Source organism: Candoia aspera, chromosome 1 (assembly GCF_035149785.1).
Source record: "Candoia aspera isolate rCanAsp1 chromosome 1, rCanAsp1.hap2, whole genome shotgun sequence".
NCBI classification, from domain to species: Eukaryota; Metazoa; Chordata; class Lepidosauria; order Squamata; family Boidae; genus Candoia; species Candoia aspera.
Genome location: NC_086153.1, coordinates 128,504,853 through 129,081,568, shown reverse-complemented (window position 1 = coordinate 129,081,568; position 576,716 = coordinate 128,504,853). Strand labels below are relative to the sequence as shown.

At 39.1% G+C, this 576,716-nt stretch overlaps 6 protein-coding genes across 8 annotated transcripts; 2 read left to right on the top strand and 4 right to left on the bottom strand.

Annotated features, from left to right (window-relative positions):
• Positions 1–6,504: 6,504 nt before the first annotated feature.
• On the bottom strand, positions 6,505–79,359 carry COL21A1 (collagen type XXI alpha 1 chain). The gene is made up of 29 exons (XM_063313480.1): positions 79,244–79,359; positions 75,183–75,734; positions 66,930–67,098; positions 66,577–66,793; positions 64,886–65,059; positions 62,902–62,979; positions 62,459–62,467; positions 60,601–60,684; positions 59,429–59,491; positions 52,004–52,048; positions 51,729–51,782; positions 46,842–46,895; positions 45,971–46,024; positions 44,020–44,073; positions 43,869–43,922; positions 40,737–40,790; positions 29,798–29,842; positions 29,609–29,662; positions 24,767–24,820; positions 24,000–24,053; positions 23,045–23,116; positions 20,109–20,144; positions 19,168–19,212; positions 18,069–18,101; positions 14,273–14,419; positions 14,124–14,178; positions 12,860–13,060; positions 9,919–9,996; positions 6,505–7,826 (listed from the first exon to the last, which is right to left on the bottom strand). The coding sequence occupies exons 1-29, from the start codon at positions 79,329–79,331 to the stop codon at positions 7,639–7,641; spliced, it is 2,865 nt and encodes a 954-aa protein (XP_063169550.1). The 5' UTR covers positions 79,332–79,359; the 3' UTR covers positions 6,505–7,638.
• A 62,061-nt stretch (positions 79,360–141,420) lies between these two features.
• Positions 141,421–494,679, bottom strand: DST (dystonin). The gene is made up of 97 exons (XM_063313467.1): positions 494,249–494,679; positions 493,681–493,715; positions 474,865–475,053; positions 464,610–464,817; positions 407,212–407,273; positions 384,000–384,089; positions 377,218–377,295; positions 372,740–372,832; positions 355,277–355,443; positions 335,439–335,551; positions 335,220–335,326; positions 334,444–334,563; positions 333,287–333,382; positions 333,060–333,187; positions 328,577–328,670; positions 327,036–327,190; positions 324,959–325,409; positions 324,736–324,864; positions 324,444–324,521; positions 324,195–324,356; positions 323,999–324,103; positions 322,706–322,801; positions 322,037–322,162; positions 320,273–320,425; positions 319,888–320,042; positions 319,584–319,710; positions 318,916–319,099; positions 317,214–317,371; positions 315,696–315,874; positions 315,361–315,499; positions 315,037–315,230; positions 309,455–309,617; positions 308,490–308,573; positions 307,928–308,035; positions 305,083–305,181; positions 294,259–294,393; positions 290,801–290,889; positions 289,229–289,364; positions 277,131–277,283; positions 275,767–276,000; positions 274,180–274,464; positions 272,892–273,437; positions 270,491–270,667; positions 266,722–266,845; positions 263,688–263,896; positions 262,730–263,047; positions 262,388–262,554; positions 259,742–259,898; positions 258,465–258,588; positions 255,709–255,777; positions 253,976–254,211; positions 253,449–253,578; positions 251,128–251,327; positions 249,169–249,664; positions 246,691–248,165; positions 235,298–235,459; positions 233,799–233,969; positions 222,626–222,792; positions 221,835–221,994; positions 221,207–221,533; positions 220,860–220,944; positions 216,930–217,171; positions 213,846–214,052; positions 209,507–209,626; positions 209,259–209,366; positions 207,458–207,676; positions 206,319–206,522; positions 204,078–204,309; positions 203,530–203,756; positions 201,975–202,097; positions 201,420–201,521; positions 197,149–197,250; positions 195,037–195,210; positions 193,179–193,334; positions 191,187–191,384; positions 189,507–189,635; positions 187,857–188,027; positions 185,863–186,018; positions 185,193–185,399; positions 183,825–183,944; positions 179,008–179,177; positions 177,137–177,296; positions 175,947–176,141; positions 174,434–174,562; positions 170,302–170,445; positions 168,301–168,489; positions 167,052–167,181; positions 166,324–166,487; positions 164,083–164,245; positions 163,143–163,297; positions 162,936–163,010; positions 161,895–161,912; positions 153,700–153,817; positions 147,518–147,717; positions 146,931–147,041; positions 142,754–142,877; positions 141,421–142,437 (listed from the first exon to the last, which is right to left on the bottom strand). The coding sequence occupies exons 1-97, from the start codon at positions 494,427–494,429 to the stop codon at positions 142,172–142,174; spliced, it is 17,046 nt and encodes a 5,681-aa protein (XP_063169537.1). The 5' UTR covers positions 494,430–494,679; the 3' UTR covers positions 141,421–142,171.
• On the bottom strand, positions 238,711–240,140 carry LOC134488582 (microtubule-actin cross-linking factor 1, isoforms 6/7-like). Its single transcript, XM_063291052.1, has one exon. The coding sequence runs from the start codon at positions 240,082–240,084 to the stop codon at positions 238,711–238,713; it is 1,374 nt and encodes a 457-aa protein (XP_063147122.1). The 5' UTR covers positions 240,085–240,140.
• Positions 494,680–512,105: 17,426 nt separating the features above from the next.
• Positions 512,106–534,430, top strand: ZNF451 (zinc finger protein 451). Its single transcript, XM_063313456.1, has 14 exons — positions 512,106–512,189; positions 513,826–513,897; positions 517,232–517,357; positions 519,238–519,349; positions 520,224–520,374; positions 521,380–521,506; positions 523,462–523,615; positions 524,307–524,454; positions 524,987–526,605; positions 527,513–527,650; positions 529,295–529,425; positions 530,881–531,067; positions 532,933–532,998; positions 533,716–534,430. The coding sequence occupies exons 1-14, from the start codon at positions 512,109–512,111 to the stop codon at positions 533,772–533,774; spliced, it is 3,171 nt and encodes a 1,056-aa protein (XP_063169526.1). The 5' UTR covers positions 512,106–512,108; the 3' UTR covers positions 533,775–534,430.
• A 7,461-nt stretch (positions 534,431–541,891) lies between these two features.
• Positions 541,892–547,808, top strand: BAG2 (BAG cochaperone 2). The gene is made up of 3 exons (XM_063313448.1): positions 541,892–542,203; positions 546,672–546,781; positions 547,228–547,808. The coding sequence occupies exons 1-3, from the start codon at positions 542,040–542,042 to the stop codon at positions 547,626–547,628; spliced, it is 675 nt and encodes a 224-aa protein (XP_063169518.1). The 5' UTR covers positions 541,892–542,039; the 3' UTR covers positions 547,629–547,808.
• A 3,633-nt stretch (positions 547,809–551,441) lies between these two features.
• RAB23 (RAB23, member RAS oncogene family) lies at positions 551,442–573,512 on the bottom strand. Of its 3 annotated transcripts, none has more exons than XM_063313427.1 (7): positions 573,433–573,512; positions 567,190–567,406; positions 566,048–566,133; positions 557,887–558,043; positions 555,857–555,939; positions 553,824–553,940; positions 551,442–553,381 (listed from the first exon to the last, which is right to left on the bottom strand). In XM_063313427.1, exons 2-7 carry the CDS (start codon positions 567,342–567,344, stop codon positions 553,242–553,244), a joined length of 738 nt encoding a protein of 245 aa, XP_063169497.1. In that variant the 5' UTR covers positions 567,345–567,406; positions 573,433–573,512; the 3' UTR covers positions 551,442–553,241. The 3 variants fall into 3 exon arrangements, with proteins under 3 accessions (XP_063169497.1, XP_063169489.1, XP_063169505.1); XM_063313419.1 differs by lacking the exon at positions 573,433–573,512 and adding an exon at positions 573,278–573,417; XM_063313435.1 differs by lacking the exon at positions 573,433–573,512 and adding an exon at positions 573,278–573,417 and having other exon boundaries at positions 553,824–553,916.
• Positions 573,513–576,716: the final 3,204 nt, after the last annotated feature.

The window sequence follows — 576,716 nt, the reverse complement described above, 5'->3', positions numbered from 1 at the left end:
GATCTGGGAGTAGACCTCATTGATTTCAAATGGTTTCCTTGGCTCCAGTAGTGTCTTTTCCTTGACCAGAATAACATGAAGACTAGGCAGCTGATGCCTATGCATTGATTTGGATGTTCACTGCATTTTATTTCAGTGAAAATTATTTCCAAGTAAATTTGTACAGAACTGGAGCCTTCAAACCATTACCAACTTTCTCAGGTGCAAGCTGGTTTAATGGGCCTTCCAAGCATGCTTGCCTATTACTGTTCCCTAGACACTGCAATTGTCCATAAAGGCAATCTGAACATAAAAACACCAGAATACAACTCAGGTAAGAATTACAGCATCTAATTACATTATAGATCTGCTTGATTTCTTCATCTTTCACCTTCCCTTTTTATGGTATGCCTTTTAAATGATAAACCAGTAAGTTTCGAATTTTAAGGTTATTCCTGACTCTGGACAGTCTTTTGGTGTAGAATTACCATGTCTGGGCTGAAAATTCCAGATGGCCACAAGAAGGCAGAAAAGGGTTAAGAATTTGAGTATTTCTTAGCTGCCTTCTAGGGGCCAGTGGGATTCCCACAATCCAGATAATGACAGCTCCACTAAAGAACAGGATTTATAAACATAGTTAATTGGCCTTTTGTGTGTGTGTGCGCGTGCCTTTGAGTCAGTTTTTGACTCCTGGCAACTGCCTGGCCAAGTCCTTGCAGCTTTCTTGGGAAGAGTTTCAGAAGTGGTCTGCCATTGCCTTCCTCCAAGGGCTGAGAGAGAGGGGCTGGCCCAAGGTCACCCAGCTGCCTTTGTGCCTCAGGCAGGACTAGAACTCATGGTCTCCCAGTTTCTAGCCTGGTGCCTTAACTACTAGAACAGAGTGGCCATATACTGAGAATAATATCTTAATCAATCCTAAGTACTACATTTACCTATCCAAGAACTAAATATTACAGTGGATTGCTCTTGTCTGTTAAGTGTGACATAATAACAATCAAATTTCCATTTTGTTTCATCATCTCTTAATAGGAGAAGTCGTAAGAGAAAACCAGTCAGAGGCTATGACAGGTCTTTGGGGGTAAATAATTCGTATTCCTCAATTACAACCAAGGGTACATTATTTAAAGTATAGGGATCACTCCATTCAGTGATCATAATTAGTGCCAAAGCATTTTGTTTTGCTGCCATCTGCTGGCTATTACATTTTAAGGAAAGGAAGGCATTCATAGCTAGTACTGTATATACAGTATTTTATTTCAGATAGGGGGAATAAACCCCAGAACTTAAACATTTTGAACAACTAACACCTTTCAAGCAACCATATTAGTGGGGGGGGGGGAAATTAAAGGAAAACATGTCATTTCCTGATGATAAAATAAAAGTTTCAGTTTATTAAACTAATCCTGGAGATAGGCAAATTAAAGCTGCTAACTACCATGCCTGTTATTAGATTTAAACCTTTGCTTCTCAAGTCTTAATTGAATGCCTTAACCACTAAACCACATTGGCTCTAAAGTTGTATTTTACCATCTTTTTACTGTAGTCCACATCTAATTACAGACTAAAAACCTAACCAAAAAACAACTTGAATCCATAGAGATTCTGCCTGCTGGTGTACACAGTAGTTGGGTTTGCAATTCCTTTGCTCTTGGTCTACCACAGCCTCCTTCCTTTATCTCTGCTCAGCCTTACATACTCAAATCTCTAGACCATGTTCCAAACCCCAAAATGCATATCTAACACAATTTTGAGATTAGAATCTGGTCAGATGAGGGTTGAGGTTAGAGCATGGTTATTAATCTTTAATTACTAACTTAAATGCCATTATTTTCCAGTTGGGCTGATTCCAGCCCTTTTCTCAGATGAATTTGAGTCCTTTCGGTCTTTTCTGGTCACTAACCAATCTATTTATCATCTATACTATATCTATATCATCTATATCATCTATATCATTTATATCTATCATCTATCTATCTATCATCTATCTATCTATCATCTATCTATCTCAAATCTCTAGACCAGCTTTCCCCAATCTGTTGAACTTCAGATGTTTTTGACTAGAATTCCAATCAGCCCTAGCCATCATGACCAATGATTGGTGGGGATGGGAGTTGTATTCCAAAGTAAATCTGCAAAGATTCAGGTGAGAGTAGGTTGAATGGGCCATTTGCAGTTCTTCTAAAATGTCCTGGTTTTCCCCTAAGATGTCCTTTCTTTGCCCTTCTTCTCAAAGGCCTCTGCCTCCTACTCCCACTCCCTCTCCCTTGTATTTCTCCAGAGATATACACTTCAATTGCCTAATGGTGTCGGAACAGATATATGTGCATGAAGGTCTTTATAAGAAATGTTTTGCAGACCCAAATGAAATGTCTACCTATATGCCTTAAATATTTACTGAACCATATCCAGAGATTCTCTCATGTGTAACTAATTCTCATGTGTAACTAATACTTGCTCTAGGGGACATAGAAGAATCTCAGTTTCTAGAAAGCAAGGTCACTAAACAAGCCAACCATAGATCAGCAGAGAAGATCAAGGTTGAAACTTTTCTTTTTCTTCTTTTTTCCTTCTTGTTCCAGCCCAGATTAATCTCCATCTTCTGGGAACTGACAACCAGAGAAGTTTTACATGGGAATATGGCTAATGAAGTTAGAAGGGGAGATTCCAAGCAACATGGGCAGTGAGGGAAGCATCATTGTGATGTGCTAGATGTGTGCAAGGTTTGTCTTCCCACCTACACCAGCTGCAAATGCAATTTTAATGGAAGAGAAAATGAATAGGTGTAAGGAAGTCTTATACCCTAACCTATCAGAGAATGTGAGAATTTTCCGGGCAGGACAGCTGAAGTTCTCCAGGAAGGGCAGAGAAAACACCACCAGAGAAGGAAAAAACCCCTTGGCAGAGGCAAAGACATGGAAGCAACTGACCAAAAAAAACCAAGAGGGTCACTGCTGGTGGAGTGCAGAACCAATACCAGGCTCTCCCTTAGAGGATGATCCATAGCCATTCTCTAGAGCAAATCTTGCAAAAAACATTGTGGAGATGCTTGGGCTCCCGTGGATTGAGAAAAGCAAGCATATTGTGGTGATGAGCAATTCCCTGAGGTGATCGTGTGCAGGCCCAATATGACATAATGGGAGGTGTTTTGTTTCCCAGGTGCCCAGATCCAGGATGTGATGGAGCACACTATTCAAACCCACCAACTACCCTTTCTTGATTTATATGGGGACAAATGATATGGCTAGAAGAAACCTTGAAAGAATCTCCAGAAACTGTTAGTTCTTGGACAGGAAGATGAAGAAACTGGGAACATGAGTAATTTTTCATCAATCCTTGAGAGTCATGGCACAAGAAAACAAGACCCTGGAAGTCATGGCTACATAGATGGTTTGCTCAGAAGCATTTATATTCTATGACAATGGGTTATGCTTTCTTTACTGAAGAGATGGCCTATATCTTATGAAGACTGGGAAGTACTTGGCAGATAGTGCACCAGCCCCATGAGGGGAGAATTAAACTAGTTTGAAAAGGGGAGGATGGTTAAAAAAAAAAAATCTAAGTATGTAGCCAAAAACTGGGACCATGAAAACAGAACACAAAGGGGAAAGCAGGAAGCCACTGTGGGAACTCAGAATTTCAAAGGAAACTACAACAAGAGGGGTTTGTAGGTGATGTCATTCAAAGCCCCAGATGTTTCTATAACATGGGAATTTACCAGGGAGAACTAGAGGTTCTAACTCAGGAAGGCAAATACGATTTGATTGGCATCACTGAAATGGTGGCATGATCCTTACGATTGATTGACACATATCCCTGGAAGGCTACAATTTATTCAAAAGGAACAGACTGAATAGAAAAGGTGAGAATATTGCACTGCATGAAAACAAAATTTGTATTTGTACTGAAAATCAGGAATCAGAGCACAGAAATCCTTCTGAAAATGTTTGGCTAGAAATAAAAAAAAAGAAATAAAAATGATACCACTGTGAGACTTCAGATGAGCTGGCAAAAGATACAGATGAGGTCTTTCTGGATCAGTGATCAATCTTTCAAAGAATCATGAAATAATGTTAATTGGAGATTTCAATTATCCTAACATCTCCTGTAAATCTCACCCTGCCAAGCAGTGAGAGGTCCATCAAACTATTGTTGAGTTCATTTCTCAGAAGATGGAAGAAAGAACAAAGGGGTCTGCTAATCTGGACCTAATCCTTGCAGAGAGTAATTGTTGAAAAAATGAAGGTGATTGATGCCTTGGGAGAAAGTGATTATGTTATCCTTGAATTTGTGATATGTAGAGGAGTAGGAACTGAGAAGAGTCCGGCCTGCATACAATACCATGATGGGGGGGGGGGGCTAAAGTGGGGTCATATTGATTAAAGCAGTGTTGCAGTGTCATGATGCACACACACACCTATTTTCTACATGTCTTGTTGACATTGCATACATGCTCCAAAGGGGTGAAACTTTGGGCATGCCATTACAATGCAGCATTCATTGTTGTAATGAAAGCATAAGATCCTGCAGATGTTGCTTCCCGCACAGTAGATTTCAGAAGACTGGATTTTGAAGAATTCCAGGGGAAGGGCCAATGACTTTAATCCTGCAGGAGAAAAGTGTCCAGGAATGATGGTAAATCCTACAAAATGAGATACTGAAAGTACATTCACAAGCAATTCCTACAAGAAAGAAAAATGGGAGAAATCTAAAGAGACCGGAGTAAATATACTCAAAGTTCTCTAAATTACTGAAGAGAAAAAGATATAGGAAACAGGAGGGGAACATAACCAAAGAAGAATAAGAGGTTGTCTCCAAAAACTGTAGGAACTGTGTCAGGAGGTAGAGAGAGTATGGCCTTGAAGAAAGAACGGTTACTGAGGCAACAATTGGATAAACCAGGCTTTACAAAAATGCTTCATACAGCATCCCCTCCCCCCAAATTCTCATGAGGATAAAAGAGGGAGGAGGGGAAGCACATCCAAACTTGCAAGGTTCTGTTACTATAGCTGTTCTAATAAAAGTAACTTTAGGCCCACACAGCAGCTTTCTTAGTCTGGTCTAACTTACAGGGCTGACACAGAAAGACTAGCTCAGAATCAGGTAAAATTCCATGAACAACAAAAAAGGGTTATTTGGGTACATCAGAATCAGAACTCAAAGATATCTGAGGTCCCAGAAGACTAAAAGAGAACACCTATTGCCTCATCTTCAAGAAGGGGAGACCTACCATCTAAATGTCTATACAGGGCAAGAACCTTGAAGAGAATATTACACAATAGGTTTGTGAGTACTTGGATAGCCTGCTACAATTAACACTGTAGCAAAATCATGCCAGACTAACCTTACCTTCTTTCGTGGTAGATACAGCAGCTCAGTAGATGAGGAAAATGCTACAAGTATAGCTTACCTACAAAGTATAGCTTACCTGGACCCACAAAGACATTGATGGAGTTTCTCATGATGTTCTCCTTAAGGAAATGGTGAATATGAGCTACATGATTCTACTGTGAGGTGGATGCATAAGTGAATGAATGACCACACCCAGAGAATGCCATTAATGACTCCAACATGGAGCGAAGTATTGAGTGGAGTGCCACGGGGCCCCATCCTGGGCCTTGTACTGTTCCTCATTTTTATCAGTGATTTGGATAAAGGAGTTGAGGGAACACTTTCCAAGTTTGTAGATGATACAAAACTGGAAGAAGTAACCAATATTTTAAACAAGAGAAAAGATTCAAAAAGCCCTAGACAGACTTGAGCAGTATGCTAAAATGAACAGGATGGAATTTAACAAGAAGAAATGTTATACTCTGTTATCTAGGTAAGAAAAAAGTAAGGCACAAATATAGTATTGGGCAGATCTGGCCTGGCATTAGTATATGTGAGAAGGATCTTGGTCCTCTTGTTGACTACAAGTTAAACATAAACCAGAAGTGTGATGCAGCTGCTAAAAAGGCAAAAGCTTTCTTCAAATGCATTAACAGGTGCACAGAGTCCAGAACACAGGAAATAATTGTTCTACTCTACTTTGCTCTGGTCAGACCTTATTTGGAATACTGTATCCAGTTCTCCACAGCACCATTCAAAAAGGACAGTGACAAATTGAAGCAAGCTGCCAAGATGGTGAGGGCTCAGGAAACCCTATGAAGAAAAATTAAAGGATATTGGTATGTTTAGCATACAGAAGAAATTACTGTGGGGAGATAAGATGGCAGGCTTCAAATAACTGATGTGTTGTTACATGGAAGAGGCAGTGGGCTTATTCTCTATTGCCCCAGAAGGCAAGATCAGAACCAATGAGTTAAAACCAAAAAGAGCAGGCTGACAGTACAAACTGTCAGTCAGTGGAACAGGCGGCCACATGAATTGATGCATTCTGCTTCCCTGGAGGTCTTCAAACAATGGCTGGATTGTCATCATGATCTAGCAGATCCAACAATGAGCAGGGGGTTGGACTACATGACCTTTAAAGCCCTCCCAATGCCACAGTTCTATGAAATGCAAATAAGGCACCAATAAAATTACTTTTATTACCAGAAACTCAACAAAAATTTATTTAACCTTGAATGTCAAGCATATTACAAATGACAGAAAAACCAGCAACCGTAGCTAGTTAATAGCATTTTATGTAAATGCAGTTAACAGAAAATCTTTACATTAATATTTAAAATCAATTCAAGTGCCGATGGAAATTGTACAACTGAGTTGATTACAATGCAAGTACGCTTCTTGAATTCAAATGAACAATGAAAAGAAGTACCATTGCAGAGACTGTAATTATGAGGATGCATCAAGGGTCCCTTGTAAACTTTTGGTCTGACATTTGCAATCCTATAGCAAAAATGGAAACACAAAGTTCTATAACCAGGCTGAAAAGATTAAATAAATTTATCCTTTACTCTGTGAAGATTTGCTTTTTAACAAAAAAATCTTTGCCAGACTATAGTTAGAAATCAAAATTTTAAATGCACTCTAGTTTATTTTAGAAGCTTCCAGAAATGTTTTTACTTGTGGATAGAAACGTATAATTGAATATTTTGCATAAATTCATTAAGGACAGCATGGCTAATAATAAATTGTATCAAATTGCCCAATGATAAATTAAACATTTACAAACAGATAGTTCATGTCTTTCTCAATATGAAAGACAAAAAAATTGGGGGAATTCACAAACACGTGAAATAACAACTAGCCATGTTCTATTAAAATTAAGATGCCGTATACGTCAGCTGAATATAAAATCCTTCACAGTGATTTTCACCTGATTACCAAGTACAGAGGGCCCAATCCAGATTTCAGCAGAGTCATTAAGTTGCCAGGGGACTTCAAAAAGAAGCAAGTGTTGCTGGGCAAACATGATAATTAAACTAAACTTGCTGAGATCAGCCTGAATACAGATAGTGAGCCATGTTTGAAAAATGGTGCTGATTTAAGGTAATGAGGATAAACTGCTGTTGCTATTTTCAGTGATAACTCAATTCAACTGGATTGGAGCCCCAAATCCCGTATGTTGAATATGGGAATTTTTACCATATTATTTTACATCACCAGAGGTACTTTAGTTCCTAGGAATGTGAATTATTGCCAGTTATCTTCCTGAGTCTTGAAAGATCATCAAAGGCAAGCACCAGGGCTAATCTGCCATTTATACATCTCAGATTAATAGTTTGGTCCCTTTCTAAATGGATTTCTTCCTACAATTGCACTAAAGCATAGAGATGGGTCACAAATTCCAGGCTGTCCAGTTTGTCCTGAAATTCCAGGACTTCCACGTTCTCCATCTTTCCCAGGCTCCCCACGTCCTCCAGGATGTCCTTCTTTACCTATCCCAGGTGGGCCTTCAGGACCTAAAAAAATGTGGAATATATAGATGAAGAACATTTAGCATCCATACAATATTATAGCTGGGTAAAGGTTTGTAGCCTGAATTATCCGAACTAGATAATTCAAACCTTTAAACATTTAAAAAGTTAAGATCTGAAGTTGAGGACTTGAACAGGACTTGAATTTTGCAGTAATACAAGCATTTATACCAGCTGCCAGGATTCTCCTGAAATGCTTCAGCCAGCCAACCTTGAAAGTGGCATTCCCTGGTTGTTCTGGAATAAATTCTTTGACTTGCCTGTCAGTCAGCGTTGCTATCAGTTGGGGTACAACCCTAGCAAGTTACCTATTTCCACTATGTAGAAAGATTGAAGAAGGTTTGAGTGGTAGGACAGGAGCAAAGCTGCCTCTCGTTGTGGTGTTAAATTGCGCTGGAGTTTATTTATCAATACACTGTTAGTAGATTGCTAGTTTAACACCACATACTGGTATTCTGGAAGATTCATCTTTAAAATAACACATTTCAAGTGAAAGCTGACAACTTCAGTTGTTAATAGCTCTTACCAAAAGGAAGTCTTACAGCAGTGATGAGCATCCTGGTGCCTTCTAGAAAATCTGGACTGCAATTAACACAGACTTTTGCCATTGCTCATGCTAAATGTAGCTGAGGGGATCTAAAGTCCAGAGGGTACCAGATTGCCTACTCATGTCTTACAGCTTCAGAGCAAAAGAGCCAAATTACAAGGAAAGTCATTGTTACAATTATACCATTACAACACCCGTCCTCAGCCTTTGACTTTCAGGGGATCATGTCCTAATTCAATTCTTTTTAGCCTTCCAATCTAAGAAATCAAATTGTCTTCCCTGAATAAAATAACAATTTCAAACCATGCCCCCAATAGCAACTGCTGCAGAAAAGTTCCATTAAACCCAATTAAACTACAGATAGTCCTCAAGCTGTTATGGTAATTGGGATTGGAATTTCTGTCATTAAGCAATGCGGTCATTAGGCAAAACATCACGTGACCATATTGCTTAATGATGGCAATCCCAGCACTCCCCATTGCCCCTGTTAACCAAATCCCACCGGTTGTTAGGCGAGGATCTGCTCCGATCCAAGCCATTCCCACCTTGGTCTCCCCTAGCCCCAAGACTCGGTAAGGAAAGGGATCATCTCCTTTGCCTCCAATTGCAGGGGCACTAGAACTCCCCCCACCTTTCTGGTTCCCCCCCCCCCCACCTCTGCCCTTTTGGCCACCCTGCACAGCAGCACACCTCAGCAGCAGCAACAGTGCTGGTGGCACTGGGGCTGAACTAGAGGTCCTGGGCCTTCAGCAGTCTCAGCCAGCTGGCACCATCCCCGGGCCTCAACTTTAGCACCTATGCGAGGCAGCTGCTGGCTGCACCAGGCCTTCTTCCCGAGGCCACTCACACTGCTTCCAAATAGCGCACCCTGTTCTCGCGATGCTTCAGAAAGCTTCTGAGGCCTTCCGAAGCACCACAAGAACGGCATATGCTATTTGGAGAATGGCACAAATGGTCTCAGGAAGAAAGCCCGGCGTGGCTCATCAGCAGCTGGAGGAAGATGGCTATGGTCAGCTGGGTGCAGCATGGCCAGCAGAGCACAGGGTTGTGGGGGCAGCTGGGGCTTTGCACTCTGGCTGGCCACGGTGTGAGGCTTGAGGCGGCAATCCTTGGCGGCAGTGCTGGGCCTGAAGTAGAAGCCTGGGGGCATTGGAGGCCAGCTGAGATTGCTGAAGCCTCTACATCAGCCCCAGGCCTCTACCTCAGCCCAAGCGCCACTGATGAGAAGTGTCACTGTGCAGGGCAGCCAAAAGGGCAGAGATGGGGGGGAGATAAGCAGGGGGAGTTAAAGTGCCCCGCGGTCGCAAGTGCAGGAAGACTGCCAAGTGCCCAAATTCTGATCATGTGACCGTGGGGGTGCTGCAATGGCTGTAACTTTGAGGACCCAGCATAAGTACCATTTGCTCAGTACTGCTGTAACTTCAAATGGTCACTGAACGAATAGTCGTAACTTGACGACTACCTGTATGCAGAAGTCAGTTAATGGTTGTATTTATCATTAAAACCAACAGAAAGCTTCCCAAACAATACCTGGAGGTCCAGGAGGGCCTTGAATCCCAGGGACTCCAATACCTTGGTTTCCTTTAGCTCCATTTTTTCCTGGTGGTCCTACAAGGTAAGAAACATAATAAATATAGGAGGTCAGTAAGTCTCAAACAGTGTATATTAAGAAGGATTTCTACACTAAATTACTATACAATGTCCTGGCTGCATCTTGCATAGGCAGCTCCTACTAGACGTTTGCAGATGGAGTGTTGCACAGCATAATTCTTCATTTCTACAGTATTTAATCACTTGCAATTCATGCATCTGCAGCCTCAGAAGAAACAGACCTAAATAACTCTGTGCATCATGGTTTAACTGACCATATGGCTCAATTAAAGATTTGCTTAAAATAATCTGATAGTTCATGACAATATCACAAAAATCCACGCACCACAAAGAAAACCCTGCACTAGAAATGCACAGAAGGAAGGCAAGAAGAATTATGACACAAGTCTTTGGTACGTGTAGCTGGAATTGAAAGATGGAGATCAAGTTTTCAAAATAGATTATTACAATGATAAACAGTTGTAAATAAAATGGCAACTATCTGATAGCTCAGCTTTAGTGACAAATTGCTGATGTGGTTTAGCTGTTGCCAGTGGATAGCAGTTTATATTAATCTCTAAGTACTGTTGGTTAAATAAGGGATAGTAAGATTAAGTGTCAATCCTTTAAGATGCTCAGTCCAGAAGACACATTTGGCATATTGTATGACATCTCCACTTGACTGAAAAACTGAGCCATTTACAGATACAGTTAAAGAAAGTAACTCTTCCAGTATCTGTCTCATCACAGTAAACTACTAAGTAATAATCAGCCCCGGATTTAATGGTGTATTCCACTAGATGCATGAACAATGCATTATGGGTGTAAAATATAGGGCCTAAAATTACTTTATGGCAAACACTGACTATAAAATTATCCCCAGTTGTACTGCTTTCTCTGGAAGAATTGTGGTATTCAGTATTTTGTTTTTGGAGAAGGGTTTTAAGTAGATAGGAGGTTTCACATAAATATCCAACGAAGTAAACTGATACAGCTGAGGTATTTTTTCCCCAATAAAAACCAATGCATAAAGCTAAATTCAGATTAGGCAGGAAACATGTCAGCATCAATTATAAAATGCACATAGAATAGCAGAACTAGCAACCAGAAGTATTTGTATGGGAGCGCATGATATAAATCAACACACACAACATGCCACTGTCTTATAAGCTGGCTCATCTAACCACCTCTATACCAACTGTTAAAGAATTATTAATAACAAAACAATCTTCTAGAATCTAATACCACCCTTTACTTTAATGGGGCTTTCTTTGAAGAAGCCAGTTAAGCTAATTTTAGATCTGAGAGTAATTTTTAAGAAATTTTAACTTCCATTCTTGCATCAAATGTTGCAGTTACATAAGGACAGCATCAGTACAATGGGCACTCCTCTGTGTGTTATCCTTTTGATTTGCTATGAACACTGCTGTTTGTTGCTACAGGTTTTTTGCTGCTAATTATTGCAGCTGCAGTTCAGAAGCTTTGTACAGTTTATAAGTATCTTTTCAGGTGCATTAGCCATCTATTCATCAGACATTTTCCACATAATTGCCCTTTCTTGGCTCATGACAACCCTCAAGGAAAAATGGCAGTTTTCCCAGACTCCCAGCTTAAAGCACATGAATGTCCACTCCATTTCTTAAGCAGGCAGAATAACAACTTTTTAAATGGGGAGTTTGTGAATCAACCTGCTCCCAAGGCCTACATTTTCTCTTAGAAGACTGCCAGTATAAACTTGTACCATTTAGTCAAACAATTCTGCATGTAAGATTGGACAATGGCTTTAGCAATGATAAGAAAATGACTTTAACAGCACAGGCTCATAGATATGGGTATTACAAAGAGAGAAAAGAGCACAGCCTTTTTGAACCCTTAGGGTCTGCAAACCAATTAGAAGGTGGATGGTTCTTAGGGGGATTTTGAGGGAAGAAAGATGTTCTGAGTAGACAGTCAAGAAAGCTCCCAAGAGCAGTTGCTTCAGAACTGCCATGACAAAGACTGTGGCCTATTGCTACTTCCAAGCCCAGAATTCAGATAGGCTTTATAAACAGATCATCTAATTCCTGGACTCCTTTGTCTCTACTTGCTTATTTAAGAGCTTTCCTTCCTCATTTTTTTCTTTTACACTCACTTCTTTCAGGCAATGGGAGGGCAGGGGACTGATGTGACATGTGGTCACCCTATTTTTTAGCCCAGCATTTCCCTACCACGGGTCACTGAAGCAATCAGGAAGTCAAGCCAGGAATCTGTCCTAGGGATTCAAATAATGGAGAAAACCTCCAAGTGAGATTCAGACTATGGTACAACTTGATCAGTGTACACGCTCTCTCATATTCTCTCTCTCTCTCTCAAGTCCCAATGAAATCTTCACTTTTGCACTCATTTGCATACAAATAAACTGCTTCAATTCTTTATTGTAATCCTTTGTAAATAGTAATAAATGTCACTTGGATTAACGTTTCAGCTCCATGTGAGTCTGGATCAGTTCCTATCATTACCTACCCCCTGACAACACATTACCTCCAAAAAGCAAGGAGAAGGGAATACTATAAGCAATTTTACCCATCCCTTGTATTTTTAAGATTCCCCTTGCATAAAATTACCAGCAGGCTCTGTCCCTCAGAAGAAGCAATTACTTTTGCTAAGAAATCATTAAAATATACATATTTTTCCTTTAAAAAAATATTCAGACATGAAGGTGCATAGCACAGAAAACTATTTTGGTGAGGAGGAATTTGGCAGACTTCATCCATGTATAAAAGATCAGGATGGAATAGTGGTAATACATCCAGAGAGTAATGAATTGGAGAAAGTTCCTTTAATTCTATTCCTGTTCAGAACAGATTAGAAATAGAAATGGGTTTGTAATTCATACAATTACCTTTTGCACCACGAGGTCCAAGATGCCCAGGAACTCCTGCCATACCTGGAATGCCATCATTTCCTGGCAAACCAGGAAAACCTCGAGGGCCTTGTGGACCAATCGGGCCTGGTGGACCAGGAGGTCCAGAAATGGTCTCATGAGATTGGCAATGATCACAGTGCTGCAACCTTCTATCCCGAAGTATAGTAGGCAACTGGGCTAAGAAGAATTCAGACAACAATATTTAGACCGAACCTGAACATCTCACTATCAAGGCATAAATTCTACTGAGGTCAAAGTCTTGGGGTTAAATGTAGATCTAGCTCAGCTAAGCAATTTAAAGTTCTTCAACTCTGGCAAGAAAGCTTTATGTTCAGCTCATTTTACCCCACAATATATTTTCCACAATCCTTTGCTCACTGTTGAAAAACTAGGGCCAGTAAGCCATGAACTGGGAGCAAGACACACTTTAGGCACCTCTGTGCCTGGAAATTTTCCCACCATTTTGCCCTCTAAACTCCCCATCTGTGCTCCCACAAGGATCCTCAACAATTCCCACTGAGTTGGCCAGCACTTCTTCCAATAGGCAGGCCAAAAGATGCTTCATCTATTTCTTTTGAACTTTATCTCTGCACATTTTTGTCCACAGCAAGATAGCGAACCAAAGAAATGTGGGGAAGCAGCAAAGCCACCACTCAAATCAGTCAGAAAATATCAGGGCACTGGGTGAATGAGCAGCCACTGTACACAGTACTATGCTTCGATAACAACCCCAACCATCCAGCATGATGGGAAAATAGCATTCTTTACACAACTTTATTTCCGATATTTGCTTTAAAGTGGTAAAATAGTAAAACAGGGTGATTGTGAACTGGTGGCTCTAATCAATTTATTCCAAAGATGGGGAAACAATTCATTTACAAATGGGAAATCAGTGATAAGCTTAGTTATTAATTTTAAAAACAGAAGTATGTCAATTGGGAGTGTAATTCATCAGTTCAGATATGAGTAGGATGGGTATCATTAGGCTGCATACTTGTAGACTGGAGAGGAAAATAAAGTGATGTATAAGTTGATTTATGACAATATTAAGCAGTTATTTTAACTGGTTGTAGCTTGTTTTTTTTAAGTGTAGAACAAACGATCCTATTGATTACGTAGTTATGTCTTTTTTATGAATGGCCATGCCCTATGGCAACCATTTCTTAGGGTGCCCTTGATCCCAAAACAGACCGTCTTGCCTGCCTCTAGCGTAAATCAATTCTGTTGACTGGGGACTCACTTCTCAGCACTTCTGCACAAACTTGCCGAATAAATTCTTCTGAAAAACCTCTTCCCTGCATTGAACAGAGGTATTTTAGAAAGTTGATACACATTGATTTTACAATGAAACGAACTGCAGTAAAAAAAAAAATCAGCTGATGTACGCACAGGTTTTCCATCTGATCCAGGTATTCCTGGAAACCCCCTCTCTCCTTGTATTCCCTGTGGGCCTGGGGAACCCATCAAGCCATTCACTCCCGGTTCCCCTTTGTAGCCATGGATGCCACGGAAGCCGGGATTTCCTTTCTCACCTGTCTAAAATCCACAAAAATAGCAATAGTAAGCAAGAGTGGAATTTGCTATGAGTGTCTTAACATTCTCAGCATGGTGAGTAAGGTGGCCATTTTACAAATAAAGAACGACACAACTCATTTTTATGAGTCAGTCTTATTGCTGCTACACTCTTAATGTTAATATTTATGCTTTACCAAAATCCTCCCATTGGAGTAGATGTACACCAAAGATGCAAAATTAAAGTCCAATGCAAACATAATCCTTTCTTCATTCCCTCTTTTCATGATAAACAGTTGGGATACTGCTTAGATTGTTATGAAAATGGGAAAATATTAAATTCCAGAGTCATAGGTGATATAAAAGAGAGAAGTAAGATGAACTGTATTTAGTTTCAAGATAGTTAACTCAGGAGAAATCGGAAACCATCTTTCGTTTCTTCACTTTTATAGTCGCTTCTTTGTTCTTTGGCTATCTTTTCTTGCTTTTCTATATTTTTTATATTGTACTGTAACTATATGTCTTGAAATTGAATACAGTTCTTAATATTAAAAAAAATGAATAAATCAGCCTTTCCCTGATAATTGCCACCTCGATGTTTGGGAGTTGGAGGTTTGGTTGGGAACTCTGGGGAAGAATGTACTGTTTGATATGCAAACATAGGGGTCAACATTTTGAAGCCAGATGACCTCAGTGCTTCTTCTTACAAGAGGTCAACATGGGTGCAATCTGATGCAGCTTTTGAGTGCACTTCAGTTCATGCACTTCAACAGCTCCAATATAAAGTTAAGCCTATGCTGGAAAGACAGTCAGGAACTACGTATTTTTTCTAAATAGAAAGCCAAATCCACCTCAACTGCAATGGAACAAACACTTGGGTAGACTGTTTTGTTTTACTGTTTGAATGTGATTAGTACCACATAATCCTGTTTTAACTTCCTTGCCAAACGGAATAATTCAAAGCCACAGACGAATCTGCAGATCTAAGATGGTCCTTAACAAACTGAAGTCACTTCTCTGATAAGGTGTTCCCTCCTCCTGACTTCTGCCACTCTTAGATAATATCATGTTACACTAAAATAACAATCTAAAAGGCAGTTACAAACATTATACATTGTGATATCATTCTGGCATGGACCGTTCTTTCCTCTTGGCTATGTATCTGCTAGGGTAGAACACTTAAAGCAGCTTTTTGAACTTCTGAGATTCTGACAAAGGGTTAACTGCGAAAAAAAGAAAAGCCTGAAAAACTTAGCAAGACTCAGAGCATGGCATCCTTCTGAAAGCCATTAACCTGCTATTCATGACCTTTACTGCCAACCCTCACTGTTTGACTCAGATGGTTAAAAAATGGATAAAAATGCTAATCTTGTGATTGGAAAAACTCTCCTCATATTCAAATAATATAATATAGACTACAAGAAAAAAACCACATAAACTAATTATACGGTATAAATTTCATAACATAAAATGGTAGCTTTAAAATGCACGTTAGGCATTCACCAAGAAAGTATGTATACAGTTTTGGTCTAGAACTGGAGAGACTGCTTCTCCACTGTGAAGGTCACTGGGTCATCTTGGCCAAATCTTTTTCTAATATCCAAATCTACCAACTGGGTTATAAGAATAAAATAAGGAAAGGGAAGGAAAAGATGATCCTGTGCTTCTTGGGAAGACTCAAATCCAATAACTAAAGTTGAATGCGAACTGAGATTTTTTTTAAAAAATGAAAAAGCCATAATGTCAAAACTATAACCATTAGAATACAGCAAATGTTTCCTGCTGAAAGACATACTTCTTTTTCTCCAAAATCAAAGGAAGGAAAAGGTTGATTTTGTATATTCAGTTATCATAAATAATAATCTCTTTGACTTGTATTTGTATCAGATGATGGTGAAGTAAGCCAGAACTATTAGCAAAATTAACAATTGCTTTGGGTGCATATGCCATGGCCTGCTTAACTATGGTTGGTTGAAAAGCCAACTGATGTAATTTCCCACCATTAAGTTAGGAAATATATGAACACTCTAGCTAAAACCATATATGAGATAGATCACAGTTTAAAATAAGATAGAGGAAGCATTCAGAGCATGGCTTTGCCAGCAGTAACCATAGGAGGTGTCTGTATTTTCTTCCATATAATATAGTCATGCATTGTATCTGTGCGCATGTACAATTTCTAACAGCTAATCATAATATGTACATGAATTTCCTTTGTGTGTGAGAGAGAGAATCTAATCAGGGTGGGCACATAGGTGTTTCGGCTCTCCTGTTGTGCCTGTGTGTTTGTGTGTCTGTCTGCTCTGACAAGCACAGGGGGGATTGTGAATGCTCTGCTCTGTGTCATGTGATATGATAGAGGAGGGCTTAGAGTGGATCAGGTAGCAACATTTGAGTCACTGCCCAAGTGTCTCTTTCATAAAGATGCAGTGCGGAATTTTTTCTCTGCAGCCTCTGTTTGGATTCAGCCCATTTTTGAACCTGATCTTTCTTTTGCCCCCTTCTCTCCCCACATCAGATTTGATCCCGCCCTGTTCAGTTTTCAGAGAGTTATCCTGCTGACAAACATCCAGAGACTCAACCCTCTTTATATGATTTCCTTTGTAAAACATAAAAAAAAAACCCACCCAGCCCTGACACATGTGCCACTTCTCCTCTTCATCAAAGGCAAAGTGGGAATAGACACAGCTGCTTTAAAGACTTGTCAACAACTGCTTCTTCTGTGCAAAAGCATCTTTTTGCACACAGGTAACACACATACAGAAACACATATGTACACACCCTGATTAGTCCTTGGGGAGAAATAGCATATACATAAAAGCATCTTTGTGCATGAGAATCCAAAGAGTTGCACAGTCCTGGATGGAACCAAATTCTAAACTTATTGTTCTCTGTTAACCAACACACAGCGAAGCTTGATTGGTGATTGGATGCTGTATTCAAAATCCAACAAAGTAGTCAACATCTCATAAGGAAAAATTTCAAAGTGAGATATTTCATTAACTTTTTGCTTTTTGGATTAACATTAAATTGAAAAAGAAACATGCTTAAATTTACAATGTAGTTGAAGCAAAGTAAAACCAGTTATTTAGCATTGTTCTCACTTTCTAAGAAGCATTAATGGGGTAGGTGGCAACATCTGACTGACCTTGTATAAGCTTGACAGTCAGGCAGAATAAGGCCTGGCTAGTTCTTGCATAGCTCCATCCAAGAAAATACTAAAGCTGTAGGCTAAACTGGGAAGTGAAAAAGCATCCCAGAAGGCAAAGGTAAATCTCTTCTTTGTAACCCAAGAAAATTACATAGATGGGTCCATGAGGTTAACCAGGAGTCAAGATCAAACTGAAAGAGACTAATTTAATGGAACCTTCTTGACAGGCTGGAGTTACAGTTCCCAGAATTCCCAGTTAGCATGTTGGCCATTGGCTATGCTAGTTGGGAATTCTAGGGAAGGTTGTACTAATATAACATACCACATGCCTGATACTTGAGTTTGACTGGTATTTGATTCTAAAACTAGTATTTGAGTTCTAAGTTTAAGTTTCTATCATATTAAGCGAAATCAAACTGACAAATGTACATAATGCAACATAAAATCCATGCTCAAACTAGCAGTTAAAATGCACAGACAAGCAGAAAAAAATTGAGTATAAAAATAAAAAAAAACACATACCTCTCCTTTATCTCCTTTTAATCCCATAGCTCCCTTTTGGAATCAAAATCGTAGAACACATTATGAGTTATTGTGAAAATGTATTATTATAACATGGTTAAATTCCCTTGCATTAAAATGTATGGTTTTAAAAAAAGCCACCAGGTTGCCAAGCAACTACAGTTACAAACTATTTTTTTCATACTGACATCTAACATCTTGAAATATTTTTTTTCCAGCAAGGAAAAATTCACTCTGCAAGATTAAAATGGGAAAAAAATACTAGTTTAGAAATAAACATATAGGGTTGGATCCAAAACTCCTCTTAGGAAAATTCGGCTAATAAAATATTCTCACTTACTGGATGCAAGGGGGCAAGAAATTGTAGCTGATTCCTCCTCCTCTCTGCAGTCACAGAAAAGATGCTCCAGAAATGGTGAGAACCTTAGAATAAAGTGGGACTAGGGTCTCCAATTTAGTTCCCATGGAGAATGTGCCCACTGGTCCAGTCAGGCACCCTGCCTTATCACCTTTTTTTTTTAAATCTTTTAATTAAAAATAAAAGAATGGGGAGCCATGAAAAAAGGGGCAGGCTCTACCATCATCTTTCTTTTCAAAAATAAAGGTCTCATATTGATAAAACATAGAAGTGGTAAACTTCTTTGTTTACTGTAGTCAGCAGCAAGCAAATGCGCCTAGGTGCCCCAAAGGTAAGCTGGGTCTCGCAGAGAATGTCCTGGGGAGGGAATGAGGTCTGTCTATAAGTGTTGCAGGAGAGGAGCACACCAGTTTATCCTGTGGTAAAAATAGGCATGTTGTGATTGGCCGCCTTCATCATGGCAACCATGTATGAGAATCCAAATACATGCTGTCAATGTTCTTAACATGCCCATCAACCCAAATTAGTTCTAGTCTCTGGTGTGGGAAATTAACCAGAGGCTTTAGAAGAATTGCCAAAATCAATCCATGACAAGCCATATTTGAGGATAAAAGAATGGAAATAACATTTATCAGTAGATATGTGCTCTAAGAAAGTGTGGAAAACAACAAGGACTTAATAATATCTGGAGAATAAATTTGATATATAAATATAAATAAAATCTCTCTCTCTCCTTCTCACCTTATGGCCTGGAGTACCTGCCCTGCCTCCTTCACCCTTATGACCCTTAAAAAAAGAAACCAAATCCGTTACTGATATGAAATGGGATACCACACACATGCACACAGGTTGGATCCTAACAGACTTATTCCATTTATCTCACTATACCTGCCTTAAGGATGACTACATGTGGACTTCATGGATTGCTTGCATCATTAAATTCCAGTATTTACATTCCAAATGTGTAATTGATATTGTCCAAACTGCAATATATTGTTTTATATCACATTTATATTGATTCAAACAATACACACACCATACCAGATATTTATAAACCTGAGGCAAAAAAAAAAATGTAAATGACAGGAGAATTAAACAGATATTGACTTTAAGGAATATTTAAACCAAATGTGTAAAAGCAAAGCTTCAAAAATGTCAGAAAAGACATCTGAAGAGATTTTCCAAAAGTGTAACATCAGATAGGACTTTCAATAGATTATATACAGTACATACGCATTCAAGAAACAAACCATGGTGGTTTGGATGACTGAAAAAGGGCCTTAATTATTTTGATATAATTTGTGGATGTGCCATGCTTCGATATATCCTGTTAATATTTCATTGTGTTGAAATCTTAATAAAATACAGTGCTAACATGTCATATTAAGCCTAGATGATGCCTAAATAGCAAAAATGCCGATTTGTGCCAATTGGATCCTCCAACAAGTACTCTTAGCTAACAAGCTGATCGTGGCTTGTCTATCCCTACAAGATCATACTTATGATCCTGGGACAGTGGCTTGTTCTGTCTAGCACAGGCTAGAGAACGAAACCTAAAACAAACCATGGCTTCTCTGAAAATAAAGCTCAGTTTCATGTGTTATACAAACTTTCACAGCTCACATTCTTTACATCAAGCAAGCAATATTCCTAAATATTTCACTACTAAAAAGACAGCGTACCTGGATGCCTTTTTCACCCTGATTTCCTTTCTCTCCCTGAAAAGTAAAAATCTATTTCTTGTTAAACTGTCATTTATAACAGTATTGGTGAATAAACTAGAACAAATATGAAACTATTAGTCATATTTGTAGACAAGTCTTGTACATATGGAAGGATTTTTCCCTGACAGTGTGAAATACATTTGTACAAGGCAACGTGCAATCTCTCAAACAATCATCTTAAGAACCATGCTAGTATATGGCATTATACAATTTCTTTTTTAATTTCTCATCTTGGAATTAATGACTAGAAAAAAATGTCAAAGTGGTAAATACAATATTTCACTTCTTCTTAATACATAATATATTCATGGCCTGTGGAGAAATGGAAATGAGAAAAATATGGTGGAGGGGTGCAAATATAATAGAAAGGTCTAATTTGCACCCTCTACCACCGTATTTTTTTCATATCCATCTCTCCACAGACCCTGTATCATATGGCCTTGTGAAGAGAAGTATATGACAAGCCTTGTCATATCTCTCTCTCAAACTTATTATAGGAAACAAGCTGTTACAGGAATCTTTTAAATGTAATTTTCTATGTTAGAGCTTTCAGTGGCCTTCAATACCATCAGCCATGGTATCCTTCTCAACCGCCTATGAGGACTGTGGATCAGAGACTCTGTTTGGTCCTGTCTCATCCTGAGATGGGGTCCACTTGATGGTCATGAGGCAAGAGAAATGTTGACCTTAGCCATTCAATATAAGGTGGTCCAGGGCATAGTTGTCCTCACACCTGGGTAGTCCTCATGTCACGATGGCAATTTGGACCAGAATTTCCATCACTAAGCGATGAGGTCGTAAAATGTAATGTTTTACATGACTGCATCGCTTAGCAACTGTAATCCCAGCACTCCCAGTTGCTGTTGTTAAGTAAGGATCTCTAAGCAAGGACCTGCAGCCAGGTGGGGGAGGTGTCCAAGTAGTCAGTGCAGCGCTCATGCTGTGGGGCTGGGCGTGGCTGCTGCCATGTGAGGGAGTGTGCACAAGGGTGCGCGGGTGGCTGTGAGGATGTAGCCTGAGTGCAGTGGGACCAGGGCTGGGTGTGGCTGCTGCCAGGTGTGTGGGTGGCTGTCGAGTTGCAGTGCAAGCATGGCAGGGCTGGGGGTGGCTGGTGTCAGGTGTGCAAGGGAGCATGGGTGGCAATCAAGGTATGGCATAAGCATGGTGGGGCCAGGGATGCTGCAGGTACTGTAGCAGGGCTTCTTGGGGAAAAAAGCTGCTGGAGGGCGAGGGACTTAACCGAGCAACTTGCAACCTTCTCTGCAGTATTTCCCATTAACTTTGTTTGTGGGAAGCCAGTATGGAAGGTCGCAAATGGTGATTACGTGATGTGGGACACTGCAACCATCATACGTGCAAGATGGTTGCCAAGCACCTGGATCGCAATCCCGTGACCGCGGGGGTGCTGGGACGACCGGAAGTTCAAGGACTCGTCGTAAATGCCACTCGTTCAGTGCCGCCATAATTTCAAATACAGGACTACCTGTGTTTTACAACTATACAAGGCCACTGAGAAAGGTCAGCTGCTGGTCCATGGTTTCGTATCATCAGTATGTTGATGATACTCAGTTATACATCTCTAGCTTGGGCCAAACAGGAAATGAATAAATGTCCTGACCTAGTGTTTGGAGAGTACCAGAGGTTGGATGGGCCAAAACAGGCTCAAAGTGAAATCCAGTAAGACTGTTCAAAAACCATCTCAGTCCTTAGAAATTCCAGCTTTGGCTATGAATGAGTTGCACTTCCCCTGACAGAGTAGGTGTATGATCTCAAGGTTCTCTTGAACTCATAGTTCCTGCTGCAACCACAGGTGGAAACCATGGCCAGAAGAACCTTTGCCCAGCTTTGCAGTCTTTCTTGAAGCTGGTTATTCTGGCTACAGTGACTCATGTCCTCATTACCTCATGCTTTGACTACCATTTGTGCAGCCACTCTACTTGTGGCTGCCTTTGAAAGCTATTTGGAAACTTCCATTGGTAAGAAATGCAACAGACCACGTGCTAACAGTAAAACCCAATTCAGCAGAATTCTATGGTCACTGCGCTGGTTACCTACAGGTTTCCAACTACAGTTCAAAGTGCTGGTTATTACCATAAAGCCCTAATTCCAGAACCTCCTGCTCCAGAGAGAAACTCTCTCTCCTGTGCCTTTGAATAGGCAAGGCATGCTGAGTATCTCCACCACCACTGGAGAGAAGAGGGTGAGGACCAGGAAACATATTTTCTCTGTGACTGCCCCAGTATTATGGAACACTGCCCCAAAACTGAACGCCGGCCCCCTCTGTTACTATTTACAAGAGAAGTGAAAGCAGCACTTCTTCACAATGTCTTTGGATCTTAACTCAGTTAAGTTACTTAACCCAGAATTACTGGTTGGGTTTTTTCTTATGGTTTTGTGGCATTTCACATATGGGAGCCACCAAAGTATTATGTTTATAGGAGCACAAAAATGTCTAAATTAAACAAGTAAATGTTAACTAAACTGATGTTTCTTCTCTTCCAAGTAAGATCAAATATGGAATTTAATCCACTGATCTCTATCGCTCTACTGATATTACATGGATACAACAATCGATTCTAGCTAGATATTCATCTGAAGAAGATAATTTGAAAGTTAAGAACAACACCATCAGAGGTTAAGGGAATTATCCGAACTAGATGTACTTTTCATTGATAAAAGTTAGCAGTGCAACCATATAACCTGAGCACAGTCCTAGAATTTCTGGTTCTGATGGAGGTGGGGAGGGGAAAATAAATAGAAGTTTTTGTCTAACGGTCTTCAGAATCACTTTTGTAATTCACAGTTAAAGGCTCACGGGTTCTTTGTGGATTGTTATAAAAGGAAACATAGATCCATAATAATAAATAAAGAAATAAGCAAACCAACAAGCATACCTTCAAGCCTGGAGGGCCAGGCATTCCAGGATAGCCAGGTTCACCTGAATTACCTGGTCTTCCTTGTTCTCCCTAAGTAACAAAACAGAACTCCATAAATATGAGACTTCACATGATTAAAAATGCAATGTTTTTGCGAAGCTTTGGTCACAATCCTGAAATATCTGATTTGAAAACACATGGGGGGAATGACTTTGGACTTCTTTTTTCCTGGGCCATCACACTGCTGCCGTGCAAAATCTTAAGAAGAGGTTAGGTTTTCTCAGGGTACTGAAAATATCCATCAACATTATTAAGAAAATTGAACTATTTACATAAAACCACACTTTTTTTTATCTCAATCCTGATAAAATGATTTCAGAACTTGAGTTATGTAAGCATTTAAAAGAACTGAACTTCCTTTTAAAAAAAAAAGTATTTCTTAAATAATAAAATAATCATCTTATTTCTAACTGTTACAAGTGTTTAGTTAAGAAATTCCCCACCAGTCCATGACAGACAGAAATCCAAATTGGCAGTGGAGCTCTACATACTTTCAACAACTGGTGTATTTCACAAATGATAGGTGAAAGGGGCTCTGGTTAAACTTTGTGCAGACGTAAACATGAGCCATGGTTAAAAGTGACAAAAATTAGCATGGGGAAGGAGGTAGAAGATATGAATAACAGTGCAGGGATACTGATCCTCTGGCCTAGGATCTTACACATCCCTGGAGCTTCTGTCAATGAAACCTCATCCATAAGCATAGCTTATTTATTTATTTATTTTATGTTAATAATGAGTAACTAATCTAGGCAGATTTATCCTTTAATTAGCAGCAGAAGCTTAGCTTTCAAGCAACCACAAAGTTCATTTCAGGGAGGGAGAAATGTACACTGAACACAAAGCAAGCATAGTTTTTATGTTAACCGAAGAATGAAATTCCTTGCTGCGTGACAAACTTAGCCAAATTTACCTTGATACCTGGAATTCCTGATTTCCCTTGTAGTCCTTGTTCACCCTTGCTGCCCTGTGAATATGACACTTTAACTAGCTAATGGAGCAACTGAAACAGATTGAATGATATGTTTAGGCAGACAAATTAAATGAATAAATCATGTTATATCACTATAGTGCAACTCCTCCTCTCTAGAGCCACTCTTTTTCTGAAATTCCCCAATCATAATGATTACAGAGTAATTTAGAGTAGTATCGTGAGTTGTGGCTGTATCTGAGTGAGTGTGCTTGTCTGTGCAAAAGAATATAGGAACATGTCAGAAAATGAAAGGGGAATGGTTACAATTCAGTTTACAACTTCAGCTGTTTTAATTTCTTAAGTAAATGAAGGAGATGCATTGAAAGACTACAGTATTGGGCTCATGGGAGTAATGAGATCCCACACACTGAACATGGACATAGAAGCTTCTATACACAGACTTTTATGTTCCAAGACTTCTGCAAGAATCACGTAGGCTTCACCCGCTCAGATGTGCAAGCTCTTGCTCTCCCTTCCAATCTGAAGAAAGGATTTTGTTTCGACATTTGGTTAGAACGAAACAATCTTAAAGGGCCTTGTATCTCCTCCACGTATTTTCGTGACCTTCCTGTGTTCCCAAATATTGAGTTCACGATGCTAGAGTTCAAAAGAGTTTTTATACAGTTGATTTTTCTCTTGTTTACTTATAATACGGCTAAACATTTCTCAAGGCTTTTTTTTTTAACAAGTCAAGGCAAAGAATGTACCTTAGGCCCAGGCCCTCCAGGTAAACCTGATGATCCCTCAGGTCCAGGCAGACCCTAAGAAATAGAAGTAAAAACAGACATACATAACCATCCCCCAAGATTCATTTTTAAAACTGAGAAGGATGGAACATAACCAATACAGATTATGTTACGATTTCTTCTAACATTAACCCTTTCGTCTCTTACATTTGAATAATACAAATTGAAAATGTGCATATATTACAGTGTGTTACTATATTCCACTTCCATTCGCCTTTTATTTTTATTTTCAGTTGAAGGCTACCATCATTTATCACTGATTCCTTCCAAATACAAATAAATATAAGGTTTATATGTATATTATTTAGAGACTGATAATCCATTTTCCTAACAGCCTTCCCAAAATGGGAAGTGCTCTTTCAGAGAAAATACTGTATACTTGCTTTAAAAATCAGGCATTTTGACTACTCCACTAGTCCATGTTCATCAGAATCAATTCTGCCTTATATGTATACAATTTCAATTTATTCAGTGCAGTGCTAACCACACAATGGAAAGGAGAAATAAGATATGGATGAAGGACCAGTTGAGTAAATAGCATTGCCATAAATACTAGATTTAAACCCTGACACTGAATCCAAATTAAACAACCACGAACATTATAGATCTGAGTGTTCCAAAGTCAAATCCCCCAAGGATCCTTAGAAACAGCAGTGTCTGTGCTAGATCCCACTAAGGGATATGTTCCTTCTCCCCAAGGACCAGATCTGCTCAGCAGTGTAGGCAACACATTCAGCAAGTGCTATTAGAAACATTTTAGAACAATATCTGACTGTAAAAATTTCCCAATCTCTCTCTAGACATAAAATGCGTAACTGTTTCTGAGTTGGAGACTGCAAGTGGTTGTTGAAAGCGTGCAAGAATATTGTTATAGTTTCTTATAATGCATCAGAATGATCCAGGATCAGGATCAGTTGGGAAATTAAAAGAGCACAGTGATCCAAAAATATGTTAAGTGCTAGACCAGGAAAAATGCTGAGACTTCTCCAGGATGAGAATCAGCAGTGGGACCCTGGCAATTGCAATAGAAATTTGGGGTTAACTCCACTAAGGCATTATTAATTCCACAAAAGAAATATGGGTCTTTGACTTTGCCTTAATCACCTGCTCAATTTTTATGAAAACAGTCTCCAAAGATGAAGATTTTTCACCAACTTAATACTTTTGAGTCATTTTTAAAGGGATGCCACTCCTCCTTAAACCAGCAGTAAACAGGAAAAGTGGCAGCAACGGTAGGATTCCTATTCGGTCCAAGAGGATGGAAGAGACTGGCAACTGGAATGCTGTGCAGCATACCCATGGCAGCCTCATCCATTAATTTTCTCTCTCTTCCTCTGCTAGCGCCCGTTAAAGCTACATAGTTGTTAGTGCCTCCCAGTACACTGATCATTAATTAAGGAAGGTTAGAACATAAGTATTTTAATATCATCAACAGATATAAAATATATAAATGATAAACTAGCACAGTGGATACACACTCCCTCCTTCCCTTGCTTTTTCCTTTTCTTTCACATAATCAGTGTTTACATTATATCTGTCCTAGCATTAAGTACAATGAATTCAAACTGGCTTCCTGTCAATCAAGGTTTGCAAGACTATTTCAAACCTCTGTTTGAAAAGCCTCTGTTTATAATTTATCCAGTGTGCATGTAATTGGTGCCTTATATATGACTCAGGTTCAAATTAGACATAATACTAAACAGATTATCAGGAACTATATTTTTAAATTTAACAGCAAGCACAGGGTGCTTGAATAATTTCAGGTTTTCACTAGAATCACAGGGTAATTTAACCTTTTTGTCCTAGCCACAATACCTATGGAATATGCACCTCTAGGATGAATATTTGTTCATATGAAAAGCCTGATATTATATGTATAAACACCCCATAATATAGTTTCTAATGAATCATGAAGCATTTAGTTTGACATAAACCACAGGCAAAGAGAAAAAGAGAGAAAAGGAATTTAAGCAGGAGATCGGACATGGATTTTTCCAAGGTTGGTTTCGTTTGTAGCCATAATTAATAAGCCTGCAAAACAAAACAAAACCCCTGTAGAATCCATGAAACTAAAACAAGGATATCCATGTGATCCCTACAAGATCAAAAGAACCAATCCTGTATTCTGTATCTTAAGTTAGGAAAGTCCTAAAGAAAGTCTTTTTTTCAGGATATAAATTCTTTGCAAATAACCTTTTCTTATACAGTATGGAGCACTGACATGAAGAGCCTGTATCCTTTCAAATGCTACTAAATCACAACTCCCATCAGCCCCAGCCAGCAGAGCAAAACACAGAGATGCTAGGAGATATAATTCAGCAACATCTGAAAGGCCCCTGGCTCCCCACTCATGATGTAGGAGCTTTACAGAAGTTGCCAAAAACGATGCAACAAGAATGAAACAAGTTTGTGTTTTAAAACACAGTATAATAAGCTATCACTGGTTCCTTCTCCAAAAATGGAGTTACTAATGGCAATGATATCAATAAATGACTGTAGCTGGCAACAATAATGGGAATAATTATTCCTTAACTTTCTGATGAAATTTCCCTAATGTATTACATATGAATTGCCAAGATTTTCATCCATTCTCTTCTGGAACACCTACTAAACAAGCAGCAGATAAATCCCACTCTATATTCTGGCTGATTTCTCTTCAGTCACTCTAAATATTTAAATATTCCATGCATTTGAAAGTAAACTTATCCTATCGGGGAAGAAGAGACTGAAAAATAATCGTAATAAATGACCGGGAGAATGTATTATTTGAACTGAAAGCGCTCTTCCCATACATGCAAAAACTATCCTGGAGAAACCATATCCAGAAACCATATCCATCCTGCTACAAAGCAACTCTCTTACACCAGCCATTTTGTGGATGTGCCCACTACATGCTTTCAAAATCTCAAACGTGTCCTAGCCGAAAAGGTTGCCTGCTCCATTTTAAGATTTCAGGAATATGTATATAATATATAAAAACAGTTCTGGACACCACAAAAACAGATTTCTCTCTATTAAAAATGTCATCCACATGCAAATTGCCGTACAGTGACAATACTGTAGGTGCTAATAGGAGGAGCACTTGGCAGACTACATAAACTAACTTATCTCTGCTTTACATTTTATGAATGAATTTACACCCCAAACCACAACCCAACTGACTAAAATCCATCTTGATTTATTTCAGTGGAACACACTTCACTATTCCACATTCTGATCCAAAAACATCAGGTTTGCTCAGAATCATACAGAGAAATCCTAGGCTACCAGTCTTGTTCAGTGCAACTTTGATTTAATAAAGTGACCTGCCCAAGAATAAGAATTTAGGTCTACATCACAAAGTCACATTCTCCCTCCTCTTCCTATGATATTTATGGAGGTATAACAATATATACGCACTGGCACTGTCCTTAATTAGAGTAGGAAAGGACCTTTCCACAGATAATGATAAACACAGAGTAAATATAAATAAATAAACATCAGGCATGGTCTTAATACACATGTTCCATTCACACATATATTCAAATGTGAGAACCTTTCCAGAAGTGTACTGTTCATACAGCTAATTTATGCACCGTGCTTCAATAAACTGGGGAACTGCTATTATTAAAGTGGTAAGTGACAATAATTATACTGAAAGCTGAAGCTTTGTTTTAAAATATGGATTGATTTAATGAAAATATTTAACAAAAGGCAAAAATGGCTTAGTTGGTAGACTTATCACATGGACCAGAATACTAATTCAAATAGGCAGAAAAAGATGGGGATTGCAGGAAGATGTCTCTCTTCAACTAGAGAATGAGTGGAAACTGCTATTGAAAAGGCAGAGAAAAATCTTAAATGGCAATCAAAATGACCAATCCATCTTTATGGTGGTCACCACAAAATAGAAAAGCTGGCTAGTGCATATATAATCTTATGCCACCATAAATATCAAGAAGAGGGGTAATGGACTATTTTGCAAGGGGAAAAGGGATCAAGTGAGCCCATAGGATGCTTTCTATTTCCACCTGTTTATCACGGCATGAAACTTGCCACTATCTCTAGTACTAGTAATACTTTTTCTCCTTCATTGACTAAACTACCAAACTATTATAGTACTTTTGCAAATTAAACCTACAGCTGAAAAATGAAGCCTCCTCTAAAATCATTCCCTCTTAAAAATGGATCTTTGTGTATATGAAGAATTCCCATCAATTTGGAATTACACTGGTGACATCCAGCATCTGTTCAAAATTAATGTACCATCCATTCTGGACAGAGAATCGTTTTGTGGAAGCTATTAACAGGTCAGAACAGAGGCGCCTCCTAGTTATAAAACATTTCAATGTGATGGAAAGAACAATCATTTTCAAGTTCCCTCATAAGTGCATGACATGCATCCTGTTAAGAGCTCACACACAACTTTTGAAAGGATCCCTAAGGCAGGAAATAGTTTCCCCCTTTTAACAAAGCATTTCAGTTCAGTTTCTAACCAGTATCCAGTATGCATAATTCAGGATAGCACATCTGCAGCACTGCTGTACAATTTCTGATTTTAATGAAGTTATACTTTAGTAAACCCACTGGTTTTCTTCTCTTTTGTAAAACTAGCATTTTTGTCTTTTCAAGTTCAGCAATTGTCAGAGGAGTGGAAATGTTTTCCAGTTCACTTCATTCAGTCATACTGACTTCTGGATTTTACAGTTCTTATCATAGTATAATACAGAACTAGGTAGCATGATTTTCTCCAGGCCCACAACACCTATAACCCCTGGCATTTTGCCATACCCCTTCAAAAAACATGGAATAACAAAGACATACAGGTAACCCTTGTGATCCTTTCATTCCTTCTTGTCCTGGCAGACCATTTTCACCCTAAGATAAATACATAATTTAAAAAAACAGTATTTAATTTATTACAGAATACATGGTGGCAGAAGTAGTATTTTAAAGAAAAAAAAATAAAGGAAATTCCATGTCCATATGTTAAGCTTACATCCTGATAAATACCTTTTCTCCTTTTATTCCTTGAAGTCCAGGGATCCCAGGAATTCCCTTGGGAAAAATAAATTAAAATATATTAAATAGAAGCACCACTGTGTTTGTCACTTAAGGCTGTTTATTCATTCTCCTTGAGTATGGAAATAATTATACATTCATATCCCAGTGTGATATGAGACTTGAAATAGAAGTTGTAAGTGCATGTTTATGTATGAGCATGTGTCCAGCTTGAGGAAACACAATCATGCACTTTGGTTAGAAATAGCTGCATGCTGGCAGTATCACCTATTACATTTGTATGTGTGTCCACCTCCCCCACCCCACCCCCTGCCCTTTGCATGGTATATAATCTTTGAGCTGTGAATCAACAGAGAAGATGAGTCAGCGTTAGAATTCTTGACTGGTTCTTGAGCATGATTCCACAATGCACAGAGGGAGGCATCTGAAATGTCTTTACCTGGATCTTTAGCTGCACACATAATTATTCTTATGAAGAATTAAACTTACATAACTGTTTCTATACTGGGCTTCTAGTTCATTGAAAAACTATGCAATCACTTTGCATAAAGTATCTTCAAAAATAATTTTGAACTGATTTTAGTTATTTTCTCTCAATATAAAAATGTTCCTTGTGTCTGCAAGAGCCTAGTCTTTGTTTCAAGATAATGACTTTGCAAGAAACTTTCTCTGCTTTTTTTTTTCTGTTTTCTTTTGGGGGTATTGTAAAATATTAAGAAAGATGTTTCATCTTAAAAACAGCTGGATTATCTTTTATTTTTGGACTGAGATATTTTCTGGGAAACAAACAAAAACCAATGAGGTCTTTTTTAAAAAAGAAAATCTAATTTCCATCCTCATTGTAGCAAGGTTTGGGTTGTGACCCTTCCTTCCTACACCACAAAAAGCATTGGCAAGAAAACACTCAGAAAAGTACTTGGTGTCTCTGTTGGAAAACCCTTACCATCTAAATGCAGTTGTGCTCTTTGGATTGACTTGGCTTGAGTCTACAGAACTGTCCCACATTCACATTGGTTATGACTCATTTAATGACCACCAAGGCTCATGGCACCCACAATCATTTAACTCTGGCAGAAGGGAGTTAATCACACTACTTGCCTACCACAAGCAGAAGCTGCCAGTTTTATTAGCTACTGGAAACCACACAAAAAAACTAACAGTTCTTGCCAGGGGTGAGACTTACTTGCTAGAAGCCAAGAATAGCCATACGCTGAATTTTACAAGGGGATCTACAAATTAGACCTCACCTATCACATTATGGTGATTTTAAGCAGCAGAGGAAATAAATTTGTGCACAGTACTGTTTACAAGCATAGATTGCATCCATAGGTCTAATACACAGTAATTAATTTCTTACCCATACTGAAGGCAATATTTCTTTAAAGACAAAACAGAATTTACTGTAATTAAAATTTGTAGTATACTTGGATATAATGAAAGTAGCACCACTAATTTCTACAGTAGTCTTTTGGTATTAATAATGAATGATTTTATTTCACGTTTAGTTGGAGATATGCCCAAAGTAGACAAAGCCCGTATTCTATATTTATTATTTTTGAATAAATATATATTTTTAAGTAGAGCTCTGCAATAGTATGTTTTGTCAGACTACAAGCTGGCAGAGAATTCTTATTATTGTTCTTTTTTAAGCCTGCCTCAGGATTGCTGCAGAATTATTAGCAACTGTATGTTCAGTTTCAGCTTAAAAATAATGTATTTCCACCAAAAATCTGTGCTCAAAAGTAGCCTCCGCTTTGACTCTTCTTGTGGTAACTCCACAGGATAGTTCACTGTTGCTGACACCTACATTTTTATGAGCAAAATTAGAGAGGGAAGAATCACTCAGCATCTGGATGGAAGTTATTAACAGGAAAACCAATTTATTTTCCCTTCAAAATTAAATTTGCTTGTTACATAACATTTCTTCCTTGATACACAGAAAGCTGGCAGGAGAACGACCAGAGTACAGAACATTTGGCAAAGGTTACAGCTGAAAATCCTAAACAGAGCAAAGCTCTGCAAGCCACACAGAATTGAAGCACAGAGTTCCAGGAAGAAAGGTCGTTCTAAAGTAGGTAGTACTTTCTTCCTCCATGTATCTAAAACCATGTGGAGTAAGTGATCCCTGGCAAAGGTTGGATATTTGATCAAACACTGGCAAACAAATATCACATTTTTAAAGCCTTTTGTTTTACAATAACAAATACAAAATACTTCAGCATAATTATGAAAACGTTGCTTAATTTCAAAAGTTAATTAACTCTTCATATGAATGAATTAACAATGTCTGCTATAACCCAGGCGGACTACTGCTTCTGGACAGAATTTTTTCACTTTTCTAAAGCAGATTTGTTTGTGGAGTGGTTGGGAAAGGAAAGGGAGACACTTATTCCACTGGTAAACCTCATTCAAACAACAGCAAATACTCTTGGATACAACCTGTAAGGTCTCAGCAGGACCTGCTGCAATGAAACACTGCATTAGAGAATCAGACCCCAGTCCTTGAGAATTCCATTTCTTCTCAACACTCAGCTGGCATTCTGCATTCACTAAATATGTGCAGTCTTCAGGGTGAACTTTCGGGAACTCCTCCCTTTAGGATTGGCTTATCATTAAAATTCTTTAAAAAGGAAGATATTAAAATAGAACAGAGTTTCTCAACCAGGGTTCTGTAGAACCCAAGGGTTCCACGAGAGGTCAGTAGGAGTTCTCTGGGAGATCACGATTTATTTTAAAAAAATATTTCAAATTTGGGCAACTTCACATTAAAGAGGTCAGTTTCTTTCTTTCTTTTTAGTTTAAGAACACTATTAATAAATATATACAGGCCTACCCATGAAACAAATATAATAATTGTGTAACTTCTGGCCTATATTTGAGCCTGAATGTGCAGGAGTTCCCCAAGGCCTAAAAAATATTTCAAGGGTTCCTCCAGGGTCAAAAGGTTGAGACAGGCTGAAACAGAGAGTCAACAGCATTTTCGCTGATAGAGTGGTTAATTTCTATTGGTTAGTTAGGTAGGTTAGGAGAAACAGAAAACTGTATGTCTGTGAAAACAAGATGTAGGATCTAGAAAGAATGGGAGATAAATTCAAACAATTGGACAGTAAATACACATAGGAAATTAAACGTGGAATATAATGTTTCAATATAATGTTTCAAAATAATGAAAACTGCTGGCTTTATTCAATTTAATCTGTATCATACAACATCTAGTTTTTGCAAGCATTACATTAACTGAAATGATAAAGAATGTCTGTCTCTGATCAAACCCTAACTCAAAGCAGATTATTCATACAATGGTTAAATCACTGGGGGAAATAGGATGTTTGGACACCATACAAATGGGAAAAGTGCCATTCTCTGGAAGTGTTATAACAGTTGTATGGAGTATTTCATGAATCATTGGCTTTGGGAAAGACAGTCTTTGGGGAAGTCCTTTTGAGAATTAACGGGGTATATCCTCCAATGGTATACGAGTGAAGTATTTTAATCTGCAATCCAATTCTCTCTCCTGCTCTAGAAAAATGGTTTTCTGCAAAGCATTCTTTCTAGAATATGCTAAAATGATAATCAAAGCAGCATAGGGTGGGACTACTGAAAAGCTATTCAAAAATTACACAGACTAAAGTAACTGATAAAATGTTGACAATCCTCCCAAGAAGGAACAATGGAGATGTGGAACAGAAAAATGGAAGAGTCCAGGAAAATATGGAACATGGGCTCAGCTGGCAGAGTTTAGAAGCAAGAATACTGGCAAGTTAGAATTTTGAAGAACTTGGGACTATAGTAAAAAATATGTACCTCAAAGGGTCAGAGGTGTCTGGGTCAAAAGTCTTTAGTTCCTGACAGAAATCACTTCATTCATTGTTTTTATTATTATTATTATTATTATTATTATTATTATTATTATTTGATCTTGCAATGAAAATAAGAAACACTGCACGGTAATACTAGTCAGGCTGAACCTTAGATGCCTGATTTGCACATACTATCCAGTTACTTAAATGTAAGCTTGTATCCATTATGTACATCTAAATCTTGTCCTTCTTCAAGATCTGTTTCAAGAAACTAGAAACATTTAAATCAGTTTTGAAAAAGTCAGATCAAATAAAATATTTGTCTGCTGTAAAAATTCAATCCAAAAGGAATGCATTGAACGCATTAAAAACATTTTGGAAGACAAAGCATACTTGAAAAGAATCCAAGGGAGTACATGTTTTACAAAAGGGAATAAAATTGTGTAATACAAGCTATTTATTTATTTATTTAATCTCATCTCTATCCACAGAGAACCACATATATGAGATAAACAGTGGTGACTATAAAAAAGAATGAATGCCTTTATACAATATTCCAAATAGTTCAAAGCCTTAACCATCTTTTAAAGCAACTTCCTTGACAAATGTTATAGTAGTACTACCAATTTGGGCTGCAAAAATTCTGGATGGCCACTAGATGAGAGAAAAGATAATTTTCTGCATCTCTTTGCTGGCTATCTGGATTTATGAGTCCAGATCTTGTAAGCCCTAAAGATGAGTTAGAGAGCACAGAATCGCAGAATATCAGGGTTGGAAAGGACCTTGGACTTATAAAACTGCTTATCTTAAAAAAAAAAAAAAGTGTCACCCTAGCCCAATTCAGTAACCAGTCACTTGTCTACAGAGGGTAATCTGAAGGACATTTAAAAAGTCTATGTTTCCTAATATTCAATACCCTCTCTAAATAAAATCAGTGAGAACTTCCAATTTCCATAATCCCATTTTACTGGGGTTCTGGCAAAATAATGAAACTATTCCTCTTCAGTTTCCTTAAAAAAAAAAAGCTTTGGGTATTGGGATTATGAGCTCATGGTTGCCACAATATTGAAAAAAAATGAGATTTCCTAACTATTGAATATTATTTCTATAATAAAAGCTAACTTTATGCCTTCAAAATAAATCCTCTGTGCCTTATAGAAACTCAGTAGAAACATCTTCCAACTTTACAATTAATCAAATATTTCAAGAACTAGCTGTTGAAGTCCCTTGTAGTCATATGGTTATTTTTGTTTTTTTCAGTAAACTGAGAATTTTCTTCTTCTTGACGGAATTCTTGAAGACAAAGTATGTCTTCAGGACTGTATTTAATCATATCTAAAAACAGCATCTTAATGTATTTGGTATACTTGTTAATCTGATGTTTTTGTTTCCCATTTTTCCTCTTCACTGTATATTGCTTTATACAGGCATATTCCTCAAAAGTAACCAGAAATACTTTAAATAATCCAGTAATATTTTGTAAGCCAGTTTTTCCCAATCTGGCCTCATCCAAATGGGTTTGACAACTCCTACATCTACAAAAGGTTGGGAAAGCTGCCTTACATACTAATGACACTTTCCACATGGAAATTCTTGACAGGTTAAGCCGTACAGCATCTACAGGCCTGACCTTATAGCTCTCATCAGTCACCTTTGGGGACAGATGGAGATGCAGATCTTACTGCTGGCTGCTGGTACTTGTCTGTGAGGTTTTTTGCAGATAAAGTCACCCAGATTCACTGCAAGCTGGATTCTACTCAAGACAGGATCTGGCAAGATAACCTTGAATGTCTTGCAAGACTATCTGGGATTCTTCTGAGCTTGTGGAGACCAAGGATGTGGACAAGGCCCTCAATGGCATGAGGTCTGTCACCTGTACACTTCATCGGTGCTCCACCTGGCTTATTCGTGTGGCCTGGAAGGGCATGTATGGATGGATTGGAGAGGTGATTAGTGCTTCTTTAAGGAAGGGAGGCAGTCCTGGCCAGTTTGAAGGAGGTGGCATTGTGCCCCCTCCCTAGAAAAAGCCATTTCTCAATCCAGCTGCTTTGGACAACTATTGGTTGATTTCCATCCTTGCCTTTTTACAATAGGTTTTGAAACAAGTGGTTCAACTCTGATTATAGAAGATCTTAGAGTGAATGGATTTTCTGAATCCTTTGCAGTTAGGATTTGGGGCTGGGCATTGATTTCTTAGTGGATGAGTTGTTGAGCATGGGTAGAGGAAATGCACCTCTCCTGGTCCTACTAGACCTCTCAATGGTCCTCAATATCATTGACCATGGTAACCTTCTGGACTGCTGCCAAGGCTGGGACTTGGAGGCCCTGTCTGCAATAGTTGTGCTTCTTCCTAAGCAAATGGTTCCAATCCATAGGAGGAAGCATCGTCATACCTATGATGGCTCCAGGGCTCATCTGACTTCCCCATGCTGTTTAATACCTATATGAAATCACTATGGGCAATCATCCTACTACATTCACAGACAGTGACTGTTTGGATATGCATATTTAGTGGATATGCGTATTTAGTGTTTTATAACTACACATGATAATCAAGTTAATTATTGATTTATGAATGAATCACTTTTAACATAGATCCATTTTAGACAGAATGGAAAATGATGGATTGTGAGCTTGTAACTAACCCTAGTTAAATTTTTGCTGTCACAACAAACAGCAAAAATTTCCAGTCGCTTCTTAAAGAAGGAAGGTGGATGTGGAAACGTATATTCAGTTACAGATTTTTTACTGTTTTTACATGGTTTTTACTTACATTAGAAATAACCTTTCCTGTTTCCTTTAAATGCAAAGAAGACAATACAGCAGTGTTTTTGGAAGGTGAAGTTATTACCAGGTTACCTTTCACAATTTATATATCATCTTCATTTCATGATCAAAAGTGACTAATATGTAATGAAACATGAACCATTTTAAGAAACTGAAAGATCAGTGTTGGTAAAGCCCCTGGCAAATGTAGAAAATAGTTTATTTATAGGAGATAGAAATTATTTTCCTGGAACCAAATATGGCTGAAGTCAGCCCAATGAACAAAAATGCAGACTGTAGTCCAGGCAAGTTCCTCAAGCGTATCTTACCAGCCGTGATTTTTGGCTACAGAAGGGTATTGATGTTTCGACTGATCCAGTTTTCTCCTTCCTTACTGTACTCTAGTTTCTGACCAAGCAGGCTACTACAAGATAACTTCTTCGAAATTCATTCACATAAATAATTGCCAATACTTAATCCTTCACAAAAGACTTCATTTTAAAGCTGACTCTATTCATCTTCTCTCTGCTGGCTTTCCTTGGATAGTTAGATTTTTTTTAAAGTTCTATATTAGATTTTTAATTTTTTAGCTGTGAACAGAAAAGTGTATCACTTCACTACCTATTTAGCAGAAACTGTTAATTAAAAAGTAAAACCAGTAGTCATTTCCATAGCTCTTATAAACTGTTCATGCATCCTAATATTTCTGAGGTCATTCACACTGGCATACCACTAATTTGAAACACAGATTCAGGGTTTTTTTTACAAATGCAAATATAAATAATCATGCACAGAAAATTATATATGTATACAAATACAATCCCCTCCCCCAAATCCTACTATTCTGCCTTATTGTGGTAAACACAGTGAAAGATGAAATGAATCAAGTACATTTTGACATCTTAGGCATCAGTGAATTGAAATGGACTGGAATTGGACACTTGCAATCAGAAGAACATACTGTTTACTACTCAGGACATAAAAAACCAAGAAGGAACAGCATTGCTTTCATAGTCAGGAAGGATACAGCAAACTCTGAACAGTCAATGCCAAATAATATCAATTAGACTCTATAAACAACCCTTTAACATGACAGTTATCCAAGTTTATGTCCAACCACTGATGCAGAAGAAGAGGAAATGGATGAGTTTTATGGTAAAGTTCAATCTGAAATCAACAGAACATACAAGCAAAATGCAGTGCTTATGGCTGGAGACTGAAATGCTCAGACTGAAACAAGACAAAGCCAACCAGCTTCCATGATATTATCTTGGGAATAAACCTTCCATTTTCAAGAATATCAAGAATTGCTTTGAAGTTCTGAACATCACTGATAGAGAACCAGAGGAACTGTGGGATGAAATCAAATAAGGTGTAAGCAGAAAGGATAAAGAGACTGCAAGAGACCAAGAAACTAAAGAACAGACAGTGGAATTGCCAAGAAAGACAAAAAGACAAAAATCTCAGGACCCATTTAACCAAAAATTTCAGAGAGCTGTTAAAAAGATAAGAAGCAATAATACAATAATGTCTGTAAAGATGTTAAAGATGAAAACAGGCATAGAAAAACAAGGAAAGTCTTTCAAAAGACCTCTGAACTCAGAGAGAGGTTCCAACATCAAATTGGTATACTAAATGGCACCAGTGGACAAATAGTAACCAATTCAAAGACCAAATAAAAGTGGAAGGAATATATTGAAATTCAATACAGAAGAGATGTCAACATCCAAGATACCTTAGAAGATATTCCCTATTTACAAGAACCTCTAGTACTAGAAGATGAAATTAGATTGGGACTCTGGTCATTACCAAGTGAGAAAGCTACAGGAATTGATGGAATATCTACAAAAATATGGCAAGCAAAAGACGAAGAATCAATAAAGGTTCTATCCAAACTATGCCAGCAAATCTTGAGAATGGCACAGTGGCCAACAGACTGGAAGAGGTCAATCTGCATACCAAAAGCAAAACAAAGGAAACTTAACAGAGTGTGCAAACTATTGAACAATAGTCCTAATATTGTTCAATAGTTTGAACAATATTAGGAATATTGATCAATAATGCATAGGATCATTCAATCCAGAGCCCAGAGCATTTCCTATGGAAAAGGAAATGCTAGATGTTCAAGCTGATTTTGGAAAAGACTGAAGAACAAGAGACATTATTGTTGATGCACACTAGATAATTGAAAAAGCCAAAGAATACCATAAAGAAGTCGATATATCCTTCATTGATTATATCCAGGTCTTTAATTGTATTGACCATGTCAAACTATGGAATATCCTTAGGAAAATGGGAATCCCAGTCCATCTCGTTGTCCTCATGCAAAACCTATACAAAGGGCAGGAAGTCACCGTCCAGATGGAACATGGCAAAACAGACTGACTTCAGGTCGCAAAGCAGTTAGACAAGGGTGTATATTCTCTCATTTGTTCAACCTATATGCTGAATAAATATTAAGAAGGCTGGACTGGGAGAAGATGACCAGGTTTTAAAAGTGGAGGAAGAATTATCAATAATGTGCACTATGCTGATGTCACTACTCTGATAGCTAAAGATGAAAATTATTTGCAAGTTCTAGTAATGAAAGTCAAGGAATATATAGTGAAAAAATTAGACCACAATTAAATATAAAGAGGACCAAATTAACGATAACAGGTACAGCAATCAGCCTTGGAACTGACAATGAAGATATTGAAGAAGTAGGTAGCTTCTGCCTTTTAGCATTGACTATACATAGTAAAGGAACCAAAAGTAAAAAAATAAGCCACAGTCTAGCACTTGGTAGGATAGCAATGAAGGCCTTGGAAAAGGTATTCAGATGCTGTGACATGTCTATATCTACAGAGATCAGAATCATGCAAGCAACGGTGTTTCCTGTAACACTTTATGGAAAGTTGGACTTTGAAGATGCAAGAGAGGATACCATGGATAGTTGGGTATGCAAAAAAATGGATCATAGAATAAATAAGAAATGACTAGGCTTAAATTATCATACTTTGGACACATTAGGCAAAGACCTAGCTCCCTTGAGATATCTATAATCCTGGCAAAGGTGAAAGGAAAGGAAAGAGGATGACCAACAGCAAGGTGGGTGGACTTATTTTACAGCAGTGATGGGTACAATGTTGAGAGAACTGAGGAGCCAGGTTGGGAACAGATCATCCTGGAGAAAGTTTATCTATATGGTCTCTAAGAGAGGACACCAATTTGATGGCACATAATCAGTCAATCATGCAGCTACATTTGATGTACCTACTGGAACATCCATCTACAGATGGATTCAGAAAATGCCATAGTACACAGTGACTTTCTTGCGTACACCTTGCCTGGAGCTTAATCCAAGATCCTGTATTCCCCACTCTATGAATAACTAAAATGCATTTAGCTACTGCATAAAGACACATGATGGCTAAGAGTATCAGAAAGATGAGATCCAATAGATATGGCAGTGAGGCTCATTTGTGAGTTCACACCCTTGAAATTCCATGTTGAAGTCTTACAGAAGAGGAAGACTGTTCAGTACAGCTTTTTTTTTTCTAAATTCTGGATTAGAAACAAAGATTATAAAATCTCTGGTGGAGTAGTCCTGGCATTTTTGGGTCAGCGGGGTGGTTAACTGCCAGTAAGGTGGATGAGAATTACAGGGTTGTCTTCAGCGTAATAACAGCAAACTTTAAACCACTGCCCCAAGCAAAAGCTCACTGCACTCAAGGACCCAGTTGCCAGTGGCACCCATGGGGGGAATGCAAGGGGGGGAAATGATGAAGGCAGCATTGTGCTGACAGAATACAAGCTCTGTTCCTTTTATATATATGCTAAGATGTCATATGCATGTATGAAAGGGGTAGAACTTGTATCATGATGGCAGGATGGCTCTTTTCCTCACTTTAACTAAAGCAGCAGATCCTGCAGAGACCTAGCCCGGCTTCTATTCCTTAGAATTTTGATTCAGAATGCCCCCAGATATTAACTGTAAACCACTTCGAGTTTTCTTTTAATGGGAAGCAGTATAAAGATATTTTAAATAAATAAACAAAATTAAACATTATGTCAACAAACTCCCTATGAAAAAGCTACCTTTCACACATTTGCTTTCATAAGATAGAAAGAAAACAAAACAGTCATGTTGATGAATGTCAGTAATTGCTTACCAAAAAGGAAAGTTCAGTAGCAACACAAAGAAGAAAATCCTCCCTAATCTCTTAAAAAAAATTAAAAGATAAGCTGCCAGCATTTTCGTGTGGTTGTGTTCTGTTTGGTGCCCAACTTTTAAAAATAAATGTCAACAAGAAAAAGTGAACGTCAGTAAAACAACCTCAAAAGATAAAGGATTTGACATAAAAAGTCATTGAAAAACTTACAGGATTTCCCTGTCTTCCTTCTGGTCCTGCAGAACCCTGTTGTCCAACTTCTCCCTTAATGTCGATGACACACAAATAATCATGAAAATATTAAGTTTTCAGTACCAGACTGGGAATTGCAACAGCATGAACTTAATTCAATCCATATATGGGAAATATCTAAAATCCGCCAGTAAAATACATGAAACTAAATCTTGCTGTTACACAGGATGCCCTCTTCATTGCTGCGAGGCACTTTTTAATCCTTCTACTTTTATTTAGGTTACTGACCTTGCCAACGATCCAAAGGCTACATTCAGACCAGGTCCCCTATGAAATATATTTCCAGAACACACCAAGAATTCATCCACATTTGATTTAGTAGCAGAACATGAAAAATGTGCTGGTGTGTGCTGCTCTATTGGTTTCTGCCTCCAGAGGGCACACCTAACAAAATATGGACAGCTTTCCAAAAAAGTCAGGGGTAGTTGATTTGGCTGCAATTAGCAGCAAACAATGACCCAGTGATGTGGAACTTGCCGATTTACAGCTCATATTATCTATATTAATAGTGATTGGAATAAGTATTGATTCACGCTGGAAAGCATAGGAATCCATAAACAGGATTTAGTCCAGGAAAACAGGGAAATTAGCCTGGTTATTTTGTCAGAGAATTCAGGGGACAGTACATTAATACAAAAACAGTCACTGTGCTTGAAACTTTGGAATGACAACTTTCACCAGAGGATCTAGCCATATTTTTTCACAATGCTGAATTGCTCAATACAATTTGTATTCCATACATGTGCATGTGAGTGCACACACATACACACACACTCAAAACAGAGGTTTCAAGCCATTATGATCTGTACCAGCCTACAACAACTAGCAGCAGCTAACCAACCATGATTGATCCTCCCAGAAGCTCATAGCTCAGTTCTAATTAGGACTTCAATGGGAGATGAACAAGAACTCCCAGAAATGTAGGCTAGGTAAGGTTTAGTGCAGAGATGGCATTGGTCATGCTTGTTGATGACCTAGGACATGGGTAGTGTGTCCATCCTTATGCTCCTTGTTCTGTCAGTGGCTTTTGAGTTGGGGGTGGGAGACTGTTTTGCAGTGATTCTCCTCCTTTCTTCATGGCCAGTTTCAACCAGTGTTGACAGATGGGGAGAGATCTCACCCGCAGTCCCTCACATGTGGGGTGCCACAGGGCTCAGCCCTCTCTCCCCTTCTGTTTAACACCTACATGAAACTGTTGGCTTAATGTCATCCAGAAATTATCGTAGACATGGTTGTTTTCCCTTGGGGGCAGTGTGATTGTGGAGCCCCCCTTTTGTTCTTTCTTTCTTTTCTTTTTTCTTTTTCTTTCTTTTCTTTCTTTCTTTCTCATTCATTCATTCATTCATTCATTCATTTTTTACTCTGATTACTTCGCTCTTCCAGTCTTTTTATCATGTGTGCGTGTGTTTGTGTTCCTAGTTGTAGATGTAACCTGCACACAATTGTGCAGGAGTTGGGCAACCTATAAATTAAATAATAATAATAGAAAAAGGGGGATCAGATAACCCCCTCCTGCATCCACTACTCATCTTCTTGACCATCCAATCACTGTGCACCCCACAAGGGTTCCAGACATGTGTAGGCGCTTGTAAGTTTTCTCCATGGAAGGGAGGACTTGACCTAATTAAGACCTTCCCGTACATCAATGCTGATCCAAGCTCATCAATCGGCACGCAGATATAGGATAAGAATGGAGTCTCTTGCAGTCACTTGCTTGGCTGCATGATTTTGCTCCCTTCCACGTGATCCTGCTTATGGAATCCTTAAGAGAGTCTTTATTCTTACGACCCATCCTGGCTGGGAATTTAAAAACCAGCATGACCTGTGCAGACCGATAACCATACAAGCTCCATCCCCAACATTTTGAAGGATGCCAGGTTGAAGAAGACTTAGCTACATCCTTAAGAAATACTAAACCCAAGTGAAATGATGTTTTATAGACAGCAGATGTTAAAAGGCAAAATGACAGCATTTTAATCCAGCAGAAATAAGAGACCATTGCTTTTATAATTTCAAACAATTCAAAAATAAATGCGGTACTTCCTCCTCCTGCTCTGTATTATAATAATCTAAGGATGATTGAAAGAATACAATGTTTTTAAACAAAAGCATACATTAAAAATTAGATTAAAAAAAAAAGATAGCAAGAAGGAAATTCAGACAATAATCTACTGCGCTGTCATTGTTCTTCACATTTCCTATACTCCCTATTGCTGCCAGAGCAGCACCATCTACCAGAAAGACCAGTTTAACTTGATTAGGGAACTCCCAAGATATGTAGCAAGGGGAGGGGACGGAAAAAGCCCCAGCAAAAACTTCTTAAGGATTCCATAACAGGATCACGTGGAAGGGAGCAAAATCATGCAGCCAAGCAAGTGACTGTAAGAGACTCCATTCTTATCCTATACCTGCATGCCAATCGATAAGCATGGATCAGCATTGATGTACAGGAAGGACTTAATTAGGTCAAGTCCTCTCTTCCATGGAGAAAACTTATGAGCGCCTACACATGTCTGGAACCCTTGTGGGGTGCACAGTGATTGGATGGTCAAGAAGATGAGTAGTGGATGCTGGAGAGGGTTATCTGATCCCCCTTTTTCTATTGTGAGCTGTTTTCTTGTTCCCTCTGCCAGATGAACTCCCAGTCTCTGCTAGTTACCAGCAAACTGCAGAAGCAAATATTTTTGATCCTGTGAATGCTGGTAGAGGCCAAAGGTCCTATGGAGCAACATCTAAGTTCTATCAGCAAGGAAGAAAATTGCCTGATCCTAAAAGGATATGAATGATTTCCTACAAAAATTACATTCTTGGGTGGTCAAACTGATCTTCTTCTTCCATGTTTTTCTACTGTTTTTCTTTCTTCGTGAGTTCATTGAGTTAACTGGGTCCCTGTCTCATTTTAATCTTCTTGACTATCCATAGCTGCTCCTGAATAGCACGTTTGTTTAAAAGAAGTATAAGCGCACAAGAATAAGATAAATAACATAAAAACCCAATAATAAAGTAGAAACAAGTACATGCACATACATGAAGTTAATTTCAATTCCAGTTATCTCTATAATATTTGAACAAAATCAATACATGGGGTACCTTAAAACCCGGACTTCCAGGTATGCCATCCTTCCCATTCCTCCCAGGTTCTCCCTGTTTTAATACAGTTAGAGTAGAGTTACTCACCATTATAATAATGTAGCAAAAAGGAAAAACAAACACAATTCCCCCAAATTTGTCAGAAACTTACAGGCCATGCAGGTATTCCAGGAAGTCCTATGGGACCTTTTTCTCCTTTTGCACCCTGGTAAAAGAATACCGAGGAAGACAAATAATAATTAGAGCAGCAGTAAATCAAAATGTCAGCACCCTCTAAGGCTGACATAACGTATGGTGAGTGGAAGCTGGCTCATTAGTCCTTCTCATAAACTGCTAAATACGCTTGACCAGTTGTTGAAAAACCCAGAATTAGCGCTGTGGAGAAAAAATGTCCTTTATTTTTTTTTTCCTTTCAGTACTTGTTCAATGTGATGAAATTCTTATGGATAAAGTCTAGTGTTCTTGCCCTTGTTCTAAGTTACAAGTTGGCCAAGAGATCTGAGGAAATGTCTTACCTTTCATTACACAATAATTTCTCCAGCAGTTTGCAGCCACCTAGGTTTCCCACACTTGAACTAAAATCCCAGATGAAGGTCCCCTAAGGGAACTCTTCCCATTGGATTCTTTTAGGCTGAGAAGGGTGGACAGCTAAGGCGGCTTCAGAAAAATGGGTCACAGAAAACACCGCCAGCAGTAGCATCCACTACCACTTCCAGCAATAAAGTAAGCACAATCATACCAACAAGAAAAAGTCTGGAGCAAAAGGAAGTCTGATGCACTCAAATAGAAAACTGTTTTGCAGGAGAAGAATGTCTAACATGACTTGGGACAGTTGAACTATTCGGCTGAATGTCATGCAGCAGAAGGAATGTTTGTATGGCTGCCTTACAGAACAGAATGCAAAGCTCCTGCCAAGAGCAAGGCAGGAATAATGTAGGAATGACATTAAAAAAGTAACTGTCCATCCTCCATTACCAGCATCCCATCAAATCCGGAGCAACGAGACTACGTTAAACCTTAATCGGTGAGAGAGAGCTTTTTTAAGAAAACCAAGTTTGCCATATGAACTCCTGGCTTAGGACAGTAAAGGGGGGTGGGCTGTTAAAAATGATGCAGAAGGGAGAATGGCATGATTCTCTGGAGCAAAACTCAGAACGGGCCATAATACCACAAGCAAGGCAATCGGGATTTTCACCTCAACAGGATATGTAAACATGCCACTCAACAATCAGTGTCACAACAGTATTTTTCCTAGGTTCCCCCTCAAAAATGAGATGCTTCTGTGAACAATGACTTGAAGGCTATCCATTTGCAACCTTCAGATAAACTAATCTTGAGAAGGCCTCTGCAGTCCACTAAAGTAAGAATTTTGATCTAAATTCCACCTCCACTGGAGGAGACTTTACTCACTTCTCCGCTGATGTTACTTTTATGAACACAATATTGCTTCTTTCTTTCCTTTGTGCATCTTTTTCCAGTAAGTTTGACCATGGTTGCATGTTCCTTCACTGGCTAGACCGGGAAAGAGGGGTAATGAAAGAGGTATGTCCAAATCGATATACGCTTGAAGAGATAAGCTCCAGGAAAACCGCACCGAGTTATTGTACTGGGTAGGTAGGGGAGGGAGAGGGAGAGAAGGAGGGGGAGGGGGGGAGAGGGAAAAGGGGAGAGGGACATGTTTCACTGAAGTTATGAAATGGCTGTTACTGACATTGCTGATGAAGGAGAGGGGGGGCCTCTCCAAGGGGAAAAGTGCACACTCAGGGCTGATTCTCCTTGCTTCCCAATCAAGAGATCTAGAAAGGAACTGCCCTAGCTTTCTGAGCTTTTCTAGTAGGATTTGCAAGGGCCTTCTCAGTTTAGCAGGATTTTGCATTGTAGAGTAGAACAATAAACACTAGAGCTAAATCTTCTGATCTCAGCGTGGTTCTTCACTCTATACCCTGACAATGGCAAACAAGCTTGGAAAGTTGTGTGAGGTAAGAATTCTCTCTGACGGGAAGATGAATTGGGCACCTAAAATTCATCTTTCTTCTAAACAAAAGTTTTTCATCTCTTTTGTCAAACTAAATCGTTTGATCCTATATTAAATTTAAACTTGCCTTTTTCCCATAAATTCCTGGTATTCCTTGATCTCCTTTAGGTCCTCTGTCACCCTTAATAAAATAAATAGATAACTTTATTTTGCTATGCAAAAGAGCAAATTAAATAGTGCAGAATAAGGCATGCAAACATACCCCACTATATCTACTGTATGGTGACAGCAGCCATAACTTTTAAGATAGTGTAGATGTTGCTTAAAATTAATACTTATTTGCACTCCGTAAAAAAATGCCTTCATCCAGAACGCCTGCCTATCATGACCTTTTACAGAGAGTACTATAAAACAGACATCAATTAACTTCATGTGAAAGAGTAACAACTCAATTTAACTTCTATTGTAGTTCCAATTTGCAGTATTTTTAGGGGGTCCATTAAAAAAATGAATTAAAAATTCAAAAACAAATCCATCTACTAGGAGCATCATCAATGAAAGGATGAGACAATCTGAGCAGTATTTCACATAAGACAAACTCTGCACTGATGTTGAGGCAGTAAAATAGACTAAATATTCCAGGCCTTCAGAGCAGGCTAGTTTCAATGATCAGGAAAGAGGAGGTGATAATATTGAAGAATAGTCCCCCTAGTATCACAGGTTCGTCAGATAAGGGATAACTATTTAAAATTAGATAAGCAGGTCAACCTATGTGATGTCACCATTTCCATAAATATGGCTGTCTACCTCTACTTACCAGACAGTTTCAAACTAAAAGTTCTGTTCTTGAAGACAGAAAAGAAAACATGGAATAATCACTCCTATATTTTTTATTCTGAATAAGATAATAAGCACAGATTTTTATTATTATTTTGACGATCCCTTGATTCTTTTTTTTAACATCCTACCCATTGTTACAAGAAGCATATGGTTTGAACCTTAGATGCTGGAATTCCATGTAATCCAGGGAAACCTGGAAGCCCACGGTCACCCTAGAAAAAGAAAAAGCAATCTCTGTGAAGCAAGTTAAGTAGACGAACAGATAATAGGAGGTATCAAAAGGTATCACTTCTTAAACGAGAGAAAGATATCTACTCCACATGGCTTGCTTTCTAAGTACGAATTACATCACCACTTCCTTCAACCATGAATTCTTCAGTCTGGTCATGATGCCAAGACACACTTGAGCTAAGATTTAGCCATTTAGTCTTAGGAAATGAAGAAATTGTGTACAAAAACAAATGCAAAGGGCACTGCTTTGGCTAGGAAAAAGGAAACTAGAAAATAATTAGCCATCAGCCAGAGGCTCCCAGCAACTGCATTTTGAAATAATTAAGAAATGAACTATCTGGAATGCACAAAAGCATAGAGGCCAACAGTCTATGTTGTTCTTTCTAGAACTAGCCCCATCAAAATTCTTGTTGGGAGGTATCTTGCACAACAGATACACCATACAGACATATTAAAAACATATTTATAGAGTCGCTATGTAGGATAGCTGTCATGAGTACTGATGGGGAACAGGAGGGGGCCCCTATCCAGGGGGAAAAACACATACATAGTTCAGAAGCTTTGAATCTTCCTTTGAAGAAACTCAGAGCAGGCCCACCTTAGATTTCTGGGTTTTATCTGTGAGGGTTTTCCCTCGGCCTTTCAGTTTGGCAGGATTTTCTGTCTAGTCGAGTAGAACAATAAACACTAGAGACTTACCAACCACCTCAGCGTGGTTCTTCGATCCAAGATAGGACAATAGTGGACAGTAAAAATATTTGATAATTTCAGTGAACCCAGTGAGTATGTATCTATATGGCTTTATTCACGAAGTCAGTTTAGCAGGTAACTCTACTTATGGCTTGACTTCTCTGCTGTTCTCCATCACTGCCAGATGTTAAGTTTCCCTCCCCATTTTATTTTTAACTACTGATGATTTATTTGCAAGCTCATCTTGACCTATTCCAATAAGACAGCTGAATTGTATCTTGCCAGTATGTGGAACAGTAAATCTGTATCAGGCCATATAAATCAGCATCTGTACAGTAAATTAAAGTCCTGATAATTCACAACTTCTCAAACATTTCAAAAGAATCTCTATGTGCAATCAACTGAACATAAGCAATAGTCATCAATTTTGTTTTGAAGAAGTAGGAAAATGTTCTTAAATGACTGAAACTGACATTTTGCAACACCATCATTTTGTGTAAAGACAAGCCCAAACAGCTTGAACTCAAGTTACTTTAACTCAAGTTTCAGTTCAGATATACATTTTGTTATTTATTTATATTTATTTATCTAATTTATCCCCGCCCATCTCCTCCCGTCGGAGGACTCTGGGCGGTTTACAACAATCGATTAAAACCATCACAATAATACAAAAAGTAAAATACAGTAAAAAATAATATAAATATAAATAAAAAATAAAAATAAAAAATCCAAGTGGTGAAGCATCTAAAACAGCCCAAGTGTGGGAGGAGTGGTCTATAACAACCATCCCCATGTAGCTCTATTCCCCTCTCCACCCCAAGCGACGCGGCAGAACCAGGTTTTCAGACTCCACTGAAAGGCCAGGAGCGATGGGGCCAATCTCACCTCCGGGGGCAGCATGTTCCACAGGGCAGGAGCTACTGCGGAGAAGGCCCACTTCCTGGACCCCGCCAGATGAAATTCTTTTACAGATGGGGTCCGTAGCATGCCCTCTCTGCACGATCAGGTGGGACGGGTTGATGTAATGGGGAAGAGGCGGTCCCTCAGGTAACCCGGTCCCATGCCATGTAGGGCTTTAAAGGTGATAACCAACACCTTGAATTGGACCCAGAAGCAAACTGGTACCCAATGCAGCTCGCGCAGCAGTGGTATTATATGTGCCTTTCTGGGGGCACCAAAAACAGCTCGCGCAGCTGCATTCTGGACCAGCTGAAGCTTCCGGATACTTTTCAAGGGTAGCCCCATGTACAGCGCATTGCAATAGTCTATCTGAGAGATAACAAGGGCATGGGTGACTGTTCGAAGGGCCTCCTGGTCCAGGAAGGGGTGTAACTGGTGCACAGCACGTAGCTGCACAAAGGCTCTCCTGGCCACAGCTGCCACCTGCTCTTCGAGCAGAAGCCGTGAGTCCAGGAGGACCCCCAAGTTACGCACCAGGTCTGTCTGGGGCAGTGCAACCCCATCCAGAACCAGAGATGTTAATGTCCCGTATACAGAAGAACCATCAACCCACAGCCACTCGGTCTTACCAGGGTTCAGTTGAAGCCTGTTGTTCCCCATCCAGGCCCCCACAGCCCCCAGACACTCGGAGAGGGTGGTCACAGCATCACTTACTTCACCTGGGATGGAGATATACAATTGAGTATCATCAGCATACTGATGATACCTCATCCCATGGTGACAGATGATCTCACCCAGAGGTTTCATGTAGATGTTGAGAGTACTGATCAGTGAGAGTACTGATCCCTGTGGTACCCCACAAAGAAGGGGCCGTGGGGCCAATCTCTCCTCCCCTATCAACACCGACTGGGATCGGCCCTGGAGGAAGGAGGTGAACCAGCGTAAGACTACACCACCCACCCCCAACTCCCTGAGCCGCCCCAAAAGGATACCATGGTTGATGGTATCGAAGGCCGCTGAGAGATCAAGGAGAGCAAGGATGGATGCACTGCCTCCATCCCACTCCCGCCAGAGATCATCCATAAGTGCGACCAATGCCGTTTCCGTCCCATAACCGGGCCTGAAACCTGACTGAAAGGGGTCTAGATCATCCGTTTCCTCCAGGACCCTCTGGAGCTGCAAAGCCACCACTTTCTCAACCACCTTCCCCAGAAAGGGGAGGTGGGAGACTGGACGAAAATTGTCCAGGACAGTAGGGTCCAGTGATGGCTTCTTGAGGAGGGGGTGTACCAACGCCTCTTTAAAGGCTGCCGGAAACACCCCCTCTCCCAAGGATGTATTAACCATCGCATGGACCCAACCACATGTGACCTCCCGGCCTGCTTTTACTAGCCAGGAGGGACATGGGTCTAGATGGCATGTGGTGGCATTTACTGTCCGTAGGATCCTGTCCACTTCCTCAGGTCCAACAGGATCAAACTGCTCCCAGGTAACTGGGTAAGCCTGTTCCCTTGGTATCTCTCCAGACCACGCCTCATGCCTGGAGTCCAACCTGGAGCGGATCCGAACGATTTTGTCCTGCAGATGCTCAGCAAATTCCTCTGCACGGCCCTGTAGGTGGGTCGCTGAACCCACCTTCCCCAAAAGGGATCGAGTGATCTTAAACAGGGCCATCGGGCAGCATTCTGCAGATGCAATAAGAGCGGAGAAATATTGACATTTCACTGCTTTTATCGCCACAAGGTAGGCCTTAATGGCGGCTTTTACCTGTGTTCGAATTCAGTCTTTGTCTTCCTCCAGCGGCGCTCTAGGCATCTCTTAATCCTCTTCAGAACCCTCAGCTTCTCCATAAACCATGGGGAGTGCCGGGTTCGATGAGACAAGAGAGGCCGCACAGGTGCAATCCTGTCCAAGGCCCCGGCTGCCTCCCTATTCCAGGCTGCAGCTAGGGCCTCTGCTGGACTGTGCAGCAGATCACCGGGTATAACCCCCAGCTCCCTCTGAAACCCTACCAGGTCCCTCAGTCGCCGGGGGCAGACCAATCGAATGGGTCCTACCTCCCTGTGGAGGGGGGTGGCATAAGAGAATCTCAGGGCCACCAGGGCCATGTCTGACCATGACAATGGGGACAGATCTAACTCTCCCCTCAGATCACATTGCCACTGCTCTGACAAGAAAACCAAGTCTGGGGTGTGACCACTGTCTCGAGTCGGGTCCCAAATTATCTGGGACAGGCCCATGGCTGCCATGGTAGCCATGAACTCCCAAGCTGCCTCTGAGGCACGCCCAGGGATGGCAGGTTGAAGTCCCCCAGAACCATAAGCCTGGGGAACTCCACCGCCAGCCCCAAGACGGCCTCAAGCAGCTCAGGCAGGGAGGTTGCCACGCAGCAGGGAGGTTGGTACAGCAGCAACACTCCCAATTGTTCTCGGGAACCCAACTTGAGGAACAGGGTCTCACAACCAGCCACTTGTGGAGCAGGGCCCCTGAAGGCCACAAGAGACTCTTGGATGACAACAGCCACCCCGCCTCCCCTGCCCTGGGATCTTGGCTGGTGCCATACCGTAAACCCAGCTGGGCACATTTCCGAAAGGAGCACCCCCCCTTCAGCGCCCAGCCAGGTCTCGGTAGTACATGCCAGGTCTGCCCCCTCCTCAGTGATCAAGTCACATATGAGGCGGCCGGGGCCTTGGACAGGATTGTGCCTGCATACAATTCTAAATGCTTGGATTTCCCAAATGTGCAGAATGATCTCCAGAAAAGAGACTTGAAATCTATTCAATAATCACATATATTACTTTACTGTGAAGTTGACAAGAATCCCTGTGCCTCATAGAGTAGGATCATAAATATATACACAGCCTAACTTACAAAGACATTGTTTAGTAATTAAACACTGTCAAAAGTGCACAGATGCACATAAAAGATCCACCCATCTTTTCTATATGTCATTGGTTGAAAATCAAGACTTACTGGGGAGATTTCAAATACATGAGAAAAACCAGCAAATAAAGAGCAGACCATGGCAGATGTCTCTGGACCAAGAAGTATTCAGAAGCATTTTAGAATTAATGTAAATAAACTAGACAGTTCCCTGTACAAAGATACATATGCACAATCAGGTATATTTTAAAGTGATAATGTATATATTTTGAACATTTTGAGTATTATGTGATGTAGCACTTATTGATTAAAATGAATTAAAAGTGTTAAACTAGCCTTACCTTTACCCCATCTGTCCCAGGTTCGCCTTTCACCCCTGGAAGGCCACGTGGACCCTTGTAAAAATAATTAATCTAGATTATGAACCTCACTGAATTGTATGGATTATTTTTATTTATAATTTCAATAAACGTTACGTAAAATGTTTTCTTTACAGAGGTTCTTAGAGCAGCTTTCCCTAATTTTGGCCATGCTGGTTAAGAATTTTGTAATTTCCCCCAAAACCTGAAGGCACTTGAGGAAGTATTTTCTAGTGTATAAAAGGCACTGAGCTTACCTGGATCCCTGGAGATCCTGGAGTTCCTGCTACTCCTCGATAGCCCTAAGAAGAAAAACCCAAACGTTATACTATTGTGTGTTTGAGCACTTTGATTTAAATTATTTAAAACAACACTTTCATGGCTCAGCCTGGAGGGCTGTGGAATTTCAATCATGTGCCCAGAATTGGGCACATCACTGGGCCAACAGAACTTTGAAAAAAAAGAATATATCACAGGCCAGCATCTCCAGCAGAACAGCAAAGTAGTCGTTTAGGATCATTCCATTACCTTCCAAATAGATTGAATTAGATGTATTCCATCCAGTAAGTTCAGATGACAAAGTGATGAATTTTACAGTTTGGCTACCTCAGGTGGCCATTTTAAATCTAAACCACATGGAAGGTAACCTCCTGTGAGGAACTCCCACACACATTCACATGAATGAACTTATTGGTATGTTTTTCCTGGATGACTGAAAGTAGAGGAGCAGAAATCTGGTTCCTAATAAACCGATGTACGTCTTTCGAGGTTCCTTCTGCAGCCTTAAATCCTCCTTTTTACACGGATATAGAATAACAGCATGACACAGCATAGAATATCCCGACTACCATATGCCCCTTTGAGCAATGTGGATCTAAAATGAGCTGCAATATGATTATGTGGCTCTTTAAATCAGTCTCTATTCCAGTGGAGGAAATTGGATGAATGTTGCTTTTGTCTACATTAACAAAACCTACTATTATGAATGATCTAAAGTACATTTTCAGCTTAAATCATAAAGTACTTTCCACAAAAATTAATTCAATTTTAAAAGTGGTTTACAATAAATAATAAATAGTAGTTAATTGCATTTTGCTCCCCCCCTGCCAAAAAAAAGGAAGTCAGGAAAATAGATGAGCTGCCAGGAAAAAAAATCCCTATACCTACATGACTTTCAGAGAATATAAAAACTTGATGGCTGAGTTATGAACTCATCATTCTACCTCTGATCTGCTGTCATTCCAGAATTGTTTTTTTTTAATGTATTGTTTTTACTTTTCTTTGAAAGCTAATAAATATTTTTAAAGAAAATATATCGTTAATAAGCTATTGCTGGGGGGGGAAATACACATCCACACATAAATTTGACATTTAACAGTGCCATTCAATAAGAGAAACAAAGAAATAAGCATCTGAGCAATATATTTAAAAAGATGAGTCAGTTTGTTCAGTCTCAGTCTGAAAACAGGACAATTCAGCCACCATCATGTCCTGTCCACACCCCATCCCACTGTATCACAAGCTAAGAGCAGGTACATTTACACTTTAAAGGATCCTATTTGTGATTTTTATAACAAAAATGTTAGGCAATTACTACAAATGCTGCTGCTGATTATTATTAGTAGTAGTAGTAGTATTACATTTTTATCCCACCTTTTATTTATACACACACACACACACACAGTGTGTGTGTGTGTGTGTGTGTATTTTTTTCAAGATGGTAATTACTGCCTAATACTCTTGCCTGTCTATTTTCCCCACAACAACCCTGTGAAGTGAGGTGGGTTGGGCTGAGAGAGGGTAACTGGCCCAAAGTCACCCAGCCAGCTTTCATGCCTAAGGCAGGCCTAGCACTCACAGTCTCCTGATTTCAAGCAGCTTAGGCACTACACCAACCTGGCTCTCTTTATTAGTATACATACTGTATATGTGTGTTGTCCTTTGAATGAATCACTTGATTCTAAGATTTGTATATGCAGTTTTGGCTTGATGATGGAACACACATCACAAGAAGATAAAACACTTAAATGCTATGGATTTATTACCATACCCAAATTCATACACATAGGCCACATCCACATAGCTTCTGTGCACCAGCATGAAGACATCTCACTAACTATAGGACATGCCCTAAATGCTCATGTTCTATAGGACATGCCCTAAATGCTAGCACCTACATCTTGTCAACCCACAGCTGAGCTACTCCAAAGATGGCTTTACACACTCCATTCTGGAAATCATGATCTCCTTCTTAACATAACTCAAGGTCTTCCATCTGGAAAATCCATTATGCATGGAGCAGAAGGCTTGAGATTATGCACTTGAATGTGACGATAAGCTTGAACTATATCAGCCAGCAGCTCTGCTGTGGAACCTCCCCTTTCTATCCAGTCTCTGGTCTCAAGACCTGTTCTTCAGTGCTGATTTGGCTCTGAGAAAGACCAAATTCTGACTTCTGAAGCCACATTTTTGTTCTTTTTTCAAAGGGATTGTTAACCAGCCAACTGATCAAACTTGAGAGTGTGAAATCCTACAACTGAGTATCCCATCCCTCGTCTAAAACAAAAGTAATTGAGAGTAAAACCAAAAGGCCAAGGCTCTTGTACTTGAATGGCGTGCATGGTGGGGACTTCCCTTCCCATCAGCCGCTGCTCCCATGGAAGCCCTGTGGCCTCTCCTCATGTGATGTTCTTGGGAGAGCTTAAGCTACCACACCAAACATCACAGCAAAACCTATTTCTTTTAACATAAAGTGTTAAAGTTTCACTCTTGGATGACCTGATAAACTAGGATAGATATTTATTGATTAGATAAAACGTTACATTTTTCCCCAAGGTGTATGGGCCAGGAGGTTAAATGAGCTCTGCTGGCTAGTGTGGTTTTGTTTGTTGACCTATTTATATTTATTGTTGGATGGTTTTAACTGATGTTTGTTTTTGTATGCTGCCTGGAGTCACGATCATGAGAAGGGTGGTCATATAAATTATATAAATACATACATACATCATATTGTGCTGATTACTGTCGTGCCTGCTTATTAATTTAACTTAACTGTGATATATAACTTTAAAATGATATAAGATATTCAAATATACAGAACTAAACTAATATCACTGCAAACATTTGAACTCAGTTTACTCATTTTTATGAAGCTTGTAAATCTCTTCTCTTTTACTTCATGTTTTTCTTTTTTTTGGCTCATATCTATCTTTTTTCTATTAAACTGTTCAATAAAAAAATAAAGCCACTCAAAAAAAAAACCCTCTTTCTCTAACTCCAGCTCAATACTTAACTGTCACTGTATCTCAGTCTCAGCTGCATGTATCCAGATGACTGCTAGATGGCAGCCAAGAGATTTTAAAAAAACCTTTAACTCTTTTTTGCAACCTAATGGTCAACTGGCCAACCCACAGTTAGAAGGAATGAAGAAAAAAAACAGAAAGTTCATTCAGTCAGTGGTATGATGGGAAAGAAAAAAGGAAAAAAATGCGGTGTGTGGAGTAACCAGAGTGTGGTGCATACCAAATGGAGGAGGTTTTTCACACGGTGGTCGATGTTAGGCAGGGCTGGAATTTCTGCCAAAGAAACTACCGATCACAGTCCTTGATAGGTTGCACATTAAAGCTACATGGACAGTAGCACAGCACAGACCTGTTTTGAATGCACAATAAGGATTTGCTGTGAGGACAGCAAGTTTTAGGGTGGCATGCTTTTCTACTAGCTCTTGGGTCAGGAGGGAACTCAGCAAAGCAGCTGTGTGGATATTGCTATAAAGGAAGCCACTATCTCTACTACCATTCATCTCTACAGTATACAGAAATCTACCTACTATCTTTACTGCATATATTTAGAGGCCAAATTGGGATCATTTTCTTCTTCTGGCAAGTATGTAATCTTTATTTTTTTTAAAAAATACAATTGACTGATACATATCGTTGTTCATTTTAGTTCATTGTTCTTGGTTTTACTGCTGTATATCCATTCTGAAGGCTTTTCCCAGTTGGGCAGCTTAAATATTTCTATAATTACTCCAGGAAAGTGTCCTTATATTTCAGCTATATTTATTATGAATAATGCAGTGTGGTTCAGGTTATTAGCTATCAATACATTTCAAGCAATCTTCAGTAGGCATTCTAAGATTTCATCCTAAATCATCATCCTAACTCATCATACTTCCTGATTCATATCATATTTGTTGATTTTCCCCTGGAGATCAAGGAGCACTTCAGTGGAAATTTGTATCAGGAATGTTCCCTCCCAGATGGCAACATTTACCTTTAAAAAGGTTTTTTAAAAAGTCAAGATATCCAATCACACACATTCTGAGTTCCCATCTACTACTCACATCATAATTCCATGTACATTAGAAAAGTGTATATATAACTGTGCCCAATTATGATTTATTTCAAAATCACACAAGCATTCCCAATCTTCTCTATATAAACAGTCTGAGAATTACTGCTGACTACATTCATAACCTGCCAGTTCACATGTCCCAGGGAACTTGAATGCCTGTGGAAAGTTGGGTTTGTGTGCATGAAAGGAATATGGCTCTAACTCAAAGAAATATTCCATGATATTTAAAGCTTTATTTAAAATGGCCTCTAGAACTGCCCATAGAGCACATTTTCATTAAAAGAAGCCTTTGACTTTAGGATGGCATGTTTTGTATTATTACTTTCCAGTCCATTTTACTGTATACGGATTCCTATTATGTCTAAGTAATACTCAAGGAGAGTTTCATTTACAGCCCAATTACTAACTAAAGAAAAAAAATACTTAGGCATAAGTTCCAATGAGTTTAAGAAGCATTACACAGGACTGCCACTTAGGCAGACCAAGACCAGCATCATGCTTTTAATACTCCTTCTAAATAGCTCTGTCAATTTCTAGTATAACTTTTTTAAAAACTTCCATACTCAGAAAAATGCTCAACTTGAAAAACTGACTCATCTGAGGAAAACTTGCAGAACTGCCAAATTATAAATCTAGAGGAATGGTTGATTTTTCCTGCATGGTTCATTCTAATGTTATTTATATCATTATTAAGAAGCTTTGTCCAGAGCTAGAATAAAAGCTACAGCAAAGATGTGGTTCTCAACTTCTGAAAATATCAGCAGCATAACTTCCCACTTACTATTGATAGCAAAGAGTCTTTTTATCACTAATCCAGAGGTTATATTATATTGTGGAGACTTTATGAGCAACAAGGTATCTCCTTTTCCTTAAATCATGATTAATTATATTAAGTCTCCATCATGCTTATAACCAAAGCTCATATGGCATCTACTTCCTCAGGGAAGAATTTTTCTAAATGTTATAGAAAGTCTGCTCTCAGAAAATGGAGGACAGCTCCACTAAATAAAATATATCCTTATTTGTGTTGCACCGGGAAAATACTTCCCCTTCCTGGCAAGGACGGTAACTGGAAGAGCAGCCCTACCACTCCTGCATCACTAAATTCACATCTCAGTCAACAAAGGTTGCCCATTCCAGCTATGGCTGATGAAATGGTCAAGGTATCCCTGACTGCTAGTCAGAGGAGACTCATAAGGAGATCTCTGTTGCAAAAACACAGGAAATACATTACTGCTATAGAATCCCTTTTGATCTCTTGGACCTGAAAACACAAACTGCCGCAGTTCAATTTTTCAAGATGCCCTTCGGGACACAGTCAGTTATGGTCTGCTAACCATGTACAGCTATACTCATGGAGAGATTTCATGCAAGTAGAAGTCCTGATTGCACAATTCCTCTGATAGTAAGGAAGACCCTGAACATGTGCAACATCACACGTTGTTGAACTTTATGCCCATATGGGACTCTTTCCCATGCTCATCAAAATATGCAGGGATGCCAAAGAGATATGGCTATCTTGCAAAGTGCCATTCCTATGTTCAGGGAAAGTACATGCAGATCTTCTGATAAGGTCTATAGTTCCCCTCACTTTTCTTCATTAATCTCTCTCTGCATTATTATCCAGAACTGTTCAAGATGTACAGCCTGTATGGTGAAGAAAATTGGTCTGGGACTGAGAAAATCTAGGCTCAAATTGCCAGTTAGAGCTTACTGGGAACTTTGATAAAGGGTTGCTCTGGGGAAGATGAATTATGGGATGACTCCATGTAATCTACTAGAGCAACTTAGATCAAGCTTCCCCACCTGTGCCCTCCTGATGCCCTCCACCCTCTTATACCTCTCAGAATTCCCAGATAGCATAGCCATTGCTAGAATTCTGGAAAATGCAACCCCAATTATCAGGTTGGGAAGAAACACCCTGGAAGAAAGGTGGGATAAAAAAAACAAGAGAGTTAAATAAGTAGGAATAAATATTTTTCAATCTATATGAAGCAGCTTTCCTTTTTCTGTTGAAGAGTTCAGCATTTGGGCAAAATCATAGTTTTATAATTAAATGAACTATTCAAGTAACTCCTCCCCATCAAACAAAATCTGCAACCTTTTTTTTTTTAAAGAACACTGATTCTGCTAGATGTTAGGCCTCTTTGAAAATTATACTAAGATTTACTTAAATTCTTGGACTGTCTCCCATTACTATCTTCAGTTCATGGAAATGTGTATTTTTGGTACTGCTATTCATTACCAGTACAGTGTCTGCATCCAAAGGGAACCACCGTAATAATTTCAACCATCTGTTATACCTACAGACATGGCCAAAATGTAACTAAGCAACCAAAATAATTTTTTTTGACATTTTATAACATGGAGCTCCTCAAGCAATTGGCAATATCCCTAAAATTTATACAGTTTCCAACAAGCATTTATCTCAGATTTTCCATTTAGAACTGATACAGAAACCAAATATACTTTGATCACCACAAGAGACAACAGTCTTATAGAAATATAGAAATATTATAAAATCAACGGCAAAACATACTGTGGATAAGAAGAGTGCACCCAAAGTAGTATTAACAATAATAAAGACCATGTTGTTTTGTTTGTTGTTAATTTTTTAAAAAGATTTCTGGAAACTTTTTAAAGTTCTACATAATTAAAACAGATTTCACTGAATATATTAAAAAGAACAGAATAGTCTGGAGAAAGATCTGAACCTTGAATACATTCTATTTCATCATTTCACAGTTTTACAGCAAAAGTAAAGATGACCATTTCCAAATATAAAATCATTTCATATTTTGAAAGGTTTCTATACCAGCCTTTGCTGCTATGGTGCTCTTGAGTTTATTCCTTTATTTCAAATTGAATCATACTTTTCTAGTGAGTCTCTATCACACATGATGTCTAACAGAGTTGTAAGAAAAAAATTAATATATACTGGGCTTCAGTTCCAATAATCCCCTGTCAGTATGGCAAATGGCCGAAACAGTTGGAGGGCACCAGGCTGAGCACGGTTCATTTTTTCGGGAGAGGAAGGCTATGCTATACATTCCTTTTATAACAGTAGGTTAAAGGGCTACGAAACATACTACTAAGTTTGGGAAATGATACAAAAAGCTTGAATAAACTTTAAATTTAAGAAAAACATTAACACTGGCAAATTCTTTGTGTAATAAACATTTCAATGCAAGGTAGGAATCCTAATTCTTTGTGTTAAGGGGTGTGTTTAGGCTGAATTGTTTGTCATCCACAATAGCATTCTGATGCAATTTATTGTCAGTTATGCATTAAAGACTACTAAAGATGACTAAGTTTTTAGTACTCACAGGCTTACCATCTGGACCAGGTTCTCCAGGGAAGCCATGATTCCCAGGTTGTCCTGGATCACCCTAGAAATAAGACAAAGAACAGAAGAAGTTGGGACTCACAAAGCATTTCTCCAGCCTCTAGAAGGGATCCTTCGTTTTGGCATGAAATTGCAACTGCCTTGCGGTGCTTACAGGATGAGGGGAAGGTTCAAGAGAATAGAAAGGAAAAGAAAGGATTTTTTTTTTGTCTTCCCCTCATCCTAAAACATTCCCTTATCACCCTATAAAATTATAAAAGGGCTGGGTTTGGAGATACTGATGCAGCTGCTTTATTACTCCATGATGTAGAATGGCTGGATTTAAAGAACAAGTGTGAGAAAAGTTGTTTTTCCTTTCCTGAAATCTTCCCAAATAGCATGAAAATAGTTTAATCACCTATTATTGCCTTATCTTGCTAAACGTTGAGCAGTGACTTCTGAAATTGAGATGGAGAAGGAATATCCTTTCTCTTTTCCTTAATCCTGTCTCTCTCTGATGTAAGACAAGGAAAATGGTTTTCTTCACCTCATGCCCTGCATCTCACTCACTCTTTCCTCTCTGCACCACTGAAATTATTTTGATATACTCTATATATCAAAAAAGCTTGGAGATACCCAGATGTTGTGTACAGAGTTGCCCTAATATATCATGACATTTAATTTAAGGATGCAACGCTCATAATACTAGTTAATACTTAATACTCTACCCACAGTCATTGAGAGTTGGGTTGCATATAAATTTAATAAATTATTATTATTAATAAACACATCTTATTCTCTCTCTTTGTCTTCCCTCAAGTCCATATTTAGGCAATATTTGTTGTGGAAATGCAACCAGCATGCACATTATAAGAAATTCAGATAGCAGCTACAGAGAAGCCCAAGTAGCCAAGGGACCATACAATATACAGTATACCATATATACTGATAGGGAGTTTAAGACTTCCATGAACACATGGATGGTAAAAATTGAGGAGAAGGGACAATATGAAGTGCAAAAAAGTTGGAATGTGGTTTCTTGAATAAAGTTCCTAATACTGAACTTTATCTTGCCAACTTGATTAGCTAGTGGCATATTATTCCATAAAAACTTACATTATCTCAAACCTTATAGTTAAAACACCACCTATATTACATCCAAAGTTCACTCACTTTTGGGCCTGGGGGTCCTTGTTTTCCTGGAGGACAAATACAAGGAGGTGGTGTAGATCCTACATCGCTAGGTCCATTCATGCACTATTAAAGACAAAAATTATTTTCAAATACCAACTCCAATATAGTTTTTACACTTTTTCCCCAAAATCCCCACAGAAAATCAACCAGCTTTGCTGATACAATAGCAATTTCATAATCCATAAGTGGACAGCTTCAGTTTCCAAGAAGATAACTTTATTATTCCCACAGATTTTCTATGAAAAAAAATAATAATTTAAAATCTCAGTCTCCTGGGTGCCTTTCACAGAATCTCTCTGTGATGTCTTGTTGTGACCCTACCTCCTCCCATCTGGGTGAGATGGATAATTCTGAAGAATCCATGAATCAGATATAGAAAGATTATGCAGAAATACAAAATGAGGCAATCAGTCAATGGTAAACCACTTCCTTTATATTCAAAAGTTCCCAGGCTTCATCTTTGGCATCACCTGATGAAATTTAAAAGTTCAACCACCAGTGAGAAGAAAGTTTTCTTCATGAGACCCTGGAGTTTAGCTGCCATTCAAAATAGGCTCTATTGGCTAGAACAAGGATGCACAAGCCACACCCCTGGGTGGGAGCCTCTTGGACCATGCTGAAAACTGAAGGCATGGTTTGCTCTTTTCTTGAGGAAGGGGATAGTTGATTCCTGTACTGTAGGTATTAAACAGGCACATCACAATTAAAAAATGAAGAACCTCCCGAAACATAACCCTTCCCACCTCCTGTACCTAGTAACCCACTCAGCCCACTCCTGGGTCAGATGGAGAAATAGTTGGACCCGAGATACAGGAACCTGCCACGTTCCCCTGACCAAGAGTCTTGCTATGATCTGAACAAAAAAAAAGTTCAGGACAGTAAGTCACACAGAGTGCCAAGGGATGGCCTTCTCTGAAGACAAGTAATTCTTGCTCTTACTGTCTGTAAACATAAATCTTTTTAGCCCTAACAGTAACAGCTGTATTAGGGAAAAAAAATGTGCTCCAGCTATCAGAATTTTTCACGTAGCAATGCTTAAGCATTACCGGTTTAATGCAAAGGACCAAGTAACAAGTCCACACATTTTAAAATGTAAGGGTTATCCATCAAGGATTTTCTCCTGGGCCTGTATTAGAGAAATTTCCAGTGAATCATCACTTATATTTTCCAAATTCTAGATATTTTCTCCTTTCATTTACAACTGAAATATTACTTCATAATACAAATGCAAAATTTTCAATACAATTGAAAAATTACCTCATAATGCAACTGCAAAAAGTGAATACTTTCTAGCATCTTGCATTAAAAACAGAGTATGTCCATTTTCTATATTGTATATTTATGTATACAGTATATATATGCATATGCATAAAATATAAATATGAATTAAGTGTATATGTGTGTATTTTACACACACAGACTTATTTCATCAATGTGAGCACTGAATGCTCCTAGTAATATAAAAATAGATTACTAATTTTTGATGGAAGAAAGTATGCACACCAAATTTAGTTCAAGATAACATAAAATTATGTTATCTTGAACTAAAGAGTCCCCCTTTTTGGGGAGAGATGGGTGGTGTTAGAAATTTGAGAAATAAATAAATAAATAAATTTAGATAAATGTCTATAGAATTATTCACAGAAGGAAGAATCCCTCGGCCTGGAGGTGAAAAACTGTTTTGCAAAAAATAAAACCCTACATTTTCTTCCACCTCATATTCCAAACAAACAGTACATACCTCCCTCACCTGGTTAATGGTAACTTTACTAGAAATACAAGAGAGGAAAGATAAATGTTACCTTATGTTTGTATGAATATGCATTGTTTGGCCTACCTCTCCATTCTGAAATGAAAAGAAAAAAATTGATAGAATTAAAACTTCTAACTTAGAAGTTCTCTTCTAACTTCTAAAATAGCACACACCAGCAAGCCCCCCTTTTGCATTCTTTAAACTGCCAAAATCACAAACTAATTTCTGACCATTGTTTCCCTGGAACTCTCTAACAGCTCTGCAAAGAGATCTGTAAATTCTTCTCTTAGTCAGGGACAATCACACACATTTGGGGGGGGAAACATCATCCCAGTGGAATTTTTAGGCAAGTTGTCTGGTGGACAGCAGCCTAAATTCCTATTATTGTTTATATTAACCTAGTTTTAGCACAAGCCTTTCTTTTTCTTTCTCTTCTTTCTTCCAGAGACAAACCCATTCTCAGAATCTCTTTTCCACAGCTTGATTTTTATTGAGCACAGTTCTTAGTAATCTTCTATAATACTCACAAAGCCAGGTATCTCGCAGGCTGTTTCACGGCTGTTTTGTTCTGGGCTGCAGTAAATCCTTAGCTTTTGGACATCAAACTGTAATGCAGAAATTATGCATTCTTGAGATAAATGATTCTTATGACATCTAATTAAGATGCCTTTATATAACCAAAATGTTCATCATTATCTGGTCCTCCCCCATGTTCAGTGCAAAATACATTGGTGGGGTTTCATTGGGTTTCATGGACATGGGGTCCTGCAACTTTGGATTCCATTCCTGATGACCAGTTCCAAAGTGCTACCCAACAAGGCAGTTTTAAGAACTGCTTTGGAAAATGCGGGAGTGGGGGGGAGAGGAAGCAAATAAAAAAGTCCTACATGGAATCCATACCTTTTTAGAAATGATGGGGTTGCACTATTTGCTTTGGCTAAATAGTGCTTAGTAGAAGACACCACCTGTGCAACAGCAAACTAAGAGGCCCATGCTGCAGATCTGTACATTCCACCACCACCCATCCTCCCCCATTTTTTTGCAGAAGCACTTTAGTTAACTTTCTTCTAATTGGATTATAGCTTACATTAAAATTACAGCTCATTCTGCTTTCTTGCTTTATGTTATGAGATTATGAACTGCTCCAAATGGCAGTCTGCCTAGAAATATGGCGTATCAATTTTGATATAAACAAACAAAACCTACAAAATAATTGCTGATGGATGTCAATCTAACAAACTGGATTGTAGTTTTGCAGCTGTGTGGGAGGGGGGCAAAGTCTGAAGAGTTGGTACTTCAGGAAGCTGTCTGGTGAGGTGGTGACATCACTAAAGAGCTGGACCAGAACCTTTTATTTTTTTCCCCTTTTTTTGCAGTGGGTGGGTGGGCATTGTGAATTTTAACAAAGAAAAACAAATTTAAGCCCCTGCCAACTACAGCTTTTGTAGCTGGCAGGGGCTTAAATGTGTAAAAGAGAGATAGAGACCACCAGGAAATGCACTGCTCCCATTTCTATCCTTAATGCCCTTAGTTCCCCTTCAAATAACACACAATCACCCAATCTCCCCAACAGACAGGTTGAAAGTTGCCTGTAGAGCAGTAATTTTGGATCTTTGGAAGAAGTTAAATGGTTGAGAAATGGATAGTTTTCATCCCACTCCCATTTCCACCAGTCATTTTGAAAACAAACGAAAAAAATTGTGCCACCAGCCTTCAGCTATTTTGCTGCTGAATTCTGACTGTCTGATCTCAGAGTACTAGAAGGCCATAAATGAGATTGAGGGTCATACAGTCCACAGGCCATGAGCTGTGTCCCCCTCCACTCAAAGAAGTCACTCCTAATTACTTTAGCCAAAGTACCTGATTACTGATAAGCCCCTTTAGCCACAGCAACTCCCCCTTCTGGATGAGAAGACCCATCAGCCCCAGGAACAGCTTTTGTAGTTAGCAGGGGCTTAAATGTGTAAATGTAGGGACGCGGTGGCGCTGCGGGTTAAACCGCTGAGCTGTCGATCGGAAGGTCGGCGGTTCGAAACCGCGCGGCGGGGTGAGCTCCCGTTGTTAATCCCAGCTCCTGCTCACCTAGCAGTTCGAAAACATGCAAATGTGAGTAGATCAATAGGTACCGCTTCGGCGGGAAGGTAACGGCGTTCCGAGTCGTCATGCTGGCCACATGACCCGGAAGTGTCTATGACAACGCCGGCTCCAAGGCTTAGAAACGGAGATGAGCACCGCCCCCTATAGTCGGATTCGACTGGACTTTACGTCAAGGGAAACCTTTACCTTTACTAAATGTGTAAAAGAGAACAGCAGCAGTTGGGTACTGCTATTAAGATGAATAAAAGTGCCTTTCATTAAATCAAAGCCACCAGTGGATGTAACTCATTCACTGCAAAGTCAAGTCCATTAAACTTAACTGGCCTTATTTAAGCTATGAGATCAGGTTATTAAACTAATGTGGGCAGATTTATCTCTCTTTCATAAAAAGTTGTATTCTGAACAGCTGTATACCTGCACAGTCTCCTCTTTCCCAGAATATTTTCCTATTTGAGTCACTCCACTAATATAGATCCCTGCAGCAGGATGCAATGGCTTCATTTCAGTTTCTTGATCATCTATGTACAATGTTACATCAGCTTCTGTTACTAACAGACGGATTTGATGCCAGCCTTGATCAAACAATGTCTAGGAAAACAATGGGAGAGAATAGTAAATGTATGTACTGTATGCTTGTCTGTCTGTAATAGAACAGTTATTTTCCTATTCCTTAATTGATTTACATGCTTTCAAAGCTTACACTATCATTCATCTAATCTTGAAGCATTTTTAATCGCAACAACTTAGTATTACAGCCCAATATTCACGTTAAAAACCACTCAGAGGGATTCAAAAATCTTCTTTCTAAAAATAAATTCTTAATATGGATGATCAGTGTATTGCAGTTGTGCCAAGTTGGGCCTATTTGGAAGACAGAATGTAGGCATAGCATAACATATCCAACTTCTTTATACAATGCTTGTATATCAGTTTTGAATGAGTAGCCTGCCATTCTTTGCTAAAGACCTTTAGGGGATCTTAGAATATGGGTGGGAACTTAATGCCCTCCAGATGTTGTGCTATTACCCCTTCCAGTATTCCAAGCCGGGACAGGCAATAGTGACGGATGCTAGGAAATGTGGTTCAATAGTAACTGGAAGATGCTGTCCGTGCCTGGTCAGAGGTTGTCTTCCAAAAACAAACAGGAAAAGTAGGCTGACCTTTTGGTTCTGCAAACAACAGCATGAAAGCTGTATATGACGTCAAGTTTTTATGGCCTACCCTACAGATACTTGAACCTAGGTCTCCCCTGTCCTAGCCTAATAAGTAAAATCAAAGTTAAACTATGCTACCAAAATGCCTGGGTGAAAAGTGCTGCATAAGCCTGGAATGAACAGACATCTATCTCACTCCAAACGTTCCGAATTACAATAGCACTGACCTGTCTTTACTGAGCCCATAAATAATGGCATTCTAAAGAGGGGCAATGTGCTCCCAACACGGAGGCAGCATTCTTGGATATACTTTAGTCCCAAGCTGTTAAGGCTTTTCGATCAGTACTAATAGTTATGATTTGGGTCTAGAAATGGAAATTTGTACAAAGTAAAAGTAAAATGTATATGAAGTAAAATTTCCAATTCCCTTCAAAAGAAGCTGCTGCATACAACTCATTGCATACAATCCAACTGAGAAATTACCAACATAGTCAATACAATAAATCTTACTAATTAGTCGTCTGACCACATCAAAAAGCTATAAAAATAAAATGGGACAAATGCATAATAAATTGTCACCCCTGCATTCAACCCCACTCTGTTCTAGGTAGTCTACCCTCTTCAGAATAGTCTTTGATATGAAACCAATCTATATTTAACTAGTGCTAGAATATCTCTGTTCAGATAGGATGAATAAGCTAACAGCAACTGTAAGCCAATAAAAAGCACTGGTAGCCACTGAGGTCACCTGTGCCTTAAATAAAAATGATGCCTCCAGGAGAATCCCCTTATGGTTTACCTGATCCCCAGAGTGCACAATACCTTCCAGAATGCAATTGCAAATGTGGGCCTGAGTCTAGGTTGAAATGGACCTGAAATATTGGATCTCCTTGCATTTAAACACATAATATGGTTGTAGATTTTTCAGTTGACACATGATGCATTCTTTACCTTTACACGGGGTGCAGTAAAAGTAACAACCTGACTGCCATTTACTAGGCTTGTTGTAGTAAATGATAATGTTTTGTTTTCTCCAATTACAGTAACAGCTATCTGTGGTGTTCCATCCAGGCTTAGAATCCTCCACAAATCCCATGTTTTTTTTACTTTAAATCGCTGTGTAGATACAAATACATATGATGGAGGAAGGCCTTCTGGAAATACATTTCTGGAAAACAATTTTTTTCAAATACAAAACATAAAATAATTTAACTTCAGAATTAAAAGAATTCTAAAATATATATTCAATAAATCATAAGGTAGCAAATTTTCATAAGAAATGTCAGCTCAGGAGAAAGAAGTACCTTGTCAATTCTGACAAATCAATCTGTGAAGTGATTTCATAAGCTTTTGCATTAGTGCTTGGAATCTGAATTCTTTTCTTCACCTTTTTTTTCACATCTAAGCCTAAAAGGATATCAAATCCTTTTTCATCCCGGGATGCCACAGGAATTCTTGTTGGGCAAACTGATTCTATAAAGAAACACAATACACAAATCAAGACACTTGCAAATGGGAACCTAAAATAATATGTAACATTAAACACAAAATAGGAAATCTTTTGCCATGCATCAGGGTAAATTGCATTTTTTGGACTGAATGGCCAAGGAAGCACCTGAAACACCATTTTAAACATGTAGTGAAAAGTTCACCATTGATATTTGTGTACTCATATTATTTTGTATTATTTTTCCTGTATGATAAATTCTCTTGAATTTTTGATATTACTGTGCTATGTGCTAAGATATTAATCAGTCAGCACTTTAGGATAGTGTACTGTCAAAATATGTTGTCCATATTTTCAGATAAGTGCCAGACACTTGTACCATAATTATTTAAGTGGAGTGGGCATGGAGAGTGAGTGTGTGTGTGTGTGTGTGCCAGCCACTGGATGTGGAATATTTTCAACCTAGTATAGCAGCTCCCCACCCTAAATTTTATATGCATTGGTGGTGTTAAGCCTAAAATTGACTTAAATTATGAGGAAGTTGCACATAGTATTATGTCAGGTGCAATTCCCCTTTTTTTTTGTACTGGAAGAGTGGAAGCACTAAACAGAGTCATCCATTCCTAAGTGACAATACTGTTGTAACATATAGATCAAAAACGGCAAGCTATCAGCCTCCTAATGTCCATGCGATGAAAGGCATACTCTGCAACTGCAGTGGGGCAGAGGCCTTGCTACAGTTCCAAAGAGTTGCTAAAACATCATAACAACTGCATGTCCAAGCTGTTCTCTTAGGCTTGTGCACATTCTCGCTCCCAACTTGTAAGTCACACAAAAAGGGAAATTATGAAGCTTCCCTTTGGGCTTTCAATTTGCTGCAGTTTCCTGGTTGGTCTGAACTTTAGAAATCAATGCTTGTTAGTGCGACTGGACAAAGAGAGCTGGCATCAAACTGCAGTTTGCTAAAAACTAAGGGCTGAAGTTTTCCATCCTCCCTTTGCACAGAAAGGAGGAGAGCAGAGCTGAAGATATGAGCCTGAAACTTACCACTGATGACTAAACATTGTTTATATTTAGATCTGAATACAACCATTGTTTGAGTGTTGCTTTTCTGGAGGTATTTCTAAGCCAAGAAAGGGGAAACTATCTGTCAGCCATATTACTGTTCTCTCTTCCTCCAAACCATTCTAACTCACAAGTATCCTTTCCTTTGTGGAACTTGGAACAAGGAAATCCTCTTCAGATCCCATAATGTAGACCCTCAATAAATTTAAAGGCAAGGAAATGGCAATACCAGCAACTAAGTCCACTTGCATTACATGAGTGGTGTTTTGACGTCTTTGCATCTCCTGAGTCTGCTTTGGGCCTGAAACTCCTGTCATTCTGAAAAAGCATGATGTGCTTGTGAAAAAATTCTAAGTTGGCAGAACACTGTTTAAAAAGCTGAAAGAACAAAAAAAGCACAGAGCACAATACTGGGCACTGAAGTAGAATATTAAAGAGTTTTTTAAAATAATGTGCCAATATTCCTTTTTACTGGTATAAATATATAATAGAAACTCATTATTTAGCTTAGAGAGAAGAAATGGAATTCGTTTCAAACAGGGGAAACAAAGGGTAGAGGTTACAAAGATCTCAGTCCGGGATGCCATGAGACCATTTCTCCCCTAAGATACAGCAACTTATTTTTCAAAGGTTTTCAAAAGCATATGGCATGGAATTCTTCTTCAAAAAAACAAAACAAAACAAAACAAAACTGAGAGAAGTTCCACAGGAAACGTTCATTTTTTTAGTTGTGCAGAACATGTAATAGGATACAGAATGGATGAGAACTTATGCAGCATTTACTAGAATAAGATTACACTCATTAGAAGGCAAAATCAGATCAACCAACTCTTATGATGCTTCCTAGTATGAATTGACCAAGGGCCAATTTCTGCAATCAGTTCCAACTTGAGAGTCATTATTCATTTAAACCTGCAACACGTGGAAGCACAATGAGTGGAAGCAATTACATGAGAGCCAGAAATGCACATACACTATTTTCCATGCAATGAATTTTAGTACAACAAAGGTCCACATAGTTAAAGCAATGGTGTTCCCTATAGTAACATATGGCTGCGAGAGCTGGACCATAAGGAAGGCTGAGAGAAGGAAGATCGATGCTTTTGAACTGTGGTGTTGGAGGAAAATTCTGAGAGTTCCTTGGACTGCAAGAAGATCAAACCAGTCCATCCTCCAGGAATAAAGCCAGACTGCTCACTTGAGGGAATGATATTAAGGCAAAACTGAAACACTTTGGCCACATAATGAGAAGACAGGACACCCTGGAGAAGATGCTGATGCTAGGGAGAGTGGAAGGCAAAAGGAAGAGGGGCTGACCAAGGGCAAGATGGATGGATGATATTCTAGAGGTGACGGACTTGTCCCTGGGGGAGCTGGGGGTGTTGATGACTGACAGGAAGCTCTGGCGTGGGCTGGTTCATGAAGTCACAAAGAGTCGGAAGCGACTAAACGAATAAACAACAACAAAAAACACCTCTCTTTCCCCAAGTTCTTAATTGTTAATTATTTTACTGCTTAACTTTAATTTATGCCTCATATAACTCTTAGCATTAGTTAAAAAGAAAGATAACTTTGTTGGATCCCCATCAAACTTGACAGAAAAGTCTCTCATTCCGCCTACGGTTGGAGTGGAACCAGCAGTCACTTGAGTGGTTGGGCCCCAGGTTACAGTAGCTTTTCCTTTTCGGGGTGGGGATACTGATGGCTGAGCTCTGCGGGGTGGAGATTCATCTGGGAGCCGTCTCCGGCCCCACTCCGCTGGCGGTCTGGATGGGAGGATGGGGGATGGTTGCGGGAAGCTGGGATCTCCTCTGCACCTCCCTTGCCCCTCCAGTGACAAAGATAGGTTTCTCAACATGTACTCCATCGATTCTATTTTGGCTTCCATCACTCTCAGTCTCTCAGGGGTTTGAGAGTCCCCTCTCCTCTGTGTGCCCGGTTTCCTCTCAGTTGACACCATAGTAGATTCTTTGTCTGGGGTTAGCGGGAACCGAAACTTCCAGGATGTCCCCGACGTCCCTGGTTGTGGTTCCCCCACTTCATCCAAGGTGATCAACTCTGCAAGCAATTCGCTGGGTGCCGGTTGCTTTGGCTCTTCCCCATTGTCAGATTCCTCTGCATCAGAATTGGAACTCGATTCCTCCCTTGACAGGTCTCAGGATTCTGAAGGTTCTGGGGTGAGATCCAGCTCTCCGCTCTTGACCATCGACTCGGGCATCAAGCTAGTCATCTCCTCGAGTCCCCCAATCGTGGATTTTGACTCAGCCATCGTTAACTATTTTCCCTCACAAGAGACTGATCTTGGTAGGAGTTAACGGTACAACTTTGGGATTCTCAGCTTTATGTAATGGTTGCCTATTCTAAAACACCATCAGACTCATGAGCAGGAATTCAAAGATATCTGATTTATTAAAGAATAGTATGCAGGGTCACAGAGAAAGCTGAGAATGATGAAAGCGTGCTAAATTCAAACTAAAAACCCTCGGTGCAAATGAAATCCCTCCCCCCGTAGAGTCTTCTCAAGTTCACAATTCCAGGTGCTCCTAACGGTTTCTGATGGTCTGCAGGAAAAGGCCTTGAACAGATAACATAACCCAAACACATTCCATTGTACTGATTTCACATACAAGGTCTCACAGCAGCTCCCTCCCAAACAGAAACATGTCAGCGCCATGGCATGTGAAATGTTATGATGTATAAACTACACTAAATCAGTGAACACGACAGTGGCAGTATTGCAACCGAAATTCTCCCCACAACCTGAGTTCGATCCCAGCGGAAGGTGGATTCTCGAGTAGCCAGCTCAGGTTGACTCGGCCTTCCATCCTTCTGGGGTCAGTAAAATGAGCACCCAGCTTGATGGAGAAGGTGGCGACTGGGGAAGGCAATGGCAAACCACCCTGCTCTAGTCTGCCAAGAAAACATTGCAAAAACGGCATCCCCACAAAGGGTCAGACATGACTTGGTGCTTGCATAGTGGACCTTTCGCTTTTCACCATCACCAATAAAGAAATAAGTGGAAACACTTGTTAGGAATACTAGAGCAGTTTGTGAATAAAGGGAAGACATTGCTTGGCAGTACCCAGCATTGCTTTATCTAGGATAAGTCATGTCAAACCAATCTGTTCTTTTTTGATAGCATGACCAATCTAGTTAACCATAAGAGTATGATGGGCAAGTACATTGTGACTTCAACAAGGCTTTCAAAAAATTTCTATATAAGGTCCTAGTAATAAAGAAGGGAAAATGTGGCCCACTCTGTGCTACCTACATTTATCAGATTTGCAGAAAACACAAAGATAGGTGAGGACAGTATCAAGACTCAGAAGGATCTTGACAAGCCAGAAACCATCAATGTGAGTTTCAGCATGAATAAATGCGAAGTCCTTCATTTGATTCAGAAAATCAAAGACATGAATATAGTATTGGAGTGATCATACCAGGCAACAGTACAGGTAAAAAGAATCTATATGTCTTGGTGGAACACAAGCTGAATATAAGCCAAGAGTGTCACGCAGCTGCAAAAAAAGCAAACGCAGGCCAAGGCTATATCAAGAGAATCAAGATCAAGAGAATCAAGTGTCAAGATAATGAGAAGTCATTATTCCTCTCTATTCTGTATTGGTCAGAAAACACCTGGAAATAAAACACCTAGAACTTTTAAACTGTTTGACCCAATTTGACCCCTTTTCCCAGATTCAGATAATGTAATTAACCCCCCACACACAAAGCAGACTGTTGTTTTACACAAGGGTCTCAGCAGTGGCCTCAACGCACATACAAGCAATTATAAATTGCTCCATTATCCCCAAGATATGCCCAAATTACCCCCAGTTTAAGAGCCATTGACCTAGAATACTGTGTCCAATTCTGGGCACTAAAAGTTTGGAAAGGCTAACAAAATGAAGTTGGTTCCAAGGAAAGCAACCAAGATAAGGAGCTTGAAAGAAAAAATTATGAGTAATAGACCCTGGATATATGTCACCTGGAGAATAGAAGACTGCCAGGCGACATAATAGATGTCTTCAGAAATCTGAAGTGCTGTAGAAGATGGAGTAGATTTGTTCAATGTTCTTCCAGAAGACAAGAAACAATGAGTTTACAATTTCAAGAAAGGAAATTTTTATTGGACATCAAGAAGAATTCCCTAATAATTAAGAACTGTTCAACAAAGAAGCAAGTTGCTTTGGCAGGTGGTGTCCTCTTCTTCACAGCAGCTATTTAAACAGAATCTGGATGGCCATCTCTAGTGGATGTTTGCCCTTCAAAGAGGGTTGGACCAAAGCCCCTTTCAACCCTTACAGTTTATCATACTATGTTTTATGAACTTTCTGGAACTGGCTTGGAAAATGAGTTCTCCATCTAATAATGATTACTAGTTATTTATGGTGAAAGGTCAGAACTAACAGAATACAATTGCATAAAGCAAAAAAAGTTAACCCAGAAACGCCCACGTAATTAACAAAATTAAAAATGAACTGTATCCAGATAGGAATTAACCAAGTAATAAACATTTTCATTAATAAACCTCAATCTTTGTTGTAACAATTAAAATTGCACACATTTGGCAACCCTCTCACATATTTCTGGAGACTGATCCAGAGCAAAAAGAAAAAAAATTCTCGATCTATAATGAACATAAACTTATGGGAGAGTAAATGGCCATTTATCATACTGTAACGTACACACCAATGCAAGTTGAACACTTAAATGTGACTGCAAACCCTTATGATAATGACAAAGTACAATAGTAAGACGTCTTACAAACTAAATGCCAGTATTAGTTACATGATACAAAGCATTTGAACCTCAGAAGCAAAACTTTGTTCTTACATCAAACATCTGTAAGGTGAAAGATGTTGCTCTGTTACTATATAAATATTTTTAATATTTGATTTTGCTCCTATTACACTAGTCCTTTAAAACAATAGAATAAACAAGAGGGTTTTGTTCCTTTTAGTCTTTTTTAAAAAGAAAACTGGAAACAGTTTCTACACTCAGAAAGATTGGGACTGGCAAATTATATGCATGCTATTCACGGACTGTCTCTCGAGAATAAATCATAACAATAATAATAAAACACCATCTAGATCAATATCACTTTTCAAAGGAATGTAAGCCTTAACAAAAGAGCTGGAGGAAAGATTCTCATCACAGTCCTCCAAGAAATACAAAGTGGAGGTTTATTATTAGATCCTCTGTGGTTTTTAAAAGTAAAAATAAATATATTGGCAAGGAGGAGAGATTTGTACCGGTACTATAGAATAAAGTATTTAACACTAATTTCTTCAATACCTATCCTACCTCACCAGGAGGCCATTCTCATAAGGAATAATGCAAGAGATAAAAGAACCGTCTCTTCTTGCTGTACTTTGACCCAGATCCAAGCTGGGGACCCATACGGTTCAGTTTATCTTTTAAAAAAATGTGCAAGTTGCAAACACTGACCGCCCACCATGCTGAATTTTATGTCTTAAATTTGTTTCTGTACATTTGAGATTATTTTGCAAACAGCTCTACTCCAGAATCATTTTAAGAGATGTAGCATATTCCAGAGAATCTATGAAGACTTTTTATATACCGTGTACAATTCAGAGACTGATATTCCTTCCATGAACAGAATGGAATCTCTGGATCCCACCCAGCATTTATTGTTCTTGAAAAATAGGAAAGGACACATTTTGAATGCTAGAGATTAAGTTTAATTTCACAAAGATCCAGAAAAATTGCTATATCACTTAATTTACTGATTAGTCTCTGCATCACCAGGAATAGATGCAGAGCACAAAGTGAGTAATATTTTCTATGTCTCTACCCCAGGCTTCAGCACGCTTTTATCACTAGGACTCTGCAGCATAAAGAAAGAACAAGAGGTATAGCATGAAAGATGATGGGAATTTGTTCAGCTGCAGAAGCCTCCTGAGATCACAACCACCTTCTCCTTCACAGCCCTCCCCACCAGGTTAGGATAGCCCATTTTTTGTCAGCATTCAGGACAGCAATTACAATCATGCTTTTCTGCAGATCCTTTGGGAAGGAGAATGCTATGCAAGGCTGACAGCACCTTTTTGAGATAACTATACCCAATATGATGCTGTATACTTACTGCTTATCAGTGGTCTTATGTATGTTTTTATTCTTGCATGGGTATAAGCTACCCAGAATCTATGGTACAGGCATAAACGGTTGTATAAATAGATTTTTAAAAACACTGACTCGAGGAAAAACGTAGGGATTTCTGTTCATTTTTGCAAAATTCACAAGCCAAGTATTTGGGTTAGCTCCCATCAGGCTTAACCCCTTGAAATCTCTTTCCAAACCTACTGCAGAAGCAAAACTATTGTCAAGTGCTTATTGAAGACAACCATCTCTGCTTAGATCACTGAGATGCCATAGCAGTGGTCCTCCAGGGAAGATATCAGAACATTCCCTTTGAAGAGTATCTTTGGAGGAATCAAAACAGTGAGTCATGTCCCTTTGCCCTGTTCCTTTGGTTGTAACATCCACTCTGCTCTCCCAGTCCTCCTCCTAGTGAACAGGCCAAGCAGGTCCAATGAATTTTACACATTTGGCAGATCAAAGACATCAATGACTCTCAACATGGCAACATGCTTGGCTGCTGCCCGAAGGGTTAGACAAATGTTTACCCAAAGGTTTGATTACTGTTAATTCATTGCTTTAAGGAACTGTGATATTTGACACAGGCCACACACAGGGTGCTATTGATACTTCCATGCCAGCTAACCCAATTTTATGTTACTGTATACAGTGCGGTATACCACTGTAGCTGAACATGACGGTTGTTTGCCTACTGATTTTTGATACATCTTTATATCTGTATTTGTTTGATCAAGAACTATAATCAACATGTATTTCACTGAAGTACCTGGTTGTTTTAGTATAAATTCAAGAGACCAGTCCCTATTAGATAACTCCTGTCACCCCACATAAGCATAATAATTAAAATGTTATATTAGCACACAACACAACTCTTACGCTTAAAAAAAAAAAAGTAAATGCTTTGCCAAGAAAGATTAATACTTACCTTCACAGAGTTTCTGCTTTATTACTTCTCTTATTCTGGATATTGCAATATAATCTTCAACATAGAACACATATGTGGAAGACGGTTTGTTGGCAATTGCTCTCAGCTCATCTTCTTCAGTTTCAGAACCAACGCCAATGGCAAACAGCGTGATCTTACTTCTCCTGGCTTCAGCAGCCACATCTTTGACTTCATCTTGGGACTTACCATCAGTTAGAACAATTGCAATTTTTGTAAGGAATCTTGCGGATTTAGCAAATAGATGGTCGATTGCAAATTGAATTGCTTTGCCTGTTCTTGTATTTCCACCCAAATACTGTACATATTCCATTTCTCTGATTAGATCCTCATTGGAAGCATGAGACCCAAGAGGAATTTCAAGTACAGGATAATCACTGTACTGAACTACTCCAACCTGAATAAACTTTGGTCCTATGTTAAAGTTACTTGTAATATTGACCAGCCATCTTTTGATTATTTCAAAGTTTTCTGGGCCAACACTGTAGGAGCTATCCAAGATGAAAACTAAATCTGTTGGGGCTGTTCGGCAACCTAAAACAAATAGAGAGAAAAATGTTTTATTTGTACCTTTGTAACCATAATCCAAGATAGTCAGTATCCCTGAGATGGCAAACTAGGATGTAAACTTCACCAACTGTAATTATACCTATTTCTAGATAAAAATATATTGGGTTGTTCTGAATCTCATGTCCAGATGAGATGAGCTAAAACCTAACAAGTTAGTTAATCACAACTAACTTGAAGACTTACTCATTTCAATGCCATTTAACCACAAATACCTTTCCATGAACTGCAACTTGTAACTCACATTGTTGATTTCATGTAGTTAGTCTTAAAATGTGATAAAAATTGCAGAAACCTGTACCCTATTCTCAAGTTTTCTTTGTGTGTGATTCCAGTATGGCCCCAGTACATGTGATCAACTTTTAAACAAACTAACAATAAATATATAATTGGAGGAGTAATTCCACATGAGTAAAAAAAAATAGAAAGGAACTCGTAATTCATTAGTTTTGTACTTCACATATAAGAGTACAGTTTAAAAGGATATTTGCGACTTCAGTTTCTTGGGAAAAGCTCAATACTGGTCAGTTTCTGTAACCATAGGCATACATGCCAGTCACAAGTTTGTTTTGTTTTCTCTTTGAAAAAATGGCCTTTGCTATGTTTAATAAATTAGTAGAATCATGCTTTTTCTTGAGAAATCAAATCTTTCAAACAGATTAACCAATCATCTGATTGATGGAAATGTAGCAATACACATCTCCACACCACACAGGATGTGGCTTAATACCATTTCAAACCCTGCTGAGTAGTTTGTGGTTTTAATAATTCACTAGAGACAAAACACCTACAAAAACACTCCTATCTAACCCTGTGGAAACATTTCCCTGAACAACACATCCAGAAATTCCCTTCCTAGCCTTATATCCATTATTGGTTCTCTAAATTTGATGCTCCAATGACTGCTTACAATGAATTAGTTAGCTAACATTTCCAGTGATTCAGGTTCTCCGTATAATATTTTTATACTTTTCTCCCAAATGACACTCAGTGTGCAGGTTTCCAAATTCTCTTGTATTCAGGGAAAATATCCCACAGATGCAAAAGTACTGCATTTCCCAAATGTACAACAAGAAAAGGCCAGCAATACCATTATGCAACACAGTGGACTGATTTAAAGTATTATTTAAATAATTACTTTAAATGATAAAGAGATAATAATTTACTTAGTTTTCCGTTTGAAATTTATCCCTTTTCTAAATGTTAATTGATTGCCCTAATGAAGAAAAGGTTACTATAACAATTAAATATGCTGGATTTTGTTGCCTATGTGAAGAGCATAAACCAAAATGCTAGCTCACTTTTCCCAAACCTAATGATGTCCTGATTCTCACATCCCACAATTCCTAGTCAAGGTGACCATTATCTGTTCAGTCTCATTATTTGGCCATAAAAGTTTTCTGGTTTGCTTCCACTCACGATCTGTAAATATACTTAGCCAGTTCATTTACTCAAAGGCAAAGGCTGCAACTTGATACTCAGATGGATGTGGAAACACCCCACTTCACAAGGATGCCTTTGGGCCTAATCACACCACAGGTGGAAGGGGGACCCCCAAACCTGAATTAAATAGAAACCTAAAAGCTTTTTAGGAATGGAGCTTGAGGCTGAATGAAGGAAGCAACATTGGAGAAAAGCTTTGTTCTCCTGACCTTATTTCCCAATTATAACAGTGAACTGGATTGGTCACCAAAAGAGTGAGTCATAAGCCCAAGGCACATTCACATGGCTGGAATCATACTTAGACTACAGTGACCATATTTTCTTGGAAAAAATAAATCCTGAAAAAGGGGCAAATCTGAAAGAGGTTCATAAGGATAAAAAATTTTAATTGTTTATGTTTATAACTTTGCTTTACAAAGGAAAATTCAAGAGCAAAACCAAGAAAAACTTTACAAAAATGCATATTCTAATACAAATATCTAAAATCAAACAGCATGTGTAAATTTGTTTTAGAAAATCAATTCAATTTCCATATTTTTCACATGAATGTGAAAGACTGTGCATTTTGCCACCCAGAGTCCCTTGGTTAAGATGGGTGGCTATAGAAATAATTAAATTAAATTAAATTAGGAGGGGAGGAGGGAGGGAGGGAGGGAGGAAAGCTTTCTGAAATAAAGGACTGTCCTTTATAATAAAGGACATATAGTCACTGTAACTTACACCCAAGTCAAAAGGATTTCCTTGAGACATGATAAGGCATTACAAAATTAGCATATTAAATGTTAAATGCCCAGGTTTTTATACATCTGTACTGGTTTATAATGGTTTTGCTGCCATTTAATTTGTTTTAGTTATTGTACTCAAAAACATTTTATAATTTTAACTTCTAAGCTGCTCTGGAAATATCCTGATACTTTCAGTGAACATTAAAAAAATCCCTACATCAGGCATATATAGAGTACCCTTCAAAGATAATTTATAGATGAACCTGAATTCCACAATTTTTACTGTTGACTTTAATCAATTGTGATGTATAAAATGAAGTACAGCTTAGCTTCAAGATATTGTAAGTTGTTGGCACTTTGCTTCTCCATGGCATCATTCTGTATAATTTTATCAGAAGAGGCTAAAGAATTGACTATTGGCGAATTTCCATAATGCACAGCAAAACACAAGAGGTATGGATTCACCGTCAACTCTGTGTTCAAAGAATCCTCAGCTAATCCCAGTACTCTTGCATTTAAGTGTGCTGTACATATGCATCATTCTAACTCTGAATGCCACTGATTATGCAACCAAAATGGTATCATCTAGGCATGAGAAGGAGCTGTCAGCAGCTGTGGAAAAATCCCACTCTGAAAAAAATAAAGCTTTCCTTAGAAAAATTACTGAGAAAAATAGATAATGCTTAAACTAGCCCACTGAGGACTGTGAATGCTTAATGGGCATAGATTGTTGAGAGAGAAAAAATATGAAGATGGAAATGGAATGAAGCCTGAACCCAGACTTCCCTCCATACTGCATATTTTATTGCAGCTTTAATTCACATATATCACTCATTTTCAGTTTAATGTTATGTGGCCAAATGGAATAACCTACATGAAAGAGTATTGGTTTGGAGGTAACTAATGTGGCATGTTCCTGAGGTCCACCCAATTATAGTTTCTTCAACAGGAGATCTGATATTCATAGTGAACCAAACAGAGAAAAGCAGAAAAAGCAGAAAAAGCAGACTCAGGGAAAGCTTTCTAATTTTGATCTAAACACCAATGAGAGCAGAGAAGATACAGAAATATAAAATTCTAGAGGCTTCTGTTCCACGCTGCAGGAGAAGCAGAAGCAGAAGTAGAAGTAGTAGTCCTAAGAAGACCTCCTTAGGACTAATCTCAAACATGTAATCAAACAACTGCAATGTGAAATTGCAAGTATTAACAATATCAAGTAGAGATAATATCAAATAGAACAGACAGAGAGACCTGTCTAAAGAAAGTTTCTATATTTTATTAAGTAGCTCTGGTTAGCAAACTTCTTACTTGATCTTGTATCACCGCCTTCAGCCAATATGCAACCATGTAGTAAGAACATCAAAACTGTCTGAAGAAATGTTATGTTCTTTGCCATGTATACAGTATTTTGCGTCCTTCAGATCCTAAAATAAACTGGGGAAAATACAAAATATTTTAAAACAGTATTACAACATTAAAACAATGATATAAGAAAAGATGAAAGCAATGTATATAAATTGTTATGGCTTCCTGTAAGATTAATCACAGTGTAACTTATTAGTTCAGCTAGTTGTATTACATAACTAAATTATCTTGAGTGAGTTAGGATTGAAGATACAGACCTAAAATGCTTTTTTCTCTTATTTGAAGGGCCTTAATCATAAGAAACGAATGTCAATATGGTCTTCTACCACTAAGTGCCGTAACAGTCCAAACGTCAACACAGTAAGACCTCCATCTACAGCACACTGGAATACTGTCTGGGTATCCTGCACTGAGCCCACAGCCCATCAAACTTCACAGGTGTACCAGACATTTAGTGACCACACAACCAGCTGCATGGAATATAAGCCTGGTTATATACAAGGAGCTGTAGAACTATTGCACATTCCTCCTGTGTCAAGTGCTTATGCAACTATAGACTACCTATTGTCAACACTATAAGAAATCTGTTGTACAACAGTGTCATAAAGCCCTACATGCCAAAGCTTAAAATAGACCAGAATACAAAAATTGCCTCTCGTATACAGAAATAGGTACACACTTTATCCTACTGTACAGTAAAATGTCTAGGTGAGATAAAACCATATGAAGAATCCAGTACAGGTTCGGCTCCAAGACATTCTTTCAGCAAATTGGTACCTAGAAATTTTGGACTTCAGTTCATCTGTTACATACAGTATGTGTAGGATAAGCAGGAAGACTTATCATCAGGAAGACCCACAAAATGTGAAAAATATGAAACATTCTTCTGCAATTCACAAGAACCAGGCTTACGCTACCTAGTTTAAAAGATTAAATAAATCTGATTACCTGCTTATAACTGAACAAAATCAAGCTATGACTATGGGTTTTTTATATTAATGAATTAGTTAAATAGAAATAATGGTAATATAAGGGTAAATAGAGACAAGAGATTACAAAAGGCAAATATATCTATAGCTATGATAGTCGGAAACTTTTCCCTTTTTCCCTTTCCCTTTTTTTTCTCTTAATAGAAAATATTTTGTTACACAGCTGTATTTGTTGTACCATGATTTTGTGTATATAGACTGTACTATAACTGTAAATATATTTTAATAAATAAAGGATTAAAACAAAATAAAAGATTAAATAAATCCAATCAAATAATTATAGTACATTTTAGGGCAAAGCAAACTGCTATATAAATCCAATTTACAGCTAGGAGTGTGCAAAGCATTTCAAATTAGGAATAGTTCTTTGAAGTCTGAAATAGTTTTTCTGACTATTCCAGAGCTACTTTCAGTTCAAAGCAGCTCTTTTCCAAGCTCAAAGCAGATGTGGTTTGAGCTTGAAATACTTTCAATCTGAACAATTTGAAACTACTGTTTTGAATTCAAAACATTTTGTATATCCTCATTTATAGGTAACTATAAGGTCCCCCGAGTGGGGGAGATGGGCGGTAATAAAAATATGATAGATAGATAGATAGATAGATAGATAGATAGATAGATAGATAGATAGATAGATAGACAGATAGACAGACAGACAGACAGACAGACAGACAGACAATCATGAAGCATTTCTTCCACTCTACTGTATGTGCAGAGCCAATTCAAAGCTTACAATTAGGGCCTAACCAGATCAAAAAGAATTAGTTATTTAGCTAATCAGGATTTTGCAGGAACTGGGGTAAGATACTATAGGTGAATTGCTCAGGCCTGCATACCAGGAAGGCATCCACAAACACTGATGCTACTTCATCTTGGCATGATTTATCACTCTTTAATCAGTTTATTGTCTCCTGGAAGCCAAAGGGCTCAATTTAAATGGCAGCAGTATGGGCTTTGGCAGGTGCCCAATCATGCCAACTTTGAGTCTACGCTTGGTCCCACTTCTAAACTGTAAGTTTGCTTATCGTGTTATTTAAATCTACTCAAAAATAGCTATATAGTGACAGATTGACCAGACATTAAATGTAGCTGTACAAGCTTATCTATTATCATTATTTTTTTTCCTTTCCTCATCATCAATATTAAGAAAGTTAGTTTCCTGAAGCCAGTATCTGTAAAGTGCCAGGTACAACAATAGATCACCAAAATATTCTTCAGTATTTGTGGCATTTGAGCTAAATACAGAAAATAAACATTTACCCAAATCTATAAAACAGAAATGTAACACAAGAAGTAGAAAATGTTTCTGGAAAAGAATAACTATTTACCCAGGAACTGGTACCAATAACTTTGCCAATGACCTGTTACGAAACTTCTCAAGCACTATAAAAATCTGCAGACCTGCTTGACAATATGCCAAAGTTTAATCTGGCATACATAAATTTCCTGAGGGATATTCCTATGTAACTAAATAGTCATTTCCTTTCTTTTACAAAGAACAGCCAAGAAGAAGAGCAATTGGCCATTAGATACTATACATTCCTCCAGCAGAATACATGTGCCATATTAACAAAGATTGTAACACAACAAAGAAGCCACTTTTGACAAGCTCTTGATTTCACAAAGAGTAATACAAGTATCAGAGTTTGATGACAAGTGGATAAGATTGTTTGAGGAAAGGGAGAGTGATGTAAGATGCAAATATACTTAACAACAGTTGTAGTGTGTTCCATTTGAATATTTCAGGTGAGTTCAGACATAATGAACTTGTAATGCTTAATACACAATGCTTTGTTGCTTAAATATGAATGTTACATTTGTCTGCTATCCCTCGTTTACCTGCCCTGCTGCTTCTATTGTGGTTACCTTCAAATTTTGTTATATCTAGACTGGCTTTAATCTTGGATTAGGATTCTATCTTAGTGTTGCAGCCTAGTTTGAACAACTAAGTAAAAGCAATTTACTGGTTCAAAGGAAACAGAATCGACAGGTTTAAAGTACAGATCGATCTTTAGATGGAGTCCATCTTTACGGCTGCAGCAGGGTGAAGAAAAGGGGAAGGAGAAGAGAGGAAGCTTGGAAGCAGCTTCTGTTGCTGCTCTGAAAGCCGGGGCATTGGCTTGAGGGCCAGTCAGCACCAGGGATGGGGCACGGGAAGCAGCCTTGAGAAGAAATCTTCCCATTCTGTTCTGCTCACAGGCCATAAATAGGGAGCATGGACTGGCTCCAGCTTTGTGGTTGCTCTGTTCCTTGTCCTTCCCAAATTAAGGTCTCTTTGCTACAGTAAGAATTTAGCCCCTGGTTACAGGGCTGAGAAGGAATTTTACCAACATACGTGACTGGCTTTGTCCATGAGAAGTTTGCGTTCCTCAAAGCAGTGCTGTCACAAATGGACAGCTACCATTGTGTAGGATGCCAAGTACTGGACCACTCCTTAAATATCTTAGGACGTTATAGGACTAGGGCCTGGATTAGCTCAAGGACTATTATGTTTACCACACATGACTACTGCAGGTCATACGTTAGATCCAAATGAATGGCTTATGGTCTAATTAACCCAAGACAGCCATAAACATTAGCACACCATGCAGGCTTTCAGAGCTCTACTCAATAAACCGTAGTAGCCAATTTTTCTTTCTATGATTATGGCTTCCCTGACTTTCTCCATAATATTGCTCATACCAACAAATGTTGAAAGAAGCACTGAGGTATGACAAGGCATTGGGGAGGGGTAAAGGGGAGGATAGAAGCATGGCACTCATCCTTAACTATATAAACCTGCATATCACGTGCCTACTCTGCTTAACTCAAATTGACTTAAATGAGATTTAAATAGCCCAGTTACATGCAAGCTTTTAACTGTAACACATTTCAAGCATCAGAGAGGCATTATTGATGTTTTCTTTCACTTGCATATTTACACTACAATGCTGCCCAGTGTTTATGACAGCAAGTCAGTGGACTGATGTATCTTAGATTTTCCCAAAAAAACCACTGTATTGTTTGTTTATTGTATTTATTGCAATTCAGTGGTCACCCACTGTTAACCTTTTTTAAAATTCTATGAATAAACGTGGTTGTTTTAAACCTGAATTAAGGTTGGCTACATATAAGGAAACACAGCACCAAGGTCAACATTAGCTAAAGTATAAATGGGACATCGGTTTCTGACACCAAACAAAAAATTGCCACTAATTTTTAGGAAGAAGTAAATTGAAATAAATTATAACCAAGAGCCATAACAGACATGATGAAGGACCACAGGCTCCTACAGGATCAGAGGTTTTTGCCATTTGCCCCTACTGCACTCCCTGTCCACTCCTAATGGCTCTACTGGAGATTCGTTTTCAGAATGACCATATTTTTCTTATTATTTAGAGTATATATAGGCACCTCTAACTTTTAGCTCCAGCAAATGGTAATAGGGACAATATTCAGACTTTACTTTCTTACTATTTTCCTGATTAATATTAACAATATAACAATGATGAAACGCTTCTTTTATCATGCATTTGTGTCAACAATATAGAGGAGGTATGGAACAATATAATATTCTCCTGGGGGGAAATGAGCCATAATAAATGTCATTTTATTATATTAGTACTCTTCTTCCCAATACAACTAATAACAATTTAGATGAAATGCTAGAATTTAGTTAAGCAATACATACAGAAAAAAGAGTTAATCATCAACTTTCCCATATGCCAGTGTTCCAATCATAACACATGCCAGTTCAGTTTTAGACTATCTAAAGATTGCAATCTATCAAACTTCTCTTGCAAAAAACTTGCTATGGCACTGTAAGTTTTAAAATAGTACCTGTTGAGGGCTACAGCAGCAGAATTTAGCAAATATCTGTCATCAAAAATGTCATTCAGCAAGTTTCTCAAATAGGTTGCTAGGCATCTGTGTGGATTTAAACCCTAATTCTAATACCAACTTGAGGGAAGTAAGAATTATTAAAGATATCTGCCTGGTGCTTTCCTATTATTTAAGCAACATGCCTTTCTATTTTACTCATAATAATGTTACCTTGAATATAATTAAAGGCCCAGCATGGAGGAATCAAGACCCCCATACTTTACTCATACAAAAATTATAATTACTGACAGTGGATAAATCCTTAAATGCAGGTGAAATTCTTAAGTTCAATCCATTCCAAGGCCCAGCCCACTTCCCAATAAGAATTCTAGATAAAGCACTTTAGTAGACTGATGCAAAACCCTTTGCCACAAAGGACAATTATTTGTCAACTGCAGTCAAATGAATTCTGAATCCTCCACAGCAAGACCAGCTTACTGTTTATGAATTTTGTCAAAATAGATCCCAGAACCCAATCCTGCATTGCTCCTATAACAGGCAGTGACAGTGATACATGTCACTAGGGAATCATAGAGCTGTGAAAGTCAATTCCCCCGTTCCAGCCAACAACAGAGGATCCTTTTCCAGGACCAAAAGAAAGTTTTGGATACGGTGAGGACAAACAAGCCCAGAAACAAGGTACTCACTGGACAGGGTTGTTCATTCAGGTGATCTGGTTGTACAGTTCACAGCATTCAGCACAATTTCTTCAATTAATCTTAAAGGATTTCTCCGTATGTAACGAGAAGCCAACTGGTTTCCTGAACACTACGTTCACATGTACGTCTCACTGAACACACAGTGAGGGAAGGAACTGCAAATTTCTCCTAATTCCACATTTCAGCAAGACTGTTACAGTAAGTCATTCTGGCAGGAGCTTAGTCTTAATGCGAAAAGACCTATGTAAAGGACCTGTAAGCAGCTCTCCTCCAAAAACCCAACACATTTATTTGCAGTTTATAAGAAATTTCTAGGGTCATTCCAGTTGATGCCCTAAACCACAAATATCCCTGAAGCAAAGAGCGAAACATTCTTCTTAGTTATGAATAGTGGAAAACAAAACAGCCCACATCCAATCCTAGAGGTAGCAAATAGCAGTTTCTTCTTAGCTTCCTCATGGCATCTGATTCTTGCCTTCCAGTCTGAACTTCTGAATTTAGTGGATCCGCAAGCCCTAAAAAGGTACCGTGTTTGAGTTCCTTACTGTCCTTTTGCTAGCCTGCCTTCTTAATTTTAAAATTAGAGCAGTATGATTTCAGCCTTTTTTTCAGTGTTCCAAAAAATAAGTTAAAGGTCATCCAGAGCAGCCTGAGTCCCAAGAGAACATTAACATTTCTTTCCTGTTGCACTGTGATGTGAAGAGCTTTCAAAACTGAGCCATTACATTACACTTGGCAGACATGTGGGAACCTATTTAAAAAAACACTGAGATAGTTGATGAAAAGGCATACAAGATCTAGAGGGCCAGACCTCTGTTATACTTGATTTCTTTCTTTGGACAGAATGAAGTGCCATATGCTAATAGCCTAAGGAAAGGCACTCTTTCTTCTGTTTTATTATTACTTCTATTTTGAATTCCTACCCAGACGGTACTGAAGGCACCTAAAAGTAAGAGAAACGAACAGTTAACATCTAACAAAAACTGTTAAAATCAACCATCATCATAGCCAACTTTGGGGGAGGACCTAGCAGAAGTAAAGTACTTGACTCCTTTCCTAAATGCAGGACCATGTAATTCCTGGAAGAAAGCATTTCATAGTTTCCAAGCAACACAAGATAATGTGTCTGTCCAATGGATCCCAGAAAGTGGGGGCATCTTTAAGAGAGTACTCCTTCCCTGAACTTAATTATCAGGAAGGTTCCTATTGAGATAGGCAGTCCTCAGATATTAGGTTCAAGCCTTTAAGGTTTTAAAGATCAAAGCCAACAACTTAAATTGTCGCCATGCAACAGCTGGCAACCAATGAATATTTTTCAACAGTGGAATTAACAGGCCCCCAGTATTCTGTACGACTTCGCAATCTGGCTGCTGCATTTTACATCAGTGGGAGCTTCTGAGTGTTCCTCAAGGATACAGCCCCACATGCAGCACATTGAAGTAGTCAAGACATAGCGTAACTAAGGCAGGAGTAACTGTGGCCAAGTCTGAACTGCTCTCAGACAGACCCAATTGGTGTGCTAAAAGTAGCTGTGCAAATACACTCTTTGCCACTACTGCCACTGGAAATCCAGAGGAAGGTCAAAGAGCACTCCCAAACTATAAACCTGCTATTTCAGAGGAAGTGCAGCTCCATCCAGAAGAGACTGAATCTCAAATTCTAGGGCAAGTTTTTTTTTTTACTACAGTCACTATATATAAAAGGATTACACAGAGCTTACCTAATTTTGGCTGCAAACAGGAAGGAAGGAAGGAAGGAAGGAAGGAAGGAAGGAAGGAAGGAAGGAAGGAAGGAAGGAAGGAAGGAAGGAAGGAAGGAAGGAAGGAAGGAAGGAAGGAAGGAAGGAGGGAGGGAGGGAGGGAGGGAGGGAGGGAGGGAAGGTTGGTTGGTTCATGAACAGATACGATGTCACACTGATGTGTTTAAGGCTTAAGATGATGAATATATAAATAAATCACACTGCATGTGAAAATCTGAAAGGAAACCAGTAATGTATGGCTCATATTAGGAAAAATGAACCCATCCAAACTGATACTTCTCTGTTGAATGGCTTTATGGGGTTATAAAGACTGCTTCCTTTTTATTTACTTTTATTAAGATTAGAAGCAATTATTTGAATGAAAACTTGCATGGAGGGACTCCAAAATTTAATTGATGCTTATTTCAGGAAAATAATTTTTCTAATGTTATTGTAGCTTTTTATGGGTTGTGTTTCATTAATTTACACGTTCACTGTTCTGAATTTGTGAATATTTTTCACTGCTTTTGACTTGATTATTTTACTTCGTTGTATTTTGCTGAAATCAAACTATTTGGAAATGGACTATCTGATATGAGAGTAAGAGCACCTTGTCAGTAAGTTTCATAGTGCGGTTTCAAGTTTATTGTTGGAACACAAAAATGTCAAATTTGTTACTTTGGATATGTGACAGCTAAATTCCATTATTTGAGGGGAAAAGGATGGATGACTAATAATAATTTAGACTGAAAGATACATACAGCAAAGTTATTAAAACACTGAAAACATTCTATCAAAGATTGGACTTAGGAATATACAGATCCATCTAAATTCAGTTCATTTCAATTTTACATGAACTCCATCATACATCTATTTCATCAAATATCTACATTATTCTGTGATTTTAAAAAAACAACCAAAAGCAAAACAGTTCATATTTCCTTATACTGTATAGGTAATCTTCCTTAATGTATGCATGTCTGTGTAACTTTCGTAATATATTCATTTTGGTCTGCAAAAGTTGTGCTAAAAGCTGCATCACAAAATTTGGCAATGTTCAAAATCCAGACAAAAGCTATGTTCCAATGTACACAGTACTCTGGAAACTGTAAATTAGGTTCGTTTACATAAAAATAGGAGCCGAATAAAGTTCTCCGACGTCCCTAGTGGAGCCAGAAAAACTGCAATAAACTTTAAAAAATGCTGGGAAAGACTCAACTTCGGTTTTTGATATGACTCAACAGAGGCCATTGAACCTACAGACTCCTTGTCTACAGCGGAGGAAGTTCCTGTTGTGCTCCAGTATTTGATGCAAGGCAGAAGGACCGTATCACTAAATGCAATTTGTTCTGGCAAGTTGTACTGACTGCTGAATTTGACCCACTTTGAGATTACACTATGCAGATAACATGAAGAATAAGCCATTAAGAAGCAAGTGGGTAGAAGCCTTGACCACAGCACAGAACACTTCTGACTTGATATACATGATCTGTTGGACATCATGTATGAGATAAGGTAAATGGATTGTGTGGCGTGCCAGAATGGCTCATTTAAAAGGTTGACTATAAGAACTAGCTAAGTCAGTGGCTTCTGAAGAACATGATTTCATACCACCTATGAAAAAAACTGGTTACAGTTTTCTTTTTTTTTTATCAAACGCCAAAAGATTCTACAGGACTTTCCTGAATCCAAGACAAATAAAGCAAGTTAATCAATAAGTGGGAAAAGGGGCACTCAGCAGCTGTTCCAAGAGACCTAACATTGCATGCTGGCTAGAAGAATTAACAGAAGTATTTAATCTGAACCAAGATACATGGCTTAACATTTCAATAGAACTGACAACTCTCATCACCGTCAGTGGACCTACACCAAAAGTTTAGGATTTCCCTGCTAGGGAAGAAATGCCCTATAATGAAGCTGAATGGTCAGAGAGCCCAAAGAAAATATTTTCTTATACAGGCTTTTACAAATGCTTGCGTTAGTGATGCTCTTTTTAAAAAATTCTAATTTAAAATATATACAGTACAGAAGAGACAGAGTGATTGGCTAACACCAAGGCAGACAGGATCATCATTGCCCTGAGTCACACACACATCAATTGGGCAGCTGTATAAGTTGATACAAGACCTAAAAAATACATAAGAATTTTTTAAAAATCACAAAGTTGTAGACTAACAAAGAGTATTAACAGATAGATGGACTGCACCGGCTGCCTGTATATACGAAACAGCTAAGCTGGACCCATACTCAAACATGATTGCAGATTTCTGTCCATCTACAAAGCTGAAACACTTTTCATGGAAAAAAAACCAACTTTGTGAACTGTTAGAAAGACAGTTTTATGATTGCTAATTGCTCCTGAAAACCAAGTATCAAAAGAAAACACTCTCTAAGCCGGAAATTGAGTATTTCAATAGGTGTATTTTCAAGTTGACTCAAATCCAGCAGTAGCAACAGCTTGGAAGTAGGTGATGACTATCAGTGGGCACACCCTGCATGCATAGCAAACACAACAAAACACGCTGTACCTTATGTTCTACCCATTTATCTACAAGAACCTTCTTCACCCAAATTCAACCTGATTCCCTCTGTTTTCAGTGTTGATTCTGCAGGTATAAACTCTTGAGTTAATTACCCTGACCAGACTGATCTACTACTCATTAGAATGTTTCCCACCTCTTCTCCAGAAACTCAAGCCAATACATGCAGCATGCCATCAATTTTTTTTCTCACAACAATCCTGTGAGGTAGATTACTGTCTTTCAGCCCCTAATCACATACTAAGCTTCCATGATACAGAGGGTACTGCAAAAACTTAAACACTATACCACTGCTCCATCTGCATAAAAAGTGATATTGTAAAATTATTCCACAGTTAGTTTAATTTATACTTCCAGAAAAGCTTGACTAAATTCACCAAACATGTTAGCACTTGGTGTACTTCCCCCCGCCCCTTCAAATCCCCATATCTTTTGTTAGGACTTCCAATTAAATAGGACACAGGCTAAAGAAAGGCTAGTCAAAATCATCTCCAACCCTGAAACTGACTTGCAAATCATAGCTTACAATAGAAGCATTCGAGGTTGCAAGCTGTAGTATTCTATGATCAAAGAACACCAGAACAGGAAGGACACCGGCACTTGAAAACTGTGGGAAGTTAGAACACAGTCCTGATACTTCACCGCACCGTCTGAAGTGAGCCCAGGATCCAATTCAGAAAAGCAGCCATTCAGGGGTTTCATATCCCAATTTATAATCTAAGATTAAACTACACTTTCCTAGTTTGTGTCTTTGAACACAAACTAGTTTAACAACTCACAAATATTTAAACTGCAATACGTGAGGAGGAAGAGAGGAGGCGGCATGCGTGGATGACTCATCTTCAGACTAAGGAATGATGGTCCAAACTGAATTATTTTCAATGCTGCATTGAGGCAACTTATTTTCAGTTCTAGAACTCGGTCCAAAATAAGGAAGGGCAATGAATTCATTCCTACATTGGGGAAGAGAAATAGAACATAGCAAGTTACTCCTTGGGACTATAAAGTATTTCAGCACTTAAAAAGAAAAAAGAAAAATTAAACAGCCCTTATCTCCAATAGCAACTTTCATCTACCAGCTACAAGAAGCGTCTCCTCGGTGGCAGGTCTGGCTAGTTACTCTGAGGATACTGAAAAATCCCAAGTTTCTATTTATGACCCAATTAACCGAGGAGTCCTTAGCGCTCTCTGAGCTTGGCTGTTTGCTTGCAGACGTTTCATTACCCAACCAAGTAACATCATCAGTGCGAGTGAGTGTGGGGTTTGCTGCCTGTTTATACATAGTAGCTTGCCCTGCCAGTGTTGGTGGGGGTGGGGGTTTCTCCTCGGTGGTTCCTTGATTAGTGTTTTCTGCCCGCTTGTTTGTCTGGTGCTGATTCCTGCTTATCTGAGTGCTGACTGTTGGAGGGGGTGGGTTCTAGTCTTCTTCCCGTTTCCCAATTAACCGACTCACAAGCTGCAAGACTGATCTTGCCTCCAATCAACATTGGTTCCGTCATTGGAAACCCTTCCGTCTCTTCCCATTGTTTTTTCTTTCATGGCTTTTTCCAGAGGGGGGGGCATACCTAGCATATTCGACACCCAGAGTGGATCATGTTTTAACATCCCCCTCCTCCATGCTGCCGTGCCACCCCACCCACCACCAAACATCCGATCAGCCTGCCGGCAGAGACCTGACTCCACACCCACAGCCAGCCCTCCAGAGAGCTGCCTCCTCGTTGTCCCCAAATCACCACCCCTACTGCCCCACCTGTGGCACACCACACTTCCCGCATAAAGTACATGAAAAGAAAAGAAAATGGTACAGCTGCACAGTGATTTTTGATAGGAGCCCTTCCTTTGGAAGCAACCCGAAACAGTTGTAAAAGACAAACAGGCAGATGGCGTATTGTCCGGTGTCCCCATGAATAAAATCGTCTCTACAGTTGTGGCCAGGCAAACCTCTCTGCCCACTATGATGGCCACAGAGAATCTTTCTATTCTAACCTTAAACGACCATGACCCCTTTTAGAACGAGGATTTAGAGCAGATGTGCAACTCACCTGTTCACCCACCCACCCACCTTTAAGATGTGGCACCACATTAACCTGGAACCAGATCCATTCCTCTTCGCAGCTCCACAGTTATAGGTGTTTGACCACCATTCTGAAAAACGAATTGCAATCTTCGAAGGACTTCATGTTGCGAGCACCCAGTCCACTTGAAAGTCTAATGTGACTAACACAGCTTATCCTGCATCAACTGGTGCTAATGGAGAATGGGTTCAGGCAAGGTTAGGTTTTATTTTGAAAATAATATAATAAACATATTCAGTAGGGCTACTAGATCTGCAAAAACTCAGACCACCACAAAATAGCAGCAAAAGGATATATAAGACATCTACCTCATCACTGTTATCTAATGGTTATCTGGAGTTTTTCAGCCCAGATCTGACAGCTCTACCTAAATTGAGAGCAACCAGAGGGTTCTCACTGTGACTGGGGAATGCCATACATCTACTGAACTCACTCAAGTCTAAAATTTGGTCATATACTATTTAGAAGTATTTGTGAGTCATTCATTATCCATTTGTAATAAATGTCTACGTGAGACCTGCTCTTAAGAATATTAAAGCTAAATTCAAATTTAATGTATTTAGACACCTTAGAATATGTGTCATAATTAATGCAATGTTTGACCTATGAGAGGTAGAAGTTTTTTTATAAAGAGGCTGTGGGGAACTTTTCTTGGCATGTTTTAAATGTTGTCAAAACATTACATATGTAAAAGCCCCAATCCAACTGCTAAAGGAAAGAAATTACATTTACCATCAATTGCCAAATACGCTGTCCCTGAAATAACATATGCCCAGTCAGAGGATAATCTATTCTTACGCATCATTTACTCTGTAAAAATAACAACTTGCTTTTATAATATTCATGAATCAATCTGGAATGTTTCTTCAACTTGCCCCCCAAAATAACTTATTTCATGAATTCTTTGATCTTACAGCACAAAAGTAACATAATTCGGTACTCTGCATGCAACTACACAGAGCCTCATCTGGCCAGTTTTGTCTTTCTCTCTGTTATTCTCTACATTTCACATCATTTGAATGCTATATTTAAACAACCTAAGCCTTGATAGAAACTGGGTGCAGGACTGTCACATTTGCAGTTATGCTGTGTCCATTCTCACCATCTACACTGACACCAGAGCTGATGTACAAAATCCAGACAACCTAGATGGCAGCAATGAGATACAGAAAACTGACTCTTTTTTCAAGCCAGATCTGGTAGTCCTACACAATACAAAATGACTCGATAATAGATTCTTTCTACTCACCTTCAGAACAGAACTGCACAATACATACAGTTCCATCTTTATGTTCAGTACTTTGATCTTTGTTTTTAAGTACACATAATCATCATGATACTATTTATATGAACACCAGGGAATCCCATCATACCTGTCATGAGTAAGGATGGCGAGCAGGGGGCTCCCATCCAGGCTGTAAAGCGCATGCGTAGCACTGAGGAATTAGGTAGCCATTCAAAGAGACACAGATCGGGCCCGCCTTAGCCTTTGGGGTTTATATGGCTGGGTTTTTCCCACGCTTCTTCAGTTTGTTAGGATTTTCTGTTATGTAGCAGTAATAAAACACTAGAGACCTGTTCCTTGTCTCAGCGTGGTTCCTGGCTGTTAGGACAATACCGCTTGCAATTCTCCAAAAGGATATGATGGACAGAATGTAGGGACATTTCAACATTTTCTCTACAGTCTAACCCAATTTGAATGCATGCAAACACCTGAAAAGAACTCCGGTGAAGCTGAGGTGGCATCAATTTGAAGCAGATGATCACTGTAGCAACAGGCAGGGTGACTTATAATTAATAGTTATTTATTTACTGAGGACTCTATGCTGCTAAGTTTCCATAGGCTTTGAGTAGCTTACAGAATGCCAAAACATAAGGTTAAAAACACCAGTCACGTAAAACACCTAACTAACATACCATGACAGCATCCCTATGGGATAGGCTAAATGTCCATATTACCAAAAGCTTTCCTAAACAGCCTTGTCATTATGGCCCCTCTGAAGGTCCAATGAGGAGGAGGACCAGATAGCTGTTCATTAAGTCCAATCTTCTAGACAGCACCTGCTGAAAGCACCCTCTCTTTGCGAGGCACACAAGGTCTCAACAAGATAGCTGGCCTTCTCCACAATAACCCCACTTTGCGGAATATCCTCCCCAAGAAATGGATGCAGCCCCTGCCCTTACTATAAACAAATCAAAACTATTTTATTCCAGCAGGCTAAAAACCGGGAGACCGTGAGTTCTAGTCCTGCCTTAGGCATGAAAGCCAGCTGGGTAACCTTGGGCCAGTCACTGTCTTTCAGCCCAACCCACCTCACAGGGTTGTTGTTGTTGTGGGGAAAATAGGAAGAGGAGGGAGTATTAGGTAGGTTCGCCGCCTTGAGTTATTTATAAAAATAATAAAGGCAGGATAAAAAATGTAAAAAAAAACCCCAGTATCTTGAACTTTGATTTTGTTTTAAATACTATACTGATTTTGATCTAAGTTTTTATTATTGTCTTTTTTTCCCTTGGTTTAAATGTTGTGTTCCGCCCAGCATCCTTTGGAAGTAGGGTGGTGGATAAGTACGGAAAAATAAATCAATAGATTTTTTTTTTAATGTCATCTACAAGAAAAAAGCCAAATCCAGAGGATAAGCACAATACTATAAAGAGATGAGGCTCCCTGAAAATCACTCCATCCTCTTAGCTTCTTAACTGTTTCTGGGGGGAAGTGTTAATAACAAATACATTTTAAAAGTCCAGATTCACAGAATTGGAAGAGTCACTGAAGCCACCCTCTGCCTGCCCTTGTCTCAAATACATGACCAGGAGTTCATTTAACTGTCACAGAGCAAAACATGTAATCCAGGCCCCAAATGATCATAAAGGGAGAACAAGGGAGAGCAGAGTTGCTAACAGAACATCATTGTCAAGGGCTTTCTGGAGAGGAGCCAAGCGTTCCCTCCTACGCTGTCTCAAAGCAAAACCAAACACTAAACTCGTTAAACATTTTATCTCAAGAAATATTTACTCTGACCCCAAAGATGGTCATTTGTCAGAAACAAGCAGTAAGCAAAATGCTGGAGGTGGCAGTGTTCTGCATGTGAGTGTTCCTGAGAGCGGGAATCTGACCTGAGCAATGACTAGGGGAAGCAGGTTTGATAACCCTAATGGAAGTAGATTTATTTACAGGAAATACAATATAGGTACAAACAAAACCCAGCACATCCTATCAGGAGGAGAGTAAAAGAGCATCTGCTTGGGAAGAAAAGCAGCATGTGAGCATCTGCTTGGGAAGAAAAGGAGAAAGAAGTGACCTCAGATTAGCAATCTGTTAGACCAGTGTTTTTCAAACTTGGCAACTTTAAGATGTGTCAACTTCAACTCCCAGAATTCCCCAACCACCCTTGCAAGGCTGGCTGGGGAATTCTGCAAGTCGAAGTCCACACATCTTAAAGTTACCAAGTTTGAAAAACACTGTCTTAGACAAAGAGCAGGCAGAGTATAAATAAAGAGGGGACGCAGAGTAAGTCCGTAACTCTACACCTTATTGTCCCCTTGTGGTCATGAAGAATCAGTATCACTGGAGGCACCTCCACAACAAAAGTCTCATGTTACAATACCTTCTATGCTGGACCAAGTACAGATATTTACAGCCTGCAAGTATATTAAGTCAGGCTGGGCTACCAAAAGTCATGGAGACTGAGCCTTGGTGCCACAGATAATAGTAATTTAACAGATATAATGCTGTTTTAAACTGGAAAAATTCCAATACATAGAAGTAGCTCTATTTTGCAGCACATTTACTTCCCCTTTCCATTTCACATCTCTTTTCCAACTTTCTTTGCTCTTTTTTTACCTTATCTCAAATCAGTAGGAACTCACCCATATTCAGGATAATCAATACAATTAAGCCAAGATTTTTCAAGGGATTAACTAACATTGACTTCCTACTAATCTTGGCTTTACAAGACAGGGTTCAGTTTCCATGTCACTTACTGCTTAAAAAACATTTTAGCACAGATTTTCCTGAAATGCTTTTCACGTTTCTTCCATACACAGATATATTCTTCTATTGAGCAACCAATTTCAAGGTGGGGACATTAAATTTCCCGCCAGTTGGCACCTTATCCACATTAGCCATAGAACAGAGCTATCCTATTTCAGGAGCATGATACTGGTCCCAGCACTAAAGAAGTCATTTATCACAAAAAACAGGGGGAGCAGACCTTAGTGTGACTAGCATATTCAAAATATATACATAATCTGTACTGAGAGAATTATAACCAAAACTTATTTTCATCAATAGAAATTACATTGGAAGAACTGGGATCAGCACAAAGTATGATGTTTCAACCAAGTCCAAATATCAGTAAACCTCCAGTCCATAGTTGCACAATGCCTACAAAGATTTGTATTATAGATGGAGTACCAAGACAACTTTGCTCCAGCTTTTCCTAAGCTTTTAAAAATAGGAAACAAACTTTATTACTCTGAATTTGTGCTATTAATTTCAATTCTATAGTTACAAAACAACATTTAGGGGTGTAGGAACTAGACTGGAAAGGGTACAGTAAATTACAGCAAAGTAAAATCTTTAATTATAGTAAATTTAAGGCAGGTAAGATTTTTAATATTATGTAAAGTGTTGAGGTTTTCATTAATCAGCATTACTGTAAGACTGCTTTCTTTCCACTTTTAAGCATTTGGCAATCCAAGATCTAGGAATAATTTCAAAAGAAACCGCTTACCTCTGACCATGTCAAAATAACTTTCCTCCCAATGTTATATCAATAAGTATCCTGCTCAATCCTGTTTCAATTGTTATGAGACTGTACATAGCTTTGTCAGGATTCCATATGGTTTCTTACACATGTTCTAGGTAGCCAGGGGCCCTGCTGAACCAGGGTTGCCCAAATACTGCACAACTATTTTATTAGGTCAACTCAACTGTTCAGTTTATTCCAGGACTTCTGTACAGTATTTAGAATATTTTTACAACCATGGTTAAAATCTTTAGGTATCAATTAAAACCTCTAAACCTACAAGCCACAAAGTCAATTCTAATGCCATAAGAGACAAAACATCGTATTTAATCACCATACTACCGCAATAATATTAGGAAGATCATCATCATCAAGAACCTACATTTCCTACTTCCAGCTCTGTGTTATGCTTTACAGGGGAAAAAAAACATTGGTAGAAAGAAAAATATAGCTATTCCTCAAATTCAGTTCCTCCTCTTTGCTGATTCACTGGCTCAAACATTTTGCTAACCCATACTAGCATTTCTTTGGTTTTGGCCAAGCATGTTGTGTGAACCCATTCATTATGGATTGTAAACCATGGATTAAGACCTAATGTGTCAGGAAGCCCAGTCCATCATGGCGTGTTAGATAAACATGACTGGATAAAAGATTGTTTCAGAACTATGTGTGAATCTAGCCTGAAAGTGACAATTGAAGTAGCCTCCAGAGCAGACATGTTTTTTGTAGCAAGTCATAAAAAAAAATTATTGGCAGAGTGAGCTGGGGGCACAGAGTTCCCAGAGGATGCCAGGAAAGTGGCACGAACTTTTTAGCATACTGTAGTGTATGAATCTACGCAACTGTGATTTAATAAGCCACAGTTCAACCATACCTTGGCACAATGAGTGAAGTAGTTCACAAATACAACTCAGAGACAAAGGCCAAAACTTCAGATCTACAAACTCAAGAACTCTACATATATTAGCACCTGGTATCGGGTTGAGGGTCAGCAGAGTATTTATGTGAACCAACATTTGTTCTTTCCAGCCATCTCAGGCTGCCAGTTTAGCTGGTCACAGGAGTGGACAAATATAAACTTTCAAACAAAAATGTCCTATGCTGTATTGGAAAAATGCTATATCAGACATTCCAGGACACTGTTGAAAGCTTTAATTAACAGCTCATAGCAGCTCAGTAGCCAATATCAGCACCAGTGTGCCCAGGCAAGAGCTAGGAACATTAGCAATTGCCCAAGAGTGAGCATGGGTAGTAAGAATGAATGAAGCAATGCATAGGAGACAAATAAAGTATGGATTCCCCACCACCACCACTTCTTACAAATTACAGAAGGGATCATTTTACATTTGCAAAGAATAAAAGATTCTGCTGAAACCAAGCACATGGCAGGGGTGGAAAATCCTGGAGATGCACTGCTGAAAAGTGCAGATGCCTTTGAAGATTAGCCATTGGCTGGCTGCCTGCCTGACGAATTTTAATCCTTTGTGTACTGTCCAAACAGGGCGTCTCTAATCTCTCCTTCCCTGTCCAGTTACCTCTTCTCCATCACCATCACTACTTTTGTTCCTCCCTTTCTTTCCCCCCTTCTTCTCAGAACAGGTCTCTCATCTCCTTACCCAAGCTCCATCCAGGTGACAAGAGAGAGGAGAAAGAATATGTGTGTATGTCCTTCTGTGTTCCTCTCCGTGTGACAAAGAATTGAATGGTATATGCAGATTGGGGAATCATTTAATTTTATAAATGGAAACCTTATTTTGCAGGCAATTAGTTTGGATTAGTAATTCATTCAACTAATATAACGTGGTTTTTTTTTACCTGATCCTTTGACATAGACATGCCCTATAGAACAGCATCTCCCCAGACATCAGCATGGCCCCAACCCTTCTGGCCTTTCATAAGGCATTGAAGACCTGGATGTTCCCCCAGGAACTGAAGCCAGGAGGTTAAACCAGCCATGTTGGCAGAGTGTTGTTGGTCCGTTTGTATTAATACTGGATTTTTAGGCTCATATGTTTTTTTTTAGGCTCATAATGCATATGTTATGTATTATTTATTAGGTTCTATTGTTGTACAATATAATGTTTTGTTGATTTTAACTCTTTGTGTGCTACCCAGAGCCACTACTATGAGATGGGCAGCTATATAAATGGTTAATAAAGAAATACAATAAATAAAAGTGTGTCACATGTACACATTTGTTAGGTTGGGGTAAATTACAGGAGTGATTTCAGTCAGAATTAGCAACCTTAGTCAGCAAAATGTAAAAGCTGAACACTACACAGTTTGTTTGTTTGTTTTTTAATCTGTGGGGGGGTTTTCCATCCTTTAGAATTGGATATCATCTTAAATCCAGGGCTGCCCTCCTTTGACTTAGATAGATGCACCTGTCCAGTACGCCAGTCTTTTCTTAGGCATGGGAGGCTCATGTGCCAATGATATTATACAGGTACTGTACATACTTAAGATTGGTGACTTATCTGAATTCCATAATAAGCATCACTCACGTAATTATCAGCAAACAAGATGGCCCCCTTAAGACCAACAGGATAGCCAGATATAGGTTTTGAATAACTCAGGACCTATAAAGAATGGAGAAACAAAGGACACAACTGGACACAAAACTAATCACCATTTAGTAAGAAGGATGCAAAAAAAGGACAATCAAAACGTTTAAGAGGCTTAAACAGGTTCATATGAACAGGTTGCAGCATTTGGAATTTTTTCACTTAGAAAAGGTAAGGCAAGGGACATGACCATTTATAATATTACGTAAGCTGTAGAAAAACATGCTATATATTGTGTGTGTGTGTGTTGGTGCACAAATGTGTGTAGAACCTAAAGTAATCCAATGAAGCTTAATGGTATGTATCAAGACAGATCAAATGAAATACTTCTCTACAGAGTAATGGCTGAGCTATGGAACTCTCCACAAGATTTAGTGATAGGTATAAATGTAAGATGATTTCAAACAAAATTCATAAATATAAATTCACAGTATATTTATGTCTTATATTATATTGTTATATTGTATTTGATATTTATGTTTGTTATGTTTATGTTATTTAATGCTTTTATCATTTGTAAACCACCCAGAGTCCCTTCTTTGGGGGGAGATGGATGGTGGCAAAAATTAATAAATAAATAATAAAACAAACAATATAAAAGCAATCATTCCTTGCAAAGTATACAAATGCTCCTTTTTGATTCATAAGCAGTTTCTGAGGAATAATTAAATTATTATTTAAAAATAATAATATTTAAAAAACTTGAAAAACAAGTTTCCAAAGTTGGTAAAAAAGAAGCAATCAAATATTATTTTAGTTTTAGCAAACTAAAACATTAAAGCACAGATTAAAAACTAGTTAAGAAATGAAGCAGAACTAGATTAATACCTACTTCACCAAGGCAATTTAAATCCCCAAAGTGAGCCTGAATGAACACAGTATTCCCTACTGACAAAAGGCCAACAGAGATGGAACTAACCTGGCTTGACTTAGAAGAGAGCTCCAGAAACTAGGAATAGTCACCTAGCTTGTTTAAAACCAAGTTTGTTTTAATGTGTCCCCCAGACACATTGCTAAAGACAGGGGATGGACTTCTCCCAAGGATCTGTCAGAATGATACCAGTATATACAGTCCACTCTCCCTTAAAGTCTCAGAGCACAGAAATATGGATGTTATACTATTTTATGCCCTCATGTACAGGGTTTTACATGACTTACACCACCACCACCCTCTGGAGGGGAGGAGAATTTCTCTATTTTTACGTAGTGTGTATCCTGTGTGGTATAGGACCTGGACATTCAGAAATGGGAGAGAACAGTTCTATGAGGTTGTACAGTCACAACCAACACCTTGACTTGAAAGCAGAAACAGATAGCTACCAAGGGAAGGTGTTGGAAAAAAGGATTTGCTTGTTCTCTGGAGTCAGTCCAGTTGACAGAGTTCTGGACCAGCTGAAACTTCTGAAGACTTTTCCAAGAATATTTCCATGTGGAGTGTGTTACAACAGCCCACATAAGATAGAGCAAAGGCATTTGGTGTTATGGCCAGATATGAAATCCCTAAGACCTGGCATTGCTCTTCTGGTCACTGCCAAAATCTGGTCATCCTGTTTCAGGGCTGAATCCAGAAGTACATTCGAGCTATGAATCTGAGTGTCTAATAAAGCTTGAATCCTTATTCCTCGGACTGCCTTTCCATTAAGCAGAAACACTTTGGTACTGCTTGAATGAAGTTGCAATAAAAGCCGTAGTCCACAAGTCCTGTCTGTGAGCTTCCCCATAAGCATCTGACAATCCTTTCACACTCCAGCCCCATTAGAATAAAAGTTGTGTTTAATGCAACATCCCCTGACTTTCAGTAGCATCCATTCTGGATGCACAGTGACTAAAAAGGCACTTAGCAGGAAATATTAAGGACCCAACATTCACCAAAGTTACAAGTCATCTCAGTCATCTCAGTCATCTCAGGGTGGCTGAGGACTTTGGAAACTTGTTTTTCAGGGAGAACCTGATAATAATTTAATTATTTTTCATTTTGTTACCGTTGTTTTTTGTTTTTAATCTTTCTAGCTAATCCTGTTATTACCATCCTGATTCATATTAGCCTTGAGAGCAACATGCTGAATTAAAAGGAAAATTCATTGTTAACATGTCAGACACAAAGCCTATGAAAAAACCAACATTCACAAATTCAACAAGGGTTGCATTCATATTTTTGGACCAAACCCTGCCAATCTCAAGGAGATTCACTGTTCAGGAGCCAGGAACAGGGTTAGAGTATGAGAGAAGGAGCATCCCAGCTCAGAGGACCTGCTTAACAGGGAGGGCCCGAGATCACGCACACGGGTGCTTCCTCCGAACACACCACAGGATTCCACGAAAGGAACACGTACTAAGCACGTCTAGCTAGACGGCCAGCTTTGCTCTTCTTCCTCCCCCACAACCACCTGCTCCCAACTGCAATGCCTAAGCCACATGGAAGACAAGACGGGGAGAGACAGAAACATTGCTTCAGTTCACATCTTGCAAGTGCGAGCCTCGGTGGGTCTCCTACCTGCTGCAGCTTGCCCAGAAAGAGAAACAGCTGATGCTGCTTCAGACTGAAGGCGTCTGCTCTTAGATCCAAGCTCTGATATAGGGGCTAGATCATGGGCAAAAAGACCGCGGAAAAAGAATTAGCCCCAAAAACCCAAACAGGCGTACTCTGAGCAATGTTAGCGTTTTCCTCCAAATTTCCAGATACTGGCATGTAAATCTTCCCGGGTAGTTCAAAAGCTACAGCTGGTTAAGGGGGAAAAAGCCAGGCTCCCTCCAGCTTCGCCCCGAAACTTGCTTTAACCAGGCGCTTCGCTGGGGGTGGAGCCTGGAGATCAGCCCTGGCGGGGAGGGGGCGGGCAGGAGGGCTTCCCCGTCCGCGCTGCGCCTCCACGTGGATAAACTTTTGCCGAGAGAGACGCCTGAGCAGAGGGGGACCGCGGGAGCGGGGAGGGACGGGGTTGTTTGTCCTATTCAGCAGGGAACAGCGCGACCTTGTTGCCTCTAACAGGACGGCGATCGCGTCCCTCAACAAAGGTGGCATCCTGTGGAACTGGAACAGAATATGCTTCGATCATGCCCGAGTGTAGACGAAGGTCTGAAAAATCTGTAGGACCCCTGCTAATGAACCTCTAAATATAAGCCTGGGTCCCCCTAGAGATCTATCTTGGTACCGTCCAGGTACCTTGTGTCAGCTGAATTTTACTTTGTCTTTTAATATTCTTTTTTTTTTCCTTTAAAAACTGGGCATTAATTAATTAAATGACAAACTGGCAGCGTCCAGCATCACCTTTATTTCTGATAATGCCTCTGGGCTACCAGTGAGCATCCCTGATTGGCTTAGAAAATAAAAAAGGATTAATGGTCTGCTGGTGATATCTGCACAAGTGGGGGGCTAGATGCTGGCAACATCACTACTAGGTTGCCTCCTGGCAAAATGATGCTCTGTGATAGTCTGTGTGCACCATGGTGAATATTTTATCCATGCTGTTTCTCCTATAGCAGCTATTTGGGGAGAAGCCCCTGGCCACCTTCTCAAACTTCCAGATGTGTCCACATCTCTCTTACACACCAGGTTTAGGAGGAAGATGCCAGGTGAGGTGCCTCGTGGATGATAGGCAGTGGCAGCAAGAATAACTAAGCAGATGTGCCATGGAGAAATGTGTTGAGCAAGGAGGTTCCTGGACAAGGAGATTGAAGACCTCCAGCCTTTACCCTTCGGGCCCAGTCAGCCACGACAAGTCCATACAAGCTTACTGCCAGAGGGTGGCTAGGACCACAGTCAGATTTACTGACTTGAGGAATAGATTTCATAAAGCTTGATGGGCTCAAATACAAGAGGATTTGGCTGCTCAGGAACTATTGCTGGAATACTTAAATGTAGTTTGTTCAGGATCAACATCAGGAGGTTCAGAATCCTCTGCTTGAGGTTGTACATTGAAAAAGGCGACAGATCAAGACTGGCCAACCATTTTCTATCTGCCCGCCCCACGCAAGAGAATATAACAGGTAGAAAGAGAGCCTGACTGGGAACTCATATAAATGCCATAGGAGACAAGTGAATAACCTACTTCTCCTAAGTATCTGCCATGGGTTTTTTCCCCTCTGGTGTTATGGACTGAGGAATTCAGCAGAGAAAGAGATAGGCAAAAGGCATGGCAGGAAGGGTTCTTTGGGATCAGTCTTCCAGTAAAAGGAACAATGAATTCGTAAGACTGTTTTCTCCCCCAGCTGGTAGGCCATCATAGTCTGTCTAGATGGCAGAGTTGCAGCCTACATAATTAGGGGACATACATAATTTGGGAGTGTGCCTATTTTGGTAAGAGCCAGCTTGGTCTAATAGTTAAGGTGCTGGACTAGGAGCAGGCACATTTAGGCTATCATTCCAACATGCAATCTCAGGATAGAAGTGTGAAGGCTGATTCGTATAATTCAAAGCAGCCCTTTTCTGTTTTCCCATTGATAAACAGTTTCAGGTCCTTCCAAATAACATGTTGTTGACATTTAAATGAATAATATAAGCCAATTACAATGCAGATTGTACTGGTTTACATTACTTGGTATAATTGGGAAGGGTAAGCCTCAGCAACCCCAGATGTCAGATCGTATTTTATTATTTCGCTTGAGTGTGGAAATACTGTATTTTTTTCCTCTAATATTTGTGGCTGAGATGAAAAGTATCTGGTTAATTAACAATTGCTTTGGCTTCATGGCTAATGTTCTTTGGATGGAAATCCCCTGGGAAAAATTTGTAATATTAAATCAATGTCAGCTAAAAATATTCTGGATGATTGATTCCAACATGCTGACAAAGTTGTTTGTGTGTGTATGTGTGTGTGTAAATATATATATATATGTGGGTAGGTGTGGGTGTGAGTGTATATATATGTAAAAGAAAAACCAAGTCATCCAAGAAAAGCTTATGTCTAAATTTTTCTAATGTAATCTAGATCTAATTAATTCAGTCTAATGCTGATACATCAGCATATCTGAAAGAATCAGATTTACACACACACACACACACGGACAAAATACATGTGCTATATAAAATCAATGCTTAGGTAATAACAGTGGTTAGAACACTGCAGTCCTGGATGGTACATGTTATACAGTTGTAACCCTACACTTAACATTCTCAGATTCAACACATATTTTATTACCTTTTTTAAATTTCTTCTAGAAATGCTTGGGGGCTGTTATGATTTCAAAAGCAGCAACGCAACCTGATTAGCCTGCCCTGAGAACAAAAGCTGACAAAAGACAGGATATTCATATATCTCCCAGGCCACCTTATAACTAAGTAAATGCAAGACCCCATATACCACTAACAGAATGTCATTGCAATTCTTTTCCCCTTTAAAAAATAAAATTGGAAGCTTTTCCTTCTCATCTAATTGGTGAGAAAGGTGCAGAAGAAACGTTCAACACAATACATCAGGGGAGGAGAAAGAAAAATCTTCTTCCACTGTTGGAGACAGGCTGCTGCAGCTTTGATTTATTTTTTGCCAGTTGCTCTGCCAAGCCAGGAAACATACATTTTAATCCTGCTGCGCCTACAAAACTTCACATTTCCTCAAATGTTGCCATTAACAATAATTAACATCTGGAGAAAATGACCAAGTTTGACAACAGATGTATGAGCTCTAAATTATATTAAAATGTTACAGTGGAAAGAAGAAGCAGAAAAGAGAAGCACCTCCCAGTAGAATTAGAACTCCAAGCCAGCAACAAAAACTGCTTTTAATTTATTCTCATAATATTTTCCCTGAGTGAAAATAAAGTAAACAAAAGGAAAGGTGTTGGAAATGTGAATTTCCATTGAATTCAATGTAAGCATGTTCTATTTAATATTTCCTTGAAGCCACTGGGGGAGATCATATGGCAGTTCGAGGTTCAGTATCATCAATTTGCTGATACCCAGGTTTACATTGCTACCCCAGGCCAGACTGGGTGATGCTACTGACATCCAGTCCCAGTGCCTGAAGACAGGCTTAAATTGAATTCAATGGAATTACAGTTTGTCTGTCGGGGTTCTCTGTGTGCCCCAGTGGTGTCTCTTGATATGGTGGCATTACCCCTGAAAGAGCAGGTCTATGACTTGACCTCCTGCCCTCGCAGCAGGTGGAGACTGTGGCCATGCGGGTCTTTGCCCATCTTAGACTGGTGAACCAGCCATAGCCCTACCTAGGGCAGAAGGACCATGCTACAGTGACTCACACCCTCATCATCACCCATTTAGACTACTGCATGCTCTCTACATGAGGCTGCCTGTAAACACCACTTGGAGGCCACCTTTGATTCAGAACACAGCAGCCCATGTGCAAGCAGTGTTCACCAGTGGAAGCACATTGTACCAGTGCTGCAGGCCCTGAACGGGTTACCAATAGGTGTCTGGGTGCCATTTAAGGTGCTGTTGCTAATCTATAAACCTTACACAGCTTAGTGCCAATTTTACTGCAGGACCCCATTCTCCCACTGGAATTGGCCAGGCCCGTTCAGTCTACCCACTTTAGGGAGACAAGGGGCTGGCCCTGCTTTTCAGTGGTGGTGCCAGTCTTCTGGAATGGCCTCCCAATAGATATCTGTTGACTCCCACTTTGTCTTGTGGGAGCAGCTCAAAATGCAGTTCTGGAGGACATTTGGGCCGTGACACCATCTTGGCTGGGCGATAGACTGGCTTTATTACCTAATTAGTATTCTATGTTTATTCATTGGCTTCTTGATCTTTTAACTGTGTGCTTTTATTATGTATTGTTTACTGCACATTGTATCTTGTGAACCACCAAAAGTCCTTCAGGATTGGGGTGGTCCATATATAAGAAAAATAAATGCTCATCCAATAACTATTTAAGAGTAAAGCAGGGATGTCAATACAAGCACATACATAAGCAGACATTGCCTGCTAGTATTTGTTAATTCTATCCTACTAAAAAGGAGCTGTTTCAACTTTCAGGGAAGAAATGGCTGACTGAAGACAGTTCCGCAAAAAGCAGAGCCAATAACAGTAGCAGAATGAAGAGCCAGTGAGTAGACCAGCTCTTTGATAATTTCTCTCCGGACAAGGAGAGGGCTTAAGATCACCCACAAGTGCTCCAGACAGCTGCTCCTCACGAGGAGACCGCAAGACAGCGGTCTCTGGCAGCTTTAATGCTCTGGGAGATGAGGGAATAGCCATCTTGCTCAAACTGTGGTCGGCACCTTTGAAAAGACACTAAGTTTGTATACTTCTTTTTCTAATCACTTTTGGAAATTGCTTGTTGACTGCTTTTCAGCTATTAGGAACCTTTGGAATGGCAAGTTTTACAGCACCGGGTGAGTTTTCTTCAATCCTTAGCGAAAGAAGTTTTAACTACAAGTGTAAGAACTTAAAAAAACTTTTTTAATAAACAGCAAAAGGGTAATTAAAACTTTGATTTTAGAAAGTGTCAAACAGAATAAGGGTCCAGATAAATTTGAAATAGGGTTTGGAATTAATTATAAGAATCCTTCCCATGGGAAAATGCTTTTGTTTGGAAACATAATAAGATTAGATTTTTAAAATTGGACACTAGAGGGAACTAGAGGGAACTAAAGATTACAATTAAAGGAGAAGAACACTTAAACTCAACTTACAATTACAGAATGAAGCAAAATATTTTAACATTGGACAAATTGAAGGATATTTTTGAACAATGGACCCAGAAGTTAATTTTAAAAGTGACTGCCTCTATAGATAGACTGTGTCTAAAAGATCTTATGGAAGAATAGCAACTTCTACCTGACAAGATCAAGACTGAGTTGAAATTGGATTTACAAATGATGGCTATAAGAATGACATGGAAAAAGATGTTACACTGGACATACAAAAGAAACTGGCTGATGTCTTAATAATTAAAAGGGATATACAAACAACAAACCAAGAGAGTGACCTGGATACTTTTTCTGTACTGCACTTACAAAAGAGGCTTGTTAAACTTTGAAGAATTTTGTGAGAAGGGACAAAGAAAAAATGAAAAGAAATCAAGTTCTAGGACATTATTTGAAGGGAGTAAATTTTAAGATTGTTACAAGTAAAAGGAAAGAATATAAAGTTGGTTTATTTGATCAAGGTGAAAACAGATATGTTGTTATCTCTGGTAACCCTGAATGGATTTTTGCTGACACCAGGACTGAAATGATGATGCTTTATTGATATGTTTATAGATAAGAGATGGGATATGGGAAGAAAAGATCATTTATTGTATTTCAAGAGAAGGCAATAAGTTACTAAAATTGTTTATCCTTGTTGTGGTGAAGGGGGAAGTCACTTCTTTATATATTTCTTTTCTTTTTCTTTACTATAGTCTTATTTTTTCTTATTTTTTTCTACTTCTATTTTTTCCCTTCTTTCTTTTCTGTGCCTTCTACTCTTTCTTTTTATTCTTCTATTTTTGTTTAGTTTGTATTAGTTTTTACTGTTGTAATTATAATCTTTAATAAAATTACTATAAAAAAAAATTAAAAGGAGCTATTTAGAACCAGACTATCCATTTGCACTAGACCAAAGCTTTCTGACTTGTAATCTTCAGAATAGTGCTTGTCATCAGAATAAATGGAGGTAGGGGGATTCTCAGGGGTCAAAAAAATCAAATTGGCAGTTGCAGTCACGTAATGAAACCCTGCCCCTTTTTAATCGGAGTGTGTGAGGCAACTAAAAAAAAAATGCGAGGGACTTTGGGTGGTGACAGCCACCGCCCTGACTTTTCTGACCCTGCCATGGGCGCACTGAAGGGAACTGCTAATGAAATGCACAAGCGCCAAACCTTGATTGTTCAGTTTTTAACCAAAGTGTGTTTCTCTCATCGCCTTTGACAAGTAGTCACTAAATGGCCATCCCCAAATCATAATGAATGGAGGAAGCGGATTATCTGGACCCCTTTCAGGCAGGTTTCAGGCTGGGTTATGGGACAGAAATGGCATTGGTCACACTTATGGACGATCTCTGGTGGGAGCGGGATGGAGGCAGTGCATCCATCCTCACTCTCCTTGATCTCTCAGTGGCCTTCGATACCATCAACCATGGTATCCTTTTGGGGTGGCTAAGGGAGTTGGGGGTGGGCAGCGTAGCCTTACGCTGGCTCACCTCCTTCCTCCAGGGCCGATCCCAGTCAGTGTTGATAGGGGAGGAGAATTCAGCCCCGCGGCCCCTTCTTTGTGGGGTGCCACAGGGATCAGTACTCTCCCCTCTCCTTTTTAACATCTACATGAAACCGCTGGGTGAGATCATCCGTCACCATGGGATGAGGTTGTATATCTCCATCCCGGGTGAAGTAAGTGATGCTGTGACCACCTCTCTGAGTGTCTCAGGCCTGTGGGGGCCTGGATGGGGAACAACAGGCTTCAACTGAACCCTGGTAAGACCGAGTGGCTGTGGGTTGATGGCTCCTTGGTTTCCGGGAAATTGTCATCTTTAGTTCTGGATGGGGTTGCACTGCCCCAGACAGACCCGGTGCATAATCTGGGGGTTCTTCTGGACTCACAACTCCTGCTCGTAGAGCAGACGGCAGTCGTGGCCAGGAAGGCCTTTGCTCACCTTTGGGTTGTGTGCCAGTTACACCCATTCCTGGAGCGAGAGGCCCTCCGAACAGTCACTCATGCCCTCGTCATCTCCCATATCGACTACTGCAATGCGCTCTACATGGGGCTACCCTTGAAGAGTATCCGGAAGCTTCAGCTGGTCCAGAATGTAGCCGCGCAGGTTATTTTTGGCGCCCCTAGATCAGCACATATAACACCTTTGCTGCGTGAGCTGCACTGGGTGCCAGTTTGCTTCCAGGTCCAATTCAAGGTGTTGGTTATCACCTTTAAAGCCCTACATGGCATGGGCCCAGGCTACCTGAGGGACCGTCTCATCCCCACAACATTGACCTGCCCCACCCAGTCAGGCAGAGAGGGCATGTTACGGACCCCGTCTGTAAGAGAACTTCATCTGGCGGGGTCCAGGAAGCGGGCCTTCTCTGCAGTTACCCCCGCCCTTTGGAACATCTTGCCTCCAGAGGTGAGGCAGGTGGCTTCACTTCCGACCTTCAGGAGGGCCCTGAAAACTTGGTTCTGCCGTCTCGCATGGGGCGGGAAGGTGGGCAACCATTCATGGGGTTGGCTGGTGCCTTAGAGCCCCTCCCACCTGATTAGAATTTTTTAACCTCTTGGATTTTATATTTATTTATATTGTATTTTATATTTGTAAATGGTTTTTTATAGGATCTTAATTGTTTATTATTATAGTTTTAATTTTATTGTAAACCACCCAGAGTCCCTCTTCTGGGGGAGATGGGCAGTAGCAAAATTTGAATAATAAATAAATAAAGTAAGTAAGTAAGTAAATAAGTGGATTAAATTCCTTCTCAACTTCCTGCTCCCACATAATTCAAGGACTGCTTCAGAAGTACCAGCAATCCAATCCAGTTCACAAATATATTTCATAGGAGAGCTTTGGGTAAAATTGAATTGGGACTGATTCACATGTTCAAGATTGAGCTTTGCCACATCAGAACCCATTTGATTGGCAACTAATACCCCAAGCTCTGTATCTTTAATCTCCTTTATGCTCCTGTCATCCTCACCTACTGCAGAAGCTTTTGTCCATATGGTTGGGAGACCACAGCCAACTCACTGGCAGCCCAGCCGTCATCCAGGTGGGAAAATTATGGGAACTGGCATCTAACCAATCAACACATTAGGCAACATCTTGCTAGAATTTATTCTGCCCTTCCAGTCTGATCCTTGAGAAAGGGCTGGCTGAAAATTCCCTCTCCTTGTGAGGTTTGTGGGGAATGGTTGAGATGAGTTTGCTGAGTGTGAATCCCCACCTTATGGAGTGGTCTCCACCCAGAAGTACCTATGGATCTCACCTTGCTGCAAGGCCATAAAGAGGTTAAAACTCTTTCTTTTGATGCCCTTTCAGTCTCAGCTACCTGTCTTAGATTTTTGGGAGGGGGGGATTTTTTTTACTTTCTGTAGATAATTTTTTGTTTTTGATACTGTGCCAGATTTAATTATTCATTTTTTTTAAAAAAATGTTTTAAGTTGCCCAGAATCCTTTGGCATTGGTGTAGGTAATAAGTGCTGCAAATAAATAAACAAACAAATAAATAAGTGGCTGGTTAGAGAAGGCTGCATTATTTCATTATAATGCAAAGAAAACATTAATAAGTACAGGTAGTCCTCATTTAGTGACTGCCTCATTTAGCGATTGTTTGCAATTATGACAGTGATGAAAAGTAACTTTACAACCAATTGTCACATTTACAATCTTTGCAGGTCTCTAAAGCAAAGAAAAGCTGAAGTAAGATCATAAGCACAGTTGCGGTTCCACTTAGCGGCCGCTTCACTTAATGATCAAATTGCCGGTCCCAATTGTGGTTGCTAAGTGAGGACTAACTGTACATTAATATATGGAAACAAGCCATTAAATTAACCTAGATGTTGGAGGACAGAGCCATCCAAGTGAGCTTGAGGAATAATTAGGTAAAGGTAAAGGTTTCCCTTGACGTAAAGTCCAGTCGAGTCCGACTCTAGGGGGCGGTGCTCATCTCCGTTTCTAAGCCTTGGAGCCGGCGTTGTCATAGACACTTCCGGGTCATGTGGCCAGCATGACGACTCGGAACGCCGTTACCTTCCCGCTGAAGCGGTACCAATTAATCTACTCACATTTGCATGTTTTCGAACTGCTAGGTGAGCAGGAGCTGGGACGAGCAACGGGAGCTCACCCCGCCACGCGGTTTCGAACCGCCGACCTTCCGATCGACAGCTCAGCGGTTTAACCCGCAGCGCCACCGCGTCCCATTGAGGAATAATTACACTATCACAAATGCAACAAGCACAGAAAATAAAGGGGCATTTTTTAGGTGTTTTTCAGCTCAGAATGGGCCCACTGCAAAGAACTCACATTTTGAATTTCTTGGAAACAAACCTGGCTCTCCACCTGCCCTTGGGGGTGTAGTGGAGAGAAACTGATACACCTTCATAGTGGAAAGAGTTTGTAAACAATAATTGTTCTGATGCCCCCAGAGCAGTGTTTTTCAAGTTTGGCAACTTTAAGATGTGTGGACTTCAACTCCCAGAATTCCCCAGCCAGCATGCTGGCTGGGGAATTCTGGGAGTTGAAGTCCACACATCTTAAAGTTGCCAAACTTGAAAAACACTGCCCTAGAGGTACCCAAATGGCCCATGTAGGAGATAAAGTAAGTCCTCAGGCTTGTTGGGTAGAACAGATCTTTTTCTCAAGGTTTGTAGTGCCACGTAATCACCACACGAGGGAGTGCTGATTCCATAAGAAACAATCCAGCTGAGCCACATTGTCTTAGTTCTCACTGAATATGATCGCAAAAGGAAAACATGGAATGACAGACCTTCTCCAGAAAGATTGCTGCCTAAATGCTTGAGGAGACTAATCATTTGTCACATGATACAGAGCATAATTAATATGGGGAATACATTTCCCAAGGCACCAAGAACTGCATCTATAAATCTCTTTTAAGAAAATGGATGGAAGGAAAATCAATAGAAGCCATTAAGGCAGACTGGCCTTTCCAGTAACTACCTGATGGGCTCTTTCTTGCATGTGTGAAATTCATCCAGTGATGGTGATGGTGATGGTGATGGTGATGATATCCTCCTCTGTAAATATCTTCCTTTCTGGAAGTACATTGACTTTGTGACAATAAGTGCACATCATTTATTCATTCGTTCGTTCAATTTATGTCACCGCCCACCTCCCCCAATGGAGGACTCATTATCTTCATGCTTAAAGCCAGTTTATGCCAAGAATCACTGAAAATCTGACCAATGTTGGCAGAAACCTTGTGGGAGGGAGAGAGATAAAGAACAGCTAGCAAGTTCTTACAGTATCCCTTAGAAAATGGAAAAATTGGCATTGCCTGCAGAATCGTAAAGTCGCCAGTAGGTTTTCTGGTGTGTCTTGAAAGTAACCATATGGATTATTCTATGAAAGGTAAATAATCTAGATACTTTAAAGAGAACTGTATAGAGACATACTGTACTTACCCATCACCCAATACTCTTTTAGGATAAACAACGTTGTTCAGAGTGTAGAAAAGAAGAATTGTTAAGACCAATGAAATGAAATGAAATTTAAGATAGTAAGATAAAAAAGAAAAAATACAACTAAATCTAATAACACCATTTACTATAACTTTCCGTACCTCTTTATCCTTAAAACCGTATTTGCTTCCACTACATCCATATACTGCCATATCCATCCATCCAATCATATATTGCCATCTGTTCTTGAAATTTGTCACTTTTCTTTTCTTGAGGATTGCATCCAACCATAAGTTTCTCAGTCTTCTTTTTCTTCTCAACCCCTTAGATCTTCCTCCATATATTTATTTTATAATTCATTCCCCATTCATTCTCTGTATATTAACAAACACCTCAACATACTTTTCGTTCCAGCCACTCATTTTAGCATTTGATCTGCATTCATTCAGCCTTAGTTGATTATTGTTCCTATTGCTGGTTTTACAACACATGCTTCTGAAGTACTCCATTCCCACTGCATTCAATTTATTTTTATGTTTCCACTGGCATTGATTATGTGCCATCAAGCCAGGCTTTACTTCACCCACTATCTCCTATCTGATTTTCTACAATACCTCCCCCTAGTCAGCAAACTAACATTTTGTAATGGTCTGTGAGAATGTCCTTGAGAGACAGGAAGAAGAGCAGCAGCAGCAGCAGCAGCAGCAGACTAGGTAATGGTCAGATAAGAGGCAGCTTAGCCCACAGAAGATAAGAGGCAGCTTAGCCCACAGAAGTAATGGAAGCGTGGCAAATGTCTCAGAAGGGACCCTCGCTAATTTCTTGGACCATAAAGGTGAGGGTGAAGAGATGTCCCTTCAGACTTATGAGATTCTGTTACTGTAACAATAAAAGTAGTGTTACTACTCATAGTTGGTGCTTCTTGTCTTTACTACCTCAAAGGGCTAATACATTTTGCCTGCTATTTGAGGGAAAACAACTTGAAGCTGAGGAAGAAATGAGAATTGGGTTGTGGGAAAGCAAAATCTTCCCTTACTTCTCCCCTACAACTCATTCCTTAACTTTTCTCCCAAGCCTTTTATTAACAGAAAAAATCCAAGCTGGGGCCTGAGATTTCCATCCTCATATGTAAACTAGCAGACATAACAAACCGTGCTCTGGAAGGGTTTTTCTATCCAGTATTTGACATCTTTAATGGTAAGCTAATGATCTCCAATGAAAGGGGAAACAAATCCTCACTTCCCCTGTGGCATTAATTCTATATTTAAGCAAAATTAAACACAAATGATCTACTGGAAAAAAAAGTATCCTTACTCCATGAGTATGACGTGTCAGGTTCAATGGTCCTCAGATGATGCAGATGGAAAATTTTAATTAACAGATGTGTAACCCTGTGACTCTGCTATAAGTTATCAGGACATTTATTGGGCTGCAATAAAGGGTACACACATGTGCACAACATGAGCACCATTTATCATTTTCCTTTAAATATTCCCAGTCTGTTTTTCTTTTGACTCAAAGAAAACCACACCAAGGGAGAGATTGTAGCTCAGGTATACAGTGCAGGCTTTGTAGAAGGTCCTAGGTTCAACCCCAGGATCTTCAGGTAGGGATGGAAATAGAACATCCATGGAGTTGGGGGGGGCGGGGAGGTCAGCTGCATCAAAATGGCAGGCAAGAGCAGGAAATTGAAGCCCCACCCCTTTCTAATGTGTGCATGAGGTGCATATTAGAAGGGAGTTGACCCAGTTATGCACCCCACCCCGATAGATGCCCTGGTTGGAAACTAGTACCTATCTGTGTAAACAATACTGAGCTAAATGGACTGGTGTGCTGACTTTTAGACTAAAACATCTTCCTATTTAGGCAATTCAAGTGATAGTTATGAGGACCAATCATTTCTGACAATAATGTGAGGCAGGAATGAGTGAGTGCTGAGATTGCCATTCACTTGAATGATAACCTGTACTGAAATCTAAGCTGAAAAAAACATAGTTGAGAGAGAAAGAGAGAGATGATAGAGATAAACAATAGGTAAATAGAATGTATTGGGAGTACAAACAAGCTCAATGGACACTCTGGGAGCAGGCATTTCAAGACCCTCAGATGGCACTTGGCTGGGGAAAACTGCATTGTAAGACCATGTTCATGGCACTAAAGATCCCACTGCTTTTTTATACATGGTGGTAGGTTTGAAGGGCTTCAAGAATAGAAACAACATTAATTCCAGGCTTACTTTTTTGAGTTGATCTAAGGTAGAATTACAGTCCTCCACCAATGCAAGTCTTTACATCTCAGATGCTCTATCCCCAAAAGAGGAAAATACAATATTCAGCAAGAAATAAATGGTGAAAGAAACCACTTAACCCTTCATCATCCAGCTTTGATCTTTCCAGAATATCCTCCCCAATCAAAGTTCCTGACCTAATTTCCTGCAATGGAAAATTAAGATGGAGTTAAAAAGGAAGGGGGAATAATCTCTCCAAGGGGCAGGGAGAAAATTAGTAGTATGGGGAAATTGAGACAGAGGGGAATACTAGGTATAGAAGAGGTCAACACACACCTTCCATCTGCTACATCTGGGTTGGAAATTGTGTCCTCTCAGTTCCACTTTATAAAGAAAAAGCAGTGATTGGGTCTTAATGGTCCACAGTAGAGAAACATTTATTATATTTTATATATATAGCGTATATACCAATTTCTATTGAAGCAGATATTCAAAGTGACTTGAATAAATGTAGTCTGCCCTGGAGGAGGTCCTTTCACACATTGCTTTAAGTCTGGGTAAGAATCATTGGGTTTGAAAGGACCCTCAGGTCATCCAGTCCAACTGTCTCCTCAGTGCAAGATCCCCTAGTGCATCTCTGACAGATGTCCGTCCAGACTTCTTTGGAAGACAAGGAACTCACCATATGCTGGGGCAGCCCCTTCCCCTGACTGACAGCTCAAGAAGTTCCTCCTCCTGCTATCTAGCCTAAGCCACCTTATTTATAATTGTAACCCACTGCTTCTGATTCTGACCTCTAAGGCCTGGCCTTGCCCTCCCTCACTTTTCCTTGTCTTGCCTGGCCTTTCCTTGTTTTTCCTTCCTTTTTCTTGGATGCCCTTGCCTTGCCTTGCCCTACCAATACCACTACCCCTTGCTCAATCCCATCCTTGGCCTTGCATTACCCTGCTTAGCATTGCCTTGCCCAGCCTTTCCTTTCTTTGCTCTACCCTAAATGTTGGCCTAACCAACAAACAGTCATTTCCTAATCCTAGCCCTGCAACTCATCAGGGGAAACTGGGTCTGCCCTTTCTGGTATGATTGCCCTTCTGGTCAAGGGTTCCCTAGAGCTGTGGGGCCTCAGGGAAAAGGGGAGATGAAGGGGCCCATGGGATCTGCTCCTTTGGGGGAGGAGGGCTTGAGTCATGAGGAAGCAGCTGTATTGTAGAGGTGGCAGGGCCTTCCTGTCAACATCTGCATGGTGCTGGAGGTCAGCTTTGTGTTGTCCCTCAAACAGCTTGAGGACGGTGGGTCTTTGGGCTGCCTGGAACTCATTTGGCTACAGAGATGCCCAGGGGAGTTGCTTTGGCATGACACTATGGTTGTGTGGTAGATTGGAGTTTGGGACACAGGTTTGGGAGGTACCCTTTCCCACTTGGCTGGAACTCTGGTGGATGGCAGTTTTTGTTCTATGTAATATAGCTTTATTTACATTTATGCTTCCATTTCAGTTTTTTATTGAATGGATCATTTTAAATTAAAATATGCACATCCTACAAAAGTTGTGTCATAACCTAACCCTAACCCCAACCTTGCCCTGCCCATGAGCTCAGCACCTCTTCCCCAGGCAGGTTTTGATGCTTAAGCCTAGGACTGCTGTCACAGTCTTGCTGGAGAGGGAAAAACAAAGAAGGTAAATGCAAGAAGGCAGTTGGGAAAAGGTGACCTTCTTCCCCCATGTGCTCTTGTTCGTGAAAAACATCTGTCCCCTGCCAGGAGGAAACCTATTTTACTAAGCTTGTTTATTTGATTCAGCTCACAGCAGTTGTGCTAATCAAGAGAGATGAGTGAGGGAAACCATTTTTCTTTAGATTAACTCATGTTTAAAATACCAGAAGCAAAAGTATTGGAATGCATGGATTCTTTTTTTCCTTCAGGCTGGGTGTTTCAGAAGGAGCTGGGATGGGCAGAAGTGGACTAACTCACCATGCAAGATCTTAATCTTGCTTCGTCAAGACTGCAAGATGAAGGAAGGGCCCTGCAGGATGACAAGTCCTTGACAAATGAGGTTATCAAGACATTAAGAGTCTTTGAGTTATGTGGGAGCATTCTCTGGAGATACTGTAGAACAATAAAAGAAGAAAGGTGTAAGATGAGATGCTCACTTTGGAAAAAGCTATCAAACTGCACTAATACTATTGTATTCAACCTATGAATACTCTTGAAACACGGGGGGCTGGTTTGGAGCATCCAGGACTGGTCTAAATGTCTGCTGCATGTGAGGAAAATCCCAAATCTGTCTAGTGATCTCATGTTATCACTAGCACTCCAGTAGCATATCAGAAGACGACAAAAAATCAGGCAGCTCAGCAAGCATTTGAAAAAGAGGGGAAGTCAGCTGTGATGACTCCACTTTGGAAGGAAGGTGCAATTCTCATATCCCCGCAACCCCTTGGTTTTTTATTATTGGAAATACCCCTTGAGTCCCAACCCATAGGCTTCAAAGTTTTGGTAAATATGAGTGCTGTAGAGGAAAAGCTGGCTGGGTTTCTTGAGAGGTCAGACTGAATCTAAGCTTGCTGATTTAGCTTTTTTTATATAGTTTTTAAAGAAAACCCAGTAGATTAGATAGCTGTAATGAGATACTCTGTGGTATTTTAGTCCATCTCTTCCTGTAGTGGTATCTTTGAAAATAATTAAGAAATAGATCAATAATCAACCTAACTATTTTCTAGGATTCACTGATCCATTATCTCAGGTCAATAGAACAATCCTCTAAACTGGAGACAAAGCATTATTTTCAGTTTGTGACTGTCTTAAAATCCCCATGGAAACACAGAATAAATAATATAATCTAAAGAATATAACAGCAGTAAAAATGGGTTAATATAAATTTAAGATGGGAGTTAATTTAGACTTTGAAATATTTGTAATTAATAATTGATCTCCACTGAAAGTTCATATTCCGAACCATATTACATATACAGCTTCACTGAAATTCAAAGCAGACTCATAATGCTGTCTATTTGCACTTCCTGATATGGTTAACCCCATTCAGGCCTGGCAAATTTTATTTCACTACCTTGCACATACATCTAGGCTGTGCTCGCACAACCCCCCTGCCCATGGTTAACTTGACTGAATTCACCTGATTTTCAGAGATTGCATTATGCATTAAACCATCAATTATCCATGTGAAGTAGATTCTCACAAAATGCTGGACTATAAAGTAATTGTAGAGTTTGTGGTACCCTTAGCATGTCAGACCCAGACCCAGAATTATAGCTTTGTGAGTTGCAAAAAATGACAGAATTTCTCTAGGCAGACCTTCCCCCACCACAGTCCTGTAGGGATATGAGAATCCTCATCCAACAGAAGCCCACCCCCAGTCCAGGCAGCTTGTGTAAGGATCTCTCCTTTGAAGGTTGATGTAGATGATGCTGACACTGTTGTTTCACTCCTCTTTAGATTAAGCATCTACCTTAATCACAAGCAGCTTTCAAGAAGAAAGCATCTGCTCTAAATACTTGGAAATATATTATCATTCCCCCTTAAGCTACTGTTAAAGTCTTTAAAAGGCACAGCCCTACTTTTCAAAGAAAAGAAAAAAGAGCTGGTTTATCAGTTGGCTGTGAGCAAAATGAGACACCAATTTTCAGCAACTACAGCTTCTCCAAGGGAGGTTTGTTCTGCTCTATTCAGCTCTTCCAAACATTACTGCTCCTTCAATCCCATGCATTTGTCTTTTGCCTCATCAATCATTACCAGCCATTTTGGCCAAATAATCATTTAAAGCTAGCTCGGTATTTCCCCCAATGCTTTGCCTTTTTTCTTTTTTATATCTTTGTCTAAAAACGTGGCTTCCATTCACTTTTATCCCATAATCCTAACCTAATAAGAGTCATTCTTATTATCTGCACCTGAATATGAAAATAATGAACCTGAGAATTGAGATAATAACACCTCACAGCCTGCAAATACATTAATCCTAGGCCTCCTGAGCTAACACACCTGGTTCTCAATGCCTGACCTACTTCTGTTGCAACACTGGTTTGCGTTTAATTCAGGAGAAGCTAAAGCTAAGCACTTGGCTCAAATCAGGATCCAGAAAATTAGAATAGTTGCCCAAATGACCCTTGCCCATAATCCTTTTTGCATCAAATGAAGGTATCTATAAAATAGCTCATAATAAGGTTACGTCAAGGCTTTGAAGTGGGATACTTAAATCTACAGTGTTCACATAGTGTTTGCCAGTCCAAGCCCAGTAATCTAACCATTATAGCACACTAACTTCTTTGTCACCCCCTATCTTAAGTATTGGTCATTGTTATATACACACAGAGATGGAAGCAATGGGAGTCAGGATTGACTTGATCTCCTGGGCTGTTCCTGTGCTTGCTATGCTTACCACACGGTTTGTGAAGAGGTTACATAACATTAAGGCAGTTGCCTGGACACTAGGCAGTTGAAAAGAAAAGTCTGCTTTTATTTGCTGAGGCTCTCTTCAGAGGAGCCCATTAGAGGGCAACCAAGTATTATGCAAGAAACAACTTGGGGATAGCAGTTTAATAATAAAAGTAGAGATTTCCATTTATTACACATGGCATTTCCTGTGCAAATGTTCTGAAGGAGATTTGTCAGATTCTTGAATGACATCAAAATCTCATTTGTGGCAGATGGATGCTGATCTTAAAAATGCTTTGGGGAGGAACTCTACAGATAACTGAGTAGAAACGAGGAGAGGGATCCTGGCAGGCTTGGTGCCTTGCATCTTACCTCAGCTACAAAAAGGCTTTACCAGCCTGCAAAATTCTCAATAAACATTAGGGGTCAGCAAAGGGAGACAAAATGCTACTGTACTCTGGGGCCATCTGTTAGGAGGAGTTGTCATTTCTGCAAATTTTATGGGAAAGGTTTGGTTTACAGATAACAAAAATTCCTGGAACCTCACACCTGAAAAAGTCTTAGAAAAAGAGGAGGTTAACATCTTGTGGGAATGTAAAATACAGTCCAGCAGACTCCTGAAACACAATACACCAGACATTGCTATTATTAAAAAGAAAAAAAGTTTAGTAATAGCAATGTCTGGTGTGTTGTGATTCAGGAGTCTGCTGGACTGTATTTTACATGGTTCATGGCTGTACCAATACCAGAAGACAGTTTTACTGACAAAAAGCAAATAGAAAAGTACAAAATATCAGGATTTGCAAATTGAAGTTGAAAGACATTGTTGGAAGAAAAAGTCCACTCAAGTACCAATAATAATGGGAGCTCTTAGAGCCATACCAAAGGGATTCTGTAAATGTTTAAATTTACGGGACCCGACACCACTGCCTTGGCAAAAGACGGACTTTCACGTACTACAATAAGACCTCCTTGATGCATGGGCTTTGGTTGGGAGAGTTTTTCCAGCCTGATTAACAGAAATCTGGCCAAGAGCAAAACACCTGCTTTCCACTCCTGCGGCTGAGCATATGACTGGACTGATGCCCTTCTATAGTTTCATTGGTTCTGATGCAACACAGTGTATGAGCCAGCTACTGCAGTTTGTAAATCATGCTTCACAATTTAATACAATGTGTGGATTCATCCAACTGGAGCTTCATGCAAATACATCTTAATGTAATCTATGAACCTGATCAACACCCCTGTGGACATGACAAGCAATAATAAGATGGTGTTCAACAGTCATTTTGACCTTCAGCTGCAAAGTGACTAGGTTTCAGTTGTTTTCAGATCAAATTGATTCCACCATAAGAGTAAAAACACACATTAAGCCATTTATGCCTCCATTCTTGTAGTTCTCACAAACAAGCTGACAAAATGCTAAATCTGTATCTCTTATTAGGCCTCATAATTCAACTATGATAGAATCTGATTCTCTGCTGGGGAAAGAAATAAGTCTTGCATGTACAAAGCTACTGGTCAGGTCTGGCCAGGAGTTTATCCACACACCCACCTTGATGTGCTTTCTTCTTGTCCTTGAGAGGGGGGAAAGTATTTTGACTGAAAAACTACTATCCCTCCCCCTTTTACTACACATCAGGAATGAGATTGGTAGCGCTGCTGGTCCCCCAGAAAATAAAGTGACTTATGTCCCGGGCAGTGATTCGTTTTTGGGGGCTAGGAAAAAAAAAGCACTTGCAGCAGGAGAGGATGCTGCCTGATGTTTTTCCAAGGCCAGCAGAAAACAACTTCCTCTCCTGCTGCAAGCAAAGTTGCACAGGGAGGCCCTTCCCTGTCTTTCATCCATCCTTCAGTCTGTTGCAGTGGGAGAGGAAGTTGCCTGCCAAGCGTGTTCTCTGCTAGTCATTGTCCTTGCCCTTCCTCCTCTCCTCCTCCTCCTCCTTGCTTTCAAGTCAGTGTTGACTGCTGGCAACTGCCTGGCCAAGTCCCTACAGTTTTCTTGGCAAGGTTTTTCAGAAGTGGTTTGCCATTGCCTGCTTCCCAGGGCTGAGCTAGAGGGCCTGAACCAGGGTCCCCCAGCTGGCTTCATGCCCAAGGTGGGACTAGAACTCACCATCTCCCGGTGTCTAGCCTGGTGCCTGAACTACTACACCAAACTGGCTCTCTGTTCCTTCATTACCTTCCCTCCATTTACCAATTCTCGTTACAACAGCCATGTGTGGTTTTTTGAGAACACTGCTTTCACTGATATGTCATGTTATGCCGTGTCTTTTTGAAATAAAGGGAAGGGGCAAGCAAGGACAAGGTGTTCAACCTCCTGGCTGCAATCCAGCCCCTCCCTTTTGCTCAGCATTGCCAGAGAGTCTCTCCTCCTGCCTGGGGTTTCCTTCCTTTCTCCCCCCATGAACAACTGCAGAGTTGTTCAGTTTGTGTGCTGATGGGAATATCAACCTTCCGTTCGATGTGTGGGTGGTCTTCCATGATATTGGTGTGGACATGAACAAACCCAGCCAGGAGCGGCTGTGCTGAGGTGTCCAGTCCATCTAGCAGTCACAGCAAAACTGTCTGTGGAGACACAGAGTCCTCCAGCCAGAGGGAGGATGGTGGCCCAGCAGCCAACTAATTGGAGCCCAGCAGGTTGCTGATCTCTGCATGCCCTAGAATGCTTGCATAGGAGGTTCTCTTCCATCTTCCCATGGAAAACACCCCTTTCCTGCCAAAACACTTTGACCTGGCTTCAGCCTACCTCATCAGTGAGCTGCTACCAAGACGGAGGCTCCTCTGTGAGACCTTATCCTCAGCAAATAGTAGATGGGCTTCCTATTTACTACTATTTTTGTCTTGAGCAATTCCTGCAATGCCATTCAGTGGAATCAGAGATGTGCTGGGGTGGGGCCTTGGGGGATTGCAGGATTTTTAAATTTGGGGGGATATCAGAATTTTTGTTGAAAAATTAGTCTGATAAAACTGAATGTTGCAATGATGGAGGGTGGTGAGACAATGTGGAGAGGAGTGCTGAGGAAAGATGCACTCCCAACAGCCTGGTGGCATCTGCTGGGGCAAAGGAATTACGGCAGCTGCACTGAAGGCTGCAATTTGATGCGGCGTATGGGATGCCAAGGAGAAGAAAGCTTGAGGAAGACCTGAAAGGGGGCGGGTGGCATTAATTACTTTCATCTCTCTCAGCTAGCTCGGTTCCAGACAAACAAAAGGAAAGAGAAACAAAAGAAACAGGATGTCTTTGTTTTTCCAGACCACCAAGCAAAGACTTTCTCACCCCCTTCCCTCTGGCTGGGAATGGAAAACCCCTGGTTAACAAATTGGCAGCACCCTCTCGTTTACATCTTCCAAAACCTGAAAAATGTGTGGTATGATATTCTGGGTATACTGTGATGCCAAAGCATTCCATGTTTTATGTGTTAACACATGTGGAAGTTTTCCAGGAATTTTTATTTACACCAGTGGTAAATAACAACAACATCAAATTAATAGCTGAACTACAGCAAGTAATAAATTCTTTCACCAGCAAAGAAAAGCAGGATTCTGGTTGGAAAATACAGATTTGTGAATGATAAAGCTGCACAAATTTCAAAAATAATTTGGAAGAAGTGCTGTGGCCCTCGTGGAAGGACAGCATCGCTTATGTATTCATTAAATCAGCCACATCTTCTTCCAGGCTTCAAAATGGTGCTTTAAGAAGCAGCAGAGAGGAGTGGGGCACATGCAAGGTCCAAAGTACTTCTTCAAGTCAGGTTTAAAGGGCACACAATCCCAGTGAACAGCAACAGTTTTGATTTTCAGGAGGAAAAAAGGTAGCAAAAAAAAAAAAAGCAATTCAGTTTCCCTATGTGCGTAATGATGTAGCAATTTTAGATGACAAATCCAAATCTGAGATTATTCCTCATCTTAATAAATTTACCCTGGTGTAGGTACCTTCAATCGGGTTTTGACTTCTGGTGACTGCCTGGCCAAGTCCCTGCAGTTTTCTTGGCAAGGTTTTTTCAGAAGTGGTTTGCCCTTGCCTGCTTCCCAGGGCTGAGAGAGAGTGACTGGCCCAAGGTCACCCAGCTGGCTTCGTGCCCAAGGCAGGACTAGAACTCACAGTCGCCCGGATTCTAGCCTGGTGCCTGAACCACTACACCAAACGGTGACCAGATGGGGTTCTCATATACTTCCAAGGGCTTTGGTATGAAGAAAAGCTATTTGAAAAGAACATAAGGCAAAAAATAATAAAGACCGGATAGAATATAAATAAATAAATGGTGGGCTCAGTAGTGAAAATGGTTGGCGAATCCTTCTCTTCCTAACACCCTCTCCCCTTTCTTGCTTTCTGTCTCTCACTCTCTCTTTCACACACACGCAAACCATTTTGTCTCTCTCTTTTCTCTGAAAGATGCTGCAGGCTTTCCTAGAAGGGACAAATTACTTGAAAATGGCTTTGGAAATTAAACTGCAAGCCACAGTATATTAGTTCTAGGGTACTGTGTGCCTATAAATCTACACATTGCCTACCCTGCTTTATACATGACCCCATGACTGAAAGGAGACCGAGTTGCTGATGATATAAAATCAAGCAAGAGCAAATTGGCTTTTTTCTTAAGTTGAAGTTGCTGGTTTAGATGTTTATATTTGAATGGCTGTGGGATGAGACATGGGTGGAGAAGCCAAGCCTGACGTGCAAATACGTCAGACCAATTGGACATAACTTCTTCACAGGCTTTGCATGGAAAACTCCAATGTGATCCCAGGATCCCCAGATAGGGCTGGCTAAAACTTCTGCTCCAAATACTGGAGAGCCATTGACAGTACTGACTAATATGGGCTATAGATCTGACTCAGAAGAAAGCAGCTTGTCATCTTGCTATATGGTAGTGCTTTAAGAATTTGGTGAGACTTCATATGAAAACTCACATGTTGTTTTATTTATTCATTTATTATGAGGGTTATCATGCCAGTACAGTCAGTTGACTCTAATCATTTTACAAGCATACAAATACATAATAATACAGGGATTAAAAAGTTTTCAGGTATCATGTAAAACACATCCAACAGTTTTATAATCCTAAAACCATAGTGCAGTATATTATCAAACAACAGAAGTTGATCAGAAAATGGCTACATCCTTAAACAAGTTCTTACAAGAATGCTGGTAATCTCATCAGATTAGGCATAAAGTGTCTGAAATCTCATGAGAAGTTTAAGACTTCTAATGCTTTGGCAAATTATTTTGATAGTGTGGGGATACCTTGACATCCATGAGTACCCCAGTGCAGCTTCCTGCCATAAATACGTTCTTTCTTTTCTTTTAAAAAAGACCTTTTTGAACCCTGTTGTGCTTAATAATTTCCCTCAAGTGTTTCATTTAATTTAATTTATATACCTTTCTTGGATTCTCTGGACTCTAGTTTTGAAGAAGAACAGTCCTTTTTCCTGTCAACAGAGGAGTCAACATGAGTTGCAGATGGCCCATCATATTGCTCAACCAAAGGTTTACCAGCACAATCTAAGCAACCTTTCAATTTGCTTTCCATAAGAAACCGACAATAGCCTAGCAGGCCCTCTTGAATAATATGTCATCTTATTTCTGTCTAACAGAGAAGATTTTGATGCTTAAATATTGGTAAATCAGCTGCTATTTTGGTCCAAGTTCTTGTAAACAGAACCTCTGAGTAGAATCCCAGGAATTGCAAACATAAAAAACATACTCTGAATCCTCTTCCCTGAAGCCACTCCAGCTGATGGGTTTCACATTTAAATCTTTTCAAATATCAGCTTAAGCAAGGCCAAGAAGTAGGGACTTCTTTCTCTGTCACAGCAGCCATTAAAAGTCTGCAAATTAATACTGCCTGAGAATAAACATCAGCTAGCAGAGGTACAGGGTATACACCCACATCATCTATTTGTATCAGGAACATTGTCATTTTATTTCTGTTGACCTGGGAGAAAATGCCATTGAACCCTGTGGTCATACTGACTGCTGACTGCATTTGTAAAAACACAGTCCCCAGTAGCATCTGTGAGAAGGGAGCGGGGGCAGGTGTCAGAATAGACAACAGTGGAAATGTTTACAAGAAATAGGCCTTGCATTGCAGTGCTCCTTCTGCCATCTTGTGCTGATCATTCTTCTAACACAACATTTGCAACCATCAGAAGTGCAACTTTCAGTTTTTAAGTAGAAATGCAGAAATATCCAGCCCTCGCTTCAATATTTTGCCCAGCCTCTGACTTCCTCTGACCAAAGGACCAGATTCTTCCCAGCTTCCCCTGGCTGGATGATTCAGGGGCTTGAAGCCTCAACTCAGTGCAGAGTTGAGGCAAATCCTCCATCTCCATTCCTGAAGAGGAGATCCTTCTGGCCTTCAGAACAATTTCCCTGTCTTCTGCCTGGAGAAGGGGGCTCCTTCCTTATGGCTAAGCCACAGTTCACCAACCTTTTCATGTTGTGCAATAGTATGGCTGTCGTTGTTTTTTTAATTTAAAAAATTGTCCAGTTTCACACAGTTCCTCATATCAAAAGATTTTAGTTGTCTCATGCCCAAAATACTGTATCAGACCTCCAAAATCTCATGTGGTTTAGTCATCCTCATTGATCTGGTAATCTTGCAAGGCTTGGTCATTTTTATTTTAAAAATGTTAGAGTATTTACTGCTAATAAACTGTAGCAGTAAAGAGTATTGTGTATAACACAGATGCTACATTGTCAACTCCTGATCGTGTTCATCTATCACACACAACAGTAAAACTTGGGTGCCCCATTATCATTCGCTAATTCAGACAAGAAGAGCTGGGTGTTGAAATCTCTAGTTCAGGAATAAAAAAACAAATTCCTCTCCTGCTTTCCCCTTCCGTGGTCCCTCCTATGAAACTGGAGAATCTATTGCAAGAATAACTAAACCAGAGTGTGAGGATTATGAAGGTATGTAATATTCCATAGCTGAAATTTACAACATAGTCTCAAAAACAGTTCTTTTTCCTTGCTCACCTGAGACTACATTAAGGGTTTGGGTTTGTTTGTTTTTTCTTACTTAAAAACAGAAATCTTTTCTGGTTTGCATAGCTGTTCATCAAGTAATTAATTCATTCCCAGCATATTATGTTCAAGTGCATCTAAAATAAGAATAGCATTGGCACTGTAATGGACCATTGTCTAGGGCTTTATATGGAAGCCCGGTTATTTTATGCGCTTCATGAATTTACTGGATTTGCAGGGCCCTAATCATCCAGTGACCTGCCGGCACCCATTTCCCATGACAGAGGAGGCAGGAAAGGAGACCTCTTGCCTGGGGCCTGGAAGAAAGTGTGAGAGAGGAAAAGCTTGCTTGCAGGTCCAGGCTTTTGACTGTTCTCCTGCACAGACTCCCAGGCCGGCATGGCAACAGCTTCCTGTGTTGGGGGTTTCAAAGAAACTCTCCCCTGGGGCCCCAGTAGGGTTACTGCTCTGGTTGAAGATGAATGAAATCCATTAAGTGGCAGTTCATCAGCAGTCAATGTTTCCTGAATCAAGATGATGTCATGGTGGGAGAGGAAGTCAGTAAAACAAGGATTTCTGGTGGATGCGAACCACCCGGCCACATTCCAGGTTAGAAGGATGACCTTATGCTGCTCACTTGGTGTCAAGTGGTTGCACTGTGAACCAGGGGCTGGGTGGGTAATTTTTGCAGGGGTGGTAGCTTCAGATTAGCTGGTGATTGGGATGGTTGTAATTGTGTCTCCCTCTGTGGGGAGGATGGTGGGGCACCATCAAGCTCCTGCCCTCCCTTCTCTGCCGTCTGTGTGGCCATCAAGCCTCTCCTCTCTTTGTGAGGGGGACAGGATTGCTTGTAGTTCTGGCAAGGAGACCAGAAGAATCAGTGCAGCATGGACAGCAAAATGGGGATCACGGGCAAGCAGAGATCTTAACTCTTTAGCATGGGAAACATCCTTTGGCTTGTCCTGTGAAAGAAGAAGAGGTGAGGGGAGCTGTTTCTCCTGTGAGTCATGTTCCCTCAAGGCCAGGAGAGGTTCCTGAGACGGGGAAGCAGATGTGTACCTCCAGATTGGGTTTCTGTAAGGATAGTGCTTGTCTGGGGTTTAATTTGCTTACAAGGCAGTTTCTTTTGGGCATCAGCTGCTTGGGATCGCATGGATTCCTGGAATATTGCTGGTGTAGAGCTCTCAGAGAAGTCCCTGTCAGTATCACTTTCACTGTTGTTGATGAGGAAGTCAGAGCAGTGCGCTGACAGCTTTCCATGTGCCTGAGTCAAAGGAGAGGCAGCCATGCAAGACGGGTTAGAAGGTGAGCAGCTCAATGGGGCAGATGTATTAAGTTGGATGCCAAAGGCTTTACTCCAAAGGAGGCCTGGCTATTTGAGAGCCTCGTAGGGAGGCCTTCAGAATTTGGGCCCCCAATTCTATTTTTCTCTCTTTGAGAGCTCCCATATCTGGGCTGCAAAATCCAGGCAACCAGTAGATTGCAGCAAAGAGTTGCTGTACTCCATTTTTCTTTGCTTGTCATCTACTGGCCTTCTGAATGTTGATAGCCCAGTTGTGGTAACTCTACTGAAAGTAGCTTTGAAGAGAGTACAGGGATAAGAGGGAGGTAGACTGCCCATTGATTGGGGTATCAAGAAACATCAAGAAAAAAGAGAATGAATTAGGAATGGAAAAAGATGTCGTGGAGAATATTGAAGTAGTAACTAGCATGGTGGGAGGGTACAGTTTAGCTGTTGCAGGGAAAGAAGGATGAACCAGTGGTTAGCCTACCATATTGTCAGGTTGCAGCCAAAGCATGGAAGTCCGTGTGACAATAATAGTGGCTTTCCAACCTAAAGTCTCGCTCATTAATGACATGCGTTTGATAGTAAAGCATCTGTTATCCAGCTTTAACCTTAAATAAAAATGCTGACATGGCTGTATCATACTTGGGCTATCAAAAACAGGGGAGTTAATATCTCACAGGCATGTTTGCCATTCTCCTCTGTCCTACAGCAGGCTCTGATTAGGTGCAGGGGGTGGGGTGGCCATGATGTACATTCCGGGATTCTTGCAGACTCACTGGAGTTGTCTCTTCCAGACATTTTTGTAGTGGAAGCCACAGAAAAACCTGCTCTTGATCAAATGCCTTTTATTTGATCAGTAGGAAACAGACTAGTGGAGGAACCTTGGGAATGGATCAGACCAAGAACAAAATCATGTCCATTTGCTGCAGCAAGGAGAGCACAGAGGGCTTCCTTCTCTGCCTCCATTGCTTCTGCACAGAATGGGCTACATTTTTCTACTGTAAGCCATCTCCTCCACCAAGATGTTAGAGTAGAGAGTGGGAGCTGGAATGGTTGTTGGCTCATGGTGAGAAGTTTGCATCATTCTTTACTAAACTGATTGGATCCATCTCAGTTTAGACTTCAGCATTGGGACTGGTCACAGTGACATAACTTCTGCAATCACCTGTCCTCTTACTTTGGATTGTGGATCAAAGTGGTAAGCAGAAATGAAGGCTGCCATTTGCTTACCTGAACTTTGCTTCTTCTGGCTCATTAAATTTGGCTTGTCTCCTGGCTATTGGTCTACAGAAGACAGAGTTCCATCTTGTCTTCCCTGCTGTTCAATATTTTACATGAAGCTGCTGGCTGTCATCATGCTGGCTGGGTTCACACAACGTGCTAAGCCAAATCAATCATGCTACATTATGGCTTAACAGATTGTGTGAACCCAGTCATGATGGCTTTGATCTTGGCCCCTGGCCATTACTTATACTTGTGCCTTTGTGCTCACTGGTCAGAACACCACAAAAAGGAGGGAGCAAATTTACTTTGAGAGCAATTCTGTGGACCACATTCCCACAATCTATTGCCCTCAAGGTGTTTCAGACTTCAACATCCATCCCTTCTACCTATTGTGGCCAATGTTTAGCAAGCATTTCCAGCATGCTTCATCAGGGGAGTTCGAGGGCTCTAGACTGGAGAACATTGGTGAATGTTTGAATGGATGTCAGGGATGGAACCACGTCTTCCACAGGCCTCACAAAGGCACAGCCCTATTCTAAAATGATATCCAAAGCAAATTGAACTGCAAATCAGACAAATTCTTCGAGAAGGCAAAAACATTATGAGAAAACCAGGCAAAACTCAAGGGTTTGGCATGTTCCAATGTTACCATCAGATTTTGCCTAAAATAACATAGAAGCAAATTTTACATTTCCTCCTCAGCACAGATGTTTGAGGAAGTTTGAGGGACCTAAAATATATAAAGAGGATGATTAACCTTTCTGGATTTCCTATTTCTCCTTGTTAAGGCCACACTGTACCTTTAAAGAAAGGTTTTTCAACAGAGGCTGCAAGTTCAACAGCACTACAAGAATTTGGTGTATGGCAGCCATTCCCATTTATACACCTCACTGCTTGTGCTTCAAACAGAGACAAATAGGATGTGTGTCAAGGTCTAGGAGAAAAGAATTGTCACCCCTAAAATTGGGCGTAGGAGCTGAAAGCTGGAGGTGCCAGCAGCAGAAAGTCCTGGATCTCTTGGGGATGTGCTTTTAACAAGGAAACCTGGCCTGTGGCTGATGAGATTTCTTCATTCTCTAAATGCCTGGACTAGAACCTTGTCAAAATAAAGGGTGGATATGTGCTTATATGGCAAGGCCAATCCACAGTGATACAACCCTTAAGCTGTAGAGCAGAAAATCTAGTTAGTGGCTCTTGCCAAAGCATGAATCAGTTACAGAATAAGGGCTGGAGGTATGCTCCTTTCTTTCCATTCTCTAATATTCCTCTGCAACTCAAACAATCGCTCATAATTAAGCTGATCGGATGAGCAGACACTTGGAAGGAAACATTCTGCTGGCAGTGATCCCAATGAACTTCATTGTACTGGATATAGGAGCATTACGTCAGTTCCTTCCATTGCACAAAGGAAGAATCATATTCGCAGAGCAACAGATACGATTCAAAGAGGGGGGAAAATGGTGACTGCCACTTCTTTACTGCTTTTTGCATCCTTTCTGATACTCAGAATGGAGATGGCAGTGTTCATGCATGATTACATAGAGGATCAAGGACTGGTTGTACTATTCAGCATTCTGTGATTCTTACTATTCTTCAGTTCATCAGTTTCTATTCCATATTGCCGAAAAATGGATTTGAAAGTACGTGGTCATGACTGATCAAAGTCAAAAATCATGTGGCTTGGCCAGCAGGTAGACACATAACTGCTTCACTGTTTTGCTTGGTTGTCCTTTCCAGGGATATCAGATCAGGCTGAATAAGATCATTTGCTTTTTTCTGGATGCAGATGTTGGTTTATTTTGATAAGCTGTTTTAAAAAACAAGCCTAAAGTCCTGTAAAATGTTGCAATTACTGCAACTTAAACAGAAATGCAATTCCTCATCCAAACTGTAGTATTCTGAAGGCACTGCTCTGAATGTCTGAAAACTGATATGCACCCGTAAATGAACTGACATGGGGAAATCAGCAGAGAGGATCGGTGATTCCTGTTACGGCAGGATCATCCCTTGGAGAGACAACGTGCAGGTGCTCCCTCATGGCCACTCACACCCTAGACCAGCGTTTCTCAACCTTGGGAACTTTAAGATGTTTGGACTTCAACTCCCAGAATTCCCCAGAGATGAAGTCCGTACATTTTAAAGTCGCCAGGGTTGAGAAACACTGCCCTAGACACCTCCTCTTTGGACTATGCCATGTGTTCTACATGAGGCTGCCTTGAAGAGTATTTGGAAACTTCAGCTTGTCCTTGTGGCAGCAGTGTGTGCAGTTTTGGGCACACCACAGTAGCCCACGGAACACCACTGCTTTGTGAACTGCCCTGGCTTCCAGTGGGCTTCTGGGTGCAATTCAAGGTGCTGATAATCATCCATAAAGTCACTCATGGCACAGGACCAGGTTATCTGTATCACTGCCCATATCCAATGGTCTCTTCCCGTCCCACCCAATCCAACAGAGAGGGCATGCTCCTGGTTGGGGTGTCATCTGATGGACCCAGGAAGTGTGCCTTCTTTCTCATGGCACCCGCCCTATGAACATAGTTCCACCAAGATTTGGATGCCCTGACCCTGTTGGCCTTTCATAAGGCCTTAAAGACCAGGCTATCCCATCAAACCTTGAGCTAGGATATTGTGAGCCTGGTTTTGAATGATTTCTGTGTTGAGAGGTTTTAAAGTTATGTTTCAGTGCCTTTGTATTGTATGGTTGTCATTCATCATGGAAAAAATCTATGTGGACACCAAGAGTCAACACCAACTTGATAGCACATAATCAATCAACCAATCATATGGCTGTCATAGTTATTTAGTTTTGTTATTGTTGCTGTTTTAAATTACTGTTAGCTGCCAAGAGTCATACTGAGATGTGCAGCTCTGTAAGGTCTTTAAACCAATCAATTGATCGATCCTAAGCAGTAGTCTAAAGCATGGTACAATTTTAGTCTAGCTCGCAGGATAGTAGGATGAGATAAAAGGATGCTACATGTGGAATGTCTGCACAGGCTGGATACATTTCAAGACTGTGTTGAAATCTTAGATTCTTTCATTATAAAGGAATTCCGAGGAGAACATCCCTTAAACAATAAGCAACAGCAAATACAAGTTTAGCTCTTGCTGAATTACAGCTTTGCCCACATCAAAAGAGCTATAGCTTTCATCACAAATATACTGGGGAGACCATCAGATGTACATAACCTACTGGATTCCTGCACAAGGCAGGGGAATGAACTAGCAGGGGGACCCGTAAGTCCTTGTTCAACTCATACATTCTGTGGCTCTACAATCAGGAGGAACAGCACTTACTCCTGGGATTCTATCATGTATTTCTGTGTCCACAGTAACCAAGTGGGCTTCCCTTCCCTTTTCTTTGCTCCGATCTATTCTCCTCTTCTGCAGAGTAGACCTCAGCAGGATTTCACATTCCTATAGACAAAGGGACTGGAAAATGAACAGACATAAATATTCTCCAGATTTTGACCTTGCTCAAGTTCCAGGAAACGGCAAGTGCCTGTTGTGTCTAATGGTTACTATGGCTTCTGCCTACAGTGTTTGGGAGGAAAAAGCCTCTCTTATAGTCAAGCGATGGGAACTGAATGGTGTGCTGAATTGCTCAGCAGGTTTGCCAATGAACAGCTTTATTAGCTTGATCCGTTTATACAAACACCACTGAAAGATGGATGTCTATGAAATTAGTGAAGGGGTCAGTCACACTTTCCTAGCAGTAGACAGCTGGGAACAAGAATCGGGATTCAGAATAAAATTTTGTAGCTTTTAATGTCCAGGTTCACTTCAAGCTCTTATATGAGACTTTTCCTATCTAGAGCAGTTCTGGGAAAGGCTGACCTGGCCTGGAGTTTGGTTCAGGGAACAGGTCTATCAGACTAATAAAGACTTAACTCTTGGGCTCAGAAAAGTATATTTACCACACAGGAAGAGCTGCAAAAATGTCTCGGACTGAAGCTGGGCTTAATTCTGCATAAAATTAGCATATTGCATCAATAGGATTTAAGGCAATCATGGCAAATTATGAGTTGTACCCACAGGTATATCGTGTCCCAGGATATTGGCATTGCAGGTGGGTCGACTTCCTCTATTCTCGCTATAACTTAATGTGTTTCTCAAATCTGCTCTGGAAAATTGGGGAACCATCAGGAGTGGATTTAGAAAGAAATCAGGATCTTCTTTAAATACAACTAAGTCTGGATAGGACCCAGTATCTTAATATAATATGAACCTAGCTACAAATTCTCTCTCTGCTATAAAACCTGATAATAGGTTTCCTGAACAATTATGAAAACTTTGTAGTAGAAAGTGTGGATAGACAGCAAAGCTTTCTTCCCTTCTTACAGAGTTCTCAGTCTATAAAAAAGCATCCAATTCTTCAGAGATAATCCAAAGGAAGCTGAACATAGTAGCCAAACAAATGTGGCTAGCAAAACACCATCTGGCACACTTCTGGGAATGATGTCTGTGCTAATGAGATTGTCAGCAGATGGTATCTCTAGTTTTATTGGGGTAGGGGGTTCTCCCAGAGGAATAATTGAAGAGAAACTTTCCCTTGGGCCCCCAGAGTCGTCCTTTTATTCAAGCTGTCTATAAGATTTGTGTGCTGCTTTCAACTGTGTTTGTCTCTATGTTTCAGTCAAGCTGGGGAGAAAACTGTCAACACATACATTCCTTCCTTGTCAATGTTTTCCTGAGTCACACTGAGCAGAACTTCTTCTAAACACAGTTCTTTTTTCAGCCCAGATTGGTGAAAACCACTAAGACAAAACCAGCAAGAAAAAAAAAAGAAAAAAAGATTGTATTCAACTAAATTTCTGATTCCCCACCCCCCACCCCCTTTGGTACCATCAGACGGAGGAATGCCATATAAAAGACTCATGCATCAACTATTAATGTCTCTGCTGGGATAATGCCATGTTCCGAAGTTTTAGACTTCAGACTACACACATGCTGAAGCTTCATGCTGAAAAATGGATGCATAATAATGGCATATCTTGTTTGCCTTCCATAATATCAGCATATATTTAGTTCATTCAAGGTTTAGAAGGTTATTAACAAATGTTTGCTCATGAAATAAAGGCTCAGCCATTGTTTGTAAACCATGACAATTGTCAGTATATTGTAAAAGCTAGGCTAATTATGTCTTGACTGCTGGCAACTGCCTGGATAAATTCCTGCAGTTTTCTTGCCAACATTTTCAGAAGTGGCTTGCCCTTGCTTCCTTCCTAGGGCTGAGTGAGAGTGACTGGCCCAAGGTCGCCCGGCTGCCTTTGTGCCTAAGGGGGGACTAGAACTCATGGTTTCTTACTGGGAGTGCCTTACTCACTACACCAAACTGGCTGTCGCTTATTGCGTTATTTGGTGACTCTTTTTCCATGCTCTTCCACTTATTATTGTTCTGTGGATGCTGAATAAGCTAATATTTTCTATAACAAAATGCCTTCTCAGTCATTCAGATCTATTTCCATTAAGAATTGTCCTATGCCATTCTGATGAGAGGAAGAACTTCCTGTAAATCTTGCTGTTTGGCAGGGGAACAGAAACAAGTTTGTCATATAGCTGGTTGATGCATTAGTTGTACAGAATTCCAGCAAAACAATATCTGCTTTAAATGGACTGATTCAAGAATTCAACTAAATATTGGGCTATTCTAACCTTGGAACAAGTTGGATTTCGTGATATATGGCTTGCAGACATATTGGTAGATTCTCCATCTTAAATAACTTCTTACATTAATTTTGGGCTACCTTCTTATATAGCATCTGATCCCCCAGAGCCCAAGGAAAACCAGACTATGAACTTTGCCACCTAAGGCCATTAGCCTTTCTGTGTTAGTAGTTCTTGAATAAATTCAAGTCTCAAATTAAGATGGATATATCATGTCTTCCAGAAGAAATGGTACTGTAGTAGGAATGCTCCATTAGATATAAACATAGATCCATAGCACTTCTCTGTCAAAAGGCCAACATCAACCAAAGAATCATCCCACCATTTAACAAGACATTTTAAAAAATTTAAGGCTTATTGAATGCCACAAAGGGTTTTTATTTTGTTAAACTTCTCACAAGTGAAGAGGTGAGAAAATTAAACCAGCAAAGCCCTGAAAAAGATGCTGTCATGACTTAGATTATGGAGCAAATGAATGCGAAGAACTTCTTCCGGTGCACCTACCAAAAGCACACAAAGTGAAAGACATGAAGAAGCAGTTCAAGGAGTCACTGTGCACAGCTATAAGAGTAGAATCACAATAAGACCATGCCATGTTACAGTCATTTGATCACTAGTCTGCTGGAGAGGACAGGTATAGTCCTGTTATGCAAAGATGGCAGAGATTCAATAGCAAAAGTAGCATCGCCACAGGGAGCCACAGCCATTCACCAGTGCCAGGCCCATCCCTGAGAACTTGGGGCTGGCCAACTATGTCCCCCACCCATTCAGGAAGGAGGCTGCATCTCCTAACACCCATGGCTAACCCCATCTCTCCCACTTCTATCCACTGTAGACTCTGATGTCTCTACTGAAGAGAATGTGGAAGAAGAGGTAAAGATTACTGCTGGAGTGGCTTCCAGAGAGGGGATGATTAAGAATTGCTGATGAGGCCACCAAAGGGGATAGAGAAAAGGGGCTCACTAATGCACAAAAAATGCACAGTTATAGTTCAAGGGAAAGATGGATAGGTTCCAGCTAGCCAGGGACAGTCACTGGAAAGTCTGGGAAGAAGCCAGTTGTGTGGAGTGGATCAACCATGTCATTGGCCAATATTTTCCAGCAAAGTTAGCATAAACTTGATAGATGCATGCAGGAGTACACAGAGGCAATACCAGGGGCTATTAGGTAAGGAGTGGCTTATATTTATCATAGCAGACATATGTCCCAGAGCCATAGTCCCCATTGGCCTTCTAACCCCAATGGCAGCTCCCAGACGCGTGAGCTATATTCATCATAGGTAAGCAGCAGCTAATTATTGAGGAAACTAAGTCAGAGATGAACAGCCTCATGTGGCACAGAGTGGTAGGTGGCAGTATTGCAATCGAAACTCTCCCCATGACCCAAGTTTGATCCCAGCAGCAGCTGGATTCTCGGGTAGCCGGCTCAGGTTGACTCAGCCTTCCATCCTTCTGAGGTTGGTAAAATGAGTTCCCAGCTTGCTGGGGAAGGTGACGACTGGGGAAGGCAATGGCAAACCACCCCGCTATAGTCTGCCAAGAAAATGTCGCGAAAGCAGTGTCCCCCCAAAGGGTCAGACATGACTCGGTGCTTGCACAGGGGACCTTTCACACAAGTCAGAGATGGGGGAGGAGTATGGAGGAGAGGTTTGGTCTCCAGCTAGATACAGTCACAAAAGTAGATGGTCAGGGAGGGATTATAGAAAACCTGGCACTGGAGAACCCATTGGATGGATGGAGTTAAAGGGGTGGAAAGACTTATGAAACATTGAACACTACAGTTGAGAAGGCATGGATTCCTCTCATCCCCATCCCAAAGAACATCTACAGATATCTCTGGCACCGCAGAAATGACGTGATTTCCATCATTCCAAGTGCAGATAGATAGGCCTCTGGTGGGTCTTCTAGCAGATATCCATTCTTTCTCCCCAGTACTTCACACTTCCTCAGAATGCATTAACATGGTGATGAAGCTTGCTCCTCACACTCATGTCCCTGGGATGAGGATGTCAGATGGGTACCTATCTTCCATTCTTCAGCCAAACTATGTAACCTAATCTGCCAATCATGCCATCCAATCTTGGTAGGTGCCCTTCAACTTCATATACTTTATTGGTATGGGATAGTGGGAGGAAAGTGCTAATGTGTACTGATCTAAAGTACTCTTTGTCTACCCCACGTGATTTAGCATTATGTATCTCTCTTGACCACGGAAGTGTCTTCGGACAAACGCCGGCTCTTCGGCTTTGAAACGGAGATGAGCACCGCCCCCTAGAGTCGGACACGACTGGACTTAATGTCAAGGGAAACCTTTACCTTTACCTTATCTCTCTTTGGCCTTATCTCTCTTTGGAGATTGCTTGCAATGTGTACACTTCCAAACAGTCCCAGGGTCAATATGTGTCAGCCTTTCTAGATTAGGAAACCAATGCCAGGTAGGTCAGTACTACTTTTCTTGTAAAGCTATAGGTAACAGAATCATGCAAGTCTGAATGTGCCCCTCCCTCCCTTTATCTTTGTGTGAACTAAGGAGGGGCTTGTCCGAAACGTTTAGTCATGTTACTTGCTTGGCCCGGGCTCAGGCCCCTTTTATCTGACTGCTGCCTTGGTAGTGGCTCTTCTCCCTGTCCTTCAAGGCCATTCTCTCTGCCATCTACATCAGGAGACAAGGAGGCACCCTCAGCCAGTGTCCATGCTTGCTGCCTGCTCCTGCCACCAGGTAATCTAGGGACTGCCAAGGTGAGCTAGAGGTCTTAAAACCTTCCCCGGGGGGTGAAGCAGTAGGGACACTAACTTCAATTTTTGCTACATCTGCGATGTGCCCCATCAAAATTCCCATCTTTATGTAGCTTCCTTAAGGGGAATCAGTACTTAGTTTCAGCTATAATTACTGGTTGTGGGTTGGTTTCTGTTTTTGTTCTGAACTGTCTGTATTGGAGAGAGCTGGATGAGGTCTCCTGTCAGGCATTTGAGAGTGTCCATTGCAGGTGCCAATCCAGAGGGTGGTAGAGCAGCATTCTCCACCTCAGGCTTGTGATGCCACTGGGATCAGCTCCTGCCTGCATAGTTCACTGGGCACACTGCCTGCATGCCTGGTGTGGATAATTATGGGTGGGGGCGAATTGGGGCTGCCCTCTTCCTGTGATTTGTCAGAAACTTTCTGGGTGGCCCGAATGTCAAGGATGTGTTTCAGGTTACTTTTGGGTGTTTCTTTTGCTCCCTTTCCCCCCTACATGTGAACGTCATTGTAGTTTGAGGGCACTTGCTGCCTTTCCTGTCACTTTTCTCCTTCTTTAAAGGCTTTGTTTTCCTTGCAAGGGATGTCATGGTGTGATTTTTGGGGTGCCAGTCTGATGGAGTGGTGGGAAGGAGTGTGGGCTGGGCAAGGGTGAGAGATGTGAACAAGATGGGGTTGGTAGACATCTATTTGAATAGAGCTTGTCCAAAAGGCCAAGGGAAGGGAGTGGGGCTTGTCTGTCTGGAATGAACTGGGGATTTAAGTGCTGCTATATCTGGGCCTCCCCCCCGCCCCACACCTTTGGTATTTTTTTTTCTCTCCCTTTTTCTTCCCTTCCATTGCTGCTTGCCTAGACAACGCAGAAGGGGCTGGGGATGTTCTGAAGGTATGCTGGCACTGTTTTGCTGAAAAAGTTCATGGGACACAAGAAACCCTCCCCATTTAGTGGGACTGCAGTCATCCCCAAACACTGGATTTGTGTTCCAGTTAACCTGATCACGTACTGTCACCCACTAGGAAAACTTGACTGGGTCAGTAGCTGAGTCAAGGCTATTATGGAAACAGACATTACATTAATTACAAGCAATGCAGTTAAGCCTCTGCATTTGTTTGTTTCTGTTAAATGTGTGGGGTTTTAAACAAGATTGGACAGCTTTCCTCAGAAGGATTCAAATTGCATCCCATTCCCTAGATCCCTAAAGATACATGTAGGAGTGGAGAGAAAAGGACACAGAAAGCTTATATTGGTGCCAAAAGAGTCAGCTCTATGCTAAGCAATTAATATAGTATGTGCTTTGATCTCCAGTCCCTTCTCCAGCCCCGTTGTAAAACCCTTTGAAGTAAATATCATGCCAGTGATTAATTTTGGTTTGGAACCTCACTGCTTTTTAGTTAAGTACATGTTCCTTTGAATCACAACCCTCTTTCAAATTTTCCACTTGGTCCTAAATACTGGCATGTGGGTCAGCCCAATACATGATGTTTCCCATGCTGCAAAGACATTGCCATCTTCCATACTTTAATGGATGGTATTGAAGTAAAATGAGTGAACAAAAGGAGTGCTTGAACAGCTTTTTATGAGCTGTGTATCTTGCTCATGGCAGTAAAAAACCTTTTCACTTTTTGTGGACCTTACCATCTCTTCCTATTTCTTAGTCTCCTGTTTCAGCTTTCTAGCTTTGAATTTTATCATTGTTCTTAAATTGTTGAATTTATAATGTACAGTATGTTTGTTATTCTGTCACTTGTAGTCTGTGAAAAATCTATACACAAGAAAGGAAGCAAATTTAAAACCAGGACCTCTCAGACAATTTCTGTTAGATTTAGTTTTTGTTTTTTATTTTGAAAAGCTATGTCCTTGATTTTGCTCACAATAGTAAGCAAAGGGTTCTTAAAATTGTATTCAGGAGCTATTTATGCCTCAGCCAGTTCCCAGGAATGTTAAAACAAGAATGACTGTAAAAATGCTGAACCTTTCAAACAACCTTTTTAAAAAATATATAACATCCACAACTCCGTTTTGTGAAAATGGCCAGATGTAACCCTGGGGAACTGCAAATTTTTAAAAAATGTCATGAAAAGGGATGAAAAGAGAGCCGAGTTTGTTGCATTCATGTCTGCTGAAAATGCAAAACATTAGCAAAGCATTTCTGAGGTGAACCAACTACCATGGCGGGAACACTGTGAGCCATGCCTTTTTCTGCTAATTTGCCAGGCAACATGTTGAAACTGTGAGGGATTCTGTCAATGCCCAGGCTTTGCGGAAAGGTCTTGGGCGTGTGCTAAGGCAACCTTAGAGACAGAAAGAACAGTGACTAGTATTACAAGTTTCAAAGATTATGCTATTTGGCTTTTTTTTTAATTGTAGGGCAATACATCTTGAACACTTTCCCAGCTAAAACCAATGTAAGGAAAGCTCTGGTTTCAGTGTATGACTACCAGGTTAGGTGAACATCGTTATAAAGAACTGCTGCTAATATTAGCATTTGCTTTCTTCATCATACTAAGCTGCTTTCCTTTATAGAGAGAACAGAAGGATCTTGTCTGCCAATAGAAAAAGTGCATGTTTTTATGGATTCTTGATGCCTTTCAACCATGAATTTCATTTCTGGGCCAGTCTCAGGGCTCGTCAAGAACTGGGAGAAGGGCAAAAAGATTAAATATATCCTTTATTATGAACAGCTTTTGGTTACTATTTTCTTTTCTTGGGAAGAATGTTCTAAATAACAAAATAGACCTTTTATGGTAATGTGTGAAGTGCATGTGAGCAAGCTTTTCATTCCACAGGTTCAGTTCAGATGACTACATAGTTGAATTATGTGTGAGAGAGATCATCCCCATGGCAAAAAAAAAGTGTGCAGTAGTCCAGATTTTGCACTATATGGTACAAGCAACCTTAGGCTTTTTTCCCCCTATTATTTTTGTCTGCAGTCCATCAGAGGAATATTGCTAATAAGCAATCATCACTAGTTCATGAATGAGCACCTCTTATATTTTGTCAGGGATGTAAGAACTGTACACAGCTGCAAAAACTAACCTTGACAAAGACAACAGAGCCATTCTCAGTTGATCCATAGCTCATAAATTACAAATAACCATCTGTTTCATGGACAACATTGCTTGCCATTTTGCTGCTAGGCAAAATGCAAACGGAAAATTAAATCTAATTAAACCCAAATGCTACAAGAATTTTTTAAAAGAAAGTCACCTCCCCCCCCCAAAAGAATGTATCAAACAACAGAAATACATGGTTGTGCAGAAAGGGAGATAGAGTCCTCTAAGAACCTGATATTAATCTAAACAGAAGCATGCCAATTTTTTTGCCCCTTAAATTCTAGTTTTACTCACTGGGAGTCCTAGACATGAGCATCCACAGAGGATCAAAATCTCCAAGGTGGTAGGTGCAATATTGTGGTTGAAGCCCTGCACCTTTTGTGTGTAACATCACTCCACTTACAAAAGAGGTGGGCCTTCTATTGTGATGCCACACCCACCATCTTGCAGATTTTGACCCTTTTGTGGATGCTGCTAGTTCTACAAGAATTGGGCATGCCTGACTTGAAGTCCACCTCAGTCATTCTGTTTCTCATATATAAAAAGAAAGTGACAGCTGTTCTGCATGACTTGCTATTCACAACTTAGAGATACCCCAACCATTTTAAGAGGCAAGGTCCTTGTGTTGTAGCCTGTCTCATGCCTAGCCCACTGTGGAGGCAGTCTACATTTGTCCTTAGCTGTTCCAGTTCGTGTCTTCTCTCTAGACAAGTGTATGAATAACTTACCCTTCATTTCACAATCTTGGTGAGGATGTGGTTAGTGTCTGGCATCTGTTGAGCTCCTACTGGTCAGCTGAGAGTGCTATTGGTGCACCCGCTCCTTCCTGGCTAATAGGCACCACCCGCCATGGTGGTTTGGATTGGGCTGCAGGAGAAACCAGGCACCTGGTTTCTGCAGTGGTCTGCCTATGCGTTGCCTGACTCGTGTTTCACAAATCAGTTCAGGCATTATGTGGGCTCCTTGTATTGGTTGGTCTTCTGGAAAAACATACCTATTATTAAATATATGTTCAGTGGTATTTCAAAAGGCTAATACTCCTATTTGTTAAAAAGAAATCAGAGGCCTGGCCTGACAGTCAAAACTGGGAAATTATTCTCTGAAGCACTTACTGATTTGGCTATTTGGGAGCTGGGGTGAAACTGTTAAAGAGTTCTTCCAGTTCCATTTTCTAGCTAAGTGACAAGACGACCAATAACCCATCTACCGGTCTTCTGGAAGACTAATCAAGCTGTCTCAAAATAGCCTAGCTGGCAGGTTGGAGTGAAAGATGGGCTGGCATGAAGTGGCAGTTTTCTCAATGTGTGATGCAATCTCCCTCCTACTTCACCCTGCATTCCTCCTCTACCTCACCCACTACTTCTGAACATTGGTCTACTTCCAGTCTAAATACTAGCGAAGTCTATTAATAAGGCAGCAATTTTTGCACCAAAGTGCATCATTTCATTCCTGCTTACACTAAACTGCATTCACTACCTTAACACTACTTCTCCAGTCAGCAGTTACATTTCGGAGGTTTTTGCTTTTTTTTTTTTTTTTTTGCGGTTGGTAATTTGGAGTCATCTGCAAACCTGGTCACCTCCCACCTTCCAGACAGTTGAAAATATATTGTCCCATTGTAGAACAGTGGCTTTCATTCTTCCATAATATAAACTGGCCATTTATCCCTATTTTCTACTTTGTTCTTTTACCAATCCACGAGACAAGCCCTGTTACCAAGTGACTCCAATAAGGAATTTCATTAAAAGGCATCACACAGTAAAAAATAAACATCAGTTATTACCCTTGGCCCTCCCAGAGGATCCTGAAGTAAGGGAACTTAACAAAACTATGTCTGGCTATATGCTTGATGCTTCAACTTAAGTATGGCTTTGCACAGTTCACTTGGTACAGACCTTAAGCTAATCAACCTGTCATTTTTTTTTTTTAGATTACACCTGCCTCCCTCCATAAGTCCTTTTTAAAAACCAGTGTTGTATTGGCTGCTTTCCAGCCTTCTGGTGCAAAGGCATATAGAATATCCTTTGGTTAACAGAGGTGTCTCCTGATCAAGCGCCTTTCCACAAATGGAAACGAATAATTGCAAAAGCACTATGTGAACAGTTAGACGCAACAGTATGTGAAAACCTATCACATCAGGAATATAAAAGAAATGGAGAAACGTTATTTACAGATAAAAGCAGAAAGAAATGGAGAGGGCCAGAATCGCAGATGAAAAGCAAATAAGGTGGGTTTTGTTGATTTTTTTGGGTGTGTGTGTGTGTGTGTGTCTTTTAATACAAAATAAAAGGCATTTTTGTGTGTGTTGGAAGTAATGGTTTGCATTTTTCAGAGCATATACAAAGCAAACGTGATGAACAAGATCTCTCCCCCTGGGATAAAAGGAAAACCGCAGCAATAAAGAGAAGGGACAAGATTTATTTTGTAGATTTTTTTTCTTTCTGCAAGCAAAACTGCTTTGATATAAAATGAGTCCAATGATACAATGCTATCATCCACTCAAGCAAAAAAAAACCTCACATTACCACGAATGCAGGTTATACTGACATTTGGATGCAAGTGTAAGACCCCCCCATACCAAGATTGTTTCTGCCATCTTTTAAAGCAACAGCACACAGAAAAACATGGGAATATATTGGAGTATTTATGAATTTTCTGGAAGATATTGTTTAATTACTGTAACTGCAAAAAGAACCATGTCTTCACTTCCTGTTGTTTAGATTCCGGTCACATGTCATTAAGGTCCACGCTGTTAGCTCAAAATGTATTATTTTGCTTTTTGTCATTTGTATGAAGACCAAGTTCTGAGGTATCCTTTACTGTAAATGATGAAGCAACAGGCCAGGCGGATGTATGATGCAAAGAGTCAGCGGTAACTGCTTTTAGTGATCTCTCTATATGTTACTGCAAACAATTGTTAGTTTACATTAAAAAAATGTTCTCCTATTCACATAGAATATGGCATAAACAAACAAAAGTTGACAAAAACTATACACATAAAATAACAAGACCAATACACAAATAAGGCCATCTGCAAAATTAAAAATCCAACTCTCATCATATTTCACAATAATTTCTACAGGATAATTTACATCTTACAAACTTAAATATTTAATGCACAAAGAAAAGACCTTGAGGAGCCAACTGCATTATCTCTTGAAGGACTTGTCTAATTTGCTGGCCGGCAATCGTCTTTGCGGAGTTGGAATTTTGGAAGGCTTTCCCGAGGCGGACCGAGAATTTGGTCGGGGCGTTGGTCTGACTGGGGTATGAACAGTTTCTGACAGGTCTGAGCACACAGACTGGATTTCCGAAATGTCAAAGTCAGAAGCATCACTGCCCCGGCGGCTGCTTGCTCTGCTGCCGGCCTTACTTCCAGCACGACTTCCAGGCCTGCTTGGTGCTTTTCTAGTTTCTGCAAGAGGTGAACGACATCCATGGTTAGCTGAACAGAGAGCAAAGAAGGCTGCTTCTGAAGAAGTTTTTCTCACATACAGGAGTTCTGACTCAAGGCAAATGCAATATTCACAATATTCCAGGCAAGCAGCGAAATACGTGGGGCTATGGCTGAAAAGACATGTCTTGATTACAGTAAGATTTATATAGCAGTAGAAACAAGAGAGACTGAGTTACTGACTTAAGGCTAAGGTGAGACTGAGATACTCTCAACTTCTGCAAGTGGGATGTCCCCCAGGATGCAGGTGTCACATCCTGGCAAATCCAACACTCACCTGCAAAATGTGCTCTGGCTCTTGAGGCTGCTGTTGAAATTAGGCCATTATTTTCTCCAGAATGAAAAACTTTCCCAGACAGATATCCTGGCAGTCTAAGTTTACTCCCTTGTATTGGAGTTCCCTGTAGGACATAAGAGTACTGCATGAAGCACGGACATTGAACAAGGCTGAATTTGGAACTCCATGCAGATCACTTCCTTTAGAACATGCACCACCAAAAAAATGCTCTGCCAAAAAGTGACCTGATAGCACTATTTAGTAATGTGTCAACAGGAAACCAAATAGAGAGACTATACTTATCACTGTCTCCTTGAGGTAGGGACTTGTCTGTTGTTGTCTGTGCAATTTATCAAGCTACCATATACGTTGATGGGACTGTATGAACAAACAATTCTTACATGTCAAGACGTATATAGCTACCAATTTAGGATCAGATTTCATAGAAATGGATTGAAGCCTATGAAAGCCCATCGCGTATTACATTTATTATTGTTTCGGGTACACGCTTTTTTTTTCTGTCACAAACCACTGAATAACAATGTAACTGAGCCCGTGAGGTGGAAGACTGGAGGTTCCAAAAGTCCTTTCCAGAAGCCCTCTGACTCCTTGGGCCCACCTCCTACCACAGTTGATAGTTTGTGCATCCTGCATACAGCCCACGGGCCTGAGAGTCTGCAGGACTGTGAATGCAGACCCAGACTAATACTGTTCCTTTCTAGAATCAGGGTCAGACTTGTGCATAAATGTATTCTTTCTTCTATTTTAATATTTTTACTGGATCAGTGCAGCATATGGATAAGCATACAGCACCTTCCAGATTTATTTCTAGTTAACATATTTAATTAACATTGACAGAAATGCAGATAAATTTGATTGGATCAAGACTTAGCACAGATGCACTGAAATTACTGGGACTTAATTGTAAATAACTTAAAGCTCTATTGGTATCAATGGGTTTGCTCTAAAAATGATTAAATGCAGATACTGTCCATGAACAATAATTAATACGCTCTGAAATATTATTTTTATGGATGCAATTTGCTTGGATAAAACATTTATTTCAGACACGGTGGATAATTAAATCACAAAATAGGCTAACTTGGCTGCTGATCAAAAACAGTGTGCAGATCTTATTTTTTAATCAATGCATATAAAGAGTTACATTATCCACCAGCAGGCAACACATTATATTCTGGTCAATATAACTGATAACACTGTGTAAAAAGTGAAATTCCCCACCCCCTCTAGTGTGTTGGTAGAAGTCATGTAAATACATGGGGGCACGACATAATGTAGCATCGGTATCTTTTTGCTTTGAGAGCTTAAAGGAATGTGGACTATATACAACACTCTGATAGCCTATGTATAAAAAATGTTGGAACATGATGTCATGAGCTCTCCTCTTAATGCAAGATGATGCCTAAATTAGTGGGATTCAAAGGAACTTTCTGATCTTTTAGGAAGGGAATAAATAGAACCCAAACTTCCCAATATAGACACCATGCTAAATAAATCACAGAAATTTCTACCATGGTTTATTTAACCACTCCAGTTGAAAGGAGGAGCTACTTTGTTCATTTATATTCCGAAGTATTATGGCTTATTGTGACATTTGAATGTAATTATAGTGAAGGTGATATAAATATGTTTGAATCTGTGATAACAGTTTAATGCTTAATTTCACCAGTCAATGTTTAGATTTCCTAATTTTTGCAGCATCCCTCTTCTATCCTTAATATGACACTCAACTTAGTTTACCAGTAATACTGGAATCTTTTTGCCAATAAAAGCTTTCCAAAAAGCTTCAATATGCTGACGTAAGATTTCTTGTTATATCTGGCTATTAGCTAAGAACAGGAGTACAAAAAACATAGTATTTAGAAATTGATAATAATCATATTCTATATTATTCATTCCATGAAATTTTAGAAAAAACAATGTATTTTTCGCAACGATATGCTTTTCTTTCCAGTAAGCAAAGCCATACAAATATCTTGAAGTTAGTATTATACAGTCTTAAGGAAAAAAGCATTAAAATAAAGTCACCTAATATATATTAATTATATATATATAGTTATAACGTTCTACAGTCATGAGAAAAAGAAAGTACACCCTCTTTGAGTACTATGGTTTTATGTATCAGGACATAATAAACATCATCTGGTCCTTAGCAGGTCTTGTTCATATGACTTTATCAGTCTCTCACATCGTTGTGGAGGAATTTTGGCCCACTCTTCTTTACAACATTGCTTCAGTTCATTGAGGTTTGTGGGCATTTGTTTATGCACAACCCTCTTAAGGTCCGGCCAGAGCATTTCAATCAGGTTGAGGTCTGGACTTTGGGCCATTGCAGCACCTTGATTCTTTTCTTTTTCAGCCATTCCATTGTAGATTTGCTGGTGTGCTTGGGATCATTGTCCTCTTGCATGACCCAATTTCAGCCAAGCTTTAGCTGTTGGACAGATTGCCTCACATTTGACTCTAGAATACTCTTGTATACAGAGGAGTTCATGGTCGACTCTGTGACTTATTATGTCCTGATACGTAAAACCATAGAACTCAAAGAGGGTGTATTTTCTTTTTCTCATGACTGTATATTAAAATTATATATGACAATGGTTATATATAAGCTGCAGAGGTAATCTGGTATTTTTTGTTCCAATTGCTGTAGTACTCTGTACAGGAATATGATTATTATGTGAGATTACATCCAATGGAAATTCTATGGTTTCACTTAATATACCCTAAATAATTTGAAGTACAAAATTATTTCAATCTATAATGCATTTAATTCATTTTTTGTTTAACAGTAGAATTAAGATCAGTCCTTTTCTGGTGGAAACTGAGATACTGTGATTTAGGATTGAAACTATTTTGACCTAGAGTACATTGGTGGCTGCTATATACCCACTGTTCCACTGCAATTTGTATGATCACCATAGATCACATTTTATGCCTAGGAAAATCCATGCATAATATTTGTAGCATGAGGGCATGAAGATTAATTTGTGATTCGATAGCCCCTGGAGAAGTGCCAAAATCTGATCCTTTCTCAAGATGCCTTTTGGCAAGGCAATATTGCTGGCAGATGAATGGCCACTTATTAAGTTCTTCTGGCTCACCCTAGTCTCACTCTGGTCAGGGCAAAAGAAGAACAACTGTGGATTTCCTCCGCCTTCCTGTTCCCCCTTCTGATTGATATCAATGGGGTGGAAAATCTCATGTTGCAGGAACAAGGAGACTTTGTATCCCATGGATCCATCCACAGCATATCATTCTAACACTCTAGTGTGATAGCAAGAGCTCCTGGGAATTAAAACATTATCCTGCAGGCGAACCTTTATTTCTGGAGTGGCACATTTACAACCTTTTATAATAATCTCTCCCAAACTGGTGCCACTAAGCTGTTAATGATTACAAATCCCATAATACCCATTTAGCAGGGAGATTATGGGAGTTGATATCCAACACATCAGGTTGAGGAAGGCTAGCTGGAGGCCAGTTGAGGGAATGCAAGATTGGAGCCTAAAACACTTCAAATTTAAATTTGTCACTTACATTTTAGTTTTCTGAAGTATATTGTTAACAGATGTCAGACTTTTTTATTTTAATAAATTTCCTGACTTAAGTCTAAGTGTTGGACAGGTTAAATTACATGAAGATAATAATTAAACATATGCACGTTTTAGCTTCCAGTGAACAAAATAACATGTCAGATTGCAAGCTAATCTACAAACAAGGCCCAATTCGTCTTGACATCAATTAGATACAATCACATAACATTATATTTAACTAACTTACTGTCAATATAGGAATGAAGAAATGTTATTTTTATGTAAGTCTTTGTTAACAGAGAGCAAAGACAACAAGTCTATCTAGTATATATATATATATATAATTATTCCACTTGTATAGAATTGATTATCATTTTGACAAGGGCTACATGCTCAACAAGGCCCAAATAGGAGTCAAACACGCTTCAAACAATTGATTAGTTTACAGGTTTAAAAACGAGAAAAAACAAAATTGGTGGACAGAAGAGTGAAAACAAAGAGAGTGCATTAATATGGAAGGTACAGCACAGTTGGATAAGGAATGGAAATCACTGTTAGCTAACAGGATAGTTTCAGTGAAGGAAATGTTGTTAGACTAAAAAATCTGTCCATTACTGTACCTCTGTGGATGATACTTGATATTCAGAGCACTCTGATGGCTTACAGGGAGATGACGTTTTGCTGTTTATCAACCATGGTTTACCATAGTTGCGTGTTAAAGGATGGGGTGTCTGTATGAAACAATGGCAAATCACAATGTGAAGAACAGTTGTTGGAAAACAATGTCATGAAATGGAATAGTCAGTTTATGAAGAATGAATCTCATAGTAAAAGTCCAAAACAAGACATCAAAACCAAGCAGGAGCAAGTGATGACAAGCATTCTATATGAAAAAGGATTGTGTGTGTTTTCTAGAATGCAGGGGTGGGGTCAATGTTTTTCTCCTTTAACAAGTTGGTTCTGTGTTCTAATTAGCTTACATGTTTTTTCCCAGTCTTGCATGACCGCTGCATATTGTAAGGCAGGGGAGAGGAGGAAACAATAAAAAAACTTTGTTAGATTCCTTTGAAAACTAGAATAACTAAAATCTCCCTATTGGTTCTAGGGCAGCTTTACTGCCACTAACTGTTGTTAGCTGGGCTCAATCTTATTAAGTAACATTAAAGATTACTGTACTCTACTGCACTAAAGATTACTCAAACTGTACCTTGGGTGTGCTAGCAGCAAGAGCTGAAGCTGGACTTCCTTGGGCAGGTTGATTGGACACAGACATGGATCTGTTGGGTGAAGCACCCCTTGAAGAAGGCCGTGATCTACGTCCTCTTGATCGGAAGGCAGCCATACTTTGGGAAGCACCATCTGCCAAAATGAACTTCTCACGGAGCTCCATGTTTGTCCTCCCTTTTGCTACAGTGAGTGAAAAAAATAAATTGGAAGTCTGATCATTTGCCTTCCTCTTCCACACCATTGCCTTGCCAAGTCTCAACACATCAGCCAAATAAATCAAACACATTAGTAATGTGTTTGAGAGAAGTGTTCATTGGTAAAATGTGCGCATCTAATGTTCTATGCCAGCAAAGATGAACCACAGTCAACATAAATCAGCATGATAATGGAATGGCTCAACATGCTGTTTGGTTATTGAGGCACAGACACAACCTGAGGACCCACTCAACTAATGCTATTGCTTCTTGGGTGATTCAGAAACAGATGTTGGCTATGATAAGCAGACACTGAGGGCAAAGGATAAACCATATTAATTCTAAACCAGAAAGTCATACAATTTGGTAACATGCAACGCAAACAGAAACTCCCAAACTATAAGGAAGGTTTGGATGTCAAGTACCAACAGAATGCTGTTATATGAGAGACCAGTGCACAAGGATCAGACGCATAAACACGTTTAGCGTTTGATTCCTCTCTGTGTTAACAGCAATGGCTTTTGAGACACTTTCTTCGAGTTGTTATTTAAATTTAAAGGCAAGCTCTCAAGCACCAGCCCAGTGCAGCAAGTGTTAAGCTAAAACTGTAATACGTGAAGCGTTTTGTTAAATAGACTTTGATATATATTGAAGCAGAGCGATAAGGAAATGGAAAAGAAAATAAGAACAGGAGAGACAAAGAGAGGGATTTGCCCACCTATAGTAGGCTGAGTGGTAATTGAAGAGTTTGATTCCGAACGTAACATTTTACTCCCATGATGATGAACTAGAAAAAATGACACAGGACATGGGTCATATTAAAAGAAAATTGTTAGCAGGAGAAGAATCAATCACAGCAGATGCATATGCAAGAGACTCAAAGCTGAAGAGCAAGAAAGAGAATCTGATTTGATACATGTTTTTGCTAGCTCTCCCTAACCAAGATCAAGGTCTCCCAGGAAATACCAAAGACTCCTAAATAGTCCCAATGCCATCTATGTTATAAAACAAAAAACAAAAACACATCTCTGTCAGAATGAAGAAGAGCTGTAACCAAAAATAAATAAATAAATAAATAAATAAATAAATAAATAAATGGGACAAACCATGCCACCCTGAAAAGGACAAAATACCACACAGTATTTAATCACTACTATTCACATTTTATCTTTCTGAACACACAGCATTCTTTTTTTCATTATAGATTTTCAGAAGATTGAAATCAGATTCCTATCCAGTGATACTGAAATTTATTTCAGCAAATCACAAAAAACAATTCAAAACTTTCCACATTTCTATATACTGCTATTTAAAAGAACTTCATTCTTGCAAGGTGAAGCTTGGTGACTGTTGGTTGACAATTCTTTGTTTACGGCAACACTAAATACAGCGTAACAGGAATCATTCTCTGTTTGTGTAGAAAATGAAGAAAATCTGGTTATGCCACAAAACATCAGTGTTCATTACAAAAATGGTAGGAGTACAGTGTCTCCTTTCCCAAGCAGGTTTATATCCAACTACCTATTTGTAGACATTGCCAGCTGCTGCAAAGCTTGAATGCCTTTGTTAGCCTGAATATTAGCTGCTGGTTGTTGTTGGTGGTGTATGCTTAATTAGTTTAACCCTTTTGAAACACCTTAATATAGTATCTCTCTTTTCTTTCAAGTTATTTCTTCCTGTCACCTCACCAAATTTCTATTTCTTCTTTTACCTTTTCTTCCCTTCTCCATGCAACAAACCTTTCCCCTTATCCCAATTCCATCCTCTGTTCCCCCCACACCCTTGTCTTCTCCTTTGCTCTGTCTGCTGGAAAAAGGGAGGATGTGTACATACAAATGTAAGTTTTGGCAGGAAAGAGTGGTTTGTAAATGGAACTGGAGGTTCATTTTGTAATCTGAGGTGGATCAATTAATTTTATAAAATATTTTATAAGTCCTGATTTTCTTAGAATGCTGCATATGGGCAATAGTATGCTGGTTGGCAAGTCAGGCTCTAGATTAGAGATCACAGCTTGCATAGAATAACATGACCAGACTTGGGATAACTCTACTTGTGTTGTGGTGCATTGGCCAAAATATGCCTAACTGACCAGTAATGTCTTTACTGACTAGGGAAAAATAAGCTAAGACTAATTCCAGCAAGATGGAATATTAGTTAAGGTAGATTGAATGAAGTGAAGGTAAACAAATTTTGTAGACTTTGGTAAAACGTTTATTAAAGATGGGAAGTGGATTCAGAAATTTTAACATATGCAAATGCTGATAGGACACAGTGAATAGTATACGGTCTGTTGTGAGGAATGTTTGTCAAAACAAGACAAAAGCTGTGCTGACTTTGTTATCTGGAAGTGAGAGTTGGGCATGTCAGGAGAAACAAAGAAGCTGGATGGGGGGGGAATGAAGTACTTAAAAAGCATGTGTATTAAAGCAAGAGGAGACAGGATCAAGAAAGAATGAGTGGAGAATGATTGTGGATTGAATGCAAAAAATGAATGAGCAGTATGAAGGAAGTACATTGAGGGACTTTAGCTGAGAGAATGAATGATGACTGACTTGCAAAATAAATATATGATGGAAGACTGAATGAGTTGAGAGGAAGGGGAAGATTGAGAAAGACATATTTAGATGGAGCTGAGCAGATCCTGAAAAGGAGAGATATGAGAGGTTTCAAGAAGAAAAGACAATGTATGAGGCAATGTATGGTTGTGGTGGCAGTAAGGTAGTTTTGGAAGGCTAGAAAGGTATGTAGAAGTCTACTGAATGGTACTGGTAATCTTACGCCTTTGTTTCTTTTGCTCGCTATTTCTTAAACCCTTTCTGCACATTGCACACCATTCCTTATCCTGAAAGGGAACAGTCTAATGGATATGTATGTAATTATTTTACAGATAATTAATATTAATTAGTTATTATTATATCATTAATATAACTTTTCATCCCAACTGCCCTTTTTTGGAATATGGCTGTTGGCAGATATCTATCTATCTATCTATCTATCTATCTATCTATCTATCTATCTATCTATCTATCTATCTATCTATCTATCTATCTATCTATCCATCTATCCATCCATCCATCCATCCATCCATCCATCCATCCATCCATCCATCCATCATCTCCAGATGAATACAAGCAAACATGTAAGTGTGTCACATGGACATATTTATGGGGGTGGGGAGAGCTCTAGGGCTGATTTTAACTGGAGTTGGCTACCCAGTTGTCAAGGTGGGGAAGCAGGACATCACACAAGATTTTTGTCTGTATTTATTTCTGTCTACTCCATTTTTTATGGAGCATTATCTTAAATTTTGGGGTCACTATGATAGTGTCTTCTCTATGATTATATCTAAACAGAGATCTTAATTAGGAAATTAGTAGAAAGGTTCATTAATTGGCTTTTTACCAAGAAAAAGAAGAAAGCCAAATTAGTTTGACTTATCATATTACTGCAGGAGTCAAGTAATCAGAATTGAGTATCTTTAGGATCTGTCAATTCTTGGAAGTGGAATATGAAGAATGATAATGGAATTAATTGGATTTCCAATGTAGAGTGTGCTGTATAATTGCTGTGCCTTCACTGTTTGCTGTAGAACCAGAATGTAAAATGCAAAGCATATATGATATAATTAAAACAGATCTAATTTTTCTTTTCATCAAAGACCCAATATACTTTTTTCCCCCACATCTTGGTAATATCCACCCTTACATGTATTTCACTGGAATACACTATGACTTATGTCTGATTTAAATAGTGGATAGTAACAGCTGGCCTTATCAAAGAAAGAAAACACATTCATAGTTCTAAAAGAATTTTGTCTGAGCTCTCAATACTTCTAACTCTGGGTGGTAGAGGTAGGAAGCCCTGATAAAGTAAACACTACTTTCCATATCCCATCTTAACATTCATTAGCATTTCTAATCTGAAATAATAAAAAATAATCCTACGTTATTCTCAGTAGAATTCGTAAACAGCTACAATCCACTTACCATTGTTTATGGATGTCCATAGTTTCCTGTCAGGCTAAGCAGGCTCTCTGTAATTATGCTTTTAAAACCTTCTACACTGGGAGAAAGAAGGGTTACCTGCAAAGGCCCAACTGAGAATACTAACAGCAGAAGGCCAAACAGGCCTTGAAAATTCTTGTATCTATCAGTTGGTGAGGACTCCTCTGACTCCCCATCTTAGTACAAACATCACCATTCCTGTCACCAGTCTTAGATGAGATCTTTTGTTCCTCTGCTTATTGTGAGAATCCAGAAAAGGAATCCTGCAAAATTCTCAAAGGGCCTGCTCACTACAGCCTAACAATCATGCTTGAACTACAGTATATAGTCCACTCATGTGCACCATGGTGTGAGACTACTAAGTTCTGTCTCAGTATAGTACATCAGCAGCTACTATAGATATTTGTTGAGTCAAGAAGAAGGCAGGGCAGTCAAAGGCCAGGAAAAAGAAAAAGAAAACAGGAATGCAAAGCACTGTAGCTGTGACTGCTATTTGCTTTTCTACTGTCTCCTATTTCCAAGTGCAGACTGAATTCATTATTCTTGCTAACACCAGCCACAAGAGCAAACCGAAAGTTTCTTATTTGCATCATCACAAGATTCAGCTAAATTAACCCTGTGCAGGCCCAAACATTTTTAAAAGCTGACATCTGCACTCCTAAAATTAGAATCTTTCAATACCAATTTTAAGCAGTTTTTTTGCACCTAATATGAACAATCAAAATGACACTGTTCTCCGGCTAATTTGCTGGAAGGAAAACAGTACTTATTATTGGAATCTGTCTTCTTCCAGAGTGATTTTTTTTTAAAAAAAACTGCAACTGTTTAGAAACCGGTCTTATTTCCATCCATGCCACTGCACTTCATCAGTTCAGGCATATTACAGCCTGAATTAAAATATAGGAAAAAAAATTCAACTGTAGTCTTTTTCTTCCAATGGAAGATATGATACAGCTGATCGGGAGTGCAATCTGGTACCCAATCTGAGCAATTTATCACTGGCAGGTCAAGACCAATATTCTGTGGGGCCCTCTCTCCTTTATCTTTGCACCAAGAACTTAACTCCACATCACAATCAATGCCACTACCTATTGGGTATACATGGGAAGGGTCATTCCCATTAAATACAGTGTGTAAATCACTTTTTGGAGCTTTCAGGAACTCACCGGGAAGTAGAAGGTGAACTGGGAATGTCAGCCTTCCCAATCTCACAAATCAATGGCAGAAGACACAGGCTCACCTTCACATTCCTCCCAGCACTGAGACACATAAGTATAAAAAAATCTTGCTTCCTATAGCAGCAGACCAACTGGTGTTTTTGGCTGCTTGACACATACCACCTCCAGGTGGGAGACTGCTATATGAGAGTGTCATTAGAATGGCTAGCTACTAACATGAGCCATTCCCTGCATCTCACAGAACCTCATGTGTGGTTCCAGCATATTCCTTGTTCCTCCCAACTCTTAGGTCATATTAGATTCTTAAAAAGGAGATAAAGGGAAATGAAGAATATATAGAGTAGGTTAACAGGTTTCTTCCTTCACTGTACACACATTTTCAGTATCCCTTCCAGTTTCTCGGCGTCTGAGTGAAGGACTGAAAGAATTCTGAACAGGCCAAGCTCTCATTTGGTAAATGAAAATCCTATCTTAGCCAACAGGAGTGCTCTTCAGTTGTTTTAGATTGCAATACCCACAATCCCTTGCCATTATCCATGCTAGCTGGGTTGCAGAAACATTTGAAGACCATTTGTCTGCTCACCTCTGGTCTAGATTTTTCAATATGCAGTGCTTTAGCATATTAAGAAGCACTAAAGTATAGCATTATAAGTGAATTAAAATTTAGTTAAACTATGGAATTGATACAGCTGACATTTTATGATTTGTCCCTCCTTCCTCCAATTAAGCAGTGATAGCAGTTATAAACACAATTAATGACTTTGATGTCCAAGCTGTCTTACATACCTCTGCATGGATCATTTTTCACTAAGAACTCATCTAGTGCCATCCAACCACCTCCAACACGAACCATAACAGTGCTCCGCAGGATACGGACAAGACGAAGCTGCTGGGAATCACCAAACTGTGCCGAAGAGAGGAAAATAAGCTAAAGCTTTCCTATATATTCTAAATAGCAATGTCTTCTCCCAGCTAAGTAGGTTAAAATTAGCCACAGACAGAATGCTTCTATGTCATTAGTAGAAAAATTACCAAAGACATTTTCATTATGCATACAATGATCAAGGCTGTTGTAAAACTGAATGTATTAATCCACAAGCTAGCAATGAGATTGGGGTGGGGTGAGGTAGAAGCAGAACACAAAGATCAAGTGCTGATTTCACTTTACACAAAATTTGCAAAAATCATGTAACTGTTTCATAGATTTGTTTCAAATGAGAAAAACTACTAAGAGAATATATAAAGTTCTTACATCAGATAACTTATTCCTTCATTACAAAAGCCCTCTCTGACCTTTCCTTGCAGAAATGATTATAATTATACTATGAATTTCATAAAATGGAGAAAACTCAAGTTTTATCCTGAGAAAGAAGAAAAGTAATTTTAATGATGACATGAAGCTCCTTTCATCCTCTTGCTTTCAGGAAAGTTCCCCTTTGTATAAATAATACATTGCATGGTGCGATTCAGTTACTTTTTCTTCTATTGTAGATTTTCTCATTTCTGGGAGGCAAACAGTTTAGGATTCCCCTCTTCTGCTACCTACCGTTCGCACTGCTACAGTTGTAATCAAAATTATTCAACCCCCCCTTGCAAATCAGGTTGTCAAAATGTACAGCTGTTTGCAATGAACAAATCAAACAAAAGCAATTGAAATAGCTCAACACAACAAATGCTTCAAGTGGTGTCCCCAAATTCAACTGAAAATGCAACTTATAATGACTTCTCCAGTTTCAAAATTAATCAACCCCTTCATGGCACACATCTTCCATACTTAGTAGAGCACCCTTTTGCTGTTATGATCTGCTGCAAACGAGATGCATAGCCAGACACCAGCTTCTGGCAGCGTTCCTGAGGAATCTTAGCCCATTCCTCATGAGCAATGGCCTTCAGTTCAGTAATATACTTGGGTTTGTGTGCTGCAACCGCCTTCTTCAAATCTCACCAGAGATATTCTATGGGGTTCAAGTCAGGTGACTGTGATGGCCACTGTAGAATCTTCCAGGACTACTTCTGCATCCAAGCCTTAGTGGAATTTGAGGTATGTTTGGGACCATTGTCCTGTTGGAAGGTCCAATGATGCCCAAGCTTCAGCTTCCTTAAAGACGGCATGAAGTTTTCTCCTAAGATTTCCTGATACCTCAATGAATCCATCTTGCCGTCCACACGCTGAAGGTTTCCAGTGCCAGAGGATGCAAAGCAGCCCCACAGCATCACTGAGCCACCACCATGCTTAACTATAGGCAGAGTGTCCTTTTCAGTGTATGCTTCATTCTTCTTCCTCCAGACATACCGCTGATCCATCAGGCCAAAAAGTTCCAGGTTGGTTTCATTGCTCCACAGAACAGAATCCCCAAACTTCTGTGGCTTATTTATATGATTTTGAACATATTGGAGCCAACTTTCCTTGTGCTTTTGGGTCAGTAGTGGTGTACGTCTTGGAGTTCTGGCATGGAAACCTTCTGTGTTTAGTACGTGCCTTACTGTGCTCACTGAAACCTCAGTGCCTGTTGCCACCAAGTCTTGCTGCAGGTCCTTTGCAGTCACTCAAGGGTTTCTCTCAACCTGCCTTCTCAGAAATCTGGTGGAAGCCACTGACAGCTTCTTTTTTCTGCCCTGTCCAGGTAGTTTAACCACTGTTCCTTCAACTTTGAACTTGCAAACTATGCTTCCAACAGTGTCTCTAGGATCATTCAGTGCCTTTGCTATCTTTTTGTATCCTGTTCCTTGTTTGTGAAGGGTGATGATCTCTTACCTTTTTGGACCATTCTTTTGACTTAGCCATACTGTATTTCTAACATGCAGTCAAACGTGACACTCAACAAACCCCTGGCCACTTCAGGTATTTCATGTGTTCCAGCTCAAGCACACCTGGTGCAACTAATGAAGCCCTTGATTAGTTGCATCAGGTGTGCTTGAGACAGCACCTGTTTTGCCTACTGTATGTGTGCTGTTGTGACAGATTCTATTCAGGAGGTTGAATAATTTTGAGACTGGAGAAGTCATTATAAGTTGCATTTTCAGTTGAATTTGGGGACACCACTTGAAGCATTCATTGTGTTGAGCTATTTCAATTGCTTTTGTTTGATTTGTTCATTGTAAACAGCTGAAAGTCTGCACATTTTGACAATCAACCTGATTTGCAAGAGAGGTTGAATAATTTCAGTTACAACTGTATATTCTGATCATATATCCTGCTACTATTTTAGGTAATTGTATTTAATCTATTTATCTTTTAATACTTAAAAAAATAATTAAAGGTTCAATAAAACCCATTATGCATCTACCATTCCTCAGCAATTATACCTCGAGAGCTTCATTTTTCAACACCAATGACAAAAGTATTAATAGTTTTGCTACTGGTCTTGCATGCCTGCTAGTATGAATGTAAATTAAACAGACAAGCAAAGCAAAGGAACAAAAAAAAGCATGATGAAGGCAGGAGTTGTCAAAAATCAAGATGGAAACCTCTCCAGCCTGGTGGACTGCCTAAGCATTAGGACTATAATTCCCAGAATTCAGTGGTGTGGAAAATACTGAGGATGGAAAAATTGTGTTTATAATGATCATCACTGTCTGCTGGTCAGAAGCATTCCTTCTAAGTATTGCAGAACATGTGTATGTACATCCATAAGTACAATTTTCATGGCCCTTTAATATTTGCATAGAAACAAGTGACTGCTAAAGTGTGAAAAAACCCAAAAGCACATAACTGATCTCCTGAAGTCTTTAAAAAAATTAGTGATAAGGATCAATTTTAATTTCATTCAATTTCTCATTTCTCAACCTTGTTTATATTGTTTCTGCAAGTACTTTTTAAAGTCCACATAAAAATTCAAACGCATTTTTATTATTTATTCATTTTATTTTTCAGTACATTTCTTCTAATATACATATTTTCTCTGTAATTTCCACTTTATATATTTACTTGCAAGAAATTTTCCTAGTATTATTTATTTATTTTATATCATTTTCACTACTATTCAGATTTTAGTACTCACTTTCCCGATAGATAGATAGATAGATAGATAGATAGATAGATAGGTGCATTTTTTAAATAATACTATGCCTAATTGCCCTTCCAGTCAAGATTCAGACCTGGGTATGGGACTGAGATGGCATTGATTGCACTTCTAGATGATCTCTGGCAGGAGCAGGATAGGGATGGTACTTCTGTCTTTGCTCTTTTTGACCTCTCAGCAGCCTTCAATACCATTGACCATTATATATTTCGGGACCAGTTTCAGGGGCTGGAGGTTGGTGGCACTGTTTTGTGCTGGTTTTCCTCCTTCCTCTGGAGTTGGTTCCAGTTGGTATTGGGTAGGGGAGTCCAGCCCATGGCCTCTACTTCGTGGGATGCCACAGGGCTTGGTGCTCTCTCATCTCCTGTTTAATGTCTACATGAAGCCACTGTATGAGGTCATCTGACAGTTCCGGGTGAGGTATCATCAGTATTCTGAAGACACTCAGCTTTACATCTCCACCATGGGCTGTCCAAGTGATGCCGTGGAGGCCCTGTCTTGGTGTGTAGAGGCTGTGGGGGTCTGGATGGGAGCAACAGGTTCAGCTTAACCCTAGCAAGTCTGAGTGGCTTTGACTTTTAGGCACCCCTGGTGAGGAATGTCCATTTCTTGTTCTGGATGGAGTTGCACTACCCCAGATGGAACCTGTGTGCAATTTGGGGGTCCTCCTGGACTTGTAGCTCCTGCTCAAAGAGCAGGTGGCAGCCATGGCAAGGAGGGTCTTTGCACAGCTATGTGTTGCCTGCCAACTGTGTCTGTTCCTCAACCAAGAGGAACAGTGCCTGTTCCTCTCTCCAGTTGCATGTACCCATCCTGTGAGATCCAGCAGGAGAGGCATACTTTGGGTCTCCTCTGTTAGGGATGTTATCTGGTGGGTCCCTGGAGGAGAGCCTTTTCTGTTGTGGCACCTGCCCTCTGGAACATCATTCCCCCAGAGATTAGACTTGCTCTCACCCTACTGGCTTCTGTAAGGCCTTAAAAACCTGGTTTTGGTGCCAAGCCTGGGGCATATGGTTGAGCACTTATCTTGGTTATGTCAATTGTGTTGTTGGTTTTATCTTGGCTCCTATATCTTGTTATTCATTGCTTTTCTATGATGTTTTTATCTTGTTTTTATTCTCTGTTAGCCGCCCAGAGTTATATGTCCGAGATGGGCAGCCATATAAATTAAATAAATAAATAAATGTATGTATGTATGTCCATTCTCTTTGGAATCTGTCCTGTTTGTGAGAGTGGTTCTGGTGGGACAAACTGAAAACAGAGAAAAGAGAAAAGGAAAGCATGAATTCCATTTGGAATGCATAAAGGGAGAGGAGGTCACCATAGCTTGATAGTACTTGATGTATCATTTCTTAAATCTTTTAAAGTTTTCCTTTACTTTAAAAAAGTAGTTGTAGAAGGTTTCTCCTCCATTTTTTTCCTGCTTGTTCATTCTTACCCTGATTGCCTGGCTAGAGACTAGTCAAGTGGGTCACACAACATTGCACAGTCAGGTAATTAATGTTAAAACATAGGAAGAGGAAGAAAACAGGCTGCTCTTGCAGTTTTGAGCATAAGTATTTTTTCTTGTTAGCAAGAGAGAGAACCCACTGACAACCAAGTAAAGGTCTGGTGACTTTCTCTTCACTCGCACCACATTCTCAGAAAATTGTTTATTCCTTTTAACTACTGATTTACAATTCAGCCTGGCATTACTTTATTTGTGAACTACATTATAAAATTGGAGAAGTTCAAATAATCATGTATAAGAGGAATCAATCAATTCTGATTAGATTTCAATAGTTGTGATAGCTGAATCTATTTGATGCTTTGATATGATTGTCCAAATCAATTCAGAAGAAACAACTTTTGTTATATATGAAAGCTTTCTGAGTCAAATATTCGATTTGGAGATTTAATTCAATCAGCTTTAATTCTCCACATCAAAGCTTTGAAACTTCTAAAACATAATTTCATATGGATTCAAACATTTGTTTAGAGAAGTAGGCTTAGGTATGCTGACATTAAAATGAAGCAAAATTAATTTTTCCTCATCCCTGATCTAAGTAATCATTAAACTCACTGCTTTATGTATAAGCATGTACTGAAAATCTTTAAACCACTGACGTTTAACCTACTGTTTGATTCTAATTTTTACACAGCTTTTTTTTTCTTGGCATGCTGTAATAAAGAATTATTTCTTACAATGTCCAAACAAGGAAACAATAGTTAGCAGATCTGGAACACGGCAGGGAGCCAACTTAACCATACTCGTCATTCTGAATCTTAATAGTCTCCCAGTTCAGACTTAACAGAGAACCTGAGGCTTCTGAACTTATTACAGCACATCAAGAAAGGAAAATATTAGAGAAAAGAGCTCCAGGGGCCCATTCACTATATGACATGAAGCCAATATAGGATTATTTGAACTGGGCCAATAGGAAAAAGGGCAGAGCTTGCACTGTTTTGTTATTTTGGAATCATCATGGCCAGCTGCAGACCCCTATGTAATGGGAACACGTAATTACCATTGTAAAGTTAAAGGCTATTGTAATCTGGAGATTTACATGGTACCTTTAAACTCCTGGCTAGAGGAAGAACTTACTTCCCCTTCTATTTCCCGTGATTGTTATTCTCTCCCTTCATTTTGCTCTGCAGGATATCTGCACTCCTGACCATTACAACAACTAGGTGAGAGGAGAGACAAGGCCAGGAAGAAAAGGCCTGAGAAGCCACAGCTAGTTAACTTTTCATTAAAACTATAATGAAGTTCACTAGGTTTAAACACTTCAATCCAAATCACTGCCTAAAAATTCTTTTGTATGATCCATCCCTATTTGTGTCTTGTGCCGCAAATCATTTCGCCCTTGGTTTCTGCCATGAGAAGAATTCAGAACTTCTCTAACATTTAATGCCTGATCTTTCATGAAGGCATGTATCCTCAAAGGTCCAACTGGAATAAGAAGCCAAATATTATCTTTCAAAATTCAAGTAAACCTTGTCTGGTAAATTTTTTGTTTGCTAAATCATACAATTGAGCTTAATTTGTAATATAACTTGAAGACTGCTTAAGCAAAGGGAGGAAAGCATATTACTTCTTAGGAACCAAATAATAGTTAAGCAGATAAAGCTCACTATGCCAGGAACAAAACATATTTTAGAAGTATGAAAAAATACTGGTTTGGAATGTGCATTGTATGAAATTATGGAAATTAGCATAGCTATGAAGACTTTTTCCTTTCTTCTGTAAGGTTTTATGCTGCAGCAACTGTTCTTCATATGAGTCCTTTGGAAAATATACTTTGCTTAAATAGTTCTGGGAAGAATTAGCCAGAGAACTTGGAGCAATGACAATCGACATTGACCCAGGCTCTCCTACAGCCACAACTTCATCTAAATGCTGATCTGTAATTACTTTCCTATACCAGAGTGGGAAGTTATGACCACATAGATGAGTCAGGGAAGAATATAGCTTCCTAGACTTTTTTGGAGGATCCTACCTTGACTCCAAGCTGCAATATTCAAGTTTTATTGTCCTCAAACTCTACAAGTAGATTATCAGGGGCCTGACATACTTTAATTTCCTTTCAAACCAATAAAATCTAGGAAGTTGGTTTGAGAAGTCTCCTGTTTTTGCAATATTCTCTGGGAAACTTACAATTTTCTCTAGTTGTGTTTTTCCAAAATCCTTACAACCTGTTATGATTATCGGGGGTAGCTAACGTGTCTACCACTATTACTGTCCTGCATCTAGATGCTTAATATTCCTCTGATCAAATGATGCCTTTCAAGAAGGTAAAAAACAAAATGGACAAATAAGTCTTATGCATTTCTCTCAGCTGATCTGGGAATGCAAACCAGAGAACCTTTCTCCTTTGATAAGGGTGTCCAGGACCTCACTGATGATGCTATTGTAGCTCTTGATCTTCCTCTCTCTCTGGATGCACCAGTTCCTTTAACAGTTCTGATTAGGGTTTTTTTTTTTAACTCTTTCTTAAATCCTATCATTTCTCTTAGACACTCAAGACAGCACATCTGACAATACCCTTCATTTAATCATCATCACAGCAACTCTATAGCATAGGCTCCACTGAGAGTGTGTGTGACTGGCCCAAAATACCTAGTGAGCTCCATGGTTAGGAGTAGGTGGGGAATCCTGTCCCAGAACTTTATTAATACTACTTCAAAATGTAATACCTAAGCAATATCCATTATAAATTACATAGTTTCCTAACAATCCATGAATGATACGCTCAATATAAAGAACAAGAAGATGGACTTTAAAAAGAATTGTAGATTCTCTGCCTCTGGCATCAGTACAAATTTCAGTCTAAGTGGCATCCATGTTCACTCATTATATAATTTTAACTTCTGGCTGAAATCTGGGGCCACTTTCCACCAAATGAAACCAGCTCTCCCCCAAATGCTAAATTCTCTTGTTTTGCATGGTATAATATTGCTGTGCTGAAAAAAAAGCTAAAAGTAAGCAGAGAACTGGAGGTTATATTGGGCAAAATAACAGTTCCTTTTTTGGATACAGTCTGAAAGGTGCTCAGTTGCATGCTATTTGTTTCCTCTGCTTCTGAGTGTCCCGGCCTTCTAATGGTTTAAAAAAGGGTGTGAGGTAAATTATCTAACAGTGAGATGCAGCATGGAAACCTGAAAGACATTCCACATAGCAACCCTAGCACAATCTTAACTACAGTTCTCATGTGCAAATTACAGAGAGAGTACCTGAAAGCATTTGCACCTGAAAACTTTTGCACTATTATCTGGTTCCCTTAAAAGTAATCTTAATCATGAGGCAGCGACAGGCAAAAAGACAGTTCTCAGTATAAGGACACCTGTTAAGGCACCATAGCTGACCAACAAGGAATTAGCTCAGGGTGAAAGGAAGTGGGAGGACAAATCACTGCAAGCTGAAATGATAATGTATTAAAAGAATACTAGAAACTCCATAACACATTCCACTGTTTATACCTGATTTCCCAGGAAGAACTGACAAGAGATGGAAAATGGGAAAAAAACACAATTAGTTTAACAGGAAATGTTCTACATGACTCTAGAACACACTATGAAAGTGCATACTGCGTATTCCAACTGGCTAAATATAATATGTACTTTATGTACAGGTAACATCAAATGTCTGTACTATAAATGATGGAGAATGGAGTTCTAAATTATCTATTACTTCCTTGCATCATCTTCAATCATATTTCCTCTGCCACTTGACAAATTCCTCCTTTATATCTGTTTAGGTTTTTTTTTTCTCCCAAAGATGCCCAACATATTTCCTAACTAGTAAAAACAGGACATATGCTTTTTATGCAAACAGAAAGACAGGATGGTAATGAGATATATTATTCAAATATCTTTGAAGTCTAACTCTGTTGAGAAGAATACTATTTAAATATGAATGAATATTCCAATAAGACATCCTGAACACTGGTGGCATATCTTAACACATGTATAACGATTATGTAACAGACCCTTAAAGCTAAACTGTATGATGATCATGTGCTTATACTTTCAATCATGCATTTATTCTGAATGTTCTTTACAATTCCACCAAAAAAAAAAAAAAAACCAAGGAGGGACCTGTTAGTTAAAAATAAAATCCTAGAGTCCCTGATATACAAAATGACAGCCATGGTGTTTTTTTCTTGAGGAAAACAGCCCCTGCCCTTTCCACTGTACCTTGGAAAAATCACTATCAATCCTGCGGCTGCATCTGAATGAACTCCCCCCGCTTAATTTCTCATGGAACTCCATCAATTTGAAAAACCCTGAGATAATCGCCACATATGATTTCAACTGAGTAACAGTAGGAATTATTATTATTATTACTATCATCATCATCATCATCTGTGACTTCTAATAAGGTGTGAAATAAGATAGGTTTTGAGAATTTCATAAAATTCACACAGTCTAAATGTAGTTCAATAACTCAGATCTTCTGGTTCATTTCAGAACAGCTGGGTATAAATCAATGGATGATATGAATATATTTTTTAGACTTACTCTGTACTTATTGTCACCAATCTGCTCCACCTGGAATCGCTTTGCACATTTACATTTTGCTACTTGCCTTGTCACCTGCCAATATGATAATCAGAACCACTGCATTAGATTTTTCAGCCACTTGTATAATTAGTAAATTATACAGTATGATGATCATTATGCCATTCTAATGGAAAATACTCATAATAGGGGTGAATGGAAGAATACCTCATCTTCAATTTTGTCTGCATCTGTCAGAGGTTTGTACGCATCCTTGTTCGGGTGAAGTGCTGCTACAAATTCATAATAGTCAATATAGCCATCACCATCTCTGTCAAAAATGTCTGCTACTGCACTCATTTCCAAGCGACTAGTAGGAAATTCTATGGAACAGAAATAATAGTGAACGTTAGAATTACAATTTTGCAGCAAGAACCTTTTTGACACAGATTACTTTTAGAATCACAGAGTTCAAGGGAATTTTGCAGGCTTTCTATTCTACTCCTTTGCTTGATGTGGGAAGGCCAGAGCTAGAGGATCTGGAGAAGATGGCTATCCACCCTTTGAATAAATCTATCAAGAGCTGAGCTATCTTCTAGCTCAGTAGTTCTTAAACGTTTTGCTCTCAGGACTTCTTCCCACTTTTAAAAATTAAAATTGATGCATTCACAGAATATTTATTGAACCGTGTAAAAATAATATTAAACCGTATTAAATTACATATTAACATTAATTTTTTCACGAAAAAAACCTTTATTTTTTTAACAACTATAACAAAATGAGATTGACATTATTTTAAATTTTTGCAAAGATCTTCAGTATCTGGCAAATAATTTTGATTTCCTGGACCACAGAGAGGGTCTTGGGAGACCCCCAGTGGCCCCCGGACCACGCTTTAAGAAACAGTGTTCTAGATTATCAGTTCCACTGTAGGACTACTCTTGCTATCAAACATTTATCCAGATGCTTCACTGGATTCTACCTGCGTACCCCCAGGTTACTTATCTCCATTAGATCTAGTTCTATCCGTCAATCGCTACAGAATGTATCTCTTTACGCAGTAACAATATTTATGGTATTTGAGAAGTGCTATTAAGCCCCCTTTCCCACATCCTCTTTTCTTCACATGCGATCTGAAATTTCAAGAATGGTTTGTTTTAAAACTTACTTGAAGAGAGAATCCCATCAATAAATTCCTGTCTTGTTATCTTTCCATCCTGATCTTTATCTATCCTCCTAAAGAAGTCCATTACTCGAGATTTCTTGTGATTCATCCACCGCATATACTTTTTCCGCCAAATATCAAAATCAAAATTGGCAAATTCCCTCAGCTAGGAAAAAAATGGCATGAAAATGATTTAAGAGATGAACTGGGTTTTGGTACCCAATATCCATGATGCTAAGAGTCAGGACAGATGTGAACACTGGTTCCCTTTGTACTGTGATAATCATGTGGCAAGCTAGTCCCAAGTTCAACAACATTCGTGGATCCCAAGCTACATATCAACTTAGCATTAAGGATGTGTAAAGTTAACTTCAGCCAGCGTTTGAAGATAAGGTTTAAATTTATTTCCAATTATTAAATGAAAAGCGGTTAGCATTAATTGTAAGTACTCCTAATATAAAACTAACTCTAAACTATGGCTAATGGAGAGGGAAACTGTCCTCTCTAGAGCCCATGCCTTCCATAGTTCTTTTTACCATTTGACAAACCAATGCATGACCTTACAGTACCTTTAGTTCATATTTTTGATTTAAAACCTTTTTTTTGCAGATGGTGTTTGTAATACAACCAGAGGATAGAACAGGTTGTGATAAGTCAGTAGGCTAACAGCTTAGGTGGATTTCAACTACTCAAATGCTCTCATTCTCACACACAAACACACACAGAGAAAAAGTTCTTCTTATATTATTAAAATGAACCATATAGGAAGCTGAGTTTATGAAACTGCTTAGTAGAACTGACTTTTCTCATGGACTTTGGAGATAGGGAGACTGTGGAGCCTTCTTTTTATTTTGTTTTATTTCAATCTGTTTTGGTTCGCTTTTGTATTTTGCTGTTCTGGTCTGTTGTATATTCTTTATATGTTGGTTTTTTAGTTACCAGGCGCCCAGAGTTGTTTAGGAGTCAGGCAGCCCAGAAATGAAATTTAACAGAGATATGTGTAGTCCTGAGTGATTGACTAATATACTGTAGTTTATTATTGATTAGCTATTAGGCCATATCAAAATATAGAATATAAAACATAGAACATTAATAAGATCTATAAAAATAGAATAAAAAACAAATTAGGTAAGGAATAAAAATGGAAATCATATTTCTGAAGCACCCCTACAGATTACCCCAATCAGGCTCACACATGTAGATCTTAACTGAACTGTTTTATTCAAATAAAGGGCTGTATTATATGTAATATTTGGATTCTGAGTGCCCATGAAGTATATTTTTTTTAATATAAGGATCCCAATTGCTCATTCATCTAATGTGCGGTCTTAGATACTGATCTCTTTCTTACACAATCAGCATTCAAATAATACGTGCATTGTCTCTTCTATCTCTGGAGCTCCACAAATACAAATACGTTCATTATAAGGGACTTGGTTAAATCTTCCGTATTTAATCACTGTGTCCAGCTGCTCGAAACTTGCTTCAGTAAATACAGCCCCTAAGATGTTTAGTCATTTCTGTATTTAAATACTTAGCAGTTTGGAAGGTACATTTGTAGCAGCTCATCCATTTCAATGTGCCGAGTGATCGACTATATAAAGCAATGTTTAGTTTGTTTCTTAATATGATTTGTTGTGATTCCATGAAAGGTTTATAGAAAAGAATTCCACTGGATGCCATTTTCCATGAGTAAGTCATGATGTTGCATCGTAATTGTATATGCTAGGAAAGTGGGAAGGAAAGAGAAGGGAACGACCAGCAGCAAGGTGGATGGACTCAGTTACAGTGGTGATGACTGCACTGTTGGAAGACCTGAAAGACCAGGCTGGGGATAGATTGTCATGGAGAGAATCTATCTATGTGGTCACCAGGAGTGGAAAATGACTTGACGGCACATAATCAATCAATAGTCATAAGGCTGGTAGTAACATCACATTTTCTCAGTCACATGTGTCACTTGTGATGCTCTTCCTGTTGGCATATGCGCGCCCTTTCCCTCCATGGAGTGTGCTGGGCACTCAGTGCTGATGTCTATGCATGCAATTTCTCTCCTTCAAAAATTCAGAAGAGAAACTGCATTGATGATCAAGAGTTGGACACACAACCTCTGCGAGTTGGAGGTGATGAGTGAATTCTATCCCTTTGCTCCCCACTGCCCAAGAGGAATGCCACTGCCACTCATCCATGAAACAGAACTTCATCAGAGGCCCTGGGGTGGTTGGTTGAGCTACTGTTACTAACCTCTTCTAATCGGTCTAAGGCATCATTCAGTTTCCTTCGTCTCTCCAGGGCCAGAAGCCAGACTTGTTGCCATTTGCTGAGCAAAAGGTTAATCTGTGGATTCTTTGTTTCAATTTGGGTCTGGGCACCTGAAGGATATATGCTTGGGATTGGAGAACGTTTTCCTGTTAATACAAAAGGAATTGCATATGCACCAAACTATACCTTTCAAAGCAATTCAGAATAAAAATAATATGACATATAGGCTGGTTTAGCTACAAAGAATACTTTGGTTCTCTGTATAGGGGACGGCTATACCTGGGCCGGTAGCCGGCTCAGGTCGATGCAGCCTTCCATCCTTCCGAGGTCAGTAAAATGAGCACCCAGCTTGCTGGGGAAGGTGACAACTGGGGAAGGCAATGGCAAAGCACCCCGCTCTATAGTCTGCCAAGAAAACGCTGCGAAAGTGGTGTTCCCCCGAAGGGTCAGACATGACTCGGTGCTTGCACAGGGGACCTTTCAACCTTTCACCATAAACCCCAATGGCATGAGTCAGGGAGATACAGCAGGCCATAGGAGTACAAGTTGCCAACTCCTAGTTTATTATTGTCACTTTTTAAATGGGGGGGAGGGGGAAGCTTACAACCACCCTAAGGGATAAAAAAGGTGAATTACTGCTGCTATCTATAAATAGCCAGGTAATGTTAAAATGTGATACCCTCAATGTCTTCAAATAGAGTCTTACTTACTTCCTCCTCTTCCCTTATCCAATACAGGAATATGAGATTGGATTGGGCCAGTTTCAGCGGCTTTTCTTTTATGTGTCTTAGTAACTTTATCCACATCCGGCTGTTTTCTGGTCATTTCTTCCATGAATGTCTGCAATTAAATGGTGGTTGCTTTGACTAACATTGCATTTGCAACACACTCAGTGAAACAACAGCTCTGAGACAGAGGTCTATGGGACCTCTCCTGTGTACATAATGCATCTGGGCAACCGCCCAGAGTCGCTCTCTGAGTGAGGTGGATAGATTTGATAGATAGATAAATAAATAAAAAAATCTGCACCACACATTTTTTTTCCAGTATCTACCTTAACATCTGTATCAATACCGTACACTTTCTAACACCAAAAGCATAACAGGACTAACTTGTCCGCTGTGAGTGGATCAGACTGACAATAAAGCCACCAACTTCCTGATCCATATGAAAATAAAGTACATGTTCCACCATCCAAATTGACAAAAAAGCAAGCTTTGTCAACAGAGACATTGAACTCACGCTACAAAAATATTTTTTAGAAATACATTTAGGACAAACCCAATGTTGGCATTCGTCAGTTCTATTCACCCATCATTTTGTTTCTTCTTCTACTACCTCCCAGGCCTCAAAATCTCTTCTGGAGGCCTGGCTGACTCTTTAGAAGAAACCTTCTGCAGAGCTTGGGGGCAGTCTAGAGAGGAGAGGGGGGAATGCTGCCTATCCTCTGTTAAAACTACTTCCCTTAGCAGAAGCAGTTTTCTTCGGAATTAAGGAAAGACATGCTCCCCATTTCAAGGCACACCACAGAACATCATATTTGAAACAAAGGCACCCTAGCTTAGTGCACACACATAGTTTGGATTATTTTTGTTTTGTTTACTGTCCAAGACGTTTAGTCCCTCAGGCTATAACCTACTGCACTGTTAATATGTTGGATAGTTTGTGGTCTGCAAGAATAAAATCAAACATTAAAAGACGCATGTGCTATTGACATGTTTTCTTGCCAATGTCATTTGGAAGAACTCTTGTTTTATTCTCTGTGGTATTTCTTTGCTTTGCTCACAAAAGTCACACAGTGCAACAAACAGATTAATAACATTTAAGGAATGTATAAGGTAAAACTTTATTTTTGTCAGATATGTGAGCAGTGTAGGATTTTCAGTTTTGTAAATGTCTTGAATGGCTACTTCCACACATGCTGAAAAAGAGCTTTATGAGAGAGCCATGTTCTCTTACCTGATGCTCAGCTATGAGTGCCTTGACATCATCAATCTCCTGAGGAATGACTTCCTTATCTTTTTCATTCAGCGTTGTCTCTGCCCACTGCAGCCAGGACAATAATGCTTCCAATAACTCCTGGTTAGCAATAAGGGCAGCCAGGGCTCCTGCCAATCTCTGCTGATGCTGCTTTGCCCATGCTAACACCTTAAAATGAGGAGCAGCAATCTGTTATGATTTCCACATTATTAGCTGTTCATTCACAGAGTTAACCCAGAGGTTTTACCCTCCACCCCATTCTTGCAAGCAGGTTTCCCTTCATCATCAGAGGATGGCTAAGGAACGAGCTCTGTGAACATTATGAATTCAATTCAATCTAAAATTGTCTGCCCTTCAGGAAAGAAAGGGCAAGGATCAACAGAGCAGACACCACTTCATCTTCATCACAATATCACCACCATCAATTTATACTTCTCCTACTCATAGGGCACTCAATGCAGTTAACAGTAAAACATTAAAAAAAAAATCAGTACTAATAGCTAAAAACGGTAAGACCGACGACAACCCAACAGTCCTGGTTGCCATTGTAACCCCAAGATAAGTGGGCTGTTAAGTGGGACGAGGCAGGGGGGTGGGGGGCCATGGGGAGCCCTAAGGAGGGCTGGCAAAGGCCATGTGTGAGTTGGGGGAGGCCAGGGGAGGGTCTGAGAGGCCCAGTGCAGGTCCAAGTGCAGGAAGGCTGGAGGGTGGACAGCACGGCAGGCCACAAGTGCAGGAAGCCTGGGAGGTGGCCAGTGTGGTGCGAGTGCAGGGAGACCAGGGTGGACAGCTCAGCATGAGCACTGGAAAGCTGAAAGGTGGATGGCGTGGCAGGGCACAAGAGCAGGAAGACCCGGGAGACTTACCAGAGCGACTTGTGACCTTCCCTGCCAACTTCTCCATTGACTTTGCTTGTGGGAAGCCAGCAGGGAAGGTTGCAAATGCCGATCACGTGACCGCAGGACGCTGCAACTGTCCTAAGTGCCTGAATCGCAATAATGTGACTGCGGGAGCACTGTGATAGCCGGAATGTCAAGGACCAGTTTTAAGTACCACTTGTTCAGCATCATCGCAACTTCAAACAGTCACTGAATGAATGGTTGGTAAGGGAGAACTACCTGTACACAATGGTTCTGAAATTTAGGTATTTGTCATGTTCCCTGTATTGCTGAATACATTTAAATAGGGGTGTGTGTAAGAGTGCGTGTGTATATGTGTGCATGTACATGTACAGACAAACACACCCACACACCTGAAGAAGAACTACTACCAGGACAGATGGTTAATGAAGGTGTGTGAATCTTTTGCCCGAGGGGTAGACTGGGAAGAGTGGCCACTCAGGTTACAGCACATGACCGTGTTCCTGATTCTGGCAGTCATCAAGGTGAGGCACAGGGACACAGAGGTGCTCTGGAGAACTGTGCTAACCCACTTTGAGGAATCCTCCGAGCAAAGCAAGGAGGCTAATGCAGCTGTGTAAAAAGCACACCGGGCACACATGCTTTGTTTTGAGGAATCCCCAGGGTAAGAAGGAACAGAGATGATGGCCAATCCTTATGCTTCAGGTAGCTGAGCCACCTCTACGTAACTTTTAACTACTGTTAGCCCTCTAAACGTTAGACTGCATTTCCTGTGCCAATTAGAGTTCCATAATATTTGGAAGACCACACGTTGTCCATCCCTGTTTGAAAGCTATAGTTTGTATTCCAATTCCACTTTTCTAGGAGGCGGGGTGAGAGACTGACACAAATGTAAACAGACATAAGTTACTGTTTCACTTCTCTTTTTCTTTCTCATGACATAACTATAAAGAAGACTAAAGCAAGGTCTAGTATACAAGAAAGCATGGGTATATTAAACATTTTGCTCTCAACAGTTGGAACATTTCCTCGTAACACAACAGCCTTGCTAATTGCTTGCCATGCTCCAAGCTGTCAAGGATCGACTGCAACATCATAGGACTGCTTGAATTGGACTGACCTCTTCAAATCTTGCCCGGATGATTGTTATCCAGTGCTTAATGGTAGTGATGGAATCCGGATGGCAAATAGCCAGGATGGCCTCTCCCATACCTGTGGCTTTATTTAGCTCACTCTTTTTTTCTTCCAGTTTCTTCATGAATTCCTAAGGCAGAACAGTGATTTCAATTAGATGCTGGCACCAGCTCAAAGCAAAAACTCAGGTAACTCAGACTTTGCCAGCAAAGTCGAAGAATCACTTAGAGCAGTGCTTCTCAACCTTGGCAACTTTAAGATGTGTGGACTTCAACTCCTAGAATTCCCCAGCCAGCCTTGCTGGCTGAGGAATTCTGGAAGCTGAAGTCCACACATCTTAAAGTTGCCGAGGTTGAGAAGCACTGACCTAGAGTTTCAGATGAACCAATGGCAGAATAGGAGCAGAAGGAAATAGCAGGAAAGTCCAAGCTTTAGAGTAAGAGTTGAACTATATTTAAAAACAGTTGCAGACTATGAACCAACCAAAGAAAAGAGTCATAATAGTGAGGAACCTATTTCAGCATGCAACTCATTATATTGGAATAAAGTGAAAAAACTGATAATAGTTATAACTTTAAGGGACATATATCCCTATGTACCTTATGGGAACATGCATGCTGCCACTCAACATATACACATCCTTCATAATACAGTACTACTCAGATCCTACTGCTTGTTTCAGGAAACCAAATTTCAGTTACTCCAGCTACTTTAATTTCATAGTTAATACCTACTTTATTAGAATACTCAGTAAGTATTTAAGAAAACAGGGCATACTGTATTCAGGAAATGTTCTCTTAGTCCTTGAAGCAGGGTTTCAATTTTATAGAAATAAATGATAGACCCTGGCAGAAACAGGTTTCACCCGTCCAGGATTTTGGACCTCTTTGGGAATATTTTCTTTCTACTGATGAGGAAGGAACACAGAAAAGAGATGCTTATAATGCACAACATAAGAGGTGATTGTTATGAGGTCTTGAATTCTTTCTCAGTCAGAATTATTTCTGAGACAAGACAAAATTTCTGGTTTATCCTCATGAGGGTTGTCAGTTTAAGACAGACTTTCCACTATCACCCAGCCCCTTTTATCTGCAGCTTGAAAGACATAGAAAATCATACCACTGACATTCAGTGGTATGAAATAGTTTTTTCAGCTTCTGTTTTAAAAAGCAGAACCATTTGTGCATTACACTTCCAGTTTGAGTAACACACTTATTTTACTGAACCTTCCTGTATCCTATGGCTAAACCCCCAGGAAAGAAAGGAAAGGAAAGGTCTTCCTTCTTCCATATTCACTGCAGCATGTGCTGCATTTAGGCAAACCCGCCCCCCCCCTTCACCCAATGCACAAGCCCCAGATGCCAAGCAATCCAGAGAATCCATAATGCCTTCAAAGACAAGACAGCATGGCTGGGAACACATGCGCAGGAAAGCCCAGACTTGTTTAGGGAAAAAGGAAATCTCTCAGGCCTGCCTTCCTGCACCGTTTTAGCCTTCCCTGTTTCTCTTCTAGACTTGTACTCTATCGGTCTTATATTCTGCATTATGTGTCTTAATTATTTCTTGAAAAATTAATTTTAAAAAGTTAAAAAAAAAACTTTCAGCCAAGACAAAAGAGGAGGAATTTCTACATGACTGTTGGGAAATGGGAAGGAGGCAGATCACCTGGGAGGGGACCAAGCAAAAGGAATACCTGGGAGAAAGACAGACTGTTGGAGGAGATTGGCAAGATGAGGCCTGGGAATAGCTGCATGCTTTTGGTGAGCTGGTTTCCAGAAGAAGAATTTAAAAAGCAGGGCTTGAACAGTGGGCAATAGCTCTAGGTTAACAGAACAGTGGATGGAATAAGAGAGGCTGTGACTCAAGAAATCTTCAGGAAGCAGATAAAAGATATATCTTTGAGATAGAGGGTCTAGGTGGACAGAGTAGACTGCCTGGGGCCTGTGGGAAGAGCAGAGCTAAGAGCCTCTGGACTGGAGGTGGGAGAAATGTTGAACTGCAACTCACAAACCTCAAGGGAATCAATGGAAGCTAAAAGGAAGTACTCCTCAATATTTGGCTGAAGGTTGCAATCTATAGGAGTCAGAGATTAGTCAGGACCAGCTAGCTAGAGAAGTGAGTTGGGGAAAATTCCTCTTTTCTGAAGTAAAATAAACATGCTAGGCCAAGATCTGTGATCAAATTACTTTCTTTTAAGGTAGCCTAGTTAATTTTATAGATTCTGATATTTTAAAGGTGTTTATTTGTAAATTTTGATTTTTATATAATAAATTCATTGTCTTTTTGTGTATACTTTGTATCATCTTTTGTCTATCTAGGCTCAATCTTCCCATAAGATTCTTTGGGTAAGTGACGTTTGAGATGCTTTGTTTTTTATCAATACTGTCTGATTCTACCCACTTGTAATTGTTTGAGCCTTTAACTGCCTCAAGTTACAAGGAAGGATTACTCTTTCCTTTTTCTTATTTTTAATAAACTACATTCTTAAACTGTAAAATTGAGGTTTCTGTTTCATCTTCTCAAATGGAGGCAGGACTGCTGTTCTTTGGCCACATGCTCCTACTAGGGCAAGATGATTATGTTACAAGTTCATTTTCCATTGTTATTGTTACTATTGTTCTCAATTTACAGGTAAACTGCTCAGGCTGTGAAAGCCTCATTTCTCTCACAAGCCTGCATTAAAGGAAGGAGCCAGGGCAAGAAAGCTTCCTTCTTCCAGGACGGTGGATGGTGGTAGCAGGAAGTACTATAACCCAAAGGTGCAGTAAGACAGGTGAGAGGTGTCAGCTGAAGAGGGTGGTCAGGAGGACCCAGCCCCTTCCACCAGCAGGTAAGCCTCACCAGTCATCCATTATACCTCCCAACTACCCAGAACAGAAGGCTGAATATTCTCATTGTATCACCTCCAGTGATCTCACTGCCTCACTGCCACACCTTCTATAGCCCTTAGTTGAGGAGAAAAAAGGTGCAGTCTCCAGCAATGTTACTCATTCCTGGTTTAGAAAAGTTGATTTTCTGAGGGTAAGGCATGTGCTTAATAATTAAGAAATGGTCCCAGCCCTTTAACCTACTTTTAAAAGTAGGTCCTTTTTCTTAATTATTCATCTTTTCAACAAAGTAGAAGACAACTGAGACCCAAGATCATGATAATACAGAGTATTAATGCTGTTTTTCATCACTCAAGGTCAAAATACTTCACAGCTTCATTGGTTGCCTAGAGAATGGGACAGAATAGTGCAGACAATGGCATTCCCTGCAACACTCTATGGAAGTGAAAGTTGGTCTTTGAAGAAGCAGGACAGAAAGAGTATTGATGCTTTTGATGTTGGAGATGAATCATCAAACACATCAGCCTAGAGTCTCGTTCAAGGCACAAATGACCAGGCTCAAATTATCATGCTTTGGGCACATTATGTGAAGACCTAGCTCTCTGGAGAAAGCTTTAATGCTGGGAAAGGTAGAAGGAAAGAGAAGAAGAGGACGATCTGAAGCAAGATTAGTTACAGTAGTAATGGACACAACATTGGAAGACCTAAAGGACCAGCTTAGGAACAGATCATCATGGAGAAAATCTATGTGGTTGCTAGAAGTTGATACCAACTTGATGGCACATAATCAATCAATCAATCAACAAATCAATCAATCAAGTGCTATTTAACAATGATGCAGACTGCCTCTGGAAATAGAGGACTGTCTGCTGGAAGTATTTAAACAAAGGCTGGATGGCCATTTATTGAGGATGCTGAGGTAGTAGAGTCCTGCAACAGGCAGGGAATTGGAATAGATGAACCAAAGGTCCCTTCCAACCTTTATGTTATCTGTAAGTACGGTAAGGTACACTGTTGTTTATTGAACAACACCTCTATTAAGCAATTAAGGATCTGTGATGGCCTACTGAGGATATGCCAGTTCAGTTTAAGATTACAGTATTATCAAAAGTATCAGTTACGTAAACAGAGGATTTGAGTCTGTAGAAACTGCTCTGCTTATAAGCCCTCATTTCTAGGACAGAAAACCAATTTCCTTTGCTAGATATAAATAAGCCAGGAATACTTTTATTTTACTCTCACGTTTCCATAAATCTAATTTTGAGAACCAGTCTCCATTATCCAACTCACCTGATGCTGATCTATTAGCATACGCAGAGCCTCTTCATCATCTGGAAGGATACCATGGAAACGCAGGGTCTGCTCAGCCTCAGCCAGCCATTCCAGAAGCACATGGACAACTGAGTGGAATTCCTCTGCCTGCACAAATAGAAGGGTGTGTATGTTAAGGAAGGAATTTGGACAGAAAAAGTATGTATGATGTTGAGAACAATGGGCCCAGATTGGCAGTTACTTATCATTCAGCAATGAAGCTACCTTAACTTTCCAGTAAAAAATCTGATTTAAAACACCTTGCTATCATGACTGTAAAAATGTCAAAGCCTTTTTTAAAAAAAACTGAAGAAAGTCCAAAGGACTCTTTGAGTGCTTTTAAATGTAAGATTTATGCCACACATGAAAGCTGTATGAGCAATTTCTTATCTTGCCTACAGATTACAAAAATAATGTTTAAACCTATGAACTGGAGCCATGCTAATGAACATCAGTTAGTCTGAGAGGGAAAGGGGACATTAACTAGAGCTGTGTATAGATCCAAGTTTCTATGTAACTCTTCTCTGAGAGGTGAAAACAACATTAATTCTGAGGTGGTCATTTCTGGTGACAGAGTTCACTTTTTCCTTTTACTTGGGTTGTGTACTGGTCTTGGTTTTTCCCAAGTCCTGAACAAAGGCTGATTCCAACATTAAACAAGATAACAGGTTCTCTGAAACATGCATGTATACTTTGGAGCAAGTAGTGGAGACATTTAACAGATAACATTATCCTTCACAAAATGCTCCTATCTGGACCAGGATGCCATGACCACTGTAATTCATGCCTTGATCACCACCCAACTAGACTACTGCAACACACTCTACATGGGGCTGCCTTTTTGTAAAATATCACAGAATCTCTGCCTTAGTAACACGTGCTGCTGTGTCCTTTGATTATTAGAAAATACTGCCTTTTCCAAAACAGATAGATCATACATTTATGACAAATATTCCTTAACATCTGGAACAAAATCTCTTAGTTCTTCTATTTTAAGGAGATGGAAGGACAAGAACATCCACACATGTAGTCCTGTACAACATATGTGTGCATATGGTGAGAAAAGCAGCTATAAGCCTTTCTTTCTTCCTGAGCAATGCCCAACTGTTCAAGACTAAACCCATTTAGTCATTTACACCATTTCATTGAGTCGGCTGGTGCATGGGAAAAGGGTTCTAATTGGGAATCAGGAATTTTGTTTAAAATTCAATTTGTTCTGTATGAGCAAGTCTGCTACTTTGTACAGGCTTTTTTCAGTTCAGAACATTTCCAGAACAGTTTGAACAAGATCAGAAAAACTTCTGGAAAATCAAAGCACCTGCATACCACTACATAGTACAGTGTGTGAATCTGCCTGCAATGGCTTGTTCAAGAAATCCTGGTTAATTAAAAAAAAAAACCCTCCTGCCTTGGTATTACATGTGGATCAGGTCATTATGAATCCCTAAATATTTCATCTGACGGAATTCAGTGTAATAAGTTTGCTTCTCACCTGATGAAGGGCCTGTTCCAGTCGTGTTTGCTTGGAGACAGAGAGTGTGCACACAGTCTCCCACCGAGTACCAAGTTCCTGCATTTGAACCTTAACCCAAGAGGAATCATCACGGCTACCTTCTATCAGCTCTCGAGCAGAGCGTTTCAGAGCCTGAACACTACTTGTCCTTTTCCCCAGTTCCTTCTGGAAGCCCTGAGCAAAGGAAATAAAGTATGATCTCCTGTTTAGCACTGTACCTACATGCAACATGGCTTCTTTTGTATATTAAAAAAACCCTCTTGATCACAGCTATTTTTTTCAAGAGCACAAATTGCATTTTCTTAATTTTTTAAGATAAATGGGCTAAATATTTTCATTTCCTAATTTTGTTAAAGCCTTTTATTTTATCTTCATTGCATTTTCTTATGCATGTTCATTTCTGCTTGCTTTGCTCTTAATCAGTAGTTTACATATATTCTACAATAAAACTCAGAATGAACATATTCAGACCTCATTTTGAACATGGATTCTTCTAATGAGAATATTCTTAGAAGCTCTCTGGCCTTTAGGATCCTGTGAGTCAGAAATGCTTGTTTTGTTCATTAACTGAACCCTATTATGCCATTGGTATAAACAATCCCATGGCTTACTAAGCTATTTTTCAACCAATTATAATGAATTAAAACATAATTTAGGATCCAAATACAATGCCAATCTAAATTGGAAGCTTTCAATTTAGTCTTCATGGACATATCAAGGAGGAAAGGGGAAAAGGGTATGTGTGAATCAGGGGGAAAGCTACGCCCATTCCCAATATAGTAAAACATGATTATTTATGATTCCAAAAATAAAATAGTATAATTCCTTATACTATTTCAGGTCAAGGGAATATAGCCTTACCCACAGGTAATTTATAAGAACACACTGGCTGCAAAAAGCTTGAAATAATCAATTACAATAACTTAGTTTTATAAAGTAGCACAGATTCCAAAACGAGGTTATGAGCCAACCAAATCCCTACATTTTTTAAACATCTTTTCCTCTCTAACATTTTTTTTAAAAAAACCATAGTGTAGGGTTTTTAATTTATTGAATAGTTTCATGAATCTTTCTTACAAGTTACAAATTGATCTCATAGTCACCCAATCAAAACAATTTGAAGAGCCGGACTTAAAATAATACAAATGCTACTGTAATATTGTCATTACTTTGTGATTATCTATCAAATTCATCACTAAATCAATGTCTCCATGCACAGGCTGATCTTCGGCCAGCTGCGGTTCTACTTTGTAAAGCCAATCTATGAGAGCCTGAAGAGCATCAGTAAATTGTCCAGAAAACAGGAGGGCTTCTTCCAGTTTGTTTTGTCTGAAGAAGGGAGATAAAACAAATATTTAAATAAACTGAAAAATACCTTTTCGTTTGCATACATTAGGGAAGGTGCTATACAAATAAAGGAAAGAACCCAAACTTGTTTGTTTTTAGTAAGATAGTAGAAAAGGTAAAAATGCTTCTCTTTGTTCTTATCAGTAGGTAAAGGTAAAGGTAAAGGTTTCCCTTGACGTAAAGTCCAGTCGTGTCCGACTCTAGGGGGCGGTGCTCATCTCCGTTTCTAAGCCTTGGAGCCGGCGTTGTCCATAGGACACTTCCGGGTCATGTGGCCAGCATGACGACACGAAACGCCGTTACCTTCCCGCCGAAGCGGTACCTATTGATCTACTCACATTTGCATGTTTTCGAACTGCTAGGTGAGCAGGAGCTGGGATTGACAGCGGGAGCTCACCCCGCCGCGCGGTTTCGAACCGCCGACCTTCCGATCGACAGCTCAGCGGTTTAACCCGCAGCGCCACCACGTCCCGTTCTTATCAGTAGTCATAACCAATTAAAACCGCACCTTTGTTGTAGCAGCAATACAGGGAGGACATCTATGTACAGCTTTCCTTCATGTCCCAGTGGACATACAATAGAAGCGCTGAACAAGTTCAGTTGTTCTTTGTCCTATCTTGGATTTACAATTACCCGCTGTATAGATTAAGCCAGCCTTTCTCAACCTTTTGACCCTGGAGGAACCCTTGAAATATTTTTCAGCCCTGCACATTCAGGCTCAAATATAGGCAAGAAGTTACAAAATTATTACATTCGTTTCATGTGTAGCCTCTATATATTCATTGACAGTGTTCTTAAACTAAAAATAAAAAATGAAACTTACCTCTTTAATGTGAAGTTGCCCAAATTTGAAATAATTTTTTTAAACAAATTGTGATCTCCCAGGGAAGCCGTAGTGACTTCCCATGGAACCCTGTCTGAGAAACCCTGGATTAAACAATATATATACAATCCTAACACCATAATCCAGGCTTTCAGATTGCACACCAGTCGCTGCAGCTTTCTTCAGATCTTTATCACAATAAAGATGCAACATTACTGTACCATGCCAGCTCCTACTTCCTACATTATCCCCATTTATCCATCATTCAGAGAGGCTACATGCCCTCATAGTAGCCCAACCCAACCTCAGCCTTCCCTCCATTTTGACAAAAAGGAGGAGTTACATTTGTTTTCAGAGATAATAATACAACAATGAAATGCTGGTGTTTATATATATCTGTCAATATTAGTTTCAGGAGAACAGTATAGATATTAGGGGAGAATTCATTCCTCTAGGAAAACAAGATCCTCATTCCCAGGACTAATTGAACGTGCAAAGAAAAAAAGGTGCACCATTACAGCCATCTACTTCCCATTGTTAGACATAGAGCCCTATGCCATTCCATAGAAATTAGTTGAGAAGAAACAGATCTCCACATTTCATCACACTGATAAAAACAAACCATATGCTTATCCCACAGCTGGCTGAGATTTAAACAGTTTTATTTAAACATTTCAAAGACTGTATGTGGTAGCCAAGAACTCCATCCTTCGCTCAAAGTGGCCTCTTGTAAGATTAGTCTAATCAGGGTCAGATATTGACAGTCAATTATGGAAAGGCCAATGGCATAAAAAGGGAAACAGTCCTTTCCACTTCGTACTGTGTTTTACAGGTCGTCTTTTAAAGGTGATACACGGCTTCTGGTTTTACCTTTCTACAGATTTTCCACAGACTGTATCCCATTTGTCTCTGAGCTCACTCAACATATCGTCCAGTTTCAGACTGTCGTCAGCAAGGGAGGTTTTTTCTTTTAAAGAACGTCCACTTCTGTTTGTGGTGTCATACACAGAATGTTTGGCTCCAAGAGCTTTTTGGAACTCCTGTGCAGTAAGAAGAGAAAAAACTGTAACAGGAAACAAACAGGGCATGTAAACTATAGGACAAAACGTATTTTGTGCTACTTGGAACAGATCACAATGGCTAGAATTTTACAGCAAGCTGTGTTTAGGGAAGAAAGCTCCTAAGCAGGAAACCAGAACCAGTTACATTGTACAGAACCTTGTAACAATGAAATTAAAAGATGAACCAATCAACTTTATTTAACTGGGCAATAAAAAGATGTAATCTAATAGAAATGGAAGAAGAATTAAGCTCTGCAGTCTGGTGTAACAGCCCATCAATTTGGGATTAACTTAAACAAAACTATTACTAGATCCTTTCTAATTTAACTGGATCAAAGTTGTATGACAGCCAAACACTTCTGGTTTAGTTGGCTTCTGAAGGTGCAAATTGCTTTCCATTTCTTGCTGTTAAAAAATAAAAATGACAACTCTTAGGGTAGTGGGCACCCTTCATACGGCTAAAAAAAGCCTTAACACTTTACCACCATGGAGAGAGCAATCAATATCTTTATGTAGACTTTCAGAAACAAATAATATTTAAATTAAATTGTTAGTTATAAGTTTAGGGCTTTTGTTAAGATCAGTTTCAATGGCAAAGTGAATAAAAATATACTCAGATTGTATGTGCTTGATTTTAACACTCACTTTTTCTTGATCATGCGACACTTTAAACCTCAAAGAGGCTTTTATGCAGCAAATATCAAACGACTATCTGATACAAGTCTTTGATCAAAACTACATCACAGCCTTTGTCATGGAGCCCTACATATGCACCAAGTGAACCGTATTTTCTCAGAACAAGCACAAAAAAAGAACTGTATTCCTGGACTGCTTAGCTTAGCTTAGCTAGCATAATTCTAAATGTGTATGTACTTTATACTCTAGAAGAAATAAAGTTTAGGATGTATTTTTTGTAAGTCTGAATTTGATTTCATCTCCCTCCCTATATATTATACATGTATAACTTTACTCATGTTTCAATTTTACGATTCTGAGTCCTTTTATCTATTTTTTCAGATAATTAAAATTAGCAACTTTTAAACAATCCCTTTTTGTGATAGTGTACACTTGTACAGAGGCATAGGCAAAACTCCATGACTCAAATAAGCCACAGACCTTTTAAGTGGCACTGGATGCAACAGAATGAAACTCCAGTGACCAACAGAACAAATTTGCTGAATTACCCTCATGGCATACAACAAAAATTCAAGCTGATGAATTTCCTGATTATGATTACTATAGACAGTCAAACATTTCAAATACTTCAGTATCTTCACAGAGTAGGGTCTTTATCAAATTATAAAACTGCCATGATTTTCCATAAAGGAAACCTCTGCTAGTGAAACCCTGGGCAGGAGAAGTTCCCTGCCAACTTCTCTATACCCAGGATGTTCACTATCAAACCAATCTTACTTCTGTCTGGGTAGGCATATCCATTTACTAATCAACATTAGGCTCTAGAATAAATCCCATAGGAAATCATAATCAATTGGTCAATAATAATTACTATATCCTATAAATTGTGCATGTAAAATAAACTGAGATAGGCCAATAAGGCAGCACTTAATGGCCCAACACTTTTAAAAGTTATTTCCTTTTTTAAAAAAATCCTTGGATATGGACTGCACAAACAATATTTTCTGTTAATTTGCATTTAAATATAATAATAGAGGGGGAAACTGATAAAGCAGTGAATATGCCTTACTTTGGCAGAAATATGAGACAGACACCCTTTTGAAATCTTCGTTTCTTTTTACTTTTGGCAAAAGCAACTCTCATGGAGTAAAGCCAAATAATTCTGGATATTACACATATCCTGCTTTTATGTTGTTGATGCAAGATACTAAAACCACTGAAATCTTCAACTGTGGTTTTGAGGTTTACTTCATAATGGGAAGGTTCAAGGAAACATGTATAAACAGACCATATGCAAACGATTTGATAAACAGATTTGCTAGGATTTGTGGACATTATTTTATTACCATTCCTATACTGGGAATAAGAAGTTGATACTTTTTAACGAAACTAATTATACTAGTAAACATGCAGATATTCTAAAATTCTCTTGAGTCCTCTTCTATGAGCAGATTTAAAATGATTTGAGCTGACAACTTCAGATCCTACCAAATATGTCATAAACTGATTTAATCCTACAGAATACTTTGGGCTATCTACATAACTTATTCAAAGCATACTGCTGGGACATTTGGGGCCTCTTGTGGAAATTCCTCCAAATCCTAATTTTAAGACAAGACCACAACATCAGTCCATTCATTATGATGGAGGAAAGGGCTCCCTGAATTTATTTATGTCTCATTCCTCATTCTATCCATTTCCACAATTGGTTTTTTTTAAATAATGTCTCAAAATTTATACATACTTTAGTTATTTATTAAACCTTCAATACCACTCCAATCAATCAGACTCTGAGTGCTTATTATTTCTACATACAGTAATATAGGTTAAAATAATACAGATGCAGAAACCATCACTAGCAATCTCCAGAGAATACAATCTAAAGCCCTAGTTCTTCTTCGCATTCCGAATTCAGGTGCTACCCAAAGCCCTGCAGAAGAGCCACGCCATCTCCAGCATAGTAACAGAGAAGGAGCTGTCTTTATCTCTAGGGACAAACTGTTTCAGAGGAAGAGGCCACCACTGAGAGGCTCACCCTCAGGGTCCCTGATATCAATACCCCTTTGGAAATGGAACCGTAGCATACTTTTCCTCCAAGATGGGCATATTCTACCTGGAGAGGCAGTCTCTACCCAGGTACTAAGTCACATAGGGCTTTAAAGGTAACAACCAGAACCTTTAATCGCATCCAGAAGTCAAATGGCAGCCAATGCAGCTCCCACAATAGATGTATCACACGAGCAAATCAAGTTATGCCCATTAGCACATTGCATTTTGAACCAGCTGTAGCTTCCAGGGGAAGGCCTATATAGAGCAGATTGTAAAAATCCAGTAGTACATTTTTCCCTTGTATATTTTTCCTAATACATGTATATATTCACATATTTCTCTAAAATGTGCATTTTCTATGGAAGCCAAACTTTTTGCAAGCTATTGTTACCTATTACAATGCTTTTTTTTTCTTTGCACAATCTCTCCTAAACGTGCATAATTTGTACATATTACAAATTTGCAAATGATATCACAGAATTCAGAAAAATATGGGTACTGGCAAATGGAACAGTACCAATAGAACAGTACCAAGTTTGCATGAAAATGAAAAATGAACAAATTTGTTCTGCATCCTGATTGATAGGAAACAGGCTATTCTGAAACTGATTATTCTGAGGACAGTCTGAAGCAGCCCAATGACATTTTACATAACTTCCAAATTAAATTCAAATCCTTAGACAACATCTGACAACCATTCATGGATCTAGTCCAAAGGGAGGAAAGTACAAACTTTCAGTGTTGAAGTCTGTGATAACCATTCCAAGGAAGTTAATCCATTTTCTTCTTCCGCAGCCTCCCCTGCTAATGATATAAACATTTTCCCCATCCTACGTTGGTCCAATCACCTTAGTATCATGTTGCATATTCTAAGGACATACATTAGATACACAAAGAGACAGGAATTGCATGGAGGTATCTTTCATGAAGGGTCAGGTAATTGATGCTGGATTTGTTTGTAGCCAGGTTTCACATATGCCTGACCTATAGAAGAACTGCCGTAGTGAGGCAATAGATTGTCATGGAGTCACATGGGCCCAGAAATAAGCCCCCCATCTTTCCATCCTAGAGTAACAACTGTGTTCTGAATCATTAAGCCTTTCCCAACTTGATGCCCCCAGAACGGCTATGACTATACCACTTAGAACTGCTAACCAGAATGCCCAGTAAACAAAATTAAGCTAGTTGGATCATTGTAATGGTACAATACTCCACTTCCTATGGATTAGAGACTGAAATCTCTAATTATTTGTATGACAAGAAAGCAAGCACAATAGATGCAAAGCAAATGAAGCATTCAGAGAGATTTTAAAAGGCATTAAGATGAAATGCCATCATTTGATTGACAGCCAGGATTGTGCAAGTATGGAACAGTGCTTGAAGTTAAACATATACTATTATTATTATTTTTATTATTATTATTATTATTAATCATTCACAGTATGTCCCTTTCCAAAGAGTTATAGAGGAAAAGCCCCCGTTTTTCAAATGGTGTGGAGATGGAGATAAATTTTAGTAAAGTAATTAAGATTTTATCAAAGTACAAAAGTTTTTACTTCTTCTGAACAAAGATGATCCACTCAATATCAAAGCAATTCAAACCAAAAATACTAGACTAAGTTAACTTCCTGTGAACCCTATGGTCAAACCAAGTTGGTTGCAGATAGAAATGGTAGTATTGAGTTTAGAATGGGTAACTTATTGGTTCAAATACTCTTTAATATGGTTCTTCATTATCACATACGGTTCCATTCCATAAGAAAAGAGGTTTCTGAGAGAAGCCTCCCAATTTCTATTTATTTTATGGGCTGGAAAGCAGCCAATGTTTGAATTTGATAGTAGCAAACATTCCAACCTTGTGACCGATAAATCCCTCTCCTCCTGCCAATTACTTCATGATGTCTTGCCAACAGGTTCTACATTCCATTACTAGTGACTCACCTTATGCTGGACAAGCTGCATCTTAATTTTGTCTGGATCATTTGCAATTTCCAATTCTGCATCTAAAGACTTTTCTGAATCATCCAACCATTCAGTAAGTTTGATCCAAGCTTCATGGAACTGCAGAAAAACAAGAGGTGTGCTTGTGTTCCTTCATTGGTAGATCAATCAATAACCATTTAGTCTCAAAAGATTAAATAGGAAAAATATAATATTCAAAACCAGGCAATTCAAAATGGGCCAGCACAATATATTGGCAACAATGGCTTGTTCTACTTTTAAACAGTCTTTTTTAATTTTGCAAATTATTTTACAATAGATATTTGCTCCTTCTTATTCTAATCCTTCCAGAAGGGTTGATATAATGCAAGTGTCATTGATGGAGAATTAATGCACTTAATGATGCAGTAATGCATATGAATGAACCTAGCTATATCTAATGTGAATTTGAACAGTATTTTCATTTACTATTTCATTGACCTGATTGCACAGATGATAACATAAGACCTCAGGTAAAGTCAACAGCATACTGAGGCCTAGAATCAGAGAGCTGGAAATGTTCATTTAAGCCAAGTAATTATGGCAGTGTCTCTTCAGCTACCATGTAAACACATCCATGGGGGCAGTCCATCATTTATCTGAGTGCTTAGTTTGGGCCTAAGGGGAAATGAAAAGAAAAAAGGTAGGAGGAGGGGGCTTCTAGTTATTTAATATCTTTCCCAGAAGTTGTAGATGTGCCTCCTGGCTAGACTGAGAAGAAAAAGGGAGGTGATGGCAAAAAGGTACTAATTATAAGGAAGTATGCTTGTCTCACAAAAAAAAGCAAAGGCATGTTTTCTTTAGAATTGCTCCATCATTTGCATGTAGTTACTAATATTTATCAACTGAATCTTTAGATGGATGAGAAGACTTAAAAAATAGCTGTCAGTACAAGTTTGGGGCAGCTAGATTTCAGGTGAATGAATCTCAATTTCACTGTACCGGTGAACAAGTAAGTAGCCAATCTTACTTATTTCTTTAAAAATAACCCACCTGACAATTAGTGCATATAAGTGCAAGTGAAACACTGAATTTTTTATATGACTGCCACTTTCATCCATGCTTATGCTACCCCGACATGTATTCATCAAAACCATGCTGCATCAGCATTATGTGTATGAACTGATCCTGAGTCACTCCTTTCTCCTCCTCCAGGCTCTTGTGGAGTTAGAACAAAGAATCTCAGCATAACAATCTGCATCTCATTTCAGACTACAAACAAGTTGAGAAAGCTAGTAGCATTATGAGAATAGGCTACAATCCTGGGGGCAAAGTATGTGTTGCTTGGGATACAATCTGTAAAATTGGGACGGCACATTGTCATGTTACCTGTTTGGCACGCTTCCTTGCATCATCCAAAGCTCTTCCTCTTTCTACTAAGCGCTGAACTACTTTTTCCCACCTGCTCTGGACACTAATGAGCAGATTCTTAATGAGGACAACATCCTGTTTCTGGCTGAAGTACTTCAAATGAGTTCCAGCTTTGTCTAGCTCGATAATCTGGTCACGATGAGCATTTACTTCGTTGGCAAAGACCTTCCAAAGGAAAAAAGTAATACTGAAATTTGGAAAATATCTAGATATGTAAAGCTGCCTGTTGTATTGGCAGAGGAAATGTATGATGTTATTTAGAAACTAATCTTTAGAGGTTAAAAGTTACTGGGCTGATTTATTTACAATCCAGCTCAATGCATCCAGGGAAGAGAGTTCTAATTCTGCTCCTGCAATGGTATGTGAGAAAGACCTTGAGAAATGTGGTAAAGACATGCTGCGTAGGGAATGGTCAGATAAGAGAGGACATAGACTGCAGCTGCATAATAGGCAGAGAAAGAGACTCAGAAGGGACCCTTTTCAGGTTGTAAAGGAGACGGTGGGAGTCTGTACTTTCAGACTTGCAAGATTCTGTTAATGTACCCTTTCAATAAAGTAAAATTAGCTCATCTATTCATGTTTCCTGTCTGGTCTACCTGGGAAGGCTGACAGCTCCTTTCTTTCATACCTTGTGTTCATCAATCTGGAACAGGACAGTGTCTAAAATAAGACTTGGCCGAGAAGCCACTGTCAAAGTTTGCTCAGCTTGAGTAAGCCAGTTGATAAAATCTTGAAGTGAATTGTGGAACTCCGTTGCCAAACTGAGGGCTTCTTCCAGTTTTATCTGTAAGAACACAACATAATTAACCACAGTGGAAGCTTTACAGAATAGTAAATCATATTATGGTTGAATATAATTTGGAAGAGGCCCATAGCTGTTGGCTTTTTCTCCTAACAATTTTTCTCAGCTAATGTTAATATGCTTTTGATTCTAAAACAGTATCTAGATAAAATATTGCTAAACAATAGTTGAGAAAAAAAAGAAGGAAAAAAATTTCAGGGACTGAGCAAGAAAAAAGCATCCAATGCTACATACTGACCTCTTAAAACAAAAACAACATCACCTTTCTATGTTTAATGGTAAGACCAAGAAGCTTTTAGACAGGAATTCAGAAACACGCATGCTTTTCAGTTTTGATTTTACATGCAAAAATAGGGACCATGTGCTCCAGTACTGCATGAAGGATGTCAAGAATGACTTAGAAAACCATTGGGTGAATTTAACATTATAATTTAAGCCTTATAATTTGCAGAGAAGACTATTACTTGCTGCAGAATAAGGGTCCTGCTGGGTCAGTTACCAGCCTGGCAAAGAAAAAAATTATAGGAAAAGAATAGCCACCTCCTCTGTCTTCCAGGAAACACATGTCACAAATGGCAGAAGAATGTATGAACCAGAGTTAGTTTAGCTTATCTATAAATCGGTTTCACTGACATCTTGCCCTCCAAATAAACTGGGACTATGGCTCCCAGTATTCCTAAACAATATGCCTATAATCACACTGACTCCAAATTTTGGGAGATGTGGTCCCAACACATCTGAAAAATAGGTTGTGAAGGAAGGCTTATCTACATCATAAGTGACAGTATATGCATAGCAATGGAAAAGGGACACCCAAGACATGACAATGCAGAATAAGTGCCTACAGCTAAATGATGCAAAATATCACTGATCCGATTGGTTAATTTCTATTATATCACAAGAAAGAGTCCAAAAGCATTACCCCTCAAGAATAGCTTTGTTTGTTTATTCATTCATTTCTGCTCTTTATATTTGTATTTGTCATGAGTAAGGATGGCGAGCAGCATTTCTTGGTTTTCTGAAGACATTTCTAAACGTATCTGCTTAATTGCTTGTTCCTCCCTCTTTCGATGGGAGTAGGAGTTTGTTAGGATTGATGTCCTAACTACCAAGAAACACACTGAGACAATGACTTGGTCTCTAATATTTATTACTAGTACTTAACAAGAATCCTAACAAACTGAGGAAGCGTGGGAAAAACCCAGCCATATAAACCCCAAAGGTTAAGGCGGTCCCGATCTGTGTCTCTTTGAATGGCTGAACAGTTCCTCAGTGCTACGCATGCGCTTGACAGTCTGGGTGGGAGCCCCCTGCTCGCCATCCTTACTCATGACAGTATTTCAGCTATTTCCAGATGAAATGTATAGTCCAACTCAGATTAAATTGTTTAACTGAGAAAATCATGTTTACTCCTATGAAAACTTTTATTTATGAGAAAGATGCTTCTGACTCCAGGCACAAACACAGTCTCATCACTAAATACTTTGAAGAACTGTTATATTCACAGTGTCAAGAATACTCTTAAAGCATACTGTATATTCCCAACTGACAAGATGATGGATTGGGAGACTGTTTATTCCCCAAGCCTGTGACCTATAGACTCTAAGAGACATTTTTGTTTACAGACACTGGACTACTCCTTAGATTTTAGTGATACAGTTTTCCTTAAGGGTATGGGTGTTTGGTATTATTTACCACACAGATTACATGGGTCCATCAACTCTTGCTAAAGAACATCACAACAATCTACACTGAAAATAATCTAACATTAAGATTCCTAAATATATAGAGAAATTTCTCATGTTCACCCTATAACATACTTTTCTTTCGCTGAGTTTTGTTTCTACTGATTCCCATTTTTCTTTAAGATTATTTATATCCTGCTCAACATTAGTTTCCTTAGACTCTGGGCATCTTGCAAGCATCTGTAGGCCTTTCTGCATTAGACATCTGTAAGTTTCTTCCTTAGCTTCAAAGGCAGCACAAAGTTCCTAAACAGAAAGAGAAAATATGCCAAATCGTTTACACATAAATGTTGATTCTTAACTATTAACCTCTAAAGCAGTTGTACAGCACCTTTCTATGACTGGGGCTCTATTTTTGTGTGGAAAGGTTGAGTTAAGAAATACACATTGAGGATAATCTGAAATATTCACCAGATGTCACCGGGAATGTGCCCATAACAGCACTGCAGAATTGTGTGCATTCTTTTGGTTAAAGTGGATCAACAATAATAAAAAAAATGTGTGAGTTTTCTAGGTCCTTATAAGCATTCTATTTGATATGTACTTTGAACAAACAATCAAGCAAATATTTTAATGTTATCTGTTGAGTAATCTTCAAAGTTATTTTGCACAACTGGTCTTACAGCATTCTAGGGTTACGTGAGACCAAAGACATTACTATAATTTCATCTGTGGCATCTTCAATCCATAACAAAGGTCAAAGGATATGCATGTTTCAAATTCAGGGAAATTTTATTATTTAGTGTATCTTTCAGAAGGTATTTTTCCCTCCAATAAAAAATGGCTTTTAATTTAGCAAGGCATTTCTGCAAGTGAAAAATAACCCAAGAAAATCTGATCTATTACTTAGATGCAAGAACAGCTTGTGTTCTTAACTTTCTGGTGGAAATCAAATGAGCCATTCCATTATCATATCAACACAAACCATAATATTAGCATTAGGTATATTTTCCAACTGCCTTTTTTGAGCCCTTAAAGTATTATTAAAATCTATGAAACCTATTGTAATACATATCTAGCCTTGATAGAAGGGTTCTACATATGTTTTCTTTGCCTTAGGCAAACTATTCTATTAAAAAAAAAAGTACTCAAGAGAGAGGCATTCTCTATCACTTCTTTGCATTTCAGACCTAGACTGGAATCTTGGCAATGCTTACCAAACCACTAACTGTTAGTTAGGAATATGCAAGTAAAATTTGGCCTGGGTATGTTATATTCCAAGCCCTGGACACAGGCATATTTTAATAAGCCTTCAACTCACTGAAAAGAAAATAATACAATTATGTTGTCTTGACACTGGAAAAAAAGTAGATTCTTTGTCTCCATGCACTAGCAATAGGAGTTGGATGGATCAAGAAATAATAAATGGACAATAAAGTTCAGAGAACACTGGCTCTCAATATATTTGACTGTTATGAAGACTAAGATGCAAAATAACAAGCTCCCTATTTGGAGTGGGGCAAACTAACAGTTTGGCATTAAGAAAGTGGATACAAAGAATATAAATTATATAGAAAACTTCATAGCAGAAAATCAGAGGCACCAAAATTTCCTTAAAATCTTTTTTCTCTCTAAACTAATGTGAGGACTGTTCAACTATGGTAATTTACAAAACTAATGCCTTTAAAGGCATTTCCCTGTGCAGAATTTGCAAATTTTTCATTACAAACAGCCACAAAGGGTTAGTTTCCAAATTTGGACCATCTGCACTATTAAAATCCTTACCACATGGGTATTAAGCTGCTCTCTTGCAGTCTCTGGTAAACCACCAACAGGCTTTGATGCCAAAAGGTGACGCTCAGTTTCTGTCAGCCATTGTTGTAGGTCTTCAACATCACCATGGAAACCCTGGGCCTAAACAAAATGTCATCATAACACTTCAGGGCATATTTCATGATACTGACTTGCTATATCAGCTAAGACATTGCAAAAGTTGAACATATTAAATCACAGGATTTTTAAAGGCCTACAGATCTAAAAGGAAATGCCATTGAACTAGGAATACCCCAGGGATTAAAACAAAAATTATTGTACATACAGTGAAACGCTATTGAGAGAAAAAAGAAAGGAAAAACTACAATATGTAATATTATACCAATTACATAAAATGTACTGATCACGGATTTACAGTTTAAATCTACATACTACTAAAACTCTCCTGTCTAATCTTCAATTGGGTGAAACAATGCATCATAGGGCAACAATTTTTGAACCAATGTAACTCAAATGGGCTAACTCAAAGAATGCAATCCAAATCCAGGACCTACTCCCCATGGGATTGAAATTTGGAAAAATTGTGGCAACTTCAGTGCTGCCATGCTGCTGTGGTCACGTGATCGTCATTTCCAACACTTCCCCCCAGCTTCCCACAAGTCAATGGGGAAGCCGGCACAAAGTGTGAATTTTTCTGAGGTGATGACGGCACTCTATACCTCAGGGATTGAAATTTGGCAAAGTCAGCAGGAAGTGTGAACTCGTCTGTGGTAAAAATAAATAAAATAAAATAAAACTTTTTTTAAATGTCAGCCTAATTATGCTGCATGGAAAAAGGGGGGGATGTCATGGTCAAGAGGTGACACCAAATATCGTCAGGAAGTAGCAAGGAGGAGGAGGAAGAGAGAACAAAAATTGGATGAGGCCAGGGCCGCAGGACTCCAGGATCAAAGAGTCAGGTCAAATAACACGAGAGAAGGAGAGACAGAGAGGGAGAGGCATTCTCCAGAATGGCAACAAGAGGGACAGAAGGAGAAGAGAGGAAGAGACAAAGGTGCAGAGAAATGCATGTCTCCAGGATCAGATATGAAGAACAAATAGCACAAGATAAGAACAAATGGAGGATGAAAGGGCTACACATCTCCAGAATGACAACGAAAGCCACTGTATGAGGACTTGAGAAGCATCCAATTTGGTCAGCAATCCGCCCGTGGTCATTCTGTTTCTCTGTTTAGGTAATGAAATATTTCTGAAACTATGACCCAGTAAGTCACGGGTTGTCTAGTCTCAATTTATGACTGGAGTGGTACATACAAAGTTCCAGTTGGAAATTCAAAACAAAGATCACTCGTATATAAAGTGTACTTATTTATCAAATTTGTATAAAACCTTCTTATACAAAAGATATCTGAAAAGAATTATAGTATAATTGATATAATTTATAACTTAGAAACGCAGGTTGCTATACAGAAAGGAAGCTAAGAGTACACACAGAACAATCTGTCCAATTTAAGATTTATAATTAGACATTTCAAATTATTAGTAATTTATGAAAGGCATGCTCCAAATTTTTTCTATCATAGAGAAAGCTTAACTACTCGGAATGTTTTAAAGTGCCTACCTTTGGCTTCAATGGGCCCAAATTTCATTCAATACACCTGGATGATCTTTTACACAATTTCTGATACACACCTGGATCAAGGCCCTATCCAGCTGTTGTTTCCTTTTCTCTGTTTTTTCCAAGACATTTTGCCACCGTTGATTCAGAAGCTCAAGTTTACTTTGTAGATTGCTAGCTTCTTCCACAGCACTTGATTGAATCAGGTCATTTCCTGCTTTTTTAACTGTTTCCACTGTAGACTGGTGAGCTAAGACATCATTTTGCAACACCTGCAGGAACAAAACATGTAATTCCTCTCTCTGTGTGATTTTTTTTAATCGCTCATTTCATTCAGTTACCTTCAGTAACATCATCATTTCAATAAAACTCAACTGGAAATATTTAGAAATAATACAAATTACAGGGTTTGCATAATTGAGTGAAATCTTTAAGATATTATAAAAGTTATCCACTTTGAATAACGATTCTTACGTATTTGGAGATATTTTAGAGAGTCAGATCAGCATACTTTTTATTGTTCCATTTAATTCACCACTAGGTCAGAGCATGTTTGGTTATATTGATGGTTGTTGATATAGGGAGCCAGACATATACTCTGCCAAAGAGCTAAAGTCCCCAAATCCCAAAGGGTAAATACCTTATCATTTATTTTATTTATACCTAATTTTTAACTGTATGAGTTTGGGCTGAGAGAGAGCGATTGATCCAAAGTCACCCAGACAGCTTCCTTGCCTGAGAGAGGACTAGAACTCATTGTCTCAGTGTCTAGCCTAGCACCTTACCTACTACCCCAAACTGGCTCTCCCATACAAAATGGGCTAGACATCTATAAATGGAGGACATAAGTATTCAAAATCTGCTTGGCAAAAATATCACTACTTCCTTGCTCATTTCTTTATAAAATGATACTGGAAAACGTCTTTAGAGAAACAGATGCCAATTCTATTTCTTTTGTGATAATGATGATCTTTTTTTTTAGGCCATCAGGTATTACCTGCCAAATTCCAAAGAGGAAATGTTCATCTGTCACCTCTATCATGGAAAATGAATAGGCAGAAAAAGCGTAACAACATTGGTTTGCTAAACTATTAGCGTACCTACAGTTTATTCTATTGCCAGCGATCATTTGCCAATAATACAGTAAGATAGTTTCAGCCCTGTATGACTTGGAACTTAAAAAAAAAGCAGTAATTTTGTACCAACAATTATAGATTGTTATGCATATATTTTATCATAACTGTCCCAACATAGAAATCAAAATGTCAAGGTGCTTAGAAAGTTAGTCTTATGGACCTGTCTGATGAGTCAGACTCAGAGTTGGAGAAGCAGGATATGACAGGTTCTGAACCTGCAACTTGGGAGGCAGCAGACTCTCAGATGCCTGGAGATGAGGCCCAGAAAAAGCAGGACCTGTCGGAGGATAAGCCAGCAGTTCTGGAGCCGTCAGTTAAACAGCCACCTGTTCCAAAAGCATAGCAGCAGGCTGAGCCACCTAACCTACAGCCTGAAGAGGAAATGATCTGTAAGCCCCGCAGGACAGTTGGGTTTTCAATGCCTTCTTGAAATCTGGGAAGATGTGAGTATTCCTTATCTCAGGAATGAAGGTGCTCCAAAGTATGGGAGCAGCCACTGAGATGGTGCAATGCAAGAGGTTCTTTGTGACCTCCAAAAACCAAGTGAGCAAAACGAAAGGGGCGTGACCCAATAAAATAGGCATGCCTGATTCAGTGCTATAAGAAAAGGGGTCTAGGAGTCAGACAAGCTTACCAGCCTTGGTCCTGACTTCCTGAATATGTGTTGCTTCTGATTCCCTGACTAACCTTTGGACTGGCGCAAGATTAACTCAGCTCTGGTTCTTGGAATTGTTTCCCCAGAAGTTTGGCTTCTGAAATAAGCTTCCTTGTTTTTTCCATGAGTTCTGCATTCTTGCACTGTGTTGAGATTTAGAGCTACCATAAAGACCTTCTTTCTAAACCTGACCTATTTCAATTGTTAATACAGGGCAGTTATTTCCATTAAGTAATTATACCTAACAATGCAGCCCAGAATTACTAGTTACATACATGATGTTTGGCCAGTTCAATTTCAATAGCCTTGGGGTCACCTCCCACTGGCTTCTGTTCATTCAGCAGGTCTTCAGTGTGTGTCAGCCATGTCAGCAACTCATCCAGAGCATGCTGGAACTGTCCCAAAGCTAATAAAGCACCTTCCAGTTTATGCTGTTCAAAAACAAGAAAATAAAAATTGAAATCATGACACAAATGCTAAATCTTCAAGCATTTCAATGTGTGTTGAAAACTCATATGAACACCTAGAAATGCAACCCAAAATTTATTTTACATATAATCTGAAACCAAGATTAGAAAGAGCATTTAAAGGTAGTAACATATTTTACTGTAATTATTTAAGAATTATTCAGTGGCTTACATTTGCCTCATTTTTTTTCTCACAAGAACTATGACAGGTTAATTTGAGAGTCAGTGACTTTACAACTTCATGACAGGTTTAGGGATTACATCTGCATCATCAAAGTCCAAGAATCTGCTCTCTGTGAACCTGTGAATCTTTGTTGCAATATCTTGTGTTTTAATTTTTAAAAATTTTATTAGTAGAATATAATAAACAAATAATAATATAGCAAGATTTAGAGTAAAACAAACCTCCATATATTACACTTTTTAAAATAAATTGATCATAAAGGGGGGAAAAGAAACTAGGAAAAAAGAAACTAATAAGATCCATATAATAGCAATATATGATTAATTCATTCCTTATTTTGCAATATTTGGGTGATACAAGCCACAATAAAATTGTGACCCCAACATATTACTTGGAATATGTCTCTAATTTGCTTTTCCTTTCACTTTTATTCATAAATAAATAAATGTCTAGTTTAAAACAGAAAGCAACTGTCGTTGTGTGAAGCGACTCTTAATCCTACTCTTTAGCCTTAACTGAAATAAAACATAAACTCACGTTGCTGTGCTTATCTTAACCTGCCTTTAATCAGCTCCTTATCATCTAAAGTTATATTAAGTTTAGATTATAAATCCCTAGGAGCACAGGTTTGCTTTAATTATTGCTATCCTTCAAAAGCATTGTTTATTTTAATAATGCTATATAAATAAATACAAATAACTATATTACATATTTCCTGAGTTTGTAAACATAGCAGCAACAGGAACACCACCTCCTGCTTTTAAGGAACCCTCTATCACACTGAAGCTTCTTTAAAGCCACTCCTGTTGCAACTGTCTTCACGTATCAAGTTTCATGTGCCCTAATTCTTATGCTCACTGTGTGGGTAGGAAGATTTTCTTCACAACACCTCAACCTTCTGTGGATTCACAGTTACTTTCAAACCAATCTCCTGGTTCACAGGATAAATCTCTAAACTGAAATTGCTATGTAGAAACTTTTGCCTCTGGAAGAAATTGCATTGCAAGCATCAGTATATAGATTCACAGCTTTTAAAAGGGCAATTAACTATGCAGTCCAATGTATGTCTGTTTAGAACAAAACCTTATTAAACTGAATAAGAGCTAAGTGTATATAAGACTTCAGCCTCTCAGTTGGAGAGGTAAGAGAAAGATTTAAAACTATTACTATTAATTTCCTGGTGGGAAACGCAGCAAGCTTCAGGAAAGTTCTGGGGACATTAATGTTCGTTATGCCATTTCCTTTTCAGTTTGTTATATGTTGTTGCTTTAGAAATGCTCAAAGAAATAGGATGACCAAACATGTATTTGATAAGTATGTAATAAAAGTGATTGCTTGGACACAATTATTTTATTAATTTCAACAAATGATATGATCGCTATTTAAAATTCAGGGTTCTTATGCCTTCAGTTCAAATATTCCATTAAAATTTCAGAAAATACACTGCTACTTGTAATAAGCTTTCAGCAAACCTCCATTTACCTGGCGGCTAATGATTTTTTCTTCTAGACATTCCCATAATAACTTGAGTTCAGACAAAGGATCTTGAACAGTATGCTTTTCACTTTCCTCTGTGACTTTTTTCAACAACAGCTCAGCTTGATGGTTCAATCGTTCCATTTCTATCTGTTGCTGGTAGGCTCCTTTTTTAAATTGCTGTAGAAATTCAAGAACACAAACGTCAAAGGGGAATACCACCTTGCCCTTATTAGTCTATTGTGAAATTTAGTGTCAGAGTTTCCTTGAGCAGATTTCTGCTTAAGGAAAACTATTCTTAGCAAAAAGGAGCCTCTAAATAATTACTATAAAGTGTTGAAGATCTTCTCTTCTTCCTAAGGGAAGCCTGTTTTGAATGAAAGACCCTTCAGGGAATAGGATACAATCCACAGAACTTTCTAACCCAGTGTTCTCCACAAGTTAGATAACCAAAGCACACTTTTTTTTTTTCCAAATATAAATGGACAGCACCTTGTCATTCTCATGCCTGAAATGTTTCACCCTCATTTTAATCTATAAAATAGGAACTTTCTCCAAGCTTCCTCAAAGAGAAGATAATGTTGATAGATCTCTGCGCTGGAGGTGACTGAATCCAATTACACCTGGTGCAGAGATCCATCCCCAGAAGAAATTAACTGAAGGGAGGGAAATCCATAGTAATATATCACACAAAAGAGGGGCACCCCCCTCCCCGTGACTGGACAGTTTGGACTCCTGAGCAACTTATAATGCAAAGCTTTGACAAGTTCAAAAATCTGCAACTCTTCATCTTCTTTCTTTGTGGAATAGAACCGAAGTAGATGGCTAACATGTGGATATATTCACTATTGCCTTTTGCAAAATATCCCTTCAGATTTTTCAAATTGAGACATAAGACAGGGGGAAGAAAAATAAACCAGAGTTTTTCAATAGATGCATAGTTAAGGGGGAGGGACCCACAGCCTACGTACTGTGATGCATTTCATCTTTTAGGAATTTATGAACTATTATGTTTCCGTTTTATTTAATAGCCATTGATTTAATTCAAAAGCCATTTATTTAAGAGCCATTCCTTCAAAGCTCTAAAGTCTTTCTTAATAAACCCCTATTAGAACAAACTAACAACAGATACATATCATATAACACCATTTGATCTAGGCGTAGAGGGGCAAGGCAGTTATTGTGAAGACCATATGATAAGGATCCCATTGGGTACTGCTTCCTGTTCCCACAAAGGTTATGATTCAGTAGACTTCTCCCTCCCTTTCTCCACTCCCTGGACAAGCATTAAAAAAATCTTGACTTGGTTACTCTGGGCCCCATTATCTATCTCATAAAGATATTGAGAGGTGCATCTGGGTGCAGATGTGCAGGGATTACCTAAGAGTGAAACAGAGACATGCAGAAATGTTTCTCTTTTCACTGTTTCACATTTTGATAAGCCAGAGTGATGTATCACTGTAATTGCCTGACCCAATCTCTAATGATTTCTTAATCCTTGCTTTCAATTCTTATAGTAATGTTGGAATCCTAAATTTTCAGCATCAAACCACTGTGAAAGCTTACTTTGGCTGATGATTTCCTGTTTATTTTTCCAACTTGTCCACCTCAGCTTTGCACATGCAAAAACAGAGTTAGACTGGATCATCTAGTCTAAAACAGTGCTGCAAAACAGGATATCCCATATAATCTCTACTTCCTGTATAAAATGCACAACAGTATCGAGATATTATGAAGAGAATGAGTCATCTTTTCATTCTAAACCATCATTTGGAATTCACTGGAGTTTTCCGTTTTGTACACCAGAAGGCTGGAAATGGAATTAATTCTCAAAGTTTAAGAATAATCCATGGTATCCAAAGACAAACTCTGCAGGAACATGCACACATTTTAAAGGGGAAACAGACTGTTTTTAAAAAATGATGCAGTCAGAAAAAAAATGAAACTTGTATTAAAAATACCCCAAACAATTATCTTTTGTGAAAAATTAATTTCATTCATGTCATACTCACAAGGCTGGTAGGAATTTAATTTACTTTATATTACAAAGTAATTACAACCTGATTCAAGATACTATCTCTCACAAGAAGATTTAAAAGAATTAAGTTACATTCATACCTTCAGCTCTTCTGTTTGCTGTTTTACGGTTTCTAGGTCTGTTCCAACTGGTGACATTGAAGCTAATTTACTACCAGCAATATCCACCCAGTCAAATATAGCCTGTTAAAATAATATAATTAAAATAATAGGACAAATAATACTGTAGCATATTAATGATGAGCTGTGAATATAGAGAATATTCTTTGTTACATCAGAGGAACTGCAAGAATTTAGAATTTTATATTCAGTTTTCTGCATATATTTCCCCATTTTTTAAAATCCTGATTTGCCCTTTATGCATAATGACATCACAACGCATTCCCTCCCACCCCCCAAGTTGCTCTGGAGTTTGGAGAACATTCTGAAGTAGATTTGGAATGGGGTAGGGGTTTGGGGGAGGTGAAGAAGAAAGTCCTGTCTCCTATAACACAGGATACAGCCCTTTGCTCTAGAACAGAAATGTAGCCCTTCCTTTTAAAGTTGTCAATTCATTTATTTGGATTCTGAATTTCTTCAATAACCGTTGAAGGAAGCTCAGAGTAAGACATCAAGTCAGTACCTTTCCAGTGCCGTATCAGTGACTCGGTGCCTGAACTTCAGTTCAAACAGGAAGCAGGTATTTCATTTAAGAGCACACAGAAACATGCGCATATGTACAGGAGTGTGTGTGTGGGGGGGGAGTGTCAAAATGGGCAAGATGCAAACCCTGCCTCTTTTGTGTGTGCAGGGTGGGACTTGCATCATGATGGTGCATCTGTCAACTCACCAGTTTTGAATCTGCTGCAGATGCTAATGTATCTCTATATGTCTTCAGTCAAGACATCCTCAGTCAAATCTAAGAGCTTGCCTACATGGAATCTTCCACACAGAGGTGCCACAGACCTGAGACTGGTACAGCTCCCCTTCATCCCCACAATGCAGTGGGGCTTCCTTTTGGATTGGGAAGCTGAGCCATTAACTTTCAGCTCAGGTCTAACTCCACAGGAAACACTATGAGGGCAGTTTAGCGGCGTTTCCTTTGGAGCTGCAAAGGTGGATGGCTTCCCACTGGTGGGAGCTTCCTCCTGCTTGAACTGAAGGTGCCATTAGACCTAGGCTACTTCCCTACAGTCTTCAGTAGTGCTTAGAAGGGTAGCTCTGCGGTCACCCTTTTTTGCCTTTTGCTCTGAAAGAAAGTGCTGTGAGGAAATGAAGGATGGGGTATGGACACGATGGGCATGGGGCATGGACACGAGCCACCAATTTCCCTTCTTTCTATTTTTATTTATTTATTTATTCAAATTTGTTATAGCCACTCAACTCCAATGGACTCTGGGCAGTGTTCAAAACCAACAAATCCATAAAACCATGTAAAACCACACAGACAGCCCAGATTAAAACGATCTTAAAAGCAAGACAAATAAAATAAAATAGGGCCCCCCAAAATACATCAACCCCAGGCCTTTCTGGAACCCTAGGAGAGAGGGTGCTGTCCTTATCTCTGGGAGAAGCTGTTCCAAAGGGTGGGGGCCATGACAGAGAAGGCATGCCTCCTTGGTCTCACAAGATGACAACATTTAATAGAGGGGACCTGGAGCGTGCCCACTCTGCCAGAATGTATTGGGCAGGCAGAAATATTAGCCAGCTTGATAGCTCTTCCTTCTTCCCTTTTTAAGCCTCAAAATCATCCTCGAAGACCCACACGCAGCAGCAGGTAAGAGCAGCAGAAGGCAAGAGGACAGTGGCTGAGTGAAAATGCCCTCGTTGGAAACTGAGTTCCAGATCTCTTTGGAATATACACCTACTTTGTAAGTGAGCTCTGGATAGTTGCCAAAACATATTGCAGCAATACAAGAAAGACTATGGGCTGGATTGTTTAGGACCTAGTGGTGCAGCTGAAAAAAGTCTAAGTACACTGCTGGGATCCTGAAGACCAATCAATCTTTAGAACTACACCCCACAAACGTCAGACAAATTGTGAAGATGTAAGCAACATGACAAAATTATACTCATCCATTCAATATATAAGCCTGGTCCAACGCTTGGATAAAGATATGAGGATTTTATTGCATCAACTGGCTACTATAATGCAGTTTTTCTGTTAACACCACTGGGATATACAATAATACAAAATCACCTCCATGTTATTTACACATCCAATGCAATCCAATGGTCTTCAAATCAGTACTGTCCACTAAGCTTAATGGGACCTGTTCAGATAATGAGTACAGGATTGCCATTTAAGTAAAATACTTCTAACTATTGAGAAATTTTGGTATTCTCAAAGAGAACTTATTCATCTTTACAGATAGTGTCTATGATCCAAAGCGGTGAAGCAGCAATTTCATTTGGAATTGTAAATGACCCAATTATGTTAAATCTTATACTGTGCTGAGCAGGTAATATTTAGCAAGGTCAATGAGGTAATACAATAGAATTTTAGAAAATGTGAGATGATCTTCACTGAGTGAAATCCAACCTTCTATCATGATAGACCTCACCAGTAACTATTAATTTGAAAGAAATTTGTTCAAATCAACAAATAAATGAAGAGTACGGTAAGAAAAACTGCAGAAAAAAAGCAATTTTGAACTAATGAATAGATTCTTTAGATTTAATTTGTTGATATATTATATTAAAAGGGGCATTTAATGTGGAAACTGTACAGTGAAGAGGCTGATAAATGAGATTTAATTTTTCATTTCTACAGTTTAACCTCTTATCCTTTCAAAGACCTTGCTTGAAAAATCTACAGATAAATTGAGTGCCCTAACCAAAGTTCAGTGTACGTGAACTCTGATTTTAGCTGAATGAATAGGTGGTCACAAAGGGAGTAGCCATGTAATGTGAAGATACTCAGTTACGGACGTGCTGAAGAAAAAAAATACATGTCAACTAATGAGATACACCCTCCAAGAAATCTACCAGATGGGGCTTCTGCCCCCAATATATGAACTCTATGGATTCAAAGTCAGTATTTCACATGTTGACTGAACTACATAGACTAAGGAGATACACACTTTCAGCAGAGCTTCTCCTGATCTACTATTGTATTCTTATTTCATTTTATAGTTTCCCTTACATAAGCAATCAACACTGTGGAATAAGCATAGAGCTCACATACTTCATCTCTCCTTTCCTCACCTTCAAACACAAATGGAGAAAATATGAAGATTTTGTTTTTGTTTTATTACAAATCAGCTTCCAGTTTAATCCAAATACGTGCAACTAGTTTATACAAATCAAAGGTGTGCAGAGAAAATTGCAACAAGAAAATTGCAACATTAAAAAACTCTTTGTATAGTAGTATTGATCCAGATTGCACTTTACAAACTCAGATGTAGAAAAACAGTTTTTAAGTGAAGCACTTAAAAATATTACTAATACCCACCATCATCTAATATTTTTATCCCACCTTTTAAATTATATTTAGAGAGAGTAACTCAAGGAAGTGAACATACCTAAAGCTCCTGCCTCATATTTTCCCCATAACAACCACCCCAAGAGATGGGTGACTGGCCCAAAGTAACCCATCTGGCTTTCATGCCTAAGTGAGGCCTAGAACTCACAGTCTCCGGGTTTCTAGGCCAGCACCTTAACCACTACACTAAACTGGATCTCTCAAAAATCAAACTGAAATTACCTAATTTCATCAAAAGGTAGATGGAACAAGAAATAATTTGAATTTTCACCCACTCATCAGTCAGCTATTACAATTTGGAGGAAAAAAATACACAACACACTGTCCCTAAATAATCTCAAAAATAAATAATATCTCAAGAAGTGGAAGAGGGTGTTAGTGATGGGAAGGAAATTTTAATATGCAATTATTTATATATAGTTGTATAGTACGGCTGGTGCTCATTTAAAAAATGACTGGAAAAAAAATGCTTCAGAGCTTGTGTGAGAACAGTACCTCTTTTCTATTCATTAAAGCAATCCATCTTTTTTCAAGGTTCTATGCGGGCTTTAAAAAAGATGTGACTGCTTTAAGGAGTTGACTCATTAAAGTCAGTATGACTCTTAAAGCAACTGTAGCTTTTTTTTCAGGCTCGTGCAGATGCCTGGGGGGAAAAAAAACCTGCTTTAAAAATAGCAGATCACTTCTCTGATCAGCAGTACTTTTGCCAAATCATTTTCAAAGTATGCATAACACTGTGTTTATAGATTTATGGGTCTTGAAGAATAATTCGAAGTCATTATTAAAACTTTTAATGATACCTGACTGGTAAAAAGTTTAGTTTTTTAAAAATACCTTTCCAAATATCCTACCAAACTAACATTAAAAACACGTTTAATTAAAAACTCACCTGCAGTCCATCTTGATACTGAACAGCAGCCTGCATAGCTTCTTCAAGCTTGTCAACACGCTCCTTCCATGCTTTATTTAAACCATCCCAAATGGAATTTAGCTGCATTTTAAATGATGACACAGTAGAGTTAAAACAAGTATTTAAATCTTTAAAAATACATTAAAAATCTTTGATTTCAATGCAAAGAATAATGTAAGACTCCCTAGAATTGCAAGGAGAGGAAGAGTTCTAATTAGTTACTAAACGTAGTTAACATGGTTGTTATGTGATTTCCAATTAAGGCTAGGGTACTACTAAAATTACTAAACATTTAGGCCCTTCGTTTTATTTTGTTCAGCAGTATAACAAATGCCATGCATGTTGAAAATATACAGTTCAATTGCTATTAATACCAACTTTAAAGAAATTGCCTGAGATCACAGACCATTGGTGCTGACAATTCGGGGTAGCTAAATCACTGCCTGACTCAGTATAAGCCATGTTCTCCCAAAATTAGAGGTTCCTAGTCCCTTCAGAGAAGCATAAAGCATCAAACATTTACATGATCAGTACCTCATCTATACTTTTGTTGACTAAAGGTTTGTCAGGTTCGCCACATGCAGCTATGAGTTCGGAGCCAAGATTCACAACTGCATCAAGTTCTTCTTGTAACCCATCTATCTCTTCTTTGATGGTCTAAATGAAGAAAAATATTGATTTTCATACTATTATATTTAATATTTAGGATAACCAAATTCAATTTATGTTTAGTGACAAATATAGTTTATTTACTATGGGTATTTAAAGAGCACAGCACATTATGAACAAATAATAATAATAATTTATTAAACTTGTATGCCACCCAACTGTCAATGACTCTGATCATTTCTCCCCACTGGATAGGAAGTTACTGCAGAAGCACTTTAATATCTCTCATATTTCAGTGAATTAACACTGTAAATACATCCCCCATAATTCTAAGAAAATAAGGTGAATACTAGCATCCCTTTAAAAGTATTAATATCATAGCTCACATTTCTTAAGGTTTAACAAATCACAAAAACATAATTTATAGAGAAAGTCTTGGTGGTACATCTTTTTCCCCATGAACACAAGCTATTGTGATGGAATGTCTATTTCTAAAATTAAGTCTGTGACTGAAAAAATACAACACTCCTTCTTGAAGTCAAAATAAAATCCAGTAACTTCATGAATATCTCCATATACTGAAGAAGGCTGCCATTGCCTTCTCCTGAGATTTTTTTTTTCCTTCCCAAACTAGCTTCCAGCCTTAGAATTCCATAGAGATCTCCTAACAAAGTACTATCTAGGTCCAAACCTACTTAGCTTTTTGAGATAAGCCAAAGTCGGCTCACCACTACTACCTTGCTGGGGACTTATGTATTCCCAGTGGAATTTTCATCTTCCTCTCTTTTACTCCCCTCTACATGTAGCATCTATACGGCATTCTGCTAGAGACTAAGCATGTGTTTTAGAATATTCTTGAAAGGGAATGTAATCTGTTAAGAATCTCCCTTTGCACCTAGAGATTTGTGCTGAAACATAAGATCTACTGTGGAATGTAAAAGCAGGACATTTGGAATGAACATGGGCCTCCCCAGGCCCAAACATACACGTTACAAATTGAATACTTGAATAGGGGCCAAACTGGTGATGGCACAAGGCCCAATTCAGATATAACAGGGAATTAAAGCATCTTGTTATATCAGTGTGCTGTTGGCAACAAAGGTTCTTGTCCTCTCAGCCCTCTTCCTTTTTCACATGCCAAAAGAGACTGTAATCTTTTTCTTCCAATTCTCAACAATCTACTAAGTAAAACCATGTTCTTTGAAATCCTCTTCTTTTCTAAGTAGATGAGAGGAGAGAGCAGTGGACAGGAGAGGAGGGGAGAAAGTGTGAACTTGATGCCATGGTCTCAGGATATCAAGTGCTAATCTACATCTCATGATTACTGTATGGTGAAGTCTTCAGAAATGTGCACACTGATAGAAACCTTAGAAACACTAATATCCAGTATTGATTTTGATTTGAAGTATGGTACTTAAAGTAGCTTTTCCAGGAAGTGGAAACAGAACTTCATCCTCGAGCCAATAAGTATATAATGTACCTCTGCGGCTTCCTGCTGTTGCTTTACCACTGAAGGGTCAATCCCTGCCCCTTCTAGTTCTCGGATAAAATCTTGAGTATCTTTGATGGTGGCTATGAGAGCCATGTGATCACACCAGAACTTCTCTGCTAATTCCATGACATCAAGCAGTTTAGCTTCTCTTTCCTCAGCCAATGCATGGATATCCTCCCAGATGAAGACCATTTGATCGAGCTTATCTTGAACCACTAGGCAGCAAAAATAACACTAGATAGTTACATGGGCAGAGAGATATACATGTACTTGAGAGGAGCTTGTAAATTATGTCATATATTTACCTTGCAATGTCAATGTTATGGGATGAAAATATACTATTAAGGGATCAGATAAATAATGAAATATAAAGCAGTAAAATATATGCAACTATATATAATATGTAATGTACATGCCTTTCATCAGAAAAAGCTAATGCAAACTGATACTTCTTCTGTTATAGATGTTTACATTTTTTGTTATAATGCTTCCAACAAAAAAATGGGAGGAATTTATAATCTGGTAACCTCCATTACCTTTAGCAGATATGTCCTTATCAGCTCCTTCTGAACGTGCAATCATTTCTTCTCCACGCTGTTTGAGTGTTTCATATACTGGCTGTAGTTTTTCCAAATCTACAGAGACATTCTTATTTTCACTGATCTGTTCTTTAATCTTTTCAACTTCAGCTGAGATTGAAGGTGGCTGCCGCAAGCGTTCAACAATACGTTCCAGGTTCTCAATAGTTGAATCTATCTTGTCATGGAACTGCACAGACAAATGGAGATGGGAAGGGAGTGGGGCAAATGGGTGAGTGACAAATAAATGGCCACCTCCCAAAAGAGCTAGATCAAATCAGGAGGGGGAAAAAAGGCGACATCATTGTTTTTGTGTATAAAATACTTCTTTGTCCTACATATATGGATACAAAATACACATTAGTATTTAATGCACAAAAATTCCCTATCAGTTCAGACAGCTGAAATGAATGCTTCTGATTTCAGATGTCTGAATCACTTGAACTTGTTAAAAGGTTTGTAACAATGATTTGTTGTCTTTACTTCATTATTATTATTACTATTATTGCTATTCTTACTGGTATCACAATCACTGGTAAATAGTTTCATAAACATTTTATAGTTGGAAAGAAATAGATTTCACCTTTCAGCATCTTTAACCACAATGTCAAATACAGTAACTTTTATCAGTCCCTTCCACAAACTGATGTCCGTCAAAATCCCTGGGCTACAACCCCTCCCCCTCTCTTATATGAATAATACCAGATGCGACCAAGAGATTTCATGTAGGTTCTCAGACGTGCATCCAATTTCCCCTTTCTTTACCTAGAGTAAGAATTATATGGCTCATAGATCTATGCTAACTAGCTATTATTTCTAACGTACTGCAGAAGATACAGCTTACTCACTTATGTATGATGTAAAGTCTCTGTATGAAGATGAAAAGAATATAAACTTACCAGAGAAAATTATTCTCTTTTCTTTTGATCTTTGGACATTGGTCCCCATTCAGTTAAGCATTGCAAATCAATCAAATGCAAATATTTTATAAAGGTATCAGTTTAATGTGGAGTTAATTAATCCCAAATCTTATTTTTAGATATATCACTAGGAAGGATTTTTTTTAATCACATCAATATTCTTTGTTAACATGCTTTAGTGAAAGTATCCTCAATTAATATGGTTTTATATCAAGTATTAGAGTCCAAATTATTAAATGGAAGATTTAATTTCAATGTTACTATGTTTCATCAAACATGGAGATTTTAAATAACCCTTGAACTGCCTAGTGCAACCTCTGTTTCTGGCCAGGATGAGGTCAGTCAGTCAGTCAGTCAGTCATTCCTTCTTGACATTTCTTAAAGGTAGATGCCAGTCCTTAGACAATTAAGCTAAATGCTACCATGCTGTTCATAGTACTTCCATGTGGATGGGCCTTAGTGCTACCAGTCCAAAGACACTGGGCAGCTATTACATTTTTCTCTTTCGCTGGTTTTTGTGTAATAAAAAAAGACAGAAGATGTTATGCAAAAAACCACAGAATTACAAATGGAAGATGTGACTTAGCCCCTCCAAAAATTCTGTGACTGGGATGGGACGACTGCACAATAAAAGCCTTGTCTAGAAATAGCCCCTAACTAACTTGCAGGCTATTTATAGTGAATGTAACAAATCATTGCTTTCTAGTACCAAGAAAGAGTGAGTACCTACTAAAATATTTAAAAATGTCCTTTGGGGAATTCATTTGATTTCAGCCTTGTGCAGAGTTAAGTTGAAGACATCTGCTCTTGGCAAGCACTCTAAGCCAAAATTCACTGAACAATAAAGCTACTCAGAATGTTTGAGTGTGCGTAGTGTAAAGGTGCACGGATAGACTGACGGCTGGGCTGACTAATCCAACATCTTGACCAACATTCTGTGCAAGCACACTGCACTGCTCTTTATTTTGGGGAAGATTTCTTTTTAAAGTTGAGAAAATTCACACACTATTTATCGCAAAAGTATTTTCAAACTACTTTTTCGAGATAATCAGATTATCTTCTGTTGCACCAATTAGATTCCTCGGTGGTTCTGATCTTTGGGCAGGTAAGAAAAGGAAATCTATGTAAGCGTGATGTGATTTTTCACCTAACATATGGTGACTGGTAAGCTGAATATATACTGTGAATACAGTGATATAAATTAACAATGACGTCCAAAGGGAATGTATCTGCTCTCTTTCTGGAGAAACAAACCAAACCCCACCCCCCACCGAAATACCTGAGTTGATTGAGAAATGGCTTCATCCAGAGCTTGAGCCCGCTTTTTGACATCTTCTTTAATTTGATTGTAAAGAGCATCAGCTGCTACATATTTCTCTTGGATTGAAAATCCCTCTCCTGGGCTCAGCTCCAGAAGTTGAGGTCCAGTTTTGTTCATCTTATCTATGTGAGGCTTATGTTCAGCAATCAACTCTCGGAGTTGCTATAGCAGAGCAAAATATTTTCAGTATCTTAGGCTTACAATGCCACATTCTAGTTGCCTACATCTCCAACACATTCAAATGGCAAGAAAATCTAAACTTCTCTTCTGCATAATAAGGCCAACTCATACTGGATATATGCATTTAGCCACAGCCTAAAGCTGATCTGTTTTCACCTGTAACTGAATTGTCACTACCATAAAGTGAGAGAAATTGTACCTCACTTGTATTTAAAAGGAAATATTGTACCCATACTTTCTGTATGTATAAAAAGTACTAAATAATCCTGTGCATTATGAATAAAAATTGAAACCTCCTCCAAAATTTGACTTGTCTGCTTGTTATAACACTCAAGCACTGGCAAGCTATTTATAGTCATATTTAAACAATTCGGGAACTTTTACAATGCTGGTACTTAATAAATCATTTCCAGTGCCGGGTAACTGGCTGAATGCTTTTCTTATTAGTTGTCTTATGTTATTCTGTCTTCTCCCTACACTTTCCAGTCTGTTTTTTTTTAAAACATATGCTAGTTGTTCAAAGTACTGATTTTCATAGTATACTTTTAAAATTAACTGCAAAGAAGTATGCCATGAAATCCAGACTTACTTATTTAGGGGAGTCCCAATTAACTTAAATTAATCACTAACTTATATCTCACCAGTTTCAGACTTATTGTAAGTAGGACTAAGGCTGAATTTTATCTTTTAAGTCCTTTGATTTCATCTTCCTGGTAAAAACATAGAACATATACATTGTCATTAATTATTGGTTATAAATATGTTAATGTCCTAAAGTATATCAGTTCTTGCTTCTCAGTAGACTGCTATATGTGAAGCTCAGCCCTCATCATTGCAATTTCTTATAATGAAAAGAACATTGCGTTACACCTGATTTTTGGAATCAATGACACTTCCAAAGATGCTTGCAACTTTACCCGATATTCTTCTTGTTGCTGCCTTAGAGTTTCGTATTCAAGAGCTGGTGCTGGAAGCTGTGAGATTATCATCTCGGTTTCAGTTAGCCACGGCCAAATCTCTTCGTAAGTCTCCCAGAACTGGCTAACTAGAGATTGAGCCCGTTCTAGCTGTAAGTTTCTCTTGGAGTTCATTTGACAGAGCATATCGTATTTATGTAAGAGACTTTCTAGTTTGTTCTGTAAATAAAATGATCAAGAAACCATACCCTTTATCTATCAGCTTTGCACAGTTTTAATTTGGCAAACAATTTATACAATATTATTTACTGATTTATCAAGTTCATAGCCTGTTGTTCTATCCATATAACGCTCCAGACAGTTTGCAGCAATTATAGAACATAAGACCAAAACCAATTAAAATCACAGGAAAATCCAATCAACAATTAAAAATTTAGTTGAAGAGATGGGTTTTCACTATTTTTCTAAATACTGGGAGAGTGAGGGCTAAATGCACTTCCTTAGGGAGTACATTCCATAGCCTGGGGGCCATCCAAGAAGGCCCTTTCCCGCATATTAAACAGTTGGGCCTTTGATAGCAGTGGAATCTTCAAAAGGACATTTCCTGCAGATCTAAGTAAAACAGGGAGATTGATAGCAGGAATGTCCCCACATTATGAATCATCATAATCACCAATGTTCCACCAACATGAGTAATGGTTTTTAAAGGTAATGTAATTTAGAGGTAGGCAAACTCTGAGTGGCTGAGCACTACATTTAATATGTGAAGGGCTAAGGGCCATAAATATAGGATGGCTCAGTTTGGAAGGGGACTTTGGAGGGTTTTTTCATTGTGACATGCTTATTTTAGGGCTTACATTATAGTTTTAATCTATTTTCTACCTCAAAATATTAGGAAAAAATACTTTCAGTTTTCAGGAATTATGATCAGAGGAGCTCTGAGGGCCACAAAAAAGAGAATTAAGGAACCACAGATTTATTCACCCCTGGTTTAATTGCTTCCCCTTGAAAGGATTTCGGATCCCATTTTTAACAAAAAAATCTGAACTATGATACAATCAGAGATTCAGGGATGGGTAAGAAGAAAGCACAACTGGGAGGTATGCTCAGTCAGAAATAACCTCAAGATTAAAGAAAGATTATGATGCATGCTGGATAGGAGATGAACAGGCAGCCTTTGTGGGAAAGGCTATTCTGTAAATGGATCTAGACAAACTTCCTGAAATCAGCCTTAATTTAGATTATATTTTCTGTGGACCAAAGGGCTTCTTCTGTGCCCAGAAGATTTGATACTCAGCACAGCATTTCCAAAGCAAATCAGAAAAGACTGCATTTTTTAATCAGTTCCTCTCTTCCTCTGTAATTCCCATGTCCCCCAAATACCTAATCCAGAGGGTCACGGGTTCCTCATGGGGGAGATGGCACTGCAGATAGGAATCAGTGAAAATCAACTGTATTTTCACACCAGCTGGAGTACCCCAAGAAGAATTCTGCTAGAAGAATGTACCGTAATTATGCATTCAAAGAATAAAGTGTGAGTGGGTTTTCTACAAGAAACCAGTACATTTATCATAACCGTTGTTAGAAACATTTATGTATATAAATTAATGAGAGGATTATTCAATTATATTTTCTCTTTTTCTCCCAATCAAGCTGACTATCTTTGTGGTGCTACTAAGCCATAGGAGTTGGGCACTAACCGCTGTATATGAGTAATAGTTACTTTACAAGCTTTAGAAATTAGATCTGTATTTAGATATACAGATTCATTATCAAGTAAGTGCAAGTAACACCTTATTACCTTCATACTTCGTTTCTCCTCCTCTGTGCATGTCTTCATGATCTGATCCCCAGATGAAACAAGTTCTTCTATTGTATCCTTGTGTTTCAAAATCTCCATGGTAAATGCCTAATCATATAACAAAATATAATGCTATTAAGAGTAATAGGAAGTTGACTATAACACAAGCAATATACAGAACATAAAATTAAATAATAGCAAATAAATAATGAGAATTGATGAACACATCACAAATGGAGTTTGTTTACCTTTTGAACTTGCAGTTGAGCAAAGGTCTGGTCCCGTTCAAGTCTTATGTCGCCCAGAGATATCAGTTTCTTTTCTGTTTTGTCAACCCAGGCTAATTCATTATTAGCTGCCTGATCAAACTAAAGAAAGGCCATCAAATTAAAGCAGTTATTAAAAAATAGAACTCTTCACTTATGGATAAAATAACCTAAAATCATAATTCACTTACAAACTACACCGTCTTATATTGCTACCCTTTTAATTCAATCTATATTTATGGAGAATTATGGAAAAAGGGTATCTAGAATATCTTGAGTATGCTTTTTTTTGTCTATTACAGCAAATATGAAATAGCGTCTTTGACATTTTCAAGATGAACAGGTTTACTGTTGTGTAAGCTTTTGTACAGCATAAGCCTATAATACCTGAGGCTTGAAGGATACTCGTCAACTGACCTATATATCACACACATGCACATAGAGAGGCATATAATGGTGGAAATCAGAAAACATTAAAGCCCAAAGTCCATGAAATGCAAGAAACTGTGAATTTCCATGAAAAGTTGCACAAATATAGAATAAGACAGTAATTTGCAATAAAACTCTTCTTACTTTCCAAAAGGAGAAAGGCCTGGGATTGTGCCTGCCAGCTCACCTCCCACTTATTTGTGCATATATTTTGCAGGAGGCAGAAAAAGACTGAAATAAGTCTCTGCTTGTGTTCAGCTGAATGTCAGTAGAAATCTGCTTATAATCATGGATCCAGTTCCATGTTAAAGTCTCTGTACTTTTTTTGGTGGGGGAAATAAAAGACTTTTCAGATAGCTACAAAACATCCAAGGATCAGTGCTAATCATAGAATAGTTTTGTCTTAAATATGTTAGCTTCCTGTAAGTTCTGGACAGTTTACTTTTATTTTAGTAAAGTTGAGAGGTCTCGAGGTAGCTGTATCATGTCCTTTATCGTTTTTGCATTAAGCTTATATTAAGTATGTTCCTTAGTGGTACTGAGATCTCTTGACTTTATTAAAACAAAAGACATTTAGCACAAGACTATTCTACTTACATCTTGCTGTTGTCCATTTTTAAGATTAATCTCCTGCCTTAATACAGGTCCTATTATTTAGCAGCAGCATTTAACTCCAGATAGCAAATTGCTCCTCATTTCCAACACAAGCAAAATGACAATCCAGTTGTGTCAAATACAACAAGCCATTGATAGCAACAGATAATGGATAAAGTGCCATTGCCAGGTTGTAAAACATTTCTAAAAAATCTTCACCTTTAAAAGAACATTGGTGGTTTTACTGATTCTCTGGACAGAATAATCCCTTCAAGCATTCTCTTCTCTGCATTCACTGTTGAATGAAAAGAGAGAAAAACCCCACACCCACTGGGCCTCCACCTCTACAGACACATCCCTGCCTTCCCAATGAGAGAAAGCTCTTGAGAACGTTAGTGCTTAGACTCAATTCAATTAACTTCCTTGATTAGTTAATTGAATCCATAAATATATGGAGCAAGCTTCAGCACTGTTTGTTTATATTTTGAGTTTTGTCACTGCCCATCTCACTCAAAGAGCGACTCATATCACCAAAATACAAGAAAGGAAATTGGTATTTGTCTATTTTACTCTTTGGATGCACACAAAGCCTTCAGAGCAGGGCTAAGGAACTGATTTCAGGCTGAGGGCCAAAGTAGCTCTGGGCACTTGTGCCAAAAGCTGCATATCAGCAGTGGCTATAGTCCCTAACCTTTAGTGATTACCCATACAGTCCAATCACACTTATACCTTTCATTTGTAGACCACACTTCTGAAAAGACTCTTCACAAGTAGAAGGTAAAACTGCTGCTTCTGATACTGAGGGCCGCTGTTTTAATGCCTATTTGCAGGGTCAGCAGGCAAATTCTCAAAGGGGGACACCACAGTGTTGGGGAGATGAAAGTTATCTTTTCCTTCTCCAGTGGTGTGCCACCCTACCCACCCACCCCCAAAGTTAATGTTTTTAACATGCAACTTTTCACGGGGGAAGGTGCAACATCAGAGAAGGAAAAGGTACTCTCTTCCTCCCCAGCTGAAACTTTTCCTCGGCAGTACAATGACAATTTGACATAAAAACAGCTTCTGCTGACATCAGCTGAAAGTACTTGAAAGCTGAATAGCTAGGAAAAGCTCTAATGTTTGATTAACTGTTGATCAGGAGGGAAGAACTCTTCCCATTCCTGGCCTGGAGAAGCCAACAAGTCACTCTGTGCCCTTTAGTCAGAGGTACTTGCTTTCCATGCCTGCTTCAGAGTTTCCAGGTTTGGCCACAACTCCTGAAAAATTATTGTATTAGCCTAAATTATCCAACAAAAGAATATACATGTTTTCGCTCCAAAACCACTCTTGCATCATTAATCTAGCACTTAGAATATTGTTTATTTAACACTTAAAGTAGCTGATGAATTTTTTAAAAAAAATATGCAGAATGTAAAACGCTAAAGATGCAGATAAAAGTGAGAACCGAACAATTACTGGTATCCTCTAACAATTAAAACTAGGTCAAAAGAGATCCATCTTTACAGATTATCTACACACTGAGGCTGTGGAAGGCAAACACAACTCCTTAGGGAATGTGTTGCACAGCCTGGCACCAATGTAGAAGGAGGGTGACAGAAAGATGAGCTGCTGGTCAGGGGGTATCTTGAAGTCAGACTCTCCTGTCAGACAGATTTGTACTGGGAAAGGCTGTCCCTTAGATAGTTAGGTCCAAAGCCATTTAGGTCTTTACAAGTCAATGGCAACACTTTAAATTATGCCCAGTAAGCAGCTGACAACCAGCGCAGGGAGATCTTACAGGCATCAGTACATTGATCAGTACACTGACTGATTAATAGCCTTACTGCCCCATTTTGCACAAAGTCAACTTCTGTACCTGATTCAAGGCTAGCTCCACACAGATACAATGACCATATGTCCTTTATTTCAGAAAGCTGTCCTTTAGATTTCTTTATTTTCCAAAAACTCACATTTGTCCTTTATTTTGGTCATTTAACTTTTACCATATAAATTGTACCACTTAATGCAGTCTTTCACATTCATGTGAAAAATATGGAAATTGAATTGTCTTTTTAAAATAAATTAACACATACTGTTTGATTTTAGATATTTTTATTAGAATATGTGTTTTTGTAAAGCTTTGCTCTTGAATTTTCCTTTGTAAAGCAAAGTTATAAGCATAAACAATTAAGTTTTTTTTATCCTTATAAACCTCTTTCAGATTTGCCCCTTTTTCAGGTTTGCCCTTTATTTTTTGAAAGAAAATATGGTCACTGTACACATAGAGCATCTTGCAATGGTCAAGATATAATGTAACCAAAGGGTGGATAGCTACTGCTAAATCTGACTGGCTCCGGAAGGAGGGAACTGGCATGCTAGACACAATTGTGCAAAGATGCTTCTTGCCACAGCTGCCACCTGAGAATCCAGTGACAGCTGAGGATCAAGAGCTCTGCCAGACCTAAACAAAATTAATGGATAAGCTATCATATCTTGTTCTTTAATTATGAATCATAGCTGAAAAGTAAGTCATGTGGTCTGAAGTTTCTCCCATGAGTAATTCTTTATCATACTGTTTAATCTATTTGAAACAGGCCACAAACATCCACTGTCATTTTACATCTATAATCAGAACAGATATACTTGGCTTGAATACTGTGCTTTAAATAGAGGCATTTGAACTGAGTCATACTAAATGAAAGGGCCAGTAGATCTTTAAAAAAAAATGCAACACACAAACACACACACACCAAAAATTATCCTACAAACATCCTGATGTGGATATTAAGCTCACATTAATGCTATTTGGCAATATGAATAACCTTCGTCGTTCATGAGAACCTACATCTACCAGTTTTACATCACTTATACAAACTCACATTTGACCCTATATAGCACCATACACTGCAGAAGTTAAAGGATTTAGATTTCTAATCTTTTTTCTGGTGAAATTCTTACTTAGTTCACTGCATGATGCTTCTCATAAAGCTTCCCAGTATGAGGCTCATCTGCAATTTTTGCATCAATCAGAAGACAGATGGCTGTAAGAATGACAGGATTTGCTTTGTTCCAAGATTCATGTCTGAAAATTATGGCCAGGATCCCCTCCTCCCCAAGATGGGCCCCAGTTCTTGAATAATGGGGCAAATCTGTGCAAGTACAGTGCAGTAACATGAACAGTACATTTTTATTTTGACATGAATTCCCAGTTGAATGCACTGGTGTGTGTGTGTGTCCGTGTGTGCATGCGTGCACATGCAAACTTGATACAAACACATACTACCCCAGTTACACAAAGTTAAATCAGTATTATTTGTACCTGCTGTGATCTTAAAATAGCAGCATCAATTTCTTCCACTTTTTGATTTAAAGTGTCACTCATTGATCTGTATCGCTCATTGTCTTCTGTAACCATTTTATCTATCCCTTCCCTTGCTCTCCATGGCACCAGTTCCAACAAAGCACTGCTGACCTCATTGAGATTGTCCAATACACTTTTCTTATCCTTTGCTTCTTTTTTCAGTTCCTAAAAAAAAAAAACCTTTGAAGTAAACACACAGGCAAGATTCTACTTGATTTTCTTCCCTTTATTTGTTAAAGTTACTATAAGAAAGATTATATGCCGAATATATATTGAGGGCAGCTAGATGGGAAGAAGATGAGCATGGTTTAAAAACTGGACGAAGAAACAACAATAACCAGCACTATGCTAATTATACTACTCTGATACTGAAAATGCAAATGATCTGGAAGCTCTGGTAACAAAATTCAATTATTATTATTATCATTATTATTATTATTCCACCTTTTAAAAGATATATATATTTGGTCAAGGTGGTGAACATATCTGCCTCCACTCTTCCCCATAACAACCACCCTGCAAGGTGGGTTGGGCCGAGAGTGTGTGTCTGGCCCAAAGTCACCCAACTAGCTTTCATGCCTACGAGAGACCTAGAACACAGTCTTACTGTTTCTGGGCCAGCACCTTAATCACTACAGCAAGACCTAAATAATGACAACAGGAATAGCCTTGGAACTGATAATAAAGATACTGAGGTGGAAGGTAGCTTCTGCCCTTTAGGACTGACTATTCCTGATAAAGAAACCAGCAGACAAGAAATACACTGTAAACAATAGTACTGAAGACCCAGGAAAATATATTCAGGTGACATGACACGTCTATATCTAAAGGATCAGAATGGTGCAGGCAATGGTTTTCCCTGTGACAGTCTATGGAACTGAAGATTGGAGTTTGAAAGCAGGATAGAAAGAGTATTAACACTTTTGAACATTGGTGTTAGAGAAAACTCCTGAGAATACTATGGATAGCCAAGAAAACAAATGGATCATTGAACAAATCATCCAAGAGTTCTCATCTGAGGCACAAATGACCAGGCTCAAATAGTTTGAACACAGTATGTGAAGACCTAGCTCTCTAGAGAAGTTTATAATACTGGGAAAAGTAGAAGGAAAGAGAAGAGAATGACCAGCAGCAAGGTGGATGGACTCAGTTACAGTGGTGGTGGGTGAACCAGTGGAAGATCTGAAGAAGCATCCTGGAGAAGGTCTATTTATGTCAGGGGCCCCCAAGCGCTTCAGCTATCAACCCGTTCATAAAGTTTCAGATTGCTCATCAACCCCATTCATTTATTATATGAAAATAATTTAATAAATACTATTTAACTAGTAGTACTATGAGTAATAATAATGATAATAATTCTACTATAATAAAATATCAAGATCTGAAAATCAGAGTCGAAAGATTATGACATAAACTGGCAATGGTGGTCCCAGTGGTTATCGGCACACTGGGTGCCATACCAAAAAGCCTTGGATGGCACTTAGAAAACCTACGTGTTGACAAAATTTCCATCTGTCAATTACAAAAGGCCACACTGCTTGGATCCGCACGTATACTATGCTGATACATTACGACAGCCTAGGTTCTGTCCTAACAGCCAGGAAACACACTGAGACAAGGAACTGGTCTCTAATATTTATTGCTAGTACTTAACAGGAATCCTAACAAACTGAAGAAGCGTGGGAAAAACCCAGACATATAAACCCCAAAGGTTAAGGCGGTCCCGATCTGTGTCTCTTTGAATGGTTGACCAATTCCTCAGTGCTACGCATGCGCTTGACAGTCTGGATGGGAGCCCCCTGATCGCCATCCTTACTCATGACAGGTTCTTGGGGAAAAACTCGATGTGAATGAAGGCCAACACCAGCTAAAGAACTGGCAGCTGTGATTTCACGTTGTTGTGTATAACAACAACAAGAACAGATAGTCCTATTAACCCCTGGGGGTAGATACTGACCATACTGGAGAACTCTAATTTATGTGGTCAGTAAGCGTTAACACCAACTTGATGACACATAATCAATCAAGAAATAACGAAAGTTATGGAATGATTTATTTCAAATATGAAGCTGTAAATGGGCTTAATTACCTTTACCTTTGTTAATTTCTGAAGGGAAGTTTGAACAAAATATCATTTAAATACATTCTGGCAATCCACTGGGCACATTACCATTATATTTTAATCCATTCAATTGTGTCCGAGTCTCAGAGACCGCCTGGACAAGTCCCTGCAGTTTTCTTGGCAAGGTTTTTCAGAAGTGGTTTGCCATTGCCTCTTTCCTAGGGCTGAGAGAAAGTGACTGGCACGAGGTCATCCAGCTGGCTTTGTGCCTAAGGCAAGACTAGAACTCACGGTCTCCCGGTTTCTACCCTGACGCCTTAACTACCACACCAGACTGGCTCTCTGCATTACCACAGACAGTCAGTAATCAAGCAATATGAAGAATTCTAGCGTATCGCTTACAGTTTACAACTCCTTTACCTCTCTTGCCAGTGAAATATAATGGCAGTGATGTAACATGGAAATCAAATTCTAGTATATCTTCAAGAATGTAGGCACTGGACTCGTGTTCAAGCAAATTTTTAGCAGTCCAGTAATTAAAAAAAAGTTTACATTTATTATGGAATAATTTCTTAAGTAAGTGTACTTACAGAATAGCATGGTCTGCAACTGGATAGTTTACATGTTAAATTATTGCACTTTTATTACCTCTATAAAATGACACATTTAAGTGAATTTACTGTGGTTGATCTCTGATATACCATAATGTTTATGAGAGTGATTATAATTTAGTAAACTATTGTATGTTAAAAAGTAGTAAACAGTTTAACATTATTTCTTATGGATATTGCTAGCCACATTATAGTGATGGACATATCAATGAAGTTCAACTGGCTGGTTTTTCATAACACATTATGCCACAACTATAGTTTACAAACCACAATGACTGTGTTCATGCAACAAACTAAGCCAAAACCAAACCACACAGCGACACAATACAAAGTGTGAAGCCAATCATTATTTTCTATGTTGATACTTACTTTTTGTCTTTCTTGCGCTTCACTTAGTTCTTTGCCTTTGGGATCTTGAGAGTTGTATGAAAGTAATTCCACTTCAACTTTGTCAAGCCAAGAACAGAGTTCTTTGTGAGCCGACTGGAGTTGCCTGGAAAGCTGAAGAGCCTCTTCTAAAGTCTTGGACACATCAGAACTCAAGTTAATGATATCCTTATACCTTGCTTTGATGCCTTCCAATTTATCTTGAATTATGACAATTTCATCACCTATAATTTGAAAAGATAATTATTGCAAAAAAATAAATAACAAGCCATCAAGTTACTGATTGCTAAAATGAACAAGGCTATTTATTTATTTATTTACTTACTTACTTACTGACTAACAGCTTGTAGTTTGGGATAGATTTACAAATTATAATATTCAGAATAATAAAGGAAAAACAAAATAAAAATACGTAAAAGCCATCATGTATTATGTTAACATAATAAAGTTGCCTTAAAGTTGAGCTCAGTTATGGTGACTTACGTGGACATATTATGAAGCATTTTTCCAGAATGCTTTTTTGACTTCTCAGTCTAGCTGATAGTTCTGGGCTGGTTCCCAATACTAACCAGAGCCAACGTTGTTTAGCTTTCTGCCAAAACTGACCAGGTAACATTACAATAACTTGTAATGAAAGTATTACAACCAGAAAATGTAACATTTATGAAATAGCTCTTTTAGTACATCACAGAATACACAGATCAAGGTACTTTTATTTCTATTCAGATTGAAATCTGATCAATATACCAAGAGATGGTTTGCCCAAGGCTCTGACATCCTTTCTTTGAAAATGTTATTTGACCTAAAAACCTCTTGACCTAAAAGAATAAATGTATAACCAAAACACACAGCTCATTCTTTAGAAAACTCTTTTTTTTCCTCAGAACTTTTAATATCAAGAGACATAGTTCACTGAAAATTAGTTCTATGAAAATTCTGTTTAAATATGTGGAAATATTCAGTACAGCAGAATTCAGAGAAATTCCTCATGAATTGTACAATGCAGAATTTATTGATTTAGAAAAGAAGGCTGCTTAAAAGAAGTTTCATAAGGAAATACATTAAGAGTTTTGCCTTAAGTTAGACTCTCCTTATTATTGCTACTGATTCCAAATATTAGGGCTCTTATTCTGGCAATTATATTCTTCAGGTGAACATCAAGTGTCCCAAACTATTACATGACAAACATGCTGGAATTTGAATATGTACCAGAATATATTCAAATTCAAGCATGTTTGCTTGTTAGGTAAACAGGTACATTGTTATATCACCAAATAATACAGTTTATAGACAGACCCTATACAATCCTCAGGACAATATTCCTAGGATTTGTTTTTTAAAATTACTTCTTTTGTATGACTATAAAATGAGGTTGTACCAAAATCCAGGATTACCTTGATAGGTATGTGGGAGTACTTTAGACTCCCAAGCTTTATCTATAGCTGGTATTGAATGTACTTTAATAAAAATACATTATTGATAATCCTGGAACAAACAAGATTCTCCATGGCCTGGCTAATTCCAATTATGACTGGCTAAGACTTGGAGGAACATTTTTCATCATGTACTGGTCCTCCTCAAAGCCCTGATTTGCATAATGACAGAAAAGTAAAGAGAGCTTAATTCTCACTGTTCAAAATACATCCAGGGATGATAGAGCTCATTATCTAGCATCACTAAGGCTGGACCTAGAGATCTAGGCCTTCAAACAGATGACTACATGGGGGAGTATTGTAAAACAGTCTGGGGAAGAGTTAACAGGCCCATTAGCCAGGTCAACCTTAATTCTGGCGCTATCAAGGTGCCCACAGTAATTAAGTGGTGACATCCAAATTTTAGAGTAGGTTGAACTCTTTTTCTTCTAATACCAAATGATAATTTTCTTAACTAACTATACAATTTATCTTAGTAATCCAAGTCTTCCAAAAGATGTCAGCATTGAGATTTCATAACCAATTAATTCAGTGGAATAAGACAGATGGAAGTGGTATTTGTTATATATATCATCTAATTAACATTATATATATTAAGTCAGAAATCTCTCTCTTCTACCTCCTTCTCAGACCCAAACTGTTTATGTCTTGGAAACTTAATAAAGCCTGGAAGATTTACAAAATGTTGGTCTCTAAACCAGACATGCTACGGGCATTTGGAATGCAACTTTTCCACAGTACTATCACTACTACAGAGGACAGAGTCTCATTCATCAATTAAAAAATAATCATTTTAACTTTACGACAACATTCACTACCACCATCTTCTACTTAGCCTTCCTCTAGAAAAAGGGGGAAAAAGAAAAAGATTGCTGAGATAAACACACAAGGTATAAAAATAATGCAAATGATCTACAGCTTAAATTATTGGTTGCAATCTCAATGGATATATAATTCCATTCATAACTATGATTCCATTGATAACAGCAATTATAATTTAAAAACACAAAACGTGATAGAGATAATCAGTATTTCCAGGATCACATATGCTGAAACTAAAAATGGATAATCACTAAGGCGCTGCAGGCTATTAAAATGTTTCCAAAATACTATAAAAAGAAGTGTTTGGACCTCACAAAAACAGAGCACCTCTCTACTCTTCATTAAAACAGCCTGCTGTTTTTCCAGGCTTCCACATGGGACTGAAAAAAGGCTGGTGCTGCTTTAAGAATGTAGTGAGTCCAAAACACTTCTTCCAAATAATTTCCAAAGACTATGCAGCAATAGCAGTCTCATTCCTGTTTGCTCAGAAAGAGGCTGAACACAAACCTCCTTTGTGACAAACTTTAAATTTGTGACAAAGGCCATGGTGGATATTTTCACTGACAGAACACTTTCTTCTATCAAGACTAGAACAAAGGCTCCCTAGAGAGCAACAAGTGCTAGTCTGAGTATTATATATGACTAGACAACCCGTGACCCAGTGGGTCATTGTTTCAGAGATATTTCCTTACCAGATTCCTCAATGCCTTCAATAATGGTAGAGCTTCTAATGTACTGGAAAAGTTCTAAAAAATTCAGGGAGACATTCAGAGATGTATCTGCCTTAAAAATAGCCAATGTTGAACTGTATAGCCCAGTCAAACATCAAGAGCTGATCACAGGAAATGTTTTATTATATTTTGTATTATGTCATAAAATGTTTTATGATGATTTTTGTGTCATAAAATGTTTTATAAAATTTGCCAAATTTCTATTCCACAGGAGTCATAGGTCCTGGATTTTGGACACATTAAGTTAGCCCATTTGAGGTACCCTGGTTCAAAAATCGTTGCCCTATGATACACTGTTTCACTCAGTTAAAGGTTACGAAGTATTGAATAGACACAAGAGTTCTAGGAGCATATAGATGGACAGGGTGGTATGTTGCTTTCCTGGCAGGAATTCTGGTATTTATAATCCTAGCCCAAGGAAAAGATGATCACTACGGACTGAGATGACTTATTATCATCATCCCTCTTCTTGAAGCTATGCCTTATCACTTTGGAGCATAAGAAAACCATGAGGGATGACTAGATTTTATTTCATTTACTTATTATCTGCCTTTTTGTTCCTGTAAACAGTAGAAATGCAACTGAGAATGAAAGTAGATACAGTTTATTTACCTTAACTAACAATTTCAATTCCACAAACATCCCTTTTAAAATTCTTCTGATACCACTATTCAAACATTTTTCTGTTTTAGGTACAGAAATTAATTTTCCAAATGAAAAAGACTTCCAACTCATAATTTATGCTCTCAACCATACTGTTATACCAGCTGTCAATGAATATGTACCCAAGCCATTTTTTTAAAAATCAGTATCATTAACTATGAAAATTAGAACATTTATTTTGAAAAAAAATTACTTTTAGAATAAAAAAACCTAAGCAAAAAGTTGTTATTTAACTTGCCATTATTGTTATAAATAATTCTCACCTGTAGTTTGTTTAAGAAGCAATAAACCATTTTGTATAGCTTGATCAACGTTATCTTTTCTAATTTTAATCTCTTCTTGAAGAACCTAGGAGATTTAGAGATCATTTAAGAATATGGGGAATGAGAGAGAAAAAGCAACAGTACATAAACACACCAAAGAAGCCATCACCAAAAGTGTTTCTATCTTCATAACAAATAAAAAGAAAAATGAGTTAATGAAATAACCAAAGAAATAAATATTACACAAGATTTAGTTATAAGAAAATCAATAAAATACAAAAGAAATCCTTGATAATATGATTAATAATGATGGTAAATTAAAATTAACAGAAAATAATGGCAAATACCAGCATTTCACTGTGCTGTTTCTCTAGTATGTCAGTATTGCAGTCTTGGACTGCCAATTTGCTCAGTTTCTCATGGACTTCATTCAACCAGTTCATCAGTTCAACTTCATCTTCTCCAAAAATCTGAGCATTGCAATAGGCTTGGTTCAGGAGCTCAGCCCTACTTCTGCTTTTCTCTTGAACCTCAGTGTATTGGGCTTCTGAAGAATCTAATTTCTCTTGGACCATCTCTTTATCTTCCCTGGAGCTCAACGTTTTTAAAAACTGACCAATATTAACTGCTTGTTGTAGATTTTTATTGTGAGTGGTGATGTCCTCCTCTAAGGTCTAAATGGAATTTTCAAAGCAGCAGCAGCACAAAAAAAGAAAGAAAGAAAGAAAGAAAGAAAGAAAGAAAGAAAGAAAGAAAGAAAGAAAGAAAGAAAAGGGAAAAGAAAATGAAAATGAAAGTTTAATAAAATCTTATGAACAAATATGGGCACAACTAAATAAAAAAGCAAAATAAATAGAACAATTTGAGTGATAAAGAAATGCATTAACGAACTAAGGGAAGAAGAAAAGGGAATTCTCAATTCTGAATGAGCAAGCTGTAAAAATAACTCCAAGGGGTTGCCCATTAAGGTCTTACTTTATGTTGAGAAATTTGTTGTTGTAATTTGGAAGCCTGGGTACCAATGGGTTCCGAATTGGAAAGCTTCTTTTCAGTAGTTGCTAACCATTCAACCAGTGGCTCTAAGGTTTCATGGAACTGCTGTGCTACGGTTGAAATCCCTTCCAATTGGCGATGCCTACAAAACGCCAAGAGAATGAAAAACAAACGTTTGGAGATCAAATATATGTGAAAGATTCCAGCCTTCAATAAAGCCACAGTTCAGAAATAAAATTTTGTGACTTTGTAACAAAAAGGAGCAGTAATTTAAATAAACACCAACCCACCATCAGAACAAAAGCTTGCAATATTTTGTACTTTTTGTTAGTCATGTTTAACTACTTCCACACTGATTAGTTGAAAGGACTGTATCCGCCGAACCACTTGTAGTAAGGGCTAGAATCATTTTAAAGTAAGTCTCACAGTTGCAAAAGGTACCAAACTTTTATTATAATAATAATAATAGTAATAATACATAATTTGCCAGCTCCTTCTATGCCCATTTGATAACCCACAGTGCCTGCCTTCTAGATATTCATCTATTTATTAACTGAGGGAATGGTTATGTCGTATTTATTTCACTAAATTCTCACACTGGCAATTCTAGTCCTGACAGTGCTAATGCATTCTCTCATTCAGCCTCAAAAGTTAATGCTAATCTTAGAACAAAAATGTTTATATTGCAGCTTCAAATTATGGAGTTTCCCATGCTGTAGCTAGAAGAGCTCCCTGCTCTACCACCAGTAAGTGAATGAAAATGTTTCAAGTACCTCATTTCTGCTTTATCAAGCAATGCAGCCCATCTGCTACCCAGGAGGCTCAGCTGTTTCAAGATCTTTTCTTTATCTGCCAGCTCTGCTGACTCTGCAATTTTTTCCCCTTCACGCTTGATCAATTCAACAGTAGGCTTGCGGTCATCTAACAATCTCTGAAGAAGCTGGAAACAAAATAATCAAAAATTGAATTGCCAGGAAATTATGGCTTTGCTACAAGGCAGTAAAAGGACGAAGAGGCAGATTATCTGAGGTCTGGCTTACTGGCAAACTGGATAGATTTAAGCAAGCTATCTTCTGAAAAGGCAGGCAGCTGATAGGATGGCATTTATGCTTCTCATTGCGTAACAGGTATCTCATTTTTTAGCAGCAACAAAATAAATAAATCCTTTTGTCAGCTGTAGAGTATTATTTTCATTTTTATTTTCATGCCTTCCTTGCTTTTATGACATAGAGTGCTTTCACAGTAGAACCTTCAATGAACTTTTGCAACAGCTCTTCGAGACAGACCCGATCAGGAAACCGACTCCACAGGAAGGCTAGAACTAAGCTTTATTGAGATAGGCTATAACAACAAAATATTCCAAGTCTGCTTGTGCTTTTCCTCCCTTCCCTCTTATACCCCAGTCGGTCAGGGAGGAGTCAGCCTCAGTCTCTTCTTAATACTAACTCCCTTCCCAGGACTAAACAAATGCTTCCGTCCTCTTTTACATAATGGTTTCTAAATATTTGCTTCAAGGCCATCTCACTGGCTCTCTATATCGTAGCAGTCCATATATTTTCAAAAGATGCTGATGAACCCTCTTACTAAGCACACAAGAATATAATACTTGATCTCACTTTGAAATTATTCTCTGAAAGGACCTCCTTTCATAATATTCACCATTTGTGCCTTTCATAATATTCACCATTTGTGCCTTTCATAATATTCACCATTTGTGCCTACTAGTCTTTGTCCCCCGATATACGGACTAGTAGAGGGTTTCTAGCCCTTATGCTGAATGCTGCCTATAGATAAGGCTTTTGTATCTGCCCTCACTTGCTATCAATTCATCTCCTGCTAATTCTGTAGCAATGACTTTTTATTTTTGATTTAGAAGGATTTTTGGGCCAGCAGTATTCCTTTTTTTTTTTTAATAATTTTTTATTATTAATTGTTCAAGATGTAATTAAGGCACATAATGCAGAATATAAGGCCGATAGAATGTAAGTCTAAGAAAGAAACAGGAAAAGCTTGAATGGTGCAGGAATAAGCAAAAAAGCGTATCAGACCAGTGGCTTCTGACCTTTTCCAGCACAGGTATAAAAGTACATAAGAGTTATTCTCTTACTATTAATTAAACATTTAGTGACATTGTATCTCTAAAATTGAACCATTCAATCATCAAAACCTAAAATCAAGACTTCATTCTTTTGCGTTACAAACGAATAGTCCAAGAGCAGCTTCCAGATGAAAACGAATCTGGTTACAGTGTTTTCTCATATCAATGCTGTCAGCCATTTGTGCCAATTCCATCAATTTAATCATCCAGTCCTCCGTTGAGGGAATTTGTGCATCCTTCCATCTCTGAGCATATAAGAGTCTTGCTGCTGTTGTTATGTGTAAGAACAGAGTTCCATGTTGCTTTTCAAGCGGGACAGCAGTACTCCTGTATGATCAATTACTAGCAACATACTTACCTACATCAGCCTTTAAAATATTTATAATATTATAGCTAAGGACCTACATCCATCCTTTTTAGAACAGAACAGCTCTATTAAATCTAACAAATAATTTTATGGTATCTTAAAGATACACTAATTTATTATGGACTAATCTGTTGTTAACTGTACTCATGAAGCCAGCAGCATGGTTTTGTTGTTTTACAGGGATTTACAGAAACTGATTAAAGAGGACTGGTTTTGAATTATAAACCATGGGGTTAAGGGAAACACAGAAAGGCTTCTTTACAATACTAAGTGTCACTGCCTGTACTTCCTGCATTTTGTTATCTCTTTGACCGCACTGTTTACCATTTCCATCATATGGCTTTGTAATTCAGTGGAACAATTTCACATGTCTGATGAACAGACAGTGGTTCATGAAAGTTTATGTCACACCAAGCTGGTAACACTTTCAGGTGTCACAAGCATTTTTTTTCTAGCTGCAGACTGGCCTGCAAGAATCATTATCTGTCGACAGTTGAGTAAATAAGACACACAAATTCACCAATTAAATCCATGCTCGCTCTGTTCTCGCAGATAAAAATATGGGCAATTAAAGAGCATGTTGTAGCCATGTACAGCATAATACAAAAGCATGTTCTGTAATTGTTTTAATCAAAAAACAGGAGAGAGGGAAGTACTTGGTTAAGGAATTGAAGGCAACCCTCTGAGAAGAGACATTGCATGGTGTTTAGTGAATCATCACCCCAGGCTGTCTCGGAAAGCAAGCAGTCAAGATGCAGCTGTGCAGAAGAAACTATATTTGAGATTCTCCTGAGTATATATTGAAAGTTAGTTTGGGAGACAATCCAGGTAAGCTAAACTTAATTGAAAATTAAGTGTGCAGCCAAGCCTTGAACTGTATTTATTTTCCCTCAGGATTACATAATTACTATTATCACAAGTAAGATCTTACTCTTGGAATGTCCTTAAAATTAAAGTGTTAGGGAGAAATTTTGTGAAAATGCAGTAAAACACAACAGGGTTTCATACACATTTATTCAGTTTGTTGGGTTTTTTAGGTTGTATTAGCCTACACTGAGGCTTTTTTGTTATCTCTGGCTTGTATATACTCTTATATGATGAATGCCCTGACACCGTAAATAAAGTGTTAACTGGTAACATGCTATCAAGTTGGTGCTGATTCTTAGCAACCACACCAATAGACATTTCCAGGATTATATGTCCCAAAAATGTAGCTGATTTACTTCATCTTGAGCTTTCCTGTATTCATGTTTCTTACATTCCAAGTCCCCCTTGTAATTCTGTCTTTGCAACTTCAGTTTTTCATTTTCTGCAAGGCAATATCACCATCTAGATGTTCCAAAGACTTCAATCTGGATTTAATCCAATCTAATCTTTGTAAACACCACTAGCATTCTCTTCAAAGAATTTTATTAAGCATTTTAATTACAACAGTAAAAATAATACAACTAAACTTAGAGAAAGAAGAGGGAATGGAAAAAAGAATTTAAAAATGCAGGAAAAAGAAGAAAAAGAAAAGAGAATGAAGAAGAAAAAATGTATTAAGAAGTGACTTCCAACCTTCATGAAAACAAGTATTAACAAATTTAGTAACTCTTCACCCCTCATAAGGTTAAACAGATATCTCTTCATCCCATATCCCATCCCTTATCTATAAGCAATTCCATAAAACATCAACTTTTCAATCCTGGTATCAGCAAAAAGTCCATAAAAAGTTGCCAGAACTTTGCAAAAAAAGAAAGATTTATTTCAACCTTGATCAAATAAACCAACTTTACATTCCTTCCTTTTACTTCTAACAGTATTAATCTTTAATTCAACTAAATGGACTGCAGAGCAGGTGGCAGTCATGGCCAGGAGGGCCTCTGCTCACCTTCAGGTTGTGCACCAGTTACACCTGTTCCTGGAGCAAGAGGCCCTCCGAACAGTCTCTCATGCCCTCGTCATCTCCCATATCGACTACTGAAATGCGCTCTACATGGGGCTACCCTTGAAGAGTATCCGGAAGCTTCAGCTGGTCCAGAATGCAGCCGCGCGGGTTATTTTTGGTGCCCCTAGATCGGCACATATAACACCTTTACTGCGTGAGCTGCACTGGATGTCAGTCTGCTTCTGGGTCCAATTCAAGGTGTTGGTTATCACCTTTAAAGCCCTACATGGCATGGGGCCAGGCTAACTGAGGGACCGTCTCATCCCCACAACATTGACCTGCCCCACCCAGTCAGGCAGAGAGGGCATGTTACGGACCCCGGCGGTAAGAGAATTCCATCTGGCGGGGTCCAGGAAGTGGGCCTTCTCTGCAGTTGCCCCCGCCCTTTGCAACATCTTGCCCCCCGAGGTGAGGCAGGCACCTTCACTTCCTTCAGGAAGGCCCTGAAAACTTGGTTCTGCCATCTCGCGTGGGGCAGGAAGGTGGACAACCATTCATGGGGTTGGCTCGCCCCATAGAGCCCTCCCACCTGATTAGAATTTTTAACCTCTTGGATTTTATACTTATTGATATTGTATTTTATATTTGTAAATTGTTTTTATAGGATCTTAATCGTTTATTATAGTTTTAATTTTATTGTAAACCGCCCAGAGTCCCTCTTTTGGGGGAGAAGGGCAATAGCAAAATTTGAATAATAATATTGTCATAGGATTTTGATTTTTTTCAATTCTTCTTTATCCCATCACACGTATTTCTTCAAGGCTTTAACAAATCCCAGGAAACTTTGAAGCTGATGCCGGGTTCTGGGGTGTTCCCAAGAAAGCACCGCTTGAATTTTGACAGGATCCATTTCAATGCCCTTAGCTGAAATCCTGTAACCAAGGTAATCCAAGCGAGACTTGTGAAACTCACATTTAGACAGCTTAGCATAAAGCTTAGCATTTCTAAGCTTGGTAAGAACCTGTTTCAGAAGTCGTTCGTGCTCCCTTAAGGATTTAGTGTAAATGAGAATATCATCCAAATACACCAACACACCTTTAAACAAGTGGTCATGTAGAACTTCATTGATCAGTTGCATAAACACACCCGGAGCCCCTGCCAAACCAAATGGGAGAACCTTATATTTGAAAGAACCCAATGGGCAATTAAAAGCAGTTTTCCATTCATCCCCCTCCCGAATGCGAACGCGGTAGTAGGCTTTGCGAAAATCCAACTTCGAGAAAACTCTGCCTGTAGACAGACGTGAGAGCACGTCTTTGACGAGAGGCAGAGGGTACTTGTTGGAAAGGGAGGCAGAATTTAGCCCGCGGTAGTCCGTGCAAAGTCTTAGGCTGCCATCCTTTTCTCGAAACAAAACAGGCGCTCCGACCGGCGAATTCGCCGGTTCAATGAAGCCTCGAGCGAGGTTCTTGTCAATGAACTCCCGCAACGCGGAGAGTTCCTTTTTAGTCATAGGGTAAATCTTTGGGTTCGGCAAGGGAACGCCAGGAAGAAGTTCAATGGAACAGTCAGTTTTGTGATGGGGGGGCAACTGGTCAGCCTCCTCTTCCCCAAAAACATCAGCAAAGTCCGAGTACGTGGCTGGAAGACCTTCCAAGGGGGACAGAGAAGGGAGGGAAGCCACAATCTCTGCTTGCCCTGCCGTTGGAGGCTTGGCACGTCCCAGAAGAGGAGCTTGATAGAAGCCATCCTCAAAGGTAATGGAGTGGGAGTGCCAATTGATGTAGGGGTTATGGGAAGCGAACCATGGGATCCCTACCACCACCAAAGGATTCCCCACAGGGGTCACTATGAACTGGATAAGTTCAAAGTGGGACCCCATGCGCAATGCAACTTCCCCCGTGAAGTGGGTTGCCGCTGCCCCCCCGCAGTAGAGCCATCAAGCTGCTGCCTTGACTAAATCAGGATGGATCAAGCACCTAGAACAGCCGGAGTCCAGTAAAGCCCAGACCTCAACAGATTTCTCCTGAAAGCCCAAGTCAATTTTGACAGCAAGAATAGGGCAATCAGCACTCACCATGTTAGAGTTGCACCCAGATTGTACCACCTGCCCCGCGGCGCCGGTTAAGACAGGTGGAAAGTGTTTCCCGCCAACTGCTCCAATGCGTCTAATTCTTCTCCTGGGGTGTAGACGTCTTCATCGTCCGCAGTAGCCAGCGCTCCTGTCACCCGATGAGTAGGGTTGACGGCTTTCTTGGTTGGCTTCTGAAGCACTTTCGCGGGATGTTCTGCCGCCTTAGCTTTGGGGCAGTCAACAGCCCGGTGACCTGGCTTCCCACAGGTGATGCATTGCCCCCGGACAAAGCGGCAATGCTTCTCGGTATCCCATCTTGAGGTAGACGGCAGAACCGGAGCACAGCCAGAGGTGACAGGCTTGTCCTCTCTTGTGGCCATCATGAAGGTGCGCTGGGCATGTTCTGCTTTACCAGCGAGGCAGATCCAATCATGCAATGAGTTGGGATCATCTCGCCCAAGAGTCCAACGCAAGACTTCGCGATTGAGGCCATCCTTAAAGCGATCAATCAAGGTGGCCTCGGACCATTCAGGAACTTTGCCTGCCAAAACTTTGAATTCCAGTGCATAGTCAGCAACAGGCTTTTGCCCCTGCACAAGTGCTTTAAGCGTGTCCTTAGCTCTTTCTTTAGCCAAGGGATCTTCAAAGTAGCACTTCAAGGCAGCCAAAAAGGCATTGAAAGAGGCCAGGGCTGGAGCCCCAATTTCCGACAGCTGGACATACCAGTCCGCAGCTCTGCCTTTCAATTTCATGGCCACCGCCGCTATCTTCTCTTCTTCCGAAGGGAAGAGGTGGCCATGCCATCTCATGAAGCTGGCAGCATTGGTGAGAAAGGACAGGTTAGCGGGGTCACCATCAAACTTCACCGGGAAGTCCCGGGGGGTTCCCCCAATCTGTTGAACCCCACTGGATGGCTCCCTATGGGAGTGGATCCCCGCGGACCCGCTGACAAGCCCCATGGTGGGGTGCTCCCTCCCTGAGCCTGTGAGGGGGAAGGCGGGAGGCTGGGCGGCCGCATCGCCCCGGGACCTTTGACGATTCTTACAAGATCCCCAAATGCAGCCGACATGGAGCGCAAGACGTGTTCCATGGATTCGATCTTGGATTCCAGGACCCTAATTCGGTCTGGCGTGGCAGAGTCCTCCAGCCCTGGTCCCTCCTGCGGAGGGCTCCTTGACACCTCAGGGCCCACCCCCAGCGGAGTGTCTGCCCAGCGGAGCTTCCATGTCGAGCAGGATGGCCCGGGCTGAGGGTCCACCAGCGCATCCCATAGAAATTGCTCCTGTCCCGCTCCGTTGTCCTGCGGGGGTTTCTTTGATCCTGCCGTAGAATAGGACTCCCCCGACTGAGAGGTTGCTCGGGCGGGGACAGGGCTTGGGTCCCTGCTCGTGAACGTCGACTCTGGAGCTTGTTAAGCCTGTTCCTCGAACTCTGTAAGATCCTCTCCCCCTTCAGCCATCGCTGAATCCTCTTTCACAAGAAAATTTTCCGGTAAAGAGCAGCGAGGTTGGTTTGAAAAATGATTCTCAGCTTTATGTGATGGTTGCCTTAATTCCAATAAAACGCTCAGACTCAAAATGACAATTCAGGTTCTGAGTTTATTTAGAAAAGGGTGCAAACAGGTAAAAAGCTGAGAATGAGAAAAGCGCGCCTAAACAAAAACTAAATAGCATCTTACAAACAGCAGCCCAGCCCCTCCCTCACATACAGTTCACCCCACATTCCCAGGTGCTCCTAACGAGCTCTGCTGCTCAACGGGCAAAGAGACCTTGACATTTCAGAGATAGTCTAAACACATTCCTCCTGGCACAGATCAGCACGTTTTTAGTACAAGGCTCGCAGCAGCACCCTCCCAGCCAGGACACGTATCAGCACCATGGCAAGCGAACCGTTACGATGCAGAAACACCGGAACGGTGAACATGACACAGCCATCCAGAGCATATGTGGGTGATCTTCTGTCTGCTCCTTATCTGGAGAGGTTCCAAGGAACTAGTCTACTCACCGGTTCCTTGGTCTTTGCCACAGTCTTTGGCTCTGCTTTTGCAGAGCTGTCTTCAGTTCACCATACCTCCCCTGGAAATCCTTGTAAACACATTAACATTCTGAAAGATCCTCAGCTTTCCCTCAGAAGCACGTTGAGTGCCATTCAACCTGAGAGGCCAATTATCCAGCACTGTATCATCAATCACTTTATCTTATCTATTTGTGTGGTTTTCTTGGTAAAATACTGGAACAGTTTACCAGTGCATTCTCTCATGCAGTATGAAATGATGCCTCTGAATTGTCACTAAAGTGATCTGCCATTCCCATCTTTATATATTGCTGCTGCCCAATATGGATGCCTGCTTGCTTTAGCTGGGCAGCTAGGATGATCTTCATGACATGGGTGACCCTGTTAGCAGTATATACTCTTGGCATATATTCCTAGCATTCTTTGCACATCCCTCCCAGGAATGCCATCCTGCCATGCCATGATAAGGCAGCACTGCAGGACTTGGGGGACTGGGGATAAAGTATATTTATATTTTGAAGATTATGGATATGTTGGCATTTTATATGCTACTTAAATCTTATGGTAAGCCTGTGGTGATCTGCAGTAGGCAGATCCAGTATAAATGCTCTTCTATACATTGATTTTCTCTGTAGAGTAGATGTATACCTAGTTCTACTATCCTATTATTGAACTATAAAAAGATGAAACAGAAAAGTAAAGGTACAGGTTCTATCTTAAAAAAGTAAGATTGCAAATTTTGTTGCTATAAACATGGATCCTCTAATACATTGTCATTTTCTTTGTATGTAGCTGATTGAGGAAGAGGAAGCTGACTTCCACCCAGCACCCAGATTTATTCAGGAACTGCCAGTTGCCAATCCTGATCCCAACATACTCTTTATTTTCTCCATGGAAGGCTGATTCTGAAAATAGAGTTGTGGGTTTTATTTTATTAGGAAGATCATGCCCTATCTATTTATATTCAAGTGCATAAATGATGCCAAAATCTAACTAGAGCACTCCAGAATAATGAAGCAGCATTACTGGAGCTAAGAAAGCCTGGGTCTTGTCAGTGCCTTGATAGGGACTATTTGTAAATTCCATGTATATTCCCTCATGTTCCATGGTATGTAAATGTATAAAAGCGAATTAGGTAATATGCACATTGGGTTTTTCATAAAAGAAGTGTGAAATCTTTTATTTGGTATGTGTGGGGCAAGGCTCAAATTACAGAATGATTGTGAGGCCAGAAAGAAACTGTCATGTTCACTGTTTCAATGTGCATTGTACATCGTAACGTTTCACATGCCATGGTGCTGACGCGTGTTTCTGTTGGGAGGGAGCTGCTGTGAAACCTTGTGCCAAGCTCTGTATCTATGTTCATTTCAATGGAATGTGTTTGGGTTATGTGCTCTGCTCGAGGTAAGATGCCTAAGTCACCCAGACTTTCATCCTCCTAAATTAGGGGACCAAAGTATTGCCCTGCTGTTGTATGCAGACAATGCGGTCATACTCTCCAGGACTCCTATAGGTCTCAAGAGAGCTTTGACATCCTTGGCCCAATATTGTATTAATAATCAGTTAGAAATAAATTATCAGAAAACAAAGATAATGACCTTCGCTAAAAGGCCGAAACTTCGCTCCTGGCATATAAATGGGCACAGAATAGAGCAAGTGACAAGCTTCAAATACCTAGGGGTAGTTGTGCATGCCACTGGATCTAGGAAACCTCACTTTTGAGTATGCAGCTGATTCTGGACAAAAATCAGCCAATGCCATTCTAAAGTTTTTCCGAAGCAAAGGCGGGCACTATATTCCAGCAGCTCTTAAGCTCTTCTAGGTGAAGTCATTAGCCCAGCTCCTTTACGGGTCCTGCGTTGGTGCTCCGACTTCAAGCATTACACCTCTGGAAAGAGTGCAGTCCAAATTTATTAGAGCAGTACTCCAAATGCTCAAATGTGTGACAAACACTCAACTTCGATTGGAAGTTGGCATGATAAAAGTCGAGGCAAGAGTGCGTCTAGCCTCCCTGAACCTTTGGCTAAAACTCAAGCATGATCCCCAAGGTTTAGCACCACTCATTTTTCAAGATTACTTCCAATCCTCTTGGTTAAAGGACATTGAATTTAGCCTCACAAAGCTAGGATTTTCTACAGATTCAATTCTTAGGATAGATTACGAACAGGCAAAATTGACCCTGAAGCAAAGGATAAAGGATATAGAGAGACAAATGGACTTACAGAAGGCCCCTCATTTCCTGTCTTCAGAGCATAATAAATATATTGTCAATACCGCTAACTACCTTTCTCAACTTGAAATTCCTAGCCATGGAAAGCTTTCTCCCTAGCTCGAAGCCATGCACTCCCTTCTGCAGTCTTGGAAGGAAGATATAAAAAAATCCCACTGCTGCAAGGCGGTGCCCTTGTAACAATGGAGAGATAGAAACTACAGACCATGTGCTTCTCCTTTGTCCTTTTTATAAAGAGCTCAGGAGTAAACTAATACCTTTGATTAGTAAATGCCCTAGATGGAAAGATATAGATTGTATGCAAATGTTACGTATAGATGAATATCCAACGGTCACGGTGCAAGTAGCCAGATTCTGCACAGCTGCTATGAAGATACGTCAGATTATGATTGGAAAAATGTAGTAATGTATCCCTTGTAATAACTTTGTGGTTTATATAACACATTTTATATATGATATTTTACTTTTTATCACTCCTTTTAATATTTTATATATATTTTTATAGACACTTATACCGGATAGAATATTAGTCATGATAATGCAAATTAATAAGATTGTTTTTAAACTTTATTAAGGGGCTCACTTACATTGTGATCCAAACATATTTTAACACCTAATTGGAACTTGTAAATTCAAATTTAAAATTATTTTAATTTAGATGGCTCATATTTTATGGCCAATGGCTAATGTGCATATATTTATAGAATTGTATCTTGTACTGGTCAGTGACCGTAATAAAATCAATTGAATTGAATTGAATAGGCAATCATTACAGAAACTCTAAATGGGAGTTAATAGAATAAGTTGCTTTTATCTCAAATATTTAACACTTTCCTCTGTTACTTTGAAATAATAATTTGGTATGCACTTCTGAAGGTAACCCTAGGGAGGCCTTATTCAACCCTGAAGCCTCTGGTTGGGCACCCCTGGTTCTATAAACAAGCATGGAACATTCTAAAATGCAGGTGGTGATGGATAAATTCCTGAAGACACTCTGGATTTTGTCCTCCCTGCCTATGCTTCAACCCCTTCCAGAGGTAAAGCAAATTCCCTTAAAAAAAAAAAAGCATGAAGAAAGACTGGCATAGGGGACAATACAGTAAAAAAAGACTATTATCCCTTCCACCCCACATTCTTCTCTGCCCCCCCATCTCAACAGTGGGCATGGTAGCCTATGAAAGTTAGCTGTATTTCCATTCCAAGTATGTCCATCTACATTGAAAGGGAACAGAAAAAAAATTCAGATAAAACAAAAAAACTAAAACGTAAAGATAGATAAATAACTTTCACTCACTTTTTGTTCCTGTATTTGGGCCTTCACAACTTTAAACTCAGCAGATGGGGGCTTCTGATTAGCCACAAGATCTTCTGTGTCAATTAACCAGCTAAGAATAGATTCAACAGCATCTTGAAATCTCCCACAGTGCAGTAATGCTTCTTGCAACTGTGCTGCTCTTTGAGCAACCTAAAAAATACAAAACAAGCCCCAACACCATATATTATCCTCTGCCCACAATACATTGTTCTGTTTCCCAACATCTTTGAGAAACTGAGGGAAATTAGAATAAAAACTAAACATTTGATCCAGTATTTGTTATTTGCAATGCTTCATGGATGTGGTGATATCTGAGTACTTAGATAATTATTTAAAATTATCTCCACAGTAGATGAACTAAAACATCTGTATTTACTCAGCTATCAAGGCAAAAGGCCTAATTCTATGTCCAGAATCACAGAGATAATCTTCACAGTTTCTTCAGTTACTCTCTTCAAGTTTACTCTCTTCAAGTTTGCACGAGTGCTTGGAGGGTAACAAAATGTCTCCTCAGTTGTCTTCAATCAGTATGGAACAGAAAATAGCATTGTACTTATCAGCTGTTATTCACATTAATAAAATAATGATCTGTTTTGGATAGACTTTTTGTTCCTTATATTTTCCAAGAATTTCAAAATAATGCTATGTCTCTTTATGTGTTATCAGCAGACTTGTCAGGGTCTAATACTATGCAATCCTTCATATTCAATTCCAAAAAGATGCTTTGGAGCAATGTGATGATTAAGTTTTAATAAACATTAAAGTTATAAGCATAATAAGTATACAGTGTTTATAATATGTTATGAGTGTATAGTAATGTATTATCACGAATATAAACTATTCATCATATAACATGATAAATTTATGTACAGAGTGTACCAAAAGTCATGCCCTATAGGCAATTTATTACATCAAATCTTCAAGTTAGTTGCCATTTTCATCTAAACACTTCCTTACTCATCTGACACATGACCTTTGAACATTCCTAAGTACAGTAACATTTTCTTTGAAAAAAAATAGTAATAATAAAACTTATTGTGATTAGCCTGTGAGGCCTGACTTTTGGTACCACTCTGTATATGCATCAACATAGCATCTGTCTGCAACTCTTTAAAGCAGAAGCTTATTTTCCCAGGATCACGTAACAGATATGGGAGCAGCCATCTGACCCTTTTGCTTGTAGACAGGTATAAAATTAGCAATCCAAATATATTTTCCAAATTATTTCCAAAGCCCTGTGTAACCCTACTGGTTCATAATTCTTTTTAAATAATACTTTGTGTTCATGTGAGAAATATTAGCCTCCTGGTACAGGAGCTCTACATGGGCACTGAAACATAGGTCACGCTTCAGACTGGGAAGGTTGCATGTTATTATACAACATGCCTACTATTTAACGACTTTGTGGTGAGGTATCAGAAACAACAATCCAGTAAAAGCAACAACAGACTATTAACAGTGAAAACACAGATTAGTACCTTTTTGTTGAGAGTTTTCCACCTTGTATTAACATCTTCAAGATCATGCTCAAGGTTATTAGTACTTGCATTTTTAGCAGCACTCTGAATAAGGCCTTGACCCAACCAATTTACCTCCTGCTGTTTAAGTTGCAGTGGTTCAACCACTTCTTTCTCAAATACCTATAAGTAGATTGAAAAGGAAGAGAAAGGCAAAACTATTTGGACAAAAGAGTCTGGAGCATGTTGATCAAAAGCTACAGCCAGAGCAGATATCTGAAGTCAAAACACAGTGTGCACCATGTTGAAAGAAAATATTTATGCACAGAATGTACATGTAAACTTGTTCTTAATGACCTAAAAACTTTAACGATTCAGTGCAAATTTTATATGGAAACTAAATAAAAGGCATACTAAAACTATGGAATACTATGAAAACTACATATATGGAATCTAAATAAGATTTAAAAACAGCTATTACAAAAATGGCAACAAACACCATGTTTAAAATGAAAACATGAATGTAATGGTCTATTTAACAGACCTGTGCATGCTTCAAAAATGACTTGGAAGAAGGGCTTCAGACCTTCAGTGTGAATGCAATGTCTCTCTCTACTAGTCAAACAGCCTGAATCTTCTCCAGCTTCTATGCAAGCCTGAAAAGTAAGTGCTAGTGCTTTAAGAGTCTCATTTGGATTTCTTAAACTGCTGTATCTTTTTTTCAGGCTCACAGGGAACCCTGAAAAAACTACAGCTGTTTTAATGCCTTGCATTCACACTTGAGGTCTAAAGCACCTTTTCCCTATCATTTTTAAAGCACGCAGGTCTAATTTTTATCTCTAACACAGTGACCTAAAAGAAATGTATCCTCACACCCATTCTTTCTGCAACCACACACTGGGCTTTTCTCTACCTATATCCAACAGTGATAGTAATTTGGAATCCATTCATTTGAATAGAATCAGCATCAGATGCAGTGCTCTGCACAGCTGCAATTTAAAAGTGGTCCAGTGCTCTTAGTTTTAACTGGAGGAGCTTGTTTTGATGTCTGCGGTTCCTACAGCTCAAGTGGCTAATGAGTTATTGGGTTCACAGATAAGAATGAACTTACTACAGTGGTATCTTAGAGGAGTCGAGGCAAAGAACTAAAGGCAACTGCAGCAATGAAACTGGATTTGGTCTTAGCTCCAGCACAAAAACAATGAACAGCAGCATTACCCATTTAAAAACAGCAGGAATGGTTAAAGAAAAAAGTGAAAATGACAGTAAACAACACTGCTGTATTTCTAGGAGATCCCATTTGGCATAGAACAGAACCATAATACCACCATAACAAAGGAGGTAAATATAACAAACTCAATCCATCAGTCTAAGGGGTCATCTGAGAATATGAAAAGGCAATCAACATAAAGTATTCTCCAGTTATCGAGATGGCAAAATTAATTAGGACAAATGATATACAACCTTTAGCCCCCTAACAGTCTTGGCAATAAGTATAACTAGTACATTTGACATTGGTGGAAATTAATACATATTGTTTTGATTGTCACCAAAAGCGTATCTTCCACTACTCAAAGTGTTGTTAGTGTTTGTGTGGGGGTAAGCTTGCACATACGCAGTAGACCCTATTTTCAGACTTATGCCCCCAAAAACAAAGAATTATATGAGAAGTTTATTCTTCTTAAAAAATGAGTCTGAAAACAACAGACGTTCACAAGTTTGCATCAAAGACCTGTGGCCATAGTTAAGGGATTTCAACACCACTTACAAATCAACGTAATGCCAATTATTATAGGAAGTCTGAAAAATGGGAAACGAATTGTACAGTATATCAGCTGGATAGTGCAGGCTCTGATTTATAAGAAAAGCATTATATCTAAAAACAAGAACTCAACCTATGAACTTTACCTCATAATAGAGGCTGCCACTCATGAGCAAAGGAAGTACACTGAGAAACAGAAAAGTGTCCTATCCCTCTTGAAATAATTACAGATTGGGCAAAGGAAGAAACTAAACTAAATATGGGACTAATCCCAAGCATGTAGATGCCTTCCTTTACATGCTTTAACAATCTTTTGATGGGAAAAGGGGAAGATTCCTAGTAGCCACCATGAATATTACACATACTTGTAGAATGCAAAGCACATTTACTAGCATAATGCTATTTTTGATGCATCCAAGCTTTCATTCATTTTCAGAATATGAAAAAATAAAGTTTTCAGAATAAGCAGGAAACATCACGGGCATGTACAGTTTGCAAAGAAAACATTGGGGTTTCTAATACTTCACAGGTAGTGTGCATTAAGCTGTTGGCTTTTTGAACAAAGTATAATATATTACTAAAAATATATTCCCTTTAGAGCGGTAATGATATTCTAACTAATGATAGCTGAGATTCAAAGGGTGACATTAAATACATTCAACTAATAATTTGGGTACATCTTTGTCCTATGACTTGTTCTTTCCACAACTTCATACATTAAATTATATTTGAAATTCCTGTTAATTTCCAAAGACATAGAAGAGAAGACTGCTGCAGGAAAATACAACTCCAGCTACCCTTTAGTTCTGTAGAACTAGTCCCACAGTTCTTTGGATACAAATCTTTATTTCTGTTTCAAAATCCACATTTCTTAAAGGTAATTCCACAACATTCCAAGCCAAGTGTTTCCTCAGATTTTTTTGTTTAGCAGTGTGTGTTAACTTCATTGGAAAAGCTTAGCAACAAACTTTGAAATAAAGTAAGATACAACCACACTGGATGAAACCGCAAAAAAGATTTTAAAATGTGAAATTTGCTAGTATCATCTTTTTATAAGAGTCTATTTTCCTTCCTTTCTACAACTCTGCTCAAAATCCATTACCCTTGTAAAATCCCTGCAATTTTAGTAGTACTTCTTGGCATAAAGATGCAAAGAAACCATTTTAATACATGTAACTCATCTTTAATCTGTATGCTTTGGAAACCACAACAATCTGAGCATTGTCATTTATAGTTCATGACTCACAGCAAAATCCTATGCTTGTCTACTCAGAAGTTACTCTCACTGAGTTCAATGAAGCTATTGCTAGGAAAACATGTACAGGATTGCTGCCAAACTCTTTATCAAAGCTGAAAAAAAAATATCAGGCCTATCTGCCTTGAATGGCACTGACTGCCTGAAAAGCAATTTGTGCTATCAGAAGTAAAAGGAAGGGTGGGGGAGAGGCTAAACATCAGCACACCGTGAAAACATTTCATCTGAAGGGAGGCAGCTCCATCTGGACAATAAATAGCCAAGCCCAAACAGCTGGAAGTAATTAACCCTGTCACAAATTGCCCTTAATCAATTTAGTGAAGTGACCATCTACCAATTTCTGTCTTCTAATCACATGTTGGCCAAATGATGTTAGGGGCCTCCTTGGAAAGATTAACCAAACACATGCATAAACATTCATAAGGCAATCACAGAGGCAAAGCCCAAATAATAGAAAAGTCCATAGCAATATTCAAAAATGTGTTCTATGTTTTGAGTTACCTTATTAGACCTCACCCCATTGTAAACTGTATCCAAGGTTTCTTCTATAGGTATGTCTGCAACCCTGAAGCTGAAGTCAGTTCTCACTGGATTTGCTTGGTGACATGAGGTATTCTCAACTTCCAAAGCCTGAGCAGAAAATTGAATTTCATTTGGATCTTTATGAATCATATTGTGTTCTGTTTTGTGAACATTTTTATGTTTTACTATCTCCTCTTCACCAACATGTATAGCTGCATCTTCATAATAAATATCCATATCCTGAGGTGAAATGTCCAAGAAATCCTTTTCAATCTTCCTGTCATGGTTTTCTAATGGTTCATTAATTTCAGAGCTGTCCTTCACTTCCTTTCTGTCTACAATGTCTACAGTGATGTCATACTCTCTCTCACTCTCCTGGAGCCTTTCTGCATGTGCTAAGATATCCTTTTGTGAAGAAGTCACTGGATTGCAAGGTCCATCTCCTCCTTCCTGATGACCTTCTAGATTCCAAAGCAAATCCCCTCCTCTATGCTTTTTGTGTAAAGTATCCTGTAATTTCCCTTGGTTGGGTCCATTGACAAGAGAACTTCTTGAGATGTTATGTTCACTGCTAGAGACAGGAGAGGAAAATGTTCCAAATCTGCCTATCAACTGAATGTCTTCTATGGAAGACAGGCTTCTAATCAGATTTTGTTGTCCTGGCAGCCCAATTTGCTTTTCTTCTCTTTCTGTTTGAGGACTGCAGAGACCTGAATCATCATCTTCTGAAGTAAGAGAATTTGCCCCGTATTTGTCTTGGTTTGTTGCTGCTAAGCCTGCCATTTCAAAAGTTCCAGCAACTGAAGATTCACTTTTATTTGCAGAGTCTGCAAAATGTGGCAGGACAAGCATCCTCCAGGACCTCCTATGTTCTTTCTTTTCTGTATGATACTTTGCTTTGGACATGCCAGCTGTTCGAATGACATCATTGTTCAACTTAAGGGCATCAAAAATCATTTTTTCATCTAGCTTATTAGTTTCCCGTCCTCTCAGTTCAAACACACTGGAGGAAGAGAGGGCACCATTGGAGCACAATGTACTAAGGTCCAGTGTTCTATGACTATATGGCAAGGTCCGATCTGAGAAATGCCTGGAGGAGAGGCTCCCTTTGGAACCTGAATCAATCTGTTCATTCAGCCGAACTGTGTCGTAGATGGACCTCTGAGGAACATAGCAGTCCTCAATATTTATATCCTCCTCTTCATCACCTTTTCCTACACAAGGAGGATTCTGGCGTAAACAATCTGGCCTGCTCAGTGGCTTTCCCATTTCTGCAATATTTACAGAACTTTGCACTAGAGCTCTTATATCTTATGAGAGATGTCTTGCAGCACACATAGATAAAGAGATCAGAATGCCACTACAGAAAACTACAGTAAACTTGCCTTCAGCAAAAAGTTGAAGTACATACTAAACTGAGGACATAACTTATGAGGTGGTTAAGGTTATAATCAGTGCATCTATAAAAGAAAAGTATACATTTACCTGGTTGTGATTTAAATGCTTCCTTCCTAAAATATAAAGTGCCTGAGCTTAAGAAAAGGGGGACAGAAAAAAACTATCTTTGAACATTTTAAAACACTGATTCAAACATATACATAAAAAAAAACAACCCCCAACAAACTAAGTGGCTCAAATCGTCAAAACTTCCCTCGGATCACTCCATTTCATTTTTCAGGTTAAAATGTGTGAATTAAATCCCCAGACTGAGTCTTCAAAGAGAATCATCTTTACAGCAGGCAGCATATTATCTTCAGGAGGTGGCAGACTAACTGTAATCCATTCAAAAGGCTTGGAGAAATCCATCTCCTTTATCCACAAGCCATGCTGAAGAAGCGGTTTAAGAAAAAACAATCCAGACAAGCTGCAGAATGTTAAGAACAAGGCACAGAAAAAGAGTTTTCAAGAAAAAATAATTAAAAAATAATAATTCAGGTACATTCAGAATAAGAAGAGGAAGAACAGCTTTTACTTTTTGGGGCAGTTGCTATAAATATCTCTCTCAAAAAGCAGTTTCTTTCTTGTATCCTGAAAGTTCCTGTGTGGAGCAGTCAGAAGTTCCATATGGAATATGCAGTTTTCTGAGCAGCCAAACGAATCAAAAAAAATCTTTGTAGAATCCAAACTACAGGAGAAAACTTCTCTCCGTTCGCTGGGGCAGCACTCTCCTTAAAAACTGGCTATCCTCTGCACGGCAGCAGCACAGCCAGAAGCTGCAGTATTTCTTCCTCCAGAAAGGCACAGCAGATTTACATTCTGTTTAAATCCAGCAAGACTTCTGTATTCACTGGAGCTGGAAAGAGTGTGGTCAACGTTTTGATCAGCGTAGCTACAGCAAAGAGGGCAGAAAAGGAACTCCCGGCCATAAATGTTCACCCGTATTGCCCAGTATGGCTGGTAAGCTTTCTCTCTCTCTCTGGTTTATGATCTGACAGGCATCGTCCTCCCAAGAGTGAGCTTAAAAAAACACCCTTTCTGTTCTTCAGGCAACATCTGCTCCTAACCCATTCACTCCCTGAGCATTATGCTAACCGAGCATTAGTAGGAGTCTGACCTCTTAGCTTTTCCCTCTTACGTTTCCTGCCTCACATGGCTTGGCTTAGCCATGTCTCACTTTTACTGCTTGTCTTGTCTCTTGCCCTTTCAGGGGGGATACACAGAGGAGCAAGTTCCTATCAGCACTCAGCACATCAGATCTATTCTCTGTAACCCTGATGGAAAAGGGAGTGGGTAATGGTTTAGAACAGAACAGGAAACCGTGATAATTAGTTCAAAATGTCAAACCGGGTAACCTTACACTCTACAAGATGGTCCTGGCTACTAGGAACTGTCTCAAACACTAAAAACCAATTTAAATTAACAGCCTGGTCTTATTCATAAACAATTCCTGCTGACATCAGCAGACATTCCGTAAGTAAAAGGATGCAAAGTAATGTTTCCTTCATTTGATACATGTAATCCACACACCTGATCAAAATTCTATTTAACAAGTTCCTGTGAAAAACTAAAGAATGTGCCCTTTGTTATGACTCAGTTCAGGACATTGGAAATAGAATTGATAGTTTTGCACTTATTTTCATTTCCTGGTTCTCAGACTACCCCATGAAAATCAAACAAGTACAAGAATGTTAACCATTACTCCTACTTAAATTAAAATAAAAAAACTAAACAGAATGACAGCACTGGATAGAGTAACATTTTAATCAAGGGGAATAATGCATTTCAGAATAAAAATATTCCCATGAAAAGAGGTACAATCATAAAATACCATTTTTCCCACCCTATCTACTGCTTCCCATCCCCCAATTCAGGCATTCATTTGCTGCACTGTTAAATAAGCTTCCAATCCTACATTGTAGGAAGTTCCACCTGATCATGACTGTGCCATTCATTTCAAGAAGAGCATTCACATGCGTTTCTCCATCTAACAAACTGAGAACATTCCTCAACATTTAAGTCAAGCAATGGGAACTCTGGCAATACAGAACTCCATATGCTAATCAGAATCCTAAAGAGACACGGATCAAATATCTATATATACTTATCTATATATTCTAGTAAGTACAGTATACTTCTACTTCTTTACCGTTCTTATATGCAGTTAATGGAAAACAAAGTGATACTTTGAACAGCCATAAAATGTGGCTACTTAAAATGATTGAGGAGGAATGGAATTCCTATCACTACAGAGCTTCAGTCCAGGATCATCATCGTCATAGCATCTGACCTTTCTTTTAAAGTCAATTACTTGTATTGCACTAGAAAGCTAGGAGAGAGTGATGGTGGCTCTTTTTTTAATGACATGAAAACTCTAACCCTAATGCAAATAATGAGAATCAGTGTGTCTTCATCAGGAAGAATTCATATTAGGATTAGCCCTACCAACATTCAGGGAAGGGAATTTGCTTCTGGCAGTACTGTATGTAGTAGGACAGATAATCATGTCTGAATAACGCAAAGGAATTTTCACAACATGTGGCTGAATGTGGGGACACTGGCTTTGCTTCAAGAACCCAAATAAGCCAACAATGGTTTGGCTCTGAATCTTAAAAGGTCTGGAATGCATTTGTGGATACCTGAACATAAATTTATTATATCTGCTCCATTCTTTTCTGACACCTCAAAAGTATATATTAAAGGGATATGGCATGGAACAATAACTTCCATTTATATGAACGGAGAATCCCATCTTCATGTGGAGATTAGAAAGTACAAAATTACTGTGGGTGAGGACAATATTTGTAAGCAAATTGCCCCTGATCCCCTCCCCACTTTTTTAAAATGTGGTAAAAAATTTTTCATTTTAACTGTGTTTCCACATGTAAAATGGTTAACAGTGTTAAAGGTGATATAATAATAATATATATGGTTTAATTTGGAAGAATATATCAAAAGAAACAGAAGGGGAGAATTAATACCACTTGGATTCAATCAATAGGCATCATCTACTCAATCAATTTAAATCAAATAGATATTCCAATAGATAAAATTTATATTTAATCTATTTAGGCCCAGATCTTGGATGAAGTGCTATTAGAAGGCATGTTTATATTTGAGGACTAGAAATATACTGAGATTACCTTTTAAAGCACCCACATCAAGTAACAGAAATGAAAAGGCACTTAATGAGCAGTTCAGGGATAGGACCTGACAACAATTCCATATGCTCTAATAAAAGAAGTGTGGAAGGTTTATTAATAAATAGTTTGCATACATTTCAAGTGTCATTATATGGCAGTGATTAAAACTTGCCTTCCCCAAGTCCTAGAAGATTAAATATTCAAGCTAAAAAATCCCTAGGAAAGTGTTATGTTTTTCAGAATTGTTTCAATTAGTTTAACAGAAAGATTAGCATGATATAGTTATGTTAGACTTGTCATCCATTGATCCTCTGTCCATATCCATTCAATATGTCAAACTTAAAGGAAAATGAAACATCATGAAACAATATTTATCAAATTAATGAGGATAAACAGTAATAGATATAAAGATACTACTACTAGATAAATTCATTTATATGAATATATAATATTCATATATATCTGAATATATATATCTGAATTATTCATTTAATTCAGTTATCTTTACATTTTTATCCTTTGCTTCCTGCAAGAAACTAAAGACTGTTGACAACTTGCACTGAAATGGCTACTTAGAGCTTTGCATTGTATCTTTATGCTCAATTTCAAAAGGCTTATAATTAAAGGAGAGTTTATCATTCATTTTAACATTAGACTATTAGAAAAATAACATCAACAACCACCAATAAAACCAGAATGAGAGAACTCATTTGAAAGGATCTTCCCAATTGTATTTTTAAATACAGTTAAGTTGCCCTCATATAAACAGTCAACAGCTAAACAACAACTAATTTTGTAAGCCCAGTAAAAAGAATTAGGAAGACATTTTCTGTACAAAGATTACTGAAACTGATAGAAGCTTTTGGAAAAGGGAATGTTGAGCAGTTACTGTTTTTAAATCACATTATTTGGCATACTGGTATAGCAAAAGGTGCATACGTGCACACACTTCCATATTATACAACCAGTCCTTAGCCAGCCTTCCCAAATTTTGGAACGCTACAGAACTTAACATTTTTCTGCATGTCTTATTCTGCTTTGAAAAAGGAGAGAGCTAGGGGATGGAATGGACAATATTGCTTCCTGTCATTTTATTTTTCTTACTTCACCCTATCAGTCAGAACTGCATTTTCTGGGAAATAGCAAAACAGGATTATCTCTGCTTTCCTCCATGTAAAGGAGTATGGAGACGACCCTGAAGGAGGACTGCAGCAGCCATTACGAAAACATGAGTATAGCCCAGAAAGCTAGAACTCTAGTGGTGAAGAAGAAACTCTAGACTGCCATGCCTTGACTTTCTTTGATGTAAGATAGAGGGACGGAGAATCTCTGTCAGACTTTCAGTTTGAAGCAGCTTAAGCTTCTAGTAACTTTTTAAGGATAGCCCCATGTCGAGCATGTTACGTCTGTCCCCTCTGAGTTAATATAGCAGGCAAAGAAAGTTAATGCTTGGTTTCCTTTCTTTATAGCCTAACAACCCTTCCAGCCTACAGCATTATGCTGGTTATTTCTAATGTCCTGCCTATGAAATTCAAGTGTATGCCCTGAAGTCCAATGCAAGGCAATTTCTTTTTCTTTCAGTCAGTGGGGAACCTTGGACTCATTAGAGACCAAAATAAATTCTACCAGTTTTTTTGGAAGTGAGCCTGGGTGAAAAGATAGAAACCAGAGCTGCGTTTCAGCAGAACTGCACAACTACTGGCCTATTGCCTTTGCCTCACCTCACCTCCACATTCTTTTGTTTTCCTGACTTTTTGGTGCTTTTCCTGATCCTGAGAACCTAACTTAGACAGGTCCTCCTGAGTACATAATCCCTGGCATGATCCCAGGTTGTGACTTTTGGACCACCCCCTGGAACAAATGCTTATCTCAGTTTGCTTGGCTTCACCTACGACTTTGCTTGACCGGACCATTACTGTGAAAGAAGACTCTTATTTCATTATGTGCAGTACACAAATGAAATACATATACTGTGTGTGTGTGTGTGTGTATTTCATTTTTATCCCGCTTTTGTTCTTTTTATAAATACCTCAAGGTGGCGAACATACCTAGTACTCCTTCCTCCTCCTCTTTTCCCCACAACAACAACCCTGTGAGGTGAGCTGGGCTGAGAGAGAGCCCAAGGTCACCCAGCAGGCTTTCATGCCTAAGGAAGGCCTAGAACTCACAGACTCCTGGTTTCTAGCCTAGCACCTTCACCACTAGACCAAACTGGCTCATATATCTCTATCTCTATCTCTGTATCTATATGAAAATACATTTATCTGCGCCAGCTGTTGACAAGAACACAATTTATAGCCTCCTCCATTTGCTTTCCTCATTGTCTACCATTTGGAATTGTTTGATATTAAAGCACTAATCAGGGCTGGATCTGCTTCTTCCTGCATGACAGTATAATGGCTTTTGGGTGTGGGGTGCCTGAGACTGTATTCCTTATGCACTGTCTCACTCTCAGGTGAATATTCTGGCTACATTTCACATGGATATGGAAAGAAGAATGGTTTGGGGTGTAAGCACTATCCATCATCCATCTATCTGTTCTTGAGATAAACTTTATAAGCAGGACAGAATAACAAAAACAAAAAAGCAAAAACAATATAAAGTTTCTTAAAGAATCCCAATTTCTACTGCAACTTTTAAAGCAGCTTTTTTTGGGGGGATGAGGGCCATATTTGGTCTTTGCATAGCATTCTGGGGGCTTATTCCCAAAAGAGGGCAAGACCATGGAAGAGATGTAGGTGTGCACAAACAAAAACGAAATCTGATTCCATTTTATTTACATCTATACAAAGCAACAATTTTGTTATGATTATACTGGCAGTGCTATCATCCAGCAACACAATCAAGAGGCACCTCCACCAAAGCTGTGAAAGAGCTCTGCAGAATGTAGAAACCAGTGAAACCTGCATGAATGAGTGAGAAACAACAATAGAGGTATATTGTGCAGAAACCCGAACACTTAAAGAAGTTTTAAAACATGTAAAAGTTTGCACTTGTGGGGGAGATGGGCGGCTATAAAAATATGATTGATTGATTGATTGATAGATAGATAGATAGATAGATAGATAGATAGATAGATAGATAGACAGACCGACAGACAGACAGACAGACAGACAAATAAATAGGCTAAAACTGTGGATACTCCAACATTTTTAGATGTACACTAAGGCCTGGTTTTTAAATATCCATCACAAATATGGTGGACCACAGATAATGAGTTAACTGTGGATAACAAGTTCACTGTGTACAGTATGTTGACAACTCTGTTCTAAAGCTATAGGGAGAACTTTCTTACCTTAAATACTTTCAGTTGTTGATTAATAATCTCTGTTTCCATTCCAACAGGACCTTGAGACTCTTCATGTTCTTCAGCTTGCTCAAGCAGTTTGGAAAATCCCTTTAGTTTGCTGTAAAATTCTTCAACACGATTAATAGTCCCCTCAATCTGTTCTTCCCTGGCTTTTGCTCTGTCCAATAATTTGTTGCACTGCTTATTCAGAGCCTCTAAATCCCTTTTTATACCTGCAAGATCAGGAGATGCCTCTGCTTCACTTGCTAACATAACTTTACATGACTTGTTTGCATTTTCATTGTTGCTGATCAGTTCCTCTAATTTTTTAAGGAAAGTTTTGATAACCTCTTGTTGGGACTGCAGAGTGACAAGATCTCTGCCCACGGGAGCCATACTATCCAACTCATCATCACACTCTGCAAACTGAGAAAACATCTCTCGTATAGTATTTTGGAAATGGCCAATTCCCTGGAGCTTAGTCTCCAGGAAGGAACATTCATCTTCAACCTGCTGGCTGACAGTGTTGAATTCTTCTTCTAATGATTCAGCCTGCAACAAGAAGTCAGAGACATTTGTTGCATCAGAAGCATCCACCACCAGATCCTGGGCAAGATTTTTTGTCAGATCCAATTGTAACTTTAATGTCTGAAGTGCTTTCTGCTGAGTCTGCATAATAGTTAAATGTTTATTACTATAAGTCTGGGGTTTAAGAGCATTGTGTATTTCTAACTGTTCCCTAGTGTTCTTCAACTGCTCCTTAATGTCCTGGGATGATTCTTGAAACGCTTTTAACCTCCGAGACATCTTTTCCAAATTATCTCTTTTAATATGTAACTGTCCTGTGACCATATCCATCTTCTGCATCAAGAGTGTCTTTTCCTCTTCAATAATATCTTTATCAGTTTGACAGGCACTAAGAAAATTCTCTGCTGCATTACTTAATAGTTCAGCAATCCCTTGGTGTTTGTCCAAGTCCTTCTGCCAAATCTTCACCTGAGCAATGGAATTCTCTATCTCAAAAGGATCGATGCCTATTTTAATTTTTGATAAGTTATTTTGACACTTGGCTATCCAGGGTTGCAGGAACTCTACATGTTCTTTGTATTTGAGAGCCTTTTCCAAACAATCATTCAACTTACCTTGCCTTTCATTCACTTGTTTATGCAACTGATCCCAGTTACCTTTCAACATGTTCAGCTGGGACTGCAATTCAGTTTTCTCTGTCCCTTGAGTCTTTTGAAGCAGATTTTCACCTTCCTCAATTATTTTTTCATAAGAACCAATCTGGTCAGACAATGCTGCCTTAAATTCTTTCTGATCCTCAATTAATGACCGCAGGCATTCTAGCTTAGTGGAAATGGGACGAGACTGATTTTGTGTTTGCTTCTTTGAGTCCAGCCACACTTGAAAGTCCTTAGACATTTGTTGGAATTGATGAGAACTTGCATATGTTAACTGAAGTTGTTCAATGAGACTGCCTACAAAGGATAAAAAATACTGTTTTAAAATTCTGTAAACAAATTCAAAGTTAAAATATTGTGGATTTTATTTCAGCCAAAGAGGATGTTATTTCTAGGAAAAGATATGCCATGGTTATGTAACAATTGGATTTAGCTGGTCAAAATGTATAGTATTGTATTTGAAGAACGATACCAATAAGATCATTTTAAAGTGTAAAACAAAGTCAGAAATAGCAAAGCACTCCTTGAATAGAGATATTCCTGAGAGTCTGAGAAAGAATAATGTCCCAGAATTAGTATTATCACTGGTTTTAGAGGTGCTTCCAACTACTTCTGTAATAGGAATAATTTTTATTACTTATGCAATTAACTGCCTCCTTTATTCTATAATAAACATGCAATATTTTTACTACAAAATGGTAATTACATAAGTTTCTTCAAAACCCTGCCAAAGAAAATGCAAATATCATTACCAATGCCTGTTAGCATTTTATGCTCTGTTAAAATGCCCTGGTTAAATCTGAAACTTAGAACTGCTTCCCATGGTATAATTCTTCAATATTCTAAAGCCCCCAGTAAATCTGTGTGAAACTCCATTATGCTTAAAATATATCCACATAGGAGAAATACATGTATTAAAATTTATTCGATGCTTCCTAAATGAAAAAGCAACTTAGGAGAGTGATAAGTCATTGGAGCTGAAATCAGATGTTTTAATAGTTTCAGATGTTTACTATTAAATAGTAAACTTTACTATTTACTGATAGTAAAGTTATACACATGAACAGATATGTGTATAACTTTACTATCAGTTTTCTCTCATTCAGCATCAAATATAGAGATCCAAGATACTGGCCAAATCTAGAAAAACAGAGCTATCAGCACCCATCCATACGGTTCAGGCCCCAGGGGAGATCTCTTTTCTTTCAAACATTGTTGTAACTATCTGAGGGATAACTGCAAGAAAATGTACATTTTCCCACTATTTATGATTTTATTTTTTGACTGCTCTAACACTTACTTGCTTTTTGTTCTATCTCCTTGAAAGGCTTTAAGACACCTTCTAAGTGCCTAACAAGTTCAGCTCTCAAGTAATCTTCTGCCACCAACACAGACAGTTCCTCGCACACAACCTGAGCAGCATTGATATGTAGCTTTTCCTGGTCTATTTCGCCTTTCATTTCCTGGGCCGTTTCCAACTGCTGCTTCACAGAATCAGGGTCTGCACTTATAGCCAGGTTCTGGCTGAGTTTATTCTCCAGGGTGCTAAGTTTCTCAGAGAGGCTCTTCAGACAGTTCTGGTACTCTGTGCTTTTGACAATGACTTGTTCAATCCGACCACAGCGGTCACTCAGTTGTCCTGTTAAACCATCCCATTTCTGTGCCACTGCCATCAACTGCTGCTTCACTCTTTCATGAGAAGGGGGGTGTTCTCCTGGCCTCTGGAGGATTCCTTGACCTGCTGCAGTCAGCTGTTCATACTGGGGTTTCCGGGTGTCAAATTCTTTGAGCAGAATCTGAGGACGCAGAATATGTCAGAAGTTAATTTTGGAAAAGTAAAAGGAAGGACTATTACCATCCTAGTTTGTTGCTTGAGTTATACCAACACCATTTCTCATAAAAATGGAAGTTGTTCTGCCAAAGCCATATTAAGGTAATGATAGTACATGCAGATTCATTGTTTAGGCTTGCCTCAGAAAGGCTGTTCTAGTATAGCAACTTATCTCTACAGTATATCTTCTCTAAATAAAATAGCAACAATCCAACTGGCAACATATGATTGTTTATATCTGACTAAATAGACTTAATGATCACAAATGCTCACTTCAATCCTAGTATAGTTAGCTGTGATTAAGCCACAATCAAATCTATTTAACAGGTCAACAGACTCTAATTTTAGTCCCATAGCTCTTAATGTAAGTCATGCTTTATTCTATCTTGGCTAATGCCATTATATATAATTTAATGAAAGTGTGCGTGTATGGCTGTATGTATACACGGAGAGAGACATATCAATTTCAGTATACCTATGGAGAGGTATTGGTACTGTCAACAGACTTGGTACTGTCAACAGAAGAGAATCTATGTAGCTCAGGGTTGAAGTGCGGAGTACTTGGTGCTCTCTGAGCTTGGTTGTTTGCTTGCAGACGTTTTATTACCCAATTAGGTAACATCATCAGTGCTGGTGAGTGTGGGGTTTGCTCCCCGTTTATATACAGTAGCTTGCCTTGCCAGGGTTGGTGCGGGTGTGGTTTTCTCCTTGGTAGTTCCTTGATTAGGCTGTTGTTTACTGCTTGATTGTTTGACTGAGTTGGTAGTTCCTTGATTAGGGTATTGTTTTCTGCTTGATTGTTGGTCTGGTGTTAATCCCTGCTTATCTGGGTGTTGGTTGCTGGAGGAGATCTGTTCTGGTCTTTCCGTTTCCTTCTTAGCTTTTTTATTGTCTCTTTTAAATGATGTGTAAAAGAGGTTTATCTCTGTGTGCTTACTAATGGCTGATTAGTCTGAATGCCAAGCTTCCAGGAATTCCCTAGTGTTTTTTCGATTTATCTTGGTCTAGGATGTTCATAGTTTCCCAGCTCATGCTGTTTCCTGGCTCATGCTGTGAGATTAAGGAGTTTTCATCATGTCTTTGACTACTGGTTGGTGTCTGTGGATGCATTCTGCTAGTCTGCCTGTCTGCCCTACCCAGTGGCTGTTACAGTCCTTACAATGTGTATTATAGATGACTCCAAGCTCAGAGAGCACCTAGGACTCCACTTAATACTCTCTCTGAAAGACAGGCACTGAACAATTTTTTAGCAAACTTATTTTTGTTAGTTTTTTAAATTCATTTAGAAACCTGTACCTTGCAGGAAAAAAGCAAACTACACTAGATTTATTCATAAATTGATCAGAACATTTACATTGGTTACATTTTGAACAGGGAAAGCACAAGCTCCATTACAAAAAGTAACACGCAACCGAGTAAAATATTTACCTGGACTTGCTGTTTCTGTGTGTTTAGCATATTTGGATCAATCGATAGTGGTCCAAGCACGCTGATCATTAATTCTTTTTCCACCAGCCATTGTTTTAACTGAGCCTCGGTTGCCTGAAATTGGGTCAGGTAATTTGATGATTCCTCCATTTTTTTCTGTCTATCAGCTGCTACCTGGCTGAGTTCATTCCATTTGGAATCTATGACAAAATAAAAACTGAATTTTAAAATTACATCTTACAAAATGCTTTTCTTCAAGAATGGACTGGAGAGCAAGCCTCTTAAGCCAGTAATAATACACTGGTGGAAAACAGAACCTGAAGAGGAACAAGTATATCTTGGAGGTGGGTAAATGGATGCTTACAAGCCGTCTGTAGTATGTAAGGTCATCCAAACTGGCCCAGTATTTTTCAGAAATTTACTTTTACTACATGGCAGGTTATTCACAAAGTCCCTAGAGTAATGCCAGTTTTATGAGACCATCCCACCTCATGTTTCATTTTTGTGAAGGTTTTTCCTTAATTTACCCATAATGTTGTAACTTAGAGGGACAGTTCATGGATATAACAATACAGACAAATAAAAAAATTCCCCTGCTGCACCAACCACTTTCTCTTATACTTTGTTTATGCAACCACTCCTTTTGGTGTTCTTTGTCCTAAGGACCCAAGTTATTACTACTAACTTTTCTACTCTTTGCTCACTAGCAAAGTTTTGATGTTAGAAAAAGATATTTGAAAGCACAAAGGATTTCGTTGGTAAAGTTGAGATGAAAAGGTTAACAAACAGAAAGTCTAGGACTGTTTTACCAAAGATCTCAATGGGGAAGAGCATAAATGATTCTTGCCCATTCTCAAGCTGGCCACTAGTCAGTCTTTGATGTCTTACAGTATGGTGGACTTTAGTAGATTGCCAAGGGATTCATAGAAGAGGTGGAGAAACTTCAAGAAAGAGAAACAAATAGCAGCTTGTTTTATCATCTATCAGTGGTGTACAGGCTTTTCACCAAAGAGTAGCTAAAATAAACCATGGTATAGCCAGTATCTGTAGCCTCTGCGTGTTCTGCCTTCAGATGGAAAAGGATTGGGGCTTGCGTTGTGATGCTAATGCATGCATCACCCTGACACGTCTTGAGGACACCACTGAGCTCAGCATGAAATCTGAATAAGTTGAGGAAAGTTTAATACTTTACACAGAAGAATATGCATTCTCCCTGTGAATTAGCTCCCCGTATCTGTCCTGATACAGCTTTTTTGCTTTTAATATTATTAACAAAAGATATTTTTAGAAAATGTTGAAAGAACATAACATATTTTCCTGAACTTAAAACAAAGCCTAATTGTATATGTAATCTCCTTCTATTTATATACTGCTGCAATGTAATTTTTTAGGCCCACCTACTTATTTGACTAAGCCCTTTCTTCAATTTCTTTCATGGTTTTCTTTTACTATTGTTACATATTTACAGCTTCCTGTACTGCAGCTTTGTATGCAAATGTCCACTACAATCAACAATGCACTAATTAACATGCATTTTTAAGTGTAACAATTCCAGGAGAGGTGGGGGTGGGAGGATTGTTACGCGTATCTTTTTTTGTCCAAACATGGTCATATTCTCAATGTCTGGCAAAAATGTCGAGGGATGTTTTAAAAAATAGCCAAATGACACAAAGCACACTTGTAAGAAAATGTATTACAGAACAGAAAAGAACAAGAAGAAATATGAAAAGGCTGTTTTCCATGCTAGCTCTACAGTGCCAATACCTTGTTCTTGATTAAGTTGAAACAGAAACAAAGTGGGCATTTCAGGACAATAAGAGAATTACAGTATTTTAAGTTCTTAAGCTTGAAGCTTATCAGTGCAAATGATGCAAAAGGCTACAATTCTCTTCACGGATTGCTTGCTTAACCTTTACATACTTTCATGGGACTTCTAAGCCATCTTGAATAAGTTGGAAGAAAGGCAAGTATACACTTAGAAATGCATTGAACTCTATTCAGGACTCTAACAGAAAACATCAACCACACAAGAGTAAGTAATGCAGTGTTTCTCAACCTTGGTAACTTCAAGCTGCGTGGACTTCAACTCCCAGAATTCCCCAGCCAGCATGACTGGCTGGGGAATTCTGGCAGTTGAAGTCCACGCAGCTTGAAGTTGCCAAGGTTGAGAAACACTGAAGTACTGTAACATCTACTTGTATAGATGACACTGTAGCGTTAGAAATAGTAATATAGAAGCAGGTAGAGAGTGCTGAGTTTAAATACATTAGCCTATTAACTTTCAGCCCTATCCAATGCCTATAGGAAGCAAAGGCTAATACCTATTTTCTCTAACATCTGTTTCCATTTTGGCACCTCAGAAGAATCAGGGTTTTTTCCCAACAGCTCTGTGACTCTGTCCTTCAGCTCTTGCACTTTATTCTCGTTCTGCTTCAATTCTGTTTCAAACAGCTACAAAAAAAAACACACACACACAAACACAAGCAAGTATGTAAAGTTTAAAAGCATATAAAATCAAGGTTTTGGTTCAATGAAGACCAAGATGGTCTCTTAATCTGTGTAGACAAATTTAACAGGCAGTCAAATTCAGGGCATTAAAGGTGATCTCTGTTTGTACTACAGGTATACAACTGATTTGTTTATTTTTTGGGATTTGTAAGGTTGCCTAATCACCAAGAGACTTATAATTCCAGTAACATTTTTAGCAGATGTCCACAATGGGTCTGTGCAAAAACACATGGCAGAATGGTCTTTGACATTATTAAGCTGATCTTCTCCATAAATCTCAAAAGAAATTCACTTTAAACATTCATTATTCTCCATAGATAGTTTTGAAGACTGAAATTACCTTATGTTGATCAACTTTTTCTTTAACTGTTTCACTGTCAAGAACAGTTGTTTCCCATTTGGCTGCAACTGTGTCCATTTTCTGTAACCATTCCATCATTGAACTTGTTTCTTCTTGAATGTTTTGCACATTTAAAAGCATTGATTCCAGTTCTGATCTTTTGTCCTTCAGTATTGCTCCCAAATCATCATAACTCTGATTTACAGTTGACATGTTATTTTGAATAGTGGTCAGTTCTGTAGAGAGTAGTCCCACATGTATTTATTTTAAAAACTTAAACTACATATTTTGTTGGCTGAAGGTACAAGCACGATTAAAATTTTAAATCCCCGCTTATATCAATATCTCTATCATATATATGTATATGCATGTACACACACACACACACACACATTTTTGCTTGTTCAGATGACGCCTAAGTATGGATAGATTAAGAACCATAAAGAGAAAATTATTTAGGAAAGAAATATTTCCCAAACTGCAAATTATATTCTGCATGAAGTCAAAATTGTGCAGGTACCTTGTTTTAGGATTCTGACACATTGCTAGTTATACTGTTATTACCTTCCTAACATATTTCAGCTTCTGATTTATTAAGAAGATCAAACAAATAATCATGGAATGTAGAAAGAGTATGACTACTGGTTCTCTCAAGTGGAGATTTATCTCAAGACACAAAATCCCATTTTTATAGAAAGGGGACTTCTGTTTAATAAGACAGCATGCACTGTGCATGAATGAGATTTTATGTTCCATCACTGGCAACTCCAGAGGGTGCTTAGCAAGGTTTTACAGAACTACACTGGAAGAGACAATGATGGGGTAGATTGTCCAATGGGCTGACTTGGGATCTGAGCAGAAATAAAATAAGGGATAAGCAAAGACATTCCTGGAATCCTTTGTTTTTCAGTTGACTACAGCTAGGGAAGATGTATGAGTGCCCAAACTGGATTGGATCAGACTTGTTTCTTCAAACCCAAGAACATCACAGAGCTTCCCCACAACCCCCACCAGGTAAAACAAATCCTGTGAGGGAAACTTTATGTCTTTTGTTTGACTCTCCGTATAGAAGTACCTTTGCATATGGATTATCTTGGTCCATTTTATAGTCAAGCGTTTTTCAAAAGAAAAAAAAAGTGAACTGAAAGAGATACCCATGTAGCTATTGTTTAATTATTTCTTGGATTTTTTTTTAAGGTAAGGGACAAGCACCATTATGATTCATTTTTATGTTGCTCAGAAACATAATTTCATTTATCCACCCAGAGTCATATCTGCCTCTTAGATAAAGAGGATTTCTTCAACCTGAAAAAAGTACAGTACCATGCAATTTGAGAGTTCCATTCCTGCAACCACTATGTAAGACTACATTATTTCTTTGACTTAATTTTTCATGTAGTGAAATATCCTATGTGTGGTAGACCATCTCATAATCAAACATCTGGCCCAATTTTGTAACAAAGGTGCACATACTTTTGAGTTATTTTGTTTAGTCCTAACAAAGGTATTACCTACCCATGTGGAATTGGAGTTTATTTTCATGGACCAACATAATTGCTTTTTAATATTCACAGATGAGACGAATGTGGAATTCTTGATCTTGCCTTGATTCTTAAATAATGATAACCACTAAGGAAATTACAGGATTTCAGAACATCCATTAAGGGCACAAATTAAGATTACTTTATCTTTCTAGTATAAATCTAGCTGAAGTACAATTAGCTGGTACTTACCTTTGTTTGTCATGAAACCCTGGTCACCAGTAGCTGTTTCATCTCCATTCAGTATTGTCCCAGTTACATCTAACAAAAATGAAGGCCAAGATTCAGAGTTCATAATTATTTAACTAGGTTCTGTCAGTACTGAAAATTATTTTTCAACAAATGTAGGGACTAGTATAGATTTAACATGGAAAGATACAGTACATGATCACATTATCCATTTTTAAGAAGAGAAAGTTAATTAAAGGTAATATATACTTGATTGGGAGTATGTTAACAGGAGAGCAGAGTCCCCCATTTTCCTCTATCCCATTTTTCCCATAAGGAACAATGTTGAGATATCAAGCGGAAAATCTTAATCTCCCTCTCTGCCTTTCCTTAGATACTCTTTATTCATTGAACAAAATATAAGATTCTATCATAACTGATTCTGATGCTGTGTGTGGTTGTATCTAGCAGCTGTAAAACTTAATTTTGGAGGTACGCATAATACTGCATACTTCCAAAACTAACAAACTGCACTCAACTGTTGGAGGTTGACCTCTGCTGCTTTTAGAATTTTCTTGTAAGCAAGGGACTGTCCTACCAAGAGATTCCTTGCATTGATTATGTTCTTCTGTTTCAGCTAAATGGATTGTTCCCAAGTCACGCTGTCTCGGAATTAATGTCTTCATGTGGCTTTCACTAAGAGATATTTACTACCAGACGCAGCAGAAGCAGGCCCAGGCAATCATAATCAGTAGGCTGGTTTCCAGTGGTAGGTAGGCAGGTTGTTCTGCTCTCTTACTGTTACTATATAATAAAGGGAACTTTTCCATCAACAAAAAACTTATTCAAGCCCTGTCCTTCACACTTAGAATCTAAAGATTTATAAACAGTTCAGTATGTGATTTATGCAACACATTTTCATGTCCCTAATGTTTATCTTTTTATTTTCATAACACTAAGCAGTAGATGATTATTATTCCCACTGTACAAATATAGAAGTGAGGCCTATATAATAACTTGCTTAAATGTAGTGCTTGAAAAGGGCTTTGAACCCACTTCTTGGATGTCTGATTGTTATCACCAGGACCGTACTAATCTAAACAGCATCTTGGTTAAAATGGGATCTTTATAACAAGATAATATGATTATTCATCATAAAATCAGACCTCAATTGGCACAAAAGATCTGTTAAAGTAAAAAGGTGAAAACTGGTGGAAAGGAGACTTAAAGCTACATGACAATACAGTGGTAGAATGACAGCCAAGACTATATTCTTACCTGAGAGTAAACAAAGGAATTTATTTCTGAATAGAATGCATAGGACACTGCACTTAAATACAAAGACTTGTGTCCGAAACCTTGTGTGAGAAACCATCCTGTGCATATAATGCAAAAATGCGAGACATGTTTGCATCCAGTATTTGCTGCTTGGAAGAGGATAGCAAACTCCTCTTTGCTCTTTTGGAATATTGTAATTCAACAAATAATTAAAAAGTCCACCCTGCAAACCTACTGCTTGTTCTGGCCCATCTGTTTTAATTTCTGAAACAGCGAATGAGAGGGGCACTACACAGCCAGGTTGAAATATCGCAATCAAGACTTATCAAATATTGTTCTATAAATGTGCAACAGGGTCCTAAATACCATTTGAGCTGATTTTAGGATAAATGATATGTGACATAAAAGGCAACCCAAACTTTAATTTTAGCACAATCATCACCTTGTTGTGTGATTATTAAATTTCTAAATCACAAGACTGGTTTCAGAAATACTCTCTTTTAGCTGGTCCAAAGCCAATTTAATGATGCATTAAAGTATCTATTATTTATGATAGGAATAAGAGTTCTTATTAGTATCTATTTATTTTCAGCATAAGCAAGACTGCAGAGATGATTATTTAATGGAGCAGAATTAATTGTAGCCTTGGAAAAGGCCAAGTAGTCACTTCTCACTAGCAGCTGGAAAGTGAGCAGTAGTCTAATGGCAGCTGGAAAATAGGGAGACAAAATAAGTCAGTCAAGTAAGTGAGATGTTCTCATAATATAATAAGACCTTCCTATATTTCACCCTGTGGGCAAAATTCTCAGCCAGCATCAGCCAGGATGCTTCCACTTTTCAAAGTAAATCTAACATAGCATTGAGCAACGTTCTCACAGATTCTTGCTATTAAAATAACATTTCTTTTACTTTATTGTTGATATGAATCAATAGGCCCATGTGGTCACTATTGTAAGCTTGTCTGAATGGGACCGTTAAACCTGGTTTTATCTGCCAGGCCTTGGACTAGGATGGGTAGAGTCATTCTGGGAATGTTTTATGCTAAAAGGATGTATTTATTTTGCTTTCACTACATGCTCACCCCTCTTTTCTGTTTTGTATTATTCCAACCTGTGTACAGTGCATTGCTCAGAGTTATTAAGGAGTCAGGTAGCCTTACAAATTTGATAGGCAGGAAGGCAGGCAGGCAGATAGATGGCTACTGACTCCAATGGCTGATTCACATTATATTAGGCTGCATGATGCAACAAGGAGTATGGACATGAAAATGAATCAATGGTATATTCAATCATTTGCCTTAGCATTGTTAGGTATTAAATAAGAATTAGACTGATCACTTTCAGGATTACCAAAATGACTGTTCAATGGTTTTTTCAAGTTAATATAGCAATGATTTGGGGAGTATTTCTTAAAACAATGTGTTTTATTAATCATTTCATTCTACTCATATATCATTTCAAGTGTGTAAAACATTCAAAATTATGCTTATCCATCCAACATACCTGATTTTACTCCCCATGGCTTTGCAGTGGAAGTCACAGCAATAATTAGGTTACACAAAGTATTTCCTCTGCTATTCATTTTCTTAATATCAGGTGCCTTTGTATTCCATTCATCTTCCAAATCCTATGGAATGAACAAACTATTATTTTCAGTACTAAATGATAACTACAATTATCGTTTGGAGAGAACATATTTACATTCTAAAGGATTTAACGTGGCCAGATATACTTTTCTCATGATATCTTGTTTTATCCATTATCATTCCTGTCCTATTATGTCTCATGTACAATCCATACCCAGAATTAACCTCAGAAGTATCAGAACTCAAACTTCCCTTGAAGTACTGCTGTGACAATTAACTGGTAGAGGAAATGAATTTTCTACCTGCCCATGTAATTACTGAATATTGAAGCAGGAGAAATTTGGGAGGCAATGACAGAATGGGACAGGTAATTTGGTTTTGAGTGGCTGATACCCAAACTGAAATATGAACATTCCAGATAGAGAATGAAAAGTGGCTGTGATGTTCCTTTATAGTGAGTAGAAAAATCCTTGCACACGCTACACAGGTCTTTGAATCACGCAATCTAGCCTGGTGTCAGGCTCTGCCTGAGACCCAATAAAAACACAGACGCTAGAGTAGGCTTTAGGTTCTGGTTTTATTTAGGACTAGAGTGCATGCCCTTAGAAAGCTGAGAGTGAGGGGAGCGCGCCAGAACGGGATTTAAATAGCCCGCGCCGGTCAGCGCTCCACCCCACTTTACCCCAGGTGCGTCCCACGAGTCCCATCAGTTCGTCCTTGCCAGGTGAGAGGTTGTCCAGCCCCCCTGCGCCCCGGGCATCGCCTCGATCGCCTTCCCGTGCGGTGATGATCCATTGCCAGGCAATCAGGCTTCTAATTCCTCGAAAGCCCGGGCGCGCCCTTCCGAACCTCACCTGTTCAGTTGTTATTCAATTTCTTGTCAGTTACCTTAATTTGTTGCTTCCTGGGTTGCCGGCCTCGGTTGTTACTTTGTTTCTTTAGACCCATTGCTGCTTTTTGTGTTTCTCTATTGCCCTTGTCTTATCAGCCAGGGACCCATATTCTTGTATTGTCATGAGAGCCGTTGCGATGTCACAAACATCGCAATGGTGATCATGACACCTGGATTAAACGAGCTGTAGTGAAACCACACAAATGGTAGTGTTATAGCCCCTTCAGTTCAGAGAGCATTGTTTAATTAATGGATAAATCCTTTTCACTGAAGTATTGACTGTAAAAACAAACACATCTCACCTTCGTGCTTTGCAAATGTTTCTTTAAGCTATCAGTATTTAAAGAGGGCTGTACTTGGGGAATTTTTTCTGTCATTTCATCTATCCATTTCTTCAGAGACTCAACAAAACACTTGAATGCATCCATTTGTTGTTGGCAAGAGAACACATCCTTCTCTCTATAGAATTAAAAAGAGAAAGAGTGAATTAGGTAAATTATGACCTCCCTGTCTCCAGAATTAAATATGTAGCACTTTTCCAAGTTAAACCAAAGGTACAAATTGTATTCAGAATGCCAATATATACAGAAGTAGTTTGATAAAACCATTCATTCATTCATTCATTCATTCATTCATTCATTCATTCATTCATTCATTCATTCAATCAATTTATATAGCTGCCCATCTCAAACCAGTGACTCTGGATGGCTTACAATAATAAAAACAATAAAAACGATGCAAAAAATTAAATATAAATATAGCCAAGAGATCTTAAAACTCATTGGTGTTAGCACAACTATGTAATGGGGCCCTTCACACACTCTGGCTAATTAACTAATAGCCAGGACAAAAGAACTCGAGCAGGCCTCATGGGTCTGTTCATACAGAGAGACTGCCAAAAGGTAGGAACCAGAGGGAGCCTTCTCCTCCAGATCCTAAACAACAAGCAAAGATCACTGGGAGAAGGCAGTTCTGCAGAAATCCAGATCCTGAGCCATTAAAGTTTTTAAAAATGACTAGCAGCACCTTGAATTGCACATGGAAGAAAACTGGCAACCAGTGCAACTGTCACACTAGAGGTGTTACACAGGCATGTCACACTGCATCAGTAACTGTTGAACTGCTGCATTCTGGACCATTTGCAGCTTCTACATAGTCTTCACAGGCAGCCCTCCATAGAGTGCATTGCGGTACAGGTAGTCCTCACTTAACTACCACAATAGGGACTGGAAAATTGGTTGTTAAGCAGTGAGGTTGTTAAGTGAGTCACTATGTGACCAGATCTGATTTTATGACCATTTTTATGATGGTCGTTAAGCAAATCACCATGGTCGTTAAGCAAATCCAGCTTCTCCAATGGACGTTTTCTGCCAGAAACCAGCAAAAAAGGTTGCAAATCACAATCATGTGACTGCAGGACACTGCAACTGGTCGTAAATGCAAGCCGGCTGCCAAGTGCTCGAATTGTGATTGCGTGACTGTGAAGGTGGTGTGACAGTTTGCAATGGTCATAAGTGTAAGTACAGGTCATAAAGCACCTTTTCCAAGGCCGTCATAACTTTGGACCATTGTTAAACAGATGGTCGTTAAGTGAAGACTACTTGTAATCCAAACAGGATGTGACCAAGGCATGATCCAGAGAAGACCGTAATTGGTACATAAGATGGATCTGAGCAAAGTTCCTCCTAGTCACAGCTGCCACCTGCTCTTAAAGCAGGAGCTGTGAGTCCAGGAAGACCTCCAGATTACAGACATGTTCTGCATGGAGAAACATGAACTCATCCAAAGTCTAAGATGGAACATCTCTGGAATTGGACACCTGAAGATATTCTACCTTGCTGGGATTGAGTCTATACCTGTTCAGTTCCGTCCAGAACCTTTGACCATTCAGGCATCAAGACAGAATCTCAACCATCTCTCCAGTTTGACCAGGAGTCAAATATGAAACTGAGTGTCATCTGCATACTGATGGTACCTGATTCTATGCTGGCAGATGGCCTTCCCCAGCAGCTTAATTTTCTTAGTTATGCATGATCTCTAATGGCCTTCAGTACCATATACGCAAGGATGGGGAATGTGGGGCACTGTTCTGCAGTGGCTCCCCTTTTTCCTAAGTGTTTATAATTTTATAATGTTTCAAGTTGTTTATAATTGGGGATATGAGGTTCAAGCCTGCTGTTGTAGGTTGCTGCAGGGGTTAACATTTCTCTGCCCCCCTTTAAATCAACATCATGCTTCCCCTATCCTGGTCACGCCATAGGTCATCCACAAGAACAATCAACATGGAATTGGTTCCTTAACTGAGTTTGAACCTGACCAGAAAAATACCAAATAATCTGTTTCCTCTAGAACTCTCTGAAATCAGAAACCCACCACTTTCTCAAATACCTTCCCCAGAAGGCTGGGGACCACCCAGTAATTATCCAAACTTGCTGGGTTGAGCAATGCCTTCTTGAGGAAAGGGCACACTACAGCTTCCCTCAAGGTGAACAGTACCATCCTCTTCCCAAGAGAAGCATTCACAATTGCCTGAACCCAGCCTCCTGTCACCTCCCTGAGGCTTTCACCAATCGGGAAGGGCAGGGAACCAAAGTACAGGGGACAGAGGTGCCGGTATAAAGAATTATGTCCATTTCCTCAAGACAAACAGGCTCAAACTCATGCTAGAGACTAGCCTCAGTTCCCTGTCCAGCTAGCATCCAACTCAGAGCAAATCCAGTATGTTATTGCAATACAATGGTATCAGTCAATATTAAATACAATTCCATCTCTCATTTATGGAACATGTCATTCTAAGTTATTGCCCAAAAAAGCTAATAAAGTCATGATAACTTGTTAATCTATTAATCATTAACCAATGAAAATTGTAAGCTTTTCACAGCCTTGGTGTTGTAAAGTAATCATTATCATCTTCCATCTCCATTCTAAAATTCAGTGATGATGCTCACTTTTCTCGTGTCGTTTCTTCCATTTCCCTGAATTTCTTTGACAAGGCATTTACTTTTTCTAACACTAATGACTTGTCTCCTGGAAGAGCATGAGGAGAAAGTTCTTCAATGAGGTGTTGCAAAACTTCAAGATCTTTTTTCTGCTCCATCAATTCTGTGTTGGTTTCCTACAAAATGAAGAAAGTAATTGCTTTATACCTGACTGCATAACCCTAACATTCAACATTTAGTCCTTGAACTTATCAGCTTCCCTTATCACGGCAGAGCGGATGGTTATGTTCACAATTGTGCTGCTCAGTAAAAGCCAGGACAGCACTTCACAGGATGAAAAATATACTGTACCTGCACAAAGAGGGACATTTCAGCAACATCCTTTCCTGGAATATCAGCCTCACTGAGGGCTTGAGCTTTCTTGTTGAAGAATGACTGAAGTTTATCAGACAGACTTTCAAACACCTCCACTTTGGTCTTCAATTTTTCCATATCTTCCAGTTTTTTCTTATGTTTATTATTAGCTTCACAAAACCGCTGGGAAAGATCATTCATTTTTGTTTCTAAAGAAGATGCAGTTGAGGGATCTGCAGTTTCCATGAATTTATTCATTTTTTCTTTCATGGCATTTAGGCTGCTCTGACGGCCTATGATGTCTTGTTCTAGCGCCTAAAATAAAATAGTTTGAGAAAATGTCCAGGACAAAGTGTGCATATCTATTATGCATGAAGTGTGATTGCCAGCTGAAGTGAGTAACTGATTTCTAAAGTCAGCTACTTTGGCAGTTAACTACATACTTAGGTGTGAAAAAGACAGTGGTTACTTAAGGAAGTTAATAAAGTATATGACTGCTTTTGTTCACCCACTGATATCCCCGATATGGTGACTGTGCTGATATATTCAGACTCAAGTGATTGGCATGGAGACCAAGAAAGTCAACATCTGACTTTGGGATATCTAGTGTGTCAGCTTATCAGAACATATATGTACTATGAGCCCTAAAGAAAGTAGTTGGGTGGGTTCACAGAACTACTATAGTTTTTCGGAATAATGGCTTGTTTAATAAACCACAGTCCTAGTTCACAGACAATGCTAAACCATAAACCATGACTAATCATCTGCAGTTACTGGGTTCACAAATCACACGAAGCCAAAATCAAACACTATGGCTCAGTACTGGCCACAGATTTGAAGCACAAAATGATGATACTTCTTTGATTATTTCTGTGCTCTTCAAATAATTCTCTTCTCTTAGAATTAGGTTCCTCCTGTTAGGAGGAAGAATTGGCTCTATTAAAATTCTACTTACCATACTTTTCCTAATGACATCTTCAATAGCAGCAGAATTCAAAGGCACTTGGCCTTGTACCTCAAGATTCTTCTCAACAACATTCATCCAATCAAGCATTTCATCTAATCCATCCTGAACGCTTAATGAACGAGTCAAAGTAATTTGGAGTTTTTCATTACGATCATTCACTGCTTTAGATAACTGGTTATACTTATCTACAATAGTGTCTGAAAACAAATAAGAAGTCTGTCGGATTGGAGCAGTAGATAAATCTCATAAACACATACATGCATACATAGTTCATGGCGATGAATCTTATGATACAAGGGACTATCTTATATAGAATTAATAGTTGTCTTCTGTAAAATTCTATTGGATGATCTAGTAGAATTTAATTCTAAAAGGAACTCCCCCAACTTGAATGTGATTTCTAAACATCCCTTATAATACTGAACAAGATCCGTCTATAGAAGTCTTTATATTTTATTTATAAGAAGACATTTATAGGTGAACTCTGTTTACTGCAGCAGAATACAAGCTTAAAATTGAAGTGGGTTATCACGTAGGTTTCTATTTCCATGCCACAGAAAGCCCTAGCCTGGATGTTGTGGTATTTTTGAGGTTTACAGTATAGGATCATATCTTTGCATTTATCTTTGCAATTAGGATTTTGATAGTGTCAGATTTTTCTAGATTTGTCTCTACAAATGGTTCAGAAGCATAAGATATTCAGCTAAGGTCATTTGTCAGTTAAAGAAAACGGGATTAAACTTTTCCTTTTCCAACTTTTAAAATTTTGCTAAAACCTATGGTTGTAAATAAATGTATTCATAGTATTACTTTGTTTTTTATCCTGGATTGTGGTATGAAATTGGTTTCTGATCTAGAGGCTGCAGAGAACATTATTTATTTATTTTGAAACATCTGAAGCAAAGAAGTAGGTCTTCTATAATAATTAATTGTTCCCACTCTTCTCAAAGGGAGATGGGGATATTTCCTATACTATATTTCAGTGCATCTCATCCATGTTGTTTGTGTTTTAAGTTTTTGCTTTGCATTTTTGCCTTTAGGTCTTTGAAAGCCTTTTCAAAATTTTATTTTTCTTTTTTATTTGTAATATTCCATATTTTCCTTTTTAGTTTTTAAAAGAGTAGTAAAGTTCTTTTTTTCTCTTATTTCTTCATCTATGACAATAACTGATTTTCCTATATTCATTTTTTTCATTTATGTTCATGTAGGTTTTAATCTGAAGTAGTAGCAATTGGAAATTGATAACATACAAAAGACAATCGTTCTTTCAAGATCACACAATGGATTCATGGTATGAAATCTGGGTGGAGTTTCATATTAGTCAACTTTGACAATAAAATTTTCAGGGATTTGAGAACACGTGATTCATTCTTTATCTGATGTATGTCTAGAGATGAAGAACCTGAGATTTGTGGACAAAGCTGGTGGGTCCACCCTGTTAAAAGGGCCATATAAATTAAAACACTACCTGAAAGTAGCAATTCTAAAGGAATGCTAAGGTGAAAAGACTAAATTTTTAAAAAAGAGGATTTCACCAAATGTTTTTGGAACTTTCATAAATATCATTTCTGTAAGTCTCTCTAAACTACCTTACATTCTAACAATAATGATTGGTAAATAAAAACTGGCTTTTATGAATTTCATCTCCCGATGTGCAATATTTGGTTTTCTATGAAACCCCAAATATCTTCTGGATACTTTTATGCAGCATAACTAAGTATGGTAATAAAATGACAGACATAAAATGATTAGATGGCTAAATACACTATCAGAAATTTATCAGGATTAAGTACTGCAAGGCACAAGTAAAAGAACAGCAGTATATGTTAACTGGAAACTGTTCGATCTTAAACAGATAGAGCTCACATACTCCAAGATTGAAATGAGGGAATTTAAGGCTTAAGTTAGCATGTCCAGTTTTCTCTTATATCTTTAGGTCTTCATATATGTTCCAATAATCCATATGGGTTTTTTTGCTAGGGCAGACCAGTTACAATTTTTTAAAAAATCCTCAAAAACTTCAGATATCATCTTCTCTAGACTCTAGGCTTTTAATTTATTGAAGCAACAGGATAAGTCCTAAATCCAAATTTAGTTTAACCAGGTATTACCCATGCATTTCTTGAGAAGTCTCTCTAAATCAATATACTTATTTTAAATTAAGATATGTCACTGAAATTCATAATTACCTGATTTAGATTCAGGAATGTCCAGCTTATAATGCTTGAATGGACTATGACTTAAATATCATTTCTCCAATTCTTTTCTGGCTTAAAATATGAGACAAAATTCTGCATATGCCTGGCTAGTTTTCAGGCTGACTAGGCACGTACAGAAGTTCCTTAACTTTAACCTGCTGTTTCACTGGAACTCTGAAAAGGGGGTTTTTTGGTTTGGTAAACAGCTTCTATCTTGCTAAATTCTCTAATTTTTTTTTCTCACAGATGTATTACATATGTTTAAAACATACAGTATGACTTATATTATACAGCCAGGGATACATTTTGATGTAGAGCAGAGGTTCTTTCATAATGTCATAAGTAGACGTGGAGGATCACTGTGACCTTCCTGTAAGTTAGTCTTGTACATTCTCAGTCCTCCATCCCAGCCCCAGCACTCCATTTGCACTTTACACTGGTTTACACATACACACACAAAGTCATGGAATTAGCTTAAATCAGCTTTTAAACAATGATCTGCTACAATCAGATGTGGTTCAAAAATATTAGTGCACAATTCAGCCAAATTTAAGCACTATTAATTTCCATGACTTTATATTAAACGTTGGCTTTCCCTCACTCTAAATGTTTAAGTAAAGGCTGGAGAACTTTTTACTAACTGTGGATGCTATACAAGAAATGTGAGGAGCTGGATCACAAATTTGGCTCAGGACTAAAGAACAAAGGTAGAAATAGATGAGTCAAGGAAGGGAAAAAGTGGGAGTCACAGATTCAACCACAGCAGATATCTCCAGATGTGAGCAATGGAAGAAGAAAACCAAGGAGACTGTGACTCATCTTACCCAATGTATGCTGGATTTCATCTTTGTCTGGCAATAATTTTCCCCTGGTGTCAAAAAGCACTTCAGCCGCTTTTTTCAGTTTCTCTACTGCAACCTGGTGACTAGACACTCGTCCCTGAAGCACCTATAAAATTGTACCATTTAAAAATATATATTAATTGCTTTTTAAAAGAATTTAAAATATCAGTGAGATTTACTGGGAGATGTAACAGTTAGTGACACTCTCTCTTAGTCACTCACGCCCTGGTCATCACCTGTATGGACTACTTGAAAAATATTCGGAAGATGCAGCTGATGCAGAATGTGGTGGCGCTGGCAGTTATGGGTCCCTCTAGGGCTGCACATATAATGCAGCTCTGCTTCGCAGGCTGCACTGGGTGCTGGTGTGCTTCCAGGTCCAAGTCAAGGTGTTGGTTATTACCTTTAAAGCCCTTCATGGCATGGGCCCAGGTTACCTGAGGAACCGTCTTGTCCCAATCACATCAACCTGTCCCACCCGGTCCGGCAGGAAGAGCACGTTACAGACTCCGTCGGCTGAAGAATTTTGACTGGCAGGGTCTGGGAGGAAAGCCTTTCTGTCACTGCTACCGCCTGTGGAACATCCTGCCCCCTGAAGTGAGGTTGGCCCCCAATCTTCTGGCCTTCCGGAAGAGTGTTAAGACCTGGTTCTGCCAACTAGCTTGGGGATCCAAGAGTGACAGGCAGCCATGGGGGTGGTTGGTGGTTTGAAGTCACTCTCTCAGCCTTTTAGTTTTCCTCTTTTACCTTCTCTTATCCTTCGTATTTTTTTCTATTTTTATAATAGTTTGTATGACTTTATATTTGTAAGCCGCCCAGAGTCACTTTTATAGTGAGATGGGCAATGTATACATTTAATTGATTAATAATAATGACGACAACCACCACCACCACACAGGTGACTATTTACAGCTTGTTCTGCTTCTTAACTTCCAGCAACACCTGGGTTAGTCATTCTGAGTGTCAAGTTCAACATAACATGAATCCTGGGTCTGATGCAGCACAGGAAATGAAGGTATTCCAATTTTGATTTAAGCAAGTACAGCATAGCAGGCCCTCTTGATGCTGACTGTATCCCTGCGGTATTCCATCAGAATAAAAGAAAAATCTCTTAGCACATTCTGCCCTCTGTGACGTATTTGTCTCTTTCCTCACTTTGTTGGCATCTCCACCTTGGCTTTTGGTAGGGCCACCACAAACTGTGGAACAGGAGCTGAATATCTGTGATGCAATTTTTCAGTTCAATAACAGACATGTTTTGTATGATAGATAGATAGATAGATAGATAGATAGATAGATAGATAGATAGATAGACAGACAGACAGACAGACAGACAGACAGATAGAACATGTCTATTATTGAACTGAAAAACTGCATATGTGTCTGTATGTCTATTATAATGGCAAGATAACAACTAGAGTGACAAGCGTTTCACCAACACAAACCTTCATGATCAACCAGCACAAATTTCATGCTTCATGTTAATACCATTTTAACACAGTGTTCTTCAATGGGAAAAATATATATTATTTTAAAAATACAACTTGCTATGAGAGATGCCACTTGGAACATGAAAGAGACAGGCTCTAACAGAAGACCTCTGTTGTTCATCTTTCCCTGAACTTTTCGCTTTATGCCACATGCATAGAACACTAGATCTTGGAGGATTTGGATAAAGGATTTAATGTAAGACGTGGGCAGATCTGGCTAGTATTTGAAATACTTGGCCAGAAGTTTCAAAACAGGATGGAATTAATTGAATGGATAATTTGCATAATCTTTTGCATTTTTTACTTGGAAGTAAATCTCACTTGCCTAGTATATCTTTGCTGAGAAATAAATAAAAAATGCCTCTTTTCTATACTAGCAATCTGGTCCTATGTAAATAAATAATTTATCTAATAAATACTCAGTAAATGTAATTTATTTAAAATTAAGAAATAAATTGCAGTGATCTCACTCCACCGCATATTCAGAATTATGGGACTGCAGCCTAGAGAAAGAAAATCAGAAGACTGATGTTGACACCTCACCACACCTAGTTTGGGATTATTATTATTATTTTGCAATTTGCAGTTCAGTAATATACTGCTTTTGTTGTATTAAGATTTATTTATTTTTCATTAGTGCAACAACAATCATTATTCTCATGAGGGTTAGAGGCAGGTGTTGCCTTGATTTTTAAGGAAAGCCTTAGAAGATACTAGAAACGAATCTAGGTCCTTGGGGACTGAAGAAGTATTTCGAACACTTAATTCCCGTAAAAGGATTATCCTACTCATGCAGCCAAGGTCACTGTCTTGTGGGATTATTAAGTATTTGCATCAGCTGGAAAAAGCAGCTTTGGCTTAAATGACAGACTTTTAAATGTATTTATTTATTTATATATTTATTAAATCAATTTGTATGGCTGGCCATATCACAAGTATGACTGTGGGAGGCTAAGGACACATTAAAAACATCACAAAAACAACAGCAGCAGGAGCATCAAAATTGTAGTGCTTGCTGAAATCAAACCCAATGAACATTCAGCAGCAACAGTAACATCTCCCAGTCTATCTAATCTCCTGACCCCTGTGCCCTGGAACACATGAAGTTCTTCAGCACTTTCTGAAAGTCCAGCAGAGTCAGGGCTAATCTAAATACAGGTGGTCCTCATTTAACAACCACTCGAACTTACAACAACATTGAACAAGTAGTACTCATAAGCATTCCTTGTACTTACATCAGTTTCAGCACCCCCATGGTCACGTGATGACCATTTGCAACCTTCTTTGCCAGCTGCCTTCAAGCAAGTCAATGGGGAAGCCAGCAGGAGGTCACAAATGGTGACCACATGACGTCCTTACTTAATGACTCGTGATTCACTTAATGACAGCAACCAAAAGTGCCAGGATTTCTGTCACTAAACAGCATGGTCATGTGACATCATGCTTTACAATCACATCGCTTAGCAATGGAAATTCTGGTCCCAATTACTGTCATTAAGTGAGGACTACCTGCAAAGAATGCTCTTTATGCTCATTGCCTCTTCTTTGAAACTTAACCCAAAGTTATTTTTATTACATTGAAAACTTTTGAACTAATGCTATTCTTTCTTGCATCTTGTGTTTTCTCATAAAAAAGAATACACCATATACATACGTATGGAGCTTAAAGAAAGTTTCAAATTTAGGGTTCATTGTTCTGTATAGTATTAATTTGCATGGATGGAACTATGTGTTTTTTACTCTCTTTAATCCAGATCTTACTGAGGTCCCCAAAGACCACATAGAATTGAACATTTGCTTTTAAATCAAGACAGACATTTCTGATTAAGCCCAAAGACCTGACAGGCAGCAGGGCTGCAGTTGCTTTAAAAAGATTCAGGAGACACTATTTGGACCTTGCACACAGACAGCACCTTTCTGATATTCAGTAAAGCATATTTTTCAAGCTTCTAGACAAGCATGAAGTAAAAGTGTTGCTGCTTTAAGAGTCATTTTGACTTGAAAGAGTGGATTTTTTTTCAAAGCCTACAGAACTTGATCAGCGACATTTTAACTCAAGCAAATATTTTGTGCACACTTTCCCTAATAACATTTTTTTACACATTTTCTCTGAAAAAGTTGAAATATTGAAAGGTTTTAGGTTATCATATAATTCCACGAAATCTGCATTGGGCAAATTACATTAAAATACAAACTCCTTTCTTCTCTTTACCCTATAATTTGCCCTTGCCTTAATGCCTTTAACCCAGCATAAGATTTACCTTGGTTTTTTCTAGCTGCCTTTGAAGATTTTTTGGATCCCCAGCAATTGACTCAGATAGTTGCTTATTCACAGCTTCTTCACAGTCCTGAAGTCCAGACAGAAGTCCAGATGAAGCATCTTTGTAATTCTGATACTTATCTACCAGATCTTTGAGGTTATTTCCAAAGATACTGCACTGGAAGGATGCAGAACAGAAAACAGTGTTTAAGAGCAGAAGGGCTTTTTTTACATTTGTAGTTAGTATTAATAGGAATTTCTTCTCCTACGTGGAGCCCCCTGTAATTTGCCATAGGCGGTCATTCCATACTCCAGAGCTGATTTTGACCGAAACTGTTCCATTAGTAGAAAAAACTTTATTGTATTTAATTTCTGTATATTGTCTTTTCATACTTTTGTTATAATAAATCAGCAGGGAAATTGTTCCCAAACACACAGACATAAACACACAGTGGTGAGATAGATGGGAACAAACTAGGAGATCAAGTCAAGAAAATACTTTTGGCTGTTTCACCAGAGAATGCAAAAACCTGATGGAAAAGCATTTGTTTATGTATGTAATCTTGTACTCCCTCTGGTTGCATTCACACAATATACTTTGACAGGTCAATAAATCTGATGTGTATATTTCCACAAAATGCTAGTTATTTTATACTATTAAAATCTTTCACAGTACCATTTTGGTCTTATACACTGCTTTATCAACTTAGTAGATAATTGGTTTTGAAATACTGGCATACACCATTTTCTTTAAATGAAGACATAGGTCATAGCTTAAGGGAGGTGTGACATTTTCTCATCATTCTTTCATTTTTTCTCTTCTGACTCCTGAGCAATTCTTTTATTAATACACTTAGCTCCACCTAGTGGATAAATGCCAAACTATATAAATGGTAAGAGATTGACTATAAAACTTATAGACTGTAACAAAGAAATTCACATTTGATCTTTGGATGCACAGGAAGAATCTAAATTTTAAAAGCATGTGCTTAATAAATGCATCCTCTTCGCACAGAAATGTTTATCTTCAAAGCTGCTTAGCAGTCTTTTTGCTCAGGCTAAAACAGTTCTGTATTAGGAAAGATGCACTTATTAAGCACATGCTTTTACAACTTAGATTCTTAGACAACTTATGTTTATTTAACTTCATGTTAAATGAATTTATTAGTTAATCAACTTCATATTAAATTTATTAGATCTGCTTTAATCTGTTACTGGCATATGCATAGCTTTTTATTTTCCCATCTGTTAATGATTCAGAAGAAAGAAAATGGAAGAAAATTTACATACAGCTCAAACTCCTGTTATATTATTAATTTTAGCTGGTCCAAAATAAAATATCACATTCTTGGAGTTGACAAAGATCCTCTGAGTTTACACAATGAATAAAATGTCTGCTATGTTATAAAACAGCCTTCCCAAACCCAGGCATCCTCCAGATGTGTGGACTTCATCTTCCAGAATTGGGACTGCACAAACACTGAGAATTCTGGAAATTGAACTTCGGGTATCCATAGGGGGCCAAACTTGGGGAAAGTTGGCATAAACATGGGGTTGTGTACATTTATTTATTTCATTCATTCCATATTTATTCTGCCTAATCAAAAAGACACAGAACACTCCAATAAAGTAGACAGCCAATTAAACCATCCATAATAAACATCATTAAAATCGAAAGTGTACACAATACAGAATAACAATAATGAAAACATAAATAACACAACCAAAATACAAGTCAAAAATGGAATCCAACAATTAAATTGAAATTAAAAACAGCAACAATTAACTAGTCACCCAATGCTCTTCCATCTTAAGCAGCTTCTGGGACATTAAGAGGGACGATATGAGCCTTAATTCCAAGATGGAGCTACTCCACAAGACCACGGCAGCAGCTGAGAACACAGCACTTCCTGGCCTTCATTCCCTTTACTTCACGAAAGTTGGATATTAGCAGAAGTTTCTTCAAGAAAGAACATACTGGATGGACTGATTCAGGTAGGTGAAGGCCATGCCGTAGAGGGCTTTATAGATTAAAATCTGCTCTTTGAATTGTACCCAGAAACCTACTGGTAAACCATCGAGGCCCAAAGTACAGGTATAATGTACTCATGATGGGGAACATGTGCATAAATCTGTATTAATATTATCCTGGTAAGATCTTCAGCCTCATTTTCAGAAATGCCACTGGGTCTTTGGTGGCTATACTCAGGAGTGGTCCAAAGTGAATCACCGTGCTCACTGCAATATATCACCAATCACTTTCCCTCAGCCCAATCTGATTTGTAGGGATAAAAAAGTGAGACACCCCAGATACACTACCTGGATGTTGTTCTGAGGAAAGGTGGGATATAACACAATAAATAATAAATATAAAATCCACATGCACATACAATTCATTTTACCTTGGAGTAGAGAGTTTTGAAGCGACCAGTTGCTCTATCCAGCTTATTCTGTACTTCTGTGTAAGTAGATGAAGTATCCATGCCTTCTTTCTCATATCTGACACCTTCTATTTTGTTGCAGGACTTAACAGCATCCAATACTCTGTGTCCAGCAATGGTGATGAACCGCAAATCCCCTTTGTGAGAAATGACATCTTCGGAAAAACTTTTCTGCCTTTGTAGTTTGATGATAATACCGCCAAAGTCAGTGGCTCCAATCTCCAGGTTCTCAAGTTCTTGCTCTGCCTGTTGCAGCCAAGTTTTAAACACACCATAATCTGCATCAAACTTCTCAAGCTCCTCCTGTAGTGAGCGAGTTAATTTCAGTTTCTGTTCTGACTCAGCTAATGCAGTCTTGTATTGCACCTTCAGCTCCTTCAAGTTCCTTTGGATTTTTTCTTTTTCCTCTGGTGAAAGATGATGTCCTTGCTTCTCAAGCAGAGCCTGAGCTGACTGTGTTGCTACAATGACAGCTTGTTGCCGCGAAATAATCTTTTCATGTTGCGCCTGGGAAGAAACCCAGATTGCATGGAATTAGACCTCTGCTCTACAGTAGGATACCCTTTTTAGCAGTTCTCTGTTCATAGAATACTGAAAGTTACTTAGAATCAACAACTTATTCTTTACTATATACTACCAAAGTAGCAATCTCATTTAATCTCCTATTCCCAAAGGCAAAATGACCACATTCAAACATTTCAAACTTTATTCAAAGGTTTCTGGTTGAGTTCATGTCAAAGTATGTATCGTATACATTCCATCATATATACAATCTTGTACATACATGGAAGTTCTCCTAATACCGAGGCTCATGAGGAAATTCTCCCGCTGAGTGTATGTAACCTGCTCTCAGATTATGTTGGCAGAAAGTGTCACAAAGGTTTTTTTTTTCTGCTTTCCTCTGAATATTTTTTCTCCAGATTTGAGCACCTTCAACTCCAAGGTAAAAATTAAAACAAACGTTTGGTTCCACTCTTTAACATTGTGATAGAATTGCAAACAAAAACTCCCTGAGGCTTACAGTGCACCAAGGAAAAAGGCAGCACCTCCCAGTAATAGTACCAGAGATCTAGGGACTTAGAATGGTCCCAGCAATATCTGATTTCACTAGACCTTGTTTTACATACTCTGCCATCTCAGTGTTTAGCACAGTCCACAGTGTGTGTTCACTGTGCTCCATCCCATACCTCCTCCCCACCCCCAGGACAAGAATGAAATGCTTGCAACTACTAATAGGTGTATAGATTACCTTAGCTTTCTGGTATTGCATGTTGAGATTATCTTCCAAAAGTGTATGTTGTCCATCTACATGAGTTTCATTCTGTTCTTGGATTTCCAGCAAGTTGCCATTTACTTCATCTTCCCCTCCAATCAAATCCTCTTCATCTCCTTCATGGAAATGTGTACCATTCAGTTTGATCGTTGGCTTGCATTTTGTATCTCTGTGTTCAGCATCTTTGTCTACATTTGACAACCAATCCAGAAGATTTTCTATTATATTTTTGCTCTCTTCTAGTTGTTGTCTAGCTGCAACCTGAACAATTAAAGTTCAAACCATAAATAGCTTTGTCATAAATATTCACAGGTAGAGATACATAATACCCCCAATATATTACGGTAATTCAAATTCAGGTTGAAAATGAAAGAACTTTCTGGCTATCAAAACAGTAATTCTAAAACAAATTGCAGAAACAAAGACATGCCTTAAAAAAAAAAATCCTCTGTGCATTGATTTTATGCTTACTTTCATGCTTTAAAATATCCTCAGGCTATTTGGATACCAACAGCAAGGTGGATGGACTCAGTTATGGCAGTGATAGGTACACTGTTAGAAGTCCTCAAGAACCAGGTTGGGAATAGATCCTCCTGGAGAAAATCTATCTATGTGGTCACTAAGAGTCAATAACAACTTGATGGCACATAATCAACGTATTTGGGCAAATGGGAAGTCATTCCCCAAATCTCTGTATGTGTGTTACTGTGCCAGCCAAACTGTTCACTCCCAAACTGTCCCTTCCCTTTATCTCTGTTCCTTCCCAATCTTTACCATTCTTACCAATTTTCACCATCATTTCTTGTTTTCCACACTCCCCCTGCACTTCCTGTGGTGCTTTGAAATAGACAGACACCTCCTACATAGTCTTTCTCCTATCCAACTATTAGCCAATTGTCCAAGAAGTGAAATGGATACACACAGAGAAAACTTAGCAATGATCACTAAACAGTTCAAGGAACAGTAGAGGCCAGAAAGACCACTTTCTCTTCCAAGATCGAGCCTTTCAACGTGAAGGAGAGAGAAAGCACACGATGGTCAATTTTACAGGCTTTGATGGTCACATGACCATGGGGACGCTGTGAATAGTTCGAATGGTGACTGAACAAGTGGTTGTTAAGAGAGGACTACCTGTATCGTTTTGGGGAGCACCTGCTTGCTTGAAAAGACCCATGGAATGATGCAGCTTAATTGGTCTGCCCCATGCTTAGAAAAATCAAGAAAATCGGTGGGAAATTACTATGTTGTTCAGAAGAGCCTCTACTCTAAAAACAGGTTATGGAACTACACCACTTCTAAGCCTCTTCCACTCTGGGACGGTTTGGGATTTCTTTTTAAACTGTAGTCTGATGAATATAAATATTTATAAATGAATATGGAAAAGACTAGATATATTTGATGTATAAATAAAAACATATGCATACATCAGTGAATAATGATCATCAACCCTTCGAGTTGTCAAGTGATTTTTTGAAATCACTCAATCATTTCAACAAGTACAGACAAGGGAAAATTATAGAAATAAATCATTTTAAAATGAAAAGTAAATAGTTGCCAAAGAACCTTTTCTGTTTCTTGTTTAATAGCTGTTGTCACAGCTTTATCCAGCTGTTTTCTGGATTCCTCTGCCTTCTGGCTAAGCAGCAAACACTTAGTTTTTGCTTCATGCAGTTTCTTCTCCAGAGCAGTCTTATCTTCCTGTGGCAGCTTTTCTCCATTTTCTTTCAAGAACATTTCTGTATTTTTCACAATTTCTGCCAATGCCTGTGTATTTGCTTGCATATCTTTCTGCAGCTCCTAGGAGGAGGAGGAGGACAGTAACAGAAGTCAGAAAGTTTTTTTGTGGGGTTATTGGGAAAAATAGATACTTTAAATCTTCTGAAGACTAAAGGCACCTGTTTTACCTCTTAAAACCCTGACTTCTTCAGTACAGGTCATTTGTTTCAATGATAATTTGCTGAATAATACATTATTTTGGGGCTTATGCCACAGGATTAGCCATAATCCATGGTTTGCACACACAGTGGCTTGGTCTGCACAACGGTAAGTCAAACCAACCAAGCCATGGTATGGTTAAGCACAATAAGTGACTCCACTCGATGTGTCTTCTCTATTGGAGGTGACATTAATATTCATAATGGCCTTGGATGTAGTCTTTGCTGTGTTTGTTTGTGTGTACTTTTGTGTCAGTCTTGATTCTTGGTGATGACTGATTCAAAAGCACACTTAAAAGGAGTGTGCAGCTCCCTTGGCAACCTTTTTAGAAGTGGTTTTCCTTTCCTTCCTTCCTTCCTTTCTATAGCTGAGAGAACCACTGACCTTAAGTCATGTAGCTGGCTTTACATCTAAGGCATCGCTAGAACTCTAGTTTCCTTGCTCTTAGTGTAGCACTGTAACCCCTACACCAAACTGGCTTTCTGCTGTGTAGGGAAGACCCTCTGCAAGGAACCCCCCAGCAGTTTGGTCTCTAAGAGCCAGCCAAACGTTTCCACTCATCCAATCGTTCAAAATCACTGCTGCTATTCTGCCTGACATTTTACTTGGGATTTTCATCGTAGTTTATTTTGCTGTCACTTGCGGTTTTCACTCAGGGCAAAGAGAACTGGAATGGATAATACATACTGCCACTTTTCAGCAAATAAAGAAAATAGTGAGTGAAGCATACGTGTATTTCTCTGATTTGTTCTACCGCACATTCCATTCCGCTAATTCTGAGATACTTACCATATGAGGGAGATTGCTGAAAGGTAAGGACTTACTGATGCCCTTCGTGATATGCTATCACGAGAAGCTGACAAGCTAGTGCAGAAGCCACAGAACTTTCAAAGCGCTCTCACTTACGTGGTTCCATCTTAAACAGGATTTGCTCCTTAGTGAATTCCGGATCGTAGTTTCAGTGTGCTGTTGCTACTCAGCCAATTATTTACCTCTTGCCTGGCTTGGTATTGCTGTAATTCAGTCTTGCTATCTTCAATCACGAGGGCTTCTTTGTGGCCGATGATCTGATTTTCCGTCTGTGTGAGGAGATCACATATATCCTGTAATTTTTCCCTGAATTCCTGGTGTTGTTCCATCAAATCCTGTTTTGGAGTAAGAACAAAGCTGAATAAAGGGACACAAAAGGTGCTGTGTAGTTAATTTTCAAAGCAACCACATTGCAAAGCTTTCATTAGATACTGTTTCTGAAAGTATGCTGTAAACATGATAGCAGTTACACACAGTTTAAAGAAACGGAATATAAAAGGTATGGATAAACCTCACAAAAGCTGTAAGTAAAGAGACCAGTTTGGGATGGAATCGCCCAGCAGAAGTCTGGCCATGCATTAGGCGTGTGAAAATCCAGATTTCTGTCTTGTTCAAAATCTGTAACAAACAAGCATTAATTCTAAAACAGGGACATCAAAACCAATGTTAGTTGAAAACTATGCATTAGATAGTTGATATATGTAATGTTACCAGCATACAGATTGCTTATGAATTTTAAGCAATACAGAAGCACACATGCAATTAGATTCAATACACTCACCTATCCTACCCTCCCATTCTATGTATTTTTTAACTTCGTTAATTTAATAAAGTCCTGGCCTTGCTAGGATGAAGACCTCCACTCTTGGCCCTTAAGAACTATCACTTTAATCTACTCGGATTTATTCTTTCCTACTAAACTCTATTTTTGAGTAAAGTCTCCTGACAAGGTCTCTATTTTCCATGTATTAGTTGATAGCATCTCCAGCTAGACATCTCTGGATATAAAATAAGGCACCAGCAACATACCACTTCACCTGTGAAAGACCATGAAAATGACTAAGCTGCACAGTGATTTTCCCAAAGTACAGAGGCATTAATGGTTTGGGTTGTACTTGACAGGGAGGAGGAGGATTGAATAACTGAACTCCCCTCTTTTCTACATACTCAGAACTTAATTACAGTCTTAGATTCCACTGTTTATTATTGTTCCTTGTTTATTTAAGTTTTATTTCTAAAGAAAAAGAAATAACAGATTTTGACTGCACTGTTACCCACTTTTGGAAGATGGAACATTCCTATGTTATAAAAATTATTATTATGAAGGATAAATTCAAATGATACATTAAGCTGTTGATAATGCCTTCCTAGAATTCTGAAAGATAAACAGTGTTCAACAGCTTCGGAGTTCAGACTGACTGTAATTCTGGCACCTTGCTGCTGTTATCTGTCCAGTAATACTAAGCACAAGGTCACAGAGAGAAGCAAACCTGCTGATCAATAAGAACTTGTGCTGTTTGTAAGAGAGTTTCAAAATTATCCACTTGAGATCTTATTTTTTCTTGCATTTCCTGGAAGTGTCTTTGTGTCGAATTTAATAGCCTCAGGAGTTGCTTGCTTTGGTTTGGGGAAAGATCTTGGGCATGTTCGGAAATGAAGAACTGAATATCAAGTGCTGTGGATTCCAGTTGCATTTTTCTACATCCAAGCTCTTTTTCTTGGTCCTGCAAATTAAGCAAAGAAAACCAGATAATATTTTAAACAATGTTATCAGGAATTAGAAAACTAGTATCGTTAAAAAATGTATCTGAACTTGTTTCAGATTTTATTTTGGTCATGAAGTTGTCAAGAACTATTTATCCAAACCAACTGCTGCCCAGATGTGATGAATTACAACTCCCATCATCCTTAGCAGTACAGTCAATGGCTATGCTTTGTGATGATGAGGCTGCAGTCCAATTCACCTAGAAGGTACCTGCTTGGAGAAGACTGGTTTAAATATTCCGGAATCAGAGTCACATAATAAAAGCAGTTGGTACAGGAGTTCAGCTCATTCAGACTGATCAAACTGGATTTACATAATCCAGAATCTGTTAATCAATACTTTTATACTTAAATTACTCAAAACTTTAAAAGGACTTAGTTAACAATAAATTCTGGCATCTGATTGCATTTGCTGAACATTATTCAAATACATTAATTCACCATACTTTACCCATAGCAGTGTTTTTCAAACTTGGAAACTTTAAGATGTGTGAACTTCCAATTCCCAGAATTCCCCAGCCATGCTACAGTATTAAATTCCACAAAGAGAATTGTAATATATTTCATCAGAAGCATTTAGTACCATAAAATATATATATTAGAGTTATAACATTACAGCCACAATTCTCATAGTAAACAAGACACTTCTTTGGAGTTCAAGACTACCTGGGAAACTCTGGTGAAAATTGACACTTCTAATCTATTACGTTTATCCTTTAACTTTAATATTCAAGCCACAAATTTTAGAATCGTTCTAATGAAGGAAGCTGTAACTATTTTGAAGCTACTATATTCTAAAGAGAAACGTATGGAAAATATATGAATAATAATTTGTTAAAGGATATCGCTATTATCAGTACTTGTACAGGTAGACATTTGGTCCTACAGTGAACTCAAAGGTAAATCGCTTTGTACTATGGAGTTATTGGTAACTGAGTGTGTTTCAAAGTTAGTATCATTTGCAATATCCCATGTCTGGAAGCAGGGGGGTCTGTAGGATCTTGCTGCTTTTGTGCCGTAAGTTCCACCCTTTTCGTATGTGTGTGATGTCACAACACAGGTAAAAAAGGAGTGGGGCTTGTATCACAGTGATGCAACATTGCTTTTATTATTCTATCCTCCCCCATCCTTCCCCCAAAACACCACTGTCTGGAAGTATCATAAACAAACATAAAAAATAAATAATTACTTATTTATCAAATTTGTCACCACCCATCTCCTCCCACCAGAGGGACTCTGGGCAGTTTACAACAACATTAACTCTCAACTGACAAGTGTTTAATTGATACTTGCCTTGGCTAACTGAAACTTTTGCTTCATATCTTCCACATCACAAACATTCACCACCTTCAAATTATTCAGAGTTTCACTCTTTTGGATGATCCAATCTGTGAACTCTTGAAGACTGACTAAAAGTTCCTGATGCAACACTGCAAGCTTGGCCTAGAAAGTAAGTTTTTAAAATGATATATTTTGTTAACAGTTTTATCAGACTTAAAGAAACCAGAGTGTTCTATTTAGATGAAAGCAAACCAAAGCAAAAGATCATGTTTACACTGTGTCTGAGTTTTAGATCGCCAAAAGTTATTTTATATTAGCAATGGATAAATTATGAGGCCTCCCTTTCTAATCCATGGCATTCTTCCCCTATATAGCAATTGCACTTTTAACCAGATCTTTTTTGCTATGAGAAGAATGGTGAGGGTAGAAGACAGCTGGAAAGGAATGGAAGAAATAAAAAAAGAGAGAAAGGGGAAAAAGTACCTGAGTTTAAAAGCTAGATAATATCAAATAATAAATAAGTCATCAAATATTTCATATATTTAAGTAAGTAATTTAAGTAATTTAAGTAAGATATATTTTAAATTTGGGATTATGTTAAGCTAATGTACCAGACCAGTGCTTTTGGATTGGTGGGAATTTTAAAAAAATCTATGTAAGCAAGCAAAATATGGAACATGAACCTACCATTTCAGTGTCTACAGCAAAGACTATTTGCTTTGCTCGGTCTGAAGACATTTCACAGACCACAGAGAATTCCCTATCCAAGCAATTATAGCTTTCTTTTAGATCCTCCAGCTGCTCAGCAAGAACATCCCTGGACTGTAATTTCAGAAAGTCTTCTGCCAACTTCATATCTTTCCGCAAAGTAACAGCAAACCCAGCAAGTCCTGATTCAAATGACTATTAAAAAAAATTAAAAATAAAGTATAATACAGTAACATGAAATGAGAATAAAAATAGATGAATTCTATTAGAGTCAGCTATAAAATTAATTTGTATCTGCATATCAGAAAAAGAAATAATAAAATTGGCTCCTGTGTAATATTACTCCTGTTGTTTATTCGTTTAGTCGCTTCCGACTCTTCGTGACTTCATGGACCAGCCCACGCCAGAGCTTCCTGTCGGTCGTCAACACCCCCAGCTCCCCCAGGGACGAGTCCGTCACCTCTAGAATATCATCCATCCATCTTGCCCTTGGTCGGCCCCTCTTCCTTTTGCCTTCCACTCTCCGCAGCATCAGCATCTTCTCCAGGGTGTCCTGTCTTCTCATTATGTGGCCAAAGTATTTCAGTTTTGCCTTTAATATCATTCCCTCAAGTGAGCATTCTGGCTTTATTTCCTGGAGGATGGACTGGTTGGATCTTCTTGCAGTCCAAGGCACTCTCAGAATTTTCCTCCAACACCACAGTTCAAAAGCATCGATCTTCCTTCGCTCAGCCTTCCTTATGGTCCAGCTCTCACAGCCATATGTTACTACAGGGAACACCATTGCTTTAACTATGCGGGCCTTTGTTGTCAGTGTGATGTCTCTGCTCTTAACTATTTTATCGAGATTTGTCATTGCTCTTCTCCCAAGGATTAAGCGTCTTCTGATTTCCTGACTGCAGTCAGCATCTGCAGTAATCTTTGCACCTAGGAATACAAAGTCTTTCACTGTTTCTACATTTTCTCCCTCTATTTGCCAGTTATCAATCAAGCTGGTTGCCATAATCTTGGTTTTTTTGAGGTTTAGCTGCAAGCCAGCTTTTGCACTTTCTTCTTTCACCTTCATCATAAGGCTCCTCAGTTCCTCTTCGCTTTCAGCCATCAAAGTGGTATCATCTGCATATCTGAGATTGTTAATGTTTCTTCCAGAGATTTGAACTCCAGCCTTGGATTCCTCAAGGCCAGCTTGTCGCATGATGTGTTCTGCATACAAGTTGAATAGGTAGGGTGAGAGTATACAGCCCTGCCGTACTCCTTTCCCAATCTTAAACCAGTCCGTTGTTCCGTGGTCTGTTCTTTCTGTTGCTACTTGGTCGTTATACAGATTCTTCAGGAGGCAGACAAGATGACTTGGTATCCCCATACCGCTAAGAACTTGCCACAATTTGTTATGGTCCACACAGTCAAAGGCTTTAGAATAGTCAATAAAACAGAAATAGATGTTTTTCTGAAACTCCCTGGCTTTTTCCATTATCCAGCGGATATTGGCAATTTGGTCTCTAGTTCCTCTGCCTTTTCTAAACCCAGCTTGTACATCTGGCAATTCTCGCTCCATGAATTGCTGAAGTCTACCTTGCAGGATCTTGAGCATTACCTTACTGGCATGTGAAATGAGTGCCACTGTTCGATAGTTTGAACATTCTTTAGTGTTTCCTTTTTTTGGTATGGGGATATAAGTTGATTTTTTCCAATCTGATGGCCATTCTTGTGTTTTCCAAATTTGCTGGCATATAGCATGCATTACCTTGACAGCATCATCTTGCAAGATGATGCTGATATTACTCCTACTCCTGCTAAAAATTATAACCATCATTAACCTTACATATTAACCTGTCTGTATGAGCAAGTAATGTAGTGGAAAAAAACAGAATTCAAATGGGGGAGACCTGGGTTGTAATCCTATCTCAGTCATATAAGTCTGGATATTTCTGTACTAATTCTGTTTTCTATGAAAAATAATAACTTTACCTCTAATTGCTCAAGTTGTACTTTTAGAGCTTCCAAGTCATTACTGATGGGCTGCAGATCATCTAAGAGAAATTTCATATCTTGAACCACTATCAAGTGTCTTCTCAGATTCTCTGTGTACCAAGAACAGGGCTGCAGAGCACTGTGTAACTAGAAACATTATTGAACAATAAGTCATCTTAGCAAAACTATTTATAAAAGCAGCTCATCTGCCTTTATTATTATTATTCACATTAAAACAAATTCATAATAGTGATAGTTTAAAATAAGCCTGGAGGATCAACTTATGTTTTTATCAGTGATCCTACAATACTAGTAACTAGAGAACAATTAATTGCTTTTTATAGGGAATGTAAAGCAATTTCCCTGCCATTTTGACATGGTTGATGAAGTGGTACAGCCATTCAAATAAACAAAACATAAACATAACGATGTAAAAGTTGCTGCTCACCATGCTCATTGCCATAGATCCTGGAAGAGATTCCTTCATTTCCAAGGCAGGATCACAAAAGTATTCTCCTGAATGGTATGATTCCTTAGCCTGATGGTTCGTTTCCAAAACAAGAGTGTTACTGCTTAGAGCTGTGCTCTCTGAGTAGGCAACCGATTTTAATTCTGATGCACCTTTAGCTCCATCTGGGTTCGGAGATAGTTGATTAAGCTGAGAAACTGTTTTCACCTGACTGCTTTCAGTCTGGCCCTTTTCATTCATGATTCCATGTTTGTCGTTATTTTTATGATTACAATTATCTTGCTTCAGTATATCAAGAAGATGATCAGGACTGGTATTATCAAGCCAAATATTTTGGGCAGGATTGTGTTCATTCACTCTGATGCAAAATGGATTGACCACTATGGCAGTTTCAGCATCATTTCCATATTTGATATCAGATTGATTAGACTCATCATGTCCCCGATGCGTGTGATCAACTGTTTTGAGTAAGTTTTGCATTAATGCTCTTGTGCCAGTATAACTTAAGGATTCATCTTCCTGCTTGTACTGAATGCGGAAATGTTTTATTTTGTTTTTAAGTGTATTTGTTAAGCTTTCATACAATGCAGCAGGGACATTAGACAAGTGTACTTTCTGATCTTCTGTTAGAGGAAAATCAGGCAGATGTGTTCCTTTTTGGGATAATTGCACATTTTCCTTGATGCCATTTTTAAAAGAAGTAGAATTATTATCTAGAATGTCATCTACCTCAACAATTCTTTCACAACTGTTATTCATGGTACCTAAAGTATCAAAAAAGGAGCCTACTGTTTGCAAATGTTCCTCACAACCCCTTTCAATCTTGTTAATTACTTCCTCAGTAGCTTCAACTTCCATAGTATCAAATCTCTCAGCTTGGAGTTTTTCATGACAGAATTTGGAATGAAGACTTCCTTCTCTTCTTTTAGCATCATTAGTTTGGGTAGGCTCTGGTGTATCTGATGTCAGAAGTTGGAAATTCAGTTCTTCAGGATGCTGTTTTCTTTTGTTTTTTACAGCCTCCATTCCATTCTCTTCACTGACTCTTTCAATTTCCATGAAGTCAGATGAAGTCCCCTCTCTCAGTGCTAGGATATCCTTGGCTTTGATATTTCGGGCACACTGCTTTAAATAGGTAGAAAGGTCAATTTCTTCATCATGGTCAATGCATGTAGCAAAGCCACTAGATTCTACCAGAGACGTAGTTTCATTTGAAAACTGATCAAGACTTGTTTTCTCCTGACATGAGGGAACAGTTTCATAACTGTTTTTAACACCCAATGAATAATTCTGTATAAAGCTTCCATCTGATTCCTGGACACTATCTTTCCACACTCCATTTTTATTTTGTTTTACAGCATCCATTAAAAATGGTGAGGGGGTATCTACTAATTCTCCATCATTTACTTCCTGACTTTTCTTACAACTCAGAAATGACACTGCTTTGTCATCATGCATGACAGCCTTGTTGTGCTCACAGGGCAAGGTATTTTGAAAAATAATGTCTGGCTCAGCCTGAACATCTTTTGTTCCAGTTACATCTTCTGAAGTCATAGTTTGATTGCAATGTGCTTCAAACTCCCTTTCTAGGAAAGATCCAGAAGCCTTTTCAGCCTCTTTCTGGCTTTCATCTTTACTTTTATCATTAGCTATATTTTTAGAGTCATCAGCAATGTTGTTTTTAAAACACTGTAAGCCATTTTTCAACTCCAATTGCAAGTTGTAGTCATGATGAATAATCTTGTCTTCTGTTTTTTGAAACTGCTCTCTCTTGCCTCCTAAATACTGGCTGCCAGTGCTTGTATCATGGTACTGTGAGTAATGCATTTCCATCACTTCCTTCTCATAATCAGTCTCATCAGATGTATTATAATCAAAATCTGCATAATCATAACTTTCAAAGTCATCTTCATCTTCATTATCCTTATTGCCTAAGTAATTATCTGCACAAATTCTTTCTTGTTCAGTTTCACCAAAATAATTTTCTTCTTCAGTTCTATTTTGCTCTTGTCTATCTCTCTTTATTTCAGCTTCATCCAGTTTTCCCAGGGAAGTGAAAACCTCATCTCTCTCTTTTTCCTTCCATTCCTTGTCTACATTTTCTGCCTTCTCTTCTTGAACAGTGCCTCCGCTGAAAGGTATCTTACTTACAATTTCAAATGTATCGTTATCTGATTGACCAAAGCACAGAAAACTCTCCTCTTTCTTATGCAGAAAATCTTTTGATGTTTCTTCTATTGGTTTATCCACAGCAATTTTAATACATAGTACATTGTCACTGGCTTCTGGAATATTTTCCTTATCCATAGAGGACCTACCCTTATCAACTTTGGCCACATTATCAACAGTATCATTGTTATGATCATTATGTATAGCATGGCAGGACATGCTGCCATCTTTATGTTGAGCTACGTCACAAAGGTCTTGGCTATCTCTATATTCAGTGCTATTTTTCAACTGTGGATTACTACATGTTCTTTCATGCCATGTTTCAGAAGGCTTACTATTACTGCCTTCCAGAACCAACCTACTATCATTCACAGATGGCTCATTAACTAAGCTAAGGTGGCTATCAGTACTGATAGATGATCCATTAAGAAATCCAGAACTGATTCCTGCCAATGTTGTATCAATATTGCCTTCCACTGGAAGGCTAGTATGAGTGATAATAGGATCTGTATGGAAGGACTCAATGGATGTAACTTCATATTCCAGTGATGGAACCGTGTAAGATTTGGTATAATAATCATGCAAAGTTCTATTATGTAAGTTACTCTGATTTACAGGTTTGTCACTGACATTAATATTGATTTCCAGAGATTCACTACTTTTAGTTTCAATCTGCTTTTGATTTATCAAGTTGAAGTTGTCTTTCAGCAGTGGATCATCCTTAGAAAAAGTATTTTCCACCACAGATGTTCTATGGCTATTGATACAGCTATCCAATAATAGGTTATCAGGAGTATGACCTCTAGGTTCCAAAGGAGATACTCTGTAACTATTAATATGATTATGGAATACAGTGGTGATGTTAGTGTCTGACTGCAATACCCCTCCTTCCTTACAAGCCCCTAATTCTTCCTGAACAGGGTCTTTTAAAAATTTATGTCCAGTTTTCACTGTGGTAAATAAACTGTCCTGGAAATTAACTTTTACTTCATCTTTTACTAATGTAATTTCTTCATTATCCTGCAGAATGTGAGGTGGACATTCATCAGTCTTCTTTTGTACTTCTCTTTCATTATTAAATACTGAAGGATTATTTACATCCAAAACATTATCTAGTATACCTAAAAGATTTTCACTGCCACTCTCATTTTCCCTGCCTATCGTGCAAATGCCAACTTCATTTCTGCTTAAAAGTAGATTCCCTTGCAAATGCTTATCAAGGGACTCTTTTGCCTCATAATTTTTCTCATTTGATTGGTCAAGTAAATTCTGGCGAGCTTCTTGAAATTCCTTCCTGTTATTGTTCCAAAACATATCTTGGACACTTGTCTCTTGACCTAAAGCACTACCAGGGACAGAGCTAAGTATTACATTTTCTGGAAATTGTTCAAGATTTGGACCTTCCCTATTTCCAAAAGACTCACAAAATTGTTCTTCAGTTCCAACTGTAATACATTCAGAATTATGGTCATCCATTAATAAACGGACAGCTTCACTTAAGTCACCACAAAGCAACAAAAGCCTCTGCCCCGTATTTGCATCCATATAACTGTTTATCATTAGGTAAGACATGAATAACTTTTGATTCTGTTGTGAGTGGTGACTTGTGGGCTCACCGATGTTAACACGTTCAATGTCCTTTCTTCGATCACACTGTGCAGATGGATGGAATTCACAAGATGAGAGACTTCTTGCGGTCCTTTTCAAAGGGAATGGCACATCATCCACATTAGGCAATTCATCAGGAAGTGTAGTATTATTCAAAATGGATAAAGTGTTACTATCTATAACTCCTTGCTGAGCTGCATTATTTAGGCTGATTACTTCAGAAGTTTCTGGAATATATAGTGCTGCTATTTTTTGCCTCCCATTTAGAATTTTGCAGGCCAGTTCATTAGAGATCATGCCTTGATGCAAAGATATAGATACAGGAAATATTTCACCACTATGTGGCCAGATGAGTCCTACAAAACCTTGCTGTGCCTCTAATACCAGCAAACCACAACTAGAAGATATCAGGTTGCACTGCACAGCTTCATCTACGGTCAAACGTTTTGAAGAGTTTGGTGATAGGATTCCACCTGTCTGAACCTGATGAGTCAAAATAGCACAGGCAGTATCTTGATCTATAATTCCTTCTCTCACTGCTTCTTCAATAGTCATCCTGTGATCTGAATTGGAATTAATTATACCCCCAGAAAGTAGCTGAGCATCTAACAGCCTGAACATAGTCTCCTTCTCTATGAGTCCTTCATGAGCTGCTCTCATAACAGTTATTTTCCTTCCACATGTTAGTGTTACTTTGCCTCTTTCTTGAAGGGACACTGGTAAAAACCTTAAGCCTGTTTCTTTGTGTACTACAGTTCTTTCAAGCAATTCCTCAAAGGTTAACTTTTCTGCAGTATTGGGGTCGATAAGGCCTCTAGAAGTGTCACGGCTTTCTAGGAGTTTGGTATACAATGCCCCAGAAATCAGGTTCCTTTGAAAAGCTTTGTGCAAAGTCAGCTGTTCTTCTGTGCCTGGTATCTTTAGATATCCTCCAAAAAGCTGAATCTCAAGAATTTTAACAGCCAGAGATTCTGAAAGGATTCCTTGCTCCAAAGCCATCACAACTGGGATTGTGGTTACGCTCAGTTGTGAAATAACTTTCTTAGCATTCTGCAAACCTTGTAGTTCCATTGCGACTTGTTCATCAACAAGTTTAAGAGCTTTTGCTTGTTCAAGATCAAAATTCTTTCCCAAGGTAGGTGAAATTAAACCAGATAAAATAAGCTGCCTCTGAAGTAACTGGATTCCAGTGTCATAGTCAATAAGGCCTTCACAAATTGACTGGAAGACTGAAAATGTATCACCAGTGGTCTGATCAATGATGCCAGCTATGACTTTATCCACCTAAGAATATAAAAATACAATTTTTCAGTATCTGATAAATACTAAAGCATGAAATCTCTGAATTTAAATATACTTAGCTGTAGATAGCAATAAAAGTCATTTACTTACCAGATTTGGAGCAAGACTGTGAATGTTAGCAATTCAATGCAGAAATGATCTATGTCAGTGATTCAACTGCACATGGTGTGATACAAGATTGAAACACGGCATGCATCGGCAAACCAAAAGTCTATGTTCTGCATACATCAACAGGGTTAGTGGAATACAAGAGTCAATGATCATATAGTGAGTGAAAAAGACATGTTCCTGGAAGACAAACTGTCATGCCATCTATGTGGTTGGTGAGAAGTTAAGAATATTCAAAAAATAGTGACTCCTGTAGTCATGCTATTCATGTTTACAGCATACAGCACTTTTATGTAGACATCACTGTAACCACCTAAATGCATTGCAACTGGTTTGCATGGAAAATCATCAATTAGAAACATTTAACACAAACGTGAAAACTAATTCATTTTTGCTTGTATTCATTGACATTTTGCAATACTTTTTATAGATCATGATAGGCGTTAAGGTATTATCTCACTGTTAATGAGAGTGTCATTTCAAAAGGATGTAATGAGCTGAAATTTAATCAATTTTTGAAATAAATATATTAAAATATTTTACAAGGCACCAAGCATAATCTACAAAATTTTTGTAGGGTGTCAGGATTCTGAAGCACAGAACTGGTAAAGAATGGGTTTTAAAAAGAAGGGTTAAGTGATGTATGGTTTTTTATTCTTAGTTCATGCAAGCATAGGTATAAAAGCTTATTCATATGTGAGTAATAATATTTTCCTTTCTATACATTCAGCTATAATTATTATTATACAAAAATACTGAAAATTCCCAGTCATTTAGTCCTTTTTGTTTGATACAGACAACTCAATGCAGGATTTTTTTAAAAAAAATAGTATTAATATACAGTGCTACATCCATGCAATAAGATTTAGAACATACAATATAATATAGCTTTTCAACTACCTTTGCATCCATGTTTTCATCATCTATATTTCTTTCTTCTTCCAACTGTATCAAACCTTCATTGGATAAGAGTTTGTAACATTCTTGCAAGGACTTCATATGATTTTCCATTTCATTTTTCTCCTCATTTGTCATTCTATGAAGCAAATCATATATATGGGTGCAAGTTTTAGGATTTTCAGAAATACACAGACTGCATTAGCATAGAATGAGAAGCCATGATTCTGATAAATCTTGGCTTCCCAACAACCTGAACACTAGGGTAGTTCATGACTTTCCTCTTTGCATAAGCAGTAGAACAAACCAGAAATAATTTACTTAGCATACAATCTGAACTTTGGATCCTGGATTCATAAAACAAAAACAAATCCTATTTAATTTGTAAAAGCAGCAGCAGATTAGAATATTTTAGAATACATGCTACCCAATGTCTGTTTAACTCATCTGTACTGCTACATATAGTTTCGATTACAGCAAGAACTAATTCCACTTTATGCCAGTAAATAAAACTTCACAGAAGAAATAATTAAAGATTTCAAAAATGAGTTTAGAAACAATACAGCTGCATATGATTGCTTGTGAAAACAATGGTTAGTAATCCGACCTGGATCATTCACTTAATTTGTGACCTTTCTTCTTGGATGAGACTTTGCATTAAGTGTACAAACTGTACACTTTCCAGTATACAATGCTTTCACTGGTGAGCTGCAAAATTCCATGTATAATCTAGGCCTGAAATGTTATTCAAAACAACAAAAAGGTTTCCAATGCTACACGGCTGTGCTGCAGCCAATGCAACACTTCTGAACATCATGCTAAACTGCAGACATGGTATTTGAGGTGGGGGGGGATTATTCATGGACTTCAAGAACAATTACTGCACCTAAAGACCATTTAACCTAGTTTGTCAAAGAACAGAGAAACTGGTGCTTTTTATTATTCTTCCCAAGCAGCTACAGATACATTTATTTATGACATAGGCACTTCTAATTATATATTTATAATCATTTGCCAAAGATGATGTACAACAGAATGCATAAAACTAATTCAAGAAATCATCATTAAAGCCAGCTCACAGCTTCCAAAATGATCAGCCTGAGGAGAAAATCTTCCCCTGCTTCTTCAAGAAAACTTGAGAATGGCTTCAGCTGGATTCAACAGAAGCTGTATTTGAGAGAATGAGCACTGCACCAAGTATTTAGTTAAAATTCCCATTATCCTAACATCATAATAGATTGAAGATTAAGTCTAAGGTCTGCTACTAAGTTCAGAATTTGTGAGAGTATTTTAATTAGGACTGGGGGAATATTATAAGCAGGAGGGTTGTCAAAAAATAGACAGCCACAGGCTACACAATTACATCATAATCATCAGTACCAACATCTGCTTCCCTTTTAATCATAAGCAGGTATCAACGAGAAGGCAGACATTCCCTCCAAAATGAATTCAGACCGCTTATTCTTAAATTTCAGGAATCGTACACTGATTCTACATATCAAAAGACTGAATGCTGTCACAAAGACTGAAACAGTATAATTAAATTTCAAAAAATGATGATCACGTGTAACGTACTTGTCACCATGTTTTGCTAAAAATATCTGGGTTGCTTGCAAAGCCTCTGATATCTGTTCTTTCTTGGCTGATAATTCATCAGAAGAGATCTGAAATGTAAGAAAGTACATTCAAATACCTACAGTGCTCTAACAGTAAGTTAAAAAATGTAATTTTGGCAAAATAAAGCATTTTAAGGTTAAGCATAGTGTCATTTTGATAATAATACATTATAGAATACCAGGTTTGTTCTACCTTTCAGTTAATTTCTTGCTTATGAACAAGCCAGCTCATGGTATGTATGTAAGTGTACAGATATACATACAAACATGTAAAAATAAGCCTCTCCTAAGTCAGTCCTAATTTACCCTTACATATGTGCTAAGGCTGCATTCTTGTACCTTTTTCTCTTGGGAACAGGTGTCAGGGAACTCAATCAAAACTTAGAATTGAAACATCCTAACATACGCTTAGTCAGGAGAGCAATGACACATTTAGTTTAACAGGAAACAGACTGTGAAGTCTGCATGGAAAGAAATATTCCCAATAAAAATGTGCTAATTACACCTTTGCATTTTTCTTCTAGGTTGTTCTGGTATTTTCTGTAGGTAGCTTTTAAGTAAGTCTATGTAGCAGAGTGAGAACAGGTTGATTATGATACTGACTTCAGATATAAATACTGATTTGGAGTGCATACTCTCAATATTCCATCTAGAGTTGAAGATAACATGCATTTCAAAAGCTTATTTCCAGATCTTTTTTTATGATTGGTATATATTCGCTGGTGATGTATTATAATATACTGTATATTAGCTGGTGGAATACAAGGTATCACCTGGCTGGGTTTTTGTATGCCTGTTTATTTGGTTTTTGGAATCATCATGGTGAATTAGGATTCTGATATATCATTTTTGTCTGATTCTAAGTCAGGTGTTTCAAATTATGCCAATCTCAAGTTGTTCTAAGTTAAGAACAAATATTGAACCAATTCTGACAAATCTTGCCCCAAGATGGACTGGGCCAATTCAAAGAAGATATAATACTCCATCACACATCTTCAGGCCTCTGACATGTTAGTAGAAATTATTTCTCAAGGACAATCTGTAACTTTCCCTTTGGGGTTTAGCCTTGAGTTACACATTCCCATCTATTGGAATTTTCCCTTTATTGCTACTACAAGGCTACCTTTGACATATACTGATAGCTTGAAAACTTTTCAGTGGAATGAAAGAGAGGAAGAACATTAATATAAGAAGGAAGAATGTGTAGTTCGGAATGACTGATAACTATTTGCTACTTTTCAGTCATAACTGCTTCCTATTATCCTTAATTCGCTTTGCCCAATATAACTGATAGAAGTGGAACATTAGAATAGATGAAGTGCAGTTCAAGTGCAGTTGAAAGCTTATGCAGTTCATAAGCTTTCAAGTGTTAAAATTAATTTAAAATAATACAGTAATTGACAAAACACTCTGAGCACTAAGTGAATGTTTTATTCATTGTGGATGGACACCAGCCAATAGGTGCCTATAGTGTCATAAAAATATATTGGACGAATACTTGTTATGCTTCCAAAGATTTAATTTTTCTTACGTAACCTCCAGCTCTACCAAAAGACCTAATAACCTTATATAAATACAGGCTAAAACAGTTCACAACCATCCACAATTCTTACTACTACTGAGAGTGTTTCTTAGTTGGTAGATATCATTCTGCCGGGATATCAGATTCGTACTATCCTTATCCCTGTACACCACAAAATTTACTCCAGAAAGCTGGGAGACACTCCAACTGAAAGAAGGAGCAGATGAGCAAAGGGATGTCCTGATGTGTTAGCATCGGAGGTAGCTACAACATTCTAAGCATCTAGAAAGTGACTGACCTGAATGATCCAAATGAACTAATAAAGACACTAAAACAGACTCATTGGACTGCCCATAGTGACAGTGAAGAACAGCTGTTCTCAAAAGCTGTAATTTTTTTGAAGCATCTTCCTTTTTCTTTTGTTTCCCAGTACTAAACCAAATTTTGACACTAAGGTATGTGTATGAATATAAAAATGTTCTCCTGGCGGCTGATTCTGTCAGGTCTGCACTGAAGAGTTAGATGTATGGAGCACAATGAATATCCCTTGCAATCATAATATAGGTTCAATATATTCTGAAGGAGAAAGTCAGCGGAAGTAGCCACACAAAATAACGTATCATCATCTCTTTAATTGCAATGAATATCCATGATGAAATGGGTATATTGTTACAGTAACTTGCATTTATCTGGATTGCTCAAGAGAAAGATATTGAACTTACTTTGTTCTGATTATAATTGATAAGCTTTAAGATAAAATTTGAATCCAAATCTGTAAAATATGCCTTTGTTACAGTAATATTCACTGAATGAATAGAATCTAGTAAAAAGCCTTCTGCACATGCAAGAATCTGCAGGTGTATCCAGTATAAAATATATATAATGCTTCATTCTTGGCTGAGAACTATTTTCTGGGGGAAACGTAGGATTAATTTGTTCAATTTATGGGGTTAGGTAAAAATTTTAAATTTTAACAAAAGAAGGACATTTTAATTTAGCACTGAAGTGATTCTATCCGAGTTCACACAACATATTATACTATGGTTTGTTTATCCAGAAGTTGCTGAATACACCAGAAGGTGGGTTCACAGACCACACTCCACCTAATATGTTGAATCCTCTGAGGGCTATGCAAGAGAAATCAAAAATACATCCTTCATATCATTCTGTTAGCACTATGAAAATACTGACCATAGACTGCAAGAGTGTAGTTTCAAATATACTTTTCTTTAACAAGAGTGGCAATCTGTGATTTGCATGACCAAAAGAGCCTGGTTAGGGTAGTTAAAAGACCAAATGGACATCCAAAAATTCCCCAGCCTTAAAAACACACACACAACATACACAAACCATCCAACCAACCAGGCTGAGAATGTTGGCCCTACTACTCTGGAGATACCAGATTCAAATAAGTTATTTTAGCAGCCATAACCCCTGTACTCCTCAGAGGCCAGGTTGTTTCTGTTTGGTTTTTTTAAGTGCAGCCTCCTGCCACACACCAGCTGGGACTGAGCGGATGCCTTTGTGCCCTGTCTCCAACATCAGACCTCCCATATTTCCACAAGTGGTAAGAACAAAGTAAGGAAAACATTATCTGAATGTTCATTACCTTAGGGAATCATTTCAAGTTTATTCTTTGAGAAGAGTGATTTATAAAACTACGTATTAATATTGTTGGATGTAAATTTTACAAAAACTTGAAACCAATTTTTACTGGGACTGATACAGGACATACAAAGAATCTTGCCTAAGACCCTTAAGTTTGTTGGTATGAAGAAATGAAATAATGTGCATTGGCCATCGTTGATTCCTTAGCAGAACTATGCACATGCAAAAATCAAACAATGCAGGTCCATGCAACTATTGTTATATACACTGAAGTAACATTTTAATACCTGCTTCTTAAGAAAATCTGCTTTTTCAGCCCTTTCTCCACCACCTTTGTTGATGCTCTTGGTGATTTCTGTAACCCATTTCAGTAAGTCCCCAGTTTTTTCAACATGTTCTTTCTTTTCCTCTTCCATTGATTTCTGATGAACAATGGGCATTGCAAATATAGAAATATTTAAAATTGTTGGACATTAAACTATAGGTACAGAACAAACATAATCACTCTATTAAGAAATTTATTACCAAAGATGCCAGAGTTAAATAAACTTTATTTTTATCCCAATTGTTGGTGTATCATTCTTATGTAGGGATTATGAAAAAAGATTAACAATTTTAAAAAATATTAACGTGAGTTATTTGAACATATATTTTTTAAAAAGATAGTCATTATGATATATATGAACATACACCATTGATTTAATGCATATGACAGAAACCTCCCTACCGTTATTGCCCTCCACAAAACCCATAGCAAAACTTTGTTAAACTGCAGCTTTTGCATTAGATGTAAATCCACACCTGATATCATGCAGTTAAAGAGGTCATCACATTTCATTAATATAAAATACCTAAAAACCTTTTCCATAAACAAAACGTCATACAACTTTTATTCATTAGGCAATAACTGTTCCATTAGAGAGGAACCACATTTTAATGATTGTGTAGCCAACTCCAGTGATAATTCAAGGCTCCAGTTAGAAGAAATGTAAAGATTCAAGTGCTAAAACAATGAGAAAAAATCATTTTAAATGATATAACAGAAGTCAAAAAATGATCTTAAATTTCTTGACTCTGATCAATCCTAAATGCTTTACCTAAGGATTAGGACCCAGTGAATATAGGTACCAAGTACCTAAGATTGCACTACATCACTCTGACAGACTCTGCTTAATACAAATTTGCACCTCCTACCCTTTTTAATATATTATTTTCATACCAATGATCTATGAGTCCCTGCAAGTTTATTATTCCATGTTTTATTATTGATGAAAATGGGCAGAACCAGGTATGAAAGAAGCATTTAAGTGTTACAAGGACAGAGTTGACACACTTAACTCTCTACTGTAACTAACTTTGGCTGAAATTCAGGATCCTTTAATAACATGCACTGATTTGATTACAATGGAATATATTTATTTTTTAAAGATTTTCCAAGTTCAGCTAGAATGGAAAAAACCAGGTTAAAATGAACTGAAACTTATCAGTATAATAAGATCCTCGGTTTATCTTCTTATAAGCAACAGCTTTTATTTATACAAATCAACACCAACTGAAGCACAATCCAACCATAACTGAAGTACAATTAAGATTATGAGAAAAATTAAGCATGAGTTTAAATCTTCCACCAAAATCAGTAAGACACAGAAATACCTAAATTTTATTGTGTACTAAGGTTACAAGCATGGAGCAACACTAGATTATGCAAACAACCATACATGAGTAAACCAAAATGTGTTACAAAATTTAGAGTACAGTTGTTTTTTCCCCCCTCAACCTTGCTGTACAATTGTATCTGTGGGAATTATTTCTACAATGTGGCAGTTTGTCCTTTACCACACAATGGAACCTAGTCCCAATAAGAGAGAATATTGTAGCTCAGAGTTGCACTGTGGAGTCTTGGTGCTCTCTGAGCTTGGCTGTTCGCTTGCAGACGTTTCATTACTGGACAAGGTAACATCATCAGTGCTGGTGAGTGTGGGGTTTGCTCCCTGTTTACTCTTAAGAAAATAGTCTGTTTAATCTTAAGAAAATAGTCTGCTTAGTTTTAAGAAAGCTTAGTCTCAGGAAAATAGAGGCAGGACTGCCGGTTAGGTTGTTCAGGTATTACTGGGTGGAAAAATAAAGCCTTGATATTCCTGAGGAAATGAGCTCTGAAGCTTCTAGCAAGCGTAGCCCTGTGTGGCAGTCAAAAACAGCTCCCTGAAGAGCTTCCTGATAAGTTAAGTGCTTTTTTGTCTTGGGGCATGTCAAACATTTTAGATAGTATTTGTCATCTTGAGTTTTTGTAGCAGTAACAGCATCAATTACGCCATTCTTAATGGCATCCTCCATCGATAATCTCGAATGAGATTTGGGATCTATCAACCCACCCGTCAAATGCTGATATTCTAAGCAGCGAGTGCCTACGTCTTTGTCTAGAAGGTTTTTATTTGTTGCTTCGGTGACTGAGAGAATACTGTTTGATAAGGGATGCTTAATGCCAGTGAAGACCAGTTCACACTGCTGGAGGTGTTTAGCACATGCCTCATCAATTAACTCCCTTTGTAAGGCTTCCGCCACCTGATACCTCTTTCCAGTCAAGGGATCAATTACCCCTCCTGTGCTGGCTTGAGCCTCCAGGCACCTCAGAGCAGTGTTCCTATCTACCAGGTTTTTGCGAGAAGCTTTTAGAATAGCCATTCTCTCATTTGTCTCAGGCAGCCAGACACCAGCAATGGGACTATGGAGATCGGTATGTGCCTTGGAATTGGTTAACAAAATGTCACCAAGCTCACTAACTGTAAGCTGCCCTTCCCTGTATTTACTGACTGACGCTCGGTCTATTTTGCCACCCGTTAATGCCTCATCAACATTGAACTGCATCCCCGTTTTCAGGTCTGTCAGAACAAAGTAAGAATTTCCACTGGCATCAAAGCATGTGGACTCTTTCCACTGAAATTCCTGTCCTGATAGCTCAAGGTATGTACTTTTGTCTATCAGGGACTTTTTATATGCTTCATACGAAGTCATTTCCGCACCAGTGTTAATGTCGACAACAGATATCTTACGAATCTTTTCTGCAGATGGCGTGCTTATTTTCCTCTCCCCAACTGGAAGCAGGAAGCATTTGCTAGCTATATCAAGCACACACAGTTTCAGCAGATCATTATAATACATGGCTTGCCTGTTACTGGGATTCTCAAAGCATTTTTTATTACTGGAAGGTTCGTGTAAATATTTCAACGTAGTGTTATTCAACAGGCCTACTTCAACTGCAATCTCAGGAGGAATACGGACACTTCTTACAGGGTCAATAACTCCCCCAGTTGCAATCTGAGCCTCAAGAATGTTTTTGCCCTTTTGTTTTTCCAGGATTCTACTTTCCACTGCTTGGTAAACAGATAGCTTTTTTCCAGAAAACAGGTATCCTAAAACTGCCTTTTCTGCCTCCAGAAGCCTATTTTTCCATTCATAATCTACCAGTCCATTGATAACTGATTCATCAACTGAGCATTTTTTACCAGTTATGGGATCAATGATGAAACCTGTAGCAGCCTGGGCTTCCAACAATGATAACACTGATGTTTTATCAATTACTCTTTGTTTCGCTGCAGAAGCAAGTGAGATCTTGTTTTTGCTAGCTTCTATATACAACCCTGCTATTGCAGTAGGCTTTGTTAAAAAAACCTCAAGGTCTTTTTGAACCTCAGCAATTGCCTTCTTCCCTGAATGGAGCTGTTCAACTGTGCTCCTGTCTAGAAGCTTAACTTCAATCAACTGCCTGGCATTTACTTCATGTCGGAGACCTTGAAATTTTATCTTATCATATTCAGTAGGAATCTCCTTGGCTTGCTTCTCCTCTAAGACAGTACTGATCTTTGAAATATCTTCACTCCTAAACCCTTCTGATGCTCTGTATCCCTCAAGAAGTCTTCCTTCATTACCAAATGTCTTGCCATTTTCTTGATTAAATGTAGAAGCTTCAGCATGTACACCATACTGCTTGTTGTTCACTATCTGTAAACAGGAATTTTTTAACATAGTGAAGGGTATTATATTTAGAAAGCAGCATCATGTTATTACTGAAAGTGGGAGGGAGGAATGCAAAATACAAACAGCAAACAAATATCAGCCAATTTATTAGCACTGACAACATAGAAGTTGTATGAGCAGGAAAGCTGAATGGAAACACAGAAAAGCATAGGGAGGGAGGGAATCTGCTCTGATGTATTCAATTTAAAAATTGCAACTGGTGGTCATTACTTCATCTAATAGATAGCTGACATGATCCATGCTAGTAGAACTGTAGCCAAAATTGGACAATGGTGCATCCAAAGGAAAGTCAAGTTCTGCAAATTTACAAAAAATATTAAAAACTCTAAATGGACAAAAACATGTTTTAATACAAGCTTAGTGAAGGGTGAATGTGACCACAGAATAGAAGTAACAACTGAAAGAAAGAAAGAATACATGCAGGGGGAGTGGGTGGGAAAGGGAGTGGGAGAGGGATTAGTAGGGATTCCTGAACAGAAGCAACTTTAGGATGGGGAATTTTTTGTTGCAAATCTCATAATGTAGATGTGGATGTGGATTTGAATTGTGCGTATTTATCTTCACTATAACAAACCACCTACACATTTAGCATAGTCAGCCAGACATGTGGGTCTAAAGTACAGCTAAATAAACATGTTTTTCTACAGATCTCATACCACCTTTTAAATAAATGGAGAACCTTCAGAGGGATTATTTTTTTTGTTCTCCAGCAAGCTACAAGCATTTTCTATATCTGCAAATAGTGGGGGGGGGTGTTATATAACTATGTATATGAAAATAAAGAACTTGAAAAGTGCTGAAGAATGTTTAAAAGCAGAAAGTACAATGAAGCCCATAAAAATCAAGTTGGGTGGTGTACCTCCAATGGATGCAGTTGTTTCCCTAATCCCATTTCATAACTATCTTCATGTCGTGAATTGAGGAATTTGCCATCTCTCAAATTATCTATTTCTGATAATCTTGTGGCAGGTTTGTTATCGTCAATGGTGATTTCAAGTTGTGTACTTGTTTGGGAAACATACTCTGAATAGGATTGCTGGTTTACTCCACCTCCCAAGGAGTGGGTGATTCCAGACAGCTGGAATGGCTTTTCTCGTGGCAATGAATCAGTAGAAGCCATTTGCAATTTCTGAGCTAGCAGTTGTTCAGATTTACAACCTGGGCTGCTTATCTCAGTTTGTCGTCTTCTTAATAAAGGAGAAGTATTTGTACATACTTTACGTTGTTCAAAATCCCTCAGAGAGGAATCTCCCAAGTAGCTATACTCATTTCCTTTCCATCCAAAGTCCAACTGGATGTTCTTTTTGTTGATCCCATTCTGAAACAAACGCAACTGATTGCAGTGTTCCCTTTTCTGCAGATCTATTTGGTGCTTCAAGTTTTCCACTGTACGCTTCTGCATTTGCAATTCTTCTTCTAATCTCCGGTATTTCTGCAAATGTTCCATTTCCGCATGCTTCCCTTGTTGTAGCTGATCACGACATTTTTGAAATCTGTTCTGCAAATCTTCAATCTGAATCTTATACGTTCTGATATTTTCTTGAGCCATATGCTTCTCTTGCTGTAAAGTGATGCATTCCATCCTTATGCCTGAAATGTCATTTTCAGCAATGTTGTGCGATTCCAAGAGTTTATCAAATTTCTTTTTAAACTCTTCTGCGGAATGCTTAAACTGAATTGACTCTTCCTGGAGCAATGCCATCTTTTTGCGTGCTGTTTGTTCATCTAAAGTCTTCTGGTGGAAGTCATCTTGCAGCTTCTTTATCTTATTGTTGAGTTCCTGAATATGAGCTTGTTGCTGCTGGATTTTTTGCTCATTCATTTTAATTTCTATAGTGAATGTACTCACCTGGGTATTTAGGTTTCTTAACTCCATCTCAGTATTCATGTTATAAGTAATATCCCTGTCACATTTCTGCTTAAACTCATTAATTACATCTTTTGCATTGACCAACTCATCCTCTAACCTCTTGATTTTATCCAAGTGCTCTTGCTCAATTATAATCTGTTTGTGTAGCTCTTCATTTGTGACACGGAGCTGCTCTTTGAAGCTATCAACCAAAGCTTTTAATTCATCATTTTTCCTGTCAATAATCTGTCTCTCAAGAACTATCCTCTCTGATTCAGTGTGCACTTCAGTCATCATAAGTTTGGTTTCACTATTCCATCTAGTAAGCTCCTCGGCCTTTTGCTTTAATTTTTCTACCAAGTGATTGCTGTCAGCTAAGTCGTCTTTCAGTCTTTGAATTGTCAGCTGGCTCTCTTTTTCTTCTCTTGTTTTTAGAAGCAATTGCTCCTGCAGTTTTCTAAATTGCTCCTGCAGATTGCTTGCTTCCCCTTTACATGTTATAGTTCTCTGTTCAGCTACCATTTTTTCTTGCTGAAGAGAAGCAATCTGTGAACGTAACTGCTGAGTAGTAATTTCAATTTCTGTGTGTGTTCTTATCAGTTCCTCCAGCTCCCTCTTTAATTGTGCCTTTTCCTTTTGAAGTGACCTTAAGTCTTCTTGGTAATTCATGTTAATTCTTTTAAGTTCCATGGCTTCTTGCATTACCTCTCCAGCTTTGCCTGTGGCTTTCTGCAACTGCTTGTCAAGTTCTTTTAGTTGCTCTAAGTAACCTTGCTCGACCAGTTCTTTCTGATCCAACTCTATTTTAAGATGTCTAACAGAATGATTGGCTTCATCTAGTTTTTCTTTTAATAAACGAGCCTTTTCTTCAGAGGATGCATTCTGTAGTTCAAGTTCATGAAGTTCATATTTTAAATCCTTAATTATTTTTTCAGACTTTTTGTTGGCAAATGTTAGTTCATCTACCGCTTGCTGGAATTCCTCTATATTCTTACTTTCTTGCTTTTCTCTGAATGTGTCTGAGCATGTGGGCAATTGAGTTTCTCTGCCTATTATAGTAATTTGCCTTCTGATATCAGTTATTTCCTTTTCTCTGAACTTGTTTTTCACTGAACTACCTTGAAACTCAAGATCACGTTCCATTTCCTTAATTAGTTTCATAAGCTTTTCTTCCTCAGCTGTTTTTTTCTTCAGCTCTTCAATTAAAGCCTTCTTTTGCTGCTCCAGATCCTGAAGACTTGTGTCTTTCCTTCTTAAATGTTCTTCAAACGTCTTTCGAATCATGTTGCTTTCTTCTAGTTGAATTCTGAAAGCCCGAAGGTTTTCTTCAACTGCATTTCTTTGAACCTCAGCTTTCAAAGTGAGCTGTTTCACACGTTCCAACTCCTCTTCTGCAGCTTCTTTCTCTTTAAGGACATCATCCAATTCCATGCGAATTCGTTTTGCTTCTTGCTCAGCCTTAGCTTTCTGAAGAGAAATCTCTTCAATTGTTTTCTGCTGTTTCTTTAATTCCTTTTCTGCATCTTCTTTGGCTTTTTGAAGTTCCTCCTCCAACTGGAGCTTCTGTTTCCTTATTTTCTCCAGAGCCTTCTCAAGTTCATTTATCCTTGCTATAAGTTTCCTGTTCTCATTCAGTACTGCTTTCTGCTGCTCTTCCAGGTTAGAAAATTCACCACGTACAAGTGCCTCCTTATTCTTCAAAGTCTTAAAAATAAAAAAGGAAAAAAATTATCACCTGTTTTAATATAATACTGAAACATGTTGAAATATTAATGCATGGTTGCAAATACTTACAGTATCAGCTACAGCATTTCAGCAACACAGACTGCTTCCCACCACCACTGTCCCATTCAGAAAGCCACCATTAGAGTAAAGAAAAAGCTGCAACAAGGAATCCACCAACTGATGTCCTCAAGAAGGATTCTCTGCTCATTCAGGACAAGAGCTGTCCAAGGGTTTGAAGGTGCTGCCCCAAAGCATACTTGCATGTGTCTGTGCTTGAAAGCTAAAGTAGAATAACTTCTCAGCAATACACATCATGCAAGAAAAAAAGCATTCAGCATGTTATGGTTAGTTGAATACGAAAAGGAGCGTTTTAGTGCATATGACAACTCTTGATTCAGTTAGGCATCTAAAAATGTTCTCATAAACGTGATGACCCAGAAAGCTAATCAGGGAATAAACATGCCCTTTTACTATAATAATATTTATTTATATCCCTGTAGTGATTTTTGTAGTAATTTTTTTCCTATCCAAATGGAAACAGAAGAACCTTATTCTAAAATGGTACAGCATTTTTTCATACATCTGAGTATGCACTGGCATAGAGGTGCCAGTGCAAAGACAGCTTTATCCACTTCTGCTTCCCTACTTAACAGTCATATTCTTTCTAAAAAGTATTTAAGAAGAACTCAATTTCCAGCAGATCTCAGATGACTGCAATAAAAGTTATTGCCATATACAATTTCTAAATTAACAGCAACGTATTACAGTACATCTATTGTTAATATTTTATAATTAAAATCCTCTAATCCGTAATCCTCTAATCCTGAAAGCACAAGATATAATCGGGGGGGGGGGGGTTCTGTTAAAATAGGTTGGATCTTGACTCTGCCATACATAGAGTAAATCCACTGAAATCATAATTTTATTTATGCCTAATATGGGATTCACATTGCTAAGTACTTTACATCTAAATCTAAACAAATTATAAATAAATGATTGGGCAAATCAACCAAGTACCTTTTAAAAATCTTACAGCTCTTTTGAATTAGTTTAAAACGAGTCTCCAGCCCCAGGAAGATAGTGTTGTTAATCAGGAATGATTTTTGTAACTATATTGTATTGGTTTATATAATGCTGTTCTGATTGACTTTAATTTTAAAGCCAGTTACACTTTATTTTTTACATTCTTCTATTTTCAGTTGCATCTTTGCTTTGGTGAGTAACTGTTCAGTTCTTTGTTTTATTTTGACATCTTTCCTAAGTAAATTGTTTTCCCCAACCAGCTCTGAACTCATGGATACCTTTACCATCACTGATACCCACAGCAGAAAAGATGTCTTTTGGTATAGATCTCTTTCATTCTATACATTTCCTTCATGAACATTAAGGAATGGTATGGCCAATCCATATACACGTGCTAGACTCAAATACAAATTACCCCCTCAGAGATTTATTTTGCTTTGAGAACTTGTATGTAATGATCTTGAATATAAATGTTGTTTGATCTTGCTTTATATCTTATTAGACTTTAATCTGTATAGCTCTGAACTATGCTTTATAAACTGCTTTTTAACAATGTTTACCCTAGAGACAGCATAAAAACCAACTGAATCTGCTCAGCCTGCAGAATTTATTTGTACTATATTTATACAGGGTATTTCTGGTACTGTTACCTTTCTAAATTTGTGTTGACAAGAGATGTATTGTATGATATGTTTGTTTCAACCTTTTCATTAGAAAGGTGCTACAACAAGATATGCTATAATTGTTGTTCCATTGATTCCTTAATTTCCCCATTGGGTTTTACTTACCTAGGGCATCTGGCTCATCTACAATTCACTTTTCAAGATATCCTCCTTCCTTCTTTCACCACATTTTGGGAGAATGATTTTCTAGGGCAGTGTTTCTTCTCTTGGGACTCCTTCCCACTTTTAAAAATTATGGAGGATCCCCAAAGATTTTTTGTTCGTATGAGTGATATTTATTGGTATTTACTCTATTAAAATTTAAATTTGACACATTTGCTGCCATTACTTCACAATTGTTTGATGGAATTTTAATATTGTATCATTTTTCAACATAAGCTGGCAATTTTGATCTGGAGGACACCTGAGAGGACCCCCAAGGCATCCTAGGACACACTTTAAGAAACACTGTTCTAGGGAATTATCTTTATTCTGGTTTCAAGTTTACGCTAATTCTGAAGGATAATCACAATTTTTTGGTGTGATCCCTATGGGTTAGTTGCCCATCTCTTAGCTATGACTTCTTCTTATCATCAAAGATTCAACATGAAGATCTCTCTACGTGTTTTCTTCTTCAGGAGGTCAATCTCCTATCCTTTGTATGCTACCTCTACCAATGTTTATTATTTTTATTTATTGCTTCATTATTTCTCTTTGTGCTTTTTTTCATTCATGCAGCAGATTCAGAGCCACCAATATTCTTTTTACAAAGCCTTTTCTAAAACTGTCTTGCTCAATATTACATATAGTGGGATGAATTAAGGAATCTTTACTTGCATGTGACTTCATCCAGACTTCCCTGTTAATACCATTTCCAAAGACTAAGTAATTCTACTTTATTTCTAGTTATATTGTCAATATGGTGTGTTTCATCGGGTATGTCCTCTTTTTGTGACTGCATTCCAGCCACGCATTTTAAAATGAAGAATGGCTGCTATTTATTTCCCCAATTTCCAACCCCATAAATGAAGTTATTTCCTGTGCCAAATTATCCAAAAAAAAGTAACAAAATATTTAAAATAGCACTTTACTGATTGTCTAGGGCCAATAAATAAGGAGTATACTGAAAAGTTTTAGTGGATGATTCTTGTATAACTTTCTCACGATGGCAATAAATAGACTGGTAGAATAGAAGGCAGAACTCAGATGAATTGGTCCAATCAATTATTTATAGAACAGTATTTGGTCTCCTGGAAGCTAACTGAACAGTGTCAAAACTACAAACATTCTGACTTGTTAATGAGAAATCAGGTTTCTCATTACCTGAACAGAACTGAAGCTATATAATGGAAAAAACAGATCATCAATTCCTTCTGCAGCCTTATCAATGTAATGCTGTTGTTTATTCGTTCAGTCGCTTCCGACTCTTCATGACTTCACGGACCAGCCCACGCCAGAGCTTCCTGTCGGTCATTTATTATCAATGTACTAAAAGCTATCATTAACGTAACTTTATATAAAGGACCTAATTTAATGGACTGCTCTGTACCTGGGAGATTTCTATGAAGACACCTTGGAAAAGGGTTTCAGGTGAAAAGCAGTAATATGGTCTTTAAAGCTGAATAAGAAGTTTTCAAATCAGACCAGAATTATTAAAGAGGTAGTAATCCAAAATGCATTTATTAGATCAGTTTCAATACTACTGCCTACAAATAACAAAGAGCACATAAAGAAATTCTGATACTTATATTTTTGCTTAAAGGTACAGCTACTAGTTTACTGTTTTACTGCTCCTTTCATGACATCTGTTGACTTACCTCTTCCTCCTCTAGCCTTTTCAAAGAGTCACCAGCAAACTTTATATACTGAGTCATCAAGGTTACCAAGGCTGTATAGCGTGTTCGTAAATCCATAAACTAAAATGAAACAGATGAATAGCTCAAAACATGATAAATAAAAAACGTTAGCTTCCATTATGATTTCTGAAAGAAAAGTAAGGTGTTTTGAGATAAGCCTGAGAAATATATTGTATCTCCATGAGTCGCAGGAAAGATGGCTTGAAGGGCCAACGTAACAAAGCTGTCGAATTGAATTGGCTTCCATCTCTCTTGGGTGGCAGGTATGGATGAAAGATGAGGAATCATTGCATTATGGAATTCATCTCTTAATTCCTCATATTTTAAACTACTAGTTTTAGTAATCATATACAATACAGCCCAGCAGTGTTTTCTAAATGATACACTGTTGTCATTCACTACAGTGGACAAGGAGATTTTAAGGTTCCCAAGAGATAATGGCCACGGTTTGCATTAATTCATTTCCATGTACAAGCAACACATGAGCTGGGACATTTCAATCAACTTTCCCGGTAGTCATTTTCTGGGTTCTTCTAGCCACTGCAAAAGAGGCTGTGCCGCAGGTATCCTTTATTTATATTGAGTCATCCACTAAAGCACAGGACAAACATCTTTTTAAAATCTGCACTGGCTAAACCCAGATCGTCACCACTGTGGACAAAGTTGGAAGAGGGGTTACCTATATCCACCTTCTGTAGGTAACAGTTCTACTATTCGATGTTTTACTATATCTGGCCTTATGGCTGTAATAAATTGATTTGTTCTGATTTGATTATTTGATTATCCACCTTCTCCCTATGTGGCTTTCATGCAGGCTCTCTAGAACTCTAACTGCATCACACTCATCAGAAGGGGCAGTCAACTTTTAGAAATTGGGACTGAGCTGAGCCCCAAACAAACCCAGACCTTCTGGAGCTAAATCTAGCTCCCTGGTTAACTGGGTACATCAACTGACCCAGTTCTGGAGTTCATGCAACACACTTCCCCTCAACATGAGCCAGTCAAGTATGTCATATGAACAGGGCCAACACAGTTACAACTACCAATAAAAAAATAAAGCTGTGACATACAGTATAAGCAAGAACTCAACAATTTAGACCCTTCCTCTTATTTCAGAGCCAGTTTGGTGTAGTGGCAAAGGAGCTAGACTAGAAACCAGGAGACTGTGGGTTCTAGGCCTGCCTTAGGCATGAAAGCCGGCAGGGTGACCTTGGGCCGGTCACTCTCTCTCAGCCCAACCCACCTCACAGGGTTGTTCTTGTGGGGAAAACAAGAGGTAAGAGGTGACTTGAGTTGTACAAAATAAAGGTGGGATATAACTCTGACTACTAAACAAACAAACATTGAATATATGGATGAATTATTTGGAAATGGTGTAGACCATTATCTGCAGGAACTGTAAAAATTTGTCATTTTAAAAATACTAATTTTAATACTAATTCAAATTAATTTAATTCTAATTTAACACTAATACTCCAGTTCAGTTCAATTTTATTACTGTCACTGACCAGTACAAGATACAATTCTATAAAGATATACACATTAGCCTTAGTCTTAAAATATGAGCCATCTGATTTAAAATAATTTTAAATTTGAATTTACAAGTTCCAACTAAATGTTAAAATACGTTTAGATCACAATGTAAATGAGCCCCTTAATTAAATTTAAAAACAATCTTATTAATTTGCATTATCATGACTAATATTCTATCAAATATAAGTGTCTATAAAAATATGATATGTAAAATATTAAAAAGAGTAATAAAAAGAGTAAAATATCATATATAAAATGTGATATATAGACCACAAAGTTATTACAAGGGGTACATTACTACATTTTTCCAATCATAATCTGACGAATCTCCATAGCAGCTGCGCAGAATCTGGCTACTTGCACCGTGACCATTGGATGTTCATTTATAAGTAACATTTGCATATAATCTATATCTTTCTGTCTAGGGTACTTATTAATCAAAGGTGGTATTAATTTACTCCTGAGCTCTTTATAAAAAGGACAACGGAGAAGCACATGGTCTGTGGTTTCTATCTCTCCATTGTTTCAAGGGCATCGGCTTGCAGCTATTGGGATTTTTTTGTATCTGCCTTCCAAGACTGCAGAAGGGAATACTAATACTCCATTCTTAATCATTTTGATGCCCTGACTCCAAGTCTCCTTAGAGCTTGAAGGTGATGCTAAAGAATAACAGATTAATGAGAAAGTAGTTGCTGTTTGCAATCTCATTGTGGAAAAGAACTGATCTACTGATCTACCCTGTGTGTCAGAGACCTCGCTGGACAGACAATGGTCATATGAACATCTCCAAAACATGCCCTGACTTCTTTGTTCTACTCCTAGAGTAACATACTTCATCTGGCTTGTGTTTCTGTATTAATTAACTGGGTACCACTTTTGTATAATTTTATTTAACAGCTTTACTTTTTTTTACCTCTGTCATTTAACATTTTGTGATGTGACTTGTCCTATGAAGTCTTGGTCTGAAAACATGTAACTGGCATATAAATAACTGCTTAAACAAGCAACCCAGCTGGCATCTTAGAGATGGCTGGCACCTTAGAGTGCTCCCCCTGTATTTACGATCATTTGTAGCCATCTGGTTTTTTCTTTTTTCTTTTCATTTTTATATTGTATTATGTTTTATTTTTATATTGTATGATATGATGTTTTATTATGATTATTGTTTTTAATTTTTAACAGACTAATTTATTGTAAACTGCTCAGAGTCCTTCTGTGGGGGGAGATGGGCGGTAGTATAAATTTGAGAAATAAATAAAATAAATAAACCTACCTCTTGGATAATGAAATCAGAGGAACTCTGCATCCTTCTGCGTTTTACAGGGGATTTTTGCTGGGAATCAACCATGGCTCTGTATGTCATTGTTTGCAACTCATAATCCTACCAAAAATGGGGTGGGGGTGGGACAGAAAAACTGTAAATCATATGTTCCATACAAAGAATCTTTCTGAGAGTATGAACACATTTCATTACAAAAGACCATAATACTAGTATAGTAAAACCTGAAGACAGCAAAGACTTGAGCCCCTCCTGTTGAACTCTAGAGCAACCAGAGCTGAGCAACAGCAGCTTCTGTCATGTCACTGCATATTGCTTTGTTAACATAAAAAGCATCTATCTCAGTGATGAGGATGGTCTACATGGTCATGCCTGCAGCACCTACAGAGAACCCTGCACATGAACTAACAATGGGGATGGGAGTAACAACAGGAGAAAGAAACCCCCAAATTTCCAGGCAACAACTACTGCAAAAAGAGCAACAAGACAACTGTGACAGTTCAATGCACTGTTATATCACTTCCACAAGACTAAGCACACATAATTGCAAGTTTACCTTTACTGCAGCTGAATACTGTTCTGAGTATTTTTGGCATTCATCTAGTTTGTTTTGTTTCATCTCTATTTCAGACACTAGCATCTGTAAAGTAAGTAGTAGCATTTAATATACAGCAATTTTTTTAAAAAAATATTTTAAGACATACATTTCTTGTCTTCCTCCTCCTAAATAATTTTAAACAAACCAGTAGAGAAAACCAGTAAACAACTGAATCTGTTTCTTCAGCTGTTTTAAGAATTACATATGCTATCCAACTATTTCAAAGCTATATGCCAACATTACAATATAATACGGTATTTAAAAGGAGATGGTTTTAAATAGCTGAAATGAACATTGCTATTTAGCTTAATTGGACTTTGAAGATGCAGGATAAGAAGAGTATTGATGCCTTTTAACTTTCGTGTTGGAAAAGACTCCTGAGAATACTGTGGGCAGCCAACAAAACAAACCAATGGATTATCAAACGAATCAACCCAGAGTTCTCACTCGAGGCACAAATGTCCAGGCTCAAATTATCCTTTGGCCCCTAATGCGAAGACCCAGCTCTCTGGAAAAGGCTCTAATGCTGGGAAAGGTGGAAGGAAAGAGAAGAAGAGGATGACCAGCAGCAAAGTGGATGGACTCAGTTACAGTGGCAATGAGTATACTGTTGGAAGACCTAAAAGACCAGGTTAGGCGTCAGTACTCTTCCTATCCTGCATCTTCAAAGTCCAATTAAGCCAAATAGTAATGTTCATTTCAACTATTTAAAACAATCGCCTTTTAAATACTATATTGTATTGTAATGTTGGCATATAGCTTTGAAATAGTTTGACAGCATATGTAATTCTTAAAACAGATTAACATGGAGAGAATCTATCTATGTGGTTGCTACAAAAAAAAATGACTCAACAGCACATAATCAATTTAATGTAATTATTAATTCAGTTTAAAACACAGAACAGAACTTTTCATGATTGTACCTTCTGCTCATTTAGCTGTTTTGCCAGAGCTTTACTGCTCTGGGGTGGGTTTTCCTGAAATTTTTGCTGAGTTTCTTCAACTTGCTTAATCCAGTTATCCAATGCACCGTAAGTATCCCTGTAGTACTTTAGTGATTTATTGATAGTCTCTAAGTCACGCAACCTGGTTGATAGAAGAGCCATTTCAGAGATGAACAACAAATATAATGGTTATTATAATGCAACATTGCAATAATTGCTTTTTATACAGACATAATAATACTTGGCACATATTGTCCAGATGTACCAAGGGCTTTGCAACAACATATTTGTTAGCTCCAATTCTTACAACACCGTAAGATAAATTATATTATTTTCTCCATGTAATAGACTTTGTTATTACGTGGGGCTGAAGCTGAGAGAGGGTGCTTGCTGGAGTTCACCTAGTGAGTTCATGGCAAAGGAGAGATGCTGGTCAGGCAGGTTATCTTTCATTAAGTACTTTTCTCAGGGTTAATACAGAAGAACTACAAAACCAGCAAAACAAAATTCTGACATTTCAGGGAAAGCTTAACCTCTATAACTGAGCTAAACATTATTTTTTATTTTTATTTATTTTCTATCCCACCTTTATTATTTTTATAAATAACTCAAGGCGCTGAATGTATCTAATACTCACTCCTCCTCCTATTTTCCCCACAATAGCAACCCTGTGAGGTGAGTTGGGCTGAGTGTGTGTGGCTGGCCCAAGGTCACCCAGCCAGCTTTCATGCCTCAGGCGGGACTAGAACTCAGAGTCTCCTGGTTTCTAGCCCATTGCCTTAACCACTAGACCAAATCATCCGTTCTTTGAGATACAGTCACGTGGAAAAGAAAGTACACCTAATTTACCTAATTTTAAGACCTACTAAGGACCAGATGATTTTTATTATGTCCTGATACGTAAAACCATAGCACTCAAAAAGGGTGTACTTCCTTTTTCACACGACTGTATGTCCCAAAGAACAGGTATTTGTAGATAATCTGACATCTTTCCATGAAGACTAACACCCTTATAGTGGTCCTTATTCCTTTTTTTTTTTTTGGCCCTCTGACTGTCCCTCGCTTGAAATGCCAGGCAATAAATAACTTCAAATACAAACAGGAACGTTTATGAATAAATAAATAAAAGTATTTTAAAATTATCTTGCAGTTCTGAACCACCAGCACTGGGGGGCTATTCTCTAAACTTATTTCTCATTAGGTAAATTTCAAAACTACAGTAAGGAAACCAGGAACAAACAGACAATATTTCTTCATGAGCTCATTAAATTCAAGTTCATTGTAGGAAAAACTGTTCTGTCAATTATAAAAACACAGTGTATTACAAAAGAGAACATGCCAAGTTTTATATTCCTCTATTTCTTAGGCCATTCTTGTGTTTTCCAAATTTGCTGGCATATAGCATGCATTACCTTGACAGCATCATCTTGCAAGATTTTGAACAGTTCAGCTGGGATGCCGTCGTCTCCTGCTGCCTTGTTATTAGCAATGCTTCTTAAGGCCCACTCAACCTCACTCTTCAGGATGTCTGGCTCTAGCTCACTGACCACACCGTCAAAGCTATCCCCGATATTGTTATCCTTCCTATACAGGTCTTCCGTATATTCTTGCCACCTTTTCTTGATCTCTTCTTCTTCTGTTAGGTCCTTGCCATCTTTGTTTTTGATCATACCCATTTTTGCCTGGAATTTACCTCCGATGTTTCTAATTTTCTGGAAGAGGTCTCTTGTCCTTCCTATTTTATTGTCTTCTTCCACTTCCACGCATTGCTTGTTTAAAAATAATTCCTTATCTCTTCTGGCTAACCTCTGGAATTTTGCACTTAATTTGGCATATCTCCCCCTATCGCTGTTGCCTTTTGCTTTCCTTCTTTCTTGGGCTACTTCTAGCGTCTCAGCAGACAGCATTTTGCCTTCTTGGTTTTCTCTTTCTTTGGGATGTATTTTGTTGCCGCCTCCTGGACAATGTTGTGAACTTCCGTCCATAGTTCTTCCGGGACTCTAACTACTAAGTCCAGTCCCTTAAATCTATTCTTCACCTCCACTGCATATTCCTTAGGAATATTAGTGAGCTCGTATCGAGCTGATCTGTGGGTCTTCCGTAATCTCTTTAGTCTGATCCTAAATTGTGCAAGAAGAGGTTCGTGATCTGAACTACAGTCAGCTCCAGGTCTTGTTTTTACCGACTGTATAGATGTCTGCCACCTATGGCTGCAAAGGATGTAGTCAATCTGATTTCGGTGTTGTCCATGTGGTGAAGTCCATGTATAAAGCCGTCTCTTAGGTTGCTGGAAGAGAGTGTTTGTTATGCAGAGTGAGTTGTCTTGGTAAAATTCTATCAGCCTACGTCCTGCTTCGTTTTGTTCTCCCAGGCCATGCTTACCTGTAATTCCAGGTGTCATCTGACTGCCCACCTTAGCATTCCAGTCTCCCGTGATGAAAATAACATCTCTTTTAGGCGTGTTGTCCAGTAGGTGCTGCAGATCCTCAAAGGACTGCTCTACTTCAGCTTCTTCAGCATCTGTGGTTGGGGCGTATATTTGGATCACTGTGATGTTAGATGGCTTGCCCTGACTTTGAACTGAGACCATTCTGTCATTTTTTGGATTGTATTCAAGCACTGCTTTAGCCACTTTACTATTAATTATGAAGGTTACTCCATTTGTTCTGTGGTCCTCTTGTCCACAGTAGTAGATCTGGTGGTCATTTGATGTGAAGTGGCCCATTCCAGTCCATTTCAGTTCACTGATGCCCAACATGTCTGTCTTTAATCTTGACATCTCACCAATAACCACATCCAATTTGCCCTGGCTCATAGATCTTACATTCCAGGTTCCAATGGTGTGTTGATCCTTAGAACATCGGATTCGCCGTTCACCACCAGCATCAGACTGGAAAAAATCAACTTATATCCCCATACCAAAAAAGGGAAACACGAAAGAATGTTCAAACTATCGAACAGTGGCACTCATTTCACATGCCAGTAAGGTAATGCTCAAGATCCTGCAAGGTAGACTTCAGCAGTTCATGAAGCAAGAATTGCCAGATGTACAAGCTGGGTTTAGAAAAGGCAGAGGAACTAGGGACCAAATTGCCAATATCCGCTGGATAATGGAAAAAGCCAGGGAGTCTCAGAAAAACATCTATTTCTGTTTTATTGACTATTCTAAAGCCTTTGACTGTGTGGACCATAACAAATTGTGGCAAGTTCTTAGTGGTATGGGGATACCAAGTCATCTTGTATGCCTCCTGAGGAATCTGTATAACAACCAAGTAGCAACAGTAAGAACAGACCATGGAACAACAGACTGGTTTAAGATTGGGAAAGGAGTACGACAGGGCTGTATACTCTCACCCTACCTATTCAACTTGTACGCAGAACACATCATGCGACATGCTGGGCTTGAGGAATCCAAGGCTGGAGTTAAAATTGCTGGAAGAAACGTTAACCATCTCAGATATGCAGATGATACCACTTTGATGGCTGAAAGCGAAGAGGAACTGAGGAGCCTTATGATGAAGGTGAAAGAAGAAAGTGCAAAAGCTGGCTTGCAGCTAAACCTCAATAAAACCAAGATTATGGCAACCGGCTTGATTGATAACTGGCAAATAGAGGGAGAAAATGTAGACGCAGTGAAAGACTTTGTATTTCTAGGTGCAAAGATTACTGCAGATGCTGACTGCAGTCAGGAAATCAGAAGACGCTTAATCCTTGGGAGAAGAGCAATGACAAATCTCGATAAAATAGTTAAGAGCAGAGACATCCCACTGACAACAAAGGTCCGCATAGTTAAAGCAATGGTGTTCCCCGTAGTAACATATGGCTGCGAGACCTGGACCATAAGGAAGGCTGAGAGAAGGAAGATAGATGCTTTTGAACTGTGGTGGTGGAGGAAAATTCTGAGAGTGCCTTGGACTGCAAGAAGAACAAACCAGTCCATACTCCAGGAAATAAAGCCAGACTGCTCACTGGAGGGTATGATATTAAAGGCAAAACTGAAATACTTTGGCCTCATAATGAGAAGACAGGACACCCTGGAGAAGATGCTGATGCTAGGGAGAGTGGAGGGCAAAAGGAAGAGGGGCCGACCAAGGGCAAGGTGGATGGATGATATTCTAGTGGTGATGGACTCGTCCCTGGGGGAGCTGGGGGTGTTGACGACCGACAGGAAGCTCTGGCGTGGGCTGGTCCATGAAGTCACGAAGAGTCAGAAGCAACTAAACGAATAAACAACAAATTTCCTAGGCAAACATACAAAAAAACTATGACTAACGAATAGCAGGCAATAATTAAATGTTATGCTAAATGCAACTGAACTAAACTGTTAGGTATACTTAGTATGGCTATGCAATACTTTGGACTCCAAGGCAAAATTGGTGCTACAGAGTGTACAGGGACACACACGTAGCATCAGTCTCCATTTATTAAAGCATCTTTTTCCAGAATCACATGGCTGACCAGGAAAACAGATGTTTAAGAAATTGCAGATACGTGCTACACCCATAGAAATGTTACTGGAAAAAGCCATAGAGAAGTACTACTGCCTGCAATGGTTTTCATTACTATTACAGGGCCTCCAGATTGACTAATTCAGTCTAATTGTATATTGAATTGTTGACAGACCACCAGCATGTAGAATACAATTATTTTTAAACCAGTATTTCAAATGTAAAAGCCTACCAATTACTTTTAATTAATGCCTACACACTTATATTTTGTATTTTTAAAAACAGTCATCCTGAAAATATAATCAATACTTTTCTCTACTTCTCTATTTCTCACCCAATTCATGAACTGAAGTTCAGGGTTATTCTAAATATAATAATGTCAGACCCAACCGCTTTAAGCCCAGATCTGACCCAAACACACATATAAAATGGAGCGGGGGTGTGACTGCAGAGAAAAAAATGGACGATGTTAAATCCTCTCTCTAGCGGCTTATTTCCCTGTAGCCCATAATTCCCTGACATTTTCTACTCGTGAGGTTCATTGAGAGAAATGCCCTGGGAGGAAGATGATATAAGAAAAAAGCAGATACAGGTTGAGTTCAGCTTTTGTTTATTTTGTCCCCACCCATCGGGGGACTCTGGGCAGTTTACAATAATCGATTAAAACAACAACCATACAATAAAATAAAATATATGAATATAAAATTATTCTAATAAATAAATATAAATAGGAATAAAAAGTAAAATTTTATTTAACCCCAGACTGACCTCATTCTGTTTATATCATGATTTACACAAATGGCCATCCTGTATACCATTTAGAGCTGACTGACTGAAGCAGTCTAGAAATTTATTAAATAAAATTTTGGTCTTCATAGTTAAGTTAGTTGGGCAGGAAACTGAATTTACCATGACACTGTCTTGGCTGGGTATTCTGTCACATTCTTTCCAATGTTATTTCTATTGCTGTCAAAGAAATTCAATGCCAACTGAATGAACGGCATCTAATCATTACATATCTGACAGTACAGTATCATGCAATGAGGTTATTTTATAGTCCCTTGCTGATTTTAGCCTTGTAAAGAAAGAGGGTTTTTTAAAGACAACACTAACCTGTTTTCAATCTGAGAATGAACATTTTGCCACCTCTCAGTTAATTGATCCGCTTTCTCTTTGTGCCAGTCAAAGTCCAGATCCCGTTCCTTGTGTGTTTTAAACATCTGATCACTAATTGCTTTTGCCTTCTGGAGTTCATCTTCTAGGGCATGGAATACTTCTCTTTTTTCATCAACTTCAGATCTCCATTGCTAATGAATAAAGTATGTGATAATAAACAGACTATTTTGTTTGTCTGTTTTACCCGCAAAAGATCAGTCACAATATTCCACGTAACATGTTTTATCTTAATATGGTTAAAAGGCATTCCCATACTCATACCTTCAGTGTACCCATCAGGTTCTCAATATTGCTCTTGTCCGCAGTTAATGGGTCTTCTTCACAAAGTTTAGTCTCATACTGTTTTACTAGTGCTTCAGCTCCTTGAGTGTTTTTGAGCACCAAATTTACAGTTTTTAACCTGAAATAAATAAAGCAAGGGCTACTAACAACCTCAAAAAAAAGTTTTCAAAATATTTTAATATGGTAACTGAATTAAATTTAATATTATCCATTTGAAAAAAGAAATTTGCCTTTCAACCTTAAAGAGCTACTTCACATACACATCCTAGCAATTACCATTAAGATGATAATGTGCAATAGAATGTCTTACTTACTTTTCTATGTAAATGGAAGACATAGAGTAAACCTGATTCATGTTCTGAATTACAAGATTAAGTTCAGACCGCAGAGTTGGGACCGAGGGTGAACCAGCAGCTTGGCTGAAGAAATCATTGCATTTATCGGTGATTGTTTCCAAATCATCTTTGAGTCGATCCAGCTCCTTTTTAAGCTTCTAAAGAAAAGGAAAAGGAAAAGGAAAAGGAAAAGGAAAGGCTTATTTTATCTGTAGTAAACGGTTTCCACAAATCATATTCTTAAACTAAGAAAAAAAGCATGAACGGAAATCTGTAAGATCCACAAGCAACTGCTATTTTATTCCTTCCTTGTTAGTACTAAGGCTATTGAGCTGGTTGATTAAGGAACCCACCCATCTATATTTTGCAAGCACTTGTAGATGAAAGAGCACAACACCATGTTAAATTTCTTATACTAATGTGGCTGAAAGCCTTCGTTCTTTTCCCCCTAATAAGGAACCTATCTCCAACTCAAAGTTAATTTCTGATCTAATGGTTTAGGTCTTTATTTTTTTCCAAAAGTGGTTATGTGAGCAACTTGGCATAAAACATTATGTGACAACTGTAACACTTCCCAATCAATACATGAAAGAAGATCCAACATTGCTTTTAGTTCTATCTCAGTCATATTTAAAGAAATGCAGCATGGAAAGTATGTCCTAATGTAATGACCTGTTTCATCTTGACCAAATCATCATTATCTAAGTTTGCACACAATGCAAAACAGCAAACCAGAATGCTAAACCAACTAAGTTCACATATCATACACCAAACCTCATAAAAGTTGTCTCAATTACTGTCCCATGTCCACTTTACCAGATCATTAATTTATTTGTGTCTAAACATTAAAATAGGTACTAAAACAAACATAACAACATCAGATCTAGCTATTTTTTTGTGCTTCAATTAAACAAGATTTTTACTTGTGGAGAAAGGAAGCTGCCTATGGATTAAATCCCAAGCCTTCAATCAATTGGTAACCCAACTGATTACTTTTCTTTAATTAGAGTAATGGATTTACATATATATTCTGTATATTGTACTTTGTAACTGCAGCCACGCAGATAATTAAAGTATCTCTGAGCGATCTTCATCTTTAATAAATACAATGACCAGGTCAAATGAAACCATCAGAGGATTCACACAGCAAGGAGCCTCATTTTCTTTTCTTTACTTAAAAATAACTATACGGATGAAAGGGAATAGTAACAATCTGCATTGGAATTGTGGCTGACTAGGAAGAGAAAGATGTAACAGAATCGCTAACTACTGTCCTGGGGACTTGGATTTCATAAGAATGTTGATTGTGGAGAGAAGGATTTTATCCATTCTTCCAGAGGAGTTTGATTCCAATCTACAACATATTCCACTTATTCTGAGTTTTTTAAAAATTCAACAAATAGAGTTATATACAATTAATTTAATGTAATAAGTTGTTTGAACTTGACTACAATGTTTCAAAAGGGTAGTTTTCATCAGCAAATTGAGAAGACTTGCCTCTTGCTCAGAGATACGAAACACACTTTCAGGTAAGTCATCCCTCTCCAGCGGAGTTCGAATTTGTCTAATCAAACGATCTTCACAATTCTCCAACCGAAGTCTGATGTTTCGAACTTCTGAGATATATAAATTATAAATGGATTCCTCATGCTCCTCTGTTGAAAACAATGTACACATATAAGTAAAGCCAACTGATTTTATTTTTCTTCTGCTACCACCTGATATTATACAATTAAAGTTTTAAAATTTAGAATTATAATTCTCCTTCAAATCTAAAATAATATGCAACCAACCTTTCTGGACAGTGATAATGAGAAATACTGGATGTGGTAATAATGTGGTGTGAAAAGAAAGGAACAGTGTTATATATTTCTTGTTTCCAAGCTTTTCTACCACTTTTAAAGTATCTTTCATATCTGACAGAAAGATAACATCTTGAATTTCAGGTATCACAGATAACTTCCCCAGAAATTTTAACATTGTAGAAACAGGTTGCATAAGAACTAATTTTTATGTGTAAGTAATTTAACTTATCTTGAAAATTTTTATTCTTAGCTTTTCTGTGATTCCAAGCAACTTCTCCAAAAATGGAATATCCTGTTAAACATAGGTGTTATAATTTCATTTACATATGCATATTGGTTAATTGGATTGCCTATGTATGGTTCTTCAATAGAATCATCTTACTCTATACAATCATCATCTACTTCATATTAAGGCTATAGCAGTGAATCCCTTATCCCTTATTTCAGGTATAAAGTCAACACAGCCTATCAGTGTTCTATAGAATGACTTAAGTTTATTTTAATTAGCTTTAATCTGCTACTTTGTTCCTTTCCGCATTATTAGCAATCTGAATGTATAATTACAATATACGCACCCATATTTTTAGAATAATGTATGTAATGAAGCTTAAGAGTACTGAATCTTCTAAGAATAGAGATGGAATATTTACACATGTAAGAATGAATGTTCAAGAATTTGATAAAAGGATATAGAGTTAATTTAGGTTATACAAACACAGATATTATTTTTAAAGAGAAGAGTAGATACACTCTTCCTAGTAATTTATATTGGCAGTCTAACAATATCTTTGATATACATCATCAGCATGAAGGAAAGTTCTATTTCAACATGAGCCTGCTAAATTAATCATTTGTTCCCCAAACAATGTCTATGTATTCCAGTACTCATTTTAGAGCCTCAAATGAAATCAGAATGCATGCCATTCAAATGAAAAACACACAACGTTTTCAGCGCCTATACAGAAGTGCCAATCCTTCTTTCTTCAGCCTCCACATGTGTGAACTGGACTACCAGCAACAATAATGAAAAGGATGTAAGCCTTTGTTGGGGGTCAGTTTCTTCTTTTTCAAGTATGATTTTATCCTGATTATTTACCTTAGGAGCAGCTCCCTGCTTCTACACTCATATATCAGATGTGCAACCTATTACAGCTAGCTGACTCATGTGAGTATCTGATCACATGACAATCAAACCTGGAAAGAAAGGATACAGAAGACTGTGGTCCCTCTTCTGTTATTGGAAAACAAGCATCTTCATGTTTGCACTAGTGTTGCTATGAGCTAATTAAAATAGTATAGTTGAAATGTATAAAGCTGAGAACACAGCACCTAAAGCAACACAACATATCAAGGAATCTCCTCTCCAAGATGATTAATATACTTAATACACTTACCTCTCTCAGCAGACTTCAGGAGCTCTTGGTAGTACTGTTTGCATACACTCACTTCCCTTTCCAACTGGGCAATGTCAGCAACAGAGAAGATTTTGGATTCCTGGCTGTCTTCCAAGAATTCATCAAAGCGGGATTGCAAGTTGCTTAAAACCTGCTGATGTTCACCCGGCAAGAGTGTTTTGATCTAGAAAACATTTAAAAATTGGTGCAAAATTTAAAATCTTTCCAGCAATCGGTAACATTCCTTCCCTTTTCATGTTAAAAATGTAGAGCACAGGCTGCTTTTAAAGCCCTTAGTAATAAAGCCCTTAACCCATCACTTACTGAAATTTTGATTCAGTAAGCCAGGAAGATGCCTCTCAGGAATCCAATGCATACAACATATACATTCGGTGTATAAAGACAAATCCATGGAAACACATGTAATAGATATTAACATAGGTCAGTATTTTTTTAGCATTTTCTATAGCAAATACCAGTGTGATATTGGTATGCCTTTAGCATCATGTCTGCTGTATAAAGTTCTTCTTAACTTGCCTATCATCATAAAGGTAAAATGAAAATTCGCTGAAATATAAATTGCTGAAATACTGGATGCTGGGGGGGGGGGGGGGGGCAGAAAACTAACTAGATATCCAGATGAGAGCTGGAATACACAAAGAACTTACCGAAGCCACATTACTTGCTCGAACAGTTTCAATTTCATTTGTTAAATAGTGCCAAGAAACTACACTCTTCAGATTTATGTGCGATTCATGCCACAGAGCCAGGACATTCTGATACTGCTGTTCAATTCTGAAATGCATAAAATGGGCCCAAGGGGAGCAAATCAGTGATATCACAAGAGATTCTTAAGATTCTACACTGCTAATAAATTTCCTAGACTGATACGTTCTTCAGAATGCTCTTAAAAAGCAGGTAACATTAATACAGGCTTCAGTTTGGTGTATGTACACTCTGCCAAATTCCTACCTATTTGCAGTGTCTATGGCTTCTTTGTTGGGAGGAGGAATGGTAAAACAAACTGAGGGAACCATGGCCTCGTTACCACTTGGACTAATCACTTTCCATTTTGCCCGATGAGAGTTGCTTGCTAGGACACATTCGTCATCCTTGTAAATGGTTATCTAGTTGTTAAAGAAAACCAGAAGAACTGAATGAGCCTTTCTCAAAGCACCTCTGTCAACAACTGATGCCCAAAAAAGCAACAGGAGAACAAAATAAAACCAATTCAGCCTCCAACTGTGGCAACAAGCTCTGTGGGCCATGGAAGAGACGTCCAGGAGCTTGTTATTAATCCCCAGCCCAGGGTCTTCTTCCTCCCCATAACTGATCCAAAGATGGTCAAGCTGCCAACCTCAATCTGTCGATAGTCACAGATGGCCTTAACTGGAATGGATGTTTTGAGGGAATTATCGGGATTCCTTGGCTTCAGCTGAACTATTGTCTTTGCTCTCCCCACAAGGCCTGCCACTGTGCTCTTGTACTGCAGGAGCTGTTCTTTTTCTTCCTAGATGCCAATTTAAAAAGAGGGAAAATATTAAAAGCAGCTAAACAGTAAGCACACTTTTCTTGGAAGTGTTTTAGTTTTTCTTGCTTTTTTCCAGTTTGGTTTCTTTTCCAAGACATTATTCACATGAGACACAGCTGGGTCCGTAACAGCCTTTTCCAAGCTGATGACTTGCAGATTTGTTGAGATTACTCCCATTCCCAGAATCCTCATATGGCTGGAATCCTTGGGACTATTGTTTGATCACATCTGGAGGGAACCAGCTTGAGGAATGATGCTTTGTACAGTAAATTACTATTCTCTAATACTTGTATTTGGTAAAAACAGCAACAGTTCTTGAACAAGGCAGGCTATGATCTACTTGAAATAATGTCACCAACTATTCAGGTCTATCTGTTCCAATTTCAAGAATAATGGCAATACTGGGCATAGCTTGATTGGTACACGCTGCTTAATAAGCTTCAGTGATGAAAATTAATGAATACAAACTACTTTTGTTTTTACAGGGAATCCCTTATTCTCAGTAAAAGGAAATGCTCTGCTAACAGACCTTCTGTAAGGGTCTGACACAACTGATTCAATAATGACCTGACTCATACATTCATCTGAACGGAACATGTCCCCAGATTCATCCATAAATCCACTCACGTGCCCCAGGAAGCAAGCCAACTCATTCGGGTCCCCTCTGAACTTCACCTTCAGGTCCCGAAATGACTTTGGGCTTCTTGCTCGTCACCTCAGTCTCGGCACTGGCTGGATCTGAACTCGTCTCCTCGCCTGCCGCTCTTGTGGTTGAGTTGGCTTGACAGTTCTCTCTCCACTTGACTGGGAATGCTCTGACGTTCCTGAATCATTCCCCAACACCGACCGGATACTCTCTGGGGTGGATGTTGTGCAAGTTAGATGACTCACCAGACCATCCACCAACTCTTTCAAACTGGCTACAGTGCTGACCACTGATTGCACTTCGTGCTCCAGCCTAGTTAGCTGCCGATCAGTCATCAAGTCTCTGCTTCTCACCTCCTGCTGAATCGACCTCCACATCACCAGCGTTCTTTCCATCCCATCTCCTACCCCAAACATCCAGCCAGGTTTGGGTTTCCGCAGGAGTTCCTTTTCCTCTCAATCGTCAGAGTCTGGGGAGGGAGGTCAGGTTGCTGGAGCTTTCTTTGCTTTCAGCTTAGCTCCCTTCTCCTTAACTTTTCTTCCCTGGAACTTTGCCCCATCGAGGTCCTGGCGACTGTCCCTTCTTCTTCTGCCATCACCCCTTCTGACTTGGGCTGTTCAGCTTCTTCCATTTCACAGCAACGGAACGGGAACAAAACACTGCCTTTCCTCAGAGAAAGTAATTTCTCCGGGTAAAGTTATATGTGGCACAGTTGTGGCTTTATGTAAGATTCTGTACACATCTACAGTAAATCTGAAACCTGCATTTTAGATGAATGCATGAGTCAGGTCATTATTGAATCAATTGTGTCAGAACATTACACCTTCTATTGCACACATGTCTGTGCATGCACATATGCATGCATCACCCTGGCAAAAGGCACAATGTCTTAGTACAGAAATATGCTTATGGAGTAATATCAGGTAACCTATTAACACTCCTACCATAGACTCTTGGATCAGATCTTCTAGTTTATGAATACTGCTGGATCTGTCACAACTGTATTTTCGATGTACAGCATCTCTTAAATTCTTCAAGTAATCTATAGCTTCTTTGGCATCACTGAAAAACTAGAACGAAACAAACTTTTCATTTAATAAGTCACTATGGAAAATGTGTTCATTTCATAAACATATATGAAATATATTAAGCCAGTAAAAAACTAGGTTAAGTCTTGTCACTCCCACTTTCACAGCTTGAAATAAAATTATAAAACCAGAGAAGCACCTGAATTGTTAAAACAAGAGAGAGAAAGAAACTGGGGAAGAGGTTGAATAGAATTAAACTTCAAATGCCTGTAGGAAGCAAACAAAGAGATCAAAATAGTAATGGTTGCTGACTTTTTTTTGCAAGATTTATATACAGCGTACTGGACCAGTGGAATCACTACTGGAATACCATAAAAACAATAGTCTCCTTACATATTGAAAAATCTGAATTAAACTGGTAATAAAAATGGTATCTTTATCATAAGAAGACATTTTTCACATCTGGGAAATTTAAACATTCCTCTACACCGCTTAGCTGAGAACCACATTAGCATTTCCTTCTTGGAAGTATTCCTACAGCTGAAATCTGCAATTATATCACAGTATCTTCAATTTAATCCGTACCTCAAAATATGCAGTGTTTTCTCTTAAATGCTGTTCAACACATTGGCAAAGCTGTAAAATCCAGCTCCACTGTGTTTGCATTGCAGCTCGGTAGGCCTGAAGGGGACAGAAATAGATAAAGAACCATGTTTGGTTGTGCAGCACCAGCACCAGTTCTAATGAGAGAAAGAATTTGAGGAATTGATTTCCCCTCCCCCATTCCAAATGTCTTTGTCTCAGTAGTAGAAAAGCAACCACTATCAAAAATGTAAATCGTATCACTCTACAAAAATGAATAAAACTTTCTGGAAAGCCAAGCAGACTGCCATTTAAAACCTAAATACCTTGGCTACAGCTTGTGCTATTTGACAGTGGCTGCCTGTCAAGTAGGCTAAAATTAGCGATGCTTAACAAAGGAGCAAAAAAGCTTGCTACAGCATCCAGTTCAGTAGAGTGTATTTTTTAATAACAAGGAAAGATCATGGAGCTCATCTACTTCCAGTTTTTAAGTATTGTTGCAGAATATCCACTCTGACAGAGATACAAAATAAACTATCCTGTGGTCAGTTCTGAAGCCTGGAGGTACCCAGGTTTGCTAGCTACAGTTTTAACTGCAAGAGATTACCTACATATCTCTTGATTCTGGTCCAAAATAAATATAATGTCCAAAATTTGAAATTAGTGATGTGTAACTGTGATGCATAACTATGATGGAACATTTACAAGGAGAAGTTCCTTAATACAAGTGAACAAGAAAAATACTGCCCTGCCATGGGAGTACCAGATTCACTCTTACTCAAACATTAGATGGTGCTATGGTACTGGAATTCTCCATGGAAAAAGAGTGTTCTGCATTCCTTTTTAAGTAACTCAAAACAATCATCAGTGAAGCTTGTAACTCAAATGTACTGATTCACAAGCTTCCATACTCAGCTGAAGGTATACACAGATGCTGCAAGAAAATTTTATCTGCAACAATGCAGCCATAAAACATAAAATTGAAAGTGGAACCCTGTCATAAATATCTTTCTGGACCATCAATGTATACCAGATGAAATCAATAATCCCTGTTATTGAGTATTGTTGGAAACAGAAGTAGAGGACTGAAGAGGAAAGATAGGTCACAAGACTGTGTGTATCAACCTTCTTCAAGTTTTTGATCACATTGCCTGGGGATTTTTGGTGTTACAGTAAACACAGCAAAAGTACAACCAATTGGGGAAGGCTGCAATTCTTGGGAAGGTTGTTTAAAACTGTTGTTTTAAGCTTGGGATCCTACAAAAAATGCGTCTAAAGCCAGGCTTAACAACCTACCTCAATAGTTAATCTTGCAGGGTGGTTTTCAAAGAGCAATTGTTCTGCTATTTCCTGAACTGATTTAATAACTTCTTCTTTCTGATCAAGTTCTCTCATCAGATCCTTCCAAATTAAAAAAAGAAAGCTTTTGAAACCTGGAGCAAGTAGGAAAGTATACATTCAGTTTTATTTTTAAGGTACTAATAAATCTTACGGCATGATATTCCTTTTTCCTTGCTATATTTGTGTTTCTTTCACTCCAGTCATGTGCAACTTCCTCCTCCTCTTTTTCATTCAACCATATAAGTTCCCGAGTGGCACGTGATACAAAATTGTGAAGGGTGTCAAGGTGTCTTTCCTGATTTCTTGATGTATTCTTGAAAAGGGAAAAAAAAAGTTTGGTTTTACTTATATTATCAAGGAACATCCCACTGAGAGCTGGACTTCTACCCAATGATCTTACCAAAAGTTTTGCATATTGGCTCTCCAGTTTGTGCAATTTTTCTGCATAGCTGAGTTTAAGGGGAGCAGTCATTTGGATCTGTGTAGAACAAACTAGATTAGAGGTTTTTTTTTTTTAAAAGCCTGCACACATAGAACAGATAACAGAAGGACTATGCCTTTCTTATTATTCATTTAACTAATATAACAAAGAGATCCTTCTTTAAGCCAAGTGCAGTTATGAAACAAGTTAAAAACCTATTGAGTATTTCTAAAATATATACATAGCCACAAGGTGTTTTTTTATGTTGTACCTCACTGATTTTTGCTTCTTTAAGGCTTGACTCAAATTCTTCAATAGCTTTGTGAACATTCTTATGATTTTCAACATGCCTTTCAACACCTGGCAAATCTGAACCCCATTCAGTCCGATCAAGTTGCACCTGGTAAGTAGAAGTTAAAAATTAAACTTGATCCATCATACAAGTAAGAAAAATGATTAAGTGCAGATGAAAACCATACATATAAAGATGCTACCTGCATTTCATCTACCCATCTTAAGAGGTCCTGGACAAATTTCATATTGACTTCTTCTTCTGTTAAATTCTGATCAATAAAAGCTGATTTCATCAGGGGTTTTCGGATCTGTGTCAATTTGAGTGTTTGCAGTGCACCTGTGTCAACTCCAGTTACGTAGCTTTGAATTAATCGTGGTGGGAACCCTGGAGTGTATGCTGGGGTGATGGCTGGAGTCAGTCTTGGGGAAAAACCTGACATCAGAGTGGATGAGGTCAAGGAGGGGGATAAGCCCTGATTTAGTCCAGAGTTTAAATTGGGGCTTAGGTTTGGTACAAATCCTGAGTTTAAACTTTGTGTTATTCCTGATATCATCATCTTGGTCTGTTCTGTTGTCAGTATTCTCCCCTTCTTGTAGATTGAGGAACACTCAGCTTTTAAGGCCATAAGGTCATCTCGGAGTTTTGCAACCCTATATTAAAACAGAGAAAAGCATTCACCATAGAAATTGAGTAGATATTGCCTCCAAATTTTCATGAAGATCAGTCAAAAATAACAGCCGAAATCAGAATTAAATTAACTATCATAATAAAAGAGTTAAATCCATTTGTTCCAGTAAACCCTTTCATAAACTGATTGATGCATTCATGGCGTGATGGTAATAAGGCCATAAAATGTCAAACTGTATGTATTTGGATATAAAAAGTCATCATAACAGAACAGAATTGATTTTGAAGACCACAGTAGTTCCTCAACAAAGCATGGAGAGTGAATTCACTTTACCTTTCTCTTTGGAACATCTTGCCCCCGGAGTTGAGACAGATTTCCTCACTCTCAGACTTCCGGAAGAAACTTAAGACCTGGTTCTGCTGCCTTGCTTGGGAGGGGGAGAGAGATAGCTCCACCTGGGGATGGCTGGCGCCATAGTACCCCTTAGTGATCCATCTCCACTTGGATTTCATGTTTGCTTTTATGTATATTTTAATGTAATTTTTATCTGGCTATGTTTTAATGCTATTTATTGTAAACTGCCCAGAGTCCCCCATTGGGGGAGATGGGAGGTGATATAAATTTAATAAATAAAATAAAATAAAAGGAATGGGAGAACCAAACAAAGTATTGCAGAAGATGTATTGTCTCAAACAATAAGCCCATATGATCAGTCTGGTCTCCCTTGCAATTCCTGAATATGCTTGGGAAGCATTCACAAAGCAAGTGTCTTCTCATATGAAAAAGGCAGCTTGCTTAAGACATTCCTGTTTGTGCATCTTTGAGAAGGAAGTGCAAAACAAAAGTGACTATAAGAACAGGAATCAAACCATATGGCTATTAATGGGAAAAATTCATAGAAAATGCATATAGCATTAAAAAGGCTGTTCTGCATATTGGTAGCAATATTAGTCCACACCTGACAGTAAGGTAGACAGCCTGTGGTACATGAGCCATATATGGCCCCTGGAAACCACCCAATGTAGACTATGCCCTCCCTAACATGAGGCCTCAGCTTGGTAGGTTGCAGGGAATGCCTTTTACCGAGAAGAAAGGGGGAATGGGAGATTTCTTTTTTAACCCCGCAAAAGGACTGACAGTGGCAGTGTTCCTGCTGGTACTGGCCTGACCTAGGATCTGGTGCAGATTTTACAACCAAAAAGTTGTCCAATCCTGATTCACAGAAGCAGACATTTGGCATTCGTTTATATATGTTGCTATAACTGGCAGTATCTCACAAAAGTAGCCAAAGACATCACTAGACACATATATAGCATGTCCTAAACAATATTACTGCTATATGATACAAAGAGTCCTCTTACCCTGAACCACAGGGCAGCTGAAGGGACTTCAGAGATCAGACTGTAAAGCAGAATTATCTATGCACTACTCTTGAAATCACCCTCTAGCTCAAGCACAGATTAATGGATATCCTAATTACAGTCAAGATTAGCAGTGCTTAAATAAATTGTTCAAACGATTTGAACACAGACCTAAGTAAGCCAAACTAATTTCTGATAAAGCTGCAGCCATTGCTGGGGCAGCATAGTCACTGGCATGATACAAGCTAGGAGCTCCTCTTCCTAAGTAGCAACCTTAATGTAGGTACCTCTGGACTAACTGATCCGCTTGATAATATTTTCCATCAGTAAGAATCTGGGCATCCATAACTTGTTGGCGGAGAAGATTCTCACACTCCAGTAGATAGCCTGCAATCTCAGCTTCATTTTGGAACTGGAGACCTGCTTCTAATCGTTTTCTATCCTAAGTTTAAAAAAAATCAAATTCAGACATATATTAAACTGGAAAACAAGCTCTTTATGAGATATTTATATTCTTCTACACTATTAGCTTTTTGGGGATATACAATAATGTTTACTTAAGTATTTTAGATGTTTATTTCTGAGAAATATGTTGGAAGATAAAATCAAATTATTATCGTGAGAAATATCTGTAAAAGCTAAACTTTAGATCATCACCTATCTATTATGTCAATCCAAATCTTGAATACATATAGATTGCTCTCTCCAACAGAAAGAGCAGTGTAAATAAATAGTAGGATGCCTGTTTAGATAAACAGATACACATACCTGTACACAGACAGCTGTTTTGAAAAGCTACCATCACTATAATTAATTAACAATATTCTCCTATATTAAAATACTTTGCAAAAGGTTGCTTAAGCAGCTGTGATGGCTGATTTTCTGAAATGGATACAAAGGGATGCTTTTTTTGTGTGTGTGTGCTACATAAAACATGAGACAACCAGACTTTCTATTTTTCCAGATGAAATTTACCATAAGGACATCAATTTCATAAGGCAGCTATCAACGCAAAAAATTAGTACAATCTCTTACAAGACATTTTCTTGTAGATGACTGCAAGTTCCTTGACTTTTGACATATTTTCAATTTAAAAAAAACTTTCACCTATTCTTGAACATTAAAAACAAATGTCAAGTTCAGGATGTATAGTCAGAACTCCATAGTCTTAATGTAAATATTATTGTCTATAAACATTTGATGAACATCTAGCTTTTAAAAAAAAAAAAAAAAAAACTTTCTGGCACCTCCTCCAAGTTTACTGACAGGCCTTCAAAACTGCATTGAAATTATAACAAGCACATATTGTATCCCTTGAAAAAATGTTTTCGTAGGCTCTGAATATATGTTCAATCCACCAGCTTTTATAAACTGGAATTTTGCCCATAGAGCTTGGTCCCAATGCCTTATTGACACAGACAGAGGTTGAAGCATTTAATACAGTAGCTTTATATCACTTCAAAATGTTTTTAACAAAGAAATGTGGCATAATATGTAAAAGATGAGATCATATTGCTGGCCTATTCATTGCATGCCTGATAAAATATGATGCATTTCTAGGGTACTCCAGGATGGCTTTGCAGCTATTAATAAGCACAGGTAATTCTTCTCATCTTCCAAGTAATTCTGAAAAATGTTATCATAATTCCTGTTTTAAAAATGCAAAGGCTGAGGCCATGGAGTGTGATTTGTTTGTGGCTACTTGGTAAGTACCTAGTTGTACAAGATCTAAACAAAGATGTTTGCCATTCTATTCTTTATCCAATAATCCACATGGGTTTTCAATATAGAAAAACAAGCCAGAAATTAGATATTCAAAACTACTTACTGACTGCGCAACATTTCGAGCAAGCATTAGTTTGTCTTCGCAACTCAGGCTGTCCCTCTGGACTCTGTTTGCAATTTGCTGCAGCATATCTAACCTAAAGACATCAAAGTTAAGGCAGGTCCCATAAGGCTGATTACACTTTTTTGTTCGTACAAGAAAGTAATATTAACTGTTACCAAATAAAACTGAGCCAAATTCTGCAACATCATAACAGAACTTACCTGGATCCTTCCACGGGACCATTGCCAAAGCTTATACACGAATTAACAAGGGTTGGACCACAGTTAACAGATACAAAGTTTTCATTGGAATCAATGCTGGTGCGGGTACTAGTGCTATTACTAAACAAAGAGTCACTACTCTGGTAGCCATAACTGTCTGCATTCATTTTTCATAGCCAAAAAGCTCCTCCCTTGGTTGTCAAATAGCTGAAAAAAGCAAAATGCCTGCAAACATACACAGCTCCCAGAAAGAAGTTAGCTTTAAAGGCAGTTCCACCATTGCATCCTTAAATAGGCTTCAGCAGGCATATTCAAAATCCTGCAAATACTATTCTGATCCCTCTTCAGATTTTGCCTTCAGCTATATATGCCAATGTGGGCTTGGCTTCTCTAGCTTGAAGTGCCTGTACAAGTATGGACTAATCAGAACGATTAGGGCGTTAACGCTGAAGGAGGAGTGCCAAATACTTTTATGTAAGTGTCATCCAATCTCAGAAATCTAACTGATACGAGATAGGATAAGAAGTATAAAATCTTGCTTTTAAAGATCTGCACTCCAGGTTGTAAAAAAGTTGATCCATAAATATTCATTTTATAGATTTGCAGTATTTTTTTTTTAATGAAATGATTCATGATACTCATATCTGCTTTTACATGGGACACTAGTGGTCTTTCATCTAGGTCTGTCTCCATTTTGGTCCAACTATGCCGCAACATCAGGTGCTTTCAACGATTCCTTATATTATACCCAAAACAATTGGCCAGCACTACAGCTTATTCTCTAGCAACTTCCCCTTAAACGCTGCACAGACTACCTTGGAGAGAATTAAAATTAAGAGGGGGATAATCAATCCTTGGGGTGGTTAGCGCCCTAAAGAGGCCCCTATGAATTCATGAATTTAAATTAAGAACTTTTAATACAAGGAGATGGGCAGTGATGAAAAAAAAAGAATGTGTTATATATGCTTTTATTCAAATTAAACAGATTCAGTGTGCATTTATTAAGATCAGAACTGTAGGGTCAGTGGTTGTTTTTGCAGTCAGCTAGTAGTGAATGGCTGGGTTTGCACGCTAATATCATTTTCCTGATTGCTATAATTTTTAGTATAAAATGTGGTAGTCAATCCTTTGTTTTGACTGTTTGTCATTACAAAGATTTTGCACGCATACAGGCAAAAATGCCAGCACATACAGATGTTCTGATTTCTTGCTGGCAAGGAGTAATCACTTTTGTGTCAAAATTATATCCAGTCCATTAGGATTCTCTTGAGATTATTATTACCCTTATAGTCTTCATTTCATTTATGAAAGTGAGGCTGCTTCACCCTCATCACCCCACTTCCTTTAATAGCAGATAATTTTATTATGAATTCTATTACGCAACAGATTCCTATTCTATAAATGGCCCCCAGATTACATTATTGCTATTCTAAACTGTGAAGATGGCTTATCATATTTGAAAACTATGATAATAGCAAAGAGAGAGCAAACTCAAACTCTTTGCTCCTGTCTCGTGATCAAATGGATTTTTGCATCCCACATACAGAATATTTACCAAAGACTGGGCTATCTCACTCTTTAACTCTTGCCTACTAAAGTTACTGAATGTTACTGCAAAGCATGCAGCTACTGAGACATTTTGGACTACTGAGTGACTATGATCCAAATCACTTAAAGGTACCCCCAAACTTGGAGTATCTCCATACTCCAAGAGAGCCCACAGTGACTTTAGTGACATATTCCATGATGCCAGTTCCTTATACATGCCTCTTCTCAAACACAGTTAGTGTTTCTCAATTTTCCCCCATAACAGAAGCTCCTTTAATAAGACAACCCACAAGATGAAAAAGTTGGGCTTAAGAGCACCATGATGGAGGGGAAAAAAACTGGATTGACTCATACCACCATTTCCATGAACAGTAGGGATGAGGAACTTCTAGCTGGTCCATCAAATCAATCCATTTTCCCCACAGACCTCAAGCAATGTCCCTCCCTCCCCAAGACTCTGCCCACCAAGTCACTTTCCTACCAATTATTACCATAAACTACCCCCACTTTTCCTTTTTCTTTTCCTAATAAACACAATGTATACTGAGGCAAACCATTACCATTCGAAGTGGAAGGAATCCCTCTGATTACCATGTACATTTGTATTCTTTACTACAGTCATAGACCAGTACAGATAACCATGTAAAGAAGAAACAAAGCCCTGAATGAATGGGGTAAAGCTTTTGCTCTCCTGCTTCATATTTTATCTATTTATTCATTACTCTCTCAGATTACCCAACCAATAAACCTTTAGTTTGCCTTCTGATCTGACCTTTTCCAGATATAAAATATTAACTTTATTGTTAAGGTCTACAATCAGCCAAAATGTAGAGAGAGAAAAGTATTTTTGGTACAGGAAGGACAGTATGATTAATAGATGCTTGAGGCAAATGCACCTGCTGTTGAGCATTCAGCCTTTAGCAAATTACTAATCTCTAAACCCTAACTGGTTTGCTTTCTACAAAATGGATATTGCAGTAGCAACAGACATGAGGCATAAGATGGTATCCAGTCTTTGCCTCTGTCGTCTTCTCAATTTTTTGCTACTTTAAGTAAATCATAGGTCACTCTCTAATTCAGCATTGTTTCCAAAGATAATCAGCTGAACATTTTGGGGAGGCTCAGAAGCATGTCATCAGTGCAAAAGAAGTCCAATTTTGACTATGTCCAACCAGAAGCATTTGTAACGTTTGCATGACATAAGGACACATAATGATGTCAAAATGACATGTGGTTCATATCAACATGCAAATGACATAATTACGTAATTGTGTCATGATTCTGATTCAAGAACTTAAGTCATATCCTCCCCATTTACTTTCCACATGGATGCCCATGTCCTCAGTATCTGCCCAGTAGAGGGATTCCACTGAAAAAATATTTGCGGAGACGTTAAATTTCATGCCTTTCCCACACATAATAGATTTAGTCCCTCCACACAACTGTAATGATTAAAAAATAAAAGTGTAGAATTCTAACATGATAGAATTTCATGATAGCAGATATTCAGCTCTAGAATTCAAAAGTATGCTGCCCACAAAATGGTGGTCTAACTCTCATGGTTAATGGGGAAGGCTTTAATGGGGAATTCTGTAAAAGAAGGGGAAAATAGACAGACAGACAAAGTTCAGTGAGAATTCAACTGCCGGATTGGGCAAAATTTGCAATGTTGCTATTTTTACATGGCACCAAATTAATAAGGGGTATAAAATTGTTATAGGATGCCACACAAAATAAGAAAAGACTTGCAATAAATCATAACTCTTGAGAGCCAAGGGTCATACTTAAGATTTCTGATGAGTGTGGTAACCAGTGAAATGGGCAAGGCTATTGTCTCATACACTGGCAGAGTCAAGATTTTCAATTTTTCTTGAATAGAGATAGGTGAAGGAAATTTCATTATTATTTTTAATTGTTAAATTGATTTGGGTGCTAAGGGTATGGCTTTTATGTCTTCTCTGCCTCAGAATAGCAGGGAACAATTATTAATTCTCAGTAATTAACCAAGAGGCTCCAAAAGTGCTGAAAAGGACCCCAAGACTGCACGTGGCCCTGGGGAGTCAGGCTGTCTGCTTTGGTTTCATGGTGCACAATGTCCTTGGCATCAATAAGAACATCCTTGAGCAGGCACAATGGCACAATGCTCTGATGCAATCTACCAAGATTGCCCTTCTAAGGGACTTTGTCTGCCATCTCAAATGAGGGTCACCATGGCTTGTGGTAACTGCCCCTTTCTTTTAGCCCTCTTGAGGCCAGTATTTCTGAGAAAAAGGAGATGGGAGCCAACTCAATCCTGTAATTGCCCTGGGAAATTTCAAAAAGTATTATCTACTCAAAAATTGGTCTGGATTGAAGCATAAACCCTTGAAAGAACTGTTTAATGATAAGCAGTGGTTGATAACTGGAGTAATTATCCCAATCCTGATGGGCAAACCTTCAGGCAAGATTATAGTTACCTACTTGCTATTTCACACAGAACTCTGCATAAGCTCCTTGATAATTATATGAATAAAATTAAGCATACATATAGATATTTACTCAATTTAAAAGCAATATCCAATTAATGAGCTCACCTGACAATTCATTTCTACAAAGGAAATTGTGACTACTTTTGTTTCAAGATTAAAGTGCCTCTGTCTATTATGCAATTTATCTTACTGAGCGTTTTCAAACCTGGCAGGGAAATGTGCCTGTAAAATAAATAATCAACATACCTTTCAACTTCTGGTCGGAGCATTTTCTCTCTTTCCAACATAGCAATAATTAGCTTCCCCCATTCCTTTTCAATGTCATTTGGGTGGTAGCCTTGAGGAAGCTTGATACGCCCAAATTCAATCCAAACCTTTGAAGGCAAGGAATAATTACGTAAAACTGAGAACACAAATCCAGCAAAAAGTGAGAAATAAATCCAGCACGCACAAATCCATACAATATAGCTTACCTCTAATAATTTATACAGATGTTTGATTTTTGATTTGTCTATCTCCTTCGGTGGAATTTCTGTTTCTTTAAACTGTAAATATTGGTTATAAAGTGCCTAAAGGAAAACAAACATTGCACTATTTACTTAGATATTCTGGTCTACTAAGGTATATAAAAATTTGTCACACCTATCACTCTGAAACCAAAGTGTCCTAATTTACTCAGTATCAAGAACAAAACACATGGATTTATAAGGAAGAGGAGAATTAAACCCTATGTCTCCCATTCAGCTTTCCCTTGGCATTCCTGTGCTTTAAGTCCAAGGTTAACTTAACTCTTCCACCCGCTGCTGTTCATGGATGCAATCCACAAAGTAAGTGCCAGGCAATGCTGCACAGAATTCAGTTCAATGTCTCTTTTATGAACAGGACTAGAATCCAAACCACTAAATTTGTATTAGCTGTGGCAGTGGCTTGCGCAGCCTCAGATTAAAATGCATCCTAGTGCCTCCAAGCCAGGGAGATGCCCTTTATTGCTTAATATTTACACGAATGCTCTGTTCAGGTTTGTGGCTCCTTCCCAAGATTCTAGTATCTAAAATCACACTATGGCTGTACGTAGCTGATCAGGAATCCAGTTTTTCCACTGCCATGTGAGTAAAAGTAGATTGACTGAGGATCATGTGATAAGGACAAGATAATCCATCAAGGAGAACTTCATGCATAAAAATTCTGTTTGTAGAAAAATAACATGAGAGGAATCTAACCTAACATTCTCTCTGACATAACAGCTTCCAGTATTTTTATATCAAGGGACATGCAACAGTGTAAACTGCGCCAGTGCTTAGGTTCCCAGAAGAGCTCTACTAGGCACATTTAATTCACTCTCTCCCATGCCCACTCTCTATGATGTAGTCTGATGCTAGCAATGAGACATAGGGCTGAGCATCAGAAGCAATACTGGAGCTGGGTTCAGGCAGATTCTGCCACTGGAAAAGGGCAAAGCCTTCTTGAATCAAGTATTTTATGCTCCAGCAGTGCAAATAATTTGTGTAATTTAAAGGATGTTGGAGTTTTCTGGATCACTATAAATGAATAGGTTATTAGTTTAAAGAAGTAGTATCTTAGATGCTTTAAAAACTGTACTTTGGCAATATAAACAAATGATAAAAATCACCTTGAGTTCCACAGGATTATTTGGAAATGCTCTGTCAACCATTATTGTGGCATGGTGCCTAATCCATTGGATGAGGTAGTTCACCATATTCTGGTATTCAATCCACTTGACTTCAACATCCTAAGAGAATCAATACAATAGCAACCAATTGTGAAGACACTGTCTATCAGTTGTATCTGTTGCATTACACACCTATAGCTAAGCAACCAATCAACTCAGTTCAACTCAGCTGAAACAGAGCCTGACAATTGCTATGACACCTCTGTCTTCATTACTCCTACCAATGGGTATGAGAAGAGTCCAATACATCTGAAGGTCATCAGGTTGGGAAAAGGTAAGCTTAAATTATTCTTATGTCCCAATCCTAAAGTGACAGCGAAAGTCACTATTTAAATCGGCAAAGTCCCTTTAAATTGCTCATACACACATTTGTGCATAGTTGCAAATTTCATGAAAAACTTTAGTCAGCATCATGTCTGTGAGGGCTCATTTCAAAATGCCCTGCTCAACAGTTAAATATCAGGTAAACACAATAGAGCATGGTAATATCTGAAAAAGGAAGTGAATTCATCTTCTATGCACGGAGGAAGAGAGCTCTCACTTCTTAGTATTCTAATTCTGGGGCCTCTTCTTATTCAAGTTGTTTCTCTACAAGTAACTAGCAGCTATATATGTTTTCAGCCCTAACCAAACTGCAACACTCCTTAACTTTACATAATATTTTAGTATTTCTGCCTAAAATTGTTCTGTGTATAAAACTTTAGTTTCTTACTTACATGTGCACTGATGCCTTCACCACCTTCAGGTATTTTGGGAAATGCATCATAAAGTGATGATACATAAGTGATTACTGACTTCTCATCTGGCGAGGAGACATCAACATCTAAAATGTACATGTGGACAAAGGCAACGTTCACAATACAGATATCACAGCATCAAGCTTCCCATGCTTTCTGAAGCCTACCGATCAGCAGTATTTCAATTCATTAACTCACCTTCAGGATCCAAAAGCCTGGCAACTCCAAGTTTTTCGGCTACAAAAAAAGCATGCTCTAAATTTGCAAGGTTGCTTTGAACAGCAACAGTATTCATGTCTACCAGGTCCGGCCTGTAAAACAAAAGAATTTAATCTGCCTTTGGAAGACAATATGTGAACAGTGATCTTCATTTATTTCAGAAGATTAGATGTGTTTACAAAGGAAATGACGAAGGTTGTTGCTTCAAGGGAAACTGGCCCTACATTTCAGCCTTTTAGCTCACGGACAGAATTCTCCCTCATAAAAAACATGACTGAAATTCTTGGAGGTAGGTTTTTATCAAAAGGGAAAGAGGGAGGAATGGAAACCTACAGTCTTTTACACAGGCAAGTCACTAGGTAGAGATCCGAACCCCTTGTCTCTCCAAAACGCTACCTCTGGATATCTTACAATTACCATGAACTAGCTTTATCTTCTCCTGCCTTTTCTAGAGGGGAAAAGCAAGTGGTGGCAATGTTTAGAGGAGAGGGTGGTTCAAGATAAAGCGAGAACCTTGAAACCACATCTCCTGATGAACTTGTCTCACTCTACTGAAACCCCCTGCTTCATAGCACTTGACAACTTTTATCCACATCTTTTATGTTTTACTGATTTTATTGTCATTTCTTTGTTGTGAGTCGCCCAGAGTTGTTGAGAGTCAGGCAGCATAAATGCTGCTGCTGCTCCTCCTCAAAAAGCAAGGAGGGAGCACACCGCCACCCAAGTCCTGCTTCAGCCCCTTAAACAAGCTGTTTTGTTTAGCAGGGCGTAGCTTCAGGAAAAGGGCCTTACCCGAGTTTCCACAGGCCAGATGAGAAGGCTTCAGCTTAGGCAACAAAGGTTACCCATATGCAATAGCAGATGCCTTGGTTTATTTTAAGCTATTTTTATTCTTTATTAAGCTCCATACCCTATTGCAACAAGGGTGAAACTCACTAAAATATTTTGCATTATGACCTAAATGTTAATTATTTGGCAGGATACTGTTAAAGGGCAAACAGGTAGCCTATTTTTTAACTTCACTGCATACATGTTGTCTTCTTATTACAGTAAACAAGACTGACAACAACAATTTCAAAAAAAAACCCAGCAGCAGCAAAGAACAAAACTGAAATAAGTAGAAACCCGTTGTTTTTTTCCTCACATCCTCCATTTACATGAGTAATGTTAAGGCCTCACTCCTACCAGAGGCACAGAAGCTAAATCATTATTTAAATCTACTATAGGATCTCATGATTTCACACAGTCTCTTACAAAATATGTAATAAATATATGTCTTCCAGTGTGCTATGTACTATACCACTGTGCATTCATTAGTATTCAATGAACAGGCACTGTTTACTCACACCTTAGTCACTGCCTGACTGGATTATTGCAACACACTTTTACATAGGGCTGCCCTTGAAGACCATCCAGCAGCTTATTTGGTCCAGAATGCAGCAAGTGGGTTTATGGGCACAGCTCATTACACCCATGTGACACCACTACTCTGCATGCTGTACTGACTCCCAATAGGCTTTTGTGTGCAATCCAAGGCGTTGCTTATCACCTTTAAAGCCCTACACAGCATAGGACTTCCCTATTTGTGAGACTGCCTGCTCCACATGTTCCCATAGGGAAGGCATGCTCCAGGTTAAACATTGCCATCTTATGGGACCTAGGAAGCGTTTCTTTTCAGTAGAAGCCCCTGTGTTCTGGATTAAAATTTTAACAGGCCCCAACTCTGCATGCCTTTAGAAAAGCTGTGAAGACCTGGCCTGGCTTTTTCCCCAGGCATTTGGGTCCAGCTGGTTGTTTTAATTGTCTTGTTTGGTTTGCCATTTTGTACTTTGGCTTATTTCTAATGGTGTATGGTTTGTTTGTTTGCTTTAGATTTTTTATCCCTTTATTATTTTTATAAATAACTCAAGATGGCAAATATACCTAGTACTCCTTCCTCCTCCTATTTTCCCTACAACAACAACCCTGTGAGGTGGACTGGGCTGAGAGTGAGTGACTGGCCCAAAGTCACCCAGCCAGCTTTTTTGCTGAATTTGTCATTTTTGTTGCAGGGTGCCCAGAGTTATACTATTTGAGTTGGGTGGTCTTATAAATTCTTGAAATCAATAAAGTCGATCAATAAATACATATACTTTTGTTATTCCTATTTTGTTACTTTTTTTGTTTTATTTTTTATTATTTTTGTTAGGCCCCTAAATAATACTATTCTGTTGTGTTACTCCATCAGCAGCAATAGCTAAATTTATTGCTGTATTAAATTGGGCTTATTCACATGTATGTGGGTCAAGTATGTGGCCTTAAAGATTCAAAAGATCCCTGTATTCACCGCTTCCTCCCTAGATTGATTCCATGAAGCTTACTACCTGATATAAGAAATACAGCAGGATACAGGCAATGGAAATACGAAAAAGTTACAAAGACAAAAGGAAAAAAGGGATCATTAATAAATTCTTTATCTAAAAAGGAGTGTGCTCATGAAGAATGAATAGGACCACTTTCTCCCTGTCATATCACTCCCATCTTCTCCTCAAATAAGCCATAGAAAATCCTGACCATTCATCTGGTCAGAATCTTGACCTTCATCTGGTATAAGGACACAGGGAGGGGAAACAACCATCAGAAAAAAGCTAAGATAGGAGTGGAAAACATGACGCTGTTGTTTTGCATATCTGTAATTCCCACAAGCCCTTGCCACTAGCCATGCTAGCTAGTGATAACAGAAATTGAGCCTTAAGAACACAGCGTTGTCTAAGAATTAAGGAAGTTCAGTTTCGAGTTCCAGAATGGTTGGGACGAAAAATTTTAGCCAGGATCTTCTTCCTAATAATAATCTTCATGCATTTCAGCTACAATATAGCTAACCTAACTATAAAGGCCCCTCCCCTGCCCCAATTATTAAAGGCATTACCCTAATACTTATTCTTCCTCAGTTTCTGACTGAAGTATGTTTTTGCCATGTTTCCTCAAATACTGGAAAACATCACCCGATTTTTTAAAAAGAGAGGACTTCAATCAAAGGTTTCAGCAACAAGCCCAAGCCCTTCAATTAATGAACTATTATCCTCAGCACCTCTAATTTACACGTTAAAAGTTATTAATTTCTTCAACTAATTTAGGAAAACAATATCTTCCAATGCAACATTCCCATAATGAATTATAAAAGAGCATTACAATAATGAACCTGAAAAGTAGGTCTTTTATGCCACTAACAGAGTAATAAAAATAAACAAGGATTTATTTTGCAGCAAAGAAACACTGTGTGAAGCTGCAAAAAGGGAGAAATCTATCTAAAAGCGTATGGGTATTCTTCTGATTCTGCTGGCTTCTGAGACATTTCACACATGTTGATTGTAATGAAGTAACTTGTGATATGCGAAAGACAAAATGATGTCTTCAGCTGCCAATTTTTCAAAACAAGAAACGAAAAGCTGTAATGTATGTGCTATCCTTTTAGTGGGAAAAATAAGCAGACTGCAATGCAGAATGTTTTTCTTTAATTCAAGAAGAGGCAAGGTGAAATTTCTTCTACAACAAAACAGAGTAACTGCAAAGACAGCCACATTTGTGCTACATATTTCAAACCTATTAGCTCCTAGTTGTTGTATGTAATCAAACTCAAATCTTCTCTGTAAATTATTCACCAGAATGAATTCATGGGAAAATGTCCCCCAAAAAGAAAATCAGACAGAAAAAAATTATTTACCTCCTTCATCTTATCACTATTAACCACCATTTAAAATGTTAATACTAGTTACAATTACCTTTAGCCAAGTTTTATAAATAATATAGTACTGTATATCTAAGATGACCCTGGTACCTATCCTAGATGCATATTTAAAAATCATACACTGGTATATTTATACACAAATGGTATTGTGTGTTAATTATTAAAGCTTTCCAGCTGTGATAAACTACACGTAGAATACACATGTATCATACAGGTAGTCCTCACTTAACAACCCTAATTGGGACCAGTAACTCTGTTGCTAAGCAAAGCAGTCAAGCGAAATGTCATGTGACTGCCCTGCATAGCAATGGCAGTCCTGGCTGTGGTCGTTAAGTGAGACATCACATGACTGCAACTTGCGACTTCCTGCTGGCTTTCCCACTGACTTTGCTTGTTGGAAGCTGGCTGGGAAGGTTGCAAATGGTGATTACATGACTGCAGAACGCTGCAAATGTTGTAAATGCGCAACAGTTGCCAAGCACCCAAATTGTGATCACATCACCATGGGGATGTTGTGACCATTGTAAGTGTGAGGACTGGTCATAGGTCACTTTGTTCAGTGCTATCGTAACTTCGAACACTCAGTGAACGAATGGTCGTTAAGCGAGGACCACCTGTATGATAAAAGATGCTTTATCCAATTATAAAAGTATGAGTCGTTCTACTGCAGATTTCTCAGTAAACCTACTTTTCTACCAAAGAAAATACACAAACTCAAAGAAAGGTAAAGAGAAGGGAGAAATATTAACAAATTGCCTGTGTTGTGATTGTCATACCCAAAATAAAGTGTCCTTCCAAACATTGTTTGATTTTGGCACTCTTAAAACTATAGATCATCTAACCACATGGATTAGGAAAATTCAGTACAAAATAGAATCTAAGAGACTCCATTCTTTCTGGACATCAGCCTCCTAATAAGAATTGTATGTAATATTCTTCGGTTCTTCTTGGAATCTTGGTTAGGAAATGCTTTTCAAATGAAACTTTCTATAAAATAAACAGTGGACTTACACATAAGCTACTGACTGAATCTCACTGGTACCACACAGAGAGGTAAGATCCAAGTCTGATATACACTGGAAACTGCCATTCAAGAGGACTGAATACACACATTAAAATGTGAGAGAGAATGTGAGAGAGAACGGGTAAGAGAGAATGCTTTCTCTGACTTACTACACTAAAGCTGGTAATACGTCTTTCTAGTTTGCGGTACAGTAGTATTTCTAGAATTCTCAATCTCGTTTCAGTGTCAACTATTACCCTATTTGTTTTGATGTCAATGTGCTGTTTTGATGCTAGGCATTTCCTCAGCTTTGGCATATAAAAATAGTTTGTATTCAACCCCAGCCCCTGTCTTCTGTTTGTCGAATGAAGCAGAACAGTAGTTCCAATATCATATTAAAAATAAGAGAAGATAAAGGCTATTATTGAGTTTCATAAGGCCTCTTAATAGATACATAGATAGTTCCATGTATAATAACCCTAGAGGAATGATTACAGTATCACTTATTAATCTAAATAATAAGAAGAAACAAATCTGTATTTAGACAAAACTTTATTAAAAATTTCCACTGCAGCCTCAACTGCTTTTTCCACATCTGAGCAGACCACCACTATTAATTTCAGCATTATGTTTAATGACCTCTTATAAAACCAGATTTTGCAAAATAGGAAATCAAAGGTTGCTCGGTCATCCATCCAAACTTATAGGTCATCTCAATCACAGATGTAACTCTAGACAGCTTACAAAATGGAAAAATTAAAATAACAATAACATACAATAAAAATTACCAAGCATCCTCATTGAGAAAAGCAACAAAACAAGTCACAGAGCTGTAAAAAAAACTTATCAGGGAAGAGGATCAGAATCCACCTTGCCCCAAAGGCTGCTTACACAGACAGATCTTCACAGCTTTGTGGAACTACAGCAGAGTTGGGGTTGTATGGACTTCAGGGGAAATACTGTTCTATAAGGCATGCAAAGCCACTGAGAAGGCCCATCTCCAACATCCTGCAAGATGATACTGCTTTACCAATGGCACCTACAGCCAACCCTGCCAGATCTTACTGGATAGGCAGGGATAAACGATAAATATTCAGGCCCTAAGCTACGGAGGATTTTATAGATGACAACCAACACCTGAAATTGCACCCAGAAGTCAACTGGTAACTAGTGCAGTTTGCAAAGTAGTGGTGTTAACTGGGCAAAACAAATATGCCCATAACATCTCACACTCTGGAACAGCTGTAGCTTCTCTTTGGTCTTCAGGAGTAGCTCCATGTAGAGTGTGTTGCAGTAATCCAAACAGGAGGTGACTAAGACATGAATGACCATAAAAAGGGCCTCCCCATGCAGGCAAAGGTACAGTTGGTGTACCAGATGGATTTGTTCAAAGACCCTCCTGGCCAAAGCTGCCACTTACTCATTGAAACTCCAGCAGGACCCCCAAATTACACACAAGCTCCACTGAGGGAAATGTAAACCTACTAAGAACTAAGGTTAGCAAATTCCTATAAAGGAATCCAAAGCCACTTGGTCTTGTCAGGGTTGAACTTAAGCTTGTTACTCCTCATTCAAACCCTATTAGCCTCTAGGCAATTTGTAATGGTATGTGGGAATGACCTTGGGAGACAGGAGGAAAAGCCGCAGACCAGACAACAGTCAGACAAGTGGCAGTTGAGTCCACAGAAGGAAAAAGGGCATGGCAAACATCTCAGAAGGGACCCTCCCTAGTTTCTTGGACTGTAAAGCCAAGGGAGGAGAGATGTACTTTCAGACTTGCAAGATTTTGTTAATATAACCTTACGATAAAGTTAGAGCTAGTACTTCTGAGTGTGCTTCTTGTCTGGATTATCTTGAAAGGCTGACACATTGGGCCAGGACAACCTTGCACTACACTGCCTGTTTAGCCCAGGACTGAGATGTAAAACTGGTTATCATCTGCATATTGATGATACCAGACTAGATACCTACAGACAAGCTCAACAGGAGCTACAAGTGTGTCATGCCCTGTGAAACACTGCAAAGCCTCAGGCTGAATCTCACCAGCACCACCACCGCTGACTGAAACTGACCCCAGAGGAAAGAGAACATGTGTAACACAATGCCCCTATGATATCATCTGTAATTTACGTGCCAAGGTCACTGTCCATATTTTTGTATGACTGTTTAACAAAAAAATCAGACAACAGCTTGCATAGACTACAGAATCTTTACCAGCCTTCAAAATCACTTATACAAGCTTCACTGGAAGAAGCAGGAAAAGCCTTATTTAAAAAAGCATCGTTATAGATCTCCAACAGTATTGGGGTAAAAAATATAATACAGCAGGTCTCTAGTTTAAGAATGAGTTCTGTTCCTAAGTCTGTCCTTAAGTCAAATTTGCATGTAAGTCAGAACAGTTATTTAGCACCAGTTAGTCAAATGTTTGTCTTAGTATATAGTATATATTTTACCTTTCTATGCTTATAAAACACTTAAGAAACACTTCCAAATACACTAAAACATCTTAAACATAGTAATACACAAAGTAGTATTGTGTATTTAACCTGAAACATTATTATTAAATATTTGTTCAGCACTCATAAATGTTTTATATAATTCTGGTATCAGTTGCCTTACAAATATGTTTAAAAGTTCCTTAACTTTTTCCCCCATGTTTAAAAAGCTTTATAATTTTTTTTACCAAGGAGCATAAGCAATCATACAATGACATATATCATTGGAATTTTTACTAGTAAGCATTCATAGGCAAATATCCAGAATATTCAAATACTTCCCTGCAGGCACATTTCTCTCAGATACAGTAACTGTGTTGGAGAGCAGGTAGGGACAGTAACCAATCCAGACACACCCAAAGCTAAGATGTTAATTAAAGTGAAGTCTGTTAGGATATACAATATGCTATGAGTACAAAGAACACAATTGGTGTTATTTGGTTCAGGTACAGTGTCTGGTTCCTATTCTAAGTGAGTGTACAAATGAATACTCAACTAGAAGTTAACAAAAATAGCCTACGTGTATTTATCATAGTGCCATAAAGTATAACTAAATTCTGGGGGAAAACAATAAACTCCAGATTTTGACAGGCTCAACCCCAGATTCCATCCAAGCCAACAAAAGTCTTACCTTCCACACTCCAGAGTCAGACATATTCTAACTTCACACCACCTTCACATCCTACAGTATTTTTTCAAACCAAATACTAATAATCTTAGTTGTCTTTATGGACTTCAGGCATCAGTGAAGAGTAATTATGATGACATAATACAATGGCACAATATTCCCATATTGTAAAGGTTATTTCATTAACTGTATGACCTGGTCATATATTTATATCTTAATAGTCAGATGCAACCAATTTGTTAAACTAAATTCAAGAGACATGCCATTTATTTATGAGAAACTAGTTTTAAGCGAGCTATATGCATAGCTCTTCAGCAAAGGATCGTTACCTTGTCGTGGTGCTGGAGCTTGAGCACCTCAATGATGCCATGAGCTAAACCGTGAAGGGCCACCCAAGACAGGAAGGTCATGACAGAGAGGTCAGACTAAATGCGATCCCTGGGGAAGGTAATGGCAACCCACCCCAGTATTCTTGCCGTGAAAACTAAATGGATCAGTACAACCAGAGGTATGTCGGTATACCATTGGAAGATGAGACTCCCAGATCAGAAGATGGTGAAAATGCTACTGGGGAGGAACAGAGGATGAGCTCAACTAGCCCCAGACGTGATGACGCAGTTAGCTCAAAGCCGAAAGGACGGCTAGCGGCCGACGGTGCTGGTGGTGAACGGCGAATCCGATGTTCTAAGGATCAACACACCATTGGAACCTGGAATGTAAGATCTATGAGCCAGGGCAAATTGGATGTGGTTATTGGTGAGATGTCAAGATTAAAGATAGACATTTTGGGCATCAGTGAACTGAAATGGACTGGAATGGGCCACTTCACATCAAATGACCACCAGATCTACTACTGTGGACAAGAGGACCACAGAAGAAATGCAGTAGCCTTCATAATTAATAGTAAAGTGGCTAAAGCAGTGCTTGGATGCAATCCAAAAAATGACAGAATGGTCTCAGTTCAAAGTCAGGGCAAGCCATCTAACATCACAGTGATCCAAATATACGCCCCAACCACAGATGCTGAAGAAGCTGAAGTAGAGCAGTTCTATGAGGATCTGCAGCACCTACTGGACAACACGCCTAAAAGAGATGTTATTTTCATCACGGGAGACTGGAATGCTAAGGTGGGCAGTCAGATGACACCTGGAATTACAGGTAAGCATGGCCTGGGAGAACAAAACGAAGCAGGACGTAGGCTGATAGAATTTTGCCAAGACAACTCACTCTGCATAACAAACACTTTCTTCCAGCAACCTAAGAGACAGCTTTATACATGGACTTCACCACATGGACAACACCGAAATCAGATTGACTACATTCTTTGCAGACAAAGGTGGCGGACATCTATACAGTCGGTAAAAACAAGACCTGGAGCTGACTGTAGTTCAGCTCACGAACTTCTTATTGCACAATTTAGGATCAGACTAAAGAGATTAGGGAAGACCCACAGATCAGCTCGATATGAGCTCACTAATATTCCTAAGGAATATGCAGTGGAGGTGAAGAATAGATTTAAGGGACTGGACTTAGTAGATAGAGTCCCGGAAGAACTATGGACAGAAGTCCGCAACATTGTTCAAGAGACGGCAACAAAATACATCCCAAGAAAGAGAAAACCAAGAAGGCAAAATGGCTGTCTGCTGAGACACTAGAAGTAGCCCAAGAAAGAAGGAAAGCAAAAGGCAACAGCGATAGGGGGAGATATGCCCAATTAAGTGCAAAATTCCAGAGGTTAGCCAGAAGAGATAAGGAATTATTTTTAAACAAGCAATGCATGGAAGTGGAAGAAGACAATAAAATAGGAAGGACAAGAGATCTCTTCCAGAAAATTAGAAACATCGGAGGTAAATTCCAGGCCAAAATGGGTATGATCAAAAACAAAGATGGCAAGGACCTAACAGAAGAAGAAGAGATCAAGAAAAGGTGGCAAGAATATACGGAAGACCTGTATAGGAAGGATAACAATATCGGGGATAGCTTTGACGGTGTGGTCAGTGAGCTAGAGCCAGACATCCTGAAGAGTGAGGTTGAGTGGGCCTTAAGAAGCATTGCTAATAACAAGGCAGCAGGAGACGACGGCATCCCAGCTGAACTGTTCAAAATCTTGCAAGATGATGCTGTCAAGGTAATGCATGCTATATGCCAGCAAATTTGGAAAACACAAGAATGCCCATCAGACTGGAAAAAATCAACTTATATCCCCATACCAAAAAAGCGAAACACTAAAGAATGTTCAAACTATCAAACAGTGGCACTCATTTCACATGCCAGGAAGGTAATGCTCAAGATCCTGCAAGGTAGACTTCAGCAATTCATGGAGTGAGAATTGCCAGATGTACAAGCTGGGTTTAGAGAAGGCAGAGCAACTAGGGACCAAATTGCCAATATCCAATGGATAATGGAAAAAGCCAGGGAGTTTCAGAAAAACATCTATTTCTGTTTTATTGACTATTCTAAAGCCTTTGACTGTGTGGACCATAACAAATTGTGGCAAGTTCTTAGTGGTATGGGGATACCAAGTCATCTTGTATGCCTCCTGAGGAATCTGTATAACGACCAAGTAGCAACAGTAAGAACAGACCATGGAACAACAGACTGGTTTAAGATTGGGAAAGGAGTACGGCAGGGCTGTATACTCTCACCCTACCTATTCAACTTGTACGCAGAACACATCATGCGACATGCTGGGCTTGAGGAATCCAAGGCTGGAGTTAAAATTGCTGGAAGAAACATTAACCATCTCAGATATGCAGATGATACCACTTTGATGGCTGAAAGCAAAGAGGAACTGAGGAGCCTTATGATGAAGGTGAAAGAAGAAAGTGCAAAAGCTGGCTTGCAGCTAAACCTCAAAAAAACCAAGATTATGGCAACCAGCTTGATTGATAACTGGCAAATAGAGGGAGAAAATGTAGACGCAGTGAAAGACTTTGTATTTCTAGGTGCAAAGATTACTGCAGATGCTGACTGCAGTCAGGAAATCAGAAGACGCTTAATCCTTGGGAGAAGAGCAATGACAAATCTCGATAAAATAGTTAAGAGCAGAGACATCACACTGACAACAAAGGTCCACATAGTTAAAGCAATGGTGTTCCCCGTAGTAACATATGGCTGCGAGAGCTGGACCGTAAGGAAGGCTGAGAGAAGGAAGATAGATGCTTTGGAACTGTGGTGTTGGAGGAAAATTCTTAGAGTGCCTTGGACTGCAAGAAGATCAAACCAGTCCATACTCCAGGACATAAAGCCAGACTGCTCACTTGAGGTAAAGGCAAAGCTGAAATACTTTGGCCACATAATGAGAAGACAGGACACCCTGGAGAAGATGCTGATGCTAGGGAGAGTGGAGGGCAAAAGGAAGAGGGGCCGACCAAGGGCAAGGTGGATGGATGATATTCCAAAGGTGACGGACCCGTCCCTGGGGGAGCTGGGGGTGTTGACCACCAACAGGAAGCTCTGGTGTGGGCTGGTCCATGAAGTCACAAAGAGTCGGAAGCGACTAAATGAATAAACAACAACAATATGCATAGCTACTTTCAATATATTCAAAATTGTTCTTTCACAGCTAAGCATAATGGTGTTCTTAGGATAATGTCTGGCTAGTGGTTTACTAAAAAATTAGGAAAGTGAAGTGGGTTTTTTTTTACTTTCATGAATTCATTCTCATGTCATAAAAGTTCCATTATTTCTTAAGGTTAGGCAATACTTCCAATTCCATTTTGAAAAGGTGCTTCAGAGGGCACAGGTGTGTGAACACAGAACCTGCTGGCAACACATTCAAGCAGAATTTCCAGAACTGGGGAGCCTAAATGCCAGTGGGTGCTGCATTCATGTTTCCATGTGCTCCAAAACATATTTTCAGAATCGAACCTAAAGCACTGTACAGCCCCATTACTTGTCAGCACAAAAGCCAGGGCTGGGAATGGAAAGCTAAGTAAACATCCAAGTGGTCTAGTTTTTGTTTCGATCGCTACAATTAGCTAGTACTTACACGGGTGAAATATACACCTGACTCCTGTATTCATAAAGGGTAATAATGGACTGGCGATAGAGACACCTGTGAATTTCTCTGGAAGAAAGGAACAACTCAACACACTCAAACACCATGTCCCAACATGCAAATTTTTGTTTCTTTTAATCCATATGACTGAAGGAGGAATTAAAGCAGTCTTGCCCACTTTTGAGTGAGAGGCTCAATATTGTCAGAAATTGTTATCATTCCATTATGTCATGCTGAGTTTGCAGATTAATTATGCAAAAATCAGGCAGGTGAAGCCTATAATACAGGTTTAACTCAATTTGGTGCAGAGCCAAACCTGCCCTGCATTGCATCTGCCTACTGACTTACTGTGTCATTTTCATACTCAGGTTTTTTACTGAGTATACCTCTCCATGAGAAAACAGTAATAGCATATTTCAATAATAATAATAATAATAATAATAATAATTTAGAGAGCCAGTTTGGTGTAGCGGTTAAAGTGTCAGTCCAAAAACCGGGAGACTCTGAGTTCTAGTCCTGCCTTAGGCACAAAGCCAGCTGAGTGACCTTGGGCCAGTCACCTTCTCTCAGCCCTTCGCCGTAAGTCATCTCCAAGTGCGACCAAAGCTGTCTCCATACTAAATCCCAGCCTAAAACCAACTAAAATGGACTTAGACAATCCACTTGCTCCAGGATCCTCTTTAACTACAGTCCACTTTCTTAACAACTTTCCCTAAAAAGGGAAAGCCAGAGGTACCACCCGTGCTAGTAAAGAGTATTAGGCTTATTCCCAGAAATCCACACTGTAGCAGCAAGTAGAAAGGATTTCTATATTGCAACAAATCGTAAGTCCTCTTAAAAGAACAAACAGAATTTAAAGAGTTCTGATGGAAACCAAAGTGCAGCACAAGAAAGTCACAGGCCATCCTAATGTGATTTTTTTTGGGGGGGGAGCTTCAGAAATACAAAAATAAAAATTGCTGCAAAATTGTTGTTAAAGAAGCAACTGCCTTAACATTGTGATCTGGCCACAGTTAACTACCTTTAAGTTTTACATATTCCATGCAATATATTGGGGTGAGGGATGAGGAATCTTCTTTATCAAAAGAATATCTCCTAAATTATCTTCCATTTTATTTTGTTGCTAACAGTCTCTGGATCAAGATCCATCATTCATATTCATACATCATGCAGAGTGCCAGTTGTACTGTATGGAATCCACTTGACTCAATCTGAAATTTTGCTTCTTTCCTCAGTCTAAAAACTTTAATGTTAAGTGATCCCCTGCAGCAGAGATGTAAAAACCTGCCTATATTCAGTCAAACAAAGCTTACTAAATTTTTCTTCCTGGGCAGAGCTTTTAGTTCCCTGCTCCAAGGAAAAGCAAGAATAAGCTGCACAGTAGAAAATAGCAAGCAGAAACTTGAAGATGCACATAATCGTTGCCTTTTTCTTTTCAAATATATCCCATAGCAATCCAAGGCTTGACACTCGGTAATATTTTTCTTCCCCATTTGTAGCTAGAGGCAACTGACATGCTGCAGCAAATGTTGGCATCATTGTTTCTCCTATCCTGGAGGAATGCATTCAAGTTAGATCCTGATAGCCTACAACATGTTTTAACAATTGCCATGGTACAGAGTGTACAGCCCTTGCCTTGTGGGCTGGCATGAAACCAATGTTCCAGATCAAACCTTTGCTGTGTATGACTTGTTTGCCTTAAAGCAAGACTTAAATACATTTTGAAAACTTTCCCCACCTAAAATTCTTTGCCTTGACTTCTGCCACATTTTAATGGATCTGGCGGCTCCCACAGCTTCACAAAATCTGGGAAGCGTGATCTGCACTTCTGAATAGCTTCTCTTCCTCTACTTGGGGGAGAGCTACTGGTTCTCATCGGAAGCTAGATTTAAAGAGCCAAAGAAAGCTTCTCAATGTGGCCAAAAGTCTTTGAACTGATCTCTCATCTTCTCAATATAATTGCAAATCTATCCTCAATCTCTGAATTGGGGTTTTTATTATTTGTTTACCACTGTAGATGACATTCCCACCTTCTTCAATAGCCTTCCTGTAATCTCCAGCTAAGTCTAGTACACAATAGACCAGGTGTGCTTGCTACTAGCCAGTTTATTATAAGACATATCTTCTTGCCTGTGCACTTCCAATTTTCTTTTCTCTTAATTGCTACCCAATACTTTCATGGCTGGTATTTATTGTTTTCATATGGTTTTCCTCACTGCTGGCTCAAACATTTCACAAGAACTGGTGAAATGCTCTCCTGGGTAAACAAGACATATGCCATTCCATATTCATGAGCATATGTGCATTTCTACAATGCACATAAAACCTCTTCAAATTTCCTGCATACAGATTTCATCCTCAAGTGAAAGGAATAGTGAGTAAGCTCAAGTATGAGTAATAGTATTTTTCTGCATTCAATCCTTCTTAGCTTAGCTTTTTCTTTTACTACCTTACCCTTATGCTTTTTTTTGGAGGGGGGGGATCCAACCTACTGCTATGCCCTCACCCTATTAACAATATTTATTATAAACATGGCTATGAGGATGGTATTCTAATTTATTTATTTATTTAATTTGTACACATACACACACCCGATTACTGATTGCATTTGGAAATGTTACACTGGCATGTATCTTTTCAAAATGAATACTTATTTATTTAACAAATTTTAAGCCATTATGGCTGTGAAGAAATATGGAAATTTTAAAAGGGTGAATGCTCTGTTTTGCTAAGCTGAAGGAGGAGCAGATCAGTAAAGGAGTACAGGGCCTGGGCCCAGAACATTATTCTATTTGAGCCCAACTTTTAATTGTATTTATTTACAAATTTTATATACCACTAAACTTCTCAAAGACTCCTAGGGTTTCCAGTATTAAAGTTAAAATATCAGTAAAAACAAAGAGATAAAATTAATCAACTGATAAAACTATCACCAATTCTAGTATTTATAAGCCAAGTAACAGTTCTCTAAAATTAAACACCCTGGAGAAAAGCTCTATCTTAACCTACTTTCTGAAAACCAACACAGATGGTGCTGGTCAAATCTCTGGTGTAATTTTTTTGCCCAATGACAGAGCTATCACCAAAAAAACCCCACCTGTCTCCTGCCCCCCCCCGAACTTCATATATAGGGGGAACCCTTAATATCCCTACATTAGACGTGCAGACAGAATTGGTTTGTTCTATTTAAAGAAGACTGTGCTGGAGACATCTAGGAGCCAAGCCAAAAAGTGCTTTGTAGATCAAAATCAACACTTTGAATTGTATTCAGAAACCTACTGGAAGATAATTCAGCATCCACAGAGTTAAATGGTTGTAGAGGACAATTCATTTTACACTAACTGTAACTTCAGAATAGCCTTCAGAGGCAGAACCCTGTAGAACCCATAATAGTAGTCTATCCTAGAGTTGATGAGGGCATGAGTTACTGTTGTATGGGCCTCTCACTTCAAGAGGGGCACCACTGGTGAACAAGCCAAATTTGGTTGGACCAATTCAGGGAAGTCATGGGGATTGATGGCTATTAGCCTTGATGGCAGTGTGAGTGCTTCTGAAGACCATCTGCTAGGAGACTAGTGGGCTTCCTTGTACAGTTGGCTGGCTTCTGTGAGAACAGACTGCTGGACTAGAAGGGCAGGGCACTTCTTATGCTTTAATGGCTTCTTAGACATCACCTTCACCTGCCTATCTGGCGGCAGCCTTAAGTCTACGATAACCCCCAAGTCATGGATTTGCTCCTTCAGGGAAGTGCAACCTCGTTCTGACACAACCTGGAACTGACAGAAAACTAGATATATGGGGACTCAAATTCAGCTTGCTTCTTCCCATTCAGTCTCTCACAAACACCAAGTCAAAACTTCTTCCACATATCTGGTTCAGTCTAAGGAGTAGATGCATAGTCGATGCAAACATCAGCTGGTAACACTTCACCTCAAACTGGTGGAACGATCTTTTCCAATTACTTCATGTAGAGGATAAAAAGCAAAGGAGAGAGAGATGAATCCTGCCTACCCTACAAGGGAGAGACCACTAATGCAAGCTGTCTTCCCTCTCCCTGCTGACAGGGCAGCCCACTTAGGAAGGAATGGAACCATTGTAATACTGTGTTCCCTACTCCCACTTTTCACAAGCAATCCAGAAGGCTACCACAATTGATGGTATTTATGAGTTCTAAGAGGATCAGAGGAACACCCCTCCCAATAATCAAGGTCCCAATGAAAGTCAATAACCAACATTCTGTGATTCATGCCTGTATTCGTGTAGGTGGAGCTTACCTAATTTTTCTCGGTTGTACTCAAATATCTTCTGCAAACATTTTCTGTATGCTGGCAGTTCTATACACATTTACCAAGAAATAATCTCACTTATTTCTGAGGAGACACCCATACAATTGAATTTGCTCTTCAATACCAGGATGATTTGAATTGAAACAACAAGATAAAGGAATTCAGAGCGAGGTACAATAACGTTTTGCTTGATTAAAATTGTATGCTGCCTGAAGCTATATGGTCTTTTTGTATTTTGTTACAATGTAGTAGCACAGCTCCTTACTTTAATTTCACTGAATACTATGTTGAAATGGGATCATTATCTTTAGAGTACACACATTCCTAAGAGGAATCCAAGTTGTGTCAACAAATTATATACAAACATTAAAATGACCTTCTAGTTATTGTCAATTCTAGAAGCTTTACCCTAGTTTAATTTATTTTGTAATCTTTTTAAAACATCAGGATGCAGTCCTACAATCTCACTGATTTCTGAGGAAACATACATAAGATTGTATTTGCTCTTCAAGAATGTAAATTAAAATGACAAAACAAAGGAAAAAGCTCACACAGAAATGCATTTTAACATTTTTGGAAGGAAGCTGCATTTTGTCTTTTCCTACTCCATCTCAATCAAGGATTTAGGATAGGACAGAATTGTAACACCGCACCCAAACAAAATTACATAAAATGATTGAATTGAATGCTACCAATAACCTGCTGCTCCAGTTCAACAGGCACAGATACAGCCATTACCTGATTCCAATACCAGAACACCCAAAGCGACAGCTTATAAATGTCTTACCATATCGAAACCACTTTAGTCACTGCCCAACTACATCTACTTGGGCTTGATGCACTTTTGATACTCCCCACTTCATTCTGACAATAAAAATTGGCATCTTTTAACTATTTTTGTCTTGTTGTGCAACCTTCTTATATTTTTGAATGTATATCATAGCCAGGTATACATATATCTAAAACTCTTGTATCTGAAACCTTTAACTGGGCGAAATGGTGTGTTGTAGGGCAACAATTTTTGAACCATGGTACCTCAACTGGGCTAACTTACAGAATACGTCCAAAATCTGGGTACCATGACTCCCATGGAATTGAACTCAGGCAAATTTTATAAAACATTTTATGTGGTGGATTTCGAGGCTGCCACTGGTTCTCAGAAAAGAGAGCGCGCATTCCAAGGAGATAAGAGGACTCAGAGTCTAGAGAGCCTTGGCAGAGAGTCAAAGAGAGTTAGAGTAGCCCTGCCCTAGAGTCTCCTAGGTTATATCCACTTAGGTTAGTTAGGATAGCTTTAGTATGGCAAGAGTCTGTCTGTATGGTGAAAGCAATAAAGAACTGAACTTTGGAATACACTGACTTGCCATTGTTCTTGGGCTAGGCCTGACATCTTATGACATAAAAATTATCATAAAACATTTTATGACATAATACAAAATGTCATAAAACATTTCCTGTGGTCAACTCCTGATGTTTGACTGGGCTATACAGTTCAACATTGGCTATTTTCAAGGCAGATACATCTCTGAATGTCTCCCTGATTTTTTAAGAACTTTTCCAGTGAAGGGAGTACATTAGAATGTTGAAGACACTGAGGAATCTGGTAAGGAAATATATCTGAAACAATGACCCAACAGGTCATGAGTTGTCTAGTTAATCATATAACTCTTACATGTTCTTTTGTCCTACCACCAGTCAGCCACAAGACTTTGTTGCTCCTTGTGCTTATGCAAAAATATTATGGAACTCTGCGACTTCCAGTTTCTGAGACAGGTTACAGGCTTTTTTCAAACTCCAACCTTTTATAAAAGATTTCCCTTACTTCAGGTGTGGAGGTGCTGCTGTTGCTTATACTATCAGGGCTAAGTGACACAGTGATGTCTGCTTACTGTCACTTAGGCTGAACTTCAGATAGTACCATAAAACCTTCTCCCTAGATAAAAAACATACATGATGTATGGTAGCAATTTGATAATTTACGGTTGCTGTTCTACCAGTGACTTAATTTTCCCTAAAACATTTGGTGTAAATTTCTATCCTGCCTTTATCAAATCAGTAACTTTACTACAATCAATCAGGGAGATAAAATAAATAACTAGTTCAGGAAGGAACTTCTGTTGGCTTAAGCAATAAAAATAGCCCCACTATCATATAACAGTTTTCTGGAAGGTCTTATATACTTTTTATATATGTAATCTAAATATATACAGAAAAATCAGAATGAAAAAAGACAGGCTAAATGAAGAACACATTTATTCAAAGATCCACTATCTAATGCATTAAACACATATGAGGCAAACTTAATTCATTCATAGTCTAAACTTAAATGCCAAGTCTTGCAGTTCTTCTGCAAAGCAACCATTACAAGGACAAAGAGAAAGTCATGTAGAGATCCATAAATGTTAACTTGTTTCAACTCTTCTGCTTCTTCCATTCATTATAAAAAAAAAGTGTTGGCTGCTTGTTCCCCCATACCAAAACACTTAGCAAGCTACCAGTATTTTAAAAGTTTCTCACATCTGGGAACATGATCTCTGTTATCCTGTCATCTGATGACGAGGAAAGAGCTACTGTGATCCCAGCTTCAAGGAATGTCTTCAGTTCCCATAAAGGACAATCTTTAACCGGGAGCTATGTTTATCCCTATTAAAAACCACAAAAAAGATTTTTAGAGGTCACTTGATCCTGACAACCCAATGTTCTCAACTACTGAACATTCTTTTAGCTGCCCCTCTGGCTTCTGAGATTTCATCAGACATTGCTCAAAAATTCTCAAACATACCTCTAAAGACACTGAATCTTGCTTTAAAAATGCATAAATAAAATTGAAATCTGAGTTTCTTAAGAAACAAACTACAGTGAAACCTTGATTCAATTCACCCATATTTAGCAGATGTTGAATGCAACAGACCGAACTTCTATCCAGACACACACACTCCGAAACAACAGACAATTTTCTCTGCATCTCAAATAGTATAAACAAAGCAGTTAACATAAATATCAGTAAAAACAGTAAATCACTGCTATGTCATACTTTCTTATTTAATGGACATTTAGGTGTAACAGATGTCTTCTGCCCCAGATGGTCATTAAAATGAGTCAAATATCTCCACATTATACAATTTTAGATATTTTTTGCTGAGTCTTCGACCCAAGTTTGGACAATAATATCAAGGTCCAGGAAGGCAAATTCTAAATAATGTAACCCATGAGATACAACATCACAGACCTGAAGAAGACTGATGTGATGGAATGTGTCCCTGAGGAGAGCTTGGAGAGAAGAGAGCACATTCCAGGCTGATAAACGTTCTTACAGCTTGGAGAGTGTTGGGGGGGCGAGGAAGAAAGTTAGACTAGCCCTGCCTTAGATTCCCAAGAGTATTTTTCCCTTTAGCTCAGTTAAGGAACCTTTAGTTTGGCAAGATACCGTATACGGTAGAAACAATAAATGGAACTAGAGTTGCAAACTCCAACTCAGCGTGGTTTTCTTCGCAAGTTACCCTGACAATTACCTCCTTGATTCAAAAAGAAAACCATTTTCTAACCAGCTATAATGTAAGCAGTCAGAGAACGCATACTTTACCAAACAGACCTCAGGTTGCAATGATAAATCTTTGCAAATTTCTAATTCCTCAGAATAATTAACTCCACATACATTCTTAACAAAAGTGCAAATACCTGTATTTATGAATGATGGCATTAAACAATTTCCCATCTCGCCAACAAGTAGTGAAATTTTCACAACGAATTCCAGAATAACCTTCTGTTATCTGTTGTGTCCAAAGAAGCAATCGCTCTTTAGCAGACATATCCTCTGACTCTCCAGTAACATGGATATCAGAAATCTGTGTGAAAATAGGATAAATCAATCAAATTAATAGAGAATAAAATTACTAATAGCAATACAATCAGCTGTACCTGTCCTGACAAGCAGGAACCACGCTGAGACGAGGAATAGGTCTCTAGTGTTTTATTACTGCTACAGTAGACAGAAAATCCTACCAAACTGAAGAAGCGTGAGAAAACCCATATAGATAAACTCCAAAAGTCAAGGTGGGTCTGTTCCATGTATCTTTGAATGACAGCTCAAATTCTCTCTACTACGCATGCGTTTCCCCCCTGGATAGGGGCCCCCTCCTGCTCACCATCAGTGCTCATGACAGTACCTCATGTTTTTCCCACTCTACTATTATTACTCTCCATCATTACTGCTGAAACTGTCAAGTGAAGTCCAAGTGCAATCTTGGTCTTTTTGGGCAAAATCTCCAAATAGCACAGATACCTCAGCAGGAAGTCCTGTAATGTTGCTAAATTTATTCAAATGCCTCTACTCAACCACAGACACACTCTCCTCGTTTAGCAACAAAATTCCATTCCAGCAACCAGGTCATTAAGCACAAGAGAGAGAGAGAGACAGAGACAGAGACAGAGACAGAGACAGAGACAGAGACACTGTGAAGGTTACTGGTTGCTGCCGACTCATTCAGATAAAGTTCTCTTGTACAGCTATGCCAGCGTTACTCTCAATCTGGCTTGTGTTGTTGTCAGGCGCACTAAATTTGTCATAAATGCACGCATTGGTCAAAAAATGATTTTTTTATTACCATTTATTACTGTTGTATTTGTAAATGGTCAGTAACTGAGGTAGTCACTAAACAAGGAATGGTATACTAGGGAAATGTACTAGTTCAGACCTATCCCTGGGTGGCCTGTGCCACCAGAAGTCACTGGGAATTGAGTGGCACATTAATTATTATTATCATTATTATTACCATATGGACCCTAAGCTGATGACTCATTAGATGGAAAGCACAATGAAATCCTCATACTGTTGGGACCCTTAATTTAAGAGAATAATTAAGGTAAAATACATTAGAGCATAAGAGCAAACAATAACAAGCAGCAGTAGGCCTAAAGAATTGACTGGAATGTTATCTTGTGAGAGCAAGGCAATAGGAACAATGCCAACATCATGTGTTAATAGAAAGTAGAAAAAAAAATTGGGTGGTAATTTTCTGTCCTGTTAGAAAAGCCAGGGTGAACCGCTACCCCTACCCCTCACCACTAATGTTGTTATAGAACCTTTAGATGATAGTGGGAGAATTTCATTAATTTCTATGGTTGAAATGAAGTTCTTTGAAGATGAAAGAAGAAGAGATTCTAAAATATGTAGCTAAGAAATGGTTCATTTGTCTGAAGAGATTTTACTACTTTAAAATATTCAAGAGGATTTCTTGTTGGACAATCAGACCACTTCAAAGCCTTCCTGCCTGCAGAGGCTCACAGAGCGGGAGGAAATTTAGATTAGAATATTTTTTAAGTTTTACCTTTTTATTTGCTAAGTGACAGTACTTAGATGACTAGTCGATCTCAGATCAGATTTGGTTATTACTTGGGTGGAAGATTACTTAGAAATTTAGGGTTGAAGGCTAGAACTGACAAATTGCAAAAGCAACCCAGAAAAAGACAAGGGCAAATCATTTCTGGACTGATGCCAAGATGGTTGTATGTGTAAGTCATCAGAAGTCAAACATCCCTTAAAGGAGGTTTACTTTTACTTTTATATGTACAGGGAGATATAAGTTCTGATAAACATCAAAAGTGAACAACAACAACAAAAATCCCTTCATCTCCCACACTCCACATCTTGTATTTGGAAATACGCAATCTTTGCCGTAGGAAGAATGATCAAAAAGAGGATGTCTGAATTAGTTTTGGAGAGCCAGTTTGAAGTTAAGGCACCAGGCCAGAAACTGGGAGACCATGAGTTCTAGTCCCACCTTAGGCACGAAGCCAGCTGGGGGACCCTGGGTCAGTCACTCTCTCTCAGCCCTAGGAAGCAGGCAAGGGCAAACAGCTACAGTAGTCCTAGGGTTACGACCATTCGTTCAGCAACCATTTGAGGTTACAACAGCACTGAACGAAGGGACTTATGACCCATGCCCAAAGTTACAGCCATTGCAGTGCCCCCACAGTCACGTGATCAAAATTCGGGTGCTTGGCAGCCTGCCCACACTTATGACTGCAGGGACGCTTCAATTCCCCCACCCGCCTATCTCCCCCCATCTATGCCATTTTGCCGCCCTGCACTCCACCACCCTTTGCAAAAAACTTCTGGGCAGGGCAGGGCTTCGCATTTCAAAAAAAAGAAAAAGCCAAAAGCAGGGAAGGGAAAGGGGCTTTTTGGCATGCTGCGGCTCAGGGGCTGTTTTGGGCTTTTCTTTTCTTTTTTTGCAGCACAAAGCCTGGCAACCAGGTCGGGCACATCTCATCAGCAGCGGGAGCAAGAAGACAGCAAAGGTCAGCTGGGGTGGTGGAGCGCAGGATGACAGGGGTCTCAAAGTGCAGGGTGGCAACTGCAGCTGGGACTGGGCTGGGGCGGCTGCGGCTTCCCAGGGCATGGCAAGCAGCCCCAGAGCCCCACGGTTCTCAGGCTGCTTGCCACCCTGCAAGGCAGGGTGCAAGACGGTCAAAAGGGCAGAGATGGGGGGAGACAGGTGGGTGGGGAGAGTTGCAGTCCATCCCTTACCTTAATGAGGCTCAGGGCTAGGACGGACCAAGCTTGGAATGGCTTGGATTGGGGTGGGTACTTGCATAACAACCTGTGATTCTCAGTTAACGATGGCAACTGGAAGTGCCAGGATTGTGGTCGCTAAGCAATGCGGTCAGGTGATGTCTCGCTTTACGACCACATCACTAAGCAATGGAAATTCCGGTCCCAACTGTCATAAATCAAGGACTACCTGTACTGAAATCTTGCCAAGAAAATTGCAGGGAGTTGTCTAGGCAATTGTGTGGAGTCAAAAATGACTTGAAAGCACCAAAACAAAAAGAAAACAGTTTTCATCTGAATGTCAGCATGTTACACTCCTATCTATACATTCACCAAAGAAAGCCAGCAATTAATATTGTAGTGTTCTTCCTAATCTCCTATCAGCCCCCTTAGCCATATAAATCAATGGAAATTAAAATCCCTTGAACATTAACACTTTCAAAATCAAAAGCACTGAAACGCCAAGATTAGAGATGCCTAAAGTTATACTTTAGGAGAGCTTATTAAAACAATGTACTCAACTAGACCACATGTGTATTCTACAAGAAGGTATACACACTTTCATTTATACTTTTCAATATAATTAACAGCAAAATTTTCCCATGTTCTGACAAAAACTGAACTGAAAGAATTAAGCTTCTTTACTGCTCAATGCAATAAGAAATAGATTAAACCTTTGGCCTACTTTAAAGCTGAATGACTTTCAACAACTGTGTACATTGGAAACAACACAGCAGAACGAGAGCACATTCGCCTCCTCTCCAAAAGGGACTTTTTTGGAGGCAGCAGAATTCTCAGGACTGTCAGTTACATCTGCACTGACTCATAGAAATGGCATGTGCCAGCAACACAAACAAAGTGAAGGAGAACAAAATCTTATTTTAAATTGCAGTTGCTAAAGATTTACTAAGGTTCCAAGCCCAGACTCACAAAGTGGACTGCACCTCCATATGTCTCTAAACTACCCTTTTCCCTGACACCTAGTCTTCAATGCACAGGGGTCATCTTTTATCTTCTTTCATTCAGTGGAGGATATGATCATCTGAACCTTGTGTAACCAGAGCCAGGTCTTCCACCACTGACAAACAGCAAATGGAAATGTGAGAGAATCACATTATACCATTTTGCTTCACAGGAAGAAAAGCCATTACTCTCTTTCTACCTCTAGAATTCTTACATCTTTGCAAATCATTATCTGTCCAAAACAATGCTCCGAGCTAGGGGAGGGAAGCTGGGTGAGGAATTAAAGCCTAGCTTTTCTTTCCCCTTCCTCTCCAGTCCCACAGACCTATGGGAGAGAAGGAAATATGTCTTTGAACAATTGGTTAGATTAGAAAATTTAAATAAAGCCCCTGCTTTCTGCTGATATACAGGATTGCTTGAGCTAACTCTCTCCCCTTCCTCAACTCTTCAAACCTCACAACAATAAAACTGAAAATTAATTCTGCTGCGCAGACAATCCTTTATAAAATTCTTTCTGATTCTTTAAGGTAATCTTTCTCCTAGCTTACTTATTGGGAGCTAGGCCTATGAGAGGGATTTGAAAAGGATCCTGTTCTTTCAACAAGCATGATTCCGATAAGCTACTTGAAATGTTGAATTTTTTCCCATGGAAATCTGGGAGGCATGTGATTAAATTATAACCTTAAGGACAGCAATAATAACTCATACATTGTGTAGCACTGTCATACAGAAAGCTCTTAAACACAGAGAAAAATTTCCTAATGGCAATAGCTGTTCAACAGTGCAGCAGACTGCTTTGGGAAGTGATGGACTCTCATTTGCAGAGGTGTTTAAACAGAAACTAGAAGGCCACCCACTGGGGATGCTGGGCAGGACAGTGGACTTTGTGATCTCCAAAATTCCTTCCAACCTTTACATTCTGTGATTTTAATTTTATAATCCATCCTGACATATCCTGAAGCAAAAGAATAAAAAAAGCATGTTTCTCTCACTTGCAGTAAAATACTGTACAAGTTCCTAATAGACACTGTTGAGAAGGGACAAACATTCAGGAAGTGTTTTGCAACCCAGAGGTATCTGAAGGGTAGTTTAAACAGGGTAATAAATCTTTGCTATTTGATCAGTCCATCATAAACGATGCACTAATTTACTGCTGCCAACTGAGACAGGATTCAAAGGTTAAGGATTAAGTCACATGGAAAAGATTCAGCTCAGTTCTTCTGAGCAAAGTTCAGAAGGAATGGCCATTTACTATTCTTTAGAAAGGCCAAGGCCCAAGATATTTACCTTGGAGGAAAAGACCATGCTAAAAGAGATATATAGTCTGAAACACAGAAATGTGTATTACTGAAAAAGTGGGTGTTTTTTTTCTTTTTTCTTTTGGTTATGTCCATACAAGAACAGGGGTATTTCCCACCTTGGAATTAGATACATGTAATGAAGTACATTTAATACAGGAAGTATATTTAATACAGTGTAAAAAAATGTGTATAAAGGCTAACAATACAGGAATAATTGAATGAGCACATTTGAAGAAAAAATGGTGATGTACCACAAAGGAAGAAAAGCCTGCGCTTTGTATTATCCCACAAATGGAAGTCTGACAGAGAGGAAAAAAACTTATTCTATTAGCATACTGTTGGCAAATTTAACAAAAAACTCTCATTTAAACATTTATCTTGGGAACCAAAACCCTAGTCTTTCTTTCACGTATAAGTTATGTATGACAGCAAGCCCTGCCTGCTACTCTACTTTCATATGAAGTGATGAAGCTTAATGGGAATGATAATAACAGCATAGCCAAAATCCCCTCTAAGCTGAAACTTACACAAATTTGGAATGTACATCTTTTGCACTGTACTCACCCTTACGTAAAACAATGCATCCAATCAGCTCACTGCAAAGAACTCAGCTGAAAGATATCCCAGGTATAACAGAGGTAAATATTTTTAAGAGGGCTCTTCTCAAAATTATTCATTTTATGTCATTTTTCAAAATAAAAAAGCAATGGAACTGTTGTCCCAAATCTCAGCAAAACACTACAGTTATGATTCATAATTTGATGGAATGTTCAGTATGCAAGAGCCAACATATGTTTTGCTAACCCAAATTAAATACTCCTCAAGTCTTTGTTCTTTTCTACTTTTGCCTGTCAATTTATACTGTGTTAATTCTGTAGAATATTTACCTTGTTCCTGTTGTGTAAAATGGTATAAGCTGCATTTTCCACTGAAAAAGGCAAAGATTCAGAATTACAGAACATTTGTTGTGGACATCTCTGAGTGTGAAGTTCCAAATGATGCAAACTGTATTTGTTTTTCCATTCTGATGCATCCCCCACAGTTCTAAAATGATCTTTGTTTAATGCATTTTCTCCACACTGTTTGCTTGAATTACACTCTTTTTTCAAATGAACCAGTTCTCCATTTTTCTGAAATGCTAACTGTCTTGGGATCCCATCACAAAAACATTCCTTCTCTTTTTCTGGATTTATCCCTATTTCTTTCAGCAATATTTTTCCTTTTACTTCTGCCTTACCAACACTTCCTTTATAAGCAGCATCTCTGGTGCACGGATCACAGATGGCCTCAGTCAATAGCTCTGCTTTAAGAAGATCAACCGCAACTTTGCTACTCACAAGCAGATCAGTTCTTTCCACCAGAGTCTTCTGTGCAGCGGACTTATCCAGTGGCACTTCCCTGGAATATTTTGCTCCCTCTGTAGAATTCTTTGTTTTGCTTTGCTCTTTTCCACTTTTTTCTTTACTCTTTTCAGTGGGTTTTTCATCCTGCTTCCTTCGTGAACTTCTCCTTAAGAACTTTTTTCCAGAAGACTCTTTTGGAGGACTTAAAGGAGCTCTCGCAGGATCCAAACTCTTTTCTTCTCTGTCAGTCCTGACACATCCACAGAGATTCCCCATTTGGTTCAGAGCGTCTCACAGCTACACAGATGCTGCTGTTTCATTAGGCTGACATGAGCAAAAATAATTTCCGGATAGAGATACAGACTTTCAGCTAATAGCCTGACTAACTTTTAGCCTGCAACCCCATCCTCAGGATGTAGCCATCTTGCTTATGAGAAATGCATACGTAATAAATGTTGTGGCACTCTGCCCAGGCTGGGCCTGTGTCTGATTAGACACTAAGGCTTATTTCTGGCCACCAATCCTCTTAAGCAAACATCACAGCCTCAGCACTAAACTGGAATGCCAACAGCATTCTGCAGAAATAACATAGCATATATTAGCAATAAAAAGCCTTGTGTAGATTTGAACTTTATCTCACTACCAGCTGAAACAAAAAGCCAAAACCAGTTTAAAACTCTCTAACCAGCATTTGAGAGCAAATTCCACCAGGCATGAAGACTTGATTCAAAAGACAATTTATAAAATCTGGTCACCAGTTATAATGTGAGATGATAATAGAATTTTCCCTCAAAAGAATAAAAATTGTGAGGATTAAGAAAGTACTACAGTTCAAACAAAAATATTTTAATAACTGTCCTTGGTCAAAGCTACTCAAGAAAATAACATCATATATGAGGTTTGGAAAATTAGCTGTATCCTGAGAGTGTTTCAGCACACTGCATATGCCTCCTTGTTGATGGATTGGGCAACAGTATGTTGCCTGGCAAGGTACTCTCTAGATTAGAGGTCCTAACTTGCATGGAATAATGTGAGTGTGTTTGGGGCATGTCAGGAGAAACGTAACAGTAAGTTGAATGCAGCAAAATGGGGTAGCTAACTGTGTATGATAAAACAGGTAGAGCTAGATATAAGAACGAATGGGTGTTGAATGAATGTGGATTGAATAAAAACTTGAGTGACCAGTACAAAAGAAGAACACTGAATTGGTTTGGTCATATAGAGAGTATAAATGAGGAACAAACCACACAATATATGAAGGAAGAGTGAATGGGTCAAGGGGAAAAGGAAGACTGAGAAAGTAATAGTTGGATCAAGTTGATGAAATCCATGAATAGACAGGTGAGAAGTTAAAGAACAAAAGGCAATGAATGAAGTGCTATATGAACATAGTGAAAACAAGAATGGTTTATGAGAACAGAATGGAAAGGCATAAGGAAGGTGTTGGTGTAAACTACTTTTAACTATGTTTCTTTTTCCTTTCTCTTATCTGACTGCTCATATTTCATTAAACCATAGAAAGCTGAAGTTCTTATACCTGTCATCTTGGAGTCATGCACATGCATGTAAGAACTCATGGGCACTTTTTTAGACTTGAAAACAAGAAAAATTTGGGGAACTCTTGATTACTTTTTAAGACAAATTAAGAGCTCATTGCCTTTGTTGAAGCAATCTGGTTACAGAGGCTTGTAACTCCCTGTTGTGTAGTACACTCAATTGCTGTGAGCTCATCCTTTTCATAGAGAATTACTGGATTTTATATTTATGAAGAAATGACATAAACAGCTACAAATTGAGCAGAGAAAATAATTTCTTGCTCAAAACCAAAGAAGTTTATAGAATTAAATCATATTAGAGGATCTGTAAGAATTTGATTTATAAATCTCTGTGCAGACTTCTCCTGTGTCTTCTAACTTTTCTTTCTTTGCATGTTGTCTGTGATCTCCAGCTAGTTTTATACATACGTACATATAAACTTAAGTACCCATCACACTGTTCCTTTTTGAGGTAAACAGTGTTACAGAGCACAGAAAAAGGTAAAGAATGGTAAATCAAAGAAATATGAGCAGTATTTATGAGCAAACAACCTACAATTAATTATGAGCTGTATACCACACAATGCTGCAGAGAATTCTCATACACAATATCCTGAACAAATGTTAAATAGTAAATACAAGATTGCCATAATAGTGAGAGCCCAGTCAGAAGAATAGTCAGCATCCATATGGTCAACAAGTTGTTTGAATCATTCCTTACTAGAACAACCATAATTTACAACTTTCATTAGGAAATCAAATTCATGTGGAGTGAAAGTGGAGCCCAAAATATTATTTATGTTTATTTTTGTCACCTTAAGAGTTACATGCATAGGAAGAAAGAACCAGAAGAAGCAAAGTAATTAGAACTGGAATACTCCAATGTACAACTTAGGAAACAAACATGGAATCCTGATGGCCCCTTACATTTGATATGTTTGCTCTTTGTGGGGAAGCATAAATCTTCTGGTTGGGTCATTTTTGAAAACAAAAAAAATATCAATCTTCTGCATATCAGTAACTACACACAACTATCTGGCCAGAGGACATAAGCAGAGATACCCAGCAATTTAAAGTAGCCAGCATGAATCTGTCAAGAATTTTCGGTCCTTACCCACCAACTGGAAATTAATGGTATTAGCCTGAATGTAATATTTTAAGCTGTGAAAAGTAAACCAGTATAAGATTATAAGTGGCCATCAGACTGGAACTGACTTTTTAATCAACAATAAGCAGTGATATACAGAATTTTCAGTTCTTACATTACAAAGCAAGTAAGAAATCCAAGGAACACAGATTTCATATGGCCCCGGTTTGCTCTCTAAGTATCTCTGGCAAGCTTCATCCCATTTCTCCTTGCACCCCATCAATTAACCTTCACCTGGAAATCAGACAAAAGATTATTTTCCTGAAGTGCCTGATAAGGACCTCATTTGGGATCTCTTAGGGCATCCCAATGCTGTATGTGCACGTCTAGTTTATCACTGGCTGCTCCATATGCTTCATCAGAAAAAAAGTTACCCATCCTGTTCTCATTACATTAAAAAATGAATTATAAAAATGTGTAACATGGGAGTTGATCTCTTGAAGCCATGACCCTACCAATTTGGTGGATTGCAAGCCCGTAAGAATAACCATCCCTTCTGTAATGTAGAAGCTGTTCTTATATCAATATGCATCAGTGAAAATCGTCTGTCAAATTCAACACCCACTCACATAAAATATGGTCTTATACTTCTGGATGCTCTCTGATTAGATGTCTCATCTACACCATAACATGTAGCATTCCAATGTATTATGTGGGTGAACAGCCCTCAAAATTCACCATTGTTGTTCAGTGTAATTTACAAAATGCGTAATGAAAAAAAAATGAGGCCCAAATATCCACTAAAGTAATATTGTAAATATCTTGGGCCTTCCAGCACACACCTACTTTTCTATGTAATAGCAGTAATATCCAATGATATAATGATTTGGTAAAAAGAAGAGAAAAGCCTACCCAAATTACTTTGCTATCTATTGATATATGTCATTACTTCATTTAATATCCAATACAAAAGACTAAACTAAACTAAAAATAATATGAAGATACTATTATTGCTCAAAGAAGAATCCTAATATTAGAAATTTTCCCCAGCACATTTTTATTAAAAATACATAGCGAAACCTTAGAAAAATAGATACAGATTAATTGTAAGATTTTACTTTGTAGACAAGGAATAAAATGGGAATACTGTATGTAATTCTTAGGAAGTGAAGGCCATGACTATCCAGTTCATTTAGCATTTATTCTAAGGGCTTGGGAGCAAGGAGTGTAGCAAACAGCTAAGAAAATATTTTATAGACAGACAAAATGGTCTGCCCAGGAGCGTGTTCTTCTGATCTGTAACAGAAGCTTAGATGTCAGGAACTGAAACAGCAGACAGGATAGAGTTCACGGTTATATTTATAGTCTCATTACTTCTGCTTATTTAAAGTATAAATGGAACTATCATTCCACGGTAAAGCCAACAGCACTGATATTCCTTAAAGTATCAAATCTGCTTCCCTTGAGAAAAAAGAAAAGCTTTTGCTTCTGCAATTTGCAGCTAAACTGGCAGGATTCTCTGCCACTTTCTAGTGAGACAAAGCTGTCATTTCCCAGTTTACAATAAGTACTATTATGTACACATGTACAATATATTCTATTATTCTTTGTTCCAGATTAATTGAACAAGTATCATGTTCAGTGCTCTCACTTCCACTATTCATCTTTCAAGAACAAAAAACAGTAACATCAACAGGAAGGCTCAGAAGGTCAGTATAAATTCCTGATTTATAATCTATACTAGGGTTTCTCAAACTGTCAACATCTGGAGGTGATTTTATCTTAATTAAAACCATTTTGCTACTTACTCTTAAAGATAAATTTAATGCCAATTTATGTACATTTTTTAATGATTTACCTATCTGACTTATAGCCTAGTTTTGCTCTAGCAAGCACTCAAGGTGGCTAGCAAAATTTAAAACAAAAACAGAATATAAACAGTTGAAAATATACATTAGAACAGCAATAAAATAAATACTGAAATCATGCTGACATTTAAAATCCTGGCAAAAGAGCTGAGACAGTGGCACATCTCCCAAGGGAATGCCAGAAAGATGAGACTTAAACCATAGAACATTCAAAACGGCCTGTCCTGCTGACCTAGGCAACTGCACAGCTTCATAACAGGAAAAGCAGACTCAGAAAGGTCAGGAACTAAGCCACTTAGAGCTTAGGTCAATGCCAACAGCTTATACTGGGCACAATAGGCAACTGGCATCCAGTGCAAATCTCTCAGTACAGGCACTGTATGGTCCCTGTACCTTGCGTAGTTAGCAGCCTAGCTAAATATGAGATGGCTTATAAATCTACAAATTCCCAGGTTACGTGACAGTTTATTCAATAAAGAACTATTGCTGTCTCCTTCATGGAGTGGGGAATAATCCCTCTTTCAAGGAGGCACTGATAATCTATCTTAACCAGGAACTATACCCATCCTGGATGATTCAATAAGCCAAGACAAACGAGGGTCAAATAAGTAGACTGAGGCCCTCAACTCTCTACACACCCTCTACATACTCACATCTACATCCCAAAAAGAATCCATAATAGCAGGATGAGCAGCTACCAAAGTTATATCCCCATGGTATGCCCCAACTCTGAAGACCAAATTTAGGTAGAACTCTGCCACAAAAAAAGACACAAATTTTTCAGAGCATGCTCCCAACTGTTCTAGTTCTCTCCCTCAACAGTCTGGTGAAGAAAATGCTGCACAGTGCAGAAGAGCAAAGATGCTGCACAGTAAAGAAGGGTAATGCTGCCTTATTCTGTGTGGATGCAACAGAGGAAGAAAACTAAACTTTCTTGACTGGCAAGGAGTTCAAGTGGGCTTTTGTTACTCCATTCACAATAACAGCCTCAAAATTCTTCCATTTGGTTCCAGCTGATTCCCCATCCAGTTTCAACTCCCTAGTAAACTAAAGGACCTGACTTGGCTTCACAAAAGGGAGCAGGCTGCTTAGGATTAATGCTGTTAATAGTCTGGAAACCAGAACACTGCAAATATTACTAACAAAAGTTGTAAGAAATTGCCAAAGCATATTCGGGTAATCATCAGGATCAAGCAATTTAGCAGTTTCTCCTCTCTTGCACAGCATTATAAGGGTCATCGGTCTAAAACTGATCGGAAGTGATCTATCAATGACAAGAGAGACACAGGACTCCTCTAATGGACAGAACCTCTTTCATGTGCTCAGAGATGGAAATCCTGAGACCCCAGATTTTGGGGATCTCCAAAACATGCTACCAACTGGCAATTTTTACTGTGATGTAAGGAGAACATTGGCAGAGCCTCTTGTGGCGCAGAGTGGTAGGCGGCAGTATTGCAACCGAAACTCTTCCCATAGCCCAAGTTCAATCCCAGCAGAAGCTGGATTCTCCGGTAGCCGGCTCAGGTCGACTCAGCCTTCCATCCTTCCGAGGTCGGTAAAATGAATACCCAGCTTGCTGGGGAAGGTGATGACTGGGGAAGGCAACGGCAAACCACCCCACTCTATAGTCTGCCAAAAAAAAAAAAGCGGCATTCCCCCAAAGGGTCAGACATGACTCGGTGCTTGCACAGGGGACCTTTCACCAAGGAGAACACTAAACATCTAAGTCAAGTCATTTGTAGTGGTTAAGGTTTGGGACTGGCACTGGGGAGACCCAGGTTTAAATGCACCCTGAGACAAGAGAAATCACTCTCTCCCAGCCCAACGTATGCCACTGGGTTGTTGTTTTTGTAAGGAAAAATGGGAGAAGAGAGCGCTATACATACTACCTTGAGCTCCTGAACAAAAGAGTCACTCTGAGTGAGATGGGTGGTGACTAAATTTGAAAGATAAATAAATAAAATAATTTAATTTAATTACATTTTAATGTAAAAGGATTCACATCAAATTTAATTTTCTGTTCATCCCATCCACATTTTGGAAGGTGACTCCCAGTATACCACTCAAAGGAAAAGTGTGCACTTCTGTACTAAACAGAATATTCTATGCTCTTCTTGCCCAACCCATCAAGCCTTGGGACTGGAATATATTTATAGGCAACAGTTTACTAGAAGCTTACTATACTACAGCAATATTCTAATAATGTTTCCGTCACTACACTGATGATATATGGTAGTAAAGCAAACATTAATGTAATTGCTGCAAGGGAAATATATGGTACGAGACTGCAACTTAGCTGTGCTGAGAAACCAAAATAAACCACAGTTATGGTTATGCGTAAGTCTCTTTCTTTCAAGTTGCAGTCTAGCTAATGAAATTCTACTACTGAAGGTGATCTTCCAAAAACAGTGAAGATTCTGTTCTCCAGTGCCAGGCTAACTGCCACTACTTGTTTAGTTGCATACCGTCTATGTAGTAGTTGAATGCTGCTAATATTGAAGTAATAACATGACTCTATTATTCATTCTAAGATCTTAAGCAAATATTTGCTTGTGTAAGCAACTGTCCTTCACATGCTCACTATGAAAGCTGAATAACGAGAAGGAACGTAAGAAAGAAGAGACAAACCTTCCAATTATGGATCTAGATGCAGCTGCCAAGAGTACGAGGGACTGCAAGACGAACCAATCGTTCTTGTCCTGGCCTAAATAAAGGCAGACTGGACCCCTGAGGTGATGTTCCGTAAGCAGTTATTCACATACTTGGAGATGCAGTGAAAGTGGATGATCGATTAGAAAAAAATCACAAGGTTGAGGAAAATAGGAGACAGAGGATAAAGCGAATGGACAGGATAAAAGCGGTTGTTGGAATGTTTTTGGAACAGGGATGTGTTAGTACCAAGGACAGGTCAAGATGCTCAGCATTTGTCCATATGACAACAGGAATTTAGCCTGACTCACGGACATCTTAGTAACTAAAGCCACTGGACATACTATTATGTATCACTTCGTATCGCAGGACTGTATCTTCTAAATACCAAGGATGCTGTAAATATTTGAAAACATTCAATTTTCCATGTATGCTATTGACAAAGGGTCCACACATTTTAGATTACATGCTAGTCAAAATGTGGGCTTGCCAATAAATCTAAACCCCACACACGGACGGAGGGGAGCTTATTTCTGATGTCATGTCGCACTGAGGATGGGATTCCCAGAGCACTCCAAGTTCACACTGTCTTCCCAGAAGATACTGGGAGCCAGTATAACAAAGGTGAGAGTCTGATCCATACTCTGATCTCTGGAGCAGTAATGGAAGGTGAACACGAGTCACCCTGTATGATGCTGTGAAAACCTTCACTCTTTTTACAAGTTAAAGAACACAGGGACTTTCAAATATGCCAGTAATGAATTGGTGAGTACAACAAGGCTTGCTTCTTCCCAAACAAATCTCTACAATAACTAATAATCCTCGTACAGTAAACTTTAGAAAGAAGTTTAAACTATGGAGTGCAACCTGCAAATAGCTTTTATGTGCTGTTGGTTCCAATAAAAGATATGAACACACTGTCTTCTAAGAACATCTCCTTTGACATGATGCTGCTCATGCATGCAGATGGGGACAATCTACCAGCAGGGGAAAATAACAGCAGACCTAGCAGTCAGAAAGGCACACCAGTATTGGTCATGTGGACAGAATCCTATCAACATAAGATGAAGCCAATAATGGATAGTTAACAAGCTAAGCAAGCAGCCATTCATTCATCTTCTACCAAGCAGTTTATGAAAACATATTCAAAACTGAATCATCCCTGGAATGTGTTGCTACTTTACAGGTAGTCCTTGTTTAGCGACTGCCTTATTTAGCAACCGTTCACAGTTACGACAGTGGTGAAAAAATAACTTTATGACCAATCCTCACATTTATGACCTTTGCAGGTCTATAAAGCAAAGGAAAGCTGAAGTACAATCACAAGCACAGTCATGGTTTCACTTAGCAACTGCTTCACTTAACGACTGCTTTGCCAGTCCCAAATGTGGTCACTAAGCAAGGACTACCAGTACTCTGGAAATTATGTGGAACTACAAACAGATATTCCAACAATTCTTTCCATCTCAACCTTACAGAAATGCAAGGAAGGAAAGAAGAGTGGAATGGAAATAGCAAACATTTTGATTACAGACCATGGCTGCAACTGGATCTGATTGACCTAATAATACCTGGTTGAAGAACAAGTAGCACACAGATAATTTAAAAGAGGCAGTTCCACCTGAAATAATTTATACCATATGTTCAGGAAAAGCTTTTGCAGTTGAATTTCCATCAATACAAAAGCAAATCTAGTATATTTCACCATACACTAAAACTTCTAGAAGAACTTTGGAATACTAGTGACTAAGTAGAAATTCAAAGGGTTTTGTCTTTAAAAATGAGTGGGACAAAAGAAGATGAGGGAACAGAGAAATCTAGCCCAAGGCTGAGCTACTATACTAAACTGCAGTGGGGACAATATGTAACAAATGGAAAAAAAGAAGTCTGTACGGATAGATAAGGACAAAGTCAACTCGAAGTTGTCTTGTGATATGTCTTTCCTTAACAGAAGTCAAAATATAGCAGGATTTTATACCGCCCAAACCTCTCTTTGCCTTTTTGCAATCCCCAATACTGTGACATTCCCAAATAAGCAAATTTGGATTGCCTTAAATTTTATCTGAAAAAAAAAAAAATCTAAATATTACATTTTATCCAGGTGTTACAGCAAGCCAAAGTAAAAGGAGATGGGAGAGTGGAGAAATATATATATTAAAAAAAAAGTACCCTTTGAAAAGCTTTTTAAAATGACAGCTCACTATATATCTTATAGGAGGACTTCCAAAGAGAATAATAGCTTTTCACATCCTAGAGCTAAGGATTAAATTGCAGGAGTTAAGTAACTCCATCTCAAGAACTCTAAGAAGATCAGTAAGAGACCTTTCATCTGGCACTTTTAAATCAGGAGCAGATTAAAAACGAATCCCGAGAGTTAAATATACGGAGATAGTCCAAAGGTAAGAGCAGAGGGAGATGCTGCTGCTCCACAAATAACTGCTCCTACAAGCCAAAAGCAAGCCCCAACGGAGAATCACCACATATCTGCATGAATGCTTGCCAGCCTGAGTATTTCTCCTCTTCTCAGTCTAAACCAATTCTGGATGCTGCGCGGCCTTTCCTTCTCTAAAGATTCACTTCTTTTAGATCCAGGCAACTGCAGACAAAGTAGACTCTCTCTACACTTACTGGCTTATACACATGGTCATATGGGAAAAGAAATAAAGTAAGTTTTATATGTGGAATCAAGCCTTCAAAAGATATCTTGCTATTCAGAAGTGATTTTTTAAAACATGGCAGTTGCAGGAAACAAAATCCTGAAATCCTGAATGAGAAAGATGATCCACAGTTAGAAGATCCTGAAATTTCTGGAGTAGGGTAAGATGGATAGGACAGGACAGGAGATACAAGAGGAGTGGGGAAGCAGAAAAACAGGAGACGATTATAATGAAGTGGGATTGTAAGATCTTTTAGGATGTGAAATGTGCACATTTTAAAAGAAGCATCAAAAGCAAAAACAGTATTCACTTGTATCCAACATCAGAAAAAAACTCATAAAAACATTGGAAAACAAACATCCCAACCAAACAATGCCCAATGCTATACACTTTGGTAGTAAACTAGGTCATGGTCTGATCATAAGTTTAGAATTTGACAGGCATGAAAGGCACATTTTAAAACTGAAATGGTGTTCAAATACTACATCAGTAATGTGTTTTACATTAATCACTTTTTAAATACCTAACAATTCCTGTTTGGTTGTCATAATGAGAAATACAAGTCCAAGTGGTATGCGTTTAGCTACTGTTTTAGAAATACATAAATCTCAAAAAAGAATGTAAAGGGCACGATTTAAATGCTCTGCATATTCTTAAATGGCAGACAGAGTTTTGAAGTTCTACACCATGGTTCCTAATAAATTGCTGTAATTCTGGCAAATGAGATCTCAAACTTCAAACTGCAGCTTTTAGACACTGAAGCTGAGAAAAAATATCATACACCTCAGATCAGGAAAATGTATTATCTACTTCTGTAAATCCACTTGGTACAGCAATTCCACTGCCACCTGGTGTGACCTAGAATAACCAACACAATCAACATTTATAACAGGAAATGATGGACATAGTGTTCATTTCTTGTTTGCAGTTGTGGTAATAGTCACTCATTAGGTTCTGTTGAATGCCTATCTGCTTCCTTCCTGGACTTCAAAATAAATCATCAAACCCACTTTGCAAAGGGAAAGGCACAAAAACAGTATTAGGTTTCAAAAGATGGCAGTAGAGGCAAGTGTTTCTGTTTGAATGCTTATGAGATCCCGGTGCATTCCCATCTGACAAACACAGTTATTGCCCATCAGAAAGAATTACAAATGGAAGGTTTGCTGCAGTGGCAGGTCACCTTACCTGAAAGTGCAAAATTATGGTCCATATTAATCCCAATGTCAATTTAGGATTCCCATCTGTTATGTCATCATTTCGAATGTTCACCAGTTTCACCTGTCATGGGGGTGGGGAAAATGTGCAAAGGAGTTAAAGCAAGCAGAGTTGACAACATGCACTCTTTCTCTTGTATGCGATTACAATAAAGGAAAGACCAATCTGCAGGCTCAGTAACTGCACAAATAAAACAATGAACTGTAATTTTAGTTTATCCTGTTCCTCTTTCTCTGTAAAACAGAGGATGCCTCTAGGAAGGACAGAATACTTTTAACAGGGAAGATGATGCTTTTATTTTTACACAGCGACAGCTTCAGCTGCACAAGAAAGCTGGCCAGTTAAAACAAAGGAGCCAATTATATTAACCTTTTTGATTGATTCTGTTACTATTACTAATGATATCAGTACACTAGCTTCAAGGCCTGAGACTAGGAAACTGGGAACTCCTAGGCTACAGTCGCTTCTCAATGCCATCATGGAACTCCTAGGCTACATTCCGCTTCTCAGTGCCATCAAGATACTGAACAATACCTGTTAATTTGGAAGGGCAGGAGGAAAATACCAAACTCTAGACCATGGGCCTACATAACAGCAATCATCCCTTTCCACTGCAGTGAGCAATCAACTGTTGTGTTTAAGGCTTTAGCCTCGTCTGCAATCAAGATTCTGATTTAGTTGAGCTGTGTCTGAGCATCTTCTGCCAAGTCAAACAACCTGTTAGGTAAGTGTCTGGAGAATTACGATTTCCTGATGGAGCATAGCCTGTCACTAACAGTTCTTCATCTCTTCAAGATGAGTCCACTCTGACTAATGAACAATATTAAATATAGTCCTCAAGATGCAGCATTAAGTTTTGGCAGTATTTATCAATCCCTTCTGTCCTAATTTATAACATTTTCCAAATACTTCAAATTTGCTGGTCTATGGACATAATACAGATTGATTGACTGTTTGATTAGAAAGTCTCTAAGAGTCCTATTATTATACTATGCTTATCTCCACTATTTTAGATGGAAATTATATGCCTGAACTGCAACACATGATGCTCATTTGAGCTGTGCAAAGCACTTGAAACAAAGTTCAAAATAAAGTTTCTATGTATGCAGATGTGAGACAGCCAGAACAGCTTCTGAAGCAGCTATGTGAGTAAAGGACACGGCTGCTTTAAAGATTCGAAGGAAGATGCATCATTCATTCTCATAACACTTTCCAAAGGACCTCTTTTAAATGCTTTACACTCCTATTATGCTGGTAAGATATGACTCAACATAGCTCCCTGCTCTTGGGCATGCTTCCCCCAATATTTGAAGTGTGTCTATCTTTATGTTGTTTAAGTATATTGTTTAAATATTTTATTGATTCTTTTTTTTTCTTTTTCTACTTTAATGTGTATGTCGTTGCTATGAATGTAACCTTCAAGCCAAACGTTCCTAAGATTCCAGGGTCCTTGCTAAACATAGAATCTACATCTTCACAAGGGAGAGCAAACTAATGTTATCTTGTCCCCTGTCTGGAGCATTTTTCTTGCATTTCTGAAAGAACTGTCTGTTTAATTCAGGGGTCCCCGAACCTTCACTTCATCAATCCCTTCATGAAGTTTCATATTGTTCATCAACCCCCAAACATTATATCAAAATAATTTAAGAAATACTACTTTAACTAATAGTACTACTATTACTACTACTAATAATAATAATATCAACCCCTTGGATAGTCCCATGAACCCTTGGGGCTTGATACTGACTTCGGGGAGCCCTGATTTAGTTGCTGGCCTGATCAAGGCAACTATAACTCTTTTTCTACAAAGATGAATACATTTTACAGTTTTTATATTTTAAACTTTTTTTAAAAATTTTTTTAATAAAGCTTTCTTTATCTCTTGCCAGACTAAAGCTACTCTACCTACCCTAAGGGGAAATAACCTGGGAAGGCTCTAGGGAGGGGCTATTCTAAACGTCTTAGTTTTCCCACATTCCATTTCTGGACTGTGTCTCCTTTTATCTTGCCTTCCTCTTTGGAATGTGCTCCCCCTTTCCTGAGAACCAGCAGCACTACTGAAATCCACCACCGAAGGGCTGAAACCTCTAACACGTCTATGCTACATGACCAGAAAGTAGCCTTACTGAAATTTCCGGTTTTTACTTTTTGTCCTTTTAATTGCTAGAAAGGCAGCACAGGGTGTGAATGATCTGGGGTCAAGGAAGGATAACAGTGAGTCATCACCAGGAGGATAGGTGGTGACAATGGGAACTACAAAATACTGTAGTTAAACCAATGCAGAAGGCAGGTCCAGGAAGTGAAGACCAGATGACTTTTGGGAGAGGATGTTTGGTCCTGTCAAGCCGTAAGCAGCTGTCAAACTCAAGAAGCAAGAACCACATGAATTTCAGAAAAGCATCTTTAATGCTAATCAGGGTGAAAAACATAATTTTGGCAACTGTAAATATAAGGTCCTAGGCAGAGGGAAAGGTCTCTGTGAAATTTTTCCTACCCACCTCTGGACTGTGCTACCTATTCTCACACCTGATGAAGTCCTCCACCAGCTGATTACCATAGAATCTCACAGACCCTCAGCCTTCTACCCTACATGTTCAGTCATTCTGCTATAGTTTCATACTATGGGTATGCAAAACACTTTAAATATGAATTGTTTTACATTTCATTTTGAGTGCCTTTCGGCTGTTTTCAAATGCAAAGCAAGATGTTTTGATAATTTTTGAAGTATTTTAAGCTCAAATCACTTCCAAAATGAATGAAGCAACTCATTTTGCATTTGAAAATACTGTTTTACACTCAAACTGGGGCATTTTGAACTTGAAACATAATGTATCAAAATTGAAATATTTTGCAGTCCCCTATTTTATATTAACTGTTTTAATATTGTTATTTTTATTCATGTTTTTAAACAATTGTAAACTGCTTCCATGTATTTTATGGGAAACAGTGTACTAATGTTTTTATATACATATATATCTACATATAAATAATCTGGATAGGAGAAAAACTATTCTTGTCTCACTTTTTACACTTTTAAATGTAATCCAATTAAACCAAAGCCTTGTTATCTGTTTCTAAGGCACAACCCCCAAAAGCTGGCTTTCTAGTAAAATGGTCTATTTGTCTGTTGGTTTTTAAGAGATTCCCCAGCTACTGAGGGAAACAAAGGGAGCTATTCAACAGGAAATTAATGAAAGAGGAAATCTCAAAGATGCATCAACATAAGAAGTCTTATTAAAGCCTAATGTAATAAAAAATCAAAATATTTTCCACAGGAACTAAGCCTATTTCTTCTTCTAATAAAATGTATTTATCAACTAGCTTTAAAAAAATTTAAGTTATTTTGGAAAACAATTTACCTATCCCAGTAAGAAACTCAACTCACAATGCACTGAACCCATTAACCTAAGTCCCTCTAGACAAAGGCCTTCACATTACTAATCAAAGGAATAATAATCTTTTCCCCCTTCCTGAATGAAAAAAAAATGGAGGAAACAGCTGAAAAATATGAGAGAGTTACAAGAGAAGTTACAAGTGAAAGAAGCCTTTTCCTGGCCTCATACAATTTACAGTGATGCCATCCTCATCTAGAACTGTAGTAATTTCAGTGAATTCTGGAAGAATTCCCATTTCTTCCCACTGATCTGCTCCCTAAAGTAGAAGTTTGTGGTAATCAAGTATAGTCTGTTTATTGTTCCCTTCTTTGGTTAAATCAGAGTGGTAAGTATTTAATATTTCAGATGTAAGTTACAGAAACAAATTACAGTACAGTAGTCAGATTTCTACTATTTATTTCTTGGAAGTATGCTCTGTTCTTAGTCTGTTCTTACTGTCTAGTTTTAACTGTTTTCTATTAGCTCTCATCAGAACTGCCTAGCATACAAAGAGTGGGGTTCATGTAGAGACCACCATAGATAAAATAAATACATTAAAAGATTTCCTCTGTCAGCCCTTTCTGACATGAATTGTGCAGCACTCAGTTGGGAATTATGCCTAGACAAGGCTTGACTTTTGGCCAGTACGTCCATGGAAACTAGCATATTAAAAAAGCAATCCTATTCACAATTAGTCAGAAGTCACCACCACTAACTTTGCCAGAATTTACTCCCAGTTAAAGTAGATGAGATTTCAATCTAATTGAAATTCACGTGCTCTGATACACTTTCTTTCCTTTTACTTCTGGGCCACAGAATTAGAAACATTAGTAATATTGATTTTTCCTGTACTAAAAGGGGAAAAAACAAAACAGGTCAAGATGATCAATGATACAGGGCATTACAAAAGGAACATTGAAGAACATTAGAAATCTTAAGGTCAGTCAGTAAGATTAACACCACCAATATGATAGGAATAATTACTTTTAACAACCAAATAACACAGAGATAAAAATGTAGAAAATATTATTTCAAAGATTGTTTTAATTTTGTTTCTTAAATGTAGTATCTTACCTGCCGTCTTTTCAAATAATCAAGGGCAATTTGGACATTCTGTAGTCTGTGAAAGCGCATCCGTCCTTTCTCTCTGGGCTAAAATCAGAAAATGGGAAATATAAGAGTTTCTATACAACAAATATTTTCATATAATCTTATATTGCTATAATATTTTAAATATTCTAAGAATATCACATGAAAGAAAAATTACCAACAAACAAAAAAGAGATTTGCATGAAACGTAACGGCTCTGGAAAAAAGCAAGTCCAAGTATAAACTTTACAAATGTCCTCTCCCCCACAGCTTCCTTCTTTCTACATTATTCATTACTGGGTAAAATAGATATAACTAATGCAGTAACACTGCAACTGCAAGACCTACTTAGTGGGCCAGCATATTCTAACATGATACATGTTTAAGTTCCATTAATTTCAATGGCAGAATTAAAAGTGTTCAAAATCTTGCCAACTGAAATTAATGGGACTTACTTCATTTTTGCTGTTCCTATAAGCAGTTTAAGCACAAATTATGATCCAGCTTACCTCACCAAACCTCTACATTTCTTTTAAGGCTCATTTAAGCTTAATCAGCATTTTGGGAATATGGTGTGAAACATGTTGAAAGTACAGGATGCTTCTGAAGAGGGGATTTTTTGTGCTTTTAAAAAAGCTGATGTATGGTAACCCCCTTCCCAAACTATCCAGAATATAGAAGTTTTAAAAGCTGTTTAGAGGGTCAGGCAGGTAAGCTATCAAGAGAAATTGTCAAGTGGTTTCTATCATTAACTTCATTGAACTTCCTGAGTAATTCTAGTTAGGTGAATGGAAGCTAACGAAAATAGTGCTTGCTAAGACAGATCAAAAATATATCAAAGGACATGATTTGTGAACAGTGAGCAGCCTACCAAACCCCAGTAGATAGTACAATGCAGCTAATATCCAGTCTACCAAACCCCAGTAGATTACAGAATATGCATCTTGTTCCCACACAAGAAATCATGTAAAGTGTATATGCTATGAGATTTCCCATATAGTACAGAAATTTTTTAAGAAATTGAGCTATCACCAATTATAATTGTTTGACAAATATACCTCTAAGAGCTATGTTTTATCCCCATGAATGTGTTTTGTGGTTTTGTTTGTTTGCATTTTGGGGTATATACCAAGAACTTACATGGAATAAACTAGAAAGTCAGTTCTTTGGAAAGATACATGTGGGAAATGTTATCAGAATTTGGAAAAGCACACAGATTTCTCAAGAAAGTTCTGGAATCAGGTTAATATATTCCCACCAACTTTTACTCAGGAAAAAGTTGCATTTACATGACCAAATATTAATGCCTTTCAGGAAAAAAAAATCTTTTCTGAAGATTTCTTTTTTATCTGTCAGGGAAAAAAAATGTTATGGGTGACCAATTCTAAATGATGTAACATTGCTCATGTGTATCCATCAAACTAGAAGGAGCATCACATACTTTTCTATCACAAAATCTCAAGCACCATCATAAAAATGTGCAATCTTTTCCTTAAAAATTCTTACAAAACACAACATGCATGAAGAAAGCAGAAGTCATTATAGAAAACCAAAAATATTCAGCAAATTAATGATAAACATGGCAAAACTGCATGCAGTTAGTGTAAAATCACAAAGAGGAAGAATTACAGAGAAAAAGGCACCAATCGCTTAGCTGCCAGAGAATAAAGGGGAAAAAGTTGTATTTTCATGACCAAGTATCAATGCCTTTCTTCCTGACTTCAGATTTTTCACAAACCTGTGGCATAATGGGCAGAAGCATGCTACAAAACAAAAACTTTAGAGCTCAGCAACACACATTTCCGTATGCAACAATTTAAGGTCAGCCAAAAGAATGGTACTAAGTGCTGAGATATGCTGCCCAATACCAAAAGTTCAAGAGCAGCAATTCTTTCTTCTTTCTAATTTGCTTTTAGAAAGACCAATCAGCTGGAAATCTGCTTCCCACTGTTCTTCACCTGATGGTTCTGGATTCTGAGCATACCCACCCAGCCATGAAGCACAGCTTAGCAGAAGAGCAGTCCAGAGAATTTCACATTGGGTTAGTGATCAATAAAACCAAGAAAAATACAAGAACAGTGGTAAATAACCACAAAACCTAATCCTGGTAGATTGCTTATTGGCTGGCAGATGCCTCCACTCAGCCAGGTAGTTGCTTATTCAAAGGGAATGTAGCTTGGGTTCCACAGCTGATCATGGGCTTCCCAGGGGTCCTGGTTCCAGGCTGGAAGAGGCCCATGATAAAAGGCCTTATGTTAGAGCTCCTCCTCAGCTGGCTCTCCTGAACTTATCAGGCAGGAGCCAGGGCCAAGACCACACCAGAGGGCAACTGCTTCAGACTGCTGTTTTAATTTTCCACAAAGGCTCACAGTGATATTACAGTGGGAACATTGTGGGATATTAAATGGGACTGAATCCTGGTACGGCTCACAGTTTGCAGTTCAAATACTTCCTTTTAAGATACGGGACCAGAGTAAATGCCAATACCAGGCCCACAAAGTACCAGGGATAGCAATTGCTGATGGCAGGCCCTGGTTTATTCCACCTCAGAACTTTCAATAGCATCACATCACAACATTTTTTATCATGATGACTGAGTAGAGATTCAGCTATGCCGATCACAAAACGTGCATGCTTGAATATTTTTAACAGGATTTCAGTGCAGCTTGTTTTTACACCCTTTAACTGGTGAAAGGCTTTCTAGGCCACATAGGGAGTGTCATATTTTAATGTATTAACCATAGCAATATTACCTGAGTTCTGGGAAGAGCAGAGTTGAAGCAGTTCTTACACAATTGATGTAATTGGGGTTTTAGAACTAAAAGTACAGAGGGATGTATAAGCACTCTGAAATCCAGGACAGCATGAATTTCTTAACTAAGCATTATAACTAAAGAGCCATGTTGTGATTTATGTCTTAAACCTATTTATACAGCTGTCCATCTCAGTACATGACTCTGGGCAGCTCACAACATTAAAATGAATAAAAAAATATATAAATACAAAATAAAATGAGGGGGAAAACACACAACCAGAAAATCATAAAAAAGCCCCCAGCATAGCCTGGAAACAGCTCTCTCGCACACAGAGGGCCCCAGGCTCAAGCACAGGGCCAGATCTTCAAGGCCCTACAGAAGGTCAGCAGGATTGGGGCCAACCTAATCTCTGGAAGGATGATGTTCTGGAGGGTTGGAGCCACAGCAGAAAAGGCTCTCCTATGGGGCACTGTCAGCCAACACTCCTTGGCTGATGGTACCCACAGCATACTACTCCTGCTGGACCAGATAGGATGGGTAGGGACAATTGAGAAGAGACAGTCCATTGAGTAACCTGGCCCCAAGCCATGCAGAGCTTTAAAGGTAACTACCAGCACCTTGAAGCAAACTGGCGGCCAGTGCAGCTAATGGAGCAGTAGTATCACATGTGCTGAATAACCAGAGCCATTAACTGCCCATGCTGCCACATTTTGCACCTGCTGAAGCTTTCAAATGTTCTTCAAGGGCAGCCCCATGTAGATCACATTGCAGTAGTCCAACAGGGAGGACACAAGGGCATGAGTGACTGTTAGCAGGGCCAACTGGTCTAGAAACAGGTGCAACTCACGCAGAACACAAAGCTGTGCAAAAGCCTTCTAGGAGGAGCCATGAGTCTAGGATAACCCCCAGATTGTGCACCAGCTCTGTCTGAGGTAATGCCACCCCGTCCATGACCAAAGATGCAAGATCCCCAGAATCAGGAGATCCAAAACCACAAAGCCATTTGTTCTTGCTTGGGTTGAGCTGAAGCCTGTTCTGCCCCATCCAGGCCCCAACAGCCTCCAGCTACTGAGACAGAACTTCTGCAGCATCACTTAAACAGCCTGGGGTGGAGATATAAAGCTGACTATCATCAGCATACTAAAGATACCTCACCAGAAACTGTCAGTTGACCTCATCTGGTGGTTTCACGTAGATGTTAAACAGGAGAGGAGAACATACCAAACCCTGTGACATCCCACAATGTAAGGGCCAAGGACTAGACCTCTCCCCCCATCAACACCGACTGGAATCAACACAATGCTGTGCCGCACAACTGGAGCCAATCCAGAAGGATACCAAAAGCTGCCCAGAGGACAAGAAGAACAAGGATGGATGAACTACCCCCATCCTGCTCCTGCCAGGGGTCATCCAAGAGTGCAATCAATGCCATCTCAGTCTCATAACCAAGCCTGAAACTTGACTGAAAGGCATCTAAATAATCGGATTCTTCCAGAGCTCTCTGAAGCTGCAGTACAACCACCTTCTCTACAACCTTCCCTAAAAAGGGAAACTTGGAAACTGGACAAAAATTGTCTGAAATGATTGGGTCCAGCAATGGCCACTAGTGCCTCCCTCAGAGATGGCGGGACCACCTCCTCTTTCAAGGAAGAATTAACCACCACCAGGACCCAGCCATGCGTCCCTAATTCCAGAACATGTCCCAATGCAACAGAGTGGATTTTGATGGGATGCAGAAAAGTTTTAAAAAAAAACATTCTTTTTCCTTTCTCAGTTCTGTTTGTGGAACACTCATATGAGAGAAAGGGAGTACGGGTTCCAAGCCAACTGGACTAAACTTAAACATATCATATAGGAATATGGATAAGAGAAGTAAACCAGGGAAAATGGCCAAAGATGACATTCCTTGACAAAGATTGCCCTAGGGTACAAGGACTTCAAGTTTGTGTCCAAGTGTTCTTTTACCAAAAGGGGGAAAAAACACCTGATATGCATAATTAATAAATATAATTGTATAAAGTAAGCACGATCAACTGAATGAAAGTTATCCCCAGATGTACATATAATCTTTCAAGCTTCAACAGGGCAAAATTCTCATATAGGTAGACAATTTGGAATAAGGCTCAAATGTGTAGTATGCAGAAAGGCTTGATTCAGTCTACTCACTATAATGATAACCATGATGTGATCATGTGTATTAAATTCATCCCCATCGTAATCCTCAGTGTTCCTTATGGTATCATCATTGTGAATAGGCTGAATCATGCCTTTCTGCATACTACACATTTGAGCTACTTTCCAAATTGTCTACCTGTATGAGAATTTTGACACTATAAGACATTATAGATTAATATGTTTTATGCATGTTACAAGTATTCTGAAGCATTCTCTGACTTTTGGAAAAACAAACAAAAAGTTCTGAAAGTGTAGAAATTGGGCAGAGCAGCTTTAGTATGAGAAATTATATGTTTTTAAATGCCTGTTTCTTATTGAAATCAAACAACCTGCTTGATGGAAATCAACACTCAGAATCTTGTATACAAGCAGATATAACACCAGGAAAACAAAAATCATTATTAAAAATGCTACCTCCACATCTGCTGCTTTAAAAAGAAATACTACAAAAAAGCAACATGTTATATGATGAAGCATCATTCAAACCTGCATTATCTTTGTCAGGGAAAAGTCATTAAATTATCTAATCCACAAAAACTGTGAAGTCTATAGGATTAAAGTTATATTATGTTCAACACCCTCTTTTTCTTCCCACCTCTCCAAATTGTTGACTCCCCAATTGTTGAAAATGGTATTAAGTTCTTTTGTGGCAGAACCCTCTACTGTTCCAGTTCAACAACCTTGTGAATTAGGCTGCAAATTTTGTAATGCAAGTATATTGAGATATTGAAACTTAAATCACAAACACTAGAGCCATTTCACTAAATTTGTAGTAAGATCTATCCATCCTTATTATTTGTTCAGTTGATGCATCCTTGCAAAATATATATATATGAATATATGTTCTCCAAATTTGAAAGTTTTATACATACACACACGCACACACTCTCTTTCAAAATTCAAAAATGTTGATGTGTGGTGTGTGTGTGTGTGTGTGTGTGTGCGCACATAAATATAAGTACTCCAAATTTGAAAATGGACTCGTTAGAAAAACACACAGCGCAAGAGTAATAAACAGGTAGCAACTCTGGCAAAGAGTTTTTGTAACCTTCCCATTACAGCCCATGGGATCTATACAAGTCACTGGCACTGCTAACGTTATTCTACATTAGAAGCATTCCCCGTAATGCCAACCCACCACTGAATTCTTTCTAATGAAATTACTGCACACCATCACACCTGAACATTACTTTTACATTAGCAGTCACCACTCTTCACAAACTGTATTAGTAGAGTTATGGGGGTCGGCACCTACCCCCTTATCCTCATCCTCCATATCCTCATGCTGTTCAAACGGGCATGCTTCTGTTGAACTCACCAACCGTAAGGTCTTCAAAAAATCTCGCTCCCTTGGCTAATAAACACAACAGACAGGAAACAGGAGAGCAAAGACACAAGACAGACCACAAATGAAGAGAATATGAACCAAAGAATATAATGAAGGGAACAAGTGCAAAGCCAAGGAGGGAGGACTGTTCACAAGGAAAGGACAGGACATGGTATCAGAGGGGAGTATTAGAAAATTAAAGGTGGGAGCATTTTTCCATCAATACTAGTAACAAAATTATCTTTAATTGGAAAAAGAATACTTAGCGTCCCACATATGTTGGATGATTCTTTAAAAAAAACAAAAAACAAAAAATGAAAAGACAACTGCTTTAAAAAAATTAGTTTTTCTATGGGAACAAGTAATATCAGATTATTCATTATGAGAAATTCTGATTCCCCCCAGTTATGGAAACAATGCATTAAGAGAAATGCTGACTTAAGAGAGAAAGCCAAGAACAAATACCAATTAAATCTGCAAGACAGTTGCATTAAAATTAAGGAACTCACTAAAGTATCTCCTGAAAGAACTTCCAAAAGAGAAATCAGGTTATGTCCATCTCTCAGGTCTTCGTACAGGTCATTAACATGCTTGCGAACCTATAAAAAAGTGAGATTAACAGTTAATGTTTTGTCTCTTTCCAGGAGAAAGATTTGTATACACTCCCACTGAATGCAGTGAGATGTATATGAAGGTAAGTGCAGACAAAACCGCAGTCTCAGTGTAATAAATTGTGTTGTAAAGCCCAGCGAATACACACTTATTGAGGTCCATCTCAATGTATTGAAAAATACAGCTCCTAGAAGACAATTTCCATATCATCACCAATTGATATTCTCATTCCCCCCACCACAAAGACTTCAAAGTGAAAAGAAAGTCTATGAGATGAAATAATATATACATACCACATCAGCATTATTGCGGTTTATGTCCTAACAGTCAGAAATCACGCTGAGACGAGGAGTAGGTCTCTAGTGTTTTGTTACTGCTACATTAGACAGAAAATCCTAACAAACTGAAGAAGCGTGGGAAAAACCCAGACAGATAAACCCCAAAAGTTAAGGCGGGTCTGATCTGTCTCTCTTTGAATGGCTGCTTAACTCCTCAGTACTACGCATGTGTTTTCCCCCCTGGATAGGGGCCCCCTCCTGCTCACCATCAGTGCTCATGACAGTTTAGCTTTAAAGACTCCTTGAAATTGAGAACTATGTCTATTGCTAATGAGATAAAGGTAAATTATATTTCTATCAATAATTTAAAAATACACTTATTATATTTTACAGTTCTCCAATAACAAATCCACTAAGTAGAATAGACAATTTTGCTGTGGTTTTCGAAAGCTGGAAAAAATGGTTGTAGAAATCAAGGTGAAAATTGTTGCTTTATGATTTAGAGTTAGCTGCTTGGACTTTGAATTAGGCCTTCCATTAACATTTACCAAGGAACCTACTTACAAACAGAGCACTATTTGGAATTTTTCCCCATTATTGCAGAAGATACACCAGTCATCCAGATCAGATTCTTGGGAGCACAGGAGGATTCAAAGGGCACATGGATTGGAGAAAAATCATACATACAGATTTTTGCTAGTAGAAGCACCCATGAACAAGCCCCTTAGTCACTTTATTTATTTACTTGCTTACTATCCCGCCTTTATTATTTTTATAAATAACTCAAGGTGGGGAACATACCTCATACTCCTTCTTCCTCCTATTGTCCCCACAACAACAACCCTGTGAGGTGAGTTGGGCTGAGAGTGAGTGACTGGCCCAAAGTCACCCAACTATGTTCAGCCACTGGGGAAATTTAGAAACCCAGCTAATTTGTTTAATTCTACAGAAGTGTGTGTATTTGTGTGTGTGTGTAAAAACTGCAGATATCCTAAGTATATAATACTTAATTATAAGTATTATATACTTAAGTATATAATAAGTATATATATTATGTATACTTCTTATTAGGGGAAAACCCTATCTTCAAAGTATAACCTAACTACTGTAGTTCAATGCAAATCTGAGGTAATTCATATTAATGACTAACTTGTATCATATCCAACAACAGATTATCTTTACAACTGTATGAAGTTGACCCATAAAATATAAGAAATTTAGAAGCCCTGCTGAATCAGGCCAAAGGGGCAAAAAAACCAAAATTCTGTGTCACATAATGACTAATCAAATGCATTCAGGAAGCTCTCCAACATGGACAGGAGGCTATAGCAACCTTCTGTTGCTGCTCCTCGCTAGGTTTTGATGCTAACAACTCTCTTTTTGGGGAACACTGACAGGTTAATTATATAGATGGAAGATCTTAATATTCTGCAGGATAAGATGTAGATGGCTTAAAATGCTACTAAAGCCAGGCAGAAAAACCTTAGCTTCTTCAACCAATTAAAAAAAATGGATTCAAGGATAGTGAATAACACCTTTGATGTATTTCTTTAATTGTTGAGGAAGGAAGGAAGGAAGGAAGGAAGGAAGGGGGGGGAGGGGGGGAGTCCAACATTTTTGGACTTCACTGTACTCAGACCAATAAACAAACAAATCACCACCTACAAATATATTTTGGCCAAATGTGGTTGGACAATTTTTGGTTTTCATGCAACCATCTCTCCAATCTAATTGTAATCAGCAAGAGAATACTTGGAAGTGCTCCTATCAGTCATAAGATTTTACTATTTAAAAAAAACAAACCTTTAAATTATTTTTAATTTCAGGATTGAGATTCCACAACTTTTACACAGAAAGCCATATCTGACACAGTGCCCAGCACTATACAGCCAATCCCTGGGACCCCAAAATTTTCAGTGAAAAAAAAAATGAGGGTAGTGCTTATCTACATGAATTAGATAGGCTAATGTATCTTGAGTATGCTGAATGATGATACCTCCCAGCTATATCATTTTCAATTGATCCTATGAAAGCAGTGAAAATTTTGAACTATTGGTACAAAGTATTCTATGTACAAGATGTGGCTCTGCAAAATGAATCTTAAAATCTTAAGATACAATCTATTAGTAAGGGGAACTATACATCTGGGATTGGAGTTACAGCCAGTCCTTAATTCAAACTGAAAGTTATACTTAAAGCTATATAAATGTATATATACTGTAGATACACACCCATTAGCAATATAATGTAAAGCATAGAAAAGGTGTGAGATGTAGTGAATGAAGGAAATTAAAAGACTGGAGCAAAGAAAAGCCAAATCTCACTAATTCTAGCTCACACTGATACAATATCTCCGTATCTTTCTATCTTTGCAAATCATCCCTTTTTCCACCATATTCATACATGGCCTTTTCTTTAAACTTTTCAGTTCACTCTTTTTGAGGATCTGATCAACTCATCTGTGATTTTCTTGTTCTTCCCCATCCTGTTCACCTATTTCTTTGTGTATTTGTTTTGCAGTCTGATCCTCATTCATTCTCTCTGAACGATTTACCATATTTATTTCATAATGGTCAGTCATTGTCATCCCTTCAAGGTCAAGAAACAGGGAGTGCAGAGATTCCAGGAACACTCCTTATTGTAGGAAGGTATTCGCCAAGGGTTGGATATGACTGAATGGATCATTCAATTCAAGAATAAAAGTATCTTGAAAGCCTGTTCAGGTTTCTCTGTGCCATCAGATGCTAAGCAAATCAAGATGAGCTTATTTTTAGGTTCTTTCTCATGTGTCCCCATTTTTCAGGACTGTGCAATCTTTTTGGAAGTCCCCTCTTAAGAGCTCACTCATTTATTTCCTATCCCCACAGTCAGCTCTACATTCTTTTAAACTCATTTTTTGAATTTAATCCACATTTATTCATCACCCATTTACTCTTAATCCCATCAGTTCTTGTTTTGTCACACATGCTTCTTAAGTAACACACTCCCATGTCATCCAATATACTTTTGTTTCTCTTGACGTACCCATCTCTCACTTCCACATAACAAAGCGGGCAGAAGGACATCCTTACACACAGCCATCTTCACTTCTTTTGACAAACTTTCCTTCTGGCAACAGAAAGTATATTACCGACTAGTTTTCTACAAGCATTTGAACATCTTAATACTTATACAGTACTGTGCAAAAGTTTTAGGCAGGTGTGAAAAAATGCTGTAAAGGAAGAATGCTTTCAAAAATACAGTATATATTGTAATTGTTTATCAATTTACAAAATGCAAAGTGAGAGAACAGAAGAGAAATCCAAATCAAATCAATATTTGGTGTGATCATCCTTTGCCTTCAAAACAGCATCAATTCTTCTAGGTACACTTGCACACAGTTTTTGAAGGAACTTGGCAGGTAGGTTGTTCCAAACATCTTGGAGAACGAACCACAGATCTCCTGTGGATGTAGGCTGCCTTCTGTCTCTTCATGTAATCCCAGACAGACTCAATGATGTGGAGATCAGGGCTCTGTGGAGGCCAAACCATCACTTCCAGAACTCCTCATTCTTCTTAACATTGATATTGAACTTTGCCACCTATGATAGCTTCAATCAATCAAGGCTTTCACATAAAGTTCTTTAGTAAGATGCAAAAGGTGTAGACTACTGTAGGTTACCAGCCTTAGTCACACCTGGCGATAAATTACAAGCAAAAGCAAACCTAAGTTTTACCTCAAGTATGTTCATGTTATTATATTCAAGCTAGGATCTTTATTCTAGAAACTATGTTGCAAACTGACTTACAGTTGCCTGTATCCTACCAGTTAAGAAATACACACAGTGTACTGACACACTTAGAATACATATCTAAAGCTAACTTATTATAGACCAGCAAAGTGAAATTAGTTTTCTATTTGCATTTAAAACAGAATCTGAGAAATGGGATAAAAATAAATTAACTGTGACAACCCCTTGGCAATTTGAATCTATTGAATTCCTTCTGATAGCAGGCTAATGAATATGCAAGTACTACCATCCAAATGAACATCTTTCTATGAAAATGATTTTGAACAAAGCAAATATATATATATATATATATATATATATATATATATATATATATATATATATGTTAATTAATCTGTGTTATTTTCAAGAAATATCAAGCATAATTTGAAAATATTTCATAGCCCCAATATATTTTATAATTATTTACAGCTGGATTTGTTTCTGCATTCAAAGTACTTAAAGACTTTTTTTTTAAGTAACAAAGGCCTAGCATCATTGTAAATCCTTTGTCATGGCTTCCTTGCCTCTAGGTATATATATTAATTTATAAATTATCAGACCTCAAAAAAGGTTATGAAAAGAAATACATTAGAAGCAGAGCATACTGGCTGAATGCTAATAGAGAATTCAAGAACAAAGTACTTGCTGGCAGTGGTGGTTGGTGCAATCCCATGGCTGGTAAGCAAAGGAAAGTGTAGCAGGGCCTTCTGATTTTACACCTGTCTTCCTGGCAATGAGACTACAAACTTGACTCCCACAGTACAAACCCTATGCATTTCAGTGTTATGCATTCAGTCCTACACCTACAAAACAGAGTAAGCTATCTATTTGTCTACATGGTACAATAAAACCCCTTCTCACCAAAGTACAGAGCAGATCTCTAGTTATAGTAAAACACAGCTTCTCCTACAAGAATCAGTATCACCCATCCATCAAGAACAGAACCAGGATGATAGCTCCTTGGCTTATTGTAGAATATTCTGTTGTTTGTCTGAGTCCCTGATTGAGCAAGATCTTTAATAAGAAAACAATGGCCAGGTCTGCCTGCCTCCTGTTGCTTCTGCTTCTACACTGCTTCTTCATAGGCAGAGGTGAGTTTTGCCTCTCATCTATACCTCATCTATACCTCGAAGGATTAAAAAAATCCTTGTGCATCTCGGGAGAGTTTGAAGGGAGGAAAATGCTTGCTAAATTTCATAAGCAACATACCAAAACACTGACTAAGGAAGAGGGTGACAGCCAGTAGCAGACACAGATTGCTTGTAAGAAAAACCAAATAGGGCTGGTAGGGGGGCAAATCACCTCGAAAGAGCAGTGTTCCCATGCCCTAATGGACCAGCCTTTACTCTATAAAACTGCTTGCTCCATCTGGTTCAAAAGCCTTCTTCAAGTAAGCAGTTCACACTTGAAAAAATGTTTCCTCCCTCTTCTGCTGGGTGGAAGAAAATGGGAGACATAAAGCAAGAGGGCAAGGGAGCCAAAATCTGATGGATGGGGGGAAAAAAAACTGTGAAAAAAATACTGAATTGCTTTTCCCTGCCTTTATATACCCACCTCACACATATGGATTTGAACTGGTAAACAAGGCAAGAATGCCAACAAAACTACCAATGAAATCCGTGAGAAACATAAAGCAGGCTGAAGGAATCTGTTTAATCTCTCAAGGTTTATTGTGAGAATTTGAGGATTAAATTATGTGCTGCCTGGGGCAAGCAGGCTTGTGCAACAATGATAGCACAGCTGGGTTAGGGAGGCTTGGCAGCTTGGCTGGAGAGAGAATCCCAGCCTTTAGGGAGAACAGAGTAATCTGTATTGAAGCTGAAGGAAGAGGAGAGGATATGCGTCAGTAATAAAGAAAAAAAATTTAACCAATGCAAAAAACTGTAGAAAACAATAATGGCTATTCACAAACATGGGGAAGATTACAAAGCAAATCTTACAGAGTTTGGCCACACATCAAGACGTTAACACCTAGTTTACCCTAGACAACGAGCCTCGTGTGGTGCAGAGTGGTAGGCAGCAGCATTGCAACCGAAACTCTCCCCACGACCCGAGTTCAATCCCAGCGGAAGCTGGAGTCTTGGGTAGCCGGCTCGGGTTGACTCAGCCTTCCATCCTTCCGAGGTCAGTAAAATGAGTACCCAGCTTGCTGGGGAAGGTGACTGGGGAAGGCAATGGCAAACCACCCCACTCTATAGTCTGCCAAGAAGATGTCACGAAAGCAGCGTCCCCCCAAAGGGTCAGACATGACTTGGTGCTTGCACAGGGGACCTTTCACCTTTTACCTTACCCTGAACAACTTTAATGGGCAGGGAATAAATGCATAAAACATATTAAGAGCACAGTAAGTCCCTTCCCTCCTAAAAACCAATAAAAGATCCATCTCTCCATAAAACCAGCTCATGATAATATGTGAATTAGCCATATTAACTATTGTAAAAATAATTAGTTTATTATTGAATGATTTTAGTATGTCAGTAAAAGCCCAAAAAGCATGCCCTCCTATTTTTCCTCACAGCAACAATTTTGTGAGATAAGTTAGGCTGAGAGAAAGTGACTGGCCCAAAGTCACCTGGTAAATTTTCATGGCTGAAGGTGGAATTTAATTTAAATGTAAAAGCCACCTTCCTCAGTTCTTATTCTGCTCCTAGCCCATATCTGTCACTTTACTAACTTCATTATATTTGTGCTTCAGCCAGTTTCATTGACTAGCTAATTATTTAAAGCAAAGAAAAATGGCCAGCTGATCTGCCCGGAAATCTTACTTTTCTTGACTATCTTGCTCATTTGTGTCTCACAAATAAAGAGGGCAAACTACATAGAAATCCATATCACAAATATCAGAGGCTTATTCTGGGATCTCTTGAGAGAGACCTTTTACCTCTATCATCTACTCAGAGGAGGATAATATCTTAAATTGTTCTCAGTGGGCTATAAGCACTAATCATGGGAAACCTGAGTGCTTATCAGGATTTCCTCAAGGAAAAAAATGGGTCATCCAGCCTCAATTTTTTAATAAGATTGAAGGATTTCATAGCCAACCAACAGGGTCTGTTAAAAACAAAGCAATATAAAAATTGTGCTGTATTACCTTGCTTTTCAGAAGACTTCGTTGGTTGGCTATGATTGTTCTACCTATCTGAATCAGCAAACAGGTTATGGGAGAATACACACACTGTTCGTAACTATTTTATTTGATTTTAGCTTGGCATGTTATATGAACCTGTTGTGATTTGTAAACCAGTGTAAGCAATATACTGCAAACCACCATGAGTTGCTCCAGACTCAGCAATATATAAGCTTTATAAATAAATAAATTTAAAAATTATTGCTTCCTATAAATCCCATCATTTCTGGCTTATTGGATATATGAGGTGTAAACTAGGCTATGCACTGGTGATCAACTGATACCTGATTTGACGCTGGAAAAAGGAAAAGGCCATGTAAGTATTAATATATTGATTGAAGGGTAGAATCAAATCCAGTTGAACAGGAGGGGTATTCCAAAGCTTAAGAGCAACTCAAAAGTGAACCTGACAAGAAGCCTATGAAAATAAGAGCATCCTTAACTAGATCTTTCCTGCAGTTTCAGAGAGAAAGATGAGGCTGCTGTGATAGTCAGGAATTTAGGAATTAAAATTAACATTTTGCAATGTAAAATTGCAAACCCATTGCAAACAACTGGCAACCCATGTAGTTCATTTACTTGACTCTAGTTAAATATAGTTTAATCCCAGTGCTAAATCAGAAAAAATGTAACCTTGGCAACCACCCGTTTTGCTATTCTGGGTTATTTTCAGCCTGTAGATGTCAGTAATATGGAGAGACTATTCTGTGACACTAAGCTAGGAGGAGGGGAGGGGCTCAGTGTCCTAAATGGACCATTCCAACTCTATGAATCCCTGATTACGACCACCTGTTTTCTCAATTAAATCAACCAGGACAAAAAAGGGCCTATGGTTAAGGGGAATGACTGATGCATTTTTGTACGTGGGATGTGTCTGTGTAAAGGAGGCAGTTCAAAGCCCTTTACTGGGGGAAAAAAAGCTTCCCTGATACAGGAAATCTATGTAATTTATAGGTCAAACATTTAATTTCTAGGAAGGGAGACTGAGAAAGTGATGGCTTCATAACTTCAGACATATTTAGATAATACTGATTATATGGGCCACTTTAATCTAGCTTTTGGCCAGGATATGGAACTGAGACTCATTACTTCACCTTGATGTATGACCTACATCAGCAACTAGATATGAAGGATGCAGATCTGGTAGTTTTCCTGCAGAGGCCTCTACAGGATCTGAGGTTTCTGTCATTTCAGCTTTATCCCTTTCATACGTGCATGTGAAATCGCAACACATTACAAAAGAATGGAGTTTGCAGCATAGTGTTGCATTTGTCATTCCCCCACCACCACACTGACCTGCAGATGCCTCTGCTCTGGGCTTTTTGGTGATTTTCATTACCATTAATCATGATCCCCTGTTCAACACCTAGGCTACTGATCTGTAGTTTTCCATAGCATTCCTGTAACGTGGAGTACTTGGTGCTCCCTGAGCCTTGTTGTTTTCTTGCAGACATTTCATTGCCAGACTAGGCAACATCTGCAGTGCGAAGAGGGAGTGGGCCTTGCTCTCAGTTTATATACCGTGGTTCTAAGCAGCAAACAACAGCCCAATCAAAGAACTCCCAAGGAGAGAACAACACCCCTACCAACACAAGCAGGGCAAGCCACTGTAAATCAGCACTATGGTAACTTCGAACAAACAGATGTTAAGTGAGGACTACTTGTAATAAAGACATTACTAATAACAATAATAAAGTAAAATAATAGCTAATAAAATGCTTCTATTGTTACGAACCCACAAGACCACTGAGATTTAAAAAAGAATCCCCAGATGCCTGGGCTCAGAGGCTCATGCATCTGACCCTAGGGAGAAAGCCTTGTCTCCAGGCTGTGAAATGCACTCCCTCTGGAGTTCCATCCAGCTCCCACTATTGCAGCGTTCTACAAAATCTGCAAAGACGGATCTCTTTCACCAGGCTTCATCAATTTTAACATTATGTTTTATTTATGCTTCTCCCTTTTTGTACTCTCCTTTTTAAATTTGTTAACTGCTTTGAGTAGAAATATTGGGATATAAATGGATCAATAAAAGAATGAACCAAGATTCCTAGGGTAGGGTCCTGGTATCATGCCCTGGTCAGCAGCAGCTGCTGCCCTTGGCACCAAATGAATCTCCTGGAAACACTTCAAGCCAGGTTGTCCCAGATCAAGCATATTATAAAAGTTCTGTCATTATGCAACCAAAGCATGGGTAATTGCTGTCAGTTCACAGCCTGATGCTGGTGAACTTATTTTCTGCAGAACTGCAATACATCTATCTCATCTAGATTTTATTTCAGCTTGTTCACTCACACCCAATCTGCAGGCAACTTTAGGGTATCAATGGCTTCCTTAGAATTACTTATCAACAAGTGGCAGAATTCGATGTAGCAAAATGGCAAATAGTTTTAGATTTTTTATAGTAAATCTCCATCCCCAAAGAGGTTCAGAAGCTAGTATTCTCTTGAATGATCAAAAGAAATTCAAGACTGTCCTTAGGAGAGACTACTTTAAAGAAAAACAAAATCTAAATCACAATAAACACTGTATCAGCAATGTTCTGCGGCTCATACTGCAGGCTCTTATTATTGTCAAGTATGGTTCTGGATTAGACAGAGCAGCCCTTTCAACTGGCTATCAAATTAGCCCAGAGAGAAAAACATTCCAAAAGTTACATCCACATTCTTTCAGATTTCAGGGTAGCAGAGCAAAACAGCAAACAAAACCAAGCAACAAATATCAGAACTAAAGATGAGAAGACCATCTCTGTCATCCCAACGATGTTTGCTATCCGAAGCTGAGCAGCAATTCCCCCTTCCCCTGTGTTAAGAGAAGATGTTATTTTGAAAAATCCTGCAACTGCTTTTGTCCTTCCCTGGCAGTAAAGCAACATCATCATCAGTTAAAAAGCATGAAGGACTTTCTTGAGTCAGGTTTGATTACATGCATCCTTCCTTCCTTCCTTCCTTCCACATCAACCAAGATTGGCTAGGTGCTGCCACCTGCTGGGTCATCAAGAACAGTACATGAATACCTCACCCTCCCTAACAGTAACACACAGGGTGTCCCTAGATAGACAGCTTCGTTTTCTCATAGACAAGTGATTACCTGTCACTTAACTCCTCTGAGTAAAAGTAAAGTGCTACAACTGGAGATACATTCCACAGTTCACTATGTGGATCAGCCTTAATCACAGAGTCATCAGGATATAGTCAAATTTTACAGTAAGTAAAATTCTGTCACCTCCATGTCATGAGTGCCGTTGAGCTGAAGTCATCAGCGCAATGGCACACATGACAATAGCAAGGAAATAGGTGAAGGGGTGCAAGATAAGCAGCCATCAACCCACAACGACTAACGGCCAACAAACAATAACTAAACGGATCACGGAGCACACCCAAGCCATCAGCGCCAATACAACGGAGATCGCCCAGCTGACAGCAATCAGCAGAGGAATAGAAAACCTGATGATGGGCGATCCCGGAACCCCTCACCCACCGGCAGGGCAACGTATTGGACAAAGGGGGGTGACGTGACCGCGGGTGAGGGGGCGCTGACCGGCGCGGGGTATTTAAACCCCGCACCGGCGCGCTCCTGTCACTCTCAGCTTTTTTCTTCCAACGCTGTAACTGCGCTGTGAATAAATCAGAGCCTGATCCACGAACCAGTGTCTGAGTATTATTCAGAGGCAGGCAGCGCATGACATAAAGCTGAGAGTCATAAACTCAGCCTCGCCGAGCCCCACCGGACGACAACGAGCCGCGGGAGGAGTAGACGGCGAGAAGACCAGCAAGATGAGGCCGGAGCGGCGCGGGCAAGGAGGGCGAGCCGCGCGGCAAGAGACAGAGGAGGACCGACCAAGGCCAGAGGCACCGCGGACTCCCGGAGCCATGGACGCCCACCCCACCCGACCCGAGCCTCAGCTCCAACCCCAAGGGGAGATGGCGACGGAGGCAACCCGACCGCGGGAGGGAGCAGCACGACTTCCGAAACCAGCGGAGGACCCCGCGCCCCACATCGCACCCCAGCAACGGGCGTGGAGCGACAGCCCAACGGCGGTCAACACGGAGGAGGACGACGGAGACACCCAGCAGACGGCGGAGGAAGCGGACCCGCGGCAGAGGGACGAGGAACCCCGCCGGCAACCCACCCCCGAGGACGCGCCAACGGAACCGGCCCCAGCGGCGGCGCGGGCTGTGGACGAGGAGGCACGAGCTGAACTCGCGGCCATGCAGGCTCAACTGACGGACCTCCGGACCATGCTCCAGTCGCTTATGCTCCCCGCGCCACCCAACGACGTCCCCGCACAGGCCCACACCCCGAGCGAAGCACCGAACCCCCACGGGCCAGCGGAGGGTCAGCAGACGGCACAGGCGGACGACACCACACACCGGGAAGCGAGAGGCGGGGCCGCACAAAACGCCCGGGCCCCAAAGGACTTCCCCATCTTCTTCGATGGGACCCCCACGAAACTCTCGTTTTTCGTCACGAACGCTAGGGAGTTCATGGGGAGGCACGGACACTCCTACGACTCCGAGGCCGACAAGATCGCCGCCGTGGCGATCAAACTCCAAGACAGGGCGGCGGACTGGTACGTCCAACTGTACGAGTCCAGCTCCCCCGCCCTCGCCACCTTCACTGCTTTCATCAATGAGATGAAAAACTACTTCGAAGACCCCCTAGCCAAAGTAAGGGCGAAAAGCGCACTCCAAAGACTTAAACAGGGCACACGCACGGTCCCTGACTACGCCCTGGAGTTCAAAGCCCTCGCGGGGAAGGTCAGCGACTGGTCCGAGACCACCCTGCTGGAAATGTTCAAAAGGGGGCTCAACCGCGACGTTCTCCAATGGGCCCTCTACCGCGACGACCCAGAAACGCTACATGGGTGGATCCACCTCGCGGGGAAAGCCGAACACGCGCACCGCACCTTCCTCATGACAACCACGGAAGACACAAACTATGCCGGAAAAAAGGTACCCGCACCACACGTGGGGATGGCCGGCCCCATATACCCAAAAAAGAAATTCAACCGAGAGCCCTGCGGGAGGTGTGGCAAATTAGGGCACAAGACGGTGGATTGCTTCGCCAACCGACCGCCGACCAGTGCGCCCAAACCCACCCCGAAAATTAGCCCCAAACCACCCAACCTGGGGCCGCCCCCTCACCGCCGAATGACCGTGGCCACAGCGACACCAGAGGAAGGCTGGGACGCTTACTGGGGGGAAGAGGATAACGCAGACCCCGACCAGCCGGCGGGAAAAGCTCCCCGCCTGCCCTGAAACGCGTGGCGAGGCAGGCGGTGGGACAGCAGCGCGGACCACCTCGACGGAACGACGAAAGCCCCGTAATAATGGCAGCAATCAAACTCTCTGCCGGCAACGGAGCCACCACGGCCGCGGCACTAGTGGACTCGGGGTGCTCAAAAAACCTCATCCACCCCGACCTAGTCGCCAAACTCGACCTCCGCTGCTTCCCCCTCCCCACGCCGCTGGCATTCCACCAGCTGGACGGCTCCACAGCGGGAGGGAAACCAGCCACGCTACAAACCGAGTCGGTCACCCTGCAAATGGGCACTCACACCGAGCGCACATCGTTCGTCGTCACGCACATCGGACGGCCCATTGCAGTCCTGGGGATGCCATGGCTCGCGACAAACAACCCGCGGATCAACTGGGAGACCCGCACCTTCACATTCGGCGACGGCGAGTATCGAGCACCAGTTCCAGCGGGCAGAACCAACCCCACGGTAGGACGAGCGGAGGCGACCACACAAGACAACGCCGCTACCACAGCAGACCTACCAGAACAATACGCCGACTTCTCCGAGGTCTTCGGAGAGGCAGAAGCTGACCAACTACCCCCCCACCGCAAGACGGATTGCCGGATCGACCTACTGCCCGACGTCCCCTTACCTAGACCAAAGATCTATTTGATGACCCCGAAGGAGATGGCAACCCTCCGGGAGTTCATCGATAAAAACCTAGACAGGGGATTCATAGAGCCAGCATGCTCACCGGTCGGAGCCCCCGTCTTATTCCGGGAGAAGAAAGACGGGACCCTACGGCTCTGCACCGACTACCGGGGCCTAAACGCGGCTTCCCTGTCCAACAAATACCCCTTACCCCTGGTGAAGGACATGCTCGCCCACCTGTCCACGGGCAAAGTCTTTTCCAAACTGGACCTTCGCGAGGCGTACTATCGCATCCGAATCAGGGAGGGGGACGAATGGAAGACGGCGTTCAACTGCCCCCTAGGCGCCTTCCAGTACAAAGTACTGCCCTTCGGACTCGCGGGGGCCCCTGGGGTGTTCATGCAGCTCATCAATGAGGTACTGCATGAACATCTGTTCAAAGGGGTCCTGGTCTACATCGACGACGTCCTTATTTACACAAAAACGCACGAGGAACATGTGACCCTAGTCAGGCAAGTCCTCGACAAGCTCAGAAGGGCGCAGCTCTATGCCAAGCCTACAAAGTGCGAGTTTCACAAAGAGCGCCTAGACTATCTGGGGTACCGAATCTCCGGGGACGGCATCGAAATGGACCCCGCAAAAGTCGAAGCGGTGCTAAACTGGGAGCGCCCCCGCAACAGACACCAACTACAGAGCTTCCTCGGATTCGCGAATTTTTACAGGTCATTCGCCCGGGGGTTCGCAGAGATAGCCCTCCCCCTAACGGACCTCCTCAAAACCAAAGGGGTGGGGGACACCCGACGCGCCAAGAACCCAGGCACAGTGCTGAATTGGACTCCCGCGTGCCAGACCGCATTCAACAAGCTGAAAGCGCTGTTCACTACGGAGCCAATCCTCGCGCACCCGGACCCAGAACGGCCGTTCGTGGTCCAAGCCGACGCCTCAGACTTCTCCCTGGGAGCCATCCTGCTACAGAAAGACCCCACGGGACTCCTGAAACCATGCGCCTACCTGTCAAGGAAGTTCGAGACAGAAAGGCGATGGCACGTCTGGGAGAAAGAGGCCTTCGCGGTGAAATCAGCGCTTGAGACATGGCGACACCTACTCGAGGGAGCCACCCAACCATTCGAGGTCTGGACTGACCACCGGAACCTCGAGGCCCTACGAACGCCTAGACGCCTTAGCCCAAAACAGGTCCGATGGGCCCAATTCTTCAGCCGCTTTAATTTCCAGCTGAAGTTCATGCCGGGCAAAAAGAACTTCCTGGCCGACGCCCTCTCCCGACTGCCCCAAGACGAAGAGCCCGCCCCAGACACCATTGGGACGGTCCTATCCGCCTCGCAACTGGGGATGGCCGTGACCACCCGAAGCGGCGCGCGGAGGCAGCTCGACTCTACGGCGCAGCCGACGGCGGGACAACCGGCGACCGGAAGAAGCCAACCGCAACTACCAGGGGGAATGCGCACGGACCTCGCCGCCGCCCTCAAAACCGACCCCTGGTTCCTGGCAAACCCCGACAAGGTAACGATGGCACAGGACCTGGCATGGGGGGAAGGCAGAATCTACGTCCCAGACTCGCAACGCCAGGCGATCTTGCATAGGTCACACGACGCCAAACAAGCGGGACACTTTGGGTTCCTCAAGACCCTACACCTAACACGGCGTCAATTCTGGTGGCCCGCGCTCAGGCGAGACGTAAAAACCTACGTAGCGTCCTGCCCAACGTGCGCTAGGGCCAAACGGGCACCAGGAAAACCCGCGGGGCTATTACAAAGGGTGGCAGAACCCTCCCGCCCATGGGAGGAAATCTCTATGGATTTTATAGTGGACCTCCCACCCAGCCAGAAGAAAACGGCCATTTGGGTGGTGAAGGACTACTTCTCAAAGCAGGCCCACTTCATCCCCTGCACGTCGGTCCCATCCGCACAACAGCTAGCCAAACTCTTCCTCATCCACGTGTACAGGCTACACGGATGTCCCGCACGTGTGGTGACCGACAGGGGCACACAGTTCACCTCCAAATTCTGGCGGGCCTTCCTAAAGCTGACGGGGACCCAACAGGCCCTATCTACGGCTTGGCACCCCCAGACGGACGGAGCCACAGAGGTTCTTAATGCCACCTTGGAGCAATTCATACGATCATATACTAACTACCACCAAGACGACTGGGCTGAACTGCTCCCGTTCGCCGAAGTCGCATACAACAACGCCGTCCACACGAGCACGGGGAAAACTCCGTTTGAAGTAGTCTCGGGGCGCGACTTCGTCCCCATACCGGAGCTACCTCAACCCCCGGAACCCCAGGTGGACGCTAGCGACTGGGGACGGAAGATCGCGGAAGCATGGCCAGTAATCACGGCGGCGCTGAAGGATGCACAGGCAGCCTACAAAGAGCAGGCCGACAAGCACCGGCGCCAACAACCGACGTTCCAAGCGGGGGATATGGCCTACCTATCCACCAAGTTCCTAAAGTCAACCCAACCCTCGAAAAAACTGGGGCCTAAGTACATCGGGCCGTTCCGAGTCACGCAAATAGTGAACCCGGTAGCAATACGCTTGGACCTGCCACACAACCTACGGAGACTCCACCCAGTGTTCCACACCAGCCTCCTGAAACCGGCAACCACCTCCCGATGGCACCCAAGCACGCCACAGCCCGCACCGGTGATGATCGACGGGCAACACCACTTCGAGATAAGGGACATTCTCGACTCCCGCAAGCAACGAGGAACTCTACACTATCTGGTCAGGTGGAAACACTTCCCCCACCCGGAATGGGTGGCGGCGCACAACGTTAACGCGCCTGACCTGACCAGAGCATTTCACCGGGCATACCCCGACAAACCACAACAAAGGTCAGCAAGCCAAACCCCCCCCCCGCAGGCCCCCCCGCCTCCCGTGCCCCAAGGGAAAGGGCCCCCCCAAGCCCGCGACTTGGGTGGACCTCCCCCCCCCGGGACTCACTCCCCCCGCCCCGGGCCCACGGGGTGGTGACAAGCGTTCGCCAGCACCCTCCCCCCGCCCCCCCGGCCGCGGGGGAGTGGCAAGCAAGTCAACAGGGCAACCTGGGGGCAACGCCCAGGAGATACAACAAAGGCGACGCACTTTAAATGAGGAAAAAGAAGAGGCTTACCTGGAGCTGATAAGCACCCGACCAGCCACGCCTCTCTCCTCGCCGAACTGAGCCAAACAAACAGGGTGTGGCTGGAGCATGCGCACGCCAGGACAGGACCCGAGCATGCGCACCATGGACACACCCTGGGAAGGCACGTGGTAGAGGGAGGAGCAAAGGGAGGGGCGACAACTACTCCGGCGGGAATTTTGAAAAAAAAAAAAAAAAAAAAAAAGTGCCATTTTGACAGCTCCACGGGAAAAAAAAAAAAAAAAAAAACCCAGAAAACCGGGGGGGAACACTATTCGGAAAGGGGGCAGTATGTCATGAGTGCCGTTGAGCTGAAGTCATCAGCGCAATGGCACACATGACAATAGCAAGGAAATAGGTGAAGGGGTGCAAGATAAGCAGCCATCAACCCACAACGACTAACGGCCAACAAACAATAACTAAACGGATCACGGAGCACACCCAAGCCATCAGCGCCAATACAACGGAGATCGCCCAGCTGACAGCAATCAGCAGAGGAATAGAAAACCTGATGATGGGCGATCCCGGAACCCCTCACCCACCGGCAGGGCAACGTATTGGACAAAGGGGGGTGACGTGACCGCGAGTGAGGGGGCGCTGACCGGCGCGGGGTATTTAAACCCCGCACCGGCGCGCTCCTGTCACTCTCAGCTTTTTTCTTCCAACGCTGTAACTGCGCTGTGAATAAATCAGAGCCTGATCCACGAACCAGTGTCTGAGTATTATTCAGAGGCAGGCAGCGCATGACATCCATCACATTGGGCATACTAATTTTGATCAAAATATTAACAGACCAACTGCAATTCAAGTGCTCTTCTCACCAGCCCAGTCCTACCCTGCCATTTAATGAACTGTTTTTGATCAGTCTGAAAATCAGTATTACTAACTATTCTGGTACATGACTGGCTCTTAATTAAAAACAGCCAATTAGCCATTCCAGAAAATTATAATCAAAAATTAATATTTGTAATTTGCTTGGTATTCACTTCTGAAAAACTTACTGACTACATGTAATAGAACAGATATTTTTAGAGATATTGGCAGGGTTCACAGATCACATCAAGGCATCGTTTCCGAAAATGCACATTTTGTTGTTGTCTGGGATTTAGATTTTCTTTTCTCTTATTTCCTTTAAAAAAAAATTAAATGTCAGACTGCTTTGTACGTAGTATCAGAGGGCATTCAAATGTATTGTGATACCATCGTTTTCACTTGATAAAATTCTAGTAAGGAGCAAAAGGTATTTCATAGGGAGAGGGTCTTTTTTTCCTGTCCCTCCATAGAACATTTATAATCTGAACTATCAACTTTCTCCACACTTTAATTAATAACTACTGGAAACAGAAGTGAAAGAGCCTAATAGAGTACACTGTTGAGAAAGCAACAAAAGTGCTACAAAATATGCTGTATGGTGAGCATGACAAGAGATACAAAGGAATCTTTTCTCTTGTTTCCCTGCATGTTACCAATAAATAACTGCTAATTCGTTGTTCCAGATTGTATGTGCTTAAATACAGATGAGCTTCCCACAGCACCATTTTGATTTCATTTTAATTGAGTGCTTCAACATCTGGGATCTTTACTGCCTTCTGCAGCTGACATTGGAAAACCTGAGGCAAAGATAAAGGTTCCAGCTAGAGGAGTATGTCTTGTCAGATCAGATGGGCAAAGTTTTTTTTTCCCCATTTCAATGTTTATACCATATACCAGGCTCATAGAACTATCAGACACAGTATCACATAAATCTGGATATATTTCATGCTTATCCACCATTCTGTGCAACATGCACAACTAATAATCAGAAATGTATTGTTAAAGGCATCTGCGACTTTCTATAATGTGATACCACCTTCAAGGTCAAAGACAAAATTTGTAAAACTATCATGTGCAACGCCCAGTTTCCCTACTTTGTGTTCTAAAATTGCCACCTCCAGCTGGAACAATCCTGAAGGTTCTTCAATAAATGTGTCCCTGTGACAGAGTTTTATATGTTTATGTGTATGTATGTATACCTGCCAGAAGCCACATCAAAAAGCAGGCAGGGCCTGGACAAAGAAATAAATAATATTAACTGAATCAAACAATACTGATCACTGAAATAAGGTGCCCCATTTATAAAAGTAATTTATAAATTTATTTTATTTATTTTATTTATATTTATTAGCATGTGTAATTTTTTATAGTGTATCTTGCCCCCAGAGGTGAGATTAGGCCCATCGCTCCTAGCCTTCCGGAGGGAACTGAAGACCTGGCTCTGCCATCGGGCTTGGGGCAGGGAGGAGAATAGTCATACTTGGGGTTGGCTAGTGCCTTGAAGTGCCCCTCCTGCGCAAGGACTGAATGAGACCATAGCCATCAGGATTTTATTATATTTGGTAGTTTTTAAAACTGTTTTAGTCTATATTTTATATTGGAATTTTATTGTATAGTTATTGTTTTATGTTGTAAACCGCCCAGAGTCCCTCCATTTGGAGGAGATGGGCAGTGACACATTTGATAAATAAATAAATAAAATTTATCCTCCACCTATACATACCATTCATTCCCTCACACAGAAATGATTCTCGTAAGTAAACTCATACAGACGAAAGAAGAAAGGGAAAAAAACCAGGATGGGGGCAAGTAATAGGAAAGAACAGCTGCCCTGTTAGAGAAGGTTAGAGAAAGATGAGGGCAAAACTGGATGGAAAGGAAGAAAGGGAAAGGACACTGGGCAAAGAAGAAAAGAGAGAAACTCCCTGTTTAGGCACTAGAGAAAGGGTTAATATAGAGCAGACAAATCCCTCCCAAGCAACAGGCATCTTCAAAGGCATCCACACCTTTCCAGCAGTAACAGTCAGCAGTCACATACCTCCAACTATTCCTTTGTTTCTGACATCTCCAAAGCCAGCATAGGACAAAAAAGAACCTTTCTTTCTCCCTGGTAAAAATACTCTGTTAGTCTAGCATAATGAGGAACACTGCTGTCCATTTTAATCACACACAGAGAGTAAAAAATCTTCCTAATTGTTCTCTAAGTTAAACTAATAGATAAAATACTCTGTGGTAAGAAAACTTATTTCTGCAATGGTTGGGTCATCTACATGGATTCTATCTTTGCATGATCAATCCAATCCAAATTCCCCCCCCCCAAATTAAACTATAAAGGTTGTTTCTTAATACATGGGAAGGATGTCTGTTGGAACTATAGTCAGTAGATTTACAGAGCCTCATTGCTGTGAGACTCCCCTCCTCTCACATTCATTTCCCTGGTTGACTTCTGTACCATTTTTCCAATCTAAATCCACTCTCAAAACTATTATGAGTCATACAGAAGATGAGGAAACAGGTGTGTTTTAGACAAGTGATAGAGATCAGGAAAGTTTCACACATAAATAGTTAAAACAACACCTCCCTCAGCTCAGCTCTGATTCTCCAATCCTATTCAAAACATCCATACAATTTAAACACACACACACACACACACACACACACACACACACACACACACACACACGGTTCTTGAACTTATACTGGTTTTATGTCCTTTCTACAATTAGAGCAAGAAAAAGTAAATAATTTCCACAGCCACATATACAAAATATTTGTTTCAAAAATGAGACATTTTCATACGCAACTGAAAGGTATAAATAAGAAAAATTCAGTTTTTTAAACATGAAAAAATTATATATTAAATAATATTCCTTATCTATCTTTTGGATGTAACCAAAAATAGAACCAAGCTGGAATAAGTGTCACAGCTCATAAAGAAGCGGCAAGAAGCCAATATTTTTAGACCTTAATCTGCACACTGCAGTACTATACCGATAGCAAGACATATCTCACTGAATAATATATCAATTAATTTAAAGGCCTTCAGCTGACTGTAGCTGGTAAAACATCATACATGTTACCAACAAGGTTAAGTAATAAAATATTGATCAGTTTATGCTAATCAACAGTTCATCACAAATAACCACAACAAAGAGAATAAATGAACATATTAATAGTACCAGTCTGCCAAAGTTAATGCAGAAAAAAAATGCTAGATTATTTTATCTATATAGATTTTGTGCCAACAATGATGCAGATGATTGTGCATGCTTAATTTAGTACATATAACTGTAATTTGATATAACTTTTTACACTAATCTACTGTATAGAATTACACAAAATCTTGTAACACTAACTATAGCTATACCCTGTGAAGAGTTAATTTACAACAGCCCCACACCTGGCATAGATTATTTTCCTATGTCCTTAAAAGGTATTAAAAATTAAGACATAAATAAAATCCATCCTTCTATCAGTGAACCAACCTCCTTACACTGCTGCAATGGAGTCTTAAGTTATGCTGTAACTTAGGATGCATCACAACCTCTCACCAGCAGTAATTAAGGTGAGCTGCATAGGGCAGCCTCCCTAGTCTCATAGTGTATACACTTAGTGCTGACAAGAAGGAATTCCTACTATGGAGAAACATGGGGAAAAAACTTCATACAAAAATGAAGCATTTTATATTGTCTGGCCTTACAACATAGGTAGCTTTTTAGCACATCTGAGAATCCTAAGAGGTATACCCACTTGAAATTCAGTATTAAATATTCAACTTACTCTGAGAACACAATTTATAGAACACATTGGGGTGGCATGTAAAGGTGATGAACTCACCTAAAGTCACATTGTTTTGTATTTTATTACTTGTTTTATTATATCTTGCATTTTTATCTTACTATTTTATCTCTATTTTACCCACTGTATTTTATCGTATTTTATCTTAACATAGTACATTTTATCTTCTCTTACTGTATTTTATCTATTTTATGGTATTACATTCTATATTTTATATTTTAAAGTGGCTGATGCCCAACCTATTGATATGGTCAACTGACTAATCAATAAAGTTATATTCTATTAAAAAAGCTTACTCCACTTTAACAATCAAGGACACCACGATAGAACACAGGTGAGCAGGTGGGCCAACTCAAGTTGTAAACTCTACTGCAACTGCATAATTTTTTTGCCACATGTGAATATTATGTCTTATCTGGAACTCTGTTTCGCGGTCAGAGGCCACAGCTCAATCTTGTCGGCCCTTCGAGGTAGTCCAGACAAGAAGCACAAACCATGAGTACTAGCACTAGCTTTATTGTAACGTTACAGGAACAGAATCTTGCAAGTCTGAAAGCGCTTCTCCCCTCCTTTACTTTTACTCTCCAGAAAACTAGGGAGGGTCTCTTCTGAGATGCTTCCCATGCCCCTTTTCCTTCTACGGGCTTGGATACCTTTTGCATGATGGTTGTCTAGGTGGCAGCTCTTCCTCCTGTCTACCAAGGTCATTCCCACATACGATTACAGCCTCCAGAAGTTCTGCAGGGCCATGATTGTGACTGCAAAGTCAACAAAACTGATATGGCTGAATTTTGGAGACCCCCCCCCCCAATTTTGGTGGTACAATCTTGGGTACATGGTGCCACAAATAAAGCTCTGTGAGTGTGCAGGCAGCCTAGTCCTGATTTTTCCCATAACTACAAGTAGCAGGGTCATATAATGTGCCAACAACCTGTGGATGGTTGTTGGGGCGTTATGGGAGAACAACTGAGGTGCTGAGCTTTTAATTTCTGGTTTTATGGTTATTATGGTTTTTGTAGTTTTGTACGGGTGGCCATACAAATAGCATATAATAGTTTTGTATGGGTAGCTGTACAAATCTTTTAAACAAACAAACAAACAAATATACACATGCAAAGGAGACAATCTTCCCTGAATACAGACAAAACTCTATTACCAAAGGCATATGACCAACATTCGTAAGCATTTTTGCTTTGAAGAACTATATTCTAGTTGCAGAATAAATGCACTATGATTTTCACTATTATCCTCTTGGAAGAAAGGGTACTGTCAGCCTTACCAGGTAGACCAGACAGGAAACACAACCAGATGAGCTAATTCTACTTTATTGTAAAGCTATATTAACAGAATCTTGAAAGTCTGAAAATACAATTCTCCCACCATCTCCTTTACAGCTTGAGAAACTAGGGAGGGTCCCTTCTGAGTCTCTTGCCCCGCCCAGTATCCAGCTGCAGGCTATGTTGTCTCTTATCTGACCATTCCCTAGGCAGCATCTCTTCGACTTGTCTCCCAAGGTCTTTCGCACATACCATTACAGGTACATGGTACTACAAACACTGTGGTTTTCCCTTCTATGTCCTGAGTGTTACAGGGCAGAAACTCAGGGATGATTCCTGGCTGAACAAAAAAGAGACACCACTCCTTGTTCCTCAATCATTAATTTAAAAATGTCTACTGTACATGCAGTTTATTTATCTATATTAAATACCTTTTACTGTCTTTTTTATAAGGCTTCTCCTGATCCAGATGTAACAAAGAAACAGAGCTGAATGTAATCATCAAAATTAAGACACAATGCTCTCAATCTGGTAAGTATCACCAGCAACTTCATAGGGAGAATCACTGGAGTTGAGATAATTCCCTGCAGTACTTCCTATTACAATTATCAAAAGATGTTTGAAAAATAATCATCCAATGCTATCTGTTATGATTGGCACTGCAGCCAGAAACAGATTAAAATGCAGTGCACTTTATCCCAGATCACAGAAGCGATACAGTAAGGTATCATTATCAAAGGTACCAACATGACATGGGATATTGAGTAATAATCCCTCTCTAAAAACTCATCAAACAGGATGATCAAACTGGATGACCAGGCTGGATCTAGAAAACCAGCCTCCTCCAAGGATGTCTGGAATTGGACTGCTATCATCATCTTGAGTATTATCCTTTTTTGATATGTTATGTATATGTACATATAAATATTCCATTCCATCACAGACTATCTCGGTAAAACATTATGATATACAATCTAGTGCAAAGTCAAATGAATCTAAATATCAACTGACCTTCATGAGGTGCTGGTTTATCCATTTTGTGAATGTTTTCTTTTGTACTTTGTCCCGTTCATCTGAGAATTAAAAAAGGAAGGAAAAACAAAAAGTCAGTATTTCTATAACTAACATCTATAAAGGTTTGGGGTGCTGAAAACTCTCAAATTGTTTGACAAGAAAAATAATATGGAAACAAAATGAGAAAAAGCAACACTTAAGGTGATCTGGTTTGAGGATGCTTAAATTATTCAAATTAAGAACTAGCACTTTCTGTACCAATGATGTTTTTGAGCCCAATTTAACACAGATGGAATAGTGATGAAATTATGTACTCTCTCCTCCTAGCTCCATTCAAGTTTGGAAGTACAACCTTTTTAAAAATTATATAATAAAAATATTTAAAAAATGAAGTTTTATTACTTAAATACATTAACTATATTATATATTTTATCTGTGGCCCAAGACAATTCCTCTTCACTCAATGTGGCTCAGGGAAGCCAAAAGGTTGGACACCCCTGGCTTAAATCTTAAGAAAAATTAATTCATCCAATCTTTCCCCTCTCATGCTTCTTGAAAGCTTTGAGCCACCTAGAAAAGGATTTTGGAGTCAAAGATTTCTGCAGATGGAGACTATGGAAGGATAATTTCATTCCATTAATTTCCTCAAATGAACCTGAGAACTAACTTGGCATTTTTTCATATTTTCAAGGAAAACACTTCAAAAAAATACTGTCAGCAAGCAAAAAGACCAAAACTCATAACACAAAATATCCTTTCTTTAGAAAAAATATTGAAACTTGGAAGGTAACTGTGGATTACCGTTTTGCAAATCTTTATACAATAAACAATCAATAAAATGAAATAAGGTCAGATATTAGCTCATAAACTCAAAATATAAACCTATAATGCTGATATTGCCTGGCACCCGCAAAATAACACAGAGCAACAGCAACTGTTACAAAGTTCACTTTGTACATTACAAATTTCAACTTGCCTAGCTGCACATACAGTATGAAGCTTTTGTTTTAACAGAACTATATTAGTTTTCATAGGACTGCAACTTGAAAATATCCATTTGTATAGCAAAAATATAAGCTGACCTTAATATATATATATATAAAGATGCAGCTGAGGCAGAAAGTCAAAATAAAGGAAAGTAAAATGCGTCATTCTAATAAAAGTATTACAATATTTCCTCTCCTAAAGACAGACAGGTAGGAAAAAAAATATTAAACATAGCACAGGTATTTACAACACATCAGTTGCACAAATATATCCCTTTTGTCTAAGCAGCTGCCACATCATTCTTGGGGTAAAGGGAAGAATTTAAAAATTCAGAACCCCAATTTGAACTCTAACTTCTGATTAAAATTGTATTTGCATGCATATATGAACACCTATGTTGTTGAGAAATGACTCCTCCAGATAAGAAAAAGTAATCCACATTTTTAAACAAAGATTACAAATAACCAGACCACTGCTATCAGCCAGATAAAGTTATCTGCTTTGTGTTTCACAACAGGAATACTGACAGGATTATCTTTAGTATTCCTTGCAAGAGAGTTCAGCCTTGTGCAACTTTAAAATTTATTTAATAAAACCCTATTTAATAAAAAGCACCTCATGTATAGATTTCCCATTAGAACTACATTTTCCAGTTATCGTTACGTTATAATTTATGACATTATAGAATTTATAATGGAACTTACCTATAAGCGTACAAGATGATACAAGTATTTGCATCAACAGAAAATACAATCATTATACAATTTATAGTTGTTAGCTATGAAGCATTGCCACTATAACCAGAAGATCTACAGGACATTCATAGCATCTCCCCTGGGAGAGAGAGTTTTTGGGCTAGGCTTTACATCAGGGTTTCTTAACCATGGCAACTTTATGGTCTGTGGACTTCAATTCCCAGATTTCCTCAGCCAGCATGTTAGCTGAGGAATAGACCTTAAAGTTGCCCTGGTTCGGAAACATCGCTATGAAGTCAAGTGAGGGATGACTACAAGTGGTTTTCTACAGGCACACCTTTTAGCAATTTGATTAAAATGTGGTATCTTCAAGAATAATTTAAGGAGTAGGCCATTCTAACACATCAACATTCTACTATAGTACTTCATTCTTCAAGACCTTTCTTGGATGACTGAAGAGTGGTCAGTTCAACAGTGAGCCTCTCTCTTAATTCTCTACATTACAACATTAAGCTATATGACAAGATCATATCAAACTCTGAAATTAGGTGCCATTCATATTTTCTTACAACCTAGCTTAGTTTCTTAAGACCTTGGCCTTACAGAATACAAGGAAAAGAAAAGTAGAATCTTGAATCAGAAGAGGAGATGAGTCACTATTAATTAGATCCAGGTTTTCTGAGTATTTAATTTGCAGTCCTGCACAGCTTCTACTCCTATGGATGCTTCTGGAAATTATACTCACGATAGTGACTGGGAAGGAATTTTAAGAAGGCCATAAAATGAACAGGCTATAAACATTTGGATTTCAAGTTGAAACCTTGAAACTGAAATTTTAAATCTTATGTGCCGACTACAGTACTTCAGCGTACTAAGGAGTTACGTATAACATAGGAGCTAATACAGTTAAGATTCAGAAAGCTCATCCTGACCCTGACCAGTCAAATGCAATCTGACCCAGCAAGCCTACAGACATTTAGCCTCCCCAAGTTTGGGACTGTAAGAGGTTGCATTGAAAAGTACTAGCAGTGAACAATGCTTTCCCTTCATTATGTATGATGAGAGAGAGAGACCAGAAGCTGACTATCTTAGTATGTCCTATGACTGGAATCTAGCAAACCATCTTCCTAAAAACCGGTCTGCTTCCAAGCCATATTCACTATGTGCTTTGGAATCCTGGTTTCCAGTCAAACCATGGTTTGAAGAAAGCATAGTTTATGTTGTTTTAGTGCAACTGTGGTTAACAAAGGTATGCAAGGCATTTAAAAGGGGTGCTTTGCAAAGAAGCTCTCTTCAAAGTGATAAAATGCCCACGTTTGCCAGACGGCTTGGTCCTCTGAAGATTATCCCCAATTGCTTCCTCAAACTGTCACACTGAATAATGTGATTTGTTCTAATGTATTTATTGGTTTTATTAATTTTAAGGAGTTTCGTAAATCACTGTAACTCCTTGTGGAGTTGGTAACATACACATATCATAAACATGGCACGCATAACCATGTTGCTTTGCAGACATTCCAAGAAGTATTGCCTATGCACACCCATGTGCACAGAATGTCAACTGGGAAAGCCTTCCTAGCAAGTGCACTAGGCCTCCTGGATTCAGTGATGTGAAGCAGGGTGCTTTGCTTGTGCTAATGCATTTTATGAAATTCTCTTTCTAAAGGCTTTTGGGAGTGGCTAAAAGTAGTTTAGTTCACCACTAAGCAGTACAAAAATGCTTAATTGCCTATTCTCTTGTACAGAGGAAGATGAAAGGAGGGGGGAACACAGAACACTAGGGTGGGCCTTGGTATTTGTGAATAACGGCAAAGAATATTTTATCCTTGTGCCTGAATGCAGTCAAGAAGATCATCCAACAGCTGGTAGACTGTAATATGGGTGGTGGTGGCTGTAGTTAATTAGGTGGGCCATCAATTCCATGGTGATGGTGATGGTGATGGTGATGGTGATGATGAGTCATCAAGTTGGTGTCATCTCTTAGCAACCATAAATGCAGATTTTCTCCAGGGTGATCTGTCCCCAACCTGGCCCTTCAAGTCTTCCAATGGGGCACCCATCATTACTGTAATTGAGTCCATCCACCTTGTTATTGGTTGTCCTCTTTTTCTCTTTCTTTCCAGTTTCCCAACATTATAGACTTCTCAAGAGAGTTAGGAGTTTGCATAATGTGTCCAAAATATGGTAATTTGCACCTGAACATTTCTGTCAGAATTTCAACTTGACTCAAAAAGATAAGGAAAAATATTATTCCACTGAATCAAGTAGGAGTAGACTATTCTAGTATGAAAACTATCCAAAACAGCAGTTCATGCAACCACACAAGAAGTGTGTGTCCGGGACAAAGGACATTCACTACGATGAAAAGTCTAACTAAAGTAATATAACCACAAGTATTTACCCTTTCTATTTAAACATAATGAGATCTTCTAAAATTACAGCCTAACCCCAACTCAAGCACTAGAGTCAACTGCTACCAACATAAACAGGGCTTATTTGGCAAATGCCAGCAGGCAGCATGTGACCTCTTAAAAAAGATATTTCAGGCATCTACTTTCTCTGCTACAGAAGCCTGCATCATTCCTTTGCAAACAAACAAACAAACAAAAGATTTATCCCAATATTTTCCTGCATACTAATACAGACCAAGGTATATTATGAACTGCAGCTTGCATGAATTTTTTGGAAAAAGTGACCAGACACGATCCCCTTCTCTACTATTTCTCTGCAAAGAAATCTAATTTTAAATGTGGGTTCCCTTTTGTTCTGCCTGTCTACAGTTGTCTAGATATGAGACAGATACCACTGCTGTCCTTTAACTTTTCTAGCACAGAGGCAGCCAACACATTCTCTACCTATTTCTTATTCTTGCTCACAAATCTCCTCCATCTGGTGCAATGACCATGTCCCACTAGCTACTTACCTATGTTTAATTTAACTATGATTTACCCCATTTAAAATTCTGGGTTTGCATGAACCATAAATTAACCATAAATGTGCTAACTCAGCCTACAACATGCTAGGCAGCAATGTGATTTGTGTTATGTGAATTCAGACAACTAGGTAAACCATGATTAAACTAACCAATGATGAGCAAATTTTGTGTACACAGCGCATCTACTGTATGCCACATGGAAGATAAAGGATTTGGATAGATGACAGGATCTGAGGAAGAGTAGTAATATAAGTCAGGCTTTAAAATGGCAGAGTGATTAAATATGTCACTGAAATACTATACAGTGGAGTTTCAATGTGTCTTAGCGTATGTTCAATGTGTTGGTCACTGTGCCTGTACACCACACACATGCACAATGACCAACCTAAAAACAAGTATTTTCCATTAGATCATTATCAGAGAAGCCAGAAGCCTATATACCATTTTCAATCTAGGAATATTTTTTCTTTAATTTCAGGGGGGAGAGGGGAACCAGCCCCCAAAATCTGGTTTCTCCTACCACAGTGTTATAATGGTAACACTGCAGTTAATGTGTAGGGGTTCAGCTTTGTAATACAACACATTGAGAAATATGGGACAACTTGATCATTGCAAATGAATGAAGGGGAAGAAAACAAGACATTCTGAACTCTTCCCTTCTTTGAAGATCCCAAGAACAGGTAATGCTGCCAAAGATGAGTAAGCCACCTTAGCAATCAAGCAGAGCTAACATTAATATATAATCCATGTATCAACCTCCCTATCAAAATATAAAGCTCCTGCTCTGGATATTTTATTTTAAAATAAAACTTATTTTAAAAGGCTGGATGATAGAAAATTGGAAGCCTGCCCACTGGGCCTAATTTAAGAAGAATGTCTGATAGGGGAAAAGTTCCAGTTGAATCAGTGTGCATTATGATTATAATCTCCAATGGGGGAGAAGGAATTCCAATGAAATGAATTGGACTGAAACAGCTGCAAAAATGGCTAGAGTTATTAGCTCTGCATCAAATGTTTATTCTGGGTTTACTTTTGCCTCCTGCTTTATAGAGCATAATGACTGCATTCAGCAGCTCCCTGGCAGGGAAAGAATAGCCATGAAAATACTGGCAGCTAATCTAACTTCCTTGCTTTTTTACTATTTGATATGGGGCAAATGCCACTCTGTAAATGGCACAATTATTTCATGGACCAACACTGAAATATAGCAATGGAAAGTATTAAACAGTTTTATACAAAACTGTGCCAAACACCCAGAAGTTCTTTCAGTTTCATGTGGTCAAAACTGCAAGAGGAATGGATTTGTACTACATGAATCCAGTACTTTTTGTGCTGGACTATAAGAGTAAGTACGTACATTGTAACGCTTTTAAGAGAGAGTGCTCATACATACAAACCACTCATTTCTTCCTTCCTCCCCTTTGCAAAGGGCCAACAGCTGCCTTGGCAGGGCACACCTCGTTAGCAGCAGGAGGAAGATGATGGTGAAGGTCAGCTGGGGGCAGCATGGGTGGCAAAGTGCAGGGTGGCCAAAAGGGCAGAGATGGGGGGAAATGGGTGAGGGGAATTGAATCGCACACTGAGGTCATAAATGCGGGCAGGCTGCCAAATGCCAGAATTTTGATCACGTGACTGCAGGGGCGCTGCAACAGCTGTAACTTCGAGGACTGGTCGTAACTACCATTCATTCAGCACCACCGTAACTTTGAATGGTTGCTGAACGAACGGTCATTAAAGCGAGGACTATAACACATACAGGAGGGATTCTATAAGAAATAGAATAAATGCTGAGTTCATAATGTGAACTAGATTTTAACACCTACATTTTGTTCAGAAGTGCTATATAAATCTCTGAGACCTCAACTAATGACAGATTATTTTCTTTCTGGCAGATAAAAAATAACTTTAGTAGAACATAAAAATGCCACTGTTTCCTATGAACACAGCTTTTTCAGCTATCAGCTCACAGCTATGTAATCTACCTTATTTACGTAAGATAATTCCCAACATTCTCACAGACCCAAACGTGACCAAGAGTCTGACCAAGGAAGTATAACTCTTACTGTCCAAGTCCACAGAGACAGGTATCTTGAAGTTAGATTCAACATGTCACTCTGTGCAGAGTAGTGGAAATATACACTGCCCTTCAGGATTCTTTATAAATATAAATGGACCCTCCCTCTACCTGCTTATCCAACTATTTGTTGTAATGTTAGACGCTGTCCTAGACTGCTTTTATAATGTGTTTAATAAAACTTTCCTAAGTTAATTAGAATCTTAAAATTCAATGGCTATAGTGCAATTCCTTTATTGCTCACATTGTCTCCCTAATACAATCAACCTTCCCCCTTTTCCAATTATCAAAGACTTGCAGCTGTTAATAATTATAAAAATATCAATACTTTTCAGAGGGTCACTATGGCTTTATAACGGCTCTTAGAAAACAATTCATATTTTCAGTTGAATATTGTTTATGACTGTAAGATCAGGGTTTTGGCATGTAAGAGTGATATCAAACTATGCCAATTCTCAGATTTTAAAAACAAATTTGTTTTCTGACAACAGTTTTTTAAATTACTGTATTTTCTGTTTTCCTTCATCTAGCTTCTTTTAATATGTTTTTTCCCTATTAACAAGTGTTATCTCATCACTTCTATGCAAATTAGATTTGAATCTGGTTAGACTGGAAATAGAGACATGGTTCAATGTCCCAATATATATGTACTAATTCTTAAATCTGACACATCCATCTTGATTATCATGGAAGGCACCAAATTTTGGTTTGGGCATCTTGAAATTCTAAGTGGAAAATATGGTTTTTGATGGAATAATTATTTATTTCTTTAAATAATAACTGAAAAGCATTTCTCTGACCAAGCTTCATTACCTTGCAATTGCTAACATTCCCTGTGTTTTCATCTCCATGAAGGACAGTTCATTTTGTTTTGAATACCCAAAGGTGAAGATGAAAAATAATAGTAGATGCAAACTGGTAGTAGATAACTACCTTGCATTATGAAAACTTTATTATATTTTTAGACCATACTGGATTCTGGCAACCGTTTATACTAACCGCCATACTAAAACAGCACATATCCATAAGAAATACAAGTTTTTGATCCAAGTAGTTCTATTAGTTAACTGTAACTATCTGTTTTTTATACAGTAAATACAATTGTAAGAGTAAGTAGCAAAAAACAAGGAAATAACACTGCTGAAAATACCACAATATTACCAATCTATGTACAGACAAATCTGTCAGGACTTTGGCTGTTTCCCATTTTCTCTAATTTTCTACCTCAGACTATGCCAAGAGACAAACTGTGGTCCTGAGGGAACAGTTAAAACTATCTAGGTTACATAAATATGTCAAAAAGCAAAGCTACTGTATTTATAAGGTACATCAGCTGATGTTTACCTCAGAGACACACATTTTATTATTCCTACTCCACTTAACTCTCACTGCCATCTTTTGTTCATGAAGTCTGAAAAGGAACAATCAATAGATTCAACTCTATGACAAAGAAATGTGGGGAAAAAATAAACAAAAGAGCTTTCTGGATGCCAAAGGGAGACAAAGAATACAAGTAATCTTCACTGTGATAGTCTAATACCAGGCTAAATTAAATCCCATTAATATTTGTTTACACCGAGAGTATTTTTCTCCAATATCCCTCTGGGCTGACTCTGTCTGGCAAAATCTCTAAACAAGCAGGATTTGATAGCTAATGCTGGCTAAATTAGGTATTAGAGCCAGTTTGGTCTAGTGGTTAAGGCAACTGGCTAGAAACCAGGAGACCAAGAGTTCTAGTTCTACCTTAGGCATGAAAGCCAGCTGGGTGACCTTGGGCCGGTCACTGTCTTTCAGCCCAACCCACCTCACAGGGTTGTTGTTGTTGTGGGGAAAAGAGGAGGAAGAAGGAGTATTAAGTATGTTTGCCACTTTGAGTTATTTATAAAAATAATAAAGGCGGGAAAATAAATACATACATACATAAGCAAGCAAGCCCTGCTCTCACAATCCAACACAAGGACAGGGTTCGGTCCTTTTTTTTCCTTTTGTGCCTTTCAGTCAGTTCTTCAGTCCTGCTGACTGCCGTGCCGAGCCCTGCAGTTTTCTTGGCAAGGTTTTTTGGACGTGGTTTGCCCCTGCCTGCTTCCCAGGGCTGAGAGAGAGTGACTGGCCCAGGGTCCCTCTCTGCCTTTGTGCCTAAGGTGGACTAGAACTCACAGTCTGCAGTTTCCAGCCCGATGCCTTTACCATTTCACCAAACTGGCTCTCTTCTTTCCTAATTTTTTAATCAGCAATTATTTTAGTATTCAAATTTGGCCTAGAATTCTAATACTTTTCAAATTAACATAAAATAACAGAATGTTACAACCGATGCACCAAAATTTCAATCTATTTTCTATTTATTTCAAATGCTCACTTTATAATCGATGCACTCTAGCAAATGGTACACACTGCTGAGTTCCACAATTTAATGAAATAGCAATTGACCAATAAAACTGTACTGAAGCCAATATACTGTATGTACAGTAAAAAAAATACTGAATTACTTATCAGAAGAAAAAGACAGGATCATATTATTATCCTTATTCTTGTAACTTTACTGAGTCATCAAAGGCAACGAGAAGATTGATTTAGGATCTAAATGCTCACTGTAGCCATGACTATTTGGTCAGTTTGAATTTTACAACTTTATACAGAAATTATTTTGTGATTTTTTCCTTATCTTTAAGCATCTTAAAAAGAATCAAAACAGAACCACTGCCACATTGCAGAGTCCCAGCATACCCCTCCAAGCTGTGTATGTTCTTATCAAATTTACAATTAAAAGTTCTGTGCCATTTTATTTCTATAGCAACTGAATTTGAACTCACCTCTGGTTCTTTCAGAAATGCTTTTATCTGACCTTGTCCATTAAATAGAGGCTAAGAATGATTGGTTATTGTGGTTGGTGGTAGGGATGACTAAAAGTCCCTTTGTCGCAGTCCTCTAATCAATACCTTTCTGGAATTCTGATTGACGAAAGTCCAAGGAAACTGGGCTATTTGCAGGAATTATTCCCTATAAATGCTTTTCCTAGGTGCCAACACTAGACTAAATAATTACCAGGTGATCAAATGTTTTATATCATTTCTGCCATGCTCACTCCTCTTCCTCATTCTGTCCTTATCACTGAAGTCACATGGATGAACAATTATAGAGTTTGGGCTGTCATTCTAAAAACCGAATAAACTGAATTCTGAACAGATTAAGGGTGTGATAAATTTACCATTATATTGCACTCATTTACTTCAAAGATTACCCTTAAAATATAGTGCTCAGCCTGTTTGCCTTCACTGAATTCTCAGCACCCAAATGTACTCCAAAAAAGAAACTAAACTGAATGGAAAATCTTGAAATTTTTGTTAATTATAGGATAAAAAAACCTATTCTGAAATATAAAGACACAACTAGTATCACCAGCCAAAAAATCCAGCAGAGTAAAATATTATTCAGTGACTTTTACTTTTACAATATTGATACCTCTCATATTAACAGTGTCACATGATTTGGGGGGGAGACTCTAGTAATACAGGGAGCAAAATTATATCCAACCTTCTCTAGACCATGTTATGGCTAGTGTATAAAATAGGTATCATTCCCAGTCTGTAATATACACTTCATATACAACAGTAGTATGATCTTTTCTCTCCTTGCTATTCTCTGGAAATCTGCATTCAGTTGGTTGTATCTTTTTTTTTCTCCCTTGCTTTTTGCTTGCCTTCTTTCCTCAGTCATTTGTAAAGCCTCATCAGACAGCCATATAACCAACTGAATGCAGATTTCCAGAGAATAGCAAGCAGAGATAAGGCAGCCTTCTAAAATGAACAATGCAAAGTAATACAGGAAAACAACAGAATGGGGAAGACTAGAGATCTCTTCAAAAAAATTGGAAATATCAAGGGAACATTTTATGCAAAGATGGGCATGATAAAGGACAAAGAAGGCAGGGACCTAACAGAAGCAGAAGAGATTAAGAAGAGGTGGCAAGAATATACAGAAGAACTATACAAGAAAGATCTTAATGTCCCTGATAACCACAATGGTGTGGTCACTGACCTTGAGCCTAGAGAGTGAAGTCAAGTTGTTAGCATTACTAACAACAAAGCTAGCAGAGATGATAGTATTCCAGCTGAGCCATTTAAAATCCTAAAATATGATGCTGTTAAAGTGCTGCACTCAACATGCCAACAAATTTGGAAAACTCAACAGTGGCCACAGGATTGGAAAAGGTCAGTTTACGTTCCAATTCCAAAGAAGGGCAATGCTAAAGAATGTTCAAACTACCGTACAATTGCGCTCATTTCACATGCTAGCAAAGTTATGCTCAAAATCCTACAAGCTAGCCTTCAGCAATATATGAACCGAGAACTACCAGAAGTACAAGCTGGGTTTCAAAGAGGCAGAGGAACTAGAGAACAAATTGCCAACATTCGCTGGATCATGGAGAAAGCAAGAGAGTTCCAGAAAAACATCTACTTCTGCTTCATTGACTACACTAAAGCCTTTGATTGTGTGGATCACAACAAACTGTGGCAAATTCTTAAAGAGATGGGAGTACCGGACCACCTTATCCATCTCCTGAGAAACCTGTATGGGGGTCAAGAAGCAACAGTTAGAACCGGACATGGAACAACCAATTGGTTTAAAATTGGGAAAGGAGTATATTGTCACCCTGCTTATTTAACTTATATGCAGAGTACATCATGAGAAATGCCGGCCTGGATGAATCACAAACCGGAATTAAGATTGCCGGGAGAAATATCAACAACTTCAGATATGCATAATGGCAGAAAGTGAAGAGGAACTAAAGAGCCTCTTGATGAGGGTAAAAGAGGAGAGTGCAAAACCTGGCTTGAAACTCAACATTAAAAAAACTAATATCATGGCATTTAGTCCCATCACGTCCTGGCAAACAGAAGGGGAAGAAATGGAAGCAGTGACAGATTTTATTTTCTTGGGGTCCAAGATCACCACAGACAGTGACTGCAGCCATGGAATTAAAAGACACTTGCTCCTTGGGAGGAAAGCTATGGCAAACCTAGACAGCATATTAAAAAGCAGAGACATCACCTTGCCAACAAAGTTCCGTATAATCAAAGCTATGGTTTTCCCAGTAGTAATGTATCGCTGTGAGAGTTGGACCATAAGGAAGGCTGAGCACTGAAGAATTGATGCTTTTGAACTGTGGTGCTGGAGAAGAATCTAAAGAGTCCCTTGGACTGCAAGGAGGTCAAATCAGTCAATCCTACAGGAAATCAACCATGACTGCTCATTGGAAGGACAGATACTGAAGCTCAAATACTTTGGCCACCTAATGCGAAGAGAAGACTCACTGGAAAAAACCCTGATGCTGGGAAAGACTGAAGGCAAAAGGAGAAGGGGACAGCAGAGGATGAGATGGTTAAGATAGCATCACCAATGCAATAAACATGAATTTGAGTAAACTCCGGGAGACAGGGGAGGACAGGAAGGCCTGGCATGCTATGGTCCATGGGATCACAAAGGGTCAGACACAACAACTGAACAACAACAAAATGATCCTTTCTAGTACCTATCTTTGATCCTACTTTCTAAAAAGTTTGAATTCCATTGACCAACATAGTTGCTACCGAAAATAAGTGCTATCCATTCAATGTCACTTGCTTTTGTAAGCAACAAGTCCCAGGATAACCCTTGTGAGCTTTTTTCATGTTCTGAACTCCGCACAGTTTTCCATATACAAGAAATGACTGCACTAAGAATTTTAGAGATTTTGAGAAAAGAAGATATTTCAGATCAATTATACTGATAGAGTCCTTTGATTATATAAGAGAATGCTGAAATTGGCTCATCTGTTATCACAAAATCCTACTAAATTGTGTTCTTTTCTTAAAAAGATAGATTTAACACTTCAGTTGAGCATAAAGTGCTTCTGTAATTATCTGCTACTTATGGGAAACTACAAGCAAATATCCTAATGGGAAAAGGAAATAAACATTAAAATTTGTGTTAAAATTCTAGCACAAAACAATGGTTAGAAAAACATCAAGTATTTCAAAAATCCAAACATATTATGAAACTAACTTTCAAAGCTTAAAACAAAGCTCCAACAGAAGAGAATATATATAGCTCAGGGTTGTGGGGTCCTTAGTGCTCTCTGAGCTTGGCTGTTTGCTTGCAAATGTTTCATTACCTAAATAACATCATCAGTGCTAGTGAGTGTTGGGTTTGCTCTCTGTTTATATGCAGTAGCTTGCCCTGACAGTGTTGGTGGGGGTGTGGTTTTCTCCTTGGTAGTTCCTTGATTAGGATATAGTTTTCTGTTGATTGTTTGCCTGGTGTTAATCCCTGCTTGTCTGGGTGTAGACTGCTGGAGAGGATGTGTTCTGGTCTTTTTGTTTTCTTCTTGGCTTTTGTATTGTCTCCTTTGAATGGTGTATAAATGTAGTTTATATGTCTATTGATGGGTGGTTTGGCTGAATGCCAAGCTCCAGGAATTCCCTACTGTTACTGGTCTAGGATGCTCATAGTTGCCCAGTTGAAACTATGGTTGAGTCTTTCCATGTGTTGTGAGATTAAGGAGTTTTCATTGTGTCTTCTGACTGCTAGTAGGGGTTCATGGATCCGCCCTGCTAATCTTCTGCCTGTCTGTCCCAATAGTGGCTGTTACAGTCCTTACACTGTATGTTGTAGATGACTCATTTTTTTCTTCCTGGGCTACTGGGTCTTCTGGTTTACTTAAGATGTTTTGGAGGGCTTTAGTTGGTTTGTGTGCTACAGTGATGCCAACTAACCAATGTGATGCCAACATAAACTCCACACCTTTGGGGCTTGTTTGCAACATCTTAATGCACAAAGAACAGAAGCGGAGCTAACACTACAATGTTGCCAGCATCACTCTGATCCCCCTTGATGAAAACAAACTATAAGTCAGAGTTCATAAGTCTCTCACATACAAGAAATTGTCTATTTCAGGCATTATAACTGATTATTACAAAAATGACTGCTAGTTTTTAAAAAATCCCTTTCTGGGCAAAGTGTATAATTCAAATTGATGCAAAGTATAAAGTGCTGCATTCAACTGACCCATTTTTTCATGTGGGCTTAAGGAAAATCTTGATGAAAAGGTCTTCCACTGAAAGTATGGCAGAATTCCCATGAACTCCACTGGGTATGTGAATAAACTAGACAAGAGCCGCAAGGAATTTTCTCTAGCTCAGTAATCCACACCAAATGCAACACTGATCTATTTTTAAGCACATTTTAAAAACTATTTCTATGCCTGATAGGAACAAATAAAAATATTTAACAAGTGCAAAATATTTATTTCAAATGTTATTTTGTACTCTAGCAACCTTCATTAATATTGTTCTATTGTTCTCAAATTCATGTTATTTTTTCCATATAAGTAATTTATTAAAATCACCAGCATATCATAATTTATTTAAATTAAAGGTTCAGTCTGATTATCAAGATACAATTACAAAATACGACCAATGGTCACAGAAAATGGCAGAACTCTATGGAGAGATTTCCCTCTCTATAAAGATGTAATTAATTTCTCTTTATGCTGTAGTTTGAACATGCTGTGCATCCATCAAATGATCTGGAAGGAGAAAAAAAGATTACACTGTAATATGACAAAAGGTAGGCTGCATATATTAAACACTGTAGCTTTACCTTTTATCATTTTAGGTTTTTACAGTCACTATTATGTATATGCCTAAATAAAACTAAACTAGCACAATATTAAAATAAATATTAGTATACAGGAAAATTATTACACGTATCATGTTAAAGCATTATTTATGGTTTACAGACTAAATCGAGGTTAAACCACCATTAGTTGCATTCAGGCAGATGGTTAAGCTAAAACCTAACATATCACCTCGCAGCTGAGTGCACTGTGTGAACACAGCCACCGAGAGTCCCAAAACTACTCCTTTTTCTGAGCTAGGAATGATTTGGATATAGTGCAGATACACCCAGCTTAATGTGAGCTCAGATGGACCCAGACCATTCAACTACCCAAGATTAGGCTGTGTACCTTGAAAAAGATATGCTTCTTAGAAATTTTCCAAATGTGAACTGTACAGCTATGTTGACATTTTTACTGAAGCAGATTTGTATCAGATGGAGAAAGTCTTCCAAGTAAAATGATTGTCTAAATCAGCTCATGATGATGTAATTAATGTTCTCTAAATCAGTATTGAGGCTGAAAGTTTCAGGTAACTTAAATCAATTAACAGTAGACATTATTAACATAACTGGTGAGCAAATAAACATTTTGGCTAGGATCTAAATTTATCTTTCATCTGTCTAATGGGAATGAAAACAATTTTTTTATCTGAATACCAGACTCATATTTTCAGTTGATATCCAATTAAAGGGAGGCACAGGAGCCATAGTTAAGGGAAAATAAACCTAAAGCCTTCTTTGGCATGCAAGATGAATTACCTGGAACTCTGGATGAAGGCTTTCTATAATGAGAGAGGGGAAGCAGGAACGACCGCTAGAAGCACAAAAGCGTAAGTTCATCTTCACCAGTTATTAAGGGGTAAAACTATCTATCTCCAAAAAGCATTTGAAGGAATCTAAGCAACATGAGTAGATTTATAATCAACAACGTATTTTTGTACTGTTTATTACAACATGGATATTCCTGGTTTTCTGGGCCATGTGTTTCCTGAAGATGAGATGGATATCTTCTTTAGGAATCCCCCACATGACAGCTGTATAAAGTCAACTTATGTGACCCTTAAACAGTATTCAAGGCTGCAACTCAAATACTGACAACATTAACGCTATAGTTACAACCAACAAAATTGGCTAGTATTAATTTTAAAAAATGCAGCAGCCTTGAAAATTATTTAAAATTGTAACACTATTTCCCCTTTTTAAATCATGTTAAACTAGTAAAGCAGAATGTTTTTCACATTTGCTTATTCTATGAGAACCAGTTATCTTTAAGAAAATGCCTTACAATATTAGGAATGTTTCCATATATATTCAGTTCACTTACCCTTGCTTTTCTTTCTCTCTCTCTCTCTCACTCTCATTTTTAAGGCCACTTACAATAGTATAACAACACAAGGCCAAACCAATAACTATGCTTATCTATCATATTAACCTATGTGAATTGTTTGATTTTGGTTGAACATGTTACGTGATCTTAGCCCATTCTGTTTTATTCAATAAATCATTACTAATTGCTAATAAAAAACCTGACTTTGGGCCAGTCACTCTCTCTCAGCCCAACTCACCTCACAGGATTGTTGCTGTGGAGAAAGTAAGAGGAGGAAGGAGTATTAGGTATGTTTGCCACCTTAAGTTATTTAAAAAATAAAGGCGGAATAATTTTTTTCAGAAAAGGACATATGATTACTGAGCAATCAACCTGCTCCAAGTACTATATTTCAACAGAAACAGGGAATGCCTATATACTGTCTCTCAAAAGAAATAGTATAGTTTTAGTCTCAAACATGTGATGTCTCAGTGATGTTTAATCTCAGTGATGTAGTTACCTCTTGATTAGGCCTCACTTATGTGCATTACTTAGGGCTACCATGTCAGATCTGCAAAACTAGACCTTGCCAGCCTAAACACTGAATATCAACCACAAGTTCCAACCTGACAGGAACTGTACAACTTTCCATCTGTTGTCATTCCAGAGAGGCAGCCCAAATAAGAGGATACCATGGTGGCTTTTAAGGAGTTGCAGCATGACAGAAGATGTTGCATCCTGACTGACAGGTCTCAGAAAGTGACTGTTGATATAGAGAAACTAAGAGAGTCAGCACATGGAAGGACATAACAGCTGTGGATTATTAACATCAGCAGCACCACTAAGGTCACCCAGGCAATCAGCAGTTCTGCATCTATAATATTAGAATATTCATTTTAAATCATCCTGCTGAAAATAGAAAAGCTTTACTGATGTTTATGAAAAAGAGTAAGACTTGTGTAACTCCCAACTACAGCTCCAAAACAATTTTGTATTATTGCAGATAACATTGCCAGCAATGCTACAAGTCTAGGCAGCAATGCATAGTTTTTTCTTTACAAACCATGAGTGATCATCCTAGCTAAGTGGGTGTCAAGCAAAAGGAACCCAGTGACTCAGCCTGACAATCATGAGCTCATAAAGGGAAATGACTTGCAAGCAAATACAATGCACAATTGGGACTTTAAAGTGCACAAGATCAATATAGAGATCAATAACTATTTTGATATTGTATACTACTTCTTAACAGCATTATGAAATGGAATTACTCTTTTTTTTACTGTTCAGATGATGCAGCCCCCTCTATTCCATCTTTCGTCTTACTCCCAGATGTACAGCAGCTCAACTCCAAAGGAGGGATCATAAAGGGTGCAGCCAGCTACTGAAGATAAAAAAGCCTTTTCTTTCTCAAGTACAACTGTTAAATCCTATTTTTGGCACAGAATATTATGGCCCTCAAATCGACTATTCCAGAAAATGTAGATGTGTGATGATACTATTATTTCCCAAAAGATTAAGAAGGCAATCAGTGTAGAGAAGGGAAAAGAACTAGGAAGGAATACAACATTATTTGCACTCTTGCTGCAAAATCTAATGAAATCAAAAAATTTTAAAAAATAGTAGATCGGAGGCTCTTGATATAATTTTTTTCTAAGAAAGAGTATGTTACAAATAGGCGAGGATTTCTATGACATGTCATATTTTTTCCAGAACTTTTATTTGAATTTGTAAGTAAGTTAAAACGTGTTTTAGAGTAATCTGGTGAGAATTAGATGCTTTTTATTTTGCCTGAAAGGTCATATTTTGACTTTTTAAAGGTGTTATGTCATACTTCTGCTTAATTTTGTAACAAACGTCATATTTTGGTCATATTTTGGTCATTGGCAACCCTCCTGATAAGCCAGCAAGTTCGAGCCAGCAAAGAAAGTGAGAACCTTTTTCTTATTTGCTCCCCAACTCAGGGAAGTGTGTGTGTGTGTGAGAGAGAGACAAACAGAGAGAGAGATGTGGGAACAAAGGCTTCTCCCCTGACCAGGCCTGAAAAAAAAGGTGAGAATTTGTCCTGTTCAGGCTATGCAACCAGGCGGAATAATATCAAAAATACTCTTTATTAAATAACTATTTACAATAAGTAAGTCCTTGATATACGAAAACTTGGGTTTAATGAAACCAACTGGAACACAAGGCAGCAGACAGGACTTCTGATTGGAACTGGAGGCTGAATGAGACTGGAAAGCAAGGCACTAAAGACAACAGTTCTTGAACTGGAACAACACTGGAACTGCTCTGGCACTGGAGCACTGGGTAGCTGAAGACTTGAGCTGGACTGGAAGCAGCAACTGGAACCTCGAAGCAGGACTAGGAACTGGGAACAAGGCAGGACTTGACTAGAGACTCTGAACTGGGTTGAAGACTTGAAGCAAGACTGGAACTCGAAGCAAGGCTAGACTCAATTGAGAGCCCTGCACTAGGCTGGATTCTCTGGACTGGAGACTTGGAGCAAGGCTGGGAACTCGGAACAAGACTGGTCTCGGCTGGAAGCCCCAGACTGGGCTGGATACCAGATCCTGAACAAGATAGGTGTGAAATGCCTGGACATGACTGAGCACATAAAGCACAGCTGACTGAAACCAAAGGCACGCGGCGGCGCGGGAGTTCCAAGGCACGAAGAAGCCGCCTGGAAGATCACGGAGCTTCAAGGCTAGAAGCAAAATCAAGACTGCTGGGCTTGGTAAGCAAAGGATCCTCGATGGCAGCAGCAGGATTCAAGTCCTCTTCAGAGTGGAGCAAAAGTGCTGATTCCCCTTCGGCCACAGACAATGTCTCCGATGCAGGTAAGGACTCTTCCATGGACACTGGAGGCTCGGTTGTCTCCGGCAGCTCACTCTTCGCGTGGATGCCTTTTATCTCGATCCTTGGTGCACCTGGACCCTCCTGCAGCCAACTGGGCTGCCTTTTCCTTCACGCGTTTTTCAGCCTGTCGTTGGCATGTGCTGATTGGAGGATTCATATCCTCGCCCGAATCTTGGCCAATCAGTGCCTTGGACTCTTCCTGCGCTGCTGACTCATCCTGTCGTGACACATTGGGGGACTTGGCTAGATGCAGCTATGCATTATTTCACAAATTATGCTTCCTTGCAGCAGGTAGTTAAAGAATTTGACTGTTGTGAATCTTCCTCCATCAAGATTGTGCAAGATTCCTTTTCTGAAACCTTGGTTGGAAACTTAGCATATATAGGATCTAACTTCAGTGGATTATTAAGAGCAATCACCCGCCTTTAAACTGTAGGAATGGAATCTAGTGATGCACTGAACATTGTAAAACAGAGTGATTTAAAGCAAGCAAAGGGGAAAGTAGCTGAAAAAAATAGTGATAAACTGCAAAGAGTGCTGCAATCTAATCCAGGTTATTCAACACTTTGCAAAATAAGTAACGTTCTAAATGGACTCAAAGCAAAATCTGAAGACTTCAAGCCAGAATTTTCTCCAGATGAGTTTGCTTTTTTCAGATTTGTTCCTATAACCTCTTGTGACGTAGAACAGAGTTTCTCCAGATACAAGAAGATACTGGTGGACAACAGAAGGAGTTTTGAGTTTGATAACCTCAAGATGCAGGTGATCATCCAATGCAATTCTGCTGTTAATGGAAACTAATCCAGGGATGACCGTTTTACTCTCAAAACATTCATCTGATTCCTTCAATACTAGCACTCCTGCACTGGAAGTGAAGAAGAATAAACCTTTTAATGTGTGTGTGTGTATGTGTGTGTAAGCACAGATTTTTCAAAATTGGGTGCTAATTTCAGAAAAATTGTAAAGTCGTATTTTTGCTTTAAGTCATGTTTTTGGTTTAATTGGTCATATTTAAATGGTTTTAAGGTCATAAATGCTTGCAAATTTCTAACGTTTTTAGGTCATAGAAATTCTTGCCCTAGTTATAAACTTCCATTTACAAAATGTGATGATTCATTAACAGTGAAACAAAATCCACTGTACTAAAGTATAAAAATACCATAAAATATCATGCATCTGCATTTTAATAAAGCATTAATTTATCAGGATGTTTAAAACACAAAGGGAGAAAAACTAGGATTAATGGCCCTGTTATTAAAGTTTGGCATTGTTAACAAAGGCAGTGTGGGAGGTTTGTCATGGAAATGTGTTCGAACAGATTGGAATAATTTCCATCACTCAAATAGAACCTTATTAAATGAACGAAAATGAAAAGATACTTTTTTTTAATCCTCTAGCATTCATGGAAACACAAGTTGTCCAGAAATAAGGTAATTATTTTACATTCAAGGGTCAATCAAGCCTGGGCCACTTAATACAAAAAGATAAGCCAGCTTCCAGCATTTAGCAGAAACATCCATCCAGCAGCAGCTTCCAGACATCCTAAGGCAGAAATGCTCATTACTCAGTATTTATCTAAACTCTGCTGTGGTAATGGAATGAATAAAAAAACAATTACTAGGTTCATGCTGAAAGTAAAGCCGTATACTAAAGCTCATGTTTGAGTTTACATATTGCACTAACCCACAACCAAACCAAACACATTTTGGCTTAGCACAATGCAGGAATCTAAACAGAGTTTTACAGGCAATTATCAAAATTTCTGTAAAAATCATACAAAGATCATATTGCATTCATGTTTTTCCCAGCAAGTTGGTCAAAGGATTGAAACAACTTGCACAGTACTTTTATTACATTTTCTACCTTAAAATCTCAGGAAATAGTAGCCAGTTTTCTGGACCCACCCTGCCAAATTTCTGTGCTGTGATTGGAGGGAGTTCTGGATCCACCAAATAGGGCTGTTGGGCTCTCTTGTAGCACAGGCTACTCACCCTTGATCTAGGTGATCTTCTTGAGAATTCAGAATAGGCAAACTGCTCACATATAAATCTAGTATCAGAAAAAAATAACACTGTAGGAAAGGAAGCCACCAGCAGACTTACGCCTATATAGCTTTTTCTAATCAAAATAGCAGATGAAAGAACCAGCAAGGGTGATTTCAATACATTTCATGGAATTTCCTTGAAACCATTCTGCAGCCATTTTCAATATCTCATTGCATTTTACTTCAATCCAAACTTCCAAGATACCAAATCCCTCTCCATAACTATCCTTTCAGCATCACAGGCCCTTTCCCAACTCCTCTTTTGCTACGCCTTAGTTGAACAGAGCCACCAAATCTTTCAGCACCTGTCAGCAAAACCAAAGCCCGATTCTTTGTGTAAAATTAATTTTTAATTAAGTTGTTTTAGATATATTTGCACTTTATTTTTATTCCAATTAGACTGTTTTACGGATTACTAAGTGTAAAATGTTTTGAAATTTGTGGGGAGGAATTTATGGCATTTTCTATTGAAATAATCAGGCAACATTTTATCTTGAGATTGTTAAAAATAGAACAATGATGAAATGGCTCTTGTTCAAGGGATTCTATGCAGCTTTCATTACTGCACTGTGAGCTGGGCATAAACAGTTATTGGAAATGAAATGAATTATAATCATAAAGATTTCCCAGATGCCATTAAATGTTCTTTCTTCCATCAAGATAGACCTAAGTTTTCTTCCAAAACTACTAAATAAACTAATTTCTAAATGCAAGCAGTTTTCCTGAATTCAGGATAAATTTGTTGTTGTTGTTGTTTATTCGTTTAGTCGCTTCCGACTCTTTGTGACTTCATGGACCAGCCCACACCAGAGCTTCATGTCGGTCGTCAACACCCCCAGCTCCCCCAGGGACGAGTCCGTCACCTCTAGAATATCATCCATCCACCTTGCCCTTGGTCGGCCCCTCTTCCTTTTGCCTTCCACTCTCCCTAGCATCAGCATCTTCTCCAGGGTGTCCTGTCTTCTCATTATGTGGCCAAAGTATTTCAGTTTTGCCTTTAATATCATTCCCTCAAGTGAGCAGTCTGGCTTTATTTCCTGGAGGATGGACTGGTTGGATCTTCTTGCAGTCCAAGGCACTCTCAGAATTTTCCTCCAACACCACAGTTCAAAAGCATCTATCTTCCTTCGCTCAGCCTTCCTTATGGTCCAGCTCTCGCAGCCATATGTTACTACAGGGAACACCATTGCTTTAACTATGCGGACCTTTGTTGTCAGTGTGATGTCTCTGCTCTTAACTATTTTATCGAGATTTGTCATTGCTCTTCTCCCAAGGATTAAGCGTCTTCTGATTTCCTGACTGCAGTCAGCATCTGCAGTAATCTTTGCACCTAGGAATACAAAGTCTTTCACTGCTTCTACATTTTCTCCCTCTATTTGCCAGTTATCAATCAAGCTGGTTGCCATAATCTTGGTTTTTTTGAGGTTTAGCTGCAAGCCAGCATTTGCACTTTCTTCTTTCACCTTCATCATAAGGCTCCTCAGTTCCTCTTCGCTTTCAGCCATCAAAGTGGTATCATCTGCATATCTGAGATTGTTAATGTTTCTTCCAGAGATTTGAACTCCAGCCTTGGATTCCTCAAGGCCAGCTTGTCGCATGATGTGTTCTGCATACAAGTTGAATAGGTAGGGTGAGAGTATACAGCCCTGCCGTACTCCTTTCCCAATCTTAAACCAGTCCGTTGTTCCGTGGTCTGTTCTTACTGTTGCTACTTGGTCGTTATACAGATTCTTCAGGAGGCATACAAGATGACTTGGTATCCCCATACCACTAAGAACTTGCCACAATTTATTATGGTCCACACAGTCAAAGGCTTTAGAATAGTCAATAAAACAGAAATAGATGTTTTTCTGAAACTCCCTGGCTTTTTCCATTATCCAGTGGATATTGGCTATTTGGTCTCTAGTTCCTCTGCCTTTTCTAAACCCAGCTTGTACATCTGGCAATTCTCGCTCCATGAACTGCTGAAGTCTACCTTGCAGGATCTTGAGCATTACCTTACTGGCATGTGAAATGCGTGCCACTGTTCGATAGTTTGAACATTCTTTAGTGTTCCCCTTTTTGGTATGGGGATATAAGTTGATTTTTTCCAATCTGATGGCCATTCTTGTGTTTTCCAAATTTGCTGGCATGTAGCAGGCATTACCTTGACAGCATCATCTTGCAAGATTTTGAACAGTTCAGCTGGGATGCCGTCGTCACCTGCTGCCTTGTTATTAGCAATGCTTCTTAAGGCCCACTCAACCTCACTCTTCAGGATGTCTGGCTCTAGCTCACTGACCACACCGTCAAAGCTATCCCCGATATTGTTATCCTTCCTATACAGGTCTTCTGTATATTCTTGCCACCTTTTCTTGATCTCTTCTTCTTCTGTTAGGTCCTTGCCATCTTTGTTTTTGATCATACCCATTTTGGCCTGGAATTTACCTCCGATGTTTCTAATTTTCTGGAAGAGGTCTCTTGTCCTTCCTATTCTATTGTCTTCTTCCACTTCCGCGCATTGCTTGTTTAAAAATAATTCCTTCCAGAGTTCCTTATCTCTTCTGGCTAACCTCTGGAATTTTGCATTTAATTGGGCATATCTCCCCCTATCACTGTTGCCTTTTGCTTTCCTTCTTTCTTGGGCTACTTCTACAGCAGACAGCCATTTTGCTTTCTTGGTTTTCTCTTTCTTTGGGATGTATTTTGTTGCCGCCTCCTGAACAATGCTGCCAACTTCTGTCCATAGTTCTTCCGGGACCCTATCTACTAAGTCCAGTCCCTTAAATCTATTCTTCACCTCCACTGCATATTCCTTAGGAATATTAGTGAGCTCATATCTAGCTGATCTGTGGGTCTTCCCTAATCTCTTTAGTTTGATCCTAAATTGTGCAAGAAGAAGTTCGTGATCTGAACTACAGTCAGCTCCAGGCCTTGTTTTTACTGACTGTACAGATGTCTGCCACCTTTGGCTGCAAAGGATGTAGTCAATCTGATTTTGGTGTTGTCCATCTGGTGAAGTCCATGTATAAAGCCGTCTCTTAGGTTGTTGGAAGAGAGTGTTTGTTATGCAGAGTGAGTTGTCTTGGCAAAATTCTATCAGCCTATGTCCTGCTTCGTTTTGTTCTCCCAGGCCATGCTTACCTGTAATTCCAGGGGTCATTTGACTGCCCACCTTAGCATTCCAGTCTCCTGTGATGAAAATAACGTCTCTTTTAGGCATGTTCTCCAGTAGGTGCTGCAGATCCTCATAGAACTGCTCTACTTCAGCTTCTTCAGCATCTGTGGTTGGGGCGTATATTTGGATCACTGTGATGTTAGATGGCTTGCCCTGAATTCAAATTGAGATCATTCTATTGTTTTTTGGGTTGTATCCAAGCACTGCTTTAGTCACTTTACTATTAATTATGAAGGCTACTCCATTTCTTCTGTGGTCCTCTTGTCCACAGTAGTAGATCTGGTGGTCATTTGATGTGAAGTGGCCCATTCCAGTCCATTTCAGTTCACTGATGCCCAACATGTCTGTCTTTAATCTTGACATCTCACCAATAACCACATCCAATTTGCCCTGGCTCATAGATCTTACATTCCAGGTTCCAATGGTGTGTTGATCCTTAGAACATCGGATTCGCCGTTCACCACCAGCACCGTCGGCCGCTAGCCGTCCTTTTGGCTTTGAGCTAGCTGTGTCATCATGTCTGGAGCTAGTTGAACTCATCCTCTGTTCCTCCCCAGTAGCATTTTGACCATCTTCCGACCTGGGAGTCTCATCTTCCGATGGTATACCGACATACTTCTGGTTGTACTGATCCATTTAGTTTTCATGGCAAGAATACTGGGGTGGGTTGCCATTACCTTCCCCAGGGATTGCATTTAGTCAGACCTCTCTGTCATGACCTTCCTGTCATGGGTGGCCCTTCACGGTTTAGCTCATGGCGTCACTGAGGTGCTCAAGCTCCAGCACCACGACAAGGTAATGATCCTTTGCTGAAGATAAATACAGTAGGAACAAATTATACATTATCTGGGTTTACATTAACATGATTGGGGTTCAGCAGGTTACTGAAACCCAGCAACTGTGATTTGTAAAATATTGTTTACAGATTACGACATGTTAACTGAGCCAATATTTTTATTCAACAGTCTCCATTTAAACAAACCATGACTTAGCACTTGTGAATACCATCCCTATGATCGCAGGAATGAAACTGTTTGGAAACAGCCTCCAAATCTCATTAAGGATATAAAATACTGCCTTAACTACTGTATATCAACTTCCATTCGAGTTCTGATCGAGGGGGAAACCAGTTTAATCTCACTTCATTAGAGTAGTTTCTGATACAATTCTATATTGTACTTTGGAGCTTGATGTCCTGATTCTGATGTTGCCTGATTATTATTAGAGCTTCTTGTCATCCAGAGTAAAAGCAATTTATCTATCCTAGTGTCATGTTCACCGTTCCAATGTTCCTGGTACATCGTAACGTTTTGCATGTCATTTACCTGATACGTGTTTGATCTGGGAAGGGAGGAGGATTCCATCTCAGGGAGTTGTTATCTGTTGACTGTTGGTTTGGAATGTGTTTGGGTTATCTCATGCGTTCAAGGTTACTTTCCCAGGATCAGTAGAAAACGGTTAACAGCACCTGGGGGGGGGAGTTTGCTATGGCTGGGCGAGGGGAGGGATTACGTTTTGAGCCAAGGGTTTTTAGTTTGTATTTGGCGCGCTTTTACTCATTCTCAGCTTTCTCTGTATTTGCATACTATTCTCACAATAAATCAGATATCATTAAGTACCTGCTTGTGAGTCTGACTCTATTAGGATAAGCAATCATTACATAAAGCTGAGAATCTAAAAAATTTTTCCGTTAGCCCCTTTCCAGATTTATTTGTGAGGGGACGCGGTAGCAATGAGCAAACCAAATCCACAAGATATGGAAAGCAAGGAGTCGAGCGAGGGGGAACCCGATTCTACGGTGGTAAGAACAGAAAAAGTTCCCCTAGAGAGACTTCAGAAGTTCGGGAGCGGTTGAGCTTCAGCATCGGGGACGAGGAGGTTGGAGGCAAGAGAGCCCCTGAACCGACCGGTGAGTCGCCAGGCGAGTTGATCACCTGGGATGAGACACAGGGAGCCCTACCCGGGATGTCAAGAACATCTTGGAAGCGGCAGTACCCGTTGTCCCCAACTGTGGTGAGGCAAGAGAGAAAAGAGGGATTCCAAATCCCTGAACGTATAAAACCGCTGGAGGCTAAATTGGAGTCCTTAGAATTTATGTTCCGAAAAATGTCCATGGACTGGGGTCCCCGAGAGAGGAGGAGAGAGGAGTCCAGTCATAGGTACTCGACTCCTTCCTTGCCCCCACCTTCTCCAGAGGAAAGGAGTAGGACCCGGCACCGAGAGGAAGTGAGAGCACCGAGGGTGAGAATTTCAAGGTCCCCTCCTCAAGAGCGGAGATCTTTGGGGGCTACGAGGAAGGCCGATCGTCCAGCTGTGACGAAGGGACTGCCCGGAGTGGGGATAAAGGACTTTACTGTTAAATTTGATGGAGACCCAACCAAGCTGTCATTTTCCTTACCAATGCAAGAAGTTATATGGACGAATGGGAACAGTGCTTCCGTTCAGAAAGGGCTAAGATTAATGCCATTGCCACTAAGCTCAAGGGGCGGGCGGCCGATTGGTACGTGCAGTTGTGTCAATCGGAGGCCCCTGAGTTGGAGGAGTTTGAGGAATTCCTGTGGGCGTTAAAATTACACTTTGAAGACCCGTTAGCTAAAGAGCAAAACGGGCATTGAAGGAGCTGTGCCAAGGGCCACGATCAGTGGCAGACTACGCTCTGGAATTTAAGGCTTTGGCTGGGAAAGTTGAGGATTGGTCCCAATCCACCTTAATAGAACATTTTAAGGACGGTCTAAATACGGAAGTCCTACGGTGGTCACTGGGGCGAGATGACCCGGACTCCTTGTATGAGTGGATACAGCTGGCAGGGAAGGCTGAGCATGCCCAAGAAACTTTTGCCCACCGAAGGGTGATGAAATATGCTAAGCTCAGCAAGGGTTCCCGCACCGCTGCACCCACTGGGAAGCCTGGGCAACGTGTGTGGGAAGAGGAGAGAGCGCGCCACTACGCGAAGGGACAATGCCTCCTATGTGGGAAGGAAGGTCACCAAGCGGCGGCGTGCCTGAGAGGAAAGACCGAGGAACGTCTGGAGAAGTCGTCGGGGAAGTCACCCTCTTTACCCAGGAAGATGAAGGCGGCTTTGGCTGAGACCGAGGCAGAGGAAGTCCCTTATTTCAGGGACGAGGGGCAGCCCAAGCTGCTCCAGCTGGCGGGAACAGGCTGCTTTAAAGGGCGCCGCTGGGCAGGTGGTAGAGGAAGGGCGCGACCACATTTCATTGAGTGGCAACTATCCTACACTGACAGTGAAAGTAAAGTTAGGCTCCCGCACAAGAACTGTTGAAGTGTGGGTGTTGATCGATTCAGGGTGTTCACGTTGCTTGATGCACCCTGACGTGGTGGCTGCTCTGGAGTTACCCAGGTTTCCGTTAAAACATCCCATGATTTTTACCCAGCTGGATGGTTCTACGGCGGCGGGGGAGCCAGTCACCCATTCCACAGGCATGGTAGCATTGCAAATGGGCAGCCACCATGAGGGGCTGCCGTTTGTAGTGGCGCCTGTGGGGGGTCCTTTGGTCATTCTGGGGATTCCTTGGTTGGTCCAGCAAAACCCGTATATAAACTGGGTGCACAGGACTTTGACTTTTGGGTATGGTTTCTATCAAGCCCCTGGAGAGGACGACGCTCCACAGGCTGCAGTGGGGAGGGCGGCGGCAGCAACCCCGCATTTCACTGCCACCCCACTGGAGGGCTTGCCGGAGCAATACCAGAGTTTTGCAGATGTGTTCGGTGAGAAAGAGGCAGACCAACTCCCACCTCATCGGAAAACTGATTGTGCCAAAGAGCTGGTCCCTGATGCACAACTACCCAAGCCGAAAATCTATGCCATGACACACAAAGAACTGGCGGCGCTGCGGGAGTTTGTGGACAAAAACTTGGCCAGGGGTTTTATTGAACCAGCGAATTCGCCAGTAGGCGCCCCCGTTTTGTTCCGGGCGAAGAAGGATGGGACATTGAGACTTTGTACAGATTACCGCGGATTAAATGCGGTATCAATATTGAACAAATATCCTTTGCCAATAATAAAAGACATGTTAGCACATCTGGCCAAGGGGAAGATCTCCTCTAAGCTGGATTTGAGAGAAGCCTATTTCCGTATCCGTATACGGGAGGGGGATGAGTGGAAGACTGCTTTCAATTGTCCTCTGGGCTCGTTCCAGTACAAGGTTTTGCCGTTTGGTTTGGCGGGGGCACCTGGGGTGTTTATGCAATTAATCAATGAAGTGTTACATGAACATTTGTTTAAAGGGGTACTGGTCTATTTGGATGATGTTTTGATTTATACTGAAATGATGGAGGAACATGAGCGTTTGGTGAAACAGGTGCTTAGCAAACTGAGAAAGGCTGAGCTTTATGCTAAACTATCTAAGTGTGAATTTCATAAGACTCAGCTTGACTATTTGGGGTACAGAATTTCCGACAAGGGTATTGAAATGGACCCTGAAAAAATTCAAGCTATTTTGGAATGGGAGCGCCCGCGTACTCGCAGGCAGCTCCAGTGTTTTCTTGGCTTTTCCAACTATTATCGCCAGTTCATCCAGGGGTTCGCAGAAATTGCATTGCCTCTCACTGATTTATTACGAACAAAGGGGCTGGGGGACACACGGAAGGTGAAGAACCCGGGAGCATTGCTCAATTGGACACCTATTCAGTGCCAGTTGGCGTTCGACAAACTTAAGAGCCTGTTCACTGCTGAACCTATTCTGCAACACCCTGATCCTGCTAAGCCCTTTGTGGTTCAAGTGGATGCGTCCGATTTCTCCATTGGAGCACTCTTGTTGCAGGCAGATGCTGCAGGCTGCCTGAAGCCCTGTGCCTATTTGTCCCGCAAATTTTCTGAGATGGAAAAGCGATGGCATGTTTGGGAGAAAGAGGCTTTTGCAGTCAACGCTGCTTTGGACACATGGCGCCACCTTTTAGAGGGGGCCAAATGTCCTTTTGAGGTTTGGACTGACCATAAAAATTTGGAAGCGCTTAGCACGCCCCGTAAGCTCAGCCCTAAGCAAATCCGTTGGGCTCAATTTTTCAGCCACTTTGATTTTAAACTGAAGTTCATTCCGGGAAAGAAAAACTTCCTGGCTGATGCGCTTTCCCGCCTGCCCCAGGATTTGGTCCAGGTACCTGACGTGGTGGGGACACTGTGGACAGAACCCCAGTTGGGTATGCAAGCTGTCACAAGCAGTCAGTCTCGTGCGCAGCTGCCCTCAGCTTCAGTTTCACCGGCTGGGGGAACGCCGGCGGTTCCTTCGCAATTGCAACAAAAGTTTCTCTCCGAACTGAACTCTGACACTTGGTTGCAAGCAAAGAGAGACAATGTTACATTTGACCGAGGCTTCGCATGGAAGCAGAACCGCCTCTATGTCCCTGACAGTTTGCGAAGGAAGAGTAGATCTCATGATGATAAGGTGGCTGGTCATTTTGGCTTTGTGAAAACCTTACACCTGGTGCACCGGCAATTCTGGTGGCCTACACTGAGACGTGATGTCAAAGATTCTGTTGCTTCTTGTCCTGTCTGTGCCATGTCAAAACAGAAGGGGGGCAAACCTCAAGGCTTGCTACAGCCGGTGGCCAGTCCCTCCCATCCTTGGGAGGAGATCTCCATGGACTTTATTGTTGATTTGCCTCCTAGTCAGAGAAAGACTGTGATTTGAGTGGTGAAAGACTACTTCTCTAAACAAGCCCATTTCATTCCATGTGCCTCCATTCCGTCTGCTCAACAATTAGCCCGCCTCTTCCTAGTCCACATCTACAGGATCCACGGGAGCCCCTCCCGCTTGGTCACAGATCGCGGGACACACTTTACTTCCCAGTTTTGGCGGGCATTTTTAAAGCTGGTGGGCACTAAACAGGCGTTGTCCACTGCGTCACATCCTGAGACTGACGAATCTACAGAGGCTCTTAATTCGACCCTTGAGCAATTTCTGCGCGCATTTGTTAACTATCAGCAGGACAATTGGGTTGATCTCCTGCCTTTTGCTGAAGTGGCTTACAACAACGCTGTCCATCAGAGCACAGGGCACACCCCTTTCCGTGCTGTTTTTGGCCGGGATTTTGTGCCCAATCCTGATCTGCCTCAACCCACTACACTGCCCTGTTCTGCTTTGGATTGGGCTGCACACCTGGCCGATTCCTGGCCGGTAATTCAACAAGCGTTGGCTGATGCCCAATCCGCCTATAAAATCCATGCTAATAAGAAACGAGCACTTCAACCTGCCTTTAAAGTTGGGGATAAGGTCTACCTTTCCACCAAGTTCATTAAGTCTCCTCAACCCTCGAAGAAATTAGCTCCTAGATTTGTTGGTCCTTTTCCCATTGTGGGAGTTGTGAACCCTGTCACGTTTAAATTGGATTTACCACACAACCTTAGACGTTTACATCCTGTTTTTCACTGCAGCTTGCTCAAGCCTGTCAACCACTCCAATCGCTGGCATCTCCAACCTACACCTCCTGCACCAATCATGATTGACGGGCAACAACATTTTGAGGTGAAGGTGGTCCTGGATTCTCGCCGGTTTCGTGGCACTTTGCAGTACCTAATCCGATGGAAACATTTCCCCCACCCTGAGTGGGTGGCTGCCCGTGATGTTCACTCTCCTGTTTTAGTTAGACGCTTCCACATTGCTTATCCTATGAAACCTGCTCTGTAATATTTTTGGGGGGGCGGTATGTCATGTTCACCGTTCCAATGTTCCTGGTACATCGTAACATTTCGCATGTCATTTACCTGATACGTGTTTGATCTGGGAAGGGAGGAGGATTCCATCTCGGGGAGTTGTTAGCTGTTGGCTGTTGGTTTGGAATGTGTTTGGGTTATCTCATGTGTTCAAGGTTACTTTCCCAGGATCAGTAGAAAACGGTTAACAGCACCTGGGGGGGGGGGGGGAGTTTGCTACGGCCGGGCGAGGGGAGGGATTACATTTTGAGCCGAGGGTTTTTAGTTTGTATTTGGCGCGCTTTTACTCATTCTCAGCTTTCTCTGTATTTGCATACTATTCTCACAATAAATCAGATATCATTAAGTACCTGCTTGTGAGTCTGACTCTATTAGGATAGGCAATCATTACACCTAGAATTTCCTTGACTCTTTACTGCTAGCTCCTGTTCAGGTTCTACAGAAAGGTTTATTGTCAAGCTTGGGTGAAACTCTGACACCACAGTACGAATAGTCCCTTCTTCCCCACTCTTTCAGTTCCTATTTTTAAGAAAACCATAGTTTGCCATTAGATCTAAGACATCAAGGCAAGCATAAATTGCAGTTGCTGGTTCAGGCAAAATACAATTTAGTCTGGCCAAAATGGCAAGCTTCTGGACCACCCCTACCCATCAATCATAAATTAAGCAAAGTTTTTGGTGCTGTATCTAGCTAAAAAGGCTACAGTGACTTTGTCTCAGCAGTCCTTGAATTGTACAGAATATGAGCCACTCAGGCTAAACTGTAACATTGCAACATCTCCTGTCCACTGTCTCTGTTTACTGAGTTTTTTTCCTCAGCTACGCCACCTTAACCGCATAATAGCTTCCATTACAATCAAAATAACAACAAAATAACACTTTTCAATAATAATCCCAGTATCTCCCCACATTCTCCACAAGAGGCAACACACAGTCAATTTTGTAAGGGTTGAAAAGCTAACCAAGTCTAGCCTGGTTAGTACTGGATGAGAGATTACTAAGGAATACCAGCACTGAAGGTTAGATTGGGAAAAGTTCTGGAGGAAGGCAGCAGCAATCCCCATTGCCTGGCAACGATTGCCAAGTAACCCACATGGAATCATCAGGAGCTGAGCTCAACTCCAACACTACCTTTTTCTTCCCAATGACAGGCCTGAATTTTATTGCTCCCTGTCCACCTCCTCTTCCAGCTATTACATTTCTGCTGGCATAATGTAAATATTTCTACCCATAAAAGTTATCCTTTTCAATATGATTCAAAAAATCAAAGTAGGAATGATATGGTGGCTTTTTGGGTAACCCCACTAAAGCTGAACAGTTACATTCCAGTCGAATGGTCACAATATAAAATATTTATTAAACTAATGAATTTGAAATGTAAATTTTTCCTTAAAAATGTAACACTAGAGAAAGGCTATTGTTTAATGCTACAGGCTCTAATGTAATGTATGAAACATGGAAAATAAAACTCCAAACATCTTGGAAAAAAATTCCTAGGCAGATTTTAAAAATCTACAATAGTTGTTTTACCATTTATAACCAACTTCCTGAATATGCTTCAGGAGTCAGGTGGCATATAAATTTAATACATTGTTTGTTGTTGTTATTATTTATTACATTTCGGTTTTCTACAGCACCAGAACGCAAAGTCGATTTCATGATGCCAAAGCCTGCATCAGTAGAGTCTGACCCCATTTGCATCAATTACGTTAGATAGCCACAGATGGAAATTATACTTTTCACATATGTAGACCATATTTTCACCAATTTACAACTGTTAAAATCCCCTCGAAAAATGGTTATCGAAATAATTCACCTGCCTAAAATCCTCTCAGGCATATTCCATCCTTTTGATCTTCAATGGGGCATGAAATGAAATGCATGGGTGGCTTTTTATATATTAATATTAAAGCTGAGACAAGACTTCTCAGTAGCATCCCTCTTTCAAACAATCTAATCCTCTTTAATAGCTTAGGACATCTGCTGCAGGAAGGAGTTAAACAGGGTTGGCTTCCCAGGAACCAATCTGTAACCCATTCTATCCCCACTTTGCTTTTATGTTCTGCTGTCCTAATTTATTTTTCAGTCATTATGAGGTACAACTATGGAGAACTGGGGCAGAGTAGCTTTGGAATACATCGTCTTCTAAAATCCATTCCACAAAATGACTTCTATATAGTGCGGGCGAAGTGACAAGAGAAGCTGTCATTTGAATCTGTTCTTAAAATTGGCTCTATGGTGCTGTGGATTGGAGAACACCAAGGCCTCAATCCTATAAACAAAAGTTAACTATTGTGGATTCAGGTACAGGATTTTATAGTACTCTGCTCAAAGACAGTAGTTCACAGTAGGGATCAACAAGATTCATCAGTTAGGGAATGGGACATTTCCAAAAGCAATCTCCAAACAGAAACTATTCAAGGCACTCCAGCCATGGTATTTTGGACTAAACATCTCCAGAACACCTCATAACACTTCCAATTCAGAGGATTTACTTCTGGGAACTGCCAAAACACCCCCAAAATGGCATGGGAGAAATGGAATATTCTGAGTTCTCCAGAATGTTCTATTTCCTAATCAACAAATTTGATTTTACCTATCCCTAGTTCTGTATGTTGTAATCCATAAACCATTTTATTAAGAAACTGGCACCCTTATGGAAACAAGAACCCACTTCTCTTTTCAGGAACAATTATATATTTACAGGCATTCTGTTATTTATCATGTATAGCCAAAACATACCCAACATGTCAGAATCAGAAGTAGACACATGGTTATGTGGTGGGCTGTGCAGCACACAATGTTATCTATTTATGTAACCCTCCTGCACTTCATCTAAGAATGTAATCTGGTGCAGACCTGGCTTGAATAGTAGCTGTTTTTTCTCCAAAGTTCTCAGAAATGAGAAATCTTGCAACTGTTTGTAATTCTTCAATTGACCAAAACCTAATTCCTCAAATGGATTTTTATCTTTTTCTTTCCTTCCTCATTATCAACACGCTTTGCTGACACTGAAAAATAAATGTAAAAAACATCCACAGCATGCTTTCACATTACAGTAGAAAATATTTTGTTACATCAAAGCAAAAATAAGCAGTTTAAAAAACTGCTAATATGACCATAAAAACTGCCTATTTGAGAAGTGGCCATAGCCATGAAGGAGGTCAAAGTGCCCCTGGTGGTCACCATCAGAAAAGAAACATTTGAGATCATCAGTTGAGATGTCTCAACAAACCATTGTTTGCTGTTAAGCAAGGCCAATGAAAAACTTAAAATTAATATTTGATGTTGTTACTCTCCATCTGATTAGGAACATGAGGCTAACTGAGAGCACAAAAGGAAGAAGCAGAAAAAGCCAAGGGTGAGTACCCACCAAGGCTCCCAGAAAACTCAGGGCACACAACAGCAGCTGCTCCTCACAGTTAATATGGCAGTTATAGGATGGCATCTCTGCCTTTTCCAGCAACTATAATGATCATAACTTCCTGTTTCTTTCTTGCAGGACAATAACTGGCTGTATTGCAGTGGGGCTGTATGTCCTTGTACAGTTCATGCTTAGCTATTTTTCTGCTTCTGCAAACATACCATTCTCCTTTCAGGAGGAAACTTTTTTAAAACCTGGCTCTGCTGTCTGAAATGTTGCATTCCCTTCAATTTGAAACTGTGGTCCCTCATTTGGCTGTAACTGGCAAATATAGGTACATCCAACTAGAATGCTCATGTATATCGCCAATACAGAAACATCACTTGAAGAAATCAAGGAACTGAGGACCTGCACCACTAAAAGTGAAAAGACCAGCCACTAACTTGTCTTCTCTTGTAGAGGCTCTTAAAAGGTACAGGCGGGCCTTCTCTGCAGTAGAGCCCACCCTTTGGACCAGTTTGCCCCCGGAGGTAAGGCAGGCCCCATTGCTCCTGGCCTTTTGGAGAAACTTGAAGACCTGGCTCTGGCCTGGGGTGGGGAGGAGAGGAGTCATGCCTGGGGTTGGCTAGTGCCGTGAAGCGCCCCTTCCACGTGAAGACTGAATGAGATATAGCCATCTGGACTTTATTTTTATTTATATTATTAATATGTAATTTTATAATGTATTTTATATATTTATTGTTTTATTGAGGATTTTGTTGTAAACCGCCCAGAGTCCCTCCAGTGGGAGGAGATGGGTGGTGACAAATTTGATAAATAAAATAAAATAAAATATAGGACAGCGGCTTACTACTACATCTATGAAAGGCTCTAAGTACTTCCATGCTTACCTGGGGCAGAATATACCAAGTTAAGGCGTTTACAATAACTGATCTTTACTACAGGACTTACAACACCCTTACAAGGAAGCAAAATCTATATACTACTAAAACCGTTTCTGTTTGTAACCTTCAATTAGCTGAAATGGTGCATCATAGCGCAACAATTTTTGAATGACGGTACTTCAAATTGGCTAGCTTAAGGAATGCGTACAAAATCCAGGACCCATTACTCCCGTGTAATTGAAATTTCAAGGATCTTCATACCGGTTGTACTGGCAAAGTTGTGGCTGCTGCTGTGCTGCACAGTCACGTGGCCATGATTTCCGACACATCGTGCCAGCTTCCCACAAGCAAAGTCAATGGGGAAGTTGGCATGAAGTCAGAAATCGCTCCTGCTCCCACTGCTTTTTTGCTTGCCTGTGGTCATTCTGTTGACCTGTTCAGGTAAACAAATATCTCTAACCCAACAGGTCATGGTTTCTCTAGTAATATCTAGATTTGCAGCCCTAAGAACACAGAGCACAGTGCATAGTAGGAATCACTTCTGAGTTAATTTGTTTGGAACTGGCTTGAATGTGTAACAATTCAGAATTTTTGCAGGATAATGTAGGCTTATCATATCTAGGTTGCAAAAATCTGGACGAGATGGAAACCTAGGATAAGTGAAACTCACTCTGTGATCTATGGGTTATTATTTATTTAATGGGAATTGGACCCACAGTTTACATATGGCTCCCAGCTTTACTTTTGCACTCCCTGAAAACAGGCACCCACAGGGGACCAAATGACAAAACATACATGACAGTATAATACAACCACCAAAGTCAGGACCCAAGATGAAATGGTAAGGTTTGCTTCATGATGTCACTACACATTCTGTCCTCTATTGTTGTTATTAAATTAGTAGCAATTTTGTCATTACAGGTAGCCACTTGTAGTTACAGGAATCTGGTAGCATCTTTTCCAACTAACAAATTTAATGAAAAGGCATAAGCTTTGTGAGCTACAGCTCACTTCATCAGATGCATGGACTGGCTAGATTGTTGTAGGATTTAAACTCGGATGAGGCGGGGGAAAGGAGGGTAAGACAGGTTGATTATGCAGGTTATATGCAAGACAGATTACAAAGACCTTATTAATTAACACTTGTGATGTATTAAAAATCCATTGGGTTTATGCAGACCTGAGATTGCTAAACTCTCAGACAACAAGTTTCAGGTAATCTCCTACGCAATGGTGTTGTTAAAGTCTCATTTTTACAAAATGGTCAGTTTGGGGTCTACCATAAAGGGTCCCATGTTCTTTGTTCTTGTTTTGAGTCCTGAATGTCAAACTTGTGTCCATTAATTCTTTTGCACAAAGATTGTCCTACGTAGAATCTAGAGAGGCGTTGCTTGTGGATAATGATGTGTATCACACTGGATGATGATCAGGCAAAGGCACTTCTAATCTTGCATGTGTACTTGTCGGGGTCTGTGATGGTACAGTTGGTGTAGATGTGGGGGCAAAGTAGATATCTGGTTTGTTGCAGTTCAACACTGCCAATAAAGGCTGCAATTCCTCCAGGAACTCAGTATTATTTGATTCACAACTCAGGATGGCATACATAATGCTCCTGTTTCCTATTTTCCCCATAACAGACCTGTGAGGAAGGTTGGGCTGAGAGAGAATGATTGGCCCCAATGTCACCCAGCTGGTTTCCTTGCCTAAGGGTGAACTAGAACTCATGGTCTCCTGGTTTCTACAGGTAGTGATCGCTTAACAACCACAATTGGGACCGGAATTTCAGTTGCTAAGCGAAGTGGTCATTAAGCGAATCTGACCCAATTTTACTTTTTTGTGGTGGTCATTAAGTGAATCACTGAATGTTAAGCAAACCATGTGGTTGTTAAGTGAATCACACAGTTCCTCATTGATTTTGCTTGCCAGAAGCCAGCCAAGAAAGTTAAAGATGGCAATCATGTGTCGTGACACTGCGACAGTCATAAATGCAAACCAGTTGCCAAGTGACCGAATTATGACCACATGACCATGGGGAAGCTGCAATGGTTGTGTGAGGACCAGTTTTAAGTCAGGGTTTTTTCCCCGCACCATCGTAAGCCCAACTGTTAGTAAACAATGGTTGTTAAGGAAGGGCTACCTGTAGTCCAGCACCTTCACTACTACACCAAACAGGATCTCTTATATTCCTCTAAGCCCTGGGACCTTTAATATTTTTAAAGCAATGTTCAGGTAAGTATTTCTACCTTAAATTTTACATAAAACCCCGAATCTCTTATTGCTTGTTTCATTTATTGAAAATGCTAGCGTGACTTCATCAGTTTATCAGTTTGGTTGTCCTTCCAGTTGTCAAGCAAACACATCAAATACCTGAACAATCTGAGCTGCTGACAGACAACTTTTAATTGAACATTTATAATTTTAAAAAATAAAATGTATTATCAGCTACTACTTTAAACTGAGCCAACATGCAAGCCACGTCTCCTTATGCTTGCTGACTGAGCATCAGTTTGAATTACATAGGACGGAGTGCCAAAAGGTCTGTCAGTCTAGCAATTCTTAAAACAGGAGCAAATGTCAGAGTTATGGCATTAAGCAGAATGTCACACTGTTATTTTCCATGTTCACAGTAGCAATCTGTTTTCAAAACCCTACACCTTTTCCCTATTACTTTTTTTTTAATCTATGCAAGATAATTTGTATTTTTTCTATAGTAAATACTTCTAAGGTTAATTTTGTGTATCAAATGTCCCTTATGCAAGCTTGACAGGTTGTTAGCTGGCGGCTGCTCATTACAATTAGGTTGCCAACACTTTAAATCAGCAGTGTGTAACCTGAGGCCCTTGGCCTAATTTTCTGCAGCCCTCAGCCCGATTTTAAAATCCTCTCATAGGAGCTCTCTGTTTAGGCCCTGTAGTCAGTGGCCAAGAGACAGAATGGACATCTTGCACCCAACTTTGAGAGAGAGCCACTCTGCTGTTGGGGTGTAAGTGCTGGACTAAAAACCAGAGACCGTGAGTTCTAGGCCTGCCTTAGGCATGAAAGCTGACTTTGGGCCAGTCACCTTCTCTCAGCCCAACCTACCTCACAGGGTTGTTGTTGGGGAAAAACACAAAGCAGAAGCCTTATGTACATCCTCTAGAGTTGTACAAAATAAAGACAAGATTCAAATCAAATAAATAAATATTTGGTTTTAACTCACATTTCAGACCTCAACGGACTACTTCTCATGACATCCAGCCCTTGTCTGGAAAAAAAAAAGTTTTCTACCCTTTCATTTAAATAAAATGAATGTAGTGCTGGGCCCAAAAGCTGGGAGATCAGAAGAAGCAAAACATCAGCAAGACTTGACTGGATTTCAAAAGTGAGGTGTATTTTATTTAATATGCCCTGTTTTTATTAGTAGGCTGGTAGATAAGATAGAACAGTATAGAGCAAACACCTGGGGATGTACGAAGTGGCAGAAAACATACTTTTTAATGCAAATGCCTCCGAGTTCAGTTTGTAGTGAGAAAAAAAATCCCATTTAAATTAGGAACCAAGGTGATTGGACATACTGTAGATGCAACAAAGCATCTTTTATTGGCGTGCAGACTATAGTGATCACTGGGCTCCTTGCCAAGGAACCACAGAAGAGCCCTGAACAAAGCAAGGTTACAAGTTATATATGTTAAGATTGTTACAATACATAAGAAAGATAAAGAAAATATCATAAATTATAGTGTGACCTCTACACTGGAATGCCTTTGATTGAACATTGGGGGTGACCTCACTATGGTGCCCCTGCATTCTTCCGTATTGTCAGGGTTCTATCCTGCCAGATGCTATCATTCAGTTCTGTAAACAACAGCATTTATTGTGTTCCATATACTTCCTCCTTTCACACCATTCTGTTCACACTCCAAGGAAGGACAGCAGTCTGGTTTCCGTTATCTGTCTCCATTCCAAGGTCACAGCTCTAGCCTTCTGTTTCTATGTGGGATTTTACTACAATCCTGTTTTCATTAATGTATAAGCCATTTCTAAATAGCGAATAAAATCCTAACTACATTAAATGAAGTATAAATGAATTAAACCTCCACATCCCCCCATTTCTCACCCCCCCTCAGTTGAGCAATGTGGATGAGGGGGACCAGATATAAACAGGCCACCCTGGGGGGCTATGATCAGTAGGAGCCTGATGCCACTGTTGACTACCAGAAATGCAAAATGAACAGGTTCCACAACAAGAGGGCCCACACATTATACAGACATATATCAAAAGTGCAGAAAGGACAACAGTTAAGTCCAAGGAGAAGAATATCTTTCATCTATCTCCATATAGAAGAAAAATTAGAAATATGAGTAATCTGTTTTCTAGGCTTCCTTCTATTACTTGCGCTTTACCCATTTCTTCTAAAAACTGTGAAACTAGTTATGAAATACTTCAGCATCAGTTCTTAAAAACATTTCCAGACAACACTTCCCAAGTATAAAACAGCCTTCCTCAGACTCTTCAGTCTGTTTGTTGGAAAACTCCTAAGAATCCTCAGACAACACACTGTAGGATACTAAACTGGGGACAATGATGTTAACAGCAGTATTTAATCTTGCAAGCTGCCACCATGTGATTCAACAAGGGAGATGGATCCTTCTTCATCCATTCTTTGATTATAATTGGTATAAACAATACCAAATTTAATGGATTGATGACCTCATTCAATGGCTAAGTCCACATATGCATTACTTTTTCTTATCATATTATATAAGTGCAGCCAATTACGGTTTAATCAATACATCAGAGTTAAACAAACCAGGGGTTAACATGTAAAAGATATTATAAAGTAATTTCTGAAGTACTAAAGTGGCCTAAAATCAGTGAACAAAATTCCAGATGATTTCTTCTATATAGTTGACATTAGCTACAGCTTACATGAGAAAGACTCTAGAAATGGATGCAAAATTACTGTCCCATCTCTTGCAACACTGAGACAGGTACATCTTCTTCTCGCTGCAACTTCAAGAATTTTAATAATTACTGCAAAAGCAACAGTGAGCAAAGCAGGCTTTTAAAAACAGTATTTTCTTGTTATGTTCAAATCGTAACTTCTGTAATCCAAGATACATGAACCACTATAATTCCTGATTGCCACAATCTCTCAGTATGAGTAAGCGGAGAAAGACAATGAATCAGCAACTGTCTCAGTTTGTGTGTTGTGGAGTATAACAATACAAACTGGTGCTTTCAATCTTGTAAAAAACTGAAGATGAGGTGGGATGAAAATAGGAAAAAGGAGCCCCATAATGCACTGTTTCCATGCCTGTGAACCGTTAATAATAAATAACCATTATTTAGCATTAATAACAATGTACTGTATATTTGGCATGCACAATCAGAGAAGTGTTTATAGTAACTTGAGAAAGTAACAGAATACTGACCGGTTATGTTCCAAATAGGAGAACCTGATGTAATGAGAAATATTTATACCTTTCTTCTCTCCCATTTTCCAATTGACAATGTGCAAAAGAATGTACAAAATTAACATTTTTAGGTGTACCTTGGCTGTTTGCCAAACAGTTTATAGCAACAATTGCCTATCCCCCTAATTCTGATGAGAAAGCTAATTAAGCTGTTATGTATGAAGCAGGCTATGGAAAGATCATGGTCATTTAAAGGAAAAAAATGAGAAAATGGAAACTTGTTCCCATTTGGGAGAAGACTCGGTGGATGTTTTTCAGAGATTTTAGAAAGAGAAGCCAGGTGTGCTCATGATGACCATTTGCCTCTTCCTACATACAGTATTTCTTTAATAAATAACTAGATACTTAATGGACATCTGCTGCCTCTCCTAGTCTAAATTTATCATCCAGTCTCTAGAGTCCAACCCTTTAGATTCCTGAATCTGTGGTGGTGAAAAGTACAGACATCTGTTCTGTATCTTTTCTACTGTTCCATGACCCAAGTCTTAAGATCAGTGATGCAAGTAGTATATGATGGAGCATTGTATGCTCCATGTACATTCTGCTCTTTCTTCACCTCCACTGCAAAAATGAGAGAGATGGATGCCCCACATGTAGCAATCCTTAACATGTACAGAACTCAACCAGTACAGTGCTATTTAAAGCGAGCTAAGGCTGTAGTGCTGTGAACACTTACTGAATTCAGTAGGGCTTGCTTCTCAGTAGGTATAGAGAGTATAGAGAGAATCATTCTGAAAAGACGAAGAGCTCAGATGTTTTGTGAAGCCTGGAGAACCCAGAAATAAATGAAGGCACAACTCTTGCAATATTTGTGCAGAATGGATAATTTCAGTAAGTACAACTCTGAATACAGAAAAGGCAAAGCTAATCCTGCTAATCCTCACATGCATAGAGCAAGAATCCCCAGAATTCTCAAATGCAGTTTTCTAGATACCCTGGGCTCCAGGTTATTATTTGACATAACCAGAGTCTGGCTGGATTGTTCCTCCTTTAACAGGCTAGCTTGGTTGATATACCACGCTAAGCCTAATGTGGTTTATCTGGCTTTAGCTCAGTACAATTTAATAACCAAGCTAGTGAAATTATAAACAATTTTATATAGTTATATTAATATGGTTTTGTGCAAATACCACGGCTTAACGTAATGGGGTAATCCAGTCACTAAATGCAGATGCCATATCCTGAACAGCAGTTATTTTCTCTCCCCACAGTAATTTGTTCGCTCTCTTTCCTAACGAAGAGTTCTATCAAACTGAAAAACTTACACAGTGTTTCATAACCTTTAGTAGTCCTAATAAAAATATACTGGCCCAATATGGATCTTTGGTATTTTTCTTATCCTCAGTATTTTTACCTCTTATTTTCATAGTAATTATATCTTTTCAGAACTAGAAATATTTTTGCCATTTGCCTGGAAAATCTATTGTGCTGAAAAAAGGGCTCCCTGTCAGTCTCCCAAATATTTTCCTAGCATTGCCCAGAAACTCAAGAGGTTTTCCAAAAATAATAAAATAGAAAAACCTCAATGAGTTTTGTCAGTGAGAAAGGTTTTTCTTAGTACTTACTCATACTTTTCTCATATTCTTTTCAGACCAAAAGTATATGGTTTGAAAACCAACTGAAGCCAAGGTGGGGCAATACAAAAAATATAATGATGGGCTCACAGATTTATTTGTTTGTTGAACAATCACATTTATATAGCTGCCCATCTCACAGAACATGACTCTGGGCAGTGTACAATAAAAAAAACAAACCTTAAAATATTAAAAGTATTCTACAATTAAAAACATCCATCAGTATTACTATTAACAAACTAGCAGAGAGGGTTTGCCATAGGCAATGCAGCCAACATTACTACTTTTATGCTTCCAATTCTGTCTTTATCAATGCATGCTTCATTATTGTTTGACATTATTTCTTAATTTTTGAAGTGAATTAAAGAACAGTAATTACTAACACGGCACACTTTTTAAATGGCTGTTACACTCAAGCCAGCTTCATTTAGTCTAGCCTTTTTGTATTGTTTCAAAAGCCTTTTCCAATACAGGTAGTCCTCAACTTATGACCACTTGTCCAATAATCATTCAAAATTACGATGGCAATGAATGAGGGGGACGTGGGGTCGGTTCATGAAGTTGCAGCCATCTCAGTGTCCCTGTGGCCACCTGACTGCAATCTGGGCATTTGGCTTGCGATTACAAAGTTGCAGGGAGCTGCAGTCACATGGTCATAATTTGTGACCTGACCTGCCAGCATTCCACAAGCAGTCATGGAGAAGCTGGCAGGGAATGTTGCAAGTCTCTCCTGTTAAGTTACTCCCGCCACTTTTTCTCCCAAGATGCTCCACTATGGACTAAAAGATCCTAGTGATCTTGTACCCCACGGCACCCCGGCTTCCCAGCACCCGCCTGCTGCCCTGCCTATGCTCCCCAGCACCTGTCCACTGCCCTTGCTGGCCCACCTGCGCTCCCCAGCACCTGCCTGTGGCACCCCCCATCCACTTGGGGTCCTTACCTGGGACTCCCACCTCTTCCTGCTTAAAGACCCGCATAGTCCTGGGGTTATGACAGCAACAGGGAATGCCAGGATTGCCATCGCTAAGCAATGTGATCATGTGACATCATGCTTTACAATCTAATAGGCCCAGCCTCCCTGTGGAGGAGGGTGGCACCAGAGACCACTATTACGCGTCGGGCCCTGGATGACTTGGGACAGGCCCATGGCTGTCATGGTGGCCATGAACTCCTGAGCTACCTCTGACCCCACCCCCAAGGAAAGCAGGCTGAAATCCCCCAGGACTATAAGCCTGGGGAACTCCAGGGCCAACCTGGCTACAGAGTCAAGGAGCTCAGGCAGGGAGGTTGCTACACACCAGGGAGGCTGGTACAGTAGCAACAGTCCCAACTGATCCCTCTTAGAGCCCAACTTAACAAATAGAGTCTCACAACCAGCAATTTGAGGAGCGGCACCCTTGGATGCCTCCCAAGTATCTCAGATGACCAGCACCACCCCACCGCTCCTGCCCTGGGGTCTTGGCTGGTACCACTTTCAGAAACCAGCTGGGCACATCTCAGAAAGGGGAACTCCCCCTCCTCTTCCAGCCAGGTCTCCGTAATACACGACAGGTCACCTTTCTCATCCATGATCAAATCATGGATGAGGGTGGCCTTATTACAAACCAACCTGACATTCAGTAGCAGCAGCCGACAGCACAGGGCCTTGAAAGTCTGCCAACCAAAACGTTGAAGGGCATTTTCCCATACAAATGCTAACCTCAACAGGCATTTGAAAGCTTTGATTTCATTAAAAATATTTAGTTACTATTCTGTAAGCTTCAAGGGTAGTTTCTAAACAGAAAATAAAATTAAAAAGTAAAATGTATCAAGAACATTTGAAAAAGCACAAAACATTACGACACATTTTAAAATCCTTTTCAATAGCCATGTATTCACTTTTTGTTCACATACCACTCCATGAAAGATCCCTTGTTCCTACATTCTCTATATAGGCGTCTCAAACTCAAGCCACATGAGAATGAGTTCATTAGCCTAAGGGCTGCATAGCTGAATCCTTTTCATACATTGATATAAAAGTCAAAAACCAAGAAAATGATCACAATTTTCCATTAAACATAACAGTATTAACCTTAACCATAACCTAAGATAGCTATACATCCTATCTATGAAATCCAGACCTGAACTAGGTAAGGTTCCTCTCATACATTTAAATTTCATCTTTTTTTTTTAGTCAAAGATGTTTTATTTTTTTGTGTGTCTTAGTTATATCTTGAACAATTACTAATTAAATTTCATCTCTTGACCAATAAACATATTCAGAAATTCAGAAACAGTATGTTTAAATGTTCTAAACACTTCTTGACTAGATATATGAGCTACAATGAGAGTACAGAAATTAAGACCTAACTTAACCAAAATACATGTTGCTACACCTTTTCACACTTAAACTGTTATTTTTCATAATCTCATCTACTGTATGCTATATTTGCATTTTAATAAATAAAAAATGAAAGAAAGAAGTAAGGGTGAAAGAACATTTTTCTTACCTCACATTCTTACCACTGGTTTTGAGAGCAAATTACATAGTATAAAGGACAAGAAAGATAGACACAGTACACCCCCAACACACACACACACCATTTTTGTTTAAAATGCATTCCTTACATGCTCTTGGGCATTACAGTTACCAACGATTAAAAAATGTTAATGCTTCAGATTCACTCAAAATGCCAAAACATAAGATATTTATTGTTTGCAACATGCCTGTCCAGTTTCTAAGAATGCATAAAGAAATCCTTGATGCATGAAATAACAATTATCCATTCAACACATGGCTGTAAACCCACAGTTCTTATGATTAAGAAGGCACATAGGACTCCCGTTAAGAGATAGCAAAGAAGAAACATTTCTCGCAACTGTAAAGCTAGGGCTTGCTCATTAGAACATTGCTACTGGCTGCTATCTTGCCCTTGGGCACTTAAGCCACAATAAAATCAATTGATAGCACTTAAGCATCTCTGACTCACTGCAAGAATAAAACCACAGAATCTTTAAAGCCATTTGGGGAAGTAAAACTAGGCTACTCTAGGATAAGAGAGGTTATGCTCCTATAAGATAATGTAGTTTTTGAAATGGTTGTAAGTTATCACCACCAATGCCTTCTAAAAATCTGGTTATATTAAACACGCTTTGTCCTAGGAGAATTTTTCAGAAATGCAGTGCTTGCAGCGATTGAGAATTCCATGGTAGTTCAAACACAGCTTGGGACTGTGGAGGCAAGCCAGAAGTTTTTGCTTACAAATAAAACAAGGGTCAATATTTAAGGGTTCTTTATGATAGCAAAAGTATAAATGAGGCACAGGACAGATCAACATGATGTGCATGACTAACAAAAAAATAGCCAAAGACCAGAGGTTTCTTCTAATCAATGCAATAGTATGTCCTGGAAGTGAACAGTATCAAAATGGTAGGTGTGACCAGGCATATGAAGTCCCACCTCTTTTAAATGCACGTCATGCAAATTCCATGCATGTAAAAAGGGGCACAGCTTTGACTGCCCCAGTTGCACCTGCCACTTTGACACTCTTGACCCCCTCACTGCAGACACCCCTGGCATTATGTTTTCATTTTTAAGAACTATTTGCTCTATATAAATGTTAAATGTCAGGTTTAAACAATAGATTCAAACAATAATTACAGATTTACCAAGTTACAAATTAAGATGATTATCAAAATGATTCAGAAATGCAGCACTTCAGTGCTATTCATTAAAGCGATCTGTCTTATTTCAGATGTCTTTCCTCATCTGATAAATGATGCAACTGCTTTAAAGAGTTGATTTTACAGAAGAATTGTTTATCTTTTTGCTGATTAGCAAGCAAGGGCAGGGTGAAGAATAAAAGATTAAAATAGAAACTACTGTATCTATGTGTGGTAACAAACTGAAAAGAAGCTTAAGGTAAAATATAGACCGTAACTTTATCTTACTGAAATGGGGAGGGGGGGGATTATAGACAAAAGCCTCAGAATTCCTGTAATATGATTAACCTAATTTCATTGTGAATGAGAAAATATTTCATACTGAGATGGCTATTTTTCCAATATTCTTCAACATTTTGATTCTCTGTATCAAGCTTTAAGAAAAACAGGGAAAAGTATTTTGTTTTCTCCCCCCAACACTGTTTTTTAGTTATTTTCATAGTTAATCTTAGCAGGCTACTCCCAAATAAAACACTACCTTATGTTCTCTGAATCTTAGTATAAAATAAGTCATTTATCACCCATATGAAGTGGTCTAAGTGACTAATCTTGTGGGCCTACCTTGTAGATGTCATCATGAAAATCAACAGAAGCTCTGCCTGAAATAGGCACATCTAGCATTTGTTTTGCCACAACTATCATAAAGGATCTTGGCAGGCTGCATTATTATATTCTGGGTTATGCTTGCTGGAGGTATTAGTCATAATTAAGCTATTTTTGCTCTACTAAGGAGCTATGGTCACAAACATGGTTATTTGGAGGGTAACCATGACAAAAGAACTGGAAGACCTGTATTCTCATTACTGTCATACCAGAGTTGTGACAGGACGGTATCTGTCAATCACGTAACAAATGGTTCTATACACCAAGTAATATTTTATTATGCTAATTCAAGACTGACCTTTATTTAGTCAAAACTAAGTAAGTCTCACACGTGTATGTTCTGTAAATCATAATAGCATCTTCCCCAACTTGCAGCCTTGAGAGCAGTATGTGCAGATTCTCAGCAAGTGTCACCGAGAAAGGGCCAAAGGTTTGGGGAAGGCTGTCCTAATACAGCCATGAACACAGAGGTCTGCTGCCTGCTCCTCACAGATGTAGAACACAGCTAATTTTAGCTCCAACTGGTATAAAATGTCACAACCAACATAATCAGGTACTGTAAGTTCATCTTAGTGCAATAAAGCTTCTGCCATTATAATTTTTTAAAGAATCAACAGGCAGATCCAATATTTTTGCTATTTTTTAAACTACTATTTAGAAATCCAACAACAATAAAATTATCAGATATTAAGGTTTGCTCACTCTGATCCTTTTATCAACTGAATCAGCACAGTTCCACAGATCATGTTCTACAGACAAGTTCTGCAGTCACATTCTCAGTCAAGGTGATTCGAATACTGCTTTCACATTTTCTGCTGTGACGTCTCTTGGTGCCAGGTCAATCAGAGATTTTTTTTTTAAAAGTCTGCAGGCACAGAATACCACTCCACTGTAAAGTGTGTTGTTATAAATCAATGGCTGGAGTCTTTCGTTGTAAATTCATTTTTCAGAAGATACCTGAACCTATGGTTTCAGATGGCAAATTGGCCTAGTTATCCACGAAAAGAATAAATCTGTCAGTGGATCTCTTTGCATGTGCCTAACTGCAGAACTGTATCCAAACTAAAATCCTATGAAGGCAAGGAAGCTCTGCATTCACCTTTGACTTTCAAAGGATCAAGCCATCAATATAAATTACGTAAAAAGGGGGTCTCATTTTTCTTTAGATTTCTAAATCTCCTCGAAATGTAGCAGTAATTCTCCTGTGGAAGAGTTCTGTCAAGTGGCCTCTGATTCTACAAGTTGATTTGCTGTGTGTCAGTACACTGAAGCAAGTCTGAAGGGTTTTTTGCAGAGATCTTCAGATTTAGGCAAGATGTATGCAAAGTAAAGGAGAGAAGCAAATCTTAAGAAATCCATCGTATCATATTGAACAACATCAAGCCTGCAAAGACAAGCTATTTTAATATTACCTTTTACAATTTGGTTTATAATTTAAAGAGCTCTCTTTTTTCCCTTTCAAAGTTGAATATGGAATCTATTGCATGGACTATTTTCTCCCAAAGGGAGAAAATCAAGGCGTTGCCTTTTAAAAAGTATTTCAGGCATGCAACAATATGACATTCATAGATGTTATTCTTTTAACCAAGATTTTATACAGTGCATTTAACTTCAAGCATATTATAGGTATTCATTACAGGAAAAATGTACTTTGAAGAAATGTCAATAACTATGTGTTTTATTTTATGCATTTAAAGTATTTTTAATCTTGTTGCTTCAGACAATGGGTGGGGAGAGAGTTCAGGACTTTCTTCACTCTCTGACTTGTATCAGTTGGGCTTCACCACCTAAATTAAGTGCCTAGTTCTGTGACTGAATTTATGTATCATACTATGCTATTCCTTAACCATGCTGTATAGCATAAATTACAATTGAATTTATGTAAACATTTGCCATAAACCACAGTGGCTGGAATCACACAACATGCCAAGATAAAGCAAACATTATGGCTTATCATGGTAGCTTGGTTCACACAGCACACTTGGATATAACATAGCTTGCTTTGGCATTGGCTGAGCTTTTGTGTTTCCTTAACCGTGGCTAAGCATATTAGGCAAACTCAGACTTTATGACTTAGCACTCTCTGTGAACCCAGTTGGCCTTACTCATATGATACTCCAAGCAAGTTTTTTGGAAAATCTAATGTGTTGTCCACATTCATCTCTTACTATAAGCTTCCCAAACCTCAGTTTCAGTTCTCTATATCATCTGAATCAAAACAGAGAGTTAACTTTCTGCTCCAGCCACAGATACAGGGCACTAGGCTTTGTCAATTAACTTCACAGAAGAAGGCCTTTCTTCTAACAGATTAGTTACATTCAAGTTTGACCACGCAGACACCACTTCTTTGTTTAGCAATGCTCTGCCTTCATACTCACAAACTGCTGTATACCCTGAGGCTTGGAGGACCCTTACCCTGTCTGTTGAAGCAGAACTCTTCTCCATGGGTCCTGCAAAGGTGATCTGGCTACTGCTTCTGAAGTGAGTTTGGGCTGGCAGGCTTTCACACCCTGTTTGTAGGTTATTTTTAAAAACTTAAAAGTGTAAAAAAAATGCAATCTGTGGTGGAGCCCTCCAAGCTTCCCCCCATACATCTGCAGAAATGTAAAAAAAATGAAATAAAAGTCCTTAACCCTTGTTTTATTTGCAAGCAAAACTTTTTATGGCAACACTAATCTCATTTGTGAGCCACACACTGAAAAATGGGCAATTTCTAGGAACAGAGAACATAGTAAACTGACAAATAAAATGGGCAGGCACTCTGATTTAACTACAATTTATTTCATCCAAATTCTAAGTTCAGATGATAAACTATGTCTTTAAATGACCTGGATTACATATTCTGCACAAGTAGCCAGGGATAGCAAACAAACAAAGGACAGGACAGAATTATATAATCATTCCATTCATATTCATCTTCAAGAACATAAAGATTGATAGAATAGAGAGATTCTGTCCCAAATGAAGCAAATGGATTTTGCCATGTTGTTTGTTTACAGACTCAATTGCTGCTTGTCCCAAGCAAAGTGCAGATTACCCACAAGACTTCATGTGTCCCAGGTTGCATTCACACATTATGTTAAGCCATGGTTTATTTTAATTCTGATTTAAACAAAAAGCCATTATGGACATGTTCTCACATAACTTCATGCCACGATCATAATTTATAAACCACAATGGCTATGTTCATATATCATACTAAGCCCAAACAAACAAAGCCATATTATGGTTACCAGTTATTTCTTCCGCTAGCTTTTCATTAATAAAATGATGTCCCATCACTGCTCTTCTCTAAATTTTTGACAGTTCATTGAAAATTATTTATTAATTAGAGAATGAAATCCATCTTTGGCAATGAATTAAAAAGATTACAGAACTGACCCTGGCTTGATACTTTGCAATTCTGCAACCGGTATGACTTATCTGTGCAAAGCTAGTTAATACATTTTAATATAGGCTGTACCTAAGATTTAAGCACATTTCAGTGCTGCTATTATCTGCTTCATCTACCACTGTAGCTGTTCAGAAAGACAATTAAAATTAGTGCTATTTAGATGGCAAAATTTTAAACCAATGACGGGTATCTGTTTATCCATACGGTTAATTTTAACAGGCACTTATGAGAAAATGTCATGTGAAAATGTCATGGAACCAGCTTATCAAAGTTATTTAAAATATCTATTATGCCTCCAATTAATCAGAGAAAGGAACAACAAAAACCTATCACATCCTATGTCAATTTTATATCAAGCAGGTAAAGGTATATTTCAGTTAAATATTAATGAACCCTTGTATAAACAATATTTGAAATTAAATACAATTAGGAGGATCAATTGATCGAAAATAGTAATTATTATTTATACCATGCTTTTGCTAAATGTTCAAAGCAGTTAATAAATATTATCTAACCCAAACCTTGAAAAAAATCTGATTCTATCCAATCCAAACCCTGAAGGGATCTTTGAGATTCTGAAATAAGCCACTTTCAAACAGAAAGTGAAGAGGAACCCACAGTAATTCAGCTTCATGTTAGGTATCCTTCACAGGAGCCTCCTGATAATCCTTCCAACCCCATCCCTAACTCTATTATCCCCAATTCATTTCTTTGCCCCACACTACTCAAAAATAAATGCTACAAAGATTTGGAAGGAATATCAGCATCACTGTATGAATAACTAGCTGTCAGAAGGTCCTATCATCATATAGTTATAAAACTTCAACTGAATCTTTGGTGGGTTAATAGCTGTCTTCTGATCCCATTTTTGCTAGTTTCTTGGATAATGAGCACCTCATTTCACTAATTCTTAAAAATGCCATTATCAGATAGATCATTATGACTATGTTCATATTATAGACTTAATGGTGGGGACTGAGGCTGTGTCAGCCTTACTAGGTAGACCAGACAGGAAACACAACCAGATAAGCTAATCCTACTTTATTGTAAAGCCACATTAACAGAATCTTGCAAGTCTGAAAGTACAGTTCTCCTGCCGTCTCCTTTACAGCCCAAGAAACTAGGGAAGGTCCCTTCTGAGCCTCTTGCCCCACCCACTATCCAGCTACACGCTCTGCTGTCTCTTATCTGACAGTTCCCTTGGCAGTACCTCTTCACCCCGTCTCCCAAGGTCATTCCCACATACCATTACAGGCTGAGAGACCACGTATTGCCTAAGACCACCCAGTCCCAACTAAGCTGAGATTTGATGAAATGTTTTATTCCAAAGTAACTGGTTCATAAAAGAGGGTATTTTATAAATGTGAACTCAGTGGAAGGGTAAGCTCTTTTAAATTGGTACATGATACCTTCAACAAAATTGGGTTCTTTCTCATCTCCAACTACGAGGGGGAGAGCAAATTTAATTAACAAGCTTATTTCAATTCAGTATGACAATCAGTCCAGTTCTCATGATAAAACCGTTATTTCAGCTCAAGGGTGTGTATAACTAGTAAATACATAGCGAATGAATGAAAAATAGATACAAAGATGTTACAAATAAAAATCTATGCCCACATATTTTCACATGACTCTGTTTCCCTACCGAGACTGTCAAGAATGCACTCTGAGATTACTGGGATTTTTAAGCTAAATGTTTCAAGACATGATTTTGTTACATCATAATTGAAATATGGTGCCTTGTTCTGTAATTTTGATTTTAAAGCACTAAGAAAGTTAAGGTTCTATTTTAAAGAACAAAGTTAAGTAGGCTGTAGAAAAGAAAGCAAAGAAGACTTCATGTTGGATCGTTTTTGGAGAAACAACAAAGAAGCTATCTTTGAAGACAGACATTAAAGGTTTCTTAAGTTTTATTTTTAAAGCAATCATATTTCTTTGTAAATGATCGGCAGTCAGTCTTAAATATCAATCTAATCTATACTCATTAAGTATCAAATTGAAATTATGCACTAGTGATTTGCTAATCATACTCAGTATCATGTGATTCCCACCCACAAGATCAGCAGTCAAGTTTCTACAGCTGACTCTGCTAGTTATAGTATTCAACAGCTGGGCTATACATAACTTAGTACTCTGATAATGTCCAAGAGTACTTTAAAACTAAGGAGATTTTAAAGTATCAAGCATGTGATTATATCTTAGAATGCAGAAGCTGTACCTCATATTTATCTGATGAAGGAACTCTGCACAGGTATGTACAATATATTCAAAATTATATGAAGTGTCACTCCCTATTGACAGTATGTATTATACTTATTCTTTGCAGATTAGGTCAGTGACCATTCCAAGTCATCAGGATGTCATTCCAGTGAAGTCATCAATGATATACTGATGGCTTGAGACTACATTATTCTGTAATTACTTTTCTGTTTCTTTCCACCGTGAGTACAAAAGCCTATGGGTCTTTTCAAAGTGAGTATTTCCTAAGCTTTCAAATAAAGTCACTGATGACCACACTGATCAATCATTTTTTTAAAAATGAAAGAAACAGAATAGGATTCGCTGAGGTTCAGACTAGTTCCTTGTTCTCTTTTTATCATTGTAAAGCTTCATCTATCTTTCAAATGTCAAACTTAATGTCCCTGGCCCAAGCAGTTCTTTGGAGAATGTTGCACTTTCACAGCCTGCCTAGGGAAAAAGAAACAGGTAATCTCACAACTGTAGAAATAACTTCATGCTACAATCTGAGTACACAATGGACTCCACATTCCTAAATTCAGCAAGAGATCTCCCCAATTCTTTGTGTTCTGGCAATAAAGATACGCTTTGTGTTTTTGTTAACTCCAGCCACACCACAATACTATTCCAAGTCCTACTGAACTCGCATGGATGCAATTTTTAGTATTAATGGAAGGTGCATTCAGATTTACAAATTTTCTATGACCTATCACTGAGTTAGAAGCAAGAAATATTCCATCAATGTTTAGACACATAAAATAGTAAAGTACAACCCCAGGCAGGCAGTGAATATGTACCCAAGTTTGAGGCACACGGCAGTGCCTTCATAATTGTGTCTATGTGATTCACAATATATGGAAACATTTGGCTCACTGTAAGGTTTTCCATAATTACTGAGGTTCCAACATAAATGGGGAAAAAGAACTGGTCAATGGGAATATGTATGTGCAACATACATAAAGCCAGGTTGGTACAGAGGCTTCAGAATCTTTGACTAGGAATGAAGAAAACTGGGTTCAAATTCCTACATAATAATAAAGAGATAAATTAAATGAGGCAATTAATACAAATCAGTGAAGAAAGATATTTAATCCAAGTAAACATACAGAAAATTAGCTTTCTCTTTCCATACCATTAACAATTGACTTGTAAATTTTAAATATTTCCATTATACATTGAATTATACTATTGAAATTTGATAGACTTAGAAGTTGGAAAGAAAATTAAAATTACAAAAAGGTGTCATACAGGTTTACAATTGTTACACTGAATAGCTCAATTTTTATTACTAAAGCAGAGTTAGTGTAGATTTTATCAAAGTATTAATAATGAACTATTACAATAATGATATTCCTTCTTCCTAAACAGTCTAGCAAAAACTTGGCTAATTGTAACCTAATGATTTTTGTAAGCTGCCCTGAGTCACCATGTGTCAGTTGGGCAGCCTTATAAATCTGTTTAATAAATAAAAAATAAACAATTCTTTTAATAGTTAGATGTAGCACATGATCCATCATTGCGCAGACACAATTGGTTATAGACACAAAGGAGTCATCAAACTCCTTTTAATGCTCCATATATTGTAAGTGAGGGTGATTCAGTATAGGCTACTGTAACTAGTAAAGTCTATTAAAGGCTGAATACAAAGATCATTTTTTTCTCTTTGAATGATGAAAAATAAAAGGCAGGATACCTCTGCCATCTCATTAAAAGCTATTGATAGAGATCACTTAAAAGCCTGCTTAATGTGAATACAATCTTCCAGACTTTGTTAGTACTGCTGGCACAAAGAGCTGTAAGTGTTACAGGTGCAATTTTTAAGGGAGCAGGGTCCAACGAAAACGTCGTCTTTTGCAATAAACATTGGCTATAGCTACTACAATATCTAATAGTCACATTGCTCTAAACATTACTACAAAGAAATCTTACTTCAAAAGAATATATAGTACACTCTACATTTTTTTCATATCTCCTGGATAAGAAAATGATAAAGCCAGCTTTTTTAATATATAGAAGAAAATGAATTTTCCAATAGAGGCTAAAAATTACAGGGAGTTTTTTTTAAAAAAGGCCTTATGCTGTTGCCCTTGCCCAATGCAAGATGCTAAGTCATCCTCATAACATTAGTTGTCTGTGAGCTTCAACAGGATGGAGTTTTAAGCACCGATATACAAGGCAACGGAAAGTATTAACATGTATTTTTGTTTTTAATTTGGCTTTATCATGCCCACAATATAGTGTGTGTAACAATATATTTAGCCAGCATTTGTTAAGTTATTCAGAAGGCAACTCACTAGTGCAAAAATGAAAAGAGTTCTTTTGGTAGACAACTATCATGCAGCACAGAATCATCTCAGCAATATATCAGCAGTGTTTTCATCCCAAAAAGGGATGAAAAGGATAGCAGCTCCTAACTGTTTTAAGTGAAGAGAAGCCACCTTCTACCCTTCAAAATGATCCCTCCACTTCTGTAAGACAACAGATCTCAGCATGATTCTGTACTCTTTTCTTTTCTGCCTTTCTATTGGCAGCCCTGTATAGCAGACTGGAAGTCCCAGGGACCTGATTCTGCCACCTGTTCCTCTACAACCCCGGTAGATCATCAGCATTGCAGCCCATTAATCATTCTCCTTGATTAGCTTGGGCACAACTTAACACTTTACCTTTGTATCTCTCCAGCACATCTTCATAAGCCTGCAGGTACTCCTGTTCCTCGGTATAGGCACGAACACCAGGGGAAATAGAGCCAGCCATGGTTGAAGTTTTGACCCTGTCTTGATCAGGTCCCACCGAGGCTCCCGGCCGCCAGGAAGCCTTGGAGAGCAGCACCAGAAGGCTTAAGGGAAGGAGGGGGCTACCGCGGAGCAAGCTGACCGAGGAAACGCCCATGCCCCCTCCCCCAGCGGCGTGGGAGCACGTGTGTGCCGCCAATAAGGAGCGAGCTTCCTCCCTCTCGGATTTCGTGAGCTTCGGGCTCAAAGGCGGTGGGAGTGCGCACCAGGCGAGGGGAAGCAGTCATGGATGCCATAGAGCCGGCTTTGGAGGTGACCTCTGGCTCAGGGTTGCTTCCACATCTCCCGCAGTCCGTATAGACTCTGGGCTCCTCAAGCAGCTCGCCGCAGGCATTTCCTCCTGGCTCTCGTTTTAAGGAAACCCGTGCTCGCAATTTAGCGCGAATCACAGCGAACTTATTTCGAAGTAAACCTGCATAGATTCTGCTCTAAGGCACCCTTCGAGGCAAGAGGCCCGGTTTAAAATTTAAGCACAACACGAAGGCTGTCATTCCAATAGGAAAGGGACTTTACGGGGCTATCGTATTAAGGGGTCTCCTTTCATCCTCTTAACCGATTGCCGGAATCAGAGCCAGGGCTTGAATGTTGTCAACATATGTGGCGGGGAGGCGTGCTCGTGAAACTCTAGGGATGCGTTAAGGTTTATCATCGCTGTGCAGATACACAGTATAGAAATCTGTGTCTATGGCCAGTGTACGTGCTCAGAGGCACTAGGGTTGAAACCTAGGAATGCACCGCTTATGGATGGAATGCTGTGCCAATCTGGATTAGGCTACCTCGGCCCTGCTTTTTCTCTCATTTTGCCAAAGGCGCAATCAGATCCAGAGTTTTTTTGCTGTTCGCCTTTTGAAACAGCTGTCGCTCACATATCAGACCCACCGCCAAGTGTTCCTTCTTTCCAAATTGTTCTCTCCAGTTTCCAAAACCTACAGCTCTCCGAAGAGGGAGGGAGACCTACCTCCCTTTGGACGACCAAACAGAGTTTTGTATTTTAAGTGGCTGTCCTTAAAATGCACTTTCACGGAGCCTTTTCTGGAAAGCCTCTCCTTTGCGGAAGGTTTCCTTCCAAAATCTGGTTTGCGAAACGGAGGTTATTAAATCGCCCTCTCTGCCTATGCTCCTTCTCTTTCTCGGTCTTTCGAATGCTGTAGTTTTCGCTTCTCGGGCACAGTCTCTGTCCAGCGACAGGTCACCGGTTGGCTGGCCATCTCCTCCTCTCCTGCCACCACCCTCGGTCACTTCTCAGAAGCTCCTGGCATGTCGTCGCAATGCCAAGAATAACTCGGCGCGCCCCCTCCCCCATCTGATCCGTTTGGAGAGAAGAATCGTTTCTGCCGGACGCACGCGCCCCACACCGCTTCTGCCGGCAATAACAACAATAAAAACCACCGCACTAGACCCGGGAGTGGCGGAAGGCCAAAAAGCGAAGAAGCCCTGCAGGTGTCACCGCCGGTCACTGTTTCGAAGCAACTTGCCTCTCTCAGCAATGACCACGCATGCGCTACTGGCGCTCGGTTTCCCGCCCCACTTGCAGCCGCCCCCTTTCTTCTGACCCCGCACACCCCTAGACTGAATTCGCCTGCCCTGCTCCGCTGCATCCGATGATCTCTAGCCCCGTCTTTGCCCCAGCCATATCCGATCCCTATTCCCAGTTTCAACGTGCCTAAAACAGAACCCTTCTCCCACGAAGGACTTCAGAGAGCAATCCTCATATTGTTCCAGTTGCCCGCCTTTCTTATTTTTTAGCCGGTTATTTCTAAGAATCTAAGAGGGTGACTTCGCAGCGCCTCATGCTTTCCCAAACATCAGCTACAATGGAGAGACCTCGGTCTTCCTACGCCCCTGTATCCACCGCAACCCGGGTCTGGCGGTCACCGGAACAGGCGGCTTGGAGAGCGTCTCCCCCTCCCTCCTCATCGGTTTCATCTCCGCCAGGGCAAGTTCCGGAAGTGATATGCAAACTGCAGCCCTGGATCCCATGAAGGGACAGGGAGCTATATACGGGGCCACGAGCCAACACTCTTTCTCACGCCCTTCATTTTCCCGAGCTTCCACCGAGACCTGTAAACCGTCTCTTCGGCGTCCTAATTTTAGAAACAAACAGGTGGATAGAACGACTCCACGCCTTCACAGTACGCTTTACAAGCGCTTCAGGCGGATTTTTTTTAGGAAGAAAAGGCGATAGGACTACCACGGGTTCTTGTTTCTAAGATCTCCCTGGGAATAATATTGGCGACTGCAGGCTGTATATTTTCTCAACGCTCAATTTGCTTTGCTTTCTCGATTTCCAGCCAGGCTGCCCTAGCAAGCTTCTAGACCAATTTAAAACAAATGAGACTAAACTCTCTTGGCGCTGCCTGATATTGGGTGCCCTGCCAGATCCTCTTCCCTATATTGTTGGTGGGGCGGTACACGGTCCGACATAGCGGCCGGAACCCGCACAAGCCGCCTCGAGCACAAGGCCAGCTAGACGAAGGACGAACTCCATTCAAATGCGCCCAAACCGTTTAAGCGTTCCCATAGCCCGATAGCACGCGCGTTTTCTGCGAGGTCGGAGGGTGCAGTTAAGTACATCCCCCCCCCGTCAATGTTAGCCATCTGCCTTCGTTACATCGCACGGACAACGTTCTTCGCGGTCTTCACTTCTAATGCAATGCGCGAAAGTTCAACGCTTGCATTTGCAGATGCTGCAGCCGTTCCACGTCCACCCCAAACACATTTATCCGCCCAGACAGACGAGCAGGCTAAAATAGCTTAGTCACCGACCCTGAAAACCGACCCCGCTGATCGGTGATGTCTCCTAGCCCTGGGTTACAATGAAGTACAATGCTAAGTCCCTCTGAACTTAATGAAACTTAATTCTGAGTCGGCATATTGTATATAGAATTACACTATAAACAAACAATAATCAAGACTTTAGGCACCTACTCTATGTAATACACAAATCCAAATACACTGCCCCAACGTACAATGGAACTTCTCAGCATACCTTACTCTCCCATTTCTCTTACCGGCTATCCTGAGCACAGCTCTCTCAGCGGGGTCCAGCACGGATCCTCCTTGAATCTTCCTCTTGGATCTCTCGTGTTTAGGTAGATTCCACGGTAGGGTGTCACCCGGAGCCGGAGAAAGGGAGCCAGATTTTTGGCTGAAATCATCGTCGTCGGAAAAATCCGCAGAGGAAGAAATGGAGCATCTGTAAGAAGCGTTTCCCGAGCTCTAAAGAGTAAGGGAGGAAAGATAATCGTGAGAACAGCAGGTATAGCAACAACAGAGGTAGACATTTTTTTCCTCAAAATCAAATAATTTTCGCTGTTTAGATCGCCCTCTAGGAAAATCAACCTGAAACAGACACTACCCACCCTCCGCTACTGACTGGTAGCTATCCATGTTGCAAATGGTCGGTGGACAAATTGCTCACCATTGTTGCTTATACGCTGCCGGTGTACTAAATCCCACAGCCTGCAACGCCGCGGCGAACAGGTTCAGTGAAAATGCATCTGTGGGAGGTTTGCAGGAAGATGGGTGGCCCGGTGCTCTAGCAACCAGCTCACAAAGGTCCTCCCGAGTTGCCCAAGAATCAAAGCAAGAGGGAACGGGGGACCGGGAAGAGATAAATTTTAAAAGCAGCAGCAGCAGCAGCAGCTCCGGGCTACAAAACGACATTTGGCTCCCCCACCAGGCTACAGGAAAAATGAGCCGTTCGCTCTTGAATGAATAGCGGGGGAGGGAAAGATGCCAGCTCACATATCCAGGATGCGGGCCTTTGCGATGGCAGCTCCATTTCTAAAACCACGCCCTGGTAAGTCCCTTTCCTTCCTTTCTAGAAGGTGTCTAACTTCTTCCCAAAACGTTCCCCCGCCCCAGTTCACCGGGCTTTCAGACCGCCCTGGCTACGCCGGGCAGGAAATGCGGCGCTTCGCTTTTCTCTGGGCAGCCAGGAGAGCACAAAAGGCAGGTTGCGCGAGGCCGTGGTGGTAAATACCGCGCCGCTCGATTTATGACCCCATCTTTTAAGTCGACACCGAGCTGCTAAAGCCGCACCACCCGAAATGTAAACAAGAAATGCAGCAGCGCAGGCACGAAGAACGGGGGAGAAAGGTGCTTCTGGCGTCCTGCTCAACTCTCTTGGAAAGCCTCAAACCCTGCTGTTCCTGGGGCAGTTTTCAGTCAGTGATGATAAATGGAGGGGGGACAGAAGGGGAACCCTGGGAGATACGAGGTTCTCTGATTTCCCGTTCCACCTCAGGGGAAAACATTGGCTACATTTATGGATCGAAGACTGAGATCATGCTAGTCCTTTGCTGTGTCATCTGGGCTGCACCATCTGAGAAGCAGCGGGCCAGGTTGCAGACTTCTGATTGTATGCTCTCTCCCTCCAGCCACACCATCCCTTCTTTTCCCATGATAGTTACCAAATAAATTCTACCAAATAAATTCTCTGAACTACAGCATTTCTTAGATGAACCTACAACTAGCTAGCAGTATCAGGTGGCACTCTCTGCCTGCCTTCATTATTATGCAGTGCATCTCTTGCCACCCTCTTGTGATCATCTTTGTGGAGAATTCCCATCAGCTGCCTGTTGGAGTGAGCCAATTGGTGAGAAAACACATACTGTGTGACAGCATCACTAGCACAGATTAAGGCCATTTCCTCAGTAGGGTTTGATAGCATCATCCAACCAAAACCATTGCTGTCCCAATATAACAGCAATGAAAACAGGCGTTGGGTCACTACATCAGTAACCAAGTGACACTATAAAGCACAATACATTTCTAATAAGGAAAAGGAGTCACCACATTTAGATCATTTCAAGCACCCTCTTCAGATCCTCAATTCCTTTAGAACAGGGTTTCTCTAGGGTTCCGCGGAATCCTAGGGTTTTGTGAGAGGTCACTAAGGGTTCCCAGGGAGATCACGATTTGTTTTAAAAATTATTTCAAATTCAGGCAATTTCACATTGAAGAAGTTACTTTATTTTTAGTTTAAGAACACTGTTAATGCATATATACAGGCCTACACATGAAACGAATATAATAATTTTGTAACTTCTGGCTTGTATTTGACCCTGAATGTGCAGGGCTCATTCTCTGAGGCCTGAAAAATATTTCAAGGGTTCCTCCAGGGTCAAAAAGTTGAAAAAGGCCGCTTTAGAATATTTATTTTGCTATATTTTTTGCTCTTTTGTCAGCCTAGCAGTGATCATGACCAATACCTATATTTTTAATGCAGCTTTGTATTTTTTGGAAGTGAATTAGCAACTCATGCTTTCAAAGTTTTGTCACAGCTTTTATTATATTTTTACCATATTACAGTAGTTGCATGGTTCATTATTCTCTACAGTCCTGTATTCCAGTAACTGGGAAAAAATGAGAGATGCAAACTGCTTTTATATTCCTCATTTGGCAATCATACCTCAGCCTCCGTATTTGATTATGAGATGGTGAACAGCCTTTCCTCTGTTGCCACACACTGCGATCGCTATGAGATTCTCTGCTAGTTTGGTAATTATTTAAAGAAGAAAACAAGTCATGTTTATTTTCTAAGAAAAGAATGAAAATTGTAAGACTTAACTCCATTCATGACCTTAGATCTCAGAAGGATAATTCCATTAATTTTTTTCTCCATATGCTCAAAAGAAGCATGATCTCCTGACATTCAAAATAAATATTGGCTTTAAGCTTTAGTAATCCTTGGTTAAAACTAAGTTACAGAAGAGCTTCTTTTAAATCAGGTTTATCAGTCCTTTCTTTGTGCTGAATCATGTGGAAAAGTTCATCAATCAAAAGATATGGTTAAAAATAGGAAGAAAACTAATGGGCATTTCTTATTAAACCATATGAAGAGTTTATGGATGGGGGACTCAGATTTTTATAAGCGTTCAGAAATTTAAATGCAGTAATTGTTTCTCTGAATTAGCAAAAAATGTGGTTTAATTGCACAATACAAAAACTCTAGGTTTTGCATCACCTTGCATAAATCAGTGGCAATACTAGGTTCACAAATAATACTATACTTTTCAGTAAACAAACAACAAAAGACCTAGTTCTGACTAATCCTATGCCATAAATCACAGTAACTGAGTTCAAGCATCACACTAAGGAAGAACAAACCATATTCTGGCTTACTATGACATGCAGATGCAGCCAATATCCGTTTCTTTCTTACCCTTGAAAGGGAAGTTGTTAGCCTAGTCCCAAGGCCTTCCGATAACATATTCTGTAGTGCAAATTGTAATCTTGTACACTCAAGCAAATCCTACTGTGTTTAATGGGGCTTACTTTTGGGTAGTTGTGTCATATAAAAAACACTGATAGCTGATAGTCTCTTTAGTTTTGTTGCAGTTCATTCCAAATTAAATGATTTGGGATGTTCCTGGGATCCAAAAGGGAAACATAGATTCAACAAGCTTCTCCACACAAAGGACAAAAGTGACACAGGACATGAACTCAATATAAATTGTATAATATACAGGCATACCTTGGAGGTATTGCGGGTTCAGTTCCAGACTACTGCAATAAAGTGAATATTGCAAAAAAGCGAGTCACACAAACGTTTTCATTTCCCAGGGCCTATAAAAGTTATGTTTACACTATACTGTAGTCTATTAAGTGTGCAATAGCATTATGTCTAAAAAAAAACAGTGTACACACCTTAATTAAAAAATACTTGATTGCTAAAAAATGCTAATCGTCGTGAGACTTTTGCTGTTGGAAAAATGACACTGACAGACTTTTTCAATGCCGGGTTGCCACAAACCTTCAATTTTCTTTTAAAAAGAAACTTCAGTATCTGCAAAGCGCAATAAACAAGGTATGCCTGTATTAGTTTATAAAACATCAATACTACAGGAAACATTATGCATTTGCTGTAAAGGAGGGCATTTTTATCCATTTGATTATCTCAGAGGCCTAGCTATTAAGATTTTCTTGATTTATTTATTTATTATTTTATTTATTATCCTGCCTTTATTATTTTTATAAATACCTCAAGGCAGCAAACATACCTAATACTCCTCCCTCCTCCTATTTTCCCCAGTATGTGAGGTGAGCTGGGCTGAGTATTCTTTCAGTGGCTGGATTTATGGTTCCGAGGGACCAGCCCTTCCATATGAGGGCCCTTGACTCTGGCCCCCAAGAAATATTTATTAAACAAGCTCCCTTTTGGCCTCTGAATGGCAATTCAGTATAATTTGGCCAGCTTCTGATTAATGATATTACTTCTTTACTTACAGTCTTATATTAATTTCAATTAACTACTTAATAGTCTGTAAAGTGAAAAACAAAAATTGAAATAACAATAGTTTTATAAGCACTGCAGAATAGAAGAAAAAGAATTTTATTTGCCTGCTATCTATCATGGACTTTGAATATTCAAGTTATACCTTTAGATTGCTTAGTAACCTCCTGTTGTAGTTCTTTGCAATGAAGTGTGAAATACCTGTATATGGATATACTCTATATACTATTTTTCGATACCATTAATGTTGAGAGACAATAACATGCTCATTTTCAAAATTTATTTATTCCTGTACATCCATTGTTGCTGTTAGTAAATGTGTGATGCATTTCATTTAGATAGTATTCTTAATTTATAAATTTGTTTTCTTATATTTTTCTTCAGGACTTTAAGAAACAGCATTCTCGTATTAATGTTTCATTTCCTGCCCCTAATCATAATACTGTTATTATCTGTGCTTTGAGCTGAATGATAAAAAGTATCACCGCTTTGATGATGGCACGACAGGATTTATTTTTAGTTTTTTAGACAAAACAAATGCATCAAAAAAAAACATCCTGAAGAAAAGTAGCTGAATGCTACCAATATCCTGTTCAATAGTTGTGCACCACTTCCCTCTACTGGATGTATCTGACCTAGTTGTTTTTCCTTTAATATGAGCATTTTCTGCTGGCTAGAAAGTTTTTTTTAATTGGAATTATTACCAAATGTGATGGCCAACAATATAAATGCAATTAGACTGCAATTAAAAACAAAAACAAAACAAAAAATGGATGAATTAATGGCTGCTCAACACAACAACCTGCATCACCCATCGCACTAAGCCAACCAATTCTGTTGTTTTTTTGTTTTTGGCTTAGCAAAAATAGTGTGCAAACCAACTTGATCGCAGGGAAACAACTATGACTTAGACTAGGGGGCCAATATGGCAGCCTGGGAACAGCATATGGCCCACCTCATAGCTGGGGGGCTGCTCCTGCTTCTGATCCGCACACGAGCCAAAGCAACTAGAGGGACCTGAGTAGGACACCAACTGGATGGTATTAAAAGAAGCAACTGTACTTGAGTCCTGAATCATTAAAGTCTAGCTGCTAACAGGCAGCAAATGTAGCACCTTCAAGTCCTGTGCTATAAGGTTCGCTTAGCTGTCCTATTAGCAATCCAGCTGGTGCTGTTTGCATCAGCTGCAACGTGTAGACTACCCTGAAAGATCACTCCTGGTAGAATGCATTGCAGTAATCGGATTATGAGGTTACTAGGTGAAGATCAGTGAGGCTAGATTTGCTTCCACAAATAAATAAGTACTCTAACCTGTACATTGTAAGTATTCCCAGAACACACAGGCTTATCAAATAGCACACAATGGAACAATGAGTCATAACTGTACAACATCTTACTCTGAATATAAAAGCAGTACTAGGATGTAAAACAAAAACAGATTTCAAGCCAACTCATAAGATAAAAGAAGTAAGTCTTAGTTTTTAGTTTTCACTTGGAGCAACAGACAGAGATGGACTGTGGACTGGATCTAAAGTTCAGGGTATGCTCAAACTTAAGGGTCACTCCACCAGATCCTCCCCCTAAATCCCTGAAATACTGCTCTTCAGAAGAATTTGGGGTGAGAAGGGCTGCAGAATGGGGGAGAGGGGGTTATTGAGCAGAAGTACATTTCCATTCAAAGTGCCAGCACTAATATGCAGAAAGTACACACACAAAATTCTGCACAGAACAAAGGAATAGTTCAAATAAAATACTCAAAGGACTTGTGTGTGTGTGTGTGTGTGTGTACTGGTAGTGTTCTTCATAAAGGAACATCAACATTTAGTCACACAGGCAAGCAACAAATGTTATTTAGACCTTCATTATTTAATTAACCACACTATGTAAGCATTGTCCTGAAAATTGGGTTTTCATGTACTGTAATGCAATACTTGTGAAAAAGGAACATTTGCCATTTTGTGTTCTTTCAAAACTGTTAACAAAATATGTTGCAAATATGGCATTAGTTTTGAAAGCATTTCTCAGCTGATTAGTAAATGCAGATCTGATGTTAGTAAAGTCTCCTACAAGTCAAGTTTAATTCCTGTTGACTTAACAGAAGTGGATCAGTGGTTGACTTGGCCTTCTGGAATGTTTTTTCTACTTCCCAGTCTAGCATACAGGCCACTGGATTCTCTGATGATCACCCATGCAAATCCACCAGGTCCATTCCTGTTTAGTTTTGAAGTTTATGACTGAGGAAAAACCTTTCAGCGAAGAGGACCTATGCAGCTGTAACATCATTTACCTCATTTATACACATAGTTGCTGATGTATTGTGACAAATGTAAAATGCTCCTTTTCCTGATTTGAAGGATAGCGCACATGGTACAAAAGAATAACATACTATCCATCAGTTCCTTCAAGCCGTAATGCAGGAAGAGGAAACATATGTGGCTGAGCTTCATATACTTTTTACATTTATGAGACAATGGTTTCTGTGGAGGATGTGATGGAGAACCAGAATAACAGCAGGCACTTAGATTATCAGAAGCTTATATTACGTTGCTTTTACAACTGAAAAGGAGGTACTAGTCACACAGGAAGGTGTCTTAGAATGAGCCAGTTCATTAGTCTATCTAACTCAGTATTATCTGTGCCAGCCTTTCGAAACGTGGTACATGCAAGAGGTGTTTGGACAATGTGTTGGGTAATTATGGATACTGTAGTCCATATCTGGAAGACATCTAGTTCAGGAGAACTGGTTTACTCTCCATAGCTTTAGGCAACAGCTTTTCCTAGCTCTACCAAAAGTTATTGGAGACTGGATCTCAGATCTTTTATATTCAAATTGCTCTACCACTGTCCTACGATCTACCCTTTTGACCACGAAAAAACATCTACAGTTTATAAAAAGTTCACTTTTATCCTAATCAAGAGAAGACTCATAGTGTTGGCAAGCTTATTATTAACTTTACACAAACTGAGATAAGAGTCTTTTTCCATGCATAACTTTAATTGGTAGGGAAGGATGCTTGCCCCTCTACTTTGCAGATACAAAATGATCATTGGTCACGCAGTTCCGGAAAAACAGAAATGGTCTTCTACTCTGAATCTGCACACCTAAGGTCTCTTTTCATTCGCTTAATCTAGTTTTGACTTACCACACTATATTCTAGCCATTCCCCTTTTCTTTTAGTGGCTTTTGATATGATAAAACACAATTTTATTGAGCTCAAGTAATTTCTACTATGCATGTGCAGGCATTTCGAAAGTTACTGAACTTTGTTCCTTATCTTACAAATCAAAACTTTATTACTGTTATTGACCAGAAATCCAATATAATAAACAAAATATAATACATAGTAAAACATTCAACAATTTTCATATGTAAACAAGGTTATTTCTGCAGCCTGTCACTTTCACCCATGATGGTGATCTTCTCACAGCATCTAAGTAGTAAAATTTTGTTGCAACATCGGTGACTTTATGATTTCTGGCAGCTATACAGTTAGATTACATAAAATTCAGCGTGACCAGGAAGATTTCTTTTTAATGGCTAGAGTAGCTGTTATCTTAAATCAGAATAAAGGCACACCTTAGAAAAACAAGCTCCATGCATTCAATCATACCTGATCCACATGAGCATTGCCTCTGCAATTCTGGAATTTTTTGGATTCTGCTCTCCAGGACAGTTGAAAGGAAAGCACTAAAGTGAGCCCTCGAAAAGGCCCATTTCTGTATTTTCAGATATTTTATTCTGTCAAGCTTTTGCCAACCAAGTACGTCCAAAAGCAAGATTCCCCCAGAGGCTTTTTAAACAAGATTTACTGGAAGGGAAAAGTGGATAGGTTGTAGAAATCTCAGCAATGGGATTGTTTTCAGTTTTGGTAGCCATTTTATTTCCCAACCTGCTAAGGAAAGACTTTTCTCAGCCTGTTAACAGTGGCCTCTGTGTGAACTGGTGAAGAGGCTATTATTTTGATTGATAAGAGAGGAATATAAGGATGTCCAGAATGTGAATCTCTCTCAGGCAATGACCATTCTACGAATTGCAAATTGTACATTTTCTCTAAATATTCAAAGCCAAGCATAATAGTATTCATCATGTTCTTAGTCTTCTGAATGATTTGTAATGAAGATAAGTATCTGCTGGAGCGTGTATGTGTGTGTAGGAAGACAGGGACTAGCTGAGATCAGAGAAAAGGAAGAATGTTCCCCCACCTCCTTCAATCCAATCTCTCCATCATCTGCTGATTATTTTTTTTAGCAGCTGTGCAAGAGTTTAAGGTAAAAGGTTCATGGTGAAGTAGATCAAATGAATGGCTTTACAGTTTATTAATTCCTAAGTTTTGAAGCTTGTCAGGTTCTTATTCAAAGAAATGTGTTCAGGTTTAAAAAATGAGACTGAATGTTAAAGCCTGTAAGCAGGTGTACCTCTCCAGTCACAAGTACTTTCTGTGAACAAGCAGGTGCTTCAGTAACTGAGCTGTTCTTCAGCAGCCTATTAGCCCTGTCCAAAGAAATACAATGTCCAAGGGCATACAAAATTTTTAAGCCAGTCTTTATTCTTTTACATGTTTCTTATCCTTTGACTTAGCAAAAATTACAGCTGTCCTATTTCTGAATCAAAAGATGCCCAATAAAATACTGTTCCTGCACAGTGATATTTCATTCAGATACCATGAACTGGCTCTAATGGGTCTCTCAGTTAATGACACTTGGAATGATGCTACATACTCCTGTGCACTAACCCAAGCCTTAGTCTTGCACATAAATTCTGAAATCTGGGACTCTCTGCTGCTCATGATCTTTGGCCTAGCTTTTTTCTTGCTTGCCATCGCCATATATTTTATGTTTGGTAATAAAAATGGAGGAAAACAGCTGGCAAAATGTGACAGAATCTGCAGGAGCAGCACTTGTGAGCCACTGGATACATATTGCAGCATGATGATGCAGAGGATGGCAATGGAGAAAGAAAACAGGTCCATGTGGCTGAAGTCTTCCTGGATCTGAAATTCCTAAGCTCCAGGAGCCTGAACTAGTTCCTTGGTGTAAAGGTCTAATATCTCAGTCTGCTGCTTCCTGATGAACATACAAATGTCAGGTTCTCAGCATGGCACTTGTAGATGCCAATATGCCCCAAATGATACTAATTTTTGAGAAGCTTTTAGTTAAATAAATGGGAAGCTAGCACACCGCAAAATAAACTGCCAACCTTCACCATCATCTTTATTCCCTAGAAATCTCCTTGTCCCCAGACATTACTTAAAAAATAAAAGTGATAAGAGACTAGCCAATGCTCTGTTCACACAGGGAAAAAAAGAGCAGAAGGAACATGAGGCATTCTGGAATCCCTCTAGAGGGGTGTTGGAGAGCAGCCCCACCAGTTTGCTTTCTAGTAAACTGTTTTGTGACTGGCTGCACTCACAATGGCAATACATAATATGGTCTCAAAATTCCAGAGATGCCTCTTGGTAGGGACCCTGGGATAGTGTGCTGGGAGCAGTACAACCTTCTATAGAAAGCCTGGTTGCTAAATGCTAGTACTGTATCACAACTTCTCTGTAATTATTTTGGTATCTGCCACGTTCCTTAACAGAGATTGACCCCCATGGCTTGCTGAGGAAACAAGTCATAAACAGGCAGTGTTTTTCAGGCAGTGAATGACCCATCCACACTTGATAAATAAGGAGGACAGTACTATGGCAAGGAGCAAGATCCAGGGTTGGCATATGAACGTCAGTACAGTGTGCATTTCAAAGTAATGATGCTAGAGAGTTTGATGGTTCCATTTAAAAGTTACAAAGCAATCTATTGACTCTTAACCATTCATTGCTTGAACTTGCCATACAAATCCAGAGTAAATGTCCTCTTAATATGTTTATAAATCAATCTTTTCCAACCTGATGCACATCACTTGGGACTGCATCTACTGAAGCCCATGGTGGCTGGGAATTCTACAAACCGAAGATCAGTACATCAGGAAAACACTGTTGAGAAGACTGCCATAATTCAATGAACTGAGAGGGGAAAAAAACACTTACCGGCTTTCGAGTAGGTGTGACTTGAATGGAATGGTAGAATTCTGGTTGGACTCTGCTACTCTTCTTGATTTTTCTTTTCTTAACTGATGTTTCTTGCTCACTCAGTTGACGTGCTTCTACCAGGGGCTGTATTTCTTCAAGGCGAGGGACTACACGTCTTCTGACATGGCGTGGACTCGGTCTAAAACCCTGTTAAAAGATTAAACTGTATTATGTCTACTGGTTCTTATATTCTGTGGAACCTAAGTATTATATCAAGTACAGCTAGTGGTTCTATCTGCAGAATTCAATCTGCACTGAAATAATAACAAATTATTATTAAATATTCCTGTAAGTCTCTTCCCCTATTTTTTCTCCTATAAGAAAGAAAGAAAATATCAGGATAATTGATTCAAAAATCAAGTTTCATTTCACTTTAGTGAAAGTTAATATGAACAACTCCCAATGGATTTTAAGTATACATTTTTTATCTGTCCATTGAACATGTCAATCAAGTTGGCTAACAGCAAACATAGTAAGAGCCCTCTCCCCCACCTTACATGTGTAAGTTCTATAATCATGATGAAGTAGTTCAAAGAACCTAACTGAAGAGTGTGCCTTAACTCCTTTTCTAAAGAAGAAGAAGAAAGTGGGAGCCAAACACAGTTCTTAAACAGTATGTTTTGTAGCCTGGGAGGAAATGCCATCTTTAGCAGGCCCTGGCAAACCAGTTTCTGAATGTGGGGGCATCTTTGAAAGAGATTTTCCTGCAGATCTCAGTGCCCATATAGAATCAAAACAGGGTAGGTGGTCCATTAGTGGCAATGTAAGTCAAGCTCTGAACCATTCTAGGTCCTCAATGATTAAAACCAACCGCTCAAATTATACCTCAAAAATAATTGGCAAGCAGTGCAGATCTTTCAGCATACATATGGTGCAGTTTCAGTAACATGAACTTATTAGTAGCCTAGCTGCCACATTCTTCAACTGTTGAAATGTCTGGTTATTCTTCAAGGGTAGCCTCACATGCAGGACATTATAACAGACTAGTTGAAATGCATCCAGAGCATTGATAATTCTTGCCATCTCTATCATCTGGAGATCCAGAAAGATCCTGAATATTCCAAGCCTGTAAATCTCCTCTTCCAAAGGGAGGATCCCATGCAGAACAAGGCTGAACTACAATCCTCAAGTCTTGATTCCTACTGACCAACAGTAATTCTGTTTTCAGTTTCATCCAGCACATTATCAAATATAGACAATATCTAAAGGTATCAGAGACATCAGTAAAGTTGAGTGTCATCAACAGTGATGGCTTTCCATCCAAAACTCTGAGCAAACTTTCCAATTATTTCATGAAATATTATATAGACTATGAACTGAAGTATTAACCAGTAGTCTTCACCACAATCTTTTAGACAGAACACTACAAGAATTCAACCAGAATCATTGCAAAACCTTGGTCCCAAGGCCCAAACCTCCAGACAGTACAGAAGATTATCATGGTCCTCGATACTGAAAAATGCTAAAAAGGAAATCAGACCATATTCCTTCATCTAATTCTCACTGTAAATAATCCACTCTGATGACCAAAGCGTAAGATCTGCAGAAGCGGCCTTTTTGAAGAAGCCCTCACTGTCAGAGATGCATTTAAATGGCACCCAGCAGAGGGCCTTCAATACATCACATCCAAGCTGTGGAATGTATTCCCTCATGAACTGCATTTAAACTCCACTCACTCCGCCTTTAGAAAAGACCCAGGCTACCTCTCTTTCATCAGGTATTTAACTGTTAATATAAAACTTTTGCACATCTTTACATTTTAGTATTAATTTTATATTTTTTTAAATTGCATTTTCTGTTCTGCATTTTAATTATTGTTTACTACTTCAGCACAAAGATGGAATATACTATAAATCAAATAAATATATTAAAAAGAGAGGACACAATTCAGCCAAAATTAAAGTACTTTGAAATTGTATTGGTATCCCTGATGGAGCTATCCACCCTATGTAACTTTTTTTCTTTGAAATCAGTTTGATCCAAAATGCTTCACTTGGAAAGACTGTGCTTGCATCCATAACTAAAATCAAAGGGGCATAAAATATTTTTTCAAACTAGCAGCAGTAGCAAACACACATGCACACATCTCCATCATATCAATTAGGGACTCTCCCATTCTATATTAATATTTCTATATAGCGGAGATTTTGAGTTGCTCTAAATGGGGTGGGGAATGGCTAGAAAGGGAGTGTTGCCAAGTGGAAGTCAAGCTGCTTTAAACTTTTTCTAAGTCTTTACAATTTAGAAGCATACAAAATCACTACTGAAAATAGGAACGTATCAAACTAGATTGCTCTTCAAAAAATTCAAGCTGAACATGCAGCCTGACCATTCTAAGCTGAATAAAAGAGTTTGGGCATGCCTGTTTATGCAACAAAACCAAATGTGAGTTGACCAGGTCTCCATGTACTTAAAGAAGCACACCAAACAGGGATTTGACTGGGACAGCAATAAATTATGTAAAATAAACAAACACATTTAAGTGTGTGGAGAAATTCTGAGCAAGTAATTTAACCTTTACATTTCTAGGTTAATAATTATCAACTTTCTTTAAAAAAAATAATTGATGGTTTTAAAAAAAAATGGCAAACCACTATAATGTGAAAAATAGGTATAGCCTATACTGATGGTCCATCAAGTCACCTCTGACTCCTAGTAACTACAGGCACAAATTCCTGCAGCTTTCTTGGCAACATTTTCAGAATATAAGAATATAAAGCTAAAACTTACTGTTTTGCATAATGGATGCTGTCCCCTGCTGTAAGTGCTGATCTAGCCCTACATTTTGACTAATAGTAATCCTCACAGAATTGTCAATGCCGACATCCAGGTTATCGGTATGCAAGATAACTGCACGTCAACATGCCAATCATCCATAAAATCACTACTTTAACTTGGAAAGGTTGATGGGCTGAAGCCCAGCTATGTGATCACAGGAAAATTATCCATATAGATTTTGCTTCTGTTTTTTACAGCATTCCAACTACAGTATTAAACTTAAATTCAAAACCTATTAGGTCATAGGCTTCAAAAAAATATCAGAAGAATGGCTCATTTCTTGCAGGGGATTTTCTCTTGCACAATATAAACTGTATTATATCATAGCCTTAATTAGTAAGGCATAAACCACATTTCAAGTGAACAAAATGTAAAATTTGTGCAACTACTCATTACTGAGGAATTTTCCTACAGGGAAATTTCACACCTGAAAAAGTTGTTTTTGCATTTGGATGCATATCATTTGATTCTAATGCATATTCTTTTTCTATCAAAGGTTAGAGTTTAAATTATATTAAATTATGACATGACTCAAAGAACCGTTAAATTTATTTTGTAAGTGCTTCCCTCTATATTCCTCTTAGGTTAATGGCAAACTATTTTGAATCTGAGAGGAGCATCCCTCAGTATTTTGCAATATGGGCATGGGAGTTATCTGTTCCAAGGGGAGGGGGGAAACCCATTGGGCTAGTAAATGTCCACAATTGAGCCTAATGTTGTAGTCCATGGGGACAACTCCTAGTTAACTGGGGGTATGGTCTATTAAATTAAATGGAACTTATTTTTGAATAAACATATGTAAGATATTTGTGCAATTAAATTGCAGTAACCTGCATTCTTCAGTTTTCCATGTTTTGGGGGGAGTTCCAAGTGCTAGTTATGTAATAACAAAATTAAACTCTGTTCTTGGCTCAATTCAGGAAAGTGAAATACACATTTTCTTTGACTATCTGAGTATGAAATTATCTTATTGCCAGAAGCCAGTATATTTCATTTATAACAATAACAGTAGTGTACTTTCCACTACAGCTTATTTTAAAAAACATCATCCAGGATAAAATCCAGTATTTTATTGACATGTAGCCAAACTGGAAATAATGACTAACCAAAGAACTCAGACATAGCTGTCAAAGCAGAAATCTCATCTATCCTATTCCAGATTTTACAAACAATGATTCAGCAACCTGCAACGATCTCCAGTTCTTTAAATCAAATGAATATATTAATACAGTTTTAAATGTGAGATACACACACTCCATATTGACTTCAGCAAGGGTTAAAATTAATAAAGGGGTACCTCTGCAAAGAACTTGCTAAAATAGTATGGGTTCAATTTTTCTATCTTTTATTCTATTGCATTGTGCAAAAAATGAGGAACATGTCAACCTTTGTTTTCTCTACAGATGGTGAATCCAATTATTCTATTCAAAAACATACAGTACCTGTGTGTATATTTTATGTTTTAAATGGTGTAAAAAATCAAGAATTGCCTCTAAGTAACTGACTGTCCTTGTTACAGTCATCATGCATTATCTGTAGAAGAGCTCTAAATTATACAAGGAAGTGTCTATTAAATTAACCAATTGATCTGTCCAGCCACAAGCTGAATACTGTGTCAGAAATGTAACGATTTTCCAGGCAAAGATCTTTCCTCTTATCTGAAATCCTGCCTAAGGCAGAGATTCCAGAAATTTAACAAGCTATGCTCTGAACTATTCCCATCATATGACAATGTCTTTATTAAGTATTCACACAGAAAAAGATGAATTAAAAGGCAGTCAAATCCCATTATGTTTGATGTGCTTGGTGCTCATTTGTGTGTCTATATAAATACAAATGAATGAACTGCTAGCCTGTGAGTCTTCTCCCATCTGTTAAGTTCTCCATCTAGCCTGTATGCTTCTTAGGGAAGAATGCCACATCCTCTCCTTGAACTCTACTTGCTGTCACTTGCTTTCTTGGCCTCTTCACCAAGGCCCCAAAAGAAACATTTATCCCCTCCAGTTTAAAGCATGTGGATAATTATTCTGTGTCTACATCTTATGAAAGACTAGTTTCATTACCAGATACAACATCAATGACAGACATAATGTTTTTGAACTGATATTAAAATGCTCATTTAGGGCCCCGGGAATCATTTCAGTATTTTTCATTTTAATGCCAACTTATGCATGCATATAGGCAGACAAAAGGCAGTTTGCTTGACAACATTATAGCTGCATGCATGGAGAAGTCTGGTGAGATTTGTCCATGCACTAAACAGATACATGCTTGCTTTTGCCATAATTGTATTTCCAAGCTAGCTTGGGATCCCCTTCTATAGGCAAATGCAACTATTCTCTGACTATTGCATTAATCACCCCTACCTGCCATTTGACACATTATAGGCAGATGCCTCTGCCAATCCAGTAATAGATTACACTAACCAAGAAGTTTCAGAACAGCCTAGTTTCAGGAATGAATAAATCTGGCACTTAGAAACCCTTAATCAGTGTCAAAAGTGGTGGTACCAAGAAGCAGTCTAAGTGGGACACAAGCAAATCTTGAAAACTTCCTAGCTGTGTTGTTCCATGATGCATGTGATGAAGCTGGGCCCATACTCCCCAGCCTTCATGGTACCTTTCCACACCCACTGCAACTATTTCAGGACTGGGAGGAGCTGCTGGATTGGCAGGATGGACAACCACTTCTTGAAGATGACGTTCTGTACATTCCTGCAGGACTTGATGACCTGAATGATCCCTCTAGCTCTTGGATGCTATGATATTTAAACACTCTCAAATTTCGTATGGTGAGAAATTGAGAAACATTCCATAGCTGCTGATGAGGCAAACAAGTCACAACATCAGAATTGAAAGGGAAATACGGTTCAAAATAAATTTTCAATGAAATGAACTTATCCGTAACATATTTCAGGCTGGGGAAAAGGTCCCTAAAAGCATTCAAAAGCATAGCAACAAAGCTTAATAACTTCATTAATATTCTTGGCTGACTCAAATGAATTGATATTACTGGCAACATAGAACTGCTGTTCAGATTTTGTTGATTCATTCATTCATTCATTTCAGCGTTTATATTTGCCTTTTTATAATAAAATCGAATCAAGACAGCTTATAAATAAAAAATAAGGTGTCCTAAATAAGTAACAGTAAAACAAAATTAGCACGCACCAGCTAAAAACAGCACTACAAAAACAGGCTGGATCCAAAAATACTAAGCAGAATTCTATTGGCACTGATGCAAGAGGATGGTTCATGACTTTCTCCAACTTTTCTTGACCCGTCCTAAAATGTGATGCCCAGAACTGGACACAATATTCTAGATGTGGTCTGATCAACTCAAAACAGACAGCTACAACAACTTTTTTTGATATTGACACAACTTCCTTTACTGATGCAGTCTAGCACTGCGTTTGCTTTTTTAAAAAAAAATTGCAGCTGTATCACACAGTTGGCTCATGTTCCACTTACGATCTAAGACATCCAGATCATTTTTTCACGTAGTGCTACCAAGTATGTTTCTCTCCCTCCATCTTTGATATTCCTTGCCCAAATATAGGACTTTGTTTGTCCCTCTTGAAACTCACCTTGCTGATTACTGAACATTCGTCAAGATTCTCTTAAACCTTGAAAGGGGCTAGAACAGAACCCTGTGGTACATCACTTGACACTTGACAATTGATTGACTCCATCAATCCTTTCAGATTGATTCACAGCCACTGACCTATGCTTGACAAACATTTATGTATTTTCATCTTCAACTAGTTCTGTATCTACCAAAGGGTAGCAAAGTCCAGCCACATTTTGCCACTTTCTCTACTGGAATCTCACAGGAGACTTTGTTGAATCCTTTGAAGTCCAGATACACTATGTCCACTATATTCCTGTGGGCAGTTAACTAGTCACTCTATCAAAAAATATTGGATTGACTGGCACGACTTACAGTATACTTGATAAACCCATGACGGCTCCTTCCGAGCAACACATTCTTTTCTAAGCTCACAAACTGACTGCTTGATAATCTCTCCAAAAGTTTTGCCCATTACTGATGTCAAGCAGTCCCAGGAGTTACCAGTCTTCTTTTTTTTTTCCTTTTAAAGACAGGAATATACATATTTAACTTCTCCAATCCTCTGGCACCCTGACTGTTTCTCAAAGATCACAGAAAGGAGCTCTGAGATGGCATCCAGAAACTCCTTCAAGACCCTTAGTCCTGGTTCATGATAGCCATTTACTTGCTTACTCACCTTGGGTTGCTCCATCATCCTTTTGTGAATCATTTTCATTTTTTTATTGCATAAGCTTTGACAGATCATTTAAACAGAAATCACAGACGACTAAAGATATAAAAATATAGAAAAAAATTAATAAACCTAATAAAACATAGGTAAAAACATGAAAAAAATCCCTTTTCAAAATCCATTCTCCCTTTCCCTTTTCCCCAACCACTAACCACTATCTAAATATTTGTACTGTACTTTGAATATTCAATACTGAGGTTACTGTTATCTGTTTGAATCATTTTATCTGTTTTGATCGGTTTCTTAACTCTTTTCCTAAAACCATATTCCAAATGTGTGAACATGCCTTGCTGTGTAATGTGTGGCACATAAGGGAGCCATTCCTGCCTGAATTTAGCAAAGCTTCTGTTATAAACATAGATTGTGAGTTTTGCCATTCTCCAGTTTTGGTCTCCCAATCATTTATAATCAGTAAAGTTTCACTTTTCCAATGTTGTGCCGAATTTGTTCTTGCAGCTACCAGAACATATCATACTAAATATTGATACTTTTCATTTATGTTTTCTGGAATTCTTCCTAATAAAAATATTTGTGGTTTCAGTTCAAAATTTATTTCTAAAATTTTCTGAATTTTTGATGTATTTCCTTCCAGTACCTTGGGGGGGGGGGTTTACATGACCACCACATGTGGTAAAATGTTTCTTCTTTGCTGTAGCATTTCCAACATTTGTTGTTACATGATTTGTCTATCTTGGTAATCATTGATGGAGTTATATACAATCTATAATGTATTTTGCATCAGTTTTCTCTCAAATTATAGCTTGGGGTAAATGCAATTGATTTTTTTTCCATAGCTCTTCACATTGTTCTACTGTGATAATTTCTTTGAAATTTTGCATCCATTTTATTTGTTTTGTCTCCATATCATATTTCAACAACAGTTCCTATATACATCCTAAAAAATTATCTCGGTTCTGTATAAGTGTTTCAAATTCTGTCATTTTTTTCAAGGTCCCTCCTTCTTTCTTGAGATCATTTTTTATTCTTCTAGCAGTTTTGTTGCTTTTAATTTCTCCTACAAGCCTAAGTTCTGTACTTTAGCCTTCCTAACTGAGAACTGCAGAAAGACTGGGGGGGAAAATGCTGTCTCTACTTTCAGCTGGAACTCTGCACTTGATTCTTGTTCCCTCCATAAATGGACAAATCCCTTTTATTTAAATCCACATCCAATGTTGTATCAGCTATAGCAATCTAAAAATATATAATTCTAGTATTTAAAAATGTCTGTCTTTAGAACCCTTTAAAAGTTGTTAAGAACAGGAACAAACAAATCCATTATTAAGGAATCCTCAAACATGTATTTGTTGTATTCTTCAATAATAATGAAAGTAAGAAGCCTTCCATGATTGAATGTGTGTGTGTGTGTACAAGTTTGTGTCTTTATTTGACATTTATCCAGCAAGTGCAAACTAATACTATTTACAAAGAATGAATGACATTTTGTATACAGAATACCTTAGGTATTAGGTCAACTTTCTTGGAACTGAGGGAAAACATTTTTTTTTTCAAAACCATATCCTACTCCATATGTCTGAGATAAAAGCATAATGGAAAATGAAAATGTTTTGAATCGTCAGTCTAGCACTAATAGCATTGTTTTATCAGATCCCTATAGATCTTTCTTGGCTCTTGAGAAAAATATTCATGAACAGCAGCTTCCCCACTGGGGAGGTGTGGGGTATCAAAATCAGCAAGATGATGGACGGGGGATTGCAATGCAAGCCTTCCCCTTTTGTACATGCTTTGAAGTTGCATGTACACTCAAAAGGGGCATGGCTTACATTGTAACACTCCATCTACCATCTTGCCAATTTTGACTCCATCCCCTGGCACAACTGTTTGCAAACTAACCTTTTGTTTTCTTTAAAAATATATCTATTCAAAATACAACTGAGTAGAACATTAATTATGTTGGGGTTACCTTCTGCATGTTATGGAGACAGTTTTTGCTATAACAAAATGTTAAATTCCGTTGATTATATGTAACATCAGGCTCTGTGGTAACACAGGAAAAAAGGTACTTTCCCCCCTGCCAATAGCATTGTTTGCAATAGACAAAGAGTGCAATCGTAGAAATTTCAGAAATCCCATTCCACAACAATAGCAAAGCAATCTTGCTTTGGCAGTATTTGAAGTCTTTTTAAAAATAGGTACATCAGCCAACAAGATAAATGACAGCCAGATTACAGTTAATAAATGTTAATTAAGTGAATATTTCTAAAAGCAAAAGAAAAATTAGAGTAGGTTTATGGAAAAGCAACAGCAACTCTGTCTTTTGACATTTTCTCCTGTTAATTGTATTGTAGTTATATACATCCATTGAGGGGTCTATTTTCTAGAACAAATAGAATTCTTACATATATAATATTGCTGTTCTTAAAAGTGTTCCCTAATGAAATCAAGAGCAAATTATTGTTACTGTGTATGTGTAGCAGACCAAGTCTGTTCCAAGATCCACAAGACTAAAACTGTACAGAAGGTAGATGTGTAAGACTATATTTTTCTCATGGTCTCCTCCTTTTAGACTCATAATTCATTATAATCCGAAGTGTAGCAGCACTTGGGTTTCAATTCCAGAAAGGTGCTCTGAGAGTGTCCTTTGGAGAGAACATAGTATGTGTCTGCAATTTTTCAAAGCAACTGTTTTTTTTTTTCTCAGACCATATGGCACTTACAGAGGGAATCACATTTTCAGACCTGATTCTCAAGCACTGCATAGCCCTAATTATTCTTCAAAAAAATAAATATAAAGCCAGTTCAGATAATACAGATTTAATGTAGTCAAGTCTTCTCTAAATCTGTTGTTAGTAGGATGTATGTAACCAAGGTTTCTAGCTTGCCCAACTGAACAAAAATGACAAGAGTACAGATTACTTATCTAATTTTTGTTTGACTGGAATGATAAAGATTGCTGTCCAAAAGACAGCAGAGCCAGATCAAACAGCTGAGTGATGCAAGAATAAAACATAAATCTAATATAACATCAGTGTGGGTGGCCAAAGCTCAACCATCTCTCCTATTCTTTTTAACGTTTACATGAAGTTGCTGGAAGTTATCACAATATGCTGTTGATATCCAGTATATATCTCCATCCCAGACCAAGCAGGAGATCCTGTGCCTGGAGACTTTATAGGACTGGGTTGGGTAGATCAGACTCAGGCTGAATCCCAGCAAGACAGACATGCTATTTACGTAGAAGCTCTCTAGTGCCAAAGCAGTTAATGGGGTTACATTTCTTTGACGGAGCAAGTGTGTAATCTGGGAATTCTCTTGGCTCTGCAACTCCTGTTAGAGGAGGAAGGCAATGGCAAGGAGAGTTGCTGGCCAGCTTCAGCAGGTCTGCCAGATGCAACCTTTCCCAAACCAGGAGACACTGAAGATGCCTTTGTAATCTCCTGGTTAGATTACTGTAATTTGTTTTACATGGAGCTGCTCTTGAAGACAACCTGGAAGCTGTTCTGGATCATGTCTATTAAATCTGGCAGGATCCAGGAAGCATGCCTTCTCAGTTGCAACACCTGACCTTTGGAACACCATACTCCCTGAGATTCACTTGGCCCTGACACTGCTGGCATTCTATAAATCCTTGAAGACATGGATGTTCTCTCAGGCACAAGGTCTGGAGGCTGGGTGAGCCTGTTGATGTGAATTTTTTTCTTAGTGTAATTTTGTTACATGAGTTGGGTTAAATTGTCCTTGGGTACCAGTGGGTTATTATTGTATTCTTATTATTTGTGTTTTTCTCTTTTGTTGGGTTTTTCAATATTATGTTTGCTTCCCAGAATATTAGTCTGGGAGATAGATGGCTAGTAAATCAAATAAATAAACAAATAAATAAAATTCTGGTTGTGCTGGGAGATTGCTGGAAGGCTTCCAAGACCATTGAAGGGGCTGATTATCACCTATAAAGCCCTTTGTGTCTTGGGTCTGTATTATCTTCAAGATATTCTGCTCCAGAGGAAACTGCCACATAATATGTGTCAGTGAAGAAGAAATGCTGAAGTTCCCATCCCCATGGAAGGGCAGGGGGTAGAGATCTGCAGGATGTTCTTCTTGACAGCAACATCCACATTCAGGAACAGTTTGGCCTCTGAGGCCAAGATGGCTCCCAACATGACAATATTCACAAAGGTAGGTAGAATTGTGGTTTTCCAGAGTGTCTTTGGGTTAATGGAGTGCAACTTTTCAGGTGGGCTTCTGCATCATCAAAAATTAATTATATTGCATAGCATCCTGTATATATGTAAGTATGCATGTATGATTCTAGTCTGAGGTTAAGATGATGGGCCAAAATGTCATTCTCAACTCTTAACTTACATCACATTTTTAGTGCTTATTAATTAAAATACTTCAGTCTTCCACTGGTTCCTATGAGCACCCCACACTTTCTTATCCAATTTCACAAAAAGTATTTAGTAGATATAATCTCTCCCCACATAATCTGCTGTCGAAAGAATGGGTATCTACATAAAGAAGCACTTTCATAAATCTGTTAAGAGTGCCCTCAACCTGCCCTAGATGTAATTCAACAACATTGGTATTTCTAATTCTTCTTGATTAAGCCAAACTTGTAACAGATTAAGGCATGGGGTTGTCAAATTATTAACTGGCAGAGTAAAATAAAGTAAGTAGTAGAGTACTGAAGGTATTTCACTGTGCACTGCTTCTTCTATAACAAGCACTCCCTGCCAACCTTTAGCAATTATTTTATTTGGCAATTCAAAGCAAAATTGACAGAAGTTGCTACAGTTAAAAGAATCCTTCAGGGAAAATATTACTGTGCATTCTTATAGTCCCCATTAGCCAACCAAGGCCAAAATATCACAATACGTTGCCTAGAACTATACTTCAACATTATTTTCCCTTCTATTGATTTTCCTGTGGTAATATCAGGAATATAATGAACAATGGGGAAAGCATTTGAAAGCAGTCATATGTAGTTCTTTACCAACAGAGTACATGTTAGTTGAATGAATAAGAAATTATTTTACCATACATCTTGGGAAAAAAAGCTCCTCACAAACATTTATTTCCTATCAGTGTAACATCTTGTCTTTAAAAAAGAAGAACCCAGCTTTGTTTCCTGTTTGCTATCTTTGTTCAGACATTCACAAAAAGAAACTGCAGTGGAGAGATTAACACAGAGCCCCAATTTGTGAGGAATCTGTGAACTGTGTCAGAGTTGACAATTGCTGCTGCAGGATAACGTAGCTAGTACCCCAGTCATATTTTGAGTTTTTCTCCTATCAACCAATCTGTCAAATATTTTGTTCTCTACATGACCTTTAAGATATATGTGCAATTCCTAGGGACATCCCAAGTGACCAGCACAATATGCTGACACCAGAAACATCAAATGGTACTCAGATTGTTCCTAATAATTTCTGTCTCAGACTTGCTGAATGTGCATATTTGTGTTTTATATCAAAATGGTTTCCTCTATAGATCTTGCTATTTATTTAATACTGAATATATTCTCTGCCTTTATTCCAATAAATGCTCAAAGCAACTCTCAACAATAGAAAATACAAAGTATAAAACAAACAGAATACAATCAAAACCAGAATCCAGCTGCTTCCTTAGCAACAGCACCTTTGACTTATCTGAATTAATTTTGCTGGTTATACCTCAACCACTCCATTATCAACATTAGACAGCATTCAAGAATACTGATTGCTTCCTTGGAGTTAGAAGGTAGGAAGCAATATGGATTCATGCCATTAGTGTATTGATGGCATCTCACTCCAAAGATCTGAATTATCTCCTCCAGTGGTTTCGTGTGGATGTTAAACAGCATAGGAGACAAGACTGGATATTTGAGGAACCACCTCTTCCCAGTTACATCTACTCACCCCTTTAGATCCAGCAGGAGAGGCATGTTACAGGTCCCATCTACTGAGGAATGTCATCTGACAGGACCCATGAAGACAGCTTTTTCTGCCGTGGCACAGGCCCTTTGGAACATCATTCCCTTGGAACTAAGATTGGCACATACCCTTCTAGCCTTTAGGAAGGGCGTGAAGACTTGGCTTTGCCATCTCACCTGGGGATCCAGTAATGGTGGAATGGACCCTACAAAATGGCTATATTGTTAATAAATTGGATTGCACTCTTGCTGATTTTTTTAATGGTTTTAATAGTTTTTATTGTTTTTAATGTGTTTTAATGTTTTTGTTGTATGACTGTGTTTATTTTTTGTATTTTTGTATTTTTTGTGTTTTACCTTTGTGAGCTGCCCAGAGCTGCCCATATGTGAGATCACTGAATGAATAAATAAAGACAGAACCCTGTAGAATATCATAGGTCAACAACATAGGTGTCAAGCAGTAATTCCCCTGTACCAGCTTCTGGGCATGTCCCAACAGGAATGATCAGAACCACTGCAGAACAGGGCCTGAAGGCCAAATTTGCCAGGGGTCCAAAGGATACCATGGTCCATTAACACTGAAAGCCACCCAGTAGACTACCAGGGTCATGCTCCTCCCACCCAGTTTCTCATATAGAATGTTTACAAGGTGACCAAAACTGTCTCAGTACCATATCCTAGACGAAACTCCCTGCTAAAATAGGTCCAAAAGAACCATTATCATCCAGTTGCATGTAAAGCCACCAAGCCACAATTCTGTCAATCACCTTTCCTAAATATTTGACAGTGGCCTATAATTAGATTTCCTGCCAGGTCTAGGAAGGGCCTTTTCAACAAAGGTTTTACAACTTCCTCCTTTAAGCAAACAGGGACACATCCACACTCAAAAGACTTTGATCACCTCCCCAGATGGCCAACTGAATCATCCAGGAAGGTAAAGGATTGAGCAAGCATATGTGACTGGTCTCTATACACCCTGTTTACATCCCCAAATCTAGCAACAGATTTTCCTCCATGAGAGTCTATACTCTCTCCCGAGGCTCTGCAATTATTGGGGTATAAGCAAGCCAGAAAGTTCATGAAACAGTGAGTTCTTAATATAGAATAGCAGCAGGCAATTAGTATGAGCCCAAGGTGACTTAAATTGTGGATGTACTCCTCTAGTACCTATCCAGTTGACTATTACCAGTCTTTGACAAATGCCAGACATCACAAAGCATTTCCTCTAGCCAAGCTTGATGTATATATCCTTCAGCTATTATTAATGGCATATGTCATAAGACCTCCAATTTTAAACATTTTTGCCCTTGTGGTTCTTGTACTATATTGCAACTTCAATAGGGATTTACAAGCCACTGTAATCATTCCTCTTCTAAAAGACTTACCAGGCAGAGAAGATGTAGTATCTATCTCATTCCTCCTGTCCAACTGTCAGATCAAAGTTACATATTCCATAGACAAATTTTGTTTAGTAGCCATGAGAATATGTACACAGGTTCTATCTGGCATTGCTTACCCACCAAATATTTATAACTATTCAGATTGCTAACTATATTGCTACTGCAGTATGATTATGATGGTGATGATGATGATGATGAAGGATAAATTTGAGATCTAGAGTCTGAGGTGAAAACTTGTACAGTGCAAATTAATTCCTTTACACTTTAATATTAACCGGTTAATATAATTTTGTTCTCCCCCTTTGGGATTCAATTATTCTTACTTCTGATTTTACTCTCATTTTTAATTTCCTATGTTGTTTTTGTTGCATTTGCATATGCTACACTTAATTGATCAGTGACTGTAAATAAATGTTACTAGAATTACTCTCTCACACACAAGGTTTATTCACAAGACCAAAGAGGTTGGCCCACCCTATCAGATTTCCAAAAGGTCAGTTAGCCATTTGCTTGTCCATAATCCAGCATACACTTAAACCTGATGTGTCATTGACAAAATAATTGTCACTTTTGTATTAAATAATTCTAATCATCTCCTTAATTATCATTTGGAGTTAAGCAGCCACTAAATTAAAATAGATAATAAACAAACAAACAAACAAACAATCAAATTTAGAATCATATCCAGGTAAACTTTATGTGGAATGGCGGTAACAATAATTTCTTATTTAAGATATAAAAGAATTCCTAACTTTAATTGCTTTAGTACATATTAGTGAAGGAAAGGAATTTTAGCTTTGAATGAGTCCTTCAAGAACTGGAAGATGATTCTTTGAATTGCAACGGCTTGTTCTCCTAGCTACCTTTCCCTCCCACAAATTAAATATTGAACTACAAATTCGAAGTAGAGACTTCGATTATTTTTCTTTTCACTGGAGTTCTGTATACAAGCAGCAGCAGCTTATAAATAACTCTGGAATTCTTCTCCTGAATTATAACACAAAATATCCAAGGCTATTCATTATCATTCTATAGTAGCAAGAAGAATGTTATTTTTAGCAGTGTCCTCTAAGGCAGAAAGTAGGTTAACTGTAATAATGGGTCACATACTGAAGATGACTTTTATTATTTTTTATATGCACAGAGAGTTACTACCTGTGAAATGAAGAGAGGAAGATGTACTAAGATAATACTGTCGACCATCTGAGGTTTTGTTACCCAAAGCACTGATTAGGATTTATTCCGTATTAGTTTCTCTGAGTGACCTATTTTTAGTACCACTCATATATAAGTATCTTATCTATATGACAAAATTAAATACACAGGTCACCTCCGGCATTAATTATTGAGCAGCTAAAGCAGTTGAGGTAAAGTCTGTGACAGTAATTTTTTAAAGTTCTTTTCTTCAGCCCAGTTTTAATAGATGTTGTCATCTCACAGAACTAGATGCACATAGTAGTGCCTTTACATGGGAGTACAATCTTGTCACTAGCAAACATACTAAATCAGAAACTGATGAAGTTGGAGCCAAAGTAAACATACAGTAAACAGATGAACTCTCAATAAAAATAAAGTGAAAGGTTAGTAGTAAATTCATGATTAATAAAGAAGGAAATGCATTACACTGGTAAAGTGGTTAAATTTTAAGGAGAATATTGAAGAAGAGAAGAAAAATGGTAATTTCTCAGGTTGTTCTTACTTCCTAGACATTATCTTTCACTGGCACTCCCTAAATGTCCTATCCTCAGTGGGAACTAAGACTCAACATCAGTGTCTCCCCCTTAATATGAAAATGGTAGGAGAGATATTATCTTGCATTTCACCTCAGGTAGTGATGTATCTTAGGCCGGTCCTGTTTGCTTCTAATAAAAATAAATACGAACAGCCCAATTCAATCTTGATTAATTCCTATAAAGTACACTGAAACTTACTCCAAGATAAAATGTCTGAAAGATCACAACACCAAAATATAACACATTCGCAATTACTCTGGATGTAAACAATGCTGCCTAATCTCTCTCTCTCTCTCTCTCACCCTAATCTCTCTCTCTCTCTCCCTAAACCAGCATTATGGAGAAATGCATTCTACCATATCATTCTCCAAGAATATCTCTAAAGCTGACTGAGAAGCTGCAGGATGAGAAGCTGTCCTCATCTTCATTTCTGTTGTTTGAAAATTTAACTCTTTGTGGCAATTAGAAAGTGAGCCTTGAGATGCAGAATGTCTAAGGCTTGGCTGTTCACAATTCAATGGAATTTAAGTCCTGTTTGCAATATTACGGTGTCAGGGCCGAATCTTCAAAGTTTGTTTTCATAAGAGTCATGCTAGCATAGCAAGTTTAAAGATCCACTTGCAGGTTTCAGGAAGAAATATCCCTGGATATTATGATAAATCAATAATTTGCTATTTAAGTTGTCATTACTAGATCTTGAATTGACTAAATCTATCCCTATTTGTGAACCACAAACTATTGTAAGTCCCAGGCAGTTCTACTTGGAAATAGCTTCCATTCTGAGTGAGAAGTATCACCAATTGCCACTCTGACAATTTATTAGCTATATCACTCACTTTAACCCTGTTCAGTATGAATTTTTCCTGACAAGGAAAAGCAAGAAAGGGTTGGTAGAATTAACAATACCACAAGCTTCATCACCTAAAACAGCTTTGCTATCATGTTCTGTTGCCAATATAAATGTCACTTTTTCCTTATTTAATTTTCCTTTAGGCAGGCAACTGAAGGAAAATTTGGCATCCCTTAGGTATGGCTCCAATTACTTCCCTCCAAAGAGGCTTGCTTAGTTTCAGAGGCAAGTAACCTCTTTGCAACCAGGGAAAGGGGAGGAACACATATATTTTAAACTGTTTTCAATGGCTAAGGGCTGCAATGAACAGGGCAACAACGCAATGACATCATTGGAGGGACAAGGTGGAATCTGAAGGCTTTTTTAATATTTTTCAGAGTGGGGAGGTTAACTATGGGAAACTGCACTGCTGTTATTTAGCAGTTAGTCATCAAATTTCAGCACCATTTTGTTGGGCAGCACTGTGCCATGCAAAAGGGGTTGCTCATCTTTTACATACTTTGTTACAAACATGAAGGGAATTTGGTTCCCATGCACTAACTGGGGGATTCTCAACCCAAAGAGATTCTGTTGTTCCACGGGGAAATAATCATTCCATCAAGGATTTGCCACACAATTCATCCCACACTCTGCCAGTTTTGTGAACTGTAGTAAATCCCATAGAAATTAGAAGGTCTCACTTTTGAGTAAATCTAGTTAAGAGTATATTACAAAGTGGATTTATTTATATGGGAGCAAACTCTTATTCATACATAAGGCTAGACTTCATGACAGACATAGTAATAGCAGTAATTTCTAGTTTAATTGGCTATTGATGACTGAACTAGGAATGTTAATAAAAGGACTCTGAAGCTCCAGTCTTATGTTTGAAGCTTAAGATGTAGATTGGTCACTTGATAATAATAATAATAAAAAAACTTGATTAGGCTTTTGATTTTCCAGTGGGATTTGACTACTATTTTAATAGAGAAGCAACTGTCCTTGAATGCTAACCTGTCAGAAAGGCCAAGTTCTATAAAGATGTCCCTCTAAGATAGAATCCCCAACAGACTGCTTTGAAATAATCTCCTAATATATAAAATATTAAAAAAAACACACAAGTTCACTGGAAAAAACTATTAAATGTCAGAAGCACCAAGTAACCTTGAATGGCTGTGAAGATTAGATGTACTCTGTTTCCTTAAATCTGTTGCAGGAAGCCAGAAATGTCTGGCTGGTTAAGATTCATATTCTTTTCAAGCTGAAAAGATTTATAATGCCTTAACACTAAAGTCAATTTGTAGAATATATTGTATTTTCCCCTCCTCCTATGGAGAAAGCAATCAACTTTCTGAGATGTGAATGGTAATTGAAAGCTTGGAAGTACTTCTTTTATAATAGTAGAAAAACAAGCGAAAATGGAAAAAGTGGCCATCCCTATTCCAACAGAGAGTTTTTAATTTTAGAATAATTCTGTTTTTCATGATGAAGTTTGCAACTTACACTCCAAATTGTAGCCATCGGCTGAAGACAAAACAATCAAAAGCTGAATTATGCTAATATTTTATGTCCCTCTTTTTGTCTCAGATGAACTGCTGTATCTATTTAATAGCCTCGTAAAGTAAAACAGTTTACAGGAATATAAAGGTAAGATTTAATACCTTAATTAACAAAAAGGGTATATTAAGATATTAGGATATATAACAAGTTAAGTGAAATAGCTTATTAAAAGATTCAATCATTTTCCCATGCGAAACTTTTTTTAAACAAATGGTGGCAAGTATTCTTAAAATATATAATTTTAATAGATTTGTATTTCAGTAAGAAAACTTTTTTCTAACCTTGAGATTGCGTGCTAAATAAATTACCTCGGAACGAAAGTGATGAGTTCTCATTACAGCATCTAGAAAAAAAAGAGAGGGGAGGGGGAAGACAGGACTGTATCTGTCTCCATTTCAGCAGCAACAGCCACATTCTATAGAATTACTCGGATTTTTTAAAAATTATTTTTAATCAACCTTCACCATCTCCCATAGCTATCGTGAAAATGCGTGGTCTTCTCCACACAGAGCTGACCCCAGAAACGAACGTGTATATTTAATTCCCCTCCTCGAAGTTGATGGGAAAGTTACAGTCTACTTCAGCAACAACGGGGTTCCCAACCAGCAGCCTGGCATTTAAAGATTGAGGATGGGGTGGAGATAAGGCTGCCGCAATCTCCGCTTCTCTCCAATGCCCTTTTCCCAAATATTTGGAGGGACCCAGAGGTGAGCCCTGCTAGTAAGATCGCCGTCCTGCGCAACGGCAAAATCCACCCATACCCCGAGCAGACGGTGGGGGATTCCCTTTTACATCCCCCCGCCCCCCGTTTAAGCAGCGAAAATCCCCTTACTCCCTCCCCCCCAAAGGTGAGCAAGCCAACACTGCGTCTCTTACCTCGGCTCCTTGAGCGCCCTGAAAAGACCGATTTGATCGGATGCCTCCCTTTCTGGAACTTACGGTGCCAGCAGCAGAAGAATAAAATTGTGGCGATGGTCCCCACCAGCAGCAGCAGCAAGAAGAGGGCACACTGGATGCTGTAAGGTCTCAGCAAGACTAAAAAGGCGGCCGCGATCATGGTTCAAGCGTGTCTCTGTGTGTGTTCGTCTGAAGGAAATCCGGGGAGGATTTTTTTCTAATTTCTGGCCCGCGGTGGGAAGAAAGGGGGCTCCGAAGGAATGTTGAGGAATGAGCCCGAAGGACAGACAGGAACGTTGCTGAGAAAACGCAGCGAAGGGCAAGCTTGCCTCTTTAGACGGCCGGGGAAGGAGGAGCATGAGCGTGTGGCCCTGGATTGAGGGCTCCGAATGGCTGCAGCAGCACCGCTCTAAGACGTGTCAGTGATTTCCTCGGGGAGAGAGAGCGAGCGCGAGCGAGCGAGACCCTCGGTCCATGACTCAGCAGACAACCAGGCGGCAGGAGCACAGGCAGGGAATTTGGCCCCTTTTTTTTCTTTTTGCACGCGTAATAGGGGGAGAGGAAAGACCCAGATAGAGCAAATGCAGAGGGATCAGCAACAGCACCCAAGCTGCAATCCTGCCTGGAGACAGGGAGAGGGCACCCCACCAGAGTTGCTGCTGCAGCCTGGTGCTTCTGCCGCCCGCCTTTAGCTTTTGCATCCCCGCAAAGCCTCGGAGCAATGATGCTGCTGATACGGGGGAAATTACGGCGGTGCTTACTGCTGCTGATGCCCCTCAGGAAACCGCTTTGCAGAAGGGGCGGGACGGGGAGAAGGAGAGGGAGGGGGCGATTCCAAAGTTTGCTGCCTCTGCTGATGACTGTACTTGAGTGAAGGGGGCTGGTTGGGGTGGTGGGATTGGCTGCTTGATGGTGGATGACATCACAGGCGGCTGCTACTGCAGAATGAAAAATGGCTGCTTTAAGATGTAAGTATTTCAGGGGGTGGCAGCCGGGGAGAAAACGAAGGAGGACCAATGCTCGATCCAGAGGGGAAGATACCATCATCTACCCGCGACCGGCAGACTGGTGACAGAGAAGAGTGGATTGCAGCTCTGGTCGCAAGAGATTAAGAGCGGAAGTTTCCCTGTGCACAGCTTGCGCTTTTGAAAGGGAGACCCCGGGAAACAGGACAGGAGGAAGAGCAGAAGACTGTAGCATTAGCTCTGCCCCCCCTTTGGGCTCGTTCTGTCAGTCCAGAAATAGCGCGTTTCGCGCGCTTTCTCTCCCTCACAGACGCGCTCACTCACCGGAGTGAATACTGTAGTGTAGCTGCTGAGAGAGGCGTCAAAGAAATGCAGCTGAAAAGCAAGTCCGTTTTTGCTGTAACTTGTGCCTCCAAAACGGGAGCCCCGCTAAACTTGGCGGCTTCTGAATACAAACGCCAAGGGCTGTATTAAAGCATGAAAGGCAGAACCTTTACCCTTCATCCAGTTTGTAGGTTAAACTACAAACCAGAGCATTCAGCAGACACTGTAGGAACAGAGCCGCGTTGGTCTATGGAGGCAAAAAATCAGAAGAAATCCTTTTCGATTAATGACTTTCAATAACTTGTTAGTCAGAAAAAGTGTTACCAGTTTATTCAGCAGTAAATCCCAACGAGATCTATGAAGCTTGATCCCATGCAAAATGCACGACACTGCACTGTTGGGCTTGATTATTGGGGTCAGTTATTGGGGTCAATCAGCATGTATTGTACCTTGCATGTCTATAATACTGATTGCTACAACATTTGGCCTCCAGATATGTTATTATAGAGACCTGGTTATCCCTGGTACTTCAAATCATGGCACAGAGATAAAACGTTGAGTAGAAAATTATATTTTTTGCCTTCAATTTTGTGCAACAAATTTTTAGTGCAAAAAAAATCTCTTGAGATTTCCCCAAAGAGCACATAAATAGAGAATATTGCAGAATTGATATTCTGGATATTTATGCATATACAAGTTGCATGCTCAGTAGTAAAAATACCTAATTTTTGTGTCTGTTAACATGTACTGAACTTTTCAGAGATTTCCTAGTATTTTCTCAAAGGAGCTTGCTCCATTTTTCAATGGTGGCCATAACAGATGTATAGAAATTGAGTAGTTCACATGTAATACATATGACATGGTTACACCGTACTTTACTGATAGTTTCCTAGTTGGGTTCACACAACACAATAAGCCTTGTTTGCTTAGTAGTGTTCTATTGAATAAACCACAGCTGTGGTTTATAGTAAGCCACAAACAAGCAAATTATTATGGCTTAGCATATTCTATGAATCCAAGTAAATACTTTTTAAAAATTGCACATTTTCCCTTTCCTGCCAAGAAAACAGTACTGAAAGAGTTTTTGCTGACTACAGCAATATATAAGTAGGGAAGCATTTTATAAATCTATTACATGAGGCCAAACTATGATCCTAATTTTATTTTTTATCAGGCACAAAGCAAATATGCTGCACAGAGTACACATTTGCAATGCATAAATCTTGGATTATTAGTTAATAAGGAAACATAATCACTAAATACAGTTGGATTAAAATGCTAGATTAATTCTAGCATTTTTTAATACTCAGCTGTCATGAGAGAATAGTACATATATTACAACCTGATGCTAACTCAGAAATTAGTTGCATAGTGTGTAGAACTTCTTGATTAGTTCGTAATTTTACAGTGCAGTTCTGCATGTTCTGTATATACATATCTAGAAGTGCTACTGGACTGTGTTTAATGGGGCACACTACTTTGCAAGTGTATTTAAGATTGTACTTAAAGCCTTTTTCTTCTTACCTGAACATAAACCCTACTGTTTGTATGATATACACATTATTTAAATTACCCATAATTTATTCAGTGTTTTGAGTTTGCAGAATATGATAAACTATAAACTAGGTTGCATTTGCAAAACATATTAAACTAAAATATGGTTGTGTAGTTTTGGTTCGGTATGTTGTGCAAATCCATCCAAGAAGTACACATTGAATCGGCAAGAAAGATATGAATAGAATTGCACAGCTAATTAGCTAGTTTTTTCCTACAATTAAGCATTTTCATCTAATTACTGCAGCAGAATTACATGTATAATGTATATTAGGATTCACAGCTTGGTTTTATATACATACATTGAGGGTGTATTGCATGATGTCACAAATGCAGTGTTTTTAAATACTGCAGTATATTGCAGACACTAAAAACATACAGATTATGTCGAGATTGTTACTTAGATTTCCATTGCTTCAAGGTGAGACAGATTATATACTGTACTTTTCATTCAGTACTTTGTCTCAATACATTGCAGTATCACAAAACTTTTCAGCATTTCTCTCATACACAGACATAGAATTTGGCATTACATGGGAAAAGATTTACAATGCAGTAATACTTGTAAGAAATCCTTGAGTGGATAAGCAATGGCAAATAAAACATTTCAGGATAATCAGGATATGAAAAGAATGAAATTGAGTGGTTTGGGTACACTTGTGATTTATATTAAAAAGATTGTTGCAAAACTCTGTTTTTTTAATGAGCTTGGCTGCCTCTGATTTTTCTAAAAATGTGAGGTTAATTTAAGTTATTTATTTAAGTTGCATGTATTTTAACAATTCTTAGCTAAGAACATTATACACTCACTAATAATCTACATATTAAAATAAGAGCTATTTCAAAAATACAAACCAACAAGTATATTCAACAAATTTAACAGTTAGAAGGATACAACAATGAACAGCATAAAGCTATCATATAAACATACCAAGGAGTAACTGCAACGTCTGAACAACTATGCTATCTACAATGCTTTCAGAAAGAACCAAAATACTGCATTTTGTCTCATCTACACTTGGGCCTGACTGTCCTGATCAGACTATGAGGCGGCCAGGCAGATTAATATCAAAAAATACTCTTTATTAAATAACTATTTACAATAAATAAGTCCTTAGAATCAAGAAGTAAACTGGTTTCGATCAAGACCAACTGGGCAGCGACAAGGAAACTGGCAAGGTTGCAGGAGAAGACAGTAGCAAAGCGGTGGAGCAGGATTCTCTGACGGAGGCTGGAAGGCTGGGAGAAGCTAGGGCACATGGCACTACTGGAACTGGGATTGGATTTTCATTTTAATTATTTTGTGGTTTTGAATCTTGTTTGTCAACCAGAGTTCCTTCTAGTAGATGGGTGGCTATGTAAGTTTGTTTAATACAAACAAATAGATAAATAATAATCTTACCAGCAATTCTGGCAGAACACTAATGGAACCAAGAATATAATGCCCAGATCTAATTTCTCCATGAAGTGTCTCTATCCCATGAGCCACTACAACTAGGAGAGTATAGGAAAAGCTTAATTATATCACTGTCCCTTTTCTCATTGGCCAGGAAGGAAGCAATTATAATTATAAACTATGGTGCTTTCTTTGTTTTTACTGGTCTACTGGTAGATTCATCAGATAGGAAGCCTTCAGGCATGAGGAGAAGTCTGGAAGAGGATTTATAAAAAGGTTCTATCAATGGAAATAACATACCCCCAGAAACCCACCCATAGAAAGGAATGAGTGATTGGTGCTTGCTTTCCTGGCATGGGTGGGAGGAGTAAAGAAGAGGGGAATCACCAATCAGAGTAAGTATGATTGGCATAGTAAATATGGTGTGGCTAACACCATGGCTTGAGCACTGTCAAAACGTGCTCCAGGTTTTGATTCCCATTTTGAGTAACCTCAAAGTATGTGATGACTGCCTACTCAGCTTACCATTAAATTTGATTCATACCTGATAAGTTAGAAATCTCTTTAATGGAGCGTAGTGTACAGTACAGAGAAAAAGTTGCAAATAGAAGTTCCCGCGCTTTCCCCAAGTTAAGCAACCCAATGAACTCAACCCCTCCTCCTCCTTCAGTATGCCGCCCCTCTTTCCATGCCAGTCTGTTCAGTTCTGTGCAGATGTCTGCAATGGCTCTGCTGGTTGTCCTTGGATGCCAGAGATAGTCCAAACAAGATGCTTTCACACTCCTGGCTTGTCCCCCCTCCCACTTTTACTGACTCACAATCTCAACCCATGTTGATTCCATTCATGCGTGCAAGTCAGATCAGATGTTCTGGGAATGTTTGATCTGGGAGCATGACAAAGTGAAATATAGATTAGCATTTAATTATTAAAAATAATTATTCAGTGAAATAACAAGTTTATTCATGAGGACAGCCACAACTACAAAAATTCATTTATCATTTTAGGGAGTTGCAGTAGTGCAAAGTTTTAAAACTGCACTACACTATTGAGCTTGTGTGTGTGTGTGTGTGTGTGTGTATACATACATACATACATATATAAAACATATCTATATATAGATGTTAGCATTCTTTAAGACCCAATAGGGTTCAAACTTCATCATAGAAAACATACCACATCATCTCCTGTTCCAGGAACCAACATACTGTAACTTCAAGAATCCTTAAACCTCCTACTAGAACCAGCCTGCCAAGGACTGAGACCCATTCAAATTGTCATCTTATGAAGCAGAGTGTAGGCATGACACACATAAGCTTTACAAATATAATATCTATGGGGTACTCTGAAGCCTGCTCTACACATATAGAAGAACAGATATTTTTACAATTTTATTTTTACTAGGTTTATCTTCTGGACTGCAGAAATCCAGATGTTCATTCGATGGCAGCAAAGAGCTAGTGGTTATCTGTGTGTCTACTGCCATCTAGTGGTCATCTGAATTCTTGTCCAAATATGGTACTCTGTGTGTGTCTCCCAGTGTGATGTTGTGATAGTTGCCTTAATTCCAATAAAACGCTCAGACTCAAAATGACAATTCAGGTTCTGAGTTTATTTAGAAAAGGGTGCAAACAGGTAAAAAGCTGAGAATGAGAAAAGCGCGCCTAAACTCAAACTAAATAGCATCTTACAAACAGCAGTCCAGCCCCTCCCTCACATACAGTTCACCCCACATTCCCAGGTGCTCCTAACGAGCTCTGCTGCTCAACGGGCAGAGAGACCTTGACATTTCAGAGATAGTCTAAACACATTCCTCCTGGCACAGATCAGCACGTTTTCAGTACAAGGCTCGCAGGAGGGTGTCAGCACCATGGCAAGCGAACCGTTACGATGCAGAAACATCGGAACGGTGAACATGACAGATGTGGTGGTTAAAGTATAGGATTGGCACCAGTAAGTCCCAAGTTCAAGTCCACCCTCAGCTACAGAGTCATTGAGTGACACTGGGCCAATTGTCCTCTCTCAACCCAACTTATCTTACATGGTTGTTGTGGGGAAAAAAACATTTATTGGTTTATCAAAATTGTAAGGCCTTGTGATTCCATAATGATTGGGTGGCCTTACAATTTTGATAAATCAATAAATGTTATTAAAAACAATACAGAATGAATGAATTACAAATATTCAGGAAGTGCAAAACAAACACACTTTAGCACAAAACATTCCCACAAAGGTCATGCCACTCAATGCCTGGGGGAGCAGCTTGGTTTTAAAGGCCCATTTAGAGGAGGTGAGGGTAGGGTGATGCTATTCCAGAGGGCAGGTGCTGCAGCCAGAAGGCCCATTCCCTGGGTCTCACCAGACACTAAGTATGCCAACTCTTTTGGATTGAAGGCAGCAGGTAGCACCACATTTGTCACCTTGTGCTCCTGAAAGAAGGACTTATGTGCTGGATTTGTCCTCTGATGATGGGAAGGAGAGGGAAATAGAGCCAGGGACATCTAGGGGTAACAGTCCTGGAGGAGGTGATTCCAGCAGTGTTGGAGCCAATGATACTCTGGCTGAGGCAGATCCAGCAAGCCCCTGGGACTCCCTCCCTGCACCAACTGACAGCCTCTCAGACTCTGAAGTTCAGCCACCCAGCCCCAAGCAGAAGTGTGCTTTGAAGATACAACAGCAGAGGGCTGAGTTCTGCAGGTCAGACAGACTGGCCAAGCAGGCCAACAGGAGAGGAGATTCTAACAAAGTGCCTCAGCTGTGCATTTCAGTGGAAGCTTGGTTCATCTTATTTGTTGGCCTCCCTCCCCGAGAGAGAACGCTGACAACAACTTTTCAAGCCTCAGCTCTGTTGTATGTACCTTGCCGTGTTTAGAGAGTAAGGAAGATGACCTCGACAGAGATATGCAGGATCCATTGCCTAGGCAAAAGTGGCTGAAGCATTTTTTAAACTTCAGAATCAGATAACATTTGGAAGTGGCTGAGGCAGATACTCCCTAAACTTCACTGGTGTATCAGATGGAGGAGGAGGTACAGCACATTCAGACTTGCAAGTTGCTGTTATTAAAGCCACTAGTATAGCTTTCCTGTGGAGCTGATTTCCTGTTCTGGTCTACCTAATGGGCTGACACTGTGCTTAGAGCTCTGAATTCCGCCTCGCTGTGTCTCTCGTCTGTTCCCTTGGATTTGTCACTTGTCTATTGGATTTCTGGCCTCAACCTGTGCCAAGCCTGTGACTACATTTACAGTTGCCATCTTAAGATACTGGTAAAAAGGACTTTTCTAAAAGTTCTGCCTCAGCTTGCATATCCTCAGACTGTGGCAAGCATCCAGCTTGCTATCTTGTTGGCTAGCAGCCATCAATGCCAGCACAAAAAAGATGGGACATAAATCTAATAATTAAATACCATCCTCAAACAAACCACTCCCCACTGAGCAGTAATTATCTCCTCCTTTTGTCATGGGGTAGAAAGATGGGCTGCTTGCCAGTTTGGCACACTGAGCAGCTGCTATGGTTAACTCCCTCTGCTTTTCTTGCTTAGACCAAGAATGATGACGGGTACATTCCTGGTTTGTCTCCATGCAGCTATGGAAGCCTAGGAGCCCAACAATTCCCAACTTTCTACCCTTCAGGTAGAGAAGGGACAGGAACAATTCCAGCCCATGTAGTCTGCCCCAAGATTGCCGAGAAAGCAAGAGCCTAGTAAATTAATGAGACAGCTTGGCACACTCACTCTGGTCAGTGTAACAAGTAAACATGTGAAATCTGTGCTTAACACTTTCTCCATAGACCACAGCATTTTCCCTTCAAGCTGCTTTCCTATTGTTGGGTTAAACATTTTATCCAAATACAAACTCTCCATGACAGAAATCCATTGCAGGCCCAGTTTGGAAATTAAGTTCTGAATTGGTTCAGAAAAAATAAAGTTCCCCCTCCTGCCAACTTGTGCCAATTCCCACCACCAAGGTCTTGTATGGTGGCATACCTGCATTTCTATAAAAAGAAATAAGATACAATAGTCATAAGGAAAATGCTAACACATTAGGTCAAAGCAAAGTTGCATAAAATTGTGGACAAACATTTAAGTTCTTCAGACTTTTTCAGTTAGTTAAATGCCTTCAAGTGGATTCAAGTGTTTGTAGATAAATGGACAAATGCTCATTATCTTAGCTTGTCTTTAGTAATAAATCATAGCTTTCTCTCTCTTTTTCTTTGTCCCTTCCAGTCAGTGTTGACTCCTAGCGACTGCCTAGCAAGTCTCTGCAGTTTTCTTGGCATGATTTCAGAAGTGGTTTGCCCCTGTCTTCTTCTTAGGGCTGAGACAGTGCGACTGGGCCAAGGTCACCCAGCTGGCTTTATGCCTAGCTCAAGACTAGAACTCACATTTTCCCAGTTTCTAGCTTGGTGCTTTAACCACTACACGAAACTTGCCCTCTGTAGCTTGCCCTAGAGATCTATAATTTATTTGGTCCCATCCATCTACTTTGTTGTCTTTCTCTACTTTCCTTCCAATGTTGCCAAGGATCGTGATACTTTATAGTCCATTGGCTTGTATCACACAGCCAAAGTATGTGTTCGTTCTGCCTGTTGATCGTTGGCCCAAGGGAGTAGTCAGTCTTTATTTGATTTTTAGGTGAACTGCTATTTAAAAAACCTGGGGAGGGGCGCCAATGAGGTGAAAAAAAAGGATTCAACTTTATTTGGTCAGAATCCTAAATAGATTGGAGAAAGGAGGTACTGTCTTAAATATTACAGGTTGTACTAGATGTTAAGGTAAAGGTAAAGGTTTCCCTTGACGTAAAGTCCAGTCGAATCTGACTCTAGGGGGCGGTGCTCATCTCCGTTTCTAAGCCTTGGAGCCGGCGTTGTCATAGACACTTCCGGGTCATGTGGCCAGCATGACAACTCGGAACGCCGTTACCTTCCCGCCGAAGCGGTATCTATTGATCTACTCACATTTGCATGTTTTCGAACTGCTAGGTGAGCAGGAGCTGGGATTAACAACGGGATGCGTGGTTTCGAACCGCCAACCTTCCGATCGACAGCTCAGCGGTTTAACCCGCAGCGCCACCGCGTCCCACGTACTAGATGTTAAAAATGGCAAATTTATGATACTTTCCAATGGAACATTCTCCAGTGCTATCACTCAAAAGATAATTGTGTATCTATTCAGTACTTCTCTCCTTAATGGATTTTATCTGGAAAGAAAAGACAAGAGGATTTAAAATGGAGGAAATTATCATATGGATTCTTCTTAACATTCTATTTAATTACTGCAATGAAAGCCTCATCTATAAGCAGTTATTGTGTGCTTCTCACCATATTCCCAGGTATAATCTAACATTGATCTAATATCTAATATGCAACACAAATAATTTCACAACTCCTCCATTTCATCTTAAGACTTCAACACAAGTCATGTCTTTCTTTTTATCTTCTTCCCTCTTCCCTCCTTTCTCTTTTTAACATCGTACTTGTTTAAGTTGATCATTAAAGTTTCACAATTTTATGCATATATGTGTGTATGTGTATGTGTACATACATACATACATATACTGTATATATGGAAATGATTTGAAGAAAGTCAAGGAGCGCAGTGAAAAAAATGGGGCTAAAACATAAAGAAGACTAAGCTAATGACAACAGGTACAGTGACCAGCCTTTGAATTGATGATGAAGACATTGAAAGGGATAACTTTTGCCTTTTACTATCTATCAACAATAAAGGAACCAGTAGACAAGAAATAATGGCACAGACTAGTCCTTGGTAGAGTGGGGTAAGGTCTTAGGTGCTTAGCTATTTAGATACTGTGACATGGCTATATCTAGAGAAGGTCAGAATCATGCAGGCAAAGGCTTTCCCGTGAACTCTGTGGAAATTAACTTTGAAGAAGCAGGACAGAAAGAACATTGATGATTATGAACTTTGGTATTGGAGAAGACTCCTGAGAACACCATAGATACTGAAGAAGGCAAATATATGGTTCATAGAACATATCAATCCAGAATTCTCACTCAAGGTGCAAATGATGAGGCTCAAATTATAATATTTTGGATATTTTACGCAAAGACCTAAATCTCTAGAGAAGTCTATAATTCTGGGAAGGGTAGAAGGAAAGAGAAGAAAAGGACAATCAGCAGCAAAGTGCGTGGACTCAATGAAAGCAGCAATAGGTGCATGTTGGAAGAGCTAAAGGGCCAGGTTGGGGGCAGATCATCCTGGGAAATTGTCCCTTTTGCAAAAGTCTGTGTTTTTGTTTTATTTTCTACAAGTGGGTTACATTCTCCAAAATGAGTTTGTTTCAATACATTCACTATAAAGATGAATTGGCAGAAGCTCTGTAAAATATAGTCACCATGGCACTGATATACTGTATATATGATAGAGAAAATCTATGTGGTCATTAAGAGGTGTCACCAACTTGATGGCACATAATCAATGATAATGATAATGGGGATTGTATATTTTTCAATCTTTTATGGTGCTATGAGAAAATTTCTAACAAGTTAAATATTTTAGAATACTATTCCATGATGTTGTTAAAAATCTTTTTAAAGTTCTTAATTTAAGCATTTCCTCATTTTTGCAGGAGGGATGAGTAACCTTTGCAGGCAATAGTTTTTGAAATGTTATTCGACATTTTGTACTATCTTTCCATCTCTTTAAAACATTCACTGAGGAAAATAGCAAAAGACAGTTAGACGTTATCCCGAGGGGCATGTTTGTCATAATACATTATGGGAAATAATGTATTAGTAGAAGTGAGGAGAAAACTAAAATCAGAGATTCGTAATGGGAAATGCATACAATACAAGGAAGTAAAAATGCACGATCTCTTTTATTCTGTGTCCTTTATTTGGCAAAAACAAAACTACCCAAAACTTTTAGAAATGTTGTTGTCACAGAACCAGCATTGTCCGGTCTCTGCAAAAAAGCAGGCAGCATAGAGATACCCATAGAGCTGTTGAAACCTTTCCAGAGAAAGATAGTGCCTTTGGCATGACATGCTATTATCACAACAGGATCTTGTACACTTAGTAATACCATCAGCTAAACTTTTGAAATCAGCTGTTCCCAACATGTTCAATAAGCAGGATCAGCATTTGCTATTGTCACCAATTTCAGTGGGCCAAATTCTTAGATAATCAGAATTATTGCTCAATATTTATCAGCAGATTATTCAACATGGGGAATAATTCATGTTAAATATATGAACTGCCCTAATTGGGGGGAAGAGAGTGATGTTACTGTTTGTGTTACTGCTTTTGACCCATTTTAGATAGCACATTAAATATCACTAAATGACAGTACTGTACATTGTTGCAAAGTGTCTTTGGAAGGCATAATTTCTCCCTTGCCAGTTATTTTAACTCTAAGATCTGGCTCATGCATGCTGTTAAGCAATGTTTTTTTAAAACCATGGTTGACTAAACAACAATAGGTTGGGTTTACAGAACACAAGGTGAAAACGAACCAACTGCAGTGGCCTAATGTCTGAATACACTATAACATTTCCTTATTCCCTGTTGCTGTTACTCTCCCTAGTTTTCTGAACCCATTTTATCTAAGATGCGTGGATGTAGGGCTCCATTTTCAGAGGCGGAAACAATGTCAGGAAGCATGAACTCTCCCTTCCTTCCTATCACTTATCAAAAGCAAATTACCCCTTTTCCAGGTTGCTTCACAATAGAGAACAGATTTGCTCCACTCCAACGTATAATTTATTCCTTAATTTTGTCCAGACCATTTTGAAGGGTGTTTTCATGGCAATGACAAGTTAGGTTACTTGCAAAGAAATACACAGCTTGCTTAAATATTTTGATGACCCCTGCCCTCGGGCTTCTAAAACACAGTATAGAAAAAGACAGCAGAAGCGTGTGTTTATTCTCACAGCACTATAGTCATAATACAAAAAAGGCCAAGTGTAAGCTTGAAGGAAGGAGTGCTTGAACTGTTTGCTACAAAGCTAAATGGAATGAAATTTATTTTCACTGTGGCCAGTCAGCAGCATGTCATATCATAAGTGGGTCAACTGTTCTCTAGTACATCATGTTTATTCCATGATTTTGAATCAAAATGCATATAGCACATTCAGTACAATCATTGCAAGGTTGCAAGTCCTTCTAACATAAGATATAGGAAGATATACTGAAACATCCCATTAGCTACTTTATACTTCAAGGATGGCAAATCTTAAAATTTAAAACATTTCACAGGGATTTCTCTCCCCCCCCCAGCGCCCCTAATTGTAGCTAATTGCCCTGTGAGATTCTAAAAACAGTGGAGAAACCAAATCAGTATGATGAGGAAGGAAATTAATTTGAAAAAAGACAAGTAGGTTAGGAGAAAGGGAAGGGAGGAACATAATCTGGCTAATTTTAGAGCCATGTCTTTCCAAGGTTGAATGGTCTGACCCCTTTTCTGATGAAGGCTTTTTGAAACTTGGAAGCTCTTTTGTATCCTGCCACTAAGGAAGTATTCCAGACATCAGACAATCCCTTGCTTGAGCCTTTACCCTGCACAAGTAAATCAAAGCAGAATCTTTTCAAGTTATCTGTACCTTTTCTTCATCGAACTTGTTATCACAGCAGTATAATGCTAAAAAGGCAGTCTCCTTTGTCTTGAGCAAGTCCTCATGACCTCATAAGCAGATCCATATACTGTACTTTAGTTGTCTTAGAAACAGAAGTGGCTTACTAGTATCTTCTTCCAAGAGGCTTTTTCAATTGCCTAGTCTAATCTACAGCCCTGGGAACTCCTAGTGGTCTCCATTTCTGAATCAGTTCTGACCTTATTTAGGTTTTGGAGGTCAGCTAAGATTGGCCATGGGCTTGGAGGTATCTATATTTTTGGAAGTCTAGAATTTCCTGAAAAGTTAAACTAATATTGGACTCCAGCAATTAAGTGTTCTTTACATTAACTCGAGGTCCAGCCATCAGTACATTTGAATTGAGCTGCACTAGTTGTAAATTAACATAAGTCTCTTCTCTCTCTTCAGAAACAGAAAATAAAATAATGAATGTTTCTTTCTCACAACTCAAGTGTTTGTTTACATGTTATTTATCTCAGTTTGCCTGCTGGTTGTAAAAGAGAGACTGTTCTATGAGAGGCTGGAGGTGAGGGAGAAATAAATGCTCTTGTATGCAGCAGATGCAGTAGGCACAGGAGCCCTTCCTAGTGACTGAAAGTTTGTGATGTCATGATCAAAAGCTGCATTGCTGAAGTCCCTTTGAGAGATCTATACATGGAGGTAAGGGTGTGCGGAGAGAATGAAAGAAAATCAACTGGAAACAATGCATATACTAGAAGAAGACACTGGGGAGAAAATACCTAACTTACTGGAGGTGGCACTAACACTGTTTTCAGATGGAAAAAAATGCTGAACCTATGCCCATAGGGGGGGAAGTCATAGGGGCATCATTGCAGATCCCCTCCTGTTCACTCTGCTCATCATCATGTTCCTGTTACTCCTATTTTGGAGGCTCTGCACTGGTTATCCATTTTCTGGATGCAATGCAAACGACTATTTCTGATTTAGATATATTATATGTAGGTAATATTTGATGCTGAAGTCCCTGCAGGACGTTCTATGGCAACCTGAGTCACCCCTTCCAAGGAGACCTTTCTAGAAGTTGCTGGTGGTGCTCCATTTTCATGAAGTGAAGAGGGTTGAAGCCGGTCAATGTTTTTTTGTTATGGGTCCAATACTCTAGAACAACCTTTATGTGGAATCTCAGTTGATCACCTTGGGGACAGCCCTCCAGAAGCAGTCAAAACTCTACTCTTCTGGCGGCCTTTTGCATATTGATGGTTCACTATCTGCAGTTTTGTCATTAATGTATTTATTATTAATGGTCAGTATTAATTGTGCTTGGGTTGAAGGTGGGTTTGATTTATTATTAACATTTTATTTATATTGTATGATTTAATTGTTGCAAGCTACCAGGAAAGTGTGGAAGAAGTTGAGGGCATACTGATCAGGTAGGTAGGTAGGTAGGTAGGTAGGTAGGTAGGTAGATAGATAGATATTGTGAGAAATCTTTTGCAAGAAAAATGGGTCTGTTCTCATGGGCTGCAAAAGCAAGCAGCTGAGGGAATGAGAAGAAATATTAATTGGATTAGATATTGGATGCTTCATGTGCCCTTAGTGGAGGGTGGAGCAGGGCCAGTGTGGCTGCCTGAGGAGGGCTAATGTGTTGTATAATTGCAGTCATTATCATACCTTCTAAAACAGATGATTTATGATCAACTCAATCTTGAAACAGCAAGTACTCCTGTACTGAGAAACTACTTATAAATAAATAATGGTCCTATTTAACCTCATGTTGTCGTTTCTAGCAAGCAAAATACTTTATTTCTGTAGCAGAAAACAGGTTTATATTCAATATTGGTAACATACAAATTTTATAGACCAGACTTACTTCCTAGAGCAAGGAGTAATAAGTGCTTTATGATTGCTTTCATTAAAGTGCATTATTCTGGTGGAAGACAGAAAAAATATTTACAGGTAAGCATTTCATATCTGCTTTTGTGATCACGTTCCAGATGGGTGCAGTTGTGGAGAGATGAAAAAGAGTGGACGGTTCACTTTTTCTTCCTGTTACGGCCCATACACTTTGGAATGGATGCAGCAACAAGCCAAGATTAGATGTTCTGTTGGACTGTGACTGGGTTCTTGTCTTAAAACAGACAGTCACCAATCACATTTGGATCAGGGCTGCTCTTAGCCTCAGAGGGACAAAGGACATATACTGTAAGTACAACAGGCCTGTGGAGGGACAGTTGGAAACATGGTAACTGTATTTGTATTCTGCAAGAAGAATGGATTTTGGAGAGCTGTTTCTTCTTGTTACTGTTGGGGTAAATACTTCAGCATACCAGAGGTATTCAAATGGCAAACTTAAAATGCTGTAACTATTAAGAAATTCTGATCACAGCCTTAAACTGCTGTGATTTTGTATGTTGCATTGTTTTTATTCCTTTTGCTGATTTCATCCTTGCTTTATTGCACTGAATATTTAAAAATGTATCTTTATGTTGTTCAGAGAACTCCAATTACTGGACAGGTTTAAAAGTGCAATAAATGCAGTTCTGATTGGTTGAAAGTATTTCTTGAATTGTTATTTCTTATACTAAGATTAATGCTACTTCCTAGGGCTGAGAGAGAGTAACTGACCCAAGGTCACCCAGCTGGCTTTGTGCCCAAGGTGAGATTAAAACTCTCAGGTCTCCTGGTTTCTAGCCTGGTGCCTTAACCACTACAACAAATGGATGTTTTACCTCTACAGTTTATTTAATAAACCACAACTGCCTAGGTTCACACTCATGCTAGACTATTAAGCTTGGTTTACATTTTAGAAGGTGGATTCATTCATTATTGTAGCCAAACCAACCAAATTACATAGTACCTGAGTTTAAACTACATGCCATATAGTCATACATAGTTTTGTTTTGGCTTTGGATGATTTATGGACCTGCCATTATGATTTCTCAAGCAAGGGTTATGATTAAACATATGATACAAGAGGACCAGTTTGGTGTATTGGTTCAGGCACCAGGCTAGAAACTGGGAGACCATGAGTTCTAGTCCCACCTTGGGCACAATACCAGCTGGGTGACCCTGGGCCTGTCACTCTCTCAGCCCTAGGAAGCAGGCCATGGCAAGCCACTCAGGAAAAACCTTGTCAAGAAAACTTCAGGGATTAGTCCAAGGACTAGTCCAGGCAGTCACCAGAAGTCAACACTGACTCAAAGGCACAATATACAGTACATGTATGCTTATACACACATACGCATATACATATGATACAAACCTAGATGATTGTGGCTTATTAATGAATATTTTATTTTATTTATTTTCTATCCCACCTTTATTATTTTTATAAATATCTCAAGGCGGCAAGCATACCTCATACTCCTTCCTCCTATTTTCCCCAAAACAACAACCCTGTGAGGTGAGTTGGGCTGAGAGAGGGACCTGGCCCAAGATCATCTAGCCGGCTTTCATGGCTAAGGCAGGACTAGAACTCTCAGCCTCCTGGTTTCTAGCCTGTTGCCTTAATCACTAGACCAAACTGGCTCAAATATGAATGAACTATCATCATTTGGCCTGTCCAGCTCCATCCTGAAATACCCCTAAATATCCATCCTAAATATGGATGAAATATCATCATGGTTTTGTCCAGCTCCATCCTAAAATACCCCTTCTAGGAGTCTCCCAGCCCCTATGATTCTCTCACCCCACCCCCACCCCATGTGCTGTAGTTGAACTCAACCAGCTTTTAATTAATGAAAACCTATGGAACAAAATAGCTTGGCATCCTGTAGAATTGATGAACAACAGCTCTCAGTACACCAGCGAACAGCTGTAGCCCGTTCTCAGTCCACCTTCCACTTTTAGGCGCTGACCCGACTGGAGGAAGGCAGTCGCTAAAGGTTCCTAAAGAGTCTTGCATTCATTCCTTGCGGCCGACAGGGAGCGCCCGCGGGCGGCCGTGAAACTACATTTCCCAGCATGCCGGGGCGTGCAAGCGTCACCGTCGAAGTTTGAAGCGGAGGAAGCCGAAAGCCCAGCGCGCGGGTGGAGTGGTCACGTGCGAGTTGCGTGTCGAATGGATGTTTGCAAAGGGAGAGGAGGGCGCGGGCTGGTTTAGGAGAGGTTCGTCTTGCCGACGGTTGATCTTCGCTTTCTTCTGCCACCGAGTCGCAAAGGGCTTGGTCCAGCGATACGAGCTGGGCAGGGCTTGGCTATTGGGTTCTTGACTGGAGGCGATGCAAGGTACCTTCAGCATCACCGTCGTCCTCACGTGGTTTGATTGTGAGCGTTGTGCGCGCTGCAACAGTTTCTTAGTAATCGTCCTCATCCCCTGGTTGGGGGCCATGTGGTCATCCAGCCCCCTTTTTCCATCTCACACTTCCTATTCTCGTATTACTCTATTTCCGTTTATTGTTGACAGGTGCTTTCGGTGAAGTGAATGGAGGCCTTGCATAACCATTTCGAATATTACAGCTCTTATTCCACTAAATCTGGTGGATCCGTGTAGGTAAGAAAGCGGTGTAGCAGCCCCGAGATGCTTTCCCACTCACTCCTTGGAACTCTCCATTCAGTAGCACAGTTTTTCCTGAGTCACTGTGGCTTGACTTTTCTGTTCTGCTTCTGATTATTTATTTTTATGTCAGATTCTGCACTTAAATTAACATTTATACGTTGTATCTTACAGACCAGGTAAGTTAGTGGAAGCATGCCAAGTTCAGGTTTTATAGAACTTTTCAAACAGATTTCCTACCCTAACCCTGACCCCATAAAAGGGTGAATCCTGAAATGATATGAACCCTTTATGCTATTACCATCAATAAGTAAAATAAAAAGGCTCTTTGGTATCTTCCCTTTAGGGTTAGCATGTAGAGTGTCCCCGTGTTATAAGTTTCCAATGCTAGTTGTAATGATTGTCTTATATAATGTATTCATTGTAATCAGTTTAAAAAGTGAAATATTTACCAGGGAATACAACATTAATTGCAGTAAGAAACAAAACCATGGATTTAATTACTGCATTATTATGTGGTTGGTAACCTTAAGTGATTTTTCTTTTGGTTTCAGACAATGGAGTGCCTTCTGTCTTCTAAAGAGGCTGAGAATTCCTCTCAACAGGAAGAAAGTGAAGATGATATTGAATTTGTTGGTGTATGTAGACAATTTGCATGTAACCTTAAGAGTGCTGGTGAATCAACTAGAGACCAATATGACACAGCATTCTGTATTGCATAGTGACTGTCCAGATATATCCTGGAGGATAATAGCAGGACTTGAGGATAATAGTCTTCTGGTACCAGTGCCCTTTAGCAGTTGCAGATTAGGACATGCTCTCTTTGTTTCTGAATTTTATATGTAGCCATCAAGGCCAGCTGCCATGAATAGCCATTCCCTTCATGGATTTCTCTTGTCCCCTTAAACCATCTATCTTGGTAGCCATCACCTTAACTTTATTGTATAAAAAGAGTATTTTCTTTTATTGAATCTAAATCACCCTAAATTTAGCTTCAGTAAATGATCCTGAATATTAATACTGTGAAAGGGGGAGAAAAGCTTACCTGCCTCTACATTTTCTATGGCATACGTTATTTTAGTGCACCTCTTTTGTGCCCCTGGTTTTTTCAAAGCTAAAACGTCTCAAAGACAGTCATTTTTTTTCCTTGAAGAAGACAACTCTAGTCTCCTAATTCTTTTTGTTGCCCCTTTTCTGCTTCTGTTCCAGCTCTGTATTACAGCATCAGTTTGTGATGCAGTGACCAGAACTGTACACAATACTCCCAGTGTGGTTTATCATATAAGTACAAAAAGGCATTATTGATAGCAGGTTATTTTCCTAGTATGGAATTCACTTTTGCATACTGGGCATTTTAATTAACTATCCACAGATACCCTTGGACAGTCATTGTCAGTTCAGGTGTGAACCTTGGATTTTTTTTGGTATCAGTTTGAACCCCTTGGTTTAAATTGAACTGCCTTTGTAATTTGATATCCCAATCATCCTCTTTGGAGAGATCTTGAAACACTTAACAATATTTATTTTAGTGGTGCTATCCAGTTTAATTGGTATCATCATTAAATTGGAGCATCTCACTGCTCAGCCATAATTCTAGGAGGTATTTGTAGCAAAATCAAGACATCCCTGCTATTTAGGAGGAGTATTTATAGATTCATTCCATTTGGTACGGTGCTGCTTGGGTCTTTCAGGGGACAGGTTAGCCTTTGTGATGCTGCATTCTACTAGAGTTTGGGGATACACGGCCAGAACACAACCTGAGCATTTTATTGCTATATAGAAGCCATTCTCAAACTGTTGAGAACTGGTGCTGTTCAGATATGTTGGAACACAACTCCTAGAATCCCCTATTAGCAGGGCCTGAGGGGACACTAGGTTGGGAAAGACTGCCAAGCAGGGATAAAAGAAGGGAGGCATTGTGCTCAAGAGAGAAGGCATACCTTCTTAGTATATGCTGATCTGTGACTGTAATAAACATTTGATTTGATACCTTCTTAGTGTGATTAATTCCAAAAGAACCATTATGATTGTGCTTGGGTCTGAATGACTGCAATCAAAAGAAGAGCCTTCTTGGGTCATGAAATCTCTGGTCATTTAGTTAGAAGTCAGTTGACAGTAGGCCATTCCACAGTTCTTTATGCTGGATGATAACAAAATTGACCTGAATAAGAATTATTCTAAAGAATCTGAGTCACTAATTTGTTGTGCTTTTCCTCTCATATTTTTGAGTGTTCATAAGTGAAAAAAACACTGCTAAAATGTTTGTTTTCCTAGGAAGGTGTATTGAGACCTGTCTTGGATTGCATTGATCTTAGCAGTGAAGAGGAATTTGAAAACGCTTCTGATGTGAGTGTTTCCTATGATTGAAATTTTTAGAGTTTTCTCTGGAATTATTCTGCACTTTTTTCTGCAAGTTTCTAACAATATGAAGGACTATGTCTGATGCATATGCACAGTAATCCATGTTTCAAGATGTTTTGAAGGATGTTTTGAAGGAAATACTGTTTTATTTTAAAGGTACCCACAGCTTCATACTTTAAAGGCAAACTTTTGCTTTTATAGGTTGTTTCTATATAGCATAGAATCTTTGAACAGTACTTAAATTGCAGTTTAAATATTACTTGACTAAAAAGTAAACTCACATAAGGAGCTCTGGGTTTCTTATTTTTGTGGCAGTGTTCCATGTGGATCTTTGTTCTTTTGTATGATTTCCCCCACTTTGTTAGGTATTAATTGCTCTTTTCTGGTTTCTCCCCTTATGGTTGCTTGTTTTATGTCAAGAGTTACATTTTTTTCCAGCATCTCTACGATACACTGGCTCACCTGATTATAGATAATAACGGAAAGGACAACCATTTTGGTAGCTAAATTGTCCAAATACTTGTTATTATTTTCTATTGTGTCGTACTCAATGGAAATAACTAACAATAAATTAATACCCAACCTGTGGATAGGAAGGATGCACTGTTATATTCTTATCTGCCAAAGAAGCATTTTCAAAAACTTTTGTCAACCATTCTAAATCCTAAGATTGAGTGGGCATCCCATTGCCCTTCAAAGGATTTTGTGCAGTGTCCAGATTTGATTGGTTAATAATTATAGTTTCATTTTTAGACTTCTGGAACACATAAATAACCCCCTGTAGGTTAAAGATATCAACAGAACTTATGTTCTAGTTTACTTTACAAATTTTGTTAAATCAAGCTTAGCTTGGATTTCTACAACTGGCAGACCCCAGAAGTATTGGGACTATAGTTTTCTCTGCTTTTTTCCTCCTCTGCCAATCACTTCCTCCCCGCCTTGCCCCACTGTGCACAGTTCTCTGAAGTCAATTTGGGGGAAAATGTAGGAAGGAGAAAGAATCAGCTAAAACTGTTCCTCCTTAGTAAGTGAGAACTGGAAATGTTTCATGTATACAGGTCAACTAATAGGAACTTGGGTTCCATACAATTATGATACATAAATATAGTACCTGTTGTTGGTATTCAGAAGAGTTACGCCTTGCATGCTAGGCCTGCCCCCAAATGATCCTACAAACTGTTTCTATTCCCTTGAACTTGTGCATTGTGAGATAAGATCTGAAGGGAATTCTTTGCCTGTCCAGCAATGGCTTGAACAATTTCCAGTTTGTACAATGGAACACATTAAGAATCCCTCTTTGGGCTTTCTCACTTAATTGGGGAAGGTTGGGAACGGAACCCATGCACATGGGAATAGGGAGATCAGAGCTAGAGAGAGAGGCTCCAGCACTTCTTCCATGAGTTCAGACAATAGTCCCTCAACAGGACTTCTAATCCAGTTCTTTCTGCCCTATTAAGGTCATGGCAAACTTGTCTGATATATACCTAAGATCTCTTGTTGTATGGGTTCTATCTCAAACTGATACATTATTTTAAAATCCTGTGCAAGTTGCATGGTATTGAGCTAGTGACAGTGAAGTGTGACACCCTGCAGTTAAGTTGTATGGTTATTCATGATAATGGTTATATACACTTTGCCAAGTCTGCTGTGGAGAATTGTGGATTCCCCTCCCAAGCAGATTTGGAGGGAGGTATGTAGGAAGAAGTCCCATTGCACAACCAGAGATCTGTTTGGAAGCTTTTTCACATGAGTGTCACCTATGTCTTTAAAGGTAGAACAGTCATACATCTTGTATTGTAGATGTAGGAAGATTCTAGAATAGAAGATACTGGGCTTCCTTGAATGGAGACAAGGCAAGATTATTATTTCCCTTCATAAACAGCAAAATAAAATTGACCAAATCCCACCGCCTTTTTTTTTTTAAGAAAAAAAAGGCTTTATGGTTTACTGGCTAAACCTATTCCCTCAGGGCTGTTGGATGACAAAGATTATTTTTTTACTCATAGTATATTCAGGAATCTGCTGCCAGTTTGTTAACGTAGAGATCCCCATTCACAAATAAGGGGGCAAGAAAAGTCTTTACTTGGTGGTCTGGGGGGGGAAAGGCATCCTGTTACTCCTGCTTTTTTCCCTAGAATCAAGTTGGTTGAGAAAGTGATTAATTTTTCTAGATAACAAAGTGTGAGCCCACCCTGCCTTGTGTCTTCCTTGTGCACTCTCCCATCAGATAACTGTTTTGTGGGATTGAGTTACAATCCTTTCGGTGTCTGCCTTGGATCATTCACTTCTGTGAATGTTACCTGTGAACCCCACTAGACAGACTAAACCATGAAATCAATTCCACAGGAAGGCTAAAACTACTTTTATTGAGATTGGCTGTAACAGCCTTTCTCAACTTCTTGACCCTGGAGGAACCCTTGAAATATTTTTCAGGCCTTGGGGAACCCCTGCACATTCAGGCTCAAATATAGGCCAGAAATTACAAAATGATTACATTCGTTTCATGTGTAGGCCTGTATATATGCATTAACAGTGTTTTTAAACTAAAAATAAAGGATGAAACTTAACCTCTTTGATGTGAAGTTGCCTGGATTTGAAATCATTTTTTAAATAAATCGTGATCTCCCAGGGAACCCCTAGTGGCCTCTTGCGGAACCCTAGGCTGCCATGGAACCCCGGTTGAGAAACCCTGGACTATAATAACAATCTTACAACTCTGATTGTACTGTACCTCCTTGTCCTCCTTATGGTTTAATGTATTAGAGATGTCTGTCTGAGGGTCTTCTGAATGTTACCTAGACATTCTGGACTTTAAAAAAATGTTTTTGTACCTTTTCCTAGGCAACAGCTTTTGCATATCTCTGTCAAGGTCATCTTTACCCTCTGCATGAGCAGACCACTGGGAGCTGATCTTTCCTCAGCCCTCCTCTCTACCTGGTTCTTACTCCTCTCCTGGTTGCAATGTTAAATTGTATCAAACTAACACGATCGAACAGATTTAAAATAAATAAATAAATAACAAGGAGCTTTGCTAAGCTCCAAAGTTTAACAAGGGGCTCCCATGAGCCGCTTCCATCATAATCCTGAACATATGGCTATATATCCATAAATGTCTTCTGATTTTTTGTGTTCAATTCTTGACTCAAACTTGAACTACTTATGTATGTTGGATTCTATATTTCAAATGGACTGATTGAATGAAAAGGTGGGGCACTTCTGTGTTGTGCTTTTATTTTCCTGGCATGTTGAGACAGCAGTGGTTGAATTTTCTGGCTGTTTGTACTAGCTATTTATGTCAAAGAGGTTTCTTCTTCTGTAGAAAAATGTAAAACACAAAGACCATGTTGATTATCAGAAAGAAAAAGTTGCTTCAACCTTAGATCGCCTGGCACGCCATGTAGAAGTAGAGAAACAGCTGAAGGAAGAGAAAAACAAAGCTTTCAAGGTAAGGTTCTTGGCCAGGCATAGTTATGGCACAAGTATTACAATGTGATTTCTATGTAATTTGGAACACAATTGTAATTTAAACACTACTTCACAGCCCCTTCCCTTATTCATTCTTGAACCCTTATTCGTTCTTGAATTTCATATGCTGCAAGTATCCAGTCAAAACCTGTTGCTTATCAGCAGGAATTCTTTAGTATGTTTCTGTGCTTTCCACTAATTTAGCCACCAGTTGCCACCATCTAACTTCCTTATGGGCATTCTAGGTGAGAGTTATGGGATATGGTAGTCTGTTGGGGGAAACTGGAGCACTCCAGTTGGGGGAAAACTAATGTGATATGCTAGTTTTCTGAGTTTGTACTTTTCATTCATTTTCACAACAGTATTTTTCCTTAATCCTTCTATTCACATCTTCATGAGTTTTCCATCTTTCTTTCATAACAATGTGCTGAGGAATCATCTTGTAACAATTCAGGCATCCATGAATGTCTTTTTTAATTACCATATGGGTAGGTCTTTTGGCTTCTCATTTTCAATAGACTAAATAAAGTGCTCTTGTTTAGTATTTTCCCCTAGATGTTACACTGATATTATGTCAGTTGGATTTGGGCGGCATCAAAATCAAATAAATAAGTGTGTGTGTGTGTGTGTGTGTGTGTGTGTGTGTGTAGCCACAGTAGCTTGTGTAAAGTTGTAAACTCTGGCCATAATTTCAGTATTTTCTCTGTACCAAGAATCAAAGACTAAATAAAAAAGATGATACAAACTTGGCATTTGTGTTTAGGAAGAGAAAAATGGCTCTGTCAACTAAATTCTTGTTTTTCTCATTATCACTAAGGAAATCTAGAACATCTGATAATTCTGCAGACTGTTGGATGGCCTGTAGGAATAAACCTGTTCCCAGTTCAGCTGCTGGTGAACAAGTGTCAATCCTTTGCAAGGAATAGGTTCTGGGTTGGCATTTCAGTAACATAGTTGCTAGGGAACCTGAGGTCAGATAATGACATGTACAACTGTGCTATCTTAGAAACAATAACAGGAACCTAATGTAGATTTAAAGTGTAGAACATACTCCCCCAAAGAATGTGTTTTTCTTTTTTTGCAGAAAGAAGCAACCTACAACCCCCAAGTCCCCTCTTAGCATCCCTTTAGAGCCCACTCTGACCATGATTGCTAGAACTGATAATGTAGTATTGAGACTGTTGAGATATAAAACTGGTGAAAAATATAGCATATTACAGCTTAGAAAAAAGCCCACGTAGGAAAAAAATGTCTGTGTTTGACAGTCCCACTCACTTTGAGACCCTTACTCCTCTCCAGACTCCTAAGTGCGGTCTGTGACCACTAAAATTTTGTGGGAAAGTGCAAGAATCAGCAATGTTACTGATTCAGCTTTTATAATCAACAATTATCTCATGTTGTGGTTATACCCACAACCTTGTCCATGGCTTGCAGGTCTTAACATTATCAAACCACAAAATTGTATCAGCTGCTTAATCACTTTTTGAATAACATTTTATTTTATAAATAACTCAAGGCAGGGAACATACCTAATACTCCCTCCTCCTCCTATTTTCTCACAACAACAACCCTGTGAGGTGAGTTGGGTTGAGAGAGGGGGACTGGCCCAAGGTCACCCAGCCAGCTTTCCTGCCTGAGGCAGGACTAGCACTCTCAGTCTCCTGGTTTCTAGCCTGGTGCCTTAACCACTAGACCAAACTGGCTCTTTTCCTGAGGAATATTAGGTTTACTTATTTTTGCCACATAGATTTACATTTTTTTTTGTATTTCCTTAACAAGTTCTCATTTAGCCTGCCCAGTTTTACAAAACAAGAACAACAGACAGCTAATATTTATTTTTCCAACCATTGGGACCTTTAGGAAAAACTGGATTCTCAACATGCTCATGGACTGCAAGAGCTGGAATTTATCCAGGGGCATAGTGACACAGAAGCAGCAAGGTTGTGTGTGAACCAGTGGTTAAAAATGCCAGGTAATTTGTTACTTTGCCATTTGGAGAAAGGCAGACTCCCTGTTCTTCAAAAGAAATAGTTCTTCATAACCATAGGTGACTTCTCTTCAGGAGTGTGGAATGGAGAAAGCACAGTTATAAATAGCTTTTACTAGAAAACATGGATGTTCCAACTTCATTTGTTTCAAGAAAATACCATAGTTAAATGGCATGGTGAATTATTTGCATGATGGTATTTCTGTGGCATATTCTGAGTGCTCAAAACACTTCATGTGAAGAGCTGTACTCAGTCCACTATAATTCCAGATGTCATAGCAGCTAGCAAGTACAAACCATTTAGCAAAATACGAATTGCCTTTTGCTTTTTTTCTGAACTCATGTTATGCTTTTTAGCTTTAGTGTATACACATGCAGTAAGTCTAGATTAGTGTGTATGAAATTACTCTGGAATCTTTTCTGGCACCAAATATAGGCTAGGCTTGTTGATATTTTGTTTTTACAAGCTTTAGGGATCTGTTGATAAAATATGAAGACTAGTTCTTCTCTCTTTCTCCCACATTGCCTTTAGCTGAGTCTCTACACAGGTGGTCACTGTTAACATACAGATTAGGTGGAATCTAGCCTATATGGAATTCTAACATCATAGCTGCAATACTGGCGGATTAACCAGCCTGGTTGAGAAACAGTTTACAAAACCAGCATATAATAAAAATCAAGTATGTTGAAAAAAAATTGTATTAGGCTTTAGTGTCAAAGTTTTTGTAACATAGAGGCATGAGGTAAATTATAACAATGTAATCAAAGTTTCTCCTGTTGTCTTGTCCTTATAATCTACTTCTGTGCTACTTTGAAGTATAATTGTGTAATATCTGTGCATTTCTGTTTTGTGCCTTAGGTCTCAAGCCAGGCACTGTAAACTCAGGAAGGAGAACGTTACCCCAAAAATCACATCAAACCCCATCTAACAGCAGATCCATTTTATGTCCCATAATGCACTGCAATAGAAAGTTTGACAATGGGCATTTACTGCTAGGCCATCTTAAAAGGTAGTATAAGTCTATAACTAAATAAGTCTATAACTAGCAGGGATTAATTAACAAAGTTCAGCTTCACTCTTTTTTTTCTCCACCTTAAGTTTTACAATTTCCTATTTCTACCGTAGTTTGCAATGAAAAAGGTTTGCATGAAATTTATATATACTTTCTTGTATATTTCTTGTATAACATTTTGTTCTGATGAATATTTTTGCCAGCAATTTTCCCTAATAAAATACATTTTAGTATTGTCTATACCAGCCTTTCTCAAGCTTTTGACCCTGGAGGAACCCTTGAAATATTTTTCAGGGGTCAGGGAACCCCTGCGCATTCAGGCTCAAATATAGGCCAGAAGTTACAAAATTATTATATTGGTTTCATGTGTAGGCCTGTACATATGCATTAACAGTGTTCTTAAACTAAAAATAAAGAATGAAACTTACCTCTTTGATGTGAAGTTTCCTGAATTTGAAATAATTTTTTAAATAAATCATGATCTCCCAGGGAACCCCTACTGACCTCTCGCGGAACCCTGGGGTGCAACGGAACCCTGGTTGAGAAACCCTGGTTTACACAGTATGCATCTTTTTCTGTCCTTTTCACTGGTATGTACACTTTCATGGACTTTGGAAAGGAACTGTACCGTAAATTGTCTAACCATCTTCACAGATTTCATATGTTGATTGAAAACTTTGAATTAGATATGTGTACTTCAAAAGAAAACAAACCTTTTTCTTGCATATCTTTGGTCATTAGGTTGCTTCATCAAACCATGAGGCATAATTTTACAAGTTTTTTTCCAATTGCAGTGCACCAGTATTAATCTTCAAATAATTTGATGCCAGGACATTTTTAGTCTTACAAGTATATTCTAAATTAATCCATGTACTTTATTTAACTTGGCTAATACTAAATTAAGCTAGAAGGTAGTAATGATTTATTTTGTTTTTGTAAAAGCAGAAAAAAAAACATTTCTGTGAAGTGCGTTGTATCTGATTATGTCTATTATTTTCTTAGGTTTGATCATTCTCCATGTGATCCAACAATTACTCTACATGGACCTCCAGCTAATGTGTTTGCCTGCATAGTCTGTAGCAAAAGATTTCTCACTTGTCAGCAATATAGTGAACATCTTTTGTCTAAGGCAAGAATTTAAGGATATATTGATAAAGTAGCAAGTTCTTCTCCCCTTAGATGAATCACTTGCATGAAGCTATGTGGAGTTTCTCTGACCAAAATTTGTGGTTTATCTTCATGGAGATAAGCCATGATTGAAATAATCTGTAATTTATTTATTTATTTCTCCAATTTGTCTCCGCCGATCTCCTCCCTTCGGGGGACTCTGGGCGGTTTACAATAATCAATTAAAACAACAATTATAAAATCCAGAATATAAAATTACAATAATAAATAATATAAATAAAAGTAAAAAATAAAAAGTCCAAGTGGCACAAGAATGTAAAGCAGTCCAAGTGTGGGAGGAATGGTCTATAGCAGCCATCCCCATGTAGATCTATTCCCTTCTCTGCCCCAAGCGAGGAGGCAGAACCAGGTCTTCAGACTCTTCCGAAAGGCCAGGAGCAATGGGGCCAATCTCACCTCCGGGGGCAGCATGTTCCATAGGGCGGGCGCCACTGCAGAGAAGGCCCGCTTCCTGGACCCCACCAAACAAAGTTGTCTTAGAGATGGGGTCTGCAGCAAGTTTGCACAATCGGGTGGGACGGGCTGATGTAATGAGGAAGAGGCGGTCCCTCAGGTAATCCAGTCCCATGCCATGTAGGGCTTTAAAGGTGATAACCAACACCTTGAATTGGACCCGGAAGCAAACTGGTACCCAATGCAGCTCATGCAGCAGCGGTGTTACATGTGCCCTTCTGGGGGCACCAAAACCAGCTTGTGCGGCTGCATTCTGGACCAGCTGAAGCTTCTGGATACTTTTCAAGGGTAGCCTCATGTAGAGTGCATTGCAATAGTCTATATGAGAGATAACAAGGGCATGAGTGACTGTTCGAAGGGCCTCCTGGTCCAGGAAGGGGCGTAACTGGTGCACAGCACGTAGCTGCGCAAAGGCTCTCCTGGCCACGGCTGCCACCTGCTCTTTGAGCAGGAGCCGTGAGTCCAGGAGAACCCCCAGATTACGCACCGGGTTGGTCTGGGGCAGTGCGACCCCATCCAGAACCAGAGATGATGTCCCAGATACGGAAGAACCATTAACCATTAAAGTAATACTGCAGATTCCATTCATTTGCTAATTGAGCCACTTGAAGCTGGGAGTTAGTTTTCTGTCTTCATCCAGAAAGCAGGATTCTGTTGTTTTAAAAAGGTGCCAGCTTTCTGGAAAAAACTGGCATCTTAGATTTGGGTATGATACAACTTTTCTTGACTTTTATTTACCATTCTTAACTACTCTTCTTTCAATGAGACTTTGTTCTGAATATTATAAATGTGGGGTTTCACTAATTTGGCAGTTCCATTGTTAATTCCTCCTACCTGTTGACTTGCAGCAGAAAAACGGTCAAGAAATCTAATTTCTTCTGCAGAGAGAGAGAGAGTGGGGGCACTTGGTTTCCATAGATAACTGGGGTAATTGGCCTCTTTGCTGTACTGAAAAGGGATTTCATGAATGTGAAGAACCAAAAGATAGAGGTGGAGAAGAGCTAAAGTCTTAAATTGATGGGGCATCTCCCAGCTCGCTTCACAACATTCTTTTGATTCCTCATAGTAGGTCTGATTGAAAATGCATTTTCGTGTGTCCCTTAAGGTTTGTAACCCCCTTTTAATGCAGCATAGATCCATCATGATCTTAGGATAATAGCAGAATTACTTGTTAATTGCAAAAGGAGAACCTTTGATAAAAAATAAGTATTAATGCTGTCAACTGAGATGAAATATTTTTGATCTGTAAGAGTTTCAGACTTACCACAGCAGACTTTAAATTTGAAGAGTTAAGTAGAAACAATGCGAGTGTTAAATTAAACTATCTATGATCTTTTTAATATAAATCAGTTTCACTGAAAATGTTCTTTGAGATCAATAAACAAAGTTTCTCTGTTTCTTCAAAACTTTGTTCCTGCTTGTGTTCTTCTTTCCTCTACTCAGGTTGGTGAAAACGATGGCCATGAGAAAAATTACCCTCCTCAGCATATTCAGTGCTTTGCGTGTCCTTGCTGTTTCCTTCTCTTTAGCATAAGAGATGAATGTCTACAGCATATGTCTGGAAAAAATCATTTTTCTCAGGCTTTTAAGTTGAGTGGTACGTTTCATCTTTTTGAGATACGTATTTTTCTCTCTGGTGTGAGTGGACAATGCATAGATTGTTGGCTTATACTTTAATGTATGGTTACAAAGAGGCAGTACCTTCAAAAATGATTTTATATCTGTCTTAAGGAAATGTTCCAATCTGGAAATGTAAATGGAATGAACTGTTTTGTTGGTATTGTTCCTATTTTGTGCAAAATAGGCTGAAATCACTAATTAAAGTGCTCCCTGAAAAGAAGATGTAATATATTTTAAATAAAAGTGTGGAATAAGTTAGAAACAATCCTCACAGTCCAGTCCAGATAAGTTTCTCTTGAAGCACAGAGATGTTCGAGGCCCGACTCTCAGGGAAAGAGACTTACGTTGTCGTAGGACAGTGGCGATGTGCAGTTAAGGATATTTGCATTCTGTAGATACCTTTCAGCAGTGAACAGCACCTGGTGGTTGGTAGATTAAAATTTTTTAGGTGAACTGGGTATATTATGTGTATGGTACAGTATTAACTAGGTGTCATTTGGTTATAAAATCTTGTCTGCATGTTGTAGATCAGACTGCTGATGATTTGGTGGAGTTTTAAAGGAAGAGAGTGGGTGAGAAGGAAAGTTGGGATGTGGGTAATCCTGTTTCGGGGCAGGGATAATTGGATCCCTTCTGAGTAACACTGCCTTCTGTGGACTCCCTTGCAGATAAACCAGGGAGCCCACTTCCTTTGCCTTTGCCAACCTATGCAAAGAACCTTCTAATCTCCTTATGCAAAGAAGTTCCATTCCAAGTGCAGTGCACATCCTGTCATCAGGTTTTGCGTTCCCACATAGAGCTAACGGCACACTTCAGGTTTGTGAAAAACTTCACATTTATAAAATGCAACCACAGGACAGTTTTTCTCCCTTTAAATATCTGTTGAACATCAGACCTAATTATGTTCTGCCACTTGTGTAATTGGCTTACTCCTTGTATTTTAAAAGTGGGGGTGGTGTTTATCAAATGCTGAAAGGTAAAAAATTCCATGCATGTAATAGAAGTGTTGAATTCTGTCTTCACTGCCTCTCCCAGGTGTTTTTCCCAGCAGCGGAGACAGAATTCAGCACTACTTATTGCATCCATGGATTTTTCTACCATAGTTTTTTTATGCAGGCATGGCTTCCTGTATTTAAACGGTTAAAAAAAGGACAATGACATGGTAGGACAATGATTGTTAGTGCTTGTGACAATCACTTCTAATGATTTTTTTGCCAAGCTGGCCTTTGCTCAACAAATGGCATGTATTTGAAGTCAGAATTTTGAGAATATGGATTGTTTTTTAGATGATCTTGAACAATTTTTAGATAGATAGCTGTGAATGTGTTTCTGTATCTTTCCATTTTAGAACCCGTTGTCGTAATGCTGGTCCTGTAGCTATTTCAAAGAAGTGCATCTCTCAAGTTGCAGAAATACTGAAAGCCAAAGGTTTCTGTCAAAGTTGTGACAAGTTGTTTGCTAATGATGACCAAATTACTCAGCATAGTTGCAGAAAGGTTGCCAAGATTAAATTTATTACCACAATGGAAGAATCTGTTTTATTAATCAGTCACATCAACGAGGGGAATAAAAGTGCCCCTCACCTGCAAAAGAATGAAAGCCTTTTAAAATCTTCTCCTCTGAAGAGACATTTGAAATTGAATGGCGATAAGAATGAAACTGTTTCAAAATGCAAAAAGGATTTGCAAGGCAACAGCCAAGAGGTTCGCGCAGCTCCTACTGTCAAAACTTGGGTATGTCAGTGTGATCTGGCATTTCTTTCTGAAGAGTTGGTAGAAAAACACATTTTTTCTCAAAACAGAATCTGCCACAAATGTGGTGTATGTGGGAAACTTGCAGAAAATGCAAGCATTATCCGTTTGCACATGAGCCGTTTCCACGGAGGAGCACACTTGACTAACTTCATCTTCTGGTGCCAAACTTGCAATGTAGCCCTTCAGAAAGAAGATGTCTTTACCCATGTGACAGAACTTCATGGTGGACATAACTTCTATTTTGAGAAGGACATTGCTGAGGATGAGCCGACAATATCTTCTGATTCACAATATGGCATTTCACTTAAACAAGAAGACCAAACTCCAAGCCCTGTTGAACTTCCAGTCCAGAGTCAGATGGAGGTGGCTGAGAGTCCTTCTCACCAATGGCAGTGTCAGATGTGTGAGGAAATATTTAACTCGGAGGACAGTGTGAAACAACATTGCAAATCATTAGAGAGTCATCATTTTCACAGATACAGCTGTGGCTTGTGCAAAATGACTTTTCGGAAAACGGAAACACTACGGCGACACTGTCAGGATAGGCATAGCAATGTTGTGCAGATAAAATATTTCTGTGGATTTTGTGGTGACCTTTTCTTTGATGTTGAGGAGGAGTTTTTACTTCACTTCAGGGGCTTACATAGCATGGATTACCTGTGTGTGTCTGAGACAGCAGGAACCTCAATCAAAAGCCATGAAATAGTAGAAGAAGGTGGTCTTCTAAACTGTGGCTGTCATGAGAAATACATTTGCAAAAAAAACAGAAAGGTAGATTACAAGAAATGTCAAGAAGCCCTGCTGGAAAAAGGCAATCTGTGGTTTCGCTGCAGTTCATGTTCTTCTACAGCACAAACCTATTCCGACATGATGGCTCATCTCACAAGCCACACAAGCAAAAAAACTGATCAAGAGTTGTATGTAGTCAGGTGTGGTTCATGTAACAAACATTTTAATAACATTGCAGTTGCCCATCAGCATTTCCATGATAAACATTGTTTTTTACAAAAACCTCAACTAGCTTTTGGACCACAAGCAGAAAGTAATGTCTTCCATTTCTCTGCCAAGAGGTCCTGCAGAGACAAGGAGCCTGATAAATTGAAGCTTTCTGTAGATGTAACTTCAGCAAGTTCTTCAGATGAAAAAAGGTTGAAGCTGGAAGATGCAAACAAAGAACAAGCTAGAAAGCTGCATTCTGAAATGTTTGAACAAGGTAGGTAGAAATCAGGTAATACACAGCTAATGAGGCTGATGAAGAGACATTGCAAAGCAATTGATAAAGCTGAAAAGCCACATTATTAAATAATGCAAACTTTGTTTATATGTAGTAAATTAATAGAGATGTAATCTTTTGCAAATGCCAGGAATAACATATTTAAACTTTTTGCCTTTACCACAGTGTCAGAAATACAATAATTACAAGAGATAGGGTAGCAAATAGAAATTCAAAGAAATTTTAGGGCTTGGCATTGGAAGTGTGGATTATTTTGAGAAAGCAAATAACAAGATAGAAGCAGGTTCTGTGTCTGAGAATTGGCAGTCACATCTGTTGTGGAACTTTTTTTGGTATAGTGATCTCTTGCAATATATCCCCTTTCGCCTTACTATTGTGGAGCCTGCATGGTGAGGATATTTCCGTGCTTAGCTAATGCCTGTTACAGAGCTTAGCTAATACCTGTGGGGGGCATGGGAGAAGACTTTTTTTTTTTTGGTCCATCTTGTCTACTCATAAGATAGGCGACATTATCTTCTTAGCAGACAATGACAAACATTGTCAAATTAATCTCTTAAATGCTGAGTAGTGTTCTTGCAAAATCCTCCTGGTACTATTTCCAGCTGGGCATGATGGTGTAAATCAGAACCATTTTCAGTACCCTTTTAAGGTCTGGCTCTTCTCTGTATTCTGATTCTGAAAACAATCATCTGAAGTCCAAAGGGATAATGTGGGATGTATGTCAAAGGAAGAATTCTCCTACATAAATATACTGTGCTTTTATGGCTTAAATTATATTGAATTGTTGAGAACAGTTTATATTTTGAAAGTTGTCTATTTCTACAATTGAAGAAATGCATAAACATTTAGGTTATTCTTTCCTTTTCTCCCTCTCCCTTATATATAGATGATGGAGATCTTCCTGATCTTGATTACTTATGCACCATGACTCACATTGTAATGATGGATTTAGATAACTGGGGAAATCTTTTCAATCAATTGCCTGCAACCCTCAATCAAGGAACTTTTATTTGGGGCTTTCAGGGTAAGGAAAGAAGTTAACAGTTCAGGTGTAACAGTAGAAGTATCACAATATAAACAGGCAGCTTGGTAAGAATCGCCTAACAGGTGGGCAGCTCTATACATGAAATAAATGAAAAGCAAAAAGTCAATTTGTACTGATTCCAAAATGGAACTTTCCTTTGTTGCCCAATGCTGTTATATGTTATTGAAAGCAGTATGAGTCAGGAACTAGGAATTTAACATACCTTGAGGCCAGTTCATGACACGTATCTTCTGGCTGTTTTCCATGGGCTTCCTGTAATAATGGATATCTATCTAAACATTGAGATAAAAATATTAAGCCGTACACATTTCAGTCTTGAATAGACATAAGATACTTTCTTCCTGTACAGTTGCTATACAGTAGTAGGTGGAATTTTTACTTTGCAGATACATTAGTATCTCTGCTGCACAATTGGCGAACCTGTAGTTTAGTGTCTTCCTGATCACATCCCTCCCCAGCCCAAGGCTAACCTGAAAGTTCAGCATAAACAGTGTCCTTAACATCATAACACCATTATGGTGTATAAGATAAGCAAACTCTTTATAACTGCTGTTGGAAAATATATATGAGTTTGCTCTTATTTCCAATTTCCTGGGATTTTAAAGCATGAGTAGAATTGGAATGTCCTTATACTCTCACCTTCAGTTGGATGTGGATCAGCTGAAGGGGTTGAACAAATCAGTAAGGAAAAAATGAATTGAAAAGAATGTGGAGTTTGATACAAAAAGCTGTTGTCAGTGTTTTTAAGAGAAGGCATTTGGGTTTTACATAATCAGGTATTACAAAATGTTTTGGTAATCAGTAAAAGAAAAGGGCATTGCTTAGTTTTGCCTAGAACTCTTTTGACTCTTGGAATTAACTTTGTTTAGTTTCAGGATTTTTTTTTTAGCTTAGTTTTAGTAGAGTTTTATCCTCACATTTTACCGGAAATATAATACTAAATACTATAGGAGAAATAAATGATTGGGGATCAGTTGGTCCCATGTATTAGACATGATTGTGGATGGGGTATGTAGGTGCAGGTGTCATAGAGAAAGGAACAGCTACTGTCTGTGGTTATCAGGAGCTGCTCTATTTCCCACCTACTAGTTTGGAAGTATATTTTGTCACACAGAATTCCATATCAGTCTGTGTGTGTGTGCGCGCCTTCGAGTCACTGTTGACTTCTTGCAACTGTCTGGACAAGCCCTGCAGTTTTCTTGGCAAGATTTCAGTGGTTTGCCATTGCCTGCTTCCTAAGGCTGAGAGAGAGTGACTGGCCTAAGGTCACCTGGCTGGCTTTGTGCTTAACGCAGGACTAGAACTCACAGTCTCCCAGTTTTTAGCTTGGTGCCTTAACTACTAGGCCAAACTGTCTTTCTATATCAGTCCGACTTCATAACAAAATATGTGCATCCATTAACTGGCCACTAGTTGATTGTGGCCAAGAATTATACAATCCTCCAGTAAGACTGTTAGAGTTGGGGATATATAATTCAGTGCATACCAAACTTAATGCAGCATAGATTAACTGTTTTTTTAAAATATTGGTTACATGATTTTTCCACCTCTGAAACTTTCTTTTACTACCGTCAGTGTCTAGATAGTTTCTAATGATTACTCCATTCCTGTTTCATTGCTTAGGTGGACATAGCAATTGGAAACCCCCTGTGAATTGCAAGATCTTTAATTATCTTAACAAGATTGGGTGTTTCTTTCTTCATCCGCGCTGTGGTACAAGGAGAGAGGCAGCTGATTTTGCAATCTGTGTCCATGTAAGCTTTCAAGCTTTTGTACTGCTCAAATAATTGGGGCTGCCATATTGAGGCTGCAGAACTACAAATGACCACTAAAGAGGAGAGTTAGAATTTTCTGTATCTCTTATTTTCCCTCTGTCTCTGTGGTTGCTAGAAGTCGCAAACGACTTGATGGCACATAATCAGTCAAAAAATATTTTCCCTCTAGTGGTTATCTACATTTTTGCAAGGTAGTTAAGATAAACCTAATAGAGGTCTAGTGAATTTAAATTTAATATATAGTTGTTATGGTGAGAAACACTTCACTGTTTTTTTCCCCTGGTACACTAGGCACCAGTCAGTGATTGGAGTATAACTTAAGCCAGTCATGATACCACCTGATAATTTCTCTTCTAAGTTATTTTAAATTATTACACCCAAATAAGATAAATAAAAAGTAAATGAAAGGTTATTTTGGTCTATCTCTTAAATACTATACCTTCATATACAAACACATACATACAGATTTTGTGGGATGTTTTACTATTAAATTACTAATTTTGAGTAATTTTATTGAGCAACAGAAAAAAGAGAAATTAAACATCTAAACTAGTATGTGATGAGTTTTTCAGACCACTGTATAATTGGCAGGGAGTAGGCATTATTTCATCCTTGTAGTTCCTTTTTTTTTTTTTTTTTTGTAATTGTGAAAGTGCTGTATCTATTTCTATTATCCTGTTAGCTTACAGATCATTGGTACTAGATAGTTAAATTACTTTCTAACTTTCTTTTGATGACATAAAGGTGGCTGCTTTTAAAGTAGACACACAAAAACTGTTTTAAAATTATATTACATACAAGTGTTGCTTTAGAATCAGGTGGCACCAAATCAGATAGATAAATAAATACATGCTTTAAAAAACCCTGAACTCAGGAATTTATACTACTAGTAAGTACATTTCAGAACATGAATATGTATTTCAAGCTAGTGATTAACTATATTCTTTTATGTAGCATTTAATGATCCATAACATTGTGCATTTGATTTTGCTTATCTTTTATTTATTTGTTTTCACAAAGAACACATGGGATATCTGTGCATATTTCCTAATGCCATAAGAGAGTCACCTTTATGTTTTGGTTTTGATTTTGTTTTTAAGCAGAATTGATTTCTCTTTCTCATGAATGTAATCACGGGCTAATACTGTGTAGAGAACGATAATTTAAGGCGAGAGAGAGATTGCAAGGAAACAATGATGGAAGCAACAATTCCTGGAGGAGGAGTTGCCTTTTGGGGATATGTAGGGTAGGATGTGGTTTAGTCTGTTCCTTCCTGTAAGTCCGTGCAGTTGTCAGCTGCCTAGTAATGAAAGACTGAGAAGCATTTTGCTATGCTTGGGAGACATTTCCCTATTACAGTATACAGTGTATCTTGTTAAGGGATCTTAAGCTGTGCATGCTTCTAATCTCACGTGATAGCATTTTCTTCCACAGGTGGGCCGCCTGGATGAACATCTGCCAAAACATATTCCTTTCACCATTCTTTCTGGAGACAAAAGCTTTCTAGAATTGGAGGATCAGCTTAAGCTGACTCAGCGGGCAACCCGCATTCTAGATCCTCATAAGATTGATGCTGATATGATGTGTGCCTTATTAAACAGCATTTCAGATACAGCCAAAGGTTTGTTTTCATACAGTGTGTTGTCTATTAAAAAAAAACAACATGCAATAAAATAATATTTATTGAACCACTTCACAGACTTCCTATCCAAGGGTATAGTGGTCATTCCTGGCACAGTGTCATTAACCTACCATGCTTCCAATACTGTGGGTCAAGATTAAAGCAATACTCACAAATGCAGGAGGAAAGAGGGATCCCTTGAGGCCAAAATGAAATGGTATGCTACAAATTGGCATTGGGCTGGGCTGATGGTTCCTTGCTAGTAGTCTTTTTTCCTTGGGCCTTGGCCAAAGGATGAAGCTGGCGTTCTGCTTCTCAGTCCCCAGGCAGTTGTCAGGAGTTCTACCAGGGAAGGGCAGGTAACTGCCTACAGCTACTCCTTTTCTGGCACAAGGTCTCCCTGTGCTGTATCTTCCTGTTGGAGAGCAAGGAGTGGGGTCTGGAAGAGGCTCACAAACTATACTCCTTTTTTAATAGTAACATAACAATTACTTATTATTAAATTTATCTCACACTTTTCATCAGAGGAAATTCTGCTCAGATTGGCTAATGAGAATAAAACACAGAATTAACAAACAAACTGAAACAACGATATAGTAAAACCCATTACTGTTTTGAAGTATCAGAAGAAAAAGCCTAACAAATGGGCCTGTGCACATGGGGAGTGATGTATTTAGAAAGAACAACTAGATTGTAAAATCTAGGAAAGTTCCTAACAGGACAGGTATACCACCCCCACCCCCCAATATCCAATTTTCCCATCAGATACCCTCCAAATATATTAGGCCTTCGGTTCCCAAAATTCCTAGCCTCTACAGTGAGCAAGGAATTGACGTTCCAATGCATGTGGAGGGCATCATTTTAGGAAAAGCTGCCTAAACCATTTAGGGCACTAAAAGATAAACCAGAGTTGCTCAGTTTGAAGGTCTCATCATGCTTTTCATGGAATGTCAAGGGCCCATTGGGGGAAAGGGGAGTTTCAGGAGTTTTAGGGACTGCTTTACCCATTTCACATTGGAATGACTGCAGGGGCCACATAAGGGGTATCAGTGGACTGTAACCAGCTCCTGGGCCAGGCCATCTATGCCTTGCATGCTTAGATTAGGCAAGTGTTTTAAATTAGACCCAGAAAACAATTGTTGACCAGTGCAATCTTTCAGTGTTGGAAAAATATGACTAAAGGACAAAAAAACAATATATGAAGTGGTTTATACACATGGTAGAAGCAAAGATGGTTAAAAGGATGGAAAGATACACAGAGGTAGAATAAATGATGTTGATATACACTACATACAGTTCTATTTCCTTTTCTCTTGCATTGTGCTTTTAACTTTGCTTACTATTTCTACTCTTTTTCTGTGCTTTGCATAATATTGATCACAGTAAAAGGGATTAGAGTGATAGCATATGTATGAGTAATATAGCCAGCATACAGTGCCCTAGTTAATAACTTAGCCATCAGACACTGTATTAACTAAAGTTTCCAGAAGGTATTAAAAAACGATGTTATATTCAATGCACTGCGGTGTTCTAAATGCAATATAATCAAGAAGATTTATTGCTGCTATACTGGACAGTCTAAGTAGCAGCACAGGTGTTACATTGGATGTATTAGGTAAAAATGCTCCCTTTCGCTGTCACCACAGGGAAGTTCTAGATCAAGGAATATTTCATAGTTGCAAACTTGCTCTTCCAGAGAGAACACAGCCTATCTGAGGAGAGATTGAATCACAGTTTCCATGTCTGATTTTCTGTTGCAAAAGATAAGGCCAGGCAATTGTCACCAATCAACAAAACTCTGAAGAAGGAAGCCAGTGGTTAGAGTTGAAATGTTGCTGAATTAAAATATTTGTGTCTGATTACAGAAAATGAAGAGGCTGATACTCAAGCGGCAATGCAACAGTTTTTGCAAGAAACAGATAGCCAAAATGGTATGTCTTAATTTCCATAGAAGATGCTTATTAAGGAGAAAAAAATAAGTAGTGTGTAGGAATTTAGGCTTAATAGTATTAAATATTGGATCATTTTTAAAATTAAAAGTGCATTCTGGCAAAAAGAAAAAATAAAGATAAATGGTGACCAGAATGCAAGGTCTCTGTTTCAACTGAAATCAGCAGAATGAACAGCAATTTGGGACTGTTTGCTGGGGAGGTTGAAGGTGGAAATGAGCGGCTTACCTGTCTGTCCACCTGCAGCTTTGAGCATTAGACAGTAGGAAGGAGCCAGTTCAAAGTCTGTGAAAGGGGTTGAGTCCTTAGGAGGTGATAGGTGCCATTTCTCTTGAGACATCATCTGGTCTGTGGGAGGATCCATCTTTTTGCTGGTTTCTGTGCCCCATATTTTATATAAAATCAGGGATGCTGAGTTAGGAGATCAAAGACTATTCAAGCTGAAGACCAGTGTTCTAAGGTTGGACCATTCTGGCTTTAGATAATAAGATGACAGTTTGATTAACTCTGCAGGCATGTAACCTTGAGATCTCTTCCTATTACGGATGCCAAGAGTAATGTTCACCTGGAAATGTATGGTTTTTCAGTTTTGTTGAACAGAGCACTAATTAGGAAGTCTTTACTGATTCTTCCAAATTACTGTCTAAACTGTGCAATTGTTACTTGGGTGCAGTTTCACCTTCTGATATTCTTATGCAGATACCGATAATGATGTTGAATTTCAAGAGGCAATTAGGCGAAGCCTTGAGGAAATGTGAAGATGTCCAAAGATGAGTGTACCAAAACACCTACCCTGCTTCAAACAATTTTGAAATTTGTTCACCATTTTATAAATATTAAAAATGTACTGACTAATATTCCAGTGTTTCAGTGGCACTTTAAAGAACTAAACTCCTATCAGCTAGCAGAGCTGAGAACCTGTTGTGGAATTCAAGCTCCTGGGATTTCAGTCATCGCTTCTCACGGCTTAAGCAGTAAATAGTTTTAAAATGTGTGGCTGAGCACACTTTATAAACTGAAGAACGTGGCATTTCTGCCGAGGCACAAGATCCACTAACTTTGGGTTTTTTCCACTGTCTGGCCTGAAAACTTGACATACCTTACGATTTATCCTGCTTGGTTTTTCAAGCTTTGCTTTTCTGGATTTTAATGTTTTACTTCCACTTTTCTGTTGACTATATTTGTAGTGCAAGAATTGCAATAGATACAGGTATTAATCCAGAATGTCTAGGGATACGTTTTCTTTCTTCATCAGTGAAGCTTAAGATGCTGTGCTGAAGATTACAGTCCATGGGCAAAAAGTCTATTGCAGTTCACTTAAACCTGAGGTCTGAGGTCTAGTTATTTTGTGTTAGCCGTCTCTTTATTCTTATGTACATCTTTAATGTCGAGAATGAATGCAGTGCCAAACAGACAGTGTGTGTATATTTGTTTCCTGTCATTAATAGGGCAGCAGAGTGTTTTCCTATTTGTTTTTGACATTTAAATAATGTAACTTCAGGACGCTGAGGCTTTTCTTTGATTCTATATGGTTAATTTATTCACACTTCTCACAGCATAATTATATACCTGAGCGTAATTAAAATATCAACTATTGTTGTATTGTCTTCTCATGTCAGCCAAATGCTATTTGAAGGTTTTCACTCTCACCCTTTGTAGATTTGTAAATTCCACTTGGCTTAGTTTGTCTAGATAGAATCAAGGTTTGCAGAGAAGTAGCATGCAGAAGGTGGGTGCTAATTTTAAACTTACGATTGCACTGCAGGCTTACTGAAGAACTGCTTTGGAATGAAAACCTTACTTTGTGACGGCAACTTAGCCTTTCTGTAGTTGGCACAATACTGCAGATACGTCACTAGATAAAAATACGAAGCCTTAGCGGCTTGGAGGAAGACAGTAATGGTTTGCTCTAAGAAGAATACTCTGTGCAAATGTACATGCTGTTCCCCTAAGCCTTCTGCCTCCTTGCTGAAACCCAGTGCCCATACTGAAACAAGATTCTAGTCAGAAACTACTTTATATTTTGGGAGGACCGTGAGAACTTCTCCCAGAAATTACCTGCCTTGCTCCCTTCTCCCTAATATGAAGAGGGGAGGAAGGGGGAAGCTGGTCGCTTTAGCAAATGCTGCAGACATCTGGCCAGTGGCATGAACTCAGAAATAGTAATGCATGGTTACAGTATAACTGATAGACTGTGGTTTTTACTTCAGGAAATAATGCAAGAGTTAGTACTAGCCATCTTCTATAAAAAAACATGCTGATCTATAACTAAAATGTTTGTCATTTAGAAATCGTCTCAAACCAGCTTTTTCTAGACTGTATAAGTACTGCATTTCATTGGAGTCAGATATTTCGGCCGCAGAATTGCTGCCTGCTTGTTTGCTAAGTTCTGTGAATCAGACAATGCTACAAGAAATGTATGTTTTCGTTCTCATGCAAATGCACAGACAGTTCTCTGGACATCCTTCATGTTACTGAGGAGCAGGAGCCATCCATCCCTACCTCACAAATCAAAGCTGTATTTAATTAGAAGACTCCAAACTCTGGTTTGCTATAAGTTCTTCATGTAATCTGGCACTTACTGTAGTTAGAATATATCCCTTTTTCTTTCTCATGTTATATATTTTCCAAGTAACTCTCAAGTCATTCTTTCCCAAATTCTTTCTGCAGCTTGCTATATTTGTGCAAGCAACTGTACACATACTATGTACTGTCTTGATCTATTAGTACACTGGAATCTTTGCTGTAACAATATCCAGATGGTTGTGTTTTTAGCCATGGGAATATCATTGCAAAGAATATCTTACAAATCTTGTCAAAAGTGCCCCAGGAATCAACCCTTTAAGATGACTTTGTCCCAAGTATATTCTATTAACATCTAAACATAAAGCCACATTTACAAGAACAGCTCAGGTCTTTGTTGATGTGATAAACACAAATGCTACATTAAAAAAAATAGCTGGGCTGATTTATCTATCCCAATGTGCTTTCTGCTCGTGAAACATTTGATCCTTGGGAAGAGCTGAAGATGCAAATTATTTCATGAAATCCTACAGTGCTATCACTCAGGAAAAGCTCTGTGTATAATTTTTTACAGCAAACTTTGATTATATATCGCCTCATGGTAGGATGAAGTGAATATTACAGAGGAACTATATAAATGGGTGGATTTCAACCAATGAGGGATATTGCTACAATCGAACAAAGATGGTCCTGGAAAAGGAAGACCTTTTAGTGCCCAGAAGTGCAGGAACTGCTTTTTTCCCACATACATTGTGGATTCTTATCTCAAGATGTTGTAAATACTGTAGAATTTTTAAAAAAAGGGGGGGGGAGTAGTTGGACTGACATGGCATTGGTATTCTAAATGTTACTACTGTCAAAGGAGTGGGATCAAAGGTTTTTTTCACTTCAGATATTTCTGGGCTAGGATTATTAATTTGTAGTTGGCAAGTAGAACTTGTGGCTTTCCAGCTGTTGGATTCTAGGTCCATTAGCCCTAGCCAGGAATTCTGGAATTCGTAAGTACCATCATTTTGAACTCCACAACGTCCTAATTCCTGATACTGTACATACGACCTTTTTTATTTTTTAAAAATTGATATATCTCCCCCCTCTAAATTTTTAATCAGAAATAAGTCACTGAGTTCAAAGGAACCCTAACCCTCAGGTAATACAAAATTTAGGAAAAGGTTAGATCTGAATACATGTTAGGTAATGGCATGCTTGAATAGCATTAATCTTTGGAAGGAAAAGAAGGGATGATAAGAATGAATCAGTCTTCCAAAGATTATAACAAAATACTGTCCTGACATGCACATTCTTCTACTCTTTCCAATTATGGTTACGTTTTTAGAACCATGAGCTTGCAGTGCATTTTATTTCAAACAAAGAAAGGCATCCAGCAATTGCTGTAGCTCTTTCAGAAGAGTTACAGTACTGTTTCCTATGTACAATTTTTCATTCCTGTTTTTAAAAGAAGCCTGAAAAAAATGTGTGCTTGGCTATGCTGTTCTGTAATTCTGGCGCTAAATTATATGCATTCTTGCAGGTTTCTGTGTAGAAGATTAGAAATACATAAATTCTCTGGAAATTACTGATTAAAGACTAGTGTTAACTACATGTGTGAACATATCAACAAATGTTTATATCAACATTTATATTTATGGTTTTTTATATGTAACATTTTCAAGCTGAGGGACGTGGCATTTCAGTAGTGTGATGGGCTTCATTCCAAAAGGTAAGTGGGATTAAGAAAAATTTAAATTTAAATTAAATACAATTAATGTGATTATTAATCATATATTTAATAATTTTCACCTGTTAACAGTAAAATTACAATTAAAATTACTGCTAGATTAAAAGATTAAACAATGGTATGTTTATCTAATACAGCAATTCCTGCTCTAGTTATAGAAATGCAGATGATTTCAATCTAACACAAAAGCAAGGAATGTAATCTGGGCCAAAGACCAGATTTGCAGTCTCAGAAGTCCCTTTTCTTGTGAAGGAAGAAGTGCTCCATGCTTCCTTCTACATGGATAAAAACAGTAAACTTTGTATGCAGGAAAAAAACAGTAATTGCTCCCTTCCTTTTGCTGCTGACCTAGAAAGAAATGCAATTTTTTCTGTGCAAGAAGATACTGAGCAAAGGGCTGAACTCATGGCACGGTTGTAGAAGTGATTTCCGTGTATTGCATGGACCATATGCCCCACCCAAACAGGTTTCTCACCCTTGTAACAGAATCCTAACTTGTAGTTGCTACAGATAAATATGTTGCTTGTTAAGAAACATCATTTGGCTACTACTCCCTCAAGATGCTTTGCCAGGCCTTTACTGCAGCTCCCTTCAGCTGCTGCTTGTTTGTGGGTCTTTCCGCCTTCAGTCTTGTCCTCAGTAAGTGAAAAGCATGCCCTATTGGATTGAGATCAGGTGACTGACGGCCTTTGAAGAACATCCCACTTCTTTGCCTTGAGAAACTCGTGGGTAGCTTTTGCTGTATGTTTTGGGTCATTATCCATCTGCAATATGAAGCGGTGTCATATCAGTTTGGCAGCATTTGGGTGAATCTGAGCAGAAAGTATAGCCCTATACACTTCAGAATTCATCCTGCTGCTTTTATCAGCAGTCAGGTCATCAATAAACACCAGTGACCCAGTTCCATTGGCAGCCATACATGCCCATGCCATAACACTGCCTCCACTATGTTTGACAGATGGTGTGGTATGCTTTGGATCATGAGCTGTTCCTTTCCTTCTCCATACTTTTCTCTTCCCATCATTCTGGTGCAAGTTAATCTTGATTTCATCAGTCCAAAGAATCTTATTCCAGAACTGGGCAGGCTTTTTTAGGTGTTTGCTGGCAAAGTCTAATCTGGCTTTTCTGTTCTTGAGCGTTACCAGTGGTTTGAACCTTGTTGTGAAACCTCTGTATTTACCTTCATAAAGCCATCTCTTGACTATAGATGTTGACAAGTACATGCCTACCTCCTCAAGAGCGTTCTTGACCTGACTAGATGTTGTGAAAGGGTTCCTCTTCACCATGAGCAGAATTCTGCGGTCATCCACTTTAGTTGTCTTCCACGGTCTTCCAGGCCTTTTGCTGTTGCTGAGCTTGCCAGTTAATTCCTTCTTTTTCAGGATGTTCTGAACTGTTGTATTGGCCACTCCCAATGTTTTTGCTATCCCTCTAATGGGTTTATTTTGTCTTCTCAGCCTAATTATGGCCTCCTTCACTCACATGGACACCTCTTTGGACCTCATGTTGAGAGTTCCAGTGAACAGCTACCAAATGTAAATGTAACACTCAGAACCACCTCCAGGCCTTTTATCTGCTTGATTGGTCATGGGGTACCCAGGAAACAGGCCACACCTGGCGATGCAGCTGCTTGTCAGCCATTCGTTCCACTACTTATGAGCCACCAACAATGGGGGTATGTGTATGCCACTGTCTGTACTTCCTGAATGGTTAGTGCCCCACTTTTGTCAACCCCCTTGAATTACAGCTGAAAGTCCTGACTTCGCTCCCATCTGTGTGTGTATCCTTTCAACTTCAATGTGGTGGTGTACAGAGGCCAAATACCAAAAGAGTTATCCTTGTTCCAATATTTCTGGCCCTGACTGTAGCTATCTTGGCATGCAAATGAAAATGATTCACTGTGCCTTCATAGACTTTTTTTTTACTTCCCATGATAGCCTGTATCCTGGTTTTGCTTGTTAATTTCCCATCCAAATATTAGGTCTGACCCTGCTTAGCTTTTCATACTGAGTCAAGATTAACTAGGTTACATATTACCCATTTAATCTTAATTTTCAAAACTCCATCCTGTCACAACCAGAAGTTTATCACAATTTCAGTTTATTGACTTCCAGGGGAGGTATGGCAAATTGAAGACAGCTCTGTGAAAGCAGAGCCAACGACCACGGCAAAGATCAAGGAACAGGTCAGTAAAAGGGTTCCTTGGAACCTCTTCAGATAAGGAGAAGACAGGAGATTGCCCACATGTGGTCTGGACGGCTGCTCCTTGTGAGGAGACCACAGGAGAGTGGTTTTCTGAGGGTTTGAGCACTGGGAGACAACAGGATTAGCCATCTTGCTCACAACCGCTACATTCGCAAATCTCACTTTCTAATCACTTTCAGAAATTGCTCCTTAACTACTTCTAAGCTGCTAGAGACCTTTGGAAAGACAAGTTTGAAAATGCCGGGTGAGTCTGCCTTCAATCCTGAATGAAAGAACATTTTAATCATAAGCTTAAGAATGTAAAGAATCTGAAATAAACAGCAAAAAGCTAAGTAAGATGCTGATCTTAGCGAATTATAAAAGGACTAAGGGTCCAGGTAAAACTGGAATATTGAAACTTTTACAATAAGATTTTCCTTCTTGTAGGAAATAGATTCTGTTTTGTTTTTTACAAGACATAACAGATAAGCAATTTCATAATTCCAAAAACTGGACACTAGAGGGGACTAAAGTTTTCAGGTAGAAGATTGATTTACAAGCCTGTAAAATGTTGCAAAATGTTATAACAATAAAAATACTGAAGGAGACTTTTGAAGAATGGAATTGGAAAATAGGAGCCACGATATCAACAATGTTAGTAATGATGCCTGCTTCTATGGATAGACTATGTCCAAAAGATGTTACTGAAGAAATGACAGCTGTAGAACAAATTTTATCTGAAAAGATAGAGATGATATCAAAAGTGGATTTACAACTCATAGGCCAAGAGAATGACAGGATGTTTCACTGGATGTAGAAAAGAAACTGGCTGAGGTTTTAAAATTTAAAAGGGAAATACAAATGACAAACCAAGAGAGTGGCCTGGATAATTGTTTGCTATTGGATTTACAAAAGGCTTGTTAAAGCCTTGAAGAACTCTGTGTGATGGGACAAAGAAGAAATGAAGAGAAATCAAATCCTATGACAATATTTGAACTAAAGATTAATGTTAGTAAAAGTAAAAGGTAGTAAAAGGACATTGGTTTATTTGATCAAGTTTAAAACAAGATATGCTACTTCTGGCAATCCTTTATGGACTTTCTGCTGACACCAGGACTGAAGAGATGATATTTTATGGATTTGTTTATAGATAAGAGATGGAATATGGGATGAAGAGATAAATATTGTAACCTTAGAGTCATTGAATTTGTTTCTACTTGTGAAGGTTGGAAGTTACTTTTTATATATTTCTTTTCTCTTTATTATATTTTTTTCTTGCAGTTTTTATTCCTTTCTATTCTAAGTTTAGTTTGTATTAGATTTTACTATTATAATCACAGTTGTATATTAAAAAAGCCATTCAGTTTATTCTCTGTCCGGCAAATTCCTTTTCTCCTCTTATAGCCTCTGTAGTGATGAGATTCTGTTTTAGGAGTTCTGTATAGATTTTCTTTAATGTAGTTATGGCAATCCTGCAGTCTCTAGAGTTCATGCCCATTGTTAACTCACAGAGTTAACAGTTCCTGTTACCTGCACTGCAGTAGTTTCTCAGCTTTTTCTAAATAAGTGTGCTAGTGCTTCCTGAAGGAGGGAGGACAATAACTTAAAATGGTTTTTTTCAGAAAGAACAAAAATGTTACAGCAAAATGTATGAGACAGTCTGTGCCTTAAGAGCAAAGAATAACACAAGAAAAAGTGAACCTAAGTATTTTGAAGCCACAGCAGATATTATATGATCAAGAGACCAAACTACAGTATGATCTGGACTGAATTTCAACTCTGCAGCAAACTTCCCCCAAAGTGTATTTAATTTAAGCCAGGATTTGGTTCCATTTTCTGTGTTTATATGATTCACTGAACCATACACTAACCACACATACTAAAGTTGTAACAAAACGGTATTAGGTTTAAAAACAGTTAATTGTGTCGTGCTGACGCAGCCAACGTCCCCACTCTTTAAAAAGGAGAGAGCCTGGAAGATTAAACCCCTAAAAACTGCACAGAATCGGAGCAGGAACAGCAGGTGCCGTTACCTCTTGCGCACCCACCCTCTTGGTTTGTGTGACTAAGCGGGGAGGAAAAATCGCGGGCGGTGGGATTGTGGAAAGAAGCGCGCCCGCCGGAAGCAAACGCTGCGCCTGCCTCAAGCTGGCTGGAAATATTAAAATGGCAACATGATAAAGACCTTTTCCAAACCCCAAATTTAAGTCCTCCGCTCCAATCTAGCTAGGATTGCGTTAACTAGGTAGGGATGGGCGTGCTCTGGTCGGAACGAAGCGCTCAGGGGCGCGGGAACAATCGTTTCCGTACTCGCGAGAAGGGTTGGTGGAGCAGGAGGACGACGCGGACTTGTAACAATTTCTGCCCCGGACCCTCTTTGACCGCCACCTGCTCTTGAAAGTGCGCGAGGGGAGGGGCGACTTCGGGGCGGGAGCGGTTCTTCTGCTGCTTCGGCGGCCGCTTCGGCGTCCACCCCGGGGCGCCAGCTATCGTCGCTGCAGCTGCTGGCCGTGCAAGCGCTGTGCGGCGGGCAGACGCACCCGGCGACGACAAGGACGGCTCCTTGGCTGCACAGCTCGCCATGGCCCAGGCCAAGATTAGCAGCGCCAAGAACAGCTCCGGCGGCAGCGAAGCAGCCCAGCAAGCGGGCGCGGGTCAGCAGCTCCGGGGACGCTTCTTCCGCTCCACCTCCATGGCGGACCGCTCCAGCCGCTTGCTTGAGTGCCTGGACCAGCTGGAACGGAGGTAATACGGGCAGGCGGACCAGCCGAGCTACAGCTCCCTTGGCTTTTCGGAGGAGCGCCTGTGTAAAAAAAGCGCGGCGTTTAGCCCCCCCCACCATCCTATGGCAGTTTGAGGGACGCAGTTGCAATTTTGTATATTGCTTCCTCGCGAAAAAGGAAACGGTTCTAAGGCCCAGCCCCGTCATTAAAAGAGTCACTATTAATTGGATTGTTTTGAAGTTCCTCATCTCGGTCTGGGCTCTGGGATACTTTCGAGAATATTTCTCCCGTTTGGTAAATGGACGAGGAGGAGAACCTCGGACGTGAGTTCCCCTGCTTAGTTGTATTTGCCAGACCTCAGTTCAAGATTACACGAGGTTTTTGGCCTCTGGGAAAATGTTGACGGTCCTAAGTATAATCATCAGGGTGCTTTTTAAATGGGATGGGGCTTCTCAGCCCCTTTGGACATTAGCCACGTAGGTGGCCTTTCTCATTGGGAAGGCTGTAACCTTTCCAAGTAGGGAGGTGGGGTGAGTTGCTTCAGAGAAACTGAGAGAAAAGCCTTTTGTGTAATTTAGCTCTTTATGTACATGATTCTGAATGGATGAGGAGAGAACAAGATACCATCTCTTACCCTTTTGGATCTGCTCAGTTGAAAAAAAGCAAGGTTCTCCTCCTTGGAGTAAGAGCTGGTAGAATATATGGAAGTTGGGATTAGAGATGGAAGGTCTGATTCTATGCTCTCCCTCCTGTATTCTGAGTAACATTAGATGGAGAGTTCCAAGTATTACCTCCAAATGTGTCTGTGTATTCTCGTGATTTTGTGCATGTTCATGCTTCTGAATTAGATGAGAACATAAACACTTGGTACAGTAGCAGCCCAGGGTAGCTTCAGGGATCTGTAGTCACTGATGCTCATTCCGTAGCATCCCACTTTAGGTAGATGGTTTTGGAAACCAGCATGCCATTTTCCTAAAATGTTCAGGACAGCATTGGAGCACAATACTTTCTGTCATAGCCAATCTCAGATAGGGGAGACCAAGATCCCAACAAAAATAAAGCCAGCCCTGGCTGAACACCAACATTGATTAGCTGAGTTTGCATACTTATCACATTAGGATATAAACCATGGTTTACTAACCAGTATGATTAATTGTATGCAACAACTAAAACCAAACTACATCACATAATGGCTTAGCATGATATTGCCTCAAATTTTTAATTTCTGGCTCTTTTTTATTGTTACAACAGACTCATTGCTTAAATAGTGACTAAATTACTTCCCATTGTTTAACATTTCTTTACTTCTTTTATACACTGTGCCATGGATTTTTGCTTAAACTTAAACAGGATAGATATCCTGAAAAATCCACCCTGTGCTGGAAGACATAAGTAACTGGTCAAATAACTGTAATTTGGAGCACTCCTCCTCCTGAATAAGATAGTTGAGAGAGATAGGAAAGAAGTTATTTAGGTCACTCATTTTTCTTAATCTAACACAAGCATTTTGGTTTTTTTAATGAACACCGTAATGTTATTTTTGTGCGTGTTTGTGATGGAATGAATTAATTTTAGCTAGGGAAATTAATTTACTGTGATTCTGTCACTGTTCATGGGAAAAAGAAATCAAATATTATTTGCTTAAATAATTTTATCAAAAGTTTCATAGGAATTTTTAGCTGAACTGAAATTTGAATGTAAGCCTTTGAAGTCTAAGATGAGATTATATGAAAATTCATATAATAAGTGAAAATTCATATGAAAAAGGTACATACCTACAGAATAAAGGGGGGTTTGCTAGACACATGTCAGAGGAGATGCAGTGACACTGTCCTAACAGTCAGGAATCACGCTGAGACGAGGAATAGGTCTCTAGTGTTTATTACTGCTACATAAGACAGAAAATCCTAACAAACTGAAGAAGCGTGGGAAAAACCCAGACAGATAAACCCCAAAAGTCAAGGCGGGTCTGATCTGTGTCTCTTTGAATGGCTCCTTAATTCCTCAGTACTACGCATGTGTTTTCCCCCCTGGATAGGGGCCCCCTCCTGCTCGCCATCAGTACTCATGACAGATACATGTGTTTTTACAAAGTGCTTCAATTTTTTGATGTCTACCTGCCCTTGAAAATGGTTCAAAAAGTGTAGTGAATATGAAGTTCCTCATCTGGACTACTAATTGGAATATATTTATCTTGTCTTAATGCAACTGTGTACTGCCATTCAGTCCTTTTCTGGTCTAAATTTAAGGTGCTGACTTTAGATCTTAAAGTTGCAAAGAGCTTGGGACCATGGTATCTCAGGAGCTGCTTTTCCCATATAAATTGGCTTGAGTTACCAAGGTCTTAGGTTGTGGCAAGAGATAAAGTTTCTTCAGTAGTGATACCCCATCTCTGAAAAATACTGTGTGGAGGCTCATTTGGTATTGAATGTTCTGCATTTTACATTGTTTCTATGTTTTCTGTGTTATTTATGTGGTAAATCATGTACTCTGTTGCTTTAATTATATTATGTTTAAAGAAGTTATTACGATTCATTTTAATTTTTTTATTTGAACAGTACACAACTACTCAGAAGTAAGAGCCACTGACTACAAAAGCTGGGTTCACTACTATGGTCTGATCTATACATCATGCTAAGCCCCCACCCCCCTAAATATGCAAACCAGAACTATAGGGCTGATTCCTAGCTGTGTACAGCATTATAGCCTAAGATTCTCCAGAAGGCTATTATTTGCAGAATTGCTAATAAGTTTTCTAAATGAACTTGTCACGTTTTTTTATGGCAAGATAGGTTCTCATATTCTAAAAAAAAATAAGTTTCTTCTGGTATTGCTGTCTTATGAATGATATGCATTGCATAATTTCTGAATCTATAAACTGCCTCTCCTGTAAAACGTATGCTTAAATCTTAAATCTTCTGTCATGTTTATTTCGGAATGGCAATCTCACACAAGTAAATAATTATTTACTACTTTATGACTGAACAAGAAGTGTTTGAGTGCTACCATAGCTACATCCCCATGATAATGGTACTTAATATGAGTTTTATAACTGCACAATGCCACCTAAATTTTTCTCCATCTGTTCAAAAATGAGGAAGAAATTTTGTTCCGGAAAATGGTCCAACTTTGTGAGTGAAGTATAACAGGTGCCATGATAGAAGAGACCTATATATAGTTACAAACGAGGAAGGACTCAGAAGGCCCAGCTGTCATTCCAGAAAGCATATGGTATTTGGACACCTTTTTTTTTTTGGCAAGGTTGTGGCTCATTTTTAAGTTTAGTGAGATTTACTCTTAAGTTTAGTGAGATTTACTCTTTGCTAGGTCTGTTTAGAATGTGAACTCAGTGGACCAGAAATAGATCACCTTATCGATATCTATCTGTCATCATCTATGTTAAACTAAAAACTATTGCAGGCTGAACAAGAACAAAGCAACAGAGCCTTGAGGAATTGTCACAAACTCCAAATCTGTAGGTGGAAGTCTTATCGCCAATTTCAAGGCAGTGAGAGCCAACCGAATCTCAGGAGGAATGCTGTTTCAGAGAAGGGAACAGCAACTGAGAAAGCTCATCCCCATAACCGTAGATGACCTTCCATAAGAGAAGGGACCAAGATGAAGCCAGCCTTCCCAGTTTTATGGGTAGGGAGAAGCTATTGGGAGAAGGTGGTTTTGTATATACATGATCTAAACTATGTACTCCTTTAAAAGTGAAAAACAGCACTTTGAATTGCACTGAAAGGTAGCCAGTGCAGCTTTTGGAAAACTTAGAAATTACCATCATTACATAAGCGGCTGCATTCTGGATCAGTTGATTCTTCTCAGTAAGTTATCCAATATTGCTGGGTCAAGTGATAGTTCTTTCTTTTTTTCTTCCCACTGTTAAGTCAGGGGGGTTGATCATAGAAGTGCATATATGAAAACTAGACTTTCTAGATATATCTAAAATATCTGAGAACTTTTTTTTTTTTGCAGGTAAAACCTACAATATTTATTTATTAAAGTTCTCTGCCGCCCATCCCATGCATGATGACTCTGGACGGCTTTTCCTGATTCTTTAGATTGAAACAATGTTAAATAAACATGACTTAGAGTGATTATTATTTTTATTTAAAACATTTAAAACATTCCTTTGGGTAGTTTATATTTGAATTTTTTTTTCTTTAATTGATAATGCTGGAATTTCCACCCCACCCCCTTTCCTGCTGTAGTGCAAATACAATTGGGGCAAGGGATAAGAAAAAAGGTATTTTACAATTCTTGCACATAAGACCAAGCCAGGATTCTAATTAGCCATCTTGTCCTTTTGTCAAATAGGAGATACTTACTTGCTATGAGAACTCATTGTTGCAGCAGGAATTTAGTTTGTTACTTTAATTGGTGCTTTTATAAACAAGTAATAGATGCAGGGGTGTGTGTGGAAAACATGACATGTGAATAAGGATATTTGTAAACTCTTTTAAATTGGTAATTTTTCCTCTTCCCAGGGTTGAAGCTTTGCGTGATGCAGCATCTTCAATGGAACAAGAAAAAGAAACTCTCCTGGAAATGATCCATAATATACAGAATAGCCAGGATATGAGGAATATTAGTGAAGGTAATTCTTACCTCAAACTTCTTTTTGAATGTGTAAAGTCGATATACGCATACTTGGAGTGTCTGGCAAATGCAAATAAGGGTTGTTGTTTTTTAGTGTCTTCATAGTGGATAGGCTGACGCATTATGCTAAGTGATAATTTTTTAATAGGCTACAACTGACTGGATTCAGTGATAACAGTAAGCCAAAACAAATCAAGCCACACTATTTCAGTGTGCTCTGTTAATCCAGCCAGTGTTTCTTCTGTGGTAAACTGCTAATACTGATCAAGTCAAACTCTGTTAAGTATCACCAAGTCCATTAGAATTGTTACTGTATTCCATTCTCTATGGATTGTAGTAACAAGATAATGCAGTAATTATTACTTTATCTTGACTCTTCTGACTTTACCTGTCATTTACCATTATGTAAAACTTTAAAACCAAATTTTCAATTTCAAAATATAGGTGAAAGAGAAGAACTTAATCTGACTGCCAAGCGCCTCATGGGTCGAACCCTCACAGTTGAGGTTTCAGTAGAAACCATAAGAAATCCTCAGCAGCAGGAATCCCTGTTGCGTGCTACCCAGATGATTGACGAAATAGTCAATAAACTCTTGGATGATTTGGAGGACTCAAAGAGCCGGTTAATGTCACTTTATGGAGCATGTACATCTGAGATACCATCTGGACCTGTGGATCAAAAATTTCAGTCTGTTGTAATTGGATGCGCTATAGAAGATCAGAAGAAAATTAAAAGACGACTAGAGACTTTGCTTAGGAATATAGACAACTCTGAAAAATCCATCATGCTTCTAGAAAACCAAAAAACAACTGCAAGGCAACTCTGCAACAATGGAAAAGATTAAAAACTTCTGAATGCCACTATAAAAAAGTACATGTTTTCTTAAAATATACAAAAGAAGAGAAATGCTGCCATCTTAAAACATATAATGTACGGGCTTGATAGCACAGGTCTGATCCCCTGGAATTGAAGAGGGCTTACATACCTCTGTAGCACTTACACAAATCCTTGGGCATTCAGAAGCAAAGCTGGAAGAAGATAGTTCTGGAAAAAAAATACCCTTACATTCTGCTGAGGGTAAAATGTGTCTCTGCTTCCATTAAAAAAAAGAAAAAACAAATCAACTCTTAAAGTGTCTGTATAAAGCACATCCTGTGGCAACTCCCAATGCTAGGCACTGTAGGAAGTACATAGCACATGAACATTCAATACTTTTTATTCTGTGCTTTTGTTCCTATCAACAGGGTCATTGGAATGTTCTGCCCTGTTCAAGGAACACATCCTTAAAGGGCGTGGTATAGTTAAATAATGCCTTATTTGAGAGAATGTAGGCATTTCATATCCAAAAGATGATCTTTTCATAAATGGTATCCTGTTTATTCCTCTTTATTCTGTTACTGACTTTAGGATAGTAATATCCTATTAAGCCCTGGAGATAGTTTAGCAATATGTTTTGTTCTTGAAAGCTTAATTTATCATAGACAGTTCAATGAGCAGACTTTTTTCCTCTTTAGTGAATAAATCTATTTGAGAGAGATGATGAGGTGGAAAAAAGTGCAGTTGCAGATGCAAGCAAAATTTATATGCACTTTCTTGCTGAATATTCATAAATAAAATAGATCATGCTCTATGCATTACATTCTAGTATCTTTTGAGAATTATATTTACATATGCATAGACCTCTAAATCTTTAAATCCTGTTCAATATGAGAATGCCTTACCTACATTTAAAATGCACTCCTATTATTTAACCTGCTCAAAAGCATTACGATATACTTAACAGTTCATACATATGTCCATAGCTATTACATTTCCTCTTTTATCTTCTCATAGCATCCCAACCTTGAAAAAGTTGCACAGGAGCAATAGGTGAAAATTGCTCATCTTCCAATTCTATGAAAAGATCTGTGCTCACTGGATCTTTGGATGCGACCTTGTATCTTGAGTGGGGTTCTAGATGTTACCTGATATTTAAAGCACGGAACATATAATTCCATTCCACATGTACCATATAGTGCATGCAGAAAAACGAAAGCAATACAATATTGCCAGAAAAGCATGGTGTAGGAAAATGTTCAGTCACTCAGAATTACCCTCACAAATTTTAGATCATGGGCATGTTGAACTATATGCTAGGACTGTGCAGTGTTTTGGCTTCTAAACTGTAAAGAGCACCAGTTGTGCTCCTTCATGATAAATCTAGTAATACTTCCAAAGATTTCAAAATACAGTTGGCGATTTTGTAAAGTAACACATTAGAATATTTTGGTTTGTAATTTGCATTATTTAGGCCTAATATACACTGATTTCAAAAAGTAAACTGGTAGTTTTGTTGTAGGTTTCTACTTAAGAGGACAGGAACCTGAAGGAGAAAAGATGGTGTTAGGGCAAGTGAAATGAAGCAAAACATTCCCCCCTCAATTAGCTTCCCAGGGACTAAAAAAACAACAAATATTGTCAGCTCAGCCATAAAACATTTAGAAGGCCAAGGAATGTTGATGAAGCTGGGAGAAGATACTAAGAGGTGAACATAAGCTCTGGGAACCAAGTACTAGTAACTTTCAAAGACAGCTACTGTATTTTTGTCTTCTCAATAAACCATTATCTCACAGAATCCATCCCACCGTTAATGTAACTAAACATGGTATGTGGTTAGATCCAATCATATCCCGTCAATTATCTTGCACAATTGTCAGTATGAATCCTAATTTACAGACAGGTAGTCCTCGTTTAGCGCATGCCTGGTTTAATGACCGTTCGCAGTTAAACTGACGAAAAGTAATTTTGGACTAATCCTTGCATTTACAACCTTCGCAGGTCTGTAAAGCAAAGGAAAGCTGAAGTAAGGTAATAAGCACAGTTGCAGTTTCACTTAAGAGACCACTTTGCTTAACGACCAAGTTCCTGGTCCCAATTGTCACTAAATGAGGACTCCTGTAACTCTATATAGATGGGTCATATCCTCACCTACTTTTAAGTTTGCCTCTGCTGCCTCCAGTACTACAATAAACAGTTTGCGCTTCAACTAAATTGTGTGGTGATCTCTAGTTTAAATTAACTCCTAGGAAATTTGAGAGAAACTTCTGTAAAAAACCCACATCCTATGAAGAGAGATTGAGGAAATTAGAAATAACTTTGAGGAAAGATTACTATGGGAAAAACAGTATCATTTTTCAAGTCCCTTAAAGGCTGTCTGACAGAATGCAAGATGTAGAATAATGCATTTAACTATACAGTAAGAAAAAGCAGGAACTGATTGAATGTTGGGAACATGTGATCAGTGGTAAAAATTTAACTCTGCCTTACCAGTACAGTTCAATGGTGGAACCAGTAACAATTATTTCATTTGTACTTCTGCACTGACCAGGATATATGACTTGAAAGCTTTAATGGCTCTTCCAATTCCAGAGAAAGGGGGTATACACACTGAGCATTTTCTTTATCAATTCATCAAATTTCTCAATTTATCCAACAGGAGTTTGCGCATTTGCTATAATTTATTTTTTTTTAAAGTATCTGGCTAATCTGTGAAATATTTGGACCAACTGGTCATAAGGCTTAACTATCAATAAAAGGACATTCCTCCTAAATTAATTGTCAAATACAGTCTATCACAGTTAAGCAATATTTATCTAAAACAAAATTGGCTATTAGGATATGAGATGGTAAAATGATCCTGGATTCCCAGTATCGCACTCATACAAAGAAGCAACAGTTGAGAAAGTTTATTTGCTCCTTTGATAAGGTGTCCAGCAAATTAATCCTAGCCTCAGGATTGGTTTGATGGACCAGCCATAATGTCTTCATTATCCATGTCCAAAAGGATTAGAAGTTTGAATGGTTTTAACAACTTTTCTGTATCATTTCAAATTCATATTTTAGGACTCAAACAGTATTTAATACATTGTGATCTGATAAATGCAAGATGTTTTGATACCTGTATGAATCTATACAATTCCCTTAACTATAAAAGTATTTCAAAGTCTAAGTGCGTTTAATGAATATCATGTAATACCACATACTGGCATTAGATACTATTAACAAGATATAAGGCAACTTACTGATGTTCTGGTCAGTAACGGACAGCATCCTATCCCACAAGCTGCCAAACTCATCCCAACCTTCCAATGTGTCCCACCCCCAACCTCTTTCTGAGTTCATCCCATCCCTGTCATGAGTAAGGATGGCGAGCAGGGGGCTCACATCCAGACTGTCAAGCGCATGCGTAGCACTGATGAATTGGTCAGCCATTCAGAGAGACACAGATCGGGACCGCCTTAACCTTTGGGGTTTATATGTCTGGGTTTTCCCACGCTTCTTCAGTTTGTTAGGATTCCTGTTAAGTACTAGCAATAGATATTAGAGACCAGTTCCTTGTCTCAGCGTGTTTCCTGGCTGTTAAGACAATCCCATCTCTTACCGACAAACCATCATCTGAAGATGGAAGAAACATTTGGGGTTTGCTGTCACTTTTCAGGGAGAGGGAAAGTCTATTTAAGTTGGATCATGGAGTGGGGCGTATACTACATCTTCACCAATGGTGTGAGGCTGCAGATACACCTGGGCACAGTCAAAATGGCAATCACATGTTACAAACCTGCATTTTGCTATTGTATACAACCAAAAAAGTAAAATCAGAGTCCTGTTCACAAGTACAAACATGTAAGGCTATCATTTAATGTAAAAATTTCCATATAAAAATAGCATGCATGCAGTACCTAGTTATTTAAACCAAGATTTTTTATCAGACAATGGGCAACTTTGAATATATCTGTGTACTTGTCCCATAAAGCAAGACAAACATAATCTGGACCCGTATATGTAGTCACCTAGTGACTAGCTATAGTTGTTTAAAGGAAGTAACTTGGTCCAATTTTTCAAAATGAAAAGGGATATTGACTGCATATCCCATCTCGTTATCAACATGAAAATGGTTACAAAAGCAAAAGGAATGGTAGGTTGTTCAGTGCGAAATAGGGGCAAAGTAATCATTGGAAAAAAGGTAATAATTTTTAGATAATTAATAGGACGTAAGAACCCTGTTCCAAAATACAAGATACAAACTTCTGGTAAGAAAAATCTCAAGTGTAATGTTTTAGTGTTTATGAACATAAAGTGTAAAATAATATTCAGATAGAAGAATGTACTCAGGCTGGCAGAGTTCCAACTCTGGTCTTGAATATAACTATGTTCCTAAATTATTGATATTCCAACATTTCTTAGAAACAATAATTAGCTGCTGGCAGAAGGTTGTTACAGAAATACTATAGGAATAGTACACAATTTGTAAACAGAAAACAATATTGTAGATGCATGCTTCATCAGGGAAAACAGGGTTAAAGTTTTATGAGTAATATTGTAACATAAGATTTAAATTTTTTTAACACCCTGAACCTAAACATATTATATGGAGGTACATTAGCATCTGTGGAACAGCAGCGAGATTGTGCATGTTTACTCAGAAAAACAGTAACTTTACATTCACACAATGTCATTAAAAACAGGCACATTTTTTAATACCAGAAAAGAAAAAGGGCCTTGTTTCCTTAATATGGAATGCACAATAGATATAAAATGCATTTTTATCTTTTGATAACAAGTCTCTTCATATTTTTCATAAGAACGTATGAATATATAATCTATAGAGGTTTTTTTTTAAAGGAATTTGCTATATTCTGTTTGGTTGTACCATTTATCATTTACTTGTCCTGTTATATTTTAGAATGTACTGTATATCTGACAATAATTGACAAAAATATATAAATGTAGCAGCATAAACATTACTTTTTGGCACAATACAATAAAAAAAAGTTAAGGCCCACAGTGTAGAGAAAATTGAAATGTGCCAGTACCATTAGAAAAAGCTTTGCTTTAATTTGTCAAACAAACTGTTTTGTTGTCAGAACCTACTAGACCTAATACCTATTTTGTTACCTGAATCTTTGACCTTGCTTCTATAGATACACACTGCAGTTAAATTTCATAAACTATAAAGATATTGCACCACCAATGTTGCCAAAATGTGTACTGGACAGTTTAAAATACTGTTAATTTCTGCTTCATTATTAAGGCTCTGCCTCTGAGCCACAGGATCTAACGAGTAGAAAAACTATTTTGTCCCAAACAATATGAATGTGATATTTAAACATTTCAGCTCAAATTTTGTCTAAAATGAATCCTACTGTATACATTAATACACCATTCCTTTCAACTAGAAAGTTGTCCTACTGAATGTCAAATGAATGCGTGGTCAGTGGTATTATTTCTGAGCCACCTGGGATCTCATTGTTTACTATTACGAATGATTCACTTTAACAGCCGTATTCCCTATCTGTGTAGATCCCATGTGTGCAACAGCTGCTAAAGCACTGATAAAACACCTCTATAGCCAGTTGTGTTCCTTAAGGAGTTCAATTAAACAACTCAGTGAGACCATGACTTCATCCAAGTTACAGTCCTAGGGTATGCTGCAGTTGCTGAAAGGGCTTCTGCTTTTCTTGGTCCTTTGCTTGTTTGGCCTAAGGTTGATGACATCGCCACCATTAAGCATGTTAGAATTCTGGCCAGAATGACTTCCACCGGCTGTATTGAAAACACCTACATAAAATTAAAACACAAAAGAGAGTTGTATATATGGTAACCGCACCAGATCTATAACTGTGTAATTAAAGCAGAGCTGGAAGCCGCAAAAAGTCTTAGCTTTATATTAAAAAAATTAAATTATGAAATGCTTTATGGTGGGACTACATACAGAAGTTCAATATATCTATAGAAAAGACACTTCATAACACACTTTTCATCAGGTGCCTTTAAAAGAAATAGCAAGCTGCTTCTACATCTTCATCAGTATTTTTGCCATTAGTTAGTGGAAATTACACCATTCTAAATTGCTGACAATATGAGCGGCTGAAACTGAAAGCAGCTAGCTTTCATTATTAGATGGCTTTGATGCTGTGGCCAAAGACTGATTTTAGTAAAATAGTAAAATAAAGAAAAGTCAAATAGCAAATACCACCTGGTTGCATACATGTATACATACCAATTCTGTTACTACTTGTGTGTACAACTTCTGGATCTTCCATTATTCGTTGCTTAAGTTTTTGAATGTACTTCTCAGCCAAATACCTAAAAACTGTAGCATACAAAATATCAAGGCCTTAAGAAAAATATGTATATTTTATTAGTAAAGCCATAGATAGCTCTTAGTGCTATTTATCCAATTTTTAAGTGAGAAATTTACTAGAAAAAATTATATATCCAAAATTACTTTTAAAATTAGAGAAAGCCAAATGTCATATATTTTCAGTAGTTATCACATGCCAGGTAGTATCTATTCCACAATTTAAGATGCATGATAAATGCAATGAACTAACATGGTTTTTCAAGGGCAATTTTGATGTTTTTGATATTTCATAATAATGTAGATGAAGAACTTCACACATTTGCCAAATGTTTGCTCATTTTATAATGATTCTACAGTGCTAAACATGCAGGTCCAGTTTTGATCTCTGCTAAACAAACTATCCATCTAGGTATATTTTAAAGCCAACCTGAATCTTTAGATTTTATTTCAGGATTTCACTAAGCTCTTTCAAGGTTAGCAAAGCACGAATCCCTACAGCTCGCTTATATCTATCATAATATGTATAACACATTAAACTCAAAGTTACTTAACATTTTAAAAGTGGCTACAGCCATCTCTCTTATATAGGTTAGCAAAAAAAAAGTAAACATACACAGGTTGTAACTTGTTAAAATCAAGACTGAAAAGTCTTTGTAATGAATATTGCATTTTTCTGTCAGTAATTATAATGATTATAGAAACATAGTATCTTCATTATACAGTGGCAAAGCCTGCACTTTGGGTAGAACATTCATTGTAATAAACTAATTTCCGGGTTGCAAACTTCAGTTCTCCAAAAATTTTGGATCAATAATTCTCAGCCCCTGCCTGTCTTACTCACTTGAAAAAAAAAATGAAAAAAGCTCCCTAGGAATTAAGCTTTTTCCAGCCTTGCCTACTTCCCTTTGGAGTTTAAGTTCAGCTTGTCAAAAACAATTTGTTCATCTATAATTAGTCCTTAAGAGTTGTCACATGGGATTTATGTATGGATGTACAAAAGTTGGGGAGTTCAGAACATTCTTTTCCTCTCTGGAATATGCCATTCCGGGAGCAGTCAGGCAGTTTCAGGAAGCAAATTACATGGTTTGGAGGTCGTTTGAGACATCACTTCCAGTTCAAAAATTTGGAACTGCCAAACCACCCCCAGAATGGCATTCTTTAAATGGGAAGCAGAATAATTTGGAGTTCTTTGGAATGTTCCATTCCCAAATCACAGAATTGTGCATATCTCTTGTTTTGTGCATGAGAGCCAGTTTAGTGTAGTGGTTTAGGCACCAGGCTAGAAACCAGGAGACTGTGAGTTCTAGTGCTGCCTGGCAAACCACTCCCAAAAATGCCAAGAAAACCACAGGGACTTGTCTGGGCACTCGTCAGGAGTCAAGACTGACCTGAAGGCGCACATGCATACACACACACACAAAACTTTTGTGCCTGCACAGAGTATCTAGTCAGGGAATATAAACAACTGGGATTGGGTTGTGACACAAGTCCTACCCTCCATATGCAGCTGCACAGAGAATATAAAGAGAACCAGATGAAATCTAGTTGTCACAGAACTAATAATTTTTTTTACTTTTTTTTTTTTAACCAAACTTTAAGCCAGTCACTCTCTCTTAGCCCAACCCACCTCACAGGGTTGTGGGAAAAACAGGAGGTGGGAGTATTAGGTATGTTTGCCACCTTGAGTTGACTGACATCATACATATAAAAAGATGGGATAAAAATATAATAACAATAATGCATCTCAAGATTGCAGCACTTCAGACTATCAATGAAAACTAACATGGCTCAGAATTCTTCCATTCAAAAGAGGTTCTCTGAACTTAGAAAATCAGATGTCAGAGACAAGTACAGAAAGAGGCCTGTTGCTTCCCTGAGAACCCAGAACTATGCTAGTGCTTGGAAAAAAGGAAACTAAGCAAATCAAAAGATTAAAAAAAATATCTTACCTTCTGTTACATTTAAGTCTTCCTTTACAGATGCCCGATAAAATCTTAATTTGAGTTTTTTTGCAAGTGCCTCTGCTTCTTCACTGTTTATTAGAAGGAAAAGGCTTGTTTTAGATACCAATTATTTTTCAGTAAAATAGAATGTATTAATTTAAACTGAACTGAGTTGATAATCTTCATGAAAGTAGACTTAAAAGGGGAGTTAAACAATGGTTCTCTTACTAAAAAGATGACAGAAAGATTTAAAAGTGATTAAAAATTTTGCCTGCTGAAAATCATTATTAAAAAAAAGAATGAGCGGAAATTACAGTATTTGGTTTAAGTATTAGTTTTTCATAATTTTAAATCTGTAAACCCATCAAGAAGCCTATGCTCACTGGGCAGTGAAAGTGTGTGGTAAATAAACAAACATGAGCTATATAAAAAATAGGCATACATTAATATTCAAAACTTTTATCAATGCTTTCTTTAGGACTCACAATAAAATCATACATGTTGCATTTGCAAAAGGCAAGTAACAGAACATCCCTCTATTGCCCTGCAATCAAGTGTTCTGTTCTTAAATACTGCATTTGAAACTAAATCACTCTGATTTCAGCAACAATTAGCGCCAAACTATTTCCTGACAGTACTGACCCACGCTCAGAAATGCCAACCAGCTTTGTTCATGTCACATGAAAAGCAGATACAGAAAAGAGTAGGAAGGAGTGCTGAGCCACTTCAGTTCCTTCCTCCGAGATATTCCCTAGGCAGCCTGAATGCACTTCCAGTTCTGGGGGTGGGGAACTTCTGGGGAGAGTATGTGTCCTGGACTTTTGTGAGTTCATAAGATTTGATGCAGACCTTTTGAGGCATTTTCTTTTTATTCTTTTATTAAGACATCATACAGTCTTTCCTTTTGGTTCTTGCTGTCTTTCTTGGCAAGAATTATATTTACAAGTAGATAATATTCCATTTTGTCTGGCTGTTAATTTATGGTAGCTTGACTTTTTAAATGCCTTGGAAAGGGGGAGGGCTGCTACTGAATAGTATGCAGATACCGTTCTCTGTGTATGTAGGTATTCTGTAATGATGGTTTAACAGGTACATACATGTCTCTAACTCTGATTACCCCTACTTAGAGTTAAGGGTCAAAAATACTGTCTGGCCTTCTCTCTCAGGCTGGCATCAGTACTTTTTATCTGGTTGAATGTGGTTTTCTTCTTTTTCTCTTCTGGCTCTGCACAGGGTAGTCTTGTTCCCCAGTCATCCCCAGTTCCTCACTGGGTCTTCAGAACCTCTCACTGACAAAAATTACCTACCCTTCTTGAATCAACAACTCTTCCACAGTCCATTTTCCCCCAGCCCGTTTCAGGTCCATCAGCCAACATTACTCCTGAGTAAACAATCAGCCTGCAATGGCCAGCCCTGTCTAGATCATTCTTAGACTGCCAGCCAGCACACCTCCTCCCAGTTCTCTGCCACACAAAAAAGGTTCCCTTCCCAGAAGCTTGTTTTTTTAAGTCTCTACCTTCTTTGCCTATCAGCTGCCCCTCCTTTTATCCTATGGAAAAATCTTCCTGTGGGGAACCAAGTTCTCTCTCCTACTCCCAGGTCCAATTCAATTCAATAAATAAATTAAATTGATTAAATTAAATAATTTAAATAAAATAAAATAAACCAAATAAACTAACTAACTAAATAATAAAATAAAATAAAGTCAAGTCAAGTCAAGTCAAGTCAAGTCAAGTCAAGTCAAGTCAAATCAAAGTATTTGTTTAGGTGCTTGTGCAGATATATAAGACTCACAGGAAGATATGGGCTCCTTTGCACTGTCACAGTGTACAAGGCTCTAACTCGATATGATTCTTCTAAATATCAGTTTACATCCCTACCCAGCCTTACCTTAAAACATTATTTGCAGCATAGCCATACAGTACACCTATTACCTAATATGTAGTTTGCCACACGAATATCAAGGTGAATGCCTTTTTAAATTTACCAATTATGCTTAAAAAACTTGTTTAATAAAATGTAATGAAAGCACCTACTTTTTTATACAAGAATAATCAAGGAGGTCAATTTTATTCTGAACAAGAACTGTAGGAATGTCTCCAACTTCAGATGCTACTTTCTCTCTCCAGGTAGGAATTGCTTCAAAAGATTCCCTATCAATGGTTGAAAACACAAGCACACAAGCCTGGGCTCCTAAAATAAGAAGAAGAGGAGGAAGAAGAAGTTTAACACATAATCATAGTATTCAATAAATTGGATACATAATAAATAATTGGATAAATATGTTGGATAAATTTATTTAGTTATTGGACTTATAAGGCCAGATGACTCAAACAATGTGATCCTGGGCAGCATACAACTGAAAAAAAAAAACCCCAAAGAACCACATAACATTAAGACATACATAATGTATAAATGTGAAATACAAAATATAAAATGGTGACCAAACACAACACTACCCAAAAGGGGACTCCCCTCAACTGGACCTGAACAGGGAAAAAGCTAGGTCTTAACAGCTTCCCTAAAGGTGAGCAGAGTTGGGGCCTGTCATATCTTGGGGGTGGGGGTGGGGAGATCATTCCAGAGCACAGGGGCAGTCATCAAAAAGGCATGCTTCCTAGTCCTTTAAGATGGCAAAGATTAAAAGAGGAAACCTGGAGCATGCCATCTCTTTGGGAGCATGTGGGGCAGGCAGATTATTATATAGATTAAGCCACATTTATATAAGGTAGACTCAGCACTCCCCCCTCTTTTTTTTGCAGTCCCCAAAGTTCTCCATGGCTACAACTGCTGAAACTTGGTAGTATAGTTCCTGACTTACCTTGAGGCAGTAAATTCAAAAATGCTGTAGAATAGCTATAACAAAATAACTCATAGATAAGGGAAAAAAAGTAATAAAGGAAAGAAAACTCCCCATGTCACAAAAAACAAACAAACAAACAACAAAAACGGCAAGAGGTATGGAATATATGTCATATGTCCCACTTTTTTTTTATTACTATCTCAATCACCACAGCCAACATTTTGCTTTAAATGGGGCCTCCAGCCACCAAAAGTTTGCTCTTCTTTGACCTAGGCAATAAAAAGAGCATTTTAAAAATCAATTGTGCAAATAACAAATTAACAAATAAATAGAGTAGGAGAAAGGCCAGTCCCCTTATAAAACTCAGACTTTTCCAACTACTAACTAAAAGGGGTCCTGGTTCTCAGGATCAACCCTTAATCTGCTTCTGCTGCCACTTAAAGAAGATCATGTAAGGAACCCTCATCTAGTGGAGAAATACCTGAAGCCGAATAATAAACATTAGCGCTTAGCATTGTATGAGCTGGCCATCAATTATACTTGATCCAGCTTCCCAACTGAATGAAAGATAACCTTATACTTTTAAGCATCCTAACTGAATTCTGCTTCAGCAAAGGATCGTTACCTTGTCGTGGTGCTGGAGCTTGAGCACCTCAATGATGCCATGAGCTAAACTGTGAAGGGCCACCCAAGACGGGAAGGTCATGACAGAGAGGTCAGACTAAATGCGATCCCTGGGGAAGGTAATGGCAACCCACCCCAGTATTCTTGCCGTGAAAACTAAATGGATCAGTACAACCAGAGATATGTCGGTATGCCATCGGAAGATGAGACCCCCAGGTCGGAAGGTGGTCAAAATGCTACTGGGGAGGAACAGAGGATGAGCTCAACTAGCCCCAGACGTGATGACGCAGCTAGCTTAAAGCCAAAAGGACGGCTAGCGGCCGACGGTGCTGGTGGTGAACGGCGAATCCGATGTTCTAAGGATCAACATACCATTGGAACCTGGAATGTAAGATCTATGAGCCAGGGCAAATTGGATGTGGTTATTGGTGAGATGTCAAGATTAAAGATAGACATTCTGGGCGTCAGTGAACTGAAATGGACTGGAATGGGCCACTTCACATCAAATGACCACCAGATCTACTACTGTGGACAAGAGGACCACAGAAGAAATGGAGTAGCCTTCATAATTAATAGTAAAGTGGCTAAAGCAGTGCTTGGATACAACCCAAAAAACGACAGAATGATCTCAATTCGAATTCAGGGCAAGCCATCTAACATCACAGTGATCCAAATATACGCCCCAACCACAAATGCTGAAGAAGCTGAAGTAGAGCAGTTCTATGAGGAACTGCAGCACCTACTGGACAACACGCCTAAAAGAGATGTTACTTTCATCACAGGAGACTGGAATGCTAAGGTGGGCAGTCAAATGACACCTCGAATTACAGGTAAGTATGACCTGGGAGAACAAAACGAAGCAGGACACAGGCTGATAGAATTTTGCCAAGACAATTCACTCTGCATAACAAACACTCTCTTCCAACAACCTAAGAGACGGCTTTATACATGGACTTCACCAGATGGACAACACCGAAATCAGATTGATTACATCCTTTGCAGCCAAAGGTGGCAGACATCTGTACAGTCGGTAAAAACAAGGCCTGGAGCTGACTGTAGTTCAGATCACAAACTTCTTCTTGCACAATTTAGGATCAGACTAAAGAGATTAGGGAAGACCCACAGATCAGCTAGATATGAGCTCACTAATATTCCTAAGGAATATGCAGTGGAGGTGAAGAATAGATTTAAGGGACTGGACTTAGTAGATAGGGTCCCGGAAGAACTCTGGACAGAAGTTCGCAGCATTGTTCAGGAGGCGGCAACAAAATACATCCCAAAGAAAGAGAAAACCAAGAAGGCAAAATGGCTGTCTGCTGAGACACTAGAAGTAGCCCAAGAAAGAAGGAAAGCAAAAGGCAACAGTGATAGAGGGAGATATGCCCAATTAAATGCAAAATTCCAGAGGTTAGCCAGAAGAGATAAGGAATTATTTTTAAACAAGCAATGCGCGGAAGTGGAAGAAGACAATAGAATAGGAAGGACAAGAGACCTCTTCCAGAAAATTAGAAACATTGGAGGTAAATTCCAGGCAAAAATGGGTATGATCAAAAACAAAGATGGCAAGGACCTAACAGAAAAAGAAGAGATCAAGAAAAGGTGGCAAGAATATACAGAAGACCTGTATAGGAAGGATAACAATATCGGGGATAGCTTTGACGGTGTGGTCAGTGAGCTAGAGCCAGACATCCTGAAGAGTGAGGTTGAGTGGGCCTTAAGAAGCATTGCTAATAACAAGGCAGCAGGAGACGATGGCATCCCAGCTGAACTGTTCAAAATCTTGCAAGATGATGCTGTCAATGTAATGCATGCTATATGCCAGCAAATTTGGAAAACACAAGAATGGCCATCAGATTGGAAAAAATCAACTTATATCCCCATACCAAAAAAGGGAAACACTAAAGAATGTTCAAACTATCGAACAGTGGCACTCATTTCACATGCCAGTAAGGTAATGCTCAAGATCCTGCAAGGTAGACTTCAGCAGTTCATGGAGCGAGAATTGCCAGATGTACAAGCTGGGTTTAGAAAAGGCAGAGGAACTAGAGACCAAATTGCCAATATCCGCTGGATAATGGAAAAAGCCAGGGAGTTTCAGAAAAACATCTATTTCTGTTTTATCGACTATTCTAAAGCCTTTGACTGTGTGGACCATAACAAATTGTGGCAAGTTCTTAGTGGTATGGGGATACCAAGTCATCTTGTCTGCCTCCTGAAGGATCTGTATAACGACCAAGTAGCGACAGAACAGACCACGGAACAACGGACTGGTTTAAGATTGGGAAAGGAGTACGGCAGGGCTGTATACTCTCACCCTACCTATTCAACTTGTATGCAGAACACATCATGCGACAAGCTGGCCTTGAGGAATCCAAGGCTGGAGTTAAAATCGCTGGAAGAAACATTAACAATCTCAGATATGCAGATGATACCACTTTGATGGCTGAAAGTGAAGGGGAACTGAGGAGCCTTATGATGAAGGTGAAAGAAGAAAGTGCAAAAGCTGGTTTGCAGCTAAACCTCAAAAAAACCAAGATTATGGCAACCAGCTTGATTGATAACTGGCACATAGAGGGAGAAAATGTAGAAGCAGTGAAAGACTTTGTATTTCTAGGTGCAAAGATTACTGCAGATGCTGACTGCAGTCAGGAAATCAGAAGACGCTTAATCCTTGGAAGAAGAGCAATGACCAATCTCGATAAAATAGTGAAGAGCAGAGACATCACACTGACAACAAAGGCCCGCATAGTTAAAGCAATGGTGTTCCCTGTAGTAACATATGGCTGCGAGAGCTGGACCATAAGGAAGGCTGAGCAAAGGAAGATCGATGCTTTTGAACTGTGGTGTTGGAGGAAAATTCTGAGAGTGCCTTGGACTGCAAGAAGATCAAACCAGTCCATCCTCCAGGAAATAAAGCCAGACTGCTCACTTGAGGGAATGATATTAAAGGCAAAACTGAAATACTTTGGCCACATAATGAGAAGACAGGACACCCTGGAGAAGATGCTGATGCTAGGGAGAGTGGAAGGCAAAAGGAAGAGGGGCCGACCAAGGGCAAGATGGATGGATGATATTCTAGAGGTGACGGACTCGTCCCTGGGGGAGCTGGGGGTGTTGACGACCGACAGGAAACTCTGGCGTGGGCTGGTCCATGAAGTCACGAAGAGTCGGAAGCAACTAAACGAATAAACAACAACTGAATTCTGAGCAGCTTCTCTTGTACTCTGATCAATAAGAAACCTGTGTACTTGATGTAACCCAATTTCCTACACCTTAGTTCGAGCTCTTTGCAGAGTTATAATCCCTTCTGCAAAATCACACTTGAAGGGTATGCTAGTATGTTCATGATCTCAAATTTAGCTGGAAGAGTAATTATTAAAATAACAACATTGTATCAACCTTGCAAAATAAAGCTTAATTGATTAAGGAATTCTATTTAAAAAGCATAAGAACTTTATTTAAATCTGAGAAGAAGACATTATAGCAGCAGTTGAAACATTTAATGTCTATAAAAAGGTAGCTAGGTTATATATTAAATAAGGATAGGCAATCTGTGGCATTCCAGACATTGCCAATCCCCAGTATCACCAAGATACATGGCCAATATAGGGGCCACAGTAGCTCAGTGGTTAAAATGCTGAGTCAAAGGACCATTAAGGTCGGAAGGTCGGCAGTTCGAAACCCGAGAGCGTGAGCCGCATGACAGAGTGAGCTCCCATCAACTTGTCCCAGCTCCTGCTAACCTAGCAATTCGAAAGCATGCAAATGCAAGTAGATAAATAGGTACCACTTCGGTGGGAAAACAACAGGGACATGAAAGGAGCCCCCTCGGCCGTCCCCCGGGCAACGTCCACCGGCAAATCCTTTCAATACAGAAGCACCTTGGTAGGTGCTTCTGACACACACACACACAAAACATGGCCAGTGGTAAGAAATGTTGCAGGATACCTACCCTTGTATTAAATGAACAAATATATAAAGTGCATCAGTTACATTTCTGATTCATTGGATTAATGAGCAGTTTATAATCACCCTACATGTTGGTTAGAGAAAAGGTTCAAATTGCTTTTCATTAAAACAATGGTATGAAAGATTGAGATATTAATCTAAATTAGATCATTTCTATTTTTTGAAATACATTGTACAATAACTTTCTAAAGCTAACTGTATAAAATTTACCCGTGCAATCCTATACATAACCACTCAAAAGTAAGTCCCATTATCTCTCAGGTAAGTGGATGTAAAATTGTACCCTAAATCTATCTTCAACAACTAACATGGAACCATTTCAATATCCCTAAAGTGAAATCACCACCATTTTATGAATCAACAGAATCAAATAAAGTTATATTTGGGCTCTGGCAAGAATCAAGGAGAAACAGCTGATTCCCCCCAAAAAAATTCCAATGCAGCCATTTGGGCTTTGAAGTAGGTTAACAGATTTTCAGAGTTAAATATTTGAACTGAAACATGGATTGCCTCTTCAACATGTGGCGGATAAAAAAAGATAAAGATTCCTTCAAGTTGTGCTTGATTCCCAGTTACTACAGGGGTACATCTCTGTAGTTTTCTTGCCAGTAACATGAGAATAGTTTGCCACTGTCTTTTTCCAGGGGTTTATTTTATTTCCAAAGCTAGCCTACAATAGCAGGATCTCTTAATGGTCTCCAAGTACTGATCAGGTCTGACCCCGCTTAGCTTGTCTCAGCTAGGGGCTGCCACCTGCTGTGAAGTAGATGGGATACTTCTTTTAAAAAGTTACTTTAGTTTTCTGTTCTGGGGACCATCTAAAAATGCATTAAGAATTACCACTAGTACTAGTGCTACAGTTTAACAGTCATTAATAGGGTATTAATTACTTTCACTGGTAGGATTTGCAAGGGCCAAGTCTTTTACCTGTTTGTTAATCAAGACCACACTAACAATGCACGAATGCTTCTTAGCAATATCTACATTCATTCATGGGCTGAAATATGTTGCTGCATGTTTTATTGTGTAAAGAGGCTCCAGACCAGAGTTGTTGATAGCTACTGGAACTGACAAAGATACTCTCCCAATAACAGAGCTGGAAAACATTGCAGCAAGAAGCATTATGGCCACTACACGGAACCAGTATGACACACATTATTTTTGGTAGCCGTCACATGTGGGACTCTGATTGAGACTAGAAGTTGAAAGCAAAGCAAAAGATTGGTATGTGTAACCCAGGGAGGGCTGCAGTAAAGGTGGGTAAATAAGTTAAGCTACTGGAATCTGGGGCAAATTTGCCATGAGAAGGAAGGAAGTAACTTGGGGGATAGGAATCCAGGTGCCCAGGGTTTGTAATTAACCAGAGGCAGAACAGAAGAAAGAGGACGATGGGATGGGATGGGATGGAATGGAATGGGATGAAGAGGTTCTTACCAGACAGGAGGGAGCCTGCAAGGAAATCCCAATAGAGTTGGAAAAAAAATGAAACTGAGTTTTGAAAAATATGTAAAGAATTTTGAGTGCAAACACACACATGCAGACTTAGGACCTAACTTGATGTAAACAAGGTCTGACCTACAGAGAGAGGAAGCCTGGAAGAAATACTTAGAGGGAAAAAAAAGTGGTTAGCTTAGCAAAGCAACCTGAAGAAATATAAAGGAGGCAGAGATTTAAAATGAGACAAAAATACTAGTAAAGTGCCAAAGTTTGAAAAATGTTACTCATGAGTCAGGCAGCTTAAGACATAAAGGTAGGCTGACCATATTTCCTTGAGACAAAAACGGGACACTGGGATGGCAAAACATGATGGGGTTAAAAATGAGACATTGGGATGGCAAAACGGGGCAGGGCTGGGCAATGGGCTGGATCGGCAGGCAGGAACTTCTCTGGTTTTCTTGGGCTGGGAATCTTAGGATTCCTTCATTTGTGAGAGGCAAGGCTGGGCTGTAGAGCCTAGTGAACGCTTGTTCCCAACAAGCCGCTCCTCCTCTGGCTGTGCTTTTACATTCTTTTCTTCCCGCCGTTTCAAGGCAGGAGCCAGTCGGCTTCGCCCTTTGATCACCACCTATCAGCTGATCCTGTTTTTTTCTTTTTAGGTTTCCCGCCGGGTTGAGCTCTGAAGCTTTTCCCCCACCGTTTCTGCTGAGCTCCCCCTCCTTCCACTCCAAGTCAGACTGCATTCTGACAGGTTCATGGGAACTTTCAAATTTTTAAGTAAGGTTTTTAAGAAAACTGGACAAAATGGACATTTATATTAAAACGATGAGATGGTCTGGAAATGTTAAAAAAACAGGACTGTCCCATTCAAAACAGGACGTATGGTCAGCCTACATAAAGGTGAGAGATCTCATTCCCACTGAGTTCAATAGTTTCTGTCATGCAAAATGATTCTTATATCTGTGTAGATGTATATGTTTATTGTTTCATGCAAATAGTAAAACAGAGTTGTTGCAGGCTTTGGTTCTGAATTTAGAAAAGTAAAGGCATGTTGTCTATTTATTACTAGAAGTGTCTTGGGACTTACTAGATTTAGGGGATGGAAGAAATGCCCCTTACAGCCTCCTGCTGGTGAAAGAGATACTAGTTCCATGGCTGAAGTAACTGGAAATGAAATTGCCAGGGCCTATGGCTGAAACTTACCCCCTTCTATACTGTGGGAAAAAACAGGCTACCAACAGAGCTACATAAGTGTACATTATTATTATTATTTATTAAACACTTATGCTACTAGCATTTAAATTTACCACAAGCCAGAAGTCTTTACAAAGTTAAATGCGTGTATATTAACAGTTTTTTCTTACCTCTATAATAAGCTTTAGTAATTGCATCAAATTCTTCTTGACCTGCTGTGTCCCACAGCATTAACCGGACGTCTTCATCATTTACTCTAAAAACATAATGTATTATCATCAATAAGCATATTAAAAAAAACAAAACAAGGAACTTGTAACCTAAAAAAAGTACTTAGCAAAACAACTTCCAGTAATACCATTGTTTTATAGGCAGATTTAAATTCCCACTGACAAGGACTCATGTAAACCAGGTTATCTCATTTTTCCAATTCTAGCTACAGAAGAACTATTTCTGAAGGATATGGCACAAAAGACTGCATTAATTAAAAGAGAACTAGCAAAAAATTAGGAGGACTCACAATAAATATACTAGTAGGAGTGGGTCTGAAGGCAAATTGCTTGGAGCCTAACTAACAAGCATACTGCATGAGACAAAACTGAAACTGGTTTAACCTCTCTCTAACTACCCCATGTCCTGTTGTTTCCCTCTGCTTTGAAAGATAGTAAAAGCTACTCTGGATTTAAATAAATTAGATAAAATTTTTGGCATTCCATTTCTTTATATTGGATTCTTCATCTTCTACAATATATACATCACTGTTATTCAGTTCTAGAAATATTTATAATTCTTTTTCTCATTTACTATATAATATTGCTGCTCCATGTTGCCACTACTGGTAAAATAGCTTTTTCTTTCTAACAGACTATAAGCATTTTTGCATTTATTATTCAGATTAGTAATTCTGGAACTTCTGTAGAAGACTGCAGAATACAGTTAATATTATTTATTTAATTTTTATCCCGCCTTTATTATTTTTATAAATAATTCAAGGCAGTGAACATACCTAATACTCCTTCCTCTTCCTATTTCCCCCACAACAACCACCCTGTGAGGTGAGTTGGGCTGAGAGAGAGGGACTGGCCCAAGGTCACCCAGCCGGCTTTCATGCCTAAGGCGGGCCTAGAACTCACCACCTCCTGGTTTCCAGCCCGTTGCTTTAACCACTAGACCAAGCTGGCTCTAATATATATGCTTCATGGTCACATTTATGAAAAAAGCTTTTTCTGAGAAGCATTAGCCTAGCCCAACACTTACGAATTCAATTTAAAAAATGAGGCAATAATAGTGCCCCCATCTTTTAGATACATACTGCATTTCTCTTTCCAAGAAATCAACTCCAATAGTTTTTTTATAGTCTTTTGTAAAAATTCCTTTGCAATATCTCTGGATCATACTAGACTTCCCAACGGCTCCATTTCCAACCACAACCACCTTGATAGCCACCTCCAAATCTTCTTCCAACATTTTGGCAAGTCAGAAAGTTGCAATTGTTTCTCAATTTAGTATAGATCTCCTGAATTCTGTACCTGAAAAAAAAAAGAAAGAGGTAATAATAGTTTCTTTGATTACAAGGACAAAAAATAGCAAATTTAATTTTGACTTGTAGTTCTCCCACAGGCTTACAATAAGTCTGTGGCACCTCAATAATAAACTGAAACATCTAAAAAAAATTAAATTATCTCTGTGGTGGGCTGGGGATGAGACAAAAGTAATGTCATGAAGATATCTCACATAAAAAGTTACCAGATCACATTCATGCCATAGTTAGGAGGATGAAAAGAGGACCCCAAAGGAACAATTCTGAACACATATTTAGTGGAGAATAAGCTCCAGTGAACCCAAGGGGTGTTACTATTGAATAAACATGGATTATATGAAATAATAATTATTATAATTCACTGTCTTCTCTTTTCTGTTCTATTATTATGTTGAATATTATATGCCTTAACATGTCTATCATCAAGTTAACACTTTGTCTATGTTAACCACTGTATCTGTGTGAACAATTTTGTACAATTTTGCCATGTGTTTAAAGCTAAGAGAATCCAAAGAACTTACTACCAGCATTCAAATACACATACCATCTTTGCATACCGTACTTTGTATCACATTACAACGCATTTCTATGTGCATGTATTCAAGCTAATTTTAGTGGGCCTTTTTCCCAGGAAATTCATACATAGACTGAATTGCACAAAGTATACCAATTCTTAAATACAAAATGTAGTAGTTAATTTATCTTTATTCTTTGCTATCAGCACACCATACTTCTGCAATAACTTAGCTTATCACAGACAAACCAAAACTAGTGCTAATACTGAATGCTTCAATTAAAAACTCCAACTTCAATATTTGTGGTATAAAATTTAAAATTATCAGATGGTGCTCACAAACATTCAGCTCCACGTGTGGCCATCTCAACAGAAATCAATTTATCTTTATGTTACTAAAATTGTTAACAGCCAAGTATCTCAAACTAGCCTAGCTTTAAAGTATTCTTTTAAAATAAAGATGTGGAATCAATCCTGGTAAAATAGACAGAATGCCTTATTAAATAAATATACAGTATATGTAGCCATATATAACTGGCTAAGCAGTATAAGATCATCCTTCCCTCCCTCCAAATAAGGATCTTAGAGGCTGGATTCACCCATTGTACTGTTCGGTTTTAACTTACTTTGCTGTGTGAATTTGGTTACCTGAGTTTAAGCTGTAAATAAACAACCCTTAGCTCAATATAGGGATGGGTAACCTTTGGTGGCTAGGGGCAACATTTGCTATTTCTGAGTAGGATGGGGAGTATGATGGTAGGATATGAAGCAGGCATGTTGCAGATATGTTACAGGTATGAACAGGGTCAAGACTGTCTATATTTTCCTGAATTGGGAAAGGGAGTTTTTTTTAACATCTGAAAACAATTTAAACCCTATTTTATAGTTTACATTACAATTTTTGTTTATGTGCCAAACCCATGCTGCTGATTTTTTCTAATTGTGGTAGAAGGATACTCCAATAGCTACAAAAAGGTGTCTTTGGCCTTCAGTAGTCCAATCCCGGCTTATTATGTAAACACAGTCATAGTCTTTATCTTTTCCCCAAGACATTATATCAACAGTTGATACTGAATATCTGAAATCGACTATTCCCAATGAGGATGAGCATGTATACCTTGAACTGATATGCTGAGGTAACCAGGACCAATTGTAACAGCTATAAGGGCACTGTAAGTCACTACTGGGTTGCATCAAAATGACCTCTCTAACATTACAATTCCAATATAAATGGTAACAACAAAGAATTAAATTGCAAGATAAGAAGCCTACTAGGTACACTTTGATTTGGACAACTCTTACCACAAACATTGTTACATAAATGCTTTGTTCTCTACCTTGCAATCTATTTGTGTATTTTCTTCTATAACAGTACTGCAAAAAACCCGATTCAGTTACAGAACTGAAGCAAAATAAAAATTTAAAGAATGGACTGAGCAAGAAAGATACAACAATTTAAAATGAGTGCCACAGTTATAACTTTGATAATCATTTTGCACGTCATACCTACATCTTACAAACTTGCATGCTGCCTGTCAAAGTTTAGGATTTTTCTAGGCACTCCCAAGTTCTAAATAGTGTTTTTCTTAAAATACATAGAGGTTTACTTCAGATATCTGTCCATACAGCCTCTCTTCTCTCTGAGGATTTATCCTCATTCCATTCACTATGATTTGCAGTCTTTTTCCTTTCCCACCCTGTGCAGCATTCTTCACCTTTAATCCCATAAATCTAGTGTGTGCTTCTGTATCATTGCTGCAACTGGAAAATAGCTCCTTCTTACATGACCTATTTTTCTGCCCTTGAAAAGAGCCTTCTATATCATTTCTCCCTCCTAAGATAGTTAAGATAGCAGTTTCAAGGGTTTATCTTAGTAAATCTTGCTCTTCAACACCATTTCCCCTTTCTAATTACTGAGTAGGTGAAGCCAACCAACATGTTATAACCCCTTCCAACATGGAAAGCTCCCATTGCCATCAGAAATTTGGAATATTAGTATACAGGTGGTCCTCATTTAACGGCCACTCATTCAGCAACTGTTCGAACTTGCTACAGCGAACAAGTGGTAGTTACAACCAGTCCTTGAAGTTCTGACCGTCACAGCATCCCACAGTCATGTGATCGTGATTTGCAACCTTTCCTGCTGGCCTCCCACAAGCAAATTCTGTGGGGAAGCTGGCAGGAATTCAGAAGTCACGATTACATGAGGTCCTCCCTTAATGATCTGCACGGTCCTCACTTAACAACAGCAACTGAGGACTGCAAGAACTGCATCACTAAGCAGTGCATTCACATAATATCATGCTTTACAACTGCATTGCTTAGTGACAGAAATCTGGGTCCCAATTACTGTCATTAAGCAAGGACTACCTGTATAATACAGAAGAAATGGCTTGTACAGTAACTTGTAGTAGTCACTGCACAGAAAAGACTGTCAAATTGGAAATACTAAAGTTGGCTTACACTAAAAATTCAATGAAAACAGAATGCAAAAATATAAACATGAAACAATGATATGGGACAATATCTAAAAAGCAATTTCAGCCATCCCTCATCAATGATCACTCAAGCAAGATCATGAAACATCTTGTCCCATAGCCTGTTCAAAAAGTTAGGTTTTCAATGCCTTTCTGAAACAGAGCAGGGATGAGGCCAAACAGTCCTTTGGGGAAATGGTATTCCAGAGACCGCAACATATTCCAGGGACCCCAGTGTACAACATAACCAAAGAATTTACAGAAAAGCTTGGACATCTCACAGAGGAGAGCAAGTATTCTATGAAATCCCCACTACAGTGCCTCCGGAAAATCAAAAACCTAAAAATAGAAGAAGATGAAATTATGGTTTCATTTGATGTCACAGCACTTTTACATCTATAGACCCAGAACTAGGGAAAGAATCCATGGCAGCAGTACCACACACACACCTGACCTAACCAAATACACTAAGATCAAAATACCCAGAACCACGGACCTCATCAACCTCTGCCTCACCATCTACTTTCAGTTTGATGGACACATATACCAAGAAATCAGAGGAACACCCAAACAACCAAGCCCAGAGAGCACCAAGAACACCACATGCATCCATTACCACTCACGTAGTGGCATTCTGGACCAGCTGTAGCTTCCTCTCCTAGATCACAGTCAATAATGCCCTACTCACCTCACGACTTGACTATTACAACATCTCTATATGGGGCTGTCCTTGAAGACCACTTGGAAGCTTCAACTGTTTCAGAATGTTTCAACTGGCAGTGATGGGAATGTCTCAGTATGCCTATGTGACACCTTTGCTCTGCAAGCTGCACTGGCTACCAGTTTGCTTCCAGGTATGATTCAAGGTGGTAGTTATGACCTATAAAAGCCTTACATCGCATAGAGCCTGGTTATCTGAAGGACAGTCTATCACCCATGGTGTTCTGATCAGCTGATATGAACCAGCAGGTTTGGTGTATTTCAGGTCCCTTCAATTAAACAGTGTTATCTCTTGGGACCCAGGAGGTGCACCTTCTATCACAGTGCCTACTTTCTGAAGTTCCCGCTGAGATCCCAGTGGCTCCTATCCTGATAGAATTCTGAAGCATCTTAAAAACTTGGCTGTTCTCCCAGGCTTTGGGCTAGGGTGGCTGGAGGCCCTTTTGAATTTTGTCAATAGATATATTTGTGTGTTGTTGGCTGGATTTGCCATCTTGTTCTTTATTTTGTCCTTATCCTATTTTTTTATTGTTGGCTTTGTATTGTATTTTATTCTTTGTTATATTTTGAACTGCCAAGAATCATTTTAGAGGGCATCAAATAAATTAAAGACTGCCCTATGTACAGCATATTATAGTAATCCAAGTGAGAGGAGACTAATGCAAGAGTGACTATGACCTGGAAAGGGTGCAATTATTTTGCAAAATGGATTTGTGCAAAAGGGCTCTTGGCCACAGCTTCCAGTAAGAGCCAGGAGTCCCGGAGGACCCCCAGACTGTGCACCGGTTCCATCTGAGAAATGCAGCCCCATCAAGATGTGGAGTCTGCCCAGCAGAACATATTTTTTCAGGATTCAGCACACTTCCAATGAGTCTTCTAAGTTTTATTTGCATTGAATTAGTTCCTAAGAAACACTGGGCCAATTAGTTCTATGTTGGTAACTGTGATAGTAGAATTTATCACTAGTACAATATATATGGCTATACCATGATAGCCTCCTCCAAGAAATACCTTTATTGTAGCAATGTTTGATTATAATGCTTTTGATACAGAACTGTAGGAAAAAATAATTATCTCACCACTTACAAGCATAGAAAATAAATGGTGAATCATTTTGTAAATTTCAGATTGCCTCTAAATCTGCAAATAAACCCTTATATACTAATATGTGTCTATGTGTGTGTAGTAAACCATACCTCTAAACACAGAGAACACAATCCCTACCACATCACAGATAAACATTTGTCTCAGCATATGGCAACCTTCTCCAGCCTCTTGGGATGTCCTGGACTAACAGTTCCCATAACCCAAAATCCAGCACATTTGGAAGCCACAAAATAGAGAAAGGTTGTCCCAAGGGAAAGGTTCAGATCATTTCCTGTGATAATAGAAACTATACAACATCCCCTAAGTGTTTTTTTTTTCAGTAAAGCATTCTCTCTCCAAAATTTCAGCAATGCAGAAGATAAAACTCAAGCCTAATTAAAAACATAGCACAGGAATATTGATGACAGTGAGAAAGAAGATCACAGAAATCCAGAGAGATGGAATAATAAAGAGACACTCAGGTTCAAGTCCATCCCCAGCCATAGAATCTGAGTGGGTGATTTTGGACGAGTGTCAGCCCAGGGTTTGTTCCTGTACAGAGGAAATGAAAGGAGTTCCCTAGGTATGCTCCTGTGGAAAGGGCGGGATGTAATTCTAATACACACATAAACCAATGCCCCGGAGCCTGTACTAAGCGCAACTATGTGCAATTATGAGCCTATGAATGGCAAGCCGGTGGAACCTCCTCTTTTAGGGACCAAAGCCTGGGAAAAATCTGCCGCTATCCGTGACGGAGCAAAAGAGAAAGCGGGCACGGAGAAGTCCGAGGAACCCAGTTTCCATCCAGCGCCAGCTATGCCTTCCACAAGCCGCCCCAGTGGCTCAGCATCTTTGCTGCGTCCAGCCAACCACCGCGTATAAACCCTTATACGTTTATGTGTGTGTGTGCAGCACCACGTAGTCCGGCTCGCCCGCGCAGGCCGATCCCTGCACGCCCTGCCATCCCCACCCAGCTCCCGCCTCGCGACGAGGACCCAGGAAAACCTCCCCGCGAGCCCAGCCAGGCTGCAGCCTCCCGATCCCAGACGCGGCGCCCACGAACCAGGAGGGTCCCCGGCCGGCTCCTTGCGAGGGCAACGTGCGGAAGAAGAAGGGGCGCCTCCGCGGCGACGGGCAGCCAGCAGGGGACGAGAAGCTTAGCCAGTCCCGCCGGCCCAACCCGGACACGCATCACCCCCCCTCCCGCAGGGCACTCACACGGCCGGAAACACCGTCAGGGCCGCGGCGGGACCCGCTTGGGAAACCTCCCTTCGTAGCCGCGCCTTTTTTACGGAATGGGGACAGACGCCTAGCCAGCCTTGCCTGCCGCCCTCCGCTCCCCGCCTGCTGCTTCGCCTCGGAGGGGGCGGGACCAGTCTCGCTGCTTCGGCTAGGAGCCTGGAGGGGGGAGGAGGAGGAGGAGGAGGAGGGAGAAGCGCCACCCGGGAGGAAGAGCCTCTCACTCTGGGAGGCCCACAAAACCCTCCAGATTTGCCTTCCTTGCATTCGCCAGAAGCGGCTCAACCTCCCGAGCGTAACGGCAAACGGAGCTCTTCAAATACCATCCACCCCCAGGACTCTGTGCTTGACGTAAACTCCGAGCTACCCTCACAAGATCGCTTCACGGGGAGTTAAGCTCGCTGATTTCAACTTGCATTTCGAGTTGACGCGCTTAAGAGCAGCCTGCGAAGTTCCGCAGCGCTACAAGACTAGTTTTGTTTTCTGAAATGCCTTGAGGCTACTGAGGAATAAAATGTGGTTTGCCCTCGTGTGTGTGTGTCCGTAAGATAGAAATGTGTATATATCTATCTGAAACATACATAAATACATACATACATTCCGTTCAATCACGTCTGATTCTCAGAGGCTGCCTGGACAAGTCCCTGCAGTTTTCTTGAGAGCCAGTTTGGTGTAGTAGTTAAGAAACCTGGAGACCCTGAGTTCTTGTCCTGCCTTAGGTACAAAGCCAGCCGGGTGGCCTTCGGCCAGTCACTCTCTCAGCCTCAGCCTTAAGAAGGAAGCATTGGCAAACCACCTCTGAAAAACCTTGCCAAGAAAATCGCAAGGACTTGTCCAAGCAGTGTCTCTCTCTCTCTCACACACACACAGAGCCATACATATTTCCTAGAGTCACGAGGGAGGGAGGGAGTATACCCATCCATCCATAAATATTGCCATATGATGGAACACTCCAGACAGGCATTTATTTTATCATATATTTATTTCAATGCCTTTTTTTAACAGAAGCAACCTTCTGTTTTATTATACATTGTTAGTGTTAGAGGCCCATCCTTCATGGGTAATTTTATCTCTTAATGGGTTTATGAGGAATGAAATTGAAGAAATAAATGAATACACCTCTGTATGTGAGGAAGTTTTTGGTGTGGCTTCAGGCATTTAAAATTGTAGTTTATGTAAACAATTCAGCTCAGAAATATTTTGGAGGCCACAGCATAATTGTGATTAACACATAATAAAATGAGGCAGCACTCAACACTTCACCGTTGGATTTGTTTTCTCAGTCATGGGCTTGGGAAATTGGAAAGCAAGAATAACATGGGCCTTGTTTTTCATATGCCTGTTTCCCATAGTATCTGCCTGACCGCTTTGATCTTGCAGGTTAGGTGTACTCTGTGTCATGAGTAAGGATGGCGAGCAGGGGGCTCTCACCCAGACTGTCAAGCGCATGCGTAGCACTGAGGAACTGTTCAGCCATTCAAAGAGACACAGATCGGGACCGCCTTAACCGTTGGGGTTTATATGGCTGGGTTTTCCCACGCTTTCTCAGTTTGTTAGGATTCTTGTTAAGTACTACTAATAAATATTAGAGACCAAGTCCTCGCCTCAGTGTGTTTCCTGGTAATCAGGACACTCTGGGTTCCTTGGATTAGATAATGCCATCTCTCAGGACCTCTCAAGAAGCACACCTTCTCTGTAGCAGCACCTGCCCTTTGGAATGAAGTTCTTCCTCAGATCCAGATGGCCCCCACTCTGCTGCTGTTCAGAAGAGCCATGAAGCCCTCTAACACTAACAGCCCAGACCATTGGCGAGGGAGAGTGAGACCCCTCACTTCATCGCACTTGCCATCTTTTATCTTTTATTGATTTCATTTTGATTTCTTTGTTCAATTGTTGTGAGCTGCCCAGAGTAATTGGGAATTTGGCGGCATACGAGTTTAATAAATTATCATTATCATCTTCATCTTGGGCCAACTCTTATATATCATCCTGTACAAGATATAGATGGTTGGAAAAGAAAAAAAGGCTCATGAGTGCTTGCTGTTATCATTAGTTTAAATCTCTAGCTGCTTAAGTGGATATGACAAGGAACAGAGGAAGGAACATAGATAATACTATAGTTCAATCATCTGTCATCAAGATCCACTGAATTGAGTAGGACTTCTTTCTAAGTATGTACAGTATCCACAGAATTTGCTTTCAGTCTGTGTCACTATAATTTTCTATGGTCTTAAACACATGTATTTGAGATAAAATCCCACTGAAACTAAACTGGGAATTTAAATAAACATGGACTGCAAGCGAATAACCAGAGACAAGATGAGAAAGACAAATTAATCCCAAACTAAGCATCAGATAACATGCTTAGTTTTTTATATTAACTTTACTTCCAATTGCAGCAGTTGGAAATTACTTTATCTTGATTTAAACATCATAATCATGGTTTGTTTAATCATAACAAAAGGAAGGTTCGAGCATATAGCAAATCATTATACTACTATCTGATTTTTGGATGGGTTCATTTCATGTCCTCACTGTTAGGCATTAGACCACTGAAATTTAATGCTACAGGGAATAATGAGGACACTAAAACATTGACTGTACAAATTTTTAGTAATTTAGATGATTTTTAGGGTGGAGTAGGTAATAATTATTAAGAGTATATGTGTTTTTCCATGTTATATTTAAATTATGTAACACTTGTAAAGTGACAACCCTAAGTAAATAACTCCCATTGATACTACAGAGAAAACCTGCATAGTATTAGTCTCCATAGATACAGGATTGAATTATAGGGGCTATTAGTTGCTGAAGAAAATGAAAACTAGGTTCATTACAATTACTTTTACCATGGTGTTTTTACCAGTTATATAAGAGGTAAATATTTATCACATTTTGATTGTCCCTTCTATTTAAGTAATTCCTGGAAGCATATATATGCAGTGTATAAGTATACTTCCTGGTAACCGTGTAAACAAAGATTCAAATTCAATTGCAGCTGAAACAAAAGCAAAGATAAAAAGCAAACTTTCTGTATATTATCTAGTTGAAATATGCTGAGTTTTCCACATGTAGCAAGACAACAGCACTGAAAAAAGGATAACTCTCTTGAAGTTGCCTGATTTATAATGGGCATTGCTTCTGAGTAAATATATTAATGAATGAGATATAACAAATTAATTGCAGTACTTACTATATTCCTCCTGCCAACCTAGCGGTTCGAAAACATGCAAATGTGAGTAGATTAATAGGTACCGCTTCAG

What these genes read in the sequence shown, in the direction of transcription:
- COL21A1 (XM_063313480.1), bottom strand. Translation starts at nt 79,331, where the DNA reads ATGGCAAAGAACATAACATTTCTTCAGACAGTTTTGATGTTCTTACTA. An exon ending in TTACTGCACCCCGTGTAAAG is followed by an intron (nt 65,060 to 66,576) that starts GTAAAGAATGCA and finishes TTGTTTTCCTAG; the next exon opens with ACATTGTTTGATCAAGGCTG. An exon ending in CTGGAATACCTGCATGGCCT is followed by an intron (nt 43,923 to 44,019) that starts GTAAGTTTCTGA and finishes GTATTAAAACAG; the next exon opens with GGAGAACCTGGGAGGAATGG.
- DST (XM_063313467.1), bottom strand. Translation starts at nt 494,429, where the DNA reads ATGATCGCGGCCGCCTTTTTAGTCTTGCTGAGACCTTACAGCATCCAG. An exon ending in CTCCGACCAGAAGTTGAAAG is followed by an intron (nt 328,671 to 333,059) that starts GTATGTTGATTA and finishes TGATGTCTTTAG; the next exon opens with GTTAGATATGCTGCAGCAAA. An exon ending in AATACCAAGCCAGGCAAGAG is followed by an intron (nt 276,001 to 277,130) that starts GTAAATAATTGG and finishes TCCTCCTCCTAG; the next exon opens with GAGCTGCAGAAAGATATGCA.
- BAG2 (XM_063313448.1), top strand. Translation starts at nt 542,040, where the DNA reads ATGGCCCAGGCCAAGATTAGCAGCGCCAAGAACAGCTCCGGCGGCAGC. An exon ending in CTGGACCAGCTGGAACGGAG is followed by an intron (nt 542,204 to 546,671) that starts GTAATACGGGCA and finishes TCCTCTTCCCAG; the next exon opens with GGTTGAAGCTTTGCGTGATG. An exon ending in TATGAGGAATATTAGTGAAG is followed by an intron (nt 546,782 to 547,227) that starts GTAATTCTTACC and finishes TTCAAAATATAG; the next exon opens with GTGAAAGAGAAGAACTTAAT.
- RAB23 (XM_063313427.1), bottom strand. Translation starts at nt 567,344, where the DNA reads ATGTTGGAAGAAGATTTGGAGGTGGCTATCAAGGTGGTTGTGGTTGGA. An exon ending in GATTATTCTTGTATAAAAAA is followed by an intron (nt 555,940 to 557,886) that starts GTAGGTGCTTTC and finishes TCTAATAAACAG; the next exon opens with TGAAGAAGCAGAGGCACTTG. An exon ending in CACAAGTAGTAACAGAATTG is followed by an intron (nt 553,382 to 553,823) that starts GTATGTATACAT and finishes AATTTTATGTAG; the next exon opens with GTGTTTTCAATACAGCCGGT.
- ZNF451 (XM_063313456.1), top strand. Translation starts at nt 512,109, where the DNA reads ATGGAGTGCCTTCTGTCTTCTAAAGAGGCTGAGAATTCCTCTCAACAG. An exon ending in AGAAAAACAAAGCTTTCAAG is followed by an intron (nt 517,358 to 519,237) that starts GTAAGGTTCTTG and finishes TGGGACCTTTAG; the next exon opens with GAAAAACTGGATTCTCAACA. An exon ending in TCAGGCTTTTAAGTTGAGTG is followed by an intron (nt 523,616 to 524,306) that starts GTACGTTTCATC and finishes ACTCCCTTGCAG; the next exon opens with ATAAACCAGGGAGCCCACTT.
- LOC134488582 (XM_063291052.1), bottom strand. Translation starts at nt 240,084, where the DNA reads ATGGGAAAGCCACTGAGCAGGCCAGATTGTTTACGCCAGAATCCTCCT.